Source organism: Stegostoma tigrinum, chromosome 18 (assembly GCF_030684315.1).
Source record: "Stegostoma tigrinum isolate sSteTig4 chromosome 18, sSteTig4.hap1, whole genome shotgun sequence".
Lineage (NCBI taxonomy): Eukaryota > Metazoa > Chordata > Chondrichthyes > Orectolobiformes > Stegostomatidae > Stegostoma > Stegostoma tigrinum.
The window spans coordinates 42,727,702-43,303,798 of NC_081371.1; the positions used below are offsets into that span (position 1 = coordinate 42,727,702).

At 41.1% G+C, this 576,097-nt stretch overlaps 2 protein-coding genes across 15 annotated transcripts; one reads left to right on the forward strand and one right to left on the reverse strand.

The window, feature by feature from the left end:
* The first annotated feature begins 41,283 nt into the window (after window positions 1-41,283).
* nts (neurotensin) lies at window positions 41,284-53,752 on the forward strand. The gene is made up of 4 exons (XM_048549387.2): window positions 41,284-41,576; window positions 42,873-42,940; window positions 52,931-53,131; window positions 53,219-53,752. Exons 1-3 carry the CDS (start codon window positions 41,519-41,521, stop codon window positions 53,093-53,095), a joined length of 291 nt encoding a protein of 96 aa, XP_048405344.1. The 5' UTR covers window positions 41,284-41,518; the 3' UTR covers window positions 53,096-53,131; window positions 53,219-53,752.
* Window positions 53,753-77,693: 23,941 nt separating this feature from the next.
* Window positions 77,694-461,892, reverse strand: mgat4c (mgat4 family member C). Of its 14 annotated transcripts, none has more exons than XM_048549090.2 (13): window positions 461,618-461,892; window positions 408,330-408,370; window positions 274,752-274,822; window positions 264,999-265,090; window positions 211,216-211,319; window positions 175,924-176,054; window positions 160,168-160,261; window positions 155,330-155,481; window positions 144,702-144,798; window positions 143,943-143,957; window positions 86,472-86,626; window positions 85,561-85,708; window positions 77,694-85,431 (listed from the first exon to the last, which is right to left on the reverse strand). In XM_048549090.2, the coding sequence occupies exons 11-13, from the start codon at window positions 86,601-86,603 to the stop codon at window positions 84,278-84,280; spliced, it is 1,434 nt and encodes a 477-aa protein (XP_048405047.1). In that variant the 5' UTR covers window positions 86,604-86,626; window positions 143,943-143,957; window positions 144,702-144,798; window positions 155,330-155,481; window positions 160,168-160,261; window positions 175,924-176,054; window positions 211,216-211,319; window positions 264,999-265,090; window positions 274,752-274,822; window positions 408,330-408,370; window positions 461,618-461,892; the 3' UTR covers window positions 77,694-84,277. The 14 variants fall into 14 exon arrangements, with proteins under 14 accessions (XP_048405047.1, XP_059508453.1, XP_048405046.1 ...); XM_059652470.1 differs by lacking the exons at window positions 143,943-143,957; window positions 144,702-144,798 and adding exons at window positions 338,589-338,660; window positions 346,363-346,445; XM_048549089.2 differs by lacking the exon at window positions 143,943-143,957.
* Between the last annotated feature and the right edge of the window lie 114,205 nt (window positions 461,893-576,097).

A 576,097-nucleotide genomic window follows, 5' to 3' on the forward strand; every position in this document is an offset into this window, starting at 1 on the left:
CCATTTCTACTTAGTGTTGTGGTGTGCTGACCATTTTTGTTACTTTAATGTGTCCATTTATGTTGCTGAGCTCCATTAAGAAGGCTTTGTAACTGTTGTGAATTCCAAACTTTCATCCCTTAGGTTTCTGCCCCCAGAATCTCATACTGACAGATCTCATACTATCACACTCAGTTCACCAAGGCTGTCACTACTAATCCTGGATCTGCAGACACTTTTCAGGGGTCCACAAAATAATTCAGATAGACTTGGTGTGACCCAGGAGGCAAAAGTAGAAAGCATTTGCCACATGTACAACATAGATTTGGTTGTTTGTTTCACCAAGGAGCCAAGTGCATGTGTATGAAGGCTAAGGGAAGCATAAAGATTGGCAGAAAAATCCAGAGTTACTGAGGAAGGTTGGGGTGCAAGGCTTCTCCAAAAGGGGGCAGTTTTTAAAATAATATTTAATTTCTGTCTCCTGTGTAGTGAGAAACAGGCACACCCATTTGTGTGTAAATACCAGTTTCTTGAAAGTATTCAAGTTATCTACAGAGGGTGTCGATTTACATACCAGAACTGATGGAAAGCTTTGATCTTACTTGCCTAAGATCCAAGATAAAGGTGTGTCAAGTTCTCATTGGAGAGCTACTGTCTGCTGACTATGTCAGAATAGTATTCGATATTGGAGAGACATCTTTAGAGGCAAGACTCTGCCACACACATATGGAGATTGGTTTGACCATCAGCATTAGGAATCCAGGTGTCATAGTCCAGAATGTGCCATATTGTCATGGATCAGCATCAACAACATGAAGTTGGAGGCGTTTGATAACTTCACATATCTAGGCTGCACAGTCAGCAACAATCTGTCTCTTGATGCTGAGATCAACACACACATCACAACAACTTTCAATTTGTTCTGTCCAAGTTGAGTAAGTCTAGAACAACAGCAAGTTGACTGAGGAAACACAAACTGCAAGTCCACCAAACTTGCATCCTTAGCGAACTTTTCTACAGTGGTGAGATCTAGACTAGAGGCAGGAGATGGGGGCTGAACAGTTTCCATCTTCACTATTTCAGATATATTCTTGGCACCTCTTGGCAGGACAAGGCCACCAATGTAGCATACACACATTGTGAAGTCAACGACATCTGCATTGGCTCATGCAGTCATGCTTATTAGAATAATGATGGCTGAAAACCTGTTATATAATGAACTAGCCTCTGGGACACAACCTCCTGGGTACCTAAACCTCTGCTACAAGGACACTTCCAAGTGAGAAATGAAAATATTAGCTGATAACTGGGAGACAGTTGCTGTCAGTCGGGAACTCTGGAAGCAGATGATTTTTAAGGGCATCAGAAGAGGCAAGCAGAAATGAAAAGCTCAACTGATCAAGAAACGGGCCTAAAGAAAACAGAGGCCAACAAATTGTACACATTAGCCCACTGCCATCTTCTTCAGTATTCCAATGAAGAGCTCCTGAGCCATATCAGACAATACTTAACACAAATACCGAAGTATAAACTATTGTCTTATGATATAAACCACTGCCATCATGGAAAAAGTCTTTGAATGTAGCGCTTTCATGTTATAAGTATTAAACAGTATAATTTAGATCAGAAGTCTGATTATTAATCCACCTGAAAATGAATTTCAACCAGGTTGTTTGAGAACCTAAAGTAACCTGCAATCTTATTTCGCTGTTTGTAATTTGAGGTCATAGAGTCTTGAGTTTTTAATCAGGTTCCAAACTGAAGTACCAAATTTGTTCTGCTTTATTACAAAGCAAAAATATTTGCATAGCAACAAAATTCTTACATAATTTTTAGCTGCTGAACTTAGAGTTTTTAAAGATTAAATGTACATTTGTAACCTTGAATATATTAAATATTGTTTGAATAATAATTTTCAATAGACTTCCAATGTGTATTCTATGTCTTAAGCTTATACCTTCTGATTTCTCTCTCTTCAATTCCGGCAGCAGATGCTTAAATGTCACATTTTCTCTTTTGTTTCCCTGGTGATAATAGTAAGTTCAATACAACCATCAAATTTAAATGTCCTTTTTGAGTTTCTGATAATGTTTTGTTTCAAAGTGAATTATGTACAGAATTAGAATATTATTGTCCTGGAGTGCGGTCCTGTTGACTGAATCAGTGATGAAACCAGCCTGCATATCAAAAAGAAAAATAATAACCTTTTCAGACATGTTGGAATTATTTGACCATCTTAAGGTTACTTGGTTGAGAATTAAACCTGTCTTTGCTTTTTAATTTATACATAAAAATATCCACCAGACCAGGCTCACTGGAATCTAAATTAATACATTGCCTTGATGGCCAGACCTGTCACAGAGGAATAATGAAAATGTAAGCAAAGGCACAACATAATAAATAAATCATTTGTTTTGTTGTGGAATAACATTAGTATCCTTTTCTCTTTCAACTAACTTGACACTTTGAGTTTTAGGTACTGTATCATTATGACTGAATTTTGATTCAATTTTGATCATAACTGCAATTTTAATAATTTCTCACCAATCTTTTATATCTGTCCAGCATCTATCCTTTTCTGTTGCACTATACTACTTCCAGGGTGGCCAACTACTAACTGTCTCCATTAGAAAAGCAGAAGAGTACAGGAACTTCTGGATGTTAAGTTAGCTGCAAGACTTGATTGGCTAAAAGTTGTTTGAATCAAGTCCATCCTGAGCAAATTGAGAAGAAAAAAATTTTACATTGAGATATGTATAATAGTGGCCTATGTCAGTAAGTTATTCAACAGAGCTTGATTCGGGCTTTGCTTGATTCTCTAATCTGTGTTAACAAGCTTTAAATGAACCAGCATAGCTCATTGATGGATTTTGGACACTCACTGACTGATAGAAGCCTTACCCTTAGCCAGCAATCCCAGAACCTGAAAAGTTTTTTTAAAAAGATTAGATTCCCTACAGTGTGGGGACAGGCCTTTTGGCCCAACAAGTCCACACTGCCCCTTGGATCATCCTACCCAGACCCATCCCCCTATAACCTATAACCCATGCACCCTTGAACACTACGGGCAATTTAGCATGGCCGATCCACCTAGCCTGCACATCTTTGGACTGTGGGAGGAAGCCGGAGCACCCCGAGAATGTGCAAACTCCACACAGACAGTCGCCTGAAGCTGGAATCAAACCCGGGTCCCTGGCACTATGAGGCTGCAGTGCTAACCACTGAGTCACCGTGCCGCCCCCGTTTGAGTGACCTTGGCTAAACAAACAGCAGAATCTTACCAGTGTGCTGTGCTGTGCTGGCATAATATATTTTTAACCAGTTAACACTCATTGCACTCCTACATATAAAAAAGTTTGCCTCTATCTTGGTGTTCCTTAGCAGACAAAGATATTAGCAATGTTGCACTTGTCCGGTTAAGGCTAGCTGTTAGCTTGTCAGACAATTCTGCTGCTGTTTGATTTTCTCACAGCAGGCACAAGTGAAGGTGGAGTGGCTGGGGACAATTAGATCTATCCTTCTCCCCTTTTTCTCTTTGATGCTAGCTATTTGTTCAACCTGTAAGGTATCTGCAGCACTATAAATGTCACATTTCCAGGCATCATGATTTGTGGACTGCACTTACTACTAGTAATGATTGGTATGGCCAATGGAGATGGACTTCTTGAAATATTTCTGTGGGACACCTTTGTTCCATTTATCGGTGGTCAGCTGTCCCTACAATCTGACCTTGACAAGTGATTGTCATCCTTCAGGGCATTGTGACCCATCCAATGCAGTTGGCTTTGTAGCGGGTGTAAAATGGGGCAAAAATCCCCATCAATTCAAGGGAAAAACCAGCAGTAAAATTGTCTGAAGATGCAATTTTGTGGAAATTACATTGGACCTAAAATTCACTGAACTTTTGGACTCAAGAAACCATGGGCCTCAACTGAACCAGGAAAAGGCTGGTTGGGGCAGACTGGGTAATATACAAGGCCAGGGCAGATGTCTGGAACAGGGGGTAGCTTGCAGAAGCAAAAGGAAGACCCCATTCGTACCCCAGCTTAAAACAATGGAAGCCAGATGCAGGAAACAAACAACTCCGGACGTTCTGTAGCCTTCAGAGGTACAAAGCCGTTTCAATTTCCAATCCGTGCTCAGACACAGAAATACAGAATATTCCACACCATTGTTCTACATATAAACCTGTTTCACCTTTGGATGTAAGAACATTTACACTACTGTTCAAACCTTAGCAAATATCCATCCAAGGGAAAGACTGGACATTCCAAACTATCAAAACTATTCGCCTTAATCATTCACACCTGATCGGAAGCTCATTCAGCCCTGAGAGGAGGAACAATAGCTCGGCAGTCAAAACCAGATTTATTGGGAGATAACGGGGCTTGGAGTTGGGTATAGCTGGAGACCCTGAGACCAGCACTGTGCACTGCGAAACCAGCAATGCGCCCCATATACAACTAGTTGTGTGTTCTGAGGTGGGTACGATGCACTCTCAGTGTGAGCGGTTCGCGAACAGCAGGCCTTGATCGAAAGCCACAAGGAAGGGAAAGGAGATCAATCTGACTTACTGACTCAGAGCAAAGTTCCCGTAGACGCTGCGAACCCTCCACACCGAGTGCAGTCCTTGCAATTACTGAACACCATCTACCAACCACGAACCTTCACTCGACGGCTGGAGGCGACCGAAAGCATCCAGACACAAGACACCGACCGGGTCAACACCAACAACATCCACGACCATCCGACACAACAATCTGCTCGCAAGGACCACCAAGAAAGAACAGAAACCCAAGGTAGTCACCCATCAGGTCCAAGGCGCCTAACCACATCAGCGGATCGTTAGCAGCACTTGCTGCCCTTCAGACTCCCTGCTACAGCAAGAAGCTACGGACAAGAGCCAGTCAAAATTGCAGATTCACTACTGGAGTGAGCCTAAGATAATCGAGACCCTCTAACCCAGCTGGGCTCATCTTAGATAGGAGAAGGTGGAGTTCAACGGCTGAAGGTGTATGGCGCCCCTAAGGAAGGGAAGCGGGATAGGACTTCGGCTTAGCACGCAATCTCTCTGTCTGTCTATCTCCACCGCCCCTCCTCACCCGCCTTTTCCCTGTTAACATAGATAACAGCCACCCACTGTATCTATTTATCCGCCATATCAAGTCTTGGCTGTAAGGCTTAACTGGGGGACAAATTAACTGGGAGTCAGGTCTCAGTCATTAGTAGACAATAAAATGTGAGGCTGGATGAACACAGCAGGCCCAGCAGCATCTCAGGAGCACAAAAGCTGACGTTTCGGGCCTAGACCCTTCATCAGAGAGGGCGATGGGGTGAGGGTTCTGGAATGAATAGGGAGCGAGGGGGAGGCGGACTGAAGATGGAGAGAAAAGAATATAGGTGGAGAGGAGAGTATAGGTGGGGAGGGGATAGGTCAGTCCAGGGAACACGGACAAGTCAAGGAGGTGGGATGAGGTTAGTAGGTAGGAGATGGAGGTGCAGCTTGGGGTGGGAGGAAGGGATGGGTGAGAGGAAGAACAGGTTAGGGAAGCAGAGACAGGTTGGACTGGTTTTGGGATGCAGTGGGTGGAGGGGAAGAGCTGGGCTCTTTGTGTGGTGCAGTGGGGGGAGGGGACGAACTAGGCTGGTTTTGGGATGCGATGGGAGAACGGGAGATTTTGAAGCTGGTGAAGTCCACATTGATACCATTGGGCTGCAGGGTTCCCAAGTGGAATATGAATTGCTGTTCCTGCAACCTTCGGATGGCATCATTGTGGCACTGCAGGAGGCCCATGATGGACGTGTCATCTAAAGAATGGGAGGGGGAGTGGAAATGGTTTGCGACTGGGAGGTGCAGTTGTTTATTGCGAACCGAGCGGAGGTGTTCTGCAAAGCGGTCCCCAAGCCTCCGCTTGGTTTCCCCAATGTAGAGGAAGCCACACCGGGTACAATGGATGCAGTATACCACATTGGCAGATGTGCAGGTGAACCTCTACTTAATATGGAAAGTCATCTTGGGACCTGGGATAGGGGTGAGGGAGGAGGTGTGGGGGCAAGTGTAGCATTTCCTGTGGTTGCAGGGGAATGTGCCGCGTGTGGTGGGGTTGGAGGGCAGTGTGGAGCGAACAAGGGAGTCACGGAGAGAGTGGTCTCTCTGGAAAGCAGACAAGGGTGGAGATGGAAAAATGTCTTTTGTGGTGGGGTCAGATTGTAGATGGCGGAAGTGATGGAGGATGCTGCATTGTATCCGGAGGTTGGTGGGGTGGTGTGTGAGAACGAGGGAGATCCCCTTTGGGCGGTCTTGGGTGGTGGGGTCAGATTGTAGATGGCGGAAGTGGCTTGGGGACCGCTTTGCAGAACACCTCCGCTCGGTTCGCAATAAACAACTGCACCTCCCAGTCGCAAACCATTTCCACTCCCCCTCCCATTTTTTAGATGACATGTCCATCATGGGCCTCCTGCAGTGCCACAATGATGCCACCCGAAGGTTGCAGGAACAGCAACTCATATGCCGCTTGGGAACCCTGCAGCCCAATGGTATCAATGTGGACTTCACCAGCTTCACAATCTCCCCTTCCCCCACCGCATCCCAAAACCAGCCCAGTTCGTCCCCTCCCCCCACTGCACCACACAACCAGCCCAGCTCTTCCCCTCCACCCACTGCATCCCAAAACCAGTCCAACCTGTCTCTGCCTCCCTAACCTGTTCTTCCTCTCACCCATCCCTTCCTCCCACCCCAAGCCGCACCTCCATCTCCTACCAACTAACCTCATCCCACCTCCTTGACCTGTCTGTCTTCCCTGGACTGACCTATCCCCTCCCTACCTCCCCACCTATACTCTCCTCTCCACCTATCTTCTTTTCTCTCCATCTTCGGTCCGCCTCCCCCTCTCTCCCTATTTATTCCAGAACCCTCACCCCATCCCCCTCTCTGATGAAGGGTCTAGGCCCGAAACGTCAGCTTTTGTGCTCCTGAGATGCTGCTGGGCCTGCTGTGTTCATCCAGCCTCACATTTTATTATGTTGGATTCTCCAGCATCTGCAGTTCCCATTATCACTCAGTCGTTAGTAGTCGAGTTTGGTATTCACTTTCCTGTTTTCCTGTAAATGTATTCAAGTTGCTTGTCTTTCAGTAAAATCAGAGTTTTCTTAGCTTCTGAAGCATCTGTCTCCTGTGTTTTGCACCACTCCACATTCCATGCGTAAGCATAGTGTCAGAAGCAGGGAGCTGGTGAACAACAAAACAGGAAACACTCCCTACAGAGGCTTTGTCGGCTTTGGTTTTGGTGCTGTTGGTGTTTCCAGGATGTAAATGTTTGTGATGCAGTCTTGGCAGAGGATCTTGTGGATGCCATGGAGATCTGGGCACTTTTAACGAATGACGACATCCCTTCAGTCTAGATGAGCAGGATGTTTCCTGGGAAAAAGAAGAGGAAAATATCAGAACAAGTAGATCATTTTTTCTGAAGTCTCTGCTGCAGCTTGTTTGGAAGATTTTTTGAAATTAGAACTGCGACTATGTGAGTATCAGCTACTCATCAAAACAAAACGGAAATTATCTTTTCTGGCTATTGTCCCTTCTGAAACTGATGAAGGCTGCTGTGTTTTCAATACCTTCACAAACTGTACACTATCCATTGAACACCTCAGATTAAGCATAAATTAATCTGAGGACATGATTTTAAGGTGGGAGAGGTAAGATTTAAAAGGGAACTAAGGGGCAGAGAGTGGTGCATGTATGGAATGAGAGAAAGTGTTGGAGGCTGGTACAATTACAACATTTAAAAGGCACCTGGATGGGTGACTGAACAGCAAGGGTTTAGAGGGATATGCGTCAAAGGGTGGCAAATAGAACAAGATTAATTTGGGATATTTGGTCATCATGGATGAGTTGAACCCAAAGGTCTATTTTCATGCTGTACAGCTCTATGACTTTACAATATCTAAACTTATTTGGGCACCCATACTGCATGGGAATCTTCAAATATTAAATTGGAGTTATAGGTTATTTAAAACAAGAAGAGGAGTTTTAACTTAAGAATTCCCATTATCCATTTGAGTTAACTGTGATTCAGATGATGGTGCTTGCCACTGACTCACAGTCAGCATTAAATTGTTCCAGGCTTAAAAATCCATCCAAAAACTCCTCTTTAATAGTAGCAACCATTAATGTCACACACAAATGGGACTAACACAACTGGATTTATTAAGTGTACCATTAAGAATTGTTTTGAAAATATCAGAAATTATTAGAATGAAAGAACAAGCATAATTTGCAATTTGCTACGCTTGATTGCATTTGATTACAAAATACTTTCCTTTATAATTATCAAGTCCTATTCCAGATGGTGACCTAATCTTGAGTTAAACTTTCAATTAATATATTAAAATAGTTTTGTACATTGTCGTTCATCTTGGACTTTTCAGGATTAAATTCCATTTGCTATTGTTCATCCCAACTAACCCACCCAACTGTGTCATCTGTAGTCTAAAGCTATCCCCCTCACTGTGTACCACACCACCAATTTTTGTGCCATTTGTGAACTTACCGATCATATGTCTACAATTATGTCAAGATCACTATTAATGTACACAACAAACATCAAGGGACCCAACATTGAACCCTGTGGTGCGCCAGCATACGCAAGCTTACAGTCACAAAAACATCCTTCAATCATTTCTCTCTACTTCCTGCCAGTAAGACAGTTTTGGATATAATTTGTTGAATTGCCTTGGATCCCATGGGCTGTTAGCTTCTTAACCAGTCTTCCATGTGATATCTTGTCAAAAGCCTTACCCAAAAGTTCATCTAAACTACATCAACTAAATTATCTATTCATCTTGTCACATTCTCAAAAGCATTAATCAAATTTGTTAGACATGATCTCCTGACAAAGCCATGCTGACTGCCTTGATTAATCCATGCCTCTCCAAGTGGAGGTTATGTCTGTTGTCAGAATTGTTTGCAATATGGTTTCTCTATCACTGATGTTAGACCACTGCCCTGTAGACTCCTGATTTATCCCTACTGCCTTTCTTGAATGATGATATTACATTAACTGTCCTTCAGTCTTCTAGCACCCCAACTGTTGCCAGACAGCATGTAAAAATTAAGGTGGTCAGCATTGCACCAAAGGTATGACTCAAAAGACCTTCATTGCAACATCTCTGGAAATCTTGGTGCCCCTCCCACCGTTTCACAGGTCAGATGTATTGCCTGCATGTCTTCCGCACTTGCTCCAACAGAGCACCTCCCTTTCAGAGATTCAATCTAACTTTAAGAAATACACATTAGCTTGAACAGATGTGTGCATCCAATAAACAGCAGTTAGCACTGGCAGCAAGCCACAATCATTCAAATGTGCAGCAATCATGCTATTAGATGTGTTTCTGAGTGGTCAGTTGTGCAATAGTGGTGCCATTACACTCGCAATAAAGACCAATAGCTTTTAAATAGATTTGAATTCTGTCACTGATACAAAGGATCACACAACAGGGTTTCATGATTTAGACTTTATTGTAAACAGATTAAAATACACATCATTTAAACATTAGTGTATTAGTTCCCACAAAAGTAAACTACAGGGAAAAAAATCCTTATTAGACTCCAACCTAACCAATTATCGCAACACATTATCATATACCATATTGCAGGCTCAGTAGAAATGTAGTCTTATTTTTAACATCCTGAATCCTTCCCAGTTTTCATCAGTCTTTTTTCTGTTGCTTTGCTGGTGGAAGTCTTCCAGAGTTCCAATAAAAGTGTTTTCATTCAATGGTCCTGAGCATAACCAAATCAATTTCAGCAGTGAGCCACCCGATGGCAACTTATCAGAGTCCATTCTCACTCACAGTCTGCTGTCAAATCTGTAACATCACCGCTTTTCTCACACACAGCAGGTCTGAGTTCTGAAAGAGTTATGTTGGAGTCAAATTATGAATTCTGTTTCTCACTCTCCACAGATACTGTCAAACCTGCTGATGATCTCAAATATTTCTTCTTTTTATTTCAGATTTAGCATCCATAATATTTTAATTTTATCAGCATCCATTTGTTCAACTTTTCAGTGTCATGCCTTAACAGGGAAGCGTGCACCAATAATAAAGCCCTGAGATAACGTGGTGTAGAGCTGGATGAACGCAGCAGGCCAAGCAGCATCAGAGGAGCAGGAAAGCTGACATTTCGGGTTTGGACCCTTCTTCAAGCTAACTGGCTTATAGCAATTTCTTCAGAAATGTCAACTTTCCTGCTCCTCTGATGCTGCTTGGCCTGCTGCGTTCATCCAGTTCTACACCTTGTTATCTCAGATTCTCCAGCATCGGCAGTTCCTACTATCTCTGAATAATAAAGCCCAACTGTTTCACAAGTCATCACTACTGCGAACAAGCCCAATTAAACCGGCACCATGACCAATTTATGACAAAAGCAGTCTGTACCCGGCTTCACCATTAAGAGTAAAACAACTATTTAATGAAAAGTGAAGGCCAAGCAGCATCTCAGGAGCACAAAAGCTGACGTTTCGGGCCTAGACCCTCTCTGATGAAGGGTCTAGGCCCGAAACGTCAGCTTTTGTGCTCCTGAGATGCTGCTTGGCCTGCTGTGTTCATCCAGCCTCACATTTTATTATCTTGGAATTCTCCAGCATCTGCAGTTCCCATTATCTCTGATCTCTATTTAATGAAAAGTCCTTATTTAACAAAGAACAGAGTGAAAGGAAAGATTCTTAATCTACCACAGCAATGTGATTTAAACTACACTCAGTTCAATCTAATGGCTGTCTCCCTTGAATGACTGGGGATTGCTGGCCACCATAATGAGCATCTTGTTTTTATGTCTGTGATAAGCTGCAAGGCTAGATAGAAATTATAACAGCCTAATAGCTTTGGCTGGGGATCAGTGTGGAAAGCAAACTGTAAAAAGGCAAGGAAAGACAGGGATGCTGTGAACGCCCAGGTATGCTCAAGGTGAGTGAAAGCTCAGAGATGCAGCTTGGCACATTCCAAGCTGAGTGACTGTCCCCGTGTGCAATGTGGCCTTGCAATAGCATATCAAAGCTAATTCCTGGTGTGCTGGGAGGTATAGCTTTAACATGCAGGAACAATCAGTAAGTGGATCACAGAGGTCCTAAAGTCCTAACTGGCTGGTAGATAGAGGTCAATGCATCACGTGCCCTTGAGGATACCCACAGATGTTATTTTCAGGTGCCCAAGATGGCAATCTGGAGGAGCTTATGGTGACCTGAAGTTACCAGGTACGTGGTTTGACTTTAGTGTTGGAAATTGTTGACAACTAGTTCCATGCAGAAAGTTGGAGAATAGAAAGCTACATATTAATGAAGTGAGATTTACAGTTAATGAGGCTGGCAACAAGCAATAATCCCCATTAATAAACATCTTGCCACTCTCTAATGAACCTCCCTCCCTCATGCGGCACCCAGAATTTCATTTCTTTTTATTCATTCACAGGATGAGGGCATCACTGGCTAGGGCAGCATTTATTGCCCATCCCAAACTCCCCAGAGGGCAGTTAAGAGTCACCACATTGCTGTGGGTCTGGAGTCACATTTAGGCCAGATCAAGTATGGATGGCAGTTTCCTTCCCTACAGGGCATTAGTGAACCATATTGGCTTTTCTAACAATCGACAATGTTTCATGGTCATTAGATTCTTAAGCCAGATATTTATTGAATTCAAATTCCACGGATCTGCTGTGGTGGCATTCAAGCCCAGGTCCCCAGAACATTATCTGCCCCTCTGGATTAACAGCCCAGTGAAACGTCTCAACGCAAATCATCAACTTTCCTGCTACTCTGATGCTGCCCGGTCTGCTGTGTTCCTACAGCTCCACATTGTTGTCGATACCAATAAGCCATTGCCTTCCATTTGATGATGCAGGAGTTGCTCTTGACATTGAAAAATGCCTCCTCCAACTTTTCATGTAATTGTGCTACATTTTTCACTGTCATCCATGTTTCTGAGGCCTCTAAGATTCCGCCCTTAAGTCTATCTGCCTTGACGAACTGCCCTGTCCTTTGATTTTTTGGTTTTAAACTTGACATGTGACTTTTAACAAGATTTCTTCCAGGATTTATTCAGAGCACAAAGTTGGATTCAGGCAGAACTAGTAGGGGGTCTCATTTTACCTTGAACTAAAATGAGGCAGTTTAAAATGTAACAATCTGATAAAACTTCATTTTCATGAGAATATCTGCCTCTATTTTGGGGAACAGTCTAATTTTGCCCCTCACTACCTTTCCACCACCCTCTCCCCTTAAAAGACTCACCATCAAAATCCAAGATAACAAGGTGTGGAGCTGGATGAGCACAGCAGGCCATCAGCATCTTAGGAGCAGGAAAGCTGATGTTTCGGCCCAGACACTTCATCAGAAATGGGGGAGGGGAAGAGGGTTCTGAAATAAATAGGAAAAGAGGGAGAGGCGGATCGACGATGGAGAGAGGAGAAGATAGGTGGAGAGGAGACAGACAAGTTAACGAGGCGGGGATGGAGCCAGTAAAGGTAGTGTAGGTAGGGAGGTAGGGAGGAGATAGGTCAATCCAGGGAGGATGGAAAGATAAGGGGACGGGATGAGGTTAGTAGGTAGGAAATGGGGGTGTGACTTGAAGTGGGAGGAGGGGATAGGTGAGAGGAAGAACAGGTAGGGAGGTGGGGACGAACTGGGCTGGTTTTGGGGGTACAGTAGGGGGAGGGGAGATTTTGAAGCCTGTGAAATCCACATTGATACCATTGGGCTGCAAGGCTCCCAAGTGGAATATGAGTTGCTGTTCCTGCAACCTTCAGGTGACATCGTTGTGGCACCGCAGGAGGCCCAGCGTAGCCATGTCGTCTGAGGAATAGAAGGGGGAGTTGAAACGGTTCGCGATTGGGAGGTGCAGTTGTTTATTGTGAGCCGAGCGTAGGTATTCTGGCCCCCAGGCCTAAGCTTGGTTTCCCTCATGTAGAGGAGGCCACAACGGATACAGCAGATGCATTATACCACATTAGCAGATGTGCAACTGAACCTCTGTTTGATGTGGAAAGCCTTCCTGTGGCCTGGGATGGTGCTGAGGGAGGACGTGTAGAGGCAGGTGTAGCACTTCCTGTGATTGCAGGGAAAAGTGGAACTGGAGGAGAGTGTGGAATGGACAAGGGAGTCACAGAGAGAATGGTCCTTCTGGAAAGCAGACATGGGTGAGGAGGGAAAAATGTCTTTGGTGTTGGGGTCGAATTGCAGATGGCAAAAGTGTCGGAGGATGATGCATTGGATCCGGAAGTTGGTGGGGTGGTACGTGAGGACGAGGGGGCTCTCTTTTGTTTGTTATTGCAGGGACAGAGCGTGAGGGATGAGTTGTGGGAAATGCAGAAGACACAGTCGAGGGCGATATTGACCACTGCTGGGAGGATGTTGCGGTCCTTGAAAAACAAGGATATCTGAGATGTATGGGAGTGGAATGCTTCATCCTGGGAGCAGATGTGGTGAAAGCGAAGGAATTGGGAATAGGGGATGGCATTTTTGAAGGAAGGTGGGTGGGAGGAGGTGTATTCTAGGTAGCTGTGGGAATCAGTGGGCTTGAAATGGATATCGGTTTCAGATGGTTGCCCGAGATGGAGACAGAGAGGTCCAGGAAGGTGAGGGATGTGTTGGAGATGGTCCAGGTGAACTTAAGGTTAGGGTGTAATGTGTTGGTGAATTGGATGAACTGTTGGAGCTCCTCGTGGGAGTACGAGGCGACACCGATGCAGTCATCAATGTAACAGAGGGAGTGGTGGGGTTTAGTCCCTCTTCCACACACACAAGAGAAAGCAATACACTGTCAAAATTCAGTTTTTTTTAAAGCAAGCATTATTTCACCACCCATTTATATTTTCCTTTCTTTGACTAATTTTTACCTTTTTTGATGCCAGAACACACTTTTTTAAAAAACTAGAGGTACTGTATTAATGCAAGTTGTTGTTCTTGTCTAAAAGAGAGCTTTGTTTATGCATATCCTTTTGATGAGCTTTGAGCAGTGGACTTTCATTCACTGCCAGAGAAAGAAAACTTTCAGATTGTTCAAATAATTTTACTAAGGATGCCAAGTATCAACAGAAAAAAGTAAACTCTCTTCAGTCCAGCTTGATATGATTTTATATGATGCGTTAAGAGGTTAAAATGTATATACAGTAAATGTCTAGACCACTCCATCCCACTTGATTAACAATGATGAATCATGTGGGTTTATATTGAAAAGAGTAGTCAACACTGGGTAAGATTTACACTCTGTATTCGAATAAAAAAATTAGAACATTAAAAAGACATTCACGCATAACATATATGTGCACAACTCTTGCATACTGGTTAGATAAATTTGTTCAATTTTATCTTCGGCTGTTAAAAACCATCTTTGGAACAGAGCCAACAAAACATGAAATGTTTTAAAGCACTCAACCACAATGCTATAATCCACCTGGGCTTTTTTGGAATTTAATTCTATTTTGATTTATGTGAGACAATATTTTAAAGGTTTTATACAAAAATAATAGTATCAAGCAATAGATCATAGTTTGAAAACACATATGTACCTGTTTAAATTTCAATTTTTCTGATTAAATCTTTGCAGAAGTAGCACAGTATTACACATTTCTTATGCATTATTAAAATTATCATCATGTGGAGCTTATCATTCCTGCTCCTACCTTATACTTGGGGCTAAAAACAGTGTTGCGACATCAGTATAAATTAATATGCCAATACAGCCTTCGTTAAAGTTTAGATATTTTTGTTTTGTTGCAATTGTTTTTCCAATGTCACGTGAAACTGCCTTAAAAACTATGTTGGAGGTATAATCCTTTAGTGACATGAAACCAATACCTGGGATGAAATCGGTCCTTGTCAAATAATGCACAACAGTGGCATAGTGAATTGGAAACTTACTTTACATGGCAGCACATTATTTTAACCCACTGAGCTGAAGAAAACCCAGCTCTGATGTAAAATAGGCTGATTTTTGGTGATAAGTCTGTTTCATGTTGACTGATGGAGACTAATTTCATGGCAATTGATCTTTAATGAAAATTTAGAATCTCCTTTGCTAGATACACTGTTGACTTTGTGGTAACAACCAGATTTCCTTTGTTGGAAGGCTTTGTTCTTTTCACTTTAATTTAAAACTTAAAAGTTAAGAACCATGATACGCTGAAATATTTAAAGTTGTTGATATGCTAATCGGTTGATTAGTATGGCTGTGGGATAGAGATTGATTCTTACAGACCAAAAATAAATCAATTATGGCAAAGTGTTTTGAAGCAATGCCAAATATCTATTTTGGGTTAAAATTCTCAAAATTTACAAATGCAGATGGTACATACTTATGTTCCCAAATGCAAATACCCAGTATAATCATTTGTGTGTCTTGGCGTTTTAAGGTTCTAAGCATTGTGCTATTGTTCAGCCTATTTTAAAATTCAATGCCTATTCCTTAAATGTAAATGTACAATGAAGTTTTGGGACAACAGATGAGTCAATCTTTCTTGCAGTGTGTTTTCATTCCTGATGCCATTATTTTGTCTAGTATTCTGACCAGTCCACTGATATCTTTGAGCAGTGTACGGATGTCATCCTTCTTGTCCCTTTATTATACATCAATTTCTTGATCAATGCCTCTATGTTTAAGTCCAAAACATTAATTTATCTCATAAACAGCGGGGCCTCAACACCAAGCTCTGTGGAACCACACTGTAAACAGACTTCCAGTCATAGAAACATCCATCTAACGATAATCTCTGTTTTCTGCCTTTTAGTCTATTTTGGATCCAATGTCCCATTTTGCCTCTGATCTCATGGACTCTTACTTGACCATTCTGTACACCTTATCATAATCCTTCCTAAAGTCAATGTGGACCAGATCAAATGCTCATCCTCATCCACACTTCTGGGTACCTCCTCAAAGAGTACCATGAAATCTGTGCAACATTACTGTCCTCTATCAAATTCTTGCTAATGCTGATTAATCTATGTCTCTCAAAGTGAATATGTTATGTCCATCCGAATTCTAATAGCTTCCCTAAAACTGAGTTTGGACTGACTGGCCTGTAATTTGCTGATCTCTCCCTTCCTTTTTTTTTGAATTATGGAACAACTTCAGTAGCCATAAAGTCCTCTGGAATGAGACGATTTCTGAATGCAAAGTACAGAATTTGTTGGATTTTCTACACACTGACTAAAAATTCTCATACTATTTAAGAATGTTGTACCTTCCCTACCTTGCATATGAAACCAATCCCACTTGATCTTTTGGTATTTAAAATTCCTTACTATTACTGCCTTATTATTCTTTCACTTCTCTGAAATTTGATTATCTACTTGATTCTCCATTTCTTCCTGACTGTTTTGGTGGTCTATGATATACACCCAACAGTGTTTTTGCAACTTTTGTGATTTTTACTTTTACTAATATATTCTTATTTGATGACCCTTTTAAGATATAATCCTCCCTCATAGATATAAATCAACCTTGCAAATCCCCTAGCCATTTCATCTGAATGTGCTAAAACCAGGCATATTGAACCACCAATTCTGGCCACCTTTCAGCCAAGACTTGATTATAGCTATGATATCATACCCGGACTTGCCCGTCTGTGCCCTCAGCTCATCTATTTAAACCCTCAGGCTCCCTGCATTAAAATATATTAGATTTAGACTTGCTGAATATTTTGTCCGCCTTCCAGACTGGTTCATTTTAATTCCATCTCAACATTTCTCCTCTCTGAGCTATTTGTCAGGATCCAATCTCCTTGCAAATCCAATGTAAACCCACTCAATTTAAAAACCTCCCTATGAGGATGTTGGTCCCATTCTTGTCCAGGTGCAATCCATCTAACATGCACAGAAATGGCCCCAATGCCTCAGAAGTTTAACCTTTTCTTTCTGTATAATTTTTCTACCCTCACATTCATCTGCCTTATCCTCACATTCCTATACTCACTGCTGCATGATACCAGGAGTAATCTAGAGATTGCTACTTTTGAAATTCTGCTTTTCAATTTTCTATGCTTAAAGTCTGCTTATGGAACCTTATTTATTTCTTCTATGTCATTGTTCCAACATGGACCACAAGCTTCGGATGTCCGTTCACCCCTTCAGAACAGATGGCAATGCTGTCAGTAATACAAAATGCACCATTTACATTGAGAGCAATGGTGCAAAATCAACAGGTTGCATCTCATTGCAGAAATTAGTCCCAATATTATCTGCACTTGAAAACAGCTCACTTTCTCTTACATTGTTTTTCTTACTTTACATTCTGTGTTTGTTCTGGCATATCATATTCCAATTCCTGCTCTTCCTTGCATTCCTGTTGGTTATTTATCCTCCTGCAGTTTTCAGACTTCATTTTATTTTACAGATCCATCTTATATGGCCATGGACCCATTAAACACAGATTGTTCCCTGGATAATGTTGACACATCATGAACCTCTAAGGTAGTATGCTGATTAGCAAAGTTTGTTTATAAAGTGTATATTAGCATAAACAAAGTCAAGTATTTACAACCAAGCAAATATCATTGGAGGAACAATGATAATGAGTTTGAAGCCATTTCTGCACACTGGTATATTTTTCATCAAATGAAAGAAACTGGGCCAGAAGGCAAATTGTGCTGTTAATTCACTCTTACACTGATTCCATCACTATCCACAACTTATTTATTCCCAAAGGCTTTATGGATTAACATTGTTCAGGTCAGTCTCCCCTGGTTGATTACAAATTGCCAATGAAATAGACTTATCATGGATTATTAATATCTAACAAAGCAATGGATGCTGGGTTATTGCAATTTTCAAGGCTGTGCTAGGTAGGCTGAGAAGTGAAGGGTTCCAGGCCAAGCAGTAAAGTGGAGTTGACACCGTAACCATATCACCTGTGAATTAGTTTGAACAACTGAATGGCCTATTCCTGCTCCAATGTCTTATGATCCTATGTACGTGTGTACTATAGTTGCTTACAAAATGTTAATTAATGAAATTTCCTTTTATGACATTGTCAAAATGACATAATCACATCTTGTTCACAGACATACAATTTAAATCACTGGTATACATGATCCTAAGGTTCTAGTCATATGGTGAAGCAGAATCAACTTGTTTGACTCACTCTCACCTAAGGAAAGCAATATCCTCATATCATTCCTTTCCAAATGTTTTCAGATCATTTGTTAATTAAGTTTCATGTTCTTAAGGTCCAGTGCAATAAGATTTTAAGGTGAAATTTGCCTTTTGAAAATTATTCAGAGAATTGAATTTATTTGTTGTGTTGTCTCTATTTTACTGGAGTCAACGTTTTAATCCTTTTTAAAATGTCATTTAACCCTAATATATGATATATAACCAATGCTAAGTGTTTCACTTTCTGCAAACACTGTTACCTGTTGTGTGCCCTCAGCAAATTGTCACATATTTCGGGGAGTTGGATTAACGTCCACTAAAGGTTCCAGTGAAAGAATAAATAAAAGAAAAGGCATCAATATCTGACAAGGGGTTAAAATTTTTTCAGAGATAGCAGGAACTACAGATGTTAGAGAATTTGAAATAACAAGGTGTAGAGCTGGATGAGCACAGCAGGCCAAGCAGCATCAGAGGAGCAGGAAGGCTGACGTTTTGGGCCTAGACCTTTCTTCTGAAAAGAAATTTTCATGAAATTTTCTGAAGAAGGGTCGATGCCCGAAACATCAGCCTTCCTGCTGCTCTGATGCTGCTTGGCTTGCTGTGTTCATCCAGCTGTACACCTTGTTATCTCAATATCTGACAAGCTGTGAATGATAATGAAACAGTACAATAATCATCAAGCATTCCCATTCCTGACTTATTGAGATATACAACACAGAAATAGACCTTTCAGCCCAACTCATCCACGCTGACCACATATTCAATAAAAATCTAGTCCCACTTGCCAGCATTTGGCCCAAATCCCTCTTAACCCTTCCTATTCATTTACCCATCTAGATGCTTTTTAAATGTTGCAATAGTACCAGCCTCCACCATTTCTTCTGGTGGCTCATTCCATTCAGGCACCAATTTTGGCACGAAAATGTTGTCCCTTGTATCCCTTTCATATCTTTCCCACTCACCTTAAAGCTATGCCCTCTAGTAATGGGCTCCCCCACGCCAGGGAAAAGACATTGCCTATTTACCCTATCCATGCCCCTCATGATTTTATAAACCTCTGTAAGGCCATAAGACATAGGAGTGGAAGTAAGGCCATTCGGCCCATCGAGTAAGGTCATCCCTCAGCCCTTGATGCTCCAAGGAAAATAGCCCCAGCCCATTCAGCCTCTCCCTATAGCTCAAACCCTTGAAACCTGGAAACATCCTTGTAAATCTTTCCTGAACCGTTTCCAGTTTCATTATATCCTTCCTATAGGATTTGAAGGAAACCTCATTGATAAAGCATTAAAGATGGTTGGTCATGGGCAGTGCTTTAAGGAACTCCTGCAGCATTAAAAGCTCCTAAGGCTGCACTGATTAACTGTCAATAACAGCAACAATCATTCGTTGTGCCAGGTAGATGCCAACCAGTGGAGTTTTCTTCCTGAGTTCCACATTCTCCAGTTTTGCAATAGATCGTTGATGCTATAGGTGGCCAATGCTGCCTCAATGTCATCACTCAAATGATAATCTGTTTTGACATCACAAGCAGTAGAAATGCAGACCTACCCAATGATGGCTGTGCACAAGAGTCTAACGGAGATAACAAAAAGCATGATTTTTATTAAATTATATGCAAATAATGGCTTCTGTCAACTATCACTGAATGAAAAATGCAAACCGCTGACAATATCCGTTAACACTGGAAAATTTTCAAAGTACTGTAGTTAATGCCAAAGAATAATTGGAAGGGGTTATCAGACAAAAGGATAACACTTTAATTCATGGTTTCACCGCTTAAGTGCATGATAACTGAGTGAGAGCAATGTGAAATGTTTGCTAGAGGTAAGGCTTCATCACAAATTCAAATGTGGATCTCACAACAAAGTGTTATAAGGATTGAGAGACACGATTCATGCAGTGGGCATCAGAAATGATCTTTAACATTTAAGCAATCAAAGGTTTCCTCAAACTTAGTGGGAGTGGTGAATCAAATCTTTGAGTGCAGGAGTTGCGGCATCTTGTTGAGGTTGTATGGGATGTTGGTGAGGCTGCTTTTGGAGGACTGTGTACAGTTCTAGTCACCCTGATGTTTGAAGGATATTATTAAATTAGGCAGCGTTCAGAAAAGATGTATTAGGATATTGCTGGGACTGGAGTGTTCAGTTGTAAGGGTAGGTTGAATCGGCTAAGACTTTTTTCACTCGAACACAGGAGGTTGAGGCGTGATCGTGTGAGGGACATAGATAAGGTGAATAACAAAGTTCTTTTCCCTTGGTTGGGGGAGTTCAAAAGTAGGGGCATATTTTTAAGTTGAGAGGAGAAAGACTAAAAAGGACCTCTGGGGCAACTTTTTCACACAGAGGGTGGTTTGCGTATGGAATGAACAGCTGGAGGAAGTGGTTGATGCAGGAAGAGTTACAACATTGAAGACATTTGAATAAGTGCATGAATAGGAAAGGTTTCAAGGGATATGGGCCACAGGCAGGTGGGAATCATTTAGTTGGGAAACGTGGTCGGCATGGACAGGTTGGATTGAAGGTTCTGTTTCTGTGCTGTATGACTCTCTGACTCTATAAATAAGAACGTTCTGACCTAATCTGGCAAAGATAAATGAAGCAATCTGATCATTGCTTAGATAAGATGAAGATTGTATTAGCAAGAAAGTCAACACATTTCCTTCAAGGCAATAAAATATGTGCTCATCCAGCAGCCATGTCAGCCCTCTGTTGAACCAGAACTATCCACAATAGTAGCAGCAGATAGAAAGTATTCCTCCTGCCTGCCACTAGCCTGGGCAGATAAATCTTTTGGGCAAGGTATTTGGCACCAATTATCATTGGTGTGTGGAGTCTCTGGCACCACCATTTTCACTGGTAACACTGCAGTAGGGACAGACAGAGTGAGGTGGCCATTCATGGGTTTTCATGTGCTATCCGTGTGGCATGTGAAAGCCAGCTCAATGTTCCAGGACAGGCTAAGATTGCAGTTATGCTAGCATAAGTAGGATGGGCCAAATGATCTCCATTGTGCTAATCATCTTATGGTTATATGGTAGTGTTCATCAAGATTACAAGTAAGAATCAATATGAAATTAATTCCTTCCTCCTGCATCATCAGAGATGATTCATCCACCTTATAATTCCTCGGAGTAGGAGTTTATTGATCGCTTATCCTAAAGGAAAAGAGAAGACAAGAAAAAACTTGCATTTATGTTTTCTCAGGATAATGTCTGCCTTATTATCTCACAGCTACATTATATTTGAAGTGTGGTCATAATTTCTATGTAGGAGAGCTTTCCAGTAAAACTTTTCTCCCTGAAACTCAACTCAAGGACATGCACTTGCAGCAGAGAACCAGTCAATAACAACATTTCAGATGAGGCAATACTTCATGAAAACTGGCTACAGCCCCAGATTACTATTATTTCAAGTTAGGGGACAATGTACTCAGCCAGTAATTCTGTTAGTAGCTTAATTTCAAGATGGGGGAATAGCTTCTTTTAAAGAATTAAGAAGTATAACAACAGGGTGCAGATGAACACAGCTGCAAAAATAAACAGATATCTCAAACATTTTATTCTGTTGATTGTTGACATCAAAGAAAGCCTTTGAAGAACTGTACTGAGATATCAAACAGTAAGTTTATATTTCCTATTGTTAATGTACGCTCCAGCAATCCTAACTTAGAAAGTGGCGGCTAAGGTTCCATATTTCAACCCCTATTTGTGAAGGACAGGGTGTCTGGGATATAACTAAACAGACAAGAATGATGATGTGGGAAGTTTTGCTGCTGGTATTCTGTGTAAACATTTTGAATTGATGTAGAATCTTAAGGTTAGGTGATGACAGCACTTAGCATTCCTAGCACAAACATGGAGAACTGCCTTGAACAGTATAGTTGCCTTCCTTGCTTCTCCCATTATTGCTTTAAAGGCAGTTAACAGCCTGACTATATTTATGTAGGAGAGAGTGGGCTCTGTTAATCTTCCTGAAACTTACTGTTACCACAGTCATTAAAACTGTTCTTCGCTTTTGTAAACAGCAGATATACAGTTGCTAGATAGTTTCGAACTTGAGTATTACTGAACAGGAGCTGGAAAATATAGGCTGTTATACATGATGATTGCGTACCACTTGGTAAACAATTGAATCTATTATTAGGTTCAGGAACCAATGTAAGATAATTAGTCAGGCTTATTATAAGACTCATTTACACATGCTGGAACTGTCATTCATTCACATGCATGGACCTGTCCTCTACAAGCAAAAGGAATGGTTAAAAGGAATGGTCCTCATTTTTCAAGGACCGCAACTACTCCTCCACAGTGGTCGAAAATGCCCTCAACCATGTCTCTTGCATTTCCTGCAACTCATCCCTCAGACTCTCTCCCCGCAATAACAACCAAAACAAAATCCCCCTTGTCCACACGTACCACCCCACCAATCTCTGGATCCAACACATCATCCTCCGACACTTCCAACATCTGCAAACCGACCCCACCACAAAAGACATTTTTCCCTCCCACCCTTATCTGCTTTCTGGAGGGACCACTCTCTCCGTGACTCCCTTGTCTGCTCCACACTCCCCACCAACCCCACCAACCCGGCACTTTTCCCTGCAACTGCAGGAAGTGCTACACCTGCCCCTACACCTCGCTCCTCAACCCCATCCCAGGCCCTAAGAAGACCTTCCACATCAAACAGATGTTCATCTGCACATCTGCCAATGCAGTATACTGCATCCACTGTACCCGGTGTGACCTCCTCGACAGCGGGAAAACCAAGCGGAGGCTTGGGGACCGCTTTGTGGAACATCTACGCTCAGCTCATGACAAACATCTGCACTTCCAAGTGTGAACCATTTCAACTCCCCCTCCCACTCCTTGGACGACATGTCCATCCTGGGCCTCCTGCAGTGCCACAACGATGCCACCTGAAGGTTACAGGAACAGCAACTCATATTCCACTTGTGAACCCTGCAGCCCACTCGTATCAATGTGGACTTCACAAGCTTCAAAATGTCCCCTCCTCCGACCGTATCCCAAAACCAGCCCAGCTCGCCCCTGCCTTCCTAACCTGTCCTTCCTCCCACCTCTCCACTCCTCCCACCTCAAGTGCCACCCCTAACTCCTATCTACCAATCTCATCCCATCTCCTTGACCTGTCCGTCCTCCCTGGACTCACCTATCCCCTCCCTAACTCTCCCTATATTCACCTTTACTGGCTCCAACCATGCCTCTTTGACCTGTCTGCCTCCTTTCCACCTGTCTTCTCCTTCATCCATCTTCTATCCGCCTCCCCCTTTCTCCCTATTTATTTCAGAATCCCCTTCCCCTCCTCCATATCTGAAGAAGGAGCTAGACCCAAAACATCAGCTTTCCTGCTCCTCTGATGCTGCTTGGCCTGCTGTGTTCATCCAGCTCTACACCTTATTATATTGTATATGAATGGTTAAACACAATGCTTTTCAGATTATTCAGGAACTTGGGGATTCTATAGTTCCCTATTTTCCCTATGACAATGCCTTGATCAATCAAAATGAATATGCCAACGAATTGGCATCATTTTCCCCATGGTATAAATTGTTGTGATCATTTGAAATGTGGCATTCTTGCATTTGTCCTGTTGAGTACAAGATAAAAGGCTTTAGCAACTTCTCTTTTCAGCAGTATTCAAGAGATTTGATTTGGTTTATTATTGTCTCATGTTCCAAGGTACAGTAAAAAGCTTTGGTTTGTGTGGAATACAGGCAGATCCCACCATACAAAATGCATTAGGCTAATGGAACAGGGAAAAGAATACAATGTTATGCCTGTAGAGAAGGTGCACAAAGAGTGAGATCAACATTTGAACTTAAACTTTGAAAGACATTCACAAGTTTAATATAGAGGGGAAGAAACTGTTCTTGATTCTGATGTTAGGTGTGTTTAAGCTTTTTATGAATGCCAAGGCAATGTTTTGTAATGGAGAAGTGTAATTATGAAGTATGTGTGGAAGGCAACTCTTAATTCAATTATTCTTGGATCGAATTATTGATTGAAAAGTAGAAAATTGCACTATTAATATTTACCATATGGGGTGAAAATTAAAAATGTATTGCTTAAGTAATGTTATGAATTTTTTGCAGTTTGCAGTTGAAATAGAGTTCCCAAAAAATTGCAGCTTTAATCTGCACCTGAAATTGATAGATTATATGGGTTGTACAGGATCTTGGTGAGGCCTCTTCTGGAGTACTGTGTGCAGTTCTGGTTGTCCTGCTATAAGAAAGATATTAGAAATTTGGAGAAGGTTCAGAATAGACTTACCAGGATGTTGCCCTGTATGAAAGGTTTCAGTTCTAAAAATAGGCTGGAAATGTTGGGACTTTTTTCACTGGAGCATTTGAGGTTGAGGGCTGATGTTGTAGAGGTTTATAAACTCATGAGGGGCCTAGGTAAGGTGAATAGCACAGGTGTTTTCTCTAGGGTACTGGAGTTCAAAATTAGGGGGCATTCTTTTAAGGTGAGAGGAGAAAATTTTAAAAAGGGCATGAGGTGCAACATTTTTACATGGAGAGTGGTTCATGTGTGGAATGAATTGCCAGAGGAAGTGGTGGATGCAGGTACAGTTACAACATTTAAGAGACATTTGGATAAGTTCATGAATAGGAAAGGTTTGTGGGGTATGGGCTAAATGCAGGCAAGTGGGACCAGTTTAGTTGGGAACATGTTTGGCATAGACTAATTTGAGCAAAGGATCTATTTCCATGCTGTATGACTCAATGAGTCTCTAATTTATCAGCTTTACTATAGCACCATTAGCATCAATCTTTTTGGTATTCATGCCAGTTCTTCATTAGTAAACAAATGACCTAATTTGATCTTCATAATGAAGCTGGAACTTGTGTGTTATATTGATTAGAAGACAAAAACTGGAATACATAAAAAGTAAAATGTGACTCAAATGAAAATATTAATAAATTCTCTAATTTGACTGTAAAACGTGATAAGTTTTCTCTGCCCTTCCTCCAATTGAGGCCCTCAAGTGAAAATTAATGGCTGATTTTGCAGTTGCTAGTATTCAGCCAGTGAGGCAGTTTCCATGCAGAAAGCACACCAAGCTAATGCATGTGGAGATTGCTTGCTATCTCCCAAAGATGCCCTTCATTAAAAGGCACACTGTACCTGTTCAAGGTGTCTAGCATTGAGAAATAGTGGGGGCCTGCTGAGAGCCCTGCCCTCATTACCAATTCTCACGCAATTGCTGCCCCTGCTATGTCCAACCCATGAAAACCACCACTTAGGTCTGAGATTCATTTAAGACACTGTACCTCAGTGGGTGCGTATCTGCACCAGCCACTACCTCTTTCGTGTCACTACCATTCAATAGAGCTGCTAGCCTCTGAATAACCAATCTGTTATCATGGTTGTGGGTCTTAAATTATTTTCTAGGGAAAGGGTCAGATCGCCGAAGCAGTTGGTAAGGGTACATTTTATTTACCATCTGCTAATTGTTTCTACACAGTTTCTACACAGAACCATCTTTCTCCAAGTCTGTTGTCATGTGATCTTTTCAATTACTACCGAAACAGGCTGACTATTTACATATTTGAGTAATAACTCTTTACTCTACAACCAGAGGCTCTGAGCAGGACAGTCACCACCACTCCCCTTCAGGGGCTGTTGATGTCAGGTAGGGCCCTACCCTTGGCATATCAAGTGCCTGGGAGTCACTTGATGTCGAGGGTCTTCCCTAAATGGGGAAATGTGGGAATGAAATCATAATAGTGTTGTTACTAGGATGGATGACTGAATTTAATGGCTATGGTGATAGTGGTCCCAATCACGAGCGAGATATTTCTGGGACCCCTCGTGGGAATGATTGTTAATCGTGCCTTCCTCCATCAGGATTTCCATGCTTCTGGAGACAACTATTCCGCCTGCAGGGGATGATGGTTTATCTTGGGCTGGCAGCTTTATAGTCGCAGCAACAACAGAGGGAGCAATGGCCGCTGATTGAATTGCAAACAGAATTGAAAATAGTCATTGATAGAATAAGAATATCCATAACAGAACTAAATACCAAGTGATGTGGATTCTCAAAGGTCAGTCAGTTACATCTCAGTATGAGTGCTGGGTGGGTGGCTATGGAGGGAGGGGTAAGAGACCCTAAACCTTTGGATGGCCATGCATTAACCATTTAAAGACCTCTTCCTGGTCTCTATGTGGGGAAGACCATGCTTGGTTTCTCATAACCTTGAGATTACCAGCCTTCTCACCTGATTATAAAGAGTCTGCCCATCTCCCAGACCACTCCTTAATTTTTTAAAAAATTTAACACAGTTTTCTAATCAACCTGTTCAGAGGTACACACCACTGGAGAGACTTGAACCCAGGCCTCCTGGTCCAGGGGTAGGGGCATTACCACTGAACCACGAGAGGGCCTCCAGTCCACTCCCTAAATTCCACCCAGAGAATGTCGAGGATACCCATGTAGGGAGTGTACATAATATATACCTACCGTTCACAAATCTAGAATCCCAAATCAAGACTGAAAAATAAACACAGTGGTAATCATTTACCGGAGAAAAGACACTAATTGCTTAGAAATTAGCTCATGTTGTCATTCTGAAAAAAAACTGCTCTCATCCTGCAAAATATGAAAAGACATACTGAAGAAATCATCTGTGCTGCCAAGGCTATTTCAAGGCATAAATGATATTTTCTTCCTCAAGCTACTCTTGAAAAAAGAGCATTATCATGCAGCTGAATGCATCTGTTTATATGCACCATTGAATTTTAAGAAAAAGCTTTCAATAACAACTGCAGATAAGCTTTTTATTGGATTATGAAATAAAAAATTCCAATGCAATGCTGCAGGATTGGAGAGAATAAAAACAGGATATAAAGTCAATCAACAAGAGGCAAGCAAAGAATGCAAAACGTGAATTTTTAAAATCTAAGTATTGCAGAAATATTGGAAGTCTGAGGAAACAGGGTGAAGTTATACTTTGAAAACAGGGCAATGTGTGAGACTTTGTGATGATGTTTGAATTCAGCACAATGAAAGTGGAAGAAAATACTTGTTGGATAGTGTTTATAGATATATTATATAATATATATTGATCTACAACCACAGGAGAAGAATCTTACACTGTGTCTCACACACAACTTCTAAATTTCGTAGGAGATGTACCAAATATGCATTAATATATTGCATAACACTGCCATTATTATAATCTTCTCATGCACAGGAGCAATGCAATGGAAAGTTTGCTAGTATTTTTAAAAATATACTTTCAGCAATTTGAGCTCATGAGAAATAAGAGTGACATCAAAGTTGTTAAAGGTCATTGATGGTCACCATTGGATTTCTTACAGCTGTCATGACAAAAATTATAATTAAGACACTCATGTTGGAAGGAATCTAAAATTAATGTTTCATGAATCTGACATATTTTAACATTGTTAAAAAAAAATGAAATCATGCAATTAGATTAAAAACTTATTCAGTTATATTTCATGTATCTGTCAGTAAAAGGTATTCCTGTGTGTAGGTAAATGTTATGCTGCTCACTACCTGTAGACATTTTGCTTCAGGATTATGCTGCAGACCTTTGCCAAAAATGCTATAGTTAAATACTGTCATATTTGTTTATTCTTTTTTAAAAATGGTCTTACTCGAGGTTATTTCAGAACATGAAGCTTACATCCTTCTTAAATTGCAAAATGCCCTCTCGTACGTGCCTACCTTGCTCTGAGAAGAGACGGTTGTGTGGAATTTGAATGGGGGGGCTCTCCTAAGTTAATACAAATTTTGAAGAATTTCAGTAGAATCTCCCATGAAATGTACAAGTGGCTAGGAAAAGAATCATATGCTATTTCATCACAGTTTACATTGATTTTCTATCTCAACAGGACATTGGGAGAATTCTGTTGGGGGATTACCCCCACATGTTCAGCAATATACCTGGAAACAAAGAACAAAGCTTTCTAGACTTCAATAAATCCCATTCTAATCATCAAATATCCATCTCCCCAGTCAGCACGATGCCCATTTAATGTTTGTCGCTTGCTTTGATTTTAATTAGGCAGGAACCTGAAAGTAGTTCACATGTCTGCTCATCCCTCACCTTCCTGGACCTCTCAGTCTCCATCTCAGGCAACCAGCTTGTAACTGATGTCCATTTCAAGCCCACCGACAACCACAGCTACCTAGAATACACCTCTTCCCACCCACCCTCCTGCAGAAATTCCATCCCCCATTCCCAATTCCTCCGCTGCATCTGCTCCCATGATGAGGCATTCCACTCCCGCACATCCCAGATTTCCAAGTTCTTCAAGGACCGCAACTTTCCCCCCACAGTGGTCGAAAATGCCCTTGACCGCATCTCCCGCATTTCCTGCAACACATCCCTCACACCCCGCCCCCGCCACAACCGCCCAAAGAGGATCCCCCTCGTTCTCACACACCACCCCACCAACCTCCGGATACAACGCATCATCCTCCGACACTTCCACCATCTACAATCCGAAACCACCACCCAAGACATTTTTCCATCCCCACCCTTGTCTGCTTTCCGGAGAGACCACTCTCTCCGTGACTCCCTTGTTCGATCCACACTCCCCTCCAACCCCACCACACCCGGCACCTTCCCCTGCAACTGCAGGAAATGCTACACTTGCCCCCACACCTCCTCCCTCACCCCTATTCCAGACCCCAAGATGACTTTTCATATTAAGCAGAGGTTCACCTGCACATCTGCCAATGTGGTATACTGTATCCATTGTACCCAGTGTGGCTTCCTCTACATTGGGGAAACTAAGCGGAGGCTTGGGGACCGCTTTGCAGAACACCTCCGCTCGGTTCGCAATAAACAACTGCACCTCCCAGTCGCAAACCATTTCCACTCCCCCTCCCATTCTTTAGATGACATGTCCATCATGGGCCTCCTGCAGTGCCACAATGATGCCACCTGAAGGTTGCACGAACAGCAACTTATATTCCGATTGGGAACCCTGCAGCCCAATGGTATCAATGTGGACTTCACCAGCTTCAAAATCTCCCCTTCCCCCACCGCATCCCAAAACCAGCCCAGTTCATCCCCTCCCCCCACTGCACCACACAACCAGCCCAGCTCTTCCCCTCCACCCACTGCATCCCAAAACCAGTCCAGCCTGTCTCTGCCTCCCTAACCTGTTCTTCCTCTCACCCATCCCTTCCTCCCACCACAAGCCACACCTCCATCTCCTACCTACTAACCTCATCCTGCCCCCTTGACCTGTCCGTCTTCCCTGGACTGACCTATCCCCTCCCTACCTCCCCACCTATACTCTCCTCTCCACCTATCTTCTTTTCTCTCCATCTTCAGTCCGCCTCTCCCTCTCTCCCTATTTATTCCAGAACCCTCACCCCATCCCCCTTTCTGATGAAGGGTCTAGGCCCGAAACGTCAGCTTTTGTGCTCCTGAGATGCTGCTGGGCCTGCTGTGTTCATCCAGCCTCACATTTTATTATCCCACATCACTGCCCCTGTCATTTTCTGTGGATGTCGCAAGTGCTGCACTCCTATTAAGCCACATTTGTTGTCCAAACTATAACTCCTCAGCTTTATTTCTTTCCTACACTGCAATCATAATTAATGCCCATATTTTAAAGAACTTACTTTGGAAACTTACATTCTCTTTCAAGATCAAAGTGTCTTAATGAGATCAGGGTAATCTTTCAGTGAGATGATGAAGTTGACAGCAAGTTTTAGCTGCAAGTGACAGGTAAGTGTCTCGCTGTTACTGTTTGTTCAAGGAAGGTTGGAAAATAATCCGTTTTCTGTGCTAAACCAGTCAGCATGTTGAAGGGCGTGCCCATGTGTGCAAAAAAAAGGCATCAGAGAGTGTTTGTGGACAGGTTGGGATTTCTGCAGTGTCTTGAAGAGTTATGTTGATCTTCCAGCAATGCTAAGGTAGGTGCTTGGGGGAACATGGAAATTCTCTGTTCATGCCTAAAAAAATACAAACAGCAAGTGGGGTTCTTCCATTTAACTTGGCTACTGGAAGAAACCAAGGCTTCTTTGGTCATTTTTTGTTTGAAATTGTCTTAGAAAGTCCTTTTAAGGCCCACAATCCTTGGTTAAATTATCAAGGCAATCAGGATCATACAACTGGCACATGCTCCTAATTGGCACAGTTGAGTAGTGATTTTACAGGCATGTGTGCTGATCTGCACTTTATTACAGCCTACATGAAAAAAGAAACAGGCAGCCCTTCAGCGTCATCAGGCAAGTAAAGCTTCCAGCCTGGCTTTGGAGAGAATTGACAAATAACTGATTACTGTCATTCCCTCCCAGACGAGATTCTGGTCACTGGTGTAAGAAATAAGGCAGAAGGCGGTCTGGTAAGAAAAAGGAATTCTCAATGTAGTAGAAGGTCATGTTGCAGGACATTGATTAGGCCACTTTTGGAATATTGTATTCAATTCTGGTCTCCCTGCTACTGGAAAGATGTTGTGAAAGTAGAAAGGGTTCAGAAAAGATTTACAAGGATGATGCCAGGGTTGGAGGGTTTGAGCTACAGGGAGAGGCTGAACGGGCTGGGGCTATTTTCCCTGGAGCATTGGAGGCTGAGGGGTGACCTTCCAGAAATTTAGAAAATCATGATGAGCACAGTTAGGTGAATAGTCAAGTCTTTTTCTCAAATTAGGGGAATCCAAAACTAGAGGGCATAGGTTTAGGGTGAGGGGAAAGATTTAAAAGGGACCTCACAGGGCAAAGTTTTCATGCAAAGGGTGGTGCGAGCACAGAATGAACTTCGACAGGAAATGGTGGAGGCTGGTATAATTACAAAATTTAAAAGGCATTTGGATGGGTATATGAATAGAAAGAGTTTAGAAGGATATGGGCCAAATGCTGGCTAGTGGGACTAGATTAATTTAGGAAACCTGGTTAACATGCATAAATTGGATTGAAGGGTCTGTTTCCATGCTGTGTATCTCTATGATTCTATGATTCCAAACAAATGTGAAGGTTTTTGTCTATGATTTTATTGTACAAAAAGAGAAAGAAGAAAACATTGTTTCAGTGTGTTAGAACTCAGTGCTAATAATTTTAATAATTTCAATGATTAATTAATACATGTTTTTAAAGAATGAATGGTGTTTGCACAATACATCCAAAAGTTGTTCAATATGATATGTGAAAGCTGCGCACTCAGAATTCTTTGCAATAAGTTAACTGCAGAGTCTCTGATGTGCTTGTGAGAAAATAGATTTGTGTCAGAACAAAACGTCCTCATGATACTACCATCTGGGATCAATTCCAAATCCAATTCTCATGTGGATTATTTAAAATCATGAATATTCATTCACTCTGGATGCATCATGCATTTGAAGTTATTTAAAAGCAGATTCTGATTATCAAACAGTCTAATTTCATGTTTCTGTATAGGATGACTGTAAGCCAGGGAACGAATCATTTTAATTCATGCATCAGGAAAAAAAAAATTCTACATAGTTTTCCTCTTACTGAAGAAGACAAGTTTATTATTTTGAGTATAAGTGCTGTTTATGTTGCATAACAGCATTCGTTCGCTGAAATACATTTGGAGCTTCTTTGCTATTCTCAACAATAAATAACATTTGCTATTTAATTATCATTCTGATATTCTACCACAATTTCATTTTCCTGACCTTTTCTCACATCCTTCAATTCTTAATAGAAACAGAAATTGTTACAGAAACTCAGCAGGGCTGGCAGCGTCTGTGGAGAGGAAATAGAATTAATATTTCAAGTCCAATGACCCTCCTTCAGACCTCAGTTCCTTCAGGATCTCTCTCAATGTCAATCTTAAATATGTCTGAATGTCTATCCTATCCACAGTCACTGGAGTAGAGAACTCCAAAACTTCATGACCCTCCTAATGAAAATATTTCTCCTTGATTTCATCAAATTGTGTCATGCAGTATAATGCTAAATGTGTGCCTTTTGGTCACTATTCCCAGCTGATCCAACACATAAAATTAAGTACCCATTCAGGACTTAAGCCCTATCCAAAGTTAAAAAAAAACTAAATAAGCAAATAAATTTAATGTTTCAAATAAACCAATGCCAAGAAAGATGCTCATATGGCTGTTAAGTTGCACATGGTTGGGGAGTTAGCCAGTTTGATTGTGAATGGTTCCTGTATATTGGGAAATGATTTGCTATATTGCCAGTTTCACAGAAGATGTATTTGTGACACACTTATTGGTGTTGCAAGCATAGTAATCCATTCTGCCCTTTAATTGTCATCAAATACTGAATTTTATCTGAGAATAAATAAATGCAAAATATATCTGCTCAGAAGCAGTGAAGCTTTTTTTTCTTGTTGGATATAAGAAGACACACATAGGCCCCAAAGAGACAAAGTAGTTGCCCGAAAAAAAATAGAAGAAACTCAGCAAGGTCGAGTTGTGGGATCCTGCTGAACCTAATGATAACTCTCACTAGTTTATCAAACACCCTTCCCCTCCAACTTCCCACAAGATGGGGTGCACTAAAATCAGGATAGAAACCTCTTTTTACCTACTGCAGGCAGATAAACATATAAGGTGCACATCCATACAATATCTCATGCCAACAGTACTTACAGAGCTCCTTAAAGCCAGTTTAAATTAAAGGTCATAAGAAAAGCCCGGTATATTTGTGCAATGTCATTTTCATCTTGCTACAATTCCAGAATCCTGGCATGTTGGCTTAAAAGAACATTCTAGACAGCTAAATTAAAGTAAAACTTCATTCAACAACATTAAATAGTTCAACACAATGTTTAAAATGATGCAAGAGGTTCAAAAATCCGAGTCAACATATCTGTTTAAACTAAAGGTTAGACTTAAATGCAAACTTAGTGATTGAAACCAAGCTGCAGAATTTCAGCAACAAGAGATTTTACACCAGCAAATAAGATAACATTTATACATGGTATCCATTTGAGAGTTTGTGATTATAAAAAGCAAGCCATCCATTGGCACTAGGCTGAATTACTCATAATGGTAACAGTAGGGAGAGAATGAACAACAGAGGACAAATCATCAGCAATTCATTTATTGCTGTATACTACCATCTATCTTCTGTTCCGTGAACATCGGCCATGCATTATGAATTTCTCTTCCTGATGCAAATTCTACATGTATTAAACTTTGTATACACATGTTCTTGCACCGGTTAACAAGTTTAGATCATATGCAATATAGGGAGAACAAGCCATTTGGATACAAAATTGACTCAAATGTAGGACACAGAGGGTTGCTTTTTGGACTGAAGGCCTGTGACCGGTGGTGTACTGCAAGGATCAGTGCCGTTTTCACTGCTTTTTGTCATTTGTATAAATGATTTGGATGAGAATGTAGGCATTATGCTTAGTAAGTTTGCAGATGACACCAAAATTTGAAGGTGTTGATGATAGCGAGAAAGGTTACCTCAGAGTACAACAAGACCTTGATCAAATGGACTGAGAAGTGGCAGATGGAGTTTAATCTAGATAAATGTGAGGTACTAAATTTTGATAGGGCAATCAGAGCAGGATTTATATACTTAATGGTAGGGTCCTAGGGCTGTTGCCAAACAAAGACACCTCAGTGTGCAGGTTCATAGTTCCTTGAAAATGGATTCGCAGGTAAACAGCATAGTGAAGAAAGCATTTGGTAGAAAACAAAAACTGAAAGAACTGTGGTTGATGTAAATCAGGAACAAAAGCAGAAGCTGCTGGAAAAGCTCAGCAGGTCTGGCAGCATTTGTGAAGAAAAAATCAGAGTTAACGCTTCGGTCGGGTGACACTTTCTAGGAACCATTCTGAGGAAGTGTCATCAGACCCGAAACGTAAACACCGATATTTTCTTTACAGATGCTGCCAGACCTGCTGAGCTTTTCCAGCAGCTTCTGTTTTTGTTCCTGAAGACATTTGGTATCCATGCTTTTATTGGTCAAAGCATTGAGCATAAGAATTGGGAGGTCATGTTGCAGGGCATTGGTTAGGCCACTTTCAGAATACTACTTTCAATTCTGGTCTCCGTGTTACAGGAAGGATGTTGTGAAATTTGAAAGGAAAAGGTTTACAAGGATGCTTCCAGAGTTGGAGGGTTTGAGCTGTAGATAGAGGCTGAATAGGCTGGGGCTATTTTCACTGGAGTGTTGCAGGCTGAGGGGTGACCTTATAGAAATTTATAAAAACATGAGAGGCACAGATCGGATGAATTGTCAAGGTCTTTTCCCCAGCATGGGGGAGCCCAAAGCTAGACACCATAGATTTAAAGTAATGGGAGAAGGATTTAAAAGGGACCTGAGGAGCAACGTTTTCATGCAGACAGTGGTGCATGTATGCAATAGTGCTGCCAGAAGGAGTAGTGGAGTCTGATACAATTATAACATCTAAAAAGCATCTGGATGGGTATATAAATAGGAAGGGTTTAGAGGGGTATGGGCTAAATGTTGGCAAATGGGATTGGATTATTTTATAATATCTGGACAGCATGGACAAGTTGGACCAAAGGGTCTGTTTCTGTGCTGTACAACTTTATCATTCTATGACTCTCAGTGATTGCAACTGCGTACAGTAATGTTGCTGCCAATTCGTTTCGGCGGAACAATTTTTGTCTCTGTTCTTGCACTGGTGTTTTTGAAGGAATGCCAAGTGACAATTTACTTATGTCTTAGAATTTTAAACTCAAGGACTGGGATTTTGTCAACCAGGTGCTGATCCTAATGTAACTAGAACCATCTCTGTTCTCTCTCTCTCTCACTCACCCTTTCCATTAATGTAAGGCTTGAGAGGACAAAGATGACATGGGTGTCTTTCAAAATTAAATTTCACCTTTGGCCATTTCACATTACATTAGTTTCACTTATTCATTATGTGTATCACTGTCATTTGTTGAGATTAATTTAGTCAGAGAGCTACATGTACAGGCATAGGCATGGCTGGCATGCACTGATGATTAGTGGGAAGTTAGGAGCATTTCATTTGTTGTGAAAGAAACTATGAGTGGAACATTACAATTCTGTATTGATAGCTTGCTGAGAAGTTGATAAGATACTTGTGCTGATTGCTCAGAGCAAGATTCACTGCATTTCTCTCCAATGAAGTAGTTTGAAAGCAGCATGGGATTTTCTTTGATATCAAGTCCCCATGATGGAGATCCTACTCAGTGAATACTGCCAACCGGTCTGAATCTGGCAATCTTCACAACTGGCAGTGCCTCTGAGAAAGCCATGGCTGCTGCCAGCAGGACAACCAAAATGATGAGGACCAAGGGCTCAGGTAAGCACTTTCTGGTGAGCAGGGGGTGGGGTGGTTGCTGGCGGTCTGAGGTTGGTGCTCACACAAACAGTGAGACAAGGTAGTCAAAAGGGCTGACTCCCAGAATCCACTCACCTTTACACAAAGAGATAATGGGAACTGCAGATGCTGGAGAATTCCAAGATAATAAAATGTGAGGCTGGATGAACACAGCAGGCCAAGCAGCATCTCAGGAGCACAAAAGCTGACGTTTCGGGCCTAGACCCTTCATCAGAGAGGCTCTCTGATGAAGGGTCTAGGCCCGAAACGTCAGCTTTTGTGCTCCTGAGTTGCTGCTTGGCCTGCTGTGTTCATCCAGCCTCACATTTTATCATCTTTACACGAATTAGTGCAGATATAGGCACCATCGCATAACTCACAACCTGCATACCAGTCAGGCGGTCAGTGTTTTTGTTCACTTTGATGATCAGAAAATTGTGGAAATAGGTGGGAAGCTGCCTTTAATTGGTCTAATTGATGTCTTAAGGGCCTCAGGTGTTGGCAAGGCAGGAAGATCAAGCTTTGGTCTCCTCCCAATGACCCCACCCTCAGCATTAATTTTGATGGAGGCCAGAAGGGAATGGAATTCCTTTATGCAACCACCTGATCTAATTTTCCTGGCTACTGATCTACCACCAGCACCAGAACATTCCAGTCGATGTTTTTTTCCACTCCCACCAAAGCCACAGAACTAGACTACTCCAGTTCAGTCATCCGATTTTCTTCAGACACTTCTTCCACTTCTCTTCAATACCCTTGGTTCCAAACCATAAAGCCCCCTCATTGATGACTCACTCTTGCTGGTCCCATTACTCTGTTTCATTTTCCTCCTCTTCGCCCTTGTGCTGTAGCTGACAGAGAATGGAATGTGTAAATAATGATGACGCAACTAATGATGTTCATCTGACATCAACAGAGCTGAGCAGAACAGAACAGAAGTGAATAGAACTTAAGGCTGATGACAGCAAAGTAGAGAAGAGACGACGTAGATACTGCACTAGAGAGCTATATTAAGTAAAAGGACAGAATGAAAGAACTTTATTCTAGGATAAAGACAAATTACAAATGCTAGACACCAAGAGAGTTGTCAGCTGGACAAAAAGGGTCAGCCTCTGAGAGTGACCTAACTTAATTCCCGAAGATACACTGAAGTAGTATAAGAGAATGTTAGCAGCTTTGTCTCCACGGATGCTGCCAGACCGGCTGAGCTTCTCCAGCAGTTTTTGTTTTTGTTTTTGTTGCAGATTTCCAGCATTCACAGTTCTTTGTTTTACATTAATACTAGCAGAAGTGTTTGCAGAAAGCATAATAGAGTTAAACAAGGGAAACTGCGAACCAAAATACAACTGCATAAAGCTAACTTGTGCGCGTCACCTTGCAATGATTGTTAATCAACTGCCATGAGATATTCATTCCTCATTCACTTTTGCTCCATGCTGATTAGTATTCATTGTCGGCAAATGTACTACAGGTACAAAAGCTCCATTGGCCAGCATCATGATCAACACACCACAAAAATGCTGCTGACTTTATCTCAGGGAGTTGAATTTTTGTATCCTATCTAATTGAGGCTCACTCTACATGTCATGCTTCCTGATGTTGTGGGCTCCATAAAAGCTCCAATCCCCCACCGCCAAGTCTTGTCTTAACAGTTATAAAATCTTACCCTCAAGCAGCTACACGTTGCTATTGACTCAGATCTTATTTAAAGAAAAGGTGCATAACATGGGCCTGAAATTGACAATCAAAATGACAAAGCAGCTGGGGCATATGTTCAATTTCCCTATGTTCCAATTTATTACAATGTACACCATATAAACAATTCATTTACAATTTACAGGTCAATGGCATAACTAGGTTGGGAAAAGGGAATGCATTTGCTTGAACTTGTACAATCTGTTGTTGAAGCCCTCACCTTTCACACTGTCTTGTTGCATCATTTCACTCCTCACACCTCCACAGATTTCAGCTGCACCTAGTCGCAAATTTTCATTGTCATAGGCAAAATTAGAATAGGCATAAATTTAAATTATGACTGCTTTTCCCCTCTTAAGCCAAAAAAGCAACATATCTTTGGATTCACTCCTTTCCCCTTTCATTCCCATTTCTTACTGAGGTAGGCTGAAGGGTGTTCCCTGGACCCTAGTTATTGGATTCCAATTTTTGGAATAAACCCACAGCAAAATCGGTTAAGGCGAAATCTAAGAGAAGGTCTATGAACAAAGAATCCAAATTGCAGCATGATTGTTTTGTTAATCCAAAGACACACACAAGCACTCAGGAAATTAAGGGAGACAGATCAGGGGAGGATATAGGTTATGAATTAAAAATTTTGGTAAATCCAGAGGTATTAAAAGCCATTTTACAGGGTTTACAATTTCTCAGAGGTCAGTCTCCAGTAATAGATTCCTTGGTGAGCTTTTCTTTATGAAGGCAAAGCATGGATTTCCTTCCAGCCAGCAACTTGAAGACAGAGCTTGAACATCCGAAGCAGGCTGCCGACTCAGCCTGAGCATAACATTAATGATGATATTTAAGCAATTCGACATGTTTGGATTTCAATCACGTGACAAAGACAGACATTTCAGCAGCTGATGGTCCATCTCAGTGGGCTTATTGGAAGGTCCTTAAGCTAAGTGCATAGCTTTATCTACCCATTCGTGTTTCTATCATGAGGTAACAAGTCAAGAGGATAACTGCTTTTCCATTTTCCAGAGTTGGCTGGAGGCAGACAGAACACTTTCAGCCCCTTTGTATCACTTTTAACTGAAATATCTATACTTTAGAGAAAGCACAGAAGCTTTGGGAAATATGATCACAGCATCAGCCCAGGCCCATTTATGAGTCAAGCAAGCTTATTCAATTTTAACCAAACAGAGTTTAAAGACAAAATGTATATAGAAGACAATACAGATTTTTAAGAAAAAATTCTTCACTTGTTCCAAAGTTTATTTTTCCACCTCTTAGAAGTGAGGCTAAAAATTACAAGAGGAAGGGACAGGAAACAGATACAGTGGCCAAAGCACTTGAAGTAGATGGCACTGGCTTAGAGAGAAAGGAAATGTGTAGACACAGTGACAGAATCACATATGTTTCTGGCACATGTATGTTGACTTTATTGCATCAAAGACTGCAATCTGTAAACACTAAATATGGCAAGTGTGAAGATTACAACTTAGCCGTGACTAAATCACTGCAATGCAGGCATTGGCTTTCAATTTACTGGCTGCCTTAACTGAGAGGAAGATAGATTATCCATAACTTTACAATGCATTGCTGATTTTTCCGCAACAAAACCAGAAATTGCTGGAGAAAACTCAGCAGGTCTGCCGCATCTGTGGGTAGAAATTGGAGTCAATGTTTCAAGTCCAGAGATTCATCAGCTGCTGCTGGTAACAGTTCTGATGAAGTCACTGGACTCAAAATGTTGACTTTGCCCCCATGAGGAGCTCAAACAGTGCATCCACTTCACCAACACCTTCCACCCCAAACTTAAGTTCACCTGGACCATCTCCAACACCTCTCTCTACTTACAGGACCTCTCTGTCTCCATCTCTGGCAACCATCTAGAAACCAATATCCATTTCAAGCCCACTGACTCCCACAGCTACCTAGAATAAACCTCCTTCCATCCACCTTCCTGCAAAAATGCCATCCCCTGTTGCCAATTCTTTGCCTCTGCCGTATCTGCTCCCAGGATGAAGCATTCCACTCCCATACATCTCAGATGTTCTTGTTTTACAAGGAATACAACTACCCCCCTCAGTGGTCGAGAATACCCTCTGCTGTGTCTCCTGCACTTCCCGCAACTCTTCCCTCACACCCCCCCGCCGAAATAACAACCAAAACAGAATCGTCCTTGTCCTCACATATCACCTCACCAACCTCCGGATCCAACGCATCATCCTCCAACACTTCCGCCATCTGCAATCCGACCCCACTCCCACTACCAAAGACATTTTTCCCTTCCCACCTTTGTCTGTCTTCCAGAGGGACCACTTGCTCCGTGACTCCCTTGTCCACTCCGCAATCCCCTCCAACCCCATCACACCCAGCACTTTCTCCTGCAACCACAGGAAGTGCTAAACCTGCCCCCACACCTCACACCTCCCCCCCATCCCAGGCCCCAAAAAGACTTTCCACATCAAGCAGATGTTTACCTGCACATCTGCTAATGTGGTATACTGCATTTGCTGTTCCCATTGTGGCCTCCTGTACACTGGGGAAGAAGCGGAGGCTTAGGGACCGCTTTGCAGAACACCTACACTCGGTTCACACTAAACAACTGCACCTCCCAGTCACAAACCATTTCAACTCCCCCTCCCATCTGCAGACGACATGTCCATCCTGGGACTCCTGCAGTGCCACAATGATGCAATCCGAAGGTTGCAGGAACAGCAACTCATATTCCACTTGAAAACCCTGCAGCCCACTGATATCAATATGGACTTCACAAGCTTCAAAATCTCCCCTCCCCCTACTGCATCCCAAAACGAACTCAGCTCGTCCCCACCTCCCTAACCTGCCCTTTCTCCCACCTATCCCTTCCTCCCGCCTCAAGCCCCACCCCATCTCCTAACTCCTAACTTCATCCTGCTCCCTTGACCTGTCCATCCTCCCTTGACTGACGTATCTCCTCCCAATTTATCACCTACTCTCACCTTTACTGGCTCCAACACTGCCTCTTTAACTTGTCTGTCTCCTCTCCACTTGTCTTCTCCCTTATCCATCTTCTATCCGTCTCTCCCTCTCTCCCTATTTATTTCAGAACCCCCTTCCCCTCCCCCATTTCTGAAGAAGGGTCTAGGCCTAAACATCAGCCTTCCTGCTCCTCTGATGCTGCTTGGCCTGCTGTGTTCATCCAGCTCTCCACCTTATTGTTAGAGAATTTCCATCATTTCCTATAGAACAGGGAGGATCTGGTCCTCAGAGTGTTCCAATTCTCGTTTTCCATGCTTCTTAGCTGCAGCTTCTTTCCCTGTTCTGTAAGCTTTTGTAACTGAAGCTCTAAACTGTGATTCAACACCTCAAGGATTTCCAATTGTGAATGTCTCCTTTCTTAACTCCCCTCACCTTTATAATCTGATGTCAAGTTGGAAGAGCATTTCTTCAAACTGAATTGGTAACCAGGAATTCACTACCATCTTTTGTCCGAATCAGAAGTTCCGTGTCACCAGGTTATAGCCCAACAAGTTTATTTGAAATCACAGTTTTGGAGCACTACCCCTTTGTCAATGAAGTAGCTGCTTTGATTTTTGAGTTTTATTTTAGTGTTTTTGGATTTGCATTCATACAGAAAAGTGATGATACTCCCAGTGCACTCAGTGATTCTGTCTGCTAACAGGTTTAGCAGGGTGAAAACTTCTGAAATGAGTGGGGGGCAAGAGAGTGTTCAGATCATTCTTTCCAACTGTAAAAAAAAGACATAAAATGCAAGTTAAAACTCGAAATAATTAGGTCCATCCCTATAGAAAACTGAGATTAGGCAATATCTTCCTTTTCACATTGAGGAAAGGGAGACTCAAACAGCCAGCTACACCGTTGAGTTTCTCACTCGCAAACTCCAAACCGCCCTCTTGGGAATGCAAAGATTGCAAAAAGAAACTTCACAGGGCAAATGGAAAGACGTACAGATTTATGAAGTATCCCCCAAGGACTTTTGGGCATTGGGGCGGTACATTCATTAGACACTTGATCGAAATAACATAAATAATGCATCAATAGTCTTCACAACGCAGGAACAGATCCGAACACAGTGATACAAATTGCATTAGATTGTGAAGAAACCATGAATATTGGTGGCACAGTGTGGAATTCAATTCATGTGGTCCAATCGCCGCATTGTTTTCGAATTGATGCGCATCAAGAATGCTCTTGGTTCCAAGGGAATGTGAACATTGCTTCGAATGATCGTGCTGTGATTCCCACACCTTGGAATGAAGTCAGGCGGACAGCGTTTCTCTTGACGTCAAGGCAGCCTGGAGGTATTAAAGAAGTCAGCTCCTGCCTCCTGTGTACACTGAGCGAGCAGAAACCCCTTAGAGAAGGACCAAACTCAGCTCCCAGATCCCCACCTCCTCTCCCTAACTTTCGGAGACTCTAGGCTGTAGCAAAGTGAGGGCTCTACTGCTGCTACAATGAGGATTGAAATGATTTGGCTGTTGATCTTCCTCGGTGTTCACGCCATGTGTTCAGGTGAGTGGGAACACAAGCAAAGTAATATTGTATTAGAAAATTACCGATAAGGAAACGGGATTAAGTAAGGTTTGAGCTCATCACTGACAACCAAAGCTGTATATTTTTATCGCTCCAAATTAGAGAGAATTGACATACTTCTTGAATTTTTAAACATGAAGTTTTGTTTTGGAATATCAATTCCAAATCAGATTTAACATTAATCCTGACAGTAAAGGAGCCAACGGATTGATTGGTAGGTTTGGATTCAGGTATTTTATCCATGTAAAAACTGGGAAAACGTTATCAAATTTGGTGCTTTATTAGCGTTGTTGAAAATAATATGTTTAGAAAATTAGGACATGGTCCCATCAACGTCAATCATTGATCCAACACAATGACTCGTGATAAGAGTTCGCTCAAGCCGATACAAGAAAGTAACGTTTTAACGATTTTTCGATCAGAACTGTCAACGGCCAGAAGCACAGAAGTAGCTGAAGTTTAACTGGGGTTACTGTTTGATTATTGACAGTGCGAGGGCTTTGAATTTTTGATGAGCTTTGGTCGCTGCAAATGATTATTGCATTCCTCATTTGGTTATGTTTATGCTGTTTCCTCGGCTGTTTTCATGGAGAAATACAAGAGTAGAAATTAATTACAGTGATAGTGTTTACCATTTAACACCATGCCATTTACCGAAGGACACCTTTTTAAAATAATTGAATTGAAAATTGATGCAAATAAGTTGAAATCACAGTATGTTAAACAATGTGAGGATTAGAAAATTGCTGTATAAACTACGCAAGAATTTGTACAGGCTAACTTTAATATAAAACGAGTTAATTGCCTGCATACTGTGTTAGCATACTCTAGGGAAAGCTCATAGTTTGCTAAGATACCAATTATTTATTTGAGTATAAATGATTAATCTTAATTCCCGTGCATGAAATACAGCCTGCCAAGTTAACATTGCTTTCACTGTAACTGTGAAGGAATACAAAACTCTACATCTTTATTAGTTCAGATAAAATGCATTGAGGCAGTAAAATATGAAAAATTCGCCCTTATGTTTTGCAAACTGTAGACTATCTTACAGAAGGCAATTGATGTCTGAACACGATTCATAATAATTTTAGAATGACTGTTGTATGTGGCTCACCACATTTTAGTCCAGTTTGACTGTGCATTTCGGGCAGAGGAAATATCAAAGCAGCAGAGAAGTGACGTGGTTAACAAAATATTGGAATGAAAGTGATTCTCAGATGCTTATTTTTTCAATGTGCGAATACTGTGAATTTTGTTTGGAATTGTTTTCAGTTTCTACAGCTTACACTGAAACAGTACCAACGGAAGCTGAACTCCTGGATCATCTTTATGTCTTAAAGGTAGGTCTATTATGATTAAATGAAAATTAGTGTAAAAAAGGCATCGCAAACTGAAGTAGATATCTAATATTAATATAAGCAGTTCTAATTTGAATATTGGGACTATTTAAAAGCGATCACATCTCAGGTTTTCTGCAGCTTTGTTTTGCTAAAATTCAGCAATCACGGAATAGAAAGATAGAATGATCCAGTACAGAAGGAAGCTATTGATCCAATCAGGTCTGTGCTAGCTCTCTAAAAGAATAATTAGTTTGTCCCACTGCCCTGCTCTTTTCCTATGGCCCTGGAATTATTTTCTTTTAAAGTGAAGATCTTTTAGGTGTTAAAATTGGATCTTTCAAACATTCCTGATCATAGCAACTTGCTGTGTATGATCCCAGGGCCCTAATACACACCTTTGTCTAGATTTCAACAATTGTTAAATTATTTATAAAATCAGGAGTGGCATGGAGCGGGGAGATAGACAGGGCCTTTTCCCTGGGATGGGGGAGTCAGAAACTAGAAGGTTTGGTTTAAGGTGAGAGGGGAAAGATTTAAAAGGGACCTATGGGGCAACATTTTCATCCAGAGGGTGGTGCGTGCATAGAATGAACTGCCAGAAGAAGGGGCAGAGGCTGGTATAATTACAACATTTAACAGGCATCTGGATGGATATATGAATAGTAAGGATTTAGAGGGATATTGGATAAATGCTGGCAAATGGGACAAGATTTATCTAGGATATCTGGTTGGCATAGATGATGTGGACCGAAGGATCTGATTCTGTACTGTATATCTCTATGGCTCTATAAGTCTATACAATTTGATTCCCAACACACCTGCCAATGGAAACCCATTTATCCCTGTCTACTCTATCATTGGAAATGGTATGGTTAGGTTATAATAATAAACTCATAGCAGTGTCATAAAGATGAATCTGAATTATATTTTGTGAATAGATGATTCTTTGGTTAGCATTGGTATGATTCAATTTCTCAATATATGTTTCAATATAGAAACTATTGATGGACATTTATTATTATTTAATGATCTCCTAAAGATTTTAGTAAATTAACGAATATAACATATTTTCTTGAATCTTCTCCACCTGTCAATATTATCATTGAGTAATGATTATATGCAACATAAATTATCCATTATTTTAAATAACTTGCAAGATTTTGCAGAGGCATCGTTGGTGATATTTCTGCTGGAGCTTGTAATGTCTGCTGTACGTTGTGCATGACTTCACTATACACAAAAGAGCAGGTAGCTTTGTTCAAGGTTTGAGGTCTTTGCTATCAAACTCTGCTTCACAGATTGCTAAAAGCTGCATTGACATACTGAAGTCAGTCTTGAATTTCATTATCAATTTCTTGTCCTCTCAAAAAGAGACTTCCATGGTGTGAATATGAATTCACATTGCCCAGATTTTTTGTCATGAATTTTGATAACGAAAATTTTGCAGAGCTGAAGCAGGCTTGTAGAGGACCCTTGTCTTCTGGACATTTAACTTAAGGCTTATATTCTCATGTGCCCTTATGAATGTGCCATCAGTAGTTTGGAACATGGCCTTTGAGTGTATGTACATGCAGGTGTTTGCATGCTGCAGCTCAATGACAGAAGTTGTGGAGGTTTTGGTTCTGGACCGGAGGTGATGTAGGTTACAGGTTTCTGCTTGTCCTGTACAAAAAACTCCACTCCAGCAGGAAAGTTCACGAATATTAGGCAGATTGTTATAATGAGGAAGGTGAAGAATTGTATTGGTATGATGATACAATTTTGCTTGCCTCCTTTTTGATCCCGTATATAGTTTGCGCACGCATCGGGTTTATGGTGGATCCATTATTGAGGATCATAATTAACATGTTTTGTGCAGCTTACATAGAATAGTAACAGATTTCTTCAGGCAGCCAAATCCCTAATCCCTCTTGGTTGACAGAGTCAAATGCTGTTGTGAGGTCAAAGAAAGTCCAATGTAGAAGTTGCTGCTTCTCTTAGCACCTTTTATTTGATTTGCTTTACTGTGAAGGTCATGTCCAATGTGCCCCTTGATGGATTGAGATGGCATTATGATTTAAGCAGAAGCTCTTAACTATTGAGGGGGAGAAAATTGAGAAGTATTTTAGCAATGACCTTCCGGATAATGAACAACAAGGAGATCCCTCATTAGTTGCTGCAGTTGGTCTTATCTCTTTTCTTGAAGATGGTAACAATTGTGGCATCTTGAAGATTTGTTGGCATGCTCTTCTCTCTCTAGATGAGGGTGGGGAAGTAATGTATTCATGCAAAGAGTGTTGTTCGAATGTATTTCAGTATTTTGTCAGGGTTTCCATCTGCACTGGAAGCCTTGTTGGATCTCTAACACCAGATGACCTTTATATTGCAGTAGCACTGTAATCTAGATTACAGTACACTTTGAACAATGGCAATGTAACTTTGCATGGCTCTAACAGTCTCAACTTCAGTGAAGATGAGTAGAGCACCTGGGCAAAACCATGAATTGTCACTCTTAGTCACATATGTAACTTGGGGATTCTGTCATTCTCCAACAGGAGATAAAGCAAGACACTTATAAAATACCCATTGGCATATCCGGGACAAATTATTCGGCAACAATTTCTATTTGCTTGGCTAGTTTACTATAAGTAAGACATTCCAAGTTGTTCACCAAAGAGATTAGCCTCCAAACTATTGGTGGTGTGGGGAAGAGAGGTAAGGAAGATGATCAAAGTTTTGACAGGAAAGATGGGTTTTGACCCAACTTTTAAATGTGTTGAACACAAGAGGTGCTTAGTAATGAAAATCTTAATAACAAGGTTAGAGTGACTGAACATTTCCTAAACCATGACTTCTGCCATCTAACAGGATAAGGGCTGTGGTTGCATGGGAACACCATCACATTCAAGATCCCCTCCAAGTTACATACCACTGAGAATCATACAATTGTGGCTTTTCCTTCATTGTCAGTGTTAAAATCCTTGATTTCTGTATTCACTGCATAGAGTGCAACATTTGAAAGTGCAGCTTGAAGGCTCAACACAACGCTGTCAACTGCAACAGGGATGGCAATTAGATTCCAATTTTGCCATGGACTTTTATATTTCAAGAATTCATCTTTTATTTTGTTATTAATTGTGGAATAAAGGTAGGTAGGGAGTGTCTAAAACTATCAGAGGACCAAACGGTTGGGAAGAGCATATAGCTAAAAGTGGTTGAAGACACTTGCATCAGAATGTAGTAGACAATGGTGGTGGGATGTGATGGATGCATTTGACAAATTGGTATGTTTTCAAGGATGGCTCAGCAGGACTGGATAGACTTGTGGAACTTGTGGAAGGTTACAGAAAGAACAATTCGAGTTATAAAAGAATACTGTGATGTTTTATTATCACTATTATATTTATTAATTATTTCACAGAAAATCTGACACCTCTGCATGGATTATGGCCCTGAGGAGTATTATAAAACAAGGAGATCTAGGGGTACAGATTCATCGCTCCTAGAAAGTAGAGTCATAAGTAGACAGGGTGGTGAAGAAGGTCTTTGGGTGCTTGCTTTTATTGGTCAGAGCAATGAGTACAGGACTTGGGACATTTCTCACAGCTGTACAAGGTGTTGGTAAGGCCACATTTGGAGTACTGCACACAGTTTTGATCACCTTACTATGCAAAAGCTACAATTAAACTAGAAAGAATGCAGAAAATATTCACTAGGATGCTGCCTGGACTAGAAACTTTGAGTTATAAGGAGAGGCTGGACAGGCTGGGATATTTTCCCTGGACCCTAGAAGACTGAGGAATGTCCTTATAGAGGATTATAAAATCATGACAGGCATGGATAAAGTAAGTAGCCAACAGCTTTTCCCCATTGTATGAGAGTCCCGAACTAGAGGGCATTGGTTTAAGGTGAGAGATACAAAGCGCTCCAGATGGGCAATTCTTTTCTGTGAACTTTGCGAGTGTCTGGAATGGGCTGCCAAGGTAGTGTTAGAGGCAAGTACAATTTTATTATTGAAGAAACATTTGGGCAGGTACATGGATGGTAGAGGTATGGAGGGATATGGACCAAATGCATGCAAATGGGACTAAATTAATTGTGAAAGCTGGGTGGCATGTACAAGTTGGGCTGAAGGGCTTGTTTCAGTGCTGCAAACCTCTATGACTATGATTTCAATGCAAAATTCTGAAACATCCCTTAAAAATATAGAATGTTATATAAAAATATATCAACTCTATGTAAGTTTGTAATTCATTTACTGTACATGATTCGCAGTCTAATGTAAAAATAATTTTCCCTTCAGTTAATTTACATTTATCAGTTTGGTTTGATCTCAAGTACCTAGAGATACTCAAATAAGTCAAGTGGGACTAAGAACAAGATTGCAAGACTAATTCTAAATTTGACTTGAAGCTTAATACTTACTGCATAATATACTGATGATAGCAAAGGTTGACTATGGGTCCACCTGCATGGGCACCAGTCTTGAGCAGCTGTAAGCATCCCGGTGCCTGGAAAGTAGTCCATTGTATACAGATACCTGACAAAACTTTGTTGATAGAGAGACTTTGGGGCTGAGGAGGTGAGTGTCCAAAGTCTAGCCTGTTCTTTACTTCGAAGCCCAGGCATAGCTTGAATTAAATACTGCACCTACATTTGTGTCCAGAGTACCGGATATATTAACTACAAATAAACCTTGCAGTCTGAATGTGGGCAAAGATGCAGCAGCAACAATTCGTTGAAAAGCCAATCACATGGGCAACCAGGGACAGGCAATAAATGCTGACTCAATCAGTGATGCCCAACTTCCATGATTTAACAAAAATTCCAGTATGTTTGGTCAGATAGAGTTATCAGTTTTTAACATTATCTTAGCTTTATTCTGATGAAGGGTCTAGGCCCGAAACGTCAGCTTTTGTGCTCCTAAGATGCTGCTTGGCCTGCTGTGTTCTTCCAGCCCCACACTTTGTTTTCTTGGATTCCCTTACACCTGCAGTTCCCATTATCTATTTAACATTATCTGTTTTGTTTGTTTTTGAAAAAAAATTGAAGAAAAGAATTTGACCAGCAGGTGCGCCACAAAGATCGGTGCTGGGCCTGCTGTTTTTCGTCATTTGTATAAATGATTTGGATTTGAACATAGGAGGTATGGTTAGTCAGCTTGCAGATGCCACCAAGATTGGAGGTGCAGTGGACAGTGAAGAAGGTTACCTCAGAGTACAATGGGATCTTGATCAGAAGGGCCAATGCACTGAGGTGTGGCAGATGGAGTTTAATTTAGGTAAAATGTGAGGTGCTGCATTTTGGAACGGCAAATAAGGGCATGACTTGTACACTTAATGGTAAGGCCTTGGAGAATGTTGCTGAACAATGAGACCTTGGAGTACAAGTTCATAGTTCCTTACAAGTGGAGTCATAGGTAGACAGAATAGTGAAAAAGGCGTTTGGTATGCTTGTCTTTTTTGGTCAGTGCATTGAGTATGGGAATTGAGAAGTTATGTTGCAGCTGTACAGGACAGTAGTTAGGCCACTTTTGGAATACTGTATTCAATTCTGGTCTCCCTGCTATATGAAGGATGTTGTGAAACTTGAAATGGCTCAGAAAAGATTTACAAGAATGTTGCTATATTGGAGGGTTTGAGCTATAGGGAGAGGCTGAATAGGCTGGGGCTATTTTCCCTGGAGCATCAAATGCACAAGGTCTGTTCCCCAGGACTGGACAGTCCAGAACTAGAAGGCATAGGTTTAAGGTGAGAGAGGAAAGTTTTAAAACAGACCTAGGGGGAAACTTTGTCATACAGGGAGTGGTGCATGCATGGACTGAGCTGCCAGAGAAAAAGGTGGAGGCTGGTACAATTGCAACATTTAAAAGGCATTTGGATGAGTACATGAGTATGAAGGATTCACAGGGATATGGGCCTAATGTTGCTAAATGGGACCAGATTAATTTAGGGTATCTGGTTGGCCTGAAGGGTCTGTTTCCATGCTATATATCTCCATAAAACCGTAAGACTGTAAGACATAGGAGTGGAAGTAAGGCCATTTGGCCCATCAAGTCCACTCCGCCATTTAAACCATGGCTGATGGGCATTTAAACACCACTTCCCTGTACTCTCCCCGTAGCCCTTGATTCCTTGTGAGATCAAGAATTTGTTGATCTCTGCCTTGAAGGCATCCAACGTCCCGGCCTCCACTGCACTCCGTGGCACTGAATTCCACAAGCCCACCAATCTCTGGATGAAGAAATGTTGTCTCATTTCCGTTTTAAATTTACCCCCTCTAATTTTAAGGCTGTGCCCACGGGTCCTAGTCTCCCCACCTAATGGAAACAACTTCCCAGCGTTCACCGCTTCTAAGCCAACGTTATCTTGTAAGTTTCTATTAGATCTCCCCTCAACCTTCTAAACTCTAATGAGTACAATCCTAGGATCCTTAGCCATTCATCATACGTTAAACCTACCATTCCAGGGATCATCCGCGTGAATCTCCGCTGGACACGCTCCAGAGCTAGTATGTCCTTCCTGAGGTGTGGGGCCCAAAATTGGGCACAGTATTCTAAATGGGGCCTAACTAGAGCTTTATAAAGTGTCAGAAGCACATCACTGCTTTTATATTCCAACCCTCTTGAGATAAACAACAACATTACATTCGCTTTCTTAATCGTGGACTCTACCTGCAAGTTAACTTTTAGAGAATCCTGGGCCAACACTCCCAGATCCCTTTGTACTTCTGCTTTATGAATTTTCTCACCATTTAGAAAATAGTCCATGCTTGTATTCTTTTTTCCAAAGTGCAAAACCTCACATTTGCTCACATTGAATTTCATCAGCCATTTCCTGGACCACTCTCATAAACTGTCTAAATCTTTCTGCAGCTTCCCCACCTCCTCAGTACTACCTGACTGTCCACGTATCTTTGTATCATCGGCAAACTTCGCCAGAATGCCCCCAGTCCCTTCATCCAGATCATTAATATATAAGGTGAACATCTCAATGATTCTATGACTCTAAAGGCTGAAAGATAAATTTTGAAATATTTGTTTAGGTAACTTCTATTTTGGGCAGGGTCAAAAATCAAGTGGTTCTTCTACTAAGCACCTAACTAAACAATAGAAGCTAAAAACAAGGCCAGGAAAGAAAATCCTGGAACCAGGATGACACTCATCGAGGGAATTCTTCAAATCATTCATCAGTTTGCAGCAACAACATGGGCTCGAATTTAATGGGCAGTCGCAAGTTGACCATAGACCCCATGAAACCTTTTTGTGAACAATACAGGAGAGGGGAACAGGAGTAATAACGAAATCGTAACTTTAAAAAAACAAAAATGCTGCAGAAACTCAGCAGAAGTGGAAGTATCTATAGATGGAAAAATACTATCAATTTTTCAAGCCCAGTGTGAACTGAAAGGAGCTGGAAAATAGTGGATTATATACTGTAGACAGAAAGAGAGGAGGAGCAAGGGGAACAGATTATGAAGATGTCCAGAGCAAAAGATAGCAATAATAGTGGTCAAAGAAATATAGATACGGAAAATGGATGTGAATGTTAGCTGTTAAAAGGAGGAAATAGGTTTGCTCTGTTGAAAGCCAACACGACGCGGTCAGTGGATTGTGGGAGGTGTAGGAATAATGGAAAAAACGGTTCTACTTTGGAGCTGTGAAACTCAATATTGATTTAAGTACCTAAGCCCAAATGATGTATTGCTCCTCCAGCTTGCATTGGACTCCATTGGAATATTGTAGCAGGTCAAGGATGGAAATGTTAGCATGGGAGCAAAGTGGTTTATTGAAATGGCGAGAGACTGGAAAGCTGGGATCATTCCTGCAGACAGATCAGATGTGTTTTGCAAAGCAGTTATCTCGTCCAAGTAAAGGTAACTACTAACTACAAAGACATGAGGGAGGAGCTGGCCAGAATTGATTGGAAAGGGAGCCTAGTAGAGAAGATGTGGAGCAGCAATGGCAGGAATATTTGGTTGTAATTCGGGAGGCACAGCAGAAATGCATCCCAAAGAAGAAGAAGAAGAAACAGACTAAGGGAACAGTGAGACTGCCATTACCGACAAGGGATATCACAGACAGCATAAAAGAAAAAGAAAATAACGTTTAATGTGGTGAAGATCAGTGGGAAGCCAGACGTTTGTGAAGCCTTTAAAAATCAGCAGACAGTAACTATAAAGAAAATAAGTGGGGAGAAGATAAAATATGAGGTTAAGCCTCTAGTGATATAAAAGAAGATTTCAAGACTTGCTTTAGGTATATAAAAAGTTAGAGGGAATTGAGAGTGGACATTGAACCACCAGAAAATGAGGCTGGTGAAGGAGTTATAGGGAACAAAGTAATGGCAGAGGACCTGAATAGGCACTTTGCTTGAGCTTCCACAATGGAAGACACCAGCAGCATACTAGAAGTTTAAGACAGTCAGGTCGCAGAGGTGACTGTAGTGGCCATGAAGGAGAACCATTAATATGATCTATGTGGATTATGGCTTCTTGTGAAATGATCCAAAGGATATAGGCCCATGATGTTAGGGGCAAGATACGGGCACGGATAGAGGATTGGCTGACTTGCAGAAGGCAGATAGTGGGGATGAAGGGGTCTTCTTCAGGATGGCGACAGATGACTAGTGGTGTTCTGCAAGGGTTAGTATTCAGACCACAACTATTCACGCTGTACATTAACGATCTGGATGAAGGAACTGAGGGCATTGTTACTAAGTATGCATGTGACACAAAGATGAGTGTAGGGACAGGTAGTGTGAGGAAGTGGGGAGGCTGCAGAAGGATTTGGAGAGACTAGAAGACTGGACAAAAAGGTGGCAGATCGAATACAATATGGGAAAGTGTGAGGTTATGCACTTTGGTCAGAAGAATAGAGGTGTAGACTATTTTCTAAACGGGAAAGACTTCAGAACTATGAAGCTCAAACGGACCCAGGAGCCCTAGTTCAGGGTTCTTGTAAAGTTCAGTGGCAGTTAAAAAGGGAAATGCAATATTAGTGTTCATTCAAAGAGGGCTAGAATACAAGAGTACATATGTATTGCTGAGGCTGTGGTCAAGCCGTATTTGGAATATTGTGAGCAGTTTCAGGCCCCACATCTACAGAAGGAAGTGCTAGTATTGGAGAGAGCCTGGAGGAGGTTTAAACAAATGATTCCCTGGATGAAGAGCCTATCATGTGAGGAGCAGTTGAGGAGTCTGGATCTGTATTCAGTGGGAATTTGAAGGATGAGAGGTGACCTGATTGAAACTTACAGAATACTGAGAAGCTTGGATAGAATGGATTTGGAAAAGATTTTGCCACCAGTAGGAGAGACTAGGACCCAAGGGGACATCCTTAGAGTGGAGGGACAACCCCTTAGAACTGAGATGAGGAAGAATTTCTTCAGCCAGAGGGTGGTTAATCTGTGGCACTCTTTTCTACAGAAGGCTGTGGAGGCCAAGTCATTGAGACAGAGACAAATAGGCTCTTATTTAGTAAGGGGATCAAGACTTATGGAGAAAAGGCAGGAGAATGAGGTTGAGACACATATCAGCCATGCTTAAATGGTGGGGCAATTTTGACGGGCTGAATGGCCTAATTCTGCTGTTATGGTCTGCATGGAGCCTCATCAATGTAAAGGGCTCCTTGTCCAGGCGCTGATGTTCAAAATCGTCTCCTGCATTAAAACAGCTTGGCAATAATGTTTTCAACATGTAACACGGAGAGTGAATAACTGATTAAAATAAGTATATTTCCATAATTAGTGAGTGTTTAGCTAGAATTAAACATATGGCTTATCTTCAGATGAATATTCCCATTCATTTTCTACAGTGAAGTTAACAATAAACAAGGAGTTTTAGCTTTGAATTTATAACTCCAGCATGACACTGTCTTAAAGGTCATTAGAAATCTGTAATTGTGTAAATGAATGTTTGTAAAATTGTCATTTGACATTAATGCTAATTAAATAACTAATTTCCTAAATCTTACTGTCTGAATTGTAATAATGATGGCCATATGTTTTGTAGTTGTTTCAGGCACACCAAGACTATGGTGACTATGAGGATTCAGAATTTAAGAAAGAAAAACAACTAAAGAGAAAATATCCATATATTTTGAAAAGACAAACACGTATTGGAAAATCTCGAAGGCCTTACATACTGAAACGAAATTCTGTCTTCTTGATGAATTAACTAACATTTGAATCCAGCCAAAATTTTCAAGTGAATGTGAGAGTCTTTACTAGTTACCTGATTGCACATATTACTGTAAATAATTTCATGTTATTGAACCAATTTAATATCTTCTGTCATCAGAATAAAGAACATGAAATATCCTCAACAAAGTTTCAAAAGATATTTCTTATGCTTCAGTGATGGGTACCCTTGAATCCTATTTATGAAAAGAGAAGACACCTGCATGTTGGGAGAAATTTTGCATTTCTGTGCTTTCCGCAATGGATATTGGATAATTTTGCATTGCCAACTTGCAGTCTTTATTGATAGAATTAAGATGATGTAAAAGAGCAAGCTGAGCGAGTGCAATTTCTCAGCATGTACTCCCAGCATCAGGGACTCAGAAGCAGAACATTACAATCACATGTTTTCCTTTTATTTGTTGTGAAAGCATAGTTGGTTTGAAGTCATTACACTTGAAAATGAGAAAACCTTATATGATTAGTGGTGTGAATATTGAACTTGAAAATTAAATTTTTCTGCATGACATTCCTCAGTTATGGTCAGAATTGTATGTTCAGATATGCCACTCTTTGCCAATAATATGTCCTGTTTTGTCATCAAATTGTACCCAACCAATCCTCCTTTGACATATGTATTGAGTGCAAATATTAAATAAACTACCATTAAAATGCAATGTACATTCAAAGTTCCTCTTTCACTTCGAAGTTGTGAGGAATTTTTTTTGTCCTTAAAAAATGTCTTCTCAACTCATCATGTGCAGCTCCCAAAGTGTTATCCTGAACAATCTATGATCAATGTTATTGAGATACCAGATAATGTACAGTTAATCGTGGCAGAGATTAGATAGAATGCAAGCAGAAGCCTGGGTTTGACTGGCTATATGTAGATTTGCTCAATCGTTAACTGCAGCCATTTCACCTATTTCAGAACAGAGCTTTAGGGTAGGTGAAAATTTTGGTTTGGTTTTTTTTCTAGAAAATTTAAGAATGTTCAGAAAATTTTCAGAATATTACTTTTATCTTTGTTCGCATAAATATTTATGGAAAAATTTTCATGTTGTTGAAGAATGTGTTGAGTTTGACTTCATGCACACTAATTACTGATTAACAGGGAATGCATTTGTTTGCAATATTGGAGAGCTCCTGAAAACAGATGCAAGGAACACAATATATGATTATAGCTCCTGCCTCCTGCTTTTATGCTGTCCACTTATTTAAATGAGTTTAGTGTGCCACTGGAGCTTTACAAGCTGGCAGGCAGCTCTATGCCTCAGCAGGCACCCCAACTGTGTGTGACACCAGCATCACCGAAAGCTAGTCTGTGCTAATAAAAGTCAACCTGCAACTCCTCAAGGGGAAATGTATTCTGTCCGTGATAGCTGTTGGAAATGCTTTGGGAAGAAATTTTGACTTGTAAGAAGAATGGTGGATTGTGTTCCAGTGTTCCCAGACAATGCAAATTTGCATAAGAGGTAGACAGTAGATATTGCAAATTGTGGGATCATCTAGCAGTTGCAGCAATGACTACAGTTTATTTCCAGGACCTGGATGCCATGTCAAATGAAGCTTAATGCCCTCAAATGGATGGTCAGAGTCTTCAAATGCCATATCTTATATGGGTGGCCTGGTGGCCCAGTGGTTAGCCCTGCTGCTTCACTAGAGACCTGGGTCTGGGTGGGATCCTCTTTGGATGGTTGATGTGGACTCGATTCATGGAATGGCCTGCTTCTGCAATGTAGGGATTCTATCAACTGAGTCACTCACCTGAGACTCTGCTTTATGGTATGCCCACCCACCAATAATCTCTATTTATACTTCATACTTAAAACTCTTATCTAATTCTCACTGACCATAGAATGTTGCAAACCTCATACCCAGGTCATGAATTAGGACACGGTACTCACTAATTAAAAGTGACTGCTGCATCACCAAAAGCACATATTGTCACATTCTTGCAGATTAAAGTGGAACACAACTGCAAGCAAGAGTGTGTAATGATGGGAGCCATGTCCAAATGTTAGCTGCCTGTCCTTACCCCTCATGAGTGAGATAATGCTCATAGTCAAGAGAGTGGCCCAAACTGAGGCCCTGGTCAGTGATGGGGCAAAAATCAATGAAGATAATAGGTTGGCACAACATCTTAGGCTGAAGGGCTTGTACTGTGCTGTATTGTTCTATGTTCAATAATGCCATGCCCATTACCTTATACATTGCACTTCATGCTCATCACACAATCTCTTGATATTTACAAGTATTAGATGGTGTAAGTGTGCATCTCTCAATACCTCACCTCCTGCCCTCCATCTTTTTTCCCCACAATCTAACCTTCTCCTTTAAGATCTCCATGAACGGATGACTGGTCAGACAGTGAAGGAGAAGTGGGGCTGAAGAGCAGGAAGACCAATGAAGAAGAAACATCATTACTCACTCTCACACCTACAGCTCTCAGCTAAGTTACTGAGTATTGTGTACATCAGAGGCCAGCTTGGAGGTGGAATTTGCATATGATGACACACATGGAAAAAGTAGCCTACAGCCAAATAGGGAAACATTGTGGAGGAGGTAACAACTCACTGGAGGTTCAGATCACATGCAAGATCTGCTGCAGAGGACTCAAAAAATGACCTCAAAGGGCTGATGTATATATAAGATGACTAATGACTAAGCATGTTGAAATATTTGCTAAAGCGTAAGTGATGCCAGAGTTTTGTTATCAATGTCAAGGAACATGGAGATGTATGGCACTAATTTGCCACGAGCCACCCAAGGTTTGTGTTGATAGCTCAAATACAGATTATTATGGGCTTCTGTTAGAAAGGAGACATACTACCAGAATGAACCATTGACCAGCATGTTCCATTTATATAGTTACGCACCAGCTGGAGTTTGAGCTAAGTGGATAATTTCCATTTGCGGTACATACTAGTATTGAAGTATATCTGCAAAGCAATGTGTGCACTTTCATTGGCACTCTTCATGAAGACAAAGCCAATAATTCGTGCAAAGTCACATGCTTGCTCGGTATGCCTCTCTCATCTTTCTAATTAGATGTATTCAGCTCTGTTAGAATATTAAACCTCCATTCCCTCACTTATGCATTAGTGGATGCTAAATTTTCAGTTGTTGTACATATTATCTGCTTTAACCTTGAAAGAGCCAGGTGCATAAATATCATGGGCAGATGATCTTGCAAACTTTAACAATGCTGATTATTTTCATGCTTTTGGGATGCATTGTGCAAGTTTCCATATGAACATCCTTAGCCAAGTAGCGAATTGACCGTCTGTTCCCTATGGAGGCTCACATAGAAGAATTGCTCCCTGAACGTCCTAGATGGATATGGCCCATTGCTGAAAGCCCTTACCTCCCTCCTTCTCAATCTTTCATCAACTTCTGGTGCTCTGCTATGCCTCAGCTCATTCTCCTGGCCATATTTTAGTCCAGTGAAATGCCTATTGTTGAACCAATGGAGCAAGATTATTGAAGGCTGGGCAAAGCCTTCAGGACCCATCACAATGTACAATAAGCAACCAAAAACCATATTAAGATTTTCTTTAAACTCAGCAATAGTTAATAGAAACCAACCTGTATCTCATCTGTAAATGGCTGATGATCCCTTTAAATAGAGCTGTTGGTGGGGGTGGGGTGGAGGTGGAAAAGGAAGTAGGCCCGAAACATCAGCTTTTGTGCTCTTAAGAGGCTGCTTGTCCTGTTGTGTTCATCCAGCTCTACACTTTGTTATCTAAGGTGGATTCTGAGGTTAGATGATCCTTCCTGCTGCTGAACGTGTGTTTAGTTCTGAGGTTATGTGAGGGCTTTAGCTGAAGTATTAGTGCAAGTTAACATTGTACATTGATTAATGTCATGATGTGCCTACTTCAGCATGAACTTACACATCGGTGAGTAAGGCCAACATAGTTTCATTGTCATTAGAGGAATTGAATACTAGACACTTCATATAACAGACAGCTGATTTGATAATGTCCATTTTGCACCATGATAAATTCCTGCCTCAGCATTTTTGAGCTGGTAAACATACTCAAAAAGCATTAACATCATTTAATATATTGCAGTGTTTCTTGTAAAACTCAAATTTCTTTTCAACATCTATTATACAACAGTGCTGTAGGAAATATAAGTGGCTAATCAAACAATTTCCACAATGAACTCAATCTTTTATGTTGCTTTGAATAAGGGCAAATCCAAAAAATTAGAGGTTATGTGGTAGTACTTCCATTCAGGTCACGATTTGCATCTTTTATCTGAAACAGTTCGTTTGAAGTTGCCCATGTATTTATATAAAGTATGTCAGGTATTTAATATCTCTTCTGTTAGTCATTTTTGTTCGTGCACCTCAATTATCATCTCTTTATACTTAATGAATATCCATAACAAATATTATAAAACTCCTTGAGAATAAAAGCAGTACAGCCATCTGGTTCACAAATAATTAATTGAATTAAATAACATTCCTATTATCATAAAATCACTACCTACTTATAAAGGAAATTTGAGTAATTGTTCATTGTTTAGCCCAGAAAAAAAAAATTAGAAGGGCTCTTATACATCATTGAAAGCCAATTCTTTTGGTCATAAAATACTTAATCATCCCCTGAGAACAGACAGATGCTTATAATTAAAATGTCAATTGGAGTTCAATTATTGAAGCCATTCTCAAGATATTTTAGATGTAAATCAGATTTGTAATCTTGCAGATAGCTTTGCATATTTCTTTTGGTTTTGAATCTGTATCAGGAGCAATAAACAAAAATAAGTATATATTTGACTATCTATACAGAGTAACATATGGCTTTCATTCTAGCAAGCTGATGTAATAAACTCTTTTTAGCTGAAAACCCACTCAAAATTTCCATTATTCACCAATCCAACATAAAAATCATGGCTAATTAACTTTCAAACATATTCTGCACTTTCTACCATCACTTCACATATTCTGCAGATCCTACGACAGATTTGGTATCCAGCAATTGCAGTTGTATATTTGTGGTTGGCAAAAGCTGTACCTAATGAAAGTTTAATTGGTGTGCTGTAGGAAATATAAGTGGCTGAGAGCTATCTCTAGTCTAAAATTTAATTTTCTTGTAGAATTAGCATTAGTTTGGCTTTCTGATTATTAAGATTATGCGAATCATTTCAATGAAGTGTCAGCTTAAGTAATCAAGCCAAGAAACCAATAAAAATATTGAGGAAAATTTGAAGTGAAAAATTATAACCAGGTCAATTATTGATTGACTCATTTGTCACGAAAACTTGCCATTCATATATTAAAAAAAATTACCGTCTGGTTAAACCATAATTGATTTAATGTTAAAAAGAAACTAAAGCATTATTCCAGTGATTTGAGCTCACAGGCAAAAATGGCTGCACAATTTGTATTATTGTGTCTATCGTATTCCAACATCATTGGGATGGAATCAAACTATCTTCTAAATCTCACCAAAGTCAATAACCTCAGCAGAATGTGAATGAACCACCTCATCAGTTCCTTTGGCACAATGTTCGGATATTCATCTAAGTACTCAACTGAGTGCAGACAAATCATGTGACAATTATTAGATGATGGGGCCTTAGCTGAGAAAGGGATTCCCAGGCATGAACCCAGGCATGTCAAGAGGCATCTTAACAGATATGTGAATAGGCAAGGAATAGAGGGACACAGATTGCTTAGAGGCTAAAGGTTTTTAGTGTAGAAAGACATGAGGTATTGGCACAGTCTTGATGGGTCAAAGGGCCTGTAATATTCTTTGTTCTTTGATGCTAGCCAAGTTGTCAAACTCCACAGACAACATATACTATTTGTTTCTCTTTACCTTTAACTTGTTTCTATTTGTACATGTATGAACTTTTAATTTCTGTTAATACGTATTTTATTATTTCACCCAGACCACATGGGCTAAATACAATAAAAGCTGTCCTCTTCTTGTTAAAACTAAAATATACCGTGTGATTGTGCCTTCTATGATCATAGTAAGAACTTAAACACCCATTGTACTGGTGAGTATATCTATTTTAACAAAAAAATACCTGTTGAGTTCAGGTGAAGAAAATGAAAGGGATGGAAGGGGAGGCTTTTATTTCTTCCTCACTTGATCATAACACAATGAAGATGTGAATAGAGGATGAAAACCATTGTTTTTAATTTAAAATGCATCCGAGCAGGAAAATTATCGCTTAGGTTTATCACTGTATGAGAGAATTTATAGTTAGCATCAACAGGGAAATTTTAGTTTACTTCAAAACATTAAATGCTAATGGAGGCCTGAGAAAGAAAACAATAGTTGCTGAAAATATTGTCCAACAATTGACTTCCCCGGAACAAATTGTAGCCTTTAGAGAAATTAGCTGCTGAAGGGCTGTTTATGGTCATGTCAGTAAACACTATTTCATGAGTCGCTGTAATGGTTCAGTCAACAGACAAACACCATGTCGATTCAAACTCCAATCTGGCCAGGGAATCAGAAGGAATGCTGTATATGTATGACCTCTGGAAGAGGGTACATTGGTCAGAATTCTGACCACTAGGTACTAATTTTGGAAACACATCCATGAGTGTGGATGAGAACAAGTTTGGAATTTGCTGTAATCGCACCTCTCAAAAACCCACAGGTACTGACCGAAGACTAACAACTTGGCTATTGACAAATACTTTGTTTTCAGGATAGGGCACTTTATCTTTTTTAAAGAGTTACTTTTTCCTTCAGTTGCTGGACATTGTGAGGATATGGTCATATATTTTTGCATCAAGACATTGTATTTCTTTTCTGTGCTGAAGTAGCCCATTGTGGAACAAAAACAAAAGTTGCTGGAAAAGATTTGGCAACAATTGGCAACAATCTCATTGGGAATCGTACCGGAAGTTTGGAGGGAGGCAAATGTTGTTCCTCTTTTCAAGAAAGGGAAGAGGGAAATCCCTGGAAATTACAGACCAGTCAGTCTTACATCTATGGTCAGCAAGGTTTTGGAAAGAATTCTGAGGGATAGGATTTATGACTATTTGGAAAAGCATAGCGTGATTAAAGGGAGTCAGCATGGCTTTGTGAGGGGCAGGTCATGCCTTACAAATCTTATTGAGTTCTTCGAGGAAGTCACGAGACAGATTGACGAGGGTCGAACAGTGGATGTGGTGTACATGGACTTCAGCAAGGCATTTGATAAGGTTCCCCACGGCAGCCTCATTCATAAAGTCAGGAGGTATGGGATACAGGGTGATTTGGCTGTCTGGATTCAGGACTGGTTGGCTGACAGGAGGCAGAGAGTGGTTGTAGATGGTAAGTATTCTGCCTGGAGGTCAGTGCTGAGTGGTGTCCCGCAGGGCTCTGTTCTTGGGCCTCTGCTCTTTGTAGTTTTTATAAATGACTTGGATGAGGAGCTTGAGGGGTGGGTTAGTATGTTTGCTGATGACGCAAAGGTTGGCGGTGCCGTTGATAGTATAGAGGGCTATTGCAGGCTTCAGCGAGACATTGACAGAATGCAGAGCTGGGCTGAGAAATGGCAGATGGAGTTCAACCTGGATAAATGCGAAGTGATGCATTTTGGAAGGTTGAACTTAAATGCTGAATATAGGATTAAAGGCAGGATTCTCGGCAGTGTGGAGGAACAGTGGGATCTTGGTGTTCAAGTGCATAGCTCCCTCAAAGTTGCCACCCAGGTGGATAAGGTTGTTAAGAAAGCATATGGTGTTTTGGCTTTCATTAACAGGGGGATCAAGTTTAAGAGCTGCGAGGTTATGCTGCAGCTCTACAAAACCCTGGTGAGACCACACTTGGAATATTGTGTCCAGTTCTGGTCGCCCTATTAAAGGAAAGATCTGGAGGCTTTGGAGAGGGTGCAAAGGAGGTTTATCAGGATGCTGCCTGGACTTGGAGGGCTTGTCTTACGAGGGGAGGTTGTCTGAGCTCGGACTTTTCTCTCTGGAGAGAAGGAGGAAGAGAGGTGACCTGATCGAGGTGTACAAGGTAATGAGAGGCATGGATAGAGTTGATAGCCAGAGACTTTTCCCCAGGGCAGGATTGACTGCTATGAGGGGTCATAGTTTTAAGGTGTTAGGAGGAAGGTATAGAGGAGACGTCAGAGGGAGGTTCTTCACCCAGAGAGTAGTGAACGCATGGAATAGTTTACCAGTGGAAGTTGTGGAAGCAGAGTCATTAGTGACATTTAAGCAACTGCTGGACATGCACATGGACAGCAGTGAATTGAGGGGAATGTAGGTTAGGTTATTTTATTTTTGGATTAGGATTATTCCATGGCACAACATCGTGGGCCGAAGGGCCTGTACTGTGCTGTATTTTTCTATGTTCTATGTTCTAACAATTATGAAGAGAAATCAGAGTTAACATTCCAGGTCATTAACTCTGATTTCCCTTCACAGATGCTGCCAGAGCTGCTAAGCTTTTCCAGCAACTTCTGTTTTTCTTTCTGATTTACAGCATTTGCAGTTCTTTCAGCTTTTATCTAGCCTCTTGTGTAGTCAACTTGCCTTCCTGAAACATTCAGAGACCTTTTCCATTTGCTCTTCCTTTACTGTTGCAATTGGATGCTCCAGGCAAACCTAAATTACAACTTCTGTAAACACCCACTTTGTGATTTTGAGAATATCAGCTCCTAAATTGAAATAAAACTTGGAGATTTGATTCCTTCAAGTAGGAAATGTGCAGTGAGTATGTGTAGAAAATTCAACTTGTAAGCAAGACTGGAAAACAAGCACTTAATTAGTTTGTGTTACTTTTCCGAAAGCCTTTTGTCTCTGTTCATGGTGATGATGATGCCATTTTCGACTCCCCCAGATAGTTCCCCTGCAGGTACGTTCTTAGTCCTGACAAAACATTTGTTGATAATGTGGGGAAAGAAGAAACACTCTTATAGTGTGATTACTTCATGAATTTACAGCACTAAACAGAATATCTAGTTGTAAAACAATGAAAGATACAAAGCTTCATTAACCTTCTTTATAACTTAATAGTTGGACTAGAATCGTAATACAAAATCTGTACTAGCCTTATTTTAAGTTTGGGATGTTGGAATATGAGTCATATCTTTGCACAGTCTAAACATTTTTTTGGTCAGTAATTGATTTCATATTTGTTTGAATAAGTTCTGTTTGTAATAAACTTGTTATTCTTTGATTATAGCTGAACATAGCTGAATTATTTTTATACTAATCTTGCATTATTAGGTATATCGTCACTGTAGTTAAATTAAAAATTTAAATTTGAGATTGGATCTGAGATGCAGAAAAAAGGGTGGTAACTGTCTGGTTAAAATTGTGCATGTTGAGTGGAAATGTATCAGCTGTGATTTCACAAGTCAGCGTGTGTAAGCAGAAATGTGTGTTATTTTGCTTAAAAAAATGTGTTGCTAATTTATGCTATCTGTTTTGTCCCAATTTAAATACTGCAGCGTATACGAAATAAGTGCTTTCCTTGAGAGCTATCCCTTCAGTTGAATGGAGAATTTATAATTCTTGAGGGTATTGATGAATTACTGTATTCCACTTCTGAGTCCCAAATATACCACTACAGACACAGAAAATATTGCTAACATGTATTGGAAAGAACAAAAAGTCACCCCGAAAACCAAAATGTAGACCTTAAAGTTAAAAAGGACACTTTGAGAAAATCTCAAGAGGGGTCGTTGGGAATAAAATGTATCTTAACTCCTGTCCCAGACCTATCCTGTTACTCCTAGAAGACAATTTATCTTATCTAACCTTGCTGCCATTTTTAATAATCTTACTGATGTAACCAGTTCCCTGTTTGCTACTGGTCTCCCTTGTTGCTACCCTTTTTGCTGCTGAACTGGTTGCAATGATTCTATTCATCATCAGGCAGATTGGAAAATCAATAAAAAGAAAATATTTATGAAGTGTGACAGCTCAAATAAAAGACAAATAAGGTGTCTTGGACCTCCTTGTGGCACAATAATAATGTCATTACCCCGGACCAGGTGGCCTGTGTTCAAGTCCTATCTGCTCTAGAGATGCATAATAACATTACAGATCCAGTTGTTTCAAAGAAAATGTCACATTTTTAATTAAAAAAAGGTGTCTGTTTGGGCCCTCTTGTGCTGCAGTGGTAGTGTCATAGAGCATAGAACAGTACAGGCCCTTTGGCCCACAATGATGTGCTGACCCATTATCCTGCTAAGTCCTTAATGCTGAGCCAAAAGGCCCAGGCTCAAGTCAAGGGGTGTATTATAAATAACATCTCTGAACAGGTTGATTATCAAAAAAAAGGTACCTGTTCTCTCACACATACCCCCTCCCTTACTTTTGATGCTTCGTATTGCTCTTAATGGGCTTTGCATATAAACTTCCAATTGGCTACACAGGTGATTACTGGTGGTGGTTAATAGTCAAAAACAGAAGCAAAAATGTCATGGTGATTTGATAGTGGGAAAGTCATTTGGTTGTGTGTACTAACACTTCCAGATGTTAGAAAAAGGTGTCTGAATCTCCAAAGGCAAAATACGGATAATTTTCTGGATACGTTGTTTGATAAGGACAGGAGCTTTGCATAGTATAACAACATATAGTGTTGTGATCATCTGTTTCACTGCCAATTATAGAAAGGAATGTGCAGTAAAATCATGAAATAGCTACAAAATATTGGCCCTCAATATAAGTTATTAATGGTCTATATTTTGATAAAAGTTTGCGCACATTTTTATCATGGGTATGTAGAATATATTGTTTTTGTGTACTCTACATATTAATCATATAAATAACAGTGTGAGCTCCTTCAAAACGCATGCATATAATTAACAGTGAGAAAACTCGAAGGGAGGAAATTATGAGCCATCACCTTGTCCAAAATCCAAACATTTGTACTATCCAGACTTATTTCAGCAAAAACATTCTGACTACAAATTGGCTGTAGCAGTCACCTACAAACCTATTGGAACCTACCAAATGCCTCAGATGATAAACGTGACCATCTTCATCTCGACAAACAAATAAACTATAGACGATATATGCAAAGTTATAAAAACAGAACAATCATGCATATTTATTGAGTTTGTAGACATGCTCACCGAGCCAATGTGTTTGAAGCACACATTTTGTCACCCTGCCAGGTAACAACATCAGTGAACCTTCGGTGAAGCGTTAGTGTTCTGTCCAATTTGTTACTTATATGCTTCGGTTTGTTGGGGTGGTTGGCATCACTTCCAGTTCTGTTTTTCCGTGATTTGTATATCGGGTGCTGTTCAATGTGTTTGTTGATGGAGTTCCAGTTGGAATGCCCGGCCTCCAGGAATTCCCTGGCATGTCTCTGTTTGGCTTGTACTATTAATGATGTGTTGTCCCAGTTGAATTTGTCTCTTTCTTTGCATGTGTGTATGAGACCAGTGAAAATTGGTCTTCTTAAAAATGTATATTTATTGTTCTACATTTGTTCTACAGTAAACATTGTTTTACTGTATGACACTACCTTATTTCTGACTGGCTGGTTTAAAAAAAAGCTCAGTTTCTATCAAGAGATACCTCATAATATATAAACATATGAGTAAGCAATATGAGTAGGCCATCTGGTCCTTTCAGCTCGCTCTGCCATTCAATAAGATCATGGCTGATCTAATTGTAACCTCAACTCTATATTCCTGCATTTCCTTGGCAACCAATAATCTATCTAACACTGCCTTTAAAGTATTTAAAGATTCTGCATCCATTGCAGTTTGAGGAAGGGAATTCCAAGAACGTACAGCCCTCTGAGAGAAAAAAAACTTGTCATTTTTAAATGGGCACCTCCTTATTTTTAAACTCTTACCCTAGTTCTAGATTCCCTCAACACAGGAAGCACCTTTTCAACATCTACCCGATCAAATCCCGTCTGGATCTTACATGTTCCAATAATGTCACCATTGACTATTCTAGAATCCAGAGGACACAGGCCTAGGCTGTCTAGTCTTTTCTTATAAAGCAAACTTTCATTCCAAGTATTAATCCAACAAACTTTCTCTGAACCGGTTCCAATGCGTTAACATGCTCCATAAGTTCAGTGGTCAGGACAGTACACCACTTAACCTAACCCTGTAAAATCGAAGCATCACCCCCAGACCTTGCATTCAATTCTCATGCAATAAACTAGCATTCCATTAGCTTTCCTGATTACTTACTGTACCTGCATACAAACCTTCTGCAATTCATGCACTCAGACACCCTTATTTCAGAGCACTGCAAGGACACACCATTTAGATAATATGCTTTTTAAAAAAAATTCTTTCTGCCAAATTGGATAATTTAACACTTTTTTTTTCAAGTTAGCAATTGACAATTACAAATATATAACAAGCATAATCAATAAAATTTCGCAAACTACTGGAAAATAACCTGACAACTTTTTACACTGAGCTAACTTATAAGCTCAAATCAAGACTCATATCCTAACTACAATTTTGAAAAATTGTGTATTTCATAATAAATTAAGGTTACATTCAGTGCCTTTGTTTAACTATGTTAATTGACATGAGTGCTTCAGCCTAAGCCTTAGTATTTTTCCAAAGCTTGGGGCCACACTGAAACATTGGAGGATTGTGTGCTTTCAAGATAAATAGAAAGGATTCATGGCATGCTTTTGAAGAAGAACAGGTACATTATCCCTGGTGTTATGGCCAATACTTATCCCTTAATCAACTAAAAATTAGAGTATCTGCGTTAAGACAATGCTATTTGCAAAAGATCAGCGTGCACAAATTAGATGCCACATTTCTTATGCAACAAAGTCCTTTGGTATATGCCCTGAAGTTGTGAAAATGCAATGAAATTTATGTTCTTTCTTGCATCTTTCATATAGTATAACTCTATCACTGTCTTCCTGTTGAATCAGACCATGCCTCTTCGTGACGACTGGATTATTCCTTTGTGCTTAATGTGTTCAACTGGCTGGTTAATACAGGAATACTTGACTAGTAACAATACTAAATTTCTTAAAGCTTCTCCTGTCTCTGACTTGCCTCTGTTTCATTAAAGTACCATATGTAAACTGAAGGTCTGCAGGAGTTACACTTTTTAAAAATTCATTCTTGGGATTGGGCAACACTGGCTTGGCCATCATTTTTTGCCCACCCCTAGCTGCCTTTGAGAAAGTGGTGGTGAGCTGTGCCCTTAAACTGCTGCAGTTTATATGATGTAACTAGATCCATAATGCCTTTAAGATGGAAGTTTCGGTCTTTTAATCCAGCGATAATAAAAGACGAGTGACATATTTCCAAATCAGGGTGTTAATTCAGGATCCTTGGAGGGGAACTTGCAGGTGGAGGTGTTCCCAAGGTGCTGCCCTTGACCTTCTAGATGGAAATGGTCGTATGTTTGGAAGGCACGGTCTAAGGCTCCTTGGTGAATATCTGCAGGGAATTTTGTAGATGGTACACACTGATAATTGCTGCTGGAGGGAATGGATGTTTGTTCATGTAGTGCCATAAAGTGGGCTGCTTTGTCCTGGATATTGTCAAGGCTCTTGGGTGTTGATGGACTTGCATTTATCCAGGCAAGTGGGCAGTATTCCATCATATCACTTACTTGCACCTTTTATATGGTGGACAGGCTTTGGGAGTCAGGAGGCGATTTTCATATTTCAGGATCCTTAGCCTCTTAACTTCTCTTGTAGTCATTATATTTATATGGCTAATCCAGATCAGATTCTGATCGATCATAATCCCAGGCTGGGGGATTCAATAATGATAATGCCATTAAATGCCAAGGGACCATAGTTAGAAACCCTCTTGTAGAAAATAGTCATTGTTTGTATTTATTTAGCATGATTACAGGTTATTTGTGAGACCAAACCTGTATATTGTCTAAGTCTTTATTTATTCACAGGATGAGGGTGTTGCTGCCCATTCACTACCCGTCCCTAATTGCCCAGAGGGCAGTTAAGAGTCAACCACATTGCTGTGGGCCTGGTTTCACATTTAGGCCAGACCAGGTAAGGATGGATCATTAGATTCTTAATTCCAGATATTTACTGAATTCAAATGTAGTGGGATTCAAACCCAGGTCCCTAGAACATTACCTGGGTATCTGGATTAACAATCCAGTGATAATTAGGTAATTAGGCCATTGTCTCCCTGGTCTTGTTGCATTTTAACAAAGACTGCCTCAGTATCTGAGGATTTGTGAATGGTGCTGAAAATTGTACAATCATCATTGAACATCCGTATTTCTGACCTGATGATGGAGGGAAGGTCATTGACAAAGCAGCTGAAGATGACTGGGGCTAGGACATTATCCTGAGGAACTCCTGTAAAAATGTCCTGGAGCTGAGAAGACTGATCTGCAACAATGACAACCACCTTTCTTTATGCCTGGTATGATTCCAACCAATGGAGTGTTTTGCCCTGATTTCCATTGACTCCAGGTTTACTAGGACTCTTTGGTGCCATACTTGGTCTAATGTGGCCTGATGTCAAGGGCTATCACTCTGATCTCACTGCTGGAATTCAGCTCTTTTGCCTGTGTTTGAGCCAAGACTGCAATGAGTTCAGGAATTGAGTAGCTGTAGTAAAACCCAAACTGGACATCAGTGTGCAGATTACTGGTAGACAAGCGCTGCTTTATTGTAATGAATATTATAGAAGCAATGAGATGACCTGCTGGGAGGAGGTAAATAAAGCAATAAGTGCTGCTGATCATACAACCCCTAGAGACCTGACTGACTTAGTCACTGATGTGAGGATCTGCCATAGAACAGGGAATCCCATGGAAAATAACGGGGCAGTTGAGACATTGAGGAGATTCTCTCCAGCAAATGCTGGCCATCGCCACTACCTTTATCATTTGTTCTGATGATAATGCAAGAAGAAATTGCTGCTACTAAGGTGGATCCAAACATTGTAGCTATCTTGGTGCAATTTCTTTTATGCACTGACAGGATGTGAGTTCTTGGCCACCATTTATTACCCAGCTAAGAGTCAACAACAGGGCCTTGGGTCTGGAGACATATGGAGGCCAGACCAGGTCTGGATGACAGATTTCCTTTCCTGAAGGGCATTAATGAATCCAGATGGGTTTTTGCTTGATATTTGATGATGGTCATCATTCGATCCTTAATTGAAAATCAAATTCCATCATCTGTTATGGCAGGATTTGAACCCACATTCCCAGAACACTGGCTGAATTCTATATAATTCATAGCCGAGCAATGATACCACTAAACCATCACTTCCGTACAATTCAGCTCATTGATCAAACAGCTGTTTTTCGAATGTTGCCAGGCTGGCAAGTCTCAAGCAGGAAGTGTGTAATGGGATCTACAACAGCAGATGGTGACATTTAGGGAGGACTCCGAGCAGGTGAATCAAATTGCAGCCCTGGATATTCGCTGGAGAGAGGAATATTTTTGTCAGGTAGCAGTAGCCTCATAGAGGCAGAAGAGAGAGAGACAGTTGGACAGAGGTCTTATTGATCATAATATGAACTACAGGCTCATGTAAGTATTCTGTTTTCTTTATCTTCGCCATAATTTCTCTTGATGTTTGTGATAAGTTGATGACGGTACAATAATGGATCTGCTTCATGATCTTCAAGCCATCTGTATGATTACATGTAGCATTGCATAAGGTTAGATGAGAATATAAACGGTGAGCAGGCCGCCAATGGGATGTAAAGGTGGATTTTAGTGAGTGGCAAAAAGGTGGTGGATGGTGCAGAATATGGGAATCGGTAAGGTTATTTGTTTTAGATGTAAGAACAGAAAAACAAATAGTTTCTAAAGTAATGTCAAGAGTCTTGAGTGCACCTCTAGAGGGAATACTAAAAGTTAGTATGCAAGTTCGACAAATAAATCTAAAGGCAATTGATACATTGATGTTTGGTGCAACGGGATTGGAGTACAGGAATAAAGAACTCTTGTAACAACTGTATAAGATGTTAGTAGGACCACACATGGAGTCCTGCATGCTGGTGGAGGCGATGGCTTAGTGGCTTTATCGCTGGACTGTTAATTCCGAGACCCAGATAACATCCTGGAGAGCCAGGTTCAAATCCTGACATGGTAGATGGTGGAATTTAAATTTAATACATATCTGGAATTCAAAACCCATCTGGTTCATGAATGACTTTTAGGGAAGGAAACTGCCATCCTTACCTGGTCTGGCCTACATGTGACTCCAGACCCACAGCAATGTGGTTGACTCCTAACTGGCCTCTGGGCAATTAAGAATGGGCAATAAATGCTGTCTAGCCAGTGATGCTGTCACCCCATGAATGAATAAAGGGGAAAAAATGTGCTGTTTTGATCCCCATATCTAGGAAGTAATACGTTTGGCCTGAAAGTTACACAGAAAAAGTTTACTTGATTGGCGGCTGACATGAAAGGGTTGTCCTGTGATGAGAGACTAAAGAAAAAGGACCGATATTCTCTGCAGTTCAGAAGAAAGAGAGGTAGTCGCATTGAAGCAGAAAAGATTCTGAAAGGGTCTGACAGGGCAGACACTAACAGGTTGTTTTCACTTAATTGGAGAGCTAGAACTGGGGAGTGGTGGCGGCGGGGGGAGAATTCTCATGACAAGGGGTTGATTATTTAGGACTGTGATGAAGAAGGATTTCTTACCTCAGTGGGTTGTGAATTTTTGGAATTGTCCAATGTAAGTGGTATAGATGCTCCACTGTGGAGTGTTTTCAGGACAGACATTAATAAATTTTTGATTTCTTGGAGTCTAAGCATTAAGAGAATGGGTCAGATTGTGAAGTTGAAGCAGAATATTATTGCAAATGTTAGTATAGGCTGAAAGGGTGTGTGGTCTACTCCTACTCCTTTTTCTAATGTTCTTTATGCGTCTAGGCCAATAAGAATTTCAGGCAAGAAAATTAATACATGATAGTCTATTTTAAAGAAATTTTAAAATCACATGCCATGGTAGGGATTACTAATTTATACCTCCGAGTCTCCAGATGTGCTATGAAGCCAGTACTGATTGAAAACACCTTAGTTGTGTTTTTCAAATGTTACATTAATTTTAACTTGAAGAAAGTCAGTATTTTTGGGTGAACGTGAGTGTTAATCACAAACTGTACAGAGTGTCATTATAAGCATTATTATCTACATGTCCTCCAAGTTACATGGACACAGAAGTGTTCCTTTATACAAATTAAGACTTTCCTTGACATAATATCCAAGTAACTGATATCATCTTTCGAACATGAAGTATGAATCTTTAAAGGAAATTTACAAAAGTATTTTTCTGACTATGATAAATTATGATCACGCATGAAATGCAGCTTTTAGTATTAAATAACAATTTAAGCCTCAAAATCTCATCTCACATCCTTTTTTATTTTTGATAGTTTTGTGACTCTGACTACAGCTGGCATTCAAACATTTTGACTTGTGTTGAGCTCGCAAAAGTGGATTTTATCATTTTTTTTGAGCAGTGCTATCAAGAAGCTAACAAGAAGTAGTGAAAACTCTATTACAACTATACACAGTGGGCAGCTGGTTAGATCGAAGGTTATTTCCAAACAAGAAACAAATGTGTCCATCAGTAAGTAACCCAGGGATACTGCTGGTGAAATCCAGTGTTTGGAGGCAGGCAGTGAGTTACAGGGACTGATTAAAGTAAGGGGGAACGGAAAAGAAAGATAATACTTTGTAACTTCAGGAAACACAGATTTAAACATGGCATTTCTCTGCATCCTCCAGTAAATGTCTAGTAGAATGATACTGAAGTTACACTCCATTGAACTCATTTAACACATCCACATGGTGAGTAGAAGAGCATTCATATTTAATTTTGAAAAGTCATGTTCTCAGGCATTCACTCATGAAAGCTCCATCCTGTTATGGACTTTATCCTTGTGGGACACTTGCCTGGTGAAAGTATTATGGCCAATGATCATCTGAACACCATCGCCACAGGACTGGGTGTAACAGATGAGGAAGTATTCCACTTTTAACAAAATAAAGTCACAGAACTAGCAATCACAGTTTATTCCATTTCTTTGTTCTTTTTCTTCTTCCTCCTCTTTTCCTCCCTTCTACGTTTTTCTTCTCCTCCTCTGTCTTCTTGGATTTGGAGACCCAGGCCTGGCCTCCGAAGTGTGGTCAGCAGCCCAGAGCAGGGAGGCCAGTGACCAGCGGCCCGGTGCGGAGTGTGAAGGCAGCCAATTGTTAGACCTTGTGGAGGCTCCACGCATTGGACTGCTGCAGAGATCACCTGGATGGAGACTGTGATGTTTGTCTTTTTAACTTTGCTGCAAGTTTTTCTGACCTATGGTTATACTGTGTATAGCTGTAATGTACCTTTTTCTTTTCCTTCATTTCTCCATTCTGTTACTAAGGATTGTACCTAGGTACTCGTGACGTTGTTACACCTTAACGAATCTTGCAACTGACAAAGTTAAACTTTTTACTACTCATTTAGTACATTAGACAATGAAGCTAATTCTAACTGTTTCACAGACTTTGAAGATCTCCATGAAATTTCAAAATCATAGTTAAGATGAAATAACTTAAAAAGAAAAATTTCCATGCATTTGTGAATTGGGTTTTATTTGATAAATCTCTTTGCATATACTTTCAGGAGTTTTGCTGAGTGCATTTACTGCCAATTGAACTACTGGTACACTCTCACCACTCATTTGGTCACAGTGCATGTGATATCACGGCCACAGACACTGTTGATAACTTAGTGCTAAAATTAATTTTAATTGTGAAAAATGGGACCTTTAAATTCAATATATATACATGAAACAACACTGACAAGTGCATGAATTAAAATAAAGGCCAGGGATGGTCAGTACTGTACAACCACAACTGTATTTGGCTGTAGTCTTGCCCAATGTGTTTGATTTGCAGACGTTTCACCATTCTGCTAGGTAACATTGCATCTCGGGTGAAGCATTGGTGTTCTGTCTCACTTGTTATTTACATGCCTCGGTTTGCTAAGATGGTTGACGTCACTGCTGGTTCTGTTTCTCAGTGGTTTGTATATCAGGTCCAGTTCAATGTGTTTGTTGACAGTTCCGGTTGGAATGCCAGGCCTCCAGGAACTCCCTGGCATGTGTCTGTTTGTCTTGTGCTCTTTTGGATGCGTTGCCACAGTCAAATTTGTGTCCTTCTTTGTCCATGTGTATTGAGACCAGTGAGAATTGGTCATGTCTCTTGGTGGCTAGTTGGTGCTTGTGTGTTCTTATTGTCAATTTTCTTCCAGTTTGGCCTATGTAATGTTTCTCACAGTTCTTGTATGGTATGATGTATGTTAAATTAGTTTAATTGGTTATGAAAATGGTTAGCAAATGGGACAGGACAACCATTCAACATCAGTAATCAAACCCACCGGCTTGGTGAACAAATCTACACCCTCATCCGCAACCTGAGCTACAAATCTTCTCAAAAAATTTAAACAAGTGTATTCACGTGCTGGCTCAAGAAACTTTGAGTTTGATTAATGAGGAATTCTGAATTAAGTTGTATGTTATGAATCCAGAGGATGCAATCAATGGGAAGAGGTCCACTCCAGCTCTGAAAGAAGGCATGGAGATGGCCAACTGGGAAGTGGTTACTTCAGCAACAAGTGCTGCCAATCATACAATCCCTGGTGGTTCCACCACCGATGCTCAGCAGCGGCAACGTGTACTATTTACAAGATGCGCTGCAGAAATTCACCAAAGATCCTTGGACCATACTTTCCAAACACACAGCCACTTCAGCCAGGAAGGGCAGCAGATGCATGGGAACACCACAGCCTGCAAGATCCCCTCCAAGCCACTCACCATCCTGACTTGGAAATTTCTCACCATTCCTTCACTGTCACTAGGTCAAAATCCTGGAGTTCCCTCCCTAAGAGCATTGAGGGTAAAGCTACTGCACTTGGACTGCGATGGATAAGAAGGCAACTCACCACCTTCAGAGGCATCTAGGGAAGGGCAATAAATGCTGGGTCCAGCCAGTGATGCCCATGTCCCACAAGAGAATAAATAAAAAATGAATATTAACAATTGCTTGTTTTCTTCATTCTGAAACATTGTCAGTTGATTTTTGCCATTTTTTTTTACAGATTTGCATAAATGGTAACTTGCTCTTGCACAGTTAATTTACTCAGCCCTCTACAGTTAAATCCCTGGCCAGATTTGCACTGTTATTGTGTAGTAAGGTGTCAGCAAGCAGGGTTACAGCGACAGAGAGGCAGCAACAACATTCATAATAACCAGGACCAAATTCCTCTCCAGTACCAAAAGGGGAAAAACAAAGGTGAGACCGGTGAATGAGACACACTGATCCAAATTATCTGCTAAGCTTCAAAACGGAACTCCACGCAGTATAATCAGCACATTCACTTTCAATTATTAGTGTTTTACAATTGGTTTTTCCCTCTGTTGGTAGAGTGGGAGCACAATACTTAGATTAACATCACCAACATTCTGTTCCAAAGAAGGGGTGCACGTTGATTACCCCAGAAGGACCTATTTCCTTTTCCCACATGCTGACAGGAGATATAATGATTTTTGTAACATGTTTTGGGCGCATAGGAAGTGGGAGGATTTGAAAGAGAAGTTGTTGAGGGGGAGGATGAGTTCAGCTAAGTGGATGAGTATGTCAATGGAGAGGGGCTGGTCTGGACAAGATGAAGTGGAGGACCTTTAGGCCATCTGCAAGGGGAATGCAGACTGGATGTCCATGGTAAAGATGAGGCCTCCTACCCTCCCTTGACCTCTTCGTCTCTAACTGCCATCGAGACATTGATCACCTCAACGTCTCGACATCTCTCACCCACTCCAACCTCTCCCGCACAGAATGTGCAGCCCTCTGCTCCAATCCCAGTCTCAGCGCAAAATCCACAGACAAAGAGAGGAGAAGTTGTAGTATGGCACACTGAATTCTACATTGCTGAGACCTGAGGTCAGCTCTCTGACCCCTCCTTCTATCGCCCTCTTGATCATGACCCCACCCCTTGAGCACCAAACCATCATCTCCCAAACCATCAACAACTTCATTGTTCCCCAACCCCGCACTGCATGCTTCTATCTCCTTTCCAAAATCCATAAACCTGCCTGCCCTCATCGACCCATTGTCTCTGCCTGCTACTGCCCCACTGAAATTATCTTCACCTATCTCGACTCCATTTTATCCCCCTTGGTCCAGGAACTCCCTACCTATAACCGTGACACCACCCACACCCTCCACCTCCTCCAGAACTTCCAATTCCCTGGTCCCCAACACCTCATCTTTACCATGGGCGTACAGTCCCTATACATCAGCATTCCCCATGCAGATGGCCTAAAGGCCCTCTGCTTCTTCCTGTCCTGGAAGCCCGACCAGTCACCCTCCAATGACACTCTCATCCACTTAACTGAACTCATTCTGACCCTCAACAACTTCTCTTTCAATTCCTCCCACTTCCTACAGACAAAGGGGGTGTCCATGGGTACCCACATGGGCCCAAGCTATGCCTGCCTCTTTGTAGGTTACGTGGAACAGTCCCTCTTCGGCACCTACACTGGCCCCAAACCCCACCTCTTCCTCCGTTACTTTGATGACTGTATCGGCGCCACCTCTTGCTCCCCAGAGGAGCCCGAACAGTTCATCCACTTCCTCGACACCTTCCACCCCAACCTTAAGTTCACCTGGACCATCTCTGATACCTCTCTTTCCCTCCTCGACTTCTCTTCTCCATCTCTGGCATCCGCCCGGAAATCGTTATCTATTTCAAGCCTACCGACTCCCACAGCTACCTAGAATACATTTCCTCCCATCCACCTTCTGCACAAATGCCATCCCCTATTCCCAATTCCTTTGCCTTGGCTGCATCTGCTCCCGAGATGAGGCATTCCACTCTCAGACATCCCAGATGTCCTCCTTTTTCAAGGACCGCAACCTCCCCTCCACAGTAGTCAAAAATGCCCTCGACTGTGTCTCTCGCATTTCCCGCAACTCATCCCTCACATCCCCTACCTGCAATAACACCAAAACAGACCCCCCTCATCCACACGTACCACCCCATCAACCTCCAAATCCAAAGCTTCATCCTGGGACACTTCTGCCATCGGCAATCTGACCCCACTACCAAAGATAATGGGAACTGCAGATGCTGGAGATTCCAAGATAATAAAATGTGAGGCTGGATGAACACAGCAGGCCAAGCAGCATCTCAGGAGCACAAAAGCTGACGTTTCGGGCCTAGACCCTTCATCAGAGAGGGGGATGGGGGGAGGGAACTGGAATAAATAGGGAGAGAGGGGGAGGCGGACCGAAGATGGAGAGTAAAGAAGATAGGTGGAGAAGGTGTGGGTGGGGAGGTAGGGAGGGGATAGGTCAGTCCAGGGAAGACGGACAGGTCAAGGAGGTGGGATGAGGTTAGTAGGTAGCTGGGGGTGCGGCTTGGGGTGGGAGGAAGGGATGGGTGAGAGGAAGAACCGGTTAGGGAGGCAGAGACAGGTTGGACTGGTTTTGGGATGCAGTGGGTGGGGGGGAAGAGCTGGGCTGGTTGTGTGGTGCAGTGGGGGGAGGGGATGAACTGGGCTGGTTTAGGGATGCAGTGGGGGAAGGGGAGATTTTGAAACTGGTGAAGTCCACATTGATACCATATGGCTGCAGGGTTCCCAGGCGGAATATGAGTTGCTGTTCCTGCAACCTTCGGGTGGCATCATTGTGGCAGTGCACTACCAAAGACGTTTTTCCCTCCACACCCTTATCTGCTTTCTGGAGGGACCATTCTCTCCGTGACTCCCTTGTCTGCGCCACACTCCCCTCCAGCCCTACCACCGCTGGCACTTTTCGCTGCAACCTCAGGAAGTGTTATACCTGCCCCTACACCTCACCCCTCACCCCCATTCCAGGCCATAAGAAGACCTTCCACACCAAACAGATGTTCACCTGCACATCTGCTAATGTGGTATACTGTGTCTGCAGTTCCCATTGTGGTCTCATCTACATCGGGGAAACCAAGTGGATGCTTGGGGACCGCTTTGTGGAACACCTACACTCGGTTCGCAACAAACAACCACACCTCCTAATCGCGAACCATTTCAACTCCCCCTCCCACTCCTTGGACGACATGTCCATCCTGGGCCTCCTGCATTGCCACAACGATACCACCGGAAAGCTGCAGGAACCGCGTCTCATATTTCGCTTGGGAACCTGCAGCCCAAGGGTATCAATGTGGACTTCACAAGCTTCAAAATCTCCCCTCCTCCGACTGCATCCCAAAACCAGCCCAGCTCATCCCCGCCTCCCTAACCTATGCTTCCTCCCACCTATCCAATCCTACCACCTCAAGCCCCACCCCCATCTCCTACCCACTAACCTCATCCCACTTCCTTGACCTGTCCGTCCTCCCTGGACTGACCTATCCCTGCCCTAATCCCCACCTACACTCACTTTTACTGGCTCTAACCCCGCCTCTTTGACCTGTCTGTATCTTCTCCACTTATCTTCTCCTTCGTCCATCTTCTATCTGCCTTCCCCCTCTCCATATTTATTTCAGAATCTCCTTCCCCTCCCCCATTTCTGAAGAAGGGTCTAGGCCCAAAATGTCAGCTTTCCTGCCCCTCTGATGCTGCTTGGCCTGCTGTGTTCATCTCCTCTGCACCTTGTTTTTGCAGATTCTCTGGCATCGGCAGTTCCTACTGTCTCTATATTTTTAATTTCATGGTTTGGACTGCACAGCCTGATGGGTCCCTTAAAGTACCAGACAACAAGACAATTGCAAACATCACACCCATGTTCAAGAAAGGTTGTAAGAATAAGACCTTCAATTATGGGCCAATGAGTTTAATTTCAGTGGCGGGGAAACTTCTAGAAACAACTATTTTGGTTAGAATTCGTAGTTGCAGAGAAAAATGTTGATTAAGACATGTTGACATGAATTTCTCAATGGGAAATCATGTTTAACAAATTGACTATAATTTTTTTAAACAGTAACAGGAAGGGTAATGCTGGTGTACATGCGCTTACAGAGGGTACTCGATACAGTGGCAAACAACAGTGTTGTGTAAATGTTATAATTCATAGAATAAAAGGGACACTGGAAACACAGATACAAAATTCACTGAGTGATAGGAAATGGTCAATAGATACCTTTTTTGGGCTGGAGGATGGTTTGTATTGGAGTTCCCCAGGGCTCATACAAGGGTCTTTATTTTTCCTGATTGTACATGGAATGATCTAAGTGTCTAGGTATGCAAGGGACAATTTCAAAGATTGCAGATGACATGAAACTCAGATGCATTGTAAATTGTGAGGAGGACAATGTAGAACTTCAAAAACATATTGGCAAGATGGTGGAGTGGACAGTGGTGGCAGATGATTTCCAATGCAGAGAAATGTGGCCTGATGCATTTTGGAAGGAAGAACATGAACAGACAATACAAAATAAGGAACAAAAACAAAGTTGCTGGAAAAGCTCAGCAGGTCTGGCAGCATCTGTGGAGTAGAAAACAGTTGTTGTCTCTGCCAGACCTGCTGAGCTTTTCCGGCAACTTTGTTTTTGTTCCTGATTTACAGTATCTGCAGTTCTTTTAGTTCTTAGTACAAAATAAGGAATACAATTCTAATTGGATGTAGGAGCAAAGGGATCTGAATGTATGTGTGCACAGATCATTGATGATAGCAAGACAAGAGGTGAGATGTGTTAATAAAGCGCATAGTATTTTGTGCTTTAATCATACGGATGTAGAGTACAAGAGCAGGGAGGTGAATTAGAACTTGTATAAGGCATTCGTTAGACCTCAACTGGAGTATTATCCAATCCTATAGATTTCTTTGATATGCAGGATTTTCTACACTATTTGCTGTCACTCTTCATCTTTATAGGGACATGCTGATCCTCCACTTCCATTATTTCCCAGTCATGATGCTCATTTGAGAGCAAATGCAGGCACTATGAGCCAAATGGCCCCCTTCAGTGCTGTAGCCCTTCTGTGATTCTGCTTCTGTTGGTGGCAATAGAGTGAGAGTTGTGTGAATACTGGGGAAAAAAAAATTCAGCATTATATGGTAAATATGGGAGAGTGAGACTGATTGGATGGCTTTTCTCAAAGGTGTAGTACGGGAATAGTGGCCTGAGTGGTCTCCTTTTGCAGTGCATGATTCTATGTTTTCATTACATTGCAACTTAATGCCTCAATGTACCTCGTAGTGACTGTAGTCTATAGTTTTGTACAGTAGGAGAATCATATAGGAAATAGAAAAGTCATGGCTGTTTCTGCTGTATGGTGCAAAGAAAGAGGTTGCTGTTTCTGTCGCCCATTTCATTTGTCCAGTCATTGACCAGTGCAATTTTTTCCTCACATGATAAGTAAGAAACTATGTGGCTAATCATGTGTGAAACAGCATGTGGCTATATTTTGCTGATGCTATTTCAAAACAGATACCAGAAAAAAATGTACAATAAAACATTTTTAAGATCAAAACACTTCACAAACAAATCACTGTACAAAGTGCAGAACAGCTGACATTTTTCTTACAAAATTTCAGGATAAAAGACATCCATGGATATACAATAAATTATTGTGCCAGACAATACAAATCAAACTACAATTTCTAGACAGACAAGGAATATTTTGTTACGAAACATAATTAAATAAACCTCTAGGGCATAATTTCACCTCCACTCTCCTCTCCATATTTTCTGGCACTAGCACTGTTATTTGGTGCAATTAAGTGCACTATCTGTAGTAAATATATGACTTTTCATTGAGATACATCGGAACATCTAACACAAATTGTACCATCTCATCTGGCTGCTCATTTTAAAGAGTGCCCTCGGTTGAGCAATTACGAAGTACATCGAGATTTTAACTCCTCTATTTGTACTAACGCCCATTTAAAAATGAAATTATGTCACTTTCTTAGTGGGAGCAAGAGGCTACTTTGGGAAATATTGATTTTTACCTGTGAATACCAGCTTTTAGTCTCCAGTCTTATCGCTACAGTTCACAAGGAGCAGATGGGTATACAGATTGTGTGTTGCTACTTCAAGTAAAATTCTGTAGCCATGTTGATTAGCATTTTCCAAGTCAACGTGGCTGGCTAGCAATAGAAATGAAGAAGGAAATTCAGACCATGCTCAATAAGAATTTTGTGCTCTTAATCCCTTTTGCATCAACAAGAATTTCAGAAACTTGTTTGGCAAATTTTGTAACATTTTGTTGGAATTTCACCCTAGATCTTGGCATTTGTAAACTTTAACAGGGATGATCCTGAACAATTTATATTGGTCATCTCCTTGCAGAAGGAATTTCCAGTGTTAAATGTATTATGCCTGTTCATCAACTTTGAGCCAATAACTCTTCAGAGGATCATTTAACAAATGCATTCAACTAATTGGCAAGTTTCTTTTAATCTTCCAACTAATTGGTTGTACATTTTTTATAACCCTACATTATCTTTTCTGAAAACAGGGCCCAACAAACTGTCCTGACGATTTCAAGCTTCCATTGAACCACAACAGTGCGGAAAGAGGCCATTTGGTCCATCAAATCTGCACCAACCCTCTGAAGGGTGCTCCAACACATCCCCATAATATCACATTTACCATAGCTAATCCACCTAGTCTACACAATTATGGACCCTACAGACCAAATTACCATGGCCAATGCACCTAACCAGCACATCTTTGAACTGTGGGAGGAAGCAGAGCACCCAGAGAAAACTCATGCAGACACGAAGAGATATGTAGACTCAACACTGACAAATGTCCGAGTCTAGAACCGAACCAAGGCAGTAGTGCTAACCACTGTACCACTGTGCCATAATTTCAAAATGAAGCCTTGGTATTAATAATCAGTTTCTGATTTAACCAATTTTTCTGAGCTTTGTCAATCTTGGTATCTTGTATTCAGGATCTTGGAAGGTCACTATGCTTTCTTTTTTTTTTAAATACCTCAGTAATTAGATAGAATCTGGTTTTATTATACACGCATCATCCAATCCATGAGTCACAAGCCATGACTTTTTCCCAGTTAATGAGTTTACAAGCCTCTGTAGTATGCCTCCTCTGGAGCATATACTATGCATTTAATTTTTAACACGGTTTTTTTTAGATTCCCTACAGTGTGGAAACAGGCCCTTCGGCCCAATAAGTCCACACCACCCCTTGAAGCATCCCACCCAGAACCATCCCCCTGTAACCCACACACCCCTGAACACTATGGGCAATTTAGCACGGCCGATCCACCTAGCCTGCACATCTTTGGACTGTGGGAGGAAAGCGGAGCACTCGGAGGAAACCTACGCAGACATGGGGAGAATGTGCAAACTCCACACAGGCAGTCGTCCGAGGCTGGAATTGAACCTGGGTCCCTGGTGCTGTGAGGCTCGAGTGCTAACCACTGAGCCACCCTTCCGCCCTGTTTTATATAACCTGCAACCACAGAAGACGAACTTTGAACTGTGCAGTACTTCAGCTCACTGTGCCAGTACTTTGAGGAACTATCCAATGGTCCCTCTAATCTGCACTTTCCCTGTAGCCTCATTTGTTAAAATATGTATCCAATTACCTATATGAAATTTACTAATTGGAAGGACCAGGAGGAAAAGTAGGCCATTCAGCCCCTCAAACCTGCTCAACCATTTAATATGTTCATGATCGATTTCATCTTAGTCTAAACTCCACTTTCTAGCACGTCTCCCATGCAATTCACCCATTAAGAGTTAAAAACCTGTCGATCTAAAGGCGATTGATCCACCACTTAAATGTAGAGACAAATACAATTTTTCACAGAAAGGTGGGACACTAAAAACAGGAACTATAGGTCAATCATTGTGAAAACGCTTAAACACATTCAGGAAGTAGTGGCAGGTCATTTAGAAAATCAAATTATAATCAGACAGAGTCAACATGATCATGTGAAAGGGAAATTCTGTTTGACAAATTTATTAGAGTTCTTTAAAGATGTAAGAGGCAGTGTGTAGAAAAAATACAGTGTACTTGGATTTCCAAGAGGCATTCGGTAAAGTGCCATATAAAAGTGCACAATGTGTGAGTTGATGGTGTTGCGGATGATATAGTAACACAGATAGAGAATTGGCTAACTAACAAAAAGAGTCAGGATAAAAGGACAATTTTCAGGTTGTAAACTCTTAACCAGTAGTGCGTTGTAGGGTCATTGTTGGGGTCTCAACTGTTTATAATCTATTGTCATGTGTTCGATGAAAGAAAACATAATTGTAGTCAAATTTGCAGTTGATACAAAGATGGGTAGGAAATCAAGTTGTAAGGATATAAAGAATCTGCAAAGGGGTTTGGATAGGTAAAGAGAATGGACAAAATTTTCCAGATGGAGTTTTAAAGGGAATAAAACGAAAAGAATAGAAAATAGAATAAAAATACAATAAAACAGAATATTATTTAATTTGGAAGATCCTGTAATATATTGTAGCACAGAGGGATCTGGATGTCTTCATTTCATGAGTCAGAAAAAGCAGCACAAGCGCATCTACAATTTATATTCAAATTCCCTCAATATTCTAGAATGCTTCCACATCTAGGTCCTCGTGACTTATAAATATGGGCAAACTTTCAAGTAGCTCCTCTTTATCAGTTTTCAGGCATTGAGTCTCTTAACTGTGTAATCTTTGACTATGATGTTGGCAGCTTCTTCTTCCTTGATGAAGACAGATTCAGTATCCTCATTTAAATATCTTGAATTTACCCTCTACCCTGACGTGAATATCCTTTCCTTGGTCCCAACCTCACTGCACCTTTTATCAGCATGTTCCTATTTATAAGCTACATTTGCATTCTCTTTGTTGGCTGCCAGCCTCTTGTCATACTCGTTTACTTCTCTTTCATATCCCTCTGAATTTTGCAGACTGGTACTCATTTGCATTATCACTCTGACGTCAGATAAGCCGCATTTTTTTTATTGCTTCATCTTACGCTTTCTTTCTTTCATTGTCCAACAAGCTCTAGCTCTGTTTCTCTTCTTTTCTCCAATATGGGAAGTTATCAAAACTGTTCTTAAATGATCTTCCCTTTAAAAGCAGCCAATTATTCAATTATAATTTTGCCTGACAATTGATGATTCCAATTTATCTAGGCTAGATCCATTTTAACTCCATTGTACTAGGGCCTCCACCAATCTATCCATTTTACTCCTGATTGTTTTTTTTCCAAAGCTAAACAAAACATCGTTGCACTATAATCTCAGGTACTTCAATGTTTCCCTATGGTTACTTAAGCTATTTGACTCACCTCATTCCCCAAGACTAGATGCAACAATATCTCTTGCTCTTTGGACTGGAAACACACTGACAGAGAAGATTTTCCTGACATACTTCAGAAACTCTAGAAACCTTAGAAATGGATCTGGGCCCACTAGTATCGACTACAAACTGACTCCCACATTTAACTTAATTATACTTCCTCACACCCATTTTTAAAACCGTCTCTTTGTCACACTTTTAGGAAGCAAGAGAGTTCTGAAAGAGATAATGGGAACTGCAGATGCTGGAGAATCCAAGATAACAAAGTGTAGGGCTGGATGAACACAGCAGGACAAGCAGCATCTTAGAAGCGCAAAATCTGACGTTTTGGGCCTAGACCCTTCATCAGAAAAGGGGGATGGGGCGAGGACTCTGAAATAAATAGGGAGGGGGGGAGGTGGGAGGCGGACTGAAGATGGATAGAGGAGAAGATAGGTGGACAGGAGAGTGTGGTTGGGGAGGTAGGGAGGGGATAGGTGAGTCCAGGGAGGATGGACAGGTCAAGGGGGCAGGATGAAGTTGGAGGTGCGGCTTGAGGTGGGAGGAGGGGATAGGTGAGAGGAAGAACAGGTTAGGCAGGCGGGGGCAAGCTGGGCTGGTTTTGGGATGCAGTGGGGGGAGGAGAGATTTTGAAGCTGGTGAAATCCACATTGATACCATTAGGCATTGGACTTGAAATATTAACTTTGTTTCCACAGATCCTACCTGACCTGCTCAGTTTGTCCAACACTTATTTTGTTAAAGCTCCTCTCCCTTTGACCTTACACTCTCAATATCCCAATCCATGTTTGGAAAATTAAAGCCCCATTATAACTACTGTACAGTTTTGCGCACCTTGTAAATTTCTCTCCTCTATGTCTTTTCACCATTTGCTGCTGTATGGCATACAATTAGAAGAGTAATTGTATCTCCAAGTTGAATTTGTTTGAAAGTTAGTTGTTCCCTTTAAGAACATTGGACTGTGTATATGCCAGGAGTATTTGGATCATAACACCATCAGATGTGGGAACTGAGATAGACATTCAGCCCATCAAGAGTGCACTATAAGTTTAAGCCCTACATTTAAAATGGTTCTTTTGTAATCTCAGCATCTTAGTTTCTTGTCACTGGGCAGGAATCCATACGCTGTTAGTGGCTTGCCATGCAATGGTATGCATCAAACCTCTGAGATTTTGAATTTTTCAGATAATCAAGTTGTTTTCATGATGAAACAATTAGAAAAAATGTTGTTCTATGTTTTAACCTCAGTTATGAATTTGACCTGTGTGATACTTTGTCAGTAAACTATTATAATTAATTCAAGACTACTAAGAACATACATAGATCTCTTTTTTTTTACAAAGTAGACATCCTGTTACATATTAAAAACAAAACTTCAGCAGCTGAAGAAAACCAACAATTTGTTGCAATGATTTAGTAAATGTGCTCTTTTATAACCTGACTTATCCTTATTAGTTTTCCATCTCATTTGTAAACATTTCTAAGAATAATCGAAATAGCAATGCAAGTTAATAGGAGAAACAAATTAATGAATGAAAAAGTATGAATTTACAAAACAGGATATGAACATAAAAAAGTTTAATAATTCATCAGAAATTCCCCCTCTGCTAGTTCTGGACAGGCATTAAATAAGTTATTTTGTTCAGCAAAACCATCCACTAAAGTGGCAGAGAGAGAAAATCCAAATTGAGAGATTATTTGCATTCTCGTAGATCATAATATAGTTTGAGTAATCTACTTGCAAAAAGTGAAATATTAAGAATTATACTGGACTGAATATAGTCTGATTACCTTGGAACACAAACTTCATTTTTCTAGCCATTTCCATTAAAAAATATTCCTGGGTGATAGTTCAAGTCTATTGCTTATTCTTGCCCTGTACACATCATGGGTTTTTCTTGTAATTTGGAAGGTAAATTGCAAACCATTACATAACAAATTTTCCTCAGCTGCCTTGATTTTGTTTACAGGTTTACAAAAACTCATATATCAATCCCCATGGGATTACATTGAATGGTCTAACTTGACGGCTGATTGGTCCAAATGCTGATGCTCCTGATAATCAGCCATTCCTTTTGGCTTTCTGTTACCAGTATCTGAATGCAGTGAATGTCAAATTCAACTTTGTGACCAATATCCTCAATATCAATATTTCCATGTTGAAACTCACCCAGTTTGACGTAGTTAGAACACTGCTTTCCTTTCTTTGTCATTTGCACATTTTGACCAACCTCAAGTGCTCCGTGATGCAAAATGTCATTTTGTCTATCATCAGTCCCCGTTTGGATTTTCAGTTTGTTGATTTTAGCTGGTTTGTCGAGCACAATAAGAAAGTACTCTCCAGCTGAAGTAGATTTTCCCCAGAAGTACTCATCTACATTGCTGTATGCTTTACGAGGATCGTAGTGTTCAAACACATTCATGTCTGTGTAAAGTGTTGCAGGAGGATTGTCAGGAATATCAAAGGAATCTTCTTCAAAATCATCATCCTTGAGTTTATTTTCTGTTCCCCTGAATGATGAATAATATCCCATGTGCTGAAACAAAGAAGGCTTAAACCGTATGATATCCTTTTGAGCAAGCAGCCCTTGGAAATGAATTAGCAACCAATCACATGGCATTTCCTGATAAAACATTAATAAAAATTGTGCCAGTCGAGGCAGGTCATGTGAATGGTAAAGTTTTCCAATATATCCCAATTTTGAAAACTCTAGTGTCACCCAATAGGAGCCTTTTCTTGAGGTAATGACTTTTTTAATAGCGGATAGGAAGTTTTTTGAGCAGTGAACATCATCTTCTAACATTACGTAGTAATCTGATAGATTGGCACAGAAATTAAGCAGAAATGCATAATCTACATTCTGTTTAGATCTAAACCTCACACGATCTTCTGGGTCATTGTAGTTTCTTTTGAGGCCATCTAAACTTGGGTAATACTCCTCAAGAGTATGAATGACCATCAATCGACCAGAAATGATATGATGGCCAAATTTTCTGGAGACATCTTGGACAACATCTTCACACCACGAGAGGTCAAAGTCTGCTAAGTGTACAATAACTACAATTTCATTCAGTTCTTCGTAACTGGATTGGTCAAAAATAGATTTAATTGTTTCTAGTAGGTAGTTACCTCTTTTCCTTTTCACTGACGATAGTCCTATTGTTAAGTACTCTGCGCAAAATATTAGAAAGAAGTTATCACTAAAATCACATGTAATTTTAATTATTTTATACAAGTATACATTCTGATTCAAATTACTTTTAATAAAAATCATTGGATACATAAAGGAATCAAACTCACTTTTTCTAGGGAGAGGGAAACCTGCAAGATAACGATAGGTGACATTTATTGCTCCTGACAGGTTAGTTAAATCTTTGAATGTATGGACATATTTTTCTGAGTTGAGTTGATGTGAAGTAATTTCTCTTGCCAGTCTCTGCTCTCCTTCCTGCATAATAAGAAAGATCATTGTAATTTCAATGTAAGAAATAATGCAAACTTAAAACGTTTGTCATATGTTTCCCACTATAGTCAAAACTCTTATACCTCATACATCCCATATGGTTTTCAGTTCCAACACAACTTTATAAGCTCTTTCTTACTGAAACTATACTCAGAATTCTTTGAGTTTTGCCAAATACAACCCAGCTTATTACCTGCATACCAGATCTGAACACAACTTTAGTGCATTAACGTTGGAGATGGCATTAACTGATAGGATTTCAACATAGAAACACATCTAAGGTCTGAACTGTCCTCAGGTTGGCAAAATTGAGGGGTTTGTGGGTGGAGTGCACCCAGTACGAGAATCCACTTATCAGCCACTATCTTCCTCCCAGAATCTGACTGCCGCTTCATGTTTTGTAGGAAACCAGGAAGCTATTGTTAGTTTACCAATTCAGGGAATGAAGAAAATGCAATTCTCAGTCTTGAAAAGCAACAGTTTAAAGTCAGAGCTGCAGAGTGAACTATGCAGGTTAGAAACATTAAATTATTATCCTGCTGATGTTTTTAAGCTCCAGTTTGAATCAAAATTATCCATCAAGTCCCTTATGAAGCTATATCTACTGAAACTGCTGAGAAGTATTTATCCAATAGAACCAAGACACTAGCTTTACAGAATTAAAATAATTGTTTGACTTATGAAAAGAAGTATTCAACATTACTACGATGAAATATTAAAAGCTGTCCTCCCCAATTGTATTTCTTACCATTACGTATCTGTCCTCCTCCATGTATAGATTCAGGCAAAGGAGACAAATTGCAAGGAGGGCCAACACTGGAATTGTTGAGCGCTTCCGAAAGCATCTCATTTTCTCTGCACGTTTCCAATAAAGTCTCATGATAAACCTGACTTTGAAGCTTCCTGCAAAAGTTAAGAAAATCATTTTAAAACAACTTTCTCTGATCTGTAAAGCATTGCTACACGTAATATTAAAAATATAATTTATAAAATACTCATATTTGCTACATTTAATACATTGCTTCATTTTTGGTAGTTACAAGTAAACATTTTGAAACAGGTAAGAGGAGTCTTTGACATTAAAGCAGTGAATAAAGTTTAATCTGCTTTTTTTGAAAAAAAAAAGAAATTTTAACAATATATTCAGAGCCTTTATTGTTTTTAAAACAAGAAAACACTGTCTCTGTTCTGTCCAGGTGCATTCAGTGAATAATTTTTAATAAAGTATTGGATGAATTAAATGTCTTCATTTGAATCCCTTATTATTTTGTTCCAAAGAATCTGAGAAAATCTTGTACATACGGAATGTTTGTTATCAATTAAATCAATTGTAATTATGAATTAATTAAAGATGGGTGCCTGGATGGTTGAATTGGTGGGGGAGAAAACAAAATTTAAAAAGCCTTTGAGAAAAAGTGCATTGATATGACTGCTCTCTCTCCTTTTCTGTTTGTCTCTGAAATCTGGCCTAAATAGGATCCATTTGATGTCAATGTCCCACAAAGTAGAATTGTCATTCCATTAGCCTTGATGTACTTGTGATGGAGAGTGAGTCTGAGGCTAGCATGTTATATTTACTATAAAAGCTCCAGCTGTAAACACATGGACCATAAAGATGAAGAACTGCTTGTTATGTTACACACAGGGATTTCTTTTTACATCTACTTACCTGTCCTTCATACAGCTCTTAAGTAATAATTCAGTAGTAACTCATATAGACATATCACTACAATATCTCAGAGATTGCTACAAGCTTCCTTCCAAATACTTAGGCTGGAGATGACACCATTCTCCAACCTCTACTAAAATCTGGAGAAATATACATCAGACTGCTGATTCACCAGCACCTATATTACACTATCCCACAAAATTCAAATCCATCCTTCACTGTCTTATTATCTTTAAGACACAAAATCCATTGCAAATTAAAAATAGTTAGCAACAATTTTATGGATTGGTGTGAAATATAACAGTGAGCCTTGTTTTCAACATCGCAATACAGTGATGGATGGGGCACCCTCAACCCAACAAGCTATTCGTCATAAACACATTTCAGTGATGGGGAAGTACTGTGGAAATATTAATTGTAGTGAGTGCCAGGAATCTTGAAACCAGCGAGCCTTGATACACTTAAGCATATCATGATGAAAACTATATTAAAATTCACATGCACTGGTATTCTAAAGCACATAAATGGAATAGCTACTTGAAAATTTAAAAGGATTCTGGGAAATGTTAAAGTGCATGCACACAGTATCAGTGGTTTCAGTGGCAGAAAAATGATTAGTGACTTTAAGGGAGTAAACAGAATATTGAATTTGGATGAATTTTCATAGATATATATTAAATATCTAAAATGAATGATCAAGTACCTTCAAAAATGTGAGTCATTTTATGGAAAAAACAAAGTATGTTGTGCCTGAATCAAACAGAAACGTTTGATTTCTGTTTTAAGATGTTATAAGATTATGTACCATGGACTATAAATCTCTGGATACGTTTGGATCTAGATTTGATGGTAATAGTTAAATTGCAAATTTGCATGAGTTAAAGTATTTAAGGGTGGAGACTGATGACAGTAGATAAAAAAAATTAGAATAAAGGATTGAAATGCCAATTGAAATTAAAATGCATTTTAGTGCAAAGGAAGTTGAGATGAGAGCATCAAAGTGATAGCTTTCTCTTGGTGATGTTTGTGCCCTTGTCTTTCTTTTTAAGAAAGAACAGATTGGTAACCGAGCCACTACCCTAGGCATCAGGACTTCACGTGGAGAGATAAGTAAAACCTCATAGGTCATTTGATACAGTCATGTGGGAGTCAAGAATGTGCGACATGGTCCGGGAACACCAATGTAAAGTGTACAAAAGTGAATGCTACTTCAGGGGTAACAGACATGAAACGGCAGAAAAAGGCATGCACTGAAGAACGGGTCTCAGACATGTACATCTACTTGATGAAAGTATTGGTGGCTTGGAAGAGCGCATAAACATAGTTTAAATGATAAGATGGTGACACAAAATTCATAGAAAAACTGACTTTAAAACAGTAAAGATAATAAAGTGTGAAGCTGGATGAACACAGCAGACCAAGCAGCATCTCAGGAGCACAAAAGCTGCCGTTTCGGGCCTAGACCCTTCATCAGGGTCTAGGTCCGAAACGTCAGCTTTTGAGCTCCTGAGATGCTGCTTGGCCTGCTGTGTTCATCCAGCTTCACACTTTGTTATCTTGGATTCTCCAGCATCTGCAGTTCCTATTACCCCTTTAAAACAGTAAAGGTAGTATTAGTGTAAAAAGAATTATAACAAAATAAGATGAGCTATTTTGACGATTATGAAAAAGTCTTTCAGAAATGAAAGAATATGGACTCTGAGAGAAGTAATAGTAGACTGAGTAAAAGAGCCCAGTGGATGACATAAATGCCCCATCTCGAGTGTTTGTATGATGCATGTATTCCAGTGTTTAAATCAATAGGTGAAATTGCAGTGTGTTAGGACAGTTAGTGTATGTGAAGGAAGGCTGAATTAAGACTCAGATCGGGTAAGAGTCTGTGGTAAGGGAACCCTGGGAAAAATAAAAGGCTGGAAGCATAAGTTGAAGGTAAAGCTTGATGAAAATTACAGCTGTATTATTTGATCTTATGTATATTGTAGCTCAAATGGGGTACTTACGTATGAAGGTAGTTACCATTCAATGATACAATCATCCATATATTTGGTAAGGAAGGAAACATATTGAAGAAGTATCCTCAAGACAGATACATATGAAAAGAACTGGAGAAATTTTGAGTCCTGATATGATGTTATTTTGCTGATATTGGGTGAGATGATCTATGGATAGGGAACTGGAGGATTTAAAAAAAACGAATTAAGGATATTACTGCTATTGGTGTGAGCATGGGAATGTTAATCCTCTGTGGGGTCCTCTCAATTTTGTTTCCATTGGAGGCAGAGAGTTATATCACATGACTTGTCGATTCTATGACCATACATCAGGGATGGGATAAAGGGCTGGTACCCAACGTCCACTGCAATCATTAATTTGGTGATACAGTCTATTGTTGTATTGTTCATATTGATGCTAGTTATTTTTGTTGTTGTTTTAATCTTCGATTGTAGATTACATACTCTTATTATATGTTCCCATGCAGCTATTGATGATTTGCTTCTGCATCAGCAGTTGTACCATGTGCTGTCAAATATCAATGAGGTGGATTGTAAAGGGTGGACTGAAGGGCTAAGCTCGTTGATGATATTTGACGGCAGCATGGCCTTGGATGAGTCATGTGAATATTCCTGCACGTGCCGAAGCAGGCACAAAAAACATGCTTTTCTGTAGTTGCTCTTCTATGTTTGTTACACTGTATAAGAGAAAGAGTTTCATTCCAAGTCACTGGGCTTCGCCTCGGACGAGAATCATGAATGGTGCCAGGAACAACCTGAGCCAGCCGACCAGCCATCAGTCAAGCAGTTCCCAACAGGCAGAAGGGCGTGAGGCTTATAGTTTTTTTCCCTCCCCTTTTCATTCATTTTATTATGTAATAAATGTTCCTTTCTTTTTTGTCTTTTATTATTATTCAATAGATGTTCATACTTAATCGAATTGCTGTTGTCAATGCTTCTCTTAACTATATTTAACACAATTCCAAAGAACTGCTTGAGTCAACCTTGCCATCCAAGGCAGTAGGAATATTTGCTAAGGCCATGGTCTCAGAAGTTTATTTTAAAACAAAAATGTGCATGGGTTTTCAGACCACAAAAGGCTTGAAAATCTTCCGTTTGCCCATGAAAAAAGGGGAAACAGCCATCTTAGATGGGAAAACCTCCAGAAAGCAGCAAGCCGCTGTAGTGATCAGGAAAAAAATGTGGAGAAATGCCCAATAGGCAGAATTGAGATACAGTATTGCTTATTGCTGTATTAAATAATTTGAAACTTAGAACAAGTGAATAACAGCAGGATTGCACAATGTAGAATGTGAAGCTTCACTAAAAGAGGATACTATGGCATCACTTTTTTTATGTTTAGTTATGTTTTAATTATGCTTTTTATTAGCCTTGCCATCTGTTGCTATACAATGTTGAACCTTAGGATAGAATAGACCATAGTCACTTTCCAGACACTCACCAAATAAATGACTTCTTCTCCTGCAACATAATAAAAATCAATTCTTGAAGCTGAAGCGGTTTAGGAAAAGCAAAAGACCATTTCTTTCACTCCCTGCCCTTGACTTCTTTAATCACTTAATGCCAGTGTTTTACTGTAAGTCACACTAGGTCCTAACTTGCTTTAAATTGGCCTGTTTTATATGTTCCTAAGACACAAGGCCTATTTGACTGACTTAATGAGGGTCCAGCATCAACATTAAGCTGTTCCTCCAATGGAGGCCTTATTTGAAACCCTGCTTAAGCTTGGCATCAGCTGTAGATTTCTGTTTAATGCCAACAACAAAATATAAACTAAAATGGATTTGTATAAAATGATAAAAACTGGCTTTATTATCCAACATCTGTAAGCACTCAACATCATAAATCACTGAAACATAAAAAGATGATAATTACTTTAACGTGAGAGCACATAAGTCTTGAAGGGCCAATACTTAACAGTAGAGTTCAGCATCAAGGGAATCTGTAGGTAACTTCGTTAATGACCTTTTACAGTTGAGTGAAAAACTATGATGCTGGAGCTTGGTAATCAGAATTCATAAAAGACAGAATTGTGCTTGGAATTATTGATCACTGTTTGACATAATTACTGCAGTCCAAAGATTTAACTTTGGAGAAGGCTATTCAAATTTTACAGGCAGCAGAAGACACTCAGCCAAATTTTACAAGATCAACTTGTTAACAGGAGACCAACAGAATTTATACTTTATAGGATATAAACACTCAACAGACACATGATAAGCTAACACAAAGTGTAGGACAAATGACAGACTGAGTTTTGTCAAAATGGAGAGCATCTCCACTTTGGCACAAATGCCAAAATTTGCGAGCAACCTCAAGTCCAAATCTTGAGTTCAGCCTTTGTTGTTTTTGCAGGGGCAGGATAGATTGGCTATTGTTCCCATATGTTTTATTCTTGGAAACCATTGGTCATTCAAACGAACAGTTGAAATTGAAACAGAATTTCGGAATCTGAGGTGTGAAGCTTAGACTAGGTAGGGACAGGTCTATTGTCTTTTAAGTAGTCAGGAATACTCCTTTGGAGAACTAGATGAACCTTCCAGATAGGGCTGCAGGACACTTTGGGGGCTGGGAGCAGGGATGCTTTCAGGATGGGGGACATTCAATATCCTTCGGGGTGTGTGTCAAGATCAGGTCAGAGACTGGGATTTCCATAGTAAATAACTCACCTTCTTACATCTCAAAGCCTGTCCACCATCTACAAGTCGGGAGTATGATGGAATAATCTGCCCTTAATTGGATGACTGCAGCATCAACCACTGAGAAAAGCTTAGAATGATTCAAGGCAAGGCAATCCAATTGACTTGCACTCCATTAACACCTTCAACATTCATTCCCACAACCACAGATGCACAGCAGCAGAAGGATGTGTCATCAACTCGGACTAATCGCTGTCATTTCATTGTTATTGGGTCAAAACCCCGAAACTCCCTTACAGCATTGTGGCCGTACATACACCATGTGGACAGCAGCGGTTATAGAAAGTCACTCAACATCAGCACCTCAAGGGCAATTGTAGATGGATGATAAAATCTCATTTTTCCAGCAACATTTATGTTCCAGGATGAGGGTTTGAAGAGCTGATTGGCCTGCTTCTGCACTGGAGGGCTTATATGATTCTATGAATGATTAAAGCAAAAAGCTGTAGAAATCCCCAAATATCTGCATGGGCCAACTCATTGCAATAATTATAAATTCAAGAAAAGGTATGCACAAACTATGTCAAAGCCTGTTTTCTCTTTCACAGATGTGAACTAATGTGTTTCGTTATTCTAGAATTATCTGTCTTTATTAAAACACCCTGTTGGTGCATTGCCATGATTGGAATTCCACACCTTTGTGACACCTTGTGGCTTCATTTTCAAGAGTATTTCTTCAAGTGCAATTGTCTGTTTTATATATGGTAAAATTTTCATAAAATCTTAATGTCTCACTTCTCTACTCCTTCCACACTAAATGACCTGATGGCAAAACAAATTTGGGTGTTGCTTTCAAAGGGAACAATAATACTGCATGAAAAATTACAATTTTAAAAATACTTTCCATTTTTATAAAAATCTTTGCATAGGTTTTACAGGTCAGGCATCATTTGGACTGCTCAACCGTACACTCACTGTGAATGGAAACTTGGGCAGTGGTGGTTGACAGGGCCTGCTCCATCGCAGATCCATGCGTCTTGGCAGCTCCAGAGCTTCCTAGTGGTTACCTTGAGAACTACAGCCAGTCCCAAAGGAGCCCCCAGACCAGGGTAAATCAGGAGATTTGGGCCAAAGTGAATTTAGTCACTTTAGACTGGCCTGTGTGGGTGGAGGGGTGAGTTTTAAAGTCCAGATTGGGGAGGAAGGAAATGGAGGTACTGTCTTCTGGGGGTTGACCCAATGAGTAATTGACAATACTGAACGGCCCCTGCCTTCCCTCCCTCTGTCCACCCCCTCCTTCCTTCCTACATTAAAAAAAAATCTTGTGGAGAGAATGGGATGAGCATCCCAGTCAGGTTCAAACAGATTGTGGCATGGGCTGGATAATATTGGAACTGTTTGCCTTGGGGTTTTGGTCACCACTGCCTGACCATTCAGCCCATCTCTTCATTTCCTGGGGAAAAGAAGGGTCACCGGACCCAAAACGTTAACTCTGTTTTCTCCTCCACAGATGCTGCCAGACCTGCTGAGCTTTTCCAGCAACTTTGTTTTTGTTTCTCATTTCCTGGGTTGGTGTCCTTCTGCATCCCACCCCACACCACCAACCCCTTGTCATTTTCCCTGCCCCTCCTGTAGTTAGCCCACAATGGCATCCCTCCCCTGGCTCCTGCTATATAGACAGTGTGAGTGATTGAGGGTGTATGAGTGACTGGTGAAGGGTGAGTGAACTTTGCAGTTAGTCCCCACGCTGCAGTTTACCTGTTGTTAATCAATTACAATTAGCCACAGCTAAGGACTGCCATGGGGTAAGTGTTGTTTCTGGTTAGGTTAATTGGTCAGTCCAGCACAAGAGATTACTCTGATTAGAGGGCCAGTTGACAGAAGTGCATTTTATCTATGTTTTAATGCATTTTTCTTTCTGCAATTGAGCTTTTCACAAATTCAACTGAGCGTGAATTATTTGTTGACAGATGGTGAGTGGGCTACCAATTTTGTGGCTACCCACAGCTAATATAATGAGGTCGAGGGAAAGGGGGCATCATGAGTATCTGTGAATTCCCCCATCGAAAACATACCCAGAAGAGGTATGTAATATCCAGCCTCAATTTATCAAACACTTTTATGAAATGGAACTCTATTAATGTGGAGACAAACAATTCTCAATTTCTCCTTTTGTTGTGTATTTAACATGAAGCCAAGACACTACTGCATCCATCAATTAAAGTGTCTGTTGCCTTCCAGTTTGATTTATGTAATTACATATTTTTAACTCCAAGTAGGTCAGAGCAATGCCTCTGTGCCAACTTTGAGCAAGTTTCCTGAGTTGGCTTCATCGTTTTGTTAACTCAGGCTGTCTTGGACAGTCAAAGTGTCTATTTTAGGAATGATTTTAACCCTCTCCACGGTGGGGTGGGGGGGGGGGGGTGGTTGGTGGTATTGGGGAAGATTGTGCAGTTAGAGTAGGTTAAATTATGCAGCCTACTTACACACATGCGAGCTGCTGACAGTATACCTGGAATTATTTCAACTGACTACATTATCTCCTGCAGTCTCTGCAACTTCAGATACTGACCCACTGGTGAGCACATGTTCTAGATTAGAGTTGGGAGCCCAAGCTGGCAAGTACTTTCCTGCCAACATCTTCTCAGCTGGATGAGTGGGAAATGCCCCAGGTCTTAGCACTCAGAGGGCTGTGGGAGACTAGGCAACTGCTCAGCTTCAGGGAAGAGAGGGCCCTAGGGTGTCAGCAATTTGTGTCTTCATTGACAGGCACAAGCAGACACAGGAGCAGCAGGCAGGTTTCTTGGGGCATTGGGCAATCTGACCTGAATGTTGCAGGACTGCAGACTCGCTGTTTGTACCATGCTGCTGCTGGTATGCTTGTGTCTGGCAGTATCCATGGCCAGGTTGGCAGCTGCCATGCATAGACAGTTCCGGCAATCTCTCAGTCTGCAAGACATGTGTGCAGACCTATAGTGCAGTGTTCAGCAGTAATGACTAGGAGACTATGACCTCGCTATGGGAGTCTCTTCCTCGTAAGGAAACAGGATAGTGCCAGGAGGCCCAGCTAGAGGACGAACCATGAGATCTTATCTCAGGATACTCTAGAGGTGGCTGGGCCTTCTACCTCTCCCTTGTCTGCCATCTTCAGCCCTGTGGGAGTTCAAGCCAAAGTGTGTGCTCCTGCCTCTGGGGCAGGAGTCACTCAGTGTGTCCGCATCCTCTGAACACCCATGTCCCCAGACTGACAAAATCTCTGAAACAGACAAGCTCTCTTCACTTTCGACTGTAGAATACAGGACTGTACTTAGACCTCGTGGCAGGTGGAAAAAGGAAGAAAACTTTCTGAGAGCGCAGGGTTTGCCTGGGCGACATATCACTGCAAATCACTTTTTTCATCGGCTGTGTTTATGAATGATTGTCTGGTTGTAACTGCAATATTAAAAGTACAGAGGCTAGCCTTCCTTAGCGCTACATGATGTTTGATGGTCAAAGCTGCAAAAGTGAGCTACATTTGTGATCAGAGATAATGGGAACTGCAGATGCAGGAGAATCCAAGATAACAAAGTGTGATGCTGGATGAACACAGCAGGCCAAGCAGCATCTCAGGAGAACAAAAGCTGACCTTTCAGGCCTAGACCCTTCATCAGAGCTCTGATGAAGGGTCTCGGCCCGAAACGTCAGCTTTTGTGTTCCTGCAATGCTGCTTGGCCTATTGTGTTCATCCAGCTTCACACTTTGTTATCTAAAGTGAGCTACATGTAGTGCAGACTGTGGAACTTGGGAAGGGATTGCTATTTTCACAATGAGGATCTCTTGGCCCTCTTTTTGGCAATCTTTTTGGCCCCAGGATATTGCTTGTGCTTCACAGATTTACAAATCAATTGCACTAAAGGCTATGATGTGGCCAAGAGAGGTTGGGGCAAGCATTTGTACACAGTAGGTTAGTGCCACAGATTCACAAAGTGTACAGTGCTTATGGATGTATTTCAGCTTTCATGTATGGGTGCCTGTGTAATGATGGTGCCCTCTAAAGACCCTCACATCACTCAACATTGAAGCCCCCTCCCTCACGGAATGAAACACTTACACTGCCCACTCTGGGTTTGGTCACGGCCATTTACGTCTCCATTGCACACTTGTTACTTTCAGCACGTTAGAAGTCTACTGAGGTCACTCCTCACAATTCTCTTCTTGGTAACTCTATTAACGCCATCAGCTTTGAACTTCCTCAAGTCCTTACCCAGTCAAAAATGTAAAATCTTCAGGCTCCGACTTTATTGCCCCAGCCCCAGCATATCATGCAAATATTTAATAGCCAGATATAGTAAGTAGCACCCCACAGAGAAACCAGGGTATTGCTAAATATTGATGAATACCCTTCTCTTGCATTAACCTCTTCACTTCAACACTCTATGATCGCCCTCACTAATATATTATGGTGTCCCCTTCTGATTTTAAACCCCTCTGCACCCATGCAATCTGCCTCCATTTTCCACAATTAAGTTCCTGAGCCATCCTCTTGTACTACTGGACTCTGATAATCCCCTTTGAGATTTGGTGGTCGGACCCAAGTTCTGACTGTGTCAAATCCTCTTAGTGCATTTAGAAGAATGGCCCCTAACAATAAGAGGCTAGCACCCTGATTGATAGCTGAACAGCTTCCCAGCTGTTTTCCCATATTAGGTGAATGGACTAACTGTAGCCCACTTTGCAAACTGTAGTGTTAGGACTTCCTGACTGTGGCCACTCTGAGCGATAATGCACAGTCTCCTGGACTGACATTGGAGGCTGCTTCTCCCTTCTGTGCCAGGATCCCCTGCCTGAAGCGTGTCTCCCTTGACTTGAATGAAGACTATTCCCTTTAGATGTCAACACATAGCAGTTTATTCAAAGCAAATGTTTGTTGTGTATGCGGTTGGCAAATATTTGCATTCCTACCCACCTTCCTGCAAAAATGCCATCCCCTATTCCCAATTCCTTTGCCTCTGCAGTATCTGCTCCCAGGATGAGGCATTCCACTCTCGTACATATCAGATGTCCTCATTTTTCAAGGACCACAACTTACCAACCTCAGTGGTCGAGAAAGCCCTTGACTTGTATCCCCTGCATTTCCCGCAACTCATCCCTCACAACCCCTCCCCGCAATAACAGTCAAAACAGAATCTCCCTCGTCCTCACGTACCACCCCACCAATCTCCGGATCCAATGCATCATCCTCCAACACTTCCGCCATCTGTAATCTGACCCCACCACCAAAGACATATTTCCCTCCCACCCTTATCTGCATTCCAGATGGATCACTCTTTCCGTGACTCCCTTGTCCGCTCCACACGCCCCTCCAGCCCCACCACACCCGGCACTTTTCCCTGCAACCGCAGGAAGTGCTACATCTGCCTCCATGTCTCCCCACCTCAGCACCATCCCAGGCCCTAAGAAGACTTTCCACATCCAGCAGATGTTCACCTGCACATCGGTTAACGTGGTATACTGCATCTGCTGTACCTTTTGTGGCCTCCTCTACAGCAGGGAAACCAAGCGGATGCTTTGGACCATTTTGCAGAACATCTATGCTTGGTTCGCAATAAACAACTGCACCTCCCAGCGAACCATTTCAACTGCCCCTCCCATTCCTTAGACGACATGTCCATCCTGGGCCTCCTGCAGTGCCACAATGATGCTACCCGAAGGTTGCAGGAACAGCAACTCATATTCTCCTTGGGAACCCTGCAGCCCAAAGGTATTAACATGGACTTCACCAGCTTCAAAATCTCCCGTCCCATGACTGCATCCCAAAACCAGCCCAGCTCGTCCACACCTCCCTAACCAGTCCTTCCTCCCAACTAGCCCCTCCTCCCACCTCAAGCCCCACCCCCATTTCCTACCTACTAACCTCATCCCACCCCCTTGATCTGTCTGTCCTCCCTGGACTAAACTATTTCCTCTCTACCTCCCCACGTACACACCCCTCAACTGGCTCTATCCCCGCCTCTTTGACCTGTCTGTCTCTTCTCCACCTATCTTCTCTTCTATCCATCTTCCATACACCTCCCCCTCTCTCCCTATTCATTTCAGCATCTCCTTCCTGTCCCTCATTTATGAAGAAGGGTGTGGGCCGAAACGTCAGCTTTCCTGCTCCTCTGAAACTGTTTGGCCTGCTGTGTTCATCCAGCTCCACGCCATGTTATCACACATTGCATGGTGTTGGACAGAAATGTGTTCACTCCCTTGACAGATCACTACTAGCAATCGTGATAACCTAGCTGGTTTTACATCTTCATGGTGAAGCATTGGAAGGAATGGGGTAACGTGGGGGGCGTTTTATCAACAGTTAGCAGTACTCTGGATTTTACTGGGGGTCAGTAAACTACCCATACTTGGCGTTGAAAACTTCCTAGCATTCAAGTCTCGAGCCATACAATGAATGGATTGGATATGTGCCATGATAATGTGGTGAGGCTGGTTTACATCAAATGTCAAGGTCCATTGATGTCATCAGGTGTACATACTCCCAAAGCATGGAAAGTGCCCTAAGATGTTGGTGCCAGGATGTCCAAGAGGAGTAGCTGGTGAGCTGGAGTTGCCAAGAAACTAGTCTGGCTTTTGCGTCAGAAATTCTTAGCATCGAGTTTCTGTCTGGTGGTTGGATGAATGGAAAACTGCATACGATGTGAGGTTAAAGTGACGTTAATGCATTCTAAAAGACCTCCAGCCCCTCATTAGCCTGAACCGCATCTTGCCATTAAACCCTATGTTGAAAAATGGGACTTAGGCTTTCACTGTCAAGAACTTCCTCATGATTTTCCCAAGTTTTCTGCCGTTGCCCACATTAGTCGGTGTTGGGAAAATTCTGACTATTTTCAGCCGTGGAAGTACAGAAAAATAATGTGACAACAAGAGGAAGTTATCAAGTGCAAATCACAGTATAATCAGTTATATTATGCCCTGACATGTAACCATCATTTCTAGTCTCAGTATAAAATGACAAATCATCTTTAAGTAAAAAGAAAACAAATTAAATTAAACTGATTTCCACCTCAACATACGTAAGCAAACATACATCTTAGTTGACTTTCAGGGTGGGAATTTAGTCATGGAATTCATGAGGCCCAAGGATTAGCATACCCTGACCTACATTAAAAATAAACAAATAACTAAATGATAAATTAAAGTAAAAATTAAATTAAAACTCAATCAATGAAAACTGTTCCAGTTGAAATTGGAACCAATCTCAAATCAATAGCTTTAATAATGACCTTCATCTGTACTTGAAACATGAAGATATAACAGCTTGTATCTTGATGCTAACTAATTTGTAGATTTAACAAAAGGTTTTAGTAATTTTAACAGTGTCTGTAAAACAATGTGGCTAGGCCCTAAAGTATTAGTTATGTAAACAAGACCAAACAATCACCAAGCAGTGTATGATACAGTCAACATACTGAAAGCCTGATAAAAATAATCTTAACTTTAAGAAGGTCTTTGATAAAGTCCAGTGGTTTGTTCCATCTGCTTAGTAAAACTGAAGCAGCCAAGATTCTGCTGATGTCAATCAGATGGCCTGTTGAGCTTGTTAGCATTAGTGTTTACTTTGATCAAGAGGAAACATAGAACATAGAACATAGAAAAGTACAGCACAGTACAGGCCCTTCGGCCCACGATGTTGTGCCGTGGATTAATCCTAATCCAAAAATAAAATAACCTAACTTACATTCTCCTCAATTCACTGCCATCCATGTGCATGTCCAGCAGTTACTTAAATGTCACTTGTGACTCTGCTTCCACGACTACCACTGACAAAGTATTCCATGCGCTCACAACTCTCTGGGTGAAGAACTTCCCTCTGACATCTCCTCTGTACCATCCTCCTAACACCTTAAAACTATGACCCCTCGTGGCAGTCAATCCTGCCCTGGGGAAAAGTCTCTGGCTATCGACTCTATCCATGTCTCAACACGTTGCGAAAAATGCAAAAACAATAATTTGAGGAAATAAGACATGCAGAGATTTACTCTTGTCCTCAAATTTTAATATTTAAGACAACTCATATCTAAAAGTAACAATTTAACGGATGCCAAAATGTGGAGCTGGATGAACGCAGCTGGCCAAGCAGCATCTTAGGAGCACAAAAACTGACGTTTCGGGCTGAGACCCTTCATGCAGTCTAGGCCCGAAACATCAGCTTTTGTGCTCCTAAGGTGCTGCCTGGCCTGCTGTGTTTATCCAGCTCCACACTGTGTTATCTCTGATTACAGTAGGGGACTACTTTGGAAATAGCGACCACAATTCCGTAAGTTTTACAATACTCATGGACAAGGAACGGAGTGGTCCTAAAGGAAGAGTACTAAACTGGGGGAAGGCCGACTATACCAAGATTCAGCAGGATCTGAGGAATGTAGATTGGGAGAAACTGTTTGAAGGTAAATCCACATTTGATATGTGGGAGGCTTTTAAGGAGAGGTTGATTAGTGTGCAGGAGAGACATGTTCCTGTGAAAATGAGGAATAGAAATGGCAAGATTAGGGAACCATGGATGACAGGTGAAATTGTGAGACTAGCCAAGAGGTAATAGGAAGCATACATGAGGTCTAGGTGACTGAAGACAGATGAAGCTTTGCAAGAATATTGGGAATGTAGAGCGAATCTGAAACGAGGGATTAAGAGGGCTAAGAGAGGACATGAGATATTGCTGGCAAACATGGTTAAGGAAAATCCCAAAGCCTTTTATTCATATATAAAGAGCATGAGGGTAACTAGAGGAAGGATTGGCCCACTTAAGAACAAAGAAGGCAAGTTATGCGTTGAGTCAGAGAAAATGGGTGACATTCTTAACCAATACTTTGCATCAGTATTCACCAAGGAGAGGGATATGACAGATGTTGAGGTTAGGGATAGATGTTTGCTTACTCTGGATCAAGTTGACATAAGGAAGGAGGAAGTGTTGGGTATCCTAAAAGACATTAAGGTGGACAAGTCCCCAGGTCCGGATGGGATCTATCCCAGATTTCTGAGGGAAGCAAGAGAGGAAATAGCCGGGGCCTTAACATATATCTTTGCAGCATCCTTAGATACGGGTGAGGTCCCGGAGGACTGGAGAATTGTTAATGTTGTCCCCTTATTTAAAAAGGGCAGCAAGGATAATCCAGGTAATTATCGACCGGTGAGCCTGACGCCAGTGGTAGGGAAGCTACTGGAGAAGATACTGAGGGATAGGATCTATTCCCATTTGGAAGAAAATGGGCTTATCAGTGATAGGCAATATGGTTTTGTGCATGGAAGGTCATGTCTTACTAACTTAATAGAATTCTTTGAGGACGTGACAAAGTTGATTGATGAGGGAAAGGCTGGAGATATCATATACATGGACTTCAGTAAGGTGTTTGATAAGGTTCCCCATGGCAGGCTGATGGAGAAAGTGAAGCCACATGGGGTCCAGGGTGTGCTAGCTAGATGGATAAAAAACTGGCTAGGCAACAGGAGACAGAGCAGTAGTAGAAGGGAGTTTCTCAAATTGGAGACCTGTAACCAGTGGTGTTCCACAGGGATCTGTGCTGGGACCACTGTTGTTTGTGATATATGTAAATGATTTGGAGGAAGGTGTAGGTGGTCTGATCAGCAAGTTTGCAGATGACACTAAGATTGGTGGAGTAGCAGATAGTGAAGGGGACTGTCAGAGATTATAGCAGAATATAGATAGACTGGAGAGTTGGGCAGATAAATGGCAGATGGAGTTCAATCCCGGCAAATGCGAGTTGATGCATTTTGGAAGATCAAATTCAAGTGCGAACTATACAGTAAATGGAAAAGTCCTAGGGAAAATTGATGAACAGAGAGATCTGGGTGTTCAGGTCCACTGTTCCCTGAAGGTGACAATGCAGGTCCATAGGATGGTCAAGCCGGCATATGGCATGCTTTCCTTCATTGGGGGGGTATTGAGTACAAGAGTTGGCAGGTCATGTTGCAGTTGTACAGGACTTTGGTTCTGCCACATTTGGAGTACTGTGTACAGTTCTGGTCACCACATTACCAAAAGGATGTGGATGCTTTGGAGAGGGTGCAGAGGAGGTTCACCAGGATGTTGCCTGGTATGAAGGGTGCTAGCTATGAAGAGAGGTTGAATAGATTAGGATTATTTTCATTAGAAAGGTGGAGATTGAGGGGGGACCTGATTGAGGTTGACAAAATCATGAGGTGTATAGGCAGGGTGGATAGCAAAAAGCTTTTTCCCAGAGTGGGGGATTCAATTACTAGGGGTCATGAGTTCAAAGTGAGAGGAAGAAAGTTTAAGGGAGATATGCGTGGAAAGTTCTTTACACAGAGGGTGGTGGGTGCCTGGAACGCGTTGCCAGTGGAGGTGGTAGACGCAGACACATTAGTGTCTTTTAAGATGTATTTGGACAGGTACATGGATGGGCAGGGAGCAAATGGACACAGACCGTTAGAAAATAGATGACAGGTTAGACAGAGGATCTTGATCGGCGCAGGTTTGGAAGGCCAAAAGGCCTGTTCCTGTGCTGTAATTTTCTTTGTTCTTTGATTCTCCAGCATCTGCAGTTCCTATTATCTCTGATACAAATTTAACAGATACATTGGGTTAATGTTTTGGGTCTCAGAACAGTTCTGAGGAAGGGTCACTAGACCCAAAATGTTAACTCTGATTTAACTTCACAGAAACTGCCAGACCTGCTGAGCTTTTCCAGCAACTTCTGTTTCTGTTTCTGATATACAGCAGCTGCAATTCTTTCAGTTTTTAACTAATACAATGTTCCTTTGAATTTTGGTTTCCTTCATTTGGAGAAATAAATGGTTTGCTGGTGAATCAGAAGTACACTAGAATCCAATTTCTTACAAAACCTTTAACTTATATGTGTAAGTAAAAACAAAACAATTATTCTCGGTCAGTATGGGGTTCTACTTTCTTCCATTGTTCCCCATTTACAGTGTTATCCACCAGGTGGCAGTTCTGTTTCCACAATAACCTAGCGGAGGTTATGGAGCATAACTTTCTCAAAATGATTAAAATACAGGCACCGTGGCTTCTGAATAATCATTTCAATGTGAACGTTACCAGGTTTTAATCTCCACAAATAATGTTATATCAGTGAGAAGTGAGTCATTTTGACCTCTTGGGTTGCAACAAAGGTTTACATTTTTTTTCTCCAATTAAAATGTAGTCGACTCGTTTCACCACCAACAATAAGGAGCAAGAACAAATTTACTGGGGTGAAAAGAAGGAATCAACTTTAATATCCACTAACATCAAGAAAATGTAATAAAAACAATGTCAAGCATCGGGTCTTTGTGCTGGAACTAGACCCCACACTCAGTACAACCTAAAGGCAATAATATCCAGTACAAAAAGATAAAAGAATAAATAGTTTAGAGTTCTCTAGTGTGTGAGGCAAAAAAAAAAGTTTTAAACTGATACCACAATAATTTGATCGCTAGGATTTGAAGCAGAGAAGATTGCAGTTACCTTTTAAATTTTTGGTTCCCTGATGTTTCTTTACAGACACCCTTATTATGCGACCTCTCTTGTCAGAGGCAACCTATTTCAGTTCTCCATTCAAAACTCAATCTCCTCTGCTTCTGACACAGGGAGCCTTTTGCAATAGTAGCTTGTCTGCATTTCCTGTCTGCAGGTGATGTTTTAATCTCCAACATGTGAAGATCCTAATGATGATGCCAATGAGATAGGATGAGAAGACCTTTTCGTACACTCCAAAAAGCAGCGGTATGGGTAGATGGAGGGAAAAGAGTTTTTTTGGACTGGCTTCATTGCCTTTGGATACAATGCTAATTTGAGCTCAGACTGTCTGTTGTCTAATCCAGAAATTGTTGGAGAAACTCAGCAGGTCTGGCAGCATCTGTGGAGAAAAAGTACAGTTAACATCAAGTCCAGTGACCCTTCTTCAGAACTCTTTCTTTCACACCTTCAGCATCCACAATTACTAAGTTTTCTATCTTGTTGGTTTCATAGAACTTGACCAACGTATGTGTCAGTTGATGCCTGAGGCTATTTAAGTCAATGTCTGTTGTTAAAATAATTTCAGTCTCTGCAAATCCCATATATTAAAATACCTGATGGATTTTAATACTTAATATTTCATATTTTTATCACCATGACATGTGTTAGCTGTTCTCAGCTGGAGTGTACATTGTATGCTATAGTGAGCCTAAGAGAAGGATTAGAAAGCAATCCGCCTGGGAACCCTGCAGCCTAATGGTATCAATGTGGACTTCACTAGTTTCAAAATCTCCCCTTCCCCTACTGCATCCCAAAACCAGCCCAGTTCGTCCCCTCCCCCCACTGCACCACACAACCAGCCCAGCTCTTCACCCCCACCCACTGCATCCCAAAACCAGTCCAACCTGTCTCTGCCTCCCTAACCGGTTCTTCCTTTCACCCATCCCTTCCTCCCACCCCAAGCTGCACCCCCATCCACCTACTAACCTCATCCCACCTCCTTGACCTGTCCGTCTTCCCTGGACTGACCTATCCCCTCCCTACCTCCCCACCTATACTCTCTCCACCTATCTTCTTTACTCTCCATCTTCGGTCCGCCTCCCCCTCTCTCCCTATTTATTCCAGTTCCCTCTCCCTATCCCCCTCTCTGATGAAGGGTCTAGGACCGAAACGTCAGCTTTTGTGCTCCTGAGATGCTGCTGGGCCTGCTGTGTTCATCCAGCCTCACATTTTATTATCTGGGATTCTCCAGCATCTGCAGTTCCCATTATCTCTCTCTCTCTTAGAAAGCAATCAGCCTGCCTTCCCATTCATCATTCTTGGTAACTAATCTGTGGCCTCTGCTGGAAATGGGAAGTGTAAACATGTAGATGTCAGATGAAGTCAGCATTGAGCTTGTATATAGATAGCCCTTCGATATTTGGGTAGCTGGCTGACACTCACTATCAAACAGTACACAAGAATAATGACCTTTTTAGTTAGAGACAGGCCAATCATCAAACTCAGGGCACCATGCCTTCAGGATAATCTGGGACAGTGAAGATTAAAGGATGTTTATTAGAAAAAAAATGTGAAAATTATATTGGTAAATTTATTTTAAAAGCTGTGTTCATGTCATAGGTAAAAATGCTGTTGTAACTATCAGGAAATGAAAATATAAAATTACAACTTGGTTACATCCTTCAGTGAATGCCAGAATATATTGGATGTTTTTTCTTTCCATGTACAATTATGATTATGAAAAATAAAAAATACAGTAAAATACAGAAGCTACCATGGCACCTGAATAATCAGATATGATTTTCCAGATAATAACTACCTTTCTCAGCTTCTTTTGTTCATCGACATTTTTCCAGTGTATTCTGGTATCTTACTTAGAACATACATATTTGCATTGCTGTTATTATTGCTTTCTGTGGGATTGGTTTTTCACTTGTGTCATTTAACGTGAATAGGGCCAATGTCCTGTTGTCCTCAACAATATGGCCAATGTTATTCAGGAAGGATCCTCCAACTTACAGCTCTGAGCACCTGTCTGGTTCTGCAATTGGCTCATTTCAATACACTGCATTATCATTATAAAATGTAAATGAATGTGTGGTGAGCTGTGAGCGCTTAGTTTAATTGTATGGAGTGATAGACGAGGAAAAGCCCAACAAAGGTATGCACAAAATTATTTCCCTGGAGTCAGGAGGGGAATTTGGGCTGCTGCCAAACAGTGCAGAATAATAATAATTTGGACCCCCTCTGCAGGAATTACACATAAAAACCAAACCCACCCTGGTTAACTTTCTGCTAACCTATGCAATCTGCGCTGGTACGCCTTCATCCAGTCTGTTGTATTGCATTGCTGATTGGCTCCTCAAGGGCAGTTATAGGAATAGACGACAAATTCTGGCTAAGTCAGCAACACCCACATATCACGGAAGAATATACGCTTTTGAAAAAAGTACCAGTGTGCAGATTGCCAGCTGATGATAATGAGGGCATAGTTCAAGAATTACTGCTGCCTTTTGAGTTTCATTTGGGATGAAGAATCGACAAACTAATGATAGGTTATTAAACCCCAAAATTGGCACCAATAAATGTTGTTATAAACCAAAAGGACTATTAACTTTGTTTGAGAGACATTGTGCCAAGGGACTGAAATTATACTGCTGGCATCTAGGAATTGTATGCTCATCTGACAGTTACATTTCATGCTGGAGAATTAATGGGGCCACAAGGTCCCGACAACATTGAAAAATCGTCCCATTTCATCAAGTCGATTTCTAACATTGGAATGCAATTATCTTAAATGTAGCTCTTTAAGTATAGTGAAAAGAATGTCTTTAAATGACATTTATAGTCCACTCATTTTAGCAAAGTGGGGAGAACACTCTTCATATAAAACCCAAACATTTAGTCCTTGAGATTTTACATTATGCAGCACTACAAAGGGGTGAGGGAATCTGCAATCTTAAAGAAATCAGACATAGCCAATCAACATAAGTGTTTTCTTTCCATTGAGGAAACACTTGCAGTGAAAAATATACCATTCTAAGCATAGAAGGATTCACATCAGCTGCTGATTGGTGAATATAACACAAGATTCTGTTCTTGTAATTTTGATCAGGAATACTAACTTGATATGTTATACTACTGTACTTCAGCAGGTTTACGGATTCACTTGGACCCCTCAATTAGGTCTCTTCTTATAATATTTACTGTCTTTGTTATTTCACAGTTACTAATTGTTAATTGTCATTTTGCAGTGTATTTCTGATTACTCTGCAAGCATTAGCCCTGCCATGTGGACATCATTACATACAGAATTCAATACTCATCAGTAACAAGGTGCTGAAAATAAACATACTTCATTATAAAATAAAACTGGCTTCATTTATAAAAATGTATTTTGGAGATTACCTCTAGTACCTGGGCCTGATTTTAGATTGTTGCAAATGGTGGATTTTGAATGAGTTTTAAAATCTCACCCTCTGTTGTTGTTGCACTGACTTGTCTGCCACTCTGTTCACAACGATCCCTCTACTTTTCCATTCTGTCACATCAGTATCTCCTTATGATTTCTGCCTTCTGATGTCTCTTAGCTTCCAAATCATTGTCTAATGCCTTGTTCAATCAATTTCTTCCCTGTGTCTCTCCCAAACTCTGTTTTTCATTTGCCACAGTCTGACATTGTGCTCAGGATCTACACAGCAAATGGTCAGAAATCGGTCATTGAAATTTTAGACAAGTTTGTTTGCAAGCCAATGTTTATTGGACACTATTGCTGCTGATACTAGTTTCCAATCAGTTTATGGAGTTGATAGTAAGCTACATAATTCACCATCTGAATTGGGACACAACCTGCAACTGAATGATGGCATGAAGTGATTCAACAGGATGATAATGGATAGTCTGAGTGCTCGTGTGTCTCAGAGGATAATGATAGAACAATCAAACCATATTCGAACTTTGCACATATTGATTCACCCACAATTCCTGACCTGACAGTCACCAGTGAAAATTGTGACTGGTCAAAACTTTGCATGTTCCTGACATTCTGAAGTGATCACAGTAATCTAATAAGAATATTAGAGCAAAACTAAGCTTTAACAAGCAAACACATGCAAGACCACTACAATTTGAAGTTGGGATTGGGTTTGATCAAATAAGCAAAAATTTGCACTAAATCTATCAGGAGCAAAGTAGACCACATGGTTACTTTGTCCCAATGTTTGATTGTTAAATGACAGCATAAAGTATGACATGTGATAGTGAATAGAGTCAGATATTTCAAGGAGAGTAGTTATGGCGATGCAATTCATTTCTGATGAGTGCCTGTAATGGAGAACAGCCACCTATTCCATCTGATCACACAAAGCCGCAAATTCACATTTGTAAATCTACAATATCAGAGACCGCCATATCTCAAACACTGTTTCTGTACTCAGAGGAAATGGGCAAGCTAAACCCTAGGGAATGACTCACTGTGCTTATACTTGTAGGTTATGATGGTTTAGTTTAAAACATGATTTCAAGTATTTCAAGGTGGATATTTCAAGGAAGATGTAATGTTCAGTTGTTCAATGTTTAAAGATGCATGTCTGTGAATTGCTTATTGTCTGATTAATTAAACTTGAGTGTGGTGACTTTAGAAGACAAACTAAGCTAAGGCATGTTTCCGTAAGTACGGCAAAGCAGACATTTTAAAGCATTGAATCCTGAAGTTGGTGTGTTATATTTGCATATCTCAGAGGCATAAAATACAACAGTCATGATATGCCTCTTATTTGCTGTCTCTTCTTTCCCCAAAGCTGCAAGTAAATGAAGTATATCAGTGTAGGATGGAGCTAGATTGGCAATGTTACAAAGATATCCGCCATTCTGGATGAGAACTACTTTGGGGTTGGAACAGAGCTAAACTACCTCTTTTGGTTCAGGTGCAAAATAACAAAGTGTGAGGTTCTGGTAGTGTATGGTATGGCTAAATAAATAGCAGTAGAAGTTCCTATTGGATTGAGGCATCTGCGGTCAGGGACAAAGAGGCCTTGTAGTGTAGAATTTATGAAGGAGAACAAAGAAGAGAGATGGCAAAATCGTAAGATCTGTTGGATGGAATGTTACGTTTTATTGTGAGGGGTATTAAATGCAAGAGTGGGGAGGCTATGTTTCAGTTATACAGGGTATTGATTAGATCGCATCAGGAGCACTGCATATGGTACTGGCCACTGCACTTAAGAGAAAGATGTCAATGCATTGGAGACAGTTAGAAGAGAAGGTTTACTGACAATTATATGGAACAAGCAGACTGCCTTATGAGGAAAGGCTAGATGGGCCACGCCTTTATCTTCTGACTTAATTGAAACAAGATTCTGAGCAATCTTGACTGGCTGAATATGGAAGTAATGTTTCCTCTTATAGGTCACTCAAGAGCTAGACCTTATAGTTTAAAAATAAGGGGATGCTCATTTCAAACACAGACCTTTTTTAATTTCAAAAATATACTTTATTTGTTAAAAATTATATAGATACATAGTCACTAAAGCAGCTCAATTCTGTGCAGTCTTTGTATGTGGAGAATCAAACAAGTATTGGAGCTTGATTTTCCTGACCGTTCCAACAAACAAACCTAAGGCATTTCTTACTTATGTAAGATGCTATTTACATATGACTGTTTGTGAGGAGTTTGCACATTCTCCCTGTGTCTGTGTGGGTTTCCTTCGGGAGCTCCGGTTTCCTCCAAAGTCCAAAGATGTGCAGGTTAGGTGGATTGGCCGTGCTAAATTAACCATAGTGTTCAGGGATATCTAGCTTAGATGGATTATAGGGGGTTGGGTCTGGATGGGATGCTCCAAGGGTTGGTGTGGACTGGTTGGGCCAAAGGGCCTGTTTCCACATTGTAGGGATTCTATGATTCTATGATATGTTTGAAGCACCAGGAAGGTCAGATTACTGAATGGACCCCTCTGCATTTTGGTCAAAAGATCCACTGTGCCTTGGTGGCAGCTGGCCCAAGCTTTAGTGCATCCCTCAGCATGCAGTACTGGAACTTTGGAATGTGCAGGTCTGCAACACTCAGTCTAAGTCAACTCCTTACTCGGGAAGGAGTTGCGATGAAGTGAAAGACAATTTGTACACCTCACCGTAGCCGCCTCAAGGGCAATGTGTGGTAGTGCTGAAAGTCTGGGCATACATGAAGGATCTCACAAATAACACCCTTCCCACCATCAGCCAATGATGCTTTTTGGAAAGTTCTGGTGATGAGGCATTCTGCCACATAGCTTTGACAATTTGTTCAGGGAACATCCCGACAGAATGCACCCTCTCCTTTCCACAACAGGTTCTGAGGACACCATGTGCTGAGCACTTCCTGATGGACTTGTGGTCAAAGGTATTTTCATTGCAAATATCCCCAAGAAGGACAGCTCACATGAAGTGATACAACTACTTGGGGCGTTCCATGGAGCCGAGGCCAGCCCATCCTTCACAACACAGGTAGAACCTCAGTAAGTAGCGACACTTGGTGTTTGTGTACTGAGGGTCTACAGAAAGCTTGATGCAGCCGCACACAAAAGGTGGCCATTAGGATGAGGGAGGCATTGGTTTCTTTCACCGCCCCCCCACCCACCTTACCCAAAGTTTTGTACGTGATGTCCCGCAGACATGGTTCATTTTAGACCTCCAGATGAAGTGGAAGATGGGTTGGGTGACTGCAACAATGCAGGTTCTGGGAATGGGCCAGACCTGTGCCACACAAAGCAATAGCAACAGTAACTTACACCTGATCACCAGATTTTTAACTGTAGTGGGCCAAGTCGATGATTACCTTAGACAGGATTTTGTAATCTGCATTCAGCAGTGAAATTGGTCACCAATTTCTCATTTTCCTCCCTCTCCATCTTGTACTTGAGGATGATGATACTTTTCCTCATGGATTCACACGTTACCTGCCAGAAGCATACTGTTGTACATCTCCAGCAAGTCCTGGCCAATCAAATCCAACGGAATTGAATACAACTCGGCCGGTAAGCCGTCAACTCCAATAGTTTTATTTTTTTCTAAGGACGCAAAGGTCTTGGTCAGCTCATCCAGAGATAATAGCTGGTCCAGACCCTTCTGCATGCTGTTGTATAAGAGCTCCATGAAAGAGGACAGGAATGATTGGAGATAATGCTGTCTTGTGAGCTTCATGTCATACAGATGGACATAAAAGGATTGGCTCATCCTCAGGATGTCAGACTGAGATGATGTTACTGAGCCACTTAAAAAGGAGATAAGGAAACTTTTTTTCTCTCTCAGAGGGTTGAAAGTCTTTGGAATTGTCTTCCTCAAAAGCCAAATCTCTAAATACCTTTAAGATAAGGCAGCTATATTCTTGATTACCGAGGAGATGAAAAGATTACTAAGGATGTGCAGATGTGGAGGAGACATGCTGAACTGGGGTGTACTAGGTGAGAAGTCAGACCAGTTATAGTCCAACATTCACTTAAAGTCAGTTTTAGTCCAACAGGTTTATTAGAACTCACAAGCTTTTGAAGTGTTGTCCCTTTGTCAAGTAAAATGAGAGACAAGTACACAAACACAGAATTTATAGGCAGAAAATTCAATGGCCAAGGAGATCAAAAGATCACACAAAGTGGAGTGTTGACAGGGCAAATAAGAGGTCTCTGCAGGTGATCAAGAATGTCAGATGGCGTGAGTAAAGCATCAACAGCTGACTAACAGGGAAGGGATGACCTATTAATCTGATTAAATGAGGCAGAGAGATAATTGCAAAAAGATAAAATTAAGGTGGTGCTGGAAATAAGCTGAATGACAGTAATAAAATGATAGGCGTAACAATTGTATGCTGAGGGTCTAACCAGAGTAATAAGTAATCCAAAACTATACAAACTAATTAAGGTAGAGAGATCATAACAATTCATCACGGTGAGTGTGCCAAAACAGGACAGTGTGGAAGATTTTACAGATACAGAACAGTGTGGTGGTGGGATCACATATAGCGCGGCTTGAACCCAAGATCACAGTTGAGGCCGTTTTCATGGGTATGGAACTTGGCCATCAGTTTCTGCTTGGTGATTCTGCATTATTGTGTATCTTGAAGGCTGCCTTGGAGGCACTTACCCAAAGAACAGAGACCGATTTTCCTTCACCACTGAAATGTTCCCTGACTGGGAGGGAACATTCCTGTCTGGCAATTGTTGTATGTTGTCCATTCATCTGTTGTCATAGTGACTCTTGGACCTATTATGTTATTCAGTCATTTAGTTTGTTTCCGGCATTGCCTTATTTTTAAAATTTTTATAAATATCTCTCTGCCTCATTTGACTAGATTATAGGTCATTGTTACTCACACTGTCTGACACTCTTGATCGCTCGCAGAGACCTATTATTTGTTCTGCTGATACTTCACTTTGTGTGATCTTTTGATCTCTCTGCCCATAAATTCTGTGTTCTGTGTGATTCTCTCTCACTTCACCTGATGAAGGAGCTACACTCTGATTTCAAATAAACCTGTTGGACTATAACTAGGGGCTCATCTGACTTCTGAGGATAGGCAGAAACATAGAGTTGAGGTTAAAATCAGATCAGTCATGATATTTCTAAAAGACAGAACAAGCTTGAAAGACCATGAGGCCCAATAACGTTCCTTTTCAATGGCTGCATGAATGTTGGTTTGGTGCCACAGTTAGCTAATGGTCAGCTGGGAGTTAAAAACAAAAGTTGTAACAATTTTTAATATATTTGGTAGACCTGCAGTGCAGGATAAGTATTAATATCTGGATTTCTCATTTGGAAAGTAAAGTTCTCCACTGTGAGAAATAAATTTCATCAGACTTGGCACTAAACAGAACAAATAGTGCACAGAAAGCAAATGTGATAAACAGGAAATGTACTCCTATTGAGCTCAACACAGGAATCATGCATTCTTATGAACTTTTATATAAAGTTACAACAGAAAATCTCAATGTACTAATGGGTTGAATCTTACAATTTTTTGGCTAAATTCTGTTTTCAACAGGATTTGTAAGGTCTTCCGCCACAAAACTTAGCAAGTTTTCTTGGCTTACTTTGCCAAGTTAACTGCAGTAATTACCTGCTGTGCCCCGATGGTGCTTGTGCTCCATATCAGCATTCATCATTCCCTGAACAACTTGGCCCTCAGAAAATATCAGTCCTTACACCAGCATCACTTACACTTGCGTCATTTTGAAAAGGGTGCTGTGCAGCTGGACAAGCATTGGCAATGAGACCAGTAACAGTCACCAGTAATGTAAGGGGACATTCCTGTTTGGCAATTGTTGTATGTTGTCCATTCATCTGTTATCATGGTGACTCTTGTACCTATTATGTTATTCAGTCATTTAGTTTGTTTCCAGCATTGCAACAAGGGCACACTGCATATATCCATTATGTCTGACACACCCTTACTCGTAGAATTCCATTCTCACCTTGCTAACGTTTTAACCACGACACCACACACATTTTACCAGCTCCTAGCAACGTTCTATCTAAACACTCTGTAAGGAAGCACCTCTCTGTCCCCAGTATCCATTGTAGTCCCATTGTACACCATTGTCCAGTAAAGAAATATTGCTTACAGGCTGCAAACAGGCAAATACAGACACGACTATGAGTTTTTATTTAGAGAACGCAAAAGGAAAGAGACTGAACTGTGTCCCCACAATGTCAACCTGATTTTAGCAATAATGCCCCAAAAATGTCACAGTCAACGATGATCTCCTGCCCTCAGTTCTGCTGTAGTAGAATCGAGTGTCAATCTAATCTTGTCTGGCTTGTAGCACCCATCGCATTTGAGCACTTCCATGGACAATGCTCTCCACCCAATGTGCTTGTCCTTGTCCTCCTCCTCCACTGAAGAGTGCTCCCATTACCCCAGCTCAGTCGGTGGGGAGAAAGTTGCGGTCCTTGAAGAATTTGGACATCTGGGATGTGCGGGAGTGGAATGTCTTGTCGTGGGAGCAGATGCGGCGGAGGCGGAGGTATTGGGAATAGGGGACGGAATTTTTGCAGGAGGGTGGGTGTGGGGAGGTGTATTCTAGGTAGCTGTGGGAGTCGGTGGGCTTGAAATGGACATCAGTTACAAGCTGGTTGCCTGAGATGGAGACTGAGAAGTCCAGGAAGGTGAGGGATGTGCTGGAGATGGCCCAGGTGAACTGAAGGTTGGGGTGGAAGGTGTTGGTGAAGTGGATGAACTGTTCGAGCTCCTCTGGGGAGCAAGAGGCGGCGCCGATACAGTCATCAATGTCCCGGAGGAAGAGGTGGGGTTTGGGGCCTGTGTAGGTGCGGAAGAGGGTCTGTTCCACGTAACCTACAAAGAGGCAGGCATAGCTGGGGCCCATGATCCCAGATGTCCAAATTCTTCAAGGACCGCAACTTTCCCCCCACAGTGATCGAGAACACCCTCGACCGCGTCTCCCGTATTTCCCGCAACACGTCTCTCACACCCCGCCCCCGCCACAACCGCCCAAAGAGGATCCCCCTCGTTCTCACACACCACCCCACCAACCTCCGGATACAACGCATCATCCTCCGACACTTCCACCATCTACAATCCAACCCCACCACCCAAGACATTTTTCCATCCCCACCCCTGTCTGCTTTCCGGAGAGCCCACTGTCTCCGTGACTCCCTTGTTCGCTCCACACTGCCCTCCAACCCCACCACACCCGGCACCTTCCCCTGCAACCGCAGGAAATGCTACACTTGCCCCCACACCTACCCCCTCACCCCTATCCCAGGCCCAAAGATGACATTCCACATTAAGTAGAGGTTCACCTGCACATCTGCCAATGTGGTATACCGCATCCACTGTACCCGGTGTGGCTTCCTCTACATTGGGGAAACCAAGCAGATGCTTGGAGATCGCTTTGCAGAACACCTCCGCTCAGTTCGCAACAAACTACTGCACCTCCCAGTCGCAAACCATTTCCACTCCCCCTCCCCTTCTTTAGGTGACATGTCCATCATGGGCCTCCTGCAGTGCCACAATGATGCCACCCGAAGGTTGCAGGAACAGCAACTCATATTCCATCTGGGAACCCTGCAGCCTAATGGTATCAATGTGGACTTCACCAGTTTCAAAATCTCCCCTTCCCCAACTGCATCCCTAAACCAGCCCAGTTCGTCCCCTCCCCCCACTGCACCACACAACCAGCTCAGCTCCTCCACTCCACCCACTGCATCCCAAAACCAGTCCAACCTGTCTCCGCCTCCCTAACCTGTTCTTCCTCTCACCCATCCCTTCCTCCCACCCCAAGCCGCACCCCCATCTACCTACTAACCTCATCCCACCTCCTTGACCTGTCCGTCTTCCCTGGACTGACCTATCCCCTCCCTACCTCCCCACCCATACTCTCTCCACCTATCTTCTTTACTCTCCATCTTCGGTCCGCCTCCCCCTCTCTCCCTATTTATTCCAGAACCCTCACCCCATCCCCGTTTTCTGATGAAGGGTCTAGGCCCGAAACATCAGCTTTTGCGCTCCTGAGATGCTGCTTGGCCTGCTGTGTTCATCCAGCCTCACATTTTGTTGTCTTGGATTCTCCAGCATCTGCAGTTCCCATTGTCTCTGATACCCTTTCTTTACGACTTGACTATGTTACAGGGAAGTGAAATTCCACAGAGAATCTGCTATTCTAAGTAAAATAGTACATGAAATCTGCTCATGCATACCTGAAAAACAGTAAGCTACCCTTAATGGGACTGGGTGGTATTGTCACATGGCAAAATGTTATAGTGAATGACAGTTTCCAACACAGTTAAAGTGAAATACCAGGATGTAGAGCTGGATGAACACAGCAGGCCAAGCAGCATCTGAGGAGCTGGAAAGCTGATATTTTGGGCCTGGACCCTTCTTCAGAAATCTGAAGAATTTCAGCCTTCCTGCTCCTCTGATGCTGCTTGGCCTGCTGTGTTCATCCAGCTCGACACCTTGTTATCTCAGATTCTCCAACATCTGCAGTTCCTACTATGTCTGAAACAATTAAAGTTAAATTGCTCTGTTGCCACTAGGTGTCAGCTATGTTGGTGTGTCTGAGGTAGTGCTCTCAATAAGACTATTATTGCTATATAAAACAAAAGAGATTCGGCAGTAGAGAAATAAATTCAGCAGCTCATTCCAGGATAAAAGCTGCAACTCTAGGATTTGATTGGTTTTCTAGAAGGGATAAACACTGAAGGATAAGAGGTCATTGTAAAATAAAAGAAATTGTTAGTTTCTATAGCCAGGAGGTTGCAGGGAGAGAGAGATATGGAAACTCAACAACTTCAATACATCTTTTTCAAAAGAAGACCAAACAAATAAAGTGTACCCTGCTTACATAGCTTGTGACCTAATAGGAGTACATTTTTATTGAGTTCCTTTCATGCATCTGAAGTAACACAAGAGGAAGAATACTGAAAAGCCTGAGGGGAAAAAAAATGTCTTAAGTTTGGTTATTTCTTCCAGATCTACATTGCTCTTTTCTTGAGAGAGATGAATATGGGAGGACCCCATAGTAAATCAGCTTCCATGCATTTGTCATCATTTATTGGAAATGGGGAGATATCAACACATCCTCTACCCAGGGCATAATTTGCAATGACCCTCAAAATTAGAAGGGGCTTAGTCACAAACTTAATTCTATACCTTATTTTTGCAAGGTGTGATTTAGAGTCAGGTCATGTGGTTATGCTAACAACATTTATAGCATCCTTCAAATGGTAGATTCAATGGTAATGTTCTAAGAATTGGATGTTTAAGGCTCAAGCAAGCCATTGTCCATAATGCCCGCATTCTATTTAAGATAGATATAATAGTGTCCCTGGGTGCTGTCCAGATGATTGAGGTTTTATAAAGGGTAAATCCCTTATAATGGGTAAGGGATTTTGAAGTTATTTGTTAAATGTTCTTTCTTTGTGGTTTTGTATTCCATATGCTGTGTTTCCGCTGTGCATTAATTGGTTTCATTCAGCAGGCCACCACTTTTGCATTTCTGGCTTTCCTAAACAGTCGTTGGTTTTGCTGTCACGCCAGTGAAAAGCTGGTGACGCATATTCCACTGGGGATCTCAACATGCTTCATTATTGAGATGTGGCAGATAGAAGTAACATATGAGGGGTCAGCAAACTCAACACAGTCAGAATTGGTTCACAACTTTCTCCTCATCTGTCACTCACCAAGACACACTCAACATGTCAGAGCAGCTCTTGTCTCTGCCGGCTTCACTTCACAATACAGGCGGCCACAGAGTATGCCATCTGCTGTGCAAGGGTCTGTGCACAACATCTGGATTGGGCACAGCTGTTTGCTGTAAAAGTGAATGTCTCCGCAGCGGCAAGCTTTCATGCTGATTTTGTTGCAAGTCACCTAGGAGACATTCAGCGCATCAGGAAATCTGCAGTGCATGCATGTGTGAGAGAAATGACAGCTGCTCTCTTGGTAAGGAGACACATCAAACTCATTTTCTGTGGAAAGTAGGCACCAGTTGAAGAGAACATATGGCTTGCAATGGACACAGGGGTCCTACAATGGCAAAGAATTGCACTTGATAAAATAATGAAAAATTCAGAGATCTTTCTGTTGAACCCATGATTTTTCTGAAGGGAAAGTGTTTTTACTCAATTACTAACCAGGTTGTGGTGTACCACAGAAAAAGTCATCCTGCTTGATATCAACCATTATTTAAGAACCAACTTTCATTCACGCTGTTTGAAACAGACTAAATATTGGATTGAAGACACTTTCTAACTCTCAATAACATGCTGTCCATGGTAACATTTTCTGAAGGGACAGCATCAGCCAGCTGTACCTCACCATCTATCTCTGTTCTTCCATTGTAGCTAAATTATCGAACTGCTCAACTGACATCCAGCAATAGATGAGCAGAAATTTTCTCCATTTAAATATTGGGAAGACTGTAACTTTTACTTCCCACTCCAATCTCTGTTCCCCTAACTGACTGACTAATTCCCTGCCCCAATAATAATCTACAGTTAAGTCAGTTTCTGTTCAATACTAGTGTCCCAAGATAAGCATTCAATTTCATTTTGGCAACATCGATACTTCGATTTCTATTTCAATTTTCTGGCCCAAGAACAGCTTGATTTTATAATTCTCATCCTTGTTTCTAAACCCCTCCTTGGTTTTACCCCTCCCTATCTATTTAATTTTCTCCAAATCCACAACCCTCTGAAAAATCCATATTATGACCAGATAAAGATGGCTGAAGCAGTTCACTTCTTTGTAACCCCTTGCTTAGCTGCAACATATACATTTCTTTTTAACCTGCAGCTATATCACATTTCAATTAAAATGTAGTATTGATCAAAATCAAGGCCAAGGAAAAGGTTTTCTTGAGTAAAAGAGTTTTTTTTATAATCAAAACTTCCTACATTCAGGAGCGATCCCTTTAAAGTGATTTGATCCATGCAGCCAGGACCTGTGCTTTCAACAGAAAATGGACTTCAGCCACAAAAGTGCCACAATTTTGGTGCAATTGGTGCTCCATGACTTGAACAGCATTTAAGCTCTTGCCCACGTAAATATGAAGGTGCTCATTATAGATACCAATCCCATTTAACAGGCTGTTTACTTCCACTGGATAGGTCTGTAGTTCACAGAGAGCTTTGGTTTTAAATGTTTTTGAGTTAAATATTAAGAACGTGGAAGATCCTTGATTCCATACCCTCCTGCTTTAACTAGTGCTGTCCATAGTGGCAATATTTCCTCCCTCTCTTTACAGACTCGTCTCCATGAATGAAATGCCTGATCCAGGAAGATGCATCAAGTTCAGAGGTGGTCAGGGCTGTGATAAATCTGCTGACATGGCAAAAATTCTAATCCCGTTCTATGTTTCATGACATTATCTAAATGATATATAAAAATGCAGCTTCAGAAAATAAAGTTAACATTCTTTTATAGAAACATGGTGGTGGTTTTCAAGATAGAGATATAGCTCTTAGAGCTTAAGAGATCAAAGGTTATGGGTCGAAAGCAGAAACAGGATACCAAGTAGGACCATCAGCCACAATCATACTGAATGGCAGAATAGGCTTGAAGGGCTGAATGGACTACTCTTGCTCTTTATTACAAAATGTAGGAGAAGACCATTCAGCCTCTTGACTTTATATCACCATTCAAGTAAGCCAAGGATGCTTTGCACCTCAACTGCATTTACTACATTGGTTCAGCAATTATTATTTAGCAAGAGAGATCCCACATTCCCATGGAAGGGATGTTTCCTGACTTCACTGCTGACTGGCGTCTGTAATGCCAATGTTACATCTCCTTGTTCACAGCCAGAATCATACGGCATGGAAACAGACCCTTTGGTCTAACACATTTGCTCGACCTGGTTGCAGCAGCAGCGTGAGCGGGAGCTTGGAGCAGGAGCCTGTCGGGAAGCCTGTGAGTCACTGCTTCTGAATCTTTAAAAAGTTTACCTCTTTAAAAAGCGGACACGGGACTGGTGAGTGAGTGAGGTAACATATTTGTGTGGTTGCGTTACCCGAAACACTACTCGGGTAGTGTCTCCCACCTATCCTCCTCCTCTAACCAAAGAAAAAGATTCTGTGTGCCTGATTGGTAAGGTAACAAGTTTATTTTTTATTCTTTATTTTTTAAGTCTTGGGAATTTAGAATAATGGGAACGGAGGTCAGGGCAGTTGAATGTTCCTCCTGCAGTATGTGGGAGGTAAGGGTCACCACTAGTGTCCCTGCTGACTACATCTGCAGGAAGTGCACCCAACTCCAGCTCCTTGAAAACCACGTTAGGGAACTGGAGCTGGAGCTGGATGAACTTCGGATCATTCGGGAGGCAGAGGGGGTTATTGAGAGGAGTTACAGCGAGGTAGTCACTCCTCAAGTACAGGAAAAAGGCAGATGGATTACGGTCAGGGGACGGAAAGGGAACCGGCAGGCAGTGCAGGGATCCCCTGTGTCCTTTCCCCTCAACAATAAGTATATCGTTTTGGATACTATTGGGGGGGATGACTTACCAGGGGAAAGCAGTGGGGCACAGGTCTCTGGCACAGAGTCTGTCCCTGGTGCTCAGAAGGGAAGGGGGAAGAGGAGCAGAGCATTAGTCATTGGGGACTCCATAGTTAGGGGGACAGATAGGAGGTTCTATGGGGACGAGAGAGACTCACGGTTGGTGTGTTGCCTCCCAGGTGCCAGGATGCATGATGTCTCTGATCGTGTTTTTGGGATCCTTAAGGGGGAGGGGGTGCAGCCCCAAGTTGTGGTCCACATTGGCACCAACGACACAGGTAGGAAGAGAGATGGGGATTTAAGGCAGAAATTCAGGGAGCTAGGATGGAAGCTGAGAGCTAGGACGAACAGAGTTGTTGTCTCTGGTTTGTTGCCCCTGCCACGTGCTAGTGAGGCGAGGAATAGGGAGAGAGAGGAGTTGAACACGTGGCTACAGGGATGGTGCAGAAGGGAGGGTTTTGGATGCTTGGATAATTGGGGCTCTTTCTGGGGTAGGTGGGACCGCTACAAGCAAGATGGTCTTCACCTGAACCAGAGGGGTACCGATATCCTGGGGGGGGGGAAGTTTGGTAAGGCTATTCGGGTGGGTTTAAACTAATTCAGCAGGGGGATGGGCACCAAAATTGTAGTTCGACTATAGAAAAGGTTGAGAGTAGGGTGGTCCGAAATAAAGTTTCAGGGAAGCAAGATGGCACTGGCAAGCAAGAAGTTGGTTTGAAGTGTGTCTACTTCAATGCCAGGAGCATCTGGAATAAGGTGGGTGAACTTGCAGCATGGGTTGGTACCTGGGACTTCGATGTTGTGGCCATTTCGGAGACATAGATAGAGCAGGGACAGAAATGGTTGTTGCAGGTTCCAGGATTTAGATGTTTCAGTAAGAACAGAGAAGATGGTAAAAGGGGCGGAGGTGTGGCATTGTTGGTCAAGGACAGTATTACAGTTACAGAAAGGATGTTTGGGGGCTCGTCAACTGAGGTACTATGGGCTGAGGTTAGAAACAGGAAAGGAGCGGTCACCCTGTTTTGAGTTTTCTATAGGCCTCCGAATAGTTCCAGATGTAGAGGAAAGGATAGCAAAGATGATTCTCAATAGGAGTGAGAGAGACAGGGTAGTTGTGATGGGGGACTTCAACTTTCCAAATATTGACTGGGAACACTATAGTTAGAGTACTATAGATGGGTCAGTTTTTGTCCAGAGTATGCAGGAGGGCTTCCTGACACAGTATGTAGATAGGCCAACAAGGGGCGAAGCCACATTAGATTTCGTACTGGGTAATGAGCCCGGCCAGGTGTTAGATTTGGAAGTAGGTGGGCACTTTGGTGATAGCGATCACAATTCTGTTATGTTTACTTTAGTGATGGAAAGGGATAGGTATGTACCACTGGGCAAGAGTTATAGCTGGGGGAAAGGCAATTACGATGAGATTAACATAGAACATAGAACACAGAACATTACAGCACAGCACAGGCCCTTCGGCCCTCGATGTTGTGCCAACCTGTCATACCAATCTCAAGCCCATCTAACCTACACTATTCCATGTACGTCCATATGCTTATCAAATGACGACTTAAATGTACCTAAAGTTGGCGAATCTACTACCGTTGCAGGCAAAGCATTCCATTCCCTTACTACTCTCTGAGTAAAGAAACTACCTCTGACATCTGTCCTATATCTTTCACCCCTCAATTTAAAGCTATGCCCCCTTGTATTCGCCGTCACCATCCTAGGAAATTAGGCAAGATTTAGGGATCATAGGATGGGGAAGGAAACTGCAGGGGATGGGCACATTAGAAATGTGGAGCTTACTCAAGGAAAAGCTCCTGTGTGTCCTAGATAAGTATGTACCTGTCAGGCAGGGAGGAAGCTGTAGAGTACGGGAGCCGTGGTTTACGAAGGAGGTGGAATCTCTGGTCAAGAGGAAGAAAAAGGCTTATGTTAAGATGAGCTGTGAAGGCTCAGTTAGGGCACTTGAGGGTTACGACGTAGCCAGGAAAGACCTAAAGAGAGAGCTCAGAAGAGCCAGGAGGAGACATGAGAAGTTGTTGGCAGATAGGATCAGGGTAAACCCTAAGGCTTTCTATAGGTATTTAATGAATAAAAGAATGATGAAAGTAAGATTAGGCCCAATCAAGGATAGTCATGGAAAGTTGTGTGTGGAGTCAGATGAGATAGGGGAATCGCTAAATGAATATTTTTCAACGGTATTCACTCTATAAAATGACAATGTTGTCGAGGAGAATACTGAGATACAGGCTACTAGACTAGCTGGGATTGAGGTTCACAAGGAAGAGGTATTAGAAATCCTTCAGAGGATGAAGATAGATAAGTCCCCTGGGCTGGATGGGATTTATCCTTGGATCCTCTGGGAAGCCAGGGAGGAGATTGCCGAGCCCTTGGCATTGATCTTTAACTCGTCATTGTCTACAGGAATAGTGCCAGATGACTGGAGGATAGCAAATGTGGTTCCCCTGTTCAAGAAGGGGAGTAGAGACAATCCTGGTAATTATAGACCAGTGAGCTTTACCTCAGTTGTTGGTAAAGTGTTGGAAAAGGTTGTAAGGGATAGGATTTATAATCATCAAGAAAAGAATAAATTGATTAGGGATAGTCAGCACGGTTTTGTGAAGGGAAGGTCGTGCCTCACAAACCTTATTGAGTTCTTTGAGAAGGTGACCAAACTGGTAGATGAGAGTAAACCGGTTGATGTGGTATATATGGATTTCAGCAAGGCGTTCGATAAGGTTCCCCACAATAGGCTATTGTACAAAATACGGAGGAATGGAATTGTGGGTGATATAGCAGTTTGGATTGGAAATTGGCTTGCTGAAAGAAGACAGAGGGTGGTAGTTGATGGGAAATGTTCATCCTGGAGACCAGTTACTAGTGGTGTACCGCAAGGGTCGGTGTTGGATCCACTGCTGTTTGTCATTTTTATAAATGACCTGGATGAGGGCGTAGAAGGATGGGTTAGTAAATTTGCAGATGACACTAAGGTCGGTGGAGTTGTGGATAGTGACGAAGGGATGCTGTAGGTTGCAGAGAGACATAGATAAGCTGCAGAGCTGGGCTGAGAGGTGGCAAATGGAGTTTAATGCAGCCAAGTGTGAGGTGATGCACTTTGGTAGGAGTAACCAGAAGGCAAAGTACAGGGCTAATGGTAAGATTCTTAGTAGTGTAGATGGGCAGAGAGGTCTCAGTGTCCATGTACACAGATCCTTGAAAGTTGCCACCCAGGTTGACAGGGCTGTTAAGAAGGCATACAGTGTTTTCGCTTTTATTAATAGAGGGATCGAGTTCCGGAACCAAGAGGTTGTGGTGAAGTTGTACAAAGCTCTGGTGCGGGCGCACTTGGAGTATTGTGTACAGTTCTGGTCACCGCATTATAAGAAGGATGTGGAAGCTTTGGAAAGGGTGCAGAGGAGATTTACTAGGATGTTGCCTGGTATGGAGGGAAGGTCTTACGAGGAAAGGCTGAGGGACTTGAGGCTGTTTTCATTAGAAAGAAGAAGGTTGAGAGGTGACTTAATTGAGACATATAAATTAATCAGATGGTTAGATAGGGTGGATAGGGAGAGGCTTTTTCCTAGGATGGTGACGGCAAGCACGAGGGGGCATAGCTTTAAATTGAGGTGTGAAAGATATAGGACAGATGTCAGAGGTAGTTTCTTTACTCAGAGAGTAGTAAGGGAATGGAACGCTTTGCCTGCAACGGTAGTAGATTCGCCAACTTTAGGTACATTTAAGTCGTCATTTGATAAGCATATGGACGTACATGGAATAGTGTAGGTTAGATGGGCTTGAGATTGGTATGACAGGTCGGCACAACATAGAGGGCCGACGGGCCTGTACTGTGCTGTTATGTCCTATGTTCTATGTTCTATGACATTCCAATCTGTCCTAATCTCATTTTCCAGCATTTTGCCCATATCCCTCTAAGTCTTTCCTATTCATGTACCAATCCAGATGTCTTTTAAATCTTGTAATTGTATCTGTCTCCACCAAATCTTCTGGCAGTCCTTTTTAAAATCTTTCCCTTCTCACGTTAAGCCTCTAGTTTTGGACTCCCCCAAACAAGTAAAAAGACTTTGGCTATTCACCCTATCCATGCCCTTCATGATTTTATAACTTCTATAATGTCACTCCTCAGCCTCCGATGTTCCACAGAATTAAAGCCTCAGCATATTCAGCCTTTCCCTGGAACTCAAGTTCTTGTTTTCAACCTCCAGCCCTGGCAACATCCATGTGAATCTTTTCTGCACCCTCTCAACTTTAACAATATCCTTCCAAGAGAAGGGTAACCAGAATTGTATGCAGTATTACAAAAGTGGCCTCACTGACATCCTATACAGATGTCACATGAGATTCCAACTCCTATACTCAATGTTCTGAAGACAAGCATGCCAAATGCCTTCTTCACTGTCCTGTCAATCTGCATTCAACAGAAGAAAACTTGTCTCCATCAACCTTATCAAATTCCTTTCAGAGTTCTCGTGAAGAATCACTGACCTGAAATATTAGCACCGTGTCCTTCTACATGGCTATAGTCTGGACGTGTTGCAGTACTTCCAACACTTACTGGTTTATTTCAGAATTTCAGCATCTCTACAATTTTGATCTTCCCATTATCTTTCGCTTTGTATTCAGCTTTCGTATTGTTACATTCTCATATAATACATCCAAGCTTTTTGATGTTTGAAGGCACCACAGTCATTTTAAGGCTGTAGAGAAATGCACACTTATCTCACTTTGTTACCAAACTGGAAATACATTTTCTGAATTCTAAAGCAGTAAATGTCAATGTTCTACTAAAAACTAATGTTTAACTCCAGAGGAAGGGACAGAAGAATAAGGTTCTTTCAATACTGAGTCCTGTTAACTGTCACACTTTTGGTGCCACTTACCTGCATTTCTTTGTAATGTTGACATCCTTAAGTAGTGTCATACTTAAAATCAACCGATAATGCTATTATGGAATTCTTATGTTAGGATTTTACATGCTGATATTGATTAACGCAAACATATTTTGTGATAACATACATGTAGATATCTTCTATCCTGAGATAACTTTGCTTGACTGAAAACTCTTAACGGGGGCTGTGGAGGGGGAATTTTGTCTAAGCCTAGCAATTTTGATGACGTCCTTAGTGGATCTAAATTCTCTCTTAGTTGAGGTTTTAGACTGACATTAATTTTGATTGTGTAGGATTCGACCATAAGATCATAAGACATAGAGCAGAAATGAAGCCTTTTGACCCATCAAGTCAGCTCCACCATTCAACTGTGGGTGCTAAGTTTCTCAACTCTATCTCCCACTTTCTCCCTGTAATCTTTGATCCCCTTGACAATCAAGAACCTACCTATTTCTGTCTTAAATATACTCAATGACCTGGCCTCAACAGCATTCTGTGACAATGAATTCCATAGATTCACCACTCTTTGGCTGTAGATGTTTTACTCATTTCTGTTCTAAAGGGTCTTCCCTTTATTCTAAAGCTGTGCCTTCAAGTCCTAGACTCTCCTGCTAATGGAAACATCTTCCCAACATCCACTCTGTCCAGGTCGGCAATCAGCTAACTGACTGAAAAGTAAAATAACCAAACCACTGATCATCAATTTTAGTGATGAGACACCTTCTTTCCTGTCTCTTTGGCAGCAAGATCTCTGGTTATTTCCCCTTTAATAAGCAAAGAAGCTGGGCTGAAGTGTTTTTTAAAAAAAAGTCCTCAAGGGACAATTAGCTGATTTACCAACAGACGAGATGTTTTGGAAATTTCATATGCAAGGGTTCTCAAAAATGTATTTAAATTTGTGTTGGCACAATGAGCATACGGATTTCAGATGCACTCTTAGCAGACATTAAGATTCCCTAATGGGAGCACCAAGCCAAGAAAGTCACCTCAACAAAGCTTGATAAAATAGTCGTACTCTCTGCCAATTTGAACTGCAAGTGTGACTAAAGCTTACGATAGGCTGATGTTAAATTTAATTTCCTTAGATTCAAAGAGATTTATTAGCATCCCTTTGGAAATTTGTGGAACCTTTTTGCATCAAAAGAACACAAAATATGATTAGCATTTATTTGTCTTTGTTCAGAGAATGAGCATGATTTTCTTTGATTTCAAAAGCTTTCATCTTCCAACCTGTGAATACTTGATATTTGGATCTTGTGGTGAATTTAAATTGAATTGTGTATTTTGAAAACAGCAAAGGAAATATTGGAAAGCAATGATAGGAGGAGTTACGTGAATTCAGCTAAGTAATTAATTAATCAATTTATATTCAATTTTTAAAAAAATTCAGCATCATAAATAAGCATTACAATTACTCATTTTTAATAACTCATCATAACAATGCTTGTTTGGAAGTTTTGTAAAAAGTAAATTATTTCATTTGTTTTTAAATTGTTTTCAAAATGATTAATAACTTCGGTATTAAAAATGTTGTAGATTATACTTGAACCAAGTGTAATTAATAGGAAGAACGGCAGAGGAATATTGCTCATGCACTGAGACTGCATAAAATGAGATTCTATTTTTGACCTATTAAAAAAACTATATGGGTGAAATCAATCTTTGGTAGTTGAACTTAAAGAGTGAACTGCAGCTCATCTTACATCATGCCTGAGTTTCTTTCATGTTGATCATCATGTTGGCTAGTCTGCCACATCAGCAAACTCTTGCTATGCCAATCCAATACTACCCAGTTTATGTGAGGCACAGTGCAAATTTCTACCCATCACAGTTAACTCATTATTACATTCAACTTGCAATGTTTAATATTTCTCCAACCACATCACTTATCCGATGTTCCTACAACTGAGTTCGCTCATGTATTTCTTACACAACTCCTTGTGGAACTGCTGACAATTGGTAGAGGACCAGTTGCTAATTCATCCTACTTGGATCTACTGCAATGTTAACAATTCTAAATTACATGCAGTGGAAGTTTGTGCCTTTAAGAGAAACCAGTTCATTTATTATTCATGGAAAATTCAATGCCTTACAATCAGAAATTAAATTAAATAAAACATGGTAATGCTAGCTGTTTAATACAAATTATTTTGTTCTAAAATGCAACCATAAAAGATCTGCTGATTTAATGACAAGCTATACAGGTCCACATCCTTCTGCATCAAATGAGCATTTATCCTGACAGCAATGTTAATCTTTGCTCCTCATTCTTTTCTGTGGAGTTAAACTCAGTAATATATTGCACAAATAGCCAGTAGATTTATTGGCTAATAATATGTTCTTTGGTACCTGCAGCCTTGTTGTTCATCATAAGCAACTCCTCATGTTACGAAGCACTGAGGAATTTCAAGCAAAGCTAAGTGTGTACTGCAGTGTGACCAGGTGCACCTGTCAAGTTCAAAGTCTCTGCAGTTTTTATTTGTTTAACCTCATTAAGGTCTAAATCACAATTCCAATTTGTGACTATTACTGTAATGTGTTAAAAGCATGAATAGCTCTCAAGACAATCAATAACAGTAACTTGTAGTTAAGTCGTACTTTTAATATGGAAAATATCCTCATGCACTTCACAGACGCATATCCAAAAAGAAGGGGTTATTGAATTAACGATGGAGGAATGAGGAGGGGAGAAAAAGCCGGGGTCAGAGGAAAGGGCATTTGGTGGTTGTAGAATTGCAGAACATTACAAAAAAGAAGGAGGGCTATGCCCATGAAGGCATTTAAGTATGAGAATGAGTTTTATGTTTGCATTTGAAGGATTAGAAACAATATAAAATCAGCCAGGCATGATAGCACTTCGTGGAAAAAACAGGTCTGCGGGTGGCACTGATCTTTACAGAAAGCGGGTAAGAGGCCAGCCAGAAAAGTTTGGAAATAATTGAGTCTGAAGATGGCAAAGGTGTAAATGAGAGTTTCGATAGCAGATGGGCCATGACGGGGTGAAAGCTCGGCTGGACTTTGAATAGAACAGTGAACCATCTGGCTCAGCCTAACACTGTGGCCAGGAGGGTTAAAGACGTCATTGGAAAGCATACTGACATTGTGGCAGGGGCTTTCAGTTTTCCAAATGCTTAGTTGTAAGAAATTATGGCTCAATCAAGGCATGATGTTGGAAAAATGGTCCAACAGCACAAAGACTGTGAAGTGGCTTAAGGAGTTAGTGGGGAACTCAAACTTGTTTCCATCCATACTTGTGAAAGTTGAACTTTTTCAACTATGTGATGGCTGGAGAAGAATTTTTGGTTCACAATAGATGATAACAAACCATTCAATGGCTTCAATTGAAATTGCGTAAATAGTTGTGTTACCATGTTAATGAAGGAAGTCAGTATGTGGATAATGGTCTAATCTCAATAGCCACAGTAATAACTTGAGCTGTTCCTCATGTTCCATTCATGGACTAGAACATAGAACCGTACAGCACAGGAACGAGCCCTTCAGTGCATGATGTTGTGCCAAACATGGCCCCAAATTAAACTAACCCTTCTGCCTGACCTTGTTCCAACTCCCTCCATTCCTCGCATATTTATGTGCTTATGTAAAAATACCCATAAATGCCCCCATTGTATCTGCCTCAACCACTACCCCTGACAACACATTCAGGCTCCTACTACTCTCTGTGTAAAAAAAACTTGCCCCTCACATCTCATAGAATCCCTACAGTGTGGAAACAGGCCCTTCAGCCAAACAAGCCCACACTGACCCTTGGAGCACTCACCCAGACCCATCCCCCTATAGCCCACCTAATATACACATCCATGATCACTAGAGGCAATTTAGCATGGCCAATCCACCTAACCTGCACATCTTTGGACTGTGGGAAGAAACTGGAGCACCCGAAGGAAACCCACGCAGACTTGGGAAGAGTGTGCAAACTCCACACAGACAGTCACCTGAGGATGGAATTGAACCTGGGTCCCTGGCACTGTGAGGTAACAATGCTAACCACAGTGCCACCGTGCTGCCCCTAACTTTCCCCACTTAAAAGCATGCACCTTAGTTTTAGACATTTCAACTCTGTGAGAAAGGTTCTGACTGTACACCCTATCTACACATCTCATAATTTTGTAGACCTCTATCAAGTGTCCCATCAGCTTCTGCCATTCGAGAGAAAACAACTTGAGTGTTTCTGCCCTATCCTTCTGGCTCATAATTTCCCTAATAAGTGTTGTCATTTCCCTTGTCCATCCTCAAGTGGATGAGGGTTATCCAGATTCTCTTTTGTATTTTGGAACCCGGAACTTCATTACCTGGGTTAGTTGCCAGGATGCAACTGGTAATCTGTCTAATCAATCTCACGGATCTCTATAGAGAATCGCAGGCATTGATCTTTATAGACTCCTGCATGCAGACCTGAAGTTCAAAAATACTCTGTGTTGTTATAGACTAGCTAGACTACTCAAAATTGATTTCACAGATGTTGCCTAAGCGATACCAATGCCTAATCTCATCCTTTTGGAAGCATTAATGTGCCTCATTTAATACATGTGGTTACAAACCACATGCACAGGATCAGAGCTTGCTGTTTCAAGCATTCACTAGTGCAGAGATATCCTAGGACCGACGGTGCCATGTTATGTTTAAAAGGACATTGCACATCAGGTCAAGCTCTGCCAGTCTGGAGCTGCTCTGCAGTGTTTTTAATAATTGTCCTGGACATGGCAAATAAGGGAAAATTTCCACCCACTTCAAGCTTTAAAGGATTACAGTTTGGAGGGGCTGGTGGATGGGGTGGTGCAGAGGAGGACCATCCTCTTCCCTCAGGACTGGTAGATGAGACCAAGGCACGAGGCCACCCCAACTTGGTTTGAGATGCCTGGCTCAGTGAATCTCCGAGATTCAGAGAAATGTCCAGCAGTGTCAAAAGAAGCCTAATGTCCTTCTTTGATAAGTGATAATGGGAACCACAGATGCTGGAGAATCCAAGATGACAAAGTGTGAAGCTGGATGAACACAGCAGGCCAAGCAACATCTCAGGAACACAAAAGCTGACGTTTCGGGCCTAGACCCTTCATCAGAGAGGGGGATGGGGAGATGCTCCACATTCCCCTCCAACCCCACCACACCCGGCACCTTCCCCTGCAACTGCAGGAAGTGCTACACTTGCCCCTACACCTCCTTCCTCACCCCTATCCCAGGCCCCAAGATGACTTTCCACATTAAGCAGATGTTCACCTGCACATCTGCCAATGTGGTATACTGTATCCATTGTACCCGGTGTGGCACCCTCTACACTGGGGAAACCAAGCGGAGGCTTGGGGACCGCTTTGCAGAACACCTCCGCTCGGTTCACAATAAACAACTGCACCTCCCAGTCACGAACCATTTTAATTCCTCCTCCCATTCTTTCGATGACATGTCCATCATGGGCCTCCTGCAGTGCCACAATGATGCCACCTGAAGGCTGCAGGAACAGCATCTCATATTCCGCTTGGGAACCCTGCAGCCCAATGGTATCAATGTGGACTTCACAAGCTTCAAAATCTCCCCTTCCCCCACTGCATCCCAAAACCAGCCCAGTTCATCCCCCTCCCCCCACTGTATCCCAAAACCAGCCCAGCCTGTCTCCGCCTCCCTAATCTGTTCTTCCTCTCACCCATCGTTTCCTCCCACCTCAAGCCGCACCTCGATTTCCTACCTACTAACCTCATTCCACCCCCTTGACCTATCCGTCTTCCCTGGACTGACCTATCCCCTCCCTACCTCCCCATCCACACTCTCCTCTCCACCTATCTTCTTTTCTCTCCATCTTCGGTGTGCCTCCCCTTCTCTCCCTATTTATTCCAGAACCCTCTCCCCATCCCCCTCTCTGATGAAGGGTCTAGGCCCAAAACATCAGCTTTTGTGCTCCTGAGATGCTGCTTTGCCTGCTGTGTTCATCCAGCTTCACACTTTGTTATATTGTCCTTCTTTGTTCACCGAGGTATATGCCTCCATCTTCTCTCTTCTACCTCACAAACTCTCTCTCTGCTAATGCTCCCTCTCACCAAGGTTTGTCAGTGAAGGCAGCATTTAGTATGTTTGCCTTTATTGGGCAGTGCATTGAGTATAGGAGTTGGGAGATCATGTTGTGGCTGTGCAGGACATTGGTTAGGCCACGTTTGGAACACTGAGTGCAATTCTGTCCTCTATGCTATAGGAAAGATGTTGTTAATCGTGAAAGGGTTCAGAAAAGATTTACAAAGATGTTGCCAGGGTTGGAGCTACGTGGAGAAAAGTATAAATAGGCTGGGGCTATTTTCCCTGGAGTGTTTTAGGCTGAGGGGTTGCCTTATAGAGGTTTATAGAGGGGCATGGATAGCATGAATAGTCAAGCCTTTTCCCCAGGTTGGGGGAGCCCAAAATAAAGGGTATAGGTTTAAGGTGGGAGCTGAAAGACTTAAAAAGGGACATTATGGGCAACGTTTTCCTTCAGAAGTTGGTGTGTATATAAAATGAGCTGCCAGAGGAAATGGTGGAGGCTGGTACATTTAGAACATTTAAAAGGCATCTGGATGGGTTTATGAATAGGAAAAGTGTAGAAGGATATGGACTAAACACTGGCAAAAGGGACTAGATTAATTTAGGATCTCTGTTGGCACAGATTAGTTGGATCAAATATTCTGTTTTCATGCTGTATATCTCTAACTACCACTCTCACTACTGCATGCAAAATCCTCCTTCACTTGCTGTCACCCCCACCCAAACAGCCCCACCCTACTAAGCACATAAATCTTGTTCACTGCCAGCTCACTTACTCAGGACACCACACCACCTTTCATCCAACTCTGGCAACACAAACAGTTATGCCACTTATTTTCATCTTACCCAGTCCCTCCTTTTCTCTCACTCCAGGAGAAAACTGACCAGTAGTAATATTGAGGGATCCAATACTCAAGACCAAGCGGTGGGGCCTCCTGACATCTAGCTTTTCACTCTTGCCTCTGATTGGTGAGTACTGGGATCAATCCTGTCAACCACTTGAAACTTCCATGTCCCAGCAACTGAGTAAGAAGCGATTCTCATTGTGTTGCTACTCTCCCATTGTTCCCGTTATGAATAGATTATCACAGCAAAACCGCTACACCTTGGTGATGATGCATTCTCTCTTTTGTCTCTTGCATATACCAGGGAGAATTCAATGGTCTCTGAGGCCAAGATGGCAACACCATAACAAATCTCACCCAAATGTGAGCCTCAGTGGAAGGACTGGCAAGACTGCTTCCTGCACCCTCCACCAGCTCAGATATTGACACCTTGGTGGGCATGTCATCCAGATTACAGTTGGTAGGCCTGTGGGAGGTCAAGCAGTGTGAGTGTGTGCCTGTCTCTGGGAAGGATATACCCCTAATACACAAATGCTGTAAGGTCAATGAGTTCCATTGCAGCACAGTCTCCCTCTAATCCACCTGCAGAACACAGGACAGCACTGATACATGGTGGGAGGTAAAGTAAATCTTTTGAGGCCATGTAAATGGCAGCAGTGACAAATCAATGTAAATAAATGATCACATTTGTAAATACATGTTCATTTATCTGCAGGGTCTTGCTACTTTGTCAGCTAGACTCCATTCTTCCAGGTAGACAAACATTGCTATTGCATCAACGGCATTAGAGGGATTGATTCAGCGTGTTGCTTGATCTGGTCAAGAGTGGCTGGGGTGGGGATTTGTAGTCGACACAAGAGATTAATACTTACGGTTCATAAATGTGTTTTGGTCACAGGCTTGTTTTAGTGGGCACGTGTCTGTGTAACGCTATTATCCTTTGAAGGCCCTCTCATCACTTGACATTGAAGGCCCCTATCTCACAGAAGGAAATACTTAGCCAATATGTTTGGGGCATGATCACTGTCATTTCTTTCTCCTTTGTATCCTTGTTATTTATAGCATGTTGGAAGGCAACAGCAGACTCTCCTCTAACGGTTAGTCTCAGCCAAGGTTAAGGCTCAGGCTCTTACTATTGGTAAACCCACCTGTAAACATTTCCTTCTCAGTTTCTCCCCAACAACACCATTGGCTTTGAACTTCCCCATGTCCTGATCTGTCACTTTATCCCCACAGCACAGGAATAGTGAATAAACATGCCAGATCTTTCACTATCTCCCCAAAGACAGGGTATTCCCAGCTGTCGATGACTGCCTCCCCTGCCCCACCACCTCCAGTAATGCTCCTTTCCTTTCTATTGTCTCGAACCTTTTTTAGTTAAGTGTCTCCCCATTCATGAATTCTAATCCCCTCTGCATTCCAGCATTCTGACTCAAATACCCACAACTAAATGCCCCAGCTTCCCACAGCAGCTGCCCTGATAATCCTCTTGATTTTCAGTGAACTAACCCCTTGAGTGATTTAACCAGGTCATATGACTGATGCCTGCACAATTTCGCATCTGTCTTCCTACAACTGCCAGACTGGTTGCATTAGTTCCACAGGGGCTGACCATAGCCGAGTCCCAAAACTGTAGAGGTATGGAAACAGTTCCTGGAAAGCATCCACTCCCACCTTCTCAGGGCAAATTGTGATGCTTACTAAATGCGGCCCTTCAGCACCACCCACATTAAGATAAAGCACATTAACATTCTTTTTACTATTGAATACTGTACAGTTATTATTATTTTAACTTAGTTTCAGATAAAATTACTTCACTCTGAAGCAAATATTTTATTTAATCTTGTCTTTTAGTAAATGGATATACTGAATGCTAGTTAACATAGAACATTTTTCTCTTTCTGATCTGTCTCCGCATGGTGAAACTCTAGTGCATACTTTTTAAAATCAATGTATACTCGTGAGGGTTCAAGGTATGTCATAGTGCATTATCATCCGCTCGACAGTTTCTGTTCTAACAGATGTTATAGGCCTCCCGACGCTCAGTAAGTTTATCCAGGGAGTAGGCAAAACATACTGATTAGAAAATGTTTCAGAATTGATCCCTGTTCCGTGTATATGTCAGTGTTGCTTGAATTCATTTGTGGGATGGGCAATAAACGCTGGCTAGCCAGTTACGTCCATATACCACGAGAGTATAAATTTTTTTAAAAAGTAGGTATTGCACAGACTCTTCGGTCCAATGAGTCCATCCCAAACATAATTTCAAACTAAACTAGTCCCATCTGCTGCCTCCTGGCTCATATCCCTTCAAACCTTTTCTATTCTTGTACTTAATTGTGTCTTTTAAACACAGTAAACATTGTGCCTGCTTTGGAACTACCACTACCTCAGGAAATTCATTTCACATGTGAACCACTCTCTAAACAAATGTGCCCCTCATGGTTCTTTTAAATCTCTCTCCTCTCACCTTAAAAATATGCCACCTGCCTTGAAATCCCCCAACCTAGGGAAAAGACGCTGACCATAAACTCTATCTATACCCCTCATGATGTTATACACCTCTAAGAGTTCACTTCTCAACCTCTGATGTTTCAGTGAAAAAAGTCCCAGCCTATCTAATTTTTTTTAATAACTCACTCCTTCCACACCAAGTGACATCCTAGTAAATCTCCTCTGAACCCCCTCCATTTTAATAACATCCTTCCTATAGCAGGGTGACCAGAACTGGACACCGTATTCCAGAAGCGGTCTCACCAATATCTTGTATAAGCTCAACATGACTTCCCAACTCCTAAACTCAAAGGACTGAGCAATGAAGACAAGCATGTGAAAATGCCTTTTCAATCTCTCATCACATGTGACGGCATTTTAAAAAATTATGTAACAGGACCCTTACATCTCTCTATTCTACAACACCACCCAGAGCCCTACCCTTAATTAGGTAAGAGCTGCCCCATTCGTTGTACCAAAATACCTCACATTAATCCAAATTGAACTCCAACTGCAGTTTTTCAGCCCATTGACCCAATTGATTAAGATTCCTTTGTAATTTTTGTAATCTTAGAAAACCTTTTTCACTGTCTACTGTGCCAACAATTTCGGTGTTGTTTGTAAACTTACTAACCATGCCTTCTATATCCTCACCCAAATCATCCTCATCCAAAAGGGAACTCAGAACCGATCCCTGTGGAACATTGCTGGTGACAGGCCTCCAGTCTGAAAGGCAACCCTCCATCACCACTGCCTCCTCTCATTTGTTGGCCAGAACAGGTTATGACATTTATTTCTCTATTGGGCATTGGTGACCCAATGGGGTTTTTACAGCAACCAGCAATGGCTAGATGGTTGTCATTAGGCTATTTTTTCATTTCAGATTTTCTTTCAACCAGAGTGACAGAATGAACACTGTAATAACCCTCAGCTTTCCTGCATTAGGGAGACAAACTATGGCGAGGATTCCTGCTCTGGATTGTGGTCCAGATAATTCTTGCCTAATCTGTGGACATTGTGAGAGATGCGTCAGTTACCCTATCTTTTCAAGATGAATGGCTTGTCAGACCCAAATACTAAGGTTCACAGGTGACTAACAATAACAGCATAACAAGAAAGAACAAGATCAGACCTTACTATATGGCGAACCTATTCAACCATTCAAACTGATCATGGTCATCTTTAATCTCAACCCCAACTTCCAAGCACTTCCCTTATTCTTTGATTCCCTTAGAGACCAAAAAGATCCATTTATCTCAGCATTATGAATAAATAGTCAATGCTGGAATATCCACAACTCTCTGGGGGAGACAATCCAAAGGTTAATAATTATTTGATGGCAAATGTTTTCATTATCTCAGTTTGAAATGATTATCCCCTTATTCTATGGTTGTGCTCCTATATTCTAGATGCACTAAACAGTGTTATTCATCATTCATTATTTGACTTTAGTGCCTGAGATTTTCTTGGACTAAAACATGATTTTACCGAGGACTAAAATATAATTTTACCAAGGACTTTGCTGATCTAAAATTGCGTCTGTAATCAGGTGACATAGAATATTCAAAACAGGCTGCCTTAAAATTACCATTTTAATCAAGGGGGCCTTGAAACTCATGGAGGCATCAAGGAATTGGCATCTCTCATTCCACGTATATTTGCATGATAGCTTCCCGTATTGGAGATAAAATGTTGCTTGTCAAGTGTTCAGTTTGAAAAGGCAAAGGAGCAACACAGGTAATATATGATTGAAGTATATTCCACTAGCTTACTTTGGGCATAAACAGGGAAATCGACATAGATTGAGAACAGCAAAGATAAGATAAGCTATTCTCTCTGTCTTGCTCAACGTTGCTGGCAAAACAGGAACTTGGAACAACAGTGATGATTCAGTGAGAAATCAATGGTATCGACAAAGCTTCACCACTTCTGAGGAAGTAAAACCTGGAGGTAGCCAGGAGGGCACTGAAGAATGGACTGAGAAGAGCTAGAAGGGGGCATGAAAACAGCTTGGTGGGTAGGATTAAGGAAAACCCCAAGGTATTCCACTCCAATGTGAGGAACAAGAGGATGGCCAGAGTGAGGGTAGGGCTAATCAGGGATAGTAAAGGGAACTTGTGCGTGGAGTCAGAAGAGGTAGCAGAGGTCCTTAATGAATACTTTGCTTTAGTATTCACTAGTGAGAGGGAACTTGTCGTTTGTGAGGAAAGCATGAAACAGGCTGCTGTGCTTGAACAGTCTGATGTTAGGAAGGCGGATGTGCTGGAAATTTTGAAAAACATGAGAATAGGTAAGTCCCCTGGGCCAGATAGGGTATACCCAAGGTTCCATGGGAAATGAGGGAAGAGATTGCTGCACCTTTGACGATGATCTTTGTGTCCTCACTGTCCACTGGAGTAGCGTCAGATGATCGGAGGGTGGCAAATATTATTCCTTTGTTTAAGAAAGGGAATAGGGATAACCCTGGGAATTATAGATCAGTCAGTCTTACTTCTGTGGTGTGCAAATTATTGGAGAGGATTCTGAAAGACAGTATTTATGATTATTTGGAAAAGCATAGTTTGATTAGAAATGGCCAGCATGGCTCTGTGAGGGGCAGGTCATGCCTCACAATTCTTTTTGAATTCTTTGAGGATATGACAAAATACGTTGATGAAGGTAGAGCAGCGGATGTGGCGAATGTGGATTTTAATAAGACGTTTGATAAGGCTGTCCATGGTATGCTCATTCAGAAAGTAAGGAGGCATGGGATTTGGGGAAATTTGGCTGTCTGGATACAGAATTGGCTGTCCAGTAGAAGACAGAGGGTGGTAGTAGAAGGAAAGTATTCAGTCTGGAGCTCAGTGACTAGTGGTGTTCCACAGGAATCTGCTCTGGGGCCTGCTTTTTGTGATTTTCATAAATGACTTGCATGAGAAAGTGGAAGGGTGTGTTAGTAAGTTTGCTGATGACACGAAGGTTGGTGAAGTTGTGAATAGTGTGGAGGGCTTTTGTAGGTTGCAATGGGACATTGACAGGATGCAGAGCTAGATAAATAAGTGGCAGGTGGAATTCAACCGAGAAAAGCGTAAAATGATTTTTGGAAGGTTGAATTTGAATGCAGAATACAGGGTTAATGGCAGGATTCTTGGCAATGTGGAGGAACAGAGGGATCTTCCAGTTCATATCCATCGATCCCTCAAAGTTTCCACCCAAGTTGATCATATTGTTAAGAAGGCATATGGTGCGCTGGCTTTCATTAGCAGGGGGATTGAGTTTAAGAGCCGTGACGTTATGCTGCAGCTCCATAAAACCCTGGTTAGACCACATTTGGAATATCGTGAACTGCTCTGGTCACCTCATTGTAGGAAAGACGTGGAAGTTTTAGAGAAGGTGCAGAGGAGATGGACCAGGATCCTGCCTGGACTGGAGTACAGGTCTTATGAGGAAAGATTGAGGGAGCTAGGGCTTTTCTCATTGGAGTGAAGAAGGATGAGATGTGACTTGATAGAGGTATACAAGATCATGAGGTGCATAGATAGATTGGAAAGCCAGAGACCTTTTCCCAGGACAGAAATGGCTATCACAGGGGACATAATTTTGAGGTGATTGGAGGAAGGTATAGGGGAGATATCAGAGGTAGGCTCTTTACACAGAGTAGTAGGTGCATGGAATGCGCTGCCAGCGGTGGTAGTAGAGTCGGATACATTAGGGACATTTAAGCGGCTTTTGGATAGGCACAATGGGTTATAGTAAAGTGAAGTGAATGCAGGTTAGTTTGATCTTAAAGTAGAATAGTAGGCCGGCACAACATCATGGGCCAAGGGGCCTGTACTGCGCTGTACTGTTCTATGTTCTAAAACAATACCAAAATAGTTCAGCCTTAGCTTTTACTCAAGGAATTCAAAGATTCAAAACTGAAATAACCTTTATCATCTGATTGATATGAGATGCCCACACCCCGACCTTTCTTTGTAAGCATATTAGCTTTCCTGTATTTTGTGTGCTTTTTTTTTTGTCATGTTTTATTATTTTGTTCAATGTAGTAGTAATAAAACTCCACTCGATTACTCAAGAATACCTTGAAATTGACTCTCTAATTTAGATTTTGTTAACTAAGGATAATGGAAATGTGATAACTGTATGCTGAAAGAATGAGAAAATGTCGTGTGATATAACAAGACAGGATTTAAAAACAGGGGAGCTTTTACTGTTCCTTACCACATTTTAATAGATTTGGGAGCTTCACAGATGAGTAACAGAATTGGAGTGGGGCAAACAAATTGTTACTTTAAAGCTGGTGTGTTTAAAAAATCCTGCAATTAAAAATGTTTTCTGGAATCTTTAATATTGAAAAGGCACCTAGATATCCACATTTGATGTGAATGTTTTTATACAGCAAGACAAAATAACCCATTGCAGTCTAAAAGCCTAGTCCTTGGGAGAATATTAGTTCAGCCGTTAGAGGTGGAGTTCCATATAAGTACCAGGAAAATAGAAATTGAAAAATGGTCGGCAAAGATATCCAGAGCTAAAACTGAAGGACAGTGAAATGGCCAAACTAAAACTTGAACAATTTAGTATTAGAATTGGAATTTCAGCTATAACTAAATGAGAGCAGGAGATTGAGAAAAGAGAAGTAGGAAGGAGAAAAAGAGATAGAATTTGGGAAATAAAGGAAGAAAGGGAATTTCAGGCATAGGAGAATGAAGAAAAGAGAAAGCTCAGACTGAAAATAGAGACTGAAAGTAGCTCTAGTAAGGGGACCACACTGTGATGTAAGCTGTACAATTTATATTTCATTTATTTTGGATATTGGATTTTGAGATAATTGCTCGTGAGTTTTGATCTGTGTACACTGGAATTTAATAATTAACCTGTCAGTCTTTCTAGAGCTATGATGTTTTTAAGCAGTGTGAAACAGAGACCTCCTAGTCAGGTTATGAGAGATAATGGGAACTGCAGATGCTGGAGATTCCAAGATAATAAAATGTGAGGCTGGATGAACACAGCAGGCCAAGCAGCATCCCAGGAGCACAAAAGCTGACGCTTCGGGCCTAGACCCTTCATCAGAGGTTTTTTTTACATTGTTTTACTTTCAGATAGAGTAAACAAATCTTGCTTTCAGTTTAGAAGAATCAAGAATTGACTTTTTTTGCTTAAGCAAGGGACCCCTAGAATGTAACATTTTGATTTCAGTTCAAGGAAATCCTGTTTGAAGGCAGATGTAGGAATGGTATGTCTTGGAGAGAAGATTAATCCAGATCAGCTAGGAAATAGGTTATCTTGGTGGTAAGTTTTTAGTTTGAAATTTCCCAGCAGAATTGTTTGGTTAAAACCCTGAATGGTTTATTTGAAGCTGAGCAAGTCTAAGGTCTAATTGTGAGAATAATCAAGAAGAATTCCATCCTCAGGTGTTGTGGAAGGCTAAGGAAGAAATTGTGGTGGCCGTTGCGGAGATGTTTGCTTCACCTTTAGCCACTGGTAAAGTTCAAGATGACTGGAGTATGGCTAATGTATTCCATTGTTTAAGAAAGGTAGCAAAGACAAGCCAGGGAACTACAAGCCAGTGAGCCTGACATCAATGTTACAGTTATGTAAGTCATTGGTGAGGTCACACTTGGAGTATTGTGTACAGTTTTGATCACCAGGTTATATGAATGTCAGACTGAAACTGAAAAGTGTGCAAAGAACATTTATGAGGATGTTGCCAGAATTAGTAGGCTTGAGTTATAAGGAGAGGTTGGCCAGGATAAGACTTTATTCCTTGGAATGTAGGAGGATGAAGCATGACCTTATTGAGATGTATAAAATGAAGAAGGGTATAGATAGGATGAATGTATATAGTGTTCTTCCCAGTGATGAGAAATTGAAAACCAGAGGGCATGGGTGCAAGGTGAGAGTGGAAAGTTTTAAGTTGCCCTAAGGCGCAACTTCTTCATGCACAGACTGGTATATGGAATTTGTTGCCTGGTAAAGTGATTGAGGTGGGTATAATAGCAGCATTAAAAAAAATTGGATAGGTACATGAATAGAAAGGGTTTATAAAGATATGAAACAGTGCGGGCAATTAGAACCACCTGACCATGGGCACCATGGTCAGCATGGGCCAGTTTGGGCCGAAGGCTTGTTTCCATGCTGTATTACTTTATGATACTATGACTGTAAGCCTATCAACTTTTCAGACTAGACATTGGAAGAAACAAATAAGTCAAAGCTATAGATGTGATAAGGATCCTGTCTCTAATTAGGTGCTTGTTTTTGGCTGGTGTGGGGTTGATGGACTGAAAGGCTCTTGTTCTGTGCTGTGGACCCTTATGAGAAGAGAACTCTCTCTAGTATTTGAGTAGTGAATGATGTGTTGTGATTGGGTGGGATTGTATTTTCATTGTATCAGAATCTTACAAATTGTCTTTTATACTTATAAATAACATGATTTATTCTACTTTATTTTTATTTCTTTTGTGTAGTATTGTGTGCTTGTGTTTCAGTAAAAGTCTATTTCATTAAATTAATTTATAAACGAATATGACCTATCAAGCTAGATTAGCTTGCAATCTGCTTTACCCAATAAATTGTCTGGGGTCATAAACTCAAACTTAGACTCTAAACTAATGTATTCAAGTTTACAGAATTGATCCCCGAGTTTGATGAGGAAAAACGCAAATGCCTTCTTTATCTGTTCTGAAGGACTAGTGTCAAAGTGGCTGATCGGTTGTTGTACATTGCTGATCCAGAGCGCATTGACAGGGAAAGCACATGAGGTCTACTCCCTCTTACCTGAGGAGAGTGTCACTGATAACGAGGCAGCAAAAGGGGCTATTTTAAGAGCACAATGATAAATGTGTTTCAGATTACCAACCACTAACCTGTGATTCAAGAACAAAAACAAAATTTCTGGAAAAGCTCAGCAGGTCTGGCAGCATCTGTGAAGGCAATAAAACAGAGTTAACATTTCAAGTCCAGTGACCCTTTCTCAGAACTGGAGGAAGTTCTGAGTGCAGTTCTGAGGAAGGGTCACTGGTCCCAAAACATTAATTCTGTTTTTCCCTTCACAGATACTGCCAGACCTGCTGAGCTTTTCCAGCAACTTTGTTTTTGTTCCTGATTTACAGATCCGCAGTTCTTTCAGGTTTTACCTGGAAATCAAATTTGTAAAAATGCCTGTCTGCGGCACATGGATTACAGAAGTGAGCTATAAAGGTTTGAAATATCAGAATGTGGCTTGGCTATTCTTAATTCTAGATACTTGTATTTTCACTCAATAGTTGTTAAACTACCTGCGCTGATCTGGTTTTCTTCTGTCACCCTTGTTAAATAGTTGGTCAACTGTAGGAGAAGGAAGGAAGGAAATGGACAAAGAAAAATTGCAATGGCACTATCCTCCAAAATTTAACACGTGGTTTTACATTTGTCACCATTCATAATTAATTTTTTTATATTTGCTTCCAATTTCAAGTTCCCCTTCCCCCAGCCCCAGCCCCAGCCCCGCCCCCACCCAACATTCTCTGACATCAAGGTACTGATTTGCATCAGGCCAATGGTTTTTAAACATTTTTGTTTTATCAACCTCCTTTCAAATAAGCTAATGATAACAGTTCCCACCCACTCAGAATTATTATATAATACCTATAGTACTGCACAGAGAAAGATATAATGCTGATTCTTTAAAAGCAACAATTTACTTATTTAATAGTAAGTGAGATATACATGATTGTCATTGTTGAATGTTATACAAAGAATGGAACTTGCAGGTTGTGATTCGGAAATGACAATTGTAATTCTTTAAAATAAAAGTCAGCATTTCTTATTCCTCATACAGAAATGGATGTGATTGTAAAATAAAGTTTCCCTACTATATCAATAAAAATTTCACGTAATTAGGAAACAGAATTTAAGTTATTCAGTTTGATAAATCATTGAACCTGCCTAGTACCGGAAGACCAGCTGAAGGTAGCTTGAGGTCAGTTTCGTAAGGGTCTGGGCCTGAAACATCAGCTTTCCTGCTCCTAAGATGCTGCTTGGCCTGCTGTGTTCATCCAGCCCCACGCTTTGTTACCATCTCGGATTCTCCAGCATCTGCAGTTCTGATACAACCAAATCCGGAGCCTTCCGTTTCGGGTATCATTTGCGACATCAGTCCCCAAAAAACCTTTAAGTAAAAAGCTCAGTGTCTCAAGGAGACCATCCTGAGTGGCTCCATAGTGATAAATTACATCTCAGTCCTCACACAAATTGCCTATTTGTAATGATGGCCCTATTGAGTAAGCAATTTGTCAATATTTCACAGGCAATCAAAAAAATTTCCATGCATCCCCAATAATCTGTTGACCGTACTAAGAGAACCTTTATGATGGGATAGTTGCATAGCTCGATTAAAATGGATAGCAGTATTGTAAATTTTTCATAAGAACTAGCTGAGAGGCAATTTGAGTGTTCCTATTATAAATACTTGAATATAAATCCTTGTTACAAAGATATAAGCATGAGACCAGAAAGGGGAGTTGAGTGGTAAGATTACTTATTCCTAATCCTCACATTCCAATAGAAACCGTCAATAGAGTGTGGAGCTGAAGGAACACAGCAGGCTAGGCAGCAACAGAGGAGCAGGAAAGTTGATGGTTCAGGTTTACACCCTTCATCAATAGAAATTGTTCTGGTCTTCTAAACAGAATTCATTAAAATAGATACTCTTCCAACTATTTGGGCTGAAGTACGAACATGGAGCACTACATATGGCTTCCTCTCACAACTATCATTGTTTCTATATCATTTCTTCCACTTGCACCTGAATGAAGAGTTGCACTGTCTACCAGCACTTGGTGAGCTTGTATATTCAGCCATTATTTGTTTGTAATAGATTATCGTCTGATAGTAATTTATTCTGCAAGTCAAAAGAATCATAATTTGGTTGTTGCTACAAAACCTAAAAGATATCAATAATTCTGAGCAAATCATCAAACTTAGAATAGACCATGAAGAGAAGGTGAAAAATCCTGTCTGACAAAAGAAGGAAACCTTTGAATATTCACGGAAAACTCATGAGCACTCCAGCCAAACTGCACTCGGTCCTCATTATTCACAGTGGATAGGAGCATAGACAGCCTCTAATAACAATAAAAAGTAGATGCCACTCCAATGTACCATGAAGGGTGCCAATCACTTTAATATGGCAGGCCACATAGACAATGAGGAGCAAAAATAGGGGCTGAGGTCTACCTTATGAGTATACAGATCTGCCGGTAGCAAATCAGTGGATAACAAGGACTGAGTATACTTCTACAAGTTTTGCTCATTTAGTTTCAAAACATTTCACCACTTTGTGCAGTTCAGTGAAAGCCAAGAGATTGACTCTTGGAAGACTGTATTTTAAGATTAGGTGTATTTGTGCTTTACAGCCGTAAGACAGAGAAATATGCATAAAAGATAGCCACTGTTTCAAGAAAGGTAGATCAGGAACATCACTTCAAATAAAACCACAACAGTAGGAGAAAAAAGGACACAGGTTGAAACTAGAAAATTACCAAAATTATGACCATTTTCAGGAATATTCAAATAAAGAGTGATGGATAGATTGAATAAACATTTACTCAGGACAGTAGAAGTTAAAAACATATTTATGTTGAAGGCTACGCAGTTGGACAATAGCAGAAATGGCAACTTTAGTTTGGAAGTGGTCTAAGTTTTTTGGAATTTTCTGAGCTTACGTTGTAAAACCTGTTTTACTCAAAGGAAAATTCTTGCAAGGCATGATTGATAGTAGATGTTTCCATTTCTGCAACCTGTCAGCTGACAGAGTCTGACACTTAATTCAGAAGCTAGACAACGAGTCAATGCTGCACAACCTTTGGAGATTTATTTTCGAATCCATATATATCCCGTAATAAAATGATTGTGATCCGCTGAATACATGGAGGTATTCAAGACACACAGAGTCAACCAAACTACACTGGGTGGGATTAAAGAACATTGGCCTTTCAGGTTGAGCCCTTGCTGTTAGGTAAGAGAAGCACTGTATTTTTAGATGGGAATTCAAATTGCTTTTTTTATCTGGTGCGTTATGACTCTCAAATTTGGGGCATTGGTGGTTAAAAATAACTCATTGAAGTAAGCACACTATGAAGTAACAGCCCATGAAGGAATTTTTACACAAATGAATTACTAAAAAGTTGGAATAAGAGCAAAATAAAAGTTGAGGAACTCACCAAGTCAGACTGTACCTGCAAAGGTAAACAGTGAGCTGGATTTATCAAGGAGTGGTAATCTCACTCAGAACAGAATGTTTATAGTGGCCAGTTTACAATAGACTAGAAAACAATTACCAGTTGAAATTTTGTTTTTGATGTTTGTGTGCCTTTTTAACTGTACATACAGCTTTTTACCCCTTCTTTTATGTAATAACTATATCTACTGTCATTAAAAAGAACTTCTGCTATTTCATGTGAAGGTTTCAGAAACTAAATGACATGTCAATTAACTGCCAAAACTAAACAAATGATCTATCAAGGGATAATGAAATGTGAGGCTGGATGAACACAGCAGGCCCAGCAGCATCTCAGGAGCACAAAAGCTGACGTTTCGGGCCTAGACCCTTCATCAGAGAGGGGAATGGGGAGAGGGTTCTGGAATAAATAGGGAGAGAGGGGGAGGCGGACCGAAGATGGAGAGAAAAGAAGATAGGTGGAGAGGAGAGTATAGGTGGGGAGGTAGGGAGGGGATAGGTCAGTCCAGGGAAGACGGGCAGGCTGGTTACATTCTGTGAAATGACACATTCTGTGGTTATAATATATTTCATATGCCACCAGTGATAAATATCAGGTAAATAGAAATCAGTTACGTTTTGGAAAATCGTAAAGGTACTAATTAAAATAGAACATTTTAAAAAAAAGCTTAACTTATCTTCATTTGCAATTTATAACTTATAAAATGAAAGGAATTTTTTATTTAAAAAATTGAGTGCCCACCTGTGATTTTGTTTAATAGTGTGATATCTGAGTGTTTTCCTTGATAGGTCTTTTATTACAGCATATCAATTTCTTGACTGTGTCACATGCTGTATGCCTAAAGCAGAAGACATCAGTTCAGGAAACATGAGAGAGAGTGAGAGAGAGAGAGTGAGCAACAGCAAGGGAGAGAGAGACAGGAACAAAAAGGAAGTCACAAGTAAGAGGCAAAGTAATAACATCAACACAGGGTCAGGAAGAACAAGATCTATACTGAGACAGAAAGAACAATGATTATTTTAATGTGGGTTAGCTGTTCAGATCAGCTCAGATCACACCTCAATGTTTCTCAAAACTGTACTTATTAAGATGATATACCTTACACAGCAGAGGTCTCTTGTCTAAAATGCTCCAATTGCATCCTTCCAGCAGACCTTCTCACATCATGACTGAGGTCACAGTTTGATTATAGCATAGCCCAGATTTATACCTGCACGTTCATTAAACCCTATCACTGCAGCCATTATATTGAGAGATGAAGAGGTACAGAGTCTGTACTGAATGAAGAGGAATGAATAGGAGACCAAAAGCTTTACCGAGAGCATGGACTGCTAAATATGAAGGCACAAACTGGTAAATTAACATCATCAGTGAGGCATAGGAAAAAGATACCTGTCTAAATATTGATCAAGTCTATACTTATTTAGCAGCAATCTCAAGACTTTGACATTCTCAATTCTCTGTTTCAGACTCCTTCTTGTTGAATGATCTACAATGGGCCAAAGGATTGGAGACTCATGACTTCATGTGAGGTCCTCATGTGGGCCAACAATACTGCGTGCTGCTGACTTGCCTCTAAGAAGCATGAATATTAATAGGTCTAAATGTTAAATTTGATTTGAAATTGGATGTACGCGGAATGTTAGAAACAAGTCATGGCTTGTAATGACTGAAATACTTTTGCAGAATATATTGTAAATGAGGGACAATCAATATCTTTGAACTTGCAAATGCCAGTCAACCTGTGATATTTGGGTGAACTTAAGTTAGTTAATCATTTTTAATCAGCGCTGCTTTTGATAAGTGTCTTTTGGGTAAAAAAAAGCTCCAAGGTCAAACACTTGATCTCATCTTTGATATTTGCAAAGGGAGATGATGAAATTCATACTCCAGAGTTCAGGATTGCCGATCCTTTTGAACATCGCAATGCGTTGACTATTAACCCTGCTTATGATTAATGAATCCTGTCCAAATTAAGTTTGTTTGTGAGAATTCACAAATGACAGAAGGACCATTTAGTAATATGGCAAAGAATGTGATCACTGAAAGTGAAAACGTGGTTTTAAATACATTACAATTTATTCTCTATAATAATTAATTGGCATTCTTAAACAAGAGTGATCATAGCCATAACGTTGCAAAAGCAGGCTATTTAGCCTGGAGATAGCAAGAACTGCAGATGCTGGAGTCAGAGCCAATACACTGTGGAGCTGGAAGAACACAGCAGGTCAGGCAGCATCAAGAGGAGCAGGAGAGTCAATGTTTTGGGTTGGGACCTTTCATCAGGTCTCGGGAGGGGGAAGGGAGCTGGGAAATAAATAGAGGAAGGAGGGATGGGGCTGGGGAAAGGTAGGTGAGATGGCTAATAGTTGGATGCAAGTAGGGATAGTGGGGATTTGTCAATGGGACGGGTGGCACAGATAGTGGCTATTCAGCCCATCTAGTCTGCTCCATCACTCAATTAACTCATGGCTGATCTGATCATCCTCAATTCTACTTGCCACACTTTCCAGGAACAAACCTCAACAGTCCTCTACAGTAAAGAATTCCACAGATTCACTACTGTCTGAGAGAAGAAATTCTTCTTCATCTCTGACAAAATATGCAACCCCATATTTGGGATTATACTCTCTGGCTTTAGTCTCTTCCACAGGGGAAATTCTGCATTTACTCTGTCAACTCCTCTAAAAATCTTGTAAGTTTCAATAATTCTTGCCTCTCATTCTTCAAAACTCCAATGAGTACAGGTGAACCTCCTCAACCTACGCCCCCAAAACAGTCCCTCCATACTTGGTGTCAGCCTAGTGAACGATGTCTGGACTGCCTCCAATGCCAGTATATCTTTCTTAGATAAGGGCCCAAAACTGTTCAGTGTTTTCCAATTGTGGTCTGATTTGAGCCTTGTATAGTTGTTAGCAAAACCTCCCTACTCTTATACTCCACGCCCTTTGAAATCAAGGTCAACATTCCATTTGCTTTCCCAATTACCCACAGAACTTGGATGATAACTCATCCAAGCATCAGGGCTCATAAATTCCTCTGCGCTGTATCTTTCTACAGTCTTTCTCCTCTCTAATAATATCCAGCTGCTCTATTCTTCCCGATAAAGTGCGTAACATCATATTTTCCCACAATATATTCCATGTGCCAAAATTTTGCCTACACGCTTAATTTGCCCATAGTCATCTGCAGACTCTGTCATTTTCATCACCTGATTGCACATTTATTTTTGTGTCATCTCCAAATTTAGCTCAAATTGATTCACTTTACTTGTATGATTCATCAATATATATTGTAAATACTTGTGGCCCAACATTGATCTCTGTTGAACTCCACTAGTTACAGGTTGCCATCCTGAAAACTCCCACTCTCCCATCACCTCACTTACCCTCACATCTACCTTCCATTAGTTAGCCAATCCTCTATCCATGCTGATATATTACCTCCAACACCAGGGATTCTTTTTAAAATTTGCTCAGGGGATGTGGGTGTTACTGACTGGCCAGCATTATTGCCTATCCCTAGTTGCCCTTAAGAAGGTGGTGGTCATCTGTCTTCTTGAACCATTATATTCCGTGTGCTATAGGTAGACTCACAAAGCCATCAGTGAGGGTATTATCTCTCTAAGTAGCTTAATGTGTGGTACCTGTTGAACACTCTCTCAAAATCAAAATATATTACATTCACTGTTTCCTCTAACTGCAATTCAGAAGAAAGGTCACAGGGCTTGAAACGGTAACTTTGTTTTCTCTCCATAAATGCTGCCAAACCTCCTGAGTTTTTCCAGTAATTTCTATTTTTGTTTCATTAATAGGTCATAATGACAACTGGATAAAACATTTTTTAATGCAGGAACTGCAGATGCTGGAGAATCCGAGATAACAAAGTGTGGAGCTGGATGAACACAGCAGGCCAAGCAGCATCATAGGAGCACAAAAGCTGACATTTCGGGCCCAGGCCCTTCATCAGAAAAGGGGGATGGGGAGAGGATTCTGAAATAAATAGGGAGAGAGGGGAAGGCGGACTGAAGATGGATAGAGGAGAAGATAGGTGGAGAGGAGAGTATGGGTGGGGAAGTAGGGAGGCGATAGGTCAGTATGGGGAGGACGGACAGGACAAGGGGTTGGGATGAGGTTAGTAGGTAGGAAATGGAGGTGCAGCTTGAGATGGGAGGAGGGGATGGGTGAGAGGAAGAACAGGTTAGGGAGGCGGGGATGAGCTGGGCAGGTTTTGGGAATGCAGTCGGGGGAGGGGAGATTTTGAAGCTTGTGAAGTCCACATTGATACCATTAGGCTGCAGGGTTCCCAAGCGGAATATGAGTTGTTGTTCCTGCAACCTACGGGTGGTATCATTCTGGCACTGCAGGAGGCCCATGATGGACATATCGACTGAGGAATGGGAGGGAGAGTGGAAATGGTTTGCGACTGGGAGGTGCAGTTGTTTACTGCGAACCGAGTGTAGGTGTTCTGCAATGTGGTCCCCAAGCCTCCGCTTGGTTTCCCCAACGTAGAGGAAGCCACACCATGTACAGCGGATGCAGTATACCACATTGGCGGATGTGCAGGTGAACATCTGCTTGTTCTAAAACATTTTTTAAAACGTGTTAAGAATAATGGAGTAGTGGAATTGCAGAACCACAGTGCAGTCCTCTTAAGAATATGATAAACTTGTTAAAAATATTCCATGAATTAGTGATCCATTAACATGAACTGCCAAAATTATGCTGCCAGACATTCGAAGAATTTTTCTTGAGGATGTTAGGAACAGTATGCCCTAGCAAACACATAGTGGAAGCCCATAATATTGTTTTCATTTTCAGGAAGGTAGTGGAATAAGAACAAATTTAAAAAAGGCAAAATGTGCCATATGGGCTCATTGTGGATTAACTTCTTCTATACTATATAATTCAATGCAATTTATTAAACATGTTTCTGCCCCATGAGGAGCTTCTTTTACGCTCAGATCTTCTCTGGTGCCTATTAGATTGAATGTGCTAATCACAGCCATACTGCCAGCAATTGATAAGTGTCAATTTTCACTTTTATATATATTGTTCATTTACTTAAATATTTTAAACATCCTCATATAAAACTGGGGATAGTGGAATGGTAATACTCATTGGATGCAATCCAATGATGACAAATACTCATGTCTTTGCTTGTTCAAATCAGAATTATGTAAAATGTTCTGCAGTTCAGAAAATATGTCCTCATCATATATTCAGCACCAAATTATAATTGTCATTTGATCTGGAGACAAACAAGACCTTAAATATCTGTAGTTTGGAACAGTGATCACGGTCCTGGTTGGGATCTCAAGTTAAATGAAATGATTAATTTCTAAGGTCATATCTAACTGGATGTGACTGGCTGGCTAACTAAGCTTCAAAATTCATCAAAAGAAGTTTTTCATCTTCCACTAAGGTAGAAACTTTGGTACACAGAATAGTGGATGGCATTAAAAGAATTATGCAACATAAAGGTGTGTAAAGTCAAAGATGAGAAATGATAGTTTAAAATAATAATTTGAAAAGCATCTTTAATTCTCACCTGTCATCAAAGTTAGATCAAATGGAATTCAGGGTGAGCTTGCCAATTGGATACAAAATTGTCTTGACATTAGGAGACAGAGGGTGATGCTGGAATGCTGTTTCTTGGAGGCCTGTGACCTTCAGTGTTCCACAAGGATCAGCACTGAGTCCACTTTTGTCTGTCATTTATATAAATGATTTGGATGAGAATATAAGAGGCATGGCTAGTAAGTTTGCGGATGGAAGAAGGTATCCAAGGTTACAAAGAGATCTTAATCAATTAGGTCAATGGGTTAAGAAGTATCAGATGACATTTAATCTGGATAAATGTGAGATATTGCATTTTAGTCAAACAAAACACTTGTACAATTCATTGTAGGGCCCTGGATAGTGTTACAAACAGAGAAACCTAGAGTTCAGGCACATGATTCTTTGAAATTTGTGTCACAGGTAGACAGGGTGATTAAAAAGACGTTTAGCATGCTTGCCTTCATTGCTCAGACCTTTGAGTGTGGGTGTTGGGACGTCATGTGGAGGTTGTTCAGGACATTGGTGAGGCCTCTTCTGGAGTACTGTATGCAGTTCTGGTTGTCCCGCTTTTGGAAGGATATTATTAAATTGGAAAAAGTTCAGAAAAGATTTACCACGGTGTTGTCAGGAATGGAGGATGTGATTTATAAATATAGACTGGGACTTTTCACTGGTGCATAGGCGGTTGAGGAGTGACCTTATAGAGGTTTATAAAATCATGAGGGGTACAGATAAGGTGAATAGCAAGGTCTTTTTCCTAGCGTGGGGATTGTTCAAAACTACAGAGCGTGTTTTCAAAAGTAAGATGAGAACGTTTTAAAAAGGAATTTTTTTACATGGAGAGTGGTTCATGTGTGGAATGAATTGCCAGAGGAAGTGGTGGATGCAGGCACAGTTACAACATTTAAGAGACATTTGGATAAGCACATGAATAGGAGAGGTTTGGAAGGATATGGGCCAAACACAGGCAAACGGGACCGGTTTAGTTTGGGAACATGGTCGGTGTGGACTAGTTGGGATGAAGGGCCCTTTCCATCCTGTACGACCATCCGTCTCTGTGGCTCAATGATGCAAGAAACATTAGTTCACCCCACTGAAAATTGCTGCTCCGGGGTTGGCAGCCTTTTGAGCTGCAACGCTTAACAGGAAGTTAGTGACTGCTGCCAGTACAATACCTGAGGCCGACGCTTATTGCTGGATTTTTTTTTGGAGGGGGTCACTGCATGGGGAAGAGAATAGCTCTCAGTGGGTTCCTCCCCAATTCCTGATGCTGGATCGCTTGATCAAGTACTGAGTGCTTTTGAACGAGAGAAATGTCTCGAAGCCAGCACGTAATCTGGCATTAGTTTGCTTTCCACGTGAGGATGTTTAGCGGGCAGCCATTGACTGGAAAGGTTTTCTTGAGTTTTCTCACTGTGGACCTGACTCGGGGTGGATGCAGGAAGGAGGCAAGATTCCTACCTGTCAACCTGCTGCCAGGTTATTTATGTCGCTTGGCACCAAACCAATCAAGGAAGACCAGATGCAGAAAATATTTTGTATTAAGCCACCTAGCAGAACATACAACAACATCCAACAAGCCACATTTCTGTAAAGTACACCAAACTTATTAAATCACATTTATCCATCTCATTGAATTAATTTTCAAAATGATAGATAAGATCCTTGCAGCACTAGGATTCATCACTGGTGTGGTCTGTTGAAAGCCTGACAATGTCAAGTTATGTAGAGTATAGCTTATAAAGGAGAATATGGAATGAAAAATTTCATTGGCCATGTTTACATCTTCATAGTAATTAGTCGAGCAAGTATTAAAATGATCAAATAATTAAGTAATTAGTAGTCCTGACAAGCTTTCCTTCTGCAGAATCTGTGCCTCACAGAAGTTCCAGGTTGAATTCAAAAGCAATAGTTTGATTTAATTCCTAAGATTCTCCCAGGGTTTATTTATTAATATAAACTGATGATTTACGCATGAAAAACTCAAACATTGCTGAATAATTGGATTCTTTAGTTGTCTTAGTATTTTGCATTTAATCACTGGGATTTCAAATTTTAACAGTAGATTTTAACTGTTTAAACCTTGGGCACCAAACTTGCATAAAATCTTCCAAAATGCTCTTATATTTTGAACTGTTAAACAAGTAAGACCTTCCTGAGAAATGACCATCTCCTAGAAGAAAAAGTAGTCAACCTCCGTGTTATCAAACAACAGAAAAGGAATTTTAACACCTAAAAAAAGGGTGTACTTAGGCCAGATAGCGTGTTAAATAGGTACAAATATCTCAAGAACGAACCAAACTTGCTTCAACCTCCCCTGTTTTTTATTTGAATAGGAAGTAGCTAATCACATGATTAGAGGGAGGTGTTGCTCATCTGAATGCGTTTTGGATTTTATGTCCATTTTAGATATAACCACTGCTGGTTTCATGACAACGGCTGCTGCAAGGTAACATCCCTTTCCAGCACTGCTTGTAGGTAACTAGAATGATGGATAACTCCTTATGATTGAATGCTTTACCTCTGCAACTGGAACATTGTCTGTCTCCAGAATCATCGCCCCGATCATGATATCACTGACCCCTAATGGATATCCCCACCTTTCCCTATAATCGGTCTTTGACCTCCTGCAAACAACTTACACTGGCCTGGGCAAGGTAATGTTGGGATTTGCAGTTTTGGGGGCAGGCGTGCTGTCAGTGAGTGAGATGGAGGATCTCAATGGGGCATGAATGGGGTACACAAGCCCCAAAACAAGCAGAAGGCAGATATTATCCTCCCAGTGAGTCTGGAGGTGAGCAGCAGTGTATGAGTTGGCCTCCAAGCAAAGGTTCATGAGCCATCAGTGCCCTTTCCACTGCCAAGTGACTGAGCAACAAGAATGAAAATGGCCACAGTGATCCCAGCAGAGGGGTATCATCTCCTCACTGACAGCCTCGATCTGCACATACCATGGGCAATCTTAAAGCAACTTTTGAATTGGGCTTTGAGGCAGCTAGTTAGGAGCCCAGCTTATTGTACAGGTAAGAATCTTAACAAGTGTGGGCTCAGGATTGATACTTGGTGGGTTCACAACGTCCACTAGGAAAGTAAGTCCTATGTCTGTTTTTGAGTTTGTGTACTCCTTTTACGCTCCAGTATTGACAAGTCCTCAGCCTCAGCTCCAGATTGATTCTAACTATATGATTGAGCTATAGGACATAAGAATGTCTCATGATGCAGTATGGCTCCCAGGTTTTTTGAGTCATTAACTCCAGCTTTGACATTAAAGGAAGGATACCAACAACTGGCATCCTTAGTAGTGAGTGGGTGATTGGTTAAAACCTCAAGAAATGGCAGATTCATGGATTGTGATTGTTTCACCTTATTTTAATATCAAAATTTAATTCTTCATTTGTAAGAAACGAAGATGAAGCACACACTTCTCTTCTTTCTCAGAGGTTCATTCAAATTACATGATAAGTACTGGGATGTGGGAAGTTCTTTAGTGTAGGATCTTTTGAAGTTGCATTATTGGGAATATATACTGGCCCATTGACCTTAAATATTAAAAGAATACATCCAAATCCCTTTTGAAAGTTACTACAGAATCAAATTAGAGATAGCAGGAACTGCTGATGTTGTAGAATCTGAGATAACAAGGCGTAGAGCTGGATGAACACAGCAGGCCAAGCAGCATCAGAGGAATTCTAAAGTAGGGCCAAGGCACGAAACGTCAGCTTTCCTGCTCCTCTGATGCTGCTTGGCCTGCTGGGTTCACCCAGCTCTACAGAATCAAATTCCACTTTCAGGTAGTGCATTACAATTGGGAACAACTCCAAGCGGAGAGAGAGAGAAAAAAAAATCTAATCTCCTTTCCAGTTGTTTTGCCAATTGTCTTAAATTTGCACCTTTTGCTTACAGACTCTTTTGTAAGGCGAAACAGTTCCCCTTACTTATCCTGTCAGAATCCATCATGGTCTGAACAGCTGAATTAAATATCCTCTTGGCAGTCTCTGTCCTAAAGAGGAATAATTCCAGCTACTTTTACTCTACACTGTTTCCCATTCCTGCTATCTTTCTGTCAAACCTCTTCTGTATCCTGTATATAGTGACAGTAACTGCTCACCACAAGAAACAACAGACTCAGTAACCTGTGCTAGGATGCCTCACTATGATAAAATGTCAATTATATTTACTGGTTACACATGCATGATTAAAGCACTATGCACTACGGACCACAATTCAGAGCTGTTTGAGTATCAGTTATGTTTTTGAGGCTGTGTTTAAATTGGTCAACCCTTGCAAGTTTTCTAGCTTGAAATATGCAGCACAGAATCTTCAGAGAAGATCTCTTGCAAAGGTTTAGTTGTTGAATACGCTTTATGGGACTTGGCCATAAAAACCGAGCTATTTTCAAGTACTATCCCCAGTTATTTGATCTTAACTTGGGTTCTGTTAGGAATTTCCAAATTGGCAGTAATTTCTTGGCCTCAGAAGGAAGAAGAGAATGAAGAACTCTTCCAAATTAACATGAAATAGATACAATTGCTACAATTGCTAAGAGGCATATTTAGTGTGAGGTACATATAATTCCCAAAGCAGTCACTCTTGATACTATATAAGCCTAATGAGTCTCTTTGGATATATCAACTGGAAATTTCTCATTTTGGCATCCTCAAAATTACATAGTACCAGGCCAAGCTGTGACATTTCTTTCATCACAGCCAAATCATCTGCCAATATTTAGGAAATAGAAAATTATATTAATCTCTTCACCTTTCAGATGTAAATTAACATAAAGCATGTCATTTTAGCAGTGGCTGATCCATGCCCACTGTGCATAAATGTTGACCCGCCCACCCCCTCTCCCCGCCCCCCGCTAAATTTGTGGAGCTCAGTTTTATTTTTAGGTACCCCAAGCAGAATTTCAAGTCATTTGTGGATGAAAGATAGGCATCAGCTGCTCACATTGATTTTTTTCAAAAGAACTAGAGGCCCAATTTCTGTTCTAGTACAGAAAAATTTCTATTCCTTAAAGACTAGGTGCGTAAATAAAAATGGTAACATCAAGGCGGCCACTGTTGTGTAAAGCAATGGTTCTGAAAGAATTAATGTTGAGGTTACATTATGTACATTCGATCTGATGGTGTCACTCAGTTTTTGAGTGAAGAACCTGTCTTAGTAGAGGTTCTAATTGAGATGTACCAAGTTCCTTTTAGTTGTAATTGTGCTTACCAAGTTAATGTTACTTGTATCTATTGCTACCTTGCAATAAATCATAACTCATTAAACAAGGCAAGTACCTGTTCTTCTTGAAAGGTCTACAGTGGCTGATTCTCTACCTTTGTTAGTAGACAGGCTCTTAGGCACAGCATCAGAAGGATGAGGAGTGGCAGCACTATATCGGAGCAATAAGCCACCAGTTATTGCTAACCAGAAGATACAACATGCTGGCAGCATCAGAAAATGCAACAGCAAGCATTTATTTAAGTCATTGTTTGTATTAACAAGAATGTGGGTGAAACAATAATGGGTGAAAAAAAAACAAAGAATTTATGACAGTGAAAAAGACACTGATAGATGGAAGAAATATTAGAAAGAAACTACTGATTGCGTTTCCAGACCTACTGTTGTGACATTCCACCAGTGCAACTAAGGAATTAAATTCAATTCATTTTAAAATATCTGGAATTAAACATAATGCTATAATCAGCAATGGTGACTGAGATCTAGAATATGTTCATGCGCTGTTACTGAATGCTAAATTGTGATAAAAATACATCTGGTTCACTAATGTCCTTTAGGAAAGAAACTTGTTGTCCTTACCTGGTCTGGCCTACTTGTAACTCCTGAACCACACTAATGTTGATGACTGTTTACTGAAATCGCCTTGCAAGTTGTATTGTACAAGGCAGCTTGATATTACCTTCTCATGGGCAATTACCAATGGCCAACAGATTCTGGCTTGCTGGTGATAACTTCATCCCGTAAATATACAAAAAAGAAACAAATGTCAGTATTTACCTTAGCTCATTCTTCCTCAGTTGCTCACTTGGTCTACAACCTTGTACTAAGAAATGCTTTATGCAAACAGCAGGAAAGCCTAGATTTGTAGCCTGGCATTGTGACATCCCTGACAAATACTCTAAGTTACTTGCTGACAGCATAAGGTGCAGTGAAAGCTGATTGTTAGTACAGTCAGGCTCCTCCTGCCTTTGCCACACAGAAATTTACTGCGATACTGTTATGATGTTAAACAAAAAAATGCACATTAATTCTACTTTTGTACAAATGTTCTGCTAATGCAAGTGACACTGTAGTTTAAGCTACACTAAAACATACCAATAACAATATGCAGCATAAGTCAGAGTAATCCTTCATGTCTGGTCAAAATATGTCCTGAGGATTGCAGGTAACTGCTTGAGATGACTAAATATATACTGAATGCATCATAATAGAATGCATATATATCCCTGTATACACATACATGTGTGTATCACAATTTATCACACCAATGATTCAATATTTATTTTCAGTATTTATTTGCACTGTGTGAAATTTATCTCTTGGGAATCACTCAGCTTTTGGTTATTCAAGTTTCTAATGATTTTCCTCCTGGAAAATGCCTCTACACTGACTGCATTTCACTGAATGTAAAACTCTCTCTGGGTCATTCACATTTCACACAGACCTAATGAATATCCAATAATCCTGGAAATACATTAGCAAAATTTTGAATACCTTTGAGGATTCACGTTCAGTTTAATCCAAGCTGACAGCCAATGAGTTTTTTTTAAATGCAATCTTTACATTCAAAAATCAAAGGATGGACATGAAGTGGATATGATTGAAGAAATACTATTGCTGAGAGGCATACATAGTGTGGGGTACACCTCATTCCCAAAATGTTCACTCTTAGTACTTTATGAGCCTAATATTTGTATGCACCATTACAAAGAAACAAATTATTGTTTTTTATTTTAGTTGATAAGCAGTGTGAAGTAATTGATTTGGATCCCTCTCAGAAAGAGGTGCAATATAATGTAAATGCCAGAAAGCATTGCACCACCAAATGTTCTTGTAACTCATCTTGTTATTTATTGCCTCATGAAAGACTAGTGTTAGTAAGCAGCCAATCTACTCCCTGACAACCACACAAATTAAACCTAGTTTACAGGCAATTTGCATCTCATTAGATCCAAATCATAATAAAACATTAAGAAAGCAATTTCATGAAGAATTATAAATTGGCTACAGATGCATGTAGATCTTTTTTCGTGGAGAATCTGGTGGAGTACAACACAAAAGAAACTCATTAGCATCTTGTCTTGTGAGAGCTGCAGCTTGCATTACCTGCATCACTGTCTTGACTGAATCACAAATCAGTTGATGATCGGCTGTATAAAGTCAATCCAAAATTTAATAAAACAGGACATTCTCTTACTAAGTATATAAATCTATTCTATTGAGATTTTTTTTGTTTCAGTATCAGAGAACTTGAAGAGAACAATAGCAGTTAAGGCAATGCATGCACAGGTAATTTTACTCTTTCATGGATGCTGTAGTTCGGAGTTTAGTGCTTAATTTGGGATAAATAATCTCCTGGGTTTCAAATAATATCTTCAAATCAAGCTTGAGACTTATTCAACCGTTATGTTTTCTATCCTCTAAATCTAAGTTCATCCAAATTTTTACAGCTTACAGAAACCAAGTCACCCATCACCCATGTGCTACTGAACATGTTTTAGACCCCAGTCTGCTGCCACCTCAGTTTCCAAATTACCATTGACATTGCCTCACCTATTTCTAGGAGATTCTGCAGCCCTACAAGCCAGCAAGGTCTCCATTGCTCACCTACTCTGGTTCCTTGCATGTTGTCTATGTAATCCCTCCACTATAATATTAAGGCTTTCAACTACTTAGATCCTAAACTCTGGAATATGCTCTACAAACTTCTCCATTGTGTTTCTCCTTAAAACTCGCCTCTTTAAACTAAATTTTCATAAATGCTTTGTTCATCTATCCTAATATTGCCTTCTGAGGCTTGATGTTAAATCTTGTTTGATAATTCTCCTATGGAGCATCTTAGCAAGTGTAGAAGGTCTTTCATATGCATATTGTTTTTATTCTAAATGACAACCATTAATGATTTAAAACTTCAGACATTTTAGTTCTTGAAATATGTGCCAACACAGTATCTATTTTATGACATGTTTTGAAGAGGAGTCAGATCAGACTCAAAGTGTTAACTCAGGGTCTCTCTCCACAGATGCTGGCAGACCTGCTGAGTTTCTCCAGCATTTTCTGTGTCTGTAACTGTTTTCTTTAATTGAAAAGTTCTAGAGAAGACATTAAATGCTGCAGTAGACATCACTACCAATTTATACAAGTTGCAGTTTCTTAAAGCATACAGGAATAATTGTTCTCTTGCTACTGAGAATGAAATAGGTCAAGAACGATTGGGCAAAGGAATTGAAACTAACCTCATGGCCCTTGATATTATTTTTGCAAACTTAATTTCAAATTGTCGAGTGGACTCAGTTTAGAGACCGAGGAATAAGATTGACTTTATCACATGGGCAGCTAAGTGAGTTGGCAACCACTGGCTAGGCAGGAATTGTCTGTGATTTGAAGTCACCTGGAAGGTGCAATACAAGTCACTGAATTGCCAGAATGTTCCCCTTCACTAGGGATAACTTGTTAACTTCTCATCAACTATAAAAGTTGCTTTAGGGAAATATTCTTCTTCTTCATGTTGTTCAGGTCCCACTTTTTTCATTCCCTATTGTAAAAATTAGATGAATGAGGACCCGGAGAAAATACAATGGAATTGCTATAAAATCTGCCATGGTTTGGATAGGCTGGGTACTTCTGTTGGGCCTCTGAGTATTCCCAGTACTGTACTAGAACAGGCCCCTTGACAATGAGCATTCGAAAGTAGATGATGGATCGTCTGAAAGCCTCTGAACAGTATGTGGGCTGTGGTCCTGATAGATTGAGCCACTGACCAACAGTGGTCCTCACCCCAACTGGAATGAGGACAATACCCCACCAGCTTCTAACACGGCCATTTGCTCGAACGGATATCCTTAGATGTACTTTGTGTTTGCTGCACAGACAGCTAGCACATTCTGTAGGCGTTACATTGCTGTTTTGGTTTATTGTTCACCAAAATGATAGCCCACCCACAATCTCATGACAAGAGTGACAAGGAGCCTGTCTGTGGGTCTGCACCTAATTGGCCCTTACAACAGCAGTAGAGAAAGCTTTTGGTTCTGGCTGAACTGCCAATGTATTAAAAGGTTTGACAAAGCAAGGGATGGTGCATGTATGCAGGTAGCTGCAATATGAGCCTGCGCTATGAGACAGTAAGTGAACAGGTTGGAAATGTGGTTGATTTCAATCCTTGACATGGGTGCTTGCTTATCCCGTGTAAAGTATTCCTGCTGCAACCTTCTCAACACTAGCTGTCAGTGCTCCCTTCAATGCAAATTTGTGTGTAAATTGCCTGGCGGTGTATCAGAGAGGTGCCATGCTAAGTTGACAGATACCGGATGCCAAAGGGCGAAGCTGAAGGGATGCATGCAGGTAGTGCCTGTGCATCAGGCCCTGAGATAGTGTCCACTGTCTGTCATGGAGGTTGTTTAGAGCAATTGGTGAGCTGAATCCATCAGGTATATACTCCGATTGAATAAAAAGTCTTCCAAAATTAATATAAGTGGGTAGAATGACAGAACAATATGCTGATGCTGATCAAATCACATTTATCAATTTAGCAAAATGGATCTGGATGGTAAGATCATGAAAGCTGTCCTAAACTTTGTCTATTTTCTCATGCCATCATGGCCATGACACAATGTTACTTTTAAACAACATCCACGAATCATTAAATTGTTAAGTAACTGCATGCTTTTAACAATATTAAAGATGAGGTGTATTGGAACATTTAGGAGCTAAATGGATCATCATCCTTTCAAAACTAAAAATGTATAGTGTGGGATAAATACAAAGGAATGGGTTTGATGAATGTTTCTTTTAAAGAGACTGCGGCAATGGGCCAAGTTGACTCCTCCTGTACTGCAAAATTCTGTTTATATATAACTGCTGCTTAGGGATAATTTCCCAAGTATAGATTTCCCCCTGTAATGTGTCCAATTTCTCATTTTTCATCCATGGTCAGCAAGTATTTACAGAGCATTCAGCTCTTTTGCTCAGGAACTTTACACCTGAGCTCAAATCTATCCTTCCCTCAGCATCTGCACAAGGCACCTTGCTATAACAGTCACTGAATAGTGGCTTAGGAATGGGTGCCCTCTCCAAATGCTTCATCTTAGCCAGAGAGCACTGAACCCGTCAAAGCACTTTGTTGTTTATAGATTTTAGTGTTAAATTATTATTTTAGGTTTAATTTTCTTCTGATTTCTGAAACTGAGTTATAAATTAATGATTTTTTTATTGGTAGCATCACAATTTGACACTGAGCCATCAGGAGGAGCTGAGGCTTCAAGACGATGTGGTTTACTGGGTAAGACACAGTTAGCCTGGTAAGCATGGGCACAATAAATAGCCAAATTATCATAAAGCTAATGAGATATCATCCAGTCTGCTCTCAATATCCACTGTAACGTGCCAGTAAAATGTTTATCTTGGTGACTTTTACCTACCAAAGATGATTTACTAGCGAAGACTCAGGTGCTTCTCTTCCTTCACTTTGATCTTGGCAAGTGTCCCAGTCGGCATACAGTCATTGTCCTTCACCTTCAGCAAAATAAAAACCCAACTCACAGTAATTCTGGCAGTAGAATCATAATCCCTCACGGGCAAGGGCAAAATATTATTGAATAGTGATTTTGTTTGTCCCACAGTAGCCACCCTACATTACATTAAGTAGATGCAAGATTGTTAGATATTTGTATTGGGGGCATTTTTAACTCTCCTTCCCTCCACCATGGTAACTGCTGTGGGCAGTTCACATCAGTTGGGTGTTTTACCCATTAATCTCTAAGCGCAATTCTGCAGCCTTGAATTTTAATCTTCTATCCTGAGCAAAGAGCAAGAACATCTGCCTAAAGTAGCTGTGTTCCTTCTTTAAATATCATAATGATAATGTTAAATATGGATTAATGAATTTTAGATTATACCCAAGACCTTTCATGGGCTAAACATTTTTTTAGTAAAGAAACTCCACGAGATCCATGTGGAATAAACAAAATTATCTGTACTGACGCTACCAATTTTATCAAAAGGCATCAAAACCAGCAGTAGACCAACCTTAATATATATAAATAACAGCACAGAATACCCTATGGATTGGAATGGGCACATTTCAGGAGGTAGTTTCTTCAGTCTTGTTGAATAACAAAGGGATACTCAATCTATTCGACAAGTCTCTCAATGGAAGAGACTCAGTAAGATATGATCAGAACTTATCAGTGATGTTTACCTAAATGAAAAAAACATTACTTGAAAATCAACAAGGTCAAATTCTCAACAGCCAAGACTACAGCACAGAGTGACAGCAGCTGGGATCAAGCCTACACATAACAATGTCAAAACCATTTGTGTGCTTCCAATACTATCCAAGTTGAAAGAGTTAGCATCATTTCTTGGTACTACCAACTTTCAGTCACAAAATTGTTCCTATATATGCTAAGGCTATAGAGCCTCTTCAAAAAGATTCTGCATAAAACTGTGCAAGGGGAATGGAATGCACAGCAAAATGTGAGCCGACATGTCAAAGGCAAAAGTGACATCTCTGGCAATTAGCACACATTGCAACCTCCATGTGGAGGCATGTGTCAAAAAATATGAAAGGAACCGGATGCTCACAGAAGATTAGACATTTGCATCCTCCAAACACCTCAGCAGTATAGCCCATTGATAGAAACCAAACTCATCTCTACTGGAGAGCAGGAAGCACCATTGTGTATCTATGCTTGTGCATATAGATCTCAAAGATAGAAAATGCATTCACCACACTGATTAGCAAGCACTGTCTACAGTGTTAGCAATGTCAGGATCTATGCTTGCACAAATGGTTATCTTCATTTTGCAACTTCAAGTTGACTATCTTGCAGCTACAAACAAATGAATAGGCATCGTTTGGAACATTGCAGACAGCATGAATCATATTTTAAAAATGATTTGCAACAAAAACTATATATTGTTAATAATTTTGCATCTGACCACACTATTTGTTGCACAATAAAAGTTGAAGGCAGACAGCATGCTGCAGAAAATAATTTAATGCCTGAAAACCATATGGTCTTGTAAAATAGAGGCAGGATTGATTCATGTTACCCAGTACACAATGTCCACAATGAACTTGCCTTATTTGATCACAACTGTGTCGTATAGGGAACTTCAGTGGTTTCTGAAAGTGCTACGGCAATGTGTCTTTGTCATGGCTTAAAAGCCACCAGGGGTGCTGTTAACATGAGATAACAGCCCAGTGAAACAACTCCGCAGAAACTGGTGACCAGCAACAGATTGCCACATGGCAAAGTTCATCAGAAATAATAGGAACTGCAGATGCTAGAGAATCCGAGATAACAAGGTGCAGAGCTGGATGAACACAGCAGGCCAAGCAGCATCATAGGAGCAGGAAGGCTGATGTTTCAGGCCTAGACCTTTCAGGGCCTAGGCCTGAAGTTCGTTAGAAACTGTATAAGGATGAAAACTCAATGAAAAATCTGTTAAATCATGACTCGTATTTCTACAACTGACCGCATGGTCAACAAAACCATGGCAACAACTCCAAGCATATAATATTTGAAAAAGTGTAAGCAGTCCCTGACAATCAATATTTCTTTGCTTGTTGTTCATGATGAAAATAACAAATGGTCAGAAAGCATTTCAAGTTCCACAAACACTACTTCAGTCACTAGCATTCTTAACAATTTGTCTATGAATGGGGCTTTATAGGCTCTTTCGCTACAGACAATGGACAGCTTGTTTCTAGTCAGTTCACAGCATTCCTCACAAGTTATGGAATTCACCAACAACACACATTACAATATCACACTACAACCTACAATGAAATGGGACAGTGCTGTTAAACAATTTAACAGGTTGATGCTGCAAACAAAAAGCAGGAGTAGACCATCCAGCCTCATGAGCCTGATTTGCTATTCAATAAGGTCAATGCTGGTCTGTAGCCTCAAATCTACTTTACAACCTACCCCGATTACCTTCCACCAGGCTGCTTAATAACAATCTATCATATCTGCCTTAAAATATTCAAAGACTCTGCTTCCATCTTTTTAGGTTTGCAGTTCCAAAGACTCACAGCTTCATTATAAAAAATTTCATCTTTGTTTTAAATGAGCAATTCCGAAACAGCAAATTCATTTCTAAATTCTCCCATAAGAAGAAACTTTGTCGTCACATCGAAGCTAGCAAGGGAATCTTCTTGCAAGTTGACTTTTTGGAAGCAATTCTGTTAAAGGCACTAGGGATATATAACGATAGTAATCAGCAGCCAGACCCTGAAGTGACTCTGTTTAAATGCTTAAGTGAAGGAAAGAAAACAGAATTCTTTCTCAATGTTCATCTCTTGTTCCCAGCAGGAACAGTCGTTGGCCAGCCTGAAAATTACTGAAAATATGTACATTGTTGCAAAGGAGTTGTTTATCTAAGAAAAGCATGAGGTGACTTTGTAGTTCATTGTCAGCTGATTGCTTGTTTCTGATTTTTTTATTTAGTATGTAATAGCAAGAAGAACAACAGAAAGAATTCCTGTCAATATTTCTGCAAAGGACTGGATTTTTCTATGCCAAAGCAGAAGTAGATACTCTGGAAAATGTTTGGGAATTCCTCTGAATATCATGGCTTTGTCTGTCTTTTCAGTGATTGCATTAAGAAATTCGGAATTTTACAGTTAAATAACCAATGAAGCAGTGTAACAGCTCATCTACATACCATAAGTGTTATTAACGAAACGTTCTGGGTCAGCTCTTTTCTACTGGGCCTGTTCAATTGAACATTTTGAGAAGAATTAATTCCTCTTATTCTTTCAAGGGCTATTAATTGGCATAATCTGCAGTTATTGGTCATTATTTATTGCCCTTGAACTGATAGGCTCTCTGAGCCATTTCACAGGGTTTTTGAAAGTCCATCATAGTGCTTTGATCTTGAGTCACATGTAAGCTAGACTAGGCAAATTTCCTTCCTTAAAAGGGACATTAGTGAACCAGGTGGGTTTTTATAACAGTTGATAAAAAGTCATCATGAGGCTAGAAGATTATTCCAGATTTTGTTGCATCCAAATTTCACCATCTGCTGTTGTAGGATTCATAGCCAGGTCCCCAGAACATTGGCCTGGAAATCTGGATGACTAGGCCACATTAAAACTATGCCACTGCCTCTCTTGAGTTTGCAGTGAACTGTAATATTGTTAGCAATAAATAGGTTTGTTTACAAACAAAGATGGGCATAAACATTTTTGTCATGCCACTAGGTCAGTGACGCTAGGCACAAGGTATAATCTTGGTAACCAAACAGGTAGGCCTGAGTCTCTGGGTGAAATTGAAGCTAATCACCCGTCATTCACTTTAGACAACCGGCCTCATCATTGCTGTGCTTGGACAAATTGGAAGAGTTGAATAATGGAAATGAGGCCATCACAAGCCATTAGCATGCCTGAAGGAGTGTCTTGGAGCTAGAAGGAAAATTCCTTTTGTAAGATATAAATAAAGGCTTATGTTGGGAACTGACTACAAGGCTACACCCAAAATCCAAGCAACCCAGCCTCAGCTGGTACTCTGCTTGGACTTGAACGATTTCAGGGGTTGAGGCAAAATCTATTTTTGGTTCATCATTTCGCAAGTATGGTAGCCAGCAATGTGCGGCAGTGCGTGCTGCTGGTAATATCTGGATTATAAAACAGATATGAGTTTTTGCTTTAAGAACCTGTATTCCAGTGTTGGATTCAAACCAATACATTAGTTTAACATCTGCTCAATGGCTTCAATATTTCTCCCCAGCTCAGTCTGCCCTGCATGAATTTTTGCATTTGATTGATTGCGCTCACCATCTGGAATGTAAATGATGTGGATTTGCCAATGTTGAAATGTAATTTGTTAAATTAGAATTGCTAAATCAAATGAGTGAACAATTCTTGAAAAATGCTGGTCAGTTGAAATAAGATAGCTGCATAAAAATATTATGGAATTTCTTTAGCAGGCAGTGTCATATTTTGCAGGTGAAACATGAGTAAAGAAGAAGATGATAAGGAAGTTTGGTTTTAATGACATCAAACTCTTTCATATTTTCAAAGCTCAATTTTCTGACTGCATTTTCGTTTCTATGATGAGCTATTTGACAGTTTCAAAGCAATTTCATAAATTCCAAAATCAACCTAGCGATGATCTTATTTCTGAGCGGTGTTCATAAGCAATTCAAAATCAAAAAGTAAATGTAATCTAACACATTTAAATAAATTTAAAAGTAAAAATTGTGATGAATAACTGAAGTTCCAATGGTAAACTTTTTTTCTGGAACACGTTGGCTTTCTGGGTGTCATATAAGGCATCTATCTATCAATCAAAAAGTTATTTTAAATGCAAAATCCTTGCTGTGATGCCTCATGCTAAAAAATTCTGGCAGAATCCTGCTTAAAACTAAATTAGAATATTTATCAGGAATCATGTCCCATGCTGACACCAGCTTTAGAAGTAACTAGAATGTTCAGAGCCAAGTTTGATTTTCTAAAACACACACAATTGTTTTTATATTAGTTTAAACCATTAACTCCCATCCAAAAATTGTTAGAAAGTCACTAAACCTAAAACATTAACTCTAATTTCTCTCCACAGATGCTGCCAGACCTGCTGAGTTTTTTCAGCAATTTCTGTTTTTGTTTCTGATTTCCATGATTTTGCAGTTCCCTGGAGGAACGAAAAAAGAAGCTGCTGCAAAAGCTCAGCAGGTCTGGCAGTATCTGTGAAGGAAGAAAAAATAAGTTAATGTTTTGGGCCTAGTGACCCTTCTTCGGATCTGCTCCTTCTGAGGAATGGATCTGAGGAAGGGTCATCAGACCCAAAGCATTAACAGATTTTCTCTTCACACATGCTACCAGACCTGCTGAGCTTTTCCAGAAACTTCTGTTTTTGTACATATCAATGCAAAACAGATCAGTAGCAAGCAACTATCTTCTGTGTACATACCAACGTTTTCCTAGCTATAATCAGTTCAGAAGAAGAGTCACTGGATCCAAAATGTTAACTCTGCTTTATCTCCACAGATGCTGCTCGACCTGCTGAGTTTCCCCTGCAATTTCTGGTGAGATCAAACCTAAACTACTGTGCAACGCTGGTCTCCTTACTGAAGAAGGATGAAGGAAGAAGGACTTGTCGCCAGGGCAAGGGGATTGCCTACAGGCAAAGATTGGGTAGATATGGTCTATGTTCCCTAAGTTTAAAAAAAAATGAGCAATTATTTGTGATGGATTTGAATAGTAGGCTTAAGAAATGTTTCAGCTAGCTAGAGTTTCTAGAATCAAGTCACAGGCTTAGAGCAACATTTCAGACGTTTAGGTCTGAGATAAGGAGACATTTCCTCATTCAAAGAGTTGTGCATCCTAGAAGTGTTCTTTCCTGGTCATTGAGAATATTCAAGACAGAAATCAATAGATTATTTGGTTTAAAAGGAAATCAGAGATAAATGAACAGTAAAGGTAAGTGATCAGACATGGTCTTGACGAATTCTGGAAGAAATTTAAAAGGGAATATTGACCTAGCTTTGTGCTCTTGTTTCTTATGATTTTCTTTGCAAAGTTTGTACAGTAATTTCACAATGAAACAATTTTAAAATTGCTCAAAACAAATCAAAATTGCTCAAAAACACAAAGGCTTATAGATGCTGGAAATCTGAAACATAACAGGTCTGGGTAGCATCTGTGGAGAGAAAATCAGAGTTAACATCAAAGTATCAACTGTTATTCTCTGTAGCTGATGCCAGGTCAGTGTTTCTCTCTGCTTTTGTTTCAAAACTGATCTCCTTCTTTAGGAGTATGATCTATGTCTGGGTATTGCTTGTTTGTGGAACATTGATACATTTAATAGTCTTGATTGCTTAGAATATCCAGCTCAGAAACTTACCTTTCAACCTCCTGAGATGCTGCTTCGCCTGCTGTGTTCATCCAGCCCCACACTTTGTTATCTCAACATCATCTTCTACTTTCCAAAAATGCATCTATGCTGTTTGCCTCATGTATTACTTGCAGTATGTTTCACATTCTTACTGGAGATGGTCCCCCTGAAATCCCCATTGCAATTATTAATTACAATAATACATTGTCTCCACATTTGGTGTCTCTCTAACAGGTGGAAGCATGTTTACATGTATTCATGTCTCCCCTGCCCACTTCATTCTGAGCTCATTTCTTAGCGTATTTCCACCCTGCTGCTGCACTTCTCAACTTGTAGTGGCTTACTGTTGCCTTCCATTCTTGGGACAAGGAAAAGAGGAAGGATTCAAGTATGCTTCATCTGAAATTTTAATCAAATTCAAACCATTAGCAAGTTCTAAACCACATACTAGCTAAGTGACCTAACCATATCTATCTTAATAACTCTTTTCTAAACTTAAAAGGACTCCATTAGGTCATGCCTCAGCCTTAGCTTTGAAGGAAAGAGACATAGCCTTTTTAATCTTTCCTGACAGCTATAACCTTTTAGTTCTGGTGTCAACTTCATAAATCTTTCTGCACCTTCTCCAGTGCCTCTATCTCCGCTTTTTAAAATGAAGTCTACAGCCGTGAAAGTACTTAAAATGTGGGTTAATCAAGGTTCTAAAATTTTAACAAAAATCTAAGAATAATTCAAATTACTTTCAAATGAAATTACATAAATTAGCTTAAACTTTTTTGATACGAAGAAGTTAGTTAGCCAGAAGGATGGGTTGTGCAAGCGTACTATTTAATTGTCTCAGTTAAGTATATATTGTTTATACAAAAGCAGGTCATTTTAACAGAATAGTCAAATCCTAAACAACAAAAAAACTTTTTGGCAAATAAACAGTGGCGTACTATGGAGTGTTTACATTTACGTATTGTGCTCAGTGAGATATAACCCTGTGTGGAATTCAAATAGACAGAGACAGACTTAAAGTCAGTAGGGGTGTACGACAAACTGTGCAGGGATGCTATGAAGCATAAAAATGTGTTGTAACTCCAAATTAAAACTCAATTAGTGTTAGAAGAGTAATGAAGGAATAGAATGAGTTTTATGAAAATTATAATCCCATTTCTTGCTGAGGTAATCCATTATTTAACTTGCAAGGAACATATAATGTTACCTACTTAATGCACAAATAATACCTGAAACCCACGTCCTATTGATTCTCAAAAGGAAAAACTTTTAAGATTGATAAGTTTAGAAGGCAGATCACTGGTTAAGGTGAATTCCAAATGGTTTCTTAACTGCAAACTGCCAATTCAACACAGCCTGAGGAATGAATTTGAGATTTCCTTGGTTTACACAACTTAACACCATACTACAGCCACTTACACTGCACATTGGATAATAAGGTTACTTTTGAAAATAATCAGTTGTCTTCTGTAATAAGCTGCATTTCAGGAGATACTTCTTTCCTTCTTGACTTTTGAGTGGTAATGAGGTGTTACCAGCAGGTCCTATAGTAGAAATGGAAGGAGGAGACAAGTTTTGTCTGCGTCAGTTCAGCAGATTGCCCTCCTGACTCTAGATCAAAAAGATTCCAGAAGCAGGAGGATCACAAAGTACATTTCAGCCCCAAATCTCTGTCCCCTGGGTAACTGTCCTTTCCCTTATCATTCCTTATCACTTCAATGAGGACATGCTGCACTTTCAATTGCTTGTTTTTTACGACAACACATAGCGTTGGCATTCAGTAGGCCAAGAATAGCTACTTCAATAGCTTATTAATGGTTAAGATGTTTTTCCCTGAAGTGGGGGGGGCGGGGAAGGGATCCAGTGGTAACTGTTTACATCTGGTTTTCTCTCAGACCCTAAATCTTCTGCTATCTCCACAGAGGATGACACACAGCATGTCTATTTAGGGTTAAAATGGTATAATCAATATACCAGCTTCCACTATACAGATAGGAACACCCCCAGTGGTGTAACAAAAGCTCAGACTGAAATCAGAGGTTGTACCTATTGTAAATTTGGTCCTTATGATGACTGTGGTGGTGTCAATATTGCTGTCATTCATGATTTTTGACATGCATCTGGTATTTTTGTGATCATCACTGTTGACCTAATAATCCCTGTGGAGATTTTCACTTTGTGCATTCCTCAGTGTCTGTCTTGCAAGTGTCTTTTCTGGGCCTTCTCCTACATAGTGCTACTTAAGTGCTGCAAAAAAAAAAGCACTTACTCAGGAAGACTGCATATATTCTTGAAAGAGTCCTTTCAGCTCAACTGGACCTTGAGGACCTGGCTTTAATTAGGCAGCACAACTGACATAGAGTCAGAGATCTTGGCTGACCATCTGAGGATATCTGCACAGTGTTAGTGGAGTAATAGCCGCAAATATTTGGAGTACAGACTTGGTCATCCTGAAGCTCGATGAAGCCACTACCACTGCCCAGAAGTCATAACCCTAGTAATCTGTTTGTGCACACATATCTGGATTGCTGTGTAACCCTGAAAGTCTCTTGAACACCGTTATGTGCAGCTGTAATGGTAGCAGAATGAATTTGCATGCCAACAGCTAAGCTGGCATAGCCAAAAGAGTCAATGTCATGACTTTAATGTGAACTTTCTCTCAGACAATAGGGTCCTTCTGCCTGTGCTACACTAGAAGCTGATGCATCAACCACAAGATACTGCATTACTGTTGCGTCTGCTAGTATTACCATAGATTTGGCCGAAAAAAGAATAAACTCCAAGCAGTGCACAAAACTGCCAAGTTGGGCAGAACTCTGCCATTCTTCCTGACAGTGCCAACATGTGAACCTGCCAATGGACCAAGCATCTTGGTGTGCATACACTCATACATTCTCCTCTGTGCAGCCTCTTCAGCATTCTCATCGGACAGTCCTACAGGCAGACTTATCTGCAAAGCTGCCTTCCAGTGAGCTGCTACTCAAATAACAGCAGCTAACTCAGTCCTGTCAACACTGCTGAGTCCTCTTTTCTAACATCTGGGGCTAGTGCAAACACTGGGACAGCTGTCTCACTGATTAGTTTAGCACAGTTAATATAGTACCATTCAGCATGGAAATAGACCCCTTAGTCCAACTCGTCTGCGCCAACCAGATGTCCTGAACTGATCTAGTCCCAGCTGCCAGCACTTTATCCATATCCCTCAAAACCCTTCCTATTCATGTATTGTAGAGTTGTCATTTTATCAGCTTCTACCACCTCCCCTGATGGCTCATTTCAGACATGCACCACACTGCGAAAAACTTGCCCTTCTGATACCTTTTAAATCTTTCCCCTCTCACGCTAAGCCTATGCCCTCTAGTTTTGGACTTCCTCACCTTAGGAAAAAGACCTTAGCTATTTACCCGATCCATGCCCACATGATTTTATAAACCTTGTTAAGCTCACCCCTGAGCCTCAATATTTCAGGGAAAAAATCTCCAGCCAATTCAGCATCTGTTACTCATTGTCATAAATCACAGAATCATACTTCATAGATAATGTCCCAGACACTACCACCACCATATTCAGGTTTGTCCTGCCCTACCAGCAGGGCAAACAAGACAGGGGTGGCAACAGAGTGATATTGTATCTTAAGAGTTACTGTGGCATCAACATGGACTCTGAACCTCAAAGTCTCATAACATCCATTCAAGCTTGAATAAAGGAACCTCCTTCTGACTACCAACCATCTCCTCTCCCTAGTCAGTTGATGAACCAGTACACCTCTACATTGAACCCCAGCATGGAGGAAGCACCGAGGGTAGCAAGCATTCCAAATGTACTCTGGGTGTACTTCAATGTCCATCAGCAAGAATGGGTCAGTAGAACCTAAAGGATTTATCGGGTCTGCAGCAGGTGGTGAGGAAACCAAGATTGAGAAATATGCTTTAAATTAATCCTCACTAATCTTGCTATTACAAAAGTATACAATCGCTAGTGAGTTTTGAGAAGATCTGTAGCTCAGGTTGAGGTTCTGGATGTGAGTTTGCTCGCTGAGCTGGAAGGTTCGTTTTCAGACGTTTCGTTACCATTCTAGGTAACATCATCAGTGAACCTCCGGTGAAGCGCTGGTGTTATGTCCTACTTTCTATATAAGAAAACCTAAACAGATAAATAGAAAGCGGGACATAACACCAGCGCTTCACTGGAGGCTCACTGATGATGTTACCTAGAATAGTGACAAAACGTCTGAAAACGAACCTTCCAGCTCAGCAAGCAAACTCACATCCAGAGCATACAATCGTATTAGTATTAGTAGAAGTGATTGACACGGTGTCCTTCTAGAGACAAAATCCCATCTTTACACCAAAGAAATCCTCCCCTGTGTTGTGTGGCACCACCAGCATGCTAAATGGAAGAGATTTTGAAAATAGCAACTCAAAATAGGCATTCATGAGTTGTGAGCCATCAGCAGCAGCTAACCGATACTCAAAAACAGCCTGTAAACCTCACGGCCCTGCATATCTTCCAGTCTATCATTACCACCGAGCCATCACCACCTGGTTTCAAATAGAGTACATGAGGGCATATCAGGAGCAGCACCGGGCATACCTCAAAATGAAACCACAAAACAGGAACATGTGCAAGCAAAAGTAAGCAGCAAGTAAATGGAGAGATCTGAGCAATTCCACAACAAAGAGATCTGATACAAGCACTGCAGTTCTGGCACATTCAAATGGTGGTGGTGAATAAGACAATTCACTTGAAGAAGGAGGCTCTACAATATTTGGATTGCTACAATTGTGCAATTACGTGGGAGCCCAGCAGATCAGTGCAAAAGATAAAGCTGGACGATTTACAACAACCAGAAAGGATAAGTGGATGCTCTATCTCAGTCTCCTCCACAGGTTTCCCAACATGACAATGCCAACCTTGAGCCAATTCTACTCACTCCACATGATATCAGGAGATGATTGATGGACTGGTGAACTGAGTACTGTTTTGGTTTCCTTACTTGCGGAAGGATGTAACTGCTTAGGAGGTGGTTCAGATTAATCTTTAGATTAATTCCACAGATGAAAGGCTTCTCTCATGAGGAGAGATTGAGCAGTTTAGGCCTTTATTCATTACAGGTTAGAAAGTTGAGAGGAGAGCTAATTGAAGTATACAAGATACTAATGAGGATTGTTTAAGCAGATGTAGAGCAGATGTTTCCCCTTTGGTGCATTATAAAACAAGATTTCATAGTTTTAGGCTAAGGGGTGGCAGATTTAAAACAATGATAAAGAAGTATTAGTTCTATCAAAAGGTCATTAATCTGTGGAATTCACTACCTCAAAGTGCAGTGAATGCTAAGGCACTGAATAGAATTTAGGAGATAGATTTTTCATTCATAACATGTTGAAGGGTTGTGAAAAGTTTAGCTGAGGCTAGATGACAGTATTAAATGGCAGAGCAGGCTTGTGGATATGAATTACCTCCTCTTGCCCTATGTTCTCCTAAAGGTCATTGGTGAATGAAATGGTTGCTTCTGCTATTTGACATCAGTTTAATTGTCAACCTTTGATTTTAATTGTGGATGTTTTAAAAATTGAATTCAAATTGCAACATGTGTTGGATTCCTAGAACATTATGTGGGTTACTGCATTAATAGCCTACCCATTTTTAATCTAATACCACCACATCATTATTTCCCCTTATCTTCTTACTTTTTAAAGAAAATGGACCTTGAAAATAATCTGTATCAATAGCACTGAAGACTTATGTTCCAGAGCCTTCCAAACCTTTAACCAAACTCTTTCAGTATAACTACAATATTGTCACAATGTGGCAAATTGCCCAGGCTATGTCATGTACCCAAAGGGACAAATATTACTTTACCCAATTACTGCTCTACTCTTGATCAACAGTAACGTGGTGAAAGGGGTCATCAAATTGATGGTATTTACAGGAAAAAATGCAAAAAATGTGAGGATTGAGGTGAAAAGCAAGTGATACATAAGTCAGTGATAATGCGAACTGCAGATGCTGGAGAATCCAAGATAATAAACTGTGAGGCTGGATGAACACAGCAGGCCCAGCAGCATCTCAGGAGCACAAAAGCTGCCGTTTCAGGCCTAGACCCTTCATCAGAGAGGGGGATGGGGAGAGGGTTCTGGAATAAATAGGGAGAGGGGGGGAGGCGGACCGAAGATGGAGAGAAAAGAAGATAGGTGGAGAGTAGAGTGTAAGTGGGGAGGTAGGGAGGGGATAGGTCAGTCCAGGGAAGATGGACAGGTCAAGGAGGTAGGGATGAGATTAGTAGGTAGGAGATGGAGGTGTGGCTTGGGGTGGGAAGAAGGGATGGGTGAGAGGAAGAACAGGTTAGGGAGGCAGAGACAGGCTGGACTGGTTTTGGGATGCAGTGGGTGGTGGGGAAGAGCTGGGCTGGTTGTGTGGTGCAGTGGGGGGAGGGGACGAACTGGGCTGGTTTTGGGATGCAGTGGGGGAAGGGGAGATTATGAAGCTGGTGAAGTCAACATTGATACCATTGGGCTGCAGGGTTCCCAAGCGGAATATGAGTTGCTGTTCCTGCAACTTTCGGGTGGCATCATTGTGGCACTGCAGGAGGCCCATGATGGACGTGTCATCTAAAGAATGTGAGGGGGAGTGGAAACATAAGTGATACATAAGTCACACCATTTGTAGCTTGCAATTAATGCAAAGTATGAGGATAAAGATGAAGTGGGATTGAGAAGGTGCATTTAATGGGAACACACCCCTCTCCTGGATGTTTTCAGTGATGTCAAATTCAATGACCTCTGTGTCTGCCTTATGATATATCTCCTTCAAAGGGCTTGGCTGAAGCAGGTGTGTGTCTGTCACCCGCCACCCCTCTGCTGCTGTCTTCAACTGTATGTGACCTTGTCCTCCAAACAAAAAAGGGAAGGATGCCATTTACTCTGTTTAAAGGTGTTTGCATGTCAGAGCTGACTAGTTAATGGTATATGGAAACTGAGAGAGATGGTTGCAAAAGATGGCTGCATTGACAAGAGCATGCAAGTGGGGCAGAGCATCTAAATATTAGGTATGGATTGGCGGTTGCTGGTGGTTGAGTGAGTGACTGAGATTGATTCGCTGTGTAGTGTGAAAGGGCCGTGGTTTAGTTAGTTTAGTAGGTGAGAGAAGGTGCTAGCAAATTGAAGATGTGTTTTCACTGATGTTGACTCCTCTCATAAGCTCAGAGAGTTTTTGCTGGGCAAAGCACAAGCTTCTCAGAGTCAGGTTCTCAAAATTCACCTTTCAGGCTACTTGCTGATATTTGCTTCACAGCATATACCTCCTGTGAAAACTTCAGATCCCGTTGAATCGCTCTCCTCCTCCTTGCCTGCTCAGCCCTCCAGTATTGCATCAGTTAACCTGGGAGCTCTTTCTATTCCATTGACACTCTTATTCCTTCCAAAGACTTCTTGAAACAGTTCCAGCAATTGCTGTAGCCTGAATCCAAGTTCTTCCCTTGGGGCAGACTGTCTTTCAGAACTAAAGCTAGCTGTGACTTTGTACTAGCTAACCATGAACCTGGGCACATGCTGTGCTTGCAGCCAGTCAGAAGCATGAATTCATGCTGGGCTGCACACTGAAACCAAGTTAATGAAAAGTAAGCACAAAGATTGCACGCAGCCTGCCTCAAAGGCATGGGATGATGATCCCTGGATCCTCTATTGAACCTAATTGAATTTTATCCTAATGTGCCTTATACAAACAGTTCACTTGGTCAGTTGACTGGTTCTTGGTAAAGTTTCAGGGATAAAACATTGTTAGTTCACAATAACAGAGTGAGGGTGAGTAAGCGTATGAGGGTCAGTGCCTGGAGGTAAGGTTAAACCATGCAGTCAATCTCCAGTTCACATTTACTGTTGCTGTTAAAATCATAACTGGTCACTGCTGAACAGGTACATTCAAGCACAAAGCAATTTCTGATTAGATTTACCAGGTCTTCTGGTTGCTCAAGGCACACTCTTATTAGAAGGCAGGTAGGCACAGTTGTAGTTTTCTACTGGATTCAACTGGTTTTTCCTTGAGAACCTGTTTCTTCCATCAAACAACCAGCAAAGCCTCACAATAAGGATAGCACTCCCAGCAAGTAGCATTCTTTCGTTGTGGATAACAAAGTGTGAAGCTGGGTGAACACAACAGGCCAAGCAGCATCTCAGGGGCACAAAAGCTGATGATTCGGGCCTAGACCATCAGCTTTTGTGCTCCTGAGATGCTGCTTGGTCTGCTGTGTTCATCCAGCTTCACACTTTGTTATCGTGGATTCTCCAGCACCTGCAGTTCCCATTATCTCTTCTTTCATTGTGGAGCCTAGTTTTTGTGGTCAAGTACCTGGAAAGAAGCTTTAAGTCACAATTGTTGGAAATAAAGAAGGAATTACCTCACTGAGCCAAACAAGTTAGATAATAGCAAAAGCAAATTAACAAAATTATACCCAAAATAGCCTTGGTAATTGAGGCTGGATTAAAAATTATAGTAGTTGAAACAAACTGCTATGGTACTGGACTAAAGTGAAGTCTGATGATGTGCTATTAGCCTGATATGGCCCACATGCTGCAACCAGCTTATAAAAGGATCCCAGATGTTATAGTGGTCTGCAATTTAACACTAGGCTGATTTTCCCAATTGTCTCATATTTTTGCTAAATTGGATCTACAAGAGATATTAGAGGTGCATGATTAGAATTTATTCTATGAACAGTCAATGCATGCATATCAAAATAGTTATCAATTAGAGGCAGTAGCCTTAATAGAGCAGATGGGGATTTAATACAAAAATGTTAACCATTTGTACAATAATTTATTCGAGCAAGTGTTGCAGATTGGTCAGATTTACAAATGTGTACATAGCTGAGCAAGTACAATCTATGTTATGAACTCTGTCAGATATCTAAAATATTATATTTTAAGAGAAAGTTCCGAAGTAAAGGCAATAACTTCATTGTGTGCATCTTTGGAATATATGCTCGAGAGTCTATATTACCCAAATAATATACAGTGTCTTTGGCAAACTGTGGACAACACACAATGAGCTAAATTCTCCTGTGGAATTTAGGATTCCAATGTTGCAACCAAATGGTTGTCTTGAATTCACATTTACTGGCAGTGAGACCTGTATAGTGATTTTTTTGAAGAAGGACACCCAGCTGGCTGCCTCCAGGCACCCCCTCATTGGAGGGATGGATGCTCTGAGGTCTCAACCGTGCCACTGGAGTGACAAGCTCAATTGATGCCAGCCAAAGAGCCAAAGGCAACTCAAAATGTTAACCCACTTTATAATATACTGCTACCTTTCCCTATTAATCCCAATACTCACCAACGACTTTCCTCCACTGCTGTAGTCATTTAAAGTATGACGTTCTTGTGTTTGTCCTGGAGTGCAAGGTGAAAGTTTTTGGCTTCATGCCATTGCTTCAAACAATATTCGAGTTCTGGACTACGCAGTGGCTGTTGATAAAAAGATATTTGATTGCTCCCTTTAAAAAAGTTCTGCAGATTAAACAGTTTTGCTGCAAGTCCACACTATTTAGGACGAGGTGACCTAAAAATATTCCATGACATAAATATAAATATATAGTTTGGCAGGGAAGTCAAGAAAGATGTTTTCTAGCTTTGGGTAGATTATCAAGCTCAACCTTTGCAAAATGTGATTATGTCAAATTTGGGAAAAAGATTTTTACTTTTACAATATAAATCAGAGCAGTAATATTGAATATTTGGCATTGTACCTCAGCATGTATTAATTGTGCTAGGTTTGAGAAGTTTCCTGAAAAGCTTTCCTCTCTGCATGTTGCAGAACATAAAATCTGCCATGAACCATCCAAGACTGTTTTGTATAATATATATGCAGTTTAAAAAAAACTATTGTATTTCAGACAGGCAACTAGATTAATTATATTACTACAACAGAATATGGGTTTTTAATCAAAAAGCATTTTTAATAACTGTCTGGTTCACCATATGTAAAGGACCCTCATAATAACTGAAAATAGCCTTAAAACACTGTACAGATTCATTCATATTACTGAGCAGTGGTTACTCTCTTTCATAAATTAAACACCTTTTTTAAAAGAAGTGCCCATCCATGACTGTGTCTTAAGAGTTACTGAAGCAGGTTTGAGGCTAAGAATTCGATGACAAATAACTCAATACCTAATTTCCCAAAGTTTGTCCACCGTCTACAAATCATACGTTTGGAGAGTGATGGAATAGTCACCACTTGCTTGGGTAAATGCAGCTCCAACAATGCTCAAGAAGTTCAGCGTCATCAAGGGGAAATCATTCTGCCTGACTGGTAAAAGGAGGTGGATGGAGTACCAGTCACTCATTCCAAAAACTCTGCAAAGTGCAGTATGTACACTGTCCACAAGATGCACTGCAACACCTCACCCAGACACCTTACACATTTCTTCTAAACCTGTGACCTCCAATACCTCAAAAGGAGAAGCGGCAGGTGCATGGGTACAGCATCTACTGTGAGATCCTCCCCAAGCCACATATTGCCCTGACTTGGAACTATACTACCAAATTTGTATCGTTGCAAGGCCAAAATCCTCAATTTCTAGTAACAATTGTACCTACACCACATCGAATGCAAAGGTTCAAGAAAGTGGTTCACCACTATTCCACAACTGCCATGAGAGCTGGGCAATAAATGTTGGCCTACTCAGAAATTCCCACATTCTGTGAGTCACACAACTATCATGGGGCAGAGGGAAGCCTTCTTCAGAAAATTTCTGAAGAAGGGTCCAGACCCAAAACGTCAGCTTTCCTGCCCCTCTGATGCTGCCTGGCCTGCTGTGTTCATCTAACTCCACACCTTGTAATCTCAGATGCCAGCATTGGCAGTTCCTACTATCTCTGAAAAGTTTTTGTATGAAGTTTCACAGTATTTGAGCCACTTTAACCAATTTCAGGAAAAATTTATTTCTAACAATGTTGTGGAAAATCATGCCTCTTAAATTGTTTTGAACTTTTCTCTGTTTCCTATGTATTCTAAACTAAAAAATACAAAATTCTCAATAAAATGTTACAAAAAGTGAACAAACCAACCTTTTAAATGTTATTCAAACAGGCCCATTCGGTTGTAGTTTGGCTTTTTATAATTAAACTTATTTGCCTAAAACTTAAGAATTTACTAAAATGATATACTTCTTCCCTCAACATTTCTGCAATAGGATCAATTGGTATTAAACTATTAATAAAGTATTATTGTTAAAATTGGTACTAAAGTGTTCCTAATTATGGAAGTAACTCAATGTTTTTATTAGATTTGGTTTGAACAATGGCTAAAAGAAAAGTTGCCTCAGCCCTACCAAACAGAGAAAATGCTGTCTCATTAGAAAGATGATTGGTGGTGGTCTCACACCTCAGGTGAGGTGACACGTTGAGGAGGAAAATCCTGCATGATAACCTCGACCAGTGCAGGTATTAAACCTGTTAATCTTATTCTGCATTACAAACCAGCTGTCCAACAACACTAACTGTCTCCCTTGAATAGTGATACAATCCTGATCGGACAATCTCAGAAATTTGTGGCACACAAGCATGTTAGTCAATCATCTTTGTATTATCTTATTGTTGAGACTAATTCTGAACAAATCCCAATAACCTGCTTGTGGTCCACAATCATCTTCTACTTCAGATATTTTAATTTCTGTACAGTTTTCACTTTTGGTTTCAAAAACATTCATACATACTATGGAAAGGTGTGTCAGTAAGTAGTGATAATGAGGTCAGCCAGGTGGACCTCATAGAATATGAGTTCCCTCATTGGGCCAGATTAACTGACCCAGTTATGGAGTCCTGGCTGTCAGATATAAACAGGAATGTCAGAGGTTCTGATCATTCTGGGGGCCAACTCTGAGGCAGCTGGATCAATGTCAATACCATTTATTCTTGTGTAGATAAAGGGTGACTAGGTGACAGGATATTGGCCTCTGTGGAGTTATTTCAGTGATGATGAGAAAAACCCATACTCATGAAGATATTTACTTGAAATAATTGCCTTTGAGTTGAGGTAAGCATTTCTGGCATCACACTTTTATTTTGGAAGCCTCACTCACTTGATCCTGTTGAAGACTGGGCCCAATATATGGAAAGAATACTTTAACTTTTCTGGGTAAATGATGTTTTGGCAGATGAAAAGCAATAAATAATTCTCCTGACAGCTTGTGAATCTGCAGCTTTTTCATATGTTAGGAGCCTGACTTTCCATGAGCTGCCAGATACTAAAACCTTTCAAGAGTTGATGCATTTAGTTGAGGAATATTATGACCCAAAGCTCGTCTAATTCTCAGATGGTAATGTTTTTATGAGGTAATTTGAGAACCAGGGGCATTTGTATTGGTATTTTTGACTAGGTTAAGGTGACTGGCAGAGGCATGTCATTTTGGTTTTACCCATAATGAGATGCTGAGAGACTGTTAGGTATGTGGGATTAATGATGTAACCAGGCAAAAATGCTTACTAGCTAAAGCCCAACTGGACTTCAAACAGGCACTGCAACTGGCTTTAGAATATAGAAATATACAACATAGGAATGGGCCCTTTGGCCCACAATGTTGTGCTGAACCCTGATGCCAAATTAAACACATTCCTTCTGTCGACAATAAAATGTGAGGCTGGATGAACACAGCAGGCCCAGCAGCATCTCAGGAGCACAAAAGCTGACGTTTCGGGCCTAGACCCTTCATCAGAGAGGGGGATGGGGTGAGGATTCTGGAATAAATAGGGAGACCACCTCTACACCCAGAAAGCCCCAACCGCGACCACCTCTACACCCAGAAAAACTGCTCGACCATGTCCTGAAGCAAACCAGGTACCACAGCCACATCACGTTCCTCAGCACCTGCCTATGGAACCGGATCATCCCCAATGGACTACAGTCTACATTTCAGCCTTCCCAATTTTGCCCCAACTGCGACCACCTCTACACCCAGAAACCCCCCCCCCTCCCTATTTATTCCAGAACCCTCACCCCATCCCCCTCTCTGATGAAGGGTCTAGGCCCGAAACGTCAGCTTTTGTGCTCCTGAGATGCTGCTGGGCCTGCTGTGTTCATCCAGCCTCACATTTTATTATCTTGGATTCTCCAGCATCTGCAGTTCCCATTATCACATTCCTTCTGTCGGCCTTTGGTCCATATCTTTCCATTCTTTGCATATTCATGTGCTTATCTAAAAGTGTCTTAAATGTCCCTGTTAAATCTGCCTCTACACCTGACAATGTGCTCCACTCTCCTCACACTCTGTGTAAAAAAAAACTTGCTCCTCATATCTCCTTTGAAATTGCTCCCTCTCACTTTAAATGCATGTCACTTAGTTTAATGACATTTCAATTTTGGGGAAAAAGATTCTGACAGTCAACCCTATCTATGCATATCAATTGTATAAACCTCTACCAAGTCTCCCCACAGCTTTTGATGCTCAAGAGAAAACAACCAGTTCCCATTATCACTGATACAAGTTTTTCTAACCTCTCCTTATAGTTTATACCCTCTAATCCTGGCAGCATCCTGGCAAACCTCGTCTGCACCGTCTCCAAAATCTCCACATCCTTCTTGTAATGTGGTGGCTAGAATTGAACACAGTATTCTAGACATGGTCTAACCAAAGTCTTATGAAGGCTGCAACATGACATTCTGACTCCCAGTACGGATCCCTGGGGAACATTACTAGTCACAGACCTCCAGCCTGGAAAACAGCCTTCCACCACTACCTTCTGCCTTCTATAAGCAAGGCAATTCATCATGGATCCCATGCATCTTAATTTTCTGGATGAGCCTAACTTGAGGGATCTTGTCGAAAGCCTTACTACAATCCATGTAAACAACATCCACGATCCTACCATTATTGACTACATTTGTCACCTCCTCAAAAAATGCAATTATCCTAGAAAGACATGACTTGCCCTGCACAAATCCATGTTGACTGTCCCCATGTTTGCTTTTCCAAATGTGGATAAATCCTCTCCCTAAGAATTCCCTCCAATAGCTTCCCATCCACCCAAGTAGAACTCACTGCTCTATGGTTTCCTAGACTATCCCTATTAGCTACTCGTCAAACCTCATGGAACTCTCCAGTGGCTATAGAGGAAGAAAAGATCGTAGTCAAGGCTCCAAAAATCTCTTCTCTTGCCTCTCTCAACAACCTGGTTAGATACTATCAGACCCTATGGACTTGTCAAGAGGCCCTATATCACTTCTTGATCTTGGGAAATATGCCATATCACACTAGCATGCTTGACACAAAGTTCATTATCCTCCATATCCTTCTCCTGGGTGAATACTGACACTAAGTGCTCATTTAGGATCTCACCCATATCCTGTACTTCGAAGCACAAGCTCCCTCCTTTATCCTTGAGTGCCCCTAATAGGTGAGAAGGAAGATGGGCAAGTGGTGTCAGGTCAAGGAGGTGGGATTGAGAGAGAGGGCTGGACATGGGGTGAGGTCAGAGATGGAGAGATTTTGAAGCTGGTGAATTCTATATTGAGGCCATTGGGCTGTAAGCTCCCGAGATGGAATATAAAGGTGTTGTTCCTCACGTTTGTATGGCCTAATTGTAACACTGGAGGAGGCCCAGAATGCATATCACCAAGAGAGTAGAAGAGGCAGTTGAAATGGCTGGCAATCAGAAGGTGGTATTGATTGGAGCATACAGAGCACAGGTGTTCTGTGAATCGGTCACGGAGTCTGCACTTGCTCTCTTTGGCATAGACCACGTCGAGAGCAATGGATATTGTAGACCAGGTTAGAAGACATACAGGTGAATCCCTGTCGGATATGGAATGATTGTTTGGGGTCTTGAATGGAGGTGAGAGAGGAGGAATGGGGGCAGGTGTAGCACTTCCTGCAGTTGCAGGGAAAGATGCCGGGTGTGGTAGGGAGCATGGAGTTGATGACAGAGTTGTAAATTGAGCAGTCCCTTTGAAAGGTAGAGAGGGGTGGGGCAGGAAATCGCTCTTTGTTGGTGGGGTCTGAGGATAGGTCACAAAAGTGGCAGAGGATGAGCACTGGATTCGGAGGCTGGTGGGATGGTATGTCAGGACCAGGGGTACTCTAACCATGTTGTTGTGTGGAGAGGGCTTTTGAGGGCAGAAATGCAGGAGATGCAAGGGATACGGTTGAGGCCATTACGAATCATGGGAGAGAGGAAGTTAAAATCCTTGAAGTAAGAGGACATCTGGGATGTCTGGGAGTGGAATGCTTCATCCCAGGAGCGGATGCAGTGGAGGAATTGGGAGTATGGGGGTCACATTTTTGCAAGAGGGTGGGTGACAGGAGGTGTAGTCAAGGTAGGTATGGGTGTTGGTGGGAGTCAGTCATCGATTAATGGTGGAAGAGGTAAGGGATGGTGCCAGTGTAACAACAGTAGAGGGACTATTCCACATCTCCTAAGAAGAGGCAGACATAGCTTGGACTCATACGGGTGCCCATAGCCACCCCTTTAATTTGTAGGATGTGGGAGGAGTTAAAGGAAAAGAAAAGGAGTTAAAGTTAAAGGAGTTAAAGAGTGATGATGACTTCTGTCAAGCAGATGAGAGTGGTGGTGGAGGAGCTCTGGTTGGGCCTATGAGAGAAGGAGGAAACTGAGGGCTTTTAGGCCCTCCTCATGGATTCACTTAAATTCTGCCCAATGTAAGCCTTCAGCCCTCTACGGGAGTCCCTGTCAATATTGGGGAAGTTAAAGTCAACCATGATGACAACTCTGGTTTGACTGCATCTTTCCATAATCAGCCTACACATCTGTTTCTCAATCTTTCAGGTGGATGTTGGGGGACCTATAATCCTACATGAGTGGTTGCACCCAGCTTATATTTTGAGCTCTACCCATCTCAGACCAGTAGGTGAGCCCTCCAGCATGTCCTCTCTGAGTGCAGATATTAACATCCTCCCTGATTTATAATGCAACTCCTCCACCTCTTTTACCTTCCCCTCTATCTCGTCTAAAACAATGAAACCCTGGAACATTGAGCAATGAGTGAACGCCCTCTCTCAACCAAGTCTCTGTAACGGCTACAACACCACAGTCCCATTGACTGATCCAGGTTCTAAGCTCCTCTGCATAACCTGTATTACTCCTTGTGTTGAAATGAACACACTTCAACCATTAGGGCCAAATGGCCTACTCCTGCACCTATTGTCTATTGTCTATTGTCTATCGTCTATTAGTGTAATCATGTTCATTTACTTGTCTCTGCCTGTCTTTCCTTTCTGATCTACTGGTCCCAATATGTAACTTCCCCTCAATCCTTCCACTTGCTGACCTGGTCTGGTTCCCAGGCCCCTGCTGGTTTTATCATTGAAAAATTCAGCAAGTGGAGCATATGCATTGCAGGGTATTCCAACGAAAGTGGACATGTTCACCAGTCTGCCTAAGCTTGGTGAACATCGCTTGAGTAAGGCAAATGCATAGCCTCACTCAGGACATATCCTGAACAGAGGGACTCTGGGTCGGCCTGTAGAACCCTGGACGAATAGTGTCCGTAATGGTTTTAAACTTTCTGGACATACTACCAATCATAACTGACAATACTAGACTATGCAGAAAGACCCAATCCTGGCCTAGTGGTATTATCGCTGGACTCCCAATCCAGAGACCCAGATAATGTTCTGGCAACCTTGGCCTGAATCCTGCCATGGCAGATGATGGAATTTGAATTGATTTATGAAAAAACATCAGAGTCTAATGATGATTACGAATCCATTGTCAATTGTTGGAAAAAACCCATCTGGCTCACTAATGTTCTTTTAGGGAAGTAAACGACCATCCTTACCTGGTCTGGCCTACATGTGATTCCAGACCCACAGCAAAGTGGGTGTCTCTTAACTGCCCTCTGAGCATTTAAGGCTTGGCCAGTAACACCCTCATCCTGAGAATGAACTTAAAAAAAAACTGAACAGTTGGTGGTGTTGGGGGGAATCAAAAGGCTGTCACAACGAGAAATGAAACATTTTTGGAGCCAGAGAGACCAGATGACATTGGAAAATGGTATATTATGGGGAGCTAGATTCATTGCCCTGAGCAAAGGTTTCTACCAGATGTTGGCTGAACTCTACCAGGATCACCCATGGGTTTCCAAAGTGAAGGTGTTGGTGAGACATTATGTCTGGTGGCCAGGGTTGGATGCTGACAAAGCTGCTTTGGTGCGGCAGTGCTCAAAATGCCAACAAGGACAAAAATTACCACCAGCAGCTCTCTGACATTTGTGACAAAGGCTGGGTAAATCCTAGACTCAGTGACATTTCGACCATGCAGGTCCTTTCCTTGGGCTCAATGTCCTTAGTCATTGTAGATGCCAACTGACATTGCCACACCCGGCACCTTCCCCTGCAACCGCAGGAAATGCTACACTTGTCCCCACACCTCCTCCCTCACCCCTATCCCAGGCCCTAAGATGACATTCCACATTAAGCAGAGGTTCACCTGCGCATCTGCCAATGTGGTATACTGCATCCACTGTACCCGGTGCGGCTTCCTCTACATTGGGGAAACCAAGCGGAGGCTTGGGGACCGCTTTGCAGAACACCTCCGCTCAGTTCGCAACAAACAACTGCACCTCCCAGTCGCAAACCATTTCCACTCCCCCTCCCATTCTCTTGATGACATGTCCATCATGGGCCTCCTGCACTGCCACAATGATGCCACCCGAAGGTTGCAGGAACAGCAACTCATATTCCGCCTGGGAACCCTGCAGCCATATGGTATCAATGTGGACTTCACCAGTTTCAAAATCTCCCCTTCCCCTACTGCATCCCTAAACCAGCCCAGTGCATCCCCTCCCCCCACTGCACCACACAACCAGCCCAGCTCTTCCCCCCCACCCACTGCATCCCAAAACCAGTCCAACCTGTCTCTGCCTCCCTAACCGGTTCTTCCTCTCACCCATCCCTTCCTCCCACCCCAAGCCGCACCCCCAGCTACCTACTAACCTCATCCCACCTCCTTGACCTGTCCGTCTTCCCTGGACTGACCTATCCCCTCCCTACCTCCCCACCTACACCCTCTCCACCTATCTTCTTTACTCTCCATCTTCGGTCCGCCTCCCCCTCTCTCCCCATTTATTCCAGTTCCCTCCCCCCATCCCCCTCTCTGATGAAGGGTCTAGGCCCGAAACGTCAGCTTTTGTGCTCCTGAGATGCTGCTTGGCCTGCTGTGTTCATCCAGCCTCACATTTTAATATCTTGGAATCTCCAGCATCTGCAGTTCCCATTATCTCTTGGCTGTATGTGTATAGAGTTTACTTGTCAAACACAGGGATAATGATAGAAAAACTGCAAACAACTTTTGTGATACGTGGACTCCTAGAAGTGTTGATCACAGATAGTGGGCCATCATTTACCAGCAGGGAATTTGAGTATTTCCAGCAGTCAAATGGCATTTATCATGTAAGGACAGCTGCATACTATTCATCATTGAACGGACTGGCAGAAAGAGCAGTCCAAATTTTGAAGGCAGGCTTAAAAGAAACAACCTACAACTTCACTTGACATCAAACAGTGCCAGTTCCTATTTGATTATGGGACTACCCCTCACACAGCCAAAGGGAAATCACCAGAGTTGCCAAGGGGTAGAAGACTTCACACCAGTTTAAATCTAATCTTCCCAGACTTTAGGTGGTGGTGAGAAGGGTGAAACAGTACCAGGAATGTCAATGTTGGACAGAAGGCTCCTCTAAGTGAGAGAGACAATTTACTTCAAATGTTGGAACAAGATTTCAGATTAGATTTAGATTTCTGTATTATTTTCATATGTGCTCAAAATGCACCAGTACAGGAGTACAGTGAAAAGTGTACAACATTGCTATCCCTGATGCCATCTTAGGCACAAAAGGTACCTAGGCACACTAGCAGTCACTAACTATCCCCATTAACAACTGTTCACCCTCCCAGCCTGATCGTTAGCAACTCCTTTGTTTGTCCAACTGTCTTGCTCTCTCTTTAGTCTCTATCCTATCATAGAACATTACAGCAAAGTATAGGCCCTTCGGCCCTCGATGTTGTGCTGACCTGTCATACTGTCCTGAAGCCCATCTAACCTACACTATTCCGTGTACGTATGTCCATATGCTTGTCCAATGATGACTTAAATGTTCTTAAAGTTGGCTACCCACCCACCTCCCTATTTTCTGCATACAAACTGATGTTTTCCCAGCCACCATCAGTTCTGAGGAAGAGTCACCGGGCCCAACATGTTAACTCTGTTTTTACCTTCACTGATGCTGCTAGCCCTGTTGAGCTTTCCCAGCAACTTTGTTTTTGTACCTAGGTACAAATTGTTTTAGGTACACAAATAAAAAAGTGAAGAAATACATTTATCATGACAAGAGCCATGGAAAACACAAGGCCAGGCCCAATAACGTATGAAGTTCAGGTATGTATGACAGTCCTGAACAAGCACATGGGCCATCTGAAAGCTGCAAACTCATAAATGGTGTTGGAGCAAAACTTGCCTGGCCTATTATCAGCCTTTCTGACTGTTCCAGAACCCGGGGATTGTCTCTTACTGTTCAGGGTTGAAGATATCTCAGAATCTGAGGTGGACATTTCAGATATCGCCACCTCCTCGCCTTTGCTGCCTGAAGAGGACAATTTCTTCCGAGATGCTCTGGGTACAAGAGAGTAGCTACTATGGAATTCATGCTGCCCGTATCAGAGGCAGAGTTGGAGGAACCTGACCCAGTGCTAAAACACCCCAGGAGGAGCTACAAAAGAAAGAACTGGCTGCTGCTTGGCCTGCTGTGTTCATCCAGCTTCACACTTTGTTAACTGGCCTATGTCATTGGCTTCAGAGGTGGAGTGATGTTGTAATTGTCTCAAGGTCTCAGGTGGACCTCAAAGAATGAGTTCCCTAATTAGGCCAGAGTAACAGCCCCAGTCAGGGAGCCCTGGCTGAACGACATAAACAGGGGTGTCAAAAGTTCTATTCACCGACAACTGGTTTTGAAGAAGCTGAATCAGTGTCAAGGATTCTCCACATGTAAATTAAAGAGTGGCTTGATGACAGGTTACCAGCCTCTTTGGAGTTATTCACTAACTCAAAACTTTGGACACAGTGGAAACTCTGGATGTGAAGTTTCAAATGCAATGCCTCAGTCTTACCAGCTCCAGAAGCTAGGTCAACAGAACATTCATTTTCCAAATACTTTGAACTTCATGCAGCTTGACTGAAACCACATCAAAAGCATTGAGGAGCTTTTCAGCTTCCACATATTGTTCACGTACACACACCGAGATTGCTGAAGGGAATACTAAGGTCGTCATCGAAATATGTTGCTTCGCTCAAGCTTAAATTTTTAATACTTGTCTGCAAAGCAAACTCCTGGCAAAAGTAGGTGCTCAGTGAATGTTTGTGAATCAATAAACCGTGCAGATTGCAAAAGAACTCTTGGCTCTTCAGACTGGTTTTCAGCTACTCAACACTTTGCATCTGCTCACAAAAGTAAATAAGGGGCATTTAATGTCCCAGCATGGAGGCATGGTTGAAAATCAATGGATAGATTTAAAGGTTCATGTTACCACCTGCACCTAAAGGTTTACTCATAATCCCGCACCAGCAGGCCAATAGGCAAATTTAATCAATGGGCTGAATTTAATGACAGTGTTAATGGCCTCGTGCACCGTCTGCAAAGCCAGCAGGAATCCAAGATAATAAAATGTGAGGCTGGATGAACACAGCAGGCCCAGCAGCATCTCAGGAGCACAAAAGCTGACGTTTTGGGCCTAGACACTTCATCAGAGAGGGGGATGGGGTGAGGGTTCTGGAATAAATAGGGAGAGAGGGGGAGGAGAACCGAAGATGGAGAGAAAAGAAGATAGGTGGAGAGGAGAGTATAGGTGGGGAGGTAGGGCGGGGCTAGGTCAGTCCAGGGAAGATGGACAGGTCAAGGAGGTGGGATGAGGTTAGCAGGTAGGAAATGGAGGTGCGGCTTGGGGTGGGAGGAAGGGATGGGTGAGAGGAAGAACAGGTTAGGGAGGCAGAGACAGGTTGGACTGGTTTTGGGATGCAGTGGGTGGAGGGAAAGAGCTGGACTGGTTGTGTGGTGCAGTGGGGGGAGGGGACGAACTGGGCTGGTTTTAGGATGCGGTGGGGGAAGGGGAGATTTTGAAGCTGGTGAAGTCCACATTGATACCATTGGGCTGCAGGGTTCCCAAGCGGAATATGAGTTGCTGTTCCTGCAACCTTCGGGTGGCATCATTGTGGGACTGCAGGCGGCCCATGATGGACATGTCATCTAAAGAATGGGAGGGAGAGTGGAAATGGTTTGCGACTGGAAGGTGCAGTTGCTTATTGCGAACCGAGCGGAGGTGTTCTGCAAAGCGGTCCCTAAGCCTCTGCTTGGTTTCCCCAATGTAGAGAGAGCCACACCGGGTACAGTGGATGCAGTATACCACATTGGCAGATGTGCAGGTGAACCTCTGCTTAATGTGGAAAGTCATCTTGGGGCCTGGGACAGGGGTGAGGGAGGAGGTGTGGGGGCAAGTGTAGCATTTCCTGCGGTTGCAGGGAAAGGTGCCGGGTGTGGTGGGGTTGGAGGGCAGTGTGGAGCGACCAAGGGAGTCACAGAGAGAGTGGTTACTCCGGAAAACAGACAGGGGTGGGGATGGAAAAATGTCTTGGGCGGTGGGGTCGGATTGTAGATGGCGGAAGTGTCGGGGGATGATGCGTTGTATCCGGAGTTTGCTGGGGTGGTGTGTGAGAACGAGGGGGATCCTCTTAGGGCGGTTGTGGCGGGGGCGGGGTGTGAGGGATGTGTTGCGGGAAATGCGGGAAATGCGGTCAAGGGCGTTCTCGACCACTGTGGGGGGAAAGTTGAGGTCCTTGAAGAACTTGGACATCTGGGATGTGTGGGAGTGGAATGCCTCATCCTGGGAGCAGATGCGGCGGAGGCGGAGGAATTGGGAATAGGGGATGGAATTTTTGCAGGAGGGTGGATGGGAGGAGGTGTATTCTAGGTAGCTGTGGGAGTCGGTGGGCTTGAAATGGGCATCAGTTACAAGCTGGTTGCCTGAGATGGAGACTGAGAGATCCAGGAAGGTGAGGGATGTGCTTAAGATGGCCCAGGTGAACTGCCCTAGTCGACCCATCGTCTCAGCCTGCTCCTGCCCCACCGATCTCATCTCCACCTATCTGGACTCCATTTTCTCCCCTTTGGTCCAGGAACTCCCCACCTACGTCTGTGACACCACCCATGCCCTCCACCTCCTCCAGGACTTCCAATTCCCTGGCCCCCAACACCTCATTTTCACCATGGACGTCCAGTCCCTATACACCTGCATTCCGCATGCAGATGGCCTCAAGGCCCTCCGCTTCTTCCTGTCCCGCAGGCCCGAACCGTCCCCCTCCACCGACACCCTCATCCGTCTAGCCGAACTCGTCCTTACCCTCAACAACATCTCTTTCGATTCCTCCCACTTCCTACAGACTAAGGGGGTGGCCATGGGCACCCGCATGGGCCCCAGCTATGCCTGCCTCTTTGTAGGTTACGTGGAACTGTCCCTCTTCCGCACCTACACAGGCCCCAAACCCCACCTCTTCCTCCGGTACATTGATGACTGTATCGGCGCCGCCTCTTGCTCCCCAGAGGAGCTCGAACAGTTCATCCACTTCACCAACACCCTCCACCCCAACCTTCGGTTCACCTGGGCCATCTCCAGCACATCCCTCACCTTCCTGGATCTCTCAGTCTCCATCTCAGGCAACCAGCTTGTAACTGATGTCCATTTCAAGCCCACTGACTCCCACAGCTACCTAGAATACACCTCCTCCCACCCACCCTCCTGCAAAAATTCCATCCCCTATTCCCAATTCCTCCGCCTCCGCCGCATCTGCTCCCACGATGAGGCATTCCACTCCCGCACATCCCAGATGTCCAAGTTCTTCAAGGACCGCAACTTTCCCCCCACAGTGTTCGAGAACGCCCTTGACCGCGTCTCCCGCATTTCCCGCAACACATCCCTCACACCCCGCCCCCGCCACAACCGCCCAAAGAGGAACCGCCTCGTTCTCACACACCACCCCACCAAACTCCGGATACAACGCATCATCCTCCGACACTTCCGCCATCTACAATCCGACTCCACCGCCCAAGACATTTTTCCATCCCCACCCTTGTCTGCTTTCCGGAGTGACCACTCTCTCCGTGACTCCCTTGTTTGCTCCACACTGCCCTCCAACCCCACCACACCCAGCACCTTCCCCTGCAACCGCAGGAAATGCTACACTTGCCCCCACACCTCCTCCCTCACCCCCATCCCCGGCCCCAAGATGTCTTTCCACATTAAGCAGAGGTTCACCTGCACATCTGCCAATGTGGTATACTGCATCCACTGTACCCGGTGTGGCTTCCTCTACATTGGGGAAACCAAGCGGAGGCTTGGGGACCACTTTGCAGAACACCTCTGCTCGGTTCGCAATAAACAAGTGCACCTCCCAGTCACAAACCATTTCCACTCCCCCTCCCATTCTTTAAATGACATATCCATCATGGGCCTCCTGCAGTGCCACAATGATGCCACCCGAGGTTGCAGGAACAGCAACTCATATTCCGCTTGGGAACCCTGCAGCCCAATGGTATCAATGTGGACTTCACCAGCTTCAAAATCTCCCCTTCCCCCACCGCTTCCCAAAACCAGCCCAGTTCGTCCCCTCCCCCCACTGCATCACACAACCAGCCCAGCTCTTCCCCTCCACCCACTGCATCCTTAAAACAGTCCAACCTGTCTCTGCCTCCCTAACCTGTTCTTCCTCTCACCCATCCCTTCCTCCCACCCCAAGCCGCACCTCCATCTCCTACCTACTAATCTCATCCCACCTCCTTGACCTGTCTGTCTTCCCTGGACTGACCTATCCCCTCCCTACCTCTGCACCTATACTCTCCTCTCCACCTATCTTCTTTTCTCTCCATCTTCGGTTCTCCTCCCCCTCTCTCCCTATTTATTCCAGAACCCTCACCCCATCCCCCTCTCTGATGAAGGGTCTAGGCCCGAAACGTCAGCTTTTGTGCTCCTGAGATGCTGCTGGGCCTGCTGTGTTCATCCAGCCTCACATTTTATTATCTTGGATTCTCCAGCATCTGCAGTTCCCATTATCACCAGCAGGAATCCATTTGTATTCAGCCCCAGGAAACCGAGACTGGATTACATATCAATCAAGCAATTCACTCCCTGCTAGCAGGACTTCAATATTTTTAAAAAGCAAATAGCCTGTGCTACTTCTCCAGGTGCCTACTTTGTGGTATTTTATACCGCTACTGAAATGTGGCACTGGGTACGTTGTTCCTTGAAATAGTTCACTGCCACCAACCTTCCATTATTTTTACTTTGACTTAGGCCTATTTAGTTTACTGGTTGAGGATACACTCCTGTAGAGTATCTGTAGAAGGTACAATGTTCTTAGAAACAAGAAAACATATTGCATGGGAGTAATAAGTTACATCCTCTGAATGCTCAACTACAGCTCTTTGATCCATCTACAGACTATGAGACATCAGTAGAATAGTTGGAGCCAATGAAATATGAACATTAATCCCTTCAGAATAATTACCTTACCAAAAATGCCCTCCTAAACTTTTGTCCCCATTGTTAATGACTTATTCAATTATTTATTTCACAAACTGATATGTACTATTGCCACAACTCTCGCAGTCTCAGATTTCATAACGTGAATTACATTGCTTTGCAACTTGTGAAAAGAGTAGGAACATTACAACTATGTAACGTATACCTTGTAGCCTCATCTCTGTAAGCAGTAGCTTCTGCTTCTTAAGCCATGATAACTGATAGGACAGTGCCCCAGATAAAACGTGTGCGGCTGGACAAACACAGCAGGCCAAGCAGCATCTTAGGAGCATAAAAGTTGACGTTTCAGGCCTATACTCTTCATCAGAAAATGGGGATGGGGAGAGGATTCTGAAATAAATAGGGAGAGAGGGGGAGGCGGACTGAAGATGGATAGAGGAGAAGATAGGTGGAGAGGAGGGCATAGGTGGGGAGGTAGGGAGGGGATAGGCCAGTCCTGGGAGGACGGACAGGTCAAGGGGGCAGGATGAGGTTAGTAGGTAGGAAATGGAGGTGTGGCTTGAGGTGGGAGGAGGGGATAGGTGAGAGGAAGAACAGGTTAGGCAGGCGGGGACGAGCTGGGCTGGTTTTGGGATGCAGTTGGGGGAGGGGAGATTTTGAAGCTGGTGAAATCCAGTCGTGAACCATTTCAACTCCCCCTCCCATTCCTGAGACGACATGTCCATCCTGGGCCTCCTGCAGTGCCACAATGATGCCACCCGTAGGTTGCAGGAACAGCAACTCATATTCCACTTGGGAACCCTGCAGCCCAATGGTATCAATATGGATTTCACCAGGTTCAAAATCTCCCCTCCCCCAACTGCATCCCAAAACCAGCCCAGCTCGTCCCCTCCCCCCACTAACCTCATCCCGCTGTCTTGACCTGTCCGTCCTCCCCGGACTGACCTACCCCCTCCCTACCTCCCCACCCACACTCTCCTCTCCACCTATCTTCTCCTCTATCCATCTTCTGTCCACCTCCTCTCTCCCTATTTACTTCAGAATCTCTCCCCATCCACCTTTTTTGATGAAGGCCTGAGGCCCGAAACGTCAGTTTTTGTGCTCCTAAGATGCTGCTTGGCCTGCTGTGTTCATCCAGCCCCATGCTTTGTTATCTTGGATTCTCCAGCATCTGCAGAGCCCATTATCTCTGAGGACAGTGCCTCAGCACTGGTATAAAGCCTAAATTCAATAGATTGTCATATTGGCAGAACAAGTTCTGTGATTTCTGGAATTTTGGGATCATCAGTTTCCTCTATGTATGCCTCAGTTAACATTTCTCAAAAGTTTTTCACCTAAAAGTTTTTCATACATGACATCTTCCTTTTTTGCAATGTTCCAGCTGAATATTGCTTTTGCACTTTGATTTTGGGGCACTGCTATACCAAAAAACTGTTAGCTCCATAAAATCCAGCCTTGCGTTCTATGTCATCCACTTCTGATCTTGATTCTCCTGGAAAATGCTGAAACATAAACCTTCTCTATTTCTTCTTGCTGTATTTATTCAATCTTATTAAATCTGCCTACAGATCTTGGGTGCAGTGACGACTGCTGAGACTGCAACAACCCCAGAATAGCAGGAGATCCCAGTAGCCCAGTGGATCGAGCCATTTAATCAGGTCCCAGCAAGAAGATGTGGGTTTTGGCCTGAAGGACGGGGTTGATTGTGGTCCTTGCTGCCGAGGGGGACTACCTGGGCTTAATCAGGGCTGCTTCCACCATTGCAGACATCAAAAAGGTCACCAGGATATGTCAGAGATAGTGGGAACTTCCGATGCCAGAAAACCTGACCTAACAAGGTGCAGAGCCGGATGAACACAGCTGGCCAAGCAGCATCAGAGGAGCAGGAAAGCTGACATTTTGGGTCTAGACACTTCTTCAGAAGTAGGGGAGGGGAAGGATATTCTGAAATTAATAGGGAGAGGGGGGGAGGCAGATAGAAGATGGATAAAGGAAAAGATAAGTGGAGAGGAGACAGACAGGTCAAAGAGGCCGGGATGGAGCCAGCAAAGGTGAGTGTAGGTGGGGAGTTAGGGAGGGGATGGGTCAGTCCAGGAAGGACGGACAGGTCAAGGAGGTGAGATGAGGCTGTTAGGTAGGAGATGGGGGTGGGGCTTGAGGTGGGAGGAGTGGCCTTAAGTTCACCTGGACCATCTCCAATACCTCTCTCTCCTTCCTGGACCTCTCTATCTCTATCTCTGGCAACCGCCTGGAAACTGATATTCATTTCAAACCTACCAACTCCCACAGCTATCTAGAGTACTCCTCCTCTTACTCACCTTCCTGCAAGAATGCTATCCCCTATTCCCAATTGCTTCGCCTCTGCTGCATCTGCTCCTGAGATGAGGCATTCCACTCCCAGATGTCCTTGTTTGTCAAGGACCGCAACTTCCCCTCCACAGTGGTCGAAAACGCCATCGACCACATCTCTCGCATTTCCCGCAATTCATCCCTCACACCCGCTCCCTGCAATAACAACCAAAACAGAATCCCCCTCATCCTCACATACCACCCCACCTACCTTCAGATCCAACGCATCATCCACCGACACTATCATCATCTGCAATCTGACCCCACTACCAAAGACATTTTTCCCTCCTCACCCTTATCTGCTTCCCGGAGGGGCCACTCTCTCTGTGAGTCCCATGTCCGCTCCACATTCCCCTCCAGCCTCACCACTCCTGGCATTTTTCCCTGCAACTGCAGGAAATGGTACACCTGCCCCTACACCTCCCCCCTCACCCCCATCCCAGGCCCCAAGAAGACATTCCACATCAAACAGGTGTTCACCTGCACATTCACTAATGTGATGTATTATATTCGCTGTTCCCCAGGTGGCATCCTCTACATCAAAGAAAGGACTGCTTTGTGGAATACCCATACTCGGTTCGCGACGAACGACTACACCTCCCAGTCTGAACCATTCAACTCTTCCTCCCATTCTGACATGTCCATTCTGGGCCTCCTGAAGTGTCACAATGATGCCTCCCACAAAGATTGCAGGAACAACATCTCATATTTCACTTGGGAGCACTGTAGCCCAATGGCATCAATGTGGACTTCACTAGCTTCAAAATTCCCCCCTCCCCCGACTGCATCCCAAAACCAGCCCAGTTCGTCCCCACCTCCCTAACCTGTCCTTCCTCCTACCTATTCGCTCCTCCCACCTCAAGCCCTACCCCCACCTCCTACCCACCAGCCTCATCCCTCCCTCCTTGCTCTGTCAGTGCTACCTGGATTGACCTATCCCCTCCCTAACTCCCCATCTACACTCACCTTTACTGGTTCCATCCCTATCTCTTTAACTTGTCAGTCTCCTCTTCACCTATTTTCTCCTTTATCCATCTTCTATCTGCCTCCCCTTCTCTCCCTCCTTATTTCAGAATCCCCTTCCCCTCCCCCATTTCTGAAGAAGGGTCTAGACCCAAAACATCAGCTTTCCTGCTCCTCTGATGCTACTTGGCCTGCTGTGTTCATCCAGTTCTACACCTTGTTAAACCAGGATATACCCATCAGCCTTCCTTCATGGCATAAGAATATCCCGCCTTGCATTTAGCAGGATACAAGCAGCAAATAGGTGAAGCTCTTAAATGGCCATGACAAAGTGAATTCTCCTCTACCCTGCACAGTGCATTTGGCACTTTATGTGTAACTGCTTGGGAGATTCCACTGATATCGCTTGTAGGCACCCGGAAGGAAGTGGCTGCAGAGAAAAAAAGTTAAAAAAACAGAATAGCAATAACATTTAATACCTCTGGTGTAGGGTGCCCACTGTATAAGAAAGAAGCCATTTTACATCAGATTACATTATTCCGTGATGATCTCTTTGAAGAGCCTTAATTTCCTCAATCACTATTTCTTTGATGTTTGTGGGTATATCTAACTGACGCGTGTAAACTCATTCTCCAGGGGTTTCTGTCTGCCTTGCTGTCTGACTTCCTGATCATGTGGTCCCTCCTGTTGTCACTGCTGGTCTGCCTATACTGGTTCCGCTGCAGCATGGTGCATGGAACCAATCCAGTGCTCTAGGCTAAAGGAATGTAAGATCGATTCTCATCGTTCAACACCCTCTTCCTTCCTTTCAAGGCAGTCTCTGAAGGAATTCATATTCAAATCTATCTAATGAGTACCCCTTCTGCCATCAGGGTATGCACTGCCCTTTTAAATTTTGGAAAGCAATATTTTAAGCTAATGCTTCAAACCTTATTATGTCAGATTATCAACTTCAAACACAGATAAGAAGAATCTCCAAGGACAGTACAATTCCCTAGAACTCACTTCCATTTTTCTAATTTGCAAACAAAATTGTTATGTCAGATTTAATGGGGTTTCAATTGCAGAATCATTGGGGAGAATTTAAACCTACTCCTTGGCAGGTTGGAGAGGGTAATGGTTAGAGCCCAATGAGAACATGTATGATAGTGATGTGATGATACATATGATGATGTTGTAACTTGCTGATTCCCAGTCAGAGACATGTTCATGACATCAACATATCACAGCATGTGACCTGATGGTATAAAGGTCTCAGATGCTATCTTAAAGCATGTCACGCTGATGAAAACATACTGCGCTTTGTAACAAAATAGCTCAGTACAGGCACAGACAATTGAAAGTGTCTCAGACAAAACACTCACTATATAACAGTGAGTCGTAATAAATGTCTTTTTAATCATTCAATATCACAATACCCATACCCAGTTTTTGTGTTGTGAGGGATAACATAAACATTGCCTCAATAAGTAAAGATACACTATTGGAAGCAAAATTCTTAACTGGCATCAACAGTCACATTACTTGAGAAGATAGTAATGGAACAACTGTACTAGATAATTTTGTTACCATCATCGAAGATCTGCACCTTTTTATGGAAACAAAAATATTCGTTCAGAATTCCAGGGAGCAATTCACTGTTACATATGGCAGAGACGGCAGACTCAGAGTGGGATGACATGTGTATCCTCAAGGAAAGGAACCCAACACTTGGATCTCTTGGTAGCAAAATCCATGGTCAGGACAACTTAGGGTTTTACCCATGCTGTTAGGGAAATCCTTGAAAGCAACGCAAATTAATGGGTTCACTGTTGGGCAAATTGTTGAATTGCTAAATTTCATTCACTGTAGTCTGGAAACCCTCCCCTATCCTATGTCTTACACTTTTCCAGTTGCCAGGCTCTGTTTCCATGCAGTGTTCCCTGGCTCCAATCTTCTAATGTCGGCTTTCCCATCTGACAGTCGGGCATGCTGCCAGGTGAGAAATGAAGTGAATGTTCATAATGTGATCCTACAACAAATTTGGCAGCATCTGCATTCCCTGTACTTCTGGGCTTTCACTGATAAATGTCCTTCCCCTCTTTTCAGCAAGCTATACAGTTACGGAGATCCATTGTTCCTGAGCAGAAAGAACTATCTAATTAACCCCCATTGCCTGGGCTTTTCTTGTAGACGGATAAATATTTGAAAGGGCAAAATTTGTTCAGTTCCTTTTTGAAAGTTACCATTGAATTGATTTGTATTACTTCATGACAGTGCATTGTAGGTCCCACCAACTTGCTGTGTTAAAAATTTGCTTAACTCTCGTTATTTTTCCAAGTTTATCGATTATTACAAGAATAAATTAATAAAATGATTCACCTATTTATATGCATTAACTTGAATATTTCCCCTTTAACAATTGAAGATTTTATGAAAAACATGATTGAACATTGAGTTATGTAATGTATCACAATGCTTCAGGAGTGCATTATAAGGCTACAAATACGGTAAGTATATTTTGATGTTCCCATAAAGTACGAGCATGAAGCTTAAATGTCATCCAGTCCCAACCTCCAAATGGCAGTGTCATCTTGGCTTAGTGTTAGCATGTTTGCTTATCAGTTAGAAGGTTGAGGGTTCAAAAATCACCCAATGCCAATACATAATCTATGTTGACACTTCAGAGGAGTATTGCATTTCGGGTGAGATGTTAAACAAAGCTCCTTCTGTCTATTTGAGAGCAAAGGTGAAAGATGTGATGCACACTTTCAAAAAGGAAAAACAAAGAGTTCTTCCATTGTTTGACAGTCACCATGTAAACAGATTAACTGGTCATCGATCACACAGCTGTACATGGGACTTCGCTGTCTTGAAATTGGCTATCCAGTTTCTTCATAAATTAGCAGAGAATCCACTTGAAAAGTAATTAATTGTTTTTGTTGTACTTTAGACTGTTGTAAACGTGGTATGGAAATACACCTACAACAACTAAATGACAATCATAGACAAACAATTAATATTTCACTTTCATCAAGGTGCAATGCTGTTTCTTTTTCTAGCTTGCATTACCATTATTAATTTTACAGTGACAGGAGAAGGGATATTTTTAACGCATAAGAAAGGAAGCAACAAAATAAAATTAAGTGTGTGGTCACCTCCCATGGCAGGGGTGTGGAGCAATCTTACTTAAAAATCATGATAATAAACATCAACCAATACTGAAAAGATTAACTGCTACACTGTGAAACTAATGATGCAGACGTATTCAATCAATAAGCAGCTTTTGAATAAATTATACTTAATAATGATTTAGCATTACACAGTGTGTTGATTCTACATTTCTCATTCCAGTTTACATGCAGTCAAAAGTAATCAGAATTATGCATTGTTCTCCTTTTTAAAATACTTCTCAGAGGAAAACATTCAAGTCCTAGCCTGCAAAATGACCTGCTGCAGCTTCAATCCCTTTTGCAGCCACCCAGGAATCTGAAGTGAAGTGACCACTCTACTCTCAGTGTTGACTTATTGCAATGCTTTCCACATCCATTACGGCAATATCCACATTATCTCTCTCAACCAAGTCATGTGAAACTGTCAGGGTTCAGCTACCACACATGCACAGAAGCTATTAAAGCTCATAAATAATTGAGGAGAGTGAATAATTCAAAAGGAGTTCTATTCAGCTTTTGGTCTTTGGGACTCAATTTTCAAATATCAGTTGAATTGAGACTGACAACATTTTCCTTTTTGGGGAATCTAATTGCAAACAGAAACCTGTCAACGACAAGAAAAAAAATGAATATCAGTATGGGAAAATTATTCTTAAGGATTTCCTCCGTTTCTCAGGTCTGAGCAAATCCATGCAAAACAATGAGTAGCAAATAAACTGAAATGAAGGTTTTCATCCACAAAGGAAGTCTAATAGTGATTCTTTCAAATTGTGCAAAACAAAATACATCAAAATATTCCGTGACTGTGGAAGTACATTCAGAAACATGCAGTAGTAATTCCAACCAATCACATTTTATGAAATGGACTATGAATCAAAAATAACGAAACTACTCACTGCACACAATGTCTCCACAGCACCTTCCAGCCTCAGCCTGGAACTTGTGCAGTCAGTTACAATGAATACAAGCCCTCCAGCAGACGCTCAAATGTCTTCACTGCTACTTATGAAATCCATTTGCACATGCCACAGCTGACAGCACAGATGCTGTGCTTTTCTTATATATCCATCCATTTGTTTCAGTAATCCCACATAGCATTAAGGTCTAGCCATATTACCGTTGTCAGTTAAGATCCGTTCCTTCTTGATGAGCCTTAGTTTTATTACCCTGCTGTAGAAATAAACTACTACGGAAAAGCCAATGATTCCTGCTGGGAGAGCCTGCATTCTATTAAAGGTCTGCTTCAGACATCCCTTTCTCTTTCTTGCTCTAGATTGCAGCCCTTCTATATAAACTGAGGTCTATATAATAGAGTAGAAGTCTCTTAAAGCAAACACCTCGATAGTGAGCAAAACCTTTCAGTTCTTTGTAGTAAATGATTCATGTAGAGTACAAGTGAATGGATCAATGGACCGCACAGAGCTGATCAAACATTTCCTTTCCTAGAATGTTCTTAGTACAGGTCATGCAAATTAATAGGCATTCTGTGCTTGGCATATTAATAAATTCTCTTTGGTATTTATTTGCTACTTATAGGTAGTATAGAAAACTTCATTGTGTGTCTATTAGCCTATCAGAGACTAAGACAAAGAAAATGTCAGACTTCAAAAATCATTTTGTAATTTTTTTTATTAAAGTGTCTATACTGAAGTATTTAATTCAGAGTAAGCTAGTCAAAGGTTGGTTATACCAACGTTAATCCATTTTGATGTAATAGAGGCTTTGATGCATCCACCGATGCAAATATATACTCAGAAGCTATAACCATTGTAAAATAGTTAAATGCACAGACATCAATAGACCTTAATGGAAGTACACATTGTTTTAAAAACACTATTAATGTTGAACTTGTTAAAATTGAGCACAACAAACATTCAAATCACCTACAAAAATGAATCAACCAGTTTTCAAAAATTCTAGATTTTTAGACAATTTAAATGATTATAGACACAGAATTAAACAGCCAGTCAAAGCAAGAGTGATTTGTGTGGTTTGTAGCAAAGTTGTAGACAACATCTATATTTTCATTATTGTTACCATATAAAGCAAATTCTTCTCCAGATTCATGACACAAAAAGTGTAAACACAGATTTTAGAAATATGCAAGTCACCAAAAAGCAGAATTACCCAATCATGCAGAATGAAGGCAGAAAAAGAAACAGCGCAGCAAAATATTAACATTGTTTTCTGCTTGTACAGAAATTGTATGCTGAGGGTCAATCAATTACTAATTTGACTGACTAACCTTGCTTTTATTGGATTTAGCTTAAGGTACAAGATGAACTAAACACTAGCAATAATAAACTTACAAATCACTATTAGAAGTAAAAATGAAACCAATGAAATTATTTTAAGTGAGCCAACTGCCATTTATTAACAATGAAAAAAAGTCCTGTATTTTGAATGAAAGGTGTGGAAGAGTTAATGCTCCTTTAAAGTTATGTCACTCATATTATTGTAGCTTTGGGTTCAGTTTTGGTAAGTACTGGCTAAACATTCTGGGTAGGTGATGGGTTGGGAGGTTGGAGAGGAAATGATAAGCTGGCAAGGGGTGCATTGGGAGAGGACATCAAAGTCTTCTTGCCGCTAATGTTTTGCTGGCAGCAGAAAATTTGGCAACCAATTGAGCTTCAAAAGTGGCCAATTAAGGGTCACTCACTGCTCCCCACACCCCCTTGGGCATTTCACTCCGTCAAGAGACTTGCCACTGGTGGGGTGACTGCCGGGTTATTGCAGACAGACTCTCAGCTTGTACTGGAGTGGAACACTCCCACATACATACTCCACTGTTCACAAATGCTCCCCCTCATTAAAACATGTAAGTGCTTTGCCTCTGCTCTCACTGAAAGTTTGGTGTTCTCTAACTAGCATATCGCAGCACATTGCAAGGTGATATTACATCCACAAATATTCACTACCCCTTACCACCAAAACACAGCAGCATGTAACATCTACAAGATGCACTGCAGAAATTCATCAGGACTTTTTCGACAGCATCTTCCAAATCCACAACTATTAGCGTCTAGAAGGAAAGGGCAGTAAATATAAAAGAACACTACGACCTGCAATTACCCTTCCAAAATTACCCTATCCTGCCTTGGAAATGTATCACGTACAAGATGATCAGAGGATTAGATAGAGTGGATAGTGAGAGTCTTTTTCCGAGGATGATGACTTCAGCTTGTACGAGGGGGCATAGCTACAAATTGAGGGGGGTGACAGATTTAAGACAGATGTCAGAGGCAGGTTCTTTACTCAGAGAGTGGTAAGGGTGTGGAATGCCCTGCCTGCCAATGCAGTTAACTCAGCTACATTAGGGGCATTTAAACAGTCCTTGGATAAGCATATGGATAATGATGGGATAGTGTAGGGGGAGGGGCTTAGATTAGTTCACAGGTCGGTGCAACATCGAGGGCCAAAGGGCCTGTTCTGCGCTGTATTGTTCTATGCTCTAAGCTCTATGTTCTATGTTCTATTCTTCCAGTTTCACTGCGTCAATATCCTGGAACTCCTCTTCTAACAGCATTGTGGGCCTATCTGTACTAAATGGAGGACAGTGATTCAAGAAAGCAGCTCACCATCACATGCTCAAGGGCAACCAGTGACAGGCAATTACTGCTGGCACAGCAAATGCTGCCCACATCCCATGAATCAACTGGAAACCAAAATGGAGAACAGATTTCTAAACTACTGTTGTGCTGGCATCCCTCTCAAGCTTTGCTCAAATTTTATTCATGTTATTGAATTTGTGAGATCAGGCATCTTTGAAGCCAACCAACCACCTAACTGCCTGCACTTACCTTGGCTGTCGCCATTCTGACAGATAAGAAAGCCCATTTGCTGAAGTACTGATCAGGCATTTTGAGTGTTATTTAGTGGTCTTTTCAGCCAATCAGGTGCATCATGTGTGACATCCCACTACCATCTGAAACTATCAGCTATTTCAAGTCTGACAGCTCCTGGGAGCTGGAGCAACTCCTTGAAGCCCCAGGAGTTTGGTTGCCTGTGACTCAGGAGGATCAGGACAAGCAAGAAAGGATGTGATATTTTTGAGGTGATCACAGGAAGAGTGGGGTGGATTTCAACAACCACCCCCAAGTCCACCATCCTAACCATGCTTCCAATTATCCCCAGACTGAGCACAATGGAGGCCTCCTGACAACATAGCATGCAGACTGCCCTGTATACAGGCAACCACATTTTCTTACCTGCGAGGATTGCAAGGAATCGGGCAGTGGCAGGTTGAGGCCTTTAGTGGTCAGTAATTAGTGACTTAATGGGCTTAATTAGTGTTAAGTTTGCCCTGGACAATCCCACCCAGAACCTATCTGACCTGCCTGATCATTTGCTCCTACTGACACCTGCCCCACCATTATCAGAAGGAGAAAATTTCACCCATAGATTTATCTAATCTTATATGCATGGATGTCTCTCTTCAGTAACATCTACTGTAATTAATCTTTGTGCATATTAGGACATGCCTTCTGAAAATCAAGCATGAACTGTCCTTTATAAAGAGAGCTGATAATTAATGATCAGTCTATGACTTGTTCCATTATGTCTCAGTCAAAGACTTACAGGCCTGCAATTTCTTGCCTTATCTCTTTACTCCTGATGTAGCATGTGCCAACTTTGTCACATTCCAAAGATTATTGGAAAAATGATTAGTGACTCACCTACTTTCTCTTTTGGTATCCTGGGAAGGATATAATATCCAAGTCTGGTGGCTGTTGTAAGTAATTCTGCTAACTTTAGTGTTGCACCTTCTTTATAAGTATTTAATTCTGTTGCTGGCAGCTTCACTTACAGTTCAATATTTACTGTTATAAATGGAGGCAAAATATTTATTAAGCATCTTAACAATCCTTCAGTATCTAGCACTATATGCCCCCTCCACCCTCCACGTTTCATTTCTTTGTGACTATCTTTTTCAAGTTGACTGGCTAGCTTGTATTCCTATACCCTCTGAGACGTTCCAATTACTCATAACATTTCTCAATTCTTTCTTCTGTGTTATCTCCTCTCCACTTCACATAACTCTTGATTTTTCAACTTCTATTTTGTGTTAACCTTTTTATTTAACCACAGAATTCCAATCCTTGACACATACCCCTTTTTTACTCGGTAGCATCTATTTGAAATGTATTTCATATTTAAATATCATTCTTGCTGATCCACTTGTTTGATTTGCAGTTCTTTCCAACCAATTAGCTTGTAGAAGGTCTATTTTACGCTGTCAACATTATTTCATCTGCAGACAAACATTCTTTATCTTTGATTCTCTTTGATTTTTTAAACTTTTTAAGCACATTCATTTAGATTACGGTATATGTATCAAGAGATAGAAAATCTGTGAATATCTGAGATCTGTAACTTATGCCTGAAGTAAACAGTATTTTGATCACCTCAAATGAGCATCTGCCTTAAGATCTGGATGTTGGAACTTCAATAAAACTGAAAATTAGAAATAAACATGGCAGTCGAATTAAAACAGGAAAGGAAGTAGTCACAGAAAGAAAATGGCATTATTTGGAGATAAAATTATGCATAAATCGCGACAGGTTTTTTTTACTGCACATACTGCTTAATAGTGGTGTGACCATGACAAATTGGCCTGACAGCCTCACTAGAATTATACCAATGTACATCAGGCATCAGTCATGACCAGTGAAGCAGTTCAGCAGTTGCAAGGGAGAAAGATTGGCTGAGATGCCAGCTAAGGTCCAAGTTCAATCTGAGCAATTGCAAAATGGAGGTGGGATGTGATGGTTTGATACAGGAGAACACATACCAGGGACATTCTTCCTGCATCTCCTGGTTCTGAATTCCAATAATCCCCTTCTTTTAAAAAATTGTACCCTTCAGCAGTTCCTTTAATGCCTACTAATTAGGCTCGATGTGACAAAGCTGAGGTTGACTCCCTCTACTAACTAAAACCAAACACCGAAGAGGCGCTCCTTGCCATATAATCTGTTAAAAAGGAGTGGTTAAATTAAGAAAGAACTCTTATACTCTCTTTCTAATCAACAAGTAACAATTTATATATCTAACTCTAACAGTGAACTCGAACAGTAAACTATTAACAAGCCAAATAAACTCCCTTCTGGCTATTAACAATTCCTGAATAAAACAAGATTATAATGGTATACTGTTCCAATAAATACAACTCCACACATATTAAAAAAATATAGAATTTAGTCTCTCAAAATTGCAGCTAGGTTACATATTCTAGAATATTCTGTATCTTCTCCAGCAATTTTTGTAAAAATCAGGAACACTAACTATTGGAGTTGTAGGTACCTTTAGTTTAAATGGAGCTCACTCTAAGGCTTAGAGATTTCTGTGGGAACCAGTGATTCTTTATTTTCAAGCTGAGAGCTGGTCTCTTAACAGTTGTCTCTTCTGAATTTCCAAATGCCTCCTTCTTTTGCACCCTTGAAGACATCATTTTCTTACAATAGGATTGGTCATATGTTGCTGAAACCTCAGATTCAAATTTAATTGGTTTTTGGCATTTGAGGGCCGGATTTAAATTAATTGGCGAGATTCAAAAGCCTGTTGTTTTGGTAAAAATGCCACATTGCCTAATAACAGTATAGATTCAAAGGTTCTCGAGTAGATCTGTAGCTCAGGTTGAGGATGTAGTGGTTAGTTTGCTCGCTGAACTGGTTAGTTCACAGATGTTTCATTAGGGCAGGCAATGGCCTGGTGGCATAATCGCTGGACTATTAATCCAGAGACCCAGATAAAGTTCCGGGGACCCAGGTTTGAATCCTGTCATGGCAGATGGTGGAATTTGAATTCAATAAAAAAAATCTGGAATTAAGAATCTGATGATGACCATGAATCTATTATTGATTGTCAGGAAAAACCCATCTGGTCCACCTTTGTCCTTTAGGGAAGGAAACTACATCCTTACCCGGTCTGGCCTACATGTGACTCCAAACCCACAGCAATGTGGTTGATCCTCACTGCCCTCTGGGCAATTACAGATGTTCAATGAATGCTGCCTAGCCTGTGTCGTCCTCGTCCAATGAATGAATACAAAAAACAATTACCCTGCTGGGTAACATCATCAGTGCAACCTCCGATGAAGCACTGTTGTGTTTTCCTGCTTGGTGTTTAAACTCTGGGATCCTTTGTATTTGATTACCTCATTTCCGGTTTTCCTTTGCAGTGGTTCATCTCTAGGGTCTAGTTCTATGTGTTCGTTGATAGCCTTCTTGGTGGAGAGCCAGGCCTCTAGAAATTTCCATGCTTGTCTCTGTTTGGTCTGTCCTAGGATCCTGGCGTTGTCCCAATTGAACTGGTGGTTATTCTCCTTATCCGTATGAATGGAGATAAATGAGTCGTGGTCACATTTTTTCGTTGCTCTTTGGTGTTCATCTACCCTTTGGCTAATTTTCTTCCTGTCTGTCCAATGTCTGTCTGTCTGTTGCAGTCCTTGCATGAAATTTTGTATATTACATTGGTTCTATCCATGGTGGGTAAGGGATCTTTGATTCGTGTTAGCAGTTGGTGTCGGGTTGACATGGGTTTGTGTGTTACTCTGATGCCCAACGGTCGGAGGATTTTTGTGGTCAGTTCAGATTTGCTCTTGATATATGGTAGCATGATGAGTGTGTTAGGGTGTGCAGTATCTTCCCCTTGTTGTTCATGTGATAGGCATCATTGGGTCCAGTTGTTCGGGTATCCATTGCCCTTAAATACTTGAAATTTAAATGTAACGAAAATATGTTGTATTTTTTTTTCCTTTTAAGTTAAAGTTCTGAGCATCCAAATTTCTAGGGTGTTCAACAGTTTATTTGAACTTGCTTCTTTCTTTGTAAAACAATCATACAGCTGACTGTTGTTATCTACCTATTTCAATTTGGAGATTTAGACATTCCCTCGCATCTATCAAAATTACAATACTGATTCTTTTACTATTCACACATTCTGTTGAGTGTATTTTATCCCACAGTGACTTATTAACAATGTAGCACTCATAGAGAATGGCTGCTGAATCCCTTTGAACATTTCTTCCAATACTTCTGCCAAGAAAAATGTCATATCTATCACCACACCAAGTGTGAGTTTCCACCACTAAGGTGCACTTTACTCTTCTGATATTTTTAGCTTCCCAAGCTAAAGGGCACCATTTATCTCCCTCTCCCACAAGGAAACTTACAAACCTTTCAGCTTTTGTGAATCCATCATAGGTTTTTGCCAAGGAAGTATCACTAAAAACAATTCATTTCACGCTCTTGATACCCGCCAATGATGAAAAATTTAATACATAATGCTGCTTTTAAAAATGTTTTTCAATGATTTGTTTATCTAAGTAATATCTTCCATCTTGTAAGTTTTCATAATTGTATTCGGTTCTAATACTTCAGAATTGGGAATTGTTTATGAATAAAGGAACATAAATAGGCCATTCAGCTTGTCATGTCTGCTCCACCATTTAACATGGGTATCATTCATCAAACACTTCAATGTCTTTTCCCCGCAATATGTCCATAATCCATTATACCATAGTAATCAGACATCAGTTATTTCCACTTTAAACATTCTCAAAGACTGAGCTTTCACCTCCTTCTAGATAGAGGATTCCAAAACATACAATCGTCTGAATAAGTAGATCATCTGCTCCTAATTGGCATCCTCGTTACTTTTAACATTCTAGCCTCCCCAGCTGGGCGAGTATCGTACCTGCATCTACCCTGTCTACCTATCTCTTTAAATACATTCATAGAATCATAGAATCTCTACAGTGGGGAAACAGGCCACTGGGCCCATCGAGTCCACACCAACCCTCCAAAAAGAGTATCCCACCCAGACCTAACTCACTGCAATATCTCTGTAACCCTGCTTTTCCAGTAGCTAAGCCACATAATCTTCACATCCCTTCACAATATGGGCAAATTAGCATGGCTAATCCACCTAACTGGTACGTCTTTGAACTGCGGGAGGAAACCCATGCAGATGTGGAGAGAATGGTGATTGTCTGCGTGGATTTTGCGTAGAATTAAACTCACATTCATTACCTCACATTCTTTATAACTGTACTGTTTACATCAGGCCTAGTTCACATAATCTCTCTGCAGAGGATAGTCTCACCATTCAGCTACAAGCATGTTGAATGTTCGTTCCACTTCCTGTATGACAATAACATGGTTTTGTTTGGGTGCCCAGTCAATTCAACTGTCCAATAACACTTCTTAATTCCTCTAGTTCAGTTTTATAAGCTACAGCATTTGTTTTGTGAGGCTTGTTTTTTTTGACTAATTTCATTGGGGCTCACATTTTCCAAATAAAATTGTTAATGCAAAGTGACACTTGATCCATTCTGCCTGACATAAAATACAATGAACCTAAAAGTTCCAGAAGCCTAATCTGTAATTTTGAATTCTACTTTAAGCCCATTTATGAAATGTGTTCAAATTCATTGCTGTCTCCAAACCAAAAACAATTACCTGCATGCATTATAACAATGTCTGTAAGCTGCCCCACTTCTCTTTCCAGTAAAACGCAGCAAAGTTTGTCTTCAACTGAAGGCAATCTAATTTTACTGATACAGACGTTACTGAGAAGTACCAACCTCTCGAAGCATCTTTTAGGCTGGTCACACATTTATTAGCTACTAGAATGGTCCGCACCTTTAGTGAGATCTTTATTTAACGAAACCCTTCCGGATGAGACCCAATATTTATACCACCGAGTCGCACCCATCCACCCAATATATCCATTACTTGTTCCCACATTAGATTAGGAATCATGCATTCCAGTTTACAAGGTGGAGTATTTTGAAACCAAATATGATATCCATGGGTGAGATGGAAAGGAGCCACAGTTCCTAAAGGACCACTGGCATTTCTCTCCATTAGATAGAGATAATTAGTTATACACAGCACAAGGATAACCACTTTATAAGCGTTGGATAGTGTGAAGAGGTTGGGCCTCCATGAACTACCACAGCTTTTACGGGGATTGAACTCGCATTATTGTCTTTATTCTCCATTCTAGTCATCTGGCCAATGAGCTAACTGACCCCCATGATAAGATACTGAACAAATTGTTCCTGTTCAGTTTAATCACAGTGCTGTCTTGCATAAGAGGTCTTGACCCTCTGACCACATTTTTAAATCAGTCTGTCGGGTTTGGAAGATCTGCAATAGCATGTTCAAATTTTGGTGCTGCACTACTTAAATTAAAATCCTCGCATTAGACGAGCGGGTGATAATAACCCAGGTCGTTAACTGTTCCTATCAGTTCCAAAGGAAAACCAGTGCAGAGAGCTACATGTGAGGCTGGATGAACACAGCAGGCCCAGCAGCATCTCAGGAGCACAAAAGCTGAAGTTTCGGGCCTAGACCCTTCAAGCTTTTGTGCTCCTGAGATGCTGCTGGGCCTGCTGTGTTCATCCAGCCTCACCTTTTATTATCTTGGATTCTCCAGCATCTGCAGTTCCCATTATCACAGAGAGCTACATGGTTGGTATTCCGTGCATATATTGTGAACTGATATATTGTCTGCTGATGTGCAGCTGCAGGAGCTCTTTTGCTGTTGGCTAACACAGAGGTCTCATTTCGGTGCAAACAACTGTTATGGTATTGCTCCAGGCATGAGTTGTTCCAAACTGATGGCCTAGCCAAATGTCTGGTGTTGGAAAAGTTGAACCCTGGCAGTGACTGGACCACATTCATCCAATCTGGCTACATTTTCCACTTACCCAGTGGCAGTCTGGTATTTTTAAGGAATACATTGCAGGTGAATATACACAGAAACTAGCGCAGACAATTTCAAAGTTCACCTTTAGAACACTTTCAACCAGCTTGTAAAGTTTAAAAGACAGAAAATAGTATCTTCATCAAATATGTTGCTTCAGTGGATATTATCCAAGGTGAAGGCAGCAGATTGTTTCTATGAGCACAATGGTTTGCATAAAACGTAACCACATGCTGTACCATTGCAAACCAAAATAGTCACGACCTGTCTCTGATAATAATGAAATTTCTGAGCATTTCTAGATGGGAGAAGGGTAACACTTTTTGGGCAATTTTACGTGCTGATTCACATTAATGTCATTTGATGTATATATAAAATATCAATTGCTCCATGCAGCAATGGCAGTACCGCTTGTGTGCAATGGAGTAAATTACTTAATATAAATGGAGTAACAAATGCCCTGCAGCATTAGAAAAGAACTGATATGTTTTCAAGTGGCAAATGTCAGAAAGGACTTTCCTTTTATTAACCACACAGTAAATGAAAGGATAGTTGCATATATGGTGATATCATTCATCCTGCATAAAAACATACACACTGCACTTTACCAAGGAAAAATCTAATTATGGAACTGCACAAATGACAATTTTTAAGTGGTGCTTGAATCAACAAGTATAAAATGAGTTTTTTAATCCAGATAATTTGGAGAAAAAGCCTATCTACTAAATGACAATTCCACATCCTTTCAAAGGATAGGCTTTTACATGTGAAGGCTAGGCTCAGTTTGAGATTTACTTGTATTCCACCTTATTGCCATAGGCAGATTTCATTTGCTTCAGTTTTATTGATGGGCTTGAAGCAGCAGTTTGCAGAAGTATAGAGGTTTGTGTAGCCTCAGTGGTGCACTGAGATTGCATTCTAGTCTGTGTTGTGGTTGCAGCAACTGCAGATCAAATCCTAGTCAATGGGCTCCTCCTTAAGATCTTCTGTGGTGCAGGGATGGTGTCCCCACGTCAGGGTCAGTAGGCCTAGCATCAAAGACCACCTGCTCCACAGGTGTGTCATAACATTTCTGAACAGGTTGAGTAAAAAGTATGTATAGGGATTAGTAACTATGGAAGTTATGATATTGGATTTTACCTGAAGACTGTGGATCCTGCCCACTGCCGAGCTGAATTTAACTGTCATCAGTTAACTGATGCAAAAGATTTTGGGCTATGTCTTAGTAAAGGGCTGCAGCAGCCAGAGGTCATATATCATAAATACACACAGATGGATAAAATAGTGAATTAAAATTGCAAGGAGTCCCAGAGTATATTCACACATCCAGTACAATCATGGGCATTAAGTTGCATTTTAGTAAATAGGTCTATTCTTCGTCATTCTGGTTGGAATTGTTTTCTTGAAATTATGGCTTGAATCTTCCAAGGAGGAACAATCATTGTTGGACTTCCATTCCATTTAAATATTCCCTTGACTCAATGCTCCTCTGCAATTTTTTTCAAGTCTGGCTTTTCCATAAAATGTGGTGCATGGAGTCCCTAGAGGAATTCCATTGCATTGGTGTGGCTTTATGGGGTCAAGGAAAGGGAAGACAGGACATACAGCAACTAGTGCATCAAAAGGAGGTATGGTAGATTTAAAGGTCCAGTGTGAATATTTGTGAAAGAGTGAGTGGATTAGCAAATGAACAAATGGAGTAGGTAAAGTAGGTGGATAGGGTGGGGAGGGTTTTGGGTCAGAGATAGTCAGGTGAAGCCAAAGCAGTAGCTCTGTCGGGTCAAATGGGTAGTTAAGGGGTTAGTGGTGTGACTGGGACGTCAGCTGTGCAGTTAACCAGAACTTAGATTTGGAGTTTTCTGTCTAACATTTTTATTAACATTTAGTCATGGAATGTGGGTGCAGCTGGCTGGTCCAGCGCTTAATGTCCATCACCAAATACTCTCCAGAAGGTGTTGGAGGGCTGTCTCCTTGAATTGCTGAAATCAATTTGATGTAGGGATACCCACAATAACTTTAGGGAAGGAGTCACAAGATTTTGACCCAGTAACAATAAATGATATATTTCAAAGTCAAACTGAGTGTGGTTTGGAAGAGAATTTGGTGAAGGTGATGGTGTTTCTAAGCATCTGCATCGAAACATATTGTTCAATTCTGTGTTATTTCTTTTGTGTACATCCCTGATAGAAAATATTTTACAGAAACAGAATGGTACTAAGATACACAACAATTCATGTATAATGAAGGTTTTATGTATAATGCTAAAAATCTTATGCTTCCATGTACGTCCTATTTACTAAACCTACTTGCTGTCATATTTCTGTCGCAGTTTTGCATCAGTTTATTTTACAGTACATTTCCATGTGATGTTGGAAATTTTCTAGGTTAAGTGTCAATTTGCAATTATATACTTCCACCAGTAGTGATGCTGTGCAATGACAGTTCAGCATCACATTCTTCAGTCTATACAGTGCAGAATTCCTTACACTCCACATTCACGCGGTTATGGCAAATATTGTTATTTAATTATAAATAACATTAAAGTGAAGCAAGATATAAAAGAAAGGATGTTGTGTTATTGCACAAGTCTCAGAAAGGTATGAAACCTTTATGAAAGCTGGATGTCATCATGACATGCAAAGTCCATACATAAAAATGTCTCCTGCTTACACAGTGCAGATTCAGCTGTCAGTCTGCCAGCTAGTCATCACATCAAGATTACACAGTTACATTATATGCAAAATAAACATGTATACCAGGCTGTAAATATAAGTTTTATGTAAAATTTTAGCATATATCGTTAGTCGTGAATGAACTTTCAGACATCTGGCTATATGTGTGCTAACATATAGAAAAGCAGAAAGCACAAACGATATAATAAACTGCTTGAAGTGGAAACTGAATTGTACTTACTTTCTCAAGTCTGGTTGCCCTCAAGCCTCTAAACCTGCTCCAACTGCAGATGTTTCTTGACTTCCTGAAGGAAAGTGGTGCCTTCACTGCTAATGGGTATTCACCTGGTGAAGCAGATCACAGGACCTTTTCAGAACCCATGCAATTTTAATTCAATAGTTTTCAATGGAATGAATATCGGGTGAATTCTTAATGGACAGCCAACCTTCTCCGCCACATTACCATTTTGGAATTGAAGGTAAAATTCTGTATCTCTACTTCCAAAACCAATGATAAGTTACAAATAGGTCAAATTTTCTTTTATAATATTGGTTTTTGATTTTACTCAGAAATTAACTCTTTGTCCATCGTTCCAACCTCCTGGAGTCTCTTTGGATTATCGTATTCTGAATAGTATCTTCCACCACTGCATCTAAATTAATGTCATTTACAAATTTAAATACATTGGACAATATCAAATTCTTTGAGTCTTTTCCACACCTCGACACAAACAGCTATTGAATTCTATTGGCAACCTGATTTTAGTGTAATTCCACTCTCAGCATAATCAGTTTTTGAAATCAACCTTCAAACCACAGAACGAGCCAACTTACAACTATCTTATTTGTCAGTGTGTGGTGTTTTATAGTTTAATGTGTTGTGTGAACAGTGACAAAAAGCTTTCTAAGTCCGGGTAGATATCATCCACTTCCTGATATTGATTGGATTTGTATCATCCTCTCAAAGTCCAATGAATTTGATTAAACATAACCTAATCCTCCTGAATCACAAAAACACAGTTGTTGACAGCACAGAAAGAAGCCATCTGGCCCATTGTGAACGTGCCTGGCTTTTTGCCAATGCAATCCAAAAGTAATCCTACAAACCTGCCTTCTCCCCATCGCCTTTTCTGTTCATGCTGGACCTCTCTCTAATCACTTCCAGTCCTTTTAGATCATGAGGCTATTTCACAATATCACAAAAGCATTTTATCACTATTAGCCCCACAAGTGAAATCAACAGATCCATAACTTGAGAATGAATTTCTTGTCTATGTAAAATAGGGTCACAATGGCTATTTTCTATCCTATTGGGATATTCACCTGAATCCAATGTGCTGCTAAAAATATTGTGGAGATTTGCAATATTGCAACCATCCAGATGTAAATTATCCACACCTGGAGCCTTACTTGCCATAATATTTTTTCAACCTATGTGTTATATTTTTCCTTGTAATTTTAAGGGTTTCCCATCTATTCCTTCTTCAACCTTGGTCTCCAAATTCAAGCACCTTTTCCTTTTGCTAGCAGCAAAGGCAAAAAAAATGATTCAACAATTCCGCTATTTCCCTGTGTGATTGATAAACAGTGAAGTATCCCTATGCGGCCTTCTCTTGCTTCTAGTATACTTGAAGAATACCGAGTTATTGTCCTTTATATTTTCCATGACTTTCCTTGACTTCTTTGGACATTTTACAATTTTAGTGTTCATTGGCATTTCTGGAAACACTGTTCCTGGAATGTAAAATAAATTGTCTGAAACCTTTTCTATTTCCCTTCCACAGCTTTCCAAAGTTTTGTACTTCTTTTCAATATTTTAATAGCCAATCATTAATTTGGACTAACAACTGAAATAACCCCACAGAGGCTGGTATCCCAAGTCACATTTTATTAATATGTGCATAGTACTTGCCACTGGCCCAGCTTTCTCAGAGTCAGCTCTCAGAATGAATAGAACCTCTGACACTCCTGTTTATATCTATCAGCCAGGACTCCCTGATTAGACCAGATTAACAGCCCCGGTCACAAAACTCATATTTTATTAGGGCCACCTAGCTCACCTAGCTACAATCACTCCAACAACCAAATTATTTTACAGTGTAACTACTTTAGCATTTAAATCTCATTGTTATTCTTCTGCTATTAACTTTGCGTAATTCAACTTACTGAGCTGTTTAGTTTTCAGAATAAAAGCCATTAGTGCAATTAAATGGATTCAACAAAAGAAATTCACAATTTTTATAATTTCTGCATAAAACTGCAATATTTTAAAAAGGAAAAAATTGGTTTCTAGCTTGATGATTATGTAGCAATTTCCACATATGACTCATTAAGAGAAAACAGAAAGTTAAAAATAAACAGCATGATCTATTTGTTACTTATGTCTTTTCAGAATATATGAAACAGAAAGGTAGCAATAATTTAAATTAGGAAACATGGTACATTTTTAGACAAAGAAAAGGTTTTCATAAGTTTATTAAATTTTGTCAAAACTATTTTCTTTAACCAACTCTTGTATTAACTTGATGTTTTTGATCATTTTGTAGACTTCTTTTTCTGAGCATCATACTTTCCAAATGTGATGTGGTTTCACGGCATAAAAATAGAAGTATTAATTGTGTATATACAAATCTTCTCTGGTATTGTTCAATTGGCAATATTAATATGCTTATTTTAGTGATAACACTACTTTAGGTATATGATCAGATAATTGTAATTTCCCTTTGGATTTGACACAAATAGCATGGATTTGTACAGTGATTAAAACATTAAATCACAAAGTACGGAGAAGACTTAAATAAACTAAACCGAATGGCATGTTTTCACTTTTTTGAAAACTAATCTAACTTCCAAATTGTTATATTATTGAATCCTTTCAGATGTGTTTATGTTCTATTATGTTTTTTAAAATCTGCCATAGATTGATTATTATACAACCACTGAGCATTCATTGGATTTGAAAGCAAAAAGTATTTCTTGGGTGACATGGTAGTTCAGTGATTAGCACTGTTTCCAGGGCTCGGGTTTGACTCCCCCTTCAAGCGATTGTCTGTGTGGAGTTTGCACATTCTCCCTGCGTCTGCATGGGTCTCCTCCCACAGTGCAGAGGTGTACAGGTTAGGTGGATTGGCCATGGGAAATGTAGAGTTACAACAATAGGTTGAGATGTTGGCCGGGGAGGGATGGTATTTGGAAGGTTGACGGAGACTCGATAGACTGAACGGCCTGCTTCGACACTGTAGGGATTCTATGCTTCTTATAACAATTGCATTATATGTCAAATTTTCTGTTGCATAATGTTAATACAAGTCAGAAGATCCGCTCTTTTATGGAACATTGATAATTGAAATATATCATATTTGCAACATTCTTTTCTGTAATATGTTACACATTGCATCATCGCAAGGACATTTTAAACATCATATCACAGTGTTTCAATAATTACCTTTTTTACCTCATCATAGTTTTTTCAAATTTCTTCTGTCATTATTTTACACTCTCATTATCTTTTTTCCACACTCCTTGGCTGTTCAATATTTGCTTTCAGTGTTGTCGATTTCCATTCGATTAAATTTATTTTCTTTCTTGTTTGGCATATCTATCATTTCTGCTGGTACTTCCCATCTTAATATATTACCCACTTAATAATACTCTAGTGCATGCTCCTTCACTAATTCCCATGTTATTTTACTAATTATCTTAATACCTTATGCCATTTTGTAGAATTTGAACTGTACAGAAATTGAGCCTTTCAAGTGAAGAACCGATAATTTCACATTCTGGCAAACAAGCTATATCCTTGGCATCTTTCAGTTGTCACAAAAACATATGACTGACCACAGCTGCTCTTCTGTCCTGGGGACAGTTAAGTTTTTTGACAAGCTGCCTGGCTTCCACATGAGAATCCATGAGGAGTGGGGGAGAAGATTTTCCATGACAGAACTTGAAGGTCTGCTGAATGTTCTCCTGCTGGCAGTCCCCAGACTGCCAGTAAAGCTTTAAACATGTGTTACAATTATTTTCATACCATAGCCTGAGTGATTGCATAGACTTTACAGCTATTAAAATGCTTCCTTACATCAAATTAATTGAGAGAGTCAAGTTAGGCACTTAAATGTCATTTTGGCATGACACATCACTTCTAACCTGATGGATGTGAACATTGTCTAGGATGTTTATGTCACGACGTCATCTCATCTCTAGGTTTCATTCACCACAGTTTCATCAAAAAGTCAGCAAAGGGATAGCAGTTGATGCCACCAGGAAATCGTGGAAGACAGCCACAAATAGTTTGGATTGCTGCCAGTCATTTGTCCATTTTTTGCTTTGAAAAGAAAGGTGGTAGCTATAACTGCATCCTGGAAGTGACACTGTGTATTCTGGGAGTTGCAGTGCTTCTCAATTATTGATTGTGTCAAAATGCTTCAGCCAATGCAAAAAAAAATGTTTGTCATGAAGATTTTAACACTTGGTTGCTTTTTCCAAATATAACAGTAAAGAAAATTATACCTCGGCTAATTTTGCAAGTTACATGACACCAGGCCATTTTTAACAATAATTTCATAAGATTTCCCTAGGTAAGGACACAGTTCACATGCTAATAAAGAGCTCCACTGAGCTAAAGGATACAACAAAAGCTATGAAACATTTGGGACATCCTGATGTTGAGAATAATAGGATGGTACAACATTTGGAGCCTTGATCCATTAAGGCTGCATCAGGCCTCCCATTGAACAATATATTCAGTTTGAGTGAGAAAATGAACGCTTTGTTATAAAAGTTTCCTTCCCTAGAAAAATTAGTGAACCAGATAGGTTTTCCCAACAGATTTTATTGAAGCAGGGTCCCTAGAACATTACCCGAGTCCTGGATAAACTGTCCATCAAAAATACCACTCTTGCTTCCTGAATACTAAATTCTATCATACCATGATCACTTCCTCTGAGGGGATCTTTCATACGGGGAAAATCTCCCTTATTTCCCATTACTGGATCCCAGATGAAGGGTCTAGGCCTGAAACGTCAGCTTTTGTCCTCCTGAGATGCTGCTTGGCCTGCTGTGTTCATCCAGCTTCACACTTTGTTATCTTGGATGCTCCAGCATCTGCAGTTCCCATTATCACTGGATCCCAGACAGTCTATCTAATTGGCTCCATTACACATTGCTCAACGAAACTATCCCAAAGGCATTCTATCAATTTGTTGCCTTAGGTACGCATTCCAATTTGATTAACCCAATCTGCCTAAAGGGACTGGACATCATCTGAGCCTAGATCATCTCTTGTAACTGTCCTCATTGCATTTCTTACTAATAATGCTCCCCCACCACCTTTTCTAAACCTCCGGTTTCTCCAAATGGTCAACTATCCTTAATAATTAAGTTCCCAGTTTTAATTTCCTTGTAATAATCTTTCCTTAATGGTTATGAAATCACAAAACTTCTACAGTGCAGATTGGGCCCGAATGGCCTATCAAATCTGTCCTAATCCTCTGAAGAGCATCCCACTCCATCTCAAATCACCCCACTCTATTTACCATAACTAACTCACCTCCCCTGCAGAACCCTGGACATGACAGGCCATGCTAAACTGCCCAAACCACTTAACCTATATATCTTTGGACTGTGGGGAGAGGGGAGACCTGAGTACTGTGAGGAAGACATGGGAAGAACATGAAAACTCCACATAGACAGACAGTCACATCAGGCTGGAACTGAACCTGGGTCCCTGGTGCTGTGAAGGAGCAATGCAAACACATAGATTTGCACCTTATTCCACATGTTTTGTGCATTAAGGTACAAAGCCGTTATGATTTTCTATTTTTGATTTGCCCACTACTCATGGCTCCTTGGTGCAATATGAGATTGACACGTTCTGTTCTTTCTTTTTATTTTCTTGTAGCAGTCAACCTGTGATCCTAACTTCCCCTTTGCCTTCGATTTTATAATGTTTCATGCAGCTAAGCCCACCATCCAACTATTTAGTTTAAATATCCACAGCCCTACTTTAAATATACACAGATTAGGTCTGCGGATATTCCTGGTTAAGCAATTTGCCAAGGCTCCGGGATCACCGTGATTTGGGTCAAACCCATCGCATTGGAGCAACTCCCTCCTTTCCCAGTACAGTTGCCAAATTCCCATTCATTCAAATCCATTTCTTCCACAATAATCTTTGGGTCAAGTGCTTATCTCTTTAATCTTGTTGACCCTGTGCCAATTACATCAGTGACTCAGGTAGTAATCTGGAGGTTTTTTTTGGCTCTGATTCTTAATTTAGCCCCGAGCTGCTCATATTCCTTCAGAAAGACCTCTTCTTCTACCAATGTCATTGGTTCCTGTGTGGAGCACACCTGGATCTTTTCCCTCTCACTCCAAGCCCCTTTGCAGCCCAGATGAGATGGCTTGAGCCCAGGAACCAGGCAGTTAACACTGGATTTTTTGGATTGTCAATCCTGGCCACAGAGAACAGTGTCAATTCACCTCACTATACTTTCCCAATTACAATATATTTCTTTGTTTCTCCCCCCTTGAATAGCTCCCTGTACCCAGTGTTGTGGTCAGTTTTCTCATCCTCCCCACTGTCATGCACAGAAAGCATAAGATTCTCGTAACTGTTAGGCAAGCACAAGGCTGAAGGACCTTCTGTGCTACCTCCTAGATCCCTCTACCTGCCCCAATCATAGTCACACCCTCCTTCCCTGAACAAATTCAAATCTAAGGGGTGTGCCTACCTCCTGAAACACAGCATCCAGACAACTCTCCCCTTCCCTGACATCACTCACTGTTCAAAGCTCAGACTCAAGCTCATCAACTCTCAGTCAGGGTTCCTCAAATGACAAACAACAAACCACAATCACCAACGCAGTGATGTGGTCACTATGAAATGCTATGGGATCCATCAGCTCCCAAGTCACTGCAGGTACGATGTAATGCTTGGCTCTATATAATACCTATTTTATTTACTTTGGTCTTAATTTGTTTTTAAAAAATTCCTATTGGTCTTTTAGCTTGTATTCTGTAAGTATTTCTTATATTTACCTTCAATCTGAAAATAAGCTATAATATCCAAATTAGCAGCTATTATCAACCAATTAACTTACAGTTTTTCTATTATGTCACTTTGTCTTGTGTTGGGTCCTGATCCGGTCTTTCAATTCCTTCTGCTGAAAAGACCTTACAAACAAAGGAAACACTTCACTTCACTCTTCACTAAATTCCCATGCTGCCTCCAAAATCTTTGAATTTTATACTTACTCAGGCTGTGTCACAGTCAAGATGTGATCTCTCCTTCCTGGCCGTGTGAAGATTACTGATTGTGCACTTTCAACAGGCCGTCTCTTAAATAGAGCTGTGAACTGAGATTACTCTCACTAGTTAAGCTTCAGTAATAATCAAACCTATTGAGGCACTATGTAGACATGTTAACACAAGCTATTCAGCCTTTTATGCAATAAGCCTAAAAATATTATCCCTAGGTCAGATCTAGAGAAAAAGCACTTAGTGAGTCACAAACAGATCACAAACCTCTCTGCTGAAGGGTCTAGGCCCGAAACATCAGCTTTTGTGATCCTGAGATGCTGCTTGGCCTGCTGTGTTCATCCAGCCTCACATTTTATTATCTACAAACCCTTGAACTTGTGTGAATCCTTTGCTAGTTGCAAAGCTGTAAGGTAATGAGATATTGTGAAAGTGAGACTAAACATTTTTGCATTTCAGTGCTTAAGTACTGATTTTTCTTTAGTGTGGGTGAGTTTGTACAAAAAGGGCAAGCCCTCTAACACTTGAGTCTCTCCAGCAAAGCCTTTCTTTGCTGTTAACGGAAATAATAGCCTTTCTATTCTGTTCGGCATCCAGAACAGACTTTCACCCAGCAGATACAAGAACTCTCTTTACCAATCCAAACCTTTCAGGGCAGAGTATCAGAGATTAGAAGCTTAACTGTAGGCACTTCATTCTTTCTCAAGTAGCGATCTAAGAATCAATTAACTATGAATAGCTTCACTGCTTACAAAGTTATGTAACTAAAAATGACAGACAAATTTGAAAGATGAAACACGGAGATAGCTTTTGAATGAATTGACACAAGCACATTTAAGGCTTTCCCAATCATTGCTTGTAAAAATCAGTTGGAGGATATGTAAATCTGACTGGCTACATTTCTGGAGAAAAGTGGCAGATGGCAGAGTGTTTAGTTACCAGGTTAACAATATAGGCAACCTGCTTGGATAACTGCTGAACCAACTGGCATGCTGGCATGCGTTATGTTGCTGATTGAAGGCAATCAGCATTTGGTCAAAATATTTCTTTCCCTAAAATGAGTATATTTCAAAGCTAGAATTTGCTATAAATGAACTGACAAAAATTTAATTCAGCCATACAGAGTTTCCTTTTTGTTTTAATGCAAGTATTAAGCTATTTATTCTGAGTGGTTTAACATTCCATTATAATATTAGGTAAACAAATGCATATAGCAATTAGTTGTAAACACAAACAGCAATAATATCAGCTATAGATAACGAGGTGTAGAACTGGATGAACACAGCAGGCCAAGCAGCATCAGAGGAGCAGGAAGGGCCTCGGACGTTCTTCAGAAATCAGCAATAATATCAGCTATTTGTTTGTTGCGTCAAGGTGTGCAGTGGGTGTTGTTCAGAGGATATCTAACTTTTGTATTACTATTACACTGCTTCATGATTTTTTTAGAAATTATTGTGAAATTTTGCTTTACATCTGCATTTTCCTGTATATAATACATTGAATAGATACATAAAGTTGACTTGTGACTTCAAGGATACTTAGCAAAAGTGGAGTGAATGGGAATCAAGGGGTAAAAAAAACTCTCCACTAGGTGAAGGGAAAGATTTTGCATGATGATTGCACAACATTCGTCACCATTCACAACTCTTAAGATATTTTGCCTGCTGTCCTGAAAAACCAAGTTATTTGGAGTATTCACTTCTATCTGATTGGCCAGCAGCTCTTGCTGGGTGAGATTTGCAGCCATGCCATCTTGATACCAGGGCAGTCTGCTGGTGGCTTTGCCACTGCTTAATGGTTCAGCAAGCTTTCCCTGTTTCAGACAGTGTGGGTCTCTTGCAGGCTTTCTAGACAGTAACCAAACCCCTGATGCCTCAACATGACCTCGTCAATATTTCAGGTCAGGCTTTGATGGAAGGTTAGCAATTTGAAAACTATTCCTCTTTATTTCCAACAATGCTGCCTGATCTGCTGGGTGTTTCCACCATTGTTTTGCTTTATTTAATCATTTACAATTCATTTTATGTATGGTGTTATGACACTAAAGGTGTTGAAACTTGTTCCTTCTGATTCCTTTCCATCCTAAAATGAAAATGATTGTTTTACATAATTTCATGAGGGCATTTTGGGGCAAGATTGCACCTGTGGTGTAGTCAGATGTACCATTCCTTTATGTTTGGTGTGCCAAGCAAATCTATTTGTATAAATGTAACTATCTTTGACGTTTCCTTCCTGTGGCCAGATAGTCCTGGGCCTGAATGGCTAGGCTTGAAAACTGAATGGGCAACCTTTGAGTAGCCAGACCTGATGGGATTTTCAAAGCAGGACAAGCACTATGCATCTACACGAGGCAAAGACTAGCAATGACAATTTAGGACATACGCTGGAAAATGATGCTGTTTTGTGTATTAGGGTACAGTGAGCGGACTCGCTGATGCCCCTGGGGCTCATCATGAACAGCTATGGAGAAGGGGGATTCCACTGGACACAGTGACCTTGACCTGGAAATTTGATTGATTGAAGGCCAGAGAAGCTTCTGGGGGGATGCAGCAGAAGATATAAGAAGGGATACGTGGCAGCCATTCTCACAGCAAAGACTCAACCTGGCAATGGAGCTCCAATTGCTTGGAAAGAGAGAGAAGGTGACCACATAGGAGACTGACCTTTGCCAAATGCATCATAACTAAGCACACAGCCTGACCAAGTTTAACTGCAAGGATGGTACCTTGTCCTAGTCTGATAGCCAGTAGTAGTTAATTAGACATTGTAACAGAGATTTACCATTGCCATTGATAGAGTGATACAAGAATCTGGAGTTCTATAATGAAAGAACATGGTTTTAGATAACAATTGGCCATTTGGCTCCTTGTGTGTTTTTAGTGTATTTTGTGAATAAAATTGCATTGAATTGCAAGTTGATTCTGACACTTTTGTTTGTCTCACCAGTGTAATATCTGAGTAAAATGCATTTATGTAGAATCTGGTCAGTGGTTAAAGCTTGGACAACAATCCAGATTTACCCACATGCATCTGATACCTTTTACGATATCAATTTCAGTTCTCTCACGTCCATCTCAATTAAACTATTCTCTATGTTGTCTTTCAGTATTATTTTGCTGTGCCAACAGCTGTAACAACAATTCTGCACCTTAAGTTTAGAGATGTAATATGTGGGCATCTCAAGCAGTATGACTGTGAATATGACACAACCTGCAATATAACCCATTATGGTGTCAAGCTACATTTATAAATGGTTCACAAGACACTATAGCACTTTTGAAATAATTTTGTGCAACTTTCTAATATTTTCCAAGTGTGAGGATGTCTACCTGTGCCCTCAAAGAATTTCAAATTTGTCAAATGGGATTAGTGTTTTGTGCTTGAACAGATGCACAATCACATTCTCTCCTAACCCTCAAAGTTCAGTCAGATCCAGACAAAACAAGTAAGGCTTCCCAAATGCTACAATCTATTTTCTGGATGTGAGTTTGCTCGCTGAGCTGGAAGGTTAGTTTTCAGATGTTTCGTCACCATTCTAGGTAACATCATCAGTGAGCCTCCGATGAAGCGCTGGTGTTATGTCCTGCTTTCTATTTATCTGTTTAGGTTTCCTTGGGTTGGTGATGTCATTTCCTGTTCTTTTTCTCAGGGGATGGTAGATTGGCTCCAAATCAACGTGTTTGTTGATGGAGTTCCGGTTGGAATGCCATGCTTCTAGGAATTCTCGTGTGTGTCTCTGTTTGGCTTGTCCTAGGATGGATGTGTTGTCCCGATCAAAGTGGTGTCCTTCCTCATCTGTATGTAAGGATACGAGTGATAGTGGGTCATGTCGTTTTGTGGCTAATTGATGTTCATGTATCCTGGTGGTTAGCTTCCTGCCAGTTTGTCCAATGTAGTGTTTGTCACAGTTCTTGCAAGGTATTTTGTAGATGACATTCGTTTTGCTCGTTGTCTGTATAGGGTCTTTTAAGTTCATTAGCTGCTGTTTTAGTGTGTTGGTGGGTTTGTGGGCTACGCTGATGCCAAGGGTATACGGCATACGGACCAAATACTGAACTACAGGAGCAACCATCCCAACACCCACAAACAAAGCTGCATTAGAACATTATTCCAACAAGCTACCACATACTGCAGCACAGAGGAACTAAGAAGAGCAGAAGAAAATCACCTATACAGCGTATTCAAAAAGAATGGGTACCCAATGAACACAGTCCGCCGATTTCTCAGCAATAAACCCAAACAAACAGACAAAACGGGCCCAGAAACCATAACCACACTCCCCTACATCAAAGACATTTCCGAAATGACTGCCAGGCTACTCGGACCTCTTGGCATCAGGGTAGCCCACAAACCCACCAACACACTAAAACAGCAGCTAATGAGCTTAAAAGACCCTATACAGACAACAAATAAAACGAACGTCATCTACAAAATACCTTGCAAGAACTGTGACAAACACTACATTGGACAAACTGGCAGAAAGCTAGCCACCAGGATACATGAACATCAACTAGCCACAAAACGACATGACCCACTATCACTCGTATCCTTACATACAGATGAGGAAGGACACCACTTTGATTGGGACAACACATCCATCCCAGGACAAGACAAACAGAGACACGCACGAGAATTCCTAGAAGCATGGCATTCCAACCGGAACTCCATCAACAAACACGTTGATTTGGAGCCAATCTACCATCCCCTGAGAAAAAGAACAGGAAATGACATCACCACTGCAGGAAATGACATCACCAACCCAAGGAAACCTAAACAGATAAATAGAAAGTGGGACATAACACCAGCGCTTCATCGGACGCTCACTGATGATGTTACCTAGAATGGTGACGAAACGTGTGAAAACTAACCTTCCAGCTCAGCGAACAAACTCACATCCAGAACCTCAACCTGAGCTATAAATCTTCTCAAAACTCGCTAGAATCTATTTTCTGACCAATTTAATGTGGCTGATTGCAATACCACACCCCTTTACCTTCCAACATAACTAGTTCTCCAACCTACACATCACTCCAACCAAACTCAGGGTGCTCTACCATTATTCAGTGCTACCCTTGACCCTGACAAAAGGGAGGTGTATGAATTCATGCAGTTGCAGATTTACCTATCAATTCCCCTCATTTTCAAATACTTATTTCCATGAGTCTTCCAGTTTTTCTTTATACCTCTGTGCAAGTGTCCCCTGTGTTGCCATGGGCTTAGCTCTGGCTGCACATTCCACAGATGAACCTGGTTTGAAAGCAGGATGCATTCAAGGGATTTCTGTACTACCCGCTTTTTCCTTTTCAACTGCCTGGTGGTCATCTATTGTCTTTCTCCTTGCATATTCTTATGTACAATGCATGTAACTCTCAGTCTTATGAATGCATGGCAACGACACCAGCTGTTTCCAAGTTCCAAAACCATGAGGTCAAGTTGTTGCAACTGACACCACTTACTGCACAAGCATTACCCAGAAGACAAGGAGAGTCCTGGAGTGTCCACATGCTCATTCCTGAGATTCAACCAGCCCTGTCACTTCCTTATTATTAGTCAACTTTGCTTCTGCTAAAGTAAGCCTTGCTAACACTAATAAACATTGCAACTACGTATAAAACGTGCCTTATACTGATAATTTAAATTTAATGTTTATCTTGTTCTTGTGCATCTTCTCTGTAGATGTAACATTGTCCTCTTTGGTCTGTCCTATTACCCTAACATACTTTGTATGATATGATCTTCCTGTACTACATGCAAAACAAAGTTTTTCACTTTGTACCCAAATATGTGACAACAATAAATCAAATCATAGAATCATACATTCAAACAGCGCAGAAACAGACCCTTCAGTCCAACCAGTCCATGCTTAATGTAATCCAAAACTAGACTGGTCCCACCTGCCTGCACCTGGCCCATATCCCACCAAACCTTTCCTATTCATGTACTTATCTAAATATCTTTTAAATACTGTAATAAACCTTTCTTGAAGCATTTCTTTCCCACAGTCCACTGAATTCCCATGAGAATCAAATTTGCCTTTATACACAGTCTCATGACCATGCTTCAGGTAAGTTTTTGTTGCAATAATTAATTGTAGGAATCCATCCCCAAAATGTTAATGACCTTTAAATTGAACCATATAGTGTCAGTGTTCACAGGAATTCAAAAGTATTCAGAGTTACATTTAAATGGGTTATCTGGGAACTCATTTTTTTAGTATTACAGTGATTTAAATTCCAAAGACCTTTATCAGAGTTCAAAAATACTACTGAATTTGCCAGACCCCTTTGATGAGAAGAATTTGTTAAGAAATATTTGGGCAACTTCAATGAATCAATTGTAAACAACTCTGCGGGGCTTGATTATTCAGCTGTATAATGTCATAACAGCATGAATCATTCTGACAATAAGAGATCTAGCTCAGCAAGGATTGTTGACTCAGCTGGGAGGCAATGTGCCCAGTTTGATTCATGGTATTACGAGCATAAAGTAGGATTAAGTGGTTGAAGTTTTAAAATGCTTGTTTCTTTATTTTGACAGATTAATGACCACTTTTTATAGTATTTCTCAAGGGGAGTATCTAAAACTCACTTTTGATTGACAATTAAATGGGTATATTTTTCAAGAATTTGAAAAAAAAATTCAAAACTTACCAGTGTTACTATAATCGTCAATGTCTGTATGTAGTTGATATTCAATAACTGATTATGGAGAATATAAGGAGAAGTCATTTGAGATATCGGGGGGTATAGGGGAGGAATCATAAATTTGGATTTATCGAAAGTGAATGGAGGGAAGGTGAGATATTGGAGCATAAGGGTTGAAGGTTAGAGGACCAGATGACGATGCAAAAAACTAAGCTGATGTCCCAGCAAATGGAGGTGGTCCTTCTAACCTATTGAATTAAGTATTTGGCCATCTCCATTCCCCTGTAGGACCTGTATCTGCTTCCAATGACCAACACTCCAGCCTGCACCTGACCTTAAGAATGAGGTGACTTTCCAAAGTTTGGAGCATGACATCAGGAAATGACCTAACCTAAGTCTGCTGAACAGAACACAAACTTCAGTGCAAGGGGTGAAATGGGCAATATTTTGTCCTGCACCCTATCCCATCGTCATGTTCCTCCGAAGCCCACAGTAAACAAAATTGAAAGGGATGCCAATATGCTATTGTTCACTTTCTGACATCAACAAAAAAAAATTTCACTTTCTTATCCTTTTCAAACAAATGTTTTATGCATCTCACATTGCAAGCACATCGTAATAAAGACTGCACTTCAAAAAAAAGCTGATTCATCTGGTGGAGCCAGATTTAAATCCAGTTCAGAGGAAATTAATCTGAGATCTGGAAAGGTAACGCCTGTTCTTAAATTGGGGGTAATAAAATGTGAGGCTGGATTAACACAGCAGGCCCAGCAGCATCTCAGGAGCCCAAAAGCTGACGTTTCGGGCCCAGACCCTTCATCAGAGACTACAGTCTACATTCAAGCCTTCCCAATTTGGCCCCAACCGTGACCACCTCTATACCCAGAATATTCAGGCCCTTCAGAAGCATTTCTCCCAGCGAGTCCTGAAACAGACACTCGCAGCCATGCGCCGGCACCTCCAGGCACTGCAATCCAGCCTGCCCCAGCTCAGAGCCTCCCTCTCCCAGACCTGCAAAGGACCCCTGCTGTTTTTTATCCTCCGCAGGATCCACAGACTGAACACCCAGTTTCACTCAGCTTTACTGGACACCAAAAATTGTAAGTACAACAAACTCACTGTCTCCTGCCTCTCTCTCTGATGAAGGGTCTAGGCCCGAAACGTCAGCTTTTGTGGTCCTGAGATGCTGCTGGGCCTGCTGTGTTCATCCAGCCTCACATTTTATTATCTTGGATTCTCCAGCATCTGCAGTTCCCATTATCACTTAAATTGGGGGCTCTGTTTTCTGAGTACAATGTCTGGAGTTGTCATGATCCCAGCTGTTGGCAAACTATTACATTTACAATGATCAGTGTAGCCAATGAAAGTCGTTTAACATAGGATCAACATGTTAGGAATCACGTTAAGTATCCAAGCTAGGGAAGCCTCCAGGACCATGGTCAGCAATCAAGATTTTTTTCCTCTAGCAGTGCTGAGAGAAGCATTTTGAATACACATCCAAGGCCCTGCAATGCCTCTATCCCTCTAGATTTACCCACCATCTCTGCATTTTGTGGTCTTGGAAGAATATGGAATATGGACTAAATCTTTCATATTCCATTTATTTTTGGTGATGAGATGACATGAAAGCAAAATCCTACCAAGGCATATTCCATCCTGACTCGGAAATAGACTCACTGAAGGAACAGTGATGTATGTCAAGATCCTGGAATTCCCTTCTCTAACGTCATTATGGGTATGTCTACCTAAAATGGATTGCAACAGGTTGAAGAAAGCTCCTCACCATTACCTTCTGAAGGGCAACTAGGGATCAGCACACTGGTTTCCAAATTAAAGTGAAACAATATTCTAGCAGTGGCGTAGTGTAGAGAAATGTTGCAAGATTGACTTCTACGGTCAGAGGCTTCAATTATAAGGGAACGCAACAGAGATGTGGGGTTCAGTCTATTTACTGAATAAACTAAAACTCATCCAAAACATTAATGTTCCACCTCTATTTTACCCAACTCCTTTTTTCTTATCAGACCTGTATTTGCTAACAAGTGTCATCTCCTTCCTGGAAAATGCCTCAATTTTAAAATTCTTACATTGTTTTCAAATCCATATCAAGTTTTATCTCTTCCTGTCTTTGTAGATTTCTCCATCCTACAACCCTCCAAAGTCAGTGTACGTCCAATTCCAGCTTCATGTGCATATAACTGTTTTGCCAAATTGGTTCTTGTGGTTTCAGCTGCCTGGGTGCTAAGTTTGGAAATTTCTTATCAAAGCCTGCTTGTTTCACTATCTAATTTTCTTCCCTTAAGATGCTCTTCAAGATCCATCTCTTCAATCAGGTTTTGGTATCTGTTCAAATAAGGATTAAGATGGATCAAATGGTCAGTTTCATTCACATTTATCTTGTAACTCTTTTGGGCAGGGCACCATTTAGAAAAAAAAATGAAGGGATACTTTGTGAATCAATTAATTTTGGCAACAACAGTGGTCACAGATCTGGGCTTGGAATACATTCTCATTGACAGATTTCCATAACTCAGATTGCAAGAGACCAGACTGCAAAGGCTATTTTATTTAGCAGTGTGTTATTTATACATATGATATCAGTTGAATATTCAGGCGCCTTGTGGCACGTTGGTAGTGTCCCTACCTGTGGGTTAGAAGGCCCAGATTCAAAACCCACATGCTCCAGAAGTGTGTCATGACAAATCTGAAGGACAATTTCTAATCAACCTATGGAAAGACGTTATGACATACCTCTGGAATAGGTGGGACTTGAACACAGGCCTCCTGGCTCAGAAGTAGGGGAACTACCATTGCACCACAAGAACTCACGAGATGTCTGAACAGGTTGATTTGAAATATTTATCAGCTGGATGCTGCATGTATACAGCATTTTGGTGACCATTCTAAAATACAGGAGTAAAGGCATCAGCCATGGCTCAGTCTAACAATACTGCACTTGAACCACAAGGTGCTAGGTTCAAACCCCATTCTAGGACTGCAGCACAAATATTAATGCTTAAATTGGTGTGCCACATTGAAGAATAAGGCATAAACCAACGTTCTCTCTGTGTAAAGGATTTTACGGCCCTATTTAGGAGTCTTGTTGTGAAATGGTATTGGCAGATTAACATGTTATCTGCTCCAGAGTTTGAGCTGCTAACTTAAGAAAAAAATCAAAAAAGAATTGAGACACCTCTGGGTCAAAGTCCATTCAGGATGTACTTGAAATGCAGTTAAAACATATAAAAAATAGGAATAATTTGATGACATTTAGGAACAAAATAAGTGAATAGCAATTTGTACAAATTATGCTGAGATAGGAAAAGCTGGACATGGCATTCAGAACTGTACCAGCCCCAAAATGTTGGAAGTAATAAATGTAAAATGTGTTTAATTCCTTAGCTGGTAGAGATAGTTTAGTTATTTAAATGTCAGATTAAGCAGAAAGGAGAATTTTAATTTGAAGAGTAAGTGCGAAGAGTTTCCATTTGGTAGAGAAGAGGAACTGAGGATCAGAAAGCACCATTTCATTACCAAAGAGAACGGGAAAAGCTGGGTGGTAAATAACATTGTCTGGACTCACAACTGATATGAAATGATAAGGTAGATGTTTCTCATCCATTATATAGGTGTTGGCCACTGCTGTTAAATAAACAGGAGAAGGGGAAAGAAAAATGTCAGCTGGGATATCAGCTCAAGATAAAGAGAGGCCATAGAAAACAGGATATTAATGATTGGACAAAACAGTACCTTTGTGTCTCAGACTGAGCTTTCTGGGTATATATTATCATTGACAGAGTACAGATTTGGGCATCGAACTATGTCCACCTATAGAAGGGAAATCCTTTATTCATGAATGAAATGAAGGCATTGCTGGCTAGGCTGCATTTATTGTCCATCCCTAATTGCCCACAGGACAATTCAGAGTCGATCACAGTGCTGTGGATCTGGAGTCAAATGTAAGCTAGACCAGGTGATGATGACCATTTTCTTCCCCAAAGGACATTATTGAAATAGATGGTCTTTTTCTGACAATCGACAATGGTCATCATTAGATTCTTAATTCTAGATTTATCTATTGAATTCAAATTCCACTATCTGCCAGGAAGGGATTCAAACCCGGGTCCCCAGAATGTTATTTGGGTCTATAGTTTAACATTCTTGTGATAATACCACTAGACCATCACCTCCCCTTAAATGTAAAGGTAGTTGAATAAATAACACAACTTGAAGTTAACTTTGGTAGGAAAAAAGCTTAAGCTGAGTCAAGTGTGGTCAGGTAACCACGGACCTAAATTTGGACAGCTGAAATTGACCCACAGCTGGAGAAATTGGGTCTGACACAACATTGGCTAAAACTAAATAGCAGCCAGTAACTATTGGCTGCAGAAAACAATGGAAACTGAAGTCAAAGATGTCACAAAGGTTCGGATTAACCAGTCAGAACCAGCACAAGGGCTCTGTTTTGGAGAAGTATTGGTTAGACTTTGTAGCAACTTAACTTGTAGCCAACATCTGAGGATGTGCACTTTACTCCTCCCCAGCACGACACCAGTGAATGTTGTTGGCATGGCCCCATTTGGATGCTTTGAATCCCGGTCATAATGCCATTGGCCAAAGACAACAGAACACTCAGGAAGGTCCAGGGCAAGGGGTATAAAAACACATGTCTGGAAGCCACCCCCTCAGCGAAGATTATCTGCAAGACCCTTGGCAAAAGGTTATGCAGCAACCCAAGAAGACCCAGGAAATGATCAACTTTGACCTGAGAGAGCCACTTTCATGGAAGGAAGCCAGTTCTATGTCAGAACGGAAAGAGATTTTAAAGGCCCAGCTCAGACACATGGATTGTTGCAGATAATATCCTTTCCATAACAGTCTTAAGGAAGTTGGCAGGGCTATTTGCAGATTATTTGAGAGTTGCACAGAACTAATTAATGATAGCTAAAGGCCTATTTACGTCTTTCTGGCCAGAGGCATCTCACAGGGACCCTTGAAGTGTGACGACTCAGCCAGCTGGAGGTGACCTCCCAGAAGTACACTGGGGTCCCTTACATGTACATGCACTCACACTCGCTCACACACAACCTCATCCACACATCGCACCCTTCACCGCTGAGGCCATTTTTAAAGTTAAACAATAAAAAAAATCAAAGGAAAAACCTTAATAGGCAGTAAATAAAGTTCTATGGAAGAACAAGCCTGAAGGTAGTTGTTGATCATGTCATCTCCTCGATAGTCCGAATTGAATCCAAACTCTCAGGCGTGGCCCCAAAATCTCATGACAAAAGAGATACAGCTCATGCTACAACATTTAATTATGAACTGTGTGGCACTATCATCATGCTAAATGAGACAGACTTTGAACAGGCCGAGCAACTCAAAACTGGGCATCCATTTGGTGCCGTAGGTTATCAGCAACAGCAGAATCAAACTCCAACACAACCTGTAACCCCATGGCACAATCTATCCCCCACTTATCATTGAGCCAGGAGTTAAATTCTAATTCAACTTAGAGTACAGACAGGCATGCTGGGAGCAGTACCAGACAGATCTAAAACTGGGGTGTCAACTTAGTGAAGATACAAAACTGGGCTACCTGTGTGCCAAACAGCATAAGCAGCAAGTGATAAACAGATATAAGTGATTTCACAACAAACAGGTCAGATGCAAGCTCTGCAGTCCTGCCAGCTCCAATTGTGAATTTGAACAACTCATTGGAAGAGGACGCTCCACAAACATCCCTATCCTCAGTAATAGGGGAACCCAGCACATCAATGCAAAAGATAGGGCTGAATCACTCTCAAAAATCTTGACTGAGAGGTGCTGAGTGGGTGATCCATTGAACCAACTTCTGGAGGTGCCCCAACATCACAATGGTGGGAGGCACTGAATACTACAAAGATTATGGGCCTTGACAGTATTCTTGCAAAAGTACTGAAAGCTTGTGCACTAAAACATGCCATTCCCCTCGCCAAGCTGCTTCAGCTAACTACAACACTGGCATTGACCTGACAATGTGGAAAATTGCCCAAGTATGTCTTGATCAGAAAAAACAGGACAAATCCAGCCCAGCAAATTACTGTCCCATCAGTCTACTCTCTAACATCAGCAAAGCAATGGAAGCTGTCATCAACTGTGCTCTCAAGCAGTACCTGCGCAGCAGACACTTCAAGGTATTAGAGCAGTACTACCAACATTTCCTGCACAAGATCCTGCAAATCCACTGGGAAGAAGGGTGCACCAACATCAGTGCCTTCAACCAGGCCAACATCCCTAACACTGAGGCATTGACTACCCTTGATCAGCTACAATGAGCTGGGTACATCATCCACGTGACTGACACATGACTTTCCAAGCAGGGGCTCTACTCCAAGTTTGGCAGGCAAGTCCCAGGTGGACAGCGGAAGAGCTTCAGTGACATCTTCAAGGCCTTACTGGTGAAGTGCAGCATTCCCACACACACCTGGGAATCACTGGCCCAAGACTGTCCAAAGTGGAGGAGGAGCATTGCCATTGGGAAAAAAAAACCGGAAACCAAGTGAAAATAGCAAAAGAAGTGCACTACCGTATCAATGCCCCACCCACCCCTTCCTGTGACCACTTTCTGCCCAAAATGAAACAGAGCCTGCAGTAGCCATATTGGTCTGTACAGCCACCTATGTAGTCACCCTGACAATGGAAGAGAGTCATTCTTGTCTGTGTGGGGCTGCCGACGACGGTGATGATGATAACGATGATGATGTTCAGCAATAGCCTGTTCAGTGACACCCAGTTTGGGTTTGCCAGGGCCACTCAGCTTTTGACCTCATTCCAGCCCTAGTCCAAAAATGGACAAAAAGCTGAGGCAATCTGAGAGTGACTTCTTTGATGTCAAGGCTCCATTTTGTGGAGGTGCCCGTGTTGGACCAGGGAAGACAAAGTCAGCAGGCACATGACACCAGATTATAGTGCAAAAGATCTATTGGAAATCACAAAGCTTCCAAAGCACCTGGTGAAGGGGTTACATTCTGACAGCTTGTGATTTCAAATAAACCTGTTGGGCTATAACTGCTGTTGTGTGACTTCTGACAAGGCTCCATTTTACCAAGTGTAGCACCAAGTCATAGAGTCATAGAGATATACAACTCAGAAACAGACTCTTCGGTCCAACTTGGCCACGCTAACCAGATATCCTAAACAAATCTAGCCCCATTTGCCAGCATTCAGCCCCTATCCACCTCTATAGTTGCTATTTGTACACCCAGCCAGATGCCTTTTAAATGTTATAATTGTACCTGACTCTACCACATCCCCGGCAGCTCATTTCATATGAGTATTACCCTCTGCTGAAAAATTTGCCCCTTAGGTTCCTTTTAAATCTTTTCTCTCTCACCTTAAAGCTGAGCAGACTCGCCTTAGTTTCGGACTCCCCACCCCAGGGAAAAGACCTTGCCTATTTACCCTATCCATGCCCCTCATGATGTTATAATCTTCTACAAGATCAGTCCTCAGCCTCCGACACTTCAGGAAAAATAGCCCCAACCTATTCAGCCTTTCCCTGTAGCCTTCCAACCTGCCAACACCCTTGTAAATATTTTCTGAATCTTTTCAAGCTCCACAACATCCTTCCTTTAGCAGAGAGACTAAATTGCACAGTATTTCAAAAGTGGTCTAACGATTGTCTTGTACAGCAGCAACATGACCTCCCAACTCCTATAATCAATGCACTGACCAATAAAGGCAAGCATTCCAAATGCCTTCTTCACTAGTGTATCTATCTGTGGCTTTATTTTCAAGGAACTATGAACGTGCATTCCAAGGTTTCTTTGTTCAGCAACAGTCCCCAGGGTCTTACCATTAAGTATATAAGTCCTGGCCTGATTTGTCTTTCCAAAATGCAATGCCTCACTAATGACTAAATCCTGTAAAATTGGTATCAGTGAGAATCAGGGGAAAACTCTTCTTTGCTTCAAGTCATACGTAGCACAAAGGAAAATGGTTGTAGCTTGGTCATGTCATTGCCAGGCTATCTCTACAAGGGTTCCTCAGGTTAGTGTCCTATGCCCAGCCACCTTCAACTGCTACATCAATGACCAGCCCTCCATCATTAGATCAGAAGTGGGATGTTTGCTTATGTTTGCACATTGTTCAGCATCATTCATGATTCCTCAGATGCTGAAGCAATCTCTGCCCAAAAAAGCAAGATTTGGATAACATCCAGAGCTGACAAGTTACAAACAACATTAGTGCCACACACAAGTGCCAAGCAACAAAAATGAATGAAACCATCACCGCTTGGTATTCAATAAAGCTACCACATTAAATCTCCTAATATCAACATCCTAAGGTTACCATTGACCATAAATTGAAGTAAACTAATCATATGAGTGTGTGGATAAAAGAGTGAGTCAAAATCTAGGAACCCTGCAGTGAGTGACTCCCATCATACACGCCAAAACCTGTTCACCATCTGCAAGACATAAGTCAAGAGTGTGATTGAATACTCGCCACTTTTAAGGATGAGTGTAACTCCAGCAACACTCAAAAGACTTGACATCATTCAGCAGTCCACTTGATAGACACTACATTCACTCCCTTTACTACTGATGCCCAGCAGAAACAAAGCATGTTATCTACAATATGTACTGCAGAAATTCAATAGTTGCTCAGGCTGATTCCCGTAAACCCACATCTGCTACCATCCAGAAGGACAAGGGCACATACGGAAACACCATTATCTGCAAGTTCCCCTCCAAGCCATTCACCATCCTGACTTGGAGATAATCATCTTTCCTTTAGTGTCACTTGGTTAAAATCCTGGAACTCTCTCCATAATGACATTGTGGGTTTACCCACACCAAATGGACTGCTTTGGATCCATATGCTCCCATAGGTCTCCACCACCTTCTCAAGGGCAAACAGGGATAGGGAAGAAACTCTGATCTGGTCAGTCATGCTCACATTCTATGAATGAACAAAAATGAAAAATAAATCATCGTGGCACGGTCCAGACCTTGCATTTCACTGGCAGATACTCCAGGCACACAGGGAATCACAGCCAAAAGGACAGGTTCAAAATATCGTGGAAGACATCCCGCAAAAGAGAAGAAGGCATGTCCAGCATGGCAAAATCAGCATTCTTACTACAATGAACAGAGTCATTGTTTCACACAAGTGTATGGTGTAAAGGAAACACAACAAGCTGGTGACGATGCTACTGAAGAATCTCACCCGATACAACAACTTTCCTGCTCCTCTGATTCAGCCTGGCCTGCTGCGTTCCTACAGCTCCATGCTGTGTTATCTTGACACCAGCATCTGGGATTTTACTGTCTCTCAAAAATTATGTCAAATCACTATACACCACACAAATGTTTGAATAGGTTTATACATGTTTTGTGCCTCTCCTAATGAAGAGTGCAGAAGGAGACTATCAAGTCAACATACGATGTCAGCAAAGTGCCAGTGCCATCATGCAAAATCATGACCTTCACAGGCCTGTGTAAAGCGGCTCAACATGATGATCAAAGCAAGAAGTCCCTCAAAAGTAAAGTTAAGAGCATTTGAGCACAAGAGTAAAGAAACATTGTCTTAACTATAAAGTGACTTGCTAAAATATACACTCCTGAATGCATAGGTTTTGGTCATTTTACCTAACGAATAATATATGTGACTTAAAGTGAATGCAATATTATTAATTAGGCAGATATCTGGACTAAGGAGACTACCCTCTGAGGTAACAGTAAGTAGACTGTCACAGGTTTTCGGAAATCTTCAGAAAGAAATGACAAGTGATCTCATTGAAACATAAAAGTCTTAAGGGTTTGACCAGGTAGAGTCTAGGAGTGATTAGGGAGACTGAAACTCGAGTTCACTGCTTCATAATAAACAATTGACCATTTAGAAGTGAGATGAGAGAAATTCCTTCAGTTAAACCGTCATGAAACTTTAAATTCTCCACTCTAGGCAGCTGTATTTACTCAGGCTATGAGTTCAAGTCAAGAGCCAATAATTTTTCACATACCAAGGAAATCAACAACTGGGCGATAATAAGAAATCAAAAGAACTGTGGATGCTGTAAATCAGAAGCAAAGACAAAAATTGCTGGAGAAAGCTCAGCAGGACTGGCAGTATCTGTGGAAAGAAATTAGAGTTAATGTTTTGGTCCAGTGACCCTTCTCCAGGATGGGAGATGTTCAACTCCTCAATCCTGCTTTGCCATCTGATGAGATCATGGCTAATTTGATTGTGGCCTATGTTCCACCTTCATATTTCCCATGTATATCTTTTTTATTCCCTTGTTAATCAATAAAGTCAGCCTTAAATATATTCACTGGTCCTGCCTCAACTGCTCTTTGCTGACAGAAATTGCATAGACTAATGACTTGCTAATACAAAAACAAACTTCTCATGCCTGTCTTAAATGGCACTGACTTTATTTGTCAACAGGGTTCCTCACTTCCAGGAGATTTGAAGTAAAAGACTAGCTATAACCTTACCAAATGGCAAAGCAATTATCACTGACTGTATGACCTATTTCTGTTACCATTTTTTATCTTCTACATTCTTGTAGATTTTCATTTTCTGATTTATTTGCTTTAGGGTGATCTAAATAAATGGATATAATTCAATGCGAATGCCATTGGCTTTGCAACGGAGAAGACGAATGCCAATGGATACTCGATACTGATCAATCCAAGCTAACGCCCAACGAGGCTAAAAATAGCCAAATGTGGTATATAATGAAGATTGCCCCGTTAAATTACAGTAGAACAGGGTATCCAGGAGCCACTAACTAATCAAAACATTGGATGTAAATACAAAGGCAACAAGAACGTGTGAGTATATCTGGAGAAAATAACTCACTGCCACTGTTTAAAGCAGTGATGTGAACATAAGTGAAATATTTTGACCTGTCACAAAATTTATGAAATAATACACTGAAAACCATCTGAAGAATAGGAATGAAAATAGTTGAAGGATTTGGATCATGAGCTATGAAAAGGAGACTAATTGAATTCAATGTTTCCTCATTGGAAAAAAAATGAATATTAAGGGAGAAATGATCCATGCTATTAAAACTGTGAAGAAATCAATAGAATAAATTTAATATTTGAGGTATTTCATCCACACTAAAGATGTAGAAGAAATTATTTAAATGAAGGAGGCTGAAAAGATATACACAGAGCTATTCCATCACCCATAGCATTGTAATTAGCTGAACTATTTAAAGAAAAGAATGCAGAATTTTCAGATTTATGAAGGAATGCAGAGTTTGATCATGGTATTGATATTAGCATAAAATGAATGGGGTCCATGTACATTCTGGAAAAACATGAATAAGGTACCAAGACAGTCTGTGTCTGTTAATATAGAAAGTAAAATGACTTACAGTATGAGCACCCATTGCCAGTATCTCTTAGAGGTAAAGGTTAAATGCTAATTGAAGCACATTGAACGCTGTCCAGCAAAATGCCTTAGCCCAATCTCAGAAAAAAAACCTATTATTGTGTTTGTATCATTCAGAATGATTTGGATAATTTAGCTAACTGTCTATGCAAGTTCCGAAGGTGAATAGTAAATGCTCAGACTCACGTTATATACAAGAAAACAGATAAACAGAAAAGATATTCATGTTTTCAATTCAAGGTATATGCAAAGTCAAATCCCACAGTTAAAAGGGCCCTAGCTTCTTATAATAACCCTGACTGATCATTACTAAGCATTACTACAGCATATTGCTTTACCTTACTTCACTCAAACAATTTTTCCACAATTTGAAGGCTGTTAAAAACCCATTTGTTCTGACGAAGAACTGTCCAAAATAATTAAGAATGAAGGGTCAGTAGTAGTACCATGCTGGAACATGGAATGTAAGGGCAGTCACTAAATTAACAGATTTACAGCGCCTACATTTGTGAACAAAGGCTACTGCTCTGTTCTATTTGACTTTAATTAGTGTAATTGATAATAGTTTAGAGCTCCTCGCTAAGCTAATCATGCAGATACATCTTTTCCTGTCAGACAGAAGATTAAAAGCAGCTGGGCATCATTTATTAATACTGAAACCCGGGAAGGAAGGAATAAAGATTATTGTTTTCATGGTCACTAGGGATTTCATGTCTTCAGTAATGAATAATGCATCCAAAAGCAGTATTCACAGGTACATCATGAGACAATGAAGGGCATGCAAGTAGAGCTGCAATCAATGAAAGATAAATTAACCATTAATGGTTAGCATTCAAATTTGTAATTTTGAGTGAGAAAATAGCGGCGAAAAATTGTCAATATGATTCATACAGAAACCAATCAGTATCTGCTCATTTTATTATAAATACATCTGCACAGAATATTGCTAAAAAGGTAAATGAGTTGGGCCAATTCTGTGCATCACCCTTGCAATTTAAAAAAAGTTATTCAACAGTACATAAGAAATTAGAATTCAATTTAGAGCAAATTAAATGAAAATGCCAATGTTGGAATTCTGCAGATGCTTTGTCAAAGATGAGATTGAAATTGATGTTGTCAAAATTTTATTAATTGAAGCTGAAGAAAGAAGGAATAAAGACTATTATTTTAATGTTTTTTATTTCTGATTTTGCACCCATCTTTCTCCACTGTTTGGCTGTACACTTCCGAGCATATATAATTTTTGTTCTATTGTGTTTCTCCAATTGTATTTTTTAAAATATATAAAGTTACACTTACTTTGTATTCATCAAGCTGTCCATATGCGTTAACAGTAAGAGCTTCCTCTATACGAGCATAAATTATGATTCCTGAATTATTTGACTTTATTAAGACAGCAATTTGTTTGCAACTTTGAAAATAAAGGAGAAAATATTAAAAAATTATTTTTAACTTACAAGCATTTTATTGAATGGGCTATCATACAGCATTTAGAAATGAATGGTCAATGTTGGTGCTGAGTGTAGCAACACTTCAATCAAGCCATTTTGTTGCAAATAATACATTATATGAGTCAATGTGAAATGCATCTCATTATAACCATGACCTAGAGAGGGTAATATTGTTTTGTTGAGTTTAAATTCCAAATTGTGGCTTAGTGACTGAAATGCTAATGCACCACTTGACATTTTTGTCAATGTTTTTCACTTTCTGTATGCCAGTCTGGGATGATGGTTTACTTCTGCCTTGTATGCATCTTAAAAGGTTGGCTTCAAGTCTTTTCGTGCTACTTTCCTATAAAGCTAGTCACGGAACATCTATGCACAGACAACACAAAGAAATTGTATTTCCACCCATCCAAATACCATATTTAGTACAACTTAACAGCTTCCAGGATATATTTATTCCAATTCAGCTTTTTTTAAGATTCCTTAAACCACATATCCATTCAAATAGAAAATTTCTCTCTGAGACTGAGTATTTAAAAAAACACATCGAATCAATCACACCATCAGCGAATTTAAACATCTAAATTGTTAAAAGTATTGCAAGCCAGTGCTATTCTGTTTGAAAATCATTGATACATTACCTAAAAATATAATCGGGCCTTGTTTTGGCATGATGTAATTTAGTTTGGAAATGGTTGGCCAATGAATCATGTAATGAGTTTGGATGCATGTTGTTATGAACAGGTTGCTTATTAAAATGCTATTTCTGTTAATTCCAGTGTTCAGGAATTTAGTCTAGCAATATGTTTTTTCCGATTAGCAAGTTAACTCATTCACTGCTAGACATGTCAACTGGCATCATTCCAAATTGCAATACTTGGCTTCATAAAGGTGCCAGATGGTATCAATTTTTGCAGATGGGCAGAGTATACTGGAACAGAAGCTATTGAATATACAACATTGTGACAATAATTAATTAACTAAATTTAAGTAAAAGATTAATTAAATGTAAGTATGTATCTTCACAGAAATACATTTAACCTCTATGATAATTCATAGCTGATGTCAGGTGTAAACTCAGATATCAGTTTGTTCAGTTAGTAGAACCCGTCTTTAAAGTTAGGAAGCATTTCAATCCCAATCCTGTACTGGAGTATTTCCATGTTGTACTGAAGGAGAACTGCAATACTGGAAGTGTCATCTTTTGGATGATGTGTGCACACAAGCAGGCAGACATAACATATTTCCAAGTTTCCTTTGAAGAAGCAGAACACAGAATTCCTGCCAAAATTCTAGTCAATATTTTTCAGTCATCAAAATCCAAGATGACTATCTGGTGATGTACTGATTTGTCAACTGTCACCTTACCTCAATCAACAACAGGCACACCATTGCAAAGTGATCTACTTCTTAAGACCTTAAGGATACCCTGAGGATATGTTGTTATATTAATGTAAACTTCGAATTTTCAACTTCCAAAATGTGCTTTTAATAGCTGAGATTTCCACTGACTACAATGTTGTTTAGAAAAATGGAAAAAAAAGTGAACCTAAAGTGCTATGATCACCAGACCACAGATTGAAGCCTGTTCAGGAATCCAATATAGAATAAACAAAATCATCTGAACTGAAATTATAACTTTGAGTAAAGACATTGAAACTGGGTATCTAACTTGTATGTCACATAAATTGAATCTGCAAATTTAATTGGTATTAATATGAGCAGTTGCACATAATGGGCAGCAAAGGGTTGCTTACATCTTCCAGTATAGAAAGAGAGCAAAATCAGACTCTGGAATACATGAATGAACAGTATTTCAGGAATAAACAAAAACAGAAATTGCTGGAAAATCTCAACGCGGCTGGCAGCATTTGTGGAAAGAAGTCAGAGTGAATGTTTCAAGTCCAGTGACCCTTCTTCACTGTTTTTGTTTCAGATTTCTAGTGTCTGCAGTTTTTTCAGGTTTTTTTTCAGTAATATTCCAATAACTACATGGCAGAACAGCACGGAAAGGGAAAATGGATTTACAGCAGCAAGGACTAGAAGCTTTTCTCTCTTTCCCTCTCATGAAAGCGTCATTATCTCAATGCCAGCACCAGTGATGGAACAATGAGAACCATCCATTATTGAGAGCTCAAGAATTTTACACATTTCCCTGCTGCTGAAGATATAAGACATCAACTAAACAGCCAGGATCATAGGTTTAAGTATATTAACTCAAGTACTCTGAGAACTTTTGTAAATTGTATATTTTGTATCATTCTATTATATGATTCACTTGGTCCTTTATAAGTTTATACCTATTCATGTTTGATATGTTTTATATTTTTCTTCTTTCCCCCTTCTTTTTACTCAAGTAAATCTTACAATCTGGTCCACTCATGTTAGGGAAGGATATCTGCTCTTTTTACCTGGTATGGACCACATGTGACTCCAAATACACAGCAATGTGGTTGACATGTAACTTCCCCTGGGGCAATTAGAGATGAACATTAAACACTGACCTAATCCGTAATGCCAACATCCCATGAACAATTTGTAAAATTCTGATTTTAGTGGACCATATTTTAATTAAAGTGTGATATTGTTATGTGCAAAACGAGATAAAAATAATAATGTGGCCAACAGAGGGGTTGTGAGAAAGACGACAGATTCACTCCTCCTCACCTGATTGTGACAATGCTAAGAACATAGAACAATACAGCACAATACAGGTCCCTCGGCCACGACTTTGTGCCGACATATTATCCTACTCTAATATCAAACTAATCTGCATACCCTACATTTTACTATTGTCCATGTGCCTATCCACGAGTCGCTTAAATGTCTCTAATGTATCTGACTCCACTACTACTGCCAGCAGCACATTCCACGCACCCACCACTCTCTGTGTAAAGAACCTACCTCTGATATCTCCCCTACACCTTCCTCTAATCACTTAAAATTATGCACCCTCATGATAGCCATTTCCACCATGGGAAAATCTCTCTGGCTATTCAGCCTGTTTATGCCTCTCATCATGCTGTACATGTCTATCAAGTCACCTCTCATCCTTCTTATCCAATGAGTAAAGCCCAAGCTCCCTCAATGTTTCCTCCTAAGAACCTCCCTCCAGCCCAGGCACATCCTGGTAAATCCCCTCTCCACCCTCTCTAAAGCTTCCACATCTGTCCTACAATGAGGTGAACAGAAATCAACACAATATTCCAAGTGTGGTCTGACCATGGTTTTATAGAGCTGTAGCATAACCTTGCAGCTCTTAAACTCAATTCTCCTATCAATTAAAGTCATCACTTCCTATGCCTTCTTAACAATCCTGTCAACTTGGGTAGCAACTTTGAGGGGTCTATGGACATGGACCCGGAGATCCCCCTGTTCCTTCACACTTCCAAGAACCATTAACCCTGTATTCTGCATTCAAATTTGACCTTCCAAAATGAACACTTCACACTTTTCCAGGTTAAATTCCATCTGCCACTTCTTTGCCTAGCTCTGCATCCAGTCCCATTGCAACCTACAACTGCCCTCAACGCTATTCACAACTCTACCAACCTTCGTGTTATTGGCAAATTTACTAACTCACCCTTCCACTTTCTCATCCAAGTCATTTATAAAGATCACAAAGAGCAGAGGTCCCAGAACAGATCTCTGCAGAACACCACTGGTCACTGAGAAGGTACTACGTGAATGCCAATTATCTATTTCAGAAAACATTTAACAATACAGATATTTTGTGTGGTGATGATCATTTTAATCACGTGATCGAAAGATAATAAATGAAGTATCACGCTTCCACTTTTATATTTGTTGATGGAAAGGATTTGGGCATTGAGCCTCTTGAAATTTTTCTTTCAAAACCAGCATGTTGTTTTTGCCCAGCTGCATAAAGTACATGTTTTCAGTGCGCAATAATACACTCACATAATACAATGGTGTGGCTGTTAATTGGAAACCTTTCGGAAATAGCAATACCTTCAGTTCTACACATGCTTACTTTCTATTTGCGGTAATAATTACCAGGGTGAGATTACCAATTAAAAGAGTTGGGGTGAAGGGAAAACTACCCTAAGACTCCGACTATCGGGGTGTCGTCAGATCTAAACAAGGATTAGCTGTGTTGCGGTTACACAATCTGGGACTGTAGGCAAAGCATTGTACCCTCTCTCTGTGTAGGTGAAGGGTTAGTGGAAAAAGGCTACAAACTTGAAACAATACCATATATAGATGCAAGAAAAAGCATTCTTCCCTCCCCTTCATCTTTTCCTGGTCATAAAACTAATCTGAGAAATTCACTGCCTGTGGAGCTGTATTATGAATTCTACAATCAATATAAGCTTTCATAATAAAGTGCATAACCATCTAAATTATTTTTTTCTTTGCTGGATTCTCTGTCACATCTTAGAAATTGATTCTAGGTTTGATGATGCTTTCCCAAAATTCTAAACAGTACATTCTGATGTTTTATAAATTCGAGTGATCAGGTGTGAACTGAAAATAGGGAGATAGTCCATGACCGTAGACTTGGAATAAAATGGTGACTGCTAAATAGAGGAACGATAATGTTACAGCAGATGAAATCTGCTTTGAAATAACTCCACAAAGGATGGTATCCTGTCATCAAGTCACCCTTTATTTACATGTGGAGCACCCTTGTGGAAATCCAGCTCCCTCAGAGCCAGCTCTCAGAGTGAACAAAACCTCTGACATGTCTATTTGTACCTGTCAACCAGGGCTCCCTGATTGGACCAGATTATCAGCCCAAGTCAGGGAATTCATATTGTCTGAGGTCCACCTGGCTGACCTCATTACAAATACTACAGGCCTGACAAGTATAATATAGACCAGACTAATATATCGACCCTAGCTGTGATACTGTCATATCCCTACATTAAGTACAGTTTCCAATATTGGTGGGACTGAGGAATCGAAGTGTAGAGGAGAAAGTTTTAATGAGGGGTGGGGATCGAGCGGTTTTGATGGTTACATTGCAGTGTGCTGGGTTGAAGAGGACATCTGTAGTGGGTGAGAAGGTGGGATATGTGACACTGAGGGATGGAGAGGGGCGAGTGAGAGGGCAGTGAGAGGGCAATGGAAGGTACATGGGGGTGGGATGACAGCTAGTTACTGTAGGATTTAGTGAGCAGTGATTGTGTATGAGGGGTCCAAGAGGATGTAGGTGGATAAAGGAGTGTGGCTGTGAGGGTGGAGAGGTGCCAGGATGGGATGGGTTGAACAGGATGCAGTCAGAGAGTCACAGCTGGTAATTGGTGATGATTTGTAGAAGAACGGGGATTGCGTTGGGAGTTGGGACATTGTGAGTGTAGGGGAAGGTGGAGTTGCTAATTGTGATTAAAAGTACTCCTGCAATAGGGTACACCTGAAGGCTTCATAATGTGATTTTCCCCAGTTCATCTCCAGCTATTAACTCAGCCAGCACATCCATCCTTGTGACACATTACCTTCCTACACAAATTTGAAAACAGAAAGACTCAATATGCAATTGGATTATGCTTGACTGTCAGCCAAAATACAATAATTTTTTCCAGTTTCAATAATTTTTAATAAGGTACTCTTGTATCTTTTGTAAAGAAACATTTGGTGAGAAAGAAACGTGATTTGATGATTTTGCTTTAGCGTTGTACAGAACAGTGTCCTGGAGATGGATCCGTAATTCCTGCAAACTCCAGACAATCCTAGACACTGGACGAGCAGCTGGGGGTTGTAGGGAAGTTGAGGATCTGCAGAGAATAAGGGAATAACAGTTCATCCACTTCACCAACACCTTCCACCCCAATCTTCAGTTCACCTGGGCCATCTCCAACACATCCCTCACCTTCCTGGACCTCTCAGTCTCCATCTCAGGCAAACAGCTTGTAACTGATGTCCATTTCAAGCCCACCGACTCCCACAGCTACCTAGAATACACCTCCTCCCACCCACCATCCTGCAAAAATTCCATCCCCTGTTCCCAATTCCTCCGCCTCCGCCGCATCTGCTCCCACGATGAGGCATTCCACTCCCGCACATCCCAGAAGTCCAAGTTCTTCAAGGACCGCAACTTTCCCCCCACAGTGGTCGAGAACGCCCTTGACTGCATCTCTCGCATTTCCCGCAACACATCCCTCACACCCCGCCCCCACCACAACCGCCGAAAGAGGATCCCCCTCGTTCTCACACACCACCCCACCAACCTCTGGATACAACGCAGCATCCTCCGACACTTCCGCCATCTACAATCCGACCCCACCACACAAGACATTTTTCCATCCCCACCCTTGTCTGCTTTCCGGAGAGACCACTCTCTCCGTGACTCCCTTGTTCACTCCACACTGCCCTCCAACCCCACCACACCCGGCACCTTCCCCTGCAACCGCAGGAAATGCTACACTTGCCCCCACACCTACCCCCTCACCCCTATCCCCGGCCCCAAGATGAATTTCCATATTAAGCAGAGGTTCACCTGCACATCTGCCAATGTGGTATACTGTATCCACTGTACCCGGTGTGGCTTCCTCTACATTGGGGAAACCAAGCAGAGGCATGGGGACCGCTTTGCAGAACACCTCCGCTCGGTTCGCAATAAACAACTGCACCTCCCAGTCGCAAACCATTTCCACTCCCCCTCCCATTCTTTAGATGACATGTCCATCATGGGCCTCCTGCAGTGCCACAATGATGCCACCCGAAGGTTGCAGGAACAGCAATTCATATTCCGCTTGGGAACCCTGCAGCCCAATGGTATCAATGTGGACTTCACCAGCTTCAAAATCTCCCCTTCCCCCACCGCATCCCAAAACCAGCCCAGCTCTTCCCCTCCCCCCACTACATCCCAAAACCAGCCCAACCTGTCTCTGTCTCCCTAACCTGTTCTTCCTCTCACCCATCCTTCCTCCCACCTCAAGGCGCACCTCCATTTCCTACCTACTAACCTCATCCCATCTCCTTGACCTGTCCGTCTTCCCTGGACTGACCTATCCCCTCCCTACCTCCCCAGCTATACTCTCCTCTCCACCTATCTTCTTTTCTCTCCGTCTTTGGTCCGCCTCCCCCTCTCTCCCTATTTATTTCAGAACCCCCTCCCCATCCCCCTTTTCTGATGAAGGGTCTAGGCCCGAAACGTCAGCTTTTGTGCTCCTGAGATGCTGCTTGGCCTGCTGTGTTCATCCAGCTTCACACTTTGTTATCTTGGATTCTCCAGCATCTGCAGTTCCCATTATCACTCACCAAAAAGGGAATCTTTGTGGTTTGGTGGGGAATAGGTGCAAGGGGCATTCATATACAGGCACACAGACCCTGGCAGATTTTTAAACTCTTATACAGGAGTTAAATGTATTTTAAAGATATTAGTTTTTAAGAAGGGTCCACATTGTTTGAATAATGACAACTTTTTTTTGAAACTGCCAATGAGTTAAACAGACCCAAGGGCTGTACCTTCATTTCATAACATCAAAAGGACTGATGGATATGATTCAGGAGCAAGTGCCATCCCAGGAAGCCAGGCTAATCGTCCCGATGGTAGGGCCTGCTGGAGGATGAAGAGGAAACTTTTCTTGCAAAATGAAGCCAGTCAACTCATAATTCAAGTGCATTGATATTGTATTTCACAGCCTCATGAATGATAGGAAAATTTTGGCCAATATGTCATTTGGCCTGTGGAATTAAAAGTATTGTTCAGGGCAAGGGACACAAATGACTGGCAACCTTCCATGAGATTGCCAGGCTCTGAATTAAACGTAGTGGCAGTTATGCCAGTATCTATTTTAATGAGGTAATTGCAGAAACTGTTTAAAAGATAGTAACATTTCAACTAGCCTTTATTCCATAGCCCATTAAAAAGCGATATTTTTCCTGTACAGCAGTATAGTGTATTATATATAGAAACAATTTAACTCCAATTGAAAACAAGGTTGAATGTTGAAGATTATAACTGCATAAACATGGTGGTTGTACTCAAAACTAGAAATAACTTCTGTGCTAGTGAACTCATCACTAATCATTCTTACTGCTGTCCACCTTAATGGTTTAATAGATTGTGTGCCCCGTATGGAATAGGGTGTAATATCTTCTGTCACAGAGACAAGAGGGCTATTAATTGATGAAAACTGACAGTGAGCCATAGGCACTTAAATTATGAACTCATCTGATACCTAAATGGAAGAACTTTATATTAATCAGGCTTTACTGTCCATTACTTGATGTATTTTAGATGATTATTTCATTCTAGTTATTCAACATTAGCTTTCAAATAGTCCAAATTGGCAGTATATGATTAGCAGTATTCTATTCCATTTGCATCACAATTAAACATGAATGGTGTTGTCGAAATGCTTTTTCTAAACACCAGTTTGCAATATTCTGTGCAGTGGAGCTTTGAGAGGGTGTAATTAAGATCAATAGAACTAAAGTGGCTGCCCCAATGTGTTGGGTGACACTGTGCTTATACGCACCTTGTGTATTTCTTGCATCATGTTTTACACTCTAACCTGTTTGCTAGAAATTTCCCTCTTGACTTTGAAATGTTGTTTCTCCTCAGGTTACTGGCAATGAAAATTGATAATGAGTGGCATGGTGAGACCAATTGGCCATTTCGGACCTTGCTGAATGAAGGCCACCCAGAAACAATGACATTTCAGGACTGGAAGGGTTTTGTAACTGATTTGCTGCAAAAATGATCTTGTGTCCCAGCAATACCACTGGAATGCAATCTGGTCATTACTTAGAGCTCAACTGCCCTGGGGTGGGTGCCCTTCCTCTGCCTGATTTAAGTGAGTGGTGGTTCAGAATCTGTCTGGAAATGTGCCTGATTTAATACCTGACGTTTCCATGGATTGAAAGGTTTCCAAAAAAAAGCATCAAAAAGTGAATTAAAATGACCACAGGAACACCTAGCCATGCCCTAAGTCTGCCATGTTTCATGAAACCAATTTGGATTAAACAAAAGACAGTTTGAGTTAAAATGAGCATTTTCTCTGAGTGAAATGAGCAAAGAAACCAGGGAAAACCCTTGTTGGGAAACATGAAAAGGTCCTCATCTAGAAACAGAGGTATATAAGAGAGCACTCTGCCAATCATTTAGCTCATCTTCCACAGTGCTATTTCTTACATTATCTCTCAACTCCTTGACATTATTAGTCTGCATAAATCCAGCAATTTCAGTCTGAAACATGGTCATGATTGAGCTTTCACAGCTCTTAGGGAGTAGAGGATACCAAAACATCACCATCCTCTGAGTGAGAAAAAATCTTTTTTGTTTCAGTTTTAAATGGCTTACCCTTCCTAAGGTTGTATCCCCTGGTTTGAGACTAATCAGGCAAGGGAAGCACAATCTATACATCAACCCTGGTGTTCCAGTGTAAGAACACTGTAAGTTTCAACAAGATAATTTCTCATTTCTTTGAAATGCCAAAAAAAACGAAGGCCCAGCTTCTTCAACCTCTCCTCAAAAGGCATTTCTGCCACCTCAGGGATTACTTGAGTGAACCTCCATTATACTTTTGGCTATCATATCTTTTCTCCTGGATGATTTGCACCATCGTGACAATCTTAATTTTTTTGGAGATCAAACATTGCCTGCAGATGAAATATGCAAACAGGCTGCCATTTAATGAGTCTCTCTCCATGGTGCATGCTGAAGAGATGGTTTTTGGCTGCAGAACTGAAACAGATTGGAAAATGCTATTTCCCTGCCTCTCACAAAGAAAAGCCCAGTGACAGGACTGACTGGAAAGAAACCACAAGAAACTAAGAACTTAGAATCATACAGTCAGGAAGGAGTTGCCCTGGGAGTCTTCAACATGCACTCCGGAGCTCATGACGTTTCATGGTTTGAAGTTAAACATGGGCAAGGAAACCTCCTGCATTTTACTTCCCTTGGCTGATGAATTATTACTCCTTTATGTTGAACAACACTTCAAGGAAACACTAAAGATAGCAAGATGAATTGTAGGTGGGGGATTTCAATGTCCACCACGAACAATGGCTCAGCAGCAGCATTACTGATCAAGCTGCTCGGGTCCTAAAGGACATAGCTGCTGGGCTGGGCCTGTGGCAGGTGGTGACGGAACCAAGGAGAGGAAAAAGCATACTTGACCTCATCCTTACCAACCTGCTGGCTGCGGATGCATCTGTCCATGAAAGTATTGCTGAGTGGCCACCGGAGAGTCTTTGTGGTAATGAAAAGCCACCTTCGCATTGAGAATACCCTACATTATTTTGTGTAGCCCAATCAGCATGCAAAATGGGACAGACTTCAAACAGATCTAGCACCTTAAAACTTGGCATCCATGAGGTGCTGTAGACCATTAATAGTAACAGAATCGTACTCCAGCACAGTCTGTAACTTCATGGCCTACTCATTCATTACTACATTAACACCAAGCAAGTGATCAACCTGTATTCAACGGAGAGTGCAAGAGAGCATGCCAGGAGTGGCAGTAGGCATATCTAAAAAGGAGGTGTCAAGACAAAGCCACCAAACAGGACTACTTGCACGCCAAACAGCATAAGTTGCAAGTGATAGTTAGTGCTAAACAATCCCACAACCAACAGATCAGATCTAAACTCTGCAGTCCTGCCAAATCCAGTCATGAATGGCAGTAAATGAATGAAACAACTCACTGGAGGAGGAAGCTCCACAAACATCCCCATCCTCAATGATGGAAAAGACCAGCACAAATGATTGAAGTATTCCCAGCAATCTTCACCTAAAGTGACAAGTGAGTGATCCATCTTGGCCTCCTCCAGTGGTCTCCAGCATTACAGATACCAGTCTTCAGTAAATTTAATTCACTTCAAGTGATATTGAGAATTTCTTGGAGGCACTGGATACTCCAATGACTATGGACCCTGACAGTATTCCCACAATATTACTGAAGACTTGTGTTCCAGAACTAGCTGCTATCCTAGTCAAGTGCTTTCAGTATTGTAACAACACTGGTATCTATCACGTAATGTGAAAATTGTCCAGGTACGTCTGGTACTCAAAAAACAGGACAAATCTGACCCAGCCAATTACCGCCCAATCAGTCTACTCTCAATCATCAGTAAAGTGATGGAAGGTGTCAGCAACAGTGCTATCAAGCAGCACCTGCTCAGAAATCACCCGCTCTGTGATGCCAAGTTTGGGTTCTGCCAGGGTCACTCAGCTCCTGACCTCATTACAGCCTTGGTTCAAACATGGACAAAAGAGCTGAATTCCAGAGTTGAGGTGAGAATGACAGCCCTTGACATCAGGGCTGCATTCAACTGAGTGTGGCATCAAAGAGCCCTATCAAAACTGGAATCAATGGGTATCAGGGGCAAACTCTCTGCAGTAATACCTGGCACATATGGAAGATGGTTTTTGTTGTTGGAGGTCAGCCATCTCACCAGGGTCTAGGCCCGAAACGACAGCTTTTGTGCTCCTGAGATGCTGCTTGGCCTGCTGTGTTCATCCAGCCTCACATTTTATTATCTTGGATTCTCCAACATCTGCAGTTCCCATTATCTCTCACCTCCAGGGCATCTCTGCAAGGATACCTCAGGGTAGTGTCCTAGACCCAACCATTTTCAGCTGTTTCATCTATGACCTTCCCTCCATCATAATGTTGGAAGTGGGAATGTTTGCCGATTGTTGCCTAATGTTCAGTATAATTTATGACGACTGAAATATTGAAGATCTCCATATTCAAATGCAAAAAGACCTGGACAATATCTGGGCTTGGGCTGATAAGTGGCAGGTAATATTTGCACCATACAAATGCTAGGTAATGACCATCTCCAATAAGAGATGATGTAACCACCACCCCTTGATTTTCAATGGTGTTATGATCACTGAATCCACCACAATCCACTTCCTGAACATCAACTGGACTTGCCACATAAAAGCAATGGCTGCAAGAGCAGGTCAGAAGCTGGGAATACTGTAGCAAGTAACTCACCTCTTGGCTCCTCAAAGCCTGTCCAGCACCTACAGGGCACAAGTCAGGAATGTGATGGAATGCTCCCCACTTGCCTAGATACGTGCAGTTCCAACAACACTCAAGAAACTTGACACCAACCAGGGCAAAGCAGTCCACTTGATTGGCACAACATCCACAAGTATCCACTCATTCTGCCCTGATGCTCAGTAGCAGCAGTGTGTACTACCAACAAGACGCACTGCAAAATTCACCAAATATCCTTTGATAGCACTTTCCAAACACATGACCACTCCCATCTGGAAGGACAAGGGAGCAGACATATGGGAACATCAGCAAGTTCACCTCCAAGCCACACACCATTCTGACTTGGAAATATATTGCCATCCCTTCACTGTCACTGTGTCAAAATCCTGTCATTCCCTTCCTAAGGGCATTGCAGGTCAACCTGCAGCCCATGGGCTGCAGCAGTTCAAGAATGCAGGTCACCACTACCTTCTCAAGAGCAATTAGGAAGAAGCAATAAATGCTGGTCCAACCAATGATGCTGGATTCCAAAGAATTTTTTAAAAATCCTTATAACTCATTCAAACAACATCTAAAAGACACAAACTGTGCATTTCTTATCTTTGTCTTGTACTAAACATTATCCCAGTTTAATCTTGTCTGTATGAGCGTGTGACTGTTCAATGGTCGTAAGGATGAAGTTGCATCTTCACTGTATTTTTTATGGGTTAGTAGGTAATAAAATTGCTCTCTCTTTCACTGTAGAGATCCTTGTGATTGGCTGCTTACTGCTACTATAGTAATTACATACCATTTCATCGGAGAGAGATATGACATCACGCTAAAAAAGAATTTAACCTTCCTTCAACTTTCCAAGCTGGTGGCAATAGAGGGCTGAGTCAGCCAACCCAACATGGTCATAACTTGAATAGGAGAAGCTAAAATATGGTGTCAATGTTTTTTGCATTAATGTGGGGTCTAAACAATTGTGAATGAAAGGCTTTATTGCACCTGTCTATATAAAGTAGACAATTAGAAAGGACATCTTACTTGGGCCTGGACAGAACCAGAACTGATGTCCCTCTAACATGACTCCTTTCTGCATGCTCAATAGCAATACTTAGAACAAATATCTAATTCTCACAGCTCTATATTTTCCAATCTTTCTATTGGCAGAAGATTACAGTGAACTGAGTCCAATTACTGATACTTAAACTGTTGTTTTGGTACAGTCAGCATCTAGGTTCATGGGCCACACTCATCCACAATGTGGACTTCAACACATTTCAAATATTTCACATATAAAGAAACAGGTCACATTCCTGAATTAAGAGATTGACACATTCTTGCTTTGGTCATTCTTAAGTATTTGAATAAACCAAGACTTGCCTGAGTTTGCTTGGATGACCTTTACAATTAATTTCCTAGACCTTCCTTGCCTTTCTGTCAGTACAGTATCCATACTGACTGACTGTAAATAGTTTTTATTCTTCCACTTACACCCGGTCAAATGAATCAGGAATGATGTCTCTCCACCCTCTTCCCCAAAGTTAACCATCAGTCAGCCAAACTGGCTTTGTCTCCCAATAAGGGTGATTTTTCAGCAGCTGCTGGACTTACAGGTCATTGAAATATTCATTAGAAGAATGAGAAAATATTGCAAATCATCAGTTCTGATGAAAAGTCACTGGACTTGAAACATTAACTCTGCTTTCTTCCCACTGGTGCTGCCAGGATTGTTGAATTACTCCAGCAATTTTGGTTTTTATGAGAAACTATCGATTAGTAGTCTTGTAAGAAAACATTTGTGACATTGGACTCAATAAGGCCTTAATTTGTCATTGCCTCAGTGGTGGAAACATTTTGGCCCACAATTTTCTGTAAAAGTGGGTTTAAGATTAATAACACTTGCCACTATTTATTGGAGAGTATAACACAACATCAGTTGAAGGCAGATGAGGGGTTAAACATGGAAATCCATGCGCTGTTATCAGAATAATGCTGTGCCACTACTAACTTGCAAAAACGGCAATTCATTCTGCCCCTTCATTAAATTGCATTGAATTATGTGATGTTGCCGTGTTTACAAATGCCAAATACTCACTTTATATGAATAAGAGAGATGGACAGAAGGTTTCCCTGTATACATAGGTCTCTGATGCACTGACTCCCTCGTCATGCTATTATCAGTTCATACTTCCAGCAGCTCACCAGATAAGAAATTCGGTAGACAAGCAAGAGCAAGTCTAAATACGACCGCACAGTAATAGATTCACTCCACAGAAAGTAACGGTTCATCATTGCAAGGGAAATTGCAAACCTGGGTGAATTAATTTTAAGTTAAAAATGAGCTGTTCAAATTCCAGGTTCTCAAATGGATTAATTTTCAAATCTGCTCTGTTGAAGAATTTATTATTATACACTATATACAAATATGCAACCTGCTTCGGGTTCAACATTAAGCTGTTGCATCAAAATTCCAAAAGTTGAAATAGGGAGGAAAATGATTATATCTGCACAGCACAGCAAAAATACTAGAATAGCCAGCAACAAATTCTGAAATAAATGAGTTGTCATTCTCGAAAGAAATGCACAGTAAGTGGTTTTTCCTAACAATACAATATTTGTGCTCAGACAACAAGCTTCATGATCTACCCTAAGGTTACACAATATGTTTGTGCGGCACCCTTCTTTCATTATAAGACACTATGTTTTATAACTCTGAAATAATATTGCTGTAGGCAGATGATGGTATAAATTAAGTAAACTCCATTTCACTGATGAGGCCTAGAAGCTATTTTCTCAGAGCTTTCAAGAAAGTAGAAGGGACGTGCTGAAAATGAGCATCATTTTCCACTCTCCCTCCAACTGGGATTGACTATACACGGATGCAGTAAAAAGGACAGAATGCATTCAGTGTCACAAGCCTTGACTTGAGCACCATTTGCCTATAGCCCGATTATAGAAGAATAACTGGTTACAGTCTCACTGTACATTCAGACAAAATGACACATCTTATTTACTCACTATCAGTATACATAAAATAATAATCCTGAAAGAGAGGGGTGTAAAACTTTCAGCACTTTTTCCTGATTGAGGAAATCGACTACATAATTCCACTTTAGTGCTTGGATGTCAGATAAAGCAGAATGTCACTAAAGCAAACAGCAATCTTATAGAATAACGCTGAATCTATACAAAGTACATGAGTACATTAAGTGAGTAGTTTTCTCAAGTTTGAACACTGTAATACTATTCAAAGGGCATTTGTTAACAGAGTACATTTCATTGACAAGAAATGTTATTGACTACAAACCATAATTTTGAGTTTGTCAGCTTTTTTACATTGTCCTTGTGAATTGAATAAAGAAAATTCCTATGATGCTACACAGTAATTGATATTTACTTAACCTCTCAATATTTTTGCTATAAAGAGACATATCGCTGAAACTTTTTATCTTGCACTGATAAGGACAAATTCAAGAAGACCAAATTTCAAACAACATAACTCTTTTACTGCAGGTGGAAAGGATGCTGATTGGTTGCTAGGTTGACTCAAATTGGGCAAGGTGTCGTCACGCATCATTTGAAGGGAAAGCAAATTACTGAAAATGCTGGTAACCTAAAATAAAAATTGAAAATGCTTGAGAAACCAACCAGGTCTGGCAGCATCTGTGGAAATGGAACCAGAGTTAGCCGTTCAAATCCAATGATTTTCAACCGAAGAAGAATAGTATTGAAATAGCGTACTTTGGTCACAATAAATGCAATCTTACAAAATAATGAGATCTAATGAAACAAAGCTAAAGAAAAAGATACCATTTCAGCCAAATGTATGACATGTTAATTGTATGTAACCAACACAAAAGAATACAATTAAATGATGATGCGATAGGACATCAGGGCAACAATCATCACACTGACAATGTGCCACCAAACCAAGAACAGTCAAGGATTAATTCTCCAGAAGGTTGCACATGAGCAAGATATTAATGAGTCTCAAATCATCAAAATGATTTATGGACTCTTAAAACTTTGGTGCTCATGAATTTTAAAACTCTTATTTCTGTATAATTAATTTTGCTATTACTTAACATTCATATGCTTTCAATTTTAGTCTACAAGGTTTAGTTTGGGAATAAAAATGAAATTGTATCATCACTTTTAACAGCAGTGTTGCTTCAAGAGATCTGTATGTAGATGGGTCAAGGATCAGGATGTTATCATGTCACCAGAATCAAAGGACATTCTCATTTGCAGCAGATTAGACAAGTAATTGTTGAGATTACTTTATTGTATGTATTAATCTTAGCTGTAAGTAAACACACACAAAATATCCAAAAATAACAGAATCCATGTACCTCATTTGGGACAGATAGAACAAACAATCATTGCGAAGAGAAACCTGGCACTGAAATAAGAGCAGAGAGATCAGTAAAGAAGCTTGGGTTGATAGAGTGATTGGTGTAGGAAAAAGGAGCACTGGAATAAGAAGGTGGTCTTCTGCTGGGATGGGTTGTAGCTAAACTGGGCTAGGATTCAGATCCCAGAAGCAACAATGTATCAGACCCCAGAAAGGGCTTTGATGTAGCAAAAGTAGAGAATTGACTTAGGGAAATAATTGGAAACTAAACCTTAGAAAAACAAGGTAGAGATAAAAGTTCAAAATGCTAAAAGATATCAACATAGGGAAAATAAGATACCTATTCAAGGTATAGCAGGTGTCTTGAAAAATAAGAGAACATTAAACTACGTGCACAAAAAGGTAAATCAGTAACAAATTAGAGGATTGTGGGTAGCAGAATATGTTACATAATGGTCCTTTTTTTCAGATTCCCTACAGTGTGGGAACAGGGCCTTCGGCCCAACAAGTCCACACCACCCCTTGAAGAATCCCACCCAGACCCATCCCCCTATAACCCACACACCCCTTTTTATAATGTTTCTATCATTTTGAGCAACACAATGGATAGATAATAAAAAAAGGTCAGTGAGTACTTCAAGTTATTGAAAGGCCAAGCAAATGTAAACTTATCATTTGATTAATTTAATTGCTGACGTATCATTGTTTTAGCATGAATGTGGCCTGGGACAGTCTCCTTCAGTGGAAACAAGATGCAGATTTCCCAGAGATAATAGGAGCTGCAGATACTGTAGAATCCGAGATAACAAAGTGTAGAGCTGGATGAACACAGCAGGCCCAGCAGCATAATAGCTCAAGCCAGTGGTTTGCATTTGCAAGATTTACAGACCTGAGGCTTGAGAATGGGCATCTTCAAGCGTCATTGCATTGTGATCAGCCACATGCTAAATCACACGTGTGGAGCTCTGCTCACTGTATCTGGTTGTTGGAAAAGTTTAAAAAGCAGTGCTGCCAAATGGATACAGTTATAGGTTGGGAAGAGAACATGAGAATTGTTGAGTCAATTCTGCATCGAAAAAGATAAAGCAGAGTTTTGTAATATCTGCCTGCTTATATTTTCAAAAAGTTTAAAGATGTCGAGCAAAATTAATGGACAAATGAGCTATGTTGCACATCTTGTGATATCCAAGCTACTTGTGGTGTAACATGTTGGAACAGAGCATGCAGCTTTCTGCAAAGCAGTATGATCACTGGAAAATCAGGTGTGGAGCTTTCTGTTTTATAATGTCTAAAACACAGGATACTTTTGATGAGATGCAAAAAGAGCTGAAGGCTTTTGTACAAGCACTCATTAGAACTTGACCTCAATATAAATTTGTTGATTGCACTGATGTGTGACTACAATACCTAAGTTGTGTATCTGTGGCTCAGCATTCAGGTAGAATGGATATTGAAGACATTTAAGCCTTACAAAAGATATACACTGCCCTTTGCCCGATGCCTTACTCCTACACCTCTGTTACAGCTGTGGACTTGCCAGGGAATCGCTGAGATGTACGTGGAGTCAAAAATAATGTACAGGAGCTGACCCTTGTCTAAAATCAGCCCACTTGACTTTACACTATGCATTGCATTGATGAGGCTCTTGATGCACATCATCGACTCAAGATATGTAATCTTTGCAGTTGGAAAAGTATCCAAATGCATAGCCCTTTCATGTTATTAGGGGGTGTATTATTTGTAATATTTTCCATCATTTACTGAGATAAGCCAAGAGCACTTTGCAAGTCATGCTGCAATATGATGTTGCAGTGCCCAGGAATGAATGGCAAAATACCCTTGCGACAATCCTATAGCTGGAATCTTTCAGAGAGGTGATGGTCCCACAACTCTGGCTGAAGAATGAACAGCAAACTCCCGCTGCTGAGCTGAAAAGCCAGAGAGTATGTTATGGTTGACAGGTGGTAAACTGCTTGAGGTTATGACTTTCGGCCTGATAAGGGAAGATGTTCTCCCTTGTACAGTATCAAGATTAACATTTAAAAAATGCTGACGATGTAATAATGATGGAAATGTCACATGGCTTCACAGAAAGAGCCAGAAGTGGAAGCTCTAACAGAGTATAAAGATAATGTTTGTACAGAACAAGCTGTAAATGAAAAAATCTTGCAGAAAGTTCCATGAGCTCTGGCAGCATTATGATATGTGACTAAACAGAGTCTAAATAGAGTCTTAAACTCCAAATACACAACAAAACATTTTGGCAGTAGAAAATGCAAGGAGCACTATTGTTAGCAACTGAGGAGTAAGCTTCAAAGTCAAGAGGATCAGACAAAATTGTTTGAAGACCAAGATATTGAGGACATCACAGGAGCAACAAAAGCCTGGAAAATAAAAGAACTGGAGCCCGAACAGCAATGAGCAACAACCCAAGAAGTGGAATAAACACAGTAATAATTGTTGAAACAACTCCAGGGTTCAGGAAAGCATGAATTCCAGTATATCATATCCAGAAACAAAGAATCCCTGCAGTGTAGAATCAGGCCATTTGTCCCGTCAAGTCCACACTAACCCTCCAAAGAGCATCCTACTATGACTCAATCCCGATCTGGTTCCTGTAACCCTGCATTTCCCAATGGCCAACGCATATAATCTGCACATCTTTGGACTGTGGGAGGAAACTAAAGCATCGAGAGGAAACTCTCACATACATGGGTAGAATGTACAAACTCCACACAGACAGTTACCTAAGGTTGGAATTGAATCCAGGTCCCTGGCACTGTGAGACAGCAGTGCTAACCACTAAGCCACCATGCCATATTCCAGGCATTTGAGGACCACGCCTAGGATTGGGAGAAATTTAATAAAAGGTTCATGGGTACAAAACTATTTCAAGTTTAGATGAGGCTGCCACATGGGCCAGATTAGAGCATTCCTTCATGTTGTTGGAACCACTGTTAATAATGCACTAGTAAAATAAAGTATTAATCAGAATGTAGCACCAAGAAGTACACTGGCAATTCAACACATATTTCAACTTTTGCCAAAATATAATTATTGAATGGACCAAACTTAAAAGGAAGAAACAAAAGTGGAGAAAGCATGGTTTCATTCATGAATTATATTCATTTGCTGGTAGCAAACTACACTTATGTAGGGTTGGTGAACGAATTGATTTGTGACCAGATCAGAGTCAGCTGGTATAAGAGACTTCTCCAGCTTGTAGAAAGTCTAATGAAGATGTAACACATGAGAAAGAAATGCAAATCTCCAGCAAACTGAACTTTAGACATGGGAGCAAGGTGTTTGATTAAGGGGAAACAGATATGCAATGGAAGAAAATACGAGCAAGATGTTTCAGTTTGTAAACTGCAAAGAACAAAGTGTGCAAAAACTGTAGCACATCAAATGGAAATGAAACATGTCAACTGGAAGTATCTGTGATGCCATTTAAACTAAAACAAGACAGGACCTGCCCTTTAAACCACGTCTCACTTCTACATTTCTATTGTAGCTGTTGTATTCCAAGGGAATCACTCAGATGTGCCTGGTGAAGGAGTTAAGTATCAAATAACTGAGATTTATACACACCAAAAGGGCATTTGCAGGTAAACTTTTTTTTTGTGTGGCATATTGTCAGGATCTGGGGTACATAGCTTGAAACTGTAGTCAGGACGGATTGATTCAGAGCTTTCAGGGGGGAAGTGGATAATTACCTGAGAAGAAAGGACAATTAAAGGGCAGTGGAGAAAGTGTGGGGGACAGCAGTTAGCTCTGTTCTCCTGTGGGGACCTGAGTTGTCCATATTGCCTCCATGTGCTATAACTATCCCACAGAGATTATAATTATTCTAAAATTTCATCATTCTATTTTAACAGAGGAACACTTGACTGGATTCCAGTGTAATAGTTGAATCACATGCAGAGTGGTCTGGAACTCCCTTTACATTACCAACCCCCTCACGTGATTTTAAAAAATTGCTTATTTTGCTTGTAATTTCAAGTCTGTGCGTGTTGTGATCAGACTGTTCTTCATCATCTTGCAATTCTTTCACTTGCATGAAAACATTAATTTGTTTATTTATGCAGTGTAAATAACAGACAAATCTGCATCTTTGTTGAGGACTGGTTTCAGATAATTGAGTTATCTTCTCATGCATATTTTCTTTATCTTGAGTGATGCACGGAGGTCATGTTTGAGAGGAGTGTTATCTGCTGATGGTTTCAGGAGCTGCTTACAATTGTCTTTGGTTGAAACATGTGAAAATGCCACCATCAAATTGGCCTGAGAAAACATTTGCAAGTGTTTAATCAATGAGCTGTAATACTCAAGAGTCATTTAGTGCAGCATCAACTTTATCTTCTGCTAGCATCTTCAGTACGAATTTGGTTATACTGTTATTGATGTTCCTTCTTACAGAGGTTCCCATCCATCAAATGTATCCTGGGGAGCAATTTCTTCTGTTCCTTGCATGCAGTGAAATTGTGAAGTTTTTCTTTCCTTTTCTTAAATGTTTCCCAGTTATTTCTTCCTTTGTTAAAGCAAATGGAAAACTCCCAAAGTGGTGGCAGGAATAATGCTTTTGCATTAACCATACATAAAATCATATTTTATCTACAGTGCGACACATTCTATATTATTATTTAAAAATGAATTCTAAATCCTGCGAGATAAATTTTAATCAGCATATATATTGTGATTCTCAAGAAAGCAAATCTCTCTCATACTCTGTTCTGATTGAAAAGGTTGGATCAAACTAACATTTATTGACAAACCTACTTACACCTGAGAATAGCTGATGTGGGAAAGGGAAGCAGCCAAATAAATGATTTTATCAACAAGATTATTGAAGGCACTTTGATGTGAATAATTTGCAAAACAAAATACTTGAGTTGCACTGATGGAAATGAAAGCGTGCTCGAATGCAGTGGATTGCCTTAGAATTATTTTATCTCTAGGATGTGGGATAGGCCACCAGCTCGAAAGATAGGCTGCTTATTTTTTTCTTTCCTCTGGCTCATAGCATCTATTTTGGAATGAACTTTTGTTATCTCAATATTTTTAATTAATGCGCAAGTTGAAATATAAAGGATGTTCTGAGTTTGGGCTGCTGACGTTGTTTACATTTGTTGCATTGCTTGGCAGAGGCCCATTTGCTCTTCGATAAACTCTGGTTTGAATGTGAAACGCTGAAATGAGAAAATAATCCACTGCCCAGCTGTAAAAGCCTTCACTGGAATATACGAAAGAGTTTAATCTAGGCATACAATATTCACATTTCCCAGCTACAAAGCATACTCACATGACATTGAGATCACCTATGCCCAATCTACGTAAGCATCAGTATCATTGCTTGTAACATATGCCGATGAATGCAAAATAAATGCCAGCAACCTTAAGGGCCTATTAAGTGACTCATTACTACAAGAGTGGGAAAAGTTCATTTAGTATTATTCAATGTCTCCTTGGAGGCTAAAGAGGAATAGGTCTTCAAATTCATGAAACAGACTACCCTTCAAGCTGGGAGGGACAGGAGAAAACTCCTGGCTCTGCAAAAGGTCAAATTGCCTCGCAACCTCACACATTTCCAAATTAGGTGTTTACGTGATGGCCACTGGTGATGCAATGGACTGATATTGAAATAAAAACAAGAAAATGCTGGACAAACTGAGAAAGTCAGGCAATGTCTGCGGAGAGAAATAGAATTAACATTTCAGGTCAATGATCTTACATTAGAAGAGGGTTTATTTATAATTCAATTGTCCTGGGAGATCCCTGCTGCACTTTCTGGAACCGATGTCCAGACTCATGTTTTCCTCCTGCATCCTGCTAGCACCACTACCTCACAGCACCAGGGAATCAGGTATAATTCCAGCCTCAAGCAACTGTGTGGCAACTATATTCCAGTGAAGGCTTTTACAGCTGGGCAGTGGGTCATTTCCTCATTTCAGCTCAGCAACGTCAGCTCTCCCCGTTGCTGCATGGGTTTCCACCCACCGCCCAAAAATGAGCAGGTTAGGTAGACTGGCCATGGTAAATTGTCCCGTGGCGTCTAGGTATGTTCAGGCTAGATAGATTAACCATGGACAGGGTTAGAGTTAGGGTTAGGGTTAGGGTTAGGGTTAACCCTAAAGCTAACCCTATCGCAGGGAGTAGAGTGTGTGTGGGGCCTGGGTGGAATGCTGTTTGGAGTGTCACTGCAAATGTGCTGAGCAGAATGGACCCTATTAGCGCTGTCAGGATACTATGATTTTCCTTAACGTGGCCATCACAAGAAAATACGCCTTGCCACCATGGACTGAACATGTAACTAGAGGAGGAAGAGAATGATGAGGTACGGTAGGGAAGGGAAGAAGCTGACAGCACATCCACTTTTTAATGGTTGACTGTTAGACTACAATATTGGTGAATAAAAGCCAGAGTCTATTGTACAAAAGACCCATAACCTACAATCCATCAATTGTCACATCATCCTTCTAGCCATATTCTAAAACACATCATTACAAAAAAAAACTCTAAAATATTTTATCCAACAATACTGCCGATATTCATAAAAAATGCAGACGATCACCTTCACGCATTCTCTTCATGGCTGTCTTTCTGGTACCTCTGTCTTTCTCACTGCTCCAACTCCATTTCGCCTTTGTGATTAAAGCAGGTCCTGGTTGGATACTGCTGAACTTCAACATAGCAGATGGCGGAGGACCTTGTACACCACCTTTGAGCAGTCGTAAGGCCAGAAATCTGGCGTCTCAGGCTGCAGAAACTCAGCATGTGATGCAGAAGCCAGGACTTACAGATGGCAGGAGCTGAAGTGGTGGTAAGATGAATGCCGTTAACCTGAGGACTGGATTTTTGTTGCATGTAGCTACTGCTATCTCCTTGTGCACAGATTCTTGCACTGTTCTGATCCCCTGCCATCCTTTTGAGCAATGAAGTCCGTAGCCATGATGACAGCATTCTGAGCTTGTAAGACAACAAGCTTCAATTTTCTGGGCTCGGTCTGAGCTGCCACAGCTGTAGGTGGTTGCTGCTGAGTGGAAGCCATGATATCAACTGTTCGACATTGCATCATGATTATGTTGCAAATGTTGTCACGAAGCACTGAGAGCTCTGCATGAATGCCATTTTGGAACTTTTCTGTTCTTGGCATTGATAGTTAGCTATCTGGTAGGCCTACCAATGCACTATGCATCTCTGTGCATATCCCTATTGGGCATTATCTAAATGCTGCTGCACCAAAGTCCTGAATCCACTTCAGCAGAACTGATGTGCAACTTGACCCTCCATAGACGTGGCACCTGTGGCATCCTTTCTTCTGGCTGGTTGCAGCACATGTGTTCAGTGACTCACCAAGTGTAGATCTACCTCAATATGACTTTCTAAAGTTAGCAAACTGTCATTACTCATACTTGTAGCTACAAATGTGATGTTGAGTGCTGGCCTTTCTCCTTGATCGGTCACTTGCTCTTCACCTCCTGCACCAAATGACTGAACAGGCAGTGCCAGCTCTTGGATATCTGACAGCTGACAGGCAAGTTACAGGGATTACAAGCTAGGGAGGAGGTGGCGGAGCCTTTGGCCCTTGATCTTTGAGTCCTCATTGTCTACAGGTTTAGTACCAGAGGACTGGAGGATTGCAAATGTTGTGCCCTTGTTCAAGAAGGGCAGTAGAGATGACCCAGGTAACTATTGACCTGTGAGCCTTACGTCTGTTGTAGGTAAAGTTTTGGAAAGCATTATAAGAGATAGGATTTATAATCATCTAGTAAGCAACAATTTGATTGGAGATAGTCAGCATGGATTCGTCAAGGGCAGGTCGTGTCTCACAAGCCTCATTGAGTTTTTTGAGAAAGTGACCAAGCATGTGGATGAAGGTAGGGCAGTTGACGTGGTGTACATGGACTTCAGTAAAGCCTTTGACAAGGTTCCACATGGCAGACTATTGGAGAAAATATGGAGGCACAGGATTGAGGGAGATTTAGCAGTTTGGATTAGAAACTGGCTTTCTGTAAGAAGGCACCGAGTGGTGGTTGATGGAAAATATTCAGCCTGGAGTCCGGTTACTAGTGGTGTGCCTCAAGGATCTGTTTTGGGACCACTGCTGTGAGTCATTTTTATAAATGACTTGGACGCAGGCATAGATGGATGGGTTAGTAAGTTTGCAGATGACACTAAAGTCAGTCGAGTGGCGGACAGCGTGGAAGAATGTTGCAGGTTGCAGGGAAACTTGGATAAACTGCAGAATTGGGCCAAAAGGTGACAAATGGAGTTCAATGCAGATAAATATGAGGTGATTCACTTTGGGAAGAATAATAGGAAGGCAGAATACTGAGTCAATGGCAAGATTCTTGCTAGTGTCAATGTACAGAGGGATCTTGATGTCCATGTACATAGATCCCTGAAAGTTGCCACCCAGGTTGATAATGCTTATGGTGTGTGAGGCTTTATCAGTAGAGGGATTGAGTTCCGGAGCCGTGATGTCATGCTGCAACTGTACAAAACGCTAGTGTGGCCTCACTTGGAATATTGCGTACAGTTCTGGCCACCTCATTACAGGAACAATGTGGAAGCATTGGAAAAGGTGCCGAGGAGAATTTACCAGGATGTTCCCTGGTCTGGAGTGCAGGCCCTATGAAGAAAGGCTGACAGACTTGAGACTGTTCTCATTGGAGAGAAGAAGGCTAAGAGGGGATTTAATAGAGACATACAAGATGATCAGAGGATTAGATAGGGTGGACAGTGAGAGTCTTTTTCCGAGGATGATGACGTCAGCTTGAACGAGGGGACATAACTACAAATTGAGGGGTGATAGATTTAAGACAGATGTCAGAGGTAGGTTCTTTACTCAGAGAGTGGTAAGGGTGGGGAATGCCCTGCCTGCCAATGTCGTTAACTCAGCCACATTAGGGGCATTTAAACAGCCCTTGGATAAGCATATGGATAATGATGGGATAGTGTAGGGGGATGGGCTTAGATTAGCTCATAAGTCGGCGCAACATTGAGGGCCGAAGGGCCTGTTCTACGCTGTATTGTTCCATGTTCCATGTTCTATTTGGGACAAGCAAAGACAAAAGTGAGAGCAACTTGCGAATCAGAAGAGACTGTGACGACAGAGAAGTGTGATATGCAAAAGTGAATTGAATGGGAATATACCATCATCACCAATGATTTAAGATCAGCTCTTGGCCAAGTGTTCATATGTGGTCACACCAGTGATCATCATCATTGGCTATTCCATAGTGATGAGGACTTTTCACTTTTGCTGTACCCCATTGGTGAGGCACTGCTGCTTTACATTCCTGGCAAGCATGCCGTTTGAATATTGCAATTAGCTGATGTGCCTGCCACAGTTGAATAGCTATCAGTACTATATGTGAGAATGCTACGGGTGGGGGTGACGTGAAGCGTATAAACGTTAGCTATGAATTGCGTTTGATAGAAACTGTTGGGAGGAGACAGAAGAGGAGAGTGATAAATTGAATCTGGTGTGGTGGTGGAAGCTCATTTGTAAGGACATGGCGTGTGAAGATGCATTCGCTGACCTTGACTACTTGTGTGAGGTCATTAAAAATTCATAGTATACATCAGCTGGTCCCTCAGGGCTACACCGTTTGCATTGATTGAACATACAAATTAGAAACTGGAGTAAATTACGGAGTCAGTCTGGCTTGCTCCACCATTCAATAAGATTGTGATTGCTCCACATTCCTGCCTACCTAACCCGATAATCTTTCACCATCTTTATCGACCATCTATCAATATTCACATGGGCACACTTGCAGGCAAGGTGGCCAAGAATGTAAAGCAGCAGTGCCTCGCCAATGGGGTACAGCAAAACTGAAATGTCCTCCCCACTTTGGTAGAGCTAATGATGATAATCACTGGTGTAACCACTTGTCCAGGAGCTGATTGTAAATCATTGGTGATGATGATATATTCTGACTGAGTTCACTTTTGCATAGCCCCCTTCTCTTGTACCCACTGCCTTCTCAGTAAATTCCTGGATGGTTTCTGAACAGCCTGAGGGAGGAGTTTCATCCTACCATTCACAAGGCCTCTTGTGTTTCATTGGAGAAAGCTGGAAAACTTTCTGGGTTGTTTGTCAAGGTTCTTCCTGCTTATTAACAACAGTCTCATCACTTAACTTCTATTCCAGCCAGAATGCATCGCAGATTTAGAGGTTGGTCTCTATCTTTAAGAAATCCAAGCTAGCTTTAAATAGTGTTGACCTTGGACAAACTTGGGCTGGTGCTGAGATTTACAGGCAGTCAGCAGTACATTCCATATTAGGTGTACCCAATTTACCACCATAATGAACTGGCAGTGTTGCTGCCCACAATACATTGGTTAATTGCACAACATGATTCTTACTTTCACGTTTTGGGCCAGCCAATTTTGCCCGATAGAATTTATTTACCTGCAAAAGATAGATCACAAGAAAAACGGAGAGAATGCTAAACTAAACCAGTTTCATAGATTATAATAATACATAAAAATAAATAATGCTCGGACTTTGTGAATGGATAGTTTTAACGTAGATTTTTTTTTATTAGTAGCAAGCAAAAGCAACTTTATAATACGTCTTGAATTATAAATTATTCAAATGAATAAAGGTATTGTGCAAAAAATGTAAAGTCAATCTGTAGAATAGAGCTCCATTAAAATTTATCAGTGCTCCTGTATTTCATAAACACAAGAAGCAATTTTCTATCACAGTCAACTTTCGCAGATTCACAAAGTATTCTCTGATCCATGTCAACTTTCTGTTAAATTTCCCAACTCTTTTTCATCCCTCTGTTTGCAATATACTAAGTGTGATAGTTTTATCGAAACAATATAAACTTTTATCCTTTTTAATGGTTGACTTTGGCAACCAGCACCATGGAAAATCTAAACATGAAGTAACAATTATTAATGTGACAGTTATCTGTAAAATTAAGCTTCAACCTTTTTTAGATTTTGTAAAAAATATGTACTAAAATTGAACAGATAATTTAGATCAAATGCTCACTTACCTACAACAAAGGAACATTAGGAAATGCCTGATCCTTTTCACCTATTCCACCACGTTATGACAAGTATGAAAATCAGTTGTTTCTTCTAACTCCTGTAATATTGAAACAAAGATTACATGACTCATGATTAAAAAGTTTATTTTTTTCTTATCTGTGACTGCAGTGCAGAAAATCCTTTACCATACTATTGATGGAAGTTGGGTGAAGGATTTCCAATTCATCCTTTAAGCTGCAGTGGACCGTTATTGGAAAATAGCTTTCTGAAGCTCTTTGCTGAAATTTCTCATCATTCATTTGGTCGACAGCCCACTGGCAAATCAATTGAGTTTGGATTTTATCCAGCAAAATGTTGCTCTTGTATGCTAAGTGAGTAGGAACATTGTTTGCCTTGGAAGGATACCATGACGTTAAAATATAGAGCACAGAAAAGGCCTGTTGGCCCATCAGGTCTGCGCAAATCTATTTACACTAATCTCACTTGCCAGTATGTCTCTCATAGCCTTCAATGTTATGGCATTTTAAATTGGTCATCCATGTACATTTTAAAGGGTGAGGGGGCTGGGGCAAAACCATTTTTCCTTAAATCCCCTCTAAACCTCCTGTCCTTCCTGTTAAAATTATGCCCTTTGGAGGTGTGGTCGAGCTTTAATTAGTCCAGGCTAGCTTTAAATGATGTTAACCTCGCATGAACCTGGGACACTGCTGAGATTTGCAGCTAGTCCTTCTGTTGCCCTTCCTGACCTTCACCTTAATACTACACCTCCTTTTGTAGATAATGTTTTAAGAATAGTCAAAATTTAGGTGTCCTGTAGTCAGATTGTCTCAGCTGTGCTTTATATATGGCCAAAATTGGAAAGTTGCTAAATTAAACAAAAGAAATTAAGTCCTTGAAATGTTAAAGATGAGGTATTTGTCTGCACTAGCTATTAAGTTTACATAAAATGATACATTAAAAATGGAAATTGGGACGATTCATTGAAATTATTAATTGAAATTGATTGTCCTATTTCCTTTAACATCCTTTTAGTTTACTAACACTTATGTTTCAATGTGCTCTGGACAGTGTGTGACTGCTTTCAGTTTTGGTGGATAACCGGTAGTAGCAAATTAGCCTCTGTAAGTAGTAATCATGGCCTAATCCATTGGCCTTTATACTCAGTTTGGCTTCCTTTTTTCCAGAACTGCAATGATCTTGATCAAACAACATCATTAGGTTTAGGAGTCCCTGCTCTATTTCTTGCTTAAGAAATTAGAGAGTAATTGGTAAGTTGCTGTTTGTTCTCTCTTCTTATGTCTTAGCTTGACTCTTTAAATCTTTAAGAAATTAAAAATATAATATGTTTTTTCAACAATAATAAATGCTGCATGTATTTAGGTGTGGATCCAAACTGATTGTAAAACAACGTGCACACTTGGCTGAGCACATCAATAATTGTAATGTCAGAAAAGGAACAACAGACATCGTTATAACCAACTTTTAAAAAATACTAACCATATCATATTTCATGTTTTTAACTAAGCTATCTATTAATGTCACATTAAGACAATCAGACTGCAAGTCTCAAAAAGACAATTGCAGTCCAAGTCTGTAACGGGTGGGCATCGTATGTTCAATTTTTTCATAGAGACTAAGGGGTGATTCAAGGATATATCACTGATTTGTTAATAGGATACCATTCTGGTGATCATAGTAAAAATAAATCTAAGATAATTTCATTTCTTACAGACGTGCTAAGGAAAATTCGATACCCAAAGGTTAATTATATTCATTGTTTTGCTAATCTATGCTTCAACTACTGATTAGGATTGAAATTGATTCTGAAGCTCCTTATAGGGATGAAGTGACATTAATCCAGTCTTTGTTGTTGAGAATGTATAAAATCCTACTAGTGTTGTGAAATGATAACATATCATTACTACAGCAGTCATCATTACGAACATCCTTACATGGGCCGGGCTTCCATGTCTTTGTGTTTCTGATAGTGAGTTAAAACTGGTCAAAATGTTTGAATTGGAGAAAACAATATTTTTTTTCAGATTTTGGAAGTCAATAATTTTTCACTTCATATTTGTTCCTCTTTTTAACGTTTCTTATAAAGAATTATATTGAAAGTATAGCACAAATGTTTTATTGCTTCTCATATTATTAAGAGATATGCACATTATATCATCACTTGTTGTCATGAATGACTTCATTTAGTTATTTTTTGTCACGTGTTTTCAATGTAAAAATACAGTGAAAAGTGTGTGTCTTCACCGTACATACACATTAACCTAGAATAAGATAAAAAAAAAACTTGAGAGCCCAAATTTCCTTTCCACTGCTGCAGTCCAACTCAGATCTTTCCAGCTCTTGTCATTTCTCTAGCAGAGCTCCACTCTGGGCTTTCCAGCCTATGCCAAACTATTGCCAGTGTCTTGCTCTGGGCTGTCTCACCAGCCCACTCTCGCTGGCCCACTCTTGATCTATCACATCGGTCTAGCCCACACTCAATCTGTTGTCGCTGCAGGACACAACCCACGCATTCAGCTCCTGCCACATGGTTCCCAGCCATGACCCAGCTCCTTCCCAATCCTTAGGTAGGTGGTTAAAAGGGAGTGAAATACTGTTACTACAGAGGGAGAGAGAAGAAGGGAGAAAAAAAAGGACAAAGAAAGAGAAAGAGAACTGGTGAGCAGAGTGGAGTTCCGAACAGAGCGACTCATCCTGCCACACATTACAATGGTACAAAGATCACAGACTCCACCTTAAATCAGATAGTTTAAAACATTAATAAAGGTACACTGCTCACTGTAACTGAATACTTAATTTAAACCCCAGACGCTGATAAGTCTGTGAATATAATACTTATATATTATCCAACTGTAATAAATATCTGTAGGATTCTTTAAATAACATATTATCTACACCTAGTTTCTTATGCTACGAGCTATAAGCATTACTGCGTCAGGTAAAATTCCCTGCTGGAGATAAAAAAAAGCCAGTTGGCAGCCCGAGGCTGTCTGTAAAAATAATCCATTCTAAGGTATTGGGAATAGATATCTGGAAAACTAATTGAAGATCAGCTACACAACACTCTGAATATTGGAGAATTCAGATAATCAGCAGATTAAACATTTATGAGTGCAAGTGGCTGAACAGATTTATAGATAGGCTATCCACCAGTCAGGTCAATATTTAAGCTCCTTTTTGACAAAAGAAATTTATAAGTCTTTGTTTACTTAGAAATAAAATGGCTGTAGTTACCAACCCAAATAAAAATAAAACTGCTTTTCTGTACTAATTATTTCCCTGTCCCTCTTACAAAATAAAAGACTTGCAAACTGCCAGTTACATTTTTCAGAAAATGGCAAATGATCCCAAAAACATTGCTCCTCTAAAAGGGATTACAGCCTGAAAAATTATTAGTGTTTCTCTAAAACTAAAAGTCTTATGTCTGTCAAGATCTCAATTAGTTTAACCAACATTTTTATCCAATTTGGCACAAGAGGAAAAAGAAGCCCATGTGATGTCATCAAACCTTATTTGCATGAGTGACACCCACAGACTGGAACCTGTGACTACAAGCTTGCAATTTTTATGCTGCAAGCCTATAGTTCTCAAAGCAACATTGATAATGTTTCCTCTAAATTGCTAATCATACACCCATTCAGATTGCCTCCTCAAACCAATCAGCAGGTTGATGCATTGTCTGCCACTTCCAGGAGCTACTGCTAAGCATGGATCTCAGAAGACCATACAGTGGCAAGATAGTTCAAAGGAAACACTCTCTCTTAAAGAGACAAAGGACAGTAAAGGAGCACAATGGGAAAAGAATAAAGGAAAACAAACCAAAAAGGAACAACAGATAGATGCAAAACTAATTTTTTAAAAATCAAATACTACATTACACGCTACTTCTTAAAAAAGGGCAAAGATCTCCAAAGAGAAATGGAAGGCAAATGCTGAACAATATCCTGTGGCACCTTTATTAAATTTAGGGTATGCAACCTTTCAACACTAGCTGCCAGGCATTTAAGGAGGTATGCAAATGTAAAGATATTGATAAAATTCAGGGTCACCGAAGACAGAGATAAAGTTCAGAAGATGGCCGCACACTCCAGGTTAGGAAACTCGTGTCATGCCAACATAGTAAAGTGGTCAGAAGCTTTTATGTCCATTACCATCAAATGTCCAGAAAATTCAGGTTAACACACATTAACAACTAAAGTTCACTGAGAGCTAGACAACATCCTACTCTGTATATAGTGGAAATCTTTTACCTCAGCAAGTGCTGCTCCATGGTCCAAGCTATGAAAGACCATCATTTCAACTGGCCCTCCTATTCCTTAGATGACATGTCCATTTTGGACCTCCTGCAGTGCCATAATGATGCCACCCATAGGTTGCAGGAACAGCAACTCATATTCCGCTTGGGAACCCTGCAGCCTAATGGTATCAATGTGGATTTCACCAGCTTCAAAATCTCCCCTTCCCCCACTGCATCCCAAAACCAGCCCAGCTCATCCCCGCCTCCCTAGCCTGTTCTTCCTCTCACCTATCCCCTCCTCTCACCTCCAGCTGCACCTCCATTTCCTACCTACTAATCTAATCCTGCTCCCTTGGCCTGTCCGTCCTCCCCGGACTGACCTATCCCCTCCCTACCTCCCCCCCATACTCTACTCTCCACCTATCTACTCCTCTATCCATCTTCAGTCCACCTCTCCCTCTCTCCTTATTTATTTCAGAAAAATTCTCCCCATCCCCCTTTTTCTGATGAAGGGTCTAGGCCCAAAACATCAGTTTTTGTGCTCCTGAGATGCTGCTTGGCCTGCTGTGCTCATCCAGCCCTACACTTTGTTATCTTGGATTCTCCAGCATCTGCAGTTCCCATTGTCTCTGATCTCAAAGACCATCTCACAGTGTATAATGGATCACCAATTCTATGCATTGACACAATCACATTGCAGTGCAAATACACAAACTCATCTTGTCTTTCCAAAATCTTCTATTTGGTAGATACCAACAATCCTGCAGTGGTAAGACAACAATTATGTATAGACCTTGGTTTTGGCACAATTCATGAGATTCAAATCACATTTCCTGTCATGAAACAACCACACATGATGTTAGTGAATCAGCTGACAATCTCACCCGTACCCCTCAACAGTTGATGCCAATTACAATTTGAACGGTGATACAATAAGTATCTTAAGGATGATGCAACTTCATTTCTTGATCCTCACTCCAGAGAAGCTTAAAGTGAAGCTGCACCAGGTAGAGAGAAATTATATAATACACAAGTTCAATCGCCACACAGATAGGAGTAAAATATGTGGATCCCTTTTCTAAGGCAAGACGTTCTGATATTAGAGGCAGTCCAAAGAACACATACTTAGTTGATTCTGGGTCTGGAAGTATTTTTTTTATGAGGTGAGATTAACTTGGTCTGGATTATACTCTTTGGAATTTAGAAGAATGAGAGGAGACCTTATTGAAGTATGTGTGATTTTTAGGGCTCTCGACAAAATAACCGTGCAGAGGATGTTTCTTCTTGTGCAAGAATCTAGGACCAAAGGATATAATCTCAGAAGAATGAGTTGTCTATGTAACACAGAGATGAGGTGAGAAAGGATTACTTACCATAGGCACTGGATCATTAAGTGCATTCACAGCTGAGATAATCAGAATTTTAATATTATCAAAAGTCATGAAGATAAGGCAGGTAAATGGAATTGAGGATTCTCGATCAGTCATAATCTCAAAAAATGCCAAACGGCCCACTTCCATTCCCACATTTTATGCTCTTAGTCTAAACAAATGCTAAATAGGATAAAGACAATCTACAATGTTGTCCTGGATTTTAAAAATTCCTTTCAAGATACACTCCCAACATTGTAGAGAAGGTATTTTTCTTGAGAGATTTTCTATGTGAAGGATGTCCTCTTTGTATGGCAAGATGATTGCCAATATATCTTTGATTCTCTCATGTATGTTCTGTCAGTGGAACCTTACCACCTGCAATACAGCCACGCCCTGGACAATTCTCAAAGTGATGCATCATAAAAAGGCTCAGGTAGAGGGCTTCTGTATGATGAAGATACTATTACTTCTTGTTCATTAGCTCTTCATCTGTGCAAACCAAATATTCCAAAATACAGCATGAGATATTAACTCTGGTGTTTGGTGTTATGCGGTTTCATGCAAGTTATTTGGCAATAAAGTTATTGTTGACACAGATCAGAAGCAAGTGTAAATGATTTGTTGTAAATGACTAATCAATGTGCAACCATGTCTCAACATTTACTAGTTAACATGCAAGGATACGGTTTTGAAGTGAGATGTAAGGCAGGCACTATAATGATGTTGTGTCTGACACATTGAGTAGATACCCCAACCCACATAAATATCAAGACAGTCCTTTTGATCTATACTTTGAAGCTCCAGATTATGAAATTGAAGATATTCTCAAGGTTAATCTGCTCCAGTTTGGCCAAAGCCAGAACAGTTGCAATCAGCAATTGTTAAGGATGAGCAACTACAAAACTGGCAAAAGGTCATTATTCAGCGATAGCCTGCCAGTTTTGAAGAAAGACCAGAGAAGATATGCCCATTTTGGCCACACAGAAATCACGTTAATTAATCCCAACTCTTCATTTTCAATTTCAAGTATTACTCCAGGATATCATGTCTATATCACACCTGGATCACTTGAGTATTGAATGTACAGGACAGCAAGCATATCATTCTGTGTGATAACCAAGGCTGAATCAGGATATTCAACAATTCATTGACGCATGTGAGACACAACAAATGAATCAACCCCAGCAGCAGAGGAAGCCCTTACAACTACATGAATATTGATTCTGTCCTTGGACAAAAGCAACAACTGACCTATTCATAGTAAATTGGAAAGATTAACTTCTTTTGATAAATTGTTTTATTCAATTTTCAGTGACTTAGCAATGCATTGAGCATGACCATTGTTGACACAATGAGCTCTACTTTCAGTTTAATTGGTATCCCATAATGAATATTGTCAGATGATGGAGTAACATAACTCATAAATCATTTCAAGACATATTGCCCAAATCAGGGTCAGGCAATGAGTTACTTCCTGCAAGATTTCTCTAACCTGCTCTTACAGCGACAATATCTATATCACCAGTCCAACTTAGATTCTGGAAAATGGCGAGCCGCCAGAACATTGACAGTGGGAGATTCAGTGGTGGTGATGCCATTGAGTGTCAAGGGGCGATAGTTAAATTCTCTTATGTTAGAGATGGTTATTGACTGGCACATATGTGACTTGAATCCTACTTGCCACTTTTTCAGCTCAAACCTGAATGTTGTCCAGATCTTGTTATATTTAGAGGTGGACTGCTTCAATATCTGAAGATTGTGAATGATTTTGAACATGATGCAGTCATCAGTGGACATCCCCAATTCTGACCCTATGATGTAGACAGGATCATTGATGAATCAGCTGAAGATGGTTAAGCCTTGGATATTACCTTGAGGAGCTCCTGAAGCAATGCCTTGGTGTTAAAGTAACTGGTTTCAGTAATGGCCACTATCTTGTTTTGTACAAGATTCTGCACCAATTGTGAGGTTTCCCCTGAACCTCATCGCATCAGTTTTGCTACCGCTGCTTGATGTTACATTTGGTCAAATATGCCCTTGTTGCCAAGGGCTATCATTCTCACGTTACTTCTGAAATTCAGCTCTTTTATCCATGTTCAAACTAGAGCTGCAATAAGGACAATTGCCAAACCGACAAAACATTATAATGAAGTTTATATTGGTTGTCTTGCCTTGTCTGTTTTACCGGTTTTTTTTATTAAGTTATTGAATTGAACTCTGTCTATATCTGCAGAGGATAGGTTTTTATCTTTGAAAGAAGAGACTGTTGAATAATGTCTCACATCAAACAGATTCTTTTAAGATACATAGTCATGACATCATCACTGTATCATAACATCTGAACTGATGTCATAAAGATCACAGACTCCATCTTAATTCAGGCCACTTGAACCAATCTAGTAGAAGCATGGTGCTTTTTGTAACAAAGTAAATTATTGTAAGCACATATACTGGTGTTGATTTCTTTTAACTGCACATTATCCATGCCTAGTTTCTGATGTCTAAAGGGATGGCAAAAGCATTGCTGCATCAAGTAAAATATCCTGCTGGAGGCAAAGCCAACATCAAAAGAGATGCCCATCAGCCTAATTAGTCTGTGTGCATGTTTGCAAGGAGTCACTTATACTAGCCCAAATCCTGCACTCCCTTTCCTTCAGTTACCTATTGGACCTGTTGCTGTACATACGGAGACTCTTGGGTGTGCAGTGAGTGCATATTATTCCAGATTGGCAATTTTCACCTCCTGATTACTATTGGTTTTTCATAATGTTTTTATGATATTTTACAGTCTCAGAAATTTGTCATCAAATAGGCAAATCTGGTGAAATAAAAAAAAGACTAAATTCAGTGAAATACATAAACCCGCCAGATGCAACCAGCTAATATATTCTGGTACATTCAGTTATTTTTGACGTGTATAACAGAAAAGACAATGGCATCAGACAAATTCCAGCTGTATCCTTATAACGGCTGCAAGCAACTGCTTAAATAAAACTAATGTACAATAGTGTCTGTAGTATGCATGTGTACTGATTCAATGTTCAGTCTTATTTCACAGCTACGGTTTTTCTTCTAACTAATGCCTTTTTCCTGTCCATCCAGTATTTTTCAAGGTGACATTCAATTTAACTCGAAATACTTAAATTCTGGATATAATAAATGGGTCTTTGAGTATTTGCTTGGGATTGATATTGTCATGCAGCTTGTGTAGAGACGAGGAGAAATAAAATGGATTTTCCAGCAGAGGACTAGTTCATCATTCTGGTCGACACTTGTTATTGATCATTTTTCTATTTGTTTGCAATTTTGCTGTCACTGATTGAGCCATGGTTCTAAATCTTGAAATGACTTGCATGTTGTTTAGATGGAGCTTTATTGGGCAAATAAACTTCAAATGTTTCATTTGGCACCTTGATTCATTTTGATTTATTGCAAATTAACAGCTTCTTTCTCATTTCATCAAACATCATTGTTTGATTTTCGCCAAACTTTTCTATCACTGATTCACTATATATGCATAGTAGAATTAATCTTCTGGTATTGTGGAAAGCTTTCATTCAGGTTAATATAGTCTTTTCTGAATTTTCTCTGTAGGGAGACATTTTGATCTCTTATTCAGAGCATTTTGTGTCCATCAGAGGTAGTTTACTGGAAAGCCTTCACTGTGACAGATAACAGCTGTTACCCTGTTGTGCCTTGTTTGTTTTTCTCACCCACACCCTCTGCTCATGCCTCACTCATGCAGTGGCTGGATTTCAGCAGTCTCAGTTCTTTGATCTTCTCCCCATATTTCTCCATTTTATGCCCTTCTTTATATCAATCACTTTCCTGAAAGGAAATGTCCAGCTGATGAGACATTCCATCATAAATGCAAACCTCTCCTGCTCTTTCAGATGCTGACCAACCAACAAACCATTTCTCATGTTTACTGTTTGTCAGTACTTCACAAATGTTGTGATGATTCCTTTTGCGCTGCGGGATTACACTGTGAGGATCAGTAGCTCCCTCTCAATATCTCTTTTTATTTATTCTTGCTGAACATTGTATATGTTTTTCATTGTGACTTTTATTGACATTATTGTGTTGTTCAATAATTGTTTCTTTATGATAAGAAAAACATTCTGCCATACCTTCTTAACAAAGCCGCCACTGGAAAGATATATCAAGTGAATTTTCAAAGCTCCTTGGCCAATTCTGTTCTCTAAATCAAGCAGAAAGAGACACAAAATCATTTATGAGCAGATGCAGGATGAGATGTGAGATTTCTTCTAAAAGTTATTAGAAAACAGGTTAAGTTCACAGAAATTATAGATTTGCTATAACACGAGAATTATTAGATCTGTGTTTCAATTTGTTTATATCTGAAAATATCTCCCAAAGGCTAAACAAAGCAGTTCCTGGGGGAAAAAAAATTGTCACTTGGGCACAGACCTACACATATTTATGGAAGAGCTACAGTAGGAAGAATGAATTTGTATTGATGTAGCAGCTTTCAAATTTTCTCACAGCACTCTACAATGAATAATCTACTTTTGAAGTTTAGTCACTACAGACAACAAGGTTCCTTAAAACAGGAATAAAACAAATTACTTGCTAAACTTTTATTTTGAGTGCCATTGCAATCTGATCTGCATATTTCAAGGCTCTTCCTTCCTGTGAATAACCTTCTCAAGGCTCTAAGTGATTAATAGGCGGCAGTGCAAATGTAGCATGAGAGGGGAGGTAAGTCACTGCTCCTTATTTTAATTCATGCCCTCTTATCTGGATTTCCAATTGGAGAATCAGGGGTCAGAGACAGTTAAAATTGTCTCTATTGAATCATAGATATTTTTAAGCAATCTGTTCAGACATATAATGATGCACTTCTGGCATAGTTAGTACTTGAACCTGGAGCTTTCAAGCCCAGAGGTAGAAACACTACCAATGTAGCACACAACCCTGCCCATCCATTCAGTTATAAACTTTTCCCAGGGAGAGTCTATTCCCTGGCATTACCGTTTGATCCAGTTATCTATGCAGGTTTCCCCAAGTTCAAGAATCATTGTGTTCCTAAACTTGGTTATTATCATCAGGATGTATCTTTCTAATTCTCACTTGATCCCAACCAGGCAGTAATCCAATTTTCAGATTTTATTTTATTAAGTCAAATGTTCTCATCAATTTTAACATTACTAAATTCCTCTTCTCCCCAACTTTGCATTGACTCTTTCCAAAGTACAGTCCCATTGGACTGCTCCCATATTTTATTTGAGTAGCATTATTTCAGAGTTTTATCAATGGCGATCAGAAACTGATCTGAACGCGGAGTTGATCATAATCAAGATTTAATTCTGTCCTCATATAATGTCTTTGCTCATAAACTAAAGTGTGTGTTTGTTGTTAGAGGGTGGGGGGAGGGCAGTATGGATGGATTGGCCGATTAGGATGTGTAACTCTCACTGTTCTTCCATCCTTAAGTGAGATCAGTCTAGTGACCATCAACATCATGCTAATTTCACTGATCTAAAGTCTCCACCTAAAAACTAAAATCTGGGTGTAGTAATGACTGCTTGAATTAGGCTTATCTGAATTTTTTTAAAAAAAGTCATCATTCATAGAATTTCTCAGAGCAGTAGGATTTATCCTAAACGATGTCATTTGCATACTTGACATGGGGAGTAGATTTGGCTGGAGAGCAGGTTTGCAATGCAAAGTATAAGCCAACAGCATGGGTCCAGTTTCTGCACTGCTGAGGTTACCATGAAGGACGGATCTTCTCAACCTCTTCCCCTAACATGAGGCAATACGACCCTTAGGTTAAGCCACCACAATTCATTTCTCTTTCTCTTTCTCGAGAGAGATAGCATTCCCATGTTCAAGTTGAACTGTGTGACTTTACCTTCGCACTTGTATGTTTTGACTTTAAAACTGAATTTCAAATTTTGGCTATATCTGAGTGTTGAAAACTGATGTTTGTTTTATCATTCATTCACTGTTAAGACCAACATTTATTACCAATCCCTAATTACCTAGATGGCAGTTAAGAGTCAACGACATTGCTGTGTGGTCTGGAGACACACAAGTCATACCAGATAAGGATGTCGGTTTTGTTTTATTCCCTAAAGGATGCTCGTGAACCAGATAGCTTATTTTTGCTGCCTGACAATGGATTCATGGTCATCTTAATTCCAGATATATATTGAATTCAAATTCTACCATCTTCTGTGGCAGGATTCAAACCCAGGCACCCCAGAACATTTAATCTAGAGGCCTAGGCACTGTCCAGTGATAACACCATTAAACCATTTCCTCTCATTATACAATGAAAGAGTTAAAACAACTGGCACTTATCAAATATTGTAGTCACAGGTGGGATATGAAGATGCAGCTCAGGATGTTATACTTGATACAGATTAGAAAATGAATCGTCTGCCCTTGGTGGCTGAGAGGGCAAGTGATAATCATGAAGCAAAAATCCGTACATCCAATGTGATAGCGTAGGAGCTGTGCAGCCAAATGATAGTAACTTCACTACAGTAAAAACAAAGGTTTAGAAATAATCTATTTCTGCTCATGAATAAATGAAATGTAGTCAATGGATGGATAATGAGTTCCTGAAGAACAAGATTTGTGTTCAATTACAATAAAACATACAAGAAATATCCAAGTTGAAAAAGCTCATCAAAGCCTACCTGTAACAATACAGACAAAATATAAGTGACAGTGTACTATTAAGCCAAGAAAATTAAGCTTCAGTATTACATATCCCTTAGTTGAGCGAGGGAATTTTCACAGGCCTGAAACATCAAATCTCCACTCGACAGATATATTCACTTCATTCTTTAGCAATTCCAATCACACTGTAAGCTAAATGTCCTCCAGCATTTCTTGCTTAAGCGTTTTCATCATTTCCACCTTTGCCCAAGTCATCTTCTTTCTCATGATCCAGAAGGCAAAATGATCCCGAAGGACTCCACTACCCTTAACAACAAAACTGACCTAATAACTGGTATCCAAATAAATATAGTATCTCAATATACAGGATTTGATTCAAGCCTTATTGTTTAGGCTGATGGAGCTAGATTTGCTGTTTCCAAGACTCGGGCATTTATTTTGCATACCCTTAATGTTTAATATCATCTGCTTGTCTATCCCTCAGGTGAGACAAAATAGCTACACAGGAATATCAAGGCTCAACCCTCTAATTATGCAGCATAGTATCTAATGTGCTATGTTCCTCAGTCTGCCAGCAAAGGAGCAGATTTTCATTAAATGATGCATTATACAACAGTCCATGCATTAAACAGGGAGTCTAATGATGATTAATAGGGAAGTGTGCCTCAACAAGCAATTACTCTTCAGAAAAAGCTTTATATAAGCCTATGATTTGACAGTTTTACTGAATGCATCTCATTTGTATCAGAAAGGTTTTTGTGAAAATATTACACTGCATCTCCAACACTTGGATCTGTTTGAACGCCTGCATTTGATTTTCTGCTTTGTCAGAACTGATTTTGTTGAGTATATTGCAGTATACACAAATAACAAAGAGACAAATGACCAATTTAATTCCTTCAACCAAGGCCACACTTTTCGGACTCCTACCTCTTACATACTAGAACACAAATTGCATTCTCATGTTGTTCTCTTTATAGTCATAGACTGTTATAACTAGAAATCTAATTAAACATGAGCTGTCCATTTTAACAAATGAATTAAAAAAGTAGAAATGAATGTGAAATCCTTCAATAACGTGTCTGCAGTTCTATGAGAATCCTACTTGTTTTTCAAAGACTTATTGATGCAATTGCCTTACTTTCCAGAAAAGGATGAAGTCCATGTTAATCTTATATTTGTATTAGATGACTAAAAGTTGCAACAAGACACTGTATTAGTCTTGTGTTATTAGCTGGTACTAGAACTGTGCATTGCAACTTAGAATTGTAGCTAATGAGCATTTGTTTATGAAACGTTTGCTGGAACCTTGCAGTGTTTGAGCAACGTATTGTGTAGCAGAATCAGAAGAGGAGTCCAACAAGGGTTATCTTGACATCAGTACCAACTTGCTGTACCTTTTATGTATTTGCCACACAGAAAGTTGCCAATGAAAGCAGGCAAGTCCTTGTTTAATGTCTTATTATTGACTTAACTCACCTCATTAATATTCAGCTTCCTAGCTTACCAATTGCACTGAGCAAGATAGTGTCAGGAATTACCCAGTCAATCATGGAAGCCAACCTTTCATCCATGGACCCTTTTTACACGGCTCACTGTGTACCATGGAAAGGTGGGCAACATCATCAAAGACCCAACACATCTTAGTAATGACCTTGTACAACCAAGATACAGAAGCCTGAACATATGTGCGAGCAGGTTCAGGAGCACCTTCTTTCTGGCTGTCATCAGACTGTTGAAGGTACTCATGTAATGCAACCTGCAATGTAACATGTATGCCTCTAAGTCTTTTTGATCTGTATACCCTTTGCTCGCTATGATCTGCCTATACCACTCGTAAACAAAGCTTTTCACTGTATTTCAGGACACGTGATCATGAAATCAACCTTCACATGAATATCAGAGGTGCCCGGCAGATATATTTAGCTGCTGGCTGTGTTCTGTGTTGTTTAGCATCAAATAGCATCTCAGGACATGATATATGGGGAACCAGGTATACACACTCCTTGCCTTTGGTCATTGGCATCTGAGATTTTCTAATCCTCATGACCCATTATGACACTGCTCCAAACCACTCGCAGGCCTGTCGAGAAATACCAGGTCTGTTTTACAGATGGCATTAACCATGAACATAGAAAGGCTGTGGCAGGGACACTGTGCATTCAGGGACAAGCAACAACACATGGTTTGGATCAGGCTGCATCTAAGAGTTGCTTGATTGCTGTCCTAACACTTGCTCACTTAGCGCCCAACTACATGCCTGTAGCATTTATCCTTAGCCTTGCCCAGCCTCATAATGCGCGGGCGCTCCTCAGTCCAGTCAAGGGTAGGTAACTGTTAATCAGGAAGTTCTGGCACAATGAGTCATCGGCATAATCCAAAGACAGTGCAGAGTCTTGTATATGGTCCTTCATCAGCTTTGGATGCTAACCATCAGGGGATCAGTTCAGTGAATGAACAAGGATCTGTTCTATTAGGCATCAGTAATCGTAGGATTGACATAATATCAGTTAGGTTGCTGCAACAATAGCAGTCAGGCTTCTGGTCAGTTGTGTCTACGGTCTGCTTATCAATGTCAGTCAATGATTTGGGGAGAATACAGCTCTGAGGAGAGAATGTTGCTAACATTCCAAGCATTAAATTACAAGGTTTTCACAAATTAGATGTGCATGCCCTGGAATTTGGACGGTTAAGGTGTGATCTGATTAAGGTTTTTAGACTTTGAAAGAACTTCCTGGAGTAAGAAAATTTTATCCAATCAGCCTAGAACAAGAGGATTTATTACCAAATCCGAGCCAGACCACTTTATAGAGATGCCAGGAGGGATTTTTTTTCAAAGAGAGGATGGTAGAAACATGGAAGTCCTTTCCACAAAAGGAATATGTCAACTGATTTTAATATTTTTGTATCTGAGACTGACAAACATTTTACTGGGCAAGTATATAAAAGGATATGGTGCTAATGAAGGCAGATGAATGAATTTTCAGAGTCCTGTCAGGTCTCATTGAAAGCACAATCAATTCCAGAGCTTAAATGGCCTATCCAAGTTCCTGTTTCTCTAAAAGAACCTGTAAGATCTCTGATGTTCACAGGAGACCCTCTTGATTGATGTTCGTCCTTCCTACCTTTCAAAAAAAGTTTTTGAAATTTCCTTCCCTCATTGGCCTACCTAAGACGGCCCAGTGTTTTACAGTAGTGTGAGTGGATTCAGACTTTTAATTACTGGCAGTTAAAGGTCTCAATAGAACTAAGGACATGCAGGCAACCCAGTGGGTCTGTCCTGTACACACCCTCTGTATTATCGGGAACAGGTCAGGAGGTGGGTGGGAAGGAAGTGGCCTAACCACCTAAGATATTTTACATAGGCCCACTGAGAGCAAGATTGGTGTGGGCAGTAAAATCTAGCCCTTCATCTCAAAAAAAGTCACAGAATTCCAACATCTAAAGCCAGTTATCACCATGGTGATAAGAAAATAGAAATCTCATAGATGTAGCTCACACCACCATCATTGCCTAACCCACTATCCCCATCCCCCATCCCATCACAATTTTAAAGCTATGCTTCCTACAAATTATTATGATGTAAGGCATTTCAGTGTCCCATATTTCAATGTTAAATTGCTCTTTGCAGATACTACTTTTTTGCAATTGATGTTCTTTATTTTATGATTCTGTTAGATCTTGGCTAATTTATTGCCCTGATTGAACTGGTAAAGCACAGTTAAATCTGTTAAAGGAATAACACATGAGCAAACACTGTGTGTTAAGCCATTTTGCTGGTAAACACACAGTTTACCCTGATCCCAATTTGCTGAAAGTTACATTCCAAATTAAACCTGTGAATGGATTGAAGAAGTTAATGTATTTCCAGAAGCGTACAGTCATTCCTTTGAAGTAAAATAATTTGTCTGGATTGCTGTACTCAAACATTTTTAATGATGAAAGATCATAAACAATATTGTTTCCACAAAAAACAGATATTTCAACTGCATCATTTTGACTAAAATTGAAACATTCCAAAGCTTTTGAAAATGAAAAGCTCATGAGCACTTTAATCTTGTAATGCTTGATTGGGAAGAAATGAAAGTCAGGAACAGAAAATGTATATGTCTCTTGCTATAGTTTTACTAGTATGACGGATTTCAAGATACATTACATGTAAAATCTTTAAATATTCCAGGCTTGTTGTCATTTTTAAGCTTTGATACAGGAGAGTATCTTCATAGGAATGAGTAACATCCAACACCTAAAAAACTAAAACACTTTTTCTAATACTAACAATACAGTGTGGAGCTGGAGGAACTCAGGAGGCCAGGCAGCATCAGAGGAGCAGGAAAGTTGATGTTTCAGGTCGGGACCCTTCTTCAGCATCCGATGCTGCCTGGCCTGCTGTGCTCCTCCAACTCCACAATGTGTTATCTCTGACTCCAGCATCGGCAGTTCTTACTATCGTTTACCGTTTTTCTCCTCTTTGATCAGGAAAAGGACGGGTGGAGTGAATTGGAGGCCCACTGTTTGCTTACTGGAGATGGAATATTCGCAGTTTGAAAGCGCATTGCTGCCCTTACTGTTTCTGTGCTGCTTTCTCTGGACCCATCAATGGCAAAATTAAAGAACTGACTTTTGACTTCAGAAAGAAAGGAGGAGAACCCGTGTCCATCTACAGCAATGGAACTGATGTTGACAAGGTGGACAGCATCAAGTTCCTTGGAGTGACGATAACTGATAACATGTCCTCGAATTCTCATGTAGATGCAACTATCAAGAAGGTGTAACAATGCCTCTTCTTCCTCAGGCAGCTCAGGAAATTTGGTAACTCCGTAAGATCCCTCACCAACTCCTACAGATGCACCATTGAAAGCATACTGTCTCGGTGATAGTGGCCTAATAGGGTAACTGCTCTGCCCGATACCGTAGGAAACTACAGAAGATGGTGTGCTTAGCCTAGACCATCATGGAAGCCAACCTTCTATCCATGGACTCTATTTACACGGCTTGCTGCTGCAAAAAGGTAGCCAACATCAAAGACTCCTCCCCACCTCAGCAATGTTCTCCTACAACCTCTTCCATCAGGTAGATGATACAGAAGCCTGAACACATTTCCTGCAACTCATCCCTCACACCCCGTCCCCGCAATAACAATCAAAAAAGAACCCCCCTTGTCCTCACGTACCACTCTACCAACCTCCAGATCCAATGCATTATCCTCCAACACTTCCGCCATCTGCAATCCGACCCCATCACCAAAGACATATTTCCCTCCCCACCCTTGTCTATTTTCCGGAGAGATCACTCTCTCCGTGAGTCCCTTGTCCGCTCCACACTCCCCTCCAACCCCACCACACCCGGCACTTTTCCCTGCAACCGTAGGAAATGCTACACTTGCCCCCACACCTCCTCCCTCACCCCTATCCCAGGCCCCAAGATGACTTTCCACATCAAGCAGATGTTCACCTGCACATCTGCCAATGTGGTGTACTGCATCTGCTGTACCTGTTGTGGCTTCCTCTACATTGGGGGAACCAAGCGGAGGCTTGGGGACCACTTTGCAGAACACCACCGCTCAGTTCGCAATAAACAACTGCACCTCCCAGTCACGAACCATTTCAACAGCACCTCCCATTCTGCAGACAACACGTCCATCCTGGGCCTCCTGCAGTGCCACACCGATGCCACCCGAAGGTTGCAGGAACAGCAACTCACATTCCGCTTGGGAACCCTGCAGCCCAATGGTATCAATGTTGATTTCACAAGCTTCAAAATGTCCCCTACCCCAACTGCATCCCAAAACCAGCTCAGCTCGCCCTACCTCCCTAAACTGTTCTTTCTCTCACCTATCCCATCCGCCCAACTCAAGCCGCACCCCCATTTCCTACCTACTAACCTCACCCCGTCCCCTTGAACTGTCCGTTCTCCCTGGACTGATCTATCTCCTCCCCACCTACACTCAACTTTACTGGCTCCATCCCCGCCTCTTTAACTTGTCTGTCTCCACTCTACCTGTCTTCTCCTCTATCCATCTTCGATCCGCCTCCTCCTCTCTCCCTATTTATTTCAGAACCATCTTCCCCTCCCCCATATCTGATAAAGGGTCTAGGCCTGAAACGTCAGCTTTCCTGCTCCTAAGGTGCTGCTTGCCCTACTGTGTTCATCCAGCTCCACATTTTGTTATCTTATGTGCTTGTACACAATGATAGTATCAACCACCAAACTCCCTGGCATGAATTAGAAAGCCACAGATGACTTAACCAATTTTAGGCCTTTTAAAAAGGATGCAGTTATTTTTTTAGATGTATCAATTCTTGAAGTAGATTTTCAAAAATGGTTAAAGTGAAGAAATCCAGTGTAAGTGGAGTAATAGAGATAACAAAGTGTGGAGCTTCATGAGCGCAGCAGGACATGCAGCATCTTAGGAGCACAACAATGCATACGCCTGTCTTAGGCGGTACAGAAAGACTCTGTAAAGTATCGAATAGCTCTGCTTTTATGAAGATGAGCTTCAGAATGGTACATCTATGGAATTTTGTGAGGATCCTTATGGACATGCCAAATTTCCTGAGCTTCCTGAGTAAGAAGAGGCATTGTTGTGCCTTCTTGACGGTAGCATCTGCATGGGAAGTCCAGGGCATGTTGTCAGTTATCATCACTCTGAGGAACTTGTTGCACTCCACCCTCACAGCGTCAGTTCTGTTGATGCAGATGGGAGCATGTTCTCCTCCTTCCTTAGATAAATGACTGGTACCTTGTCCAATAGGGTAAATGATTTTGCCTGTTCACCATAGACCCTAAGAGCCAGGCTGCTAGAACTTGTGCCATCAAAGAGGGTTTGGAATCATAGAATCCCTACAGTGTGGAAACAGGCCCTTCGGCCCAACAAGTCCATACTGACCCTTGGAGCATCCCACCCAGACCCATTCCCCTATAACCCACACACCCCTGAACACTACAGCCAATTTAGCATGGCCGATCCACCTAGCCTGCACATCTTTGGACTCTGAGAAGAAACCGGAGCATCCGGAGAAAACCCAGGCAAGCACGGGGAGAATGTGCAAACTCCACACAGAGAGTCACCTGAGGGTGGAATTGAACCCAGGTTCCTGACACTGTGAGGCAGAATCGCTAACCACTCAGTCACCGTGGATCTGAGCCTGAGCACTGCTAAAGGGTGAGGTTGTGTTTGTGTTCAGGACTGTCAAATGGACAAGGTTTTCACTGCTGGGTTGCCCTAACAGAAGGGGAACAGGAAGGCCCAGGCGGTAAGGGGGATATTTCACTGGGTGTATATCCTGCCGTCCCAGGGGACCAGGGTATGGTTTTGTCCTCTGAGGGGGAATGGGGTCACTGGGCCATGACTTCCCTTACACCAAAGTTTAAAATGAAGACTCAGTTCCCAGAATGATGCCAACAGGTGACAGAGACACTGCTGGAAATATTACTGAAATGTTCCACAAGCTAGAATTTGGGGAACACAAAATAAGTAGACACACACACACCAAACACAATAGGGGACACTAACCCAAAAGAGGAATCATTTGGAGGGCACAGTGTTGAGCCCACGGAGTCTGACACTACAGACTGTGTACAACAAGCCGGAGGTGTGTGTGTGTGTGTGAAAATTGTGTTCCTGGAAGGGAATTTTGATCGGGATGTATTTTGTTTGTGCTGTGTAAAGATAAATGTATGTAAAATGTATTTAAGGTTTGAATCTGATGTCATTTAAGTACTTTGTACCAGTATGTTTTGATGAGTTTCTCAAATTCTGCCTTGTGTTTTCCTTTCAGGAGACCATGCACTGCCTTGGAGGGAGAAAATAATTGTGTGTGGGGGTAGATAATCTGGGGAGTTGGCTTTTGTGTTTTGATGATTTTTGCTCACTGAGAGAGGTAGTCTAAGATCAAAGGCAGGATATGAGTGAGTAAAATATCCTGTCATTTAGAATACTGGATCAAAACCCTGGATTTTTAACAGAACTCTTAAAACAAAAAGGTGAGGCAGCTGGGCTGTGCTCTGGAATACACAACCGTGAGGGTAGCTATCTGAAACCATGGTTCAGTTAGAAATCCTATTCACACCTCAGCCCTGAAGGGACGCTGAACCAGACCTAAGACAACATCTTCAGACACCTTGGACTCTTCAGAGGTACCAAGGTATTCAACTTCAATTAATATTCATTCACAGACATTCCACTTAATCAAAACACATTTACACCTAGGCTAAACTATCAGGAAGCCAATTCACCGCAAAGGGGGCAACAGAAACACAATAGATAACACAGATTTGAGAGGTGATAATGGAGAACACAGTCTGTGTAATTGCTGGGCCTGATCTGGTAGAGAAAGACACAGCCTTCCCCGCAGCTAACAACAGAAGAGAGGTCCCAGACAGTTGTCCGGGAGAGTATCTATCTGCACAGCTATCTCCCTGAAACCTACAGACACAGGGCTGTTCTGCACCAGGGGAACCAACGGCAACCAGCCATGACCAGCAAATCTGACGACCGACAACCTCAGAAAACCACTGACATCACTGATGAGGCCTCAGACACATCCTGAGGCGAAAACAGACTCATAAACCACGACAAACTAAGAAAACCCAAGTTCACAAACCGGGCTGAACACAGCCCGAATTCTTCTGCAAAGCACTAGCTGCAGCAAGTGGGAATGGCCAGTTGTATTTCAAAATTGTGTTTCTCCCCAGTGGTGAGCCTATTTCCTCAAGATCCAATGTATCCAAACTAGCGAGCAGGGAGGGGAACTGAGATAACAAGGTGTAGAGCTGAGATAGTAGGAACTGCAGATGCTGGAGAATCTGAGATAACAAGGTGTGGAGCTGAATGAACACAGCAGGCCAAGCAGCATCTTAGGAGCAGGAAAGCTGACGTCTCAGGCCTAGACGCTTCTTCAGAAAATGCAGATTCCTACTATCTCTGAAGCAGGGAGGGGAAGTTGGGTTGGTGAGAGTGCAGGGAACCCAAAGGTTGGGAAGTCTGATTAAAATCAGGAACAAAAACAAAGCTGCAGGAAAAGCTCAGAGATAATGGGAACTGCAGATGCTGGAGATTCCAAGGTAATAAAATGTGAGGCTGGATGAACACAGCAGGCCCAGCAGCATCTCAGGAGCACAAAAGCTGACGTTTCGGGCCTGGACCCTTCATCAGAGAGGGGGATGGGGGGAGGGAACTGGAATAAATAGGGAGAGAGGGGGAGGCGGACCGAAGATGGAGAGTAAAGAAGATAGGTGGAGAGGGTGTAGGTGGGGAGGTAGGGAGGGGATAGGTCAGTCCAGGGAAGACGGACAGGTCAAGGAGGTGGGATGAGGTTAGTAGGTAGCTGGGGGTGCGGCTTGGGGTGGGAGGAAGGGATGGGTGAGAGGAAGAACCGGTTAGGGAGGCAGAGACAGGTTGGACTGGTTTTGGGATGCAGTGGGTGGGGGGGAAGGGCTGGGCTGGTTGTGTGGTGCAGTGGGGGGAGGGGATGAACTGGGCTGGTTTAGGGATGCAGTGGGGGAAGGGGAGATTTTGAAACTGGTGAAGTCCACATTGATACCATATGGCTGCAGGGTTCCCAGGCGGAATATGAGTTGCTGTTCCTGCAACCTTCGGGTGGCATCATTGTGGCAGTGCAGGAGGCCCATGATGGACATGTCATCAAGAGAATGGGAGGGGGAGTGGAAATGGTTTGCGACTGGGAGGTGCAGTTGTTTGTTGCGAACTGAGCGGAGGTGTTCTGCAAAGCGGTCCCCAAGCCTCCGCTTGGTTTCCCCAATGTAGAGAAAGCCGCACCGGGTACAGTGGATGCAGTATATCACATTGGCAGATGTGCAGGTGAACCTCTGCTTAATGTGGAATGTCATCTTGGGGCCTGGGATGGGGGTGAGGGAGGAGGTGTGGGGACAAGTGTAGCATTTCCTGCGGTTGCAGGGGAAGGTGCCGGGTGTGGTGGGGTTGGAGGGCAGTGTGGAGCGAACAAGGGAGTCACGGAGAGAGTGGTCTCTCCGGAAAGCAGACAGGGGTGGGGATGGAAAAATGTCTTGGGTGGTGGGGTCGGATTGTAAGTGGCGGAAGTGTCGGAGGATAATGCGTTGTATCCGGAGGTTGGTAGGGTGGTGTGTGAGAACGAGGGGGATCCTCTTGGGGCGGTTGTGGCGGGGGCGGGGTGTGAGGGATGTGTCGCGGGAAATGCGGGAGACGCGGTCAAGGGCGTTCTCAATCACCGTGGGGGGGAAGTTGCGGTCCTTAAAGAACTTGGACATCTGGGATGTGCGGGAGTGGAATGTCTTATCGTGGGAGCAGATGCGGCGGAGGCGGAGGAATTGGGAATAGGGGATGGAATTTTTGCAGGAGGGTGGGTGGGAGGAGGTGTATTCTAGGTAGCTGTGGGAGTCGGTGGGCTTGAAATGGACATCAGTTACAAGCTGGTTGCCTGAGATGGAGACTGAGAGGTCCAGGAAGGTGAGGGATGTGCTGGAGATGGCCCAGGTGAACTGAAGGTTGGGGTGGAAGGTGTTGGTGAAGTGGATGAACTGTTCGAGCTCCTCTGGGGAGCAAGAGGCGGCGCCGATACAGTCATCAATGTACCGGAGGAAGAGGTGGGGTTTGGGGCCTGTGTAGGTGCGGAAGATGGACTGTTCCACGTAACCTACAAAGAGGCAGGCATAGCTGGGGCCCATGCGGGTGCCCATGGCCACCCCCTTAGTCTGTAGGAAGTGGGAGGAGTCAAAAGAGAAGTTGTTGAGTGTGAGGACGAGTTCCGCTAGGCGGATGAGAGTGTCGGTGGAGGGGGCCTGGTCGGGCCTGCGGGACAGGAAGAAGCGGAGGGCCTTGAGGCCATCTCCATGCGGAATGCAGGTGTACAGGGACTGGACGTCCATGGTGAATATGAGGTGTTGGGGGCCAGGGAATTGGAAGTCCTGGAGGAGGTGGAGGGCGTGGGTGGTGTCACGGACATAGGTGGGGAGTTCCTGGACCAAAGGGGAGAAAATGGAGTCCAGATAGGTGGAGATGAGTTCGGTGGGGCAGGAGCAGGCTGAGACGATGGGTCGACCAGGGCAGGCAGGTTTGTGGATTTTGGGAAGGAGATAGAAACGGGCCGTGCGGGGTTGGGGAACAATGAGGTTGGAGGCTGTGGGTGGGAGGTCCCCTGAGGTGATGAGGTCATGAATGGTGTTGGAGATGATGGTTTGGTGCTCGGGTGTGGGGTCATGATCGAGGAGGCGGTAGGAGGTGGTGTCGGAGAGTTGGCGTCTGGCCTCGGCGATGTAGAGGTCAGTACGCCATACTACCACTGTGCCACCCTTGTCTGCGGGTTTGATGGTGAGGTTGGGGTTGGAGCGGAGGGAGCGGAGGGCTGCCCGTTCTGCGGGGGAGAGGTTGGAGTGGGTGAGAGGGGTGGAGAGGTTGAGGCGGTTAATGTCTCGACGGCAGTTGGAGATGAAGAGGTCGAGGGAGGGTAGGAGGCCTGGGGGTGGTGTCCAGGAGGAGGACTTGTGTTGGAAGCGGGTGAAGGGGTCAGTGGAAGGAGGGTTGGGTTCCCGGTTGAAGTAGTAGGCATGCAGGCGAAGACGGCGGAAAAACTGCTCTATGTCCGACCGTGACTGGTATTCGTTGATGTGTGGTTGTAGGGGGACAAAGGTGAGCCCCTTGCTCAGGACTGACCGTTCGTCCTCAGTCAGTGGGAGGTCTGGGGGGATGGTGAAGATTCGGCAGGGCTCAGGGTGGCTGTCTTCTCTGGGGTTGCAGGCTCCCTAACCGGTTCTTCCTCTCACCCATCCCTTCCTCCCACCCCAAGCCGCACCCCCAGCTACCTACTAACCTCATCCCACCTCCTTGACCTGTCCGTCTTCCCTGGACTGACCTATCCCCTCCCTACCTCCCCACCTACACCCTCTCCACCTATCTTCTTTACTCTCCATCTTCGGTCCGCCTCCCCCTCTCTCCCTATTTATTCCAGTTCCCTCCCCCCATCCCCCTCTCTGATGAAGGGTCCAGGCCCGAAACGTCAGCTTTTGTGCTCCTGAGATGCTGCTTGGCCTGCTGTGTTCATCCAGCCTCACATTTTATTATGCAGGAAAAGCTCAGCAGATCTGGCAGCATCTGTGAAGGAAAAAAACAAGAGTTAATGTTTCAGGTCCAGTGACCTTTCCTCAGAACTGATTAAAATGATTAAAATGTCTATATTTGAATCTACTATTTAATTTCTAATAGTAATTAGCCTGTATTAAGCTATTAACTGATTGTGTCAGTTTCACTGTTTTGAATTTGCCTTTTTATCTCTTGTATTTTATTCAACTTTGTTTTATTTCCCTGTTGATTACTTTTGTCTTTTCTTGTGATATACTAACCTTTAATTTAATAAACGCAGAGGTTCTTTGCCCTGAAACACCCATCTACTGCTTTCTTCACTTCATATTCCTAAATTAAGTCTGGTGTCAGAACCAGGGAATCTGGAGGTGATTCAAACCACCTAAAAATCAGCAGATTACTAATCGCAAACCAGAATTCCTACACCACTGACTCAGAAATGAGAATGTTATAAGTGAGGTACAACTATGAATTATTGTGATAAAAGCATCATCTAATGAAATCACTTGGGGAATATAATATATGAAACTAGCAGCTGATTTACATAATATCAACTAACAATCTATCTCATCCTCTTCCATAATATGCAAGATGTGAATAAAGCATCAAATTGGAATATAAAATTCTTTCCACAAAGACTGACGTTTCTGGCTAGGAATGCCGCCCCGGAAGAACAGCAGTTTGTAACAGTATCTTGTTAAAGCCCGAAGCCTGAAGGATCACTGTAGTGAAGTGGGTTCCTTATAAAAGTTGTTGTCAGTTTATATTACTTCAAACATTTTGCCCACTGAGCAGATTAAAGAAGAATAAATATGTACTGACAGTCTGCAAAGTTGTGTCGATCATTCACAGAAAAAAATGAAAACTTTAATCGTTAGAATATAGAGAAAAGGTGACCTTAAGATCTCAACACAAACCATGCCATTGCCTATCATGAGTTAAAGCTGGCCTGCATCTCTTTAAAGCATCCTCTCAATTGCAGATGCTGGAACTGTTTCTGCCAGAGTTTCTTAGAAGGAAGAAACGGAGCAATCAACCCATTGAATGGGCTCTGATTCTGTGTTACTGTCCTTCGAGATGGAAGTGCAAAGGAGGGGACGAATCAATTTTTCTTCTCAGGAGCCAGGAAATCTCCAGGCATATTGGAAGTAGTTATGCATCTTTTGCTTTTCACACAAAACTCTGCATGGACATGCCTGGCTACGAGGGCCTGAGATAATGGGAACTGCAGATGCTGGAGAATCCGAGATAACAAAGTGTGGAGCTGGATGAACACGGCAGGCCAAGCAGCATCTTAGGAGCATAATAGCTGATGTTTCGGGCCTAGACCCTTCATGAGAAAAGCCTTTTCTGATGAAGCGTCTAGGCCCGAAACGTCAGCTATTATGTTCCTGAGATGCTGCTTGGCCTGCCGTGTTCATCCAGCTCCACACTTTGTTATCTTGGCTATGAAGACCTGGCTACATTGCCACAAAGAAAAATATCATTAGCCTTTCACAAGTAGACAAAGGTTGTGACCGCATCTTCAAATTTCGCATGTCCTACTTACTATCACACCACCCTTACTCATTGCTTAATGTACCACATCTCCATCAATCAGCCATGAGTCCTGACTGCAGGAGATTGCTGTTAGGTACCGACATACAGATGCTCTATCTCACCCACATACCGTTTCTTTAAGCCTCACACCATATGCCACATGTTTCCAGGCGTTTAATTATGAGAAACACATGACCCAAACACATCAGAATACAGCCAATGACATCTATTCCCCTTTCTTGCAGAACAAGCTGAGATGTAACGGATAGAATCAGCAAAGAACAAACCAAAGGTCATGAGCAGGAGTGAGAATGGGTAGTAAACATGGCTGCTTATGGAGGTATCAGTGCCCAAAATTATTGGCATTGGGGATTGAGGCTGCTGCAACCAGTTTCATGAAACTGTCCAAAACTTTGACCAATTGTGAGATTATTATTCTTCATTTTGATGGTAAAAAGCAGCCTTGCACCTTTTCTCAAATTTCCCTTTGCCCCTTTCCCTCACTACTCAAGCTAGAATTGAAGTTACTATGTACCTTGTATTTTTCACACAAAGCCTTGCATACAGTATCCTAAACCCACTGCACCACTTTCCCGACCCAATCTTATTTTTCTTCAGTTCTATGTTCAGGACTGTTACTTTGCTGACTTGTACGACCTGATACTGCAGGATGTGGGTAAGAGCAAATGTCTAATGAGGAAGCACAACCACTTGATCTGACACCTGCACCCTTTAGCTGGAGATTGTACATTGTATGAGTATCAGGAGTGCTTCTAATGATCTCTTGGTAGATACAGCTTTCTTCTGGGAACTTCTTTTCCTGTCTTTTTACTCAGCTTCTCCCACTTCAACTCTGAATGCCTTTTATGGTGCAGCCCAAGAGAGGCTGCAACTATTGTTCCAAAAACTATAGAAAGCTTTTCTGTTCATAGGCACTTAAGATCCATTCACCTCTTTGTAACACTCCAGCACCACTCCTTTCTCACTCAAAGAACTTGTGTGAACTTTACCAAAACATGGTACATGGCACTTCAACTAACTCTGCAACAAAGTACCACACCTTAAAATTCTGCGGTGATCCATTTAAATAGCCTAGTGGGATGGAGGGGAAGTTAATTTGGGTCTGGGACTTTACACAAAAATGAACTCTCCCTCTCCTTTGCACTTCCAACACTAAGGACAGCAACACAGAATCAGAGCCCATTCTATGGTTTTGTTGCTCCTTTTCTTCCTTCCAAGAGGCTCTTTGCTTATGCAGCTGTATGGTGAGATCCAAAATGGTAGACTGTGTGCATAATCAATGGCTGATTGATGTTAAAATTTTCCCCTTTTTCACACTTCCAACACTCGAATAAGACTCCTGGCCCTAACCTCAAAACACCTCTCCTAAGTTTGCAAGCTCAGGGGTCCCATCAAAATGAAACCAGCAGTGTTATGACATTGAATTTTGCAACCAAAGCCTTAATTTACCTGCGATGGAACAGAAAACTGTTAGAAATTAGAAGTTTACACAAATCAATGCAGTGCCTCCAGTTACCTGAAACCATGCACTTTATTGATTTAACGTGCAGTTGGAAACAATGATTGCAGCCATAGGGGTTCTTTAATGTTGCCTTTAAATATTCACTGCACAGTTTACTTTATAGATTAACTTTGTTCCCTGGAGAGGTAGCATTCATTGTCGCCACTTTGATAGATGCTCTTGGTGCATAAATGCTCTTGACCTCATCATAGGTCTCCCATAGAGAAATCACTTCCTCATGCTAGTCAAAACTACTTTGTTCATTCTTAGAAATGGTCCAGTACACAAATAAAAGTCTGTTACTTCAGCTTGCTCACTGTGATCTGTATTATTGTAAAATACTGGTAATTTTCTTATCCAGGAACAACTGCTCTTGCAAATGTCCAGAGCTCCATAAAATAAGATCAGAAATTATGTTCAAAGTCATTTTTACGTTCAAAGATAATGGGAACTGCAGATGCTGGAGAATCCAAGATAATAAAGTGTAAAGCTGGATGAACACAGCAGGCCAAACAGCATCTCAGGAGCACAAGAGCTGACATTTCGGGCCTAGACCCCTCTCACTCAATCTGGCTCCTGCTGTGCTGTGATATATGTCCAATGATTTGATTTAGGGCTGAAAGTACTTTATTCCACATGTGTCGGAGAGTTCGGGCAATAAATGATGTCAATCAAAATGCAAAGTAGAATTAATTATCATTTAGTCTTAAAGATTTAATTACCCTACATACATTTAGTGAACCTAACAGTTTTCAATAATTTTAAAGTAGGGATGACTTTGAGAGCTACATAAAACTTGTTAATAAAACTCTTGAAATTGCTGCATTTTGGTCATTATATTGTGAGCATATTAAACATCCAAATATACTGACTTACTCATTTTTATATCCCATTTTAGATGAAACATTGCGAAAAAAATTGAAAGAAATTATTTCGTTTTCATAGATAATTACGAGGAAGAACCAGAAAAACTCATATAATTGCAAATTCTAGATTACAAATCTCAACGCAAGGCAATGATGTATTTCTGGTCAAGCAGTGATTTATTTCATTGACATCCCACATAGCTTCAAAGTTCAGAATATACAGTGTTTTTTAAGTTAATTGATTATGTTTCCATAATAACTGTTTTAATTGGTGTTTTTAGTTTACGGGTAGCAATCATTTACTCTATTAAAATTATGTTGGATATACAGCGTAGTGTTTTCACTGCTGAAAGAACCTTAGTGCCTGAAATGACGTATTCCAGTTGACAGTAAGTGGGTCATAAATTTCCTGATGATCTAAATATCTGTTTAGTATCACGGCTAACGTTAATTCAGCAGACTTAATTTGTCACATTTAGTAGCCTAGCCAAGTAATTTCCCCTGATGATGTCATCTGCATTCACTGTTTGAATACAAATCTTCAGGAAAATCAATGCAAATCGTGGCAAAAGTGATGCTGATGCCATTACCCTTCCAGTTCTGGGCGTCCTGTTATGGGAAGGATATTAATAAGTTGGAAAGGTACCAGGACATTGCCAGGAATGGAGGGTTGAGATCTAAGGACAGGCTGGACAGGCTAGGACCTTTTCTCACTGAAGCATATGAGGCTGAGGGGTGACCTCATAGTGGTTTTTAAATCAAGAGGGCTATGGATAAGATGAATGGCAGATGTACTTGTTCTGGGTTGGGAGATTTCAAGACTTAATGGGCATATTTTTAAGGTGAGAGGAGAAAGATTTAAAGACAGACATGAGGGACAATTTTTTATTATTACACAAAGTAGTTGGTGTGTGAAATGAACTTCCAGATGAGGTAGCAGATGACGGTACAGTTAAAATTAAAGATATTTGGATAAGTACATGAATAGAAAATATTTGGTGGGATACGAGGCGCAGGCAGATGTAACCAGATTATGGTGGGCATGGACTGGTTGGACATGGAAAGAGTCTGCTTCCTTGCTGTATGATTCTATAACTGATTTTAAAAAGGATATCAATGAAAATCATTTGATTGTCTACATTATCTTATCAAGGTGAACTTCCACAGCACTCCTCCCTTCAACTCTACCTGTTAAATTCTAAATCTTCTGACTCAAGGAACAAACAACAATACAGCACAGGAATAGGCCCTTTGACCCTACAAGCCTGCACTGGCACATTTTGCCACTCCATATTAAAACTGTCTTCATTTACAGGATCCATATCGCTCTTTTCCCTTCCTATTCATGTATTAGTCCAGGTGCTTCTTGAATGCTACTATTCTCTGTGCTTCTACCACCTCTTCTGACAGTGTATTCCAAGCACTCACCACTATTTGTATAAAAAACTTGCCTCACGCATCTCTTAAACTGCATTCCCCCCCCCCCCCCCCACCGCACCTTTAACCTGTGTCCCCTAGTAATTGACACTCCACACTGGGAAAATGCATCATACTTTCCACTCTATGCCATTCACAATCTTATAAACTTCTGGCCAGTCCCCTTTAACCTCCTGCATTCCCCAGTGAAAACAAACTCAGTCCCTCCGACAATTCTTCATTGTTAAAAGTCCCCATAACATATAACATCCTGGTAAATCTTTTCTGGATCGTCTCCAAAGCATCCACATCTTTCTGGTAGTCTGGTGAACAGAACTGTATGCAATATTCCAAGGGTGGCCCAACTAAAGTTCTATAAATCTGCAACATAACTTGCCTATCCTTATACTCAATGTCCCTTTCAATGAGGGCAAGCATGTCGTAGGCCTTTTTTACTACCTTATCTACCTGCATTGTCACCTTCAGTGATCTGTGAATTTGTATACCCTAAGTATCATTAATACTAAGGTTTTGTCATTCACTTTATAATTTCCACCCATAGTGGACCTTCCAAAATGCATCACCTCACACTTGTCCAGATTAAAGTCCATCTGCTATTCTTTTGCCCATGCCTCCAACTGATCTATGTCCTGCTGTATTATCTGACAATCCTCCTCACTGGCCTCAACTCCACCAATCTTTGTATCATCTGCAAACTTAGTATTAGACCCGCTATATTTTCCTCTAAATCATTTATGTAGACCATGACCAGCAAAGGTCCCAGCACTGATCCCTGTGGAACAGTACACGTCACAATACTCCATTACAAAACCATCTTTCCATCACTAACCTCTGTCTCCTATGACTAAGACAGTTCTGAATTCGTCTTGCCAGCCCACACTTGATACTATGTGATTTGTACCAGTCTGCCACGAGCGACCTTGTCAAAAACTTTACTGAAGTCCATGTAGACAATATTAACAACTTTTCCATCAATCATGTACGTCACATCCTCATAAAACTCAATCAAGTTCATGAGGCATGACCTCTACTGCTCAAAACCATGCCTCAATCACTAATAAGTCTGTCTTGTCCATGAGAATCATTTCCACTAATTTCCCTACCAGCAATGTGAGGCTCACAGGCCTGTAATTTCCTGGATTATCCCTGTTATCCTTCTTAAACAATGGGACAACATTGGCTGTTCTCCAGTCCTCTGGGACCTCATCTGTGGTCAAAATGGATACAAAGATATTTGTCAATGCTCCAGCAATTTGTTCTCTTGCCTCCCTTAATATTCTGGGATAGATCCCATCAGGACCTGGGGGCTTATCTACCTTAATTCCTTAAGACATACAGCACCTCTTCTTTTTTACTAGTGACATGGCTTAGAAACTCAACACTCCCTTCCCTGAGATCCCCCTCTATCAATTCCTTATTTTTGGTGAATACCAACACAAAGTATTCATTTCAGACCTCACCCTTCTCTTCTGGTCCCATACATAGATTTCCTACTTTCCCTTGAGTAGACTAACCCTTTTCCTGATTACTCTCTTACTTGAGAATCTCCTTGATCCTGTTTGCTAATGACTCTTAATGACCCCTTTTAGCCCTTCTAATTCCTTGTTAAAGTTCTTTTGTATTTTGTACTCAAGGGCTTTGTTAGTTCCCAACATCCTAATTATTACAGATGCTTCCTTTATCTTTCTGACCAAGGTCATAAATCCCTGGTCATCCAAGGTTCATGGAACTTGCCATACCTATTCTTCATTCTCGCAGGAATGTGCCATTCCTGAACTCCTATCAACTGATATTTGAAACACTCTCACGTCTGATGAGGATTTAACCTCAAACAAGCACCTCCAATTAAAATTCTCCAGTTCCTGCATAATATTGTTGTAGTGCACCTTCCCCAGTTAAACATCTTCACCTGAGGACTGCCGTTATCCCTATCTTAAAACTCACAATATTATGATCACTAATCCCGAAATGCTCCCTCACTGAAAGTTTACTGACCTATGAGTGAAGCGTTCATTTCCCAAAACCAGGTCCAGTATAGCCACTTCCCTTGTTGGACTGTTTGCACAATATGTAAGAAACCCGCCTGAATGATCCTTACAAATTCTGCCCTATCAAAGACCCTAGCATGAAGTGAGTCTCAGACAAGATAACAAAGTGTGGAACTGGATGAACACAGCAGGCCAAGCAGCATCTCAGGAGCACAAAAGCTGATGTTTCGAGCCTAGACCCTTCATCAGAGAGGGGGATGGGGAGAGGGTTCTGGAATAAATAGGGAGAGAGGGGGAGGTGGACCGAAGATGGAGAGAAAAGAAGATAGGTGGAGAGGAGAGTATAGGTGGGAGGTAGGGACGGGATAGGTCAGTCCAGGGAAGACGGACAGGTCAAGGAGGCGGGTTGAGGTTAGTAGGTAGGAAATGGAGGTACGGCTTGAGGTGGGAGGAAGGGATGGGTGAGATGAAGAACAGGTTAGGGAGGCGGAGACAGGCTGGGCTGGTTTTGTGATGCATTGGGGGAAGGGGAGATTTTGAAGCTTGTGAAGTCCACATTGATACCATTGGGCTGCAGGGTTCCCAAGCGGAATATGAGTTGCTGTTCCTGCAACCTTCGGGTGGCATCATTGTGGCACTGCAGGAGGCCCATGATGAACATATCGTCTGAGGAATGGGAGGAGGAGTTAAAATGGTTTGCGACTGGGAGGTGCGGTTGTTTATTGTGAACCGAGCAGAGGTGTTCTGCAAAGCAGTCCCCAAGCCTCCGCTTGGTTTCCCCAATGTAGAGGAAGCCACACCGGGTACAATGGATACAGTATACCACATTGGCGGATGTGCAGGTGAACATCTGCTTAATATGGAAAGTCACCTTGGGGCCTGGGATGGGGGTGAGGGAGGAGGTGTGAGGGCAAGTGTAGCACTTCCTCTGGTTGCTGGGGAAGGTGCCAGGTGTGGTGGGGTTGGAGGGGAGTGTGGAGTGAACAAGGGAGTCACGGAGAGAGTGGTCTCTCTGGAAGGCAGACAAGGGTGGGGATGGAAAAATGTCTTGGGTGGTGGTGTCGGATTGTAGATGGCGGAAGTGTCGGAGGACTACTGCATCCCTACTGCATCCCAAAGTCAGCCTAGTTGGACCCCTCCCCCCACTGCATCATAATACCAGCCCAGCTCGTCCCCTCTCCCCACTGCATCCCAAAACCAGCCCAGGTTGTCCCCGCCTCCCTAACCTGTTCTTCATCTCACCCATCCCTTCCTCCCACCTCAAGCCGCACTTCCATTTCCTACCTACTAACTTCATCCCACCTCCTTGACCTGTCCGTCTTCCCTGGACTGACCTATCCCCTCCCTACCTCCCCACCTATACTCTCCTCTCCACCTATCTTCTTTTCTCTCCATCTTCGGTCCGCCTCCCCCTTTCTCCCTATTTATTCCAGAACCCTCTCTCTATCCCCCTCTCTGATGAAGGGTCTAGGCCCGAAACGTCAGCTTTTGTGCTCCTGAGATGCTGCTGGGCCTGCTGTGCTCATCCAGCTCCACACTTTGTTATCTTGGATTCTCCAGCATTTGCAGTTCCCATTATCACTGAGTCTCAGTCAATATAGGCAAAGTTAAAATAATCTATCACAACAACCCTGCTATTTTCACATCTTTCCAGAATCTGTGTATGTATTGTCTCCGTTATCTCCCACTGGCTGTTAGAATGCCTGTGGTAATAGCCCTAGCATTGTGATTTCACTTTTCTTATTCCTGAATCCTTGAATGCATCCTCCCTCAGTACAGCAATGGAGATATTCCTGTCTAATAATAGCATAAAGAAAAGGTTAAATTTATAATGCACCATTCATCAGCATAGGATGTTTCAGTATATTTTATAACTAAAGCAGTGTTTTTTGTGGCATAGCTATTGTTATAATGGGAAAAACACAATAGCTAACATTCCACAGAACAGGCTCACAGCAAGCAATGTGGCACGGAGCTGATAAACTCTGTTTGTTATGTTGGCTGAGGATAAATACTACTGGTAACTCCCTGCTCTTCTTTGTAATAGTACCATGGAGCTGCTAAAAAAAAGCATTTATTACAGATGTACATGATGTGCTTAATTGAAAATAATTCAATGTCTACCTTCAAATGGTCTTGTAAGACATAACATTATATCAAACAAAAAGCAAAGTTGTTAAAAATGAAGCTGTGGTACATACACAGATGCCAGGCATGAAGAAACAAGCTGGAAGGCTTGCGACTGTGATGAGATGCATGGTAGAATCGGCTGAGATGTTTGCTAAGTCCCATTTCATCATTAACGTCAACCCCCAGAAAGTTGAAAACTTTTACAAAGATCATCACTAGGCAGCGGTAAGTTGCCGGGTGGCATCATTATTGCTTGTTAAATCCCTTGTTAACATCCAATTCACCACAGTTTGCAATCTTACCAAAATCGCCATACAAATTTGCCACCGGGAAAACTCAACGTAGAAACCAGAAGGAGCTTTTGGCATGTTCAACTTATTGCTTGCTTCATCAGGCACCAGGTATGCTCCATGGGCACTGGCCACTCACACCCCACATCTATAGATATTAGCATCCATATGTTGACCTCTCTCAACTCCAGAAGACTGATACTGATTTGGATGCCAACATCAGAACAAGCTGGCATGGTCTGGTTTTATGGCCTCCATTGTTAGCTCTGCAGGAGAGGAAGACCAGCATGAGGTGTACCTCATGCAGCAGGATCTCCAGGACCGAGGCCACAAATCAGGGCAGCAGTCTCCTCGTCTGCCATTTCCAGGGCAAATGTCAGGAACGGTGCAGAATCATTCCAAACAGACAGTACGTGTGCAGGTGCACACAGACCTTATAAAGACGGTGCCATCATCCAGGATACCAGTCAATTCTGGGATCTTTGCTGAGTGCCAAGTTGCTCCATGAACACTGTTTGGGAAGAATCCGGCATGATGCTCTTCATAAATCGTCAAAATACCAATTATTGTAGTAAGTTTGGTAAGATATGTGAGAAAACTCACACGTCCTCCTGGGGAGAACCACTCCATCAAATCCAACACAACTGACACTTAGCAAAAAAAAACTGTAAAATTCATCTGATAAAAAAGAACTTTACAAATCTCATTGATGGGTTGAAGGTGCAATAGTTGATAAAATGCAATGGTTAGTCTGTCTGTTGCTGCCTCGCAAGCCAATGCCAGTGGAGACTTCAGATGGGTCAACCACCCTTGGATGAGTCTGTAAGAAGACAATTAATCAGTCAGCACCTCTCTCATGTTGGAAGTCTTTCTAGGTGGCGGTGGAAGTCTTACCCTAAACCAATACCACACTCCACCAAACGTTAAATGGTTGAACATTAGAGATGCTATGGGCATCTAAGTAAGACAATAAAATGCAAGAGCAGAAGGAGGTCATTCAGCCCATTAAGTATGCCCCATCATTCATTGAGATTATGCTTGATTTGATATCCACAACACCACTTGCCTGCCTTTTCCATTTAGTTTGTTATTCCCTTACTTATCTAAAAAATGGTAGACACAAAGTGAGTGAGTCCCAAAGGAGCAAGTGAAGAAACCTGAGATGTATCCTGGTCCAATCCATGAGATGGGTGCCTGTCTCTGTGTGCAACGTGTTTCAGCAGCAGTTTTAGAGTGATAAGTGCAGGTATTCTTCAAAAGGCAGCATTGAGGTGAAGAATTATATTGTTGATTGCTCAGAGATGTGACATGATGTGGTAAGGCTGGTACAAGGGAGGTGCAGGCAGTCACTGTCCATGGAGCATGCACTGAGATGATGTGGATTGCTGTCATAGATAAAGACACTGAGAAGTAAGTAACAAGATCAAGTTAAAAGAATCCTGCACTGACTTTCGTGCTGGGAATTGTCACTGTCTAATTTGTCTCTGGTCTGTGGGAGAATAGGGACCTTTACATCAATGAAATGAAATTAGATGATACTGGCATATCAATGCATGCAAACTGGCCCTTTACCTCTCACTTGCATATTCTTCACTTACCATTCAAAACTTGGTTGGTGGCTCAGTGGTTAGCATTGCCGCCTCACAGTGCCAGGGACCCAGGTTTGATTCCACCCTCAGACGATTGTGTGTGTGGAGTTTACACAATCTCCCCATGTGTGGGTTTCCTCCAGGTGTTCTGGCTTCCTCTCACAGTCCAAAGATGTGCAGATTAGGTCGATTGGCTATGCTAAATTGCCTATAGTGTTCAGGGATGTGTAGATTGGGTGGGTTATAAGAGGACACTCTGAGGGTTTGTGTGGGCTTGCTGGGCTGAAGGACCTGTTTCCACACTGTAGAGATTTCATGATTTCTATTAATCATGTCTTTCTCCCCCCTAGATGTCATTAATCTCATTTATCAGATCTCCCTTTCTCAATTAATTCACCATTGGTCAAGAGAGTCAGGAGCTGGGAAGTATCCTTCCTTCTCAATGCACACAATAGGCAAATGCAAACCAAACTTGGAGCCACATATCAGTCTTTGACTTTGGGGCTCAAGCTCCGCAATTCATACTTTATGAATGTTCACGATATTATTGTTTTACAATGTTTATAAAGCAAAACAAAGGAAACTAAGATGTTTCTTATTGGAATTTCTTCATATAAAGACTCTTTAGCAACGGTGAAATATTATGTTGAGGGAGCACCCTGTGGAGTTTAATATCAGATTGCAAAAAGAATATGCTGAAGATTAATACAAATTGACAGGATAAGGTTGGTAATTCAGATGACTGCTTCAGTAGTTAGCCATTTGGATAACTGAATGAACTGCCATTTAGCAGAATCTAATTGCATTTGATGGAATAATGATATACTAAGCATGTAGATTTAATATACATAATAATAATGTAATTATTCATATAAAACTCCCCCTTTCACAATTTATCATAATTTGTTGGCTTGATTGTGCCTCTGGCCAAAGGAATCATGATAACTATATTGATTGTACAAAACTCTGGTGCGGCTGCACTTGGAGTATTGCGTACAGTTCTGGTCACCACATTATAAGAAGGATGTGGAAGCTTTGGAAAGGGTGCAGAGGAGATTTACTAAGATGTTGCCTGGTATGGAGGGAAGGTGTTGCAAGGAAAGGCTGAGGGACGTGAGGCTGTTTTCGTTAGAGAGAAGGTTGAGACGTGACTTAATTGAGACATATGAAGTAATCAGAGGGCTAGATAGGGTGGATAGGGAGACCCTTTTTCCTAGGATGGTGACAGCGAGCTTGAGGGGGCATAGCTTTAAATTGAGGGATGAGAGATATAGGACAGATGTCAGAGGTAGTTTCTTTACTCAGAGAGTAGTAAGGGAATGGAATGCTTTGCCTGCAATGGTAGTAGATTCGCCAACTTTAAGTACATTTAAGTCATCTTTGGACAAGCATATGGACATACATGGAATAGTGTAGGTTAGATGGGCTTCAGATTGGTATGACAGGTTGGCACAACACCGAGGGCCGAAGGGTCTGTACTGTGCTTTAATGTTCTATGTTCTATGATTGGTTATGCTGGTGGTGAGATGCTTTGAGAAAGGTAAGTTCCAGTATCTGTTTGTCACTTTAACAAAATTTGGACAGATTTTCTGGTTCCACATATTCTGTTAAGTGAAGAATTATCTTGAAAAATGTAGTTAACACTTTATTCTGGATTTTGGCACATTTAAAGGCTCTAGTGGCTTCAGAATACCTGGTAATCAATTGGAAGTAATTACATTGAATCATTAATGCAACAATTAGTGAATTAATGAATAGAGTTCCCTTAAAAGTTCTGCTTATGAATGGATTCTGAACTAAGTGAAATTTTCAGGAAACAAGACAATGCAGAAAATTGAAAGTGCTCATTTAACAAAGTGATTTCACATAATTTACCTTGCCTATGATTCAGACTTTACTTTCACTCTTCCAATCAGAATTATAGAATATCAGAACACAAATGAAAAACATTGGTCCACTACAACTACCCTGGCTCTTTCAGAGATCGATGTAATTGTATTACATCTCTGATGTTTCTCTATATTTCTGCAAATGTTTCCTGAATGCTTGTCACATCTGATTATTCCCAGGAATGGCAGGCGTTGTTTGTTTAATATTGATCTTGGTGCCTGAATTCATTAAAACAAACTTATCCATTAATTTCAATTATAAGAGAACTACAGCAGCTCTCTGGTTGACACTGGAAATCAAGCCCTACCATTTTCAGGAGCACAAAAGCTGACGTTTCGGGCCTAGACCCTTCATCTGATGAAGGGTCTAGGCCCGAAACGTCAGCTTTTGTGCTCCTGAGATGCTGCTTGGCCTGCTGTGTTCATCCAGCCTCACATTTTATTATCTTGGAATTCTCCAGCATCTGCAGTTCCCATTATCTCTCCTACCATTTTCAGAGTCATGATAGAAGTTAAGGTTTTTTTAAAAGTATAACAAGTTCTCTAATTTACTTGACTTTCAGATCCAGATTCTTAGAAAACATTGACCCGGTTTCTGTTCTGAACAAGAAGCACTAATTATTATACGTGATTACATTCTAACTACATTTAAACTATTATAAACTACATACATATAATACTGCTAAATCAAACTTCAATCCCCCCCAAAAAAATCCCCTATACACTGAGAGACAGATAAACAAACAGAGAAGTAGGCTATTTGGCAGAGGGGAAAGAAGGAAAGACAGACCAGTAATCTTTATTACCAAGTTATAGGCTGAAATGATCTTAATGACTCTTCTGCTGGTTAGCACATGCTTCAGTCATCTTTCTCCAGAAGCTTCAGCTGGTTAGTAAGAGACACAATGTGTCCATTTCCTGTACGAAAGGGCACAGAGGTAATATCCCTACCCCTGGCCTGAACGACCTGGATTCAAGTGCCATTTGATTCAGAACTGTGTAATAATATCTCTGAACAGGTTGATTGGAAAAATAGTTACAATTACTGGTGCATGGAAGAGAGATTTGTTTCTGTCATGTTTACATGACTGCAGAGAACATTGAGACCACTCCTGAGCTGGGGAAGCACGCAACACTTTGCGCTTGCGCTTGCGCTTGCGCGTGCGCTCGCTCGCGCTCTCTCTCTCTCTCTCTCTCTCCCAGTTATTCTCAACTCCAAGCTTTTCCATTACTGGAGAACCAATCACAGCTGTTGGCAGACAGAACGTGTGTATGTCTTGTTAACTGGTCACTAATCAATAAACCAATTACCTTCTTGTTGCCATCAAAAGTTGCATTCATCTCCAAAACATCTTAAACTGAACTTCAATTACTGCTAGTTCAAACAATTGCTTGTGATGCTTGCCATGGATGTCAGGTTATTTGCTTTTTCACCATCCTTGCCAAAACATCGCTTTTATGACAGCTCGTTCTTATTTCAGCCCACAGCTTTCTAAGAATAATCACAAGCTAAAACAAAACACTTACAGTGTAGTGCTAATAAGGAGTTGTGCCAGATGCTGTAAAGAAAAGGCAGGAAATCATTTGTGAAGAAAACTAGATTAAAATAAATGAATGACATTACTTGATTTTAATTAGCAAGAGAAATGAGAGAATCTGTGATGTAAGCCTTGCTATTAACTGGCATATATAAACTTTTCTAACATTTGTGTACAGGACAAGTCTCCAAGAAAATGTAGATTCCATCATCTAATTTAAAATAGATTTGATATTTTATGAGAAGTTCCTAAACAATATAATATCATGTGATTATTACCTTTTGAAAGCTTATTGAGCTATTTTGACCATTTGAATGTCTCTGATGATACAAATGAATGGAAGCCCTATTGTTCTGAACATGCTCTTATCAGTCCAATGTCAAGGGAATTCCCCCAATGAGAGTTCTTTGAGTTGGTGACATCTTATTTTCGAAATTACAGGATGGGATTTTTCGGCACATGTCAGTAGTTGAGGGGGATTTGTGTCACAGAAATAGGACTGGCAGAATTTGGGCTATCTGAAGAACAAATTCTGGCCTACATGCCTCACTTTCTACAGCAATTCCTCAGCATAAAAATTTGGAGCCTCTAAGGTTGCAGCAAATTTCACTTTGACATGGTAGCTTATTAATATGGCACTGATAATTTCAGAGAGATAGTTAAGTTTGATTTTGATGAGCTGAGACATGACTTTCGAAAAATTGCCAGCCATGGTCATTGACAATCACTCACTAATGAGCATGATTGTCCAACTCGGAAATTCCATGTCACTGGTCATAGATTCTGCAGGGCCGTCTGTGGCTGATGAGCCTGATCCTAGAGCCACATCTCTGAGCGTATATTTGGCAGGTGTTTCTGGAAGGTGGTTGTGTTCCTTGGCTTTGAGATCATGGGCATTCCTTTCTCTGGTTCCTTTTCTGTACTTCTTGCTGACTGGTGTTCTCAAGGAATTGTGTCCCTTCCTACAGAAGCTTCATTCAAGTGGGTTTCTTCTGAATAAGAGTCTCCAATGCATTGACATTTTTGTGGCATTTTGTGAGGGAAGCCTTTAGGGAGACTTTCAAATGCTTCCTTTGTCCTTAGGCTGGAACGGTGGCTCAGTGGTTAGCAGTGCTACCTCACAGTGCCAGGGACCTGGATTTGATTCCATCCTTGGGTGACCGTCTGTGTGGAGTTTGCACATTCTCCCCATGTGTGTGTTGGTTTCCTCCCACAGTCCAAAGATGCATGTTAGTTGGATTGGCCTTGCTGAATTTTCCATGGTGTTCAGGGAAGTGTAGGCTAGGTGGATTAGCCATGTTAAATATGTCGTTGTAGGATACGGTAGGGGGCTAGGCCTGGGTGGGATGCTCTTCAGAGGGTTGGGGGGTGCAGATTCAATGGGCTTCCATCCATGCTGTAGGGGTTCTATGATTCTAAGAGTTCTATAATTCCTCTTGATCAAGTTCCTTCCTTGAACTGGGTGAAGATGATTTGTTTTGGTAGTTGAAACTCAGGCATCCTAAACACAAGGATGGCCCAGTGGAGCTGGTTTCAGATAATTGTGGCCTAGATGCTTGTGCTAATAGCTCTTTTGTCCTTAATGTATTGGTGGAATCTCTTTGGATTTTCCTTAACTCTATTTGCCAAAGCTATCTCATGTTTTCTTCATTTCCTCCCGATTTCCTGTCTTGAGGATGCTCCTACTGCCCTCATACTCTGAGGGATTCATTCGATCCCAGCTTTCTATACCTGACACATGCCTTCTTCTTTTTCTCGACCTGAGCCTCAATTTCTCTAGTCATCCAGTATTTACTGCACCTGCCAGCCTTGCCCTTCACGCTAACAGGAAAATACCGTCTCTAGACTCTCATTATCTCATTTTTAAAAGCCTCCCACTTTCTAACCAAACCTTTTCTTGTGAATGGCCTCTCCCAATTAACTTTTGAAAGTCCTTGCCTAATACTTTCAAAATTGTCTTACTCAAATTTAGAGCTTTAACCTTTAGATCAGATCTATACTTTTCCATCACTATTTTACAACTAATAGAATTATAACCAAAGGCCCAAAGTGATCCCCTACTGACCCCTCAGTCACCGCCATGCCTTATTTCCCAAAAAAAGGTCAAGTTCCTTCTCTGGTAGGTACATCCACAGAATGAATAAGAAAAATTTCTTGTCCATGTGTAACAAATTCCTCTCCATCCAAGATACAGCAGTCCCAGTCAATGTTTGGAAAGTTAAAATCTCCAACAATTACAACCTCATTATTCTTACAGACATTAGAGGCCTCCTTGCAAATTTACCACTCAATTTCCCACTGACTATTTGGAAGCCTATAGTACAAACCCAATAAGGTGATTATCCTTTTCCCATTTCTTAGTTCCACTCAAATAACTTCACTGGACATACCCCCTGGAATATCCTTCCTAAGTAAAGCTGCAATGTTATCCTCTACTAAAAAACATCACGTTCCCTCCTCTCTTGACCCATTACTATCCTTCCTATAGCATCTCTACCCTAGAACATTAAGCTACCAGTTGTTACCTCATTCTCTGCCTTGCTCTTGCCTTCCTGACTATTTGACTTGCTCCTTTTCCCAACTGTACCAGCCTCAGATGCATCGTTATTCTCACCATCTCTTTGGAGAATCCCCACTACCCTAGCTAGTTTAAAGCCTCCTGAGCAGCTCTAGCAAATCTCCCTGCCAGGATATTGGTATCCTTCCAATTCAGGCCCTTCTTATACAGGTCACTTTTACCCCAGAAAAGGTTCCAATGATCCAAAAATGTGAATCCTTGTCTCCTGCACCAGCTCCTGAGCCATGTTTTGTTCTGTTTTATCCTCCTATTCCTACTGTCACTAACACATGACATCAAGAACCATCCACATATTACTAGTCTCAAAGACCTATTTTTTGACCTCCTGCCTAATTTTCTACTTTCTCTCTTCATAGCTTTATCCTTTTCTCTTCTAATGTAGTTGGCACCAATGTGTTCAATGACCTCCCTCTTGTCACTCTCAACTTTAAGAATATTCTGCATGCACTCAGAGACATCCTTGACCCTGGCACCAGGGATGCAACACACCATTCTGATGTCTCATTTTTGGTTGCAGAAATGTCTGTCTGTGACCCTGACTAGAGAGTACCATATCACAATCAATCGCTTGGAAACTTACATACTCCTCATTACAATAGAGCCAGTCTCAGTACCAGAAACCTGACCGTCAGTGCTAAATTCCCCTGAGAGTCCAACGCCACCTATATTTTCCAAAACTGCATACTTGTTTGGGATGGGGATTGTCACAGGAGACTCCTGCACTACCCGTTTACCCCTCCTACCTTTCCTCGAGTTATTATATCTACCTGACTGTAGCTGCAGGGTTTCTACCTTCCTAAAACTGCCATCCATCATACCCTCTGGCTCCTGCAAATTTGTCTTTGTCTCTAACTGCCACTCCAACCCAACTATGCTTTGCTATAGGATTCACAACCAAACACTCCCTGCAGACATGGTCATCAAGAACATTGAAATTCTCTTTAATCTTCCATATCCAACAGGAAGAGCACATCACTCTACTAAAGACCATCTCTATTCCTTAAAGAACCTTCAGACCAGGAAAACAGCACTGTCTTACTTCTCTAAAACACTACTCGAAGATAACTTAATACTTACGTTTTATATTTTTTTAAAAATCAAGAGGCAAATCTAAGTAAAATGTATATAAAAACAAAAGCCCTCACTCTACTCACTATTGTAGATTTACAAAAACAAAATCTACAAGTTTTATAAGCCTCAAAAGCAAACACTTAGTTGATCAGTCTCTGCCATCCTGACACTCCCAGCTGCGAATAGTTCCGATAATGAGGTCTCTCTAAGGTCAGCTGTGAAATTTCACTATTTGTTTTTCTTGGACCAATTTCAGAGATGCTTGTAATTTCACAGACCGTCAGCCATGAAATTTCCCTGCTTGTTTATTTTGACTTTTTTTGGAATTGTAAATGGAGAGCCATGAGTGATCTTGGATGCCAACAGACAACCCCAAGAGCCAATTCTCAATGGTAAATCCCATTCCATGTATCCCAGATTGTCAAGTTTTCCTTTCCAGAAGAAGGTGTAACCATCACATTACTCCCTCAGCTGCACTTCATATGTGTGAGTCTCCTAAGAATTTAACATCTTCCCCAAGAGCCTATTTGTTGTACAGTCCTCTATTGTTCAATTACTGTCCGTGTATATATTACAACACAGCACGTCATGGTTTATAGAGAGATTTTACATTATTGAAAGAAGCCCTTCAGCCCATTATGATTACACTTGTCTTCAACCACCTGTCTATTCTCATCCCATTTTCCAGTATTTTGTCCATAGTCTTTATGCTATAATTCTTCAAAAGATAATGCAAATGCTTCTTAAATGTTATTATGATTCCCAGTCCCACCACACTTTCAGACATGCACATTTCCACCACCCTCCAAGTGAAGAAAACTTCCTTAAAACCCCTCTAAATATTCTTCTCTCAACCTTATATCTCTGATACTGGTAACTGATCCTTCTACTAACGCAAAGGGTTCTTCATATCTGCCTTATCAATGGCCATCATGATTTTTGTACACCTCAATCAGGTCCCTCTCCTTTTTGAAGGAAAAAAGCCATGGCCTATCTAGTTTCTGTTGATCATCAAAGCTCCAGCCCAAGCAACATCTTGCTGAATCTCCTCTGCAGCTTTTCTAGTGCAATCACCTCCTAACAGTGTAATAACCAGACTGCACACAGTATTTCAACCTGTATGCTAACTAAAGTCTAACACAATACAGTCCATACACTTTGTTATCTTGGATTCTCCAGCATCTGCAGTTCCCATTATCTCTGGTACAATTTTAACCTCACTGCGAAGCCTCTTCCAGGGATGCCTAACCTGAAGAAGTTACCCTCTTCCCTCCAGACCAACCTCAGGGAATCTCTCTCCCACTGAACTCTCTTGCAATCTCTTCAGCTTGAAACTGCTCGACCCTGTCTTGAAGCCTCCTTGACCTGTCCGTCTTCCCTGGACTGACCTATCCCCCCCTACCTCCCCACCTATACTCTCCTCTCCACCTATCTTCTTTTCTCTCCATCTTCGGTCCACCTCCCCCTCTCTCCCTATTTATTCCAGTTCCCTCTCCCCATCCCCCTCTCTGATGAAGGGTCTAGGCCCGAAACGTCAGCTTTTGTGCTCCTGAGATGCTGCTTGGCCTGCTGTGTTCATCCAGTTCCACACTTTGCTATCACAGTCATAACTTGCCTTGTCTTGAATTCAGTGTATTGATTAATAAAAAGTACCCCAAATGTCTTCTTAACTACATTATTTACCTGTCCTATTGCATTCAATGATCTGTGGTCATGCACACTGAAATTCCTCTGATCGTATGTGCTTAAAGGTGTTACCATTCATTAAGTACACCCTTTCTATTTGTGTCCTCCAAACATGCTCTTTTCAGGAATAAATTCTATTTGCTATTGTTCTGTCTATTTGACCAGCCATCTATACTGGCTTGTAGTCCAAGGCTTTCTTCCTCACTATTTACTGCACCATCGACTATTGTGTCATCTATGAACTTACTAATAATACTCCTACATTCATGTCTATATCATTAGTGCACACGACAAACAGCAAAGTATTTTGTAATGAACCATGTGATAAGCCACTGGACATTGGATTCCAGCTGTCAAAATACCCTTTGGCCATCACTGTCTGCTTTCTGCCAGTAAACTAATTGGAACCAAGTTAACCAGCAGTCCATGGGCTCTTATCTTCACCAAACTCCATACAACACCTTGACAAATGCCTTACTGAAGCTTATGTTGACTATTTCTAAGGCACTGCCTTATCCACATATCTAATTACCTCCTCAAAAAACACAGACACGACAGACATGACCTCCCTGATAAAGCCATGTCAACTGTTCTTGATTAATTCTTGCCTCAAGTGTACATTAATGCCACCAGAATTTCTGCCAGTAGTTTCTCTGTCACTGATCTTAAATTCACTGGCCTATAGTTTCTGGTTTATCCTCACAACCCTTTTTGAGTAACAGTCTAACATTAGCAGTGGTCCTGTTTTCTGGCCCCACTTCTCAGCTAGTACCCAGAGAAGCTTTGAAAATTAATATCAAGGCTCCTGCCTTCACCCCCATTGCCTCCCACATCAGGTTGCAATGCATCTTATCTAGGTCTGTGGAGTAATTTAATTTTATACACACTAATGCTGCTAATTCGTCATCCCTCTCAATTGTAGTTTGTTCGATAGATCACAGCACTTTTCTCTGATTTACATACCAACATTCCTCTTTTCTATCATGAATACAACTGGGAAGACCACATTTAAACTTCACCCACATCTTCCATGCACAGCTTTCCATGTGGGTCCCTAATCAGTCCCATTCATTCCCTGGCCTTGCCCCTAATTTTTTTTATGAAATGCCTTTTGATTTCCTTTATTATACCTACCAGTGTTTTTCATGCCCCACTCTTCATATACATAGCTATTTTTTTAATGAGCTCCTGCATGATCTATAGAGCTCGAGGGCTTCTGGTGTTCTGAGTCCTCTGTATGTACAATAAGATACTTTTTTTTATCATTTAACCCATCCTGTATATTCCTCTATCTGAGATTTTCTGGAACTTTTATGCTTCAACTTTACTGGAACATATTGGCCCTACATTTTTACTATTTTCTTTTAGAAAGACTGCAAATGTTCCAACAGAGATGTTCCTGCAAGTTGCTATTTCAGATATCGTTGGCCAGATTCTATCTTATGATATTAAAACTGGCCTTCCCCAAATTCAAAACTTTTATTTTCAACCCACCTTTCTACTTTTCAATGACTACTTTAATTTTTACTGAATTACATTTCCTATCACTGAAATGCTCCCCCACTAATACTTTTATCACTTGCACAACGTTGGTCCCTAAAATTAAGTGCATGTCTCTTGCACACTTTTCTCACGTTGGCTTAAACTCTCTCAAGAATACATGTTAAGAATAACAACCCCTCTAAAACTTTGACACTTTGTGTATCTCAGTTAATATTGGAAATGTTGATAGCTGGGTGGCAGTGTGAAATGTGAGGAGGATGTAATGAGAATGCAGGGTGACGTGGACAGGCTAGGTGAGTGGATGGATGCATGGCAGATGCAGTTTAATGTGGATAAATGTGTGGTTATCCACTTTGGTGGCAAGAACAGGAAGGCAGATTACTATCTAAATGGAGTCAAGTTAGGTAAAGGGGAAGTACAACGAGATCTAGCAGTTCTTGTACATCAGTCAGTGAAAGCAAGCATGCAGGTACAGGAGGCAGTGAAGAAAGCTAATGGCATGCTGGCCTTCATAACAAGAGGAATTGCGTATAGGAGCAAAGAGGACCTTCTGCAGCTGTACAGGGCCCTGGTGAGATCACACCTGGAGTATTGTGTGCCGTTTTAGTCTTCAAATTTGAGGAAGGACATTCTTGCTATTGAGGGAGTGCAGTGTAGGTTCACGAGGTTAATTCCCAGAATGGCGGGACTATCATACGTTGAAAGATTGGAGTGACTGGGCTTGTATACTCTTGAGTTTAGAAGGATGAGAGGGGATCTGATTGAGACGTATAAGACTATTAAGGGATTGGACACTCCTTGGAGGCAGGGAGCATGCTTCTGCTGATGGGTGAGTCCAGAACCAGAAGACACAGTTTAAAAATAAGATGTAGGCCATTTAGAACAGAGTTGAGGAAAAAAGTTCTTCACCTAGAGAGTGGTGGATATATGGAATGCTCTGCCCCAGAAGGCAGGGGGGCCAAGTCTCTCAATACTTTCAAGAAAGAGATGGATAGAGCTCTTAAAGATAGTGGAATCAAGGGTTATGGGGATAAGGTAGGAACAGGATAGTGATTGTGGATGATCAGCCATGATCATAATGAAAGCAGGTGCTGGCCCGAAGGGCTGAATGACCTGCTCCTGCGTCTATCGTCTATGATTACACTTACTTGAAACTTGCCTGCATCGTAGAATCCCTACAGTGTGGAAGAGGGTTCTCAGCTCATTGCTCTTTGGAGGGGCAGTATGGATTCATTCTACCCAAACCCAGCCCCTATCCGTGTAACCATGCATTTCCCATGGTTAATCAACCAAGCTTGCACATCATGGGCAACTTAGCATAGCCAATCCACTTGATCTCCTCATCTTTTGGGCTGTGGGAGGAAACCAGAGCACCCAGAGGACATCCATGCAGGCATGGGGAGAATGTGCAAACTCTACACTGACTGTCACCTAAGGATAAAATCAAACCTGGGTCCCTGGTGCGATGAGGCTAATGTGTGACCCACTGAATCACTATGCCACCCCACATATCCACCCTTCTATCTCTTGTTGACTCTTTCAGGGTCGATAGTACATTCCCTACAATGTAATTGTCATCTTTATTTTTAAGGTTCTGCCCATATGGTCACAGCATCTTCTAAGATGCCATTTACTTCTATATTTATACTAATTCATGGCCACACTGCCCTGCACTTGCCTAATATTATGATCATGTATTGTAAAACATATTCATATACACTCAAAACCAAAAGTACTGAGGATGCTGTAAATCAGGAACCAAAACAAAGTTGCCGGAAAAGCTCAGCAGGTCTGGCAGCATCTGTGAAGGAAAAAACAGTTAACGTTTCGGGTCTGGTGACCCTTCCTCAAAACTCTGTTTTATCATTCACAGATGCTGCCAGACCTGCTGAGCTTTTCCGGCAACTTTGTTTTTATGCCTATACAATCACTCATTTTATTTGAGAAATGGTTTGGTTTGTTCAAGAAGTTACTTCTTTTGCATTTTTCACTGAATGTTCCATTTTGTGTTGCGCTCCTTTAGAGATTCAGGTTGTGTTTTCTTTTATAGCCATTGTAATATGGTGAACAAACTACTGTGGACATTAATATGCAATGTAACATTTCCTTTTATAGGAAAGAACAGTGGAAAGGCGTACCTTCCATATGCATTCTCTATTCCTTGACAAAGATTTGACAGGGTTCTTATAATGTCCAAAAACACCAGACATTCAATTAACCTGTCAAGTAGTTTGGAATAACTGACCAGTCAAGTAAATGAAATCGATGCATCATTTACTATAGCAAAACTCCTAAATCAGTCACTATCATTAAACTTTAGAGCAAAGAAACTGGCTAATGTATCAACATAATTAGTGCCTTTCACTTTCTTCACTGCGCAATCAATAAGAAAGTCATACGTTATTCATCAGGTGCCTGTTGGAAATATATCCGAAAGACTTTCCATTTATTTTGCCTTAAGACACAGGCAGATAAAAGTAATTTCAAAACAAGGAGGCTACCACTAATGGTATCAGAGATAATGGGAACTGCAGATGCTGGAGAATTCCAAGATAATAAAATGTGAGGCTGGATGAACACAGCAGGCCAAGCAGCATCTCTCTGATGAAGGGTCTAGGCCCGAAACGTCAGCTTTTGTGCTCCTGAGATGCTGCTTGGCCTGCTGTGTTCATCCAGCCTCACATTTTATTACCACTAATGGTGACTGGTTCCAATCCTAATTTAGAAACACATACTTGTGTTGCATAGCTGCCTTAAGAAATGTAAATATTTGACTCAATGCTTAATACCCAGGTTTTTTTAAAACCATCTCCAGGACTGAAAGTAACAATATTCATATAATTACATATGACAGAGACAGATGAATCACGGAATTATTTTGTGCTTCTGGAGCGTTTGGATGAAATGGCTTTGAATCAGTCTCAGTCATTTTTCTTCATATTGTATATTCTGTGACGCCTTTTGCAAAAACAAATTAAAAAATGAAGTAACAAGGAGCGTTGAAAGCAATCAAAAATTTTCCAAATGGAATGGACCTTGCATTGTTTCATTGATTAGCATTTTTTAAATTCAGCATAATCTATTGCAACATTTCTCCAAATACAAAAGTTGGTTATTTTAACCCACAAAAGCAAAACATTGTCAGTGCTGAAAATCTGATTGTTTGGGGATCTAATAATCATAACATGATTGCTCCCTTTTTCTTTTTGCCCATGGCATTCAACCCTAGATCAGATGGTAAAGCAGATAGAAATGAATACATGAATTTCACCTGTTTCAAGAGGCCGTAACTATTCAAGAATGAGCAAGGCAGTGTCCCAGCCTGGCGTGGAGATCTCCCATCCTGGTGTGGTGGGATCATAGTGGCCCAGACTGGCAGTTTCTTAGCCTGGTAGTTTCTCAGCCTGGCATCGCCTCAGTGTGGATTTCTCATCTTGAGGTGATTTCAGAGCAGCTTCTGGGACTTGAGAATTGTGAGGTGAAGGCCAGTGTAGCCTGGAGGCTAAGTGCTGGCATGGACTGGTTTGGAAGGACTATGGTTCTGAACTTTTTATTTCTCTACTTTCTAGTTTATTCCTACAATCTGCAACGCAGGACTTTTTTAATTTCTTTATTTATCTAGTCTTTCCTTCTTAAGAACTTGAACTGAAAAACCTGTACCGTTGTAGATTTGGTGCCAAAAGTGGCAATTTGTAAACTTCTTACTGTAGCCATCTGAGCACTTGTGACAATAAAACCATTTCAATTGGTTTGAGTCAGTTTTATCTTGATTGGTCTTCACTCAAGCTACTTTCAAATTTCAGCGGGTGTCAGCAGTCAAAGCCCAGCCATCGTCAGAAACTGTTTTTTCACAACACCAATATGTTATCCTCCCAAGAAATAACAAGACAGCTCGCTGTTCATATGCAATCTCTAATCGAACAGAGAATGCTGTTGGCTATTAATCCCTCAAACAAAATAAATTTGAGGAATGGAGGTTTGACTGGATAGAGAGTGGAGTAATAGAGTTAAAGTTTACTGGCCTTTTTTTAAAAAAAGTACTGCAAAAGAACTTAGATAAGATATACACCAGGATGGGAGTTGAATTTGTTTTATATAGCATATATTTGGTATGAAATGCTCAACAGCTATCATAGTGATGCAGCTCAGCTGGAACAGAAGCTATAAAACATGTCCTTTTTTACCACCTTCTGTGTACAATTACGTTCACTAAAACCTTTATCTGTTCACTCACATTGAGTGGACTTCACATTACCACAAGTGAGAGACTATCCACTCTCTTGACCAATATTTAACCCATGACTAACTTCGCTAAAAGGAGATAACAAGGTGTGGAGCTGGATGAACACAGCAGGCCAAGCAGCATCTTAGGAGCAGGAAAGCTGATGTTTCGGGCCTAGACACTTCATCAGAAAAGGGGGATGGAGAGAGGGTTCTGAAATAAATAGGGAGAGAGAGGGAGCTGCCCAGCTCATCCCCGCCTCCCTAACTTGTTTTTCCTCTCACCTCAAGTCACACCCCCATTTCCTACAGACTTACCTCATCCCGCCCCCTTGATCTGTCCATCCTCCCTGGACTGACCTATCCCCTCCATATCTCCCCACCTACACTCACCCTTACTGGCTCCATCCCCACATGTTTGACCAGTCTGTCTCCTCTCCACGTATCTTCTCAACTATCCACCTTCGATCCGCCTCCCCCACTCGCCCTATTTATTTCAGAACCCTCTTCCCCTCCCCCATTTCTGATGAAGTGTCTAGGCCCGAAACAGCAGCGTTCCTGCTTTTAAGATGCTGTTTGGCCTACTGAGTTCATCCAGCTCCATACTTTGTTATCTCAGATTCTCCAGCATCTGTTGTTCCCATTATCGCTAAAAGGAGATCTGCTCATTCACCTCATTGCTCAATGACTGCCTCATTTCCTACATTACAGGAATGATTACATCTCAAAAAATGCTTAATTTTCTGGAAAACACTTTGAGATGGCCTGATGTAATGACGGTTGTTCTATAAATTTTTGGTCTTTCTGTCTTATTGGATGTGTGGGAGGGTCACGCTGATCAGTTTAGACAAACAATGTTTGAATTAGATTAACATCAACAACATTGGGTTGAATCCCCATTCCAACTGAGGCAGACTTAAGTCTGTCAGTAAACCCTTCTCATAATAAAATAATCACTGCATATTGCCAAGATTCAATAAATAATTATTAAAGGACCTGACTTAAGCAGAGAACTTAAGAAGACCGATTACATTAAATGCCCATGTGTTACACCAAGCATTTAATCATAAATATTATTGAGGTTAATAAAGTTTCTTTTTATATTAAACAATACAAAAAATGGTCAGTTTGAGTTCATGAAATTTTGTTTACAGTGAATTTCTGATATCATCTGCCCCACCAAGAGATGCAGTGAATGAGGAGACAATACTCCCTCAATAACAGATTGTGCAGCACCATAAAGATAAGATTAATACCAACCTGCTTAAAATCAAATTCAAACAAATACAGAAAAATCACGAGACTACCCTTTTGTTACAACAGGCAATGGCAGAACCTCTCTGATAATTAAACTAAAAGACAAGCCCGATCTGTTATGACAGGAATAGAAGGTCCCTTCTAATAATTACCCTCCCTCTCCTCCCTGCCCCTCCAAAAACACCCAAAGCAACTTGTCTTTTCCCTCGTAATCTTTTACAAGAATGGTTAAAAGCAAGAAAATTCCTGATCTCCTCTTTACAAGTAAGAAGATAATTTATTCAACACAATGAACAAATTCATAAAATTACTAACAAACCATCAATTCTCCCTTAGACTACTAAGTACACTCCAACTGGTCTAAATTCTACCGGAATACAGTTTGAATAAAAACAATTCCCACTGATGTAAATCCAAGTAATAAGAAGCAATAAATTATAACTTAATCTCTCCAAGTTCGCACATACTGTCTTCTGGAATATTCTGTCACCTTCACTCTCTTCACAAATGCCTTTCTTCCATTAATTCTGCTGTCAGGTATATTTTAGCCCTATAATTTCAACAATGAGGACTTAGAGCTAAAATACCACAGTACCTTTGATTAATTAGATGGTCTTTCTCTGCGAGCTGAATGGTGCTAACTCTGGCAGATGGTAGTTGGTTGTCCCCAATTTTCCAAATGCCCTCATCTTATATCCGTAATGACATAGTCAAATTCTTATAATAAGACTGACAACCTGAAACCAACACCGTTGCATTTAAATTCCATTGGATTTCTGTTTCTAAGTGTTTCATTTAAATTAATTGGCCAAATTCAAACATGTTGTCACAACATCAAAACAAGCAGGCTTGGCCTGCTGTGTTCATCCAGCCTCACATTTTATTATCAAAACAAGACTGTTGTTTTTCCTGTCACCTGTAAGGCATTTTTGATACCCTTCTTTCACTTGAGGCTCTCCGTACTGGCAACTTCAGCTGCTGATCACAGAAATAGAATTTTAAAGCACAACCTCTTAAAGGAACCACCCATTTTGTCTTCCTGCCTTACATGTCGCAATTATTCTACACAACTTTGTAACACTTCTCCCTTTAAGAAAAAAAAGCCATCATGAAGAAAGGTTGGCTTCATTTTTTTTCCCTCAATCTTAACATTATTACCATGAAATACAAAATTCAGTACTCTAAAAGTTATACCTTTCATACTATTTCCAATATATGTAACATAGAACCAGTACTGTCCAATCATTATTTTCTTTATACCCACAATAATGCATCTGCAAAAACATTTTTCTGTCCGGCCACATATACAGGAATAGGGGTTCCCCTCTAAAAACACCCAGAGAAGCTCACCTTTACCCTCATAATCTACTAAAAGAATAGCTAAAAGAAAGTAATCCCCACACTCTACTTTACAAGAGACAAGACACAATTTATTTAACCCAACAATGAACAAATTCACAAAATTACTAACAAACCAACAATTTCCACCTTAAACCACTAAGTTCTCTCTAACTGGTCTAAATTCTACTGGAAAGCTGTTTAAATAGAAACAAGTTCTGTCAGTATAAACCCAATTAATAAGAAGCATTAATTATAATTTAATCTCTCCAAGTTCACATAGACTGTTTTCTGGAATTTTCTGTCATCACCACTCTCTCCATCAACATCTTGCTTCTCTTAATTCTCTTTCAGGGCTGTTTTAGTTCTATCATTTCTTCAATGAAGACTTTTTGCTAAAATACCATGGGTACCTTTGATTAATTAGATGGGCTTTCTCTAAGGGCTGAATGGTGCTAACTATTCAGTCGGCTCTCCCCAATTTTCCAATTGCCCTCATCTTGTATACCCATAATGACATAATCAAATTCTTATAATATGATTGGTTTCAGGCTGTCAACACCATCACATTTAAATTCAATTGGCTTTCTGTTTCTAGGTACTTTATTCAAATTAATTGGCAGAATTCAAACGCGTTGTCACAACATCAAAACAAGATTGCTATTTTTCCTGCCTCCTGTTTTTTGATACATGTGTTTCATTTTTTGAGGCTCTTTGTACTGGTAACTTCAGCTGCTAGTCACAGAAATAGAACACTTTTTTTACAAAAAAAGTGCAAACCTTTTAAAAGAGCCACACATTTTATGTTCCTGCTTTCCACATTACAATTGTCCTACCCAACTTCGTAACGCTCACTGTTGTGGACTGTTGCAGACCCCCCAAAAATTAAGTAAGAAATGGGGATATGATAAATGATTGGACAGTATTTATTATTCATGTTGCATACTGAAAAATGGCAAATAACAACATGCATTTATTTAGTTTACAAAGATAGAGAGGAGCAAGATTATGGAAACAAGGAACAAAATTAATATTAAAATGTCAATCTATGTGAGGTCTTTAGAATCAGAATTAGTTTATTATTATTATAAACTTTAAATGCTTCAGTAAATATACTTAGAGTATATTCACTTTACCAACTAAAAGAAACATCTCTCATGTTTATATTTGCCTATGTTATAACTGTTCATGATATGATTTATGATGAATGCAGTCTATGTTCAATTTTTTACCCAATCTATACAAGGTGAGGGCTTCTAGAATGAAGTCACTGGAAATAGGAGAAGTAATAGGCTTTTCAGCCCCTTGAACCTTGGAATTATCACATCACAGAGAGTGACAACATAGAAAAAGACCTTTCGACCCTTCATATCCATGCTGGTTAAAAGCAACCACTTAACTATTCTAATCACCCCCCATTAAGAGTAAGGCTAATCTGGTGGTAGCTTTGAGCAGGCTTTTCTATAATCCCCCATCTCTCCCAAATAAGATAAGCTTCTTTGACAATCATAAATCTGACTACTTTAGCCATGAAGATATTTAATGATCCAGCTTCCATTGCTCTTTTGGGAACAGAATTCCCAAGATCCATGATCCTTCAGAAGAAATTCCTCCTCATCTCCATTTCAGATAAAAGACCACTTATTTTTAAACCATAACCCTTAGTTGCCACATTGCATAATAGCTCAAAATATGTTCAACCAAATACTAATAAATAAGACATTACATGAAAAAACTTCCATTCATTGTTTGCTGGGGAATTAATACTTATTTCTTTTTAAAATATATCCAAAAATGCTGAAGTTACGTGATGAAGAGGCAGTATTCGATTGCACCAACATGTTACAAGTATGAGAATAGAAAAATATTATTTGTTAATATGGAAATTGGTGATTCAACCTAGTCATAGCTGTAATTATGGGGAGAAAAGCTAAACTTATTCAGTTAATATTAATTTATGCACTTACATAGTAATGGAGATTGGATAATGCACTTCTATGAATCATAATTCTAGCTCAGGTTAGGTCCGATCTTACTTCTGTCTCTTTTTTCTGCTCTCAGAATCAGGTATTTCAGCAATAGAGATTTGAGCTGTCTCAAACACACATCGATTTAATGCTGGCCCAAGGTCCTTTGTAAATTAGCTATTTAACTCAGGGAGGTTGGTGTGCCGAGGATAAGTGATACACGAATACAGTGAATTTTATTGCAAAATTGGGGAAGGTGCATTTTTGGAGCAGGATGGAAGGAGCTTTACTTTGCATTTCTAATACTGGATGTTTTTGTTTTGTATCTGCAATGATGAAAAGTAGTTTCTCATCTGATAAAGCTGACAGCTTTTGCAGTATACTCTCACAGATGTAGACACAAACCAAATTTTAAAAATAAACATGGCATAAACTATGTAAAGGCCACTTTTTTTTCCTTTTATTTTCAAATGAATTGTGAGATGGACTTTTCTACAACAAAAGACAAAGGAAGGAATTGCCTTTGTTTTAAAAGTGGAGTCACTGAATCTGATTGTAAATCAGGTTTACGCCAGGAAACACACAATTAATTGGACATGGATTTGTGACTAGTTGTGGATGCCAATATTCATCAGTTTGACATCAACTTTCTGATTGATTCCTGGGTAACTCACTAACTTACGAGTGTGAACAATACAAGGAAAGCACTCAGAGATCTGAAAGATGAGTTGCTGTATGTATCTCGCCAGTTAAATAACTGAAGATAGAAATGGCCTCAAAGCTAAGCTAATAAAATGTGAGGCTGGATGAACACAGCAGGCCCAGCAGCATCTCAGGAGCACAAAAGCTGACGTTTCGGGCCTAGACCCTTCATCAAAGAGGGGGATGGGGAGAGGGAACTGGAATAAGTAGGGAAAGAGGGGGAGGTGGACCGAAGATGGAGAGAAAAGAAGATAGGTGGAGAGGAGAGTATAGGTGGGGAGGTAGGGAGGGGAACCAACCTCAAAGCTAAGCTGTTGATTTTACCAAATAAATCAGAGACATTATAATTTGTGAACCCAACACTCTGTGTCCTCATGTGAATAAAAGGAAGAACCTGAAGGAAAAGCCAAGCAGCATCTTAGGAGCACAAAAGCTAACGTTTTGGGCCTAGACCCTTCACCGGGAAAGCAGGATGGAAAGAGGATTCTGAAATAAATAGGGAGAGAAGGGGAGGAGGGCCGAAGATGGATAGAGGAGAACATAGGTAGAGAGGAGAGTATAAGTGGGAGGTAGGGAGGAGATAGGTCAGTCCGGGGAGGACTATCCCCTCCCTACCTCCCCACTTCTACTATCTCCTCCTTACCTCCCCACCTATACTCTCCTCTCCAACTATCTTCTCCTCTATTTATCTTCGGTCTGCCTTCCATTCTCTCCCTATTTATTTCAGAATCCTCTCCCCATCCGCCTTTTCTGATGAATGGTCAAGGCCCGAAACATTAGCTTTTGTGCTCCTAAGATGCTGCTTGGCCTGATGAGTTCAGCAAGCTCCACACTTTGTTATCTTGGATTCTCCAGCATCTGCAGTTCCCATTATCTTTGAAGGAAAAGACAGTTCTTTTTTCCACTCTATGTGTAACACCAGTGTTTTGTGTGTGTGTGTGTGTGTGTGTGTGTGTGTGTGTGTGTGTGTGTGTGTGTGTGTGTGTTGTGTGTGCGTGCCTGCGTGCATGTGTGGTTGGGGAGTATGAGTGAAGGCATGGTTGTTTAGTTTTCTTTTACTTGTGGTAAGAATCTATTAATTTATGTATAGTAATTCTTGTTAAGTACTGAAAACTGGTCTATGTTTATTGTTAACATAAATCTATCAGGGTAGCAAATTGGGGACTTTTTGAACTTTTGTAACAGTCCTGTGAACAGCAGGAATTGATTGCTAGTGCATCACTCCAGTGAGGCACAACAAATAATACTTGATGCCTGTGGATTTCTATAATTTTTAAAAATTTTGTTGCAATGTCATTTTTTTTCTTCAGCTGCGTAAGGCAGATAGCTTCCAATCTATAATGGTGAGCATCATAAGCTGCACACTTGTAGAATATCTGATTATCTCTGAGGTCAAATACACCTGAGTTGAACAATGAAACACAGACGTTGAAGTTAATATGTTCGGAGTGAATGAAAGCTAACCACTGCTGTGAGATTTAATTTGCACTTAACATGCTGGCTGTGAAGTAAGTAAAATTAGAGTTGGCAGTCTCCTGTCTCAGGTGGATTTTCAGCAATACAGGACTTTCTCTTCGCCTTCTGTATGTAGCCCTCCAGCTCTGACCCATTTCCCTCTGTTGGAGGTCAGCACAACACACCCTAACAGAAACCCATTGCTGAAAGGGAGGTTGGAGTGTAACAGCTGAAGATTCCAGCAGTGCTCGAGCAGAGATTCTACAATAGCACCAACAGCAGCAATGCTAACTTATTTTGTGCCTTCAGTAGAAAGAGAAATGTTTTCATTTGCTTTATAGCACAGTAGCAAATTGTATCTAGTGCTGACCTACATGAGACAATATTAGAAAAGGTGATCAAATGATGCTAAAGTAAATAAATTTTAAGAAGTGTCTTAAAAGAGCAGAGGTTTCTGGTTTAGGGAGGAAGTTCCATAGCTTAGATCACCCCTTAACAGCTGAAGATGTTGTACCAATTAGGACTATACATGAAGAAAGAGTTTGAAGATTGCAGGGATCACAGACAAGAGTAGGATTGGAGGAATTTACAGAAATAGGAAAAAGACACACCATAGAGGATACGGAAACAAGCCTGACAATTTCCAAATTGAGGCATTGATCAACCAGGAATCAATGTTTGCTCAGCTAGCGCAGAGAGTGAGATTTGAATCAGGATTTTCCCCACTTGAAGGTAAAAAAATGGCAGCTAGTAATTTTCATGGCATCTGCGTTATCTTGCTCAATCACATTTTTCATTTCATTATTATACGAGTGCAATGTTCTTCAGCAAATTGTGCAGGAAGCAAAACAAAACCTTCTGCTTCCAAACTTTTTTAAAGTCCAACTAGACACCACTGCAGATACAGCAATCCAGGACTTGTACCCCACAGTGTGTTGCTTGCCTCTAAGCTCTGATCAGATGGCAGAGAATAAAACTAAGCTAGGCTGCCTGCTTCTCAGAGAAAGATCTCAAGGTGCTGGCGTGATGGAGAGAAGGTCAGTTCACTCAATGGATCATGGCAACAAAAGATGCAGCCAGGCTAGGCAGGGATAATAGCAGCGCAGTGCTGTCTCCACTCTCAAAAGAGCTCAGTCATCCTGGTGCTTGGCCTGCTGTGTTCAGCTAGCTTTGCACGTTGCTATCTCAGTCATCCTGGAAGTAGGTGGCAATAAGGTTGTAACTGGCTTCTCAGGCTCTTAGAAATATTTCTGTGTTCTCCTATTTGTGAATAGCTCTCCTGTTTAATTTCCTCATCCTCAACCTCATCTTCATTCTCATAGGATAAGTCTTGTTCCCCTATTTTGTTCACATCAGGATGTCACTCCTTTGTTGGCTCAAACTGCAAAGGGCACGGTATTCCACAGTGATGTGCCACAACCTACCTGGATTGTTCTGCAAAGCCTCACCAGAGTGACCCAGGTATCAAAATCTCATCTCGAGGAAATCTATGGATTGTTCCACTATGTATCTAGTGGGAGGGTGGACAATGTTGTACCTCAGTTCTGTCCATTTTCTGTCGGTGCCAAGACTCAGCTTTGGAAGGGATACTTCTTGTCTCCCAGCAGGCACTTGATTTAGGCTACTGACATTGGAAAGCAATCTGTCACTCTGGGCGTTCCTGTAGACCTGAGTCATGATAGCCCCCAGGATATCCATAGCAAACAGCTAAGCATTGCAAAGTGTGGATATTTATTTACATAAAGCCAGCAATTGTAGGCAATCCTAAAGCCCTTGCTGTTTGACTCTATATCAAAGTAATAAAGAGGTTTTTTTGTGAAAATAACTTCAGTAATATGCTGCGTGCACTGATGACTCTGGATATCACAGAGGACCCCAGCTGCTCCCTGAAATTAAGGGCAACTGTGACCTCATCTAGCAGCGATCATAAATTTGAGACAATGGAGTGGGTGTCCTTAATTTTTGTTGTGTAGCCCTTATCAAATTTGCAGGTGATTGTGATTACGTTTATAAACTGTGGTTCTCACAATTCCTCTGCAGTACTTTAGTGGGCCTTGTTCTGATCTTGGAGGCTGTACCGCATTGACTAGACATTGCTGCTGTCGCTGGACTCGCTGGAGTTTTGTCTCCACTGCCTTCCTTCTCGGTAGGAACATGGCCACAAGAAAAACAGGCATAGCATTGGACATTTCAGCTCTATTCAAAGATAACCTGGAGAAAGCCAGAGATCATGCAGTGTAATTGAAGGGACTCCGAAGACCTGACATCTGAAACTATCAAGCAGAGTGTTATGCCTCCACAGAGGACAGCATCCAAGCTGCTCATGGAGGTCATAGTTATGCCTTGATAAGGAGCTCTTAGCTTTTTGGCCTGAGAAACTGCATTGTGGATGCACAGTGTGTGTATTTTCACTGGGAGTAGGCTCCTGTCAGTAGATCCCCATGAAATGCACTCAAACCTCTGTTCCTCGTTGCAGCTTATGTCCTTGCAGACTTGCTTTTCTGAATGAGTACATTGCAAATGCTGTGCATCATTTTCCTCACTACTTGCTATAGGTTGTTGTGGCCAAGTTGGGGTCATCAGGTTTAGCGTTAAAATTCCTTTTTGCAGTAAGATCCATTTTGCATGTAGTCCCAGCTGTTTTGTGAATTTATTGCTCAGTTGACTTGCAGTCCAAAATGTTATGGCTTCAACAATATGTTCATGTTGGTGATGTGCAAGCTCTGTCTGTAATCCAAATGTTTTCTCATGCTTCACATTCACTTTTTTGACTTGCTGTTTTTGAAGCCCCTACGGCCCTTTAGCATTCTTCTATTTCCAATGAATATTTTCACATTACTGCCAATGTGCCCACCTTACCACCAGAACCCATAACTCTGGGGATTCCTCTGCCCTTGCGCCAACATTTCCTCAAAGCTGTGTGGCTGCAAGCAAGTACAATTGCTCCAAAGTCCTGCTTGCGAATTCCTCGTACCATCCCACTCACCCAACCCGACGGTTTGGAATTGCCCATTGTCAAAACCACCATTCCCACAGTAACCTTGTACAAAGAAGCCCATTCCTGGAGATTGAAAATTTTGAATGGGTTATATGGATAGGAGTTCTTGTACTGGTTGTGTCCGAAGCTGTTAGGTCTTCAAGCACTTCCCCCTCATTCTATGACTTCTTAAATCCTCCGTCCCATCAAAAATAGGGCAAACCCAAGCTTTCTTCATTCCCCATGGCCCACATCCACCATGCCATTCAATGCCAACTCATAGCCACCTTCTTCCTTTATATGGCACTCCTACCTTCCATGCCAATTGAAGGCAACTTAGGACCTCATTCCACTACCTGCGTCCCTCTTAGCCTTCATGCCATCTCTGTAGCCATACACCTGGTATCCACTTTTGCAGACATCGAGTCATATGAAGATGGCAGAAATTTAAACCTCCCAGCATTCAAATACAGCTGTCATTTCCACCAACCTGACAATGGCAAACAAGAACTCCTATCGGTACAATCCATTCAAAATTTTCAACCTCATTAAGCGATACATCGCTTACAAAAACGGTCTGTAGGTCAATTTGGGATCTGTTGAGAGATGAGTGCAAGTGGTGGGCCACAGACAGTATCAGGATTGTCTTGCCAATCCATCTGAGGAATGAGCCACAATCAGCCATGAGGGCTGAGTTGCTAATAATCAGGTGGCTCCATGGTATTCTGTTGAAAATGAGCTGATGAATAGGGGCAGGTGATAGCCTAATGGTATTATTGCTAAACTATTAATACAGAAACCCACCTAATGTTCTGGGGACCCAGGTTCAAACCCCCCTCAGGGTAGATGGTGGAATTTGAATTCAATAATTTTTTTTAAAAATGTCTAGAATTAGGAATCCACTGATCACTGTGAAATCATTGCTGATTGTCAGAAAAACCCATCTGGTTCACTAATGGCCTTCAGGGAAGAAATCTGCCACCCTCACTTGGTCTGGCCCACATGTGACTCAAGACGCACAGCAATGTGGTTGAGTCTCAATTGCCTCTGAAATGGCCTGCCAAGCTATTCAGATGTACCAATCACTACAAAGACTCGAAGAACTGAAACCAAACAGATCACCTGGCATCAACTTAGGCACCAGGAAAGACAATGACCCTGCAAAGTCACCCTCACTGACATCTGGGGGTTAGTGCCAAAACTGGGAGAGCTGTCTCACAGACTAGTTAAACAAAAGCCTGACATAGTCATATTTATAGAATAATACCTGACAGACAATGTCCCAGGCATCACCATCAACATCCCTGGATATGACCAGTCCCACTGGCAGGACAGACCCAGCAGGGGAAGCAGCACAGTGGTATACAGTTGGGAGGATGTTGCTCTGGGAGTCCTCAACATCGACTCCGAACTCCTTGAAGTCTCACGACTTCAGGCTAAAATGGGCAAGGAAATTTCCTGCTGATTACCGCATACTGTCCTCCTTCAGCTGATGAATCAGTAGTCCTTAACGTTGAACAATACTGAGAGGAAGCATTGCAGATGGCAGGAGTATAAAATATACTCTGGGTGAGGGATGTCAATGTCCACCACCAAGAGTGGCTCGGCAGCAGCTCTACTGATCGAGCTGGTGGGGTCTTAAAGGACATGGCTGCTAGACTGGCTCTGTGGCAGGTGGTGAGGGAACCAACAAGAGGGAAAAATATACTTGACCTCATCCCTGCTAATCTGCCAGCTGAAGTTGGATCAGTCCATGACAGTATCGGCAAGAACGGCCATCGCACAGTCCTTGTGGATATAAAGTCCCGCCTTCACATTGAAAATTAACTTCCATCATGTTGTGTGGGACAGACTTCGCAACTCAAGATTGTCCATCCATGAGGTGCTGTGGGCTATCAACAGCGGCAGAATTGTACTCCAACACAATCTGTATGCTCATGGCCTGGCATATACCCGACTCAACCATTAGCATCAAGCCAGGACGTCAACCCTGGTTCAATGAAGAGTGCAGGACAGCATGTCAGAAACAGCACCAGGCATATCTGAACATAAGGTATCAACCCTGTGAAGCCACCAAACAGGACTACTTGCATTCCAAATAGCAAAAGCAACAAGCTAAGCGATCCCACAACCAATGGATCAGATCTAAAGTCTGCAGTCCTGCCACATCCAGTCATTAAAAGTGGTGGACAATTAAACAACTCACTGGAGGAGGATGCTCCACAAATATCCCTATCCTCAATGTTGAAAGAGCCCAGTACATCAGTGCAAAAGATGAGGCTGAAGCATTCACAGCAATCTTCAGCCAGAAGTGCTGAGTGGATGATCCATCTTGGACTCCTCCAGTGGTCTCCAGTATTACAGATATCAATCTTCAGCCAATTTGATTCACTCCATTGTATACTGCAAAGTCTACAGGCCCTGGTAACATTCCGGTAATAGTGCTAAAATCTTGTGCTTTAGAACTTGCTGCTCCTCCAGTTAAGCTGCTACAGAACAGTTACAACACCATTATCTACCCGACAATGTGAAAAATTGCCCGAGTGTGTCCTATATAAAAAAAACAGGATAAATCCAACCTGGCCAATTACTGTCCCATCAGTCTCCTCTCGATCATCAGTAAAGTGATGGAATGTGTCATCAACAGTGCTATCAGGCAGCAACTGCTCAGAAATAACCTGCTCAGTGACGCCCAGGTTGGGTTCCTCCAGGGCGACTCAGCTCATTACAGCCTTGGTTCAACATTGACCAAAGAGTTGAATTCTAGAGGTGAGGTGAGAGTGACAGCACTTGACATCAAGGCTGCATTCAACTGAATGTGGCATCAAGGAGCCCTGGCAAAACTGGAATCAATGTCTATCAGGAGGCAAACGCTCCAGTGGTTGGTGCCATACCTGACACATAGGAAGATGGTCATGGTTGTGGGAGGTCAATCATTTCAGCACCCAGACATCGGTGCAGGAGTTCCTCAGGGTTCACCCAACCACTTTCAACTGTTCCATCAATGACCTTCCCTCCATCATAAACTCAGAAGTGGCGATGTTTGTTGATGATTGCACAATGTTAATTACCATTCGGCAATCCTCCGATACTGAAGCAGTTCATGTTCAAATGTAACAAGACTTGGAAAATATCCAGGCTTGGGCTGACAAGCAGCAAGTGACATTCGCACCACACAAATGCCAGGCTATGACCATCACCAATAAAAGACAATCTAACCACCATCCCTTGACATTCAATGGTGTGACATTACCAACACTATCACTATCAACCCACTATCGACATCCTAGGTGTTATCATCGAACAGAAACTCAACTGGGCTCACCACATAAACACAATCGCTCAAGAGTAGGCCAGAAGCTGGGAACACTGTGGCGAGTAACTCACCTCCTGACTCCTCAAAGCCTGCCCAACTTCTACAAGGCTCAACTCAGGAGAATACTCCCCACTTGCCTGGATTAGTGCAGTCCCAATAACACTCAAGAAGCTTGACACCATCCAGGACAAAGCAACCCATTCCCAAGTATCCATTCCCTCCACCACTGATGCTCAGTGGAAGCAGCATGCGTTACCTACAAGATGCACTGCAGAAATTCACCAAAGACCTTCAGACAACACCTTCCAAACCCATGACCATCTCCACCTAAAAGGACAAGGGCAGCATACATATGGGAACACCACCACCTCCAAGTTCCCTTCCAAGCCACTCACCATTGTGACTTGGAAATATATTGCCGTTCCATCACTGTCACTGGGTCAACACCCTGGAATTCCCTCCCTAATGGAGATATAGGTCAACCCACAGCAAGTGGACTGCAGTAATTCAGGAAGGCAGCTCACCACCACTTTTTCAAGGGCAACTAGGGATGGACAATAATATCAATGGGAGCAAATGAAACCAGCGTCACCTCCAAAGATTTTGGGAAATTTCTGAAATCAAATCCCTGCACAGAAATTCCTACAATGGCAAGTTATTTCGGGTGGAAGAAGGGAAGGCAGCCAAGAAAGCTAAGGAGTTTTCAACTCTAGAGTTAATGAAGACATGGATAAGGAACAGAAGCCTCTTAATGAATGAGGTGCATCAGGTTAATAAGGCCTTTAGCAAGTAACTGTTTGGGGACTTACTGGGAAACTCAGATTCCTTATTATCATTTCCTGGGGCTTGTTGCTATAAGGTTCAATGAAGCTGAATTATTGGAATGCACGGGCAATTTTCCAAAGGCCCTCATTCTGATGGTGCAGTGGGCATATCACCACTATAAGTTATGGGTAATTAGACAATTCAGAAAGAAATAGAAATTTGAAACTTTGATGGAGGGAGAGAGACTTACAAAGACAGTTTTGAAAAATGAAGATGGAAGGGAAAGTAAACTATATCTTCAAGCTCTGAAAAGCAGCTGGAATAGATGCTCTGTATCTATTGGATATGAGTGGCAATCACACATAGATGGAACTGGTAATTTTTTCAGTCATCTAAAAGGGTCAATAGAAGAAGTGCTGAGGTTAACAATAAAGATCACTCGCTTCACTTATGTCCATTATATGGGCATTGATGTCAGTTATCTCTTCTAAAAATTTACCTATGGGTGTGTTTCAGTGAACATTTTCAAGAAGGAGTATCATTGGCCAGGATGGTCCTTAAATCTGCAGACTGTGCACTGAAAAGAACTGATAATGAGGATACTTCAGAAGATGGCACCACCAGCACAAAACAAAATAGGTAGTGTTTGGGGTCCTGAGCCCATCCTCTCCACATTGGCAGCATCCTTCTCTCTCTCTCCTTTTTCATGTTTGTCTTCATCTTTTTTTCTTTCTTCATCTTCTGACATGGGATGGGGAGCTGAGACAGTGTGGTGTTAGCAGGGTGTCAGCTTCAGCAGTGGTGGTGCCTGCAGTGGGGACTCCTGGCTGTGGCGTGCCTGAAGGATGGATTCTTGGCAGTGTGATCATTGCTGTGCCCAAAGCAGGCACCCCCTGAGGCCCAGGACACCTTGCTGACACTTTGCAGAAGGGCTGAAACTGTATTTGAAGACCCCCAGTATAGAAGATGGACTCCATTTATGTAATTCTTTAAAAAATTCTTTTCGTAACTCAAAATGGCCTTGAATTTGGGGTTACAAAACACTTTTCACCATATCTTTCTTGAAATATGTGACAATAAATAACTCATACCTCCTACCTCAACTGACAGCCTCAGGGAAAACATACTTGCAATGGAGGATGACTCAAACATGAGTGAAGGGATAACCATTGTCTCAGCTGTATAGGATTGCATGCAAATTATTTAGCCTGTTGCAAAATATATTGTGGGTGGTGCTCTCGCAGGAAGAGTCGGAGCTCATTTAATGCCCAATTACCACCCTACACGTGGATTTCCAGACATTGAGTGTACCAAAACTCACAGTATAGGCTGCTCTTATTTTGAGCCTCGGATGCATAAAAACAAGGTTAATTTGGAGGGCAATGAGAGTAAAATAAATCCTCAAGCAATTCTGTATGCTTTCCATTAATCCTTGGGTAATAAGCAGTTAATAAGCAAAATAAAGCATTGTGGTTGAGCCTGCTCTTTAATGTGTATTGGATAAAAAAAACTTTCAATGGTCAAATTTGGAAGCATGCACTAAATTTGGCATATGTTCCATAAAAACTTGTGCACTAAATTGTTATCACTTATTACAGACCTTAGGTTTGCTGCAGAGTTAGCCATGTCTCTCAAATTTGAAATGGTCCTTCACTAAAAGTAAATAAATTTCCGCACAGCATTTTTATTATTGAGAGAGCATAAATCCTGTGTTGAATTTTTCAACTTGAAATAAGCCTGACCTACTACAAATAAAATCAGATTTACTTACGCACAAGACATACACAGGAACACAAATAAGTGTAAATTGCTTCCACAGTACAATATCAATAAGCTCAACACACTACGGATCCAATCATTAAGAATGCATCAATTCTTATTGAATTGGAGGTCTGCCAGTTTCAGTCATTTTTCAACTCCAATAATACTTTATAATTCAAAGGCACTGAAATACATTCTTACCAAGCAAGTCATAAATTTATTTCCTGGGGAAAGATTAGAATGATGATCAAGCTTTTCACATTCGAGACAATTTGTTCACTTTTGGAAAAAAGAACCCACAATGTCCAATTCCCTTACATGAATAAATGATATGATGTTGCATTAATTGAAAGCTGTGTGGATGTCTGTATAGAAAGCACTCACATCAAAGATTTTGATGCTCATCTAACCATGAGTGATTTTTTTTTAATAAAGAAAAATTGCTCGCAGCTTGGTCAGCAGACTTTTTTTTCTGCCAGAATGATGGTAGAAAAAAGCAAAATGTTTTGTTACCTTCAGGTTTTGAAATGAATCCACCATTACTGCATTTTTTTTCCCCTGAGCCTGGAGAACTTAGAAAGGCTAAAGGGTGCAATTAGTTCACATTGACCTGCTGACATCGACAGGGCACTGGGGATTCTTGCAACATAAAACTCGATGTTAGGCCTTGAGCCTCAGTTAAACTGGGCTGCAAAAGCTATCTCTGGACATCCCAGAGGCAAAGCAGACTTCATTTTGGGGTGTGGCAAGGCAAATGGAGAAAACAATAGTGATCTGGGAGAGAGAGGAGGTACTTGGAAATGGTAGAAGTGAGAGATGGGGCACATCTGTAGCTTAAGAGAAGTTATTGCGGAAGGTGTATAGGTGACTGGATTGGAGGTTACTGAAGTAAAGTTGACAGAATCAAGCATAAACTTCCAGGCTCAATGGTCAAGCAAGTCTTTGTTTTGAAAGCTTACATTTCTGATGATGGCATCCTGCAATCCCTTCAGACCACGTATAAAATTGGTTCAGCATCAAGGCAAAAGGTTGAGCAGAGCAAGAGAAGGATGAGAAATTGAGAGATGCATGTTCTTTGGTGAAATCATGGACATATGATTAAATTTGCTGATGCAACCAAATGTGGAGGTCAAACTACGAGGTGCTCTGGTGAGCCAGCATCTTGCATATAATGTTCAGCTTCAGTCAATAAGACACAAAGGACTTTCAGAGTCAGAGCATAGAAGAAACACAAGGATGGTTCCTGTTGTGAATAATTAAGGGGCTTACAAAATGGGGAAACATTGGAGAGATTCAGACTTCAAATAAGCATGCAGGCATGTGAGAGATGCTATACAATAGTGAATGGGATGGAAAAGGCATTATGAAGGTTAGTGGAATATTATTATTTAAGAACTTAAGCTCTAAAATGGAAAAAAATGATTTTATTTTCTCAGCTCTTTGAAGATTTTATTTTACGTCAGAGTGTAATTTTGAACATTGAATTTCAAAGCTACATTTACAAGCAGTCATGTAATTTCTAGTAAATAACTAGCAGGCCACTTTCAGAGATAATTGTCAAGGCATTTGCTCATGTGTTTTATGGCCCAGACAGAGAGAGATAGGCAGAAGCAATTTCGAGAGAAGAGATGCATAACAATAAAGGGGCTTTTATTAGTAGATTACAAGTAGTCAGGGATGTGGTGAAGCTCTGTGTAGCTTAGAGAAACTCAAACAATTGATGACAATGGAGTTACCAGAGAGCAAGATATTCTTCAAGGCTGTTGAAGACATTAGTTTAGGGAATCCATGTAAAGAAATAATCATGAGTTAAATTCGCAGTTTGTGCTGATGGTCTCAGGGAAAGACATTAACTGAAGAAAATAGTATTGAGTGAATGTACAGCAATTTGTCAAAAGGAAAACCAGTAACAGCTATATTTGCTAAGGAAGGAGCTTTAATGTGGAGATCAGGGTGACTCTTTTCTGAGGTTTGACGTTCTGTAAAATTATTACTGGAGTAAAAGGGGAAAATCTTTATTTCTGATATTTTTGTACTGAAATCTTTCCAATTAGTCTTCTCGATGTGAAATATGTTGTGTTTTTGTTCTTTTGGGGGTTGAACACTTATGATCTTTTGTCAAAAGCACATTGACAGTTTTTTTTGTGAATAAGCACATTAAGTGACCTGCATGGGTACACAAAAAGGAGAAACCAAAATATATGGTCCATCCATCTATATAGGATGGGGTGAAGGACTAAAATTGTTGACGATATTCAACTGATGCATGACTTTGAATGAGTCCTGTGAATATTCCTGTACATGCCGAAGCTGGCGCAATCAACATGTTTCTCTGCAATTGTTTCTTCTGTGCCTGGCTGCTTGTTAAGAGAGTGAGAGTTTTGTTCCACGTCATTAGGCTTCACCTCGGACCAGGATTGTAAATGGTGCCAGGCCCAACCTGAGCCTTCAAACCAGCCATTGATTGCAGGGTCCCCGATGGGCAAAAGGTCGAGAGGCTTTTTTTAAATTACTTAATAAATGTTCCTTTCTCTTTCATCTTTTATTATTACTCAATAAATGTTAATATTTAAGCAAATCGCTATTGTTGAGTCTTCTCTTTACCTCATTTAACTGAATCTGAAAAGAACAACTCAGACGCACTCTCTGATCCAAGACACAATCCAACTTTCATTCTGGGGTCGGATTTCTCCAGCATTACATTCATCTGGGATCCTAACAAATAACCCAGAACACTACTTTGAATGAAATTGAAGAAGTATGACAAAAATACACAAAATATAATTTGAGAAATGATTTCAGGACATCCTTCTTCTCTGGGAAGGTGAGTGATAGTTTTCTGTTTAGATTTATGGAGGGGCAAACTGGTGGTTGTAATTATGGAATGGTAAAGTTCAGTGGGTTGCAAACTGTAGAATTCTGAATGACAACTAATATGGACTGAATGTTCTTCCTTATCTGTAATTATCTTACGATTTAGTATGATCTTTATCATTATAATTACATAATAGGAGCAAAGCTGTAGGGGCAAAAATTGGATTAGGTCAATAATCAGGTAATGGACAATTAATTTGCACTTGTTTTATAATGATGCCAACAGCACATAAGCTTTGAGCTGCTTTGAATGATTTTGGTGTTTAGCCCAGAACTAAGTACTGGGCAGAGTGGCCTTTTGCCCCAAGAGGTGGCCCAAAGTCATGCAAGGCTTGCAATACTTAATGCTGTCCTGTGCTACTGAAAGCCAGCCTGTACCTCTCAGAGCTCCTTGAGGCTGCTCTGCCAATTGATAAGATCATGGCTGATCTGATTACTCAAAGTTCTTGCTTGCCCATGAAAGTGTCTCCACTGTCATGTTTATTGAGAAATTATCCAACTTTGCCTTAAAAAGTTTCAAGGACTTTGCTTCCACCACCTTTCAAGGATGAGTGCTACAACTCTTATACCCTCTATGACAAAATATTTCACCTCAACTCTATCTTAAATAAGCAACCCCTTATTTTTAGACCTCATAGTTCAAGAATTTTCCATAAGAAGATATATCATTTCAACATGCACACTGTCAAAACCATTCCGTATCTGTAATATTTTAAGAATTGTGCCTTTTGCCCTTCTAAACTCCGTTAGATCCAAACCTCATATTCCAAACTTTCCTCACTAACTAATCAATGCTTTCCAGATCTCCTAAATGATTTCTGAACTACTTCAAACACATTTGCATCCTGTTTTTATGATATTCTAGCTGTGGTTTCACCAATGCCCAAGACAACTGAAACAAAATCCCTCTACTTATGAATTCAATTTCCCTTGCAATAAAATATAACATTTTAATGACTATCCTAGACATTTGCTGTATCTGCATACTAACCTTCATGTACTATGACATCCAGATCCCTCTGCATTTCAGAGGTTTATAATCTCTTATCATTTTGATAAAGTGTTTCATCTTCCCACCAAAATGGACAATTTCACATTTTCCCACACAGTATTAAACTCTATCAGACTCAAGATTATCTTCAAATGCTAAACTCTTATAAATGAGCCATTAGACATGGACAGTTGTATTCATTATGCTCCTTCATTGATCATATCAGCACCTGTATCTAGCATGAGTCCAATCCAAAAATCATTGCCTCAACTTGCCCTCACACATTTAACACTGCATGAAAGCCCACTCTCACATCACACAAACTGCATCCACTGCCAGCTGTAATAGGTATAGCAATCCAATGCATTATGCCATCTTCTAACACAACATTTCTCTCTCTTTTGCTGGAAATGAGTAGGTTCTTTAGGACTGAAATGAGGACAAATTTCTTCATTCAGAGAGTGGTGAGCCTATGAAATTCTCTGCCGCAGAAAACAGTTGACGCCAATACATTGACTGTTTTCTATGAGATTTCAGGTATAGTTCTGAGGGCTAAAGGGATTGAAGGGTTTGGCGAGAAAGTGGAAATAAGGTACTGAATTGGATGATCAGACGTAGATTCATAGAGTCATGCAGGATGGAAACAGACTCTTCAGCCCATGTTGTCCAGATATCCTAAATTAATCTAGTCCCATTTGCCAACATTTAACCCTTCCTATTCGTGTACTCATTCAGCTGCATTTTAGATGTTACAATTATACCAGCCTCCACCAATTCCTCAGCTCATTCCATACATGCACCACCCTCTGTGTGAAAAGGTTGCCCCTTACGGCTCTTTTAAAACTTTCTGTTCTCATTCTGAAAGGTGGAACAGGCTGAAAAGGCTGAATGGCCTTTACCTGCTTCTACTTTCTACGTGTCTATATTTCTCAGATCCTACTCCCCACTCATCAATTTGTAGTGAATTACAATCTGTAGATGGTGTAGGTATGCACTTCTTCCCATACCACAGCTCTACTCTTGTGCTCCAATCCTGTCAGATACTCGAGGTTTTAATAGAAAACACAGAAAATAGGAGCAGTAGTAGGCCATTCATTTCTACAAGCCTGCTCTGCCATGGATGATCATTCAACTTAATAGCCTGTTCAGGTTAGGCTTCTACAGTATCCTCCTCTCAACCAGCAAACATAACCCTATCCAATTCAACCTCTCCTCATTCATTAGTTCTACATACATTAGTTCTTAGGAATCAGTCTGGTAAACCTTTGCTGCATTCCCTCCATAGAGGAACTGCTTTCTTCAGATTAGAAGACCAAGCTGCACACAATGTCCCAAGTGTGGTCTCACTTGGGCCCTGTAAAATTGCAGCAAGATATCCCTGCTCCTGTACTCAAATACATGTGCAATGGAGGGCAACATAACATTTCTCTCTTAACTGACTGCATGCTTCCCTTGAGTGACTGATGTCTGAAAACACCCGGATCTCGTTGTACATTCTCCTCTCTGAATTTATAGATATTCAGACAATAATCTGCCTTCCCATTTATGCTCTCAAAGTGGACAACCCAATTTTATCCACATTACAGTGCATCCACATTGCATTTGGCCACTAACCAGACTGTCCAAATCATGTAAAATTTACACTGGAGTCCACCCTTTCCAGCATCAAATAAATGTGTGGACATCAATTTTGCAGAATCTATCCAAAGCCTGAAATCTGCAAAGAAAGCTTAGATGGCTTGTTAACCAGAAAGTTGTTTCTTGCACATCATCAGACGATCGTCACGAAAAGGCTTTCGGGTTAACATGATGATCCAGCAATCTGTGTTAACAAATGATACATTTTTAATGTCCAGTCTTCAGGTGAGCTTACCTAATTTGTTACAGTTCCAAAGAGGTTGCCCCAAATGGTCAAACCCTTGAATAAAGGGAGACAATATGGCTCCCCATGTTTATTCATTCGCATGGTGATCGCATCTCCTATGGATATCTTCCTCCCAGACCAAATAAAATTATGTTTTAAAATAAACAAATTTAGTCAACTTTTTTGAGTTAATAAAAGAGAATGGCTATTAAGCACTAAACACAAAGAGAAATAATAATATAGCACATGCACAAGTAGAAGAGGGAAGAGTAGAATATTCCAGCCATTAGAGTGGATGATACTAGCATCATTTATATTGTGAGTTAAATCGTTGATTTTGAAAATGCTGGCTTTGATTGAAATTCTTTTGCCTTGATTCCATTCAACAGTGACTGGCTAACAGCCCACACACTGGGAGATTTTGTTTCCCTTCCATGACCAACTGCGCCCTTCACAGTACACCAGCCCATACACTAAAGATATCAAGCCACTAGCATAAACAGACCTGCGTTGAAGCTTGCTACCAGCTCTATGTTTTTTGTACATTCCTCAGAAGAATGAATCACAGTCCTGTCTGTAGGAGATGGTCTTCTGCTATTACATAATATTATAATTTATGACGTAATCTTGGCAGTAATGATGAATTGTGTCTGATTGTTCTGATACTTCAGATTGAGGGGGATGTGTGAGGGAAGTGTGTATTCACCACTCACCACCCTGGCTCCAACTCTAGCGCCAAACGCCCAACCCCACGTTCACTGCCTGCCCCTTACTCCATAAAAAAAAACAGAATAAACTCTCTTTATCAGATGCCAATCATATCAACTTCTAAAATAAATCTGGCTAACCTGCTGTCAAAATTACAGACCTCAATCCCCACATAAGCCCCATTTTATCTGCAGCTGCCTCTTCTCATTGGCCATGACCAACACCATCTCTGTAAACCTCTGAGAGGATGACGAGAAATCCTAATGAAGAGCCCCCCCGTATCCATCTCTACGATTTTCATTCCATTAACCTCAGTTAAAGCAGGCACAGATACCATCTCTTTCTAGACCTTTCAATAATATTTCGCACAGCTTGTGGCCATTCTATCACACTCTGTCAAGATTTGGACAGGGTTCCAATAAAAAAAAGTGGTGAATTTTATGTCCTTATTTCGTTCCAGTCTAAAATAATTACGAAAAAAATCTTATTTCATTTTGGCATTATGTCAAGAACTTAGAATCAGTCACTGCTTAGCTTTTGAACAATTTTCACTGTGGGAATTTACCTTAAAATGATGCATAGCACTCCTTTATTGCTTTCTAACAAATTTATTCAGAATTTACTGTCGGCATAAAGACGAATTTGATGACAAACAACTGACCTGAAATGTTAACTTTGCTTTTTTCTCTGCAGGTACTGCCAGACCTGCTGAATATTTCCAACATTTTCCGTTATTATTATGAGTGGGAATTGCACTTGAATTTGATGTCCATAAACTGGGACTTGAGGTTTGATGGGAGAAAATAATGGCACTCTATAAGGGATGAATTGTTTTCAAGAGATCAGTACTCGGAAATGATGCACTCAATTTCATTCTGTTTAAGCAGGCTTATGAAGATCCTAACTACTTCCTATATAGGAGCTTATTAGGCCAAATAATATTCCAATACAGTGCTCAATCTGACTAAGATTTTGAAAATAATGGTGTATAATTATTTGATTGCTAAAGCCTTTGCTCAAAGTTCGTTTAAGTGATTTATCATGTGAGAATTCAGTTGCAATAGAATAGATTCATTGTTCACACACTACACAGGTAATAACACATGGCCTAACTAATGGTAAATTTCGTTATTGGCCAAGTTTACTGGAGGTGGGGAGATGATTTACTGAGGAAGCTGACGTTTCGGGGCCGGACCCTTCTTCAGAAATTCTTCAGAGATATATCTGTGTCGTCTGCAGTAATAAAGAACAGAGATTATAATCTTGGACAATAAATGTCTACCATATACTAACCCCGTCTACTGATCTAGGCTAACACCTTTTCAGATCTCGTGGTCTCCCAGAGCATGTTGCAGCCAACTTAAAGTGTAGTCAATAGTGAAACGCAAAAAATTCTCACTTCGGAAACTTACCTAAACATCAACATAATGATGGCCAAATAATCTGTCTCTTCGTGACTTGGCACTGAAGGAAAAGTCTCTGGCCTTTCGAGGGAAGAATAGATGAAGAATAGGAAACAAGGAATATTTCCCTCCTCTTGAAATCAAACTATTGGATCTCTTTTACATACCTGAGAGAGCAGAAAAAGCCTTGGTTTACCATCTCAGTCAAAAGACAGTACCTCATTTAATATCAGTCGAGATTTTTGTGCTCAAATCTGCAGAGTGTGGATTGAACCTTCTCAGTCAGTCATCAGGTAAAAATATCAATGCAGTTTCGTTGTCATAACATTCAAACAAAATGCTCTGCATTGAGTTAGAGTGCACTGTTATCATTTTGTCAACAGAATTACTCGTGTTAGAGACAAAAAAAAAGCTGCAGGTGCTGGAATCCAAGGTAAACACACAGGAGGCTGGAAGAACACAGCAGGCCAGGCAGCATCTGGAGGAAAAGAGTAGTCAACTTTTCTGTATTACCCGTCTTCAGGATTCAGAATTACTTCATGTTCTACCATAGATCGACAGGTATCACAGTTCAGTAAACACAGCTATCATTGATTTGAAGTTACTGATTCTATACTGAGACTTATGTGTGATATTTAATCTGCAGTCAGCATAATGGTATGTGTTAATCATAGTATAATTATGTTGCAAATGAGATTGTTAATTTGTGTCAGACTGGGGACAATTATATGCTGTGGAGCTACACACTTGGAAGTGACTACACAAATTAATGTCACGGCACACTCTTAAAGCAACAGACAATACCTTCAACAGAATAGGTGGCACTCAACTGAAGTGCAGCTTTCAACTACAAAAGGACAACGGTACAAACAAACTCTCCTAACTACTTCCTATATAGGAGCTTATTAGGCCAAATAATATTCCAATACAGTGCTCAATCTGACTAAGATTTTGAAAATAATGGTGTATAATTATTTGATTGCTAAAGCCTTTGCTCAAAGTTCATTTAAGTGATTTATCATGTGAGAATTCAGTTGCAATAGAATAGATTCATTGTTCACACACTACACAGGTAATAACACATGACCTAACTAATGGTTAATTTCGTTATTGGCCAAGGTTACTGGACGTGGGGAGATGATTACTGAGGAAGCTGACGTTTCGGGGCCGGACCCTTCTTCATAAATTCTTCAGAGATATAAATGTTCTCAGGTATTTTTCCATTTGCCTGTTGTTATGAGAGTGGACATAGTGTGAAAACAATGGAAACATGACATGAAATATATTTTCCATGGTTTTGCGCAGTATTTCTACTAAAATTATGGTGGACAAACAGGGGAATCGCAAAGAAAAGATTGTTTTGATGAGCGTGAATGCCTTGATTACACAACAAGTCAGCAGTGTGATGGAATACTCATCACTAGCCTGGATGAATATTGCTCCAACAACATTCAAGAAGCTTGACACCACCATCCATTACAAAGTAGCCTACTTGATTGGCACCATATACATAAGCATCCACTCCCTCCACCACCGATACTCAGTAGCAGCAGCAGCATGCACTATCTACAAGATGCACAGCAGGAATTCACCAAGAACCCTTCGATGACACCTTCCCAACCCATGACCCTTCCATCTGGAAGGACAAGGGCAGCAGATACATGGAAATGTCACCACCTGCAATTTCATCTTCAAACCACTCATCGTCCTGACTTGGAAATATAGCACCATTCTTTCACTACTGTTGGGTCAAATCTCAGAATACCATCCCTAGGGCATTGTGGGTCAGTCCACAGCACATGATCTGCAGTGATTCAAAAAGGTAGCTCACCACCACTTTGTCAAGGTCAGCTAAGGACCGGCAATAAACGCTGGCCCAGCCAGCAACACCCACATCCCATTAGGTGAATAAATAGACTAAAACAGTGAGTAATTTGGAGGTGGAAAGCACTGTTTGAGACTGATGGAGGCAGATTCAACTGGGGCTTTCTAATCAGAAGTAGATAAGCACCTGATGAAGAAAAATATACAGTTAAAGGCAGAGTTGTGCAACTAGATGGATTGCTCTCACAAAGTGCCAACATGGGCTGAAAGTTCTCTATTTGTGTTGTAATCATTCAATTATTCCATAATTCTGAGAAAATTGACGAGTAGTGTTATCCCCCTGTCTTTTGTAGCTGATTGGCAGAACCCCTGATTCTATGGAGTAGCAGGATGGAGGAGTGGAGGTGTTATAGCAAGTGATGAGGACAGCATTTAAAGAAATTTTCAGTGCATTGTGCACAGATATCTAACCAAAAGTATTTGTTTTAGGGTGAAACAAAAGACAAAAGGGCTGGGAAAGCGATAGGTTAAATTGATTCAACAAACAAAATTGTATTTATGTGATGGATTTCAACTAAAGTACAATTTATTTAAGACAGGTAAAAAATAAGTATGTTAAATATTTATCAGCAATTTAATTAAGTTGAATGGCATAATTACAATCCACTCATTCAATGGAATATTCATGAGTCAAATCATTGGGCCAGAATTTTCTGGCACATTATAGGCAAGTTTGATGTGTATGCTGTTATTAGTACACAAATTTTCCAGCAAGTTATGGTGTGGAAAAGTTGCTTCAAGTTGCACATTATTGTAAAATCACTGGGCTATTTCAGCCAGTCCATCATTAGTGTTTAAAAAAGGCAGCTCATTCTCACTCTACCTTTGGTTCTCAAGATGTTCATTAATTATCTGATAAACTTACCACAGGAAATTATGACTGGTACAGTGTAAGGAATCTTTTAATGATTGGATTCATGTTCCTATATTGCTTAACCTTTCTTATCTAAAAAGAGAATAATTCAAACCATGGCATCTCCCTCCTATTGGGAATAAATTCTTTTCAGGGGATTCTAAATTTCATACTTGGAATTTATTATTTTACTTTCTTTTTATCTTTTCTCTTTCTCTTAATAGAAATTTTCTCTCCATTCCTTTTTGTTTATTTCTATACCTGATTTGACTCTCAAACACCTTATTTGCTTCTCTGTTATTCCTCTTGTTCCACCTCAAGACTTAAATCACTTTGGTTAAGGAGACAGACAATAGGCTCCATTGTTCACTGATGCCCACTGTGCCACCATCAGCTCCTACATCCGCAATTTGCAAGGTAAGCATTTTCTAGCTGAATGATGAGAAAAAAAAGTGAAACTAATGGCGAACAGTCCAGTCAAATTCAGAGCCATTGCTCTTCACAGATTATGAAAGAGCATTACATGTTGCAGGAGGTGAGTATATGATAAAGCACAGTGCTTCAGAGAAAAGGAGGAATATAACATAGTTTATCTGTGAAATAAATGTATGTGAATAATAATTTCAAAAATAGAAGACCATTCAAAAAACATAACGGCACAAGTGCCCAAAATTCTGGTAATACAGGATTGAAATTATATTTTGCCATAGATAGACAACGTCAATGTAAAGTTTATTTTGCAAAAAGAAACCCAAGGCTGAAAGTGTAGGATTTGCATTTGATATGTGTGAGTTTGATTTTTAATGAAGAGACTCAGTGTTGACATGATTGTATTGAAAACTCTGGCAGATCTCGTCGAACAGTAGCCTGACAATAAGAGTGGTCTGATAGTATTAGACAGCCAGACACAAAGCTAATACATATCCATTATAACATTCTACCAGTTCGTTTTACTTTAAAGCCAAACTGGTTATGTCAGCAGTAGCTATTATAAAGGTAAATTTGAGCAAAATTGTTGACACAAGACACAAAGTTCAGAAATTTATCTGTTGCAGCTTTTCCAAGATACCTGTCCAGAATCCAACTGGATTTAGATATAGACTTTGTGTTGATACAGGCAAGAACCACCATCACTAAAGTATGTCTTTAACTGCATTTTATGAGACAAAAGGATGAACAGTTAAAAGAGCTCCTAAATTTCTTTGGAGGCATTTTGGCTCTTTAGCATGATAGGTGCTCTAGGGACAACAGTAGCTCATTGAGGTAATTAGACATTACCAATCCAAAGTACTACTAGAGGGATATAGATGTTAATAACGTAACTGTCAGTGCTTAAAGCATTGAAGCACATTGACCGGAGGCAATCTATATTATTGGGCACTGGGGTCTGTTGTCTTCAGTTTTACATAAAACTGTTTAATTTAGTGGACAAATTCTTGTGGGGCAGCAGGCTGATTAGGTGACAGTAGACTCATTAACTTAAGCCTTAAGTGCTAAATATCTTAAAAATAAATTTAATGAGGCACTTCCCCATATTATGGTTTTCGAGCATGAACAGCATCGCTGGAGCTCAACATTCACATAAAATAGATACTGGATTGGTTGGCCTGTCCAACAATGTCAATAGTTTTTCCTTACATGGGAATCTGCTTACTAATCGTATTGATGTTGATCCGATGATTTTATTGTTTATTTCATTGCATCCTTGGCTTTCACTACTGTAGCTATTTAAAGCTCATCCATCTGTGCAAGTTAGCTAAAGGAAATGTGATTAATTATTGCCGATATAGAAGATATGTGTAGACCAATGGCTGTACGTCTCAGTTTCAAAGGTGGAAATGCAAACTTAGAGAAAAGCACAGTCTGTCAGTAATCTCTAGAATTATTGTCGCCTGCCGTATCATGTACAACTTAGCCCTGCTTTGTATCCTTACTGGCATCAGCAATTAACTGGGAAGGTAATCTAAATGATGAGGCAGAAAATTTGTCTGTAAAAGGAACCATTCACTCAGCTAGAGTTGTGAAGCAAGTTGGGGGAAATGACAGGTTTGGTTAAATGTCCAAAGTGTACAATCTTCTTGCCTTCAATGAGCATCTCCTTTGAACACACCAATACATCTCTTGTGAAAATAAGGCTTTTAAAAACGACACAAAATCAATGCATATTGCCTTGCACTCATCGGGATTAGAGGACATGAATCTAAACTCAGAAGGAGAATAGCAATTCACACAGCATGAAAAGGGTGTGATGATTGGTTGGACCACAGCAAGAAAGATTAACTCTGGATCTTAGGTAATAAAATGTGAGGCTGGATGAACACAGCAGGCCAAGCAGCATCTCAGGAGCACAAAAGCTGACGTTTCGGGTCTAGACCCTTGGATGAAGGGTCTAGGCCCGAAACGTCAGCTTTTGTGCTCCTGAGATGCTGCTTGGCCTGCTGTGTTCATCCAGCCTCACATTTTATTGTCTTGGAATTCTCCAGCATCTGCAGTTCCCATTAACTCTGGATCTTAGTTAGCTGATTAAACTCAGACCCAGGTGGAAATAGAGCAATCACATAAGCATAACTTCATTGATATTTTATTTGAGAAAACCGCAAATTGTATTCGCTACTATCTACCTCAAGTTTACATTAATTAGTCAGATTTCCTCTAATTCAATGTATAACAAGATCAACTTTACTTGCAATGTCAAAAATAACATCTAACCATCTGTTCACCAAGTAAGCTTCACGCTGAGATAGGTTTGTCAAAGCTACCCTGCATGATTATGGTTATTGCTTATTGTACAGTCTCATTTTAGACCCTAAGGCCATTGGCTTTTGACATGAAAGGTGCTTGTTCTCCCTCAAATGATCCTGGAAATAAAAGGTGTCACTGAACTTTCAGCAACAGGTGAAACTAACCGTCATTCTGCACTAACAGAAGTACACATTAGTAAGCACAGAGGTGGTATTCGCCACACGTAAGATGCTGCTATCAAGACAAAAAGATGTTCTGCCTATAACACAAATTAAGTAACGTGGTATATGCGTTTTAGTACCAGTATGATGTGCAGTAAGTAGGCTGTAAGTCCTAATGACTGATGAATCATGTCCAACAATACATTCATGAAACAGTCATCCTTCTCTTCATAAGCAGCAAATGATGCGAGCTTAGTTGTTAGTTTTAAATCTGAGAGATAATTTTTGTTATGCAAATTTAAGGGAAGTGAGTCAAATGCAGATATACAGAGTTAGGCCAAAAATTTCCCATGCTCTTATTAAATTGTGGAACAGGCTCAAGGGCCTGAATGGCCTACACCTGTTCCAATGTTCCTTTGTTCATAGAGGGCAATTTTCAGACTGCGCTGAACAAGTCAGTGATTTCAATCCTCAGAACACCAAGCGCAATATTAGATGTAATTGTGATTTGGACAATGTTAACTAAATATTCCTGACTATGCAAACAATTACACCAAAGACCAATTTAATATTATCAATTGGGTTTTCAGTGTGACTCATTTTCATACTCTAAAAGTCATATACATTTATCTTTACATTGAGGAAAAGGTTATGAAGACTGTAAAGTCTTGCTCCATTCTCATAGCAATGTGCTGACCAGTTACAGTGTACCAACCTAATCTGAGATTAATCAACTAAGAAAAGAAAAATCCCATGTTAACAGTTTGTACCACATTACCAATGCAAGCTCGCTCCAACCCTTTTCTCATGTTGAAATAAATGTTCTTTTTCTAAGTTTGTTTTCTTGCATCCTCACCCTGATGACTGCAAGAAGAAAAGCTTTGATATTGCGTTCCTTTTCTAACAATGTGTAATAATATTTGATCCTTAACTACACCAGACCATTAGAAAATAGATGACAGGCTAGACAGAGGATCTTGATTGGCGCAGGTTTGGAGGGCCGAAGGGCCTGTTCCTGTGCTGTAGGTTTCTTTGTTTCTTTGTTTACATCAATACTTTGCAGCACAACATCAAGCTATTTGGCTCATTCTCTCTGTGCCAAACCAAAAAAAAAGCCTTCCAGCCTCATCCGACCTTCCAGCTCTTATTCTGTAGTTCTGAAGACCAGTTCAAGTACATATTCAAGTACTTCTTAAACATGTATGAATGGTTTCTACTTAAATCTTCCTTTTAGATGAGAAGGTCAGAGCCCCATCACTCTATTGATGAAATAATTTATCCTCAAACCTTTTTGTAATTCTTTTGGCAACGATTTAAATCTGCACCTAAGCCTGCAGTGACCTCTCTGTTTTGGAAAGTGGATCCATCTTATAGATTTTATTGAGGCCTTTCCCTGTTTTATTCTTTCCATTGAAAAAAAAATGAATTATTGAATCAGCCCTGTGCTTATGAAGGTTTATGGTGCACGAACGTTCAGTCTCGCCCATCTGTTACTGACAGGAGCCTTTTTAAGCAGATGTACATGTTCCCATGGTTAAAAAAAGTCTATCCTGAAAAATTTACTACGCTTTCTCTTCACTGGTGTTGGCAGATCTGGGGTGAGTTTCCAAGGTTTTTTGCTTTACCATACTTGCACTATTTGCATTCTGTGCACAATGGAGAGGCAATTCTGCATGCATCATTAGATGAGACACATAACTTATCTTCTACCAGTTAAAACTGAAACTAGCAGGCAACAATGTCCACCAGTTAACCGTTTAAATGATCACACACAGGCGTAATCATTAACCAAAAAAATTGCAAGGTAGACCTAGGCTCTTTCGCAGTATAGTACTTAAACAATGCACGAAGAATGGGTTCATGGAATTTCACAGCTTCACGCCAGAGTCAGAACTACTTAATAATGATGAATAAATAGTTTGACAAATATATTCTAAGCTATAAGGGGAGAAGGTGATGTAGTGCTAATGTATTCCAGCAACCCAGGCAAATGCCCTGGGGACATAAATTCAAATTCAACCATGGCTGGAATTGGAAGCTGGAATTCGTAATGGTAATCATGACAGTTATTAACAACTGGTGTTTAAAAACCCATCTACACCTCTAATAACCTCTAGTGTCATTCTTGACTGGAGTAACCTACCTGTATCTCCATGCCGACAGCAATATGGTTGATTCTTAATTATCCTCTGTGATGGTCTAGAAAGCCATTTCATTTCAAGGGCACTTAGGGATGGGTAACAAATAGAGATGACAATAATTAATGTTTCACATCATCCTTCCTATAGCAGGGAGACCAGAATTGCACACAGCATTATAAAAGTGGTCTAATCAATATCCTGTTTAAGAGAATAAAAACTGAAAATAGATTTAAGATGCAAAAAGGACTACAAGGAAAGGAGAATTATCTAGTAATGTATATGGAACTGCAAAAGAAAGCAGTAAGAAGAATGGATAAAATGGAGAAATTAAGTGACAATGGGAAAGACTTAGAAAATTAAAGCCTCTACCCTTCTTTGCTAGAATACTAAGACAGCTTCTGATTTAAATTATGAAGGTTTTCAGATGTTGATGAGTTTCTAAATGCAATAGATCAGGATGTTTCATTTAATAGGGTTCAATTATGTCACCCTTCATGTTGTGTCAGCAGAGCTGTATGAATTTATTATAGCATGATTCAATTTTTGCTGATACAACTTTAAGTAATGTGGTTGGATTTGCATTTTTTGTAATTTGCTATTTCATGAGGATTGAGATAAAAAGAGAGAATCAGGGGCACGAAGATTTAGCAACAGTATGACATACAGGGACAGAATCTGAGCATTGTGTTGGCCTGGATAATTAGTCTGTGGCTGGACCAGATCTCAGAAACCATGATGATCTTTCATTGTCATGTAATATATAGGTGACGAAAATTTTATTGGTCCTTGGCCTTCAATCAAGAACATTTTCTGACTGAGAAAAATTACAGAAAAGCAATTATAACTAAGGATTCTGGATTGATATCATTTGATTACAGTTTCCTTCAGGCTCATTGATGCCACTATACCGTATTCAATATGTTACAGATTTCTTTGTTGTTTATGTGACATTACAAAATATTTTAATTTTTATTTAAAACATTCAAACATTATTTATAAATTTATTGCAGGAAGACCCACCAGTAGGAACCACAATGTCATTTGAAAAGCATTCTTCTTGGTGCTCCAGAGGAACAGAGGAAATTAAGAACAGGAGTAGGCCATTTAGCCCCTCAAGACTGTTTCACCATTCAATGAGATCTAGTCTAATCTGTCACCAAACTCCATACACTTGCCTTTGGACCACGCCTCTTAATACATTTTCTCAACAAAATAAGTCTAATTTAGACTTAAAGCTAACAGCTGATCAAGTACCCACTGCCATTTCTCGAAGAGGGCGCCAAACATCTACCGGCGTTTGCATGTCAAAGTACTTTCTCATATCTTTCCTAGATAGTCTGTCCCTAATGTTAAGACTATTTCCCCTAGTTCTAGAATCCCCAAAGAGTTGAAACAGATTATCTTTATCTACCTCATCTTTTCCTGTTAATAACTTGAAGACTTTGCTCAGATCACCCCTTAACCCTCTAAATACAAGAGAAAACAAGCTTATTTTATGCAATATCTCCTTATAACTTAAGCCCTGAAATCCAGATATCATTCCTGGCATTACTTTTTGGATGTCAACTCCAGAAGATTACATCTTTGCTTTCTTTTATTCACTCTTGGCATGTGGATGTCACCAGCTGGAGAAGCATTTATTGTTCATTCCCAATAGCCCTTGAGAAGGTGCCAAGCTGACTTCTTAAACCACTATCACCCATCTTGTCCAGGTACACCCATAATGCCAGCAGGGAGGGCATACCAGGATTGCAACCCATCAACACTGAAGAAACAATGATATATTTATACCTAACAAGTCGGGATGGTGAGTGGCTTAGAGAAGAACTTGTAGGTAACGATGTTGCAAAGTATTTGCTGTCATTGCGCTCCTAGATGATAGTGGCTGTCGGTTTGGAAGTTGCTAAGGAAACTGAATTTCTACTGTGTATCTTGCACATGGTACATACTATTGATTTGGGTGGGCTCATGAGTGCAGTTACCTATTAAAGGTAATTGATGACGTACCAATTTTCTGATAGCAATAGTTTAGATACGACGCATCAGTGGGCAAAGACAGTATATGACTAATAGCTGTGAAAGCTCGCAGATCCTGAAGCTGTCCTGTAGAATGGAGAAACAGGGCAGAGGTTTTGAAGTGGTGACTTTCTCTTTGTTCTTTCCTCAGGCAGACTGAGAGGAAGTCCTGGTCTTCTCTTGAGAAGACAATAGCTTGTTTCTCTGAATCCCTTCCTCATTACTTTCTGTCTTTCCCCAACCTATCCCTGTTGAGATCCCTTATTTTGGGAGTTATGCCAATCACCTGTTGAATCACTCTTCGCCAATGACCATAGGCAACTACTCATGATGCCATGATGACCATTGTACCCTTAGTCATCATTTGAAGGTTAGTTTTCATTGCTTTTTGCTAGGTATTGTTCTAACCAGTGGAGTGTTTTCCTCCTAATTTCCATTTACTCTAGTTTTTGTAAGCTTCTTGATGCCATTGTTGTTCAAATATGGCTTTGATGTCAAGGGCTGTCACTCTCATCTCACTTCTGGAATTCAGCTCTTTTGCCCATGTTTGAACCAAGGCCTTAATAGGGTCAGGAGGTGAGTGACCTCTTTTGGAGTACAAACTGAGTGTCAGTGAACAGTTTATTGCTGAACAGACCCAGCTTGATAGCACTGTTGATGATACCTTCCATCACTTTACTGATGATTGAGAGTAGACTGATGGGGCAATAATTGGTTGGGTTGGAATTGTCCTTTTTTTTACATACAGAACACACCTGGGTAATTTCTTACAATTGTAAGGGATCGAGGGACAGGTTGGGGAAAGACAAGAATGAACAAGAGATTCAGAGAAACAAGCTACCATCTTCTCAAGAAAAGACCGAGACGTCCCCTCAGCCTGCCGAGAAAATGCAAAGAGAAATTCACCACTTCAAAACCCTTGTCCTGCTCCTCAGTTATAGCCTTGTTGAGACTACCCCTGCACAGTTTTGGTCTCCTTCCTAAGGAAGGGTATTCTTACCATAGAGAAAATGCAATGGAGATTCATTGGATTAATTCCTGGGATGGTGGGATTGCTTTAGGAAGAGAGATGGAAGAAACTAGGCCAGTACACTCTACAGTTTCAGAGAGTGAGTGATGGTCTCATTGAAACATTCAAACTTCTTATAAAGCACGGCATGTGGGTAGCATATGTCCCCTGGGTGGAGAGTCTACAGTCATGGGACATGGTCTTAGAGTAAGGGGCAAGGTTTAGAAGATGGAGATGAGAATTTTCTTCTCGCAGCGGTCACTAGAATTCTCTACCTCAGAGAGCTGTGGAAGCTCAAACATTGAGCATGTTCAGCACAGAAGTCAATAGATTTCTGGACAGAAATGGCTGAACCAGGTATGGTAATGATAAGCAAAAATTAAACTGACTGTAAACTAAAGCTACTAAACTGACTAAACTTGCCATTCATGCACCAAAAAAAATCTGCCTTACAATGAAAGCCAGGACCAAGTTATTATCAGAAGATGAGCAGGTCCAAATTGTCTCAATAAATGGAGACAATGTCCCTTGAACTATCCAATCATCCCTTTCTCTTGAACTTCTTTTGAACTATGCAAGTTCAAAAACTGGATATATGCCACATGGTTAGCTCATTGTACAAAATAATGAGAGAACAAATTTAATTCCCAGAGTCTGTCAAAAATCATAACAGCCTAGAAATTGATTTCAGAGCTGCTATGCTTCTGAAATATCATGAGGAGTATGGCCAAACCAACATTTAGTAAACTGTCTGATAACTAGCACTGATGATATCTTCCTGAAGGTTTATATTTGGGATTGTATTTGAAATTATCATACTCTCAGTGTTTCAGTGTATAATTGTGGCTTTTATTATATTGAGCTGAAATGTTTCTTTAGGCTTCAACAGCCTGGCTGTCAGATGCTATGGAAACTCATGTCATAATTAGAATTGAGTAAACAACTCATAGTTAACCTCTTTGATGGAAGGAGGATTGACAAGCCTTGCAATGGAAGTCAGAACTAAATCTACCCAATGTGGCAGACTGAGCGAGCCTGATTCCTAACCTCAGGAAATTACTAAAAAATCTTGCATCATCCTGAACTCTGAAGGTTCACATCTGGCTGTGGGTACCTGTTATCCTTCTTACTCTGTTCTGCAGAGCAATGAAGGTCAAAGCATAATTTAGCAAGCTAGTTCTAGACAAGTAAGAAAGTATATTGGTTGATCTAATAGCAATTAAACTTCAGCGGTATCTCTGTGAATACTTGGGGAAATCCCTAACACTCGCTTTTGCCTTGCTGCACCTGAGATTTCAAGATTTAGGTAACTGAAATGTATCCCTTTAGAGAGACAAGAGAGCGAGTGCAAACTAAATTCCTACAAGCGAATGTATATTTTATTGGTTTGATTTACAGATTTTTAAGGGCAGGGATTCAAACATCTTGTTAATCACAGAGAAAAAAAATCTCCACTTTTTTTAGTTTCATTTTTGTTCACCTCATTTGGGGTTCCTCTGGAAAATAATATTTTTGTCCTCAGACAATAGGTTAGAATGAGGAAAGGGATCTTCTTTCAGATTTTTGCTAATAGTATTTTGTAAATAACCAGTGGGACGTGTGCCAGAGTAGCTCAGGTTGAGCAGATTGCTCCAGCAAGCTATCTCAAATCCACTTTTCACCTTTTTTACAGTTGAATTGTCCTTGTGGAGGAATTGGGTGACATTATGCTACTAACTGTTGTGCAAATGTTGAAAGTTTACTCACAACTTTTATCTAGGTGAGAAGCAAAACAGTAATATTGATCTATTTTCTACTTTGTAGCAATGATGGGAGATGTTGGTATCAAAATAAATGTGCCTGTCCAGCGCTTTGGGCATATACATCGAGATAAATCTTAAATCTGAAATGGCATTTGCTAACTCAATTACAGTGTGACTGCTAAGCATGCACTGGGATATATTTTTTTCTTCAAAGCAATGCATATTGCACTTTTTTTTATAGAGAAACGATGCCCCTGGCATTCTAGATTTGTTTACCCAGGAGCTTAATCAGAAATAAAATAGCTTTTCAGGTATCAAAGCTGAAAGATTTCTTCCTTGCTGAATGCTATAGATGCACAGTTCATTTGAACTTGCAAAATTGTGAGAACCCATTATTTTTTGCAAATGTTTAGAATTGTGTTAAATGTTTCTGTTGGATGTGCCATGCTGCGATATGTAATAGATCTGATTTCATAACCATTATGGATGAGATCAGTACAAAGAAATTAAGCCACTATGTACACCATGGGCAGCGAATTACACCACTCCCTTGAAGTGACATTGCACATTAACTTAGGGACATTGGAAGATAGGAAACGGGAACAGGAATAAGTAATTCGGCCCTTTGCCAATCGAATGGTTGATCTCGTTGTATCTAGCTCAGTCTGCCTTGAATAAATTCAATGATGTGGCCTTCATTGTTTTCTAAGGAACAGAATTTTGCAGGCTAATGACTCTCGGAGAGAAAACACCTTTTCCTCATCGTTTTCTTGAAAATAAGAAATTCTTAACTTGGACATTTAGAATTGTTCTTTTTTTATCTTGGGGTCAAACTTCCAGAACTTTCCAATTAACTGCTTTGTGAGAGCACCTTCACCACAAGGACTGCAGGCGTTCAAGGAAAAGGTCCACCATTATTTTCTCAAAGGCAACAAGCAATGGGAGAAAATCGTTTGCCTTCTTAGCAGTGTACATATCTCCTAAAATGAAGAGTTTTCCTTACAACTAGAGAGTTATCTTCTTCACAAAATGAAAATGGGAGAGATATTGTGATGTAACTATATATTTTTGGAAGTTATATATTACCATAGTGGGAGTGAAATGTGATTCATTACTAAAAAGTATTTATCAGAGATAGTAGGAACTGCAGATTCTGGAGAATCTGAGACAACAAGATGTAGAGCTGGATGAAAACAGCAGGCCAAGCAGCTCAGAGGAGTAGGAAAGCTAATATTTCTAGGCCTGAAACGTCAGCCTTCCTGCTCCTCCTATGCTGCTTGGCCTGTTGTGTTCATCCAGCTCTACACCTTGTTATCTCATTACAAAGAAGGTTATGTTTGAACTAAAATCAAAGTCCAAATCCTTATGAAAAAATGACTTGACTTGACCCTAATCACTTGCTGTAAAAAAGAAAAGCTTTTCCTCAAGTCTCCTTTGGTATTTCTGTGAATCACCTTTTACAAAAAGTAATAGTTCCTCCCTACCTACTCTGTCAAGACACTTCATGATTCTGAGCACATCAATAAATCTTCTGTCAAGTTTTCCAGTGAGAACAACATCAGTTTCACCATTCTGTTCACTTAACTGAAGTCCCTTATCCCTGATACTATTCATGCACATCTTTTCTGTGCACTCTTTACAGTCCTCACATCCCTCCTGAAGTGTCGGATTCCCAGAATTGAATACAAGATCCCTGTTGAGGTTGATCTATTTTTTAAGAAGGTTCACCATACATTTCTTGCTTAAGCGCTATATTTCTGTATTTATAAAGTCTAGAATATCACGTGACCTTTTAACCAGCAGCCTCCTCATCCCTATCATTTTCAATCATTTATACACATACAACATTCTCCCATCTGTTTTTATTCTGGTACTCTATTTAGAATTGGACACTTTAGTTTGTACTGTCTTTATCAGTTCTTCCTCTCAAAAACTGTCACCACAAAATTCTCTGCCTCAAATGTTATCTGCCATGTCATCTTTCTTCTGAAGAAAGGTCCCAGCCTGAAACATCAACTTTCCAGTTCCTTTGATGCTGCCTGGCCTGCTGTGTTCCTCCAGCTCTACACTGTGTTACCTCTGACTCCAGCATTGGCTGTTCTTACTATCTCATCTGCTTTGGTGTTTGTTTATTCTATTTGTCTGTCTAAGTTGAGGATTATGCCATCTAATTTCACAGTAATTCCATATTTGAAATGGTGCACCATATAGCCAGGTCTAGGTTATTGAAATGCATCAGGAGAAGCAGTGGCAAGCACTGACTCGTCAAAAACCCCATAATTGAAATAATTCCACAGAGACTGGTATCCCACTACCAATTTGCCCTTTATTTATAGAGAGGGAGTTTCTTGACACTGGTCCAGCTGTCAAACTAAACAGAGCCTCTGACACTCCTGTATATATCTGTCAGCCAGGACTCCCTGATTGGATCAGATTAACAGCCAAATTCAGGGAACTCATATTCTATTATGTCCACCTGGCTGACCTCATTATCAATCACTACATCCCTCCCACTCTGAGTCCAAGGCTGTTTCCTTTTTGTAGCTCCTCCTGGGGCATTTTAGCACCAGGACGTGCTCCCCCAACTTTGCCTCAAATATAGACAGCATGTAATGCACAGTAGCTCGCCTCTCGCACCCAGATCATCTCAGAAGAAATTCATTCTTTTCTTCGGGTGGCAAAGGCATTCAGGCAGCAACATGTAGTGTGTCCATCTCCAATTCCGAGTTACCTTCAATGCTTGATTGGAAGGAGCACTGACGGGTTCCAGAACAGTTTGAGAGGCTGTTGAGAAGCTGCACGTGTTTCACTCCCATGGCATTTGCAAATTTTCAGCTTTCATGTGGTCCATGTGCTTGTTCAGGGCCATCACGCCTATCTGAATTTTATACATCTCTGGACCTGCCCTCAAATCAACTATGCCTCTAACCTATGCTGGGCCATTCTTACACCACACTTCATGCCCTAAAGTAAGCTCTCTCTCTCAATTAATGGAGCCCTGTGTTCAGCATTATCGTTTCTGGTGCCATTTCGGTCATCCCTATAAAGGTCTCTGCTGTTCTTTATGCAGTAATGTCAATGAGAGCTAACATTGAAAAAAATAATAACTAAGTGCATTCGGGGTTAAGACTAAGCTGGAAGATTTGCCTAGTTGGCACTAGAGAGACATCCATCAATAAAAATCTTAAAATGATAATCAATCTTGGGATTAGAAGTCACCAGGCTAAAACATAAGAAGAACAAATGTGATGATGGGAAGTTAGTATTGGTTCCAGTACAATTGGAAGTTTCACCTTGTGGAAAAATCTCGCACTGGCAGTCACAATTACAAAATAAACAGTCATTATTTTATGACACAGATGAGGAGAATTTCTTTCTCAATAAGGTTGGTGAGCCTTCAGAATCAAAAGATAGTAGAAGCAGAGTCTTTCAATATTTTAAGACAGAGATAAATAGATTCTTGGTAAACAATTTGTTGAGATGTTATTGGTTGTTGCTGGGAATATGGAGCAAGCAGCTATGATCTGAACTGAATACCGAAGCAGCCTAAATGGGCCAAAAGGCCTATTTCTGCTCTGGATTCCTATGTCTAAGTGTTTGTTCATACAATCTACCTTAAAGAATAATATTATCTATATTCTGAAAGATGCCTTTCAGTTGTTTTAAAAGTAAATTGGGAAAGTTCCATAGTTTAAAATATAAATTAACCACAAGAATAGTGCCTATTCTTGGTGCTTTTAATCTGCTTCTTAAAGTCAAAGTCAGAAGGCATGAAATCTTGTGTTACCCCTCATCTGATGACTGCAAGTTTGAATGTCTTTTGTAAAAGATGTTGGTCTCTATAGAGATTGTAAAATGGACATTTTGGTTCCCAGATGGTGCTGCTGCCATCATTGCTGATACATACCATTGTCGTTTCCCTTTTTTTCAAATGAAAGATAATGAATGAAGTTTAAATGGATCATAAATGACCTTCACAAGGAATGGGAAAATTGACAACTGACTGAAAAGAGATGACACCCAATTCTGAACCCATATGAGCGTTTATTCGTGACGTGTTTGTGAAAAAAAAATGTTTATGTGATGCTCAGGGATTGTACAATTCCACAGGTCTGATAGATCATTTTCATGATAACATCAGTCATCACCACAGAAGAAAAAAAGGGGAATGTAATTAATTTCAGCAGTGCCAGTAACTTCTTGCTTAGATGGACTTTTAACCAGATGCATTCAATCAAAGTAAGGCTTGTGCATGATCAGTGCTAAAACAGACATTTAAATTGTTGGGAATCGATAACTGAAAAGGTGAAAAAATCCCCAGCCTCAGGTCTTCCATTGACGGATGTGTAAGATGAAAAATATATTCAACAATCTCATCACTCATTGTAAATTGCTGACAGGTCTTCAGGAGACTTGGGTTGGAGACAATGACCCACTTAAAAAGACATGTGTGCAAGGTGACTGAAAATCAGGTGCATGCATATCAGGACTGCTTGCCAATATAGTGCCCCTTACCTTGTGAAGGATGCTCATAGGGCACCTAGTACTAACATTCATGCTGTTCATTTGAGAAGTGCAACTGCAATAGAGCTCCAATCAGTCACTGATGAAAAATCCATCAGCTCGAGTTGCTCTCTGCTGATTCATCATGGCATAATACTCAGTAAATACAGATGCTACTAGGCAGCTGCTCTGAATTTGATGGAGTACAGTGATGACATACGAGGTTGAGTTGAAAAATCCCTGAAAAGTGCAAGCCATTTGTTTTCTTCATTACATCTTCAGTGCATTTTAGGAAGCAGTTTCTTTTCAGTGAGGACCAAATAACTCACTAGTCCTATACTTTTGCCAATCTGTCCGTAATTGAGACAAATAATCACAATTCCATCGTCCTACAGGAATGAAATGTTAGTGAAGAGATTTTGAATTACTTTAAAAACTGTACAACATTTCTGTGTATCTTTCTTGATGCAACTCACTTGAAATGGGGTCATATCATAGCCTGATGTTAAACCTACATGTTAAGTTTAAATCCCAGTTATAGTCACGTTAGAAATTTTTGATATTGACAGAAGCCTATAAGATGGAAAGTGTATTTTGTTAGCACAATACCAATGGAGTGATGCACTGTCAGAAATACTGGTTTATCTTTCTGATGACACACAGAAATGAGGCCTATCTGGCCTTTCAAGTGAATGCTCAGATTGTGAAGATTTTGTGCTGTAAATTCAAAGAAGAACAGGGAACCTCTTCCCAGTATTTTAACCAACAGTTATCCATTAAACAACATCTAAAATGGATGCAATCTGATCATTTATTACATTGGCTGTGTACAAATTGGATTCAGTGATTGTCACATTACAACTGCAGCTTCATTTTTTTTTAGATTATTAGATGGAATTTGGGCAAGACCAGCATTTACTTTCCATCACTAATTGCTCTTGAGAATTTGGTAGTGAGCCATCTTCTTGAATTGTTGCAGCTCGTGTATGTAGGTTCACAGACAATGCTATTCAGAAAGCAATTCCAGAATTTTCACACAGCGACCGTGAAGGAACGACATTTTATTTCTAAATCAGGCTGAGGTTGATGTCTAGTTATTCATCCAATTTTATTCATATTCTGATTTCTTTTTCATAGCACTTTGATATAACTGAATGGCTTGCTAAGCAATTTCAGAGGGCGGTTATGATTCAATCGTATTGTTGTGGTTCCCAGAGTCATATGCTGATATTAGTAAACCAGACGGATTTTTACATCAATTCAAGAAGTATGGTGTCATATGTTTAATATTTGTGATGTTCAATAGCTTGAAATGTTTATATCAGGCCCAAGTTACTAAAATTTTATTTATGATTTATTTATTGAATTTAAATTTCCAAGTGATTCTCATTGGATTTAAACTTGTATTTCTCACACAATAGTTCAGTATCAGTCACTACAATAACAATTTGTAAAAAAAACACTTAATTGATTGTTGAGAAGTTGGGGATACTGTGGGGTCAAGAAAGTGAGGACACAAAAGCAAGTCTTGCTATTTTGATACCAAAACATTATTTCCGGTATAAACATGTCAAATTATTAGCCAACACTGATATTATACGCTTGACAGGATTTCCTTGCCTGATTTGCCAATGTTGTGTGTTGTCAAGCATTTTTCAGTTTAGTTGCGTTATTACATTTTGTGCAAGAGATGAAAAATTGCTATTATCAAACATGGAATGAACTCTGCATCATTGTTATATGCCGTACACTAACATAAACTGACTTGACTCTAAACAACCCACAAAGTGTAGCCAAGTACATAATTCCATATTTAAACACTCTATAAAACAAGACAACAATACAGTTCTATTTCTGACATAAGGCTTGGAATGCTAAAGAACACAATGGTGAATACACAAGCAGTGGACTTCTATATCAGAAACCTAGAACTTTATTAAAGCAAATAAGGGCAAGCTCTTCTGTATTTTTGAAACCATTGGAATGGTTCTCGCTTGAGTCTATTGAAATTAAAATCAAGAAAGATAAAGACACAGATTTTCCTTGCTTCTGAAACCCAGAAAACTCCTATTCCTGTTCCTGATTGTGCCAAGTAGAAAATTCACTCATGTTTTAATTAGTTGTGATCTCAAATTTCCAGGACAGGAACCTCCTGTTAGGGAAAATTGGAGGCTGATATAGGAATTTTTGTAGCCAGCAACAGAGGGGGGAGTCAATTGGGAATGAAGACTGCCATGTAGAGTAGAAAGTGTGCCATAATTGGTACTTTGACTGTCCTACAGCCCCTTTGCAGCTACTGAGAAAGACGTACATAAGGTAATTATGGAGAAGGGTGTTCAGTTCGTGCGGTTAGGTGGTGTGTAGAAGTAAAGCGCAGTTGAGGGGCTAGGGTAGCAGTTTGTTGACAGGGGATTAGAGTATTAGATGGGTTAGAACTGAATAGTTACTTAGGGAAAGACGCAGAGTCAGGCTGGTGGGGTGTGATTGGTAGCTAGGTGGTGGTGATTTGTCGATGCTTAAGTGTGATAGGACAGGGTATATTTGTCAGGCCAAATGGGATCATGGTGGCTGAGTCAGGGCAAAGCATGTGTTGTGGAAAGGGCATAAGTCTTTGAGGAATTTTTGAGTGTAGCAGGGTTCAGTTGGAAGATGTTGAATTCAGAGATTGGGTCAGAATGGTGTGAGATCACAGGATGCCATGAGGTCTGATGAGCGAGAAGTATAAGGTATTAGGCCTGGGATGGGGAGTTTTGGGGTCAGAGATTGTCAGGGGTTGGGTGAAATGTTGATGTGAGTCAGGATCCAGTTTTGCACTTTGTGAGATTTCTTATCTCCACAACTTTGGTAAGGGCTTTTAATATTGAATGTCTGTTCTAACCAATGCATCATCTTATGCAGTGCCTCTTTATGCTTTTGTACCTTAAGAAATGAATAGATTCATAAGAAATGAGCATAATAATGAAAATGAAATATAATGCAACTGTATTGGAAATTGGTAATTAAAAACAGCTGGAAAGGCTTAATAGGTCTGACAATATCTTTGAGAGAAAGAAACAGACTTAACAAAGAAGAACTATATTAAAATTGAAATGGGACCTCAGTTTCTGATTCCAATAACTGCTGGCTTTGCCAATAACATGCACAACCCATGGCAGAATTCAAAAAATGCTGCCAAACCTGCTAAGATTTTGCACCTCTTTATGTTGATAGTTTTGCACCCGAGTATCTGGACTGGGGCTTGAGTCCACAAATTTTCGACTCAGATTGAATCTAACCATTAAACCACAGCTGACACCTAAGTCCTGACATGTTCAGATTCCCATCTGCTTTCCAATCCCCTTGTACATTCCCACAGGAATTAAAACCAGCGTGCAATGGAAAGGCTGAGAATTTTCAGTCTTACTGCATTACATATTCTTGAACATGATTTATGAATGTTGTTCTGTTTCTCTTATTTTATAAGCATTCCACAGTTATTTTCAATTTCATCTTTTGGCTTCCTTTAATAACTACATACTGTTATGACAATATTGATTATTCTGATATCATTTTGAGACAAATATTTCTTCCTGTTTTCTTGTAGCAGCCAGAGCTGTGATATCAAATATCAAGCATTGTTGTGGGCTTCTTTTTAACTGTTGGAGCCACTGATTGTCATTGTGACATACGCCAGCCCTCATTTCCCTCTATCATCAGCTGGTGTCTCCTGTATGTGATAACCACTGTTTAGTGGCTTTGTATGCCTTACATATGTCCTTGAAGATGAGGTTTAATACAGCTTCTGACTCTGACTACCTCATCATAAATAATGTTCTTGGGAACGCATCTGTCTTCCAGGCTGTGAACGTGCCTGAGCTGGTAAAGTAGTTTTCTGCCTAGTAACTGCCAGAACATTTGAGATATTTGCTTTTGATAGGGCTGTTCCATTCATGATTTTGCCCTTTTATGCAATATCATGACTGCGCCACACATCTCAAAGATGAAATGTGGAGCTGGAGAAGTACAGCATGTCAGATGGCATTGGAGGAGCAGGAACGTCAACATTTTATGACTGGGCCCTTCATTAGGATCCTGATGCTGTCTGGCTTGCTGTGCTTCTTCAGCTACACATTTTATTAACTCTGTCTTCCAGCATCGGCAGTCCTTACTATCTCAAGGACGAAATGATTGGGCTTCCTTTCTTTATGCTCATACATTTTTCCATGCTACTCAGTTGTTAAAGGTGAGACCACAGGCCTTTCTCATTCCCAAGAATTATGCATATGCGGAGTCAGCCAAGGAGTGGGTAGCTATTTTCCCTCTCTGCTGTTGAGCTCTGTATCAAGAGACAGATAGGTATGAAGTAACAATGGTAGCAGGATTGGCTAACCCCAATCTTCTGATACTTATAGCCAGGGAGAACAAGCCACAATCAAAGTATAGACTTATGCAGCCACTTCAGCATGGAAGCATTCGGTGATCAAAAATGTTATATACTTATTTTCACTCCCAATCTGGACAGGTTGTAGAGCTTCTCATTGACCTTGTGCATAGGAAAATTACATTCATATCGGCAAGGAAGGAAAATGAGAAAAATAGTGTAATAGTAGACTGATACCAAACAAAGCAAGTGGAAAAGATTATGTTCGTTGTTTATTTTTCAGCAAAACAAAAATCACACTGCACTTCAAGATTCAATGTCATGAGTTGAATTTTACCAAATGTTGCTGTTGTTAGGTTGCAGCTAATTTAAATCACCAATTTTCAAACTTTATCAGCCCTAGCATTTCCTGCCAAATCTTTGGTCGGAAGCAATTGCTTGAGTGCTGGTGTGAACTGATGGTAATTGACGTAATTTCTTGAAACAAGGATGTTGATGTGTGGCAGGCAATCGTGTTTGGAGTCATCAAGTTTTTAGGGTTGCACCTTTACCCAGCATTTGTGGGACAATCAGCACTGTGGTTAGTGCAGATGTGGAGAATAGTGAGCTAAGTCACATTTTTTGGTAACAATCAGTCAAGATGTTACCAATGGCCAGATGTTGAATGATGCCATGATATCTTGTGGTAATGTTTGCATTGAAAGAAAATGTCAGTTCATTTAGGGTATTTCCGTTGATCTTGCAAGGCACATGATGACCAAAAGACATTGGCTATAAATCTGTGTCCGTTATGTAAATGAGTAATGACTTACTATTTAGAATGTGTGCCAGAATATCATGAGACTGTCATAGAATTGATAATTGTCTAAGACACTGGTAGTCAAGTTTCGGGCATAAGTGTAGATAATGTTGACAAGGCTTCCATCAGATGGTAGATACCAAGATGACAAAATTTTCAAAAGTTGCTATTGCTGGCTCAGTTCAGCATCAAATGTTTGCTGGCTGCAAATCTATACCTTGCTCATGGTAGTTTTCTGTACTCTTGCCACAACAATAAAGGTGCAGTTAGCCTCATGCACAGAGCTTGTGTTAGCTGATCTTGGTTCCTATGGACATCAATGTCAACATCAAGCTTAAATAATTCACAGTCAGCCAGAGACATTCTGCATACACTTACTGTAGAATGTGGATTCAAGTCTAAGCACATAGTCATGATGTATCAAAACACTGGTGAATTGTGAAGTAGAAACAGAGATACTTCAGTGTGATTTGGACAAATTGAGTGGGAAAATACCTGGCAGATGAAGTACAATATGTATAAGTAAGAGGTTATCTACTTTGGCAGTAAAATCAAAACGCAGATTATTATCTGAATGGCATTAGGTAGGGAACAAGGGAGTGTAACCATTTTGGGGTGTCCTTGTATATTAGTCGCTGGAAGTAAGCACAAAGATGAAGCAAGTAGTGAAGAAGGCAAATAGCAAGGTGGCCCTCATTGTGAGAGGATCTTAGCACAGGAGCAGTGATGTTGTGCTACAAATGTGCAGGGCCTTTGTTAGGTCACACTCCATGTATTGTGTACAGTTTTGGCCTCCCTGTTGGAGGAAAGGTGTTCTAGCTATGGACCTAGTACATTGAAAACTTACCAGACTGATGCTCGAAATGCAGTAGAGGGAGAGGCTGGCCTATATGCACTGGAATGAAATGGGATTGCATTCAAACCTATAAAATACTATAAGATTCTGACAGAACTAAACTTCTGGCAGAAGTAAATGCAGGAAGGATGTACCTAGTGACAAGGGCAGACAAAACCAGGGGTCACAAACTAAGGATACAGGGGTGTCATTTAATACAGAAATGTGAAGAAATTTCTTTATCCAGAGAGTGGTGTGCCAGTGGAATTATCTAACACAGAAGATTGTTGGGGCTAAAACAATTAATCTTTTCAAGGTGATAAGTATAGTTCTATTGGTTAAAGGGATCAAAGGGTATGGAGAGAAAGTGGGAATGGGGGCTGATTTGGATGATAAGCCACGATCAAATTGAGTGGTAGAGCAGGCTCAACTGATCAAATGGTCTACTCTTGCTCCCATGTCATTTATTTCTCTGTTTCTGCTTCCAAACTTCTTCTCCTCTTGGTTGGTTAATTGTTTTCCATCAACTTGTTGAGATAAAAATTCTGCATAATAATAGATAATAAAATGTGAGGCTGGATGAACACAGCAGGCCCAGCAGCATCTCAGGAGCACAAAAACTGACGTTTCGGGCCTCGATCCTTCATCAGAGAGGGGGATGGGGTGAGGGTTCTGGAATAAATAGGGAGAGAGGGGGAGGCGGACTGAAGGTGGAGAGTAAAGAAGATAGGTGGAGAGGAGAGTATAGGTGGGGAGATAGGGAGGGGATAGGTCAGTCCAGGGAAGACGGACAGGTCAAGGAGGTGGGATGAGGTTAGTAGGTAGGAGATGGAGGTGCGGCTTGGGGTGGGAGGAAGGGATGGGTGAGAGGAAGAACAGGTTAGGGAGGCAGAGACAGGTTGGACTGGTTTTGGGATGCAGTGGGTGGAGGGGAAGAGCTGGGCTGGTTGTGTGGTGCAGTGGGGGGAGGGGACGAACTGGGCTAGTTTTGGGATGCGGTGGGGGAAGGGGAGATTTTGAAGCTGGTGAAGTCCACATTGATACCATTGGGCTGCAGGGTTCCCAAGCGGAATATGAGTTGCTGTTCCTGCAACCTTTGGGTGGCATCATGTGGCACTGCAGAAGGCCCATTCTGCATCTTCCCATATCCAGATGAAAAGTTGATGTTAATGAATCAATCCACTTCGAAGGCTGCCTAGCTCGAGCTGGCTGGTTACCATCCAATAGGACACAACATTCCATCCCACTGTCTTACGTGACCCATGATGCTCTTCCAAATGCCAGTTTTTCTGGGTTTGTAGGTCATTTACAGTCACCTCCCATTTTTGTTCCCTCGCTGTTGAATGTAAGGATGAAATGACATTTCCGTTACTTGTGGCATATCATGTATATTTGTACATCAACCAATATCCTCCCTCACAACAATCTGGGATTTAACTAGTCTGGTCACAACCTCAATGTCATGTTTTCCCTTGTAAACACATATTCATGCCATTGCTAAACCTGCCTACATCCACTTTCCTTCACTTACCTCCAAACTTGATTATTCCAATGCACTTTTGAAAGGCCTCCTATATTCTACTCGCTGTAGATTTAAAGTCACCTAAGACTCTGCTGCCTGTGTCTTAAACCACTCCATGTCCTGTTCTGTCACCCTGGGCTTGCTGATTTACTTCACCTCCCAGTTGAACAATGTCTTGCATCCTTGCCTCTTACTATCTCTCTAATGTTTTCCATCCCTAAAATCCTCATAGATGTCTCTGCTCATCTAATTCTTGGTAATTTGAATTGCTATTTGGTGGCTGTGTTTTTCTGTTGCTTTTTCCTAGGTTCTGGAATAATCTCCCTATACCAGTCCCCATATCTCTCTCACTTTTCACCTTTCAGGCATTCCTTAAATCCTTACCGAGATAATAGGAACTGCTGATGCTGGAGAATCTGAGATAACAAGGTGCAGAGCTGGATGAACTCAGCAGGCAAGCAGCATCAGAGGAACAGGGAAACTGTTACTTCTGGCCGAGACCCTTCTTCAGAAAATGAAGAAGAGTCTTGACCTGAAATGTCAGCTTTCCTGCTCCTCTGATGCTTCTTGGCCTGCTGTGTTCATCCAGCTCTATACCTTGTTATCTCAGTTTCCTTAAATCCCACCTCTTTGACAAAGCTTTTAGTTATCCTGGGCTAATGTTTTCTTCTGCAACTTGATGTCATGTTCTGTTTTAAAATGCTTCACAGGAGGTTTTACTGCCCTAAAAAAGCCATGCAAATATACGTTGGTATTGTTGTAAAATAGACCTCAATCTGAGATAAATTTGAAGTTGTCAGTTGAAAGATAATAAGCCTTCGTCCCTCTTACTTCCTTTATAGACAATAGACAATAGGTGCTGGAGTAGGCCATTCAGCCCTTCGAGCCAGCACCATCATTCATTATGATCATGGCTGATCATCCACAATCAGTATCCTGTTCCTGCCTTATCCCTACAACCCTTGATTCCACTATCTTTAAGAGCTCTGTTTAACTCTTTCTTGAAAGCATACAGAGAGTTGGCCTCCACTGCCTTCTGGGGCAGAGCAGTCCATATATCCACCACTCTCTGGGTGAAGAAGTTTTCGCTCAACTCTGTTCTAAATGGCCTACCCCTTATTTTTAAACTGTGTCCTCTGGTCCTGGACTCACCCATCAGCGGAAACATGCCTCCTGCCTCCACAGTGTCCAATCCCTTAATAATCTTATACGTCTCAATCAGATCCCCTCTCATCCTTCTAAACTCAAGAGTATACAAGCCCAGTCGCTCCAATCTTTCAACATATGATAGAGCCGCCATTCCGGGAAATGGCCATGTGAACCTACGCTGCACTCCCTCAATAGCAAGAATGCCCTTCCTCAAATTGGGTGACCAAAACTGCAGAAGGACCTCTTTGCTCCTAAGCTCAATTCCTCTTGTGATGAAGGCCAGCATGCTATTAGCTTTCTTCACTATCTGCTGTACCTGCATGCTTGCTTTCATTTACTGATGTACAAGAACACCTAGATCTCGTTGTGCTTCCTCTTTACCTAACTTGACTCCATTGAGATAGTAATCTGCCTTCCTGTTCTTGCCACCAAAGTGTATAACCACACATTTATCCACATTAAACTGCATCTGCTATGCATCCGTCCACTCACCTAGCCTGTCCAAGTCACCCTGTATTCTAATAACAGCCTCCTCACATTTCACACTGCCACCCAACTTTGTGTCATCAGCAAATTTGCTAATATTACTTCTAATGCTTTCGTCTATATCATTAATATATATCGTAAACAGCTGCGGTCCCAGCACCAAACCCTGTGGTACCCTACTGGTCACTGCCTGCCACTCCGAAAGGGACCCGTTTATCACTACTCTTTGCTTCCTGTCAGCCAGCCAATTTTCAATCCAACTCAGTATTTTGCCCTCAATACCATGTGCCCTAATTTTGTTCACCAATCTCCTACGCGGGACTTTATCAAAGGCTTTCTGAAAGTCCAGGTACACTACATCCACTGTCTCTCCCTTATCAATCTTCATAGATACGTCCTCAAAAAATTCCAGACGATTAGTCAAGCACAATTTTCCCCTTTTAAATCCATGCTGACTCTGACCTATTCTGTTACTGCTATCCAAATGAGTTGTAATTTCATCTTTTATAATTGACTCCAGCATCTTTCCCACCATTGACGTCAGGCTAACCGGGCTATAATTTCCTGTTTTCTCTCTCCCTCCTTTCTTGAAAAGTGGGACAACATTTGCCACCTTCCAATCCGCAGGAACTGATCCTGAATCTACAGAACCTTGGAAAATAATTACCAATGCGTCCACAATTTCTAGAGCCACCTCCTTAAGTACCCTGGGATGCAGACCATCAAGTCCTGGGGACTTATCAGCCTTCAGACCCAACAGTCTATCCAACACCGTTTCCTGCTTAATATAATACCCTTCAGTTCATCCATTATTCTAGGTCCTTCAGCCACTATTGCATCTGGGAGATTGCTTGTGTCTTCCCTCGTGAAGACAGATCCAAAGTACCTATTCAACTCATCTGCCATTTCCTTGTTCCCCATAATAAATTCACCCGTTTTTGACTTCAAGGGCCCAATTTTAGTCGTAACCATTTTTTTCTTTTCGCATACCTAAAAAACTTTTACTATCCTCCGTTATATTTTTGGCCAGTTTTCCTTCATAGCTCATTTTTTATCTGTGTATTGCCTTTTTAGTTATCCGCTGTTGCACTTTAAAAGCTTCCTAGTCCTCCGGCTTCCCACTCATCTTTGTTATGTTATACTTCTTCTCTTTTATTTTTATACAGCCCTTAACTTCCCTCGTCAGCCACGGCTGACCCCGCCTCCCCTTAGGATCTTTCTTCCTCTTTGGAATGAACTGATCCTGCACCTTCAGCATTATATCCAGAAATACCTGCCATTGTTGTTCCACTGCCATCCCTGCTAGGGTATTGCACCACTGAGCTTTGGCCAGCTCCTCCCTCATAGCTCCATAGTTCCCTTTATTCAACTGCAATACTGACACTTCCAATCGTCCCTTCTCCCTCTCAAACTGCAGATTAAAACTTATCATATTATGGTCACGACCTCCAAATGGCTCCTTTACTTTGAGGTCCCTGATCAAATCCAGTTCATTCCACAACACCAGATCCAGAATTGCCTCCTCCCTGGTAGGCTCCAATACAAGCTGTTCTAAGAATCCATCTCGGAGGCAGTCTACAAACTCCCTTTCTTGGGGTTCAGTACCATCCGGATTCTCCCAGTCTACCCGCATGTGGAAATCTCCCGTAACAACTGTAGTGATACCTTTGTGACAGGCCAATTTCAACTCTTGATTCAACCTGCACCCTACCTCCTGACTACTGTTTGGGGGCCTGTAGATAACTCCCATTAGAGCCTTTCTGCCCTTAGAATTTCTCAGCTCTATCCATACTGACTCTACATCTCCTGACTCTATGTCCCCCCTCGCAAGGGACCGAATATCATTCCTCACAACAGGGCTACCGCACCCCCTCCGCCCACCAGTCTGTCCTTTCGATAGAACGTATAGCCTTGAATATTCATTTCCCAGGCCCCGTCCACTTGAAGCCACGTCTCAGTTATCCCCACAACATCATACTTGCCAACTTCCAACTGAGCCTCAAGCTCATCCACCTTATTTCTTATGCTTCGTGCATTCATATATAATATTTTTAATTTGTTTCTCCCCTCACCCTTCCTATCAATCCCTATTTCACTTGGCCATACTGTACAATCCCTTCTTGAGTTTTCTGCTCTGTTGATTCTGTTGTCCTTCTTAACCTCTCTTATTCTCACTTTCCCTTTAACTTCATTCTTAAATTTCCAGTTTGGCCCTTCCCCCCATTACTTAGTTTAAACACACCTGTGTTGCAGTGGCAAACCTGCCTGCCAGAAAGCTGGTCCTCTGATTATTAAGATGCAAACCATCCCTCCTGTATAATTTATTCTTACCCTAAAACATACCCCAGTGATCCAAGAATTTAAATACTTGCTTCCGACACCAGTCCCTCAGACACACGTTCAGGTCCATTATCTCTCTGTTCCTGCCCTCTCCAGCCCGAGGAACTAGAAGCAAACCAGAGATAACCACCCTGGAAGTCCTGCTTTTCAGCCTTCTTCCGAGTTCTCTGAAGTCCCGCTGTAGAATGCTCCTCCTTTTCTTCCCGACGTCATTAGTGCCGACATGCACCACTGCCTCTGGGTCTTCACCTTCACCCTCGAGGATTCTCTGCACTCTATCAGTGACGTCCTGGATCCTGGCACCAGGAAGGCAACACACCATCCACAAATCTCGCCTGTTGCCGCAGAAACCCCTGTCAGTCCCTCTCACAATGGAGTCCCCTATTACCACAGCTCTCCGTGATGTCTGACTTCTCGGCTCTGCCTCTGCAGCAATTTTTGACTCGCAGGCCTGTCCACCTCTCGGACTGGCAGTGTCGTCTGTCTCAGCAGTTTCCAAGACAGTCAGCCTGTTTACAATATGTGCTTCCCCTGGGGTCTCTTGTACTTCATTCATGTCTTCCTTTGTCATCGACATCCCCCTTCTCTCGTCAGGTATCCTCACATCCCCCTTCTCTCTTCAGGTATCCTTTAGATTGGTCTGTGTTCTGATTTAAGTGTCCTTACACTGAGCCAATCCCTTCTTGCATTGGACCTTGAGCTTCAGAGCTTCTTTGTGAGCTAAGAACTGTGCTCATCAGTTAAACCAATGTGCCAATTGTGTCACTCTGTTACTGCAAGTTATCAACTGAAAACTCCTGCATGATCATTCGAAGCACGTCTTACATAAATTACAACTAATATTGCTTTCTGTTGCAGTGTAATTAAAAAAATAATTGAACAGAAATTATGAAAGAGCCATAGCACAGTGTGTGGTCTGTTTACTTCACGATTTTCCTACAGAACTGACGTTGACAAATTGCTTGTTACTGCTTCTGATTTATAATCCAGCATCAGTGATCTCATCTGACCCAGTCTGAGATCATACATGTTAAAAATGGATTTTTGGGGAAATCTGCTAGAGAAATACTGAGTTTCAGTTCTTGTCTCTGAAGAGAGAGTGGATGGCTGCATATGGGAGATAAGAATACCCTCTACATATCGGATGAAAAGACCAGCTCTCCAGTGCATTCAAGTATATTTAGACAGTTCAGGGAATTATTCAGTTGCTGAAGGTTTCAAAGTGATTGTCGAAAGGAAATGATCAGACAAAAGCAAGAGAATAGTAGTATGGTGCTGCTTCTCCACTCTACTGTGCTCCTAGTTTCAGTCTTAGTTACACTAGCTTACTGTTAAACATCCATTGCAACATCTTGACACATTCTTGTAACAAACATTTCACATGTCACTGTTTCTTGACACCGAGTACAGAGCGCAATATCACATCTCTTAAGCTGAGAATTTACTGCTCCGATCACCATGTTGAACATTTTGCCGTAATATGCCACTGGAAATTTGATTGTAATTGAAAAGCTCATTTCACTTTTGAGCAAGAAGGCAGGAAATAGATTAATTTTGCTGAGGGTATTTTTATTGTTAGTTTCTTGTTAATTTGTTTTAATGATACTGGCAGCAAATTATTTCATTTCTCGTGGGAAGTAAATCCAAGTTCCATTCCAGGAGGAAGCTGCCATGAAGCAAAGGTTAGCCTCACAAGGTGATTTTAGAGTAGGTAGCCAATCATCTCAATTTTGAGCTGTCAAGCATCCCATACAATCCTGTCCCTCTGTAGCATTGAGGAGCAGAAGTGGTGCACAAAAAGGCCGACATCAACTCTCAAAGCAAGTACATTGTGCAGGATGTTTATGTGCATTTTCCAATAGACCGTGCACTGATGAAATGCTCATTATTAATGGCCTCAATATAAAGTTGTCAAAAACTCTCTTTACACATATTTGCTGCAACTAGCTTTAGCCTGGGGCTCTGGATTCCTAATCCAGTGATATTACTGTTGTGCTGCCATCTTCCCTTAGGCTGTTTTCCACAAATGATTGAGTAGGTATAGCAATAAGAAGAAGGTTATGAGGCAGACCGAGCCTGCACCTTCAGTCAGAAATACCAAGCTTATAGCCTGACTATATTGAAAACAGGAGGCCAGGCGTGGCTCAAAGACCAGCAGTGTGAGAATGCCATGATTGCAAAGCTCTAACTCACCTGCGATCATGTCTTGTCTTATCACTGAGTGGCATTATTTGACTAAACAGTAGTATTTTGAGTTTGCTGAAGAAAACAAAGCCAAAGGCAAATGCTACACATTGGATCTGAAGCTGAGACAACTCGGTCACTAACAAATGAAACAAGGGATGAAGACCCTCAGAAAAGGTACTGGAATTGAGAGTACTTCCACAACCTTTAAAGAAACTCTGCTAAAATTCAAGAAAATTGTTGAAACCATTCTACAGATTTTCCCTATAAAACACAGTGACTTGAGCAGGGTAGGGTTGATAGCATAGGAAGTTGTGCAAATAGTCATTTGGCATAAACACTTAGGTGGAAGAGAAATGTGGGGTGAAGGGTTAATTGTACTTTACTCTCATAATATGAACTGCGAGTGTGTGAGAAGCTACTTCATAATTGCATCAGATGACTTGGAACCGAGGCCTGAGTCCTTTGTCCTCCCTTCTGTGTCGTTTTTTTAATATAAATCCTGTTAATTAAGACCTAATCTTACTACACCCTCTACTCAGATAGCTTTGGGAGGCATACAACAATGTATTAGTGAAGTAACCTGGTTCAATAAATCTACTGCTCTGACCCTGCAAACTTTTACACAATAAAAGTCAATGGGTTTGTTAGTAAAGAGTGTGTCTTGATCCCTAGCAGTGGAACACCACTCATTTTCAAGACTGTGATATTAGATGATTACCTCCTGGAAAAAAAAACGAATAGTCCACAGCTCCCTTTTAGTATTGTACAATTTATGTGAAAATTGGTGAAGTTTAATCAAAGCACAGGCGCTCTTTCTTGATGTAAAACAAAAATGTGCCTGTGAAATTTACGGCTTCATGTTTGATCACTCGATGGCAGAATGATTCAGCTCCACCGCATTGATTATTCTTAGCGTAAAACATCAGTTGTTTGTACTTCATGCACAACAGCAATAAAGACTATCATTATTTAGATTTAACTCACCCTAACAAGTTAACGACCAGCTGGAAAAAAATAACAACTTCTGTTTCTTCTGACTCGTCTTAAAATACTCAACTGATTCCCTGAGTGTTATCTGTTCTTGTAGCCTGAAGCAAGTATTAATTTCCAAAACACATTGATCATCAAATATTCTACAATGCATGTCTAATTAATTGAATTTACACATTAAATAAGAGTGAAGAGTAATAAGATAATGTCATACTGTTCTTTTTTCATCTAAAAAATATTCTTCTGTCAAACTGTTTGTGATTGAACTGCAAAATCCCTACGATTGAACAGTTGCTGATGTGGCTCATTGGTGCTCTGCGCTGTAGTTATTGCTTAATCATGCTTTGAGATCTACGGCCAATATAAACTAATGGCTCAAGCAAAATCAACAGTGATTTTTTGCCAAAGTTGAACAACATATTGATGGAGACTAACTGAATTTCAGAATTGTTTGTATATAATGCTTTTAATATGCCAAAGTGTGGCAATGCACGTCACAGAGGCTTCATGCAAAAGACATGTACAACTTTGATTGCCTACTTTCACACTTTCACATTTAGTAGACCAAAAATTTCAAAGAACTGCAAATGCTGAAAATCAGAAACAAAAACAGAAATTGTTGGAAAACCTCAGCAGGCGTGGCAACATCCATGGAAAGGAAGCAGAGTTTGTTTTCAGTCCAGTGACTCTTCCTCAGGAACTTTCTTCGAAACGCCAGAAATATTAATTCTGCTTTGTCACCACATATATTGCCAGATCTGCTGAGATTTTCCAGCAATTTCTGCTTCTGTTTCACTGAAAGTAGCTTCGAAAAGGCTCACGCAGTTGACTCCTGGGATGGAGGAGTTTATTTTAAGAGGATAAGTTGAGTTGGTTTAGTCTATAATCAATGAAAGCTGAAAGTATGAGTAGTGACCTTGTTGAAACATGTAGGATTCTGAGAGGAATAAAAACAGAAAGTGATAGAAAAACTCAGCAGGTCTGGCAGCAACTGTGGAAACAGAAAGCGTATTAACATTTCAAGTCTACCGTTCTTCAGAACCTACTCAGTTTCTCATGCACTTTCTGTTTCTCTTTCATGTATCAGGAAGTGCAGTTTTTTTATTTGAAGATTCTGAGCAGGTTGGATTGGATAGGTGCTGAAAGGATGTTTCCCCTCATGGGGAAATCCAAAGTGTGGGGCAACAGTTTCAAACTAATGAGTGTCCCACTTAAGTTGGAGGTGAGGATTGATTGATTTATTAATTGCATGTGTACCAAGATACAGTGAAAAGTGTTGTTTTGTGAGCTATACAGATAGATCGTACCATACAAAATGAACCAGGGTCACAGAATAAAGTGCAGAATAGTGTTACAGCCACAGGAGCTTTAAACCTGAACACAGATTTTAGAGGATATAGAACATAGAACATAGAACATAGAACATTACAGCACAGTACAGGCCCTTCGGCCCTCGATGTTGTGCCGACCTGTCATACCGATCTCAAGCCCATCTAACCTACACTATTCCATGTACGTCCATATGCTTGTCCAATGATGACTTAAATGTACCTAAAGTTGGCGAATCTACTACCGTTGCAGGCAAAGCGTTCCATTCCCCAATTTTGATGGAGTCAGAACTGAGATTGAGAAACGCAGAATGATTATAAGATAAGTAAGAATAAGATCTGCTGCAGACAGCTCGCAAAATGTTCCCACGTTCTAGTGCCATCTTGACCACAAGAAGAGGAACTGCTTCTCTCAGATAAAAACCGAAAGAACTGCGGATGCTGTAAATCAGGAACAAAAACAAAATTGCTGAAGAGGCTTAGCAGGTATGGCAGCATCTGTGAAGGAAAAAACAGAGTTAATGTTTCGGGTCCGGTGACCCTTCCTTGGAAATTACGTTGTCTTCAGTATCAATTCTGATACCAGTCAGTCAGTGAAACTGAAACCAAGACTATTTTTTTCTTTCTGGATGAAGTCTATTAATTGCTCAGTCTTACTGGTCCTTCCACACACCATCCCACCTGCTGTCAGTTTGTATCTATTGAATCAATAAATTCACCCAATTACTTAACAAATGGCTATATTAAGAGTTAGCATTTGGAATGATCAGCCCCAATAAACATTTGAGGCTGAATTGTTCATTTCATTAGAAACACTAGTGACTTATATATCAAAAGAAGGTTCAGAGGTGTGTCAGAGCATTTCTGGATAGAAAAAGAATCATTTGGGACCTGGGTGTTGATAGCATTCAAGATTGAATGAAGTAGATAAGCTTCAGAACAGGAGAGTTACGGGGATGCAAGTAAGAATGTGGAGTTAGAGCCACAATCTGATCAGCAATTATTTTATTGATTAGTGAAGAAGGCTCCGGGGCAGGCGGTGGTGGTGGTGCAAATGGCCTTCCCCTGGTTCTATTTGCTTGTATTTGATTAATGGCTTGGGTTTTGCTACAGTAATTACAGTGAAACTGCCAACACTTACCATCATTATACCATGGGGTGGCACGGTGGCTCAGTGGTTAGCACTGCTGCCTCACAGCACCGGGGAACTGGGTTCGTTTCTAGCCTCAGGCAACTATCTGTGTGGAGTTTGCACATTCTCCCTGTGTTTCCTCCGGGTTCTCTGGTTTGCTCCCACAGTCCAAAGACGTGCAAGCTAGGTAGATCGGCCATGTTAAATTGCCCATAGTGTTCAGGGGTCTGTGGGTTATAGGGGGATGGGCCTGGGTGGGATGATCCAAGGAACGGTGTGGACCTGTTGGGTCAAAGGGCCTGTTTCTACACCGTAGGGAATCTAATCTAATCTACTCCATTGAAACTGACAAGTCAGGGGTTTTGGACGTGCACTGAACAACGTGGTAATCCAAAAGTTACTGTCGGTGACTGTATGTTCCTCCATAGGGTGAGATGTTGAGGACCCCAGAGATGGTCAACTACCTTGCAGTCATGCATCAGTGAGACCTTCCACTTTAACACCATTAGCTTTACTCTAAAGACCCTGGGGGAGAAAAAAGTTACATTTTTTCAACAACCATGACATTTTTTTTTAATTTTAGGCATATTTACTTCTTAATCACTTTTAAACACTTTGCCAAACCCTGAAAAGGCTGATTTTACATCTATGAAATGTCATGTTTCTCTTCAATCTTAAAAGCTCCACAGTTTTTTAAGTCTCCTTATCTTTGTTGCTACTTCTGTCTTATGTCTGACATTTATTTTGTTATATGAAAATGAAAGCATGACAGATTTTAAGTGTGATAACAAGATGTAGAGCTGGATGAACACAGCAGGCCAAGCAGCATCACAGGAGCAGGAAAGCTGATGTTTCGGGCCTAGACCCTTCTTCAGACCCTTCGGTCCAGGCCTGAAACATCAGCCTTTCTTCTCCTCTGATGCTGCATGGCCTGCTGTGTTCATCCAGCTCCATGCCTTGTTATCTCAGATTCTCCAGCATCTGTAGTTCCTACTATCTCTGGATTTTAAGTGTGTTTCTTTTGTAGTACTGTGAAACCTACACTGTTGTGAATGAAAAGCAACAAGTTTCATCAATAATAACTATTGATGGACGAAGGCAGGAAAGGACATCTTACCTGACTCAGGTTTCAGTTCCTTGCAAGCTATTGTCGCTATGATATAACATATATTAGCTATACTTATTATAGAATCATACCACATGGAACAGCCCCTTTAGCCCATTGAGTCTGTATTGCCAAAATTATACCACCACCTACATGAGTCCCACTTCCCTGCACTAGGACCATAGCCTTGCATGAACTCACACAAGCATTTTTGTAAACAGTTGTGAGGTTTCCCACCTCAACTACTCTCCCAGGTGGTACATTCCAGACTCCTCCTTCCTCTAAGTGATTTCTTTTTTCCTCAGATCCTTTCTAAATCTCCTATCTTTCAATTTAAAGTTGTGCCCCCTTGTTATTGACCTTCAACAAAGGAGAGCAGCTGCTTTCTATTCACTTTGTCCATGCCCTCCTCATTATTGCACATTCGCCTGTTGACCTGCTCCTGCTTTTTTCTGTAGTTTTTGCACAGGCTTTCCTGTTCCTAGTTTCGGCACCTAGAATACTTCCAAGTTTGTTGCTTGCTGGCCCCTACCTCCACAGAGTTTGACTTCAATTTTTTCCCTCTTCCTCTGGGTTTGGATCACTGGGCTGTCCTTGCAATGCACCATCATTGGGTTTCATTTTTTGCTCTTAACACTAGCCTCCAATTCTGTGGGTCTGAAGTTTAGAACACTGAGGAGGGATTGCATTCATAGAACATAAAACAGTAAGGCACAGTACAGGCCCTTTGGCTCAAGATGTGTGCCAGCCTATTATCCTACTCTAAGATCAAACTACACTGTAGGAAACTCAGGAGGTCTGGCCATATCAGTGGGATGACAGTTGAGTGAACATTTCAAGTCCAGAGTCTCTTTATAAGAATATAAAATCTGAGGCTGGATGAACACAGCAGGCCCAGCAGCATCTCAGGAGCATAAAAGCTGACGTTTCGGGCCTAGACCCTTCATCAGAGAGCTCTCTTTGTAAGAATGTTGATTTGATTGGTTGTCCATCTGTTTGCTTACACCTCTGCAATTACCCAATAAGATATTCCCCTGACTTATAGTCAGATTTAAAATAACTTCAGAAATGGAAAATATCCCTTTGGATCTTGTTGACGGATTTCTTCAAGGTCAATGGTGAGTGTCCTTGCCCTATCCGTGATAGCAAAATCTAGGCTGTTACAACATTTGGCTGACAAGGCAAAAATGAACGAGAATCTTAAAGGCAGGAAAATGTGAAGAAGCTAACGATAAAACTCCAGAAAGAAAAATCTTTGATGCGCACTAAAAAACTATCAAAAAAGAAGTTTCAGGAAGGAAAATTGTTTCTTGTCAAGAAAATGATTTGGGCTTGTTGCTCAATTATATATGTATCACAAAATTCATAAACATTTATGTGTTATGAAAATTAATACATGTTCCTATCAGTAGACTTGGGCCTATACCTTTCATAGACAAATATTCCCAAGGGTAGCACATTTTCTTTCACCCATCGTAATCAAAAGCACCGAATGATTTACAGAGCAGTCTTCACAAATAAATGTAAATGATCTCCATGTAAATCATCAGGTGCATTGTCCACAGATCCCTGCAACCTTAACTGCACCAAGTACTTTCCTAGTTTGATTGGTGGTGGAGGAGGGGGTGTTGTGTGCCAACAGTTATTGAGCATGAAGACTGGAAGTGCATGACCAAAGGACCTAGGCATTAGTACAAATTACAGGCAAGTTGCCTCATTTGCATCAAATTCAGGCATCTATTAACTGTTGCAGTAATTGCAGCTTTTGGATCCTAAATGGCCAAGAGAATAAAGACCATGGAAAGATGTTTCTACTTGTCTGAATTGCTGCATTTGAGAGTAGGTTATTTAAAAATTAACCTACGGAAGCAGAAAGCAGGAGATTACTTCATCAGCTATAAAACACTTTCGAAGATGCTGAACTTATGAATGGTGCCATATTAATGCAAGCTTTTCTTTTACCACACTGATAGAGAGTGAGCTGCAGTCTTTCCTCGTTTAACAACTCTCATGTTTCAAGTGCACAGCACTTGATTTAGCAACAAATACAAAGAATGTTGTGAAAACTAAACAGGTCTGGCAGCATCAATAGAGAGAGAGACAGTTAATGTTTCGACTCTGTTTTGACTTCTTGCAGAACTAAAAGATATTGGAAATTTTTTTTACTCCTTTTTGACAGAGTCAAAGTCCAAATGCAAAAGACAAAGGAGCTGTTAATAGTGGAGAAGGCGCAAAAGAAATGTAAAGTGGCTATAAATTAAAATGTGAATGGGGAGGTTTGGGTGCTGTCGATAAATAGCAATATAAACAAGGCATAAGCAAGGCAAGGCTGTGGGGATTGGTGAGGGAAGGAAATGAAATAAAATAGAGAACAGATATCATGCAACCAGTTTCTGAAGTTATTGAATTCAATATTGAAAGTTTGAATCAGTAAAGTGCCTGATCAGAAAATGAGGTGGTTTCCCTCGAACCTGCGTTGTGGTTTGTTGAAAGATTGCAGCAGGCCCAAGACAAAAATGTTAGTACAAGAGCTAGGTGGTGTATTGAAATGGCAGGCAAGTGGGACATCAAGGTCAATCCTATTGACAGAACAGAGGTGTTCGGCAAAGCAATCATTCAGTCTGCATTTAGTCTGACCAATGTAAGGGAGATTGCATTGTGATCAGTGAATGTAGTGCTAGATTGAAAAAAAAAGTACAAGTGAAATGCTATGTCGCGTGGAAGATATGATTGGGAGCTGCCATAATGAGGAGGATGAAGTAAGTGGGGAAGTGTTACACCTTCTGTAATTGGAAAAGAAAGTGTCATGGGGAAGTCATGAAAATTAAGTGCAATGGAGGAATGAACTTAGGTTTCACTTTCTGCATTGGATGCAAACGGAAGGGGAAGATGAGTTTGCTGGTGGCAGAAATGGTGGAGGATGATCTTTTGGATGTGAAGGCCAGTGGGGTAGAAAATAAGGACAAAGAGAATCTTATCATTGTTCGGGGAAGGAGTGAAGATAGAAGTGTATGAGATGGGTCAGACACATCTGAAGGTGCTGTCAACAACAATGTGGGGGAATTCTCATTTGAGGAAAATAGAGATAGCTCTGTAGAATGTGGCAATATCAGAACAGATGCAACAGAAATGAAAAAGCTAGGAGAATAGAATGGAATCCTAGCAGGAAGTGAAGTATGAGGAGATGTAGTCAAGGTAACTGTAGGAGTCTATGGTCTTTTGAAGGAAACAAAAACAGAAGTTGCGGAAAAGCTCAGCAGATCTGGCACTATCTGTGCAGAGAAATCAGAGTTAACATTTGAGATCAGGTGGCCCTTCCTCAGAATTAATGTTAGCCTAAAAATTGTCAGTTATGTGCAGAAGTTTGGGTGAGGGAAGGGGTAAGGAGTAAATGATAGGTAGGAATAAAGTCCAAAGAAAGAGAAAAATAGTTCAACAGGCAAAGGAGTAGTTAATAATTTGGCTGGGAGTGTGATTTGTTGCTGATGGAGATTGTTAGTGGCTTACAATAAGTAGTGTGCGATAATAAGACAGTAAAATGTGAGGCTGGATGAACACAGCAGGCCAAGCAGCATCTCAGGAGCACAATAAGGCCTGATGTACGGGGTTGGGGGCTAGGACATGAGAGAGTTCAGGCTCTAAAATTATTGAACTTGATATTGAGTCCAGAGAGCTGCAGGGTCCCCAAGAGGAAAATGAAGCGTTGTTCCTTCAGCTTGTACTGAGCTTCATTGGAACACTGTAGTAAGCCTGAAACAGAGATGTTGGCCAGGGTCTTTTGATGGATAGCTATCCTCAGAAATGGAAACACTGAAGTTAAGGAAGGCAAGGAAGGCTTTTATATTAATTGCTAAAAAGGGTTGGCTATGTATTCAATACTTACACCAAAAAATGCTGACCACCCAATTCAGGTATTGTACAGAGTGAAGTGCATCATGACCTGCATGTTATTAATTTATCCGGACATACATGCTCAAAATACTTTAATCCTTAATAGGTTTATGATTGTCAGAAGCATTTTACATCAGGTAAATTCTAATGAAGGTTTTTCACTAAACAGATTGTTCTCCTTATCTTCAGCAATTTTCACCCTGAACATAAAAAAAGGAAGAGTTTTCTTATTGCTGAGTAGACAGTCTGCAGTATTTAGCTAATTTATTTTCCCCAGCATGTTATCACGCAGTGAAAAGATCACATTACCTGTACTGAAATCCTAGCATTTGCTGTTGAAAAAGCACTGTGATAATTACAGTTAGATTCGTCCCTTGGGTCTCATTCCAGTCATAAAATTAAACACAATATTATGCTTCAGTCACTATAGCACCATAACCATGGGAAACCATCAACAAAAGACAAATTAAGCAACAGCATGAAGATCAAAATTTTAGAGAGGCAAGGTTGTTAGTTATTGTCACCTCACATCTGTAACTTTAGTACATTCTTAAACATACAATATGTAGGAATAGGGTAATTGAGGGTTACATTGTGTTGATACCTTGAACAATGCATTCAACTCTTACTTTTTCTTCTCTTCTGATTTTCTCCCTTTATTGCTCTGCTGCTGACCACAAGGAATTATAGCTTGCACAAAGTTTCAAAGCTGCAACACCCATCAGTATCTAATCTAAATGGCCAACATTGACAATGGATGTTAGTGAGGGTTTGGGTAGAAGTTGACATATCCTCATTTGCCTTTCGCTCTTATCTGAGAAACACTGCCTAGCAACCCTAGGCCTACACGTGTCTTTTTTTGTTCACTTTGTCATTGTAAAAGGGCAACAGTTAATAGTTGGCTAGAGTATGCAGCAGAATAATGCTAATGCAGGTTCAATTCCTGTACAAGCTGAGGTAAATCTTAGGGCCTACTTCCTGAACTTGACCACAGTGAATGCATTAGTTTGAGCCACAGTTAGCAATTTCCAGGCAATGGGGTGCTGTGTGGAGAGATATTAATGTGGAGAGTAATAAGTCTGTGAACTATAAACATCTACAGCAATGTGTCATAGATAGAAAGGCATTCACCAAAGCTGTTGGCATTCTAATGGCTAAACCCATTAGTTATTCAGATGGAAGAACAAACAGTGATAGATGTGTACAGCAATGAAAGATATACAGTTGCAGCACTTCGGGGAATGTTAAAATGCATGATGATTGCTGAAAAATATATCTCAAAAGAATGGGCAACATATGAAGCTAGCTGCAAAACTGAGTGATGTGGTTCTGCATTTTATTGCATGTGATGCTAAACAAGATTAAAGTTGAATGTTTCCCTCAATAAGGAATGATTAACTGCTGTGGAAAGGTCTTTAGCATCAGGCTAAGCGATGGCCTAGTGGTATTACTGCTAGACTATTAATGAGGAAACCCAGCTAATGTTCTAGGTAGTCAGGTTTGAATACCACCACAATGGATATTGGAATTTGAATTCAATCATTTAAGAAAATGGAAAAAATATCTGGAATTATGAATCTACTGATCACCATGAAATCATTACCGATTGTCGGGAAAAACCCATCTGGTTCACTGCTGTCCTTCCTCACCTGGTCTGGCCTACATGTGACTCCAAACACGCAGCAATGTGGTTAACTCTCAAGTGCCTCCGAAATGGCCTTGCAAGCCATTCAGTTGTACCAATCAACACAAATTCTCAAAGAAATGAAACCAGACGGAGTACCTGTCATTGACATAGGCACCAGAAAAGACAATGACCCTGTGAAGTCCTCCTCACTTACATCTGGGGGTTAGTGCCAAAACTGGGAGACCTGTCTCACAGACTAGTTAAGCAACAGCCTGACATAGTCATACTCACAGAATCATACCTGACAGACAAAGTCCCAGACACCAGCATCACCACCCCTGGATATGTCCTGTCCCACTGGCAGAACAGACCCAGCAGGGGAAGCAGCACAGTAGTATACAATTGGGAGGGTGTTGCTCTAGGAGTCCTCAACATTGACTCCAGACTCTTTTAGAGTGACAGCCCTTGACATCAAGGCTGCATTCGACCAAGTATGTCATCAAGTATTCCTAGAATTAATGATTAGCAGGGGCAAACTCTCCACTGAATAAAGTCATAGTTAGCACATAGAAAGATGGTCGTGTTGCTGGAGGTCAGTTATCTCAGCTCCAGAACATTTTTGCAGGAGTTCCTGAGAGTAGTGTCCTACGCCCAGCCATCTTCAACTGCTTCATCACAACCTCCCATCCATCATCAGGTTATAAGGGGGGATATTTGCTGATGATAGTCACAGGTGGCGCTGACCATTGTCCAATTTAGCTACTGAAGCAGTTCATGCTCAAATGTAAGAAGACCTGGACAATATCCAGGTTTTGGCTGACAAGTGGCAAGTAACATTCACACCATACAAATGCCAGTCTGCGACTATTTCTAATAAGACATACTATAATAACTGCCCTTCCAAATGCAATGGTATTAGTGTACAGAATCCCTGACTACCAACATGCTGGGGATTACCATTGACCCAGAAACTCCACTGGACTCACCCTATAAATACAATGGCTACACCATCAGATCAGAGGCTAGAAATACTGCAGTGAGTAAATCACTTCCTGATTCCCTATAGCCTATCCATCATCGACAAGCCACAAGTCAGGAGTGTGATGGATTATTCCTCATTTGCCTGGATGGATGGGGATTCAAAAACACTCAAGAAGCTTTAAAAGACCTCCAGGACAAAGCTGCCTGCTTGATTGGTACCACATGCATTCTCTCCTTCACTAAGTAACAGCAGTGTGTATAATCTATAAGATACACTGCAGAAATTAACAAAAAAATCCACAGACAGCACCTTCAAAACCCACCAAAGTCCATCTACAAGGACGAGGACAGCAGGTACACAGACACCACCTCTCACAAGCTCCCTTCCGAGCCCTTACAACCCTGGCTTGGAAATATATTACCATTCCTTCAGTGTCACTGGGTCAAAATTCTGGAATTCCCTACCTGATGGCATTGTGGGTAAACCCATAGCGCGTGGACCACAGCAGTTCAAGCTCACTGCCACCTTCTCAAGGGCTACTAGGTACAGGCAACAAATGCTGGCCAGTCTGCTAAACCCACATCTGATGTGAGAATGAAAGAAGCAATATTTGAGTGACAAATCTTTCAGCATCAATTTAAACTAAATCAAGTTCAAATTATAGTTATTAACAATTGAGACCAAAGTTGTATGCCAAAAGCCCTCGCATGGAAGCTAGAGCAGTTGCATGCTCCACTTGTAGGATGTGGGAGATAAGGGCCACTATGAGCGTCCCTTCTGACTTCACCTGCAAGAAGTGCACCCAACTCCGGCTCCTCAAAAACTGTGTTCGGGAGCTGGAGCTGGAGCTGGATGAACTCCGAATCATTTGGGAGGCTGAGGGGGGTAATAGATATGAGTTATAAGGAGGCTGTCACACTCAAGTTACAGGATAAAGGTAGATGAGTGACCATCAGGTGAGGTAAAGGGAATAGGCAGACAGTGCAGGAATTCCCTATGGCTGTTCCCCTCAATAAAAAGCACATCGCTTTGGATACTGTTCGGGGAGACCAACCTACCAGGGGAAAACCATAATGGCCAGGTATCTGGCACTGAGCCTGACTCTGTGTCTCAGAAGGGAATGGGGAAAGAGAGCGACAGTGATAGGAGATTCAATGCTCGGGGGAACAAATACTGTGGGACGGAGCCAGACACCCGGATGGTAGGTTGCCTCCCAGGTTCCAGGGTCAGGGATGTCTCGGATCAACTCGACAGGATTCCTAGGGGGGAGTTTGATCAGCCAGAAGTCGTGGTACACATCGGTACAAATATCATAGCTAGGAACAGGGATGAGGACCTGAAAAGTGAATACAGGGAGTTAGGCTGGAAGTAAAAGCCAGGATGTGCAGAGTTGTAATCTCAGGATTACTACAGGTGTTACCAATAGTGAGGCTAGAAACAGAGAGTGAATGCCGCTGAACACGTGGCTACAGAGCTGGTGTAGGAGGGAGGGCTTCAGATATGTGAATCATTGGAATACCTTCTGGGGAAGGATGGGACCTGTACAGGAAGGATGAGTTGCACCCGAACTGAAGGGGCACCAATATCCTGGGCGGGATGTCTGGTAGAGCTCTTTGGGAGGGTTTAAACTAGTTTGGCAGAGGGAGGGGAACTGGAGCTACAGATCAGAGGATGGCATAGCCAGTGTACAGGCAGACAGACCAAGCAGAGAATCTGTGGGGACGGATAAGCAGTTGATAGGGCAAAGTGGCAGTCAGTGCGATGGGTTGAGGTGTGTCTACTTTAATGCAAGAAGTGTCAGGAATAAGGGTCAGGAACTTAGACTATGGATCAGTACTTGGAACTACGATGCTGAGGCCATTACTGAGACTTGGATAACACAGGGGCAGGAATAGCTTTTGGATGTTCTAGGGTTTAGATGTTTCAAAAGAAATGGGGAGTAAAGTAAAAGATGTGGGGGAGTGGCATTGCTAATCAGGGTGGTATCAAAAAGGAAGTTCGTCGAGAAGGTTTTGTCTACTGGGTCGATATGGGCGGAAATCAGAAACAGGAAAGGAGCAGTCACTTTTTTGGGAGTTATTGAAAACCCCATTAGCAACAGAGACACTGAGGAACAGATTTAGAGACTGATTTTTGAAAGGTGTTGAAGTGAAAGGGTTTTTGTCATGGGAGACTTCAACTTCCCTAATATAGACTGGAACCTCTTAAGTGCAAATAGCTTGGACAGGGAAGATTTTGTCAGGTATGTCCAGGAAGGATTTCTGGCTCAATATGTGGATACGCCAATGAGAGGGGGAGGCCATATTGGATTTGGTGCTTGGCAACGAACCAGGTCAGGTGTCAGATCTCTCGGCATGATAGCATTTCGGGAATAGTGATCACAACTCCCGACCTTTACTGTAGTCATGAAGAGGGATAGGAGCAGATGGTATGGGGAAGTATTTAATTGGGGGAGGGGGAATTACAGTGCTATGAGGCAAGAACTGTGGACCATAAATTGTGGGAACAGATGTTCTCAGGGAAATGCACAATAGAAATGTGGAGGTTGTTTAGGGAGCACTTACTACGAGTGCTGGATAGGTTTGTCCAAGTGAGGCAAGGAAGGGATGGTAAGGTGAAGGAACCTCGGATGACAAGATATGTGGAACATCTAGTCATGAGGATGAAGGGAGCTTACTTAAGGTTGAGGAAGCAAGGATCAGACAAGGATCTAGAGGTCTACAAGGTGGCAAGGAAGGAACTGAAGAATAGACTGAGGAGAGCTGGAAGGGGGCTTGAAAAAGCTTTGGCAGGTAGGATTAAGGAAAACCTCAAGGTGTTCTATACTTATGTAAGGAACAAGAGGATGGTCAGTGTGAGGTTAGGGCCAATCAGGGATAGTGGAGGGAACTTCTGTGCAAGTCAGAAGAATTAGAGAAGGTCCTTAATGAATGCTTTATTTCTGTATTCACCAGTGAGAGGGGCCTTAACATTTGCGAGGACAGCGTGAAACAGGCTGATATGCTTGAATAGGTTGATATTAGGAAGAAGGACGTGCTCGAAATTTCGAAAAACCTGAGGATAGATAACAATTTTTTCTGAGGAAGGGCCACTGGACCCAAAACGTTAACTCTGTTTCCTCCTTCACAAATGCTGCCAGACTTGCTGAGCTTTTCCAGCAACTTTGTTTTTGTTCCTGATTTACAGTTCTTTTGGTTTTTCTCAGGATAGATAAGTCCCCTGGGCCAGATGGGATATACCCAAGGCTTTTACAGGAAGAGAGAGAAGAGATTGCCGCACCTTTGGCGATGATCTTTGCGTTCTCACTGTCCACTGGAGTAATACCTGATGATTGGAGGGTGGCAAATATTATTCCCTTGTTCAAGAAATGGAATAGGAATAATCCTGGGAATTACAGACCAGTCGTCATTCTTCTGTGGTTGGCAAATTATTGGAGAGGATTTTGAGAGATAGTATTTATGATTATTTGGAAAAGCAAGTTGGACTAGAAAGAAGCAGCATAGTTTTGTGAGGGGCAGATCATGCCTAGTAAGCCTTATTGAATTATTTGAGGACTTAAATAAAACACATCGATGATGATCAAGGCAGCATCAGAAGAGCAGGATAGTTGACGTTTCAGGTCGGGAGCTCATTTCTGAAGAAAGGTTCAACACATAGCATCAACTTTCCTGTTCCTCTGATGCTGCCTGGCCTGCTGTGTTCATCCAGCTCCACACTGTTATCTCTGACTCCAGCACCAGCAGTTCTTACTATCTCTTTTGATGAAGGTCGAACAGTGGATGTGGTGAATATAAATTTTAATAAGGCATTTGATAAGGTTCCCCATGGTAGGCTCATTGAGAAAGTAAGGATGCATAGGATTCAGGGAAATTTGACTGTCTGGATACAGAATTGTTTGCCCAATAGAGGGTGGTAGCAGATGGAAAGTATTCAGCCTGGAGATCGGTGACCAGTGGTGTTCCGCAGGGATCTGTTCTGAGACCTCTGCTCTTTGTGATCTTTATAAATGACTTAGATGAGGATGCGGAAGAGTGTGTTAGTAAGTTTGCCAATGACAGAAAAGATTGGTGGAGTTGTGGATAGTGTGGAGGGCTGTTGTAGTTCCAATAGGATATTGGCAGGATGCAGAGCTGGACAAAGAAGTGGCAGCTGGAATTTTACCCGGAAAAGTTTGAAGTAATTCGTTTTGGAAGGTCGAATTTGGATGTAGAATACAGGGTTAAAGGCAGGATTCTTGGCAGTGTGGAGGAACAGAGGGATCGTGGGGCCTACATCCATAGATCCCTCAAAGTTGTCACCCAAGTTGATAGGGTTGTTAAGAAGGCGTATGGCGTGTTGGCTTTCGTTAGCAGGGGAATTGAATTGAAGAGCCACGAGGTTATGCTACAGCTCCATAGAACCCTGGTCAGACCACACTTGGAATATTGTGTTCAGTTCCGGCTGCCTCATTATAGGAAGGATGTGGAAGCTTTAGAGAGGGTGCAGAGGAGATTACCAGGATGCTGCCTGGACTGGAGGGCAGGTCTTGTGAGGAAAGTTTGAGAGAGTTCGGGCTTTTCCCATTGGAGGGAAGAAGGATGAGAGGTGACTTGATAGAGGTGTAAAAGATGAAGAGAGGCATAGATAGAGTGGATACCTAGAGACTTCCTCCCAGGACAGAAATGGCAATTACGAGGGGGCATAATTTTAAGGTAATTGGAGGAAGGTACAGAGGAGATGTCAGAGGTAGGCTCTTTACACAGAGAGTGATGGGCTCGTGGAATGTGCTGCTGGCAGTTGTAGTGGAGTCGGATACATGAGAGACATTTAAATGGCTTTTGGATAGGCACATGGTTGATAGTAAAATGTAGGGTATGCAGGGTAGTTTCATGTAAGAGTAGGATAATAGGTCAGCACAATATCGTGGGCCATTGTGTATTGTTCTATGTTCCATGTTCTATATTAATTTTCATTTGTTGTTATTGATCATAATCTTTAACTTATCCCTTCATGGGATGTGCGTTTGGAGTCAATGGCAGGATTTGTTTCACAGCCCTATATGAGGCAGAGACTTTAGAGCAAGATGCGTTCTTGAACCATGCAGTCTCTGTGGAGTAGGGCTATCTGTCATGTTGTTATGGAGAACAATCAATGAAAGTGAAGGAATGGTGTTACAGTTTAATTTCAGGATTGTTCGTAACCTGCAAATCTGGTGATCTAATGTGTTTACTGCCCATGTCCTTTTTAGTGGTAGATATCACGGGTTAAAAAGGCACTATTGAAGGAATCCTGGTAATGTATTTCAGTACATCTTGTCGGGAGGATACACTCGTACCACTGTAAACCAGTGTTGGGCAGCTTGAAGATTTAAAGCGATGGATGGGTGATAAATTAGGAATTTCTATTTCTGTTATTTTACTGAGTACTTCTTTTAAATAGCTGGGAAAGCAAATTTCAAACACATCTTCTAATTCAGAGAATGGGTCTGTTTATTGATTTAAGGAAGTTGTCAGTGACCATTTCTCACCAAGATATGAATTTCTGGAGTTGGCTACAGTTTTTCTGCCACCACAATCCCAAGCCACGGAAACACAATTCCTTTGCCACATTGTTGTGCTGCTTCCCCATGCAACAAATGCACATTCTCTTGCCTTGGGAGAACTCTTATTATTACTTCCTTTTGTCACATCATGATCACATCTGTCACCTAATCATTTCCTGTCCTTCATCTAATCCCAGATCAGTTTGCCTCAATCTTCCTCCTATTTCTGCCATGGCTATTCCTCCATTATAAATTATTTATCAGCAACACACCTTGGTTTTGACTAAATGTCATTGGCCTAAACATTAACTCTGTCTTTCTTACTCCACATGTGCTGCCTTAGTCTGCCAACTGTTTCCAGCATTTCCTGATGTTGTTTTGTGAGATCACGCTGTCTTCTACATCTGGACAAAATGCTTTAGGGAACTGGCAGGCAAGCTTAGAAAAGCCAATATTTTTCACTGCTTTCAAAGCAAACTCCAGATTTCCATTTTTTACTGGTAAATCAATTATTTAGAGGTCAGAGAGTTTGTGTTCATGAACAAAATCTCGAAGCATATTTTGCTAAGACAGGCCCCCTATTGTTCAACCAGAAACATAAACCAGAAATCACTGGGTCCTGGATCTTTACTCTCAGATGTTTATTTTTTATCCATTTGTGGGATGTGGGCATTGCTGGCTGGCCAGCATTTCTTGCCCGTCCCTAGTTGCCCTTGAGAATGTGGTTGAGTGGCCTTTTTGAACCTCAGCTACCGTCCTCTTGCTGTGGGTTGACCCACAATGTTATTAGGGAGGGAATTTGAGGATTTTGATCCAGCAACAGTAAAGGAACAGTGATATATTTCCAAGTCAGGATGGTGAGTGACTTGGAGGGGAACTTGGAGGTGGTGGTGTTCCCATTTTTCTGGTGCCCTTGTCCTTCGAGATAGAAGTGGCTGTGGGTTTGGAAGGTGCTGTCTGAGGATCTTTGGTGAATTTCTGCAGCGCATCTTGTAGATAGTACACACTGCTGATATTGAAGTACAAGGCAAAAAAGCTTATTGGGTGTAGTGATTGGAACTTGGTGGATTTTATTGACTATGAGATCTTTGGTGAGCATGTTAAACTGGGCCAATTAAGGAGGCGTGCCTTACTATAAGCAGGAAATTCAGAATCTCTTCAGTTTAGGGATTGACTCCGGGTTGGCTTGCCGCAACCAGTGTACTGTGCACATGTAAATAAAGGGTGACTTGGTGACAGGATACTAGCCTCTGTGTAGTTATTTCAGTGGCCATATAAATTTACATTGCCACCTAATGTGCTAGTTTCCTCACAACTTCATGCCCAAGGCCATTTTCCAGGATACAGGACTAGAACCATTTTCAAGGAGGCAGGACAAGGAGGCAAAGGTACTCCCCACCCACATCTGGCTGGAACTGCCATGGTATGAGCAGAATTACCACCCTGCCATGGCCCAGTGAGAAGTGGCATCAAAACATTGCATGTTTCACTTAATTTTCTAACTAAACTGAGCCTTTTCACTTCTGTAATCTCGCACTTGCCTCTTCAAATTCTCTTCAAAACTGCAAGCAGGCTTGGCTATTCATCTGTTCGAAACTATTCTACCAATCAATTAGATCATGAAAGTGTGCATCTTAACTCAACTTATAAACAATAGTTCCATAATTCCATAATGTCTTGATCTAATAAGGTTCAGTTGACCACGTTTCAAAGTTTATTTGGGGAGTGAGTTCGAGGAAGCAATGGTGAGAGGAAGAGCCTTACCACATCACCTCCAAATGGCCTGATTCACTTCCTAAATCAAGAGTTTTTCAAGATGATAACTAAAGCATGATTCTTTTCTTTCTTGAGAAAGCTTGGAGATTAAAATTTCTAAATAAGTATATGTTGGTATTCTTATTTGATCCGTACAAAATGGCACACAGTATGTTGAATGTTTATACAGATTAATATTTGGTAAATGTTTTGGTTTGCAAGTCAAAGTTTCTGTTCAATCTTTCTTTATAATTCTGATTGATAGTCATAAAAGTAACTTGTATGAGTGAGTTTATCTGAAATATTACATTATTTTTTCAACAGAATCAAGCCTATTCCCAATGGTGCACTTAATCAGAATTGGCTTTAGCTAAAACGATTAACAACATTTCGAAGGAAATATATTACAGGACTTACCTGACATGCTCGCCAGGTAGGTTCTTCTGTTAATAAATCTTGCCAGACCTTGATTTATTTTATATTCATCTGCTCCTCACTGACAGGTACAAGATGAGTTTACTAAAGAAGGTATGGGAGACACTTAGCTCATCACTGCCAGATGGTAGCATGAGAATCTGCTAATTAGTATTTCAATTGTCAACAGCCAGGAGTGTGTGTTCCGAGAGTCGAGCAGGAGCTGCGCACAGTCTCTGCAGCCTCCTATTGTTTTTCCACATCTGAAGGTGTAATGCTCATTATTTTCACTCTAGAAGGCTTAAATCTTGGGTAATCTCTATGTAGGTTTAAGTCCGAGATCTTAGAATTAGATTTTATTGTCACATGTACTCAAGTCTAGAAATACATGAGTTCAGTGAAAAGTGCACAAAGTCACCAGCCCCCAGAGCCATCCCGGTTACAAAACCGGAATTTAAAAAAAAATTAAAAAGTCCAAAAAAGAGCCAAAAAATAAGAAAACATCCTGATATTAAAGCCTAAAGTCTTATCTTCGTTCCAGCATTTAGAATGCTCAGCTACCAATGCCGAGACCTGAGCCTAGCCACGACCTGGAGTTTAGGTAAGCCTGCAAGATCTTGTGCCTGCCATTCAAATTAATTATCTGACCATGTATCCTGCAACGGTGTATACTCAGAAGTCGAGGAATTATGATAAAAAAGATGCTGAAGACTTTGATCTCATTGGATGAAATCTCACTCATGTTGAAGGCTCTCATTCGAATTTTTCTTTTGGATTAGTTTGCAACATCAGCCCTTCCCAATACCTTTCAGTTACCTATAAAGTCAGTACCACTATCTTGGGAATAAATTAAGTTTAACATCAATCAAATGTTACTGGATCAATCCATAGAAGTATCTGCTTGGTTTAAAAGGAAAAGCCTTTTTCAATCTCCCCTTTTTGCAGTGGTAATTTCTGCTTTCAATTGTATCCAGCAAGACAAGAATATAATTTAAAATTGTGATCACATCGCTCCAAACATTAACCAGACTTAGCGTTAAAGATTTAGTCAGCAGCAAAAAATCAATTCTAGAATAAATTGCATGTGCCACAGGGTAAAATGAATAGTAATTTTCACACTTCAGAAGTTGATAAGGCCTATTTTTTTCTAATCATTCCCTGGAAGGCCAGGGATTTGGTTTTGTAATTTAACTGGGGAAACTGTCTAATAACAGACCAAATCACGTAACAGGAAATGTTTCCATTGAGATGGTATCCTATCACTTTTCAAGTATCACTAACATTAGCAGAATGCATGCTTCTTATCCTTGAAAGTAATTTGTATCATGTAAAAGCTAAGGGCTGCGCATTCCACATAATAACTTCTTCTGAGCAAACAATGGCTTTTTATGATCTCTCTTTTCTGATTATTAAGGCAGGCCTTTATGCTCATTTCTCTGATATATTTGTATTCTGAAGGGTAAGAAGATTTGCGAGTTAAGGAAATGGAAATGGCAAAGCAAGAAATCATCAGACTGGATCCTAGACAAAGATCTGGATGACAGATGGATTTCAGATGTAGACAAGGGCAGATCTGCCATGTCTCATGAAAGAATCATGAGCGACAGATTGAATAGATTTTCAAATGGATACCTTTGTCACATGAAAATGAGGAATAGGGACAGATCTAACGAATAGCTCATTTGGAGAGTTAACTGGTGCCTCTCGTCAAAAAGTGCAAGATTTCAGGAAAAAAAATTGCAATCAATGAGAAATTTAATTTGTTATATTGGGAAGAAACAGGAAGTTCATTTGCATTTTTGTATCTTTTTTCTGTTCAGAATAAGGGGAAGTTGTGGAGTTGATAGATTCTATTGCAGAGAGAACAAGGTGTAGAGCTGGATGAACACAGCAGGCCAAGCAGCATCAGAGGAGCAGGAAAGCTTGACATTTCGGGTCGGGACCCTTCTTCAGACCCTTCGGCCTAGGCCAGAAGCTTCAGCCTTCCTGCTCCTCTGATGCTGCTTGCTTTGCTGTGTTCATCCAGCTCTACACCTTGTTATCTCAGATTCTCCAGCATCTGCAGTTCCTACTATCTCAGATTCTATTGCATTTCACTTGATCTATGATGTATCCAGTGACATTCACAGAAATGGTCAGTCGCTGAACTGGGCACAATTTCCTCAGAAAGTCTTTAAACGGAGAGAAGAAGCATTGGTGCTTGTGGAACTCAAAGTCCACACAGTAGCAGTTTGGCTGCAGAGGAACATCGCCAACTTTGGTAGAAATTTGAAAATCAGCTGAAACTCAATCAATTATTTTTGGATCACTTTTTGTTAATCAAGGGGTATGCGGCAAAAGCCACAGTTTTGTCACAATCTCAATGCATGGTGAAAAAGTCTCAATGAGCTACATGCTTGCTACTGTTTCTAATCCCTGGAATTCTGCATCGATCATAACCAATCTAAATTCTGGCTTCGTTTACAGCACTGATAAAATAGCTGAATAAAATCAGAAGCATAGCTTAAGGTTCAAACAAACAACCATATATATACCCATGCAGAACAGAACTGAAAATGACATAACCCAACTTACAGACCAGATCATATAAATACCAAGCAGAGTAAAACATCATTGTTTCATCAGAGGCCGCACTGATGATGTGACCTAACACAGTGTTGAAACTTCTGTACGATGACTAGCCAGCTCACGAAGAAGTATAGATTATTTGCTAGTCTTCTTTCACTGTATAATTTATTTGTGCCGATTTGGTAGCTAAAAATTAATTGAGCTACCCTTCTTCACAATCATGCTGATGAAGTCAAAATACTGGTCACATATGCAGGATGAAAAGCTAGGGTGGACTCTTGTAGTAGCAACAGGGACCTTGAAAGGTAGACATAGATATGTGATGTAGCCCCTTTGTTGCCTCTTATGCCAGTTCTGCCCCATTTTGTGCCAGTCAGCACTAATTTCCACATGAGCATCTCTAATGGCAGTTGGACTTCTGCAGGCTTTCACGCCAAGATTGAACTGGGTTGGAAGCAGGAAGGTGGCAGAGTTTCCACCCACCTGTCCAATTCAATGCTCCTACCACTAATTATGCCTCAGAGGGGGGCACAAGTTTCCATGCATGTTCAAAGCATGTACTATTAATAATGCTGCAAGGAATTATTCTGTGATGCATCCTGGTCTGACACATAATATGGATGCTTATCCATGCATGCGCTGTCCTTTTGTAGCAGCATTTCAATGCTATTTGCTGTTGAGTCTTGTTATGCAAGTCTGTGTTTGTTATGTATCCTGCAAATGGATGAGAAAAGTGCTATGAGGATTGTAGGAGTTGGGAAATGTAGGATGTCAATATCCATAGACAAGACACGTGTGTGTGTGGTTAGTGCCCATGGAGCATGCCCTCCTCACAGACAAATGTAAGCTGAAGTACCCGTTCTGAATTTTAAGTGAAGAACTTTCAATGTCAGGCTTGATCTGGTGTGTTTGGTAAGAAAGGAAGCTGAACATTAATGAGGCAAGTTGTGGCATTAATAAACTGTTTAACAAGCAATAATCTATTTTAATTGGCAATTCACCAATGCCTAGCGAGAAACTCACCTTGCAAATCAACACATGGATCAAAGATGCAGCAATCTGTTCTCAAGATCGGCTTTGTTGGACTTCTCACTGAATTCTGCCATGAATTTTGACAAATCTCCTTCTGTTTAGGCAAAGATTCTCTGATTCTAAGATTTCTAATGATTAGGCTCTTTGAATCTAATATGGCTTTGCTGGAATTTGTTTTTGTCAGGACTTGTGAATTGAAATTTAAAAGGTTTGAATAACTCTTAATCTAGGGCAACATCATACTTATTAAATAAAGCTAAAAGAAATAATAAACACAAAGTGAAGAAATGAAACAACTGTTGATAAGAGAGAATTTTTAAAAAAATTCCTGTAATGCTACTAAGAAACTATGAAATGTTGTGGTCTTATAAGCACCTCAAAGATTGAATGCTGTAAGAGATTTTCTTTAGCAAGAATTGTTGCATCCAGATTGCACGGTTCTAAGCCAAAGAATATGTTATTAGTATAATCAGACTGAATCACACTTTATGTTGTCACAAAGCTACACTAATTCCAAAACATTTTACTTGTTTGGATGTCAAGTGTACTTACGTGAATATACAGCAATGGCCAAGAAATGAAAGCAGCACCTGTATTTGATATAATGGTCAGGGTGATACAAAAAAAAACCTGGGCTTTTTTATATTCATATCATTGTCAGTTTATAAAGACATTAGAACATAAAACAACATGCCTTTCCGAATCATTCAGAAGAAACCCTCAAATTTTCCAGTCAACAACTGTTAACTCCTAGAAACAGGAAACATTGGGAAAACTCATTGTATCAGACAGCAAGCAACATAAAGCAAAAGAGAATTCAGAAATACAGAAGCCAAGAACAGAAAGATCAGACTAGGAATGTGGTGGAAAATTGAAGTGATGTGCAACCAGTGACTTGGGATCACGTCTGTAAACTTAAAAGAGCTGTTGAACAAAATTATCAAACAAACTGATAAAATGTCATTGATCTGAAATATTAGCTGTTTTTCTCTGTCCACGGATGCTGCCTGGCTTACATGCGTTTTCCAGTATTATTCGTTTTAATTCAGATTCATACATCTTCACATTTTTAATTCCCGTTTAACTGTTACGTTTCCTCTCACTCAAGTGGGTCTATTTTATTGTGAATAGCAAAACAATCACACATTTCAACTGACATAAAGTAAGTTATCATTACCCAATACTTCATTTTATCCTATGTCAAAGGATTATGAAGATATTACATCTTTGTCAGTTTTGCCACAGTCCATTAATATTTATTCATACCTCTTCGAAAATGAGTACTTGACAAAATACAAAAATATCTACTAGGAATGAAATTTGCCTTGACTTAGAAATGTTCAACCTATTATCGTAATATACAGTAATGTTAATCATCTTCAGTTATGCCTATGATGTGGATGTCCATTTCAGAATTCTCCTGAGGTTCCCAACCTCACATATGCCAGCCTTCAGCCAATACACCTTACTCCACATGATGTTATGAAACAGCTAAAAGTATTAGATACTACAAAGCTACGGACCCTGAAAGCATTCGGCAATAGCACTCTAGACTTGTTATCATGAACCAGCCAGACCTCCTATCCTAGCTGGGCTAGTAGGGCTGTAACATTGGCACCTGCCCAGCATTGTGAAAAATTACCCATTATCTTTTGCACTAAAAGCCAACACAGCTGAACTTCACCTCATCAGCGCACTCTTAACCATCAGCAAAGTGATGAAAAGTGTCATTGACAGTTCTATCAAATGGTATTTCATCAGTATCTGGGCAGTAGTTGACTGGGAATGGCGTCAAGTTGCTTCAGCAAAACTGAAAACGATGGGAATTGCAGGGTGGGGCATTGCCAGTATTACTTTACACTGGCAGGATTCATGAATAGCACAAGGCAGATGGTTGTGTTTTTTGGATGTCATTATCTATGTCTAAATGTAGCTAGACCAGGAACATTCAGGCTTGGGCTGATAGGGGCAAGTATCTTTTGTAGCATACAAGTGCCAGGCAAATACCATCTCCAATGAGACAGATTGCAAGCATCATCCCCTGACTTTCAAAGCCATTACCACTGCTGGGATCCCTTACCATTAATATCCTTGTTTTTTTTTATTCATTCAAGGGATGAGGACGTTGCTGGCTAGGGCAGCATTTATTGTCCATCCGTAATGGCCCAGAGGGCAGTTCAGAGACAACCACATCACTGTGGGTTTGGAGTCACATTTTGGCCAAACCAGGTAAGGAAGGCAGGTTCCCTCCCTAAAGGAAATGTGATTACCATTGATCAGAAGCTGAACTTGTGCAGCCATTTATGTACTGTGACTAGAAGAGTAGGTTAGAAGCTTGAAATTCTGCAGCAAATTACTCACATTCTGGTTCCCCAGATCCTAGAAAGCATTTAGTAGACACAATTTGGGGTTGTAATGAAATACTCTCTTCTTGCTGGATAGGTGCAGCTCCAACAACAAGCTCAACACTGTCCTTGACCCCATTTAACTTATACCCCATCTAACATCTTCAATATGCTTTCTCTCCATTAGTGGCAGCAGTGTGTACCAGATACAAAATACACTGCAACAACTCACCAAGGCTGCATCAACAGTACCTTCCAAACATGCAATCTCTACCACCTAGAAGAATAAGAGCAGTAGGTACATGGGAATCCTGCAAGTTATCTTCCAAGTCATACCATTCTGGCTTGGAATGGTATCATCATTCCTTCACTGTCACTCGATTAAATTCTTTGAGATCTCTCTCTTCCTGCCAGCCCAGTAGTTAGGAAGGCATCTTGGCCTTCATTGCAAGAGGGTTAGTGTGCACGAGCAAGGAAATCAAATTACAGTTATACAGAGACTTGATGAGATGACAATGTACAATTTTGGCCCCCTTACCAAAGAAAAGGTATGCTTGCCAGAGAGGAAGTGCAACATAGGCTCCTTAGAGTGATTCCCAAGATGGCAGGGTTACTGTTTATGGAGGGTTTGGGTTAACTGGACCTGTGTTCACAGCAGCTTAGATGAATGAGAAAGAATCTCATTGAAACCTACAAGTTTTGGGGAGGTTTCCATAGACTGGTTGCAGGAATGATGTTGCCTGTTCGAAAACAAGTTGTCCTGGTCTTAGGATATGCAGCAGGCCATTTCCATAAGACCATGAGACAATAATAAGTAGGAACTGGATTAAGCTGTTCAGCCCCTTGAGTCTTCTCCACCATTCAATAGGATCATAGAACATAGAACAACACAGCGCAGAACAGGCCCTTCGGCCCTCGATGTTACGCCAACCTGTGAATTAATCTAAGCCCATCCCCCTACACTATCCCATCATCATCCATATGCTTATCCAAGGACTGTTTAAATGTCCCTAATGTGGCTGAGTTAACTGCATTGGCAGGCAGGGCATTCCACGCCCTTACCACTCTCTGAGTAAAGAACCTGCCTCTGACATCTATCACCCCTCAATTTGCAGCTATGCCTCCTCATGCAAGCCGATGCATCATACTAGGAAAATAACTCTTACTGTCTACCCTATCAGACACACTGCTCACATCCATTTTCCTGCGTTTAGACCATAACTCATGATTCATCTCTTAATCTATCCATTTTGGATTGTGATGACAAGAAATTTCTTCACTCAGAGAGTAGTCAACTTTTGGAATTCTCTGTCACAAAACAATGTGGAAATGAAGTTGTTGAATATGTAGAAACATAGAGGATCGGAGCAGGAGAAGGCCATTTGGCCCTACGAGCCTGCTCAGTCATTCATCACGATCATGGCTGATCGTCCAACTCAACAGCCTAATCCTGCTTTTTCCACATTACTTTTGATCCATTTGCCCCATGTGCTACATCTAGCTGCCTCTTAATACATTCAATGTTTTGGCATCAAATACTTCATGTGGCAATAGAAAAATATAGGGGAAGCAGGGTAGTTTGATCTTAGAGTAGGATAATAGGTCAGCACAACATCGTGGGCCAAAGAGCCTGTGCTGTACTACTCTATGTTCTATGTTCTCACCACTCTTTGGGTGAAGAAATGTCTCCTCATGTCCATCCTAAATGGTCTACCTCAAATCCACAGACTATGACTGCTGGCTCTACACGCACCCACCATCGGGAACATCCTCCCAACATCTACCCTGTCTAGCCCTGTTAGAATTTAATGAGTCTCTATGAGATGCGCCCCACCCCCCACCCCCCAATCTAGTTCATCTGAACTCTATTGAAAACAGAAACTGGTAGATTTCTAGAAGCCAAAGGTATCAAGTGGTATGGTGATAGCATGGGAGCATGATGTACAGATGATCATGTTCAATTGTGGAGCTGGCTGAATAGCCTACTTCTGCTCCTATTCTCTCTGTTTCTAAGATTCGAACAGCACTGTAAGTGTTCTTACTCTAAACGGACTGCAGTAGTTGATGAAGACCATCACTTCTTGAAACAAAATTAAGCTTGCGCATTAAATATTGATCTCGCCAGCAATGCCAACACTTCATGAAAGAATAAAAACAGTCTGTATCTTACAAGAAACTAATATAGAAATGCTCACCTTGCATGAACTGTGATCTCTGCTTAATAGCTTAACAAGAGAAACAAAATGATGAAATCGTCATTATGGTTTCTTGATGCACTGAGTTGAAATACAAAGGTGACAATATACTCCTCATTAAACAGGTCCACAACAAGAAAATTAACAAATTCCAAACACATCAGTTGGTCAAATCTGTATATCCAGATGATCTTGATGAGAAAGAAGCTGAAGCATAATATTCATGCTGTAGCCAAATCTTCCATAATTATTTAATCACAACAAAATATATGTCCAGTCAATGTTCTTAATAGTCATTGGCGAATTACCATTGAAAATGTGGAAATCTGGTGTTGAACGATGTCTGAAACAACATAAATTACTTGACTTTTATTTGTGATTCATCGATAGATGAACACTCTGGCCACAACAAAGCCTTCTCAGATATACAGAAGAACTGATTCAGGACTGTATAGCATTTCATATGTGGCATAACAGCTATCACAACTGTATTGATGTAGTCCTTATAATCAATATCTCCTTTCCAAGATTAAATGCCCCAAGAAATCAACACAGCACTCTAAGTGCAGTTTAACCATGGATTTATATAATTGGAACACAGCTTCCAGCCTTTCCTTTCCAACATTCTTGATGAGAGGGTTAATATTCCACCAATCTTTTTAATTAATATTTGTATCTGCGTGCTATTTTTAAAAAATTATCTCTATAAACAGATGCCGAAATCTCACTGCTACTTCACAGTTTCAGGCTCCTCATCATTTTGAATACGTTGTTCTATAAATGCTTAATGCATTTGTTTAAAATTCCTCTCCCAATTTTTGGAGCAATCTGTTGAGGTTTAATGCAATCAATGGCTTGAGTAAACTAGCAGAGAAGGGAATTTGAAATAAATGCATTACGCATTTGTGTAATAATATAGCTATTAGATCTTTTCAGGGTTATACCTCTCAATTTTGATGGTTGACACACAAAAATTAATAGCTCCTTGGAGAGTTTCTGCAGTCTAATTGTTGCAAACAATGTAGAATTCATGCGATTGCTTTGAAAAACTGACCTGTTAATGCTTGCTCAGAAACAGAAAATTTTATCAAGGAGGTCATTCAGCCAACAGCGTTTTGTCAGATTTCTGTAAAAGCTATCCGCTTCCTTCTATATTCTGCCTATTTTTCTCACCATACTCTTTTAAGTGCCTTTCAAATATATAACTACTTACAATACTGTAGACCCTGCTTTCATCATTATTTCTGGTGGGAAATTCCAATTCATAGCAACCGTCTGTTTATTCATTTTCCAATAAAATGAGCTCCAATTTTTACTTCTTTTGGGAATATGTCTTGTTTGCACAACATGCAACTTCATTACAGGTTTTTAATTGCCTAATCTGCCCTTTTATCTGGTCTTTGTTACAATCAGGTGAAAAGTGGTGATTTGATCTCCTTTGTTCAACCTCCTTCGTTGGTCACTGAAAGGGGTTTAGTTTTTTTTGCACAATACTTTACATCTCTCCAATTAAAAAAATGTAGGTAGCTATTCTTGCTATGAGCAAAAAGGAATCAACCTGTAATGTTCCCTCAAGTCAAAGGAAGGTCAAATTTATTACATGTTAAAGTCAAAAAAAGGAGCATATTGCCTTTGTGCAATCATCGGTCCACACCATAAAGGACACAGACACACAGACACACACACACACACACACACACACACACACACACACACACACACACACACGTACACACATGCGCACACACACGTGGACACACGCACGCATGCACAGACACACACACACACACTCACACATGCACAGACAAAGTTAAAAGAAGAATACAATCAGACATGTTAGGAGATATAAAGAATATATGCTTCAGTATTCTTCGATTGCTTGTAAGGCAGAAGGTTTTAACCTGAGGCCGATGTTGATTAAATGGCTTCCTGGATCCAGTCAGAGCAATGTCCTATGAAAAGCAGACATTAAACAAATGGGGAAAGCAGCTTCTCCTCCATCATTGGTTCCAAAATCCTTTCAGAACCTTTCTTGAAATACTTGGTTCCAGTGCATAATTCCAACTGGTCCTCTGGATGTATCTGTAGGTAACAGCCATTGTATCACTGATAATGGGAACTGCAGACGCTGGAGAATCCGAGATAACAAAGTGTGGAGCTGGATGAACACAGCAGGCCAAGCAGCATCTCAGGAGCACAAAAGCTGATGTTTTGGGCCTTGATCCTTTATCAGAAAAAACCTTCATCAGAAATCAGCCATTGTATCACTGTCCAGTACTTTGTATTTTTAAATGTCTTTCTAATACCTTGATAGATTTCAATGGGCAAAACCTGGCTGTTGGACTACAACAGGGACTGTCCATTTTTACTAACAGATTGTTGGGTCCATTGGTAGAGTTCTCTGTCATTCTTTGACATGGATTTTGGGGGAGTGGGGGTTTAAATCCTTGAACTTGCAAAATGAATTTCAGATTTAAATCTTTGTTCCAGCAATACTTGTAGTAGAGAGATGTCATCCCTATGTGGTAACTGTTGAAGATGTCATAGTGGACAATATATTTCATTTGGTGAATTTTGATGTCCAGCTAATTAGCTCTTTTATACCCTTTTCCATATGCCATCACCAGTGGTAGCCATCAAACATTCCTTTGTATATTCCTGTGTGTTCCTATTTTCAAGTGAGGTCATTTTTGCAGCCATTTTAAAGTGAACCAACATGTCTTTAATTGTTTTTCAATCAATTCCAAAGTCCAGACTTTTGAATTAGTGAGATTTTAAAGGTTAATAGTTTGTATATTTTGCTGAATTAGAGGTGTTTTGCTTTCGGATCACAAAGTCTCAATGTTGGGTGGGTCGAGGGTCTCTGCAGTCTCAGTTTAACTATTGTTTGGCTTGGGACTTTGACGAAAAGTTAAACAAAGATGTTACAAAAGATTTCTCACCTAAAGGGTGAGAAATTTTCCAAGTGGTGCCACACCAACTCCCATCCCAGTCTTTCCCAATCCATTAGTCACAAAATAGGCCCGAAACATCAGCTTTTGTGCTCCTGAGATGCTGCTTGGCCTGCTATGTTCATCCAGCCTCACACTTTGTTATCTCGGATTCTCCAGCATCTGCAGTTCCCATTATCCCTTATTCATCTGCTGTTGTACCTAATTTCAGTAAAATTTATTAGTTCACAACAGCCATCTTTGAGTTAGGATAAGCATTCCTGGCATCATGCCTTTACTTGGGAAGTTTTACTTGTTCGATCCTGGCGTTGAAGACTGAGCTCAATATGTAGAAAGAATACGTTACTTTTTCTGGGCAAATGACTTTGGGGCAGATGAAAAACAATGAATAGTTTGAGTAGCTCCTGACAGCTTGTGAGCCCACAGCTTTTTCAGTTATTTGGAATCTAACTTCCCATGAGGCACCAGATACTAAAGCTTTTCAAAAGTTGACGGATTTAGTTAATGAATTTTATGACCCTAAACTTCCTCTAATTCTGAGATGTTTTACTCGGCAATTTGAGAGCCAAGGGAATCTGTATCAGGATTTTTGACTAGGTTAAAGTGACTGACAGAGGCATGGACTTTGGGTTAACCTTTAATGAGATGCTGAAAGACTGAGTGGTACGTGAGTGGTATGTGGGATTAATGATGATATCATGCAAAAACACCTGCTAGCTGAAGCCTAACTGGACCTCAAACAGGCACTACAACTGGCTTTATCATCAGAATACGTGGCAGGTGCAACATATGAATTCCAGGACATCCTGATGGAAATGCACACACTCACAAGTTCTACTGAGTTTGGGGAACACCACTCGAGTGAAGGCAATTTCATCGCCTCACTCAGGACATATCCTGAACAGAAGGACCCTAGGTTAGCCCACAACAAAACAAAGCCAAGCTTTGGCTGAACGGTTAAAATTTTCTTCAGCATCTGTGCTGGAAAGCCATTGTAGTTGCTGCTGTTATACGAACTCAAGTTAACAAAAGAGTCTTACAAGATCTATATGGAGCATGAGAACTCATAGGCCAGTATCCAGGAGAGTGCACATTCTGGAAAGTTCAACTACATCTGGTTTGGAGCAGTTAAATTGCTTAGCAACATCCAAATCAGAACCCATTAAAATAAACATCTGGTTAAACAGTCAACTGGTTCTAAAAGTGGCTGAAACCCTTTCAGTGGTTTCAGAACCAGTCTTTAACAAAATTCACTCTGATCTCCAACCTTCAAATTTATGTAAGATCTAGGCTAGACTGACAACCTATACCAGGGAACCTTCGCAGATTAAGGGTACAACTTTGGTTCTGGTCTCTTATCAGAAGTGCCTGGTTCAGTTACCACTGACTGATGGAGCAAGATTGATTGAGAAAGATTCACCTAGATTGGCTCAACTTTTTTTGATTACAAAACGGCTGCCTGAGTGAAGTCCTATTTAAAAACTGGAGGTGTTTTAGGAAGACCTAGAGACAATCAAAGGAACTAAGGCCACCTTGCATGTTGAATAAGAAGGAATTTCACAGTTCTGCAGTCAACATTCAGGGACTTCATCCACATACATCGAGAGGAACAGGAGAGCAGACAGGTTTGTGACTGTTATGGCCTTCATTGCCCAGAAACTGCAGCAAGTCACACAACTCTCTAGCCGTCGCCATGAACGTGTTGCAGAACCCTCAGAGTCTGTTAGAGAGATGAACACACCTACATTCCATCACCCCAGCTATTGATCCTCAGGACAGTTCCAGGAGTCACTCAGCCACAGGTAGAACCACATGCAGTCCCCTCCAATGCCTGTGCAGGGCACCCCAGTGGTGGAAGGTCTTCCACCTCCACGCTTCCTCAGACCTTCCTGATCCTTGGAAGTTGCGTACCCTCCGTGTCACCTGAACAAACCTCCGGGGGCAATGAGCTTCATTATAAAGCAGGCTTTCTCTATGCCAGCTGCATATTCAGAGATGACATGAAGTTGTTATAGGAGGGAGAGGAGGAAGACAACTTAGTGAGGGCAGGTTGGTGGCATAGGTGACAATGCATTGAACAGTGTTTTGCACTTATTAAAAATATCACCGATTTCATCTCGAATCTAGTGGTTTTTCCTACTGTGTGCAGCCTGAGATATTGTTATAGCATGAGGCCTAACTCCACAGCCACACAGGATGTACTGTCTGGTGAGAGTCAGCTGCAGTGTCTAACAGGGATATAGACAAAGCATGTATGGGGCAATGGATTCTGCCGAGACATTACACCTTTTTCATCCATATTCCTTTGCAGCCTCTTTGTCCAAAACCATTCATATGTATGAGTTGTTAACCACATTTGGAGAGGAGAGTAGCAACACACAAACAGGAGATGCAATGCATTTGTATCTCCAGGGTTAGAGACCCAGCCAGTCTCTGTCAAGTAAAATATATTGATCTTAGTGAAATTTTTTATCCTATGAAAGCCCTGTCACCAGTGGGTTCTGCAGTGTCCTTTCGTCATAGGTTAAAGCATGTATCCTGCTTACTATAAGTGCAGCCACCATTGCACCACTACAATGGAAGGTGTGGTACCACAGTGAGCAGTCAATGGCCAGTGACTTGCAGCCTCCATCTCAACCTGTAAATGAGCCCCCAGACATTCAATCCCTTTCCTGGTAGCCCATCTCATATAACCCATAGGCTTGACATCTCCCCGGGCCCCCACCCGAGCCATCTATATGAACTTGCAATTGGCCACTTACCCATCCAGCCTCTGGCATACAAAAAGCCAAATGTGGTCACACACTGTCTCCGCTTGAAGCCAGGATGATCCTGACACCCCCTCCATTTCCATTCATGTTTTACAATGTTGCCCCTTGCAAATACTATTCCCCACCCTATTCACAACTGTTATCTGCCCCTCATCCAGCCTGCAAACCCCCAGCCCTGAAGAAAACCTTGCCAAATCTCCTTACTTCAGCTTCAGCTAAGTTCAATAAAACGCAATGGTTTTATTCCACTTGTAAACTGGGCCATGTAAACCCTCTCTGAAAATTTTCTGGTCTGTATGTCTCCATCCAAGGTTTGTGTTCCTTGCAAGTTCATCATTGTTGCTGTTGTACCCAATGCCTTTTCCTTTTGAAAATTTCCTTTGTTTAAATGTTCAAGAAATATTTGTGCGGATCCACGCATTCTCTCAAAAAAGATTTGGATTATATTCCTTCATAAAAAGAACACCAATGTGCGGTGCTATTCCAATGCTATTACCAGAAATATGTTAACCAGCCAATATTCCGGATTTTCAGTCTAAAGATAATAATTATAATTTAAAGTAGTTAAAAGGTATTACAACTCAGCAAATGCAAATTCACTGTCATGACCTTGACCATTGAGTTTTCCATTATCTGACTATTTTCCAAAATGAAACTTGTTTTTAACTTTCTTTGTCCAAATAGAATAATGTAAAGATTTGTTACCTTAGCCGCCAATGGAGCAGATATGCTGGAAGACTGTCAAGTCACAGATACCCTTTAGCATCTTCTCCCTGAGGACTGGATCATTGCTCTAAGTTTGAATATAATAAATCACTTATATTTTGTGCCAAATCTGGAGGCATATTGGGCTAAAAGTTGGTCTTCATCATTTTTGTCAGCTTTGGGAGCATTCACAATTTCTGAGTTGCCCACATCCATTAACCTGGACATATGCAACACACAAAGTTAGTCCTGCCTTCTCATTTGTGTGATTGTAGCATTTGTTCACACTGGGCCAAAGCTGCTGACTGAGTGTAATAGCAGGGAGCTGAGCATCAAATCCTAATAATAATGTTGCTTCCAATCTGTTTTCCTTAAAGGCAGGCTGCTTCTTTTAAAGAGGAAATTGAACATCGGGGAGGTGGCAGACTCCTAAGTTCACACTGGCTGTGCTCTCATGGTGATGGACGCGAGGAAAGAGGCCATGATCTGTGGAAGTCCAGGAGATCCTCAAACATCACTCACAGAAGGGATAGGGAGCAGGTGGTTGGAAGGCCAATTCCAAAATTCCGTCTGCAAGGACTTGGCAGTTATGCAAGAAGTTGAATTACCCCACATGCCTGGCCAAGTGAATGCATCTTGACTGACATCTCTCACCCACTAGAGGACCGAGTCATACTGCTCAATGCACCATGTCTCCTTCATCCAACTGCAGCCCCTGGGATGTGGAGCTCACACCTAATGTTCAGATGCTGCATCTCACTGGCCTCCACACCCCGCCTTCATTCCAGTGAAGCAGGTCTCAATCCTAGCTCCAACTGCTTCAATGTACTTCCAGCTATTCAACTGGGGCAGACACCCAGATTCAAACAAGGCAACTGATTACTGACATTCAGCACTGTTACATGGAATGTACCAGAATGGAACAAAGCATTTCTGGTACGGAACAAAGACATTGGTATCTCATGAGTCCTGCAGAGGAGATGCACCTAAGAGTCCATCATGGCAGAGATTGTGGCAATGAGAATTGCTGAGAACATTGAAATTGATAATCTGTCCATGCCTTATCCCTTCTCAACTCCCAACTCATTCTTATCCTGCTTTCTGGAATAATGGGCTAACAGCTGGTGATGGTGTGAAACCCCTGATTTCCTCTTCACGCCAAACCAAGCTTGCTTTCCTTATCCTGGCCATCACCTTTGGTGTTTTGTTGCCTCCAGGCATTCAGTAATTGCTGCCTGGTAAAGCACGACTATCTCAGGAGGAACAGAGAGTGCAATGACACACCACTTTGAAATTTGTTTCATTGCTTGATTTGACATTCCCATTCACCAACTAGGAAACTGTGTAATATGAATTGGTGTTATATGGCATTTGTTTGACTAAATCTGTATGCATGAGTCATTGGCTTGAATGGGGTACATCCACAGTTTGTGAGCCAGTTCACCACAGGGCTCTGTTTCAGGGAACTCATCTGAAGACCTCATTGAGGTAACATGTCGGGAGCTGAGTGCATTGGCAGTCCTGTCAGGCAGCTTCCTTTGAGTCTTTGAGTAAAGGAAAGTCCAACTCTAACTTGGCAGAATGTATTGCACTCTCTACAGCCTCTGTTGCCTTGCGGTTCTGCAAATCCAAAGGTACTGCCATTACTTCCCTCACCACGATGCAGCCTTTATCGGAACAGGTCAGCAAAGCATGTAAGGGTGCGGTGACTGCTCTCCCTGTGAGAGCAACTCACTGTGAGAGCTCCAAAAGCAACTCACAAAACGGGAACATCAGCCGCTCTGCGTAGACAAAGTTATTCTAAATTACCTCACTTGCAAGTTGGCTTTGAACCCTTTCAATAACACAAGTGTTGAGTCCCTCTTGAGAACAAATGAACATATGTCCTCTGTTGACTGGACTTCTGCAGTGCAAGTTTACAAAGAAGAGCGTTGAATCAATGTTAGTTACATTGTGCCAACACTAGTTCTGCAGCTTTTAGCCCTCTCAGAAGTTTCCCGTGCACATGATATTCTAAGCAAGGAACAAGCTTCTTTGCCAGTAGCAGCTGAAGGCCTAGCCCAGCACACATCCTACCACCATCCCAAGCCTTGCCTGAGATCAGAATTTCCGTTTTGAGTACTTCATTTTTCCAAGCTGATAATTCAGAAGCTTGACAGCAAGAATTTGATATTGCTGACTCATACTTCTTGGGAATTATTTTAAATTGCCATTTAGAACATTGTTTAAACTTGAAACAATCCCAAAATGGATATGGGGATTAGAGTGGCATTCTGGTATCTAAGTTAAAAGGTGAGGAGTTTGAGTCCCACTCCAACCCAGTGAGGAGAGATTGGAAAATGACCTCTAACTCGGTTGATATCCAGTTGCAAACTCAGGTTAGAACCGAGAGACCCATGTCTCAATGGAAGCATTCTTGCAAATGAGCCAAATGTAAACCAAAGAAGTGAAGATGCTAGAAATCTGAAATTAAAAGAAAGAAATTGCCGGAGAAACTAAGCAGGTCTGGCAGAACGGAACTAGTTCTGAAGAATGATCACTGGTTCCAAAATATTAACTATGCTTTGTCTCCACAGATGCTTCTGTTTCAAAAAATTGCTGCTTTTGTCACTGAGTCAGAAGTATAGGATTTGAGCTCTAATTCGGACAGAACCAATAATGGAGACTGTGCTACTGATCAGTCTTCAGCAGAGGTACTTGCGTCTGAACAGTGTACGTAGTTCTACTTCTCCCTAACCTCTCCGATCTTGTAAAGGGCATTTTTTTTGGCTGTAGGCACTAAATAAAAAGCAAGAGGAAGTTGATGGGAAATCACCTTAGCTGGTTTTCACAAATAAATCCATATGTGATCCACATGTGCACACTTTCAGAAATCTCATCAATTCCAAAAACTTGGCAATTGTTGTGACTCCCAGGCGTTTTCAGGTAAACTAAATGGTCTGATCATTATGATGTTGTGTACTACTTTACAAATCTAATTTTGCCTTTCACACATTAGAGGGCCGAAATACAATCATTAGAAAATACATCATAAATTGCTAGAAGGCTTGAAATTAATGAGGAGATGAAGAAGGATGGAAAAGCTTTGTTGCTGGATATGAAGGTTAAGTTAAAGCCTATTGTTGACCACAGTGAGAAAAAGTGAAGATAGTCACCAGGTCAGATACCACCAATATGCAGAGCACCCCAAGTGGCTTCTCTTCATCAATAACCTTACATACCTCAAAATGTTTGAAAATAGAAAATTTATCATGCATCCTCATCCTAAAAGAAATCACTAGATTTGTTCCTCCAAGGCTTATAAAGAAACCTTAGGCATCATCCATGTACTGATTGTCAACCAGCTGGACCTCATGGAATATGAATTCCCTGATTGGGGCTGTTAATGTGGTCTAATCAGGGGCCCTGGACAGATAAAAAAGGTTGAGTGTTAGCGATACTGACATTCTGGAACCTGACTCTGAAGAGCAGTACTAAAGTTCCAGGATTGTTCAAGTGTAAGTAAAGGGTGACTTGGGGATGGGATACTAGCCTCTGGAGTTATTTTACTCTGTTTCAAGATTCTTCACAGTCCCTGACCAGATTCTCTTCCCAGCCCATAAAATATGCTCCTGTCACTACCCCATGGACCCCCATGGAGCACCCTGGGCCTGGCTATCAGTATACTGCTTTTCCATCTGAGATTTAAAATCAAACCTTTTGAGTCAGGTTTCATAGTGTTGGTGCATAATGTTCTGAAAACTCAATGGCACAGTGCCTATTTTTAGGCAGAAAATGGCCACCTAAGTAATCAATAAAGTAGGTCAGGCTTGCATCCTCATTACACATCCAAAGCACACCACCCTCCATATTGGTGAGGGCAGAAATAGAAGTACCTAGGGCTAATATCTGAAACAGAACACTGGCATAAGCAAATGTGAAACTGAATGCCTGTTTGAGGCTTTTCACTTTCACAATTGAAATCAGTCTGCATTAGGTCATTTGGATCTAACAAATGTTTATGTTTAGTCTTCATGTGTGCAAGTAAATATGTCAACATTCAACTGTACTAATTCAACACTGTTTCATCCCCATTTTGATACCATTTTTCAAAGGCAAGTAACATAACAGAAGTAGTCTTGAAAATATTATTTGCATCCTAAGACTTTAGTGATTTATACAAACACACACTGTGGTAGTGGCTGTTACTGCACTGACTTTGTTTAATATCTACACATTAGTTTTCTAATAATTCAATCCATAGTGATAATAATCCATTGAATTATTCATTACAGCTTTTATTACATTTCACATTTGTGTTGTGAATACTAATATAATGAAGTTTAAAATATAGAGGACTAGAAGCTTTGTTTCAATGAATTTAGAAAGATAACATCTTTCTGGTTATGAAAGTGGGCTGTATTGATATAGACTATATCGGGAAGCAGCTCCCAACTGTTCCTGTTTCCCCAACATACAGTAAGTTTCACAAATTAGCAGCTTTGTCAAAAAATATATACTCTATTACACAATCTATTGTATGTGATCCTGTCAAATGCCTTTTATAAATCAAACCAGCTAAGAGAAATGCCAGTTATAACAATCGAAAACGTTCCCTGCTCTGAGCTTCAACACCGCAAGCTAAAAGTTGAACGACCTTGCTGTATTCTTTGCCAGAATTTTTGCCACCTACCTCATTCCTTCAAGCTGTCAGGCTGTTTCTCAACATATTTTCAACTTTGCGGCTCAGCTGACACATCACTTATGAGCATGAATGTATCAGTGGATGTCTCGCTGAAATAGCTCAACCCAATCACAATCCACCGTGTGAAACATGCTGGTGTAAATTGGTTACTGTGCACTACTGCCTGTAAAAGCTCTGTGCTCTGATTAGACTCAAGATTACATTTTCTCTACCTAGTTCACTGCAGAGAGGTTCAGGGCGATTCAAATACTCTAAATAAACACATACTGCATCTCCTTGGAAGGAATCTACTCCCGAAGGATGGCAGTTCAATGCTCTATTGCACAAAGAGCACTAACAGATGAACAGCAAAAACCCGAGATAAATTGTGGGCAGCTATGTTTGAGTAGTTCTGTTCCAGAGTTTCTTAACTGCAGACATTGAGTTTGTTTCACCTTCTTGGAAATAAAAGCAAATGGCAAGCTACTTCACTGAGTTCCCATCAGGTGATTGCTGGCTTTCTTGATAAAGAATGAAAAAGACCCTTTATTATTTAAGTGAATATGACAAACAGCAAATTAAGCTGTAAAACTGTCTTCTGAAGCAGAATTCATCTGCCTATTACACAGTTAGCAAGCTGCTTTCTGTACTTTAAGATGCCTGACAGTCTTCTACTTTGTCTTATGAGCAGTAATGAAATAATCATTGCTAATCTGAAGATGATACAGAGACATGAGAAATCTTTTCCAGGGGTTATTTCTTTCAAAATTCTTCTGACAAAATCATAGTCAAAAAAAAGCAAATCAGCAGAGTCAATTTATTTTGTTTAATAATAATTAATGTATTGCCTTTTAAAAATATTTTAACAAATTATTTCTTGGGAACAAGTAGTAAAATGTAAGCAGAGGCATGAAGGAATATGCTCTAAATAAGGCAGTGAAGTCTATTGTTCTTAATTTTATAAGCCAATGCATCATTTATTATATGTTTGGTCCAAGATTTATTTCACAAATTGATACAGTTTGAATTGTTGCATTATTTCTTACCTGGTTCCTGCCTCACCATGGAATGACCTCAAATACTGCGCCTGAAATGATTAAAAAATTACTGGATTAGAAGTGCAGACTAATACCTTGGGAAAGAGCGTCTTGTATTTAGGAAAAAAACGCACAAATAAATGGCACAGGGCATTGACAGATCTTGGCTAGTCTGTTGTTTATATCTTTGAATGTGACCTTTAACAGGTGACTACCTAGACCACATTCCCCAAATCAGTTCCATTCTTGGCACATTTTATCCTTTAGAAACAACCAAGGCATTTTTTAGCATTTGAGTGTGAGCCTTATCAACAGCCTCTCTTAATGTCCCCTATAGCCTATGTGTTAACCCATTCACTGCCAGCACAAAAAGGCAAAAGTATTATCTTCCTGGCTAATGAATTGCTGTAATTCCAGGTTTTAAATGTAAAAAAACCTTACTAGGCTGTTCTTGCTGGCTTACCTATTCAAATCTAACAATGATCACTGACATTTAATTGCTACTAACTTTCATTTTAATGTAAAATAAAAGTGGATTTGATTCAGTTAGCTATTGTCCGTGAAAGGAATAGAGTAAAGGAATCAAAACATTCAAGAACCAATCCAGTAAAGGGTAAGGGTAGAGTATGATCCATCTGTTAATTATATGAATGTAATCTACTGTACTGTCTAGTAATCGAGACAAATCATCATTAGCCAGGAGCTGTGACCTTCTTGCAGTAAACCCAGAGCTGAATTCTTCTATTATGTTACTTTCTGTTTTTCAGACTATTCCGCTGAAGATGTGCAATGGCTGGCCATACAATTTTCCTGACAATGTGTCACCTAGTCGAGATTTAAATGTAGAGTTAACAAACAACATGCAGCTGCTGTGGACTTGACAACTCAAATTACAAAATTATAATGAAGACGAATAACACTATAGTCAAGGCCACACGCATTTCATTTTGAGCGAAATTACAAACTGATGAAATACTGTGCTGTTGCTAAGCAGCCATCAGCAGGTAGAAAAACCATTCTTCTCCATACTCTTCCTTTTATACTACTTCAAGACTAACAGTTATATATCCAATCTATTTTGGAAAACTTCCAGCTATTCTGTTTTAGCATTCATGGACAATATGGAGTATTATTATGAGTTTAAAGCTTGTTTATTTTGGGTCACTATTAACAACAATTTGCATTTATGTAATGCCTTTAGATTAGAAAAGTAAATGCATTAATGCTCTTCACCAAAGTATCTGACCAATAGTGGTTACAAAATCAAAGAATAAGATAGTGAGCGAAGGGGAGAGATGCAACAAAACCTTGGTCAAAGAAATAGGTTTTAAGGATGATGCAAGAAGAAAAAGTGAAGATGAGGTGGCTACAAAGGCAGTTCCAGATTTTCAGATCTGGACAGCTGAAGATATCACTGTTAATAGTGGGGCAAGGACACTGTGCTGCCTGAAAGAGGGTAGAATTGGAGGAAGATAGTGATCTTGGAAGGCTATATATATCAGGCCACAGATGTAGGAATTTGTAATATCCTGAAATTGTAAAGACAAAGGTTAGAATTTCATAGAATCATAAAGTCCCTACAGCATGGAAGCAGGTCATTTGACCCATCGAGTTTCCACCACCATTCCAAAGAGCACCCCACCCAGATCCACCTCCCTTATTCCATCTCTGTAACTCTGCACTTCTCATGGCTAATCCACCTTACCTGCACATCCCTGGGCACTTTGGGCAATTTAGTATGGCCAATCCACCTAATCTGCATTTCTTTGGACTGTCGGAGGAAGCCCATGCAGATGCAGGAGAGTGTGTAAACTCCACACAGACAGCCACCCAAGGATGGAATTTAAAATGAAGTATTCATAGCCTGACATAGCATTGGTCACAGCAGCAATGGGTGAGTCAAAATTAGTGTGGGGTGAGATGCAAACAACAGAGGATTTGAATAAGCTGCAGCTTACAGAGGATGTAAGATTGCAGGAGCGCCAAGAAAATGATGGGAGAGTTGAATGTAGAAGTGACTAACGTGAGGCTAAGGATTTAAGTGTGTGAGGGATAAAAATGAGTGATTTTGTCAAGGTGAAAGGGGAGACACTTTGTGAAGGAAAAGACATGGTGATGGGAACAATAGTCTGGAGTCAAGTAGGATAGCGAAGTCGTGAACAATCTGATTCAGTCAAAGGCAATGGTCCAATACTGGAATGCAATTGATGGCACAAGAATTAGGTTTGTGCAACTGGGAAAGGAAGTGGTTTTGACTCGGTAAATCATTGGACGAAACTGCACTTCATCTTGGACTGGCTGCTGGACAAACTGAATTTCAATACAGAACTAGCAGGGGATGGGTATAGCTGGGTGATGTCGCTGTACATATCAAAACACTTAAGATGATACTACCCAGGGAACCATCTTAATGAAGAGTAGGAGAGGATCAAGAATAGACCCTGGAGCAGGATGAGTAGCCACTGCCAGAGATCCTGCAACTATGATTTACTGTATAAGGCATGAGGTAAATGAAGCTAATCACACTCATGTGGACAATAGACGAGAAGGTGTGCAAGAGAAATGGTGTGCTTGGCCACATTGTATGAAAGTCCACTTCAATGGCTGAGTAGGATATAGTGTAGCATGATCACAGAGGATGCCATTTATGATCATGATTGGAACAAGTTTAGCAGTATTATGGTGTAAAAATTTGATTGAAGAGATTCTAATAAAGGAATGTATTTGGCAGGCAACAACATATTGACAGCACAGGAAAGATAGGTCAGTGAAGCCAACATAGCTTATAAGGACAGCAAATTCATGGATGGGTCTTCTGAGGAGAAGGTTGACTACTGCACTTGGGGAAGACAGAGGCAGAATGCCTGAGTAGAGACAACCTATAGGAATGAGATCTACCAAGGACACCAGGAAAGTAAACAATGTAGTCATCAGTTTAGTGGAAATAGAGGCAAAAGAGGTGGTGGGCCTCATGGACAAGATAACGTTACAGAAACATGGAGAAGCTGAAGAAAGATATGAGTTCAGAGATACAGCAGTGAGAATCTTTTTTAAAAATTTCAGTTGGAAGGTAAACTGAAAATAGAAAATATGATAAAAGCAATGGGATACATGGTTCCAGCCTTCATGACAAACAAGCCCATGGATAAGGGGTATCAAGGAGTGAGTGTTGAAACAGTAAATAAACTAAGAATATCTTTGCATTCAACAAAAAATGCAGGAATAGAAGCAGAAAGCAAGGCCTCAGAGTGGTTCATGGAGTTATGTCACAATTATTGGTGAATGTCTCAACGATTGCTTGGTAGGTACATTGAAGTCTGCTTCCTTTGATGTTGGGAAGTTTCAATAAAGAATTTACCAGGGATATGACCAGTCTGGAAGTAATAAAGGATAACATAGAACAATTAACATGTTTAAAACATACACTACTAAAGGATTATATTTTGCTTATAAATCTTCAATTAATAAAAAATAGCATTGCAATCTACAAAAATATCAGTGAAGTTGTTTTCTAAAGCCAATGAAAATGTAATTAGAAACCAGAAAGTAGAAAATTAGCCAACTAATAATATTGTTAATGGATAGAATCAGTCAGTTAATGGTGCATTAATAATTCCACCAACAGAAACTGAAAATCTGAATAACATGCTTTGACTTTATCAAATCACAATAAATGTCGACTACTTATTTGCCAATTTTCATAATCCTGTCATTAACATGAGCAATCGTGACTGCCATTCATTTATTTGTTTTTCCTTGACCTGCAAGTATCACGATGGGATATACCGTATAAGGAAATTTTTTTAAAAAAAGTACCGTGACAGAGTATGTTGACTTGCACAAAATGGTGCATTCTCATTTTCTCTGAAACAAGAAGTTTTACTTTCTACGGAAAACAATTCACTTAATTCTTAAGACTCATAGTGAGTGGGTCATAACTACAGTGAGGATGATGAATGTCATAATGGAGGATTGACTTTTCTATATTTAACACATTCACAAAAATGATAGTACAGTTACAAAGGACTTGAAAATATGTACAACTCAATCTATAAAGACATCCAACAGCACAGTTTTTTCTAACTGCAACTAAATACTTCTTATTCGACAGGTCATAAAGAAGCCAAGGTTATGTATTAATGGATTAAAAACACCATTATTTATTTTACTGAGTAGCACTACAGAAACTGTTAAAAGTTTACTGAATTTTTTCTATTGTTTGAGATGTCTTCTGTCCAGCTGTGTTCACATGCTGATGTAAAGAACAGATGTCAGATTCAATTACCAATGCCAGAAGCTAAGTGAAAGCCCCAGAGTTTCAGCTGAAAGTAAGATTTGACCTCTTATTAACACTAGCAGCCCTGTTATCTTTTTCCTTTCAGCTGATAGCTAATTATATTCATGTGGTGGCTCAGCAGTTTTCTCAAGGAAAAGATGATTAAGTTGTCCTTATGCATGAAAACTAAATATGCCTTAAATTAATCCAGTAACACTGGCATTCTTGCGAATTGTCCTGATAAGTGCAAGATGTATGATAAAATGTGTCTTTTTCAGCAATACACAAATATGATTTACTTAAGGAAATCAAATGAGACCATCAAAACACCTATTTTCCCACATTTTAGTAGACTATGTCTCTAAGTTTGTTTGTTCACTTTCAACCACTTACAAACTATTTTGATTACTGAATGGCATTTGATGCTTGCAGCAAGAAAAATATAATTTCTGCAGCTAAATAAAAAGAAGATTCTATATTTCAGACATGGTATCAGAAAGATACAAAGCAAAATCAAATGGTCTGAATCTTTCAAAGTAACTAACATTTTGAAGCTCAATTGCACACTCTCAAGAGAAAGAACTAGCTTAGAGCATGTTGCAAGGGCGGAACTGAATGGCAGGTAAGAAATAAAATAAATTTGCAATGGGTTGGTGTAGTATTAGAGGTAGAGGTGAATTCATTTTAATTTCCATTGACCGTAATGAAAACACAAAAAATCTTACAGCAAGTTGTTTGGAAGTCTTGGGGAAGAACCTGTTTAAAAAGTTAGTAAAAAGATTTGGAAAAAATGTGGGTCTGCACAATGCTATCTAATGAGCAAGGACGATATACCACGACGTCGAGCTAAAAGAAAAGAAAATTTCAGACAATCACATTTGTAGTAGGGAATGAACATTACAAGTTATGGAGGGATTGTTGGAGATCAGAAACTGAAAACAATAAAATGCTGGAGATCACAATGGATCAGACAGCATCCATGGAGAGAAAGCAAGCTAACGTCTCGAGTCTAGATGACTCTTCTTCAGAGCTGAACTGAAGTGTAGAGCGGGCAGCATTTATGCAATAGTGGGAGCTCGCAAGCCTACTTGTCTGTCTCAGCATGTTGCAATGCTCCAGTGAATCACAGCGCAAACTGGAGGAGCAACATCTCATCTTCAAACTAGGCAGTTTACAACCTTCTGGCTCAATATTGAGTTCAACACTTTCAAATTATGAACCCATTCCTTCCCTTTCTTCTGGCTTTACTTGTTACATTCTGTGTAACCCTCTCACTCCTGTCCCAATCCAGTGGGACTGTCTGTTCCTTCCAGTCCCGCTGTTAGAAACACCATTATTCTGCCTTTCTCATATTCCAATCACTTAATCTAAACTACCAACATCTTTTCTCCTCCAGCACCGTTCACTCCAAGCCACCCCCCCCAACTATAGCATAAATGCTGCCCCCTCCACACTTCACGAAGAGTCATCGAGACTCTAAACGCTAGCTTGCTTTCTCTCCATGAATGCTATTGACCTGCTGTGACCTCCAGCATTTTTTTGTTTTCAGTTCAGATTCCAGAATCTGCAATAGTTTGCTCCTCCATTGTTGGGGATCAGCTATTCCTTATCTCCTTCAGGAGAGATACTTGTTCAAAATAAACTCAGTTTGGAGTAGTATTTTAGTTTTCAAATAGCTACAAAGACATAGTGATCAAAATATTAATTTTTTTGTTATGTATCCATTTTCAGATGTGTCAATAAAACTGCACCAGATTTTTATTTTTAACACATTGATGAGTATATTTTAATGGAAGAGAAGAAAGAATTTACATTCTATTGTGTTGGCCACTCCTACTATTTCATAAAAGTTATTATGCTAGTGATTATGAAACTTGAATTATGGCTTCATTACAGAAAACCTACCAATTTCAAACACAATTTGTGCCCAGAGTGTTGATTACATCCTAGGTGGAGAACGTGCCCCAGTATAAACAATTGTGTGCTTGAATGGAACACAGTGGCATCACAGTTAGTGATATCGCATCTATTAAAACTTGAAACGTTACACTGATTTACACCTCCACTCTATGGATCGATACAAATGGCAAACATGCTGTACAGTGGCTCATATCTCGAGTGTATACACATCTGCATAAACGTATCTGTGTGTGTGTATATATATATAAAATATATATATTTATGTATAAGTGCCAGCTACCTTACATATAACTAAAGGTTTGTAATTAATTCACACTTAAATGGCAAAAAAAATTAATGGGAGCCATGTACTTTGACTTAATCCCATCTCTTACTATACAAATATAAACACTTGCGACTAGATGTGCTTCTTGGTGGGTGGCAGACGTGTTTGATGAAAATCCTGCAGTAAGCCTGCACAGTTTCTGTCAGTGAGATGTAACACTATTTTCCAACTTTAGCCCCATGGTAAATATTAGTACCCAATCAAAGCAAACCTGAATATAAAGCGATTAATGATCCAGAAGTGAGCTCCTTGACCTTCCTAAGTGAGAGCAGCAGAATTTCCTGTGCCAGAGAGCAGTGACAAATGGTTCAGGTGAGATGGTAAGTTACAACATTTATTCACCATAATTCCCTGGTGTCACACTTGCTCCTAATTAAATGAGCAAAATAGCAAATACCGAGAACTATTGCTTCCAAAAGAGCTACAAATGATTTATACCCAGCAGTAATTTTCCTAATAATTCTATGAATAGAATATTCCTGTATTTCACTCCAGAAAACAAGTATTTGTATTAACTTTTTTCAGGAGGGAGGTACATATTTATACTTATTTGAATCAATCATTATAGACATGTTATGACATACACCTCTGGGGAGGTGAGACTTGAACCTGGAGCTTCTGGCCCAGAGTTAGGGGCACTACCTTAGTATGTCAAAAGCCCTAAAAGCCTAATTTATCTGGTATTCCCCAGTGCAGGCACTAGCACTTAGGTTGTAAGATGGGACAAGATCAGACATTTTCAGACTGGTATGGCTCTAAATATTTTTAATTAATCAGTAAAGACACACCTCCAAGGCAGATGGAATGTGAACCCAGACCTTCTAGCTTAGGGAACAGCACCACTGCGTCATGAGACCCTCTTCCTACACTTCTGTCTGGTTTTAAACAGGGCCCTTACATATATAAAGTGAACATGATAGCCATTACACTAAGGAAATTGAACAGATACACATTCATAGCTGTTGGCAGTTGGAAGCATGGGGCTGATTATCCAATGGTGAGATTTTGTTTTAATATCCTGATGTCCTTCCTTGACAAAGCTGGGTTATTTAAACAATTAGATTACAATCCCTATTCATATTTACCAAGGGATTGCTGATGGAGACTACGGGCTATTTGATGTGACCCAAAAACCTTAAAGAGCTGTTACCAATTAAAGGTAAATAGCTCTACAGGGAAAAAAGTCCCCTCAATCCTCTCTCAGAAACAATGAAAATAGTTTGAAGCCTATAATTTGCTGCAGAAAAGGAAATTATTCGGTGCTTTATGTCTGTGCTGCCTCTCTTGAAAAAAAATTTAGAGCTATTCCCTCTGTTCTTGTATTTTATCAAGGATATTTGTCAACCTTTCCAAATGCCACAAGTAGAGGTAATGGCAGCCAAAATGAAGAATAGACAAAACAAGTGCAAGGCATTTACTGGAAATAACGGGCAATAGAACATCCAGGAAACTTTTTGATGGCTGGTGGGTAGAAACATTCCTTCATGAGAGATGGGTGTTTGACCTGTTTGATTTTCAAGAATGCCTTCAGCACAAGGCAGTGCAACATTAAATTATTGACAGAATCTGGTCATTGGTTTAGGATACTCTAAACAATATTATAAGGAGACTGCCATACAAGACTATGTAGCAGTGCTGTGCAGCTGTAGATGACCTGAGGCTGAATGTCACAAAATGCTCTACACTTACTGCCGACCCATCCCAAGCCTGAACTACATCTCCATATTTCAGCAGGGCACACATAACTGAAAATTAGAGGGGAAAGCCTCATCATGCCCATTTCAACCAAAGGCTTCACAAATCAAACATTTGCAATACAAAAAGACTGACTTACTGACACCAAGGATGGTCCTGAGGCTGTGCATGCGGCAGCTTCTTATGCTTTGTAAAATTAACCATTGTGGTCACGTTGAGCAGTCACCTCTCGCAATTAATGTGAAACCCAATGAACACTCTGTCTATGTTTACCAAGGCAACAGTCATTCAAAGCTCATTAACTAAAATCACAGTGGAAACGATGGCATGGTAATTATGGGAAGTGGTGGCCTTGCCAACATTGACAGTGCCATCTCCATGTTGCAAGTGACTGCAGTTGTCAAAACCTGCCCCTGGAAGTTTGCTCAATCCTCTGGTGTTATGCAGGTTGAACAAGATCTTTAAAGATAACGTGGCCCTTGTTGATCTCACTGGCAGACCTGCAAGGAAATGCTTAAATTCTAAGTTTTAACAGTGTTTCTGTTAACAACATTAAGTTACTAAGGGTTTCCAGTCAGACAGTCTTGTTGCAGCCGCTATGAAAAGATTACAGAACATTTTCATTTAACTCCAGCCTTGAAAAGATATTTTTGGTGGATCTGGCAAAGTAGGGACTGAATCATGTTCTGGGAAGATATTCTTGTTAAAAATAAAGCCAATATAGTTAATTGCATGAGGTAACACTTTGAAACTTGCAAATCTTCACTCCAGGAGGTGAGAATTATTTTTTTCACTCAGACAGTCATGGTGATTTGGAATTCACTGCCTGCAAGAGTGGCAGAGGCATTAAGCACATCATATTAAAACAAAATCAGTTGAATATGGATTTGAAGGGTTGTAACCTTCAAGGAAATGGATCAAAAAGTGAGAAAATGATATTCGACTAGATGATTCTTTTTCCACCTGCCATAGGCAAGATGGAAATAGCTTTTTGAGCCCTATTAATTATCGATATTTTTCAAAGCCTCTTCTGTCACTAGAATGAAAGAAAGCTATATACTAAAGGGAGTTAGTATAAATATTTCAAAGGACTTGGAAATTCACATCCCCTTAAATCTATGATGGGGCAGACTTTCCAAATTAATACATTTTTAACCCTGGCTTTGAATAACATATGTAATTATTAATGATATTATCATTTTATCTGTTCTTATCTGTCCTTGCATGCCTAACCCCCATCAATTGCAGCTCACCACTGCCTTTTTCAGAGCAATTTTAAATGGGCAACAAATGCTGGTTTAGCCACTGATGCTTACATCCTGAGAATGAATCAAAAGAACTTTGAGCTGTCAGTTCGTCTGTGTTATGAATTTAACATGCATATACTATTATTCTAATTGTGATATTATTCTGTGCATTCTTAAGTTTTTACACTCTGTCACTTCCTGACATGCTCTGATTATCATCTTCCTTGTTGCTACCTTGTCTTTTATCTTTAATTTATTACACCTTCTCACACTTTGTCTTTAATTTGTCATAACATCTCACATTGCCAATTCCCCACCCCTCCCCCCAAATAAGTATTTACTTACAAGCCTTCTATACTTTCTTAGATTTGGGATTCAAGAGAACAGGAAAGGCCACCCTAATAGCACACATCCTACTTTTCGGGCATTGATGCAAAAGCCCCGTGAATTAAAACACATGTCTTCCATATTAACCGTGTTCATGTGGAACTTGTGGCTTAAGTAATAATCCATAGGTTATTTTTATTTAAACAGGGTGCTGTTTTTATTTAAATTTACCCCTGAGCTGCTTATAATCTCTAAGCAGTACCTGTTTCCAACTGCCACATATGTTATTGATACTACATATCACAATTACTGTTCCCTACCCTCTCGTGTTAAAAGTCTCTCCTGTCCTGAGCTGAAGACACAAACCCTGGTCCCTTGCAGACAACGCAACCTTCTGGACTGTCACTCTTGGATGTAGAAAATTGTACTTATGGATTGTTCTGTTGCTAATGTCTCCATCTGTTCACCTGCCTCACTTGAGTCATACTCTTCTATCCATGACCATAGACCAACCCAGAAGGGGTATGACTGCCTACTGGAATAAAGTATCTAGGGAGCATCTCTTGCCTGATGCCTCATAGTGTCTGTAGCTTAGCAGTCAACTGATTGGTACTGGGCCATAGTTCTTCAAGCTTCAGGTATTTACTCCAGATATATTTGTCCTTAACCACACTAACATAGAACATAAGGACTAGGCACAGGAGTAGGCCGTTCAGCCCTTCAAGCCTGCTCTGCCATTCAATAAGATCATGGCTGATCTTTTCGTGGACTCAGATCCACTTACATGCACTCGCACCGTATCCCTTAATTCCTTTATTGTTCAAAAAATATCTATGTTGGCTTTAAAAACGTTTACTGAAGTAGCGTCAACTACTTCACTGGGCAAGGAATTCCATAGATTAACAACCCTCTGGGTGAAGAAGTTTCTTCTCAATTCAGTCCTAAATCTGCTCCCTCTAATCTTGAGGCTATGCCTTCTTGTCCTAGTTTTGCCTGCTAGTGGAAACATCCTCTCTACTTCTGTCTTATCTATTCCCATCATAATTTTATATGTTTCTATAAGATCCCCCCTCAATCTTCTGAATTCCAGTGAATATAATCCCAATCTACTCAGTCTCTCCTCATAAGCCAACCCCCTCAACTCCGGAATCAACCGAGTGAACCTCCACTGCACCCCCTCCAGTGTCAGTGCATCCTTCCTCAAGTAAGGAGCCCAAAACTGCACACAGCACTCCAGGTGTGGCCTCACCAGCACCTTCTACAGCTGCAACATAACCTCCCTGCTTTTAAACTCAATCCCATTAGCAATGAAGGACAAAATCCCATTTGCCTTCTTAATTACTTGTTGTACCTACAGACAAACCTTCTGTGATTCATGCACAAGGGCACCCAGGTCCCTCTGCATAGCAGCATGCTGCAACTTTTTAACCATTCAAGTAATAATCCTCCTACCAAAATGTGTGACTTCACATTTAATTACATTATATTCCATTCTGCCAGACCTTTAACCACTCACTCAATGTATCTATGTTCCACTGCAAAGTTTCACAACCCTCTGCACACTTTGCTCTGCCACTCATCTTAGTGTCGTCTGCAAGCATTGACACCCTACACATGGTCCCCAACTCCCAATCATCTATATAAATCGTAAATAATTGCGGCCCCAACACCGATTCCTGAGGCACAACACTCGTCACTGATTGCCAGCCAGAATAGCACGCATTTATCCCCACTCTTTGCTTCCTGTTAGTCAACCAATCCTCGATCCATGCTAATACTTTATCCCTAATGCCATGCATCCTCATCTCATGCAGCAGCCTCTTGTGTGGCACCTTGTCGAAGGTCTTTTGGAAATCCACTGGGTCCCCATTGTCCACCTGGCTCGTAATGTCTTCATAGAATTCCAAAAGATTTGTCAAGCATGATCTGCCCTTCATGAACCCATGTTGCGTCTGCCCAACAGGACAATTTCTATTGAGATGCATTGCTATTTCTTCCTTGATAACAGACTCAAGCAGCTTCCCCACTACAGAGGTTAAGCTAAACGGTCTATAATTCCCCATCTTTTGTGTACCTCCCTTCTTAAACAGTGGCGTCACATTTACTGTTTTCCAATCTGCTGGGACTGCCCCAGAGTCCAGCGAATTTTGGAAAATTACCACCAGTGCACCTGCTATTTCTCCCGCCATCTCTTTTCATGCCCTGGGATGCATTTCATCAGGGCCAGGAGACTTATCAATTCTTAGCTCCATTAGCTTGCCCAACACTACCTCTTCCGTAATAATGATTATTTCTGGGTCCTCACCTACCTTCGTCTCTTTGCCAATTACTGGCATGTTATTGAGAATCTGAGATTTGGATACAGGCACAAGATGGCTGCTGGTGCAAGTTAGCAACAAAATGTCTTCTAGCCTGAGAACTGTAAATTCTGCTAGAGCTGCTCTTTTAGCCTGGGAACTCTGAGTTCTGCTAGAGTTACATAAATAACGCAGTAATGATAAGATAATACAGTACTAACCATTCTAGCTGACCTTTGGTAACAAACGCTATGGTGCAAAATGGCGAGACACAAAGTAACCTAAGCATTGTGACATAAGTTGTTTCCCGTTAATACTATTGGATTATGTAACTGTCAATGAAGTAATATTATGTATTGGTTGGTAATTGTTTGAATGCACTATGTGATCATGCCATGTACCCTGCTTTAAGAAAAGTATAAAAATGTCTGTGTGTTAACCTGTGATGTGCAGCTCCTCCGAGGAATACGGAAGTGCTCAACTTCTGTGATTCTGGATGATCTGTACCCGGCCGTAAGAAGAAATAAAGAGTAAAGTCTTAAACAGCCAGGCTGATTGTAAGTGCTCATTGACCGATCGCAGAATCGTGAGACCCCGCCGGAGGTCGAAATTTTCACTATTAGAGTCCTCCACTGTGAAGATCGATGCAAAATACCTGCTCAATGCCACGGCCATTTCATCATATCCCATAACTAAATTCCCCTTCTCATCCTCTAAAGGCCCAACTTTTACTTTAGCCATTCTTTTCCGTTTTATACATTTATAGAAACTTTTACTGTCTGTCTTTATATTCTGTGCTAGTTTTCTCTCATGTTCTATCTTGCTTTTCTTTATAGTTCTTTTTGTGGCTTTCTGTTGACCTTTAAAGTTTTCCCAATTTTCTAGTTTCATGCTGTTTTTGGCCACTTTGTCTGCTTTCTCTTTCAATTTGATAACGTCCCTTATTTCATTATACATCCATGGCAGATCACCCCTTTTCTTACAGTCCTTCCTTTTCTGGAATATACTTTTGCTGAGCACTTCAAAAAATTGCTTTGAAAGTCCTCCACTGCTCGTCAACTGTCCCACCATAAAATCTTTGTTTCCAGTCTACTTTAGACAAGTCCTCCCTCATTCTATTGTAGTCCCCCTTGTTCAAGAATAGGACCCTGGTATTGGATTTTATCTTCACATTGTCTACCGTTTCGGAGGTCCCATATTCTGCAGTCATAATGTATCATCTGCTGTGCCATCTTTGTTATGTGTTAACTAATTAATTTTAATTTATTATTTTATAACTAATAAATCTTCTGTTCTTAATAAGCTTTACTACTAGAGCCAGTAGGCATTGCAATCACTCTTACATTACATGAGTATTGAAGATAAAGGACCTGAATGCAAATCAATCAATTTCTTGTTTCCCTTTAATGTGACATTTTGAATTTTTGCCATGAGTGAGGCCGGTCCACAGACTGACCCCACTTCCCACCCCATGCTTTGTGGTCGAATCTCTATCATTCTCATGCTGTTTACAGAGACATCTGGATGTCTTGGTGTATGAATCATAAAAAGTTAGTCTGGAGCACAGCAAGTGATTAGGAAGGCAATGGAATGTTGTAATTTATTGCAAGAGGAGCGTAAAATGAAGGTAAACAGTTTTGCTACATTATTAAATGGCATTGATAACACCACATGTGAGGTATTGTGTACCCTTTTGGTTTCTGGAATGGAATGGTTTCCTATAAAGAAACATTATATAAAATGGGCCCACATCCATTGGATTTCAGAGGAATGAGAGCTGATTTTATTGAAACATAAAATTCTGATGGGTGCTAGAAAGGATGTTTTCATTTGTAGGGGTGACTTGAACTCGGGACAAATTTAAAAATTGGAGGTCTACCATTCAAGTTAAAGATGAGAAGGATTGCTTTCCCTCAGAGGATAATAAGTCATTGGATCTCTGTTCCCTCGAATGATGGAGGTTTAGTCTTAAGATATATTTAAGGCAGAGGTCGATAATTTCTTGATTAACCGGGGAATGAAAAGATATTTGTGATAGGCAGCAAAATGGAATTGAGGCCAAAGTCCAATCCACTATCACCTTATTGCATGATGGACCAGGTTCCTAGGGACAAAAGTCATGTTTGTATGTGCTCCAAAATTGAGAACTGTTAAATCTTTCTCAATGCACAAGACAGTATTGTTTTTAACTTGTTATTAATCTATTATAAATGACTAGCATTGAAGGTGTTCACATTCAAATGTGTTGACATTGTCCTGTGCAATTTTAATAAAATGTAACAAATGCACAAACCAATAATTAAGTTGTAATATTGGAGAAAAGAATGCATTTAATGAGTGGGTTGCTAATATCACATAACTCAATTTAAACACTGCATATTACAGCTCTAGTGAATGGTTCAAATGCCACACTTGTTAAAAATTTCCTTAAATTGTCTAAACTAATTGCAAATATATTCATTATTATGAATGGAGAATGATTCGGCAATCAAGGTAGAGTTATAATATTTTCAACATGGTGAAACTGGTTGCATTAGCAAAAAAAAAGGCAGTTAACTTTTGGTACTCTGTGATGCACTTTGTAGTGTTGAGAAGAACAGATGGGTACAATCTAGACATATAATGATCCATCCAATGGCTTACAAAATTACTGCAGGGCATTCCAATAAGAGAAGATAATGAATGTTACCATTGAGAACTTTCTTGTGTGACAAGAATACTGTCACCAGACCCAGACGTATGTTGCCAGTTTCCACTAACCTCTCAGTGACCTCTTCTGTGGATTATCTTCCCCAGTGCTTCCATATAATGTTTCTGGTCCTGCATCTTCCCAATCAGCAAGATGCCTGTCAGTACTACTAGAGCTCAATTACCTCATCTAACTGAGGCCTAAGCATAGAAAATGCTTCAATCCTCTATCTGGTGCATTTAAGCAACCAGTACAATTGTTCTACCTACCCATTTGATCTGTGCTGCGCATGAAAATCGATACCCAAGCAAGCAAATGACCCAGCCAATATTTTTATTGCTTTACAAAGGGAATTCTAATAATTGTACTAGTCAAAAATGTCAAATATAAACATCAAAAGAGTCAAACAAAGATATGGGTTGGTATCAACAACTTCCAACTAGGTTTCTACAGATATTGTTATATCACAATTCTAATTAATGTTATTTTATGATCATTGTTCAGGATGACTGCTAACTTGCCTATCAATTATGTGGAGCACAAATGGCCAACATTGAACATGTTCTTTTAATGGGTGGATCAGACTTGCATATCTATATAAAAAATAAAAATTTTGTTCTGAATAACGTTTCCTTCACCTTCATGGAGGTGCCTCAATCTGATGCAGCACTGATTATGTTACCCCTCATAAAATGTTAAATGAGATGTGGAAATATGGTATTGAAGGATCTAACAGATATGCACCACAGCTGACTATTATGTACAATTATTACAATCACAGACACCTTGCTCTTGGGCTAATATTCATCTATCCCCATATAGCAAAAGCATATGCTTCTAATAGCTTGTCATGTCTCAAGTAATCCAAAGTAAGATGGCACCTGAGGCCTTTATACCCTCAACTTGCAAACTATGAAACAGTGATAAATCTTGATTATGTCACTTAAAGTTGTACTGAATTACTATGTATCTCAAAGAAATTTTGACATATTGAGATATAACACAACATTCTCCCCTTCTCCAAAAAAAACTGTTCCAAACAGATGTATGTTGCAGCTGATGTCAATTCAATATTTACACAAACAAGATTAAAAGGGTCAAATTCAAAGTAATGCTTTGGAGGTCTGATAATCCATCCTGATCCAATGGTCGTATATCTGTCTGGAGAAGTATGCATTGTTTGCTGTTGCTCCTGGTTGACAACTTGGTTGACTTGCTGCTCATTACAGTCACTCAAAACCACTACATAAGCATCATCATCAAAATTTTCTTCTTCACACCATTTACTGATCTGAACTGGCTTCTGTTTCTTTGCAATGTTTCACCATAATCTACAATGACTTTAAATGTTCTGTGCTGGTTACATCTATGCTGGTGTCAAAGAATTTGTTTTTCTAACTTGATTTCTCTACTCAGTACACAGTTACAGAAGTTCTCTACTTACTCATTTATTATGTAACATTCTCCTTGTTTTTGAAGAAAAGTGGTTTATGTCTCAGAATGATTTGAGTTTGAATTTGAGTTTGATTAATTGTTATCATATGTTCCAAGATATAGTGAAAAGTGTAATTTTGTATGCTATACAGGCAGAACATATCATACAATGTACATCAGGGTAGCTGAACGGAGTCCAGAATACAGTGTTACAGCCACAGAGAAGGTGTAGAGACGGAGATCAGAATTAATGTTTGAGAGATCAATTTAAAAATCTGAGAGCAGTGTGGATGAAACTGTTCTTGAATCTGTTTGTATGTGTATTCGAACTTTTCAATTGGGCAGGAAACGTAAGAGGGTAGAATAGAGAATCACTGGAGTGGAAGGGGTCTTTAATTAAATGGTTGTTTTGCCAAGGTAGTAGAATGTATAGATGAAGTCAATGGATGGAAGGCTGATTTCTGTGATGGACTGGGCTGTGTACACAACTCTCTTTGGTTTCTTGCGGTCTTAGGAACAGCAGTTTTCTAAAACCATGCTGTGATGCATCCAGATAGGATGCTTTCTATGGTGCATCTATACAAATTGGTAAGAGTGCTTGTAGACCTACTGAATTTCCTTAATCTCTGAGGAAATAGAGACATTGATGTACATTATTGATCGCATCATCGACATGGTTGGACCAGGATAGATTGTTGATGATCATCACTCCAAGAAACTTGACCCTCTTGGCCATCTCCACCCCAGCACTGCTGACAGGCATATGTCCTCCACCCCGCTTCCTGAAGAAAATGACTAGCGCCTTCATTTTGCTGACATTGAAGGAGAGATTGTTGTCTTTACACCATGCCACTAAGTATGCAATCTCTTTCTTGTCTCCTCATTGTTTGAAATCTTCCTTACAACGGTGGTGTCATCAGAAAACTTGTAAATAGAGTTGGGCAGAATTAGCTCCCACAATCATCAGTACAAAAGGAGCATAGAAGGGGGCTAAGTATGTAGCCTTGCAGGGCACCATTGTTGAGGATTATTGTGGAGGAGGTGCTGTCACCTATTCTTACTGATTGCAGTCTATGGGTCAGGAAGCCAAGGACCCAGTTACAGAGGGGCAAGATGAGACTTAGGTCTCAGAGCTTAGAGATGAGTATGTTTGAAATTATGGTATTGAAGGTGAAGCCAAAAGATGGGCGAGGAATTCCTTCTCCATTGATATTGCATGGAAATACAGTAGTGCAACGAGAACATTTTTCTTTGTTGCTCAATATTTAAAGATCATTGAGATAATGTTACATAGTCTTCATTCTAATAGACTAATTAAGCATAGTCAAGGATTTAAGCTTCACTACATATGCTGAATTGGTCTGTTGCCACTTTCATCCAAGGAACAGATGGAATATTGTGCAGGGAAAGAGGTCCCTTCCGCTTCTGAAGTTAATATATTTTGTGTGCATCACATCCATTTACAAGTAATTGAATATTCCGATCCATCCCTGGCCAGTATTCAACTCACCTATTGGTCATCAATACTCATGTATCCCTGGTGTGACATGGATATAATATCTTGCCATAATGCTTCTCACATTAGGAATTGTTTGTCCTTGAAAATGACATGTGGTAATATGCCAGGTTTGTCTCAGTGTGGTCAAAATGAACAAGCATTTCCTGATGTTTCTTTAGCTCTACAGGTCATTCCTGAACAATGGTCTGTTGCAGCTCTGAAATTGCACAGCTTTAGCAGTTGCTGAATGCAACTGTTCATATGTGCATTAGCCAAAGGGAAACAGATAAACTTTGAAAACATTTTTAACTTTATAGTCTAGAGAATCAAAGCGTAAATCAAGAGGAATATGATGTCTCTTTGTGTGACTTGGATGATCTGCTCAATGCATCAGAGTGCAGTGTCAGTTTGTTTCCGTTAGTAGTTTTGTTTCTCTGGCCTTTTAAACATAAAATCATAGATACTAGAAGCAGAGGTAAGTCATTCACCCCTTTCAGCCTGCTCCACCATTCCATAGCTTCATGGTTGATCTGTTTTCTTAATGCCATATTGCCACTTTGTCCCCACTTAGTTTTCCTTTTTTGCTTCTGTTTCCTCCTATTTTTGCCTGCTGTTGGTCCTTTAAGGACTTCAGTCCCTTAAGGAGTATACTTTAAGAACAACAAGTTTTGAAGTTACAAGCTTGTGGCTCACTGTCTTATGCCGCTAGATGGTACTCTCACCAAATAAGGTGAACTGATGTTAGATGGACTTCCTTTTCCTTTTGTGGCAATATAAAGAAAAGGACAGTGGTGAAACCAAGATAAATCTAGTGGTAACAATTGTTTTTGCCACCTTTTTCTCAGCTGTATTTTATGTCTGGAGTGATTAAATCTTTTAAGACAATTGTCTTTTTGCTTTTAAAATCTGAACTGCAGAATTATTTTTTAAGAGGGTGAGATGGAGAACTCACTTGTACAAGGATTGGGCAGAGGTAACATGGTGCAGAAGTATCCAACAGATTTCCACTACAGGTGGATATTGTATCCAACTATTACATTCACAGACACATGGGTGTCTTAGCTAGTATTAGATCATTTGATTACAGCAGACAAGCGTGCTTGCAAAAGCATATCATCTTTCAAGTGATTCCAAGTAAGATTTCCTTTGTGGACTTTATACCCTCAGGTCATGTGATGGTATCGAGTGCATGTCTCCTAACAGCTATACAGAAAGACTGACCGTGAGACATAACAATACAGTAACATAACCAGTTATGTGCTTCACACTACAGAAGACATTCTATCGACTATCTATGAGACAAATCTCATATCTCTGATGGTAAGTGAGTGAATCCTTTTACCATTTACTTCTACCATTGTAAGAATTAAATTGAATCTGGAACTTCCTATGATGTAAAGATAAAGAACAGAAGCTGGTGTTCAGTAAAGAAAGAATAGCACAGTAATGTTTGGATTTTTGTTAATAACAAAATAAGGTGGAGAAAGTCTGAAATGTAAAATGATTCTTTTGATCTCTCATGGAACGTGGATAGAAGCAACACGTCAGGCGCTTAAAACTCTTTTTAAACCTCCTCTGACTTACTGCTAAAACTACAATGGGTTTCAGTGAAACCTCAATGGAAATTTGATCTGACATGTTTAATTAAGCCCATTCATTCCACAACTCATTGTACAATTTGCCATGAACCAGAGACCACCTTACTTAATCTCCTGAGAGAGGTGACTTGCAATAAATAACATTTCCAAATGGATAAAACTCTGCAAAGTTTGTCCATAACCTAGAATTTTATTAGATTTTTCAGGTTATCAATATAACTTGGTGAACTACATTCGTCAGTGCTATTTATATTCTTTAAATGATATTTCCATGATCCCAACCATGTAAAACTATCGCCTTTTCACTAAATACTTAACCAACTGCTTTGAAACACATTCTTACAACCCATTGTCCTTTCTTTAATGGATTTTCCTTCAGCAATTGTTCAGGCAACTTAGCTGATCTAGCATTAATTCCATTTGCAGTGAGCATTCCACAGACCTACTGCTCTCTAGGAAGAAAATCATCTCGTATTTAATCTCACACAGCAGTTTCTTAATTGTGTGCTCAAATATAGTTATGTGATCACAATCCATGTAAAATAATCTTCTCACCTCTCTGTTATCCATAGTGTGATACATTTGAAGTGTATCATTTATATTTGAATTATTTTATTACCTTTATGGAATACTTCGTGGGAGGTTCCTCTACACTACAAGTCCTAATGTAAAAAGGATGAGAGTTTCTTTTTCCATGAGGGATTTTCAAACTTCCTTCAGACATTACAGTGAAAGATAGAGGGAAACCCTTGAAGATACCTGGTGAATTGCCATCTCATGTGGATTGGCTGAGATCACGGAGGGAGAACATCCATGGAACTTTTACAACACAATGCAAAACAATGCAGCATAGGAACAGGCTTTTAGACTCACCATGCTAATGCCCATTTCTAATCCTTATTTAACGCACTACTTATTACTCCAACACAATTTCTCACTCTTCACTTCCACCACTTCCAAAGGCAGTGCATTCCAGGCACCTACCATCCTCTGGGTACAAACTTTTCCATATGCTTCTCCCCTAAACATTTCCACTCTGACCTTTTACTTGCACCCTCTTGTAGCCGACATCTCCACCCTGGAAAAAAGCCTCTGACTATCCATACTATCTATGCCTCTCATAATTTTGTAGACAGGAGTATCTGTCTTTCCAGAGAAAATAATCCAAGTTTATTCAACCTCGTCCCATGACAAAATGCCCCTCAGACCAGGCAACACCCCAGTAAACCTTCTCTGCACCCTCTCCAAAGCTTCCATGTCCTTCTCATGTTGTGGTGGCCAGAACTGCACACAATGTCGCAAATGCGGCCAAAATAAAGTTTCATACAGCTGTAACATAACTTGCTAACTTTTATATTTGATGCCCTGGCTGATGAAAGCAAGCGTACTGTTCACTTTCTTGACAAGCATATCCACCTGTGTTGCTACTTTCAGCAATCTGTGGACCTGTATGCCCAGATCCTTCTGCACATAAATGCCATTTATTGTATAATTTTCACCTGAACCTGATCTTCCAAACTGCATCACCTTGCATTTCTCTCAGCTTTTTTGAAGTAAAATAATGACTGAAAAATGGACTCTGGAAATTAGACATTTGTTTATTTGGCTCATCTTGAAGCATATCAGGAAATGGTTCATGGTAATATTGTTGGCTGCTAATATCTGGCAAAACTGTCCACACAATTTTATTGCATTGTCTGAGAATGAAGTTTATGATGTGGTCTGATCAGGAGAACTACAGTTGAAACAGCATTTTTCAGATGCTACAAACACTCGGACCAAAACTACTTATTTAAAACTACTTACTAAAACTACTGAAAGCTATTGATTCATTGTCCAACTAAAATATCTTGACCTGCAGAATGGCTTCTGAAAGGCATTTTTGTATTTTAAAAGTCTGTATGAGGGTGAGAATCAAAGACTTTTCATATATCAGTTAATGTCGTTTTTACCTAGTCACATAACAACAGATGTTTCTAAAGGGATGTCTCTGCAGTTCTGAGAAGACTAGATCTTATAAAATTTAATGACAACTCCCACCAAAATGTTAAATAGTTGAAAAGGTTTTCATTCTGAATGATCAATGCCAAATCCTTTCTTTTCCAACTTGCTTCTAAACTGTACCCTGACATGAATTTCTTTGAAAATGATACCATTCGGCAGAAACTCTGTTTTCACAATATTAACAAGGTTTACTGCTTTCTTCAGGCTAAGCTACAGCAAATATTCATGAAAACACTGTTTCTAGAGTAGTAACATATAGACTATCAATTTTCCATTGCCATCATCTGATTTTAATATCTGAGAACAATATGGACTTAAATGGTTTTAAAAGAGAGAAAACATTTATTTGGTATGGCTGAAGTAATCACCTGATCTGGTTGAGTTGAGCTCAAGAAACCAATATGAGATAAATAAAGCAGATCTGGCAGCATTTGTGGAGAGAAGTGCAAGTTAACGTTTTGGGCTGAGTGAGCCTTCCTCAGTTCTGAGGAAGGGTCACTCAACTTAAAGTGTTAACTCAGATTTGTCTCCACAGGTGCTGCCTAACCTGCTGAGCTTTTCCAGCAATTTCTGTTTTTGGGTCCGATTAACAGCATTCACAGTTCTTTCGGTTTTTATTGAGATAAGCAAAGTTAGTCTAAGCCAAAACTAACATCTTATCAAAAGCAACTGAAGAAATGCTTGTCAGCTATTTTCAATTTACAACTCTGGAAGTTTTATATATTGGGATAAAAGCTGTATGAAGATTATCCAGTTTGAAAGAAACAATGATTCTTGGCGTGAGAATATGCAACTGAACTATGCTCCAAGAAAACAGATTTTGGGCAGAGCAGAGAAGGAAAATGGATTCATAACAGCCAAAGTGAAAACTTCATTTTCTCCCTGTCTGTTTACCTCAACCTCTCAACTGAATAGCTTCTGGTGATGAAGTAAATTGAAGGGCCATCCATTTATTGATAACTCAAGGTGACTTACAGATTAAGAGTTTCGAGGACTTTTTAAACTGTACAAACTTGATCTCCCTTTGGTACTAGACACCTTGATAATCATTATATATTTGTTGGCATTTATGTTTGATATTGCATTTTATTATTTTTCTTGGGGTTAACAAATAGAGAGAATCCACTTTCTTTCACTCAAAGAGCCATTGTAATTAGCTCCTCCAGTTTGATTTAGTTAACTACATTTTTAATTGAAGTATAGTATAGCTGTGTGCTAAAAATAGTCCAAAATATTTGTTGCAACCCATTTTACTTGACACAACTAATACAAGGGCATGCTTGTGCATTTTCCTGACTGTTGTTCCAACCACAGATCCTCCCAACATTAAAATCCATCTGCCATTGTTCTTTCTGTCTAATGCAGTAAAATTCCTTTGTTATCAATCACTGCTCTCATCAATTTTCTGATCCATTCTGTGGTGTCACTAGCAAATTTAAGTAATTATAGTTACACACTTCCATATGACACGCCATTTGCACAGCAATAAACAGTTTTTTGCCATAGTTCAACAAAGGGAAATTGCTATTTGTTATGCAAAGAATAAGTGGATGCATGTCAAGTAAATTGTGTTTTTAAAAGAGGATGAACATTGCTTCTAAAATCCAAATAAAAGTTAAAAGTTATGTAAATTCAGCCATACAGATTGCCTGTCATGCTAGAAAATGCTATTATTCTTGGTACTGTTGCTCGGATTTAGGTTCACTAAAGTTCAATTGGCTTTCTGATGAGCCATAGAACAAATCACTTGAGATCCTCCCATTACTGATGCTAAGCATAACACTTTCACATCAGATAGTGCAACATTTTTTAGTGGTTCTATTGATCAAGATTACTTTTTTATGGCCAGAAGAAAATGTATTCTTCTGATGCCAACAGTGTTCTAAAACCAGGTCTTGCATGACATAATAAAATGAACTTTAGTTACTTTCTAGTTCTCAGATAATCCTGACGTTTGCTAAATTATATATTGCTCCTAGTGTTTAATTCCAAAAAGACATTCTTCATAACTTTTGGCCCAGATTTCTCTATTATAATGAAGAATATAACTGGGCAGTGCAGATGACAATCCGCGGATGTAATGTGAACTTCCATTTCTTTGCAATTAATCTGCCTGTGAATATGTGGAGGTAGATCATGGTACAGTGGTACTGGCATGGGACTAGCAATCCAGAGGCCCAGAATGATGTTTTGGGGGATGTTCAAATCCCACCTGGGCAGCTGATGCAATCTGAATTCACTTAGTAAAAAACTTGGAATTGAAACCTAGTTTTGGGAATGGTCTCCATTAAACAATCTTTGGTTGCTGTAAATACAGATCTTGTTCACCAATTTCCTTTCAGGGGATGGAATCTGCCATCCTTACCTGGTCTGGCCTATATGTGACTCCAGACCCACAACAATGTGGTTAACTCACAACTGTCAGCAAACTGTGCAAGTCAATGGCAATTGGGGATTGATAACAAAAGCTGATCTTGCCAGCAATGCACATATATCTCATGAAAGAATAAGGCAAAAATCCTAGAAAAAGCTCCAACTTGTCAAATAAGATGTAATCAAGTCTATGATAGTGTATAGAGCTCGGAATCATTGCTGAATAATACATCTGGCTCTGAAAAACTAATTTTACATGAGTGGAATGTTAGTTTTCTTTATCTTGATGAAAAAGAAACATAGACTACTGAAATAATGTAAAGTTTCTTTAGAGTTTGTTCATGATATTTCAGTTTCTACTTTACTTCTAAATGTGCATAACAATTTGCATAGTGCTGCCTGTATAGTAAGTAAAAGATAAACGGCAATCATTACATTTTTCTTCCTGGTTTATCTCAATATAACTGGTCATTTAGCGTGCTTGGTGTTGCATTGTTACTGGAATTCAGTGATCTACTGATGCTAATGTTAGTGTGACATTAAGAATATGTATAGGGAGATCTTAACCATAGAAATTGTTAGATATTATCTGAGCAGCAATGTTTCTTCGCCACTAATTGCAAAATTTGAATGATTGTTACTAGTATCCTAAGCACAAAATGATAGGCTGAAATGTTATTGACCAAAGCTGGAAATTAACAACTCAACCCTTGCTTTCTTTACAGAAATTCTGTTTTGATATGTTGTTATGCCAAAATATTTAAATTTGCACAGCACTTATTTGTTTTGGGAAATACAGAATCCAAAATAGTGAAGTTACCTTAAAGTGAGTTTCAGACAAAACTTAGGCCACTTCCAATATTGTACTACTGTTCTAGTCTCCATGCTGTATAAACGACATGGAAGCACTGGAGAAATGTACAAACGTTTTACAAATACAGAAAGATCAGAGATATTGGTAAAGAATTAACTGGAGGGTATCTTCTTAAAGACTTACTAGAATTCTCTTTTGAAATATTTTAAAAGATGCATTGTTTGGAGAAGATAATTATGCAGACAATAGTTTTACTTGTTCCATCCCTGGATGATGGAATCTAGGGGAGCAGGCTAGACCTGTAAATGTTAGGAAGCCATGTCAGGAAAGGTCTCCAATGCAGAAAAGCCACAGAAGGCATTTCCCAGATGTCGGCTAAGCACCGGAATGACCAAGCAGAACCAGGCAGTCAAACTAATTAATTTATGGCCACATTGGGTCCATTTTTTTTCTCAAGGCACTGGGATTATCTCAGTGTGAAGAGGCCTCCTGCTACTTGGAAAGGCTGCCAATTTGCATGGAGGAGCCCTCCCAAGGCAACATCGGCAGGGTAAGAGCTGTGGAAAAACGCAGACGCCACAAGCAGGAAAAGCAGCCCCATGACATGTGGCACAGTGGTTCAGTGCTTCGTACTTTTGCCCACAGTGCTAGGAACATGGGTTTGATTTCCCCCTTGGGTGACTGTCTATGCAGAGTTTGCACATTCTCTGCATGTCTACTTAGGTTTTCTAGTTTCCTCCCACAGTCCAAACATGTGTTGGTCAGGCGGAATGGCCATGCAAAATGGCCCCATAGTGTGCAAGAATGTGCAGACTATGTGAATCATTCATGGAAAATGTAAGGTGGACTAGGGCCTGGGATGCTTTTTGAAGGGTCTGAAAGGCCTGCTTCCACGCTATATATGGATTCTATTATCAATTACCCCAAGATACTTGGCTTGATAGTTTAATATTACTCAGCTGTTAAAGGTCCAAAATTGCCTGTCTACGTCAGTAGCTGTCACATTCCCCAGTGGTATTGCTGGCCTTCTGATCGGGTCAACAGCATGGAGAATACACCCACCACGTTAATTTGATGGCAAGACCCAGAGCAGCCAAGTAGGAGCAAGAAGCTGAAAGGTGATTCAATGCCGGCTGCAAGCGGCTCGCCCTGGAACGGCGCAGACACCAGTTTCAACCTAGAACGGCCTTCTGAACATTGAAAAATATACATAGTTTACAACTGAGTTAGTAGCCTGCATTTCTTTAATCAAAGTGCAGTATTCTGAAATTAACAGCACAAGAAGAAATTAAGATGATGAATATAATGTTAGATCCAATACAGGAAGTGAAATGAAGCAGGAGAAAGAAAAATTGGATTAAGAGAGGCAAATATGTGGATCTCCAATTACAAGTTAAAACTGAGGAAAGGATTCTGCTTCTGTAATTGTTAATTTTCAGTGATAGAGTGAGCATTTATGAGCCACAGACTTTTCAGTTCAACTCGGCCATGTCGACCGAACATCCCAACTCAACCTAATCTCATTTGCCAGCATTTAGCCCATTTCCCTCTGAACCCTTCCTATTCATAAACCTATCAGATTTTAAATGGTATAATTGCACCCAATTGATAGGAATTAAAACATATTACATTATTTAGAAAGCAGAAATGAGGCTGAAATGTGAGTTTTCTACCATGCACGAACATCAACTTTAAGTCATTATTGAATGTATTTCAATAGTAGCCAGCAAAACTAATGGCTAGGTGACACATCCCAAACAGCAACTTCTGGCGTTTTCCATTTGCAAAAGCATTTGAAGTTCCTGTGTGATTCTTGCAAAACGAATAATTAGCACTGTTAGCCTCAACAACAACATAACAGTATATTTTGGTGCAACATTGCTACTTGATATTACAAAGAGTACATCAGCCGGTCTCCACGGTAAAAAGCTCTTGAAACTAAAATGATCTATTGAAATGAATAAATTCCTTGACAAGCTCTCATTTTCCAAAATTACAGAGAATCGTAGGTTACAGCAGCACGTATTAAAAATGCCTTACTTTTTGTCATATTTGGCCTTTTATAACACCCATGGAAGTCTTCTGCAAAGGCCCGGTACTTCTCAGTCAACAGATACCCTCCAGCAGAGACTTAATATATCTGATTTGTCAATGTCATCACCACTGCTAATCTCTTCCCAACCCACGTCAGCTTTGAAGTCTGAAAACTATTCATGCTGTAATGTGTTTGCAGCTTGCAACGGCTAGCTGGGAACTGAAATTCATTTGAAAATAATGGTGAGCAAGAAGCTGCTTTCAGGTCAGATGACAAGACGAATAAACTGCAATTTTAAAAATATATATTTTTTTCTCCAATATTAGGTCAGAGAGTCAATTTTGTCTGGAAAGCAATTTCAATAATGAATAAATGAATTGTTCTCAAGAGAGAAAATGTAAATTTGTTTAACATTTAAAATATTATATCACTCTTTCAGAAATGTGCTTAATACTTTCGAATGAATTATGATTGGTGACATTGGAGGATAAGCTAGGACAGTATTTAAATGAATGCTATATAGATTGTCAGCTCGTTTACTTTTATCCCTTGAGCAATGAAACTAATTTAGAATTTAAGCACAACTTTTTTTTCTGTCTCACACTCAATTGGAATTTAAAATTGTAGCTGGGACCAGTCTATATGTTATACTGGGTTTTATTATTTTGTCTTGGAGACCAGAGTTCAAATCTCTTACTTGACTAGCATTCAATCTTAGCTTATTTGCGAGAGTTCTGGAGGACAAATTGTACCACATTTCCACTTCCTGTAAAGGAAGAAGAGAATGTCACTTGTGGTTCAGCAAAGTCTTCTGCACAAATCAGCTGAGTATTACTAAGATCACATTTAAAGTCTCTACAGAAATGTCACCAACTGCATTAAGCTAACCTCTCAAGAGGGAGAGGAGGGAAAATGCATCCAGGAAATGCATCATCAAAAACAGTGCTCCAACAAGGCCAGGTATTACGCCTCAACATACTTCAGTCATTTAGTTCTGGGGCAAGTTGTTGTATTCAACAGCCAAAGAGCTGTCCATGCGTTCCACAGGGTAACTGACTTTTTCCCTGTTATGTAGCTGAAGCATATTTTAACATCTGATCAGAATTGACCTACTTGCACATATGCTGTGAATACATTCAACTTTTAAATTTCAGCTAAGTATATGTGTTTGATACATCCTGTGTACTTGTATTATTTTGGTATTCAGACATCAAAAGATTAATTTGAACTTAATTTTCCTGTGGTGTTCAAATCAGCTGCCCATTGTACATTTTGTTCAATCTTGCTTTCCAGTGGCATGTTTGGTCACACAAGTTAACGTGATCATGACCCTTCAAGTTTTACAATTTACAAGCTATGTAAAGGAAATAATTGCTTCCAAAAGTTAAAATATGATTAAATCATAAAGTGGTACAGAAGGGAAAGAGGAAATGTGGGGAGTTGAAGGATCAATTCATTGTTAAACCTGAAATCAATACTCCCTGCAATGGACTTTACTGGAAAGATAAATCATTCAGGGTATAGAATTAGTGATGAGTTCTTGTGACATAATGAGTAGCATCACTGCCTCTGAATTAGAAACATGCTATTCAAGACCAACTCCAACACTTGAGGTGAAGGAAGATGTGCTCATTATTCAGCTAAACAGGTTGATGATCAGATTGCAATCACTTCTTAAAACAGGCAGCAAGGAGGGATTTCTGGTAGAGAGGTGTAGGAAGGAACATTGGACCCTCTACCTGTAGAGATCACAATGAGGCAGGCCAGGTAGACCTCATAGAATATGAGTTCCCTGATCGGGACTGTTAATCTGGTCCAGTCAGGCAGCCCTGACTGACAGGAGTGTCAGACATCCTGTTCACTCTGAGGAAGCAGGATCAGTGTCAAGGGCTTCCTATATATAAATAAAGGGTGACTTGATGAAGGGACACTGGCCTCTGTGGAGTTATTTCACTGCCATCACTACTATAGCTCCAACCTACAATATTGTTGTAAGAATTATGTGCTACCTCATAGCTAATTGATTTGATTTGATTTAATATTATCACATGTGCCAAAATACAGTGAAAAGTATTGTTTTGTGTGCTGTTGAGACAAATTAAACCTCACCTATGTACATTCAGCAAATGTAGAATATGGGTTAGAGCTACAGAGAAGGTGTACAGAAAGATCAACTCTATCATATGAGAGGTCTGTTGGTAAGTCTGATGACAGCAGGGAAGAAGCTGCTCTTGAATCTGTTGGCACATGTTTCAAACTTGTGTATTTTCTGGCTGTTTGAAGAGGGTTGAAGAGAGTATAACTGGGGTGGGAGAGATCTTTGATTATGTTGGCAGCAGCAAGTACAGATGGAGTCAATGGAAGGAAGGCTGGTTTTTATGTTGGCCTGGGCTGCATTCATAATTCTCTGTAATTTCTTGTGGCCTTGGGCAGAGCAGTTGCCATACCAAGCTGTGATGCATCTGGTTAGAATACTTTCTCAGCAACTTGTCTCTCTTGAGTAAACTGTAACACATTACCATCTTCAACATGTAATTGGTGGTCACTCCACTGGTAGCAGTTTCTACATCAGTAGAAATACATTTCATATTCTGTTAATTTATAGCTGTTTAATTTTTGCAATGTATGATTAATATTAGAGTAAAAATGGTAATCGTCATATCTGCAAGTCAGTTCCATGTGGAAATCATTTCTCATCTGTGGATGCTAGTTTCCCTGCAGCTGTAAACAGATTAATAGTTAACTCCTTTTCAAGGCACTACATCAATCATTTAAAAATAATCACATTATTTTAATAACAAAAATGAACAGTGTTGCTGAATGTTCAGAACCACTGTTATTTTGCCAAAGAAAACAATTTTGCTTTGACAGGATGCAAGGCTGTACCTCAACTTATCAAAATACAAACTTCACAGTAAAGCATCTCCAAACCTATTTATGTATTTCTTAACAGAGTTGATTATGATGTTTATGTTCATTACTTGTGCCATCTCCAATCTGGAATTCAGTCCATTTTAAAATGGAAGTAAAAGCACTTTAATCAGACAAGTGTAGGCAGGAGTTAATAAAATGGCATGCAAAAATATGTGCAAATTTTATCAACTTGTCATCAGTAATAAAGATAAATGTTGTGTGAAGAAACCCACTATCCGTAAATCTTATAATCCTTCTCTTAACTTTCCACAGCAGCAGAAACTGCTGAATGATCACAAAACAAAGCTATTCAATCTAGTGTATATAATACAATAGAAGACTGAAATATGCACGCTTGGTGAAATAAAAATGTTCAGTTTTACTGACAGAATTGGGATTTTAAGTGAGCTGTCTTTTATCAAGTAGACACAAATTCACATGAGGCATATAAATTGGGTTTGGAATCAAACATTTACATAGCACACTCGTCTGCATAAGAATGTGTTCTTTTTTAGTCGAGATAAGAAGAAATACTGGAAGTGTTGGAAATCTGACAATGCACAGCAGTTCAATTAGCACCTGAAAGAGTCTAGGTTAACATTGCATGTATGGTCTACAAAGGAGCTCTCATCATTTCTGAATAAAGGTCAGTATTGGAATGATGACTGACCATTTTTCTTTTAGTTATTTGTACCTTTTTGGCATTTTCTCATTCTAATTACACATCTGTAGCTTTTTACAGGCATGGATTTCTTGCATGGTTTATATTTTAGATTCATTCAAAGTTGCATATAAAAAGATTATCAGTTTGCTTAGACTTGAGAGTACAAGAATAAATGCATCTTTTTACCTCCTGAGCACATGAAAAAGAATCTACAGGACTGAGGGTTCAGGCACCAGGCAGCTCATACTTCCTTTGTGTATCCGTGGGAAACGATAAATTCTCCATTGGGGAATCCCTCAAATGAAAATCTATTTCTTTCCAATTAATTAGTCACGACACTTTCCCCCTCTAAATAACTTAAGGAAAAGATAGGAAAAATTGTCAGTGGAATTAGCTGCTTACCAAACAAACCTTGAACAGCACTGAATTAACTCTTGAGCAGATTCAAAAAGAGTTATTTTCAACCCAGAAGAACTGCTTCAATCTGCTCTTTACAAAACCCTACTGATGATTGGAAGGCCAAAGGTCAATTAAATTTTCTATGAGGGCTCCAAATCTCAAAACCCCATTTTTGGGTAAAGTTTTTTTTCTGTATACTTTTATAACAAGACAAACAGGTGTTTATATGATTGTCTGAATCGTTTGTCACATAAATTAGACTCATAGCTCATTAAGTTCCACCCACATCCTATCAGCTGCTTATGTTCTTTGAATATTAACACTGAAAAATATTTTTGAACTGTAAATCAGCCACAACCTGGTCTTGTTGATCTCTTACTGACTGCTCACTTCTTTATCAGTTACTCTCTGTCTGCTGAATGGCAGGAGGAAATAGCAGTAAAACCCGTAAATAGCACATATTGGTCAACTCGTCATGTAATTCTCAGAGCTCTGATATGACCAGTACATATGTCTCCAAGTATGACTAGGTTTGCTTATTGGTTTTTCCCTCTGAGTTAGTCTTTTAGTTCATTCTTTTCTTCTCATTCTGTCAAGACCATGTCTTTTCTTCCTACCTAAAAATTGTGGATTGAAATGAGAAACAAATGTTCTAAAAATCAAGGATTCAGATGAACTGAACTGTCTACAGATGAACCTTTCATTGACAAGTGGTTGATTGGTCTATGGACTAGTGACCAGCTCAGGACTTTTGTCTGCCAACTGTGTGATTGGTTCTTGGATAACGGAATAGCTTGGAGTTAGAAACATGATACAGAGAATTGATTGGATATCCACTAGCTCAGGAGATGATTCTCCCAGTCCTCTGCAGTCAAAATCCACCTTAAAACTGAAGAAAACCACTATTCCTTCTGTAGTTTCTACACGTTATGACTTTTAATTGTTGAGTCAGAGACCTGTCACGAATGAACAAATCACCCTCTTCTTCTTGAAAACCAGTGCAAGTGTTCAGAAAAGGAAAGCTGGGAATAAACCCTTTGATCCACAAGAAGCAGCTCAACAGATCTTGTGAACAGAGTCTACTGAACTGCTTTCCCAGTGACCTTCCATCCATCTGTTTTCTCTATGTCTTGTCCATCTGTGTAAGAAGGGGGGAAGATTAATGTTCTAATCAGTAGTGTTATATGTCAATGGTTTATAATTATTTACCTGTAATTCGAATCTAATTACTTGTGGAAAATAATGATTCTTGGAAAGTACACAAACCCAAACATGGTCTCTATCACCCTGGGTCTGAAAATCAGATGAATTGGGAAATATTGTGCATTTACTTTAAATTTTCTAACTTTCATAACATAGTCATACAGCACAGAAAAAGACCATTTGGTCCAACCAGCCCATGCTGACCATGATCCCAAACTGAACCAGTCTCAATTGCCTGCGCTTAGCCCAAATCCCTCCAAACTTTCTTATTCATGTACTTATCTAAATCTTTTTTAAACAGTGTAACTGTGAACCCGCTTCAACCAGTTTCTCGCCCGCTTTCTCTGTAAAAAAAAGTTCCTCGTGTTTTTAAAATTTTTCTCCTCTCACCTTAAAATACGCCCCTAGTCTTGAAATCCCCCAATCTAGGGAAAAAACACCTGCCATTCGTCTTATCTATACCCCTTACAATTTTATAAAACTCTATAAGATCACCTCTCAACCTCTTATGCTCCAGTGAAAAAAATCCTTGTTTATCCAGCCTCTTCCTATGGCTCAAAGCGTCAATTCCCAGCAACATCCTGCAAAACCTTTTCTAAACCCTCTCAAAATGAATAATATCCTTTGAATAGCAGGGCGACCAGAACTGCGCTCAGTACTCCAGAAGAAGCCTCAACGTAATTTCCCAACCTCTTTACTCAAATGTCTGAACAATGAAAGGCAAGATTACTAAACACTTTCTTAACCATCCTATCTATATATGGTGCAAACTTCAAAAAATTACGTACTGAACCCTTTGGTTTCTCTGTTCTACAACACTTCCCAAAACCCTACTTTTAATTGCATAAGTATTGTCATCACTTGTTTTACCAAAATGCAACACCTTGCATTTATCCAAATTAAACTCATCTACCACTCTTCGGCTCACTGCCCTAATTGATCAAGATCCATTTGCAATCTTGAATAGTCTTCTTCACTGTCCACTATACCACCAACCCTGTTGTTATCTGCATTAAAGGTGCTTTCTATATTCTCATTCAAATCATTTATATAAATGACAGACAAAAGCGGACCCACTGGACATCTTTGGGAACAGCAGGGCTTGATTTCCAACATGCTGCCCAGTGAGTCATGGCAAATCTTACTTTCGGCATTGGTATTGGTGTAATGGCCAGAAACAATTATTTGAGATAGAATTAAGAATCACATGAATAAAGGTGGGTTGATAAAGAAGGGAATATCATGACTAACTAACTAGGTGGAGAATTTTGAAGCGGTAATAGAAAATATCAATGAGGATAATGCTATGACATTGTTTCAATATAGATTTCAAGAATGTGTTTGGTAAGAGTGCCACTCAGTAGACTTATGAGGAAAGTTAAAAGTTATAGTATCAAAGGGACAAAGCAACATGGATACAAAAATAGCTGCAGGATAGGAAACAAAATGTCACGGTCGATAGATATTTTTTGAACTAGATGAAGGTTTGTAGTAGAGCTCCAGCAACTGATGTTCAGACCTGATTCCAAAATCAGCTCAGTCCATCCAAAAGAGCAATAGACTTGAAACACAAATCGTGTCTCTTTCTGCCACCTTTTCTTCTCATTGTGCAAGAAGGTGAACTTGCCCACAAAATTGACAATGTTCTCAGATGAATTTAAACCCCATGGTGTGTTTGTTTTATTTGTATCCATTCACTAGACTATCAAAGTTAAAACTGGATTGAAGCTTCCCAGGTCCTGAATAAGATGGGCTGTGGTGATACTTTTAGGAAAATCAATTGAGATAATAAGCATGGTTCTTCTCAGTGATAAGAATGAAAAGTTTCACTGAATGTCGAGATGAGATTCTCTCTAGTAAACTTGTAAATGCGGATTATAGCTTATTATAATCCTTAATTTTATTTCATTTAATATGCAGTCTTGGGTTCTCCCACCCATCAAATAGAAACTAACTTCTGAAAATTCTTGGCATAAAAGTCAGAGTGGTTACCTAGTGACTCCAGCTCGCCACATGCCCCTCAGGACCTCTATCTTAGATATCCAGCACCATCTGACATGTGCCAGCCTCTCTGCATCACCATGACACACCTTTGCTCCAATTATAGTACACTTCTGCACTTAAACACTGCATGTTAAGGGTACACTGGTACCTTGGACCAGGCTGCATCTTAGAATTGCTAGCTTGGTCTCTTCATGATCATTCACTTTGTGCATACCTGGAATCTCACAGCATCACTGCTTTGCCTTTATTTTTTGGCCCCTGACCCCTCAGCTAAATCTTAAAGGCTCACAGTACTTTTGCCTTGTCTTGCTGTTTATCACAGACACAAAGGCAGGTAGTTTATCATGGTTGTTAGCAGTCATCAGTCAAGGCGATGGGTATCTTTCTGTATGGCATCGCATTCTGTCAATCTCACATCTGCCCCATGTGCCAACCTTGTACTTCCTAAACACACTGCATGTGCTACATACAAATTACTGTGTTTCAAATTCTAAGGCGATACTCTTCAGTCAATTCCCGGAAGACATCCTTCAATGAGGCAGTGCCAGCACAGGATATCAAAGGCAGCCTCCAAAATCAGTCCAGTGGCTTGGTCAGAGTCAATCAGCTGCTCAGGGTGATCCACTCCTCTGCAGATATGATATTAAATTCTGTCTGTTATGAAGTTCCTTCCAAGTGTTTTTCAACTTGACCATTTGAGCCCTCGAGTAGTAAAAGTAAGCCACTATTGGAATCCAAAAACTTTCACTCTATGTCTTCCCAGTTGCTTTCTCCAAACAAATATTGTTTAAAAGAATTAATCTAACGATTAACAAAAAAAGTTAATCCACAAGAAGCACAATGATTATTGCTAAAGGAGCAGTCAAGAGAACTACTCCAAAGTTTTGGTCAAAGTTCCCTGAAACTGAATTAGTGCAGAAAAGCAGCTCATGGCTGGAGAAATCAACATCACCTTTGATTGCTTTCCTATTCTCTTTCTTTACAGCTAGGACCAAAAATGGTGGAACAGCTGGGGTGAGAGGATGCTGAAGGGAGGTAATGGCATAGCAATTATGTCACTGAACTAGTCATGCAGAGGCCTGGTTAACCCTTAGGCCACATGCACTTCAATTCTCACCACAGCAGCTGCTGGAATTTGAGCATAAATTCAGCTGAAACTATCATCCACTGTTGTAATACCTCATCTGGTTCACTGATGTCCTTTAAGGAAAGAAATCTGGCAGCCATACCTGGCCTGGATACTTGTGACTCCAGAATCACAATAACATGGTTGACTCTTACTACAGTTTAGGTGTAGCTGGTACTGAGCAACAAGTACTGGGCCTTTCCAGCAAAGTCAATAGAAATAAAACATAAAACCAAGTCCGCACGCCTTCATGCCACATACTGGCATTTCAATGTCCCATGCAATGGATGATACTGATGAGTTCTTTATTTTCTTAATAGTACTTTTTAGCTTATGTCTGCTTTGTTCAGCATGTATCATACGCTTTTGAGATGTCAATACAGAACCAAAAATCAAGCAAATTGTGCCAAATGGAAGAGCAGACTAGCACTATCATCAATAATTTTGCACAAGCTGCAAATGTAGGCCAGTGTTAATGCAGGGGTTAAACCAGAGAAAATGTGAAGTACTTGCTGAACTGTCAAAAGGTGTAAATGGGATAAAACCTCTTGCTGAGTGATAAGATCTCCTTTAATAAGTGGTTGTGATCGGGTATACCCTGCCCAAATGAATGGTAGAGGCAGAATCAGTAATAGCTTTTCAGGGGGAAGTGGATAAATACTTTAAAAGGTCCTATTTAATTGATCATTACTGGGGGTTGTACCAAGGCCAGCCAGGTGGACCTGAAATACGAGTTCCCTGACTAGTGCTGTTAATCTGGTCCATTCAGGGAGCCCTGTCTAACAGGCACAAGCATGATGTCTGACAGTCCTGTTTATGTCTGTCTGCCGGAGCTCCCTGATTGGGCCTGATTAACAACCCACTCAGGAATCTCATTTCAATGAGGTCCACCTGGCTGACCACATGACAAACACTTCATTCCTCCCTCCCTGAGTCCAAGGACATATGCCGGTTCTTTGCTGCAGGTTCTTCTGAGGCGTTTTAGCGCTGGGTCAAGTTCCTCCAACTTTGCCATGACTTCAGGTCAGATGTGACACCTACTAAATTTGAGCATTTTACTAAGCAGAGGAAAATGGATTTCTTCCAAGACGCTACTGTGCATTACATGCCGCCCGTATCAGAGGCAGAGTTGGAGGAATGAATTGATTGTAATGAGATCAGCTACATGGATCTCATAGACTATGAATTCCCTGATTGGGGTTATTAATCTGGTCCAAACAAGGAGCCCTGGTTGACACAGTGTCAAGCACCTTGTTCACTCTGAGAGTGGCACAGTGGATCAGCGGATAGCACTGTTGCCCCACAGCACAAGGGACCTAGGTTCAATACCACCAGTGGGTGGCTATCTACGTGGAGTTTGCACATTCTCCCCGTGTCTGCATGGATTTCCTCTGGGTGCTCCAGTTTCCTCCCACAGTCCAAAGATGTGCAGGCTAGGTGGATTAGTCATGCTAAATTGCCTGTCGTGTTCAGGGATGCGGAGCTTAGCTTGGTTATAGGTCAATGGGTCAGTGAGGACTTATTGAGTCGAAGGACCTGCTTCCACACTACAGCGATTCATGAGCTAGCTCTGAGGGAGCTGGATCAGTGTCAAGGATTCTCTATCTATGAATAAAGGGTGATTTGGTGACTGGATACCAGTCACTGTGGAATTATTTCAACTGCAAAACCTAATATAGAATTCTGCTGATTGGCATCCAAACCCAGCCTGGATGATTTACAAAATGTTTTGAGCGAGAAAACATAAATGTGTTGAACATAGTGCATCTACCAGCATTCTTAGCATCTCTGCTCGTCAAGAAGATGTGTTTTCTCTGTTGGCAAATCTGTTTCTCAGTAATTGAGTTTATTCTGGCATGCCAAACACACTAGTTTTCCCAAATGGCAACTGTAACGAAGCTCAAGCTTATCCAGGATTTTAGGCTTGCTATGGTATCTGTGAGATTTTTATAACATTTCTCTTGTTCTTCCAAAAAAAACCACAAAACTTTATCACCTGAACAGTAATCTCGCTCTACTTTTCCATCAAAGTTTTTACTCCACCTTAACTTTGCTATTTTTTCACCATTTTGTTTACACTTCTATGATTGTTGGTCCTCACAACTTCCTCCTCTTGTTCTGTTTAAGCTGGCAAGCTGACACTCAGTACATCTTTCCTTCTGTCAGTGTCATCACCATGATAACAGTTGGGGTTCATCAGATTATTCCTAATATAGTTTTTTTTCCCCAAACTGTGAAAATCTTCATCTTTCTCAGTCTTTTCTCCGAGCTGTCATTATTTGGCTTTCAAAAATCAAGCTTGGAATGTCTCAGTCCCAACATCGAGATTCACCTCTTTTCAAAGACTATTTACATCTTTATGGTGCCCTTCATTATGAACCTAGATTTCAGACAGCCAAAATAAAAAGTATGTGGTTAACAGTTGGCTATTAATGTCAGCTCTTCCTGTATTTAAGGTAGTTCAGAATCTTAATTTCTAGGATTCTTTGCGCATTTCTCCTAGCTACACTTACAACAGACATTGGCATAGAAAGGTAATTAACCATTAACAAATTTATATGACAGGTTTATGATGAAAAAGTTACCAAGTTGTACATTACAAGCTAACTTAATTTTATCTACTATAACTCCAGTGCACTTGTGTCAAGGTGGACAAACGGGAGGTTGGAAGAACACAGCAGGACAGGCAGCATCTAGAGAAAAGGAGCAGTCAACATTTGGGTGTTACTCTTCAGGATTGAAGAATTGGTTTCCAAATTTCTAACTCTGAACAGTCACCAAAGGGCAGAATTTAAGAGCTGAGGATTGAAGAGCTGAGGATTGAGGAGGAGATTTTTCTGGGGCAATACAAATGAATATTATATTGGAAGAGGGTAAAGGAAGGTGGGTGGTGGTGAATGGGGGCATCCTTATTTTTGGGGCAACCTTATTTTGAGTCAAAATCAGAAGACTAGGCCGGCCATGAGAGAACAAAGAACCAAAATATGAAGAGAGAGATGAAAATGTGCTTTGATAGTAAGCTACATCACTATCACAACATTTCAGAGAGGACGTACAGTGGATAGGATATCCATTTGATACTCTTTAGTAAGGTACAATGTATTAATAAGACCTGGGACACTAGATAGACCTCAAAAGAAAGGAATGGTGCCATATTGGTAAATATAAGCAAAACAGACAAAATATAAAACACTGCATTATTATGATATGTAGAACGTGCAAGTGAGACTTAAATGTAGAAAGAAAGAAGGGAAAATGCATAAGCACCTTGTGCATCATTGTCCTCAAGTCACACCACTGTTAATGCTCAGCCCTTTCTTCACATTACGTTTTCTGCTTTGGAATGAGCATGTACACCAAGGAAGGACTTGCTGTTGTTCTTGTGGCCTCTGGGTTGTTGTGTTCAGTTTATCTTGTAAGAAGAATGTGTGCCTGGTTGGATGTGTACAGTTGCATTGCATCTTGTGCTATTGGGGAAGCGATGGCATAGTGGTAATGCCAATGGACCTAGCAATCCAGAATCCCAGGCTAATATTCTGGGGATGACGGTTCAAATCTCACAATTGTTTGTGATCATTGGATGCAATTTTTAAAAGCCGGCTTAATAGCAGCCATGTCAAGTGATGTAAGAACCACCTGATTCATTACTGACCTTCAGGGAAGGAAATTCTAAATAAATCCACCCTTAGCTGGTCAAGATTAGGTGTGACTCCAAAATTCATCTATGTGATTGACTGTAAATTGTCCTCTGGGAAATGAAGGATAGCCAATAAATGTGAGCCTATTTGGTGACATCCATGTCCTGTGAACAAATTAACAAAATATGATAACAGGAGAAATGTAAATGTAGCAAAGATACAGAAGCAATTATAAGATGTTAAGAAGTACCAAATGCAATCAGAAGTACAATTAAGTGCTCTGTTTTGAATAGGATGATGGGGTCAAGACGAGGGGAGGGGAAATGTCACAAGGTCTATGATTAACTTGGGCTGATGCCAATCTGCAAAGAGAACAAAGGATGTGAAAGAGAATATTACTTTGGAACAGTAATTTATGTTTTGCCACATTGTTGTGATGACTGACATAAATATGTTTGAACATGTCTTTTTGTTATAGTTGGTAAATTTGATTCGACATACTGCTCAGAGGATAAAAGGACATTCCTCTTGTTGCTCACTTCTTAGCACCTCCACTGCACAGTCAGAAAATTTAGGGATTTTTTTGGTTATATGAAAATGAATTCTCCAGTTTTTTCAGAACATGCCACCTTGCCAGCATTGGAAAAGGGGCCCTCTCCTTTAAGAGGAAATACTAGCTTCCTTTGTTTTAGGGTGGCCCACTTAAAGCTTTACAAAGATGTTTCCAGGTTTGGAGGCTTAGGGCTGTATGGAGAGTCTGAATAGGCTGGGGCAACTTTCCCTGGAATGTCGGAGGCTGAGTGTTAATGAACACTCAGGTAATCAAGACGGTAAGTAGTCAAGGTCTCTTTTGCATGGTAAGGGAGTCCAAAACTAGAGACATTGGTGTAAAGTGAGAGAAGAAAGATTTAAAAGGGACCAAAGGGGTAACGTTTTCATGCAGTGCATAGTGCCTGAATGGAATGAACTGCCAGAGGAAGTGGTGGAGGCTGATACATTACAACATTTAAAAGGCCTCTGGATGGGTATGTGAATAAGACGGGATTGCAGGGATGTGGGCCAAATGTTGTAAAATGGGACTAGTCTAATTTAGGATATCTGTTCAGCATGGATGAGTTGAATCAAAAGATCTGTTTCCATGCTGTACATCTCTGTGACTCTAATTTCGATACCTTCTACTGGCAAGCTTTCTACAAAATCAATCCCTCTTTGATGCAGCATCTCAACAGTCACTTCTCCTTGTTCCCCTCATAAGCTGGCTGTTTTTTTTTTCAAAAAGCCTTAGTTTCTGTCACTCTAATAAATATGATTACATACCTACACATTTGCACAAAGCTGAAGACAAATTAGAGAGTTTTCACTGTGTGGATCTGACATGTTTAAGTAGCATGTGAGAAACTTAAAATGGCATTAGCTATAGGATGACTGGGCAATGTTTATGTCTCTAATTTTTTTTTCATTTTTTAAGTACAATAAAATGGTATAATTTGCTTTCAAAATCAAAGGTTGCTACTTCCCAGCACTGTTAATTCTGACTACAACTAGCATCTAAGATCCTTAAAAGCAAACATGTCACAACTGATTACTCTTCAATGGTCCCACATACAATACTCTGGCTCATGGTAACTCTCGAGACATCTGCACTGTTTCCCAAGTGGCAGTTGCCCGCCGAGCCACTCAGAGTCTTTCCTGTGTGAGATTGTTCGGGGATATCAACATTCCATTATGACAGACCATCTTTCTCAGAGGCAGATCACTGGAAATGTTTGGACAACACCTATCTGTAGTTGACGTGGTTTGGTGCAGTGTCTCTCAAGACAATGCTGTGGCCAAAACTCTCAACGCCCCTTATCACACTCCCAGCCCCATGCACAATTGATGTTTGATCTGAAAGTGGCAGGACCAATTATGGGCAAAGGTAATTGTGTGGCTAACTCAGACTCAGCATAGGGTGATATAAAAACATTTATATCCATGACCCACGGAATCCCTGCAACAAGCAAAGCGTACTTACTCCTTTCATTGGAAATGTCTTGGAAGAAATCACTGATTAAGAGTCAGAACTTGGATGGAGCATTCCAGCAACAAAGAGGACACCATGGGAAAAGATACCAACCTCATTTATACATGCCACAAAGTAGATGAGTAGTCAGGTTGTCCCTCATTTGACCTATGTCTTTTTCTCTGATGGTGCAGAATAAGGTAACAGTTCAGAAAAGGGTGACATTTATGGGAATTGATGTAGTATGAAGGATAATATAGGGGAGAAAGGTGCTTTGCATTATTTGATTGAGTGTACAAAAAAGCCATCTCAGTCCCTGAGATGAATATGCTTTATAAGAGCGCTTCCTACAAGATTCATGCTGGTTGCATAGGTGGATCTGCAGGAATTTTTGTTGATTCAGCGCCTACATCCTGCTCCACATTCGATTATCATTTGGCTTCCTCTTCTTCCATGATGGAGTCTCTTTGCAAAGTAAAACTAAGTAACATTTAAACAAATATGAGGCTGGGAACCAGAACACCAAGATTTCTTTGATCAGCGAACGCAACTGACATAATCTTTCACTGTTCTGAGGAAGGGTCGCCGGACCCGAAATGTTAACTCTGTTTTCTTCTCCACAGATGCTGGCAGACCTGCTGAGCTTTTCCAGCAACTTTGTTTTTGTTCCTGATTTACAGCATCCACAGTTCTTTTAGTTTTTATAATCTTTCACTGTCTTCAGAGTATGTTCTTGAATAACCTTACAAGATAAATAGACCCAATTTTTTAAAAAATCCATGGTTAGCTTATGGCACGCAGCAAGCACTTAAAGTCATTACCATTCAAGTGCAGGCCTTGATTTATAAGCAGCTATAATTCCTCAGCTAATTTGATTCACCTCATATGGTAGGAAGTAACATTTGGAGACACCGTACACTGCAAAGATTACAGGTCCTTGGTAAAATTCTTGGAATAGCACTGAAAGTATGCTGAATCCCTAGCCAAGCTGTTCCAGTACAGTGACAACATCGACATCTACCCATCAATGTGGAATATTTCCCAGGTATGTCCTGTCCACTAAAACAAAAGCAGGACAAATCCAACTGGCCCAGTCACTGCCTCACCAGTCTGCTTTCAATCATCAATGAAGTAATTGAAGGTGCCAACAATAGTACGGTCAAGTGATACTTACTCAATAATAATCTGCTCATGGGGCATCAGTTTGGGTTCCATAGGCCCATTCATTTCCTGACCTCATTCTAGCTTTGGTCCAAATGTAGACAAAACAAGATGCTGGAGTGAAAAGGGGAGGTGAGGGTGACTAATCTTGATACCAAGATAGTCTTTGACCAAGTGTGCCACCAAGGATCTCTGGAAAAATTGACATCAATGTGAATGAAAAGAAAAGCTCTTCAATGATTGGAGTCATACAAGACACATGTCAGCTCCAGAACTTCTCTGCAAGAGTTCGTCAGAATAGTGTCTTAAGCCCAACCGTCTTCAGATGCTTCATCATTGACCTTCCTTCAATCATCAGATCAAGGGTGAGGGTAATTGCTTTGGATTGCACAATATTCAGCACTATCTGCACCTCATTAGAAACTGAAGTAATTCAAGTCCAAATGCGACAAGACCTGGATAACGCTCAGGCTCGGACTGCTAATTTGAAAATGCCAGGAAATGACCATTTCCGATTAGATAAAATCCAGTCATAGCTCTTTTAATGTGAAATGCTACAGTCATCACTGAATGCCTCACTGTCAATATCCTAGGGGTTATTATTGATCAGAAGCTGAACTAGACAAAATATGTCATTTTTGTGGTGACAAGAGCAGGTCAGATGCTATGAACTCTGGAGCATAAAACCCAGCTTATGATTTGTTAGGAAATGCCCACCATCTGCAAGGAAAAATCAAGTGTATGATGGAATGTTATCAAATTTGTATGATGGCTGCAGCTCCAACAACACTCAAGAAGCTTGAAACTATTCTTGATTGACTTTCACCCATCACCTTCAACATTCACTCCCTCTACCATTAGCACCCAGTAACAGCAGCATATACCGTTCACAAAATGCACTGCTAACAACTCATTAAGACTTCTTAAACACAACTTTCCAAATCAAGCACCTCTTCAACCGTGGAGGACAAAGGCAGCAGATGCATGGGAATACCGCCACGTTAAATTTCCCTTCCAAGAGACACACTATCCTGACTTGGAAATGTACCACAATTACTACAATGACACTGGGTCAAGATCCTGGAACTTCCTTCTTCCACGAGAATTTGGTATCCATAATCCCCAGGGCTGCTTTGCTTCAACAAGGCGGTTCATCACCATCTTCTCAAGGACAATTAGGGACGGGCAATAAATACTGGTCCAGCCAGTGACATTCACACCTCTGGAGCAAATTTAAAACAAATATAGAAGTAAAGAGGTTCTGCTGCATACTTCCCAAGAGCAAGTCATGCTAGTGAGTATCCAGATTCCAATAATTCCCACGTTGTTATATTACATGAGCTAAGACCCAAGAGCTTCATTGGCACTCAAATCCAAAACCTGCTAACTCTCTTCCAGCCAGTGGATATTGGCAGGTTGCAACTTCTTGAATTTTATTCAGTAACATTCGATTTCCCAATGGGAATATTATTTGGCATTAATTTTTTTCCCTGAAAAATTATTGCTTCATAATTGCAGGACAATTACTATTTAGATTTGTAGTCCTAATATTATGAACGGAGTGAAAATATTTGACTTTCATCATTTGACTTCAATACATGGACTAAAAATAGGCTTAAAAAAACTTTTCTGACGTAAACAGCTGCTGTGATCTCATGATCAGCCCAGACAATCTGCATGGAAGAGACATAGAGCAGCTGGCTTGGGATTACTATTTTAATCAAAAAACGCTATAAAGAAATTTACATCTCTTACACTTGCAAGATTACTGAAATATGAATCATTTGTATACTTCCAATCTCGGTATGTTGTCTTTTCCAAATTGAATTGTCCATGGGTCTTAAATATGTGGAGAATACATGGATCTTGCTTGGGAATGTACAAACAAACCATAGTTCAGTAACTTGCTTTGAGCAATAATGGGAAAGAAGAAACACAGACTGACTAGAGCACGGATACAAAAAGATTCTGTTTCTCTCTCTTAATCTGAGTAAAACAACCTTGGAGTAAAAACAATATAGAGAAACTTCAATTGATTGAGAATCTAAGTTTCATCTCTCCTGAAGACCTGGAGCACTAACTAAACAGTTGGATTTAAGTTCATTCTCTCAACTGCCTTTATCTTCATGAACTAGATGCCCCTCCTCTCTTCCAAACTTCTTCGTAGATATTTTGATCAATCTGTTTAGATCCTATGGACCATGTGGGTATAGAACCCAGACCTTCTGGCCCACAAGTAGAGGTACTGTCACTGCACCATTGGAGCTCAAAACCCCAACTTTCATTGTAAGCTGTGTTCTTTGCATGTGCTTGTTATCACATTTTAAATTATTTTTCAGGGAATAAGATACAAAAATATCCTAGAATTGACTCAACCTCATTTTTTTGATCTTGTTAACTTGGTTTAATGATAAATGCATGTACAAATAAAGTAAACAGAGTTAACAAGATCAAATATATATTAATGATAGCTACAAGCTGAAGAGTGAAAACTGAAAATATATTTGCTGCAACTGACTGAGAGATGGTTAAAAAAAGAAAAACAGCCATGATGCATCTTCAGTTGGTCATACCACAAAAGAAAAGCTCTTTGCCTAAACTTTAAACTAAATTGAACAAAGTTGGTTCAATGCAGGAGTTGGTTGAGCCCAAAGTCTGCATGACTCAGAATGAACCTTCCTCAGCACTAATATTAATGGGTCCTGAACCATCCTTTATACCTGCATTCACTTGTGTACACTGAACCTCTTAAGACAGATCCTGTAATCCATTATCTTGACTAAATGGTGTGTTGCCACGGTGAAAGGAAACCATGGTGCTTTTTCAAAACATTCTCCATTTCAATCAATACAGCAATAAGGACTACAGTATTTAAAGCACCACATATAAAGGGAAAGAGACAAATGTTAGCACATATTGTTAGGGTAACCAGCAACTATTGAATGAAAGTTCTACGCATCACCATTTTGTTTATTTGGGTTTCTATGTGCGTGAAGTAAAACATAACAAAGAAGGAAGAGAAAATAACATAACCTCCAAATTGTATGTAGCCTCAATCCTTATCATATCTTCTACTGCTCTTTTTTTCCTTAACCACTGCAATTGATTGTTGCCTCTTCTATTTGTATTTTCACCTGTATAGAGGAAAGAGATTGTTCTGTTTCTGTACTCTTCTTTCTACTACCAGGCCCTCTGGCAAGAAGAGTGAGAGTGGTTTACATGTGACATGTTGAAAGCTCTCTTCAAGGCAATTTGATATAGTGTAAATAGTGAAAAGGTGGAGTAAATGTGGTTATGATGGAGAAAGAGTTGTGACGCCTATACCGTGACCAAAAATAAATGTGGTGAGATGATCTGAACTGACAGGAAGACAAGAATGTGAATTTGAGACGGAAAGTTGCTGCGGGACTGGGAGGTGTGTTAGGTCCAATGGTGTTGCAGGTGGGACTTGATTGGGGATGTGGAGTCATGCACTTTTAGGGAGTAACGGAGGTGTGTGAGGTGTGTTTTTGGGTTGGGCTTAGGAGTGAGATATCAGGTATCTGTAGGTGGTTACAACATTAGTTCAAGGTTTCAGTGGTGAGTCGAGGCAGGAGAGGTCACTTTTATAGTTATGTTGGGAGTACTGCAATGTAGAAAATGTAGGGTGGCACGGTGGCTCAGTGGTTAGCACTGCAGCCTCACAGCGCCAGGGACCTGGGTTCGACTGGAGCATCGGGCGACTGTCTGTGTGGAGTTTGCACATTCTCCCTGCGTCTGCGTGGTTTTCCTCCAGGTGCTCCGGTTTCCTCCCACAGTCCAAAGATGTGCAGGCTAGGTGGATCGGCCATGCTAAATTGCCCGTAGTGTTCAGGGGTATGTGGGTTATAGGGGGATGGGTCTGGGTGGGATGCTTCAAGGGGCAGTGTGGACTTGTTGGGCTGAATGGGCATGTTTCCACACTGTAGGGAATCTAATCTAATCTAATCTTAAAATGAGAGATGGCAATGGGAGCCTTATCAAGGCAGCTCTGGTGAGTTAAAATATTTTATTCTACATTACAGCCAGTGTCTAAACATAATACTTATGGTATTGAGTCAGCCTACTAATTCTCTCAGTTAGTGTTGAGAAACTTGAATTGGCTTCCATCACTAATCAAAGAGAAGAATATCTTCTCTGCATTGTTGATGTGAAGCTGGACAACATTTATTACTGCATTAAAGAATGTGAGAGTCGTGATTGTCATCATACTATCTACTATTCCAGACTACAGTGATCAATCAGACACTGTTTGAAATGAGCCCTGTGCCTTCTGAGTGCTGTTGTTTCCCTGCATTTATTAATTAACCCATCAGATTCCTTCCATCTCAACTGAAAGATGCCAACAGGGAACACAACTAGTATTGGCAGCTCATGATTATAGTGAAGATAGGGCTGGCTACTTGGTATGGCTCCTGAACTAAACTATTTGATGAATGAAGTACAGACCCTGATTTTTGCCTGTCACACCAGATAGAGACATCGAGTCACTCAGAAAGGAAACAGAGCCTTCAGCCCAAGTCATCCGTGCCAACCAGGATTCCTCAACTGAGCTAGCCCCATTTGCCTGAGTTGGCCCATAACCCTCTCAAACTTTCCTCAGCATGTACCTGTACAAACATCTTTAAAATGCTGTAACTGTACCCACTCCGTGCACTTCCTTTGATATCTTGTTCCATATATGCAGAATCTTCTGTGTAAAAGAGTTGTCAATCAGGTTCTTTTTAAACAGAAGAAAAATGCCCCCATCATGCCAAATGGACAGAGCTGAAAAAAATATATTTTCTGGGAATTAGGATTGTCTGTACCTACAAATTGCATGCTTTTTTTTCTTGTTTACTCATGAGATACAGGTGTTATTATCTGGACCAGCATTTATTGCCCAAATGTAATTGCTCTTGAGAATGTAGGGATGGGCTACCTTCTTGAAGAGCTGTAGTCCATTTGCTGTAGATAGACCAACAATGTTGTTGGGAAGGGAGTTTAAGGATTTTGGCCTAGGAACATCGAAGGTACGACAATATATTTCCTAGTCAGAATGGTAGGGGCTTGTAGGGGAACTTGTACATGGTTGTGAGTTTGTTTAAGGAGCTTTGGTGAATTTCTGTAATGCAACTTGTAGGTGGCATACATTGCTACTATTGAGTATTGGTGATGGAGGGAGTAAATTCTTGCCCATGTGGTGCCAGTAGGGCAGACTGTTTTGTCCTTTGTCAACCTTGTCCCGCTTTGTCAACCTTCTTCAGTGATATTGGAACTGGACTCATCCAAGCAGGTGGGTAGTATTCCATTACACTTCTGACTTGTAGATAATGGACAGGCTTTGTGGAGCCAGGGGATGAGTTACATACTGCAGCCTCTACTTTTGTAGCCACAGTACTTGTATGACAAGTCCAGTTCAGTTGCTGGTCAATAAGCCCCAGGATGTTGATGGTGGGGATGTCACAACACGATGATTCGATTCTGTCTTGATAGAGACAATCATTGTCTGGCACTTATGCAGAGTACATTTTACTTGCCACACGTAAACTCAAAACTCTACATTGTCCAGGTCAGGCTGCATTTGAACGTGGGCTGATTCAGTCCTTGTTGTCTTTTCGCAAATTCAAGAAAATGTGTTCGAAAATAATTGAAATGGATTAGATGCAGGCTTACAAAAGCTAATGTGGGTGATAATTCTGCAGAGGTTTATTAAGCACTGTTGTGCATAGAATGAATTCTTTAAACAAGCCAGCCTGACCAATGATGAATATCTTACAATGCCAATTGCGCTGGGCATGATATGTGCTAAGCCTGGATGATTCCAGAATGCCAAAGGCAGTGCTTTACAATGAACTATGCTCTGGTAAGTGAGGCACAAGTTCCAGTAACTACAGATCTCTCTGGCTGACATTAATCAATTGATGTGGGAACAGGAGACTTTTGACAGAGACAGCTGGTGTGCAACCAGAAAAGCAAGCTGCAAGTTTGAAACCGACACAACAGTGCTGATAAAAGGCAAGGTAAATTAAAGGTGTCCACTAATCCCAGAGCCCTTCCAAACTCTTTCCCAAATACTCAAGATCTTGCTGTTCAAGAATGTTTTTCTTGCCACCAAAGATCATGCCAACTATAGAGGGCCAAACATTTCCATGATCTCTGCCTGTGAAGAAGCTGCCAAGAGTAGGGGGCAGTCAAGGCTGGGATGAGGAGAAATGAGAGGTGTGTTCTGAGGTGTGGACAAGGACTTTGATGGAGGCAAGCTCACTGTTTAAGTAGGGCAGATGGAACAGTATCAGAGGATACGGTAGGATGCTGGTGGGGTAGTTACTGGCAGAGACCACTGTGGCCTCCGTGGGAAGGTAAAGGAGTAGGACAGGCATCATTTAGGGACAATTTTGGGGCTTGAGGGATTGGGAGAACAGTGGAGGCAAAGTCTAATGTGGTGAACTCCATTTGGGAGGATGGATTAAATTAAGCTGTCAAGACAGTGCAAGATAATAGGGGTCATGGAGGCTCTCCAGGCATACTTAACAATTAGGCTGAGTCAAGTGCTGACGGTGTCCACCATGAGCTCTATTCTTATCCTTGTTGAGATGCTAACTACAACAGAAATATGGCTAGGTAGAGTCGGTCTGTGTTTGGCAAAAGTGTGGAATTTACACTTATTGGATACTGAAACATTGAAGATGAAAATACATGAACTAAGTGTTTGCAAATTCCAGCTACAGTTTGTTTCCAATTATTTTGCCTGCAAAATGAACATTGACATGTCAGCAATGAGTAAAAAAGAGTCATATACTGGCCAAAAGCAACTTATGACTTTTGAAACTCCCAAGGATATCGTGGGAGGTTGCAAACATTGATTCTTGTAAGTGTGACACTGGACTTGACTGATTTAATGAACAGTGGAATGATTGACATGAGTCTGGGATAAGAAAGGTGTTGTACTATTTCAGGGACTCCCTTTTTGATTTAATGTGTTGGTCACTCAGCTGGTATGGCAACTTCACTAAGGTGGCATACATGGTGCAACCAGGGTCATGGTGGAGCAGTCAATAGGGCTGCTAAAGATGTGGCTCCACTGCTTAGACCAGCCAGGCTGGTGCCCCTATTTACTGCAGATAGCCTGTGCCACAACTAAACAACATGATAGATCCTGAACACCTGGGAGAGCGACAGCAGTCTTTCAAGGAGGAAGAGAACAAGGATGCTTGGGAGATGGATACTATCGTTGCGTATAGTGGAGCTCAACTGTGTCGGGTGCAATGAATCAGACAGGACCTGATTGACATTCTCTTCCAGTAGGTAACAGCTGGGAGCAGCCAACTATCATGGAATGAAAAACATTTATTGTTTGTCATGCCAGTATTCAGTTTGCATTGTGCAGCCTCTATTCATTTTATTTGCATTCACTTTTGCAGACTGTAAATAGAAGATTGTGTTTTGGAATGATCTGACTCCTTGGCTGCATATAATGTTCCCCAACTGGACAATACCGAGATGTGGGTCTATGTTGGCATTGAGGACAGAGCAGCAGTGACCTAAAGTGTTTCTACTGAGTGACTAGACAGATTGTAGCTAAGGGTAGGTAAAGCGTGGTGTCTGGTGTTTGAACAACAGTTAGGGTTGAAACAATGGGATTTTATGTCAAAGGGAGCGGCAGGTTACAAGCTGTTAGCAGCATTACCTTTTGGCCACTGTGCCATTGCATCAGCAGAGATGAACAACACTGATTTGCCAAAGCTTGTGCAGATGCACAGTGACCTTAGAATCCCTACAGTGCAGAAGCAAGCCACTCAGCCCTTTGAGTCCACAACGACCCTCCAAAGAGCATCCCACACAACCCTGCATCCCCACGTCCATTTCACCTAGCCTGCTCATCCCTGGACACTATGGGAAATTTAGCATGGCCAATCCACCTAACCTGCACATCTTTGGACTGTGGGAGGAAACCGGAACACCAGAAAGAACCCCACGCAGATAAGGGGAGAATGTGTAAACTCCACACAGACAGTTGCCAAAGGCTGGAATTGAACCTGGGTACCTGGAGCTGTGAAGCAGCAATGCTAAGCACTGAGCTACTGTGACATGGACGATCGCCAATATCTACTGAGTGGCTTGTTGTTCCAGGAATGGCACTTGGTGAATTGCAGCTGGTATTAGGCAAGAATTACATCATTGGGAGCCCTGGGAAGTTAATGAGTTGTGTCTGGTAAGATGTTGTGAGAAATCTCATGAGTCTTCATGGGACAAACCCTGATCTCATTACAGCATTGGCTCAAACATGGATAAAAGAGCTGAATTCCAGAGGTGAGGTGAGAGTCACAGCCTTTGACATCAAGGCTGCATTCAACCAACTGTAGCATCAACGAGCCCTGGCAAAACATGAATCAATGGGTATCGGGGGCAAACTCTTTGGTAGTTGGAGTCATAACTGACACACAGGAAGATGATTGTGGTTGTTGGAAGTCAATTATCTCAGCTCCAGTACATGTCTGCAGGAGATCCTCAGGGTATTTTCCCAGCCCAACCATTTTTAGCTGCTTCATCAATGACCTTCCCTCCATCATAAGGTCAGAAGTGAAGACGTTTGCCGATGATCGCACAATGCCCAGCACCATTCGTGACTCCTCAGATACTGAAGCAGTCCATGTTCACATGCAACAAGTTCTGGGCAAGATTCAGGCTTGGGCTGACAAGTGGCAAGTGACATTCGTGCCATACAAATGCCAGCCTAGGACCACCACCAACAAGAGACAATCTAACCACCACCTCTTGATAGTCAATGATATTACCATCATTGATTAACCCCTCTCAATATCCTGGGAGTTGTCATTGACCAGAAACTCAACTGGACTCACCGCATAAACACAGTGGCTGAAAGACCAGGTCAGAAGCTGGGAATACTGCAGCGAGTAACACATCTTCTGACTCCTTAAACGTTGTCCAACATCTATAAGGCACAAGCCAGGAGTGTGATGGAATACTCCCCACTTGCCTGGATGAGTACAGCCCCAACAACCCTCAAGAAACTTGACACCATCCAGGATAAAGCAGCTCACTTTACTGGCACTACATCCACAAGCATCCATTCCTTCCACCACCGACGCTCGGTAGCAGCAGTGTGTACTATCTACAAGATGCACTGCAGAAATTCACCAAAAATTCTCAGACAGCACCTTCCAAACCCACGATCATTTCCATCTAGAAGGAAAAGGACAGCAGATATATGGGAACACCACCACCTCCAAGTTCTCCTCCAAGCCACTGACTTGGAAATATATCGCCATTCCTTCATGGCCGGTGGATCAAAATCCTGGAAATCCCCCCTTAATAGCACTATGAGTCAACCCACAGTGGGTAGACTGCAGAGGTTCAAGAAGGCAGCTCACCACCACCTTCCCAAGGGAAACTAGGTTTGGTCGTTAAATGCTGGCCACCCAGTGACACCCACATCACACAACTGATAAGAAAGAAAAGCTTAATGAAGCTAACACTTAGCTAAAAACAAGTACAATTCCGCCCATTAATTCTGTCCTCTCCCAAATGATGCTGCCAAAAATGAAACCATTCCTTCACATCCTTTCCTAAACATTCATCACAGATAGATATAATATGAAGGTAACAAAGAACACTTTCAACATCTCAGCTGCATGTGCAGAATGACTACACGTAGCAAATTGCTTTCGTTCTATTCCTATTGCCCAGTCATATTCCTCCTGTAGCTTCTCAAAACAGGTTAATCAAATTGGTGGGCTTGTGGGCCTTAGCTAAGTTAGACTTTTAAAATAGGCAGAGCATTTTTATATCAGTAATTATGGGAAGGAACCTACATTCTTCTCACATAGTTTTATTTAAATATCAAGCTGATCCTAATAAAATGCAGTGCATACCTTTCATCCACACACAGAAATGCCCCAAAATAAAACTGGAGTTTTTAGCTCCTGACATATATTTTTAGTGCCTCCAAGGACCAGTCAGGCATTGGATGAGCTGCTGACATCATCTCTAGGGCATGACCACTGATTTGTCAACAAAAACACCCTTATGGGATAATAGTCTTAATAGAATAAAACAGAACTTAAAATAAGGAATCTCATCCCGTGTCTCTACCTCTGTTACAAATTTGTAATTAGGTGCAAATATACATTCACTGTCATTCAGAATCACATGTGTAGATGATCTCAAGAGGAAAAAAATTCAACTGTGACCTGCAGCAAAAACACTCACCCTTCACTGCTGGTTTTGTCTGGTATTATGTACGTTGAAGATTCAAGGCAGGCAAGTGTAAACGGCTGAAGCGAATCTCCTGCAGATTTCAGCTATTAATCAAGAGTCAGTGCATGAGTTAGACAGGTAATTTAATACCTCCTCGTGCATGAACTGACTCGGGGCAGCCCTTCATATATAGACCCTAGAGATTCACAATCAGTTTGGGTCATCCAGCTCAAAGTGTGTGTGTTCCCTTTGGAGCCTGCTATGACTGGTTCCTCAAAGGTGAAATATACGAAGCATAGACTGCTCTCTATAATATTTGCTTACATTAACCTTTTTGGTGTTGAGTTATTTTCATCGTATAACAGCATTATTTCCCTAGCAGTCAGTCCAAGGCTGAATACTTTCGACTGCACCTTTTGTTTTGCTTTAGCTTTCTCATGCTGTATTTTCTCACTGATCTCCAAAAGAGGGCACGACAGCCATACATTTTATGCAATATTAGTTGATTATACAAGTACCCTTTAAGAATGGGTTTATTTGGGAACAACATCATGACAATACTGAGGCAGCAGCATGTTTAAGAGACATTTGATAACCATGTAATATGTAGGTCAACTGTAAGGTACTGAATCGTGGAAATATAACTGAACAAGAAAAATGTTCTTTTTAAATACGTTCTGGATGGATTTCATTGAAAAAATAAAACTAATGGAAAAGAACGCAGTTCATTCAATGTAATCCTCAAATGAACTGATTTACATTAATTTGCTTCTGAGTGGAGCTTTGAATACAATTGCATTGCATACTAAACATTTAGCTAAGTCTTCTTCGTGTGTCAATGTAGCAGGTTCTTTAGTTAAAATCCTTAGATGAACATAGAGACAAAAAATCAATTGTCAGATATCACGGGGGCTCTAACTAAATTCTGTATTTCAGTCAATTTATTGTCTTCATTTCTATTTTTATCAAATAAATTAAGTAGTTTCAATTTTGAAAATGAATGAAATCATCTGTTGGCAACTTCAGATATGATCTGAGTACTCAAAAGTAAATGCAGAATTTTAGTTTTTAGCATAAAATTTAAATACAACTATAGAAATGTAACTGAACATGTGCAGAAATATTAGTTTGCACAATCTCTTTAATAGTTCTGAAAATATGTTTGTCAATTGCAATGATTTATTCAACAATATTGAAATTTGACTTAGAATTTTCAAACTATAAATAATCTTATGTTCATGTATGCCTTTCTCTAAAAGGTGTTTCGAAATTAATGTATGTGGGATGACAATTGTCATATTTTTATCGTTTGTCACCAACAGTCACAGTAACTCCAGGGCTAATACAGTAGAGATTTCCCTTTGTTATGTGTGATTCCCCAGTGCAACTCTGTAAAAGAAAGAGGAAAAATAAAAGCGAATAAAATGCTCTTCTTACCTGTCCAAGGAAAATTTCTGCCCATAGACATTTTCCTCAGCTACTCCATTTCTGAATGCAATGTTGCTTTGTACAAGCTACCAACGTGAGCAAATCATCAGGCCTCCCACAAAAAGGATAATTGGCTGTAGTTGAAGTGCTGTAAACATTCATCATAATGGCACTCGTATGCTGAAGCCAGCAGCTATCTCAGCTGACTCTTTTACTTAGGTATAGCTAATGCTTCATGTGCACAGACTTGTGTTTTACTGTTTCCTTCTTCCTTATCTCAAATATGAATGAGACAGACTAATGCTAACAGCAACCCCGATTCTCCACACACATACAGACAACACAAATTGCAGCCAGAATGAAACGTGTGTTCAGCTGCTCTAATTAAGCAGTAGTTGTATTTTATCCTGAAGATACTGATTAATAAATAATTCAGCAGCTAAAAAGCAAAAATTAAATAAGCAAAAGTGCAAATGAGATGGTAATTTTGAAAAGATGTCAGCAGTAATATAACAGATGTTTTAAGTTTAATGATTGTTGCAGTGCACAATGAATTTTTGTTACTATGGCACTTTGATAGATCTTACTGTCCAAATATCTTGTACCATTAGAACTCTATGCCTGTGGCATTGCCCTTATTTCTCAAGAAGCTCAGTTCAGCACAGAAAGCAGATTTTAATGCAAGGTACAAATGATACAATGTGGGGGATTGGGAGGAGTCAGTGTGCAGGGGTTGCAAAACTGGAAGATACACACAAAATCATGAAAGTACATGAGGCATCCTGAAATTTACCTGTCAAGCCGTAATATTATCTGAAACCTGCCTGAGGTCAAGGTAAGTCATATCAAAGTCGTCTGGCAGAAGCCATAATTGAGGCTGGACAGTACTGTTGTTGGACACCCAAGGTTGCAAACTGGACTCACCAGGCCCAGCGTAAAGTACCTGGGTCAGGGTCATGGGGAGGTTAAACGTCAAATAAACTGAGGAAGGTAACAATGGCACAGCGGAGTTCCAAGGATTCCTCTGGATCCAAATGAGTATTCCTGCACACGCCTGACCCTCTCCCAAATGTTTTCTCCTGGAAGGTGACATTCTTTTACTTAACATTTTCTAGTTGCATTCCTGCCTACTAGTGAGTTTTGACACTATCTTGCCTACACCCGCACTTCACTACCCCCTTCAAAATTTTCACATCTCATTTAAGAACTAACAACACCATTACATGGTGACTTCTAGCTTTAAATTAGGTGCCCACGTTTTTGAAGTCAGAGCCTGAATCAGTTACAAAGTAGGTGAAGGTAAGATGTGCCTGGATAGGAATGGTGCAGCTTCATGCTATTGTGTGAATTCAGTCAATTTTAACCTCTACCACACACCAGTCTGATCTTAACCCAGACCTCAAACTTTGCAGCTTAAGCCTCTGTCTCTCTGATTATTCAATACCAATTGATTCCAACTAAAAAAGCTGTGATAAGACTCAATGATATGTCCTTCAATTTGCGAAAATAAGAATACCTCTCAGATGCTCAATTTTTTCAAATGATTCCCATAAAAAGATTACCTTAATTTGACATCGAGCTTGCTTGCTGTACTTTTTTCTAAAGGGATGGGTTACTCCTCAACATTTCTTCTGAGATTTCAGGTAACTGAACTTTAACAGCTTGCTGTCCCTAAAGGAATTGGTTTGTGATGAAGCTGCCAGTAATTGCTAAATTCCTGCTTTCTCTTCTGGGTCAGGAAATGTCTTAAGCAACAAAACACACATACAAATAAAAGACTGAAAAGATTAGAGAGAGAATCCTTGGTTAACCAATGGTGGATGGGCTTTGAAACTTGGGGTAATTTTTTTGTGTGTGTGGATATTTTCAGGCAAAATGCTGCATTCTTCAACATAGGTTTTGCAGCTTGATCTGATCCGGTCATCAATTTAAAGTAAATAACTCAAGTTCCGGCTGGTAAATAGTGAAAATAAATAGTCTCCGGAAATTGAAAATACGACATACAATTGTTAAAACTAACTGTGACATGGTCAAGAAGTGTCGGTTTGAACTTCAACTGTAATGCATGTTTCCCACTATTCAGTTTGACCAAAAAACCTTCCACTGAGATTCCATGTTTGTTACAAATGCTTACTGTTATTCCATTAGCTCTCTCTGTTAGAGGTAAACAAAAATGTTTCCAGCCCAGTCCAAAACATCTATCTACTATTATTATAAGGGATATGACACAAACATTAACCCTCTTTCTATCTCTATAGATTGCTCCCTGATACTCTGTGTGCTTCCATTTAGATATGTAACTCATAGAGTAGAGAGGGAGAAATGGCCTTCAATTCACAGGGCACTCATACCAGTGCTAGGGATAAAAGAAATTGTATTTTTGGAAAGATCTTTACCTTAACTGTGTTGGAACAAATGCCCCAGTAAGTAGGATTATAGAGAGAGCTTTTGAGCGAATATTTGTTGGTGAGGATCACGCCAAGGGGAGATTTGGAACATTAGAGAGAAAGAACAATAAAGTAGCGTTGATGGTGATATGGGAAATGGTAACCAATGTGTTCCAGGAGGAAACAGAGAGTACAAACATAAGAGATTATTGTTTTAAACTAACAGTTGGGAAGGAAAGTTTCGGCGAATATAGATTTGGAAATCCAGAGACACGAATAAAGTCTATCAAAAAAAGCATATCAATGTGGGTAAAGACAAAGCTACCTTGTCCAAGAAGGAACAGAGAATTTAATAGTTTGGTGACTTTTGACAATAAGGTCACCACAGAGTTGTTAACTGGCGAGTTGTTAACTGGCGAAGTTTGCCGAGGATACAAAGTTAGGTGGACAGGCAGTAGTACTGAGGAGGTGGGGAGGCTGCAGAAAGATTTAGACAGTTTAGGAGAGTGGTCCAGGAAATGGCTGATGAAATTCAATGTGAGCAAATACGAGGTCTTGCACTTTGGAAAAAAGAATACAGGCATGGACTATTTTCTAAATAGTGAGAAAATTCATAAAGCAGAAGTACCAAGGGATCTGGGAGTGTTGGTCCAGGATTCTCTAAAGGTTAACTTGCAGGTTGAGTCCGTGATTAAGGAAGTGAATGTAATGTTGTCAGTTATCTCAAGAGGGTTGAATATAAAAGCAGCAATGTGCTTCTGAGACTTTCTAAAGCTCTAGTTAGGCCCCATTTAGAATACTGTGTCCTATTTTGGGCACAACACCTCAGGAAAGACATATTGGCACTGGACCGTGTCCAGCGCAGATTCACACGGATGATCCCTGGAATGGTAGACCTAACATACGATGAACGGCTGACGATCCTGGGATTGTATTCACTAGAGTTTAGAAGGTTGAGGGGAGATCTAATAGAAACTTACAAGATAATTTATGGCTTAGAAAGGGTGGATGCTGGGAAGTCGTTTCCATTAGGCGGGGAGACTAGGACCATGGGCACAGCCTTAGAATTAGAGGGGGTCAATTTAAAATGGAAATGAGGAGACATTTCTTCAACCAGAGAGTGGATGGCCTGTGTGCCATGGAGTGCAGTGGACGCCGGGATGTTAAATGTCTTCAAGGCAGAGATTGATAATTTCTTGATCTCGCGGGGAACTAAGGGCTACAGGGAGAGTGCAGGTAGGTGGAGTTGAAATGCCCATCAGCCATGATTAAATGGGGATGGAATCGATGGGCCAACTAGCCTTACTTCCACTCCTATGTCTTATGGTCCAACTAATAAATTTGAGGTCTCGTTTTCTGATGCTTGGAGCATTGGCATTAATATCGATAAATGAAACTGGAAGTAAAGATAAATGGTTTGGATCAAATCCCCGTTAGATATACATGGTGACAAGGTGATAAAGTTTGGAAAATATTAATATTCCTCATTCCACAGCATTAAAAAAAACAGGCAAAATGGTATAGGATGAAGATAGCCCTGATAATTAAGTATAATGTAAGAACATTTGTGAGGAAGAAAGGTGTCTTTCAAAAAATCTTGAAGCATCACAGTGAATGGAGATTATAAATACCAAGTGTAAGAAAGTATTGGTAAGAATAGTTAACAGAGCCCCAATAGTAATTATTACCAATGAACAAAACATTACTAAATTATTTGAGATTATAACAGAAGCAATATAATAATTTTGGGAGAAGTTACTTCTCATATTGATTAATAAATCAATTTGACTTGGGTAGTCTGGAATATATGTTTGTAGGTATATATTTTTTCATGTCAGTTTCTTGGAACAATATGTCGCAGAGCCAATTAGAGGCAATGTTAAATAAATTCCACAATAGTGCTCAGAGGCAGGGGGTTCATTTGTGCTGTCATAATAAAAGATCTACTGAAAATAGAGATCAGAATACAACTGAATTTCATATTAAATTTGAAAATGACACACTCCAAAAACAAACAAGGATCTTCAAATTAAGTAAAGATGAAAACACGAGGTATGTGGGCAAAGCTGGCCAAACTTATTTGGATAAGTAGACTAAAGTGTATATCAAAATTAAGCATTGGGCAACATTTAAAGAAACAATTCAAAAATGACCAGCAGAAGTGCATTCCTTTGAAAAATTAAAGCTCGGCCAAAAATATCAATCCATGACTTACGTAGTAGGTTGAGAATCACACGAAATTGAAAGAAAGAGATTGCAAAGAACAGGAGTGAGTTAAAGGAGTGAGTGTACTTCTGAAAACACCAATGACCACTAAAACGTCAAGTTAAAAATGGCAAAAATAGATCTGAAGAGTGAACAAGCCAGGAAAGTAAACACAAAATGTAAGAACTTTCTCTAGAATATAAAAAGGGAGGGAGAGGCTAAAATAAACATATTGTCTCAGAAGCCAAGATGAGATAAATTGTCATGAGGAATGAGGAAATGGCCAGTAGTGAATCTTCTTTTTGTAACTGTCTTCATCGTAAAACACCCAAGTTACCTTCCACAAATTGAAGGTATTCTAAGGACCAATAAGACTGATGAAATTTAAGTGATTAATGAAGTGTCAGCAGAGAAAACATAATGGAAATCAAGAGACCAAAATTCAATGACTCCCCAGGACACTGTGGGCTATTTCCTAGAGTTTTAAAATAAATGGCTGCCAAGGTAAATAATATAAAGACAATGATTTCATAAAATTCCCTAGAATCTGGAAAGATCCCATCAGATCAGTGTTAGGGCTTTAACATATGCATATTAATGACTTTAATTTCGTGTCAGAGAATAAAGTATCTAAGTTTGATTCTGAATAGTTGGGAATGCAAGCTTTGAGGAGGATTCAAGAGGCTCCAAAGTAACATTATAAAGAAAATGGAGGTTGGTTCTGTCAGACTCCAGATAGGATATCCTCTTTTATCATCAACTGTAAGTAGTTATGTTGAATAAATCTCAAATTAACACTTTACAGACAAGCAGAACAGGAGGCAAGCAGTAATAAGATTTAGAAGCAATAGTTTGTTATGGGTGGAGAAGTACAAAGTCAAGCCAACGATCCAAATCCAGAGGTGTGTTAAATACTTGAAAGTGCTCAAAAAAGCAACTAATGGAAGCCTGCAAAGAAAAAGGAGACAGTCTATGTCATAAAGGATGAATGTAAAGGAGAGCTAATGTTACCCACAGGGCCTACCAAGGAGATCAACCTCAGTTAGATAAAGAAACCCCTCCCAACTTAGAAGGCCTGACTCAGCTGGGAATCAGGAACAAAACATCTTACTGAGTTCAAACACTGAACTTCCAAAACCTTCTCCAGTCAGTGAACTGACTTCATGATTACTCTCAGTTTGTCTGAGCTTTATCCATGACACTTTCAATCCCCAACTTACTGATGTGGGCTTTCCTGACGGATGAGACTATTTCCAGTTACCCACTTTGCTGATTATGAGAGAGTTACTAAACTGTGATTATTACAATCGTTTTGCCGACTGAAAGTGTGCTGCACATTCAGATGTATGCTCCCCAGCTACACAGGACAGAGAGGCAAATAATTTCTGGGGTGTTCTGAGTTGAAGCTGCTAAAGTGCCTGTCCGTTGTTGATTTTTTTCCTGTGGGTGCCTATCCCTTGAAGTAAATGGAGCTGCTGGCATGAGATCAGGGCGCCTTATCTCCCTTTTGCCCTGCAATTGATGCTGAACACCCATAGCTAGAGAGATGGAGTGTAGGTCTGAGCATGTATGCAGTAGCTATTAGATTTTCTGCTGGACCTGGATCTCCAGGACAACCACTACTCTTTCCATAGAGACAGCCTGATTCTCACATGCCAGAACCATGATATTGATGAGATTTTTGGCTCATTCATTTGGCTTCTGCTGAGGCCTTTGACACAACTGGCCTGCCATTCCTCTTCCTCTCTTCTGTTTGATCATTTTGCTAATGTCCAAGTATTTTCTTCCTAGAACTTCGTAGATACCTGGTCTCTGGTAGTGTCCTAAGTAGCAGAAATGTTTCAGTGATGTGCTCACCAGATTTACTCTGGTTAACGTAATCACCAAGGTACTGGTAGAGAGCACAGGTGATTGTCTTTCCAGCACATCCTCTGAAGTTTCACAGGCTTCCTCCTCAGCGGTGGTACTGGGAGAGAAGATTCAGATTATGGGCTCTTTTATTGTGTCAGTCTTGCGTATTGCTAGTACCCATCGGAGAGAAGGGAAGAAATTATTTGGTGAAGACAGAGGATTGTTCAGGCAATGTGCGTGCTTTCTGAGAGGAGCACAAGGCAACATTGATTTAGGGATTGCTAGCTATTTGGATTTCCCCATCATTTCAGGAACAACACTGGTCTTCACTGGCTTGTTGTACAGGTTTTTACTCAAAGGTAGTGAAGTGCTTCATAACTATCTCCATCCTGCAGCCCAAGCCCTCTTGGCCCAGTTAAGGGCCAGCATTTCCTCTGGTGAATGTTGACGCTGAAAAACCCCTGAAATGGTAAGAACATTAGACTTCACCACCATTCAATTGACTGAGTACCTCGGTAACGTCATCCTTGCACAGATAAAGAGCTGAAGAGCACTGAACTGTGCAAGAAAACTCACCCTTGGCAACAGTGAATATCATGACATGCTAAGCACCATGCTTAAACTTCAAACTTGAAAAGCCCACCCAAAAGTGGTTTACATCAAGCTATAAGTAAAGAGCCCATGCAGAAAGTGCCACAGACTCAAGCAGCATATTTTTGTGAAGTTAAACAGGGCAAAGTCCCAAACATACAACAAAATATGGACCAAAATGCTTTGCCTAAAGAGTGGGTTTTCATGGTCACTGACGGTCCCTCACAGACGAGGATGGCTCTCCTCCACTTGCAGGGTGAGTCCATCCAATGCGGCTTCTGCAGACACTGCTACACTTTGGGTAAAACGTGGTTGTAGGAAGTGGTGGGTTGGGCTGTTTGTCTGGCAATGTGCTCCTGACGCAGTTTTCGCCTGGCTTCTGCTTTTTCCTGACAGCGATTCACGAGGTGCTTGAAGCCTTCGCAGATATGCAGATCTACTTTTGATGGCCTTGGGCTAATGGCTTCCAGGTGTTGGTGGGAATACCAGATTTTGCCAGTGAGGCCTTGAAGGTATAATTGAAGTGTTTCCTCTGTCAACCTGGTATTTCGGAGCTGGGAGTAGAGCACTTCCTTAGGGTGTCTCACGTTGGTTATGTGGATGATGTGCCTAGCCCATCATGCCTGATCAAGGATGGTCAGTATCTTGATGCTGGGATATTGGCCTTGTTGAGGACATTGGTGTTGGTGCGTCTGCCTTCGCAGCGGATTTGCAGGATCTTGCGCAGGCAGGGTTGGTGATACTGCTCCAATGCCTTGAGGTGTTTGCTGTAGACAGTCCACATCTCAGAGCCATATAGAAGGACAGAAGCCACCACAGCCCTGTATATCATGAGCTTGGTTTCAGTTCTGATGTTGTTGTCCTAGAACACCCTTTTTCTCTGGAGGCTGAAGACTGCGCTAGGGCACTAGAGGTGATGCTGGATCTCTTCATTTATATCTGCCTTGGTTGACAGGACACTCACAAGGTATTGGAAATGGCCAGTGTTCTCCAAGACCTTCCAGTGAATCTTGATGATTGGGTGTTCATTTTGCAATGCTTGGCCAGGTTGGTCGAGAATATTCGATGTTCAGGGTGAGTTGCTACCTGGTTCAGGGTGAGGTGGGTTTTAAAGAACTCTTTAAGGACAATAAAGATTAAGGAAGATGGAAACATTTTGGAAGCTGAGGGCATGTCTGCTAGTGGGAGAGTGGTTGAAATTAGAGATGCTCAGGGACTAGGATGGGGGAGTGCAGAGACTTCACAGGGTTGTTGAAATGTAGGATAATACACAGAGAGGGAGAAACAAGGCCAGGGAAGGATTTGAAAACAAGCATAAGAATTTTAAAATATGGATATTGGTGAGCAGGAGCTAATGTAAGTCATTAAGCATGGGGTGATGGGAGAGATTTGTAACAAAATTTGCAGGGCCGCATGTAAATTGACTATTTTCAATCTTTAGACCTTTTCATTCTTACATCTATTTCCTTGCTCTGTTCTCATCCTCGTCATTTATTTTATTCAAGTGTGGATATAATTGCCTCTTAATCTTGTGAGTTACTTAACTTCATTAAGGACTTATGTTAAAGCGTGCCATATCCTAATGATCTATTGCATGAGAAAGCATTTCTGCTGTTATTCATTGTAACTTTACACCCCCTTAATGGTAATTGAAACAATCTTTCACTCTTCTTGCTCTTAGTTCATTTCATAATTCTGAAAGCTCCATTTCAATCTTCCTGAACTTCTCCAAACCAGTGAACAAATTTTCAGCTTCTCAAAACTTTTGCATCCTGTTCATTCTTCGTATCAGACTAATACAATTTCCATTGTTATTTTTGTTTCAACTTCATTATCTTTTCTACATTCAGCTGTCCAAAGCATCTTCTCCTCTAGCCTTTGTTTTTCTTTGCTATGCATTATAGACGGAATAAATTCTCTTTTTCTTTCTCACTATCTTCCAAACCAAAGCCACTTCTCGGTTTATGTGATGGGAGAGTTTATTTTCTGTTTCTCAAAACTATTGATAATGTTATCATTCAATGTATGTGGTCTTTATCCCTTTTCCCAGAATGTGCAGTTATCTAGGCTGAATTGTATATGCCACCTACATGCCCACCCTGCAAACCTGCACATATCCTATGGTAGTCCATCATGTTGCGTCAGTTTGTCATTGTTACTAATTTGGTATTGTCAGCAAATTCAAACTTGTCCTTTACTACCTCATCCAAAAAACTAACATTAATGCTGAGAAGTATCGCCAACAGAATTTGAATGTTCCATTACTGTTTGTGATCAGTATGTTTTGTATGACATAGAGATATTTTGTGTGCCTCTCAGAGTGTGTATTCCAATTCAATGACTTGTCAGAAGAAAGCTTTTATAAGTTCAAATAAAAAAGGTTATTTATTTGCACACGTGAACTGAATGTTTTGTCGAACACAATCTTGTACACACTCTCTTACACACAAAGCTTAGATACGGGTGTATTAGTCTGATACCAAGAATAAATAGGATGCAAAAGTTTTGAGAAGCTGAAAATTTATTCACTGGTTTGGAGAAGTTCAGGAAGATTGAATTGGAGCTCTCAGAATTATGAAATGAACTAAGAGCAAGAAGAGTGAAAGATTGTTTCAATTAGCATTAAGGGGGTGTAAAGTTACAATGGATAACAGCAGAAATGCTTTCTCAGGCAAAAGATCATTAGGATATGGCATGCTTTAACATAAGTCCTTAATGAAGGTAATTTACTTTCGACAATTATCTCAGTTCCACAAAATAAATACAATATTCTCAGTCTCTGACTTATGATTGCTGGACTCACAAGTGGTAGGGCTATAGCCTCTGGAGTGATTTTGATACTTTAAAGTTGAAGTGAGTATCCCATAAAGCAAAGGATTCTCAGCAAGCGGTGAGGTTATTTGTAGCTGAATTTCTTGGAGGTTGGTTTTTCGGAAAACTGTGCCTGAAACAGGTAATAAGCATCTTGATATCTTGTAGCTGTCTCCAAGTCGAATTCAGAAATAAAAACAGAAATTGCTAGAAAAGCTCAGCAGGTCTGGCAGCATCTGTGGAGAGAAATCAGGGTTAAAGTTTTGCATCTGTTGACCCTTCGTCAGAACAGGTCTGAGTCTAATTCCCTGTCTGCCTGAATTTAATGTTTCTGACGGCTTTGCCGGGTCTAAGTAGTTCTTAACTGATTTTTAAAAACAGACCTTACCATGTAATGTTTCGTAAGTTCAAAGTCTTTCATAAATAACATGGTGGTATTCATGTTGATTATACTTCCTATGTTGAGGGCTTGAGACTGCAGTTTTGTTTACTTTTTGATGGCTTTCAGGGAAGGTCACTGGATTACAATGGTCTGTTTTTCTGTTCGCTCTTGAGAGAGAAGCATGGTTTCGTTTCACAAAATAAATCTGGTGATCCTCAGGCTGCCATATTTTATAGTCTTTTACATCCAACTTTGAAAAATATAAAACGAGTTTGAATAGGGTGCCCCAGTGCCTGAAGTGACACAACAATGGATGCAAAAGATACACAGCTTTTAACCAAATGTAACACATTTTAAGTGTTGGTTCTGTTGTATTAAGATTCTTATAGTGATTATGTGGAATACCGACAAAGCAGTTTTTTTTTAAGTGGTTGCACTGTTTATCTCCTGCAGCATAAATGGCAAAATGCATCTGGAAAGTGGGAGACACAAAGACACAAAGATGGGCAAGTTGACAACAAAAGACCTTTACGTTGCTGAGGGCTGACGCCAACTTTCCGACACCACCTCCTACAGCCTCCGGGTCATGACCCCACCACCGAGCACCAAACCATCATCTCCCAAACCATTCACAACCTCATCACCTCAGGTGACCTCCCACCCACAGCCTCCAACTTCATTGTTCCCCAAGCCTGCACCACCCGCTTCTGTGTCCTTCCCAAAATCCACAAACCTGCCTGCCCTGGTCGATCCATTGTCTCCGCCTGCTCCTGCCCCACCGAACTCATCTCCACCTACCTGGACTCCATTTTCTCCCCCTTGGTCCAGGGCCTCCCTACCTACGCCCGTGACACAACCCACACCCTCCACCTCCTCCAGAACTTCCAATTCCCTGGTCCCCAACACCTCATCTTTACCATAGACGCCCAGTCCCTATACACTTGCATTCCCCTAACGGCCCTCCACTTCATCCTGTCCTGCAGACTCAACCAGTCTCCCTCCACTGACACCCTCATCCGCCTAGCCGAACTCGTCCTCACCCTCAACAACTTCTCTTTCAATTCCTCCCACTTCCTACAGACAAAGGGGGTGGTCATGGGTACCTGCATGGGCCCAAGCTATGCCTGCCTCTTTGTAAGTTACGTGGAACAGTCTCTCTTCTGCACCTACACTGGCCCCAAACCACAGCTCTTCCTCTGTTACATTGATGACGGTATCGGCGCCACCTCGTGCTCCCATGAGGAGCTTGGACAGTTCATCCACTTCACCAACACCTTCCACCCCAACCTTAAGTTCACCTGGACCATCTCCAACACATCCCTCACCTTCCTGGACTTCTCTGTCTCCATTTCAGGCAACCACCTAGAAATTAATGTCCATTTCAAGCCCACCAACTCCCATAGCTGCATCAAATACACCTCCTCCTATCCACCTTCCTGCAAAAATTCCATCCCCAATTCCCAATTCCTTCGCCTCCGCCACATCTGCTCTCAGGATGAGGCATTCCACTCCCGTACATCCAAGATGTCCTCATTCTTCAAGAGCCGCAACATCCCCCCCACCCCACCGCCCGCAGTGGTCGAAAATGCCCTTGACTGTGTCTCTCGCATTTCCCGCACCTCATCCCTCACACACCGCCCCGCTATAACTGCCAAAAGACCCCACCAACCTCCAGATACAACACATCATCCTCTGACACTTCCGCCATCTACAATCTGACCGCACCACATTTTTCCAACCCCACCCTTGTCTGCCTTCCAGAGAGACCACTCTCTCCATGACTCCCTTGTCCGCTTCACACTCACCTCCAACCCCACCACACCCGGCACTTTCCCCTGCAACCGTAGGAAGTGCTACACTTGCCCCCACACATCCTCCCTCACCCCCATCTCAGGCCCCAGAAAGACTTTCCACATCAAGCAGATGTTCTCCTGTCCATTTGCTAATGTGATACACCGCATCGGCTGTTCCTGTTGTGGCCTCCTCTACATCGGGGAAACCAAGCGGAGGCTTGGTGACCGCTTTGCAGAACATCTACACTTGGTTCGCAATAAACAACTGCACCTCCCAATTGCGAACCATTTTAACTGCCCCTCCCACTCCTTCGACGACATGTCCATCCTGGGCCTCCTGCAGTGCCATAATGATGCCACCCGTAGGTTGCAGGAACAGCAACTCATATTCCGCTTGGGAACCCTCAGCCCAATGGTATCAATGTGGATTTCACCAGCTTCAAAATCTCCCCTCCCCCCACTGCATCCCAAAACAAGCCCAGCTTGTCCCTGCCTCCCTAACCTGTTCTTCCTCTCACCTATCCCCTCCTCCCACCTCAAGCCACAACCCCATTTCCTACCTACTAACCTCATCCCGCCCCCAGTCCTCCCCGGACTGACCTATCCCCTCCCCACCCTTACTCTCCTCTCAGCCTATCTTCTCCTCTATCCATCTTCGGTCCGCCTCCCCCTCTCTCCCTATTTATTTCAGAACCCTCTCCCCCTCCCCCTTTTCTGATGAAGGGTGTAGGCCCGAAACGTCAGCTTTTGTGCTCCTGAGATGCTGCTGGGCCTGCTGTGTTCATCCAGCTTCACACTTTGTTATCTCAGATTCTCCAGCGTCTGCAGTTCCCATTATCTCTGACCAACAGCACCTGCACTTGTTGTTTCCAAGAATCTCCCATTCTCACTGTGATATGTTCATTCTCTCCCTGCCGTTTCCAACACAACTATCATTGGGAGAGGGAAAAAGGATGCAGCCTTCATTTGTTTTCTTTATTCATTCATGGGATGAGGGCATTGCTGACCAGGCAGCTTTTATTGTCCAGCAGGCAGTTCAGAGTCAACCACACCGCTGTGGGTTTGAAGTCACATGAAGGCTAGCAGTTTCCTTCCCTAATGGATATTAGTGAACCAGATGGGTTTTTCCCAACAATCAACAATGGATTCATGGCCATCGTTAGATTGTTAATTCCAGATATTTATTGAAGTCAAATTCCAATATTTGCCATGGTGGAGATTTGAACCCAGCTCCTCAGAATTATCTGGGTCTCTGGATGAGCAGTCTAAGCAATAATACCAGTAGGCCATCACCTCCCATATTGCTTCATTCAGGACATATACATTTTATCAGAACAAAATATAGAACTGTGGATACTGGAAATCAGAAACTAAAAAAAAAATTCTCAAAAATCTCAGCAGGTCTGGCAGTATTCGTGGAGAGAAAGCAGAGCTAATGTTAACAGAGTTCTGAAGAAGAGTCACTGGGCCCAAAATATTAACTCTGCTTTCTCTCCACATTTTCAGGGAATAGCCACGGGAAAGGCAGGTTGACAGGGATAGAGTAGGGGGCTGGGTCTGGGTGGATGCTCTTCCAAGAGTCAGTGTGGACTCAGGCTGAATTCTATGAGATGCTGCCAGAACTGCTGAACTATTTCAGCAATTTCTGTTTATCTTTCATATGATACCATAGTTAATTTGAAGGACAGCATGTGTTCCAAAAGATGAGAGAAAATCCATTAATTGACTCCAGGTCAGTGAGCTATTTTAGATCACAGAGAATGACCCTAGCATTTTTTAATGCAGCTGAAGAGCTGATGGCTAGTATTAATAAGAGTTAGAGTGGAGATGAAAACTTACACAAATGATAGGCAAACACTGGAATTATATGAAACAGACATAACAATGAAATGTCCATAGTAAATGTTGTGTCTGTCTGTTCCATGCTCATCTTGCATAGATGCTGGGATTGTGTCTTGCATAAATCTGAGCTTGAATATTTAATGGCTGAGAGGATAAGCTGTAAGTGCTCATGAAGAAATTGCAATGCTATGTTACCAAATGGTTAATGTGCACTTATAGAATGAGAGAACTAGTCATTTTAATGTGTGGAATGGGAGCTATAGTATAATGTATATGCAAACATACGAGTAACTTCTGGCCAGAATGGTTCATGAGATGTAATTGGTGAACATGAAATCAGAGTTCTGTGCAAGGTGGCTGAGGAAATAGCGGAGTCTTTGGTTGTGATCTTTCAAAAGTCACTGAAGTCTGGGAAAGTCCCAGATGATTGGAAAATCACTGTTGTAACCCCCTTGTTTAAGAAAGGATCAAGGCAAAAGATGGAAAATTATAGGCTGATTAGCCTAACCTCGTTTGTTGGTAAAATTCTAGAATCCATTGTTAAGGATGAGATTTCTAAATTCTTGGAAGTGCAAGGTCAGATTAGAACAAGTCAGCATGCATTTTCTAAGGGGAGGTCATGCCTGACAAACTTGTTAGAATTCTTTGAAGAGGTAACAAGTAGGTTAGACGAGGGAAACCTAGTGGATGTTATCTATCTAGGCTTCCAAAAGGCCTTTGATAAGATGCCTCATGGGAGGCTGCTGAGCAAGGTGAGGTTCCATGATCTTTGAGGTGAGCTACTGGCTTGGATTGAGGATTGGCTGTCTGACAGAAGGCAGAGAGTTGGGATAAAAGGTCCTTTTTTGGAATGGCAACAGGTGACGAGTGGTGTCCTGCAGGCTGTTGGGGCCGCAGCTGTTCACTTTATATATTAATGATCTGGATGAAGGGACTGGGGGCATTCTGGCGAAGTTTGCTGATGATACGAAGATAGGTGGACAGGCAGGTAGTACTGAGGAGGTGGGGAGGCTACAGAAAGATTTAGACAGTTCAGGAGAGTGGTCCAGGAAATGGCTGATGAAATTCAACGTGAGCAAATGTGAGGTCTTGCAATTTGGGAGAAAGAATACAGGCATGGACTATCTTCTAAACAGTGAGAAAATTCATAAAGCAGAAGTACAAAGGGATCTGGAATTGTTGGTCCAGGATTCTCTGAAGGTTAACTCACAGGTAGAGTCCGTGATTAAGAAGGAGAATGTAATGTTGTCGTTTATCTCAAGAGGTTTGGAATATAAAAGCAGTGATGTGCTTCTGAGACTTTCTAAAGCTCTAGTTAGGCCCATTTAGAATACTGTGCCCAATTTTGGGCCCCACACCTCAGGAAGGACGTACTGGCACTGGAGCGTGTCCAGCAGTGATTCACACGGATGATCCCTGGAATGGCAGACCTAACATATGATGAACGGCTGAGGATCCTGGGATTGTACTCATTAAAGTTTAGAAGGATGAGGGGAGATCTAATAGAAACTTACAAGATAATTTATGGCTTAGAAAGGTGGATGCTGGGAAGTTGTTTCCGTTAGGCGGGGAGACTAGGACCCATGGGCACAGACTTAGAATTAAGAGGGGGTAAATTTAAAATTGAAATGAGGAGACATTTCTTCAGCCAGAGAGTGGTGGGCCTGCGGAATTCATTGCCACAGAGTGCAGTGGAGGCTGGAACGTTAAATGACTTCAAGGCAGAGATTGATAAATTCTTGATCTCACAAGGAATCAAGGGCTACAGGGAGAGTGCAGGGAAGTGGAGTTGAAATGCCCATCAGCCATGATTTAAATGGCGGATGGACTCGATGGGCCGAATGGGCTTACTTCCACTCCTATGTCTTTTGGTCTTATGACCCTAGGTATACACTAGAATCAAAACATGGGAAATGGTTTGAAAAAACTATTGTACAAAGTGCTTTCAGGTATTACACTGCATATTCACATAATATATGTAATCAACCACAATGTAATGTACTAATTCAAATTCAGATTAATTTTCAATTCCGATTAATTGGCTCTTCCCCTCCCAGAATTAGGAAATTAGAAGAAGAAGCTAGTTTTCATATGATATTAATTCTTACAGTGATATTATTACCCAAGAAAAAGGCAAGGGTCCCATGAAGAGACAATAGCTCCTTTTCCAAGGTCTGTAAACCTGCCATTCAACTTATCAAAGTACAATATTATGAATAGTAAGCAACAACAATTGTCATACCTTTATAGTGGATCTGATGTTCACATAATGAATGATGTGACTGTGGCATACTGTAGTTAATCATTTTCTTATCTAATGAGGTGAAAACACTAATTAACACAACCCCCTAATCACAGAAGATAAACCAGAGAACATGTGTATTGATTCAATTGCTGGCCTGATGTAAATAAATATTTAGGTGAGAAAGTCACAGCTGTTTATGTTACTGAAGGACAAGCAAGAGATTTGGACTTAACAGCTACATAAAACAGCATTTAGCTTGACCAGTATGTTCTACATATTATGGATTCAGGTGCGAAGGTTGAATAGATTCAACTTCTTTCAACTAAAAAGCACTTTCTTCCAAGTATAATATTCATAGACTGTGTGGATAGGTAATTATTAGGTAAATGTGTCAATATAGCAAATATTTTCCAGCTGAAAGGTGAGTTCTAGTTTCACATTACCACCTAAAATGTCATTGAAATTGAAAACTAGATTACACAAGAATACACTTGATTGTCTAAAGTACACTAATGTTGGAATTTACTGGACACAAGACTCCTGACTGTCTGATCCTAGATTGTAGCAATAATTACTATCTGACTAAAACAGAAAAGAGGAACAGGTTGGATTTAACCCTCCCCAGCTAATTGCTTTGTAACCGAAGTGCTTGTTAAATCAATGGGTGGCAAACCTGTTAACTATCTGCCTTCCACTGCACCCAGTCAAATGATACCAGAAGTAGAGGTGTTGTTGGGTAGCCTGGCCCACCACCAGTGGACCAATTGATGCCCCTTTAGTGGGCAATTTATCCCCACTTAAGGCCCTCCATTCTACTTTCACTGGAATTTAATCAGGGATGGGGAAGTACCAGCCAAGTGACCAACTTGGTACATTTCCCTGTGGAGGCTGTGCCAAGCAGGACTGTCCCTTTTTAATGGGACCCCCAAGCTCTTCAAATGCCCCCACCAAAATCAGCACCCACCCCTGCCTAGGTTGCCTTCCCTTGTGAACTCTCTAACCCCAGTCTCCCCCACTCCCTTACACAGTTACTTCCTCATTCGGGCAAGCTAAGTCAACACCTCGCAAGATCTACCCAAATTCAGTCCTGAGACGTGACCCTCTGTCTGAAACTGTTGGAGTGCTGCCAACCCATAATAAGCTGGTGGCTCTCTGAATCAGAATGTCCGGATGCAGAAAAACAGTGTCCTACCACCAGCTTATTAATGGCCGTTTCCTGTTGTGGAAGGGCTTCAAGATCCTGGAGCAACCTTGCAACGTTATCCCAAAGCTGCACATCGCTGAGTATAAATAGCAAAGTGTGAAAGGAGTTGGATACTCTGGGAGTCTATATCAGACTAGACCTCAACAGGCTACTAGTCTAGACTGAAGGACCTATATGAGAACATGGGCATGAACACATGAAATGGATAGCTTCGTCCTTATATCCCTTCTTACCATGCATAGCAGCACTTAGCATCGATGTACAATAAATAGTATTACTTTGAAGTCTAAGCCTGAAGAGAATACCTGATTTTGTCTTTCTCCTCAACCAGTCTGTCTCAAACACAAACTTATTGTGTGGTATCAAGCCACATAAGAAAAAAAATGGCTATTAAATGACTCCAGGGCAATCAACTTTCGCCTTGGTGGTTGCTCTCCTGACATTTTAGACAGGGACAGGGAAAGGGCATGTGCAACCTGGGACATTATATAAATCAGCAAAAGCCTGTATTCTTATCTTGTAACTTTCACAGACTCAGAAGATCACATAGCATTTCATGTATGTTCAAAATAATGGCAACATATTGAGAATGCTCCCAGCAGGTTGGCAAATACCTGGGAAAAGAGAGGAAACATCGATGCATCAAGTCAGTGACTTTTCATCACAACTGGAGAAAACTTAGAGTCAGAGCACATTTTAAACAAATACAGTGTCAGGGAAAAGAAGTAGGGGAGCAAAGCACTAAAATAGGCTCTCCAAAATAAGTCAGAGAGCTGGAGGGATTAAAGGACATAGGGTTATTGGTACCAGAGAAAAATGATGATAATCAGACCATGAAAGAAACAAAAGATTGCTCCCAATTGTAATGGCAGAGATGTAACAGAAATGTGCACATGGTAACTCCAAAATACAAAGTGATAATGCCAGTAAATCAGTTTTGGTGATTGATGGATAAGTATTGACTGAGGCACAGGGCCTATTCTTTTTCAGAAACACAATGGGATCTTTTGTGTCCACCTGAGAGGCAGACAGAAACTTTAATGTCACACCTAAAAAAGATGGAACATCCAATAGAGCAGCACTCCCCAGCACTGCACTGCAGTATCAGCGCTGATTTTGTGTTAAAATTTCAGTGATAACTCAGCCCATATCGACTGACACAGAGGTGAGGCTGTTATAACTTGAGCAATGATGGCATGAATTAATGGACACGGGAAAATTGGAAGCTAACTCAATTCACTTCCCCATTCGCACCACCTTGGTAGTGAAAGCTCTGAATTTTTTGTATGGTATGGCTGTTGACTGGAATTAAAGAAGACAGCTCAATTCAAATTTAAAATGTTGGTTAGCTGTGTACTAGGATTTTCCAGGTTAGTATTTGGTGCAAATGAGACACAGACCATTCCAGTAAAAAAAAGTGCCTTCACTTTCACTGTAGTCTTTTCTAGACTGATAAATCTGATGGTCAGGGAGGCCATATTAACGCCTCATTTTCTGCTTGGGGAGCCTGTAGCCTTCTGGATTCAATATAGAGCTTACCAGCTTGTGGGCTTGAGTTTTTCCATGTCCTTACCTCGACCCCCACATTACCAGGCCTTGTTATCTCATCGTCTGCTATTACACATAACCCATTGTTCACCACTAGCAATCCTCATTTATAGTTATTCATCCACTGAGCCAGATTGTTATCCATTCCTTTGTCTGTCCAACCATTCTTCTCTGTCTTTGAGCTCTATCCCCATCATTGGCTCCTAACCCCTACACTATCTTCTGCAGATAACCCGACATTTTCCGAGTTACCATCAGTTCTGTGGAAGGGCCACTGGACCCAAAATGTTAACTCTGGTTTCTCTCCACAGATGCTGCCAGACCTGCTGAGCTTTTCCAACAATTGCTGTTCTTGTTTCTGATTCACAGCATCCACAGTTCTTTCAGTTTTTAGTTGGCCAAATTAAGAGCTGTGTTAAACTTTGATCTTTTGAATTAAAAAAAGTTTTTTTTCAAAGCATTCTCCGCCACTTACAGTGTGTACATCAGAGTCCTTGCAATTTGCCCACTGTACGTGGTAGATACCACATGTGATATAAGAGTCATTGGATATGTGAAACCATCACAAATCCCAATGTGGGTGTGGGACTATAAGATATCCGACACCAGCCCACACAGTCGTGGATGCTTTAACGTGTTGGCAAGGAAACAAAACATGACTTTGATGGATCTGGAGGACAAGAGCTGTTATTACATGAATACAAACTATTCCAATTATAGTCAGAGTGAAAGCTCAACCTGATACTAAAACAGAGCCAGGAATTTAAGATGGAGGTATACAGAATAATAGAACTGTGGAGGAAGATATTGCGTGAAAGGCTGCTTGAATTTTCCAAAATACATGGCATACTTGCATGTGGGTTTAAATACTGTCAAAATTTACACAAAGTGGTAGCAAGAGAAGTAAAGTTGATGTAAAGTGTAGGGTCAGTATTTTTTGAAATTATTTTGCACTCGTAAGTTTGATGTGGGCATTTATGAGCACTGATGTGGGTTCTGAGCTGTAGAATTTATAGGAAAGTGGGCCAGGAATTTCTAGGGACTTCATTCCAGTACTGAAATTTGCAAGGCTCTGTAAACGCTAACGGAAAGTTGTCTAAGGTGAGATGGATCCCAGAAAAAATTGGAACCACTCAATTTCAGCCTCATCACTTTATGCGTCATCAATTCCAAACTTAGTTTTCCTCATATTAATGCATTTCAGAGTAACATCTGAATAACAGTTGTAAATTTTCCTGACACATTCATCCACAATGTGCTAAGGGCTGAGAGGGGGGGAGATCATTAATGCTGAGGTAATCAATTTTTAATATCTACATTTCCATAGGCAGACAGAAATATCTTTAATAGACTTGATGCAGTTCCCAAGATTCGAAGTTGGAAAAGTATCCTGAAGCCTTAGAGATGATTGAAAACTGAACTGAAAAAAACAAAGTCAATAAAATGACAAATGAGTGATGAAAAAAAATCATTCTTGAGAAACTAAGATAATAAAATGTGAGGCTGGATGAACACAGCAGGCCCAGCAGCATCTCAGGAGCACAAAAGCTGACGTTTCGGGCCTAGAGCCTTCATCAGAGAGGGGGATGGGGAGAGGGTTCTGGAATAAATAGGGAGAGAGGGGGAGGCGGACCGAAGATGGAGAGTAAAGAAGATAGGTGGAGAGGAGAGTATAGGTGGGGAGGTAGGGAGGGGATAGGTCAGTCCAGGGAAGACGGACAGGTCAAGGAGGTGGGATGAGGTTAGTAGGTGGATGGGGGTGCGGCTTGGGGTGGGAGGAAGGGATGGGTGAGAGGAAGAACCGGTTAGGGAGGCAGAGACAGGTTGGACTGGTTTTGGGATGCAGTGGGTGGGGGGGAAGAGCTGGGCTGGTTGTGTGGTGCAGTGGGGGGAGGGGACAAACTGGGCTGGTTTAGGGATGCAGTAGGGGAAGGGGAGATTTTGAAACTGGTGAAGTCCACGTTGATACCATTAGGCTGCAGGGTTCCCAGGCGGAATATGAGTTGCTGTTCCTGCAACCTTCGGGTGGCATCATTGTGGCAGTGCAGGAGGCCCATGATGGACGTGTCATCTAAAGAATGGGAGGGGGAGTGGAAATGGTTTGCGACTGGGAGGTGCAGTTGTTTGTTGCGAACTGAGCGGAGGTGTTCTGCAAAGCGGTCTCCAAGCCTCCGCTTGGTTTCCCCAATGTAGAGGAAGCCACACCGGGTACAGTGGATGCAGTATACCACATTGGCAGATGTGCAGGTGAACCTCTGCTTAATGTGGAATGTCATCTTGGGGCCTGGGATAGGGGTGAGGGAGGAGGTGTGGGGGCAAGTGTAGCATTTCCTGCGGTTGCAGGGGAAGGTGCCGGGTGTGGTGGGGTTGGAGGGCAGTGTGGAGCGAACAAGGGAGTCACGGGGAGAGTGGTCTCTCCGGAAAGCAGACAGGGGTGGGGATGGATAAATGTCTTGGGTGGTGGGGTCGGATTGTAAATGGCGAAAGTGTCGGAGGATGACGCGTTGTATCCGGAGGTTGGTAGGGTGGTGTGTGAGAACGAGGGGGCTCCTCTTAGGGCGGTTGTGGCAGGGGCGGGGTGTGAGGGATGTGTTGCGGGAAATATGGGAGACGCGGTCAAGGGCGTTCTCGATCACTGTGGGGGGAAGTTGCGGTCCTTGAAGAACTTGGACATCTGGGATGTGCGGGAGTGGAATGTCTTATCGTGGGAGCAGATGCGGCGGAGGCGGAGGAATTGGGAATAGGGGATGGAATTTTTGCAGGAGGGTGGGTGGGAGGAGGTGTATTCTAGGTAGCTGTGGGAGTCGGTGGGCTTGAAATGGACATCAGTTACAAGCTGGTTGCCTGAGATGGAGACTGAGAGGTCCAGGAAGGTGAGGGATGTGCTGGAGATGGCCCAGGTGAACTGAAGGTTGGGGTGGAAGGTGTTGGTGAAGTGGATGAACTGTTCGAGCTCCTCTGGGGAGCAAGAGGCGGCGCCGATACAGTCATCAATGTACCGGAGGAAGAAGTGGGGTTTGGGGCCTGTGTAGGTGCAGAAGAGGGACTGTTCCACGTAACCTACTAAGAGGCAGGCATAGCTGGGGCCCATGCGGGTGCCCATGGCCACCCCCTTAGTCTGTAGGAAGTGGGAGGAGTCAAAAGAGAAGTTGTTGAGGGTGAGGACGAGTTCAGCTAGGCGGATGAGAGTGTCGGTGGAGGGGGACTGGTCGGGCCTGCGGGACAGGAAGAAGCGGAGGGCCTTGAGGCCATCTGCATGCGGAATGCAGGTGTATAGGGACTGGACGTCCATGGTGAATATGAGGTGTTGGGGGCCAGGGAATTGGAAGTCCTGGAGGAGGTGGAGGGCGTGGGTGGTGTCACGGACGTAGGTGGGGAGTTCCTGGACCACCACCCAAGACATTTTTCCATCCCCACCACTGTCTGCTTTCCGGAGAGACCATTCTCTCCATGACTCCCTTGTTCGCTCCACACTGCCCTCCAACCCCACCACACCCGGCACCTTCCCCTGCAACCGCAGGAAATGCTACACTTGCCCCCACACCTCCTCCCTCACCCCTATCCCAGGCCCCAAGATGACATTCCACATTAAGCAGAGGTTCACCTGCACATCTGCCAATGTGGTATACTGCATCCACTGTACCCGGTGTGGCTTCCTCTACATTGGGGAAACCAAGCGGAGGCTTGGAGACCGCTTTGCAGAACACCTCCGCTCAGTTCGCAACAAACAACTGCACCTCCCAGTCGCAAACCATTTCCACTCCCCCTCTCATTCTTTAGATGACACGTCCATCATGGGCCTCCTGCACTGCCACAATGATGCCACCCGAAGGTTGCAGGAACAGCAACTCATATTCCGCCTGGGAACCCTGCAGCCATATGGTATCAATGTGGACTTCACCAGTTTCAAAATCTCCCCTTCCCCCACCGCATCCCAAAACCAGCCCAGTTCGTCCCCTCCCCCCACTGCACCACACAACCAGCCCAGCTCTTCTCCCCCACCCACTGCATCCCAAAACCAGTCCAACCTGTCTCTGCCTCCCTAACCGGTTCTTCCTCTCACCCATCCCTTCCTCCCACCCCAAGCCGCACCCCCATCCACCTACTAACCTCATCCCACCTCCTTGACCTGTCCGTCTTCCCTGGACTGACCTATCCCCTCCCTACCTCCCCACCTATACTCTCCTCTCCACCTATCTTCTTTGCTCTCCATCTTCGGTCCGCCTCCCCCTCTCTCCCTATTTATTCCAGAACCCTCTCCCCATCCCCCTTTCTGATGAAGGCTCTAGGCCCGAAACGTCAGCTTTTGTGCTCCTGAGATGCTGCTGGGCCTGCTGTGTTCATCCAGCCTCACATTTTATTATCTTGGATTCTCCAGCATCTGCAGTTCCCATTATCTCTGATTCTTGAGAAACTACCTATTTTCTTTTGTAACTGTAAATAAACCACAAGCAATGTTGTTCCTTGTCACAATGCTTTACAGGGGCTAATTACAGGCCATGTCTAGCTAGCTGTTAAGGAATGGAAGAATTGCCTGGATTAAAGGTGCTAGAATTTAATCTTCTTTAGAAGCCTTTTGGAAAAACATAAAACAAAGATCTCAAATCTTTACTGAACGAGGAGAACGTCATTAACCCTGAGAATTCACAATGCCACTTAAATTTGAATGCAGTATTATTATTACCTATGTGCTTCCTTATTGATCATCCTTTTATTTGCTTGTTTAACTGATTTAAGTACCACTTGATATCATTAACACAATGTATATTCATTGGAGGAAATACTGCCTGAGGGGGCTTGGAAATCTGGGGAAAGTTAATTCTTCCAGCACTGACTGGATTGGAACCTTATTCAAACTAAGCGGATCAATTATGTTTATTTTCTAATCATTCTGTTCAGAGATGTTACTACGCACATCTGGAGCAGGTGGGACTGGCAGCATCTGTGAAGAGAAAATCAGAGTTAATGTTTTGGGTCTGGTGACCATTCTGCGGAAGAGTTAACTCTGATTTTCTCTTAACAGATGCTGCCAGACCTGCTGAGCTTTTCCAGCAACTTCTGTTTTTGTTCCTGATTTATAGCATCCACAGTTCTTTCATTTTATTTATTGGAGCAAGTGGGATGTGATCTTGGGCCTCTTGGTCCAGAGATTGGAACACTGGTGTTACACCACGAGGGCCCCCACAGTGTCAATTATATACTCTGTTTTCTCTACATTGTGATTTTGGCAGTGAAATTGGCCTCCACCAATAGTGTCACATGAGCTCATTCCGTATCATTTTCTTTTCCATTGAGGACAATCAAAGAAGTTTGAGTTAATTGGTATTGATTTGTCATGACCACATTCCATTCTACTGGTGGATGACAAGTCTGTTGAGTTTTATCTATTTAAGTGAATTTTTTTGTCGTGCTGCATGTACTTGAAGAGAAATTTGGAAGAGAATGAAAGATTCAGATTAGTTTTCCTTGAATTGAAAATCTGTCTTAATCCTCACTCATTTTCCAAGCAAATAGGTTACAAGGACAAGGAATCACATCCTCACTGTTATGTCTTTAATGTAATTGTGAGATATCAGAGGAAGAGACTTATTTTCTTACTTAACATCAGTCTTGTGATACAGTGGTAGTATCCCACCCTTTGAGCCAGGAGTCCAGGATTCTAGTCCCTCTTGCTTCAAAGGTATGGAATAATAGCATTGAGCCAATTAATTAGATAATATTTTTCCCCAATAGAAATTCTTGACAAGCATATCATGTCTGCCTCTAAGACACTGAAGAAGAGGCATTTAGTGTTACTAGTAGATAATGCTTCAAGTACACAAAGAATACTGAATACTGTGCTTTATTTTGTTTTGAAATACTAACACTTAGAGAAATGAAGAAAACACAATGATGGAAAGTAGCTGCATCTCAGCTTTTGACCTTACCATTTTACTAACGGGGCAAGAAAGGTGTAAGTACAGTTATAAAGCTTTGTAAATATGAGCACTAAGATCTAATGCCCAACATTGATGCCTATTACTCATCTTTTATTTACTAACCAGAAAGACAACCCATTACTTTCCTAACCAACCGCATCAGTAGCGAAGAAGTTAAACCATTATTTAATACTGACATACATAAATGGTAAGGCAGCAATATTTTTGATTCTCAATGCCCTTTTTAATCTGTGCATAGGATGACAGCATCGATGGCAATACTAACATTTATTGCCGATCACTCGTTATCTTTGAGGAGCTAGCAGTGAGCTACTTACTTGAATCCTGGTGAACCCACAGTATTGTTAGGGATGATGCTGTAGCATTTGACCCAGCAACAATCATGTAATGTCAGTATAAGATAAATTTTCACAATGAAAGTAAGCCAGTATATTGTGGTGAAAATAATAGTTATGACCGAAGCTCATAAGTATTACGCTCAAAAGCACAATTTCTTGTGAGTTAGGAATGCATATTCATTTTTGCTGAGATAGAGATGGCTGGCCATTTAAATTAGCAAATGCCTCTCCTGAAGTGGACTTTTGATAGCCTTGGAAAATGAAACCCTAAGTGTTTATGCAAATGTCTGTTAAAGTGAACTGTTAAAGGGACTTGTCAAAGGCATCAGAGGACCATTCAAAGGAACCTGTCAAGAGGAACTATCAAAAGCATCAAAAAACTTGTCAAAAGTACTGTCATAGAGAGCTGTTAAGCTGTCAACACATTTGTAGCCGGTCCCTTTAACATTTGATTAAAAAGGCTTGAGTGTTAGAAAAGACAAGTACTTGGCATTACAGTCTGTTGAAATCACCCTGAACAATTTGATTACTGGATTGAAGCTGCATGATTGATTTAATAGCCATCTAATATCTCAGTAGGGTGCCTGCCAGTTCGCAGTTTGATTGACAGTTCCAAGTGGTTGTAGACATTTGGCTGTGATTTTTAAACAAATTGTATTAAGGGATTACATGTTTGAATGAAACATCTGTTGCTATAAAATTGCATTAAATAAATGTAATAAATCATTTTTTATGACTAAAGGTGAGTATTTTTCACATCATGAAGTCTACAATAGGCACTTTAACTTTATTCTGTAAAACTTTACTTAACATCAACTCTGTGTGAGTCCTAAAGTCTGGTTTTGGAAGATATTAAAAAAAAGTTGGTATGATAGATGTAAGGTTAAAAGGTGGTGAGCGTGAAGTCTAGGTTTTCATGTGATGGTACTAAACTGGCACATAAGTAATTTGGGCTATGAGGTATGGAGAGACACAAGTAGGCATTGGGAATAAGGGTGACCATGGGATGGGCTGAGATGCATAGGATATATAAATGACATGGAGAGTGAGTTGAGAAGCATAAGTTGTCATGGAAGGTATGAGGAGCCGGGGGTCTTCTTGGAGGGGCCATGAGAAGGAATGGGTTGGCATAGATGGGGCAAGAGAGGATGTGGGAGTTGAGTGATGGTGTGCATGAGGATTTGAGGGATGTTTAATGCCTTAATCTCTATGTTGAAAGTTTTGACACAGCGCCAGATCCCTGAGGCAGACATTTGGCATCAAACCTTCACAGCTGGCTGCCTCCTTAATTCTTCTGTGGCCATCTTCTCTAACTTCTCATCGAAACCTGCCAATACATCCAAAAAATTCACTTCTGGGCAACCACTTCGAAAGATTGGGTTTGCGGAGCTGGGTGTTCTTCCATTTCTGCACATTTGGCTCAGGAAAGAAAAGCCAAGCTTATATTGTCAAATCAGTATCATGTGTGACTTGGAAGGAAACTTGTAAGTGATGATGGTCCCATACTCATGCAGTAAAATGACTTCGAAAGCTAATTAAACCTTGTGGTTTATGAACCACGTTAAATTGTTAAATCAATGAAGAAGATTGAATACTCCTGCTATTTGTATAATGTGAGTATTGGAAGCCTGGTGGATCATTGATTTGGATAATTATATCAAGTTAAACCTTTAAATACATAGAATTACATACAACAGCACAAACACTTGTCATTACGTCCAACCAGTACATGCCATTCAGTATAAAACAAAGAATTTAGGTTCTGGAAATCAGAAACAGAAGCAGAAATTGCTAGAAAATCTCAATAAACCTGTCAATATCTGTGGAGAGAAAGCAACAGTTTGTGGTAGCACCGTGGCTCAGTGGTTAGCACCGCTACCTCACAGTGCCAGTGACCTGGGTTGGAGTTTGCACGTTCTCCCTGTGTCTACATGGGTTTCTTCTGGGTGTTCTGGTTTTCTCCCACAGTCCAAAGATGGGCAGGCTAGGCGGATTGGTCATGCTAAATTGTACATAATGCTTAGGGATGTGTAAACTAGGGGTATAATTCTGGGTGGAATGCTCTGAGGGTTGGTGTACATTTGTTGGGCCCAAGGCCCTGTTTCCACACTGTCAGGATTCTAATGAAGGGTGTGAACTAAGCAAGATTAGAAAAAGGTTTATCACAACATGACTACTTTTCAACCTCACCCCTCTTGAAATAAAGCTTCACTCTCAGTCTCCTTTTCTTTTATAGCTTGGCTAACTTGAGGTACAATTTTTAGTGATTGGTGTGTTTCTTGCCCAATATCCCTTTTGTCTTCTCTCCCGGTTAGACTTGCAATTTACAAGCAATAAATGACATCCTATTCTTTCTATGAAGATGCACCACCTCACATTTATGCATATTGGACAAATATTTATCAATAAATTGTGCAAATTTATTAATTGACCTGTAATTTGTTGCAGTCCTCTTCAAATTTGATTATACCCCACAATTTGGCACCATCTATAAATTTTGAAATTGTGTTTGTGATTCAAAAATCCAAACCATGAACCTAAACTGTGAAAGCAGAGGTTCTAGCTCCGATCGATGCATAGCACTACTTATCACCTTCTGGCAAACTGGAGAGCTGTGCTTTACTCCCACTGCCTATTTCCGTTTTCAAGCAAACAAGCAATCCATTTCTCCACTTTCACCCTAGTTCCACATGCTCTAATCTTATTTATTAATCTGTTATTGAAAACAGTCTTGAAACCATTTTGAAAATCCAGGTGAGTTACTCCTATTCATCGGGTTCTGGTTTGCACTCAGTAATTTGTTACGTTTGGTGGTTTGAACTACCCCCAGATCTCTGGTTCTGATACTGGACTTACTTAGGGAATATGAAATGAAGAAGGCAGTAGGCAGGTGTTTCAGGGCAAAAGAAACCCTGTGTTTATTTAAAAAGGAAAGTTAAGCATAATACAAGAAATAAAGGTAAATTCCATAAACAGTGAAATTGACATTATCAATTACACAGAGGGAAGTATTTAAGCACACTATTAAATTAAACACAGATTAATCACAATTAGAACCTAAGCAACAGTTTTAATCACGGAAATTTACATGAGGCTTCCTACCCGTGGCGTCCCATGCATTGTTGCCTCCTGCCTTCCCCTCCCTGCTAGCTCGGTCGGAAACATTGGGGTTTTGGGAGTTTCAGCTTACCGCTGAGGAAAACACACTATTAAAGTATGTCTGGTTGCTAAGATTCTTGTTGTCAGTTCTTTTGGTTTGGAACAGGCCTGTGCTCGGAACATCTAGTTTGGATAGCACTTGTTTGGCTTCACCCTCTCGGGCTTCCTTTTTTCCATCAATGCTCTTGGCTTGGCTTCCTGATTCAACTTCTCTGTCTGGCCTCAGTGATTCTTTGTTCCAAAGCTGCTTCTTGGGGCTGGAAGCCTGTGGCAAAACTGTTTGTACAGAAGCTTTTTGTTGAAAGGGCTCTCCCCTCAGGTGAGATCAGCTCTGGCAGTTATGGAAGCTGTGCGCCCCGTTATCTCCCTTCAAATCTGTGTTGACCATTGTGTTTCTGGTGTTTCCTTCTGAAGTCAATTGGTTTGCTGATGGTTAAGAGTATGTGTAAATGGATTCTGATGGAAGTTGAATGCTTGGTATCTATGTAGACCCCATACTATCTCTACTGAGTAGCTCAAGATCGAAAAGTTAGTTCCAGCCCAGAGTGTTAGGTTTGGTCGATTGTTCTCTGAGAGCGGAGGCCTAAATTGGAATTCCAGATTGAACAATGGTTCCAAGCAGTCATCTCTGCGTTTGTGTATTTTTCCCAGACTCAGCCCAGCTGTCCTATTTACTTTAAACGTTTTGCCCAGTATTTTAAATAATGGGGATTTTTGATCAGTCTTGCATACTGCACTGCCATTGTCCACTCTATTATTTCCTGTTTTGACATCTATTCTGACAATTCATTATTACATTTTAGTTTCTAGATTTACTTCTACCCTCTCCTTTAATTGAGATTCCATCATTTTTCCTACCATCAAGGTTAAGCTGACTGGTATATAATTCCCCAGACATGTCCTGTGCCTCTTCTGGAGTTATCTTAGCTTATCACGATACCTTTTCCTCATGAAATATTAAATTATGTGAAAAGACAGCTGCAATCTCTTCTCTAAATTCTTTAAAAATGCATGAATACAATCCATCTAGACCAAGGTCTTATCCTTTTTGAGTGTGTTTTGTGCATTCAATACATCCCACTTTTATTCAAAATGTGTTTATCTTATGGTTCATCACATCATCTCACGTTCTGTGCAACTATTATTCTGGTAAATATTGAAGATAAAAGCTATTTAATAGTTCATCCATCATTTTATCGTTATTTATGGTAGTCTTGTCTCTATCCCTCAAATCATCCAATCCTATTGCAGCTTTCTTTTCCATTGATATGTCTGTAAAATTCTTTACTGGCTTGTTTTGATGTTCCTTGATAATTTAATTTCATAGTTCTTCTATGCCTTCCTAATTGCTTTTCTTTCAACTTCATCCTTAATCACTTTGCATTCTTGCTGATGTTACATTCCTCTGCTGTCTATGTGCTTAATTTATGTTTCTTTCCAACAGGTAATTCTTCCCTTACACCTTTGCTGATCTATTGATTCTCAATGGTATTTAATTTGTTCTTTATTTTTCATGAAGTATATGAATTGGTCACAATTTTAAATATTTCCTATTGTTGCTTATAACATTTGCCTCACGTCCTGCTCTCCAGCCTTTCAAAACTACTTTTGTCCACTTCATTACCTTGTTTATTTGTTATATTTTGGTCTATGCTTATCATCACCGTGCTGTGTATTGGCTAATGTTATTATTAGCTAGATGACGCCCTACTTTTACTTCTGTCTTCTCAATTTAACAACTCTTCCACTTTTTGAATATTTACATATTGTGTTAGAAAGAACTTCTATGTACGTTGTAGAAACTCCATTTTCTTATATCCTTTACCCATTTCTTCTGTTCTTTTATAATCAAAACAGTTGTGAGCCTCCATGATTATTTTTCTGTGTTTGCTCTCAATTTCTCAGTTTACCCTCAGATCACTTTGTTCATTTCTCTTGTTTATGGGAAATAGGCATCATTGGCAAAAACAGCATTTATTGCCCATCCCTAATTGCCCTTGCTAACCCATTTCAGAGGGCAGTTATAAGTCAAACATTTTAGTGTGGGTATAGATCCACATGTTGGCCAGGCTGGGGTAAGGATGGCAGATTGCCCCCCAAAAGGACATTGGTGATCCACTAATTAGTGATGATTTTATGTCACCATTATTGGGAGCAATTTTCTTTGGGGAATGGTAAAATCGTGTAAGTTGGAGTCTGTCTGCAAAACCTATTGAGGTACTTCCCTATTATTCACAGGTAGGAAAATCCTGACACTCATTCTTCTGAACTGGCTGTGGTTCCTGTGTCATGGAGTCATTGCGAAATATACCACATGGAAGCAGGCTCTTTGGCCAGCTCATCCAAACCAAACAGGTTTTTTAAACATATCCATCTAAACCTTTGCTATCCATACATCTGTCCAAATAGCTTTCAAATGTTGTATTTGGACCCACTTCTATCACTTCCTCTGGCAGCTCATTCTATATATGCACCACCCTTTGTGTTAAAATGTTGCCCCTCAGGTCCCTTTTAAAGCTTTCTCTTCTCAACTGCCATCCTGTTTTGGAATTCCCTACCATGGGGAAAGGACCTTGACTATTCACCTTACCCATGCCCCTCATGGTTTTATAAACCTCAATAGGGTCACCCCTCAGCCTCTTACACTCCAGGCAAAAAGGTCCCAACCAATCCAGTCTCTCCTCATAACTCAAATCTTCCAGTCTCGGCAATATCCTAATAAAACATTTCTGCACCTTCTTCAGGTTAATCACATCATTTCTAAAGCAGGGCAACCAGAATTTTATGCAATCCAACCACACTGTAGTTGAATCTTACCATAAACAAAATGTTGATTTAGATCTTCCAGAAGTATGTCTGATATGGTTTTGTCATTGTAAAATTGTGCTCCTAAGATGCTGCTTGGCCTATTGTGTTCACCCAGCTCCACGCTTTGTTATCTCGGATTCTCCAGCATCTGCAGTTCCCATTATCTCTGATACAATTTTAACTCGGAATTCTTCATACTATTAAATGACCTCAGGATGCAATGGCCTGGTGGTATTATCGCTGGATTGTTAAACCAGAGACCATAATAATATTCCAGCGACCTGGGTTTGAATCCTGCCATGGCAGACAGTGGAATTTTAATTCAATAATGTTACAAAAGCACTCTGAAATTCCGCTATAAGTGCAACAGCATAGATATTAATAACTGGAAGGTACTTGGTACAAATTGTCCTACAAGTTGTGCCATGCTTTGAATTCAAGCACCTTAATCTTGAGGAAGACTAGTGGCAAAGAAAGAAAGAAAAGGAAGCAAATCCCTGCGCTCCAGGTCCCAACCATGTGATGGGACATATTTGGTGTACCCAAAGATCTGCAAGTTGCGAAGCAGCCTGGTTAGTCTCATGAGGACCAATGGCAGAAATACACCATCCAAATAGACATTAGCCTTGGATTGAGGAACTGCCAATAGTAATGTTACTGAACGAGCTAATCTAGAGGGCCAGGCTAATGATCCAGCAACATGGCTACAAATTCACCATGTGGAATTTAAGTGGAATTTAAATTCAATAAACTAATCTTCAATTATTGTAAATTGCAAACCTAGCAGTGTGATTGATTATTTATCTAAGTGGATTCTATTCATTTTGTCTTTCTGATAGCTATATCCTTTATTTTGGCTGCCATTATGTGCAATAGTTACTAAGTACAGTCACTCCATATCCAGTTACTTACGTTCTATTTTTTCTAAGTATGTTACTTTGCAATGTTAAATTCCCAGTCCTCAATTCTGTGTGGTCAGGTCTTAAAACTCCCAACAATATGAGGTTCCTCTTATGGCATGATTGCCTCCTTTAGAAAACTAAAATATGTCCAAGGCTTCATTTGCTCTTTATAGTTACAAAATTGATGTTTTATATATAAAAACCAAAAGAACTGCGGATGCTGTAGATCAGAAATAGACATAGGAATAGCTGTGGAAGATGCCGCCAGACCTGCTGAGATTTTCCAGCAATTTCTACTGATTTTGTTTGTGCTCATGCCAATGTGGACGTGACTTTGGAAACTCCAACACAGTCTCTCCATCAAAATGCAAGAATTTAAAGTTTATTAAGTTAAAAATGAACTATCTGTTTAAAAAAATCATGTGAAGTGAACAAAATATTCATTTGAACTATCTTTGCAATTGTTTTGGCAGCTAAGAAATCAGACATGCTAAGAGACAGAGTTGACTCTCTAATTTAAAACCACATTTGCAAATCATTGGAACATGAATGTTGAAAAGCATTAAGCTGTTCTGCTTGTGACAATTGGAATTAGATTACTTCTGCTTGCAATTACAATGATCTTCAGTTACTTCCAGTTCTAAATCAGAGCTTTGTAAACTGACTCGGATGAAATACCTGCCGTCTTGTATTTTGATGTATTAATCCATTGTTCAAAACCTGCATAGAGCAGTTTTGAAAGTTGTGAGAAACTTAAAAACAAAACAATGACTTTATCTTCAATTTTGGAAACTATTTCAATTTTTTTTCAAAATGTATATGTATCGGTTAATATCACGCATTTTATATATAGGCAGGGCAACTGGTCAATAAATGTATACAGGGTACTAGACATACTAGCAATGAAGAGATAACAAAGTGTGGAGCTGGATGAACAGCAGGCCAAGCAGCATCTTAGGAGCACAAAAGCTGATGTTTCGGACCTAGACCCTTCTCTAGGACGGAAACATCAGCTTTTGTACTCCTAAGATGCTGCTTGGCCTGCTGTGTTCATCCAGCTCCACACTTTGTTATACTAGCAATGAAATTGTGAGCACTTAATAATCTGTGCAGAAATTGGTGCCACTTCTGAATTCGTGAATCTGAGCTTTTAGGTCTCCCATATTGGTGTTGAAAACAGCTGCTCAATCCCTAATTTAAATATTGAAGGGTCTTATTCACAAAGGTTTTACAATATTGCTCAGAAGAAAAAATACTTGAGAAGGTGTGAGTAACACATTCTTGTCTAACCTGCCTTGTACACTTCAAAATGGACCTTCAATAGAATCAGTAAATTAGTTTCCAAGTATGACCTTTTTTTGCCCTCTGAATGGTCTGTGATGAAAACATCAGAATCTTTGGTGGCTGTCAGCCATAGCTATGTTGAAAAATACTTTCTCAACCCACCACTACTACACTACTCCATGACCTACAGGAGGGTAATATTTTGGCTCAATATTAATGTCCACTTCTGTGGCAAGCTCTCCACATTTGGCTCGGGCATCTGCAGCCCGTCAATGTAAAGTAAAAGGCTTGAAATCCAATTTCAATTTGGGCCTTAATTAAGCCTATCTATCCTGGAGCAGGCATCATTCATACAGCTCAGCTCCTACATCATGTTTGCTTTTAAAAAGCTTTTTAAACAAGGAGAAAGGGACAAAACTCCCATGAGAGGGAGTTCCAGAGCTGAGGGCCATGTAGACACAGCTGCTAACAGCGAATCAAAGACAATTGGTGCACTCAAGAAGACAGAATTGAAGGAACATAGAGATCCTGGAGAGGTGTAGAACTGGAAAATGTTACAGGTACTGGGAGGAGTCAGATCATGAGGACATCTGGAAACAAGGAAAGAACTCTAAACAAAGCTGATTAGCTAACAGAAGAGTAATGGGAGCTCATTTGGGTTAGAATGTATATGACAGAGTTTTGAATGATTTCAAATTTAACAAGGGCACAAATTGATAAGTTGGACAGGATAGCTTAGGAATACTCAAATCTAGAGGCTATGATACTGTGAATCTAAATTTGAGTAGTAGATTAACTGAGCCAGGCACTCACTTGCCTGCTGTTTCAGAAGTGGAACAGGGTGGTATTGATGATGGAGACAATAAGCAGTTGAAGGGTTAATTCAGAGTCAAATAGCAAGCTAAGATTTTGAACAGTCTGTTTCAATCTTGGACAAAGGCCATAAAAATTCATGGAACTGGTGGCTAGAAAATGGACTCTATCACATGGCCCAAAGCCAATGTCTTTGATCACCCGTTGGTCTACCCTTTGGCGGAAAATTGGAAGTGGCACAGGCAGTTGAACAGAATAATCAGTCTCAATGTTGGTGACAATAAAGTCCACTACTTCCCCTTACCTGGTGTACTCCCTTTCAACACACACCAGTTTTTAAGAAACAATCCTAAAATAAATGGTTAAAATTCCACGAGTTTCACAATTCAGTACAAGCACGTTATATCAATAAAATGGATAGATTGGGCTGAGTCATAAGACAAGAGTCCACTATGTTGGAGGTAGTGTATTGGCATGGATAGAGAATTGCCAAATGGGTAGGAAACAGCGATTGGAAATAAAAAACAAAGCATAATACAGAGATCGTAGGAACTGCAGATGCTAGAGAATCTGTGATAACAAGGTGTAGAGCTGGATGAACACAGCAGGCCAAGCAGCATCAGAGGAGCAGGAAGGCTGACGTTTCAGGCCTAGACCCTTCTTCAGAAATGGAAACGCTTTTTTGAAGAAGGATTTGGGCCCGAAACATCAGCCTTCCTGCTCCTCTGATGCTGCTTGGCCTGCTGTGTTCATCCAGCTCTACACCTTGTTAAAGCATAATACAGCACAGGAACAGGCCCTTAGGCCCTCTAAACCCCGGCCAACATATTTAACCCTTCCATGCTAAAACTGCCTTGACTTATAAGATCCATATCTGCTATTTCCCTTCCTTTTCATGTATTCATCCAGGTGTTTTTTGAATGTTGCTCCTGCATCTGCTTCCACCACCTCTTCTGGCAGCACGTTCCAAGCACTCACCACCCTTTGTTTGCAAAACCTGCCATGCACATTGCCTTTAAACTACCCCCCACCCCACACACCTTGAACCTGTGTCCCTGAGTAACTAACCTCTCCACACTGGGAAAAAGCCTCACACTTTCCACTCTATCCATGCCATTCACAAACTTCTAAACTTCAAATGGTCACCCTTCCGCCACCTCCGTTCTAGTGAAAACAAACCCAGTCAATGCAAACTTTCTTCATAACTAAAATCCCCCTGGTAAACCTTTTTTGTACCTTCTCCAAAGCATCCTCATCTTTCTGGTAGTGTGACAACCAGAACTGTAAACAATATTCCAAATGTGGCCTAACTAAAGTTCTATAAAGATGCAGTATAACTTATCTATCCTTATATTTAATGCCCCTTCCAATGAAGACAAGCATGCCATGGGCCTTTTTTACTACCTTATCTACCTGTGCTGCCTCCTTCAGTGATCTGTGGACTTCCACACCCAAATCCCTCTGTGAATCAATATTCTGCCATTCACTATATAATTTCCATGACCTTCGAAAATGCATCACCTCACATTTGTCTGGATTAAACTCCTTCTGCCATTTTTCTACCCAATTGTCCAATTGATCTACATTCTGCTGTATCCTCTTAATTATCTGAAACTCCATCAATCTTGGTATTGTCTGCAAGCTTACTAATTAGACCAGCCACATTTTCCTCTAAATCATTCATGTCGACCACAAACAGCAGAGGTCCCAATGCTGATCCCTGTGGAAAACCATCAGTCACAGCCTTCCATTCTGAAAAGCATCCTTCCGCTGCTACCCTTTGTCTCCTATGACTAAGCCAGTTCTATATCCACCTTGCCAGCCCTCTCTGATACCTTTTGTACCAGTCTGCCATGAGGGACCTTGTCAAAGGTTTTACTGAAGTCTATGTAGACAACATCAACTGCTTTTCCCTCATCAACTATCCTCACTACTTCCTTAAAAACCTCAGTCAAGTTAGAGAAGCACAACCTCCCCTGTACAAAACCATGCTGTCTATTGCTAATAAGTCCATTTGCTTTTAAATCCATATAAATCTTGTCCATGAGAATCTTTTCCAATAATTTCCTGACCAAATGTCCTGCAATTGCCCAGATTACCCTGCCACCCTTCTTAAATAGTGGGACAACATGGGTTATGAGAACAAAGTGTAGAGCTGGATGAACACAGCAGGCCAAGCAGCATCCTAAGAAGGGCATAGGCCCAAAATGTCAGCTTTTCTGCTCCTATGATGCTGCTTGGCCTGTTGTGTTCATCCAGCTCTACACTTTGTTATCTCAGATTCTCCAGCATCTACAGTTCCTATCATTTCTGGGACAACATTGGCTATTCTCCAATGCTCTGGGACCTCATCTGTGGCCAAAGAGGATACAAAGATATCCGACAATGCTCCAGCAATTTGTTCTCTTGCATTCCTCAATGTTCTGGGATAGAACCCACAAGGACCTGGGGACCTATCACCTTAATACTTTTTAAGACGCACAACATGTCTTCCCTTTTAACAGCAACTTGGCTTAGAAACTTGACACTCCCTTCCCTGAGGTTATCCTCCACCAGTTCCTTCTCTTTGGTGAATATCAATACAAAGTACTCTTTTAGGACCTCATCTACCTCTTCTGGCTCCATACATAGATTTCGTCTTTGTCCTAAATTCGGCCAACACTTTCCCTGACTGCCCTCTTACTTTTTATATGTGTATAGAATGCCTTATGATTCTCTTTAATCGTATTTGCTAATGACTTTTAATGAACTCTTTTATGTCTTTTAGTTTTGTGTTTAAGTTCTTTCCTAAAGTGCTCTTTTCAGGCGGACATTTGTGACCAGCATGGTTCTACGGTTCTACTGGGGTCAGAAGTGTTTACTATATATATTAATAACTTGGAGGTACGAAGTGAATGTACTATCACCAAATTTGCAGACAATATAAATATTGGTGGACAGGCAGGTTGCAAGAGGAGCACAAACAGTTCACAGAGAGATATTGATAGCTTCAGTAAGTGGACAAAAAGTTGGGAAATAGAGAGTAATGTGGAAAAATGTAAAGTTTCATTTTGGAAGGGACAACCAAACAAGAGAGTATTTTTCAAAGTGAGAAAAACTACAAAAAGCTGCAACACAGAGGAATGTGGGGGTACTTGTGTACAAAACACAGAAAGTTTGCATTTTGATGCAGCAGCTGATCAGAAAGGCTAATGGAATGTTAGCCTTTCATGGGGGTTGGAGTATAAGAGTAGTGAAGTCTTACAGCAACTGAACAAGGCACTGGTGAGGCTGCATCTGAAGCATTATGAACAGTTTAGGTCCTGTTATTGAAGAAATCACACAATTTAGTTAGAGGCAGTTCAGGGGAGGCCAAATTGGATGATCCCTAATTTGGAGGGATTGGCTAATGAGCAAAAGCTAGACAAATTCTACTCAAGATAACAAAGTGTGAAGCTGGATGAACACAGCAGGCCGAGCAACATCCTGAGATGCTGCTTGGCCTGCTGTGTTCATCCAGCTTCACACTTTGTTATCTTGGATTCTCCAGCATCTGCTGTTCCCACTATCTCTGATCACAAATTCTACTCACTGACGTTTAAAAGAATGACAGGTGATCTTATTAAAACAAATAAGATCCTTGCTGGATCTGAACATGTAATTGCTGAGAGAATGTTTCCCTTCATGGGACCAGAGACCACATCCTTAGAATTAAGGGGTGTCAATTTAAGACTGAAATAAAGAAGAATTTCTTTGTGTGGGCAGATTCTTTGTATATATTAAGGCTGAGATAGATGGATTCCTGATCAGTTGCAGAATCAGGGTTATGGGGAAATGGCATAATAGTGGAATGTCAGATCAGCCGTGATCATAATGAATGATGGAGCACGCGCAAAGGGTCAAATGACCAACTCCTGTTCCTGTGTCCTATGCTGTTATGGTCTACTACCTTGTACATTAAACATTGGATTGGATTTTAAGGCAACAAATCTAGCAGGATGCCCTGCCTAACCTACTCTCTCACCAACCCCAAGCCCAAGCAACCCCCTAAGCCCCAAACTCCCAAATCAACACCACACTAACTAAACCCAACCACATGTCAATCCCAAACGCCCAGTTTTCATCAATCTCAAGCCATCAGCCCACACCATACCTAGCCGCCACCCTACACCAGTCCGCCTATTCCAATCCCACCAAATCTCCAACCACACCTCCACACCAATCCTCTAGCCAACAATGCCATAACAAACCAAACTCCAAACACCTCAGCCCAAACCCCGGTGCTAAAACCACACCAATAGCCAGCCCCACTACTAACCCCTCCAAACCTCACACCAATCCCCAATACCAACCCCAACCTTCAAACACACACCAATCCCAATTCCCACACCAACCCCAATCCCTGCAACAGCCCCAATCCCCACACCAACCTCAACTCCCACACCAAACCCAATCCCCGCACCAACCCCAATCCCTGCACCAGACCCAATCCCCAGACCAACCTTAACCGCCACACCAAACCCAATCCCCGCACCAACCCCAATCCCTGCACCAGACCCAGTCTCCACACCAACCTCAACTCCCACACCAAACCCTATCCCCGCAGCAACCCCAATCCCCAAGCAAACTGCAATCCCTGCAACAAATCCAATCCCTACACCAACCCCAATCCCCACACCTACCCCAATCACAACACTAACCCCAATCCCCGCACCATCCCCAATCCCCACACCAACCCGAATCTCCACACCAACACCAATCCCCACCCCAGCCCCAATCCTCACACCAACCCCATTCCTACACCGACCCCAATCCCCACACCAACCCAATCCATGCACCATCCCCAACCTTCAACCCCACACCATCCCCCATCCTCACACCAACCCTAACCCCCACACAAACCCCAATTCCCGCACCAACTCCCATTCCCACACCAACCCAAACCCCACACCAACCCAAAACTTCAACCCCACATCACCCCCAATCCCCGCACCTACCCCAATCCCCACACCAACTCCAATCCTCATGCTAACCCCAATCCCCAACCCTTGCACCAATCCCAAACTTCAACCCCACATAAACCCCAGTCTCTGCAACAACTCCAATCCACACACCAACCACAATCTTCACACCAACTCCAATCCTCACACCAACCCCAATCCCCGATCCTTGCACCAAACTCAACCTTCAACTCCACACTAACCCCAATCCCCGCAACAACCCCAATCCCCACACCAACTGCAATTCCTGCACCATCCCAAATGCCCGCACCCACCCCAACATTCAAACCCACTCCAACCGCAATCCTCATACCAACTCCAATATTCACAGCAACCCCAAATGCCACACCATCCCCAATCCATGCACCAAACCCAATCCCCACTCCAACTCCAATCCCCACCCCAATCCCAATCATCACATCAACTCCAACCGCCAATCAAACCCCAATTCCCAAACCAACCACAATCGCCACACCAACCTTCAACCCCACACCAACCCCAACCTTCATCTCCACGCAAACCGCAGTCCACACACCAACCCTAACCCCTGCAGCAACCCCAACCCCCACACCAATCCCAATCCCCGCAGCAACCCCAATATCCGCACCAACCCCAATTCACACACCAACCCCAATTCGCACACCAACCCCAATTCACACACCGACCCCAATTCACATACCAACCCCAATTCCCGCACCGACCCCAATATTCACACCAACCCCAATATCCGCACCAACCCCAATCCCTACACCAACCGCAATTCACACATCAACCCCAATTCCCAGACCAACCCCAATATCCGCACCTACCCCAATTCACACACCAACCCCAATCCCCGCACAGACCCCAATTCCCACACCAACCTCAATCCCCGCACTAACCCCAATTCCCGCACCAAACCCCAATAACTGCACCAACACGAATCCCCACACCAACCCCAATTCACACGCCAACCCCAATATCCACACCAACCCCAATTCACATACCAACCCCAATACCCGCACAGACCCCAATCCCCACACTAACCCTAGTCCCCACATCAACCCCAATCCCGACAACAACCCCAACCTTCAACCCCCCCCAAACCCCAATCCCCGTGCCAACCCCAAACCCCATACCAACCCCAACCTTCAACCCCATGTGAACCCAAATCCCCACACCAACCCCAATCCCCACATCCAACCCGAACACCCACACAAACCCCAATCCTCGCACCAACCCCAATCCCCGCACCAACCCTAATCCCCGCAGCAGCCCCAATCCCCGCACCAACCCCAATCCCCACATCTACCCCAATCCCCGCATCTACCCCAATCCCCGCACCTACCCCACTCCCCACACCAACCCAATCCCTACACCCAGCCCCAATCCCCGCACCAACCCCAATCCCCGCACCAACCCCAATCCCCACACCAACCCCAATCCCCGCACCTACCCCAATCCCCACACCAACTCCAATCCTCACGCTAACCCCACTCCCCACGCCAACCCAATCCCTACACCCAGCCCCAATCCCCGCACCAACCCCAATCCCCACACCAACTCCAATCATCACGCCAACCCCAATCCCTGCACCAACCCAATCCCTACACCCAGCCCCAATGCTCACGCCAACCCCAATCCCCACACCCAGCCCCAATCCTCACGCCAACCCCACTCCCCACACCAACACCAATCCCTACACCCAGCCCCAATCCCCGCACCTACCCCAATCCCCACACCAACTCCAATCCTCACGCCAACCCCAATCCCCACACCAACACCAATCCCTACACCCAGCCCCAATCCTCACGCCAACCCCAATCCCCACACCCAGCCCCAATCCTCACGCCAACCCCAAACCCACACCAACCCCAATCCCCACACCCAGACCCAATCCTCACGCCAACCCCAATCCCCACACCCAGCCCCAATCCTCACGCCAACCCCAAACCCCACACCAACCCCAATCCCCATACCCAGCCCCAATCCTCACGCCAATCCCAATCCCCAACTTTCGAACCAACCCCAACCTTCAACTCCACATAAACCCCAAACCCCGCACCAACCCGAATCCCCCCACCAGCTCCAATCCCTGCAGCAACCCCAGCCCCCCACACCAACCCCAATCCCCGCAACTACAATCTCCACCTCAACCACTGAAAGTGGACAGAAATCAGATTTAACGTTTTGTTGTGAGTTAGAGTCAGTCTCGCAGCGACACAGTCAGTTAATGAAATTGATAATGTTTATGTGTTTTTATATGTTATTAATTCACTGTTTTAAGTTCTTTTAGGAAATAAGCAGAGAGTGAGAGTATGCGGATGTTACCAACTTCTGTTTCACGGCCTCGCTCCAATCCGCCCGACCTTTGTGGAATGGAAGCCTCATTGGGCATGGATCCCCTCCACATTGCTAATTGGCCCCTTTCTTGACACACTGTGCTGTGACTGCAGGAGTGAATGGATCACACAATCTCTGCTCCGTCACTCTCACCCTGCTGACAAAATAAAATTGCAGGCCATTAAGTTGGTGCTGGTATGAATTCAGCAAGAAAATGATTTAACAGGGCTCCTCAGAGTGGCAGGCCTGACACAGCCCCAGGATTCAGAAATCCCATGAGAGTAGCACAGCAGCAATGAGCAATGAGTCTTCAGAATGTTAGCTTTCATCACGGTGTTCTTAAGGCCTGCCCATGTGCATCCACTTATTTGTTTTTTGTCAAAATGAAATTTCCAGATTTAAACCCAGCTCAGAAGAAATCTGAAAGGAGTCATTACTTCACCTCCACGGACGGCTTCACCAAACTGAATTTAAAGTAGCAGAGGGGAACTTCAGCAGTAAGCACACTGACACTGAAGTACGCTGATAAATGAGAAAGTCATGAAATGAAAGAATGTTACATTTCCTCCACACGAAAGAAAAGTAATCTGGAGCTATTCAGGATCTAAAAATAAATAAATAAATTAACTGGTGCAAAAGGTTTCCAAGGAATGAATTTTCAAGAGACCAAATCCAACAAGATTCAGTGACACAACCAAGCGATGCATAATTATTAAGGTCAACATAACTTCATTAGTCAGTATTACCCAAGAGTCCAAAGCTTGCCTGCAATTAATTGCTTTTAAATTATTCTTGTCACACTGGTACCATAGTTAAGCTAGCCATTTAGATTGTTAATAATGGATTGAGAAAAGTAATTAAAATATATCTTCTTTACTTTCATCAACAGAAGTGCTCTCCCTCTAAAGAGTTTGTCTCCTGCAAGTTGGCCGTCAATAATTAAAAATACATCCTATCTTTGTTACTGTACATTTGACAAACAGCCAAGCTGCACAACTAATATTTTTTTTTGTCCCAAGTGTCTTTTGCGATGAGGACATCATGTGTGAGGGACTTCAGCTCTGCTAATTGATTTGAAGCTCAGAAAGATGAACACGGCATTATCATATCTGTCAGCAACAGGAAACTATAAGCTTGAGAGATAATGGGAACTGCAGATGCTGGAGAATCCAAGGCAACAAAATGTGAGGCTGGATGAAAACAGCAGGCCAAACTATAAGCTTGATGCTAGATACAAGCCAACACAACCGATAAAACCTAGTCTTCATTTTCACTCTTAAACACCTATTGAGTTGAGAAATGTAACAATTGTGGAATCATCCTTTAGGAATAGTTTTTGGTTCAGATGTATCTCAGAAGTGAAAGAATAGATTTAGGTAGTATTTCTCCTAACCAGTTGCTTATCAAAGTGTGATCAGAGATAATAGGAACTGCAGATGCTGGAGGATCCAAGATAACAAAGTGTGGGGCTGGATGAACACAGCAGGCCAAGCAGCATCTTAGGAGCACAAAAGCTGACATTTCAGGCCTAGACTCTTCTTCAGAAAAGGGGGATGGGGAGACGATTCTGAATTAAGTAGGGAGAAAGGGGGAGGCGGACTGAAGATGGATAGAGGAGAAGATAGGTGGAGAGGAGAGTATGGGTGGGGAGGTAGGGAGGAGATAGGTCAGTCCGGGGAGGACGGACAGGTCAAGGGGGGGGCGGGATGAGTTTAGTAAGTAGGAAATGGACGTGCGGCTTGAGGTGGGAGGAGTGGATAGCTGAGAGGAAGAACAGGTTAGGGAGGTGGAGATGAGCTGGGCTGGTTTTGGGATGCAGTGGGGGGAGGGGAGATTTTGAAGCTGGTGAAATCCACATTGATACCATTAGGCTGCAGGGTTCCCAAGCGGAATATGATTTGCCGTTCCTGCAACCTACATGTGGCATCATTATGGCACTACAGGAGACCCAGGATGGACATGTCATCTAAGGAATGGGAGGAGGAGTTGAAATGGTTCACGACTGGGAGGTGCAGTCGTTTATTGCGAACCAAGCAGAGGTGTTCTGCAAAGCGGTCTCCAAGCCTCCGCTTGGTTTCCCCAATGTAGTGGAAGCCACACCGGGTACTGCGGATGCAGAATACCACATTGGCGGATGTGCAGGTGAACATCTGCTTCATGTGGAAAGTCTTCTTGGGGCCTGAGATGTGGCTGAGGGAGGAGGTGTAGGAGCAGGTGTAGCACTTCCTGCATTTGCAGGGGAAAGTGCTGGGTGTGGTGGGGTTGGAGGGGAGTGTGGAGCAGACAAGGGAGTGCCGGAGAGAGTGGTCTTTCCTGAAGGCAGACAAGGGTGGGGTTGGAAAAATGTCTGTGCTTATTAAAGTGTTTTATTTTGTCTTCTCTGTACCGAAAATTATGCAATGTCAAATGTATTTCCTACACTGTCTCAGAGAATGCAAAAGGAAAGCAAAATAATCCACCCCTGTGAATAAATGAACCTACAGTATTTTGTTCAGTGTCACTTGAGATGGTGTGACAAGATCAAACATTTTCCTCAGAATTCTTAAGAGCTTGACTGAGTGGATGCTGGGAGGGTGTTTCCCCTGGCTGCAGAATTGAGAAATAGGATAAAAGTCTGTAAATAAGGAATCAGCCATATTGGATGTGATGAAAACATTTATTTTCAAACTCCCTTGGTCATGCATATTTAAAATTGATTACGCCAGGGGACTTTGGGTTTCATCAGTGAATATATTTAAGATAGTTTTGGATAAGTTTTTTGATGCTAATTAATTAATGGATGTGAGGATAAGACGAAAAAGTGGAATTAAAATATTAGTCATGATTCATTGAATGATAGTGTTGGCTGAAGTGCCAAGTGACCTACTTCTGTTTCTACTCATCACTGTTGCAGTCAACTCAGTAAAGGTACTGTCCACACTACTACTAGAAAGGAATCTCGAGGATTATGACCCAGTGACCATGAGAAATGATGAGGTGTGTTCAGGTTGGAAGGCTGTGTGTTTCATTAAAAAAAAACTTGAAGAAGATAGTGTTCCCTAGCATTTGTCACCCTTGTCTTTCTATACGCAGAGATCACAGATTTGGAAGGCATAACTGAAGAACAGGAAATAAGGAAAATCCTTAATTGTAATTAAAATTATTTATAAAATGTATATAGTTATATTTTAATTATAAAAACACATTAAATATAATATTTTGGTTGTTGATGCTAGATGTATATTACTTAATCAGCATGATTTAAAAAAAAACATTCCATAATGCAGAAGATATATTTGGGATTTGAACTGATATTCGGAGCCCAATATCACACTTCAATAAGCTATCTCTCCAACCAGATTGTCACGACAAGTTTTAGCTTTGAAAACTTTCCATAGAAGAATTTTGAATTATAATATGTAAAGGCAGTCTAAATAATCTTGTGATAACTGAGTTTTTAAAAAAAATTAAATGAACTGCCCTTAGGACTCAGTTTACATACCAATGCTTAAGTCATTCTCAAAGTAAGGCAAAGTATAGCCTGTGACCGAGTTTTTGTTCACTGCATTATTATTGACACTCACCCACCTCCATGTACTAATATAAATGATAATAAAAGTGAGCTGCCATCAAACCTGTCACTGTTCTGTTTCAAATTAGAACGTTAGGCTGTATATTTTCTTTTGTTCACTATTTTCAACGAACAAGCTGGGAAGAATATAAAGCAGGAACTCTGAAAATGTGGCTGACGTGGGCAGGGAATCCACAAATGTGAACATTTTCATTAACGTGAAATGACTGAAATTGAACTCAGCAGGTCAGATAAATAAAGGATCAGGTCACGATGAAGTGTCAGGGAAATGATAGCTGAGAAAGAGGACATCACAAGGGTAAGTTAAGAGTATGTGAGCAGAAGTGGCATCTTCACTTTCTCCTTGAGTTCTCTGCTAGAAGCCATGGCACCATAATTATAATAGGGCAAGGAGGCAAGTTCTGAATTCACCTCAGCTGGAACTGGGATCAGACCAAGTGCTTTTGGCATCACTCTGAGCTCTGCCAGCTGTTGAGACAACTGAGCAAACCAGCTCTCCCAAGGAGTTCCAATCTGCTGTGATAACATTCACTTCTACATACCTGTCGTAGCCTGGAACTGTCAGTATGGACGTTAGAGGCTTCAATTTACTTGCATTCCATGGCTGACCAGGGATCTCTCTCACGCTTACCACCTGCCATTGGTGTACATTGGAAAGATTTACAAACTGATGTTCAATTTGTTTGGCCATGTTATAAATGCACCTTCCTTCCAATTGGCCACAAAATGGACAAAAGAGTTGAATTCCGAAGATGAGGTGAGAATGAGAGTCCTTGACATCAATGCTGCTTGATGTGTGACATCAAGGAGCCTAGTAAAACTGGAATCATTGGGCATCAGGGGGCAAACTCTCTGTTGATTGGAGTCAAACCTGACACATAGGAAGATGGTTGTGGTTACTGGTTGTCAGTTACCTCAGCTTCAGGATATCTCTGCAGGAGTTCCTCAGGGTAGGGTCCTAAGCCCAAAGATCTTCAGCTGTTTCATCCATGATCTTCCCTCCATCATAAGGTCAGAAGTGGGGATGCTCGGCAATAATTGCACAATGTTTAGCACCATTCGTGACTCCTCAGATACTGAAGCAAATGCAACAAGATGGGGACAATATCCAGACATGGGCTGACAAGTGGCAAATAATATTCATGCCACACAAATGCCAGGCTATGACCATCACCAATAAGAGTTAACCTAATGCACCAACCCTTAACATTCAATGATGGAGCCATCACTGAATCACTTACTATCAATATCCTGGGAGTTATCATTGACCAGAAACTCAGCTGGATTCACCACATTAGTACAGTGACTACAAGACCAGGCCAGAAGCTAGGAATACTGCAGCAGTAACTCACCTCCTGACTACCCAAAGCCTGTCCACCATCCACAAGGCCTAAGTCAGGAGTATGATGGAATAGTCCCCCCTTGTGTGAATGGGTGCTGCTCCAACAACACCCAAGAAGCTTGACACCATCCAGGACAAAGCGGCCGGCTTGATTGGAATTCCATCCACAAGCATCCACTTCTGTTCTCCGAGTGCAGATGTAACATTCTCTCTAATTGCCCACCTCTTTAATCTTCCTCAGTATCTGGAATAAAACAACAAAATCTTGGAACATCGAGCAGCCAGTCCTGTCCCTGTCTCAACCAGGTCTCTGTAATGGTCACTACATCATTGTGCCATGTACTGATCCAGGTTCTAAGCTTATCTGCCTTGTCTATAATATTCTTTGCAGTGAAATAAGCACACTTTAGCATATTAGTCCATCATGTTCATTTACCTGTCTCTGCCTGACCTTCCTGTCTGATCTACTGGTTCTGACAACTACCTTCCCCTCAAAACTTCTCCTTACTGACCTGCTGCGCTGGTTTCCAGACCCCTGCCACTCTAGTTTTAACTCTCCCAGGTAGCAGGAACACACCTGCCTAAAGGAATAATGGTTCCCCTCCAGTTTAGGTGCAAGCTGTCCCTCTTCTACAGGTCACCCCTTCCCCAGAAGAAATCCCAATAATCCAAGAACCTGACATCCTGCCCCCTGCGCTAGCTCCTTAGCCATGCATTCATCTGTCCTATCTTTCTATTCCTTCCCTCACAAGCACATGGCACCAGCAGTAACCCAGAGATTATTGCTCTTCATGCTGTTTCCTAACTCCCTGCACTCACTTCACAGGACCTCATCCCTCTTGCTACCTATGTCATTGTCAATGTCAATATGCACTATGCCCTATGGCTGCTCACCCTCCCCCTTAAGAATTTCATGTAACCACTGAGAGACACCCTGGACAGTAGCTCCAGGGAGGCACCAACACCATCCTGGAATATCAAATGCTGTCTCAGAAACATCTGTCTGTGCCCCTAACTAGTGAGTCTCCTACCACCATCACTTGCTTGGATCTTACCCTCACTTTGCTCTACAGCAGAGCCAGTTGGGGTGCCACAGGCCTGGCTGCTGCTGTTATACTCCCTTAAGAGGCTATTCCTCCCCCGACAGTATCCAAAATGGTATACCTGTTCGAGAGGGGAATAGGCACAGGAGAATCCTACACAACCTGCCTGTCTCTCCTGGCAGTCACCCACCTACCTGATTGTACCTCTTGTGGGACCACCTCCCTGTAACTAGTGTCTATCACAATGCCTGCCAACCATATACACCTCAATGGGTCCAACTGCTTCTCCAACCAAACCACGCATTCTGTGAGGAGCTGCAGACAGTCACACTTCCTGCAGTGACTGTTCCTTGATCTCGCACATCTGGCAGGACAAGCACACCACTGCCCTAACTGCCATCTCTGTCCCTTTACACTATGAAGGATAAAACTATCTTACTTTGCCATTTTCTTGCTTGCCTCACCCACTAAAGCCCAGTTATTCACCTAAGACCATACTTATTCCAACTAGCCGCACTGACCGGCCACTGAAATTACAGTGCAATCTTTACGAGTGCACCAAATACCCTCTAGGCTACAACTAACCTCCTAACAGTCTGTCACGATCTCTTTCTTCTCATTTTTGTTTGGCTAGAGGAGGAAGGAGCATGGAAACAATTCAGTAATGTAATATTTGGGGCTTGCTGTTCCTTGACACAGTGCTGTTCCTCGACACCGTGCTGTTCTTCACTCCGTTGATCGCTCATGGTGAGTGGGACAACTTCTCCAGGATGCTCCTCAGCGAAGTCTCTCTGCCATCCTCTATTGAATGCTCTTCCTGCTGCTTTTAACAGGGTATGGGTAGCGGTGGTCTTCCTCACTCAGATGATGGCCTCTGTGTCTGTGCCGACTTCTCCATTGAGTAGCAGTGGGTTAATGCAGGAAATCAAAGTTCCAGGCCTAGTTTACAATGACATTGAGCTGTTAGCTAAAATGGGAAGAGTGACGTTAATGAGACAACATTTCATCACACTGGAGAAATCAACAGTGAGAAGGAATAAGTGGATGTTGGGGAGATTTGTAGGAGACACGAGAACCCAATGGCACAACCCTAGAGTAAAGGGAAAACCTTTAAGGAGAAACTTCTTCAGCCAGAGAGTAGTGAATCTACAGCATTCACTGCCACAGAAGGCTATGGAGGCCAGGTCATTGAGTATATTTAAGACTGAGATAGATAGGTTTTTGATTATCAAGGGGATCAATGGTTATGGGGAGGAAGCAGGAGAATGGGGTTGAGTAACTTATCAACCATGATTGAATGGCAGAGAAGACTTGATGGGCAAAATTTCTTCTCTGACATCTTATGGTCTTATGGTCAAAGAAAAGTAATGTAGTAGGAGGCATGAAGGCGCAATACTTGCTCAGGTATTTTTGTTGCAAATACAATGAATAAAATTAAAATGACATCCATGAAAAACAAAACAAAAAAGGCAAAAAACGAAGAAGCATCCAAGAAAAGTTTTGGAACATTCATCCTGGATGTTCAATTACAAAATTAATGATTAGGAAATTAGGAGAGACTAAGGACTACTGAATGCAGTTGACCTTTTATTAAGGTGACATTTTCAACCCATGTTTCTTGAAGGTGTACACTTTGCTTCTCTATTGGACTTGCCAAAAAGCTTTTGGAGGGAGTTACTATTTTGGAGACAGTTTTGAATAATGACCAGAAATACTGTGTCAGAAAAGATTTAAGATAGTGTGATCATAATGACTGAAATTTCCATGGGGTGATGCAAAAAGAACAGTGCACCCAGGAATATTAGGTGAATATTTTTTAAAGGGTCCATAAACCATTATGGGTAGCCTATTCTATCTAAATAATTTCCTTTACAATAAGGCTTTTTTTGAAGGAGGTGGGCATCACTAGCTGGCCAACATTTCTTACCCATCCCTAGTTGCCCTTGAGAAGGTGATGGTGAGCTGGCTTCATGAACCACTGCAGTCCTCCTGCTGTGGGTTGACCCACAATGCTATTAGGGACAGAATTCCAGGATTTTGATGCAGCGACAGTGAAGGAGTGGTGATACATTTCCAAGTCAGCATGGTGAGTGACTTGGAGGGGAACTTAGAGGTAGTGGTGTTCCCATATATCTGCTGCCCTTGTCCTTCTAGATGGAAGTGGTTATGGGTTTGGAAGGTGCTGCCTGAGGATCTTTGGTGAATTTCTGCAGTGCATCTTATAGATCCTAAACACTGCTGCTACTGAGTGGTGGAGGGAGTGAATGCTTGTGGATGTAGTGATAATCAAGCAGACTGCTTTGTCCTGAATGGTGTCAAGTTTCTTAAGTGTTGTTGGGGCTGCACTCATCCAGGCAAGAGGGGAGTATTCCATCACACCCCTGACTTGTGCCTTATAGATGGTGGACATGTTTTGAGGAGTCAGGAGGTGACTTACTCACCGCAGAATTCCAAACTTGTGGCCTGCTCTTGTAGCCACTATGTTAATGTGGTGAGTCCAGTTAAGTTTCTCGTCAATGGTAACCCCCAGGATGTTGATAGTAGGGGATTCAGTGATGGTAACACCATTGAATGTCAAGGGGTGGTGATTAGATTATCTCTTGTTGGTGATGGTCATAGTCTGGCATTTATGTGGCACAAATGTCACTTTTCACTTGTCATCCCAAGCCTGGACATTGTCCAGATCTTGTTACATGTGAGCATGGACTTCTTTGTATCTGAGGAGTCACGAATGGTGCTGAACATTGTGCAATCATGGGCGAACATCTCCAGTTCTGACTTTATGCCAGAGGAAAAGTCATTGGTGAAGCAGCTGAAGATGGTTGGGCCCAGGACATACCCTGAAGAACCCCTGCAGAGATTTCCTGGAGCTGAGGTAATTGACCTCCCACAACTACGACCATCTTCCCATGTGTCAGGTACTAACTTAAGGAGAAAGACCGAAAAAGGCAGTATGAGCTACTGAAATTAGAACGAAATTATAAACAGCAAGCAAATGTATTGAGGTGCAAGGCGGAAGAGGTGAGTGTAGCACCTTTTTGTCAGGTTCTTCAGGTAGTTGAGAAGAGTGAATCCTTCTCTTCTACAATAAAGAAACTAATAACATTGGTATTAATCTTAATGCTATTTAAATCAACTTTAGTCGGTAATCCTCTGAGAAGGCTGGTGTGGTTTCAACCTGTCTCCAGGATGTGTGTAGTAGGTGTTGCATACCTTTTTTAGGTGAGGTATTTGGAGGATGCTTGAGTCTCTCATTTCAGACATTAGATCGTCTTAATGATGAATTCCTACAGTGTGAACCAGTCTATCTGTGCTGCTGGTGCTGTGAGACAGCAGTGTTAACCACTGAGCCACCGTGCTTCCGTTTTTTAATTTGTGGAATTATCACATCCTTTAAAGAAAAAAGTCTGGTGTTCTGACCAGAATTTTCCCCACAATCAACAGTATTTGGAACAGTTCAGCTGATCTCTATTGCTTTGTCAATTGGCTGTTGTATTTTTTTGTTTTTAGTAAAGTATAGACTGTTATGTCAAAGATCTCAGTGCTGAATATTTTCAAAAAGGGAGGGGGACCAGCAGGATGCTGTACACATTGGAACTAACAACATTGAAAGAGAAAACAACAAGATTCTGAGGACAGAATGTAAGGAATTAGGTGGGTCCTTGAGGGTAGTAATATTTGGATTACTTCGTGCCAGGAGCTCGTGAGGGTAGGAATAGGAGGATAGAGCAGGGGAATGTGTCACTGAGGAGTTGGTGCAAAGTAGAAGGAATCACATTTTCGGATCATTGGAATCTCTCTGCTGGGGTAGAAGTGACCTGTAATAATAAGGATGGATTACTGAATTCAGGGTGCACCTGATTGGAAGGGAACTGATATACTGGCAGGGAGATTTTGCTAGAGCTGCTTGAGAGGATTTAAACTAATAAGAGGTGGAGGGAGGGAGTGGGTGGGGTGGGAAATGTACGACCCAGGGAGCTAGTGAGGGAAGCGATCAGCCTGAGACTAATACAGTTGAGAAAAGGAGAAAGTTGAGCAGACAGGAACAAAGCCGAATGAGGTAGGACTAAAACTGCATGTAATTCAAAGCAAGAGACCTAACTGGTAAGGCAGATGAACTCGGGGCATGGTTGGGAACGTGGGACTAGGATATTGTAGCAATAATACAGACGTGGCTCAGGAATGAACAGGACTGGCAGCTCAATGTTCCAGGGCAGATGCCAAATAAAGTGTAGAAAGGGGAGCAAGAGAACAGAGACTGAATGGTGTTTTTGTTTGGAGATAACGTTACAGCTATGTTTAGGAATGATATTCCTGGGAATGCATCTAGGGAAGTTATGTAGGTAGAACTGAGAAAGAGATGATCGCCTTTTATTGGGATTGTACTATCACCCCCACCCCCCAAATAGTCAGTAGGAAATTGAGAAACAAATGTTGTAAGGAGATTTCAGTTAGCTGTAAGAATTGTAATCTGGTTATGGTAGGGGATTTTAACTTTCCAAACATAGACTGGGACTGCCACAGCCACCGTGTTAAGGGCTTGGATGGAGAGGAATTTAAATTTTCCGATTTGTTATGTGGATGTACCTGTTAGGTGCAAAATTTGACTTCCTCTTGGGAAATAAGGCAGGGCAGGTGGCTGAAGTGTCAGTGAGGGAGTGCTTTGGGGCTAGTGACCAAACTTCTATTAGTTTTAAAATCGCGATGGAAAGGGATAGAGTGTGTATCTAAAAGCTCAAATTCTAAGGTGGAGGAAGGCCAATTTTGATGGTATTAGGAAAGAACTTTCAAAAGTTGATTGGGCGTAGATGTTCACAAGAGACCACTGGAAAATGAAAAGCCTTCTAAAAAGGGGAATGAGAATGCAGAGACCATATGTTCCTGTCGGGGTGAAGGGTAAGGCTGGTAGGTCTAGGGAATGCTTGCTGATGAGAGAATTGAGGTTTAGGTCAAGAATAAGAAGGAAACATATCAGGTACAGAAAGCAGTATTCGAGTGGTTCTGCAGTAAGGTATAAAAGGCAGTTGGAATATACTTGAGGGAAATCAGGAGGGCGAAAAGGGGATGTGAAAGCACCTTTGGAGAATCGAAGGATCTGACAAATTTAAGGACAAAAGAGTAACTAAGGAAAGAATAGGACCCCTTCAAGATCAGCAAAGCTGCCTGTGTGGGGAACCGCAGGAGATGCTCAACAAATATTTTGCATCGGTGTTTACTGTGGAGAAGAATGTGGAAAAGAGCATGAGGGAATAAATAGCAGATCTTGAAAAATGTCTATTATAGAGGAAGTGGTGCTGGATGGCTTAAAATCCATAAAGATAGATAAATCCCTAACACCTGATTGGTGTACCATAGAACTCTGTGGGAAGCTCAAAGTGATTGCTGGGCCCCTTGTTGAGATATTTCTATCATTGATAGCCACTTGTGAAGTGTCAGAAGACTGCAGGTTGGCTAATGTCATGCCAATGTTTAAGAAAGGTGGTAAGGAAATGCCAGGGAACTAGTGAGCCTGACATTGGGCAAGTTGTTGCAAGGGATCCTGAGGGGGAGATTTGCATGTATTTGGAAAAGCAAGGACAGCTTGGGGATTGTCAACATGGCTTTGTGCCTGGGAAATCTGTGTCTTGCAAGCTTGATTGTGAGGGGTTTTTTCTTCTTTTTTGAAGTAGCAAAGAGGATTAAGGGCAGAGCAGTGGACATGATCCAAGCGGACTTCAGTAAGATGTTTTACAAGATTCAAGATGGTGGACTGATTAGCAAGGTTGTATTACTTGGAATACAGGGAGAACTAGCTGTGGAATGTAGAAGACAGGGGTGTTGGTAGAGGGCAGCTTTTCAGACTGGAGGCCTGTGACCGGCGGTGTGCTGGGTCAACTGCTTTTTGTCATTTATATAAATGACTTGAATGTGAACATAGGTATGTTTAGTAAGTTTGCATTTGAGGACACAGTTGGTGTGGTGGATGGCGATGAAAGTTACCTCTGAGTACAGCAGTGTCTTGATCAGATGGGCTAAGAAGTGGCAGATGGAGCAGTGTAGGGGGAGGGGCTTAGATTAGTTCACAGGTCGGCGCAACATCGAGGGCCGAAGGGCCTGTTCTGTGCTGTATTGTTCTATGTTCTACGTTCTACGAATGACTCCATCTACCGAGAGTTTGCCCCGACGCCCCTTGATTCCAGTTTTGCCAGGGCTCCTTGAAGACACACTCGGTCGACTGCAGCCTTAATATCAAGGACTGTCACTCTCACCTCACCTCTGGAATTCAGCCCTTTTGTCCATGTTTGAACCAAGGCTGTAATGAGGTCAGGAGCTGAGTGACCCTGGCGGAACCCAAACTGAGCATCACTGAGCAGGCTATTTGTGAGCAGGTGCTGTGTGATAGTCCTGTTGATGACACCTTCCATCACTTTACTGATGATCAAGAATAGACTGATTGGGCAATAATTGGCTGATTTGGATTTGTCCTGCTTCTTGTGTACAGGACATACTTGGGCAAATTTCCAATTTCTCAGCTAGATATCATGTTGTAACTGTACTGGAACAGCTTGGCCAGGGAAGTGGTATGTTCTGGAGCACAAGTCTTCAGTACTATTGCCAGACTGTTGTCAGGGCCTGTAGCCTTTGCAGTATCCAGTGTCTCCAACTGTTTCTTGATATCACGTGGAGTGAATCAAATTGGCTAAAGGCTGGTATCTGTCATGTTGGGGACCACTGGAGGAGGCCGAGATGGATCTTCCAGTCAGCATTTCTGGCTGAAGATTGCTGCGAGTGCTTCAGCCTCATCTTTTGCGCTGATGTGGTTATATGTCATGATGTTGCATGCTTAGGTTATATTTCAATATGTCAAAAACGTCTTCATTATGTTCCGCTGAGATACTGTAACAAAAACAATGCATGCATGATTAGGAAACAAATATTCTTCGTATTTTGGCTAAATTGACAGAACAGTCAGTAAAAAAAATGCAACAATTGAATTTTCTAGGCCAGACAAATCAGAGAAGTGTTTGCTATTGCTTTATGGCTTATTGTTTGGATTTCAATGGCAGTATTACTTGCAGTTCCCATCACATGATCAAGAGAGGAATATTAGCCCCAGTCCTCCAGCCAATGGTGAAGAAAGTGCCTTCACTGCAGACTATGATTTAAATTGCCCATTTACAAATTCACCTTGGAGCCTCAGTGCTTTCTGATTTTGATTGCAGTTTGAATCCTGTGATGAAAGGTGTTGGGTAATCAGATGGCAACAGTAACTCCAGTGAAGCTACACTACCTATTTTTGTAATGAACTGAAGATACCCCCTCCAAATTCTGCCTTACGTTCATTGATTATGCTGTTCCTAAATGGAACTGTCAACGTCAAACTGCACAGCCCTTATTCCACTGTAAATGCCTACAAACCCACCCTCACACTTCAAGAGTGTTCATCCCTTTCCTTCAAGCCTGACAATGCTCAAGCCCTTTATTGCAGCTCAGTAACTGAATGATGAGCTAACAGAAAGACAACCAAAAGACTCACTGAGGCTAACACTGACGATGTGGTGTACATGGAAACAACACATATGGACCAAATACTGAACGACAGGAGCAACCATCCCAACACCCACAAACGAAGCCGCATTAGAACGTTATTCCAACGAGCCACCACACACTGCAGCACAAAGGAACTACGCAGAGCAGAGGAAAATCACCTATACAACGTATTCAAAAGAATGGGTACCCTATGAACACAGTCCGCCAATTTCTCAGCAACAAACCCAAACAAACAGACAAAACGGGCTCAGAAACCATAACCACGCTCCCCCACATCAAAGACATTTCCGAAATGACTGCCAGACTACTCGGACCCCTTGGCATCAGGGTAGCCCACAAACCCACCAACACACTAAAACAGCAGCTAATGAACTTAAAAGACCCTATACAGACAACAAACAAAATGAACGTCATCTACAAAATACCTGGCAAGGACTGTGACAAACACTACATTGGACAAACTGGCAGGAAGCTAGCCACCAGGATACATGAACATCAACTAGCCACAAAACGACATGACCCACTATCACTCGTATCCTTACATACAGATGAGGAAGGACACCACTTTGATTGGGACAACACATCCATCCTAGGACAAGCCAAACAGAGACATGCACGAGAATTCCTAGAAGCATGGCATTCCAACCGGAATTCCATCAACAAACACATTGATTTGGAGCCAATCTACCATCTCCTGAGAAAAAGAACAGGAAATGTTATCACCAACCCAAGGAAACCTAACCAGATAAATAGAAAGCGGGACATAACACCAGTGCTTCGTCGGAGGCTCACTGATGATGTTACCTAGAATGGTGATGAAACATCTGAAAACTAACCTTCCAGCTCAGCGAGCAAACTCACATCCAGTACATGGGCTTTCAGAAGGCATTTGGTACATACCACGCAACAGACCTGTGAAGAAAGTTATGGATCACGGAATACAAGGGTCAGTCAAAGCATTGATTCAAATTGGCTGAGTATAGAAAATAGACAGTAATCATCAATGATATTTTTCAGGCTGGAAGAAGGTTTGTAGTGGAGTTTATTAAGGATTAGTATTGAGATCTTTGCTTTTCCTGGTATAACGTAAGTAAAGTTGCCCCAGTTGAAAAAGACCATAAGACTGCTCTCTCATCACAGAGCAATGACTCATGGTGATTTAACATGAGGGTCACCACACCTCAGGTGAGGGGTGATATAGAGAAGCTGGGACCTTTGTGGTGACTTCAGACAGTTCGGGAATTGAAAATACGCTGTTGGTGTCTCTTTGTTTACAAACCACTGTCCAACCAATTGAAGCTGGTGTTTTGTTGATGCCAACATCCCTGAATAAAGGGTGGAGGCAGCTGCTGCCCATGAATCAGACCATGAGATGTTGGAGAATAGAGGTGAACATTTTTTTTGCTGTAATATTCTATGTTCTATGTTCTATATAAAGACTGAGAGAAGCAAGAGCAAACTGAATCTGCGAGAGAACTGCTCTGGCTTTCAAGCCAGAATTTTGTACCATAAAGATTCTCATCAGTGATTGGGATAATCGCAAGCTGTCTTTAAAAAGCCAAAATAGCTAATAATGAAAATCTAGGCATAGAAATAGAGCAGTCACCATTTATGAGTAAGATTCTTATTCCAGCCATTAAAACTTCCTAAGGAATACTCAGCCTTTTTTTTCTTGACATTGAGATTGTTTTATTTTCATTTTAGCCAGATTCTCCCTAATTTCTTGCTAATGCCTACACATATCAGTGCTTCTAGCTAGAGAATTAACAGTAATCCTATAACCAAATATAGCTTGACATAGAACATAGAACATTACAGCACAGTACAGGCCCTTCGGCCCTCAATGTTGTGCTGACCTGTCATACCGATCTCAAGCCCATCTAACCTACACTGTTCCATGTACGTCCATATGCTTGTCCAATGACGACTTAAATGTACCTAAAGTTGGCGAATCTACTACCATTGCAGGCAAAGCATTCCATTCCCTTACTACTCTCTGAGTAAAGAAACTACCTCTGACATCTGTCCTATATCTTTCACCCCTCAATTTAAAGCTATGCCCCCTCGTGCTCGCCGTCCCCATCCTAGGAAAAAGGCTCTCCCTATCCACCCTATCTAACCCTCTGATTATTTTATATGTTTCAATTAAGTCACCTCTCAACCTTCTTCTCTCTAATGAAAACAGCCTCAAGTCCCTCAGCCTTTCCTCGTAAGACCTTCCCTCCATACCAGGCAACATCCTAGTAAATCTCCTCTGCACCCTTTCCAAAGCTTCCACATCCTTCTTATAATGCGGTGACCAGAACTGTACACAATACTCCAAGTGCGGCCACACCAGAGTTTTGTACAGCTTCACCATAACCTCTTGGTTCCGGAACTCGATCCCTCTATTAATAAAAGCTAAAACACTGTCTGCCTTCTTAACAGCCCTGTCAACCTGGGTAGCAACTTTCAAGGATCTGTGTACATGGACACTGAGATCTCTCTGCTCATCTACACTGCTAAGAATCTTACCATTAGCCCTGTACTTTGCCTTCCGGTTACTCCTACCAAAGTGCATCACCTCACACTTGTCCGCATTAAACTCCATTTGCCAACTTTCAGCCCAGCTCTGCAGCTTATCTATGTCTCTCTGCAACCTACGGCATCGTTCGTCACTATCCATAACTCCACCGACCTTAGTGTCGTCTGCAAATTTACTAGCCCATCCTTCTACACCCTCATCCAGGTCATTTATAAAAATAACAAACAGCAGTGGACCCAACACCGATCCTTGCAGTACACCACTAGTAACTGGTCTCCAGGATGAACATTTCCCATCAACTACCACCCTCTGTCTTCTTTCAGCAAGCCAATTTCCGATCCAAACTGCTATATCTCCCACAATTCCATTCCTCTGCATTTTGTACAATAGCCTATTGTGGGGAACCTTATCGAACGCCTTGTTGAAATCCATATACACCACATCAACCGGTTTACTCTCATCTACCTGTTTGGTCACCTTCTCAAAGAACTCAATAAGGTTTGTGAGGCACGACCTTCCCTTCACAAAACCGTGCTGACTATCCCTAATCAATTTATTCTTTTCTAGATTATTATAAATCCTATCCCTTATAACATTTTCCAACACTTTACCAACAATATAACATTTTCCAACACTTTACCAACAAATCACCACCAAAAGACAAGGTAACACAGAATCCATTGTAGGTGAAATTTGGCTGCTGTGATTGCTCAGATAGCATCTCAAATGTAATTCAAGTAACTGTGATGTGCTTTTGTACATAAGCTAACATCTGAGTAGAAATTAGTTTATGTATCATTTGCAGTAATGGATAAATACACCACACATTTTTGTTGATGTCGAATGGTACAGTGGTGTTGAAGATGTGCTGTTTGAAGAGGCATGTCCAGCTTGAATAAAGTAATGGCTATACTCCTAACAGCAAAGTTAAAATATATATATTGAGTATACAAGAAAAGATGGAAGGAGTTTCAGGTGGAACATTAATGCTGATATAGGTTGGACCGAATGATCAGTTTCAGTACACTATGTCCTATGTAACCCTATATAATTCATTCATGAGAGGAAGATTCTATGCCTGATGTTTCAATGGCTTTAATTGTTCTCAAAAGCCCTCAAGGTTACGAAGTGGATAAGTCCATCTTGATTTTCTGCTCTAGCTTGTTTCTAGTGAATCCTGTTGAAAAGTGCGCATCTATAAATATCAGATAAAGATAGCATCAAGCCTGAGACTCCGATAGTCATCATTAAATGGAATATTCATCATTAACTGCCTTCAATGCAGGCGCTACCCCTTGCTCACATGGACAATAGACACTTTTATGAGGTGCAGAAAAGCAAGACACACTTGTGGAAATATGCACCAGCAGCTGTCATTGCCTTCGGGAAAGATGCAAGGAAAACAAAATATTGGCTAGGCTTGGGATACACACAGAAAACTACACAACGTATTTGAAAACTGTCATAATCCTGTTCACTTTTGATGTGTATGGACAGGTGAAATGACAAAAGAGAATTAAAATGATTTCAGATTCATCAATGCCATCGAATCTGTTGGCAACTAAAGTGTAACATAATTCATAGTCTTTGCTGCCATCTAAAGGACAGCATGATTTCGTGTCTGGCCCTGGAGATAAAGGCTAAGCTTTGCAAATTCTTCTAAAAACTAATCATAAACATTGCAAAGTTATCTCTAAAAAGATGCAAGGCAGCATGTGAATATTTAAAACACGTTTTGAGCAATCCCTGCCTGGAGAAATATATAATTAAAAATTAATGTGAATACAGTGTTCAATGTCGTATTCACATTATTACCCAGGACAAAAGGTTTTTTAACTGAGGAGATTAGAATTTGCTAACTCTGTAAGTTACCTGCACAGGATTCTAAACCTGAGGCATTCATTGTGCATGAATAAATTAACAGAACAAATTATTCCAAATATAAAATATCCTTTATGGTAGAACTAAGCTTCCATAAATAAACCTTCAGCTATTTTTGCACTGCAGACCATAGGAAATTAAAAATTTGAAATTCTCCTCAGCAGGAAATTATTAAGTTACAAATGTATAAATTTTAATTACATGTGGATATATAACTTGATGTTTTTGAAAGTCGTCATAAATTACCTCAGATTGTGAAATTCTATACGTCTTACCAGGAGGACCACTAACTATGAGATAATTCATCAATTCGCTCTCATTAAACATTACTAGGTCTAAAATAATCTCTTCCTTGAGCATGATATATGCAGTGAAAATGCTTTCACTTGCCATGACTACTCATGGAGGTCATTGTATTTTTAGCAACACGACTATAGACATGACTTGCTGCCGCTGCCTCCTCAAGCTGGCATATGAGGACTTCTTGCCTATCTGAGTATATGTAGCCTTCCTTTGGATCTCAGCATTGGCTTCTAGAGTTTCCAGGATAGTACGTCCCTTCTGCAATGTGCCATTTTGCTTCTTGCAATCTTCCCATTGGATCGAACAGTTGCCTTCCAGGGCTGCAACATCTTTTTAACAGGGGTTTTGCCTTTAAGAAGAAAAGGCTAGCTAGGCGACATGGTTAACTAACAGCGTTGCCTGGACAATTTGCAAAGCACAGAGGTTTGGACGGACGAGAACAGTGTGGGAGCCACTTGTATCTTCACCACAATCATTTTGCCGAGATGGGTACACCAAAGTTTCATACTGCCTGTTGCAAACTGGTCAGAAGCCACATGATACCAGGTTATAGTCCAACAGGTTCATTTGAAATCACAAGCTTTCTTCATGCTGCCCCTTCAGTCAGATGACTTCAAATGAACCTGTTGGATCATTACCTGGGTGCCATGTGATTTATGACTTTGCCCAGCCCAGTCCAGCACTGGCATGTCCACATCATTGCAATCTGAACCGATGCACAGATCACAATTTTCCATGCCTGCATAAAAGAGCTGTCCTACCTAATTTCTAAATCATTATATCTTCCTATATTTTGGTACAATCATCTGTAACATTAGTCACATGTCCAACACCATAATCCCCTAATCCTAAGGTTACATCTCTTCTGTATCTGCTGAGAAATAGTGACCCATTATGGATCCCTACTGGACACTACTTTCTACTTTTAGTCACATTAATTAACTCCTACCCAAGGGAGAAAAACAGTAAAAAAAAATAATACTTGAAAATGAACTAACTGGTTGCACTGGAGCACTGTTCAAAGGTACATAAAATGATTCAGATCTATCTGTGGCATTTGTAAGTTTTACTGGTGCTTCTTTCTGGGTAGGCCAGGATTTTATTGGCACATCTCAAAATGCATGGGTAGAGAATGATGCTGCAGAGACAATGTTCCCAGCAAGGTCCAACAAAGATGCTGTCGCTGGATCTCCAGAAAGTGGGGGATGGGAGCCTATTGCTCTGAGCTGTCAGTCCAATAAGAAGGCTCAAACAGAAACTCTGCAAACCTCAGTAGCATCACCATATCAGAGACAGATAACCAGCCAAGTCCTTCTTCAATTGTCCTCATAATGAATGTGTGGCTGAGCTCCCAAACTTTCTAATGGGTGAACTCAACAGGAGTCTGTTTTCAAAGATAGAGATATTAAGTCCATGCTGATAGGTTGACATCTTGATGAAGTTATTACAACTATTCATTTCAATATTTGTTTGCTTTGTGGATAAGATTAAGAGATGTTCGTTGAGGTGAGGCTGGTGTTCTATTTTTAATTCCATTTGACTCTCTCTGTCAGATTGATACTTTTAAAGGGCTGTAAGAACAACAGCTCTTTCTTCCAAACAGACTTTTAATTGGATGTTTTCTTTTCAGTGCATCTCAAGACTTGCCATTGTTTTTATATGCCTCTCGGTTTTCTGGTGCATGCTGAGTGAATGGGCATGAAGGCAGAATAGGGCCACTGGGACATGGAAAGGGGTTATGGACATGATACTGGAAGTGATGGAAGGGTGAAACAATGCAAGGCATAGGAGTAGGAGGGTTAATCACCTTTAAAATAACTGTGTCAAGGTCCCTAACAATCAAAGCAAGCCTTTTAACCTCAGAGATAATGGGAACTGCAGATACTGGAGAATCCAAGATAACAAAGTGTGGGGCTGGATGAAGACAGCAGGCCAAGCAGCATCTTAGGGACACAAAAGCTGACATTTCAGGCCTAGACCCTTCACCAGATATGTTAAAATATTTGAAATAATGAGACACAGTTACATGTTTTTAGGAAAATGTACATGAATTCAGATGGAATTGTTCAATTCCTTCAATAAAATTATATTAAATGCCCAAATTGGAGCCTCCACATCCTCTGCGCTTTACTCCTGGTTCGGAATAAATCAAGGGTTCTTAATATTGCAGCATTTTTCCCATTTTAAAATGAGTTATTTCCTAATAATAGAAAGGAAATTGAAGGACATATTCATGCATCTTTCAGGAGTACTTATCAAAATTAATCATATATAATTTTGTCAAATAATTTTATCCTAAACCATGCAATGAAATTTATTCAAATTACGAGAATGGTAATGTGTGTCTAAAAAGATTCTTGACTAAGTATTAATCCCTTGACAGTGCAAAATCCTTCTGATGAAGGGTCCAGGCCCGAAACGTAAGCCTTTTAACCTACCTTGCAAACTTTGTCGGCTGCATCTGAACTATTTTTGAGGTTGGAGGGTCCAACACAGAATCCCCAGAGCAAAAATACTGCAAATTGTGGACACATGTGTGAAGACTCATCTGCTGTGTTGGACTATATCACTACTCAAGCTTCTCAACTGCAAGACCTATCTAGCACTTTGATTTGGTGAGTTTCTGGAATCAGTTTTGTACTGTTTCATGGGGGCCACCCAGAGTTGCTTTGGACAACAAATTATAAATAGATGGTTTAAGTATGGGACAAAGAGCTTTTGTGCTCCTAAGATGCTTCAAAAATATTGTTCATGTCATATGGGATTTTGCACTGTCAAGGGATTAATACTTAGTCAAGAATCTTTTTAGACACACATTACCATTCTCGTAATTTGAATAAATTTCATTGCATGGTTTAGGATAAAATTATTTGACAAAATTATATATGATTAATTTTGATAAGTACTCCTGAAAGACGCATGAATATGTCCTTCAATTTCCTTTCTATTATTAGGAAATAACTCATTTTAAAATGGGAAAAATGCTGCAATATTAAGAACCCTTGATTTATTCCGAACCAGGAGTAAAGCGCAGAGGGTGTGGAGGCTCCAGTTTGGGCATTTAATATAATTTTGTTGAAGGAATTGAACAATTCCATCTGAATTCATGTACATTTTCCTAAAAAAATGTAACTGTGTCTCATTATTTCAAACATTTTAACATAATTGTTAGCATTCAAGTAAAGTTGCTTATTATGGGCAGTTTCTTTATTTTTTTTAATTAAGGTTAGAAAGCATTAATTTTATTAGTAGCTGCACATTTATGAGATAGAGATAATAGAGGAGAAGGACACAGGAAGCTGCTTGCTGATTTGTGTTCTGATAATACATTCTCTAACTTAATGAAGAAAATGCTGAAACCAAGACTCGTTCTCTTCATTTGTCAAAGGAAGGATACCATATCTATTGCTTGTTTTATTATTTCTTCACAGCACACGTTACCTTTTACAGCTCTTGAGGTTTCTGCTTGTAATCAATAACTCTCAGAGAAGCAATTTCAGTAGTAAATTAAATTTAACCCCATATTTAAAGAAAAGAACTGAGTTGACACATTTAAGACATGAAAAAATATTATTAAACTATTTACTATATTGTATGTAAACAAAATAGGCATGGAGTCAAAACACGACAACAAGCGTGAAATACTGTATATGCTTCAGATCTGAAGTAAAATGATAAAATATTGGAAATACTCAGTAGGGAAGGCAATGTCTGCTGAGAGAGGATCAGAATTAATTAAACAGAATTTCAATGCATGGATTAGGAACCTAACACCTTAGTAATTTTCCAATGCATTTGTTGTGTTTGTTTTTCTTGCTGGTGGAAATGGTGCCCATTAGGTCCCTTTTATATCTTTCCCCTCTCACCTTCAATCTATGCCCCCTAGTTTTGGACTCCCCTACCCTGGGAAAAAGAACTTAGCTGTTCATCCTATCCACACCCTTATGATTCTATAAGCCTCTATAAGGTCACCCCTCAGCCTTTGACTCTCCAGGGAAAATAGCCCCAGCCTTTCTAGCCTCTCCCTCTAACTCAAGCCCTCCAAGCCTGACAACATCTTTGTAAAGGGTCTAGGCCCGAAACGTCAGCGTTTGTGCTCCTGAGATGCTGCTTGGCCTGCTGTGTTCATCCAGCCTCACATTTTATCTTGAACATCTTTGTAAATCTTTTCTGTACCCTTTCAAGTTCAACAACATCTTTACAACATCACAGTATTTCAGATCAAGATGTTGGTTAAGACACTATTGCAATATTGTGTGCAATTCTAGTCTCCCTGCTATAGGTAAATTGAACTAATTTAGTTTGGGAGCATGGTTGCGATGGACCTTTCGGACTGAAGAGTCTGTTTCCATGCTGTATGACTCTATGACTCCATTAAGACAGACAAGCCAATCCTTTCTTCACAGTCTCTTCCACATATTACCACTATGTTATGGAGTATATTGCCATCTCATCGTATCTATTCTTATTGTTGTGCAGCATTGGTTTGTAAGCTGGGTTCTCCCATTTTTGATGACATGAACATTCATGAGCCAACCTCCACCCTTTGATCTATTTCTTTATCAATAAACATTCATAACTAGATGTGATAAATTCCTCCGCCTCCGCCGCATCTGCTCCCACGACAAGATATTCCACTCCCGCACATCCCAGATGTCCAAGTTCTTTAAGGACCGCAACTTTCCCCCCACGGTGATCGAGAACGCCCTTGACCGCGTCTCCCGCATTTCCCGCGACACATCCCTCACACCCCGCCCCCGCCACAACCGCCCCAAGAGGATCCCCCTCGTTCTCACACACCACCCTACCAACCTCCGGATACAACGCATTATCCTCCGACACTTCCGCCATTTACAATCCGACCCCACCACCCAAGACATTTTTCCATCCCCTCCCCTGTCTGCTTTCCGGAGAGACCACTCTCTCCGTGACTCCCTTGTTCGCTCCACACTGCCCTCCAACCCCACCACACCCGGCACCTTCCCCTGCAACCGCAGGAAATGCTACACTTGTCCCCACACCTCCTCCCTCACCCCCATCCCAGGCCCCAAGATGACATTCCACATCAAGCAGAGGTTCACCTGCACATCTGCCAATGTGGTATACTGCATCCACTGTACCCGGTGCGGCTTCCTCAACATTGGGGAAACCAAGCGGAGGCTTGGGGACCGCTTTGCAGAACACCTCCGCTCAGTTCGCAACAAACAACTGCACCTCCCAGTCGCAAACCATTTCCACTCCCCCTCCCATTCTCTTGATGACATGTCCATCATGGGCCTCCTGCACTGCCACAATGATGCCACCCGAAGGTTGCAGGAACAGCAACTCATATTCCGCCTGGGAACCCTGCAGCCATATGGTATCAATGTGGACTTCACCAGTTTCAAAATCTCCCATTCCCCTACTGCATCCCTCAACCAGCCCAGTTCGTCCCCTCCCCCCACTGCACCACACAACCAGCCCAGCTCTTCCCCCCCACCCACTGCATCCCAAAACCAGTCCAACCTGTCTCTGCCTCCCTAACCGGTTCTTCCTCTCACCCATCCCTTCCACCCACCCCAAGCCGCACCCCCGCTACCTACTAACCTCATCCCACCTCCTTGACCTGTCCGTCTTTCCTGGACTGACCTATCCCCTCCCTACCTCCCCACCTACACTCTCTCCACCTATCTTCTTCACTCTCCATCTTCGGTCCGCCTCCCCCTCTCTCCCTATTTATTCCAGTTCCCTCACCCCCATCCCCCTCTCTGATGAAGGGTCTAGGCCTGAAACGTCAGCTTTTGTGCTCCTGAGATGCTGCTTGGCCTGCTGTGTTCGTCCAGCCTCACATTTTATTATCTTGGAATCTCCAGCATCTGCAGTTCCCATTATCTCTGATAGAATTTTAACCCGATTTGTCGGCTTTGGGACTGAGCTCTATCTGTTACAGTGTCATAGAGTCACACTCTGGAAAGAGATCTTTCGGTTCAATCAGTCCATGCCGACCATGACCCCAAACTAAATTCATCCCATCTGCCTGCACTTGCCCTATATCCTTCCAAACATTTCTTATTCATCTACTTATCTAAATGTCTTTTAAACGCTGTAACTATATCCGAATCAAACACCTCATTTAGAAGTTCATTCTACACACAAACCGCTCTATTTGTAAACAAAACTGCCATGTATGTCTTTGTAAAGGTTTTCTCCTCTCACCTTAAAAATGAGTCCCCTAGTCTTGAAATCTCCCACCGTAAGGAAAAAAAACATCTGCCATTCACCTTATCTATACTCCTGTTTAGTTTATAAACCTCTATGAGGTCTCCTCTCAACCTGCTACGCTCCAGTGAAAAAAGGTCTCAGCCTATCCAGTCTTTCTTTTTAACTCAAACCCTCCATTGCAAGCAACATCCTGGTAAATCTTTTCTGAACCCTCATGCTTAATAATATCCTTCCTGTAACAGGGAGACCAGAACTGGACACAGAACTCCAGGAGAAGGCTCACCAATGTCCCGTACAACCTCCCAACTCCTTTACTCAAAGTTCTGAGCAATGAAGGCAAGCCTGCCAAATGTCTTGTTCTTGAAGTCCCATCACAAAGCTTCACCAGGTCTGCACCACAACTTTCAGCTTGCTTGCTGCTCTCTGGCCAACATGTTCTTCAACACCATTCATGACCTCATCACCTCAGGGGACCTCCCACCCACAGCCTCCAACCTCATTGTTCCCCAACCCCGCACGGCCCGTTTCTATCTCCTTCCCAAAATCCACAAACCTGCCTGCCCTGGTCGACCCATCGTCTCAGCCTGCTCCTGCCCCACCGAACTCATCTCCACCTATCTGGACTCCATTTTCTCCCCTTTGGTCCAGGAACTCCCTACCTACGTCCGTGACACCACCCACGCCCTCCACCTCCTCCAGGGCTTCCAATTCCCTGGCCCCCAACACCTCATTTTCACCATGGACGTCCAGTCCCCATACACCTGCATTCCGCATGCAGATGGCCTCAAGGCCCTCCGCTTCTTCCTGTCCCACAGGCCCGACCAGTCCCCCTCCACCAACACCCTCATCCGCCTAGCTGAACTCATCCTCACCCTCAACAACTTCTCTTTCGATTCCTCCCACTTCCTACAGACTAAGGGGGTGGCCATGGGCACCCGCATGGGCCCCAGCTATGTCTGCCTCTTTGTAGGTTACGTGGAACAGTCCCTCTTCCGCACCTACACAGGCCCCAAACCCCACCTCTTCCTCCGGTACATTGATGACTGTATCGGCGCCGCCTCTTGCTCCCCAGAGGAGCTCGAACAGTTCATCCACTTCACCAACACCTTCCACCCCAACCTTCAGTTCACCTGGGCCATCTCCAGCACATCCCTCACCTTCCTGGATCTCTCAGTCTCCATCTCAGGCAACCAGCTTGTAACTGATGTCCATTTCAAGCCCACCGACTCCCACAGCTACCTAGAATACACTTCCTCCCACCCATCCTCCTGCAAAAATTCCATCCCCTATTCCCAATTCCTCCGCCACCGCCGCATCTGCTTCCACGATGAGGAATTCCACTCCCGCACATCCCAGATGTCCAAGTTCTTCAAGGACCGCAACTTTTCCCCCACAGTGGTCGAGAACGCCCTTGACCGCGTCTCCCGCATTTCCCGCAACACATCCCTCACAGCCCGCCCCTGCCACAACCGCCGAAAGAGGATCCCCCTCGTTCTCACACACCACCCCACCAACCTCCAGATACAACGCATCATCCTCCGACACTTCCACCATCTACAATCCAACCCCACCGCCCAAGACATTTTTCCATCCCCACCCCTGTCTGCTTTCCGGAGAGACCACTCTCCCCGTGACTCCCTTGTTCACTCCATACTGCCCTCCAACCCCAACACACCCGGCACCTTCCCCTGCAACCGCAGGAAATGCTACACTTACCCCCACACCTCCTCCCTCACCCCTATCCCAGGCCCCAAGATGACTTTCCACATTAAGCAGAGGTTCACCTGCACATCTGCCAATGTGGTATACTGCATCCACTGTACCCGGTGTGGCTTCCTCTACATTGGGGAAACCAAGCGGAGGCTTGGAGACCGCTTTGCAGAACACCTCCGCTTGGTTCGCAATAAACAACTGCACCTCCCAGTCGCAAACCATTTCCACTCCCCCTCCCATTCCTTAGATGACATGTCCATCATGGGCCTCCTGCAGTGCCACAATGATGCCACCCGAAGGTTGCAGGAACAGCAACTCATATTCCGCTTGGGAACCCTGCAGCCCAACGGTAATAAAGTGTACTTCACCAGCTTCAAAATCTCCCCTTCCCCCACCGCATCCCAAAACCAGCCCAGTTCGTCCCCTCCCCCCTCTGCACCACACAACCAGCCCAGCTCTTCCCTTCCACCCACTGCATCCCAAAACCAGTCCAACCTGTCTCTGCCTCCCTAACCTCTTCTTCCTCTCACCCATCCCTTCCTCCCACCCTAAGCCGCACCTCCATCTCCTACCTACTAACCTCATCCCACCTCCTTGACCTGTCCGTCTTTCCTGGACTGCCCTATCCCCTCCCTACCTCCCCACCTATACTCTCCTCTCCACCTATCTTCTTTTCTCTCCATCTTCGGTCCGCCTCCCCCTCTCTCCCTATTTATTCCAGAACCCTCACCCCATCCCCCTCTCTGATGAAGGGTCTAGGCCCGAAACGCCAGCTTTTGTGCTCCTGAGATGCTGCTGGGCCTGCTGTGTTCATCCAGCCTCACATTTTATTATCTATGTTCTTCTACTGTGATGGGTCTATCCAATTGGCTAGGATATACCCAGAGATGGTGACAGAGGAGTCTTCAGCCTTAAACTAAGCAAATAATTATTTTGGCCTTTAATGTTATTTTGTATTGTGCCTAATTCTTTTTGTTTCCTTAAAAAAAAATTTTGTTCAATTGTTCATTTAATAAACAGTATTAAAGAAATAACGTAGAGAGCTGGTTTGCTGTAATTACTAAGCCTGATAGAGAAGAAATCTGCTCTTCTGAGTAAGAGTGGCACAGTGATTAGCAGTGCTGCCTCACTGCACCATAGACCCAGGTTCAATTCCAGCCTTGAGTGACTGTGCGGAGATTGCTCTTTCTCCCAGGGTCTGTGTGGGTTTCTTCTAGGTTTTCCAGTTTCCTCCCACAGCCCAAAGATGTGCCATTTAGGTGGATTAGCCATGGGGAAAGCAAAGTTACAAGGATGGGTCGGATCTGAAGGGGATGCTCTTCAGAGGATAGGGTGGGCTCAATGGGCTGAATGGTCTGCTCCCACACTGTAAGGATTCTATGAATAAATGTTAGTTGAGTCAGTGATACTGTGCAAAAGAAATCAGATTTAACTGAACATGCCCACGATAAAGGAAACAATGATCAAATTATTCATAATTTTAATTCGTCTTCTGATGATGAAACTTAGACCTATCTGTCAAATGGTCACAGTAACATTTTCATGTTGAGTGAGCGTGATCACAAAATTGAGGCTGACGTTTCAATCAGAAGCTCTGCAGTAATAAGTACAGAGAGCCACCTGTTGTCTTATCATTGAACTGCACATGGATTTGAGATGCAAATTAAGTCCCAATTTAACAAGTTCCACAAGCTAGTCCCTCTTAAAGGTTTGATATCATGTCCACACCATCTGCCACAAATTTGTCAACCCATTCCTTCTAAAATAGTTTGCAACTTTGTTTCAATTAAAGTACAATTCAGGTCTTTCCTCATGCTTGATCATAGCCTCTATGCTGATAAGCACTTCATTCCAAAATTTTTGAGCAGCATTCCAAATATTGTTTAAATGAAACTCCAAAAAGTACAAATAATCAGTCAGTGCAGCCAAGGAAGGGTTCCTGCTGGTAGTAATCATGGAAACAGTTTAGGTCTTTTCCAGCTGGCTCCATTCTGTACACGCTTATGTCAGTTCATGTGGATTAAATAAGAATTCCTATCTTAGAGCACTTAATATTAGGTTATCAGCAGTCATATCTCATAACTATACATTACTGAACTGTTAATTACAAGCATTTTCTAGTCTGAAAGTGAGGAAATATTAACCCCTTGCTCCTCACAGGTAAGGTGTATCAGAACCAGAAAATTAATTTTTTACAATTAGGAAGCTCCAAACTTTAAAACTCTCAAAAATTTGAAGAGATTGTAATGAGTTCAGCCAGGTGGACGTCATAAAATGTGAGTTCCCTAATTGGGGCTGTTAATCTGGTGCAGTCAGGGAGCCCTGGCTGATAGACATGAACAGGAATGCCAGCCATTCTGTTCACTTTGAGAGCTCTTGCTGAGTAAGTTGGATCGTTGTCAAGGATTCTCCATGAGTAAATAAAGGGTGTCTTAGTGACAGGATATCAGCCTCTGTGGTGTTATTTCATGTATCTACTTCTGTTTTAGGTGGTTTGGGATAGGCAGAGTAGTTAACTCTTGAGAGATAGATCAGTAAATATAATATTGAATGAGGTTGTATGTCTCAAATTGTTAGCAAGGATGTTGAGAAGGATTTCCCAAGGTTTATTAAACTTGGTAACAAACAGGAATAGGTAGTCTTCAGTCCTACAGGTGTGTTTCTTTTCAGCACTGCTTCTTGGCCAAAAGGTACAGAAATGTTTTACCAAGAAGAGATTAGCTGCTCTTCCAATTACTTTTCATAATTAGCCACTTAGTCTCCATTTGGTCAACCTCAGTTGATCTGAGGATAGACTGTAATAAACTGCTATATAACTATTAACTCTTTCATATTTGAAAAATAGATGATTAATGTTCATAAGGGAAAACAGTCGTGTCCAATATTAGATACGCATAACACACTCAAAAATAGAAATTTCTGGAAAATCTCAGCTGGTCTGGCGGCTAGGAACTGGGGGGAGGGTCACTCGTAACTCTGATTTCTCTTCACGGATGCACAGCTTTTCCAGCAATTTCTATTTTCTTTCTGATTTGCAGCAATTTTTTCGCTTGCTATTATTTATAACACATACCCTGGTCGACATTAACTCTTAAACCAGTTCTACCAAAAGGAATAGACCATAGGACAGAGGGGAAGAATTGAGCCAGTTGGCCTACCAAGTCTACTCTGCTATTCAATCATATCAGATGTGCTTCTCAACCCTATTCTTCTGCCTTCTCCTTGTAACATTGATTCACTTATTTATCAAGAATCTATCCATCTCCATATTAAATATGCTCAGTGACATGGCTTCCATAGCCTTCTGCAGCAAAGAGTTCCACAGATTCATCACCCACTGGCTGAAGAAATTCATCTTCACCTCAGTTTTACACGGTCGTCCCTTCACTCTGAGGCTATGCCCTCCGGCCCTAGTCTCCCTTACTAGATCTTCTCCACATCTACTCTATCCAAACCACTCAGTATTCTCTAAATTTCAATGAGATCACACCACATCCTTCTAAACTCCACCAAATATAGACCCAGAGGTGTCAACCACTTCTCATCTGACAAGCACTTCATGCCCAGGATCATTCTACTGGAGCCCTTCCAAGGCTGGAAAGTCCTTTCCTAGAAACAGACCCCAAAACTGCTTGCAATATGCCAAATGCAGTCTCAGAACTTTATACGGCCTCAACCATACATCTCCTATCTTTACTCTTGACATGAACGCTAACATTGCATTAGCCTTCCTAACTGCCAAATTAACCTACATGTTAACCTTGCAAGAATCCTGAACTAGGGCTCTCAAGTCCCTTTGTGCTTCAGAAGCCATTTCCAATTTAGAAAATAGTCTACACCTCTATTCTGCCAATGAAAGTGTGTAACTTCACATTTTACCACAATGTATTCCATCTGCAACTTCTTTGCCCACTCTCCTAGCCTATGCAAGTCCTTCCTCAACCTCCCTGCCCCCACAACAGTACCTGTCCATCCACCTATCTTTGTGCCCTCTGCAATGATGTCCTCAGTTCCTTCATCCAGATTGTTAGTGCATCGCATTAATAGCTGTGGTCCCAATATTGACCTGTGCAGAACTCCAGGGTTATGAGCCGTCATATGATAAAGCTACTTTATCCCCATGGTCTGCCTACTGCCAGCCAGCTAATCCTCTATCCACGTCAATACCTTGTCCCTAACACCATGGGATCGTATTTAGCAGCCTTCTGTACAGTACCTTGACAAAGACCTTCTGAAAATCCAAATAGATCATGTCCACTGGCTCTCCTTTGTCTAACTTGCACACTACTTCTCCAAAGAATTCCAACAGATTTGTCAACCTTCCTCTTAATGAGGCCATGCTGACTCAGTCCTACTGTACCATGCGTTCCCAAGCTCTCTGTAATATCATCCTTAATAACAGGTTCTAAAACAAAAACAACATAGCTGGAAAAACTCAGCAGGTCTGGCAGCATCTGTAAAGGAGAAAACAAAGTTAACGTTTCGGGTCCAGTGACCCTTCCTCAGAACTGATGGTGGCTGGGAAAACGTCAGTTTATATGCAGAAAATAGGGAAGTAGGTGGGGTAGGGAGTAAATGATAGGATAGAGCCCAAAGAAAGAAAAAGATGGTTGGACAGACAAAGGAGTTGCTAACAATCAGGCTGGGAGGGTGAATAGTTGTTAATGGGGACTGTTAGTGACTAACAACAGGAGGTGTGTAATGGCAGGCTATGTAGTAGCAAGGCCTGCTGTGTGGGGTGGGGGCGCTGGGATATGGGAGAGTTTAGGACCTAAAATTATTGATCTCAAATATTGAGTCCAGAGGGCTATAGGGTCCCCAAGTGGAAAATGAGGTCTTGTTCCTCCAGTTCGTATTGGGCTTCACTGGAACACAGAAGCAAGCCAGAGACAGAGATGTTGGCCAAGGAGCAAGGTGGTGCAATGAAATGGCAGGCAACAGGTAGTTCAGGGTCTTTTTTGCGAGCAGAATGTAGATGTTCTGCGAAGCAGTCACCAAGTCTACGCATCATACACATGCCTTGGGACTATGCTGTCTATTTCTACCTTGCCCCATTACTACAATACAGCACTGCAAACACAACTTACAATGATTTTCAGTAACTGTCTTTTCTAAAAATACAGTAATTTATTCCTCAGTTTTTCATTGTAAAACAACCCCCTTCCCAACTCAGCACTGAATCAAAGATAAATTAGAATAAAATGGTGCAGCTTTACATTGCTTTTAGATAAGGCTGATTCCGAAATCAAATTAGCTAGGTGTCATTTCATCATGTTTCATGAATGATTTCTCTCAATGAGGTCTAGTGAGTTTTGTTATGCATTTGTCCCAACTACGTATCACACTCCTGTGGCACCCCTCTTCCCCACTGTTAGCCTGACCCTTATATTTGCTGCTGGTCAAGAATTTGTCACTGCCAGAGTAATCCAGGGCTCCAGTGCCATCACCATGTTGGAATACTATCACTGGGTTTGATGGAGCATTGGCAGTTCAGATTTGGCCTTCAACATGCACGTACTGGCACAGCAGCATCAAACCAATGCTTCTCTCATGACCCTAAATATCAACTTTCCTGCTTCTCCAATTTCCTCCAACTCCACACTGTGTTGTCTCTGACTCCAGCATCTGCAGTTCCTGCTATTTCTCTAGGTGGTGTGCCTGACGCTTCTTCACACAAAGAACTGCTCAATCCTACCTTCTATAATTTAAGCACCAGGCCACACAGCTCAGCTGTTCTCAGTGACAACTCATCTTACAACAATATAAATCACTGCTAATGTTTCTTTAGTGCCCACCGTCATCCAGCATCTTATCATTGATCAGTGTAGAACTGCTACACGCAGGGAAGCTGTCAATTGCTTCACAGCATTCACTTCTATTCACAAACACCAAAAGCAAACAGAGATCAACCAAACAGCAGCTGTAATTGCCCCTCAGAAAAGAAGCAAACTGCATGCAACCTTTACCCAGCTCTCATCAATGTTCCTTCAGGCTGTGTGGCAGCACGCCCAGGCAGGTACTCCCTGGGGGTCCACCTAAAGCAATCAGCAGGTCGATACCATTCACAGCATGGATTTCCAGTTCTGGAAGTCACTGCCACACATGGAGTTTGGAATTCTGTACAGAAGAACAGAAAGGCACCAGCAGGCACACTGGCTCTAACCTCAACTGTCACCCATGGCACTTGTCGAAGAATTAACAGTATCACATCTATGACCTGCCTCAGTTAGGAACTTCTGTTGCAGAGTTATCAGCCATGGTCACAGGGAGTAGGTTTTGTTTCCTAGTAGCGATCCTTTTAAGGCATGTGCGCCCTCAATTGATGTAAGAACAAGAGAATTCTTAATGGTATTGATATCATGGCTGCTTCTAGAGTACCACGTGCAAATTTCCAAGACTTTGCATTGATTATCACGGATCACTCACACATTGGTGGAATGGAACACTTTGCTACTGATGAACTCACTTGCAGTTTGATCTGGTTCTCTCAACATAATGTCTGTGCACAGTCTCTTGTGGCCTGCTCTTGGGGAAATGAGATGAAGTGATGCAATGTGGCAAACTGGCCTTGTTATATTTGTGGGTAGACAGTCAAGATATCTCACCTAGATCTTCAGTGGGCCCTTAGAAGGAATACACACTGGTACAAATCATTGGTCAGACTATTTCTGAATATTGTGTTCAGTTCTGGCACCTTATTTAAGGAGGGATGTCAAAGTCCTGTAGATGGTACAAAGGATGTTTATTAGAATGGTACCAGGAATGAGGGATTTTGGATACAAGGAAAGATTAGAGAAAACAAAAACAAATTACTGGGAAAGCTCAGCAAGTCTGGTAGCATCTGTGGAGTGAAAGCAAAGTTAATGATTTAGGTCCAATGAGCCTTTTACAGAACATTAGTGAAATTGGGCTTATCCCCCTTGGAGCAGAGAAGATTAAAAGTTGACTTCATTGACGTGTTCAAAAATGTGAACGATTTTGACTGGGTAAGAAAGGATGTTCTGTTTACATCAGTAACTAGGGGTCACAATTTCAAGATTGTCAACAAGAGACCTAGCAGTGACATGAAGAGAAACTTCTTTTTTTAGAGAGTTGTTAGAATGTGGAATGTACTTCCTGACAGAATGGCAGAGGCAGATTCCATATGAGGCTTCAAAAGAGAGCTGGATATATATTTGAAAGTGATTAATTTGGAGGGCTACGAAGATAGGGCTGGAGAGTGGGGTTAGCTGGATAGCTTTTTAGGAGTCAGTACAGACATGATAGGCTGAATGGCCTCCTTATATACTGTAAAAATTCTATGGATAGTCCAGTGCAGCTGTCTTCCTGAGCACAAACAAATGAGATGGCCACCCTCTCCCTCAGGGTACAGGTCCCACCCCAGTAGTTGGTTGGTTGGGTGACAGTGGCCTGGGACATTTTTAGTCAGTGCTCATCTAGTGCATTCTTCTAGAGGACATGGGATTGAGGATGATTGATGCTGGCCATTCTGTATGTCCTGTTTATCCTGAGGCCTTCAGCTGCAAATTTGTCACTTGGAGTCTGTTCAGCATCTGCTGGAGGTTCCTGCTGGATCTGTGCTTACAACATATATGTTCCTCTTCCATTTTTCTGGCCTCTTTGATGCATCAGTGTCTTAGTAATGCTGACTCCTGATGCAGAAGCAACAGAATAGGTCCTCAGTAAGTGAGCAGTCAGCTTTCACATCATTTCCAAATGTTTCTCCAGTCAATGAGTCATGGAGAATTCTGATGAAGAGGAAATGGCTATACCTGGCTCTACTTTGACATTGGACATTATTCTGATAAATTCACAACCAGCCATGACACAAAGAGCCAGTAGGTGAGTGTAAGTGCTACATAAGTACTGAACTCTTCTTCCAGACCAACAACATCCACCATCCATCATTGCATATAAGACAATGTTGCATTATGCTCACGCATTAATTTGAGAGGAAATCAGTTATATCTTCCTGTACACTGCTTGAGGTCTTTCACCTGCTTTGCAGTTTGCAGGTAAATCTTTTAAGGTCACCTGTGACTACTTCTGCTTCACAGGTGTCTATCTGCAATTTCCATGCTCCAGTGAAATAGTCAACATCATTTGTGAACAACATTTGCACTCCATACAGATATACACTGACTGCATTTCACATGCATGATGGTATGATTGCAAATGACGTGAACTATGTAAGCGCCTAACCAACACAACTGCTTTTTGAAGAACCCTCCTTCCTCAGTAATGGAGCCCATATTTTTGGCCAGCAAATGAGCACTGAGTCAGCCCACAATGAGGAAGATGCCACTGAGGGTATATTGGAAGAGAAGAAATCTGTTGCCAAAACGATTTAAGAATGATGAACAGGTATCCAAGAGACTGCCTATACTTAAAGTAAAGAAGACATTTGAGCTAAGTGGCATGAATCCAAGGGAAGTAAAAACATAAATTTCTATGTAACTGACAATAACTTATCAATTTTCCAGAGATTCAGATCTGGAATCAGAGGGCTGAGGAATTGCAAACATTGTGCCTTTGTTCCAAACAAAGAATAAGGATAAGCTAAGTAACTACAGACTAGTCAGCTTTATATTGGTGATAGGAAATTTCCTAGAAATATAATTTGGGACTAAGTTAATCAGAACTTTGCCCAGACAGGTCAATGAAGAAGAACCAGCAATGATTTCTTGATGGAAAATCATATTTTATTAACGTGTTTGATTGTTTTTTTTTGAAGAGGAAACAGAGAGGGTTGAGCTGAGTAATGCTGATAATGTGGCACACATGCACTTCCAGAAGGTATTTACTGCAACGCTGCGCAACATACTTGTGGGCAAAGTTCCAGCTCACGAAATAAAAGGAACAATAACAACATGAATGCAAAATTGGCTGTGACAAGATAAAACACAATGATTAATGGATGGTTTAGGCCTAGGGAAACGTTGTATTGGAGCTTCGCAGGGATCAGTATTGGAATATTTGCTCTGATGAAGGGTCTAGGCCCGAAACGTCAGCTTTTGCGCTCCTGAGATGCTGCTTGGCCTGCTGTGTTCATCCAGCTTCACACTTTGTTATCTTGGATTCTCCAGCATCTGCAGTTCCCATTATCATTCATTATCCTGGACTTTGTTTTTATGGCCATAAAGTACAAGAGAATGCTACACTTTAGGAAGAAAATAAACACATTGGAGAGATTGCAGAAGAAGTTTAGAAGAATGGTTACAGAAGAAAGAAATTTCAGTTGCGAAAATAGGTTAGAGAAATTTGAAGAGAGAACACTCAGGTATTTGGTTGAAATATTCAAAATCATGAGACATGTGGACTGAGGAAGTAGGAAGAATGAGGGGACAGAGATATAAAGTAATTCGAAAAAGAAGCAAAATTTTCAAAGGAAAAAGCTGCAGATCTTAGTCAAGGGGAAAAGCTTTATCTTGCAACAAGTAGTTACGATCTCAGAGTGCACTGTCTGAAAGTGTGAACGGAGCAGGTTCAATCGAGGTATTCAAGAGGGAGAAGAGTTTTATGAAAAGACAGAATGTGCATATTTACAGGAAGAAGGCAGGAGAATGGCACTAGTTGGGATGTTTCCATGGATAGCTGGATTAAACACAATAGGTCAAATGGCCTCCTTCCACACTGTAACACATCTAATACAGAAGAATACAAAATAGGAACAGGCTCAATCCATCTGCATATAGTCCACATCCCTCCATTCCTTGCCTTTTCATGTGTCTGCCTGAATACCTCTTTAATTCACTAACTGTGATTCTTTGGTTAATGGGTCTCAATTTTATTTTCAAGCAGCATTGCACTCTACTTTGAAAGGCTCTTTTTATTTATTTTCTTTATTCCTTTTCAGACAAATTAATATTTGAGGGATTAATTCATGAAAATACATTCTAAATTTAGGGTCAATATAAAAATCTCAGCAATGGTTAAATCACTGCGATTTTGCTCTGAAATTTTATGTCTTCAATTAAATGTTAAAAATAGGCTTCAGGTTGACAGATTGATAACTCAATCTTATTTACAATGCTGTTGCATTCTCATTTATAAGTATCAGAATGACTTAGACGAAATTAAATTATAGGAATGTATGTTTGCAAGTACTCCTGATAGTATCACTTTGTTTTATATTAATTCAAATAAATTTCATAGATGTTAACCAGTCGTAGTTCTGGTTATTTTAAGCTTAACAATTTTTTTTCATCTTTATCATAGTCAGATCTTCCCTATAAAATAATAACAAGCCAATGCAATATTCTCAATTTTACTAACAGAACAGCATAAACCGTGTAAGTGAGGACAAATTTAAATGATAATTTTGTTCTGATTTTAACATAGGGCAAGAGGTCACAGTGGGCCTTGTAGAGTGAATGGCTTGACCAGAATCATTGCTATGAGGGCTGGACCATTTTACCTATAGGGCCTCATCCGCACACTTCATGCCTGACGTCTGCTTAAAACAGAAAAACTGGTGACAGTGACTCTGGCTATTGAAGTGATCACTCCAAAGTAAGGATTACCAGCAAATGGGAGAAACCCAGTGTCTGCTTTTGACACCTGGAGATGCACTAGTGCAGTCCTTGGTCCACTGGGAAATACAAGATTAATACATTTTCTCCCACTACCTCTGGTTCTGCTCGTTTTTGTTGTGGCTCAGTGCTCTGAATTCTGAGTTACAAGACAATGGGTTCTGGTGAATTGAAATCAACACGTAATATTTCAGCATTGTTATAACGCTATTTGTGGGAAACTGCAATCAGCAAATTGGCTACATATTACCTATATGACAAAATCACCGTATTTCTTTACTTAAAAGTACTTTGAGATCCGTTGAGATCAGGAATGAAATAATACATATTCAAGTTTTTACTTTTCTATCATGTAGGCTGCCAATCCAGTGCAGTGTTGAATGAGTACTGAACTTATAGTAAAACTATCTTTTGGAGGAAACATTAAATTGAGACCTCATCCGCTTTCTCAGGTAGACTTAGAAAATCCCATGACACTATTCTGAAGAAGATCAGAGCAGTTCTCCCTGGTGTTCTGGAAAATATTTATCATTCATCAGAATCACTACAATTGAGCTATAGGGAGAAGCTGAATAGGCTGGGGCTAATTTCCTTTGAACATCAGACTTTATAGTGTTTTACTAAACCATGAGGGACATGGATAGGGTGAGCAGCAAAGGTTTTTTTTCCCCTTAGTAGGGATATTCAAAACTAGAGAGCATAGGTTTAAGAAGGGAAAGATTTAAAAGGGACCTAAGGGCAATGTTTTCATGCAGATGATGGTGACTGTATGGAATGAGCTGCCAGAGGAAGTGGTGGAGGCTGGTACAATTACAACATTTAAAAGGCATAAAGATGGGTACATGAATATGAGGGTTTAGAGGCCATATGCTGGCAAATAGGACTAAATTAAATTAGGATATCTGGTTAGCATGGGCGAGTTGGGCTGAAGGGTCTGTTTCAATGTTGTACATTTCTATGACTGACTTTATAACAAGGATAAGCTTATTATTGTCATATCTAGGGTCCTGCTCATTCAAGTTGGCTGCAGCATTTCCCATGACTCTGATATCCTTTAAGAGTAATGGCTTTAAATAATTTTGGAATGCTTCGGAGTTGTGAAAGCTGCTTTCAAAATGGCACCAGTAAATTTTCTGCGAAGTCGGCACCGTTGCAAGTGTGGCATGAACAAAGTGGCTCTAAATCTTAGATAACAAAGTGTGGAGCTGGATGAACACAGCAGGCCAAGCAGCATCTCAAGAGCAGATGCTGCTGGGCCTGCTGTGTTCATCCAGCTCCACACTTTGTTATCTTGGATTCTCCAGCATCTGCAGTTCCCATTATCTCTGGCTCTAAATCTTTCCATGTTTCGACATAAACAACACTGTACAGCTAAAAACTGAAAGCGCTCAGACATACAAGGACAGAATAGCGACCCTCCTACCTTTCTGCATAAATTGACCGCTTATGAGAAAAACAAACCTTAGCCACTGGAGGGAGCCCTCTGTCAGTCTGAATTGCTCATAGCTTGTTTTCTTCAACGTTTCCTACAGTGCTATACCAATACACGTCAGACATTTGGAAGAGTTTGTCTTGCAAATTCTTTCCTTTTTGGCATGAGTTGCTATTGCTTAATGTTTTCACTTGCCTTCCTGTGTCCTGTTGTCTTTCAACCTTTTTCCTTTTTGAATTGCATTTAGTTTATTGTTATTACTCATTGTGTGGATATCTTTGTATGGATTCTCTTCTTGAAGTGCTGTAATAATGTTCCATTAAATAATCATCTGATTCATAATTTATTCAATCTGCTATTTCTTTCATGATTCTCATTGTTTCTGATCCCTGCTGACTGCCTTTTAAACATGAATGTTTCGCTGTGTGTTTCAGCTTTCTGATCTTCATCCGTGGCCAAGTAGGTGAAGGTAATCCTGTGGAGCAGTAAAACCAGAAGATATCGGCTAGAAATTCTAATCTGTGGGGTGCCTACTGATCTCAGGCCTCGACAGAAGCTGGCTCTTTGTAATTGGTCTCAGCGCGTTTTGTTGAAGTGAAGAAGGTAAAAAGAGGAAATGGGCGATGTGACTGGATTATCCCCCCCCCCCCCCCCCCCCCGGCCATGGACATGTTTTCAGAAAGATAGAGGGGATTAGCCCCTCACCTTCACACCAATCACTAACCTGGTGCCGTAATGCAAGTGCTTGGGTAAGATGACAGCTAGGCCACCTGCCCTGGGACTTTCGAGACCCCAAATATTGTCCTGTTACAATTATTGTCCAGGTTTCTGGAAAAATGCCCTCAGCAGATGTTGCATTAGCATTTCCTGAACTCTAGCAAAGATCATAACAGAGCTGTTCCCAGGCAGTGTCAGCATAATGGACAAACTCATCCCAGACCACTGTTTTACACACCCAATGCATAACAAACTGTTGGCCTACCGTTTCGAACAGCGGATTTTGAAACTTGGGAGTCTCAGTATTCGCACTCATCTGAGTCCTCACTCTCCTCTGACCGAGCCTAATGCCTGTCTGCAAATACACTGAGTTTTGTAGTGGACTAAGAACAAAGAACAGGACAGCACAGAAAGTAGCCTTTCGGCCTACCATGCCTGTGCTCACACATGACAATGTTCTAAACTAAAAACCTTTCACTTCTCCTCGGTCCATGGACTGTTTAATACTGACTAACACTTGGTGGAAATCAACATCTACTTGACCCAGTGCCCTTCTTCTGTCCTGATCTATAACAGTGCAGCTGTGAACTCCTCTTTAACCTCAGTGCAGGTGCCCTCCTCACCTCTCTCCTGTTTAGATTTTGCTGTGACTCATGTGACCACACACACAGGCTTTGCTTCACTGTTCAAGAGAAGGGAGCAATTGCTAACAATGTCTCAAATCACCAGGGAAGCTACTCTCGCAGTAGCTTTTCCATCACGTACGATCAAGTTCACTGATCCTACTAGCTGAGGATGCAGTGATTATTGCTCATTTTTAGCTAAGGCCTGTTTGTAGGTTTTTAGCTTTGACTATACAAGGGATGTAGTCTACTTCAGGAGAAATTTGTGATCATAGTTACCTGCAATAAGCAGCCAACAATTTGCACCCGTTTTCTAAGTTTCTTGATTTTGTTATGAAGCAACAGTTTAGAAATGATATATTAGTTAATTAGAAAAAGGAAGTCTGAAACTGACAGAAAAGAATGCTTTACCAATCCAGAAACTATCCTGTAAAATATTTCCCATGAAATACCGACTGAATAGTAATATTATTGTAGACAGTTGTTGAGTGTACTCATTTTGTTTTGCTTTTAATTGTATCTAGGTGCAATACTCTAAACTGAAAATTATGTTGAAGTGTGGTAACCGAGCCAAATCAGACGCACAGAAGTGTTCCTGTACAGAATAAAGCCAGTCGGCCTTTCTTGCCTGCACCAGACCACTAAATAAGCATTATTATGCCATTCCAATCTCCCCATACCCTTGCACACTATTCATATCAAATAATCTTCCAATGCTCTGTTGAATGCCTCAGTTGAACCCACCTCCACCACATTTCCAGACAGTGCACTCAATGCCCTAACTATTTGCTAAGTGTTAAAGTTGCTCCTTGCTTCACTTTTGCTTCTTTGACAGATCACTTTAAACTTATGCCATTTTGGTTCTGCTCCTTTTCTGAGTAGGAATAGTTACTCATCACCTACTCTATCCAGCCCACTCATGATTTTGAAAACTTCTATCAGAGTTCCTCCTAACCTTCTTCTCCTCAAGGATGTCAGTCTCAATTTCTTTAATCTGTCCTCATAGTTGTAGTTCCTTATCTGGAACCAGTCATAGAGTCATAGAGTTATACAGCGTGAAACAGAACCTTCGGTCCAATTCATCCACGCCATCCAGATATCCCAATCTGATGAACCCACTTGTCAACTTTGGCCCATATTCCTCTAAGCCCTTCCTATCCATGTACCACAGAAATGCCTTTTAAATGTTATAATTGTACCCATCTCCACCACCTCCTCTGGCAAGTCATTTCATAAAAGCACCACCATCTGCGTGAAAATGTCCCTCAGGTCCCTGAAAAATCTCCCCCCCCCACCTTAAATCTATGCTCTCGAGATTTGGACTCCCTGCCCACTTGGCTTTTCACTCTATCCATGCCCCTCAAGATGTTATAGACCTCTATAAAGTCATCTCTGAGCCTCCAATGCTCCAGGGAAAAAAGCCCCAGCCTATTCAGCTTGACTCTATCACGCACACTTTTCAAACTTGGCAACATCCTTGTGAATCTTTTCTGCGCCATTTCATGTTTAATAATATCTGTCCTGTAGCAGGAGGCCAGAATTGAATGTAGTATTCTAAAAGTGGCCTCATCAATGTCCTGTACAGCTGCAACATGACATCCCAACTCCCAGACTCATTGCACTGACCAATGAATTTAATTGTGCCAAACACCTATCCATCCTGTCCACCTGCAACTTGTCTTGTAAACTGCTTTTGCACTCTCTTAAATATGTTCAAGTCCTTCCTATAATGTGGTGTCTACAACTCTACATGATTCTGCAGACAAGATCTAACAGGATGCCTATATAAGTTCCACATCACCTCCTTGCTCCTGCACTCTCCACCCCTATTAATAAAGCCAAAGATACGTATGCTTTATTTACTGTCCCCTCTACCTGTTCTGCCATTTTCAATGATCTGCATGCGTATACATTCAGTCCTCTGTTCCTGCATGAACTACCTGCCCTCTTATTTACCCCTTGCCCTGCCCCTCCCCAGTTTGAATTATACTGTGTTTTATGTTCTTCCAACCAAAATGCACCACTTAACACTTCTCTGCATTGAAACTTATCTGCCATGTATCTGTCCACTACACGAACTTATCTTTGTTCTTTTGGAATTCTATACTAAACTTCTTATAGTTTACAAATCTTCTAAATTTAAGGTCATCTGAAATATTTGAATTTGCACCCTAGATGCCAAGATCTAGGTTATTAATTTAACATGTCTCAGATAAGTCAAAAAGCTGCTATCATCGGCTTGAGGGATAAATCTAAAATGTTATAACTCCATTTAAGTCAAACTTTGAGATCATAATAATATTATTGACCTATCACCAGGAGTACTATCAAAGCATGTCTGCAAAGTTATTTACCTTTAGGGGATGAGGTAGTTTGTCTGAAGTCAGCCAATTGGAGAATAGGAAATCTGGCCTGATTGAATAAATATTGCTTTAAGTAACCATGGCCATGAAAATTTGATTTCTCCAATTCCTTCAGCAGCAGTAACAGGAAGTTATTCCAATTCTGGGAATGTAGTATGCCAATGAATATGTGACAAGCATTGAGGACTTTTTTGAAACTCAAATCAACTATTATGACAACTCTGATGAAGGGTCTAGGCCCGAAACGTCAGCTTTTGTGCTCCTGAGATGCTGTTGGGCCTGCTGTGTTCATCCAGCCTCACATTTTATTATTATGACAGGCACTTTGCATTCAAGAGATAACTGTGGGCCAGTCAATATTTTTTGCTGTGTAAGACAGTTGGTGTGAAGATATCCAAATGCTACAGGATTAGACAGCAATGCTTCAGTAGCAATCTTCTTTGACCCTTGTTCTCCCTTCATCAAGAAGTCAGTACAAATACACAATCATTATATATGCATTATATTGTAAACACTTCTGCTTTTGAAATGCAGGCAACTTGCATATTGTTAACTAAATGCTGCTGGCAGTAAGCTCAATGCAGCAATTCCACACTAATGTACTTTTGTATTTTTTTTAGTTCTTAATGGTAATTTTTTTCAGGGATTGGAAACACATGTAGATTATTTATTAGACTACTAATTCCAATGTTAATTCAGACAGATGGGCTTGAGCTCGGTATGACAGGTCAGCACAACATCGAGGGCTGAAGGGCCTGTATTGTGCGGTAATGTTCTATGTTCTATAACATCTTTGAGTCATAGTTCGCTGACTTCAAGACTTACTCCAGGACTTGTGCACATAGATGAGGCGACTCACCAAGGCAGTTACAGCAGAAAGTATTACATAGAACACAGAAAAACATAGAACAGTACAGCACACCACAGACCCTTCGGCCCATAATGTTGTGCCAACCTATTAACCTACTCTAAGATCAAACTATCCTGTATATCCTACATTTACTATCATCCATGTGCCTATCCAAGAGTTGCTTAAATGTCCCAAATGTGTCTGACTCCACTAAGACAGCCGGCAGCACATTCCACTCACCACCACTCTTTGTGTAAAGAATCTACCTCTGATATCTCCCCTACACCTTTCCCTAATCACCTTAAAATTATGCCCCCTCATAACAGCCATTCCCCCCCCCTCCGAAGGTTCCATACTTGGACCATTAAATGTAGCTCTCTTTGACTTGTTTTCAAGAGATGTTTAAGATCCCATGGCACCAAGAAATTAGTAACTAGTCAATTGTCTGATTGCTGTTCATGGGATGGTGCTGCAAGGAAATAGATGTTGTATTTGCTTAAGTAGAAAAGATGCAAAGTAACTAACGAGGATTTACATAGCACCTTTCACTAATCCAGGATCTCCCAAAGTTATCTTACCAACTGTTTTTAACCACTTTTTGAATGCAGTCACCGTTAGAAGGCAGGGAAGCACAGAAAGTATATAATTTACTCACAGGAATGCTCCACAATTAGTAAATAGCCAGATATCTGTTTTAGTGATGCAAAATGAGGGATAAATACTGGCCATGATATTGCTCCATTGCCGTTCTTCTGCTAGTGCTTTGGAATCTTCCATATTCACTTGAGAGGGCAAATGTGATCTGAATTAAAAATCTCATCCAAAAAGACAGCGCTTCCAATAATAAACACTTTTTAAGTACTGCTCTGAAGTATCGGATTAGATCGGGTGCTAATTTCAGAAGTAGGTCAGCATAATTCGTTGTTTTACTAATTTTGAATTAATTATAACAAAAGCTTTTGTGTGAATATATTATCAGTCTTATATCTGAATGGACTGTCTGTAAACTGTTCCACAAATATTTTGCTACGCCTTTATTTATAATGTAAAATATCATAACTTATTGCACTGTAATTGCTCTGTCCCTATTGCACTACTGCAGTGCCACAACTGGTGGGAGGGTATAATAATTATATTGCAGATTTACATAGGCAGTTTGCATTATGAATGGAACATAGGAATTGTAATGAATATATAAATGTATGATTTTTAAGTGAGAGCTTAATTATTATCAGTAGCAATAACATTTCAAAGAACCTGGTTTAAATGATTGCCCTGCTCTATAATCCGTTTTCCTCTGAAGATTAAACTCTGCTAGCTTTCCCTATTTGCAACATGCACAGAGACTAATAAGTCTATCTATTAATTATTATAAACAGTACGCTCTGTCTCCTCTTCATTCAGGAAGCCCATGACAACTGTATCTCTTTTTCGTTTCCACTATATTCATTAGGTGCACATCTGGTGTGATTCTGCCCTGTCACTTTTTAAATCTTGTTTCCCATTAACATGACAGGCTATGATTCTACATTTCCACACCAGTTGATGACATAGAGCAGATTTGTCAATGTCTTTTTAATTGTCATGTTTTATCAGTAACTGTGGATTCTAACTTGCAACATAGGAATTTAAACAGTATAAAATATTGCAAAAAATTACTAATTTTCTTTTATAACAGTATTGTTGCTTTTTTTCTATTGAATTATGTGGCTGTGTTTTTTAATGTCTGCACTTGAAAGTCAATCTTGAATAGCTAGTCTTATTGATTGGAAGGGTTATTTGCATAATATCAATGGATCCTGAGTATATGCAATTTGCAGAATATTCCAGAATGCAGGCAATGCATTGACAAGAATTAAATAATCCCCTCAGTTTGGACAGGAAGGGGAGGATTGAAAATTGCTTTGCATTTTCTGAAATGCTTGAATCAAGGTGGGAATTGATTTCTAAAAGATTTTAATTCAGCCAAGTGATTAATTAATAGAGACAAAGAGGTTGCTCTGCTTTATGATGAAGCCCTTACAGAAAAACAAAAGCAACACATCTTTACAGGAACAGCTGTTACCACATGAGAGAGCATTGGGACAATGAACAGCTGGTCATGGTTCTTGGAGAAGATCGGGCAAGAAAGCAGACTGGTATATGGAGCTTTTTTTTCCATTGATCATTGATTGTGATTGTAAATATGACATAAAAATAATTTCAAAATATTTTTGAGCCTTAGTATGTGACAAAAACTCCACCAAAACATTCAAAATTTCATATGGGCAAAATGCCAGGTACGGGGAAACTGTTGTTGGGGGATCTGACATGTAGGAATGCACACTTGATGAGGGATTAATTGTCCAAAAGGGAGTAAAAGCAAGCTTGAATCCAATTCACCTGCACCATCCCCACAAAAGCTTGAACCTGCTTTCCTCATTGCAGTCATGGAAATCTCCTTTGGATTACTTTCACACCCTCAGAAGCATCTCTGAGTACTGCTTCCAGACCCTGTAACCCTACTCTCGTACCTCCAAAACCTACCTTACTATTGAAATTAATGTGATGGCATAATTTTCTAAGACATCATTTTCACTACAAGTGTCATTATGGGAGATATGTTAGTAATATGTTAATAATCTTACATTTGTGCATATGTCACATGATAAATTGTAAAGTTCCACATTTATGCTGAAAACTGCAAATATTAATGTGTCACACTGACATTTAAGTCTTTACAATACCATCTCTGGCAGTAAGTATAGTTCTGGCAAAACAACCTTACATTGGTAGTCTTCTCTGATTAGTTTTACTCTCTGGGTGGAATTACCAGGCTCTGAGATATGCAGCAGATGACACATTAAGAGGTAGAAATCTCCACGTCGAGACAATCTCCACTGCATCCCCACTTTGTTCAAGCAGTGTGGCAAGATTCTCGCCAGAGAACAGCGAGTTCCTAATTGATGCGTGCACTTGCTCACTAAATGACTTGTTAACAGCCCAACCTACCACAATTTGCAATCCTACCAAATCTGCCATGCAAGCTAGCTATCAGGTAAACTCAACACAGAAAACAAAGTATGTCCTTGGCAGGTTCAACTTGCCACTTGCTCCAAAAGTCTCCATGTTGGACACCAGGCACCAATAGGTAGCAATTACTTGCTTAGAGCCAAACCCCCTGCTTCTGGTCTTAACCAGGCTGCACGTGTTGACTGCTCACTCACTGTCATAGACACCACTCACTCTGATACTACCTGGATGCTTGAAGCATCCCTGCCTCGCATTGTCTTTTCCCAATCAGCCAGACATACCTTGCATTACTATGCTTTGCTTTTTGTACAGAGACAAAGCCAGGAAACTTGCCACAATTGTTTCAGATCAGTCAAGAGGAATAGCCTGCACTCAGGAAATCCTGGCACAGCAAGCCAAGCGCTGCCTCCAATATCAGTCAAGGTCCTGCTCAGGGCAGTCAGAGTCAGCGCTCTCTGCTCATCAAGGAACTGAATGACTGGCAACATGCCGACTGTTTTGACTGCTTCTGCTCTGTTGAGGGCAGTTTGGCTCTGAGAAGGAGAGACAGGCAGGTATTGCAGAAGATGAAATTGGGTGACACAGCAATTCCCGTAGGTGCAGGTGGGGATTTTTCCCAAGTGGGTGAATAGGCAGCACACAGGGTATGCAGGATCAGTGGAATCAGTTTGGACTGGATGAGTTTGAGTGGTGAAGATGCTGCAGGAAATATTTGGAGTAGCCAATAATGAGCCTTGCTGGGAGTTTGGTACATGAGCAGAGATATAAGGAGTTTGAGGTTTTGGAGAGAAATCGTGGCAGTCTCACTGACAGAGTAGAGATGGACATTTGACCTTCTTCCTACAATGCTGGGCATTCCTCCCAAGGCTGAGACTGTTTCAATATGAGTGGCAATCTTAGGCCAGGCTGGCATGGTCTGATATCATGGCCTCCATTGCTGGTCCTGCTGGAAGGGGAAATTGCGACAGTGCACCACTCTACCAGCAGCTCCGGGGGCATGCCCACAAAACAAGATGGGGATTTACTCCTATAGGCCATGTTCGGACAAATGTCAGGAGCCATGCAGGGCAGTTCCACACTAACAGTGTTGTCCGGAACACAACAAATTGCAACATCGCCCAGGATACCAATCAAATCCAGTGAGTCATGATTAGCTCCAGTAGTACGTAGTAAGATGATGAGATGGAACCACAGCTCGATTTCCACCATGATTGCTCAAGCAGCAATTAAAGTAGCAAGTTTGTCAAGATACAGTGAGGAAACCCATTCAGCCTTATAGGAAGAATCATAATACCAAATTCGCAGGATCTCATACTGAGCTAATTGATGGTAAGATGCTGCCCATGATATCTCATGTCACTGTGCCTTCTGATTTACTGGCTAAAATACTGCAACTCAGTACTTAACAATAAATTGAGAGCATTTTGGGCCTGCAAGACTGCAATGGCTTCGATCAAAGAGCCATCACCACCCAGATATGGGCAACCTATACAGTTGGGTAAAATGCCAGCCTTGCTAAAAGGGTCGACTCTCCAATATAAAAGAAATAGAACAGATAAGATGACTAAAATTGAGTTCAGCTGAATCAGAATCGACCTCCAAACCATCAGTTTGTGACTAGGCTGGATCTAGGCTTACCTGATGCAACATCACAGCAGACAGTTAACATACTCAACTTCTTTTCTAAGAAACAATTAAAGTACCACATTTGATACAAACAATCTAAAGCTAGCGTTGAGAAATGCATTGAGAATATTCAATTTTCTATTAATTGTTTGCTCAGAAGCATAGATTCGTCGAGGTCAATATTAAGTTATTAGGTTTCCACAGAGGAACACTCTTTCAGTAGAGCATCATGTTTTGAGTGATCCATGGTAAGACAGAGTATGAAATCATTATACCCACAGGTAAAATGCTATAATATAGTGTGGAATCATGAACATCTCTCTTAAAGGCACATTGACATACTGACCATGAGCCATAATACAACAGCAAATGTACAGGAAACTTGCATTTTTATGTACCCAATTGTAGGTAGTTTGGAGACATTATTGGAATTTTCCTGGTATGGCTTGAGCCCTCTACTGAGACCAAAGCCTGGCAGGGGCTTGGCATTGTGTATGTAGTTGGGAGTGCTACCCTTTTAAGAGAGCTGGTCAGGTAACCAAAATTAGCAGAGCTTGGATGTAGTTGAGAACCAGCTATGGAGCTGTGAACACCATCAATAAAGTGTTCCTGTTCAGATTTACCATTCGTCTACCTGATATTTAATTCCTGGTTCCAGGAATGCCAAGTTGGTTCATGTCTTATGAGGCTGCTATGTTCAGTCACTCCTTCCACAACCAGACCCACAGAGAACGGTGCACCAGCACTGAAACTGCTCTTTGGTTCCTTCCACAGGGGTGGTCTGTTCGCTGTGGTTACGGTTTATTTAACAAAACTGAGACGTGTGCAGAGGTTGCGTCCAGCTGATGGGTAATGCTCACCGTCTACCTTTTCCAGTGTCAATACCCTCCTTTATTAATGCGTCTGCCCATGGTTAGATGGTCTCTGATTAAATCTGATGCCTGAAGAATCCTCCCTCCTCTCGCACCCCCAAAATATCTCAGCAATGTCCCTTGGCTTGGGGACCACTTTGCAGAACACCTATGCTCAGTTCGCAACAAACAACTGCACCTCCCAGTTGCAAACCATTTCAACACCCACCCATTCCCCCCCACCCCCACTCCTCGGACAACATGTCCATCCTGGGCCTCCTGCAGTGCCACAATGACGCCACCCGAAAGATGCAGGAACAGCATCTCATATTTCACTTGGGAGTCCTGCAGCCCAAGGTTATCAATGTGGACTTCACAAGCTTCAAAGCCTCCTCTCCCCTGACTGCATCCCAAAACCAGTCCAGCTAGCCCCCACCTCCCTAACCATTCCTCCCACCTCAAGCCCCACACCCATCTCCTACCCACTAACCTCATTCCGCCTCCTTGACCTGTCCATCCTCCCTGGACTGACCTACCCATCCCTAACTCCCCACCTACACTCACCTTTACTGGCTCTAACCCCACCTCTTTGACCCATCTGTCTCTTCTCACCCTATCTTCTCCTTTCTCCATCTTCTATCCACCTCCCCCCTCTCCCTATTTATTTCAGAATCCCCTTCCCCTCCCCCATTTCTGAAGAAGGGTCTCGACCCGAAACATCAACTTTCCTTCTCCTCTGATGCTGCTTGACCTGCTGTGTGCATCCACCTTCATATTGTGTTATCTCAGATTCTCCAGCATCTCCAGTATCTCTCAACAATACCCCTAATTGACAACCACCTCAGTGATGGCCAATATCAGAAGTCACATTTCCAAGGTTCACACCTGGGTCAAAGTGCAGCAATCTCAGGAAGACTAGGATTAGAGGCTAGGCATGTTGTAACAGGAGGAGAGATTGAATCAATTTAGGATTGTATTCCCTGGAGTTTAGAAGTATAAGAGGGATCTCATGGCAACCTATAAAATTCTAACAGGGCTAGTCAGGTTAGATACAGGAGGGGTTAAAACATCTTTGTATCAATAACATTTTCTTTTCTCTGAAGCTTAATTTTAATTTAGGTTTTGTCTTAATCCAATCATAATCATTTCCAAAATTCAACTGAATTCTCTGGTTTGCTGACTGGAGAATACTTCCAAATGACTGGTTGGTGAGCCCGTTTGATGGCGCCATTTTGTTGCACACCTGAAGATCTCTTTCACTTGGCATGAGATTTGCAAAGTTCTCAAAAAATGGGAAACAAAGTGCCACAGAGATAACTGATTTTTTTTGTAGTAGCCTTCCTTGAGGTTGATAACGAATGCAGCTGATTTGACATTGGTGGTGAAGTCAGGGCCCATAATTTTATAGATAGTTCCTTTCTGACCATCTATATCTAATACTGAAGACCATAAGAAACCTCGTAATTCTAAATGTTGAATATAAACTATTATTCGTGTAGTTTTATGGATATTTACATGTATAAGCGAAGGTTAGAGTTGTGAAATGATATTAATATTTTTCCACTTGGAATTGGCTTGAACCAATCTCAATATCATGATGTAACTCGGAAATGTTTGGACAAACAAAATGTAATTGTACCTAACAAATGTGATGTATGTTACTTCCACTTGTAGCTGCATGTATGTTTTGAAGCTATATCTACCTAGTAATGCTGAAAGGTACACTATTTAGAATTATACACCATTGGAAGTGCTGAGGTACACTAGTGATTATACAGGTAGCGAATAGACCAGCTCCAATCACTTTCACAAGGAATTACACCTAATATACAGGCAATTTTCAGAAGGATGCACAAGTCAAAGTTCCCAACATTTAGTGACTTAGGCACAGCTTGCAGGACAATCTGTGAAGCACCTTCTTAGTCACTGTCATTGACAGTGGTAGAGTTTGTTATATGGTAGCTCAGACATGGGCACCCAACTATGTGTCTCATATCTTCAAAGAGCAAATCTCCTCTCTGAGCTCTTATTAACTTGTGAACAATTACCTGGATGATTGAAAAAATACTTTGAAGTAGATGACTGCAAATGGAATGCCAACATCACTGTGCTCATGTCTCTGTATTGATTCAGTACGCACTAGGTTCAATTGCATAGGTTGGTTGCTGTTAAATGTGCTGTAGGCTGGCACCCTATACTTTGAATTGAATTCAGATTGGCCAAATTAATTTATTTAGGGCCTTCACAGCTGACCGGGAAAAGAAGCATCCATTTTATTACTTTCAGGTCAAATTCAGTTGGATTTACAATGTGAAAAAGCAGAGTTTAAGTAATTACTTTGCTTGGCATTTTTCAAAATGAAACTAATTTAGTGACTTGACTTGAAATAATAATGTTGTGAGCAAGAAAGATATCACCATAAGACCATAAGCCCTAGGAGTGGATGTAAGGCCATTTGGCCCATCGAGTCCACTCCGTCTTTTAAATTATGGCTGATGGGCATTTCAACTCCACTTCCCTGCACTCTCCCCGTAGCCCTTGATTCCTCGAGAGATCAAGAATTTATCGATCTCTGCCTTGAAGGCATTTAACGTCCCAGCCTCCACTGCGCTCCGTGGCAATGAATTCCACAGGCCCACCACTCTCTGGCTGAAGAAATGTCGTCTCATTTCTGTGTTAAATTTACTCCCTCTAATTCTAAGGCTGTGCCCACAGGTCCTAGTCTCCCCACCTAACGGAAACAACTTCCCAGCACCCACTCTTTCTAAGCCATACATTATCTTGTAAGTTTCTATTAGATCTCCCCTCAACCTTCTAAACTCTAATGAATACAATCCCAGGATCCTTAGCCGTTCATCGTACGTTAAACCTACCATTCCAGGGATCATCTGTGTGAATCTTCGCTGGACTCACTCCAGCGCCAGTATGTCCTTCCTGAGGTGTGGGGGCCCAATCACAAATAAGTTGGACACCAAGAAGTTTATTCTTAGGTGTAATAGATTTTCTGTAGGCAAAATATCATGTGGTAGAAAACGTTGTAGCTAGATTGTTGTATATGACACATGTAGCCTCTTTTCTTAACTTATCTATTGAACGATAACCATTGGGAAGCTGATAGTACTGTTGGGCAGCCTACATTGGTGAGAAGATGTCAGCCTAGATATTGTAGTCACTGACTTTAAAGGAAGCAGTCCACAATGATCTATCAATTTCTATGGTCTTGGTCTCCTCTTTCTCCAACATTAATTTGCGTCTGATAACAAGGCATGACAATCACCAAGCAGTCAACAATGGTAATGTCATCAAAAATCATAAGCCGCCAATCACATATGAGTTCTCACAGACACAAAAACAGTGAAAATGTGCCAGTTATCATTCACTTCGCATAAGGTTTACAGAAAGGGGGGAGAAATGAGAAGCATACTAGCAGCTGAAATTTCATAAGCAACCTTAAAAAAATTAAAAAGCTACAGAAATTTTAGCATAAGATGTTGGTCAGCAGTAGTCATTACTTAGTAGGCCACTAAAAATCCAAATACATTTCATTAATAAGCCATTTGTTTCTCAAAGGTTTTACAATGAAACTGTACAAACCCATAAGGTCTCAACAGTTCAAAGGTTTCTATAGTGTGCCAACTGCAGGTCCTTAACAGTGTGTCATTTTAAGGATCTGGAAATCATTGACAACAACGTCTAGAGTTATAGAGTCATACAGCATGGAAACAGACCCTTCGATTCAAACGGTTCATGCTAAACATAATCCCAAATTTAACTAAAGTAGTACCATCTGCCTGCTCCTGGCTCATATACGTCTAAACATTTCCTATTCATGGACTTTTCCAAATATCTTTTAAATGTTGTAATTGTACTCATACCCACCACTTCCTCAGGAAGTTCACTCCTCATGTGCTGTGTAAAAAAAAAAATTCCCTCATGTCTTTCTCAAATCTCTCTCCTCTCACCTTAAAAATGGGCTCCCTCGTCTTGAAATATGAAATCTTTGATGATGTTGGCCGCCTTTCCACATCAGCGAGCTCTGTAAATTGAGTCCATGGATGGAAAGTTGGCTTTGTGATGGCGTAGGCTGTGCGCACCACCTTCTGTAGTTTTTTTTTAACGGCCCTGTGCAGGGCAGTTGCCATACCAGGAAGTTATGCACCCGCACAGTATGCTTTCAGTGGTGCTTCTGTAGAAGTTGGTGAGGGACCTCATGAACATACCAAACTTCCTCAGCTGCCTGAGAAAGAAGAGGCATTGTTGTGCTTTCTTGAATATTGTACTTACATGGGAAGTCCAGGACAGGTTATTACCACTTCAAAGAACTTGATGCTCTTCACTTTCTCAGCCTCAGTTCCGTTGATGTAGACGGGGGCTTGTTCTCCTCCTTTCTTTCTGAAGTCAATGATCCGATCTTTAGTTTTGCCAACATTGAGAGACAGATTCTTTTCATTGCACCATGCCACAAAGCCCTCCATCTTCCTTCTAAATTTTGACTCATCATTGTTAGATATCCAACCCATTACTGTGATGTCATCAGCAAACTTGCAGATGGCGTTTATTTGGAATTTGGTGACCCAATCATAGGTGCACAAGGAGTACAGTAGGCTTCACCAATGTCCTGTTCAAGCTCAACATGACTTCCCGACTCCCACACTCAAAGGATTGAGCAATGAAGATAAGCGTGCCAAATGCTACCCTGTCCATATGTGAAGCAAACTTCAAAGAATTGTGTACCACGCCCCAGGTCCCTAGTTCTACCCAAGGCCCTACCATTCATTGTATAAGCCCTACCCCTGTATGTTATGCCAAAATGCAATACCTCACATTTATCCAGATTGAAATCCATCTGCTATTTTCACCTCAATGACCTATTTGATCAAGATGCTTTGTAATCTGAGAAAACATTCACTGTCCTCTATGCCACTAATTTTCGTGTCATCTGAAAACTCACCAACCATGCCTTCAATATTCTCATTCTAATCATTTATATAAATGGCAAGCAAAAGAGCACCCAGAACTAATCATTGTAGAACTGCACTGGTGACAGGTCTCTAATTCTGCATTTGACTGCCCATAGATGGGCACCAAACGTTTTGTACTTTCAGATACAAATGGTTTCTCCGTCATCTTAACCTCAAAAATGCAAGGTCGTGGAATGGATTTAGCAAGCATTTCCTCTCCCAGGTCTTCCCAAGGGCTTAATTTTATTGTGTACCAGGTGACTGCCTGAGGTTCATAATGTAAGTGGCAATAACCTGTCCTGGACTTCCCATGTAAAAATGTAAGTGTTAATGAAATTAAAGATAAAATAAGTCGTCCATCTAAAAGCAGATAACTGGTAATTAATAATTGAACTACAGCAGACCACAATGATGTTTTACTGAGGGTAGGGCAAGGAGACAGAAATCAAATCTTCCGCAGCTGGAATAGGGATTGATGCTTTTGCTATGGTCAATAATCCAAACCATGTACTAGATGATTAGTCAATGGAGCTAACTTGATACCCATCCTTATGCAATCTTTTAAATGGACAGCTTACATGAATTTGAAGAGAATTTATGTGAGAGGAAGTCATAAGTTGAAGGACTTTGAATGCTAAAGAAGGAAAAAGCATGATTAAGATAATAAAATGTGAGGCTGGATGAACACAACAGGCCCAGCAGCATCTCAGGAGCACAAAAGCTGACGTTTTGGGCCTAGACCCTTCATCATTGAAGGGGATGGGGTGAGAGTTCTGGAATAAATAGGGAGAGAGGTGGAGGTGGACCGAAGATGGAGAGAAAAGAAGATAAGTGGAGAGAGTATAGGTGGGGAGGTAAGGAGGGGATAGGTCAGTCCAGGGAAGACGGACAGGTCAAGGAGGTGGGATGAGGTTAGTAGGTAGGAGATGGAGGTGCGGCTTGGGGTGGGAGGAAGGGATGGGTGAGAGGAAGAACAGGTTAGGGAGGCAGAGACAGGTTGGACTGGTTTTGGGATGCAGTGGGTGGAGGGGAAGAGCTGGGCTTGTTGTGTGGTGCAGTCGGGGGAGGGGACAAACTGGGCTGGTTTTGGGATGCGGTCGGGGAAGGTGAGATTTTGAAGCTGGTGAAGTCCACATTGATACCATATGGCTGCAGGGTTCCGAAGTGGAATATGAATTGCTGTTCCATATTCCGCTTGGGAACCCTGCAGCCCAATGGTATCAATGTGGACTTCACCAGCTTCAAAATCTCACCTTCCCCCACCGCATCCCAAAACCAGCCCAGTTCGTCCCCTCCCCCCACTGCACCACACAACCAGCCCAGCTCTTCCCCTCCACCCACTGCATCCCATAACCAGTCCAACCTGTCTCTGCCTCCCTAACCTGTTCTTCCTCTCACCCATCCATTCCTCCCACCCCAAGCCGCACCTCCATCTCCTACCTACTAACCTCATCCCACCTCTTTGACCTGTCCGTCTTCCCTGGACTGACCTATCCCCTCCCTACCTCCCCACCTATACTCTCCTCTCCACCTATCTTCTTTTCTCACCATCTTCGGTCTGCCTCCCCCTCTCTCCCTATTTATTCCAGAACCCTCACCACAGCCCCCTCTCTGATGAAGGGTCCAGGCCCAAAACATCAGCTTTTGTGCTCCTGAGATGCTGCTGGGCCTGCTGTGTTCATCCAGCCTCACATTTTATTATCTTGGATTCTCCAGCATCTGCAGTTCCCATTATCACAAAAGCATGATTAATGCTAATTTTTCAAAGGCAACTTGTATTTTGTAGTACTTTTCTACAGAATGTAACATCCCAAGTGCTTCACAGGAATATTTTTAAATCTGGCACAGTCACTGAGGGTAATATTGGTACAGATGGCTGAATGTTTGTTCAAAATGATAAGTTCAAGGAATTTGAAGTGGAGAAGAGGCAAACAGTGGACTTCCAGAGTTTGGAACCAAGGCAGTTAAAGGCTCAGCAACTGACAGTGAAAATCAGAAATGTTGATGAGACCAGAGTTAAATGCATGCAAATATCCCGAGATTTAGGATTGATAACATAATAGGATTGATAATAGAATAAGATTGATAACACAAAGGCAGAAAACATTGTGATAGCATGACAGAGGTTACTGAATAAAGATGGGCAACTGTCCATCTCCAGACAAAAGCCTATGCATTTTATCAATGGCCATGTTACTCTATGTTACATTATGGATCTCTCAGGGCATTGTTATAAGCTAACCCGTGAGTTAGAGCACCAAATATGAACCTATGAATCTTTTGCAACTTTTGATATAATTTCAGCATATAATGTGGCCAGAAACATTGTTGTTGGGAAATGAGAAGGGAATCTATTAACAGAGTTTCGCTGAAAAAGATTTTCTGCTGTGTAATATTTCCATGGCCCATCCAGCTAGTTCATGTAAGTGTATTAGCAAATACTTTCATGGAGGCCAGAGGTGTTGCGGTTCAGTTATTTGTATTTATACTCAACATACACTAGGGTTAATGGCAAGAAATAATTATAATTTACAGGTCTGTTTACAATTAACTGACACAGATAGATGTGTGAAATTTATAAGCCTGAAGAATTTAGAAAATTTTAGTTGCAATTTCTGAAGCTGAGAATGATATTTTGCGCTTTTTTTTGGCATTGCAATTACAAAGATCTGGACTTACTTCTGGCAGTGTGTACTACTCAAAGATTTTTATCAGCTGCCAATCACAGCACAAATTTCTCAAGAACAGCTACAATATTTCCCATGGGCATTTTTTTCTATGTTATTATCATGGAAAAGGAAGACAGAATGAAGTAAAGACATGAAATATGTAAGAAGGATGGACCCAGTAACTATTGCTCCAAAAAAGTAAAGGAATTTCAGGTTATGTGAGGACATCAGAAAAGAAGCCTGTTTACAAAAGGTGTGCTCCATCAGGATACAACAAGGCCTGCCTGCCAACTATTTCCCTGAAGACCTACCGTGTGGACTTTCTTTGGCTATGATTGGATAGGTAAACATGGAACCAAGTGGGGAAAATCCCTTTGAGTTGGACCATGGTGCACTTTCTCAGCATTAAAATGAAGTGCAGATGTGCAGGTTTCCACACTGTATGGATTCTATGATTCTGTGAATCCCTGACATGCTCAATTCTTCAATTTTTGTTTTAAATTGGTGATGTTCTGATTCTAGTATAAACATTCTGATACTGAGCCAAGTCTGGCAGCTAATTAAATGAATGCCTGATTAAATATACCAGCATCAAATTCCTGCAGCCTTCCGTTTTTGACACCAACCCCCATGAATAGCTAATAAGGATGAGGGTCCATGTTCAATTCTACCTCAACCAACTCATGTACAACCTATTTTTATCATATGCAGCTTTCCCTGGTGTCTACATGTACTTTCTTTCACCTATCCTGGGTGAGACTTGGTGACCAAAGTAGTAACATGCTTGCCTCCATTGAAAGGTAGTGAAACTGAGGGACACCTCCCCAGTCAACCTATCTAGGGCTACATCTGTGGACCTGTGGTGGGCCCAAACTGGTGTTGTTTCCATTGTTCCACTGGAGTGGAGGCATTAGGGGAAAGGCCAGAGGCCTGGAATATGCCTTTATTCCAGCCATCGTCTTTCATCTGGGCCTTGGATCCATGATGAATGGGATGGCTACTCAAGCAGGAGCTTTCGTGAATCTGTAAGCTCTCATAGACAGCAACATGCATGACAAGGTATCAATCAGAATGCTGATATGCTGGGTGGTGTCACCAGAGCCAAACTCTAGGATTCCATGAATGTACAGGTACTGACTTTTCTCAAATACTTCCGAAACTGCCAAATATTAGATAATAGAACAGAGAAGATAGAACATTTCCGCACACTACAGGCCCTTCGGCCCTCGATGTTGTGCCGACCAGTCATACCGATCTGAAGCCCATCTAACCTACACTATTCCATGCACGTCCATACGCTTGTCCAATGATGACTTAAATGCACTTAAAGTTGGCGAATCTACTACCGTTGCAGGCAAAGCGTTCCATTCCCTTACTACTCTCTGAGTAAAGAAACTACCTCTGACATCTGTCTATATCTTTCACCCCTCAATTTAAAGCTATGCCTCCTCGTGCTCGCCGTCACCATCTGAGGAAAAAGGGTCTCCCTGTCCACCCTATCTAACCTTCTGATTATTTTATATGTTTCAATTCAGTCACCTCCCAACCTTCTTCTCTCTAATGAAAACAGCCTCAAGTCCCTCAACCTTTCCTCGTAAGACCTTCCGTCCATACCAGGCAACATCCTAGTAAATCTCCTCTGCACCCTTTCCAAAGCTTCCACATCCTTCTTTTAATGCGGTGACTAGGACTGTACGCAATACTCCAAGTGCGGCCGCACCAGAGTTTTGTACAGCTGCAGCATAACCTCATGGTTCCAGAACTCTATTCCTCTATTAATAAAAGCTAAAACACTGTATGCCTTCTTAACAACCCTGTCAACCTGGGTGGCAACTTTCAAGGATCTGTGTACATGGACACCGAGTTCTCTCTGCTCATCTACACTTCCAGGAATCTTACCATTAGCCCTGTACTTTGCCTTCCGGTTACTCCTACCAAAGTGCATCACCTCACACTTGTCTGCATTAAACTCCACTTGCTACCTCTCAGCCCAGCTCTGCAGCTTATCTAGTTCTCTTTGTAACCTACAACATCCTTTGTCACTATCCACAACTCCACCGACCTTAGTGTCGTCTGCAAATTTACTAACCCATCCTTCTACGCCCTCATCCAGGTCATTTATAAAAATGACAAACAGCAGTGGACCCAACACCGACCCTTGCGGTACACCACTAGTGACTGGTCTCCAGGATGAACTTTTCCCATTAACCACCACCCTCTGTCTTCTTTCAGCAAGCCAATTTCTGATCCAAACTGCTATATCTCCCACAATCCCATTCCTCCTCATTTTGTACAATAGCCTACTGTGGGGAACCTTATCAAATGCCTTGTTGAAATTCATATACACCACATCAACCAGTTTACTCTCATCTACCTGTTTGGTCACCTTCTCAAAGAACTCAATAAGGTTTGTGAGGCATGACCTACCCTTCACAAAACCATGCTGACTATCCCTAATCAAATTATTCTTTTCTGGATGATTATAAATCCTATCTCTTATAACCTTTTCCAACACTTTACCAACAACTGAGGTAAGGTTCACTGGCCTACAATTACCAGGGTTGTCTCTACTCCCCTTCTTGAACAGGGGAACACATTTGCTATCCTCCAGTCATCTGGCACTATTCCTGTAGACAATGATGAGTTAAAGATCAATGCCAAAGGCTCGGCAATCTCCTCCCTGGCTTCCCAGAGGTTCCGAGGATAAATCCCATCCGGCCCAGGGGTCTTATCTATCTTCACACTCTGTAGGATTTCTAATACCTCTTCCTTATGAACCTCAATCCCACCTAGTCTAGTAGCCTGTATCTCAGTATTCTCCTCGATAACATTGTCATTTTCTAGAGTGAATACTGTTGAAAATATTCATTTAGTGCTTCCCCTATTTCCTCTGACTCTACACACAGCTTCCCACTACTATCCTTGATTGGCCCTAATCTTGTTCTCCTCATTCTTTTATTCCTTATATACCAATAGAAAGCCTTAGGGAATACCCTGATCCTATCCGCCAACAACTTCTCATGTCTCCTCCTGGCTCTTCTGAGCTCTCTCTTTAGGTCTTTCCTGGCTACCTTGTAATCCTCAAGCGCCCTAACTGAACCTTCACATCTCATCCTAACATCAGCTTTCTTCTTCCTCTTGACCAGAGGTTCGATTTCCTTTGTAAACCATGGCTCCTGCACTCTACAGCTTCCTTCCTGCCTGACAGGTACATGCTTATCTAGGACAAACAGGAGCTTTTCCTTGAATAAGCTCCACATTTCTAATGTGCCCATCCCCTGCAGTTTCCTTCCCCATCCTATGCTCCCTAAATCTTGCCTAATCTCATCGTAATTGCCTTTCCCCCGGCTATAACTCTTGCCCAGTGGTATACACTTATCCCTTTCCATCACTGAAGTAAACATAACAGAATTGTGATCGCTATCACCAAAGTGCTCACCTACTTCCAAATCTAACACCTGGCCGGGCTATTGATATTTTATTGATGACTGGGACAAAGAGAAATCTGTTCCTTGTGGTTGCATCTTGTGGAATCTAATTGATGGCGGTGATGCTCCTTCTGCGGGGTGCGAACTCCCTTTTACATTCTCTTGTCTTCCCTTCCTGGACTTTATACTCTTTTCAATTAAGTTATTCTATTTCCCTTAGAAATCTCAATGTACTGCTTGGAGCCTATTTCCTTAGAGAGACTGCATTGCTAAGGCCTATGTATTTTCTGGTGCTGTTAGCTTTATTCTCTTTTCCTAGCCCACATTCCACCCCAAGCATTTGTTACCAGCTTCTGAATTAAGTTTTGCCTTTGGAGCACTAGCTTTCCTTTTGTTGCTTCCACAGCTGCTGCTATTCTCTCTTTCTCAGTAGTTGTTGATGTCTTCTTAAAGTGGTAATACTCTTAAAATGCATACACAAACACTTTAGCATGGTACAATCGTCCAATCAGATCAGTTACAAGCACGTAATGTGCATAAGAGTTGAAAATGTGCAGATAACTTATAATCATTCAGTTTGAGACAGCAGGCCAGTTTAGACTTTAACTTCTTTCAGAAGACAGAGGAAGTCCTATTAATCCCAAGAGGACAGCTGGTCCAGGAACAGATCATTGTCAACCACACAGTCAAGAGACAACTGGTAGAAGATTTAATTGACTTTCCAAGATCCATGGTGGAAGAAAGAATCTGTTGAGATTACCTACATTTACATAAAATAAATATTGCATATGACTGAGAGGAAACAGTGTCTGGCAGTCCAAACAAATTTGACAAGAGCAAAAGATTGACCGAGGCTATGTTACCAGTCACCAATATTGTATTGAAGGATGACAAAAGCAAAAATTCCAGGCATTTGGCTAAGAATGCCAAAACAGAAATTGCTTGAGAAACTCAATATGTCAGCCAACATCTATGGGAAGAAAGCAGAGTTAATATTTTGAGTCCAGTGACCTTCATCAGAATGCATTCTTTAAACACAAATAGCATTTGATGCTGCTTGGCCTGCTGTGTTCATCCAGCTCTACGCTTTGTTATTTCACACTTATGGACAGTTCACTAGCAGATGACAAAAGACTAGTTTAGCCAGCTACCCTTGAGCAAGATTTATTGGAAAGAATACATTAGGGACACTCAGATATTGCCAGATGTACAGTTAGTGGCGTGGTGGCAATAGGTCTCATTAAAGATTGAAGGTTTCATATCTCATTGTACAATTTGTAATTTCATTGTCTTCTGTTGCTCCCACAGCTGTTGCTATTCTCTCTTTCAGGAAATGCATTTCAACGGCTGACTAATTATTTATAGATAAAACAGTGTGAAGTTGGACGAACACAGCAGGCCAGGCAGCATCAGTGGAGCAAGAAAGTTGACACTTCCGATTGGGACCCTTCTTCGGAAATGTCTTCTTAAAATGGTGATACACTTAACAGGAAAGGACAGCTGAACACACTTGACCCAAGAGTCTTTCACCAATCATTTTCAGACATAGCAACTACCAAATAAAAATAAAATTCTGCAGACACTAGAGATCTGAAATAAAAATAGAAAATACTGGAGTAACTTATGGATCTCATCAGTGGAGAGAAAAACAAAGTTAACATTCAATCTGATATGAATCTTCTTCATAACCATCAATACCTGTGATATCATACTAAGTGAATAGCCATCTTTCAGCAGCATGATAACATGTCTTAACAAGTTTGCTTCTTCAATTAAACAACCACAATTGTCAACTGAAGGTATCCAGTCTGATGAACAACTCAAAGGAAGTTAAAAATGGTTCCAAAGGAGTGAAACCAATATCAACAGATCACGAACGTGATCAAGAAGAAGAAACTTCCTGATTTAAGCCTTCAAGATCACGCAAAAAAAAATGACCTTTTCCAGTTCAAAAGCAATTTTCTGAAACAGAAACCTACGATACTACATGAAGTATTTATTTCAACACAGCAACTACCTTCCAGGAAGAAGATTGAGGGGATTCAGGTTCCTGACCTAAAAAAAATCTACAAAGGTTGACTTTCTCTCCAAAGGATATCTGAAAGACAAATGACTTGCCAATGGAGAAAAGTTCCACAAATCAGAATCAGGGCCAACAGAATTATTAAGTTATATGGAATGAGGGAACAGATGACAGATACATTAATTAAGAGATAATTGGAATTCTGCATAAATACTTTTGGATTATAATATTGTTTTCAAATGATGCTCAAGTCAAAATATAAAGTTGCAGGGTATGATTACCCACACTGTTTTCTGAAAATGGGCCTTATGACTAGTGGATGAATAAAGTTACAATGTGGACCTGGGAAACTTCTTCACTAAAGAGTAAACAAGGTATGTCCTTCGCATTTATACTGCTACACAGAAGCAAAATCAGAAGTAAAGCTCTTTTTTCAAAACTGGAGCCTCATGGTTTGAACTGGATGAGGTTTGGATAGATGGTTAACCTTCATGAGTAAAATTAATTAAAAAGGTGACCTATTGACAACTAATGAGTCGTGGTCACAGTTTGACAAATTTAAAAAGGCTGAGAACAGTATTATGGAAGAGTACATAATGGAATTCAGTAGGTTGTATGTGAGACTGCAGGTATTTTATTTAGAAATCCCCCAGTCTGTGCTCATAGTTAAGTTAATGGATTGTACCAAAGTACTAAGCATGGATAGACTTGTAGTTATAATTTACAGATAAGCATGCATAAGAACATAAAAAACAGGGATGGGATCATCCCTCCATGCCTGTCCAACCATTCTATAAGACCATGGCTGACGTGCCCCAGATCTGTCTCCTGTTTTGTGCCAGTTATCATATCCCTTAACGCTGTGATATTTGAAAAAAAAGACTATACACTTCTTCATTAAATATTTTCAATAATCTAACCTCATCAACCCTTTGGGGTTGAAAATTACAAGGGAACACAGGCTTAAGGTAAAAGGGGGAAAGTTCAAAGGAGATGTGAAAGACAAGTCTTAAGGCAGAGGGTATACAAGAATGCACTGCTGTGGAGGTCTTAGAAGCAACATTTAAGAGGCATTTTGAAAGATACATGAGTAAGCAGGGAATGGGGGTATACAGATCACATAGAGGCAAAAGGATGTCTTTAGTTTAGAAAAGCATCGTGTTTCATCCCAGGCTTCGTGGGCTGAAAGGCCTGTTCCTGTACTGTGCTGTTTACTTCCCTCTGAGGGAAGAAATTCCTTCACAGCTTTGAAAATTTTATATTTTAAACGAATGTTCTTGTCTGTAAGTATATCCCCTCGTTCAAGATTTCTCCAACAAGAAAAAGAGCAAAGTGCAATACAGCACAGGAACAAGCCATTCGGACCTCCAATCCTGTGCTGACACATTTTGCCCTATCACGCTAAAACTATCTCCACTTACAGGAGCCATATCCCTCTATTCCCTTCCTAGTCATGTATTTATCCTGGTGCTTCTAGGAAGTGGAAACATCTAGTGGAAATTTGCGGAAACATCTTTTCAATGTCTACCCTGCAAATCCCTTTCAGATTGTGTGTTTCAATAAGATCACCCCTCATTCTTCTGAACTATAATGAATAAAGAAGCCCTCCATTCCTGGAATTAGTCTAGTGACTCTCTTTCAAGCTGCCAGAATATCCTTTCCAAAATACAGGTGACACAACTGTGCAGAGGACTCCACTGTGACCTTATCGATATCTTGTAAAGTTATTAAAGCACATCCCTATTTTTAAACTACAATCCCCTAACAATAAAGGCCAATGTTACTGGAACAAATGTCAGAAACACCAATATATTTGTACCTATTGCTCATTCTCAGTAAACCTTCTTGTTATCTAAGAACTGTACATACTCTGTAGATTCTCTACAGTGGTGTATCCCTTTCTACTGTTCACACAATAGGTTCAAGCCAAAGATAAATTAGAGGCAGCAAATTACCTCAAACAATGTTAACCATTCTTACACTGGCAGAATGGAAAATAAGGTACCAGTGATAGTCAGTGAACAAATGCCACATCACACACTGCAGAACCAGGTTATCACCCTGTAAGCTCCATGGCTTTTCTCTTGTAGGCTGTGAGGTGGATAACTTTGGGAATGTGTCCCTCTGGTGGCATACTATTCACAAGTGTACTGAATCATGTTCGCCCTTGTCAAGGCCGAGCAAAGGGCAGCTCAGTTCCCTGAATTCTAACTACAAACAAGGTTCACTTAGAGTTATAGAGATACACAGCATAGAAACAGACCATTCAGTCCAACTTGTTCATGCTGACCAGATACCCAAAATAAATCTAGTCCCATTTGCCAGTATTTGGCCCATATCCCTCGAAACCCTTCCTATTCAAATACCCATCCAAATGCCTTTTAAAAGTTGTAATTGTACCAGCCTTCACGGCTTCCTCTGGCAGTTTATTCTGGGTAAAAACATTGCTCCTTAGACTGCTTTTAAATCTTTCCCCTCTCACCTTAAACCTATGCCCACTAGTTTTGGATTCTCCCTCTCTGGACAAAAAAACCATGTCTACTTACCTTATCCATGCAGCTCATGATTTTATAAATCTCAAAAGGTCACCCCTCAACCTCCAACACTCCAGGGAAAATAGCCGCAGACTCTTCAGCCACTCCCTAAAGCTCAAACCCTCCAACCTGGCAACATCCTTGTAAACCTTTTCTGAACCCTTTCAAGTTTCACAATATCCTTCCTGTAGCAGGAAGACCAAAATTGCACACAGCATTCCAATAGTGGCCTAACAATGTCTTATACAGCTGCAACATGACCTCCCAATGCACTGACCAACAAAGGTAAGGATACAAAATGCCTTCTTTGTTATCCTATCTACCTTTGATTCCACTTTTAAGGAACTATGAACCTTCACTCTAAGGCATTTTTATTCCGCAACATTCCTCAGCACCTTGCCATTAAGTATATAAGTCCTGCCCTGATTTGTGTTCCCAAAATACAGCATCTGACACTTATGTAAATTTAGCTCCATCTGCCACTCCAAGACCCATTGGTCTCTCTGATCATTAGGTCACTTGACAAAAAAACAGATGGACATGAAGTTGAGGTGAGAGGAGGTGATTATTCACGATAAACGACAATGCAAACCAAATTTGAATGATGACTAGTCATGATCAATGTCATTAATCTGCACTCCTGGATGCAAAAGTGTTGGCACCAATTAAGATATCACCTCTATACATGGTTCAGGGAATGATTTTCTGGATGTAGCTATAGGAATATTATGGTAAATGGCAGACCAAAGGTTAGACAGTTGTGAGATTGAGATTAAACAAGATGAGATCCTCAAAAGAAGAGGAGTAGGACAAGCATTTAATTTGGTGAAAAGAACCATGCTGTCTTGACTTATTTCCGAGGTTGCGTTGTAGTAAGTATTGGAAGAAATAGCCTGAAGATGGTGCTTTATAAAGGTGCAATTTACCCATTAACCTATGTTTAATGCCCACAGGTCTGTAAAATTATCCAAACATGATAGTGAGGGCATCAGTCACAAGTGCCCAAACAATCTGGGGGGGGTATATGTGGAGGAAGTTGATCTACTGGAAAACTCTATGGGTTAACATTCACAGGAAATAATTAAATGAAAAGAGGTTAAAAAATATTGCCCCTGAGGTTTGATGAATATAAGGGTCAGCAAGACTGTATGAAGGAATAGTTTGAGTTGTGCTCATAGGTGTGAGGCTCGCAGGAGAGAGAAGAGCTACCGAGTGAGACCGCAGGATCATCTAAGAAGGGCTCGAGCTCAGGATGGGATAACATTGTAAGACTGGTTAGACTACAGATTTGAAAAAGCAGAATATCCCAGAGAGGAGAAAGGAAAGGAAGGTGGATGACAAGAAAAAGGGACCTAGAAAGCATAAGTAGAAGAGTGGGGCAGAAGGGAGTAAAGGAAGAAGAGATGATTGAGATGGGTCAGGAACAACACCTAAAATATGAATGTAAATGGCCATACGGAAAGTCAATTTACAGAGGCCTAGTTACACTGTCAAATTTGCATTGATGTGCACAGGTAATGATCAAAAAACTGAAAGAAGGAAATAGGAATGAATCCAGCCTCAAAATGAGAGATCTTTTGGTAGAATAAAGGTGACACAGACAAGATGAAATGCAGTATAATAATGCTGCTGTAATAAGCATTCTCCCAAATGTACTGAAATAACTTTTTGTGGTTGACTGTACAAAGTAAATTGCAGTTTTCTTGTCGATTGCAGGGAGAGAAATAAATACTGCAATCATTAAATTAACAACCAGCATGAAAAATGGGAAATACCTCTTAACTGTCTATCTGTTTAAGATGTGGATTTTACAGTTTTGTTTTATTCTTCTTTGATTTTTCCCTGTTTCACCAAAATTAGTAGTGATACCAGATTGCGTAGAAATTCCAGTTAGTTATAGGCTAATCCTAATGGGTTGAAAAGAAAGATGGAGGAAACGTACTTTGCGAATATTGTGAATGAGGATTTGAGGACAGGGACATGCTAGTTCTATTTCCTGGTGCACGGGACTTCCATCCATAATTATGTTTGTATAAATTGGCTGTCTGCAAGTATTAAGCAATTGTAAATATGCAGAAGTTTATTTTCAGAACAACTATGGGAAAGCAAACATATTGCAGCCATTTCTTCACCTTTTCTCAGTTTGTTTCCTTACGCTGGTACTTAGGCTCTCACTGGCATTTGCGGCAGGTGTTTTATTTTAGAATTGCCTTCAGCAGCAATACTGCCAAATCCATTTTCTAAAGGATCCTCCCAAAATAAAGATATTTCAAAGAGGAAGGGGAAGAATGAATACTATGATAAATGGCTCAGACAGGGTAGCAGGTGGTCTGGCCCTGCCTGTTAGTTCCCACAAAACTGCATCTGCAGGCAGAAGTGGATGTATACACCTTTGGCAGTTGATAAGTATGTGATTACCCTCATATTCCCTGAAAGAGAAACTATGACAGCAATCCCAGTGACATCAACAAAGTATGTAAGTGTCGACTTTATAACAGCTATAGCCTTAATTTAGGCAGCACCTTTCAAGATAGAAACAGTCATCATCAAATGTTTTATGATGTGAATGTGCTATATAGGCTCATAAGAGACAGTAAGAATTGCAGATGGTGGAGAGTCCAAAATAACAAGGCATGGAGCTGGGTGAACGTAACAGGCCAAGCAGCATCTTAGGAACAGGAAGGCTGACGTTTGGGACCCAGATCCTTCATCAGAAATGGGTGAGGGGAAGGGAGTTCTGAGATAAATAGGGGGAGAGGGAGAGATGGATCGAAGATTGAAAGATTAGATAGAGAAGAAGATAGGTGGGGAGGAGACAGACAAGTCAAAGAGGCAGGGATGGAGCCAGTAAAGGTGAGTGTAGGTGGGGAGGTAGGGAGGCGATAGGTCAGTCCAGGGAGGATGGACAGATCAAGCGGGCAGGACGACGTTAGTAGGTAGGAAATGGGAGTGCGGCTAGAGGTGGGAGGAGGGGATAGATGAGAGGAAAAACAGGTTTCGGAGGTGGTGATGAGCTGGGCTTGTTTTAGGATGCGGTAGGATGAGAGGAGATTTTGAAGCTGTGAAATCCACATTGATACCATTGGGCTGCAGGGTTCCCAAGAAGAATATGAGTTACTGTTCCTGCAACCTAAGGGTGGCATCATTGTGGCACTGCAGGAGGCCCAGGATGGACATGATATCTGGGGAATGGGAGGGGGAATTGAAACGGTTTGCAATTGGGAGGTGCAGTTGTTTATTGTGAACCGAGCGTAGATGTTCTGCAAAGCGGTCCCCAAGCCTCTGCTTGGTTTCCCTGATGTAGAGGAGGCCACAACGGTTACAAGGGATGCAGTGTATGACATTAGCAGATGTGCAGGTGAACATCTGCTTGATGTGGAAAGTCTTTCTGGGGCCTGGGATGGGGGTGACGAAGGAGGTGTGGGGGCAAGTGTAGCACTTCCTGCGGTTGCAGGGAAAAGTGCCAGGTGTGGTGGGGCTGGTGGAGCGAACAAGGGAGTGACAGAGAGAGTGATCCCTCCGGAAAGCAGACAAGGGTGGGAAGGAAAAAATGTCTTTGGTGGTGGGGTCCGAATGCAGATGGCAGAAGTGTCGGAGGATGATGCGTTGGATCCGGAGGTTGGTGGGGTGGTACATGAGGACGAGGGGGATTCTCTTCTGGTTGTTATTGTGGGGACGGGGCGTGAGGGATGAGTTGCGGGAAATGTAGGAGACATGGTTGAGGGCATTCTCGACCACTGAGGGGTGGACGTTGCGGTCCTTGGAGAACGTGGACATCTAGGATGTACAGGAATGGAATGCCTCATCCTGGGAGCAGATGTGGCAGAGGCAAAAGAATTGGCAATAGGGGATGGCATTTTTGCAGGAAGGTGGGTGGGAGGAAGTGTATTCTAGGTAGCTGTGGGAGTCAGTGGGCTTGAAATGGATATCGGTTTCTAGGTGGTTGATGAGATGGAGACAGAGAGGTCCAGAAAGGTGAGAGAGGTGTTAGAGATGGTCCAGATTGTGGTGGAAGGTGTTGGTGAAGTGGATGAACTGTTTGAGTTCCTCGGGGGAACACATGGCGGCACCGATTCAGTCATCAATGTAACAGAGAAAGAGGTGGGGTTTAGAGCCAGTGTAGGTACAGAGGAGGGATTGTTCCACATAACCTCCAAAAAGGCAGGCGTAGCTTGGGCCCATGTGGGTACTCATGGCCACCCGCTTTGTCCGTAGGAAGTGGGAGGAATCAAAAGAGAAGTTGTTGAGGGTGAAGACGAGTTACCATGGGTGGCCATAGGTACCCGCATGTGCCCAAGCTATGCCTGCCTCTTTGTACGTTATGTAGAACTACCAAGCAGAGGCTCGGGGACCACTTTGCAGAACACCTACGCTCAGTTTGCAATAAACAGCTGCACCTCCCAGTCACGAACGATTTCAACTCACACTCCCATTCCTCAGATGACATGTCCATTCTGGGCCTCCTGCTGTGCCACAACGATGCCACCTGAAGGTTGCAGGAACAGCAACTCATATTCTTCTTGGGAACCCTGCAGTCCAATGGTATCAATGTGGATTTCACAAGCTTCAAAATCTCCCCTCCTCCTAACGCATCCCAAAGCTAGCCCAGCTCATCCCTGCCTCCCTAACCTGTCCTTCCTCCCACCTATCCCCTCCCCCCAGCACAAGCCACAACCCCATTTCCTACCTACTAACCTCTACCGCCCACTTGACCTGTCTGTCCTCCCTGGACTGACCTAGCCCCTCCCTAACTCCCTATCTACACTCACCTTTACTGGCTCCATCCCCACCTCTTTGACTGGTCTGCCTCATCTCCACCTAGCTTCTCCTCTATCCATCTTCTATCTGCCTCCCCTTCTCTCCCTGTTTATTTCAGCACTCCCTTTCCCTCTCCCGTTTCTGTTAAAGGATCTAGGCCCAAAACTTCTTCCTTCTTGCTCCTATGATGCTGGTTGGCCTGCTGTTTTCATCCAGCTCTACACCTTGTTATCTCTTATATCGGCCCATAAATTGTTTTATAGTACGGATGTTGCAAAGTGGATACCGAGCCAAAGATAGATATAATGTGAAGGCAGCCAGAATCAAAGCTGATTTTTTTAAAAAGGTTTTTGAAAGGAGCAAAGGAGGTTGATTGTCAGAGGACATAGAGCAGAAATTCCAGCATGTGTGACTGAATGTTAAATACAGGATAAAAAGGAATAGTTGTGCAAAAGCCAAAAGCCAAAAGAGTTTCAACCTATGTTTGATTACTGAGGTGGAGCTCGGGAGCAGGGGAATGATGGTGTCGTGGGCAGATTTCCACATGAAGCTGAGAACAAATTGAGTGTTTGGAGAACCAAAGCCAAAGTAGATCAACAAAGACAGAGGTGATTGTTGAAAGAAGAAAAGCTTACATTTATACAATACCTTCTCTGACCACAGAATGTTTTGAAGTATGTTATAGACAATGAAATATTACTGAAATGCACTTACTGTTGTAAAGAAGGGAATTGGTAAGAATTGTTGCAAATATAACATACATAAAAATGTTTGAATTAACTGAAGTTTTAAAAAGCCAAGTATCGAGGTCTAGTCAGGAAGCCATTGAAATGATGAGATGCTGCAGTTAAAAATAACAGGGGAGAGGGTTTTGTGGTATATTAGTCTGCTGTGCAGTAGAATTGAGGGAAGTTATCAACATGAGAATAGATCATCTTTGTAAACGAAGCATGTGATTACATAAGCTCTGCTTTAGGTGAATTAAGATGGTAAGGAATTGAACAGTCAGGATCAATCTGAAACTGATGATTTAGCAAGATTGAGCTTCTTGTAAGCATACAAAGTTTGTGGTGGGATTCAGTATGATAGCATTATTCTTTCCAATGTTCAGCTGGGAGGAATTGTGAATCAGCCAAGATTGCTAACAAAGAGGTTACAAGGGATGTACAAAGGCAGATATTATCTGTTGGCCCCATTTCCATGGATGTTTCCAAAGGATGCAATCTGAGGAGATTCTCAAAATAATCATGTATTGGTGGGAGCAGATGGTACAGCAGAAATGCTCTGCTGTAGGCAGATCAATAAATCTGGAACCACACAAGGTCCATCTGCAAATAAGAGCCAGAAGAAGGAAGAGAGGTATTAGAGGAGAATGGTATGACCAATGATATTTAAGGCAGCAGAGTGGTTGAAGACGAATGGATGCATCACCCACCATGATCACTGACAAACACAATGTTGTTTGAACCTTGAAAATAGGTCTTTAAGTGGCAGAAGAACAACAATAATCTGACTGGATAGATTTGTTCAAAGAATTTGGACATAAAATGGTTAGGAAGAATGGGAAGAAGGGTAAATTCAGAGGTAAGATATTTATTTATTCGTAGAAATGGATTAAAGGTGGTTGTTTGGGTTGGTATTATAAAGTCTTAGGGTTTTACAGCATGAAAAGAGGCCCATTATGTCTCTTCTGGACATCAACTATCCATCTATTCTTACTGCATTTTCTAGCACTTGGCCCATAGCCCGGTATTTTATGGAATCTCAAATGCTCATCTAAATTGTACTTAAATGTATTGAGGTTTCCTACCTCTACCAGCCCTTTAAACATTCAGTTCCAGAAATGTTTTCCTCAAATCCTTTCTAAAGTTCCCACTCCTTACATTAAAACTGTAACTCCTGTTTATTGATCCCTGTACGAAGGTGAAAGCTTTTTCCCTATCTACCCTCTCTTATGCATTCACTTCCTTCCTCCAGTGTGGCCACTAAAACTGCACAGGGTACTCCAGCTCTGGCCTAGATAACATTGTCTGCAGATTAATTATTATTTTGTTCCTGTATCAATATTCTGACTAATAAAGGCAAGTACTCCAAATGCCTCCTTAACCACCTTCTCTAACTTTCTCGCTGCTTTCAAGGGTCTATGGACATGCACAACAAGATCCTTCTGATTGTCTGTACTCCCCAGGCCCCTATCATTCAATGTGCATTCTCTTGCCTTGTAAGTCGTTCCAAATTTCATCATCTCACATTTTTCAAGATTAAATTTCATTTGTGACAGTTCAGCTCATCTGGCTAACCCATCTATATTGGTGTGCAGTCTCAGACTTTTCTCATACCATTTAAACCATTAATTTTAATTTCATCTGCAAGCTTACAGATCATATCTTCTATACTCTTGTCTTGATCATTAATGTACATGGCAAACAGTGAGGTACCCAGCACTGTTCTCGACAGTAGACCATTGGAGACAGACTTCCAAGCATAAAAGCACCCTTTGACTATCGGCCTTTGCTTCCTGCGAATGTTGGATTACATGGACTCGTTGACTCTTAAATAGTCTGCCAGGTGCAAACATGTCATATGCCTTATTAAAGTCCATGTAGATGACATCAATATTACTACTCTTGACTACATATCAAGCCACCTCCTCAGAAAATCAGTCAAACTGAGAGGTATAATCTCCTTCTTCCAAAGCCACCATGACTAATCATGATTTATCCATGATAGATTGTTACCTCTGCAGGCGCAGATTAATTATTCCCTCAGAATTCAATGGTTCCCTACCACTGATGTTAGACTTACTGGTCTGTAGTTTCTTGGTTTATCCCTACCACCCTTCTTGAATAATGGCACCATATTACTTGTCTTCCAGTTAAAATTAATATCACAGACCCTGCAATCTCCTCCTCTGTTTCCCATTTCAGTCTTGAATGCATCTTATCTGGGCCTGGAGATTTATCCACTTTCAAACGTCCTAAAACTATGAATACCTCCTCCCTTTCACTGCTAATTTGTTCAAATATATTGCATGGCCGCGACACCCCCAATCTCTAGACCTATGTTGGCCTTCTGTATTGTGAGTATAGATTTGAAGTTCTTGTTTAACACCCCAGTTTTGTCTTCTGGCTCCACACACAGATTCCAGTTTTGGAGCCTTATGAGCCTTACTCTTTCTTATCTGCTCTTAGCTCTCCTAATTTCTTTTCTAACCAACACCCTGTACTTTCTATACTTGTCTAGCGCATCTGTTGTATTAAGCCTTCAGAGCCTACCATAAGCTTCTTTTTTCATATCAAACCCTGCACATTCATTGATATCCAAAATTCTCTCCACTTGTTAGGCCCAATTTTCCCCTTTACAGGAACTTGTTGGCTATGTATTCTCACAGCTACCCTTCTGAGTGTCTGCCACTGCCCTGATACGTATTTCCCTTCTGCGCTAAGTTCAATTTGACCAGATCCTGTCTTACATTTTTAAAATCAGCCTTTCCCAATTCAAAACCTATATTTCTGGTCCATTCAGAATTAGCTTTAATCTTACTGAATTATGGTCACTATCACCAAAATGCTCCCCTACTGCCACGTCTACCACTGGACTGACTTTGCTGACATATAAAAAAAAATCTCTCCTGGACACATTTTAAGAATTCTGTCCCTTCTAAATCTTTCACACATTGTATATACCACATAATATTGGATAAGTTGAAAATCCCCACTTTTATTACCCTAGTATATTTGCATGTCTCTGAGATTTAGCCACATATCTTTTTATCTCTCTCTGACTACCTGCTGTCTGTAGTATACCCTCAGCAAAGTGATTATCACCCTTTAGCTTTTAAATTCTATCATATCGCCCCATATGAGGAACCTTCTAAGGTCTCAACCCTCTTTACTGCAGTAATTGACTCCTTGGTCAATATTGCAACACCACCTCCTCTTTTACAGTCCAACACCCCTGTCTTACTTAAAGATTGAATACCCAAAATATTGAGCTGCCAGTCCTCTCCCTTTCTTAATTGTGTCTCCGTGATAGCAGTGATGTCAAATTCTCATGTCTTATTCAACACCCTCAACTCATCTGCCTTACCCATTGGACGCCATGAATTAAAATCCATCCAGTCTCATAGAGCTCCCTTGTGCCTTAACTTGACTCTATTTGCACTACCTAATACCAAACTGACTTGGCTCTTCTTCTTCTGTAATTGTTTGTGCATTATACTTACTGTACCCCCAAAAACACACTGCCAAATCTCTCCACAAGGATGTTGGACTTGTACAGGTCTGACTTCTCTTGAAATGGACCCAATGGCCAGGAATCTAAAGCTTTTCCTCCTACCCCAACTCTTCGGCCATGAACGCATCTGTTCTATCTCCCAATTCCTATATTCATTAGCATGTGGCACCAGGAACAATCCAGGGACGACAACATTTTGAGGTTTTTTTTATAATCTACTACTTAGCTCCCTAAATTCTTATAGCAGGACCTGATCCCTCTTTCATTCCATATTATTGTCCCCAGTGTCAACCACTATTTCTGACTGCTTGCCCTTTCCCTGCAATCATTCAGTGATATCCTTGACCCTGGCCCCAGAGAGAC

Coding starts and splice junctions, on each gene's coding strand:
- nts (XM_048549387.2), top strand. CDS start 41,519: ATGAGGATTGAAATGATTTGGCTGTTGATCTTCCTCGGTGTTCACGCC. Junction 41,577..42,872: donor TGTTCACGCCATGTGTTCAG/GTGAGTGGGAAC, acceptor AATTGTTTTCAG/TTTCTACAGCTTACACTGAA. Junction 42,941..52,930: donor ATCATCTTTATGTCTTAAAG/GTAGGTCTATTA, acceptor TATGTTTTGTAG/TTGTTTCAGGCACACCAAGA.
- mgat4c (XM_048549098.2), bottom strand. CDS start 86,603: ATGAGACTTTATTGGAAACGTGCAGAGAAAATGAGATGCTTTCGGAAG. Junction 85,709..86,471: donor AGGAGGACAGATACGTAATG/GTAAGAAATACA, acceptor CTTATTATGCAG/GAAGGAGAGCAGAGACTGGC. Junction 85,432..85,560: donor TTTCCCTCTCCCTAGAAAAA/GTGAGTTTGATT, acceptor TATTTTGCGCAG/AGTACTTAACAATAGGACTA.